The 576716-nt window shown below is 40.9% G+C and overlaps 2 protein-coding genes across 8 annotated transcripts; both read left to right on the top strand.

Moving 5' to 3' along the window:
• Positions 1–95239: 95239 nt before the first annotated feature.
• KCNB2 (potassium voltage-gated channel subfamily B member 2) lies at positions 95240–489858 on the top strand (the record flags this gene model as incomplete). Its single annotated transcript, XM_082674834.1, has 4 exons — positions 95240–95748; positions 98267–98341; positions 122142–122812; positions 487699–489858. Exons 3-4 carry the CDS (start codon positions 122234–122236, stop codon positions 489856–489858), a joined length of 2739 nt encoding a protein of 912 aa, XP_082530960.1. The 5' UTR covers positions 95240–95748; positions 98267–98341; positions 122142–122233.
• Positions 489859–533020: 43162 nt separating this feature from the next.
• TERF1 (telomeric repeat binding factor 1) lies at positions 533021–574247 on the top strand (the record flags this gene model as incomplete). Of its 7 annotated transcripts, none has more annotated exons than XM_082675286.1 (10): positions 533021–533327; positions 544894–545015; positions 546532–546618; positions 550415–550564; positions 551315–551427; positions 554515–554574; positions 556267–556358; positions 560797–560838; positions 565303–565412; positions 572756–574247. In XM_082675286.1, 10 exons carry the CDS (start codon positions 533021–533023, stop codon positions 572930–572932), a joined length of 1260 nt encoding a protein of 419 aa, XP_082531412.1. In that variant the 3' UTR covers positions 572933–574247. The 7 variants fall into 7 exon arrangements, with proteins under 7 accessions (XP_082531412.1, XP_082531410.1, XP_082531411.1 ...); XM_082675284.1 differs by lacking the exon at positions 560797–560838 and adding an exon at positions 537946–538041; XM_082675285.1 differs by lacking the exon at positions 560797–560838 and adding an exon at positions 537946–538041 and having other exon boundaries at positions 556267–556362; positions 565310–565412.
• Positions 574248–576716: the final 2469 nt, after the last annotated feature.

Genomic DNA, 576716 nt, shown 5'->3' with positions numbered 1-576716 from the left:
TTCAGCATTGCTGGCAGCCAAGTCCCTGAGATTGTCATAAATCTGGTCACAAAAACAAGAGCCTGTGTTTAGGAAAGAAAATTGACTTTGTGTTGGAAATTGGTGGACATGGCTGTTTTGACTGGCTTGCTTTCCTCGGTAAACCTTAGCTATGACGTCTATCATGGCAGCGATAACGTGCATTACGTAGGAAGCCTTTGGATTCATAGCCTTCCAAGGTCTTTCATTGTGAATCAGTTCCCTAAACTGATTCAAGGGCAAGCGGAGCCCTTCTGGCCTTGCCTCTTGCATCGCTCACACCAGTGAATGCTTGCCCTCCGCCTGGCACTCTAGCCAGCTAGGGATGTGCAGCAGTCTGTCCCTGGTGAGGGAGGGATCACGCTGGCAGGTAAACCTACGTTGAACACTCAAGACAGGCGCACGCATTTCAAACTTTATTGCTCTCGGAAGCTAGTAGTGGTTTAGCAGAGCAGTCAACATGCAGGTTTTTCAAATAGACACATAACTGGAGATTCACAAACCAGCTATTGGTGTGGGAGCTACTGCTTGCCTTTTGCAATGTTTCGTGCTGTGTGGGTCTGCATGCTGCGTAAGATGTGCAGTAATCTGACATCATGCCCACGGTCCCGAATTAGATGCCCAGATGAATTCTAAGAAAAACGTTGAAGGGAGGGTGGTTTAGGATGAGGGGTCCTTTTTTATTCTCTAGACATAAAAGATTCCATTACCAAAATCTGCTGCTGGGGCCTTTGTCTCCAAATTCTCAGATGCTCACGACTGGTCATAATTAGAAGAGCTCTCAATGATTATGATACTTAATGAGATATTACAAAGCACAGAAACAGCTGTTATTTATTGAACTCTCACTGTGTTCCAGGGAGAGTGCTTCCTGTGCATTTCCTTATTTAATTTTAATATGAGCCTAGGAAGGGACGTAGCATAATAGTTAAGCACAAAGCTTCTGGAATTAGACTGCTTGGGTTCAGATCCCAGCACACTCCTGTTATTAACCATGTGAGGCTGGACAGTTAACCACCCTGAGCTTCAGTGTCTGTATCTGTAAGTGGCCAAATATTGTATTAATGTCTGTGTCATAGAATTGCTAAAAAGATTAAATAAAATAAATCAGACAATGGTCTTAGCTCAGTGTTTGGCACGTAACAAATGCTCAATAAATGTTAACTAATATATATTGTAATTAGTCTAATGTTGGGAAGCAAGGGTCAGATAATTTAAGAAAATGGGCCAAGATCTCATAGCGACAATTTGACCACATCTATCAGGGGCCAAAGTCCCTGCTTTCAACCCCCCTTGGTATTCATTTCCATGACAGATAAATAGATGTTCTTGAACTATCTTGCCTGCTGTGTGGATAAGTGGACTCAAGGTGTTGAGTAGGGCACTTGATTTACCAAGTCACTGGTCCACCAAAGATGGTCCAGCTGTCTTCGTCCCCAGCCTAGTGTCCCCAGCCACTTTTGTTTGAGAGGCCAACAGCAGTAGCAGTCCTCAAAGTGACCATGCATCTTAAAATCACAGACCAGGAAGGGCTGGAGCTTTTATTCCAGGTAGGATCCTATCACAGGGGGCTTTCACTGGAGAAAGATTAAGCCTTACCATTTTGGGAAGATCACAGAGAAAACTTTCTTCACACTCACGTAATACAATGCCAGAAAGTTGCTACCACAGAAAAACAGTGCTTCCTGGGATATGTAAGTTCTTTTTTAAATTGTAATTGGTAAACAAATTTATTGTTTACAAAGCACTATCACATATACCATCTCAGATGATCCTAATGACAACATTTTAGATCAAGCACTATTACCATCATGTTAGAATTGGGGAAACCAGCCCTCAGAGTGGTAAAGTCATTTATCTGAAATCCGACAGCTGGTAGGTAGGAAGGCAGGAGTCTAACCACTTCTAACTCCAAAACCTTGTTCCCCTTTTCCTCCTCCCACTGTCTTTTATGTGTATTTAACCTTAAATTCCACCTAGAATTGCAAAGTCTTATAATGTAAAAGGTAGAAAACATTTTAGAACCACGCTGGTTCCAAGGCTTTTATTTCACAGATGAAGAAAACAAGGACCAAAGAGGAAATTGACTCAGTTACAAAGCTAGACACCAGCAAGCACGAGACTGCATTAACTTACTGGGGAACAGCAACCTGTAGTGAACAGCTCAGAGGCTTTTAGTTCAAGTTATGAATTTAGTCACATAGTAACTTTATGTCCTATTCCAAGTTCCTGTTTCTGCTAATTATAAAAAGAAATAACAGTTCTAAAGCACCCACTTATGTGACAGATACTATTTTACACGTGTGGAAAATTGAGTTGCAAAGAAGTTAAGTTACTTTCTCAAAAGCAGAGGTGGAAATGTAAAATAGATAGCTAGTGGGAAGCAGCCGCATAGCACAGGGAGATCAGCTCGGTGCTTTGCGACCACCTAGAGGGGTGGGATAGGGAGGATGGGAGGGAGATGCAAGAGGGAGGAGATATGGGGACATAAGTATATGTATAGCTGATTCACTTTGTTATAAAGCAGAAACTAACACACCATTATACAGCAATTATACTCTAATAAAGCTGTTAAAAAAAAGAGCAGAGGTGGGAGGTGGCAGAGCTGACATTCTGAACCCAGGCATTCAGCTCCGTGAACCATGACCCTAACCATGTGCAGGGCTTCTTCTCCAGACTTGGGTTCTTCCCTTGTATAATTGAGGGTTATAGTACACACCCTGCTGCGTTATAAGATGGTATTTATAAAGACATAGTCCATAATCACCAAATGTCATTTTTTTCTCCTTTATCCTGATTGAACAGGAGCAAAGGGAGATTTTTTTCTACCAAGGACACCACAACCTGTGAGGTGGTCATGGACTAAATTCACAAACCCACCAAAAGTTAAAGCTCTAAGCCGTGGAACAGACTAACTGTTGAGGTCAATAGTCAAAAGAAAAAGACAAGTACATGAAAGAAAACAAAACAGAGTTTAAGAAAAGAAAGACACAACTGCTAGAATGCTATATAATCCTTTCACTGTACAACAGCCCATCATGGCCCATCAACGAGGTTCTTCCTGACTGTTACAGATCATAAATGCCCCAGGCTCAGACTGCTCTTTCCTCAATTCAGGCTCATTTAACAGGATCCACTTTAGATACTTTATTAATGAAAGTCATGAAAATGAATGAGAATAAGACATATAGCTGCATGAATTGTGTCTCTCCCTTATTAGACTATTAACTCCTCGACATCAAGGACAATGTCTTATTCATTGTTGTATTCCCAAGGTGTCTTACCTGAATTGTATCTGCAGTGGCCCTGTTCAAGCCCTTATATATGAACAGATGCCCAACAAATATTAAAGAAATGAATGACCTCAGGAATATTTCCAAGGATCATGCTTCCTTGCTAATTTATTCTACTCCATACTACTCCTGAATGCAGAATTGGCAATGGTCTTTAGACTCTGCCTCGCCTTTGCTCCACAAAGAGTGAGTACCTCAGAAAAACAATCTTACTCCTCAGATTTCCTTTTTTTTTTTTTTTTTTTTTTGTGGTACGCGGGCCTCTCACTGTTGTGGCCTCTCCCGTTGCGGAGCACAGGCTCCGGACGCGCAGGCTCAGCGGCCATGGCTCACGGGCCCAGCCGCTCCGTGGCATGTGGGATCTTCCCGGACCGGGGTGCGAACCTGCGTCCCCTGCATCGGCAGGCGGACTCTCAACCACTGCGCCACCAGGGAAGCCCTAGGAGCTACTTTTAACTCATCAGCAAAATCTTTTTCCATCAAATGGTTTATCTCTGCGGTAACTTGTCAGGCATTTGTACTGATCTGTATTAGATTTTTTTAGAGGATTATATCTTCTGAGCTTCTAGGGATGCATAATATTGAGGGTCTTCAGTTGCACGTGACCCTAATGCATTGGCGATGCCCCAGGAAACTTGAAGAGGAGAGTAACATAGGTTCATAATGGCACAGAGTTGAAAGGCCTTTAGAAGTAATGTAATCCAATCTTCCTTTCCCTGATGGTCTCTCCTGCACCACCCTCTTTGGAAAAATTCCTGGAAGGGGGATCTTGGAGACTCATGAGGGAGCATTCTCTATGTCTGTGCAGTTGTGTTGAGAAAACATCCCTTATGCATTCAACTGCAACTTGCCCTGCTGTAGCATCCATCTATCCATCCCCACTCTACCCTCTGGAGCTACAGATAGGGGAATGTGTCCAGCCCCGTGGCTCTCTCCATCTTTAGGACCTGACAAGAGCTGTTTGCTAGTTTGGTGATGTAAGTAGGATAACACTAGTTGGAAGGAGCTGACATGAGAACATTTTGAAGAATAAGTGGGATGGGGCACAAATTGCTTTTCAAAATGAATCTTCATTAGTTTCACACAATCTTAAAACACAAAAGACTTTTTATTTCCTTTACAGGGTAAAGGGAAAAGGTAAACCAGCTTTAGATGAGGGGAAAAAAGTGTTTAGTCTTACTGAGATATATAGTTTCTAAAGGAAAGACCAAAATATTTAGTAGGTAACCTAGGTTGTAGTCCACATCCAGGTAGGAAAGCAAAAAAATCTTGGTAGCCTCCACTAATTCTGCTCACAAGTCCAGAGTGTGGGGCCTTTCCTGAGGTGACTACCCTGTGGTGTTCTAACAACTCTCCACTCTTGGACGGAGCCTAGAGTTGAATGACCTTGCAGTGCAGAGGACTATGGTAAGAGCACAAAGCACCATCACCCTGTGTCGCATTGCTGTGGGTTTAGTGCCCTCACTGGGCAGTTAGCTTCTCTTGATTCCATTGCAACTACTTGGCAGGCTTCTGATCATGAAAATGACCGAACGATGAACTGGAATGGTGGGGAGGTGCTGGGGAACTTCTGTACAAATCTATCCCAGCCGGAGATTTCTCTCCAGGTTGACTTGAGTCATTAATCAGCATCCTTAGGGCTGAGTTCAGCAAGGACAAGTCTTGTACTATCATCTAAAGTCCAATGTTTCTCCTTCTGAGCCACTGGGATATAGTGAAGACTTTGCCAAAAGGTCTTGCCAAGAATCAGGTGTCGGGCCTCCATGGTTCTCCCCAGTGTCACCATTCCAATTCCTTTCATAAGCATATGACCTTTTGACCTTTGCATTGTGTCAGTTCTGAGCTTAGTAACAGAACAAAAATGACTAATAATTCCTCCACTCAGAAAATGGACCAGTCTTTCTGTTCATTTTGTGCTGCATAAGCTCCTTAGCTCTCTCTTGCATGATTTAGACGACAATGGGAATGTTTCCCAGAAAATTTGTTAAAAAGCGGAAAAGTGAAATTCATAAAGATCTAGTAGGAGCTTTTGAAAGAGAAGGAAATACAGTTCCCCATATAGGCTGAGGAGGGGGAATATTATACAAATGACTTTTGAAGAAAAGAGAAGATGGTTGATAAAATAAGGTCTACAGTTGGAGAGATCACCTTGAAGGTGAGAAAGAAATCATGTTCTTCAGACTTAGGAAAGGAAAAAGGGAGCTTTGGATATATGGAAGTGTTAGAGTGGTGTGTTAGTTTTCTATGCATGCTGTGAAAAATGACCACAAACTTAACGGCTTAAAACAACACAGATTTATTCCCTTATAGTTATGTAGCTGAGAAGTCTGATCCAGGTGTCACTGGGCTAACAGCAAGATGTTGGCGGGGCTGCATTTCTTTCTGAAGGCTTTAGGAGAAAATATGTCTCCTTGCCTTTTCCACCTTCTAGAAGTGCCCACATTCTTTGGCTCGTGGCCCCCTCCCTCCATTTTCAAAGCCACAGCAACCAGTTGAGTTGTTCTCACATCACATCACTCTGACCTTTTTCTGCCTCCTTCTTCCATATTTAAGGACCCTTGTTATTACCTGGACCTCACCTGATAAATCCAGGATAATTTTCCTAAAGTCATTATTCGCAACCTTAACTCCATCTTCAACCTTAACTTCCTCTTGCCGTGTAAAGTAACTTATTCACAGACATGGACATCTTTGGGAGATCATTATTCTGCCTACCACAGACAGGAAACTGAGGAAACTTGTGTAGAGTGACTTGTTTTTAATGAATGAAATTGAAGGTTTAATCATTTTCTCAAAGTGAGAAAAAAAGGAATAAGTCTGGGAATATTTTCATTTTCAAGAAGCTAAAAAAAGCACACACCACCTGCAGCAGCTTTGGCGTGCGTTCACTGTCTACCCTGATATACCAGCATTAACTTTACACCCTAGGATAAAGATCGCTTTGCTTACCTGTGATGGTTTAGTTCCTTATTTATACTTTCTTGTTAAATGTCTGTTTCTCCCTTAGAGTGTAAACAACATGGTATGGGGTGCAGGGGACTATGTCTGTTTTGTTCACAGCTGTATCCCCTGCACCTAGCATCCATAACAGGCTCTAAATGAGCATTTACTGACAAATTTCAATAAATCCTACCAGACAGTCTGACCTTTCCACACTCATAAAATTGAAATGGTTTTACCGGTAATGAAACCCAAAAGCTTCCACAGTCAGCTTGCAGCAGGGTTTCCAAACCATATGGTTTAAAGGCTCTCCTAAGCCCACCAAGCCCATGTTCTACCTCCCACTCACTCCCTTGGTCAGCATATGCTGTTCCACATTAGTCTTGGGGACCTACAGACTTGTTAAGGTGGGGTTTATCTTGGCGTCTGGTGGCTCAATTTCCTGACCAGCATCCAAAGCCCCGATTTCAAAGTCCTTCCTTCTGAAAGCATCCAACAGCTTGCCTCCAAGACAGACAGATTTTTTAACAGCTTTACTGAGGTTATAACTGAAATACAAAACACTGCATATCAGTTGTTTAAAGTATATCATACGATGAGTTTTGACATATGTGTACACACTTGATTGGGTAATAAACATACCCATCACCTCCAAAGTCTTCTCCTGTCCCTTTGTTTTTTTTCTGGTTGTTTTTTATTTGTTTTTATTGTGATAAGACACTTAATATGAGACCTACCCCCTTACCATATTTTTAAATGTACACGACAATATTGCTAACTATAGGCACAATATTCTGCCTGTTGCAGATTTGGTAGTGGTGTCTCAAAGAGTGATGCTTTTCTTCTTCCAGAGTCCATAAATTGAGCCATGAACCACGAGGTGCTCATTGCAGGGTTTCTGGAGCAGCATGGTCCGCAGGCCCTTCTATCTCTCCTCTCTGGTTGAAGTCATTCTTGACGGGTTGAGGTCGCCCTGACTCCAGAGTGGCTCTTGGGAACAATGTTTAATCAACAACAGCCATTACTTCATGTTAAATTCCATCCCCAGTGCTATGTGCAATCTGGCCATGACCCTCACAATACAAATTACAGCAAACTTGGATTACATCAGTCTGGGCTACATAGTTCCTTCAGACATGAAGTTGGCTGTCCTGACACATTGAGATCAGGGAACTTTCTAAGGGTTATTTTTCTACTTGGAATGATAGATTTGTGCTGATCTGTCCAGTTCTTTTTGTGCTTATCTAGAAAAATGAGACCGTGGACTTGGGTCAGGAGTGGTCAGTGATGATCCAAAGTCATAAAGGTAAATCAGTCTTTTGATTTAACCCTTAATCGTATAAAAAATCTAAAGAATTTAAGTTGTTTAAAATATTAAATACACAGTGTTCATTTAATTTTGCTCATTAGAACTCCAAGGCAACTCCATTCAGAACCCCATGGATTCTGACAAGAGAGTCACAAGAGAGCCTGTGAGTCTTAAAAGGAACAAATTCATCAACCATTGAGGAGAACAATGGTTTAGAATCTCATCTCACTCCCCGCAACAGAGCAAATTCTAAATAGATTGAAGAGCTAAACATAAAATTTAAGAACATAGAAAAATGGAAGCAAATATTCATCAAGCGTTTAGGAGAAGAAATGTGTCTGCTTGTGGACACAACAGGAGATATTACAAAAGAAAAGATTGAAAGACTTATATCTACATAAAACATTTAAATACCTCTAATTTAAAAATATAATAGAAATGCAGAGTCAAACAGCACATTGGAAGAAAGCATTTGTTATACCAGAAAGGATGATTAATTTTTTCATCTAAAGAGTTAACATTTTTTTTTTTTTTTTGCGGTACGCGGGCCTCTCACTGTTGTGGCCTCTCCCGTTGCGGAGCACAGGCTCCAGACGCGCAGGCTCAGCGGCCATGGCTCATGGGCCCAGCTGCTCCACGGCATGTGGGATCTTCCTGGACCAGGGCACGAACCCGTGTCCCCTGCATCGGCAGGCGGACTCTCAACCACTGTGCCACCACAGTGCCCGAGGGGTTAACATATTTTGTTTTAAAAAAAAAAAAGTAAGATCTGATAGGAAAGTGAGCAAAAGATGAGAATACCCTTAACTAACAAAGAGAAAACACAACCGGTTGATAAAACTATAGAAAAATGTTCTACCTTGTAGTCATCAATGAACATTAAAAAAATTGAGATACCATTTCCACTCCTTTAGTTATTTACTTATTCAGTACATGATTCACTCAGCCAGTCTTTAGTCAACAAGAACAGGCAAGGTGGTGAGGATTAGTGATTAGACACCAGAGTTCTGCCCTTGGTAACACTTCAGCCCCATGGAGAGAGAAAGGCTCAAACACCAAAAAGAGATGAGAAAAATAGAAGGAGTGGTGAAATATACACGATGTAGGAAATAGTCTTGGAAATATTTCACATTATTAATAGTACCACTGCTGATAAGAATTTGGTGCAAACAGGCCTTCTTATACGCTGCAAATAGGAGTCGAAATTGTTACCACTCTTTTTTCCAGACCAGAATGCTCATTTATTAATTTACCTTGAGAAATATCTGGACCTGTCAGGAGGTCCAGATATTATTCTGACTTAGCACATCCTCCCTTTTAGGCCTTGGGTTGTCTAGATTGTTACCACCTTTTGGGGCAGAAATTTGACAAATTATTTTAAGAACTCTAATTCATGAATTCTAAATTCATACTCTTTGATGATCCTGTTATTATTTTTCTGGGCACCGAGTCAAAAGAAAAGATTCTATGTCCAGAAAAAATTTACAGACAAAGATTTTCATAACACCATTAGTGATCATTATGAGCAAAAGATTGGAAGAAACTTAAATAGCCAAATTACAGAGAAATTTTGGTTCCTCATCTTCATGAAATATTATACAGCCACGAAAGATGTTTTTCATGAAAAGTATTCTGTCGAGCAAATATTGAAATCTAAAGCATAGATATACTAAAATTAAAACTGTGGTAAATTAGCCCTAACTAAAAATACTCCTGAAGGAAAGCTTTAGCAGAAGTGGTGCTCGGATCTAGCAATTGTGGTAATATTATTGTTCTTAATAATTCACTTTCTTCATAATTGTAAGAGGGTTATACCTCCCCACGCCCCTGGTTCTGGGCTTAGTTACGTGACTTGCTTTGGCCAGTGAAACGTGAATAGACGTGCATGCCCTCTATCCCAGGAGAAGCTTTAATGCAACTGCACAATTGGAGTCAGCTTTTTGCCCTTCACCCTCTGCCATGAGAACGGCACGTCTGGAATAGAGACTGTTCCCTCAGCCTGCATCTCAAAATGAACAGGTCACCCCGAGACCCCCTACGGTGTGATAGGGAAATGGTATAACTATGAGTAGCTGAAGCTTTGGAATTGTTTGATTCTTCAGCAAAGGCTGATTAATACAGAAACTGTGTATTTATTTTGCCAAACACTGTATTTTCAGAAATTTCTTAGTAAACATTTAATGATTTTCAGCATTTCAAATATAAACAAGTGCCTCTGCCTGAAACCTAAGAACCGCCCTGGAGGGAATGAAAATTGTTATTTTCCAACAAGATGGAGGATCATGTCTGGGTACCATGGGAAATTATCATGACTTGTCCTGAGGATTAAAAAAAAATTTTCAGTTAAATTCAATAACTTCTTTTTTCACTCTTAAACTTAGTGCACTTTTTATTTTTCTTGAAAACAAAGGGGAAAGCCATTTGGGACAGAGAAACAGGAACGAATAATGAAGATCCAGATTCAGACACAGTACATATCCTTCTAAAGTGCAATCTTTCCCTTCCTAGCTTGATCTTATTCTTTCCAATTAATGTTCTCCTAACTATTTCAGAATAATAGGAATCAGCTCTGCCACTGCTGTGCTAGCAATGAGTGTAGCGGCTCTGCCTGTTGGCAGGCGTGACAGTAAAGACCCCTAATATTTAAAGTACAGAATGGGCCCCTAATAACTAGCAGCAAATAATATTCAAAATGTTCACTGGAGACAGTATTTTTCTTGTTCCAGCAATGAGAATAAGAATCTATCAGTAAACTCACTATTGCCAATTACATATCTAAAATTGTGTACGGGAGATTTTTATCTTAGGGGAAATAAAGAGATGTCCTTTCATGAAGGACAACCCGAGAGTCATAATTTGGTATTGGATCTAGAAAAGACAATGAGAAGTGGACCACGCGTTCCTTGGCAAGCATAAAAATGTACAATCATTTCATCACGAGCTGATGCTAATGAATATTGGAATGTATGTATTTATTCAACAAAATGTTATTTAGCATCTACTGAATCTCACGCATTCTACAAAGTAGCAGGTGAAGGAGTTAGATTCTGCTTTTCCATACCCTTCAGAGGCTAATATGACCCTAGCCTTCATCAGCCATATAATCCAGTAAAAAGACATTAATTAACTAGAAAAAAAAAATGTTGCTATGGGAAAACAGCAGAATCAACTCAACTAGAGTAAGAAAGAGGCAAGGAAGTCTTCTTAGAGGAAATAAAGACTAAGCCCATTTTCAGAGGATCCATTAGGCGTGATCCAGGACAGTAGGAGGATGGGGACCCTGTGATGGAGAATGGTCCAGGGACAACGAACGGCACATTAGAAACTGAGACAGAAGCTGTGCCTTAGGGGAAATTAGACAGGTTCAGTGTCAGTGAGGGATGATCAAGAGAGAAGCCTGGATGGCTGGCAGGGTCTGGATCACTCTGGGGCTTCACTCCTGTAAAGGGCCTGGGGCCTTGTCATAAAAAGAATGGGATGCCAATCAAAGAATTCCAGGCAGAAACGTTATATGATCGGATTTGTGTCTCAGTGAGTTCACTCCAATTAATATGGTAGTCAGTGGACCATCACAGTAGAGTCTAGAAAAGAAATGATGTATCCAGAAGTGTAGTGAGGGCAGGGAAGATGAAGAGTAGATGGATTCGGGCTTCCCTGGTGGCGCAGTGGTTGAGAGTCCACCTGCCGATCCAGCGAACACGGGTTCGTGCCCCGCTCCGGGAAGATCCCACATGCTGCGGAGCGGCTGGGCCCGTGAGCCATGGCCGCTGAGCCTGTGCGTCCGGAGCCTGTGCTCCGCAACGGGAGAGGCCACAGTGGTGAGAGGCCTGCGTACCGCAAAAAAAAAAAAAAAGAGTAGATGGATTCAAAACATATGTAGGGGGCAGAATCAATTGGAATTATTGGAATCAGCCAGGTCACTCCTCTTGCTTTGTCGTCACACTCCCCATCATCATGTTAAAATTTGGCTTCCTAGATATTTTTCTTTCTGGGAGAAATGAGCCTTGCCCAGCTGACTGTTACATTTAGACAACTAGATTTCTTATTCCTTGTTAATAAGTTATATTTCTAGATAGACACTTCAGATTCTTGGGTGCTTATTTAGTAAATTTGAATCCAGATTCCCAAGTCTGATAAACTCTAGGACTCCACCAAGATAATCTGGCTCTGTAAGACCAAAAGCGTATTCCTCTTACAGGAAATTCACCAAAGTCAGGCCATCCTGTGACTCCTCCTGGTAGGGTACCTCCCTTAAACTTCAGTCTCTTGGAGGCCTCGAGCCATTAATTAGTGCTGGTCCCATATAGTTGAGAGAGTAAGAGTAGCACCAGTAGATAAGCTGAATGTAAGTGAAAACTTTATTAAGGTAGACCAACAAGGAACTGGTGTTCCCGGAAATCTTGAATACTTCCATTCGTGGTTCCGTAACCGTCAAGACTGCTGAGAAGTGTCAGCCACAAGCTGGGTCTAGAGAGGGGAAAGGATCACTAGGGCAGGTGCACAAGCTATCTTAAAAGAGAAGATTTATGCTATCCCAAAGCCTCAATGCAAACGGCTTCGTAAGTATAACTCATCACGCCTCAGTGCATTTACCGTTTTGATTTTGCAGGTAGCAATGTCATTTGAGATAATCAGTAAATAATTGTTCAAGACTTGCTTTCAGTCATGTGCTGTTACATGTATTTCCTCATGACTGGCCGAGTGGCTCAAAATACAAATCCATCTAAATTAGTGACTCCCATTATACTCTTAATGCATTATGAATATTTCCTTCATACTATTTTTATCATGTTCAGTAATATATTTGTCAAATAATTTTCTTTAACATTCATTTATTCCACTAAGCTAGCTTTGCTCACCACCATCTCCGTGTCCAGTACCTACCTGGTAAGCGTTCAATAAATCTATATTGGTTAGTTGGTTGGGTGATTGATTGCATGAGTTAGGAAGTTAGATTACATGACTATAAAAGTCTGTGGTTTTATGATAGCCCATATTTCTTCAGATAAGGATTTCTGTGCAGTCTAGATGATCCTGACGGATTTCATCCTGCTTCCCCACAGTGAGAAATATACTGTGAATAAAGCTAAATCTCTGAGAAGTTCAATAGTTTTCTGCAGATCACACCATCATGGTTCATCAGCTCTGGGGCTGGACTAGCTCCATGGCTTGTTAAGTGTGTGACCATGGACAAGTCCCCTAAAGTCTCTGAGTGCCAGGTTTCTCATTCATCAATTGGGGATAATAGAAGTTCCTACCTTATGGGACTGTTCCAGGTTTTAAAGCCCTTAGGAGAGCGTTTGGCACATAGAAAGTGCTACATGTGTGTGAGTTACTATTATTACATAGTTGAAAATTATCTAGCCTTTCTGATTCCTAGGATCATGAATCCAACTTTCTATTCAACATGTGTACCGGACACTCTCTGTACTAGCCAGGAGTCTAGGTCTTGAAGATGCAAACGCAGTTTAGACTGAATTGAAGAGCATGGGGTACAGGAAGGACAAATAAGCCAGAGGACAGATATCACCATAAGATTATGATAAATATTGCTGCTGAACTAAACATTCAAGTGCTCCAGGAGTATAGATGGCAAAATAGCCAATCCTGCTTAAGGCCAGATGAAGACTATTTAATGGAAAAGCTGCCATCTCGGTTGGGCCATGAAGGATGAATATGAGTTAGATAGTTATGGGCAGACTCACATTTATGACACCCTCTCTTCTCTAAAGAGAGAAACTTATTTTTTCAAGAACCTCACCAAGACCCCTGATCTTAAGGCAAATAGGTCTCTACCCTAGTCCTGTGGGCTATGTCGGGATTGGTTTAAACCAGTCCTAGTACTCTCTGTCCTTTTAGCCATCAGATGGTTCAGTCTGTCAAATTAGATGCATGGAAAGGCAACCCTTTCTAAGTTAAGGAGACAAAGCCTTAAAATCAGAAGACCACTGTTTGCTTTTCCCTTCCTCCATCTCCTTGGCACATAGATGCAATGCTTGGAAGGAGATGCAGCAGAGGAGAAGGCCAGTGGGCCTCAGAGGAGGGAGCAGGGAGATAGAAGGAGCCCATGTCCCTGATCCTGTGGTTGAATCAGCAGAGCAGCCTGGAACGCCCTGTCTTTAGTCTTGCTGAGGGAGAAAAATACACCCTGATTTGTTGAAACCACTGTGGTCAAGTTTTCTGTTACTTAACAGCTGAAAGCTGTTCCTGACACGAAGCAGAAGTGGGGATGTCTTTCAAACAGAGCAGTGTCTGTGCAGAGGGTCTACTTTGCCTACAGATAGGTCAGCAGCTTAGAATGGTGGATCGTAGAAGGAAGAGAAAAGAGATCGAGACACAGCAGGAAATGAGGCAAGAAGGTAAAGTCCCTGAATGCTCTATGTTTGGATTTGGATTTGTATTGTATCGATAATTACAAGCCAACAGAGAAATGTAGGCAGTTAAGTGACATGCTCAATATTGCTTATCTAGGAAAATAACCCAGTTGATTGTGTACAACACACTGGAAGCCGGTTAATGGGTATAGTAGTTTAAGAAAGAGGATGAACTAAAACATCAATATGGGGTGAAGGAGAAGAGAGTCAGCCACAGGAGGTCTTCCTGAGGATCATATTTACGGCACCAGCAGGCTCACTTACTGTAGTTGTGGTTCAGAAGCCGGGATACTTACGGAAGGAGTTAAGAAGTGAATTTGGCCTCTGGAGTCGGACTGCCAGTGTGGAGTCACAGCTCCTTCACCTGGCACCTGCGTAAGCTTCCGCAGGACCCTCAACCTCGCAAAGCCACGATGTTCTCACCTGTACAGCGTGCTCAGTAATGCAATTATTTTAGTTTATTTAACAGGCAGTTATATATTAATACCACTTACTATATGCCAGGAACTTCCTAAGTGCATTACAAATATTGCTAGATTTAATCTTCGTAACAAACCTATAAATACTATTACTATCCCTGTTTTATAGTATTGCCTCGTTTATTATACTGTTGTGGGAATTAATTGAAAACAATACTTGGAAAATGCTTAACACAGTAACTGACACGTTGAAAGCCCCCAGTAAGCACTAGCTTCTGCTACTGCTTCTTTTTTTCTATTGAAATTGTTACCGTGAAACTTCTTTTTTTTAAAATGTCTTACCCTTTGCATGGTAAAGAGTAGTACAGAAACATGGCATTTCTTTTATTTCTCTCCTCTGTCTCTCTCTCTGTGAGATGGGATAGTCAGGTTTATTGCAGGATAAATTACGTACAGTAAATTTCACCCTTTAAATGATTGCTGAGTTTAGACAGATGTGTAGGTCTCCATCACCACTTTGGAACGCTTTGTCACCTACTTCTACCACCCCAAAAAGTTCCCTCTTGTTTTTCTGCAAATCAGTACTCTCTCCGCAATCTCAGCCCCAGGAACTACCGATCTGATTTCCTTCCCCTTTTTAGTTTTTCCTTTTACCAAGTGTTATATAAATGGAATCATACAGTGTGGATTATCTCGTTCTGACTTTTTTCACTTAGCAGAATGCTTTTGAGGTCGTGATGTGTTATCTGCAGTTCATTCTTTTTATGGCTAGTACTATTTTAATGTATAAATGTACAAGTCCGTTATCAAATAAATCATTTGCAAATATTTTCTCCCAGTCTGTAGCTAATCTTACCCTCTCTTCAGAATGTCTTTCAAAGAGCAGCAATTTTAAATGTTGATAGTTTGCGCTTTTTGTACCTTACGTCTTTTAACTCTAGGTCACAAAGATTTTCTTCTATGTTTTCTTCTAGAAGGTTATGGCTTTATGGTATACATCCATGATTGTGATCAATTTTGAGCTGTATTTTTATAGGCATGAGACATGGGTTAAAATTTATTATTTTGCATATGGATGTCAAATCATTTAAGCGTCATTTCTTTAGTTAGACTATCTTTCCCCTATTGAATTACCTCTGTACCTTTGTTGGAAGTTAATTGTCTGTACACGTGTAAGTTAATTTCTGACCTCTATTCAGTTTCATGGATTTATATGTTTTTCCAGTCTGTCTTAATTAATACTATATAGCTTTAACATAAGTTTCAAAGTCAGGTAGTGGGAGGGTCCTCAACTTTATCTTTTCCCCCAAATTTGGCTACTGTAGGTCTTTTGATTTTCCATGTAAATCTTATAAAGAGCTTGTCAATTTTTAGAAAAGAACATGCTGGTGTTTTGATTGGGATTGTAATGACATATATAAATCTATAGATCAATTAGAGGAGAATTGACTTTTTTTTTTAAATAGATCTTTATTGGAGCATAACTGCTTCACAATACTGCACCAGCCCCTGTTGCACAACAAAGTGAATCAGCCACATGCACACATACATCCCCACATCCCCTCCCTCCCGAGCCTCCCTCCCACCCTCCCGACGCCCCCCCAGGCCATCGCAAAGCACTGAGCCGTCCTCCCCGTGCCATGCAGCTGCCCCCCACCAGCTAAACATTCTACATTTGGTAGTGTATACATGTCGATGCCCCAGCTTCCGCCTCCCCGCCATGTCCTCAGATCCATTCTCTATATCCATGTCTCCATTCCTGCCCTGCCACTAGGTTCATCAGTACCATTTTAGATTCCATATATATGCGTTAGCATACAGTATTTGTTTTTCTCTTTCTGACTTCCTTCACTCTGTATGAGAGGCTCTAGGTCCATCCACCTCACTACAAATAACTCAATTTCATTTCTTTTTATGGCTGAGTAATATTCCCTTGTATATATGTGCCACATCTTCTTTATCCATTCATCTGTCGATGGACACTTAGGTTGCTTCCATGTCCTGGCTATTGTAAATAGTGCTGCGATGAACATTGTGGTAAAAAACTAAAAATAGAACTACCGTATGAGAATTGACATGTAAACAAATTTAAGTTTTCTGGCATGTGAAATGGCATGTTTCTCCAATTATTTAGAACTTCTTTAGTTTTACTTAGGAACATTTGTTTTATTAATATTTTATGTCTTACACACTTAACATTGGTAAGTTTCTCCCTAAATAGAAATTAAGCCATTTCCTGGCTTTATGCTACTATAAATGGTATAGATTTTTAATTTTAATTTTTAATTGCTTGTTGCTACTATATAGGCAAACCATTGATTTTAATATTTATCTTCTGTGAATTTGTTAAACTCATTTATTAATTCTAGAGGCACTTTTGTAGATGCTTTGGATTGTTTATATAGATGATCATATCATGTGCAAATGAAGACATGTTTCTTTATTTCTAGTGTGTATCCTTTCATTTATTTCCTCTTGCTTTACTTCACTGACTAGGACCTCCAAAGCAATATGAATAGAAGTTATGAGGATAGATACCCTTGCCTTGTTCCTTGTCTGAGAGGAGAAGCATTCAGACTTCCACCATTAAGTCTGATGTTAGCTGTCAGTTTTCACAGATGAGCTTTATTAGCTTCCAGAAGTTTCCTACTATTTCTGGTTTAGTGAGAACTTTTATGATGAATGACTGTTGAATCTTGTCAAATTATTTTTCTGTGTCTCTGGAGCTGAGCCCATGGTTTGGCTTTTATAGTCAGTTAAAATGGTGAATTATAGAGAACTGGGGATGTTGAAACAACCTCACAATCCTTGGATCAACCCCGGTTGTTAATGGGGCACGATCCTTTTTTTTAGAGGCTGAGGCCAGGCCTTTCTTTCGTTATTTTTCTTATTTATTTATTTATTTATTTTTGGCTGTGTTGGGTCTTCGTTTCTGTGCGAGGGCTTTCTCTAGTTGCGGCACGTGGGGGCCACTCTTCATTGCGGCACACGGGCCTCTCACTATCGCGGCCTCTCTTGTTGCGGAGCACAGGTTCCAGTCGCGCAGGCTCAGTAGTTGTAGCTCACAGGCCTAGTTGCTCCGCGGCATGTGGGATCTTCCCAGACCAGGGCTCGCACCCGTGTCCCCTGCATCGGCAGGCAGATTCTCAACCACTGCGCCACCAGGGAAGCCTGGCACTGTCCTTTTTATAGCTAGCAGGATTCAGTCTGCTAGCATTTTGTTAAGGCTTTTTTTTTTTTTTTCATCTGTGTTCTATTTTCTGGAAGAGTTTGTGTAGCATATGTATTATTTCTTCCTTAAGCATTTGGTAGAATTCACCAGTGAAGCCATCTGGGCCTGAAATTTTCATTATAGGAAGGTTTTTAACTACAAATTCAATTATTTCAGTAGATATAGTGCTATTCAGGTTATCTGTTACTGCTTGAGTGAGCTTTGGAAGTTTGTGTCTTTCCAGGAATTTGTGCATTTCATGTATCAAATGTATTGGCATATTTGCTATCCTTTGATGTAAACAGAATCTCTAGTGATGGTCCCTCTTTGTTCCTAATCTAGTGATTTGGTCTCCTCCCTCTTCTTAATCAGTCTGACTAGATGTTTATCAAATGAGTTGCTCTTTTAAAAATAACCAGCTTTTTTTTTTTTTTTTTTTTGTGGTATGCGGGCCTCTCACTGTTGTGGCCTCTCCCGTTGCGGAGCACAGGCTCTGGACGCACAGGCTCAGCGGCCATGGCTCACGGGCCCAGCCGCTCCGCGGCATGTGGGATCTTCCTGGACTGGGGCACAAACCCGTGTCCCCTGCATCGGCAGGCAAACTCTCAACCACTGCGCCACAAGGGAAGCCCTAAAAATAACCAGCTTTTGACTTCATTGCTTTTTATTCATCGTTTTACTGCTTTTTTATTTCACTGATTTTTGCTCTAACATTTTAATATTCTTCCTTCTTGTTTTGTTTATCTTCTAGTTTTGAAGGTGAATCCTTATTCATTAATTTAACACGTTTCTTATTTTCTAGTATAAACTTTTGATGCCATTCATTTCCCTCTAAGCACTGCTTTAGCAGCATCTCAAATTTGATATTATTTTTTTTTCATTTTCATTAAATTCCAACTAATTTCTAAGTATCTTTGGGTTTCTTCTTTGATCCTTGGGTTATTAGAAGTGTGTTTAATTTCAAATACTTTGGAATTTTTTCCAGGTAGCTTTCTGTTCTAATTTAATTTCATTATGGTCAGAAAACAAATATTTTATGATTTCAATCATTTTAATTTGCTGAAGTTTGTTTCATGATCCAGAAATTTGGTAAATGTTCCATGTACATTTTAAAAGAACATGTTTGTTGAGTGGTGAAGTAGTCTATAAATGAGATTGATTGAGAGTGATGTTTAGATTTTCCATATATTTGCTGATTTTTTTTAAACTCTTTTTCTGTCATTTGCTGAGAGCTGTGAAGTCACCAAGCGAATTGTTGGTTTACCTGTTTCTCTTTTCACTCTGAGTTTTTGCTTTATGCCTTTCGAAGTTCTGTTACGAATTACAAACACATTAAGCTGGTTATGTCTTCTTGATGAATTGATATAGCGTAATGTCTCTTTTCATCCTGGCTATAGCCTGTGTTCTGAAGTCTAGTTTTTCTCATAGTAATAGAGTTACTTCAGCTTTTTCGTGATTGGTTTTTCCTTGCTATGTATATTTTCTATCTTTCTTCTTTTCAAATAGATCTACATGTATCTATTTAAATCGGATTTCCCTGTAGCTCACCTATCATTGAGGCTTGCATTTTGATTCAATTTGATAATCTTTATATTTTAATCAGGATGTTTAGACCACCTAAATTTAGTGTAATGATTAATATGATTGGATTTAAATCCATCCTCTTCACAGTCGTTTTCTGTTTGTCTCATCTATTCTTTGTTCCTTTTTCCCTTTGTTTCCTGCCTTCTTTTGAACTATTTCTTATGCCATTTCATTTTCACTCTGGCTTATTAGTTATACTTTCTTTTTTGGTGGTAGATTTAGGGCAATGATTCTCAAATAGGGGCAATTTTTCCCTCCAGGGAATATATGGAGGGAAAAATGTCTGGAGACGTTTTTGATTTTCATGACTCAATGGAGGTGTTGCTGGCATGTAGCTGGTAGAGGTCAAGGATTCTGCTAAACACCACAACAAACAATGATCACATCAAAAGTGCCAGTTGTTTGTCTGGGAGGCGCCCTATGACTTCACACTTCTTATTTCTTTTACACAGCCCACAACACTCTCTCACAGCTGAATCTCCTCTCGTCATACTTCACTGAGCATGGACCCCTCCCCTTGCTTCCGCCAGAGCCTCGCAACTCACATTCTGCATCTTCCCCAGTGGATGTTCTTCTCCCATCAAGTCCTGTCCCCCCCACAGCTACTCAGGACCCCATCCATCCTCACCATCTGAAGGGCTTTGCTGCCTCAGTGAAACTCTCTCGCTCTTGGGTCATCAATCAATTCCTCTCTATTAGATCATTCTTATCAGCATACATATAGACTCTAATAGCTCCCTTCTAAAAGCAAACCAACAAATCTCTGTTGACCGCACATCCCCCCTCCAGCAACCACCACATTTCCTGCTCCCTTTCACAACCAAATGTGTTTGAAAGAGGTGTCCATACCCGGGCTCTCCTTATCCCTACCTGCCATTTCTTCTCTCTTCCCCACCATACTCCTCCACTTCCAGTTTCACGTTACATGTCTCTTACGCCATCCCTGATCACCTTGTCAAAAATAAGTTACCCTGTCTTAGTTTCTTTCTCAAACTATTGATCAATTCATTCAGACCACTTATTACTGCACATTTTTTTCTGTGTGTGTTTTTGCTGTGGGCTGTTTGCTCCCTCACCAGAATGTAAACTTTGTGCATACAGAAACCATGTCCAGCTTGTCCACTATTGTACTGTATTATCTATGAACAGCATAGAGCCTGGCATATAGTAGAGGCTTAAAATATTCCAGGAAGACTGACTGACTGACTATACGAATAAATAAATGAGTGGAACAGTGCCATTGAAAACAGGGCATTAGTTGTGATGTTTAGAATACACTCATCGGAGTGTGGCATAGCTATTTTTTAAAATTTGTTTTATTATTCACTGTTTTGATGGAACTTGAAATTTCTTTTATTATAATGCTGAAATGACAAAGTGGCATCAGGTTGTTCCCTTTGAATATTTTCATGGATAATTCAAAGGTGAATATATATATACATATATATATATATATATACATATATATAATATACATATATTTTTTTAAATTCACTGTTTCCCAAGCATAGCTACAAATCCTTCGTAAGTTTCTAATGTTCAATCCTAAGAATTTAAAACTAGATGAGTTACAGTGTTCCAGTTCTCTGTGAGGCACATTTTCCCTTTTTTATTCTGTATAGAGTTGCAATCTACAAAAAAGACAAAAAATCTACAAAATCTACAAAAAATATGTGGCATTGTCATTTGAAACTGGCTACAATTGAACTTTATTAAGATCTCCATTTAACCACAAGTTGGTTTTCAATGTCTGTGAATCTGTGTCTGTTTTGTATATATATTCATTTGTATTATTTTTTAGATTCCACGTATAGGTGGTATCATATATTTGTCTTTCTTTGTCTGACTTATTTCACTTAGTGTGATAATCTCTAGGTCCATCCATGTTGCTGCAAATGGCATTATTTCATTCTTTTTTATGGCTGAAAGGAAGATAGAGGAGGGATTAGTTAGGAGTATGGGATAAACAGATACAAACCACTATACATAAAACAGATAAGCAGCAAGGATTTACTGTACAGCACAGAGAACTATATTCAATATCTTATAATAACTTTTAATGGAAAATGATCTGAAAAATGTATATATATACCTGAATCACTTTGCCGTACACCTGAAACTAACACAATATTGTAAATCTGCTACGCTTCAATAAAATTTTTTAAAAAGATTCTCATTTATCATTTCTTGCAGTTTTCAAGGAGCACTACCATAAATTCAAAAGAGCTTTAAAAAAGGTTTTACAGAAACTACACCCTTCTTTTTTTTCTATATTTCATTTGCCATTCTTTGTGATAACCACCAGAGTATTTTTATATAAATCAAAACATTCTCCCTTTTAGTCCAACCACTTTTCTGGTTATATGAACGAACAGTGGTGTCACACACCATTGTTTATGACGTCACAGCACTTTATCATGAAGGCATTTGTGATGCTGTGAGCAAAGTTTAGAGCCTCTGGTCTTTCATTTAGCCTTAACATATCCCAGTGATGGGCTTTTCCCCCTTGGACCTTATCCAAGCTTTGATATTGAAACTATCCTTAGGAATGGGCATTTGTATTCAAAACTATGTGATGTTAGACAGAAGCATTCCAAAAGGAGAAGAAATTTTACAAAAACCTAAAATCACCCAATGCTTCCACTGCTAGAAATATTAGGAAAGCAGAAATTCTCCTTCAAGCTTTCTACTAATCGCTTCTGGACTTCAAGTTGCAGTAGAAACCCCAAAGAAGGCAAACCAAGGGTCACAAATTCTTCTGAAAACACTCAGTTGTTCAGCCATCTCATAAGATTTCAACCAGTCTCAGCTTCAGTATCTGAAAGATGTCTACAAAATTGGGTTCTAGTCATTTTAACAGCTTTGCAGATAGACAAAATCATCAAGGTGAAGGGGAAATTGTTGGAGGCAAAACTCTCTCCTGCTTTTATATTTCAATTCTTTTATTTGAAATGATCTTCCATCCCAGTAGTATTCAGTCAATTATTAATTTCTTCTAGCACCAGGATGTTTGAGAGCAGGGAACTGGGACAGTGTTACCGTTTGATTAGTGGTTTCTGAGAAAACGAAGTTACCAAAAGTGCAATCCAAAAGTGCAGTGTTGCTCATTATTTTGAGACGAAAATGTACCCTGGTTCTAATTTATGACATATATTTTAACTGGGCTTAGTTTTATCTTGTCACTCCAGTGATCTTTGCCTTTGAGAAATATTTTGAATTTTGAATGTCATAATAGCAAACTGTGACTGAAATGTAACAACTTATGTCAAAGGGATGCTTCGTTGTTTCCTCCAAGGACCTTAGAACTAGTGCTTTTAGCAGTGTGAGGATCTTATAAGAAGAGATCTTTGGATTATTTTAAAAAGAATTTTAGAAAGTAATTGCTGACTTTCTCAAGGAGAAATGTTTCCTCTTGTAAGAGTTATGGAAACCTTGAACATCCAATTCTAATGTGGCTTTTTCCCCCTAGAACTCATTAAAGTACTTGATATTTTCAGGGAGGAAGAAATTTTCCTCTAACCTTCTAGGTTCTTCTGGCTGGTGTGAGAATTAAATTGACATGAGACAGATTAACAAGAGGAAATCAAACAAAAATATAATACCATGGTTGTATGGGAGAGACCCTGGAAAACTGAGCAACTGATCAAAAAAGCCAAAGCCTTCACCTTGAATACTGTGTTTGGTTAAAGACAAAGAGGATGTTGGGGGTAGGAGTTTGGGACTTCAGAGGGGAGGAAGGCAATTCACACGGAGATGAAAGAGCAAAGGTTTGGTAAACAAATGTTTGCTGGGCCAGAAGAGACAATGGGACCCCGAGAGGACTTTGACCTCCAGGCCCTGCTAGTTTCCGACACCACACTTAGCCCATATTCTTCGCAGGTATCTCTGGCAATAGCTCTATTTCAGGAATAGGCCCTCTATCTAAATTCTTTTAGGCAGGTATAGGAAGATCAAAAGTTCTTCCAGAGTCTTTTGGGCCTTGATTGCTTTCTGCTTGAAATAATCCACATGACAAAGAGACACATTTTGGGATGGCAAAATTTGTTCCCCTGTAATATGCATGTGACAAATGACTGGCTTTACTACCCTTTGGAGCTAGTCATTTTTAAACATGGTGAAAATAATCAGTAGAGCCCTAAATATCAAGATGCCCTTTCTATGATGATGGTCATTGTTCAACTACATAAGAACTGACGATTTCAAAAGTATTTTTTACACAATACTTTAACACTATTATTTCAATATTATAGTTAAAGTCCCTGATGCAGGAGAAATATAATTTTGTGTTTGTGAAACCACTAGGTGGCATTTCAGGGAGCTGGGAGGAGCTTTGGTCCTTTATGTCTCAGTGCAGAAAGAATTCAACGAGAGGCAAAGTGATAGACAAGAAGTGATTTATTAGACCAGGACGCTTGCGAGGCTTACAAGTGGGCAGGTGAGCATTGCGCTCCCCTGAGTACTTAATGGGTTACAGTTTTATAATCAAAGGAAAAGTGGGGAGGGGGAAAAGACCACCTTCTTCCTCAGTCTTGAGTAGACATCATGCTTCCATCATCAGCTCCTCCTCCAGGTTGGGCATGGTAGTTCTCTTGTCCCTACATGGTCAAGCTGGGACTGTCATGGCAGCATGGAAAAATTATTTCAGGTCTCAGTACAATGAGGGTCTTTCACTTTGACATGTCACCTTTCCATAAATCACTGCTTTTTATGTGTGCAGAGAGCATGTCCTAGGGGTCATTAACTTAATGAGCTCATTGGGCAGAATGTGGGTCTCATGCCACCATAAAACATCTCATGTTTTATTGTTCTGAGTCATTTCTCATGCTTCTGTTGGCATGGTTTTGTTGCTAAGCAAGCCTGCTTGGATTTGTGGTTAAGTAAACCTACTTTCTTGAGTGATCATTAACTTACAGGGGTCTTTCATACTTCTTTTTATTTACTTACAGTCCCCTAGTGGGATTAACTATTTAATTACCTACTTTGTCCCTTTACTCTGTCCCTATCATTTGTGCCTAGTGCTAACAAAATCATATATGTGTTTTCTAAAGGTAATTGAATCCCGACTGCTTTAAGTTCAACCTCTACTATTGATGTGAAAAACCCATATTAATGGAATTAGTATTGGCTTACTTGCTTTGGAGTCCTTGAAGCCCCATAATTTTTAAATAGGAATACCATCCAAGTTGTCACAAATGGCAAATTTCATTTTTTATGGCTGAGTAATATTCCGTGTGTGTGTGTGTGTGTGTGTGTGTGTGTGTGTGTGTGTGTGTGTACACACCATGTCTTCTTCATCTATTCATCTATCAATGGGCACTTATGAGGCTTCCATCTCTTGGCTATTGTAAATAATACTTCAGTGAACATAGAGGTGCATATATCTTTTTGAATTAGTGTTTTCAGGTTTTTTAAAGACATTTCAGGAGTGGAATTTCTGGATCATATGGTAGCTCTATTTTTAATTTTTTGAGGACTCTCCATATTGTTTTCCATAGTGTCTACACAAGTTTATATTCCTACCAAAAGTTCACAAGTGTTCCCTTTTCTCCACACCCTCACCAACACTTGTTATTTGTTTTCTTTTTGATAATAGTCATTCTGACAGGTGTGAGATGATATCTCATTGTGGTTTTGATTTGCTCTTCCCTCATGATTTGTGATTTTGAGATCTTTTCATGTGTCTATTGATCATCTGTGCGTCTTCCTTGGAAAAATGTCTATTCAGATCTGCTCATTTTTTAATCAAGTTGCTTGGTTTTTTGATGTTAAGTTTTATTAGCACTTTGCATGTTTTAGATATTAACCCCTATTGAATGTATCATTTGCAAATATCTTCTCCCATCTAGTAGATCCCTTTTTGTTTTGTTGATAGCTTCCTTCCCCATGCAAAAGCTTTTCAGTTTGATGTAGTCCCATTTGTTTATTTTTGCTTTTGTTTCCCTTGCCTGAAGGGACACTTTCAAAAAAATATTTCTAAGCCTGATGTCAAAGAATGTACTACCTATGTTTTCTTCTAGAAGTTTTATGGTTTTGGGGTCTTACATTCAAGTCTTTAATCCATTTTGAATTTATTTTTGTATATGCGTGAGAAAGTAGTCCAGTTTTCCCAACACTACTTATTGAAGAGGCTATCTCTTCCCCACTGTATATTCTTGCCTCCTTTGTTGTAGATTAATTGCCCATGTAAGTGTACGTTCATTTCTGGGCTCTTTATTCTGTTCCATTGATCTATGCGTCTGTTTTTGTGCCAGTGCCACACTGTTTTGATTACTGTGGCTTTGTAGTATAATTTGAAATGAGGGAGCATGATATCTCCAGGTATGTTCTTCTTTCTCAAGATTGTTTTGGCTATTTGGGGCCTTTTGTGTTTCCATACAAGTTTTAGAATTATTATTTCTGGTGCTGTGGAAAATGCCATTGGTATTTTGAGAGAGATTGTGTTGAATATGTAGATTGCCTTTGGAGATATGGTCATTTCAACAATATTAACTCTTCCAATCAATGAGCATGGTATGTCTTTCTATTTGTTTGTGTCATCTTTCATCAGTGTCTTATAGTTTTCTGAGTACAGGTCTTTTACCTCCTTAGTTAGATTTATTCCTAGGTATTTTATTCTTTCTGATACAATTGTAATGGACTTAGAGGGGGTTATGGTGAGTGAAATGTCAGACAGAGAAAGAAAAATATTGTATGATTTCGCTTATATGTGGAATCTGAAAAAACAAAACAAATTAACAAAGAGAAACAGAGTGGTAGATACAGAGAACAATCAGGTGGTTTCCAGAGGAGGGAGGAGATGGGGGGGGAATAGGTGAAGGAGATAAAGAGGTACAAGCTTCCAGTTGCAAAATAAATGAGCCATGGGTACGAAATGTACAGTGTAGGGAATATGGTCAATAATTATATAATATCTGTGTGATGACAGATTGTAACTAGACTTATCATGGTGATCATTTTGAAATGTATAGAAATAACAAATCACTATGTTGTGTAACAGGAACTAACATAGTGTTATAGGTCAGTTATACTTCAAAAACAAACAAATGAACTCATAGAAAAAGAGACTGAAGCCAGAACCACACACTTAGGCTTGTCGTGAATTCCTGACTATCATAACCGTATGGGATAATAAATATTTATTATTGTTTTAAGCTGCTAGGTTTGGGGTAGATCTTTACACAGCAATAGATACCTAATACAACTGGTTATAATGTGAAACTCCATTTTATCTTAGACATCAGTTGCTCACAATTTCCCCTATCAACATTCTATTTTGAAGAACTTCACAAGATATGGATTTAATTGATTTTTTCCTCATGATTAGATTTGGGTTAAACATTTTGTCAAGAATAGTACATCAGTGATAACTTATTCCCAGCTATCTTTTATTGCTTATCCATTAGGACTCAGATTAAACATTGCTTCTGCAGGAAAGTCTTTCCCGAGCCTTTGTCCAGCTTTCACATCAGAATTTCTCTTTGTTATACTCTCTCATACAACATGGTTTCTTTCTCAAAGTGCTTTCCCCAATCACACAATCCGAAATGCAAATATTCGGTTAACGTTTACTACCCCCCACAGCATGAAAACTCTGCAAGATCAGGGACTACATCTCTATTTTACCCAGTATTAGCCCTGTTCTTGGGAAAGAGTGGATTCTCGAAAAAGAGTTGTTGAATCAGTACATTTATGAATAAAGTCATTGATTTATTATATCTATTTTATCCAGCTATTCACATATGCATGTGAATTTTACCTTGAATCTATTGGATGCCTACTGTATTCTAGGCCTGTGTTAGGCATTTTTTAATAGCTGTAATTCAGTGAAGTATACAATGTTCATTTATTAATTTGTTCATTCAAATTGTTTTTGAATGTCTACAATGTGTTATATTTTGCATTAGGGACTTAGGCTACTGGCTAGTTGGTGCAATTGTGAACCTCAAATCCTTTAAGCAACAAAATAAGCCATAATTTCTTCAATATGTTTTAAAGAACTCAAGGAGGAGCTGTATGTCTATAAAACTGGTAAGAAACAATGATGTTCCAAAAACGTGTGACCTTGATTCATCTGTTAATCTAAGTCCAAAGAGAGACAGAAACTAAGAATTCTACCCTTGTTCTACAAGATTTGGGGGATTTGGAAAGGGTTTCTTTTTTTTTGATTTATGGAAAAAACTGATGTGTTTAGTTTAGCAAAAATATTTATGAATTTTATGGTAGAAGACTGAACACAGATGGTCAGAATAACAAAAGAGATGAACATGGAGAGTTTAATGGAAGGAATTGAAATTGCTAAGTTGGGAAGTGTTTGTATTTGCTGCCAAATGTAACATAGAAGCAAATGCATCAATGCAGGAACACATGTATCAACTTAACACATGCTTGTTGTGTGGCTACATCCCACTTGACTGTACTGAGCATCCCCACTCAGTGGAATTGGCTGGAACCTCTTTATTTGTTTATTTTTGGATGTGAAAATCTGTGCCCAGTGCTCAAAACGTCTGGGTATACCAACCATATCAATTACCAAGCAAGAACAAAATACAAAAGAAATAAGAGAGCAAATGACAAAAGACCCAGATCCTCTTCCACTGAGGTGCTGCTTCCAATCAGTATGGCAGAACTAAAGATGAACACGAAGGTCAGCCATCTGGCCAAGACTCTGGCCTCAAAGGACATTTCCTGATTTTCTTCTCTCCTTGGGGTCATACAAGCAGTGGGGCAGGTAAGGCAGATCACACAGATTAACAGAAACATTCATTGAGAGGAAAAATGGTTCAAATGAAAGAGGCAAAATGTTTATAACATCTTGAGCACGATTTTACTGTATGGGTGTGTGCATGTTTCTCTTTTTAGACTATAAACACACACCAACCAACCACACACAGATACACACACACTTATATACCATAGCCAAGTTAGTGAGATGACATGCAAAGTAAAAACTGAAAGAAACTACTTCTAAGCTTAGTAAAACTGAAATATTATGTTAAACCTCTTATGTCCTAAATCCTTTTCAGTATAACAAAGATAACAAACTCATCTTAGGAGGCCCACATTTGACCACTGGATATAGTAAAAAAAAAAAAGGAAAAAAAATGTGGACATGTAAGGTATAAAGTTGGTGAGTAAAGCCAGATAGAAGCTTAGATTATTCTTGGTTGACACCTTAGAAACACATTTAATTTACCCAAATCTATAAACCAAGGTCAAGAGCCATGAATTTTATAGAATTTTTTTGCTGGATGTGGCTATTTCTCACTCATATGCTGGAGTGGAATAAAAACCTTAAGCTAAAGAAAGTGCATTGAGAAGATTCATCTCCAGAACTACACAGGGACTGCTATGGAAGAGTGGGTGTTAGTCCCTGTTTTTTTGTTTTTCTTTTTTCTGTCTCTTTTCAACCCTGTGGGTAGAACTCAAAGTACAGATGATCCCATTTTTTTAAAAAAGGAAATATCTGGTGTTCTCAAGATATTAAATTCAATAGTGTAATGCATTCCACTTGAAATTTGTGTCTCCTTTTTAATAGATTGCAATCCTGGAATCCTTAGGTCAAAATTCTGCCAAGGAGCAGACAGGTCTAATGCATGGCATTTCCATTATGACAACTAACATATATTATTGTCTTTTAAGGAAATCTACTGAGAATATTATAAGGTTATTTGCATTTTTTCACCTTAGCCTTTGACTCAGGTAATTGGTTAATTATGGGGTATGATGGATGAATTTAGTACAAATTCTCCTCTGATTTCCATACCAAGCCCATAGTGTAATGCTATTTCAGGAGTTTGAGAAGAATGACATCTTGAAACATAAAACAATAATTTCCAGTTGTCATTTAAAAATGATGCGTTCTGCCATCCCTCACTGCCAATCTCCACCATTTAAAAAACATTTACCTATTATGAAGGAAAAATTCAAACATATACAGGCACAATGGGATAGTATAATAAAACCCTCATGTACTTATTTTCCAGCTCCAACAACGATCAACTTTCTACCTTCTTATTTCACCAAATGCCTCAACCTACTCCCTACATCCCTAGACTACTATTATTTCGTTCAGAGTTCTTTTTCCACCACTCTGTTTCATTTTTAGCTTGACTACTTGATATCATCTCTGGATGGAGTGGATACACGACTTCTAGTCTTGCAGATAGAAATGTAGGCATTTCTGTAGGTACAGAGGTCAAGGATTTATCATGATCTAGCTTTAACAGACAACTGGTCTGGCAATGCAAATTCTGCCAAAGAGAAGAACAGCAGATAATAATTCTGAAAACAGTCATTGTTTCTTGACCAGTTTCTAGCCTGCCCAGAATTTCTTCTTCTTCTGGGAACACAATTACTTTCTTCTTTGCAGAACCTACTTGTTGTGGTTTGAATGGACCCAGACTGTCCAGAGAACTCAATTCCTGTGGTAATCAGAAGTCATGAGCACATGATATGTGAGCCCTCCTAGGGCAGATGCTCGTATATTTCCTTTGACATTGTGAGCTATGAGGACTGTGTGAACCTGAAGTTAAAAGTCATCTTTCCCATCAGAGAGAGAGAGCCTGAGAATGAAGCAACACAAAAGAAAGAGAGAAAGAGAGCAAGATAGAGATGACAGAGAGAAAAACAGAGAGGCAAAGAGAATCTGGCGAGAACCACACCAGCTGTGCCGGGGGCATTTCTGAACTTTTCAGATACATGAGGCAATAAATTCCCTTTACTGATTGAGTTTAAATTGGTTTTCTGCCACTCAGAACAGAAAGAATCCTAGTACAATAAATGTCTCCTACCACTTTACTGGCCACCAGCCATAAATACTTCACCACAGGTTCATTCAGCATTCAGCTACCTGGCAACATGTTTTCCAACCACCCTAGTGGAGGCATGGACCCTGTGCAGGGCCACCTCTGTGAAGAGCTGGAATGGTCTTGAATCAGGAGTGTGAGAACTGCGTGTCCAAAAATGAACTCGGTCTTTCCCTGCAGTCACCTTCCTCCTTCAGTGTTTCCCATCCTATAAATGGCGCCTTCATCAGTTACATAAAATGGAAACTCAAGTCCTATTCTTGCCTCTTTCACACCTTCACACAACCACCACTCATCCATCACTAAGTCTAGAACACTCTGTCTCTGAAGCACAGCTCAGCTCCGGCCACTTCTTTCTGTATCTGCGGGCTTCACCCCTTGAGCTAGGTCAACTCTCCCTTACACAGCTCTACTCAAGAGTGTTTGCTAAAATACCAGAGTCTGTCACTCTCTTCCTTAAAACCACCACCCTGAAAAGCGCTACAGTGATCTGGTGCCTGACCAGTTCCCTCCAGACCCGAGTTCCATCATGCCCTGCCTCACTCATCCTTCTAGTGCACGGCCCTCTCTGGTTTGGGCCAGGATACCTGTCTTCTAATTACCTCAGCATCCTCAGGCAGACTGCTGTCCTCTCCTTGGAAGGGTCTTTCCCCAGTGTTTACTGGGCAAAATACCACTTATTATCTTGTTCTCAGTTTAATGTCATCTCTATCGACAGGCTTCCCTAACCCATCTACTTAAAGTAGTTTCCTCTGTGTGACCCTTGTATTCATCTTTATTCTTTTATCTTTGGGAATAATACAATTTTAATTTTGTTTATTTCTGTGTTTACTTGTTTGGTTTTTGTCTCTCCCATTGGGCTGTAAGCTCCCTGAAAGCACCATGGCTCCCTTCTTCACCACTGTGTCTCCAGGACCTAGCAGTTCTTAGCACCCAGTGGACACTTAATAAATCATTGTTTAATATATCTTTAGTAAACAGTAACAGCAATAAGTAGCTTTCTAGAAAAGCATATAAATTAAAAAGTTTTAAAAATAAATAATTGTTAAGTATTTAGGAGACTATTGTTAAATATATAGAAATTTAAACAAAAGTTTTTATCAAGATGTCTATACTGGGGAATTCCCTGGCAGTCCAGTGGTTAAGACTCCGCACTTCCACTGCAAGGGGCATGGGTTTGATCCCTGGTCAGGGAACTAAGATCCTGCATGACGCGTGGCATGGCCAAAAAAAAAGTCTATAATTAATCTATTATTATGATTATTATTAACCTGTCCTATATGTCAGGTTTCATTGGAGGCAGCTACACACCTGCCATTCACTGGTAGGCACCATTCACTGGTTGCTACTTACATGATGAGTCCATAGAAGTGACTTGTGTCCACACATGGTACCGTGAGAAAGGTTCTCCATCTTTATGCTGAATTAAAACATAAACCCAAGATATCCTGACAAGTTCTGAAATCAGAAATTGGAATAATGGTTGAGACTGTGGTAAAACCAAACTAATTTTTAGTTTTAAAAGTTTACTAATTCAGACACGAATTAACCATGGAAACAAAATTATTTTGTATGTTGTAAACAGCCCTAAACTACATATGCTTGCATAGAAACAAAAGACCAGCAGAAAATCCATCAAAATGTTCACTGTGGTTTCTTTCAATAGTTGAGCTTGAATGTGGTATTATTTCTTGCATCTCTAATTTCTAAATTTCCCACCATGAGCTACAAATTATGTTTAAGATTAAAAATAAATTTTATTCTATAAGATAAATATATAAATAATACTAAAGAAATGAAATGATAATCTTGGAAATCCAACATCCGCATAGTTTGAAGGACACTTTAGAGCAGGAAATATAGTAGAAAATGCATTGACCTGACAACTTCTGAGCTACAACATAATCATGTCTAGTATCATTAGGGTATAATTTCACTTCAGTGTAATAAGAGTTTCTGTGACTAACAGTAACTAAAATGAACAAGGGTTAACATTATTTAGGATTTTATTATGCACTAGGCATGGTGACAAGTCCTCATTGTATATTACCTCATTTAATCCTTTCCACAGTCTTATAGTTTAGGTCAGCAGTTCTCAGTGTGGTCAGGGACTTCTGGGAATCTCGAAGATACCCTCAGGCAGTCTGCAAGTTCAAAACTGTTTTTAAAATAATCCAAAGACACGATTTGTCTTGTTCACCAGCTGTTCTATAGGTGAGAAAGTAAGTCCAGAGACTTAAGTAAATTGAGGAAGGTCACACCACGTGGTGTTGAGAAAACCTTTAAAAGTTGTCAGTGTCCTTGTTGGTTTCACTCAACTCAGCCTAACAGATCAACCTCAAAAAGCTGAGATTTTGATAGATTGAGAGAGACCAAGAGAAAGCCATTCCTCCCTTCATGTCTGTGACTTAGAGGTAAGAATTTGACTTTTACTTTCCTAGGTTTGGGCTGAAACTTCAGGGTCGTTGAAGGATGATGAGAGCAGTTCCTTGGCCTTCCCAGGAGGCTCCACCTTACCTTACCTTCTGACTTGTCTATCAATCCCATCCCCATTCTGCATTGCTGAGGTTTTCTTCTCAGAGTTACAGTTTTGGATTTAGAGGTTCCAATATTCTCGATGTGGCACTATTAGCGGGGCATATGGAAACCCTGGATTCACACCTCCCCTCACTGAGACAGCCAAAAATGTGGGGCAGATTCATCTGTGATCATAAAGGCAGTATGCTTAGAATCTGCAATACAAGTGTTTATTATGAGCAGCTAAGCAGATTAGTTCATTGCCACCTTGAAGAACAAAAGAGACATTGACATTTGGAAGGTGAATAGGAAAAATTTGACAAGCAGGTTAAGGCTGTCCCAGGTAAACAAGATGTATGGTCACCTTGGGCATACAGGGAAGCTCTGTATTAACAGGACCCAAAGCAACTGAAGGCACCCTGAGGACCATGGACCCCTGGAGATTAGGACGGAGCACAAGGGTACACTCTGGAGAAAGCCGAAGGTGGCTTCTACTTCCTTGACGTTTTGCCCAGATTTTTTTTGCTCAGCGCACAAGGAAGAATTCCTAGCCCAGGCTGTTAGAACCAGGCAAATATTGGAAGAATTCAAATAGAAAAACTGTAATTTCTTCTCTGCCTCCAAGTCTAAGAATTCTAAAGATTGCGACGGTAAAGGATAATACCAGGCAAGAAGCTATTTGAAAATGGGTTAAAAACAAACCAGCCATTGTTGGAAACACAATGTTGGGATAGGCAGTCATGTGTACATGGGCTTTTGACCTCTGCAAGGTCGCTTAAGAATGTGTCCTGGTCTAGAACTTGTCCTTACAAAGAGATAAAGAACTCTCACAGCCTGTGCTGGGCATACCTCTTTGGAAATGGCTTTCCCTGTTCCAGACTTAACATGTATTTCTTTGTCCTGCTTAAGCGTGTGCATCGGATGGCACCTGGCCAACCCCACTGCTGTTCCCAGCAGGAAGGGAGCGAGGTCCTTTACCTGCAGCACAGACCATCTCCCTGTGCCGACTGCAGGGTGAGACCCATTGGCCGTGGAGGACGGACACTCACCCTTGAAGCTGATTCTGCTCTGCCTCTGCTCTATGTGTCAAGCATTGTTCCATCCAGTGCCTGGGTGAGTCGTGTCTTTCTTGGAGACCCCGACATCTGCAAACCATGCAGTGGGTTGACAGCACCTGCTGCTCCTAGAGATAGGCAACAGGTGTCACTTGCTCGACACTTAACGGCATCTCTGGTGCCCTCTCCCCGACCTGCGTGCTCACCCTAGGTCATAGAGCAGAAAGTTCATAGCCAAGACCCAAGTCCCATTAAATCTCAATTCATTACTTTTTCACCAAACCCATCCAAGTTATTGTTTACCTCAAAATATATACTCTGAGATTCCCACCACTAGAAGTTAAATTAAGCACCAAAAGCAAAACAAAAACAGTCCAAAAACCCTTGGATGTATATGTAGTATCGTGGAATAAGATTCCATCCTTCTCCAGTAAATAGGATAAAATTCTGAATGCAGACTGCAGTCTTATTTGGCTACCAATCCCTCTTCTCCCCTCCTCCAGTGCATTAAAGCTTATCTCAATCATTCTGGTAATCAGTTAAGTATTGTAATGGGAAATGAGTTCCAAGTTCAGGTTCAGAGAAAATAGTCTCAGTATATCCAAACTTGTCTCTCACAGAATACAGTCTCATACTGGAGGTTAAGAAGATACAAGGAAGTTACATTTTTTTTACATTATCCTTTTTATAGTTGTCAATGTCAGTTGATAAATAATGACAGCTAATATTAATTGAGCATCGTCCACATACCTGAGGTAACACTGTATGTTTTATAGATGAGTGAGTATGAGTCTCATTCCATATGTTCAAGTATGCAAGAAATAGTTCATAACTTTATTTTAAATAAATCAACTTAAGTTTTATTTTAATGCCCATCCCTCTGGCTGGCAGGGAACTCAATGTCAGTCATTCTCTGGCTTTCTCTCCTACCAAACCCAGAATTATCATACTGTTCTGACACCATACAAAGAACCAAGGACACAGAGAGGAGGCATTTTTGCTCATGGATCATGTATTTTCATAGGTTCCCACTGAAACGTGCATCTTCCCCGCTCACGTGGCTTCTCAGCTCTGGGCATGCGCAGCTGCTTCGCGGCTGCTTTTGGGTCACAAGAAATGGTTGTGAGGTTTCCTGAGGTCTCATCAGCCTGCACCTAGCAAGTAGCCATTCTTCTCTCGGGTTTTGCTGCCTCAGGAGGCGCTGCCAGGAAGCAGCATGAACGTTGCCTGGTTTCAGAAGCCACAGACCTGTCTCTGCTTCTCTCACAGTCACAGGGTATTCGTGTGAGCTGAGAGAAATCCTCCTTCCTCCAAGTTTTTCCGCATCCTTTCCTCATTCACACACTCCTTTCTTCTTCCCTTTGTAAAACCCTCAAGCTCTCTGTGAGATTTGGAAAAAGGAAATCCAGATAGAGTCGCAGGCTACTTCTATCAATAATTTATTCCTTTCCCCACAGCTGCCCAGCAGTCAGAGGAGCCAGCCACTCATGGGAACTGGCAGAAGGAATGAGGAAGAAACGGCAAGGAAGCATGCAAGGAGGAAAAGTTAGCATCTCCTAACATCCAGCCTTCCATCAAATCAGCAGAACCGTGCAGTGAGCCATCTGTTACCATGTGAATTTTATAAACAGGAAAACTGAAATCCAAGTGATTACCCAGGTCACATGACTATTTAATACTATTAAAAACTCTTAAGTAACAGACTGGGAATGTAACTTTAATTGACCCCAATATGTTCAGTCAGACTTGTGTCATTCTTTGTAAATAGGCTATGTCATGGAATGGTAGACTATATCTATTTATAAGTATCTAATTTATCTGGATTATTGTAAGGATCTAATTAGTTTTTTGTTTTTGTTTTGCGGTACATGGGCCTCTCACTGTTGTGGCCTCTCCCATTGCGGAGCACAGGCTCCGGACGCGCAGGCTCAGCGGCCATGGCTCAGCGGCCATGGCTCACGGGCCCAGCCGCTCCGCGGCGTGTGGAATCTTCCTGGACCGGGGCACGAACCAGCGTCCCCTGCATCGGCAGGCAGACTCTCAACCACTGCGCCACCAGGGAAGCCCCTAGTTTTGTTTTTAATTATGAGAGAGAACCTTTCTCGGTATTGTTTGAAACTGACATACAGATGTATATATTAAATGCTTGCTCCTTAAAGCATTTTTCCTCACGAACTCCACTAAGATTGTATTAACCCCACCAGTATCAACCCAGGAACAAGTATTTTCAAGGCAGCTTGACAAGTTTTCATACTTGGAGGATCTGAACAAGAATAATCACTCAGTGGGGCATTGCTGGCCACGACCCTCCTACCTACTGGGTTTTGGGCTTTTAGGCATTTTGACAATATGTAGTCTTTAATTGGCCTCTTTGCAAATGCTACTTCTCACTTTTGGCATTAATTGCTAATTAATAAAGGCATGGAAATGTCACTGTCAGCATGTGAGCCAACACCTCGACATGGAGGAGTTAGGTAGAAACACAGCGTTTAGATTTGGGATAGGCAAAGGGAAAATATTCATCAGGTTCCAACATCTCTTTTTTAAACTCACACTAAAGTGGTTGGAGAGTCAACTTTCCCAAGACCCGCAGAGCCTTATCTTCCCCAAGAGACTTAGATCAGAAGGTTCTGCATAAGCAAGATGCTGCGTAACTCTTGCCAGACCCTTCCAGGTACCCACCCACTACCCGAAGTGAGGATTTGTTTGACCTGAACTCATTGGTAAACGTGGGATGCTTCAGGTACAAATATAAATACACAAATATCACACACTTGAGTGGTCTCATCACTTCAATTTGCTGCACCTGGGGTAAGATGTGAGCTTGGCCTTGGCAAGGGAGAGAGGCTTCCCCTGGTCCATGAGACTCAGCCGCTGCTCCAGCCCAGGTTCTCAGAGAGCTCTGAATGAGTGATGTGCTGGAGCCCTCTGGAAGGAAGGGACCTCCAAATTCCCCTTTGCTACCGTAACAACTGCAAACGTGTCCTGTGGGAGCTTCATGGAGGACAGGCCTGCAAATATTTCTCCTCACTGACAGCCACTAAATACCAGGATGTACAATCACTGAAAATTCAGAAGGTTAAAAAACGGGGAGAGTTTCTTTCTCCACCACCTTTTCTCCCCCTACTTGAGAGCCTCTGTTAAAGCCAAAAAAAAAGAAAAGAAAAGCTATGCATTAAAACAGAAGGAGAGGGCATAGCATTTTCTGAATATGATAGGAATTCTAAAAATGTTGAGTTGAAGTGGGCCCCCCCCACCCCCGCAAGGTATCAGCAACTGAAGACCTTATCACGTTGCTAAAGGGCAATGTGTATTGGACAGAGAAGAATGTCTCAATTCTCTACTTTGCTTTTTTATAATAAATTTATTTTGGAATAGTTTTACAGAAAAATTGCAAAGGTAATAGAGACAGTTTCCTTCTACCCTTCACTCCGTTTCCCCTAATGGTAGATTTTACATGACCATGGTACCTCTGTCAAAACTGAGAAACCAATGTTGGTTCAAATTTTTAACTAAACTCCAAACTATTTTGATTTCACCAGGTTTTCCACTAATGTCCTTTTTCTGTTCCAGGATCCAGTCTGGGCACAGTTCACATACCGTTGTCCCTCAGTGTGTAGCAAGGATGGGCTCCAGCAACCACGCCCCACGGTGGATCCCCAGATCCACAGATGCTCAAGTCCCCTATATAAAATGGTATAGTAATTGCATATAACCTATGCACATCCTCCCTTATACTTTAATGCATCTCTAGATTACTTATAATACTTAATTCAATGTAAATGTTTTGTGAATAGTTCTAAATGTAGAGTAAATGCTATGTAAATAGTTGCTGGTGTATGGCAAATTCAAATTTAATTTTTAAAAACATATTTTTGATTGATAATTGGTTGATTCCAAGGATGTGGAACCCATGGATTTGGAGGGGCTGACTGTACTTATTTGTTTAATCCTAGTATACTTTGCCTTTTGAAATGGAGATGTAGCTCAGAATATCAAAATATAGAAGAGAATTGAAGTAGTGGTCTATGTAATTCATAAAAGTGAGACTTGAGGGCTTCCCTGGTGGCGCAGTGGTTGAGAGTCCGCCTGCTGATGCAGGGGACACGGGTTCGTGTCCCGGTCCAGGAAGATCCCACGTGCCGTGGAGCAGCTGGGCCCGTGAGCCATGGCCGCTGAGCCTGCGCGTCCGGAGCCTGTGCTCTGCAACGCGAGAGGCCACAACAGTGAGAGGCCCGTGTACCGCAAAAAAAAAAAGAGTTACTGTCATAAAAATGAGACTTGTAAATGAGAATCCTGTCCCCCCATATAATGCAAATAAATTCAACTCAAGTACTGTTTGAAAAAATAGTTAAAACTCTGTAAAATGCAAAGGATAATCATTTCTACCTCATGAGATTACTCGTGAGAATTTAAATGAGATAACACACAAAAATTTTAGTAAATAGTAAGTCTGGCATAAATACTAGCTGTTATTACTACACATAATAACTAAAGCTGTTAAACTAGAATCCTTTGCAAATTTATATTCTAAAATGATAATTCTCGGGGCTTCCCTGGTGGCACAGTGGTTAAGAATCTGCCTGCCGATGCAGGGGACACGGGTTCAAGCCCTGGTCCAGGAAGATGTCACATGACGCAGAGCAACTAAGCCCGTGCACCACATCTCCTGAGCTCGCGCTCTAGAGCATGTGAGCCACAACTACTGAAGCCCGCGTGCCACAACTACTGAAGCCCGTGAGCTACAACTACTGAAGCCCGCGTGCCTAGAGCCTGTGCTCCGCAACAAGAGAAGCCACTGCAATGAGAAGCCCAGCACCACAACGAAGAGTAGCCCCCGCTTGCCACAACTAGAGAAAGCCTGCATGCAGCAACGAAGACCCAATGCAGCCAAAAATAATAAAGTAAAAAACTAAATTTATTTTATAAATAAATAAATTAAATAAAATTATAATTCTCTACTCTGCATAAAAACCTGAGAGCCTTGCTTAGAACAAAGTGGAAATGGGCTTTGAGACCAGAACAGTAGGGATGACCGCACTGGCTGACAAAGACAGGAAGAAAGTGCTGCCACTGGTGTCATGCTTCTGCAGCTGTACTAGTCTTGGTCGATCCCCCAAAGACCAGGAGGCCTGAGACTTCTGTGAAACCAAAAGAGTATCACTAAACAGAAGTTCAGTAAGTGCAATTCAGGAGTTAGAGGAGCATGTGGGATTTCAGCCCAAGCACAGTTTATTAAAGATAAAAAGTAGAGACTTACTTTTCCAAAATAGAGGGTACTGTCTCCCTCTCAGCAGTGTGCAAATGCAAAGAGCCGAAGATAAAAGAAAGATGAAAATATAATCACAGAAGACAAAAAACAAGAGCAGATAGGACAGAAAGCCTCAAACATCATCATCTCTTCTGTGAATGAGGCTACCAAGGCCCCATAGCCAGCAGAGTCTAAAGATGTTACCATGTCTGAAGGCCAGTGATTCTCAAAGTACAGTCAATGGCCCCTGCTGTGAGGGTCTTGTAACAGGCTGAGAAATTGACAGGAAACGCAATGTAAATCGCTTCTGTAGTTGTTATCAGTTAAATGATATCCCTCACTCCAAGTGTTCATTTTTACATCATTCAAGTCTGAAATAAGGAAACTGAGGTTGCTCTGTTTAAGTCCTGTTTAAAATTTGTGTCTGGTTACTAAAGGCCACCAATAAATTTCATTTTACGTGAAGTTCATTAATGTTATAAGCTCCGTGATACAGCCTAATTCCTTTATTCGCTGGTAATAATATGCTGGTAAAAGGAGGTATAGTCTTATAGTCATTAGATTTGCTGTCCACCCTGAAACCAAGGCCATAGCCCACTAATCAGGTTTGGAAAGCCATTCTCCTCTTAATTTATGAATGAAATGAAAGTACACTAATTATATCCTTGCAATGCTGCCAATGTATGCAAATAATTAAATACTTGGTTCAGGCCTCAGAAGGAAGTTTTAGCAATTCCAGACACATACTAGAAATAATCACTAATACTGGAGTTTTCAAGAGGTGATTTCCCATGTTTTTATGAAGAAAAAAATATGTGAGCAGTGAATATGAATTGTTCTCTCTATATAAACATCTTGCTTTACCCAGTGGTGAAAACTGCTAATTAAGCTTTTTGGTAGAGATCAGATCTAAAACATAAACTTAACCTGATGGAGAGTTGATGGGAAGTATAATTTGATCTCACTAATCATTATATCCAGCTTTTAGGAAGACCTTGTTCCTACCCTGTCCCTAATCTCAAAATTACATACTACTGTCTTTTCTTTTATTGCTCATATTCGTTTTTTTTTTTGCGGTAGGCAGGCCTGTCACTGTTGTGGCCTCTCCCGTTGCGGAGCACAGGCTCCGGACGCGCAGGCTTAGCGGCCATGGCTCACGGGCCCAGCCGCTCCGCGGCATGTGGGGTCTTCCTGGCCCGGGGCACGAACCCGTGTCCCCTGCCTCGGCAGGCGGACTCTCAACCACTGTGCCACCAGAGAAGCCCTCATGTTGGGTTTTTCTGACTGCTTTGTCTTAGTCGCCTTTGTTTAAAAATTTTTTTCTGTCAGTTGGAATTTAACAGTGGCATCAGTATGATTTTTTTCTATAGCATCTCACTTTTAAAAGGTTATTAAGGAAATGAACAATGTATCATACTTATTTCTTGATATCTTTAGTGTTCCATGATACCGAGAGATAATTAATGTCTACTCAATCTTCTATTATGGAATTTGGCTTAAACATATTCACAGGGCTTACTTCACTTTGTTTTCAAACCACTAGTCGATGTTAGCAGATGGCAGGATTTTTCCAACAGTTAGATCCCACTATTGAAAAAATTCACAAAAGCATGAACTTAAATTAAGAAATTATACTTTAGTCAATGATAATAAAGCAATATTTATACTGACTTAAAGCACACTTTCAACTGTTCCATAAGTAGACATTATGAAGTAAAAGGGAAAAGGAAGAAGACACTGGGGAGTCTGTAGGGGGCAGAGGTCTTTGAGGTTGTTATTAAAGTATTCCTTTCCTTTTTTATCCCTGTTTTTCCACTCACCGCAAAAACATACATTATATAAAATAAATGAGTTACGGGGATGCCATGTACACCATAGAGAATATAGTCAATAACATTGTAATAATTTTGTATGGTGACAGATGGTAACTAGACTTATCATGGTGATCATTTCGTAGTGTTTAAAAATATCAAATCACTATGCTGTACACCTGAAACTAACATATCGTAAGTCAATTATACTTCAATTAAAAAAATTTTTTAAAGGCACACATTATAGTTATTGCTTTTGTCCATCATTCTTCTGGAAGACAGGTATTGGTAGGGCCGGAGTGATAGGACCATGTGTCTACGTGCAGAAGGGAGAAAGGCTGCCCTGGGACATGAGAGGGCCAATAACAGACGAACCATAGCTGTTGCTTTTTCCCTGAGATTCTGTAAATCCTGGAAATTATCTTAGTGGTGACTATTATAGCTGTCAGAAGCATGGAGGCTTTGGCTAGACTGACCGGACTCAAATGCCAGCTTCATCGCTTACAGCTGAATGACTCTGGGCAAGTTACCAAATCTCTCTGTGCCTCAGTTTCCTCCCCTGTAAAATGAGAATTAGAGGTGTGATTATTTTGTGAGGTTGCCATGAAAATTATATGTGTGTGTGTGTGTGTGTGTGTATACACACACACACACACATATATATATATATTTGTAAATGCTTTCAAGAGTGCCTGGTATTTAAAAAATGATATGTCTTTATTAAATTACCAAGTACACGAAGTAAAATATTGCTCCTCTCCTGAAAACCTTCTAATTCTTCTCATTTCACTCAGAGTAACATTCAAAGTCTCTCCAAGGGGTATGTCCTATATGATCTGTCTGTGTGATCCTTTCTTTTTTTTTATGTGATCAATGTTATTTATTGCTTTTTTTTTTTACATCTTTATTGGAGTATAATTGCTTTACAATGGTGTGCTAGTTTCTGCTTTATAACAAAGGGAATCAGTTATACATATACATATGTTCCCATATCTCTTCCCTCTTGCGTCTCCCTTCCTCCCACCCTCCCTATCCCACCCCTCCAGGCGGTCACAAAGCACCGAGCTGATCTCCCTGTGTGTGACTCTTTCTTGTCTGACATCATTTCCTCCATTCCAGCACTCGGCTAGAAGGCATTTTCTAAACCCTTTTGCATAATATGCAGCTGACTTCTGGCCGTGGCATGTGCCCACGACAATGCACCACCGCGATTTCTAGGTCTGGCCGACAGTTACCAACCATCCCAGTTTTAACACTGAAAGTCCCATACACTGGGAAGCCAGTCATTCCCAGGCGAGCAGGGAGTGTTAATCACCCTACCCGTGGCCTGCAAACCCTCTTGTGATTTTTCATACTGTCTTCTACCACCTGCTGGATATCAATGTCCAGGGTGACCTTGAAAGTCACCTGTTGAAGATGACAGAGCCGTCATTAGCCTGGGCTCCTGAGTGAAGCAGACTTCAGTGAACAAAATAAATTTCTGTTCTGATAAACCATTAAGATTTCATTGCATTAGCTTAACCAATAAACTAATTACCACGCTGGTCATTCTGGCCTCCTTCCTGTTCCCTGAACAAAATAAGCATACGCTGGCTGTCACTCTGCTCAGAACGCTCTTCTTCAGACATCTGGACAGCAATCTCCCTCACCTCCGACCATTCTTCGCCTAACTCTTGTTTTCTGTGCCACTTGCTCGACCTGACCCGTTTATTCAAAATAAAAGCATATTACCCCATTCTCCTCCTCTTTTTTTTCCACAGTATCATCACCTTCTAATTTATACTGTATCACTTACCCTCATTTCTTATGTTTACTGTTTATTATCTGTCTTGCCTCCTCCTCAGAATATACGTTTCACAAAGGTTGAGAAATTTGTTTTGAGTACTGTATAGAGTCTAAAATGTTTTTGCCTTACACAGAGTAGACAATAAATATTTGCTAAATGAATGAATGAATTCAATTTATTTCATTTTCAGAGTTTATCAAGTTGACAGAAATGCAATTAAACCTTAAAACAGCTCTCCTCCTCAAGAAGTAACACATTTCATGGTTTCAAAACAGCAAATCCTTCCAACCCTTTCCAGAATACGATTATGGATTTGAGAAATTCTACACAGAACAATCCTGTTCCTTACTGTTTCACAGTAACCTTTGCTCCTGGTTTGCACCCAAATTTCTCCAAAACAGAGAATCTAAATTGAACATGTCTAAAATCAGATACTTAAGTCTATCAGTGTCTTGTGCCTTGTAATCACCTTTATTACTAGTTAGACTCTGCAGTACCTCAAACCACGTTCTCTACCTTTTTAATGCTATAGCATTAAAGCTGCAGCATATAGCTTACTATGGGCACTCCCTCTCTTTTTGTTTATCTGTAGTCACATCAGTGCTTGCATGTCTCCGTAATGCCAAATGTTTCAAAGAGCGTTAGAGACTTACTCAATATTTACCCTTATAAATTGTAAACTCTTCTGCAAGTTGGAGGCTTAGAATCCTTGAGAAGGATGAAGGGACAACAGAGTCAATCGCTCTCCTATTGTTCCATTATACAAAAATAAAGAACATATTTGTCATTTTTGGTTCCTTGCTTAGAGAAGGTAGTATTATGTACCAGTCTTTTATGGAAATAATTAAAATGCAAAGATCCACAGGTCACATTTTGTGTGAACACAACAACAGAACACAAAGTATCACCTATTTCTATGGGCACTCTTTTTGGTTCAAGGTTCTAACAAATCAAGACATATATACACTAATATGTATAAAATAGATAACTAATAAGAACCTGCTGTATAAAAAAATAAATAAAATAAAATTCTAAAAAAATAGTATTAAAAAAAAAAGAGGGCTTCCCTGGTGGCACAGTGGTTGAGAGTCCACCTGCTGATGCAGGGGACACGGGTTCGTGCCCCGGTCTGGGAAGATCCCACATGCCATGGAGCGGCTGGGCCCGTGAGCCATGGCCGCTGAACCTGCGCATCCGGAGCCTGTGCTCTGCAATGGGAGAGGCCACAACAGTGACAGGCCCGCGTACCGCAAAAAAAAAAAAAAAAAAAGAGAGAGATTTGGATTTGGCAGGAATAGCATCCCTGAGTGATTGCTTTCATAGTTCACAGAGCTTTTGCATTCAAGGAAATGTTACCACGGAGAAAGTCCTCCATCCACTGATAGGATTGGTATGATTCTAGAAAAGATGAAACAAGCCACCATGGTTAATTTAAGTGTTTAATTATATGCCTCTGAGAACGTTTTCAGAGCTGCTGTTATCACTGAAGGGTACATATTAAGAGAAAGTGCCTAATTAGAGATTAGTTTTGAAGGACTAGTTACAGAGGACCTAATCCAAAAGCTTTCAGAATTAATTTTTTATAATTTATTTTGAATTTATTTCCCTGTGAACTTTTTAAATAAACCCCAAAGTTGACCATGTATCAGGCACTGGGCTAGGTGTTGAGATGATATGGTGAACAAGACCCTGCCCCCTCTAAAGGAGCTTGCAGGCCAGTGGCAAGGATGGGATGAGTAAATAGGAGAATGTAAATCAGTGCCATGGCATGAAAGAGGGAAGTACTTACCGAGTACCTTAATCCAGGTTTGGTTTGCCAGAGGAGACTAGTGATGACAGGTAGTTGAGGGGATGGTGAGTCTGGTGTCACAGGGAAATCGCAAGCCGTTCACCGTGATGGGCAGTCGCTGGGGGAGGGAGTGAAGGAAATGTACCCGTGCAGGAGCACATAGGCTTGAGAGGTAGCATTCTGTGCACTGTACAAAGGAGTTTGAACACTATTTGAACATAAGACAAGCCATTAACGGTTGTAAGCAGAAGGGTAACACTATCAAATGTGCCCTTTAGAAAGTTTGCTTCTCTGTAAAAAAGTGGAGGGGTTTTAAAATTTAAAAACAAACAAAATAAAATAAAATAAAAACAAAAGCAGAAACTAGAGGCTAAGGGACCTCTATTGACAGGCTTTCCTTGAAGAGGGTCAATGATGGTTGTGGTCTAAATAGTGGCCAAGACATTGGAGGGAAATAGAATACAAGCCGAATGTGTGGATTGGTGGTGACAGTCAACAAGACTAGAAACATTGGAAGAGTTCACGGAACCGGCTCAGGAGATTTAGAAAATTTGAATTATCGGTAGGAGAACTAAAGAGACAGCCATCCTTTTTGCGCTGGCTTTACATTTCTTAATCTTGTTAAAAGTCCAGTTTGGGGGAAAATGATTTCTCTATTTCAGAGGCTTTCAAATTTTTTGTTACAACCCACAGAAAGAATTATATTTTACATTGTTATGCACATGTACAGAAAATGGAAACAAAAAAATCCACAAAACAGCAGTCACCCTTGTTACATATACTGTACTCTGATATTTTCAATCCTGCTACCATGTTTATGATCTCTTCCCAACATAGTACATTTCATGATCATGAGTATAAAAGTTTAACTTAAGTAATGAGGAATGCTCTGAGGACATTTGCTTCCTTTGAACTCAAGGTTTTACGCAGGAAAATAGGCCGGAAAAAGTTCTGGACTTTGAAATCAACGCTGGATTCACAGCTTACTAATTATTCTGCTTAAGGCAATACCTTCTCCATGAGGACATACGGTAATTCTACGAGCTATGATTTATTAACATTTTCTCCATAGCAGGCATCGTACTAATCTACACCAAAAAAGCAAAACAAAACAACCCGAGGTAAGGATACAATAGTAATACCAAATTAAAGGATTGCTGTCCTGATTAAATGTGATGAGCCCTAGCATAGAATCTGGCACCTAGTAGTTAAAAAAATGAATGAATGAAAAAATATATAATGTGAATCATTTATTAAAACCTTTATGAAACAGGAACTATTTTATTTTTATTATATAGTTTCAAATATTCAAAAGAATACACACACACACGCACACACACACACAGATGTTTAAAGAATTACACTAGCAAACCATAAACTCATGTACTCGGCAATGAGCTTAAGAAACGATATATTAGTGACACCTCGGAAGCGCCCTGTGTGCTCCTTGCCATCTCATCTTCTTTCTTTCTCCTCAGAAGTAATCACTGCCCTGAATTTTGTGTTCTTCTTTCCCTTACGTTGCTGCATTGTTTTCCCACATTTATATGAATCTTTAAAAATATATTGTTTCCTTTTGCATCATGTTGAAGTTATATCCATGGAATCATTTTGTGTACATTTTTTTCTGTGACTTGCTTTTTTCATCTCAGTATTGAGCTTCTGATATTCACCCAAGAGGATACATATAAAAGGAGCTCATCCACATTTAGTGTTTGATACCTCACAATTTATTTATAAATTGATGGGTTATTTCCAGCTTGTTTTTTTTTATTACAAACAATGGTCCTAAGAGAAATCTTGTACATGCTTCCTGGCACACATATGCATATGTTTCACATATGTGTACACATAACACATATGTTTCTAGAATTGGCAAATATAAAACAGGACTTCCAATTCAATTTGAATTTTAGAGAAAAAATGAATAATTTTTTAACATAATCATGCCCCATGCAAAATTGGGATTTACTAATACTGAGATTTGTCCTATCTCTGGAATTAAATTTAACTAGGTGTCCTGTACTTTTATTTGCTTAATCTTGCAATCCTATGGAATTCTTATTCTTAGGAGTGGAATTGCTAGGCCACAGGGAACACACAAGTTGAATCTTTGGGGTGTTGTCAAGTGTTTTCTAAAATAGCTGAAACAATTGGCCACACACACCACCACCAGGAGATTATAGTTCCCATGGCTTTATATCCTCACAGTTATGGAATGAATCATGTCCCCCAAAATTCATATGTTAGAGCCCTAACAACCAATGTAACTGTGTATAGAGATAGCTCCTTTAAGAAAGTAGTTATGGTTAAATGAGGTCATAAGGGTGGGACCCTAGTCCAATAAGATTGACGTCCTTAAAAGAAGAGGAAAAGACATCAGAGCCCTTTTTCTCTCCATACAGAAGAAAGGCCATGTGAGAACACAGTGAGAAGGCGACAGCCTGAAAGCCAGGAAGAGAGGCCTCACCAGAAATCAACCCTGTTGGCAGCCTGACCTTGGACTTTCCAGACTACAGAACTGTGAGATAATAAATGTTTGTTGTTTAAGCCACTCAATCGATGGTATCTTGTTATGGCAGCCCTAATAGACTAATACCTTCATCAATATCTGGCATACCAGACAACTTTGTGACTCTGGTGGTAGGAAATGGTTTGTCTTTGTAATTTTAATGTATGTTCTTCTGATTACCAACAAAGTTAAGCATCTTTTGATATGTTTATGGGCCACTTCTGTGAAGTACCTACCTATGTCTTTGCCCATTTTCTTTTTGAGTTGTCTTTTTCCTATTAAATTACTGGATATTAGTCCTTAGGTAATTATACATGGTTCAAATATCTTTTTGAAGTTTGTGACTTGACCTTTCCAGTTCTCTATGGTATCTTTTGATGAACAGAAATTATTGATTCTGATGAAACTGATTTATCTTTTCCTTTACGATTTATGCCTATTTCTCTTGCTTAAGAAATCCTTTCCTAACTTGATATCAAACATATTTTCTTCTAGAAATTTAAAACTTTCTGTTTCACATTTTAATGTTTAAATACATCAATGATTGATTTTTGTGTATGGTATGGAGTAGGGATTTGATTCACTTATGTTCTATTGTCCCAGCATAGTTTATCAAATGACGCACTCTTTTGCCACAGGTCTACAATGTCTCTTATCTTATAAATCGAGTTTAAATATATGCTCCTATATATCTCTATTTTGTTTTGTTGATCAAACATTCTTTTTCTACTCGACACTAGACAGTTTCTTAATCACTGTAACTTTGTATTAAGTCTTGATAACTGGTAAAGCAAGACCTCCCATCTCATACTTTTTCTTAAGCAGTCTTGGCTCTTCTGTATAAAATTTAGAATCTTCTTGAAAATTTCCCCAAAGAATCCCTGTTTGGATTTTCATTACGTTGGACCTATAGATTTGGGAGGACCTTTATGATTTAGAATCTTCATATCCGTGAACACAACCTAACATGCCATTTATTAAAGTCTTTTTTAAAATGCATTTAAATAATGTTATAAAATTTTATTAAATGTTTGTTCTGCATATATTGAGGTCTCGTATCATCTTTCTCCTTAAGTCTGTTAATAAAATGAATGATATTTGTAGATTGTCTAATATTAAGCCACCCTTGATTCACTGGAATAAACTAACTTAGTTATGTTGTACATAAACTTAGTACATAAATTTAGTTATGTTGTACATAAACTAATTTAGTTATGTTGTACATAAACTAATTTAGTTATGTTGTACAATCATTTTTAAACATCACTGGATTTTTCTATTTTTTTACTTAGGATTTTTGCATCTATACTCATGAATGAAATTTTACTATATATTTTTTTTATTCTACTGTTCTTCCCAGGTTTGTGTTACACTAGCCCATAGAATGAGTAGGAAAGTATATTAGTCAGTTTATGTTTTGGTAACAAATAAACCCTAAATTCAAATGGCTTAAATGTCAAATTTTACTTCTTGTTCACTGGTCTGCAGATCAGCTTCAGCAATACTGGGCTAGGCTGTGCCCAGCTGGATTCTACATGTTTTCTCATTCCAGGACCCAAGTTAAAGAGCAGGCACTCCTGGGAATAATCTTCACACAGACAAGCCCAAAGTCAATGGGAAAGCCACATGAAGAGAATGGGGATGTATTATCTTATTCTAGGGAGAGAAGGGAAAGTGAGGAACAATACTACAGTCTACCACAGGGAGTGTTTCCTTTTTCCTGTGTTTTAGAAAACCTTATAAACAATTGAAATGATCTTTTTCTTGAATGTATGGTGGTGCTTATCCTTAAAAGCATCTGAACCTCGTGTTTCCTTTGTTAGAGGAATTTTAACTATTAATTCAGTTTCTTTGGTGGTTGTGTGTATTTTCAGATTCTATTTCTTCTTGAAGTTCTTTAGGTAAGTCACATTTTTCTAGAAATATGTAAATTTCATTTAGCTTTGCAAAATTATTGGAATAACATTGTTTTTAATGTTGTTCAGTTGTTTTTTAAAACTCTGCTAGATCCATAGCTATGTATGCTTTGTCATTTCTAATGTTACTTGCCTTCCTTCATATCACTATAGGTTTATCTATTTTATTTTCAAATAAAAAACTTTTTATTATGTTGATTCTTTTGATATTATTTTTGTTTCTCAACACACTGAATTTTTTTTTTTTAATTTTTTTTAAATTTTTTTTGCGGTACGTGGGCCTGTCACTGTTGCGGCCTCTCCCGTTGCGGAGCACAGGCTCCGGATGCGCAGGCTCTGCGACCATGGCTCACGGGCCCAGCCGCTCCGCGGCATGTGGGATCCTCCCGGACCGGGGCACGAACCCGTGTCCCCTGCATCGGCAGGCGGACTCTCAACCACTGTGCCACCAGGGAAGCCCAACACACTGAATTTTTAACCTCATTTTCTAAAAACACTTGAAAGACATCCTACATGTGATGAGAAGCACTAATTTCACCTCTATTCTCTCTGTATAAAAGATGATGCCCAATTACAGACTAGTGTCCTTTCATGAATATTTCAAGGGTTGGTAAATTTGTTAGTAGATTGAATGCAAATATTTATAGTGCAAATTATCTGCAGTATAATCATCTTCCATGCAGCCTGTAATAATCTTGACACATTTAGGTAAGTTCTTAGGTTAATTAAAAATTCCCAAATGGCCTTTTCTGAAATAAATAGGTACATGTCACAGAGATGTTTCTGTCTGTGCTTGGAACTTTATGATAGCCATATATGTTGTAACACACATAGAGATATGCTTCTTTTTTTATAGTAAATGTCACTTCTCTCTATTATTTCAGTGCTACACAGTATGACAAAATGCATGAGGCAGGAATATTTATAGAATGCAGGTTTTTGAGGGTAATTACTTTGAGATTTTAAAAACACATCGTTGTCTACATTAATAGTGATTGTGTCCACATCATAGAGAACACTACAAATCATATAGCTATCACTAAAGAAATTATCTTTAAAACATTCAAACGTTTTATGGTTCTCTGCTTATTATTCATATTTTGTACATTTTTAAATGTTACAGCTACTCTATGACTCGTTAGTTTGATTTCTTTTCTTCATTATAAAACTTACTTGAGCCATGTGCTATACTATCCTAGCTTGTTCTCATTCTTTTAGATCAAATATTTATATTGAAGGATCTCTTCCTGTTTTTAGTTCCCCAAGTGTATAGTAACTTCAATTAGTATTCTTGAGTTTTATAAAATGTAGAAAATATGAGAGGAATACAAATAAACAGAAGTGTCACAACAGTTAATTTTTTACCTTATACACAGCATGATTTTATTTCTGTTTTGTCTGGCAGAACAGGAAAGATAGGACATGTTATTGTGAGTATTTTATTTTTAAGAAAGTGAAATCAGGGACTTCCCTTGCGGTCCAGCAGTTAAGACTCTGTGCTTCCTCTGCAGAGGGTGCGGGTTCAATCCCTGGTCGGGAAACTAGGATCTCACATGCCACAAGGCAAAAAAATTAAATTAAATTTAATTTAATTTTTTAAAAAAAGTAAAATCAAAGTGAAAGTACACTGTATTTCTCACTTTAACTTACTTTATTGCTAAAATCTAATTATAATCAAGTGATTCATTAAGGATTACCTGATATGTAAATGAGCAATGAAAGTTATTTCAAGTTTTCTTCTATATCTGAAAATGGTTTTCAAAACTCATAAAAGATTTTTCCATTTCTGAAACACGTTGAAAATGACAGAATTCAGATTCACAAAGTTGTTTGATAAAGTTGAGAAAATAATTTTCCCTGCCAAATTAGCACTTTAGTCTCATCAGAAAGGAAATAATAATGAGATGGCAAATATAGACATATAAATTTAGGGTCCCTGGAGATTTTCTTCTTTTACTCAAGGTGAGCCCTCTTTTTCTAATACAAAACATACAAATTAGATTCTTAGGGATGAAGCAATACGATGTAGAGATTTTTTAAAAAATACATTGGATGGGCTAAAAAGAAAATTAGACATTTCAGAAGGAAAGATTGGTGAACTTGAACACATAGCAATAATTCACTTCTGAACCCATTCAAATCTGGTTCTATACTCACTTTTCATGTAGACTTTCTCTCCGGGTCATCTCCTTGGTTGCCACTAGTATCCTCCCTCTGTAGGCTTCTCATCCTTCGTGTAAGTATTCTCAAGGCCCCCTCTCTTCTCCTACTTCCTCACTTCTCCCCTCCTTTCCTCACCCTATATGTTCTCCCTGGACAATCTTATGCATGCTCATGCCTTTAATTATAACCTTGCTGTTTATGACTTCCAAATTAATAGCTGACTCAAATGACTTGCCTGTCTCAGATCCATATGTCCAATGTCAATGTTTTCTCCACTGGGAATGCTCTCCAACTCAACATGTACAATAAGGGATTTATCTTCCCCGGAAGCATACCTATGACTTACATTCATTATCTCATATAATGGTACCACCATCATCCATTTCCTGAAGCCAGAGACTTGGGAGTTACCCTAAATTTGTCTTTTCCCTTCACTATTGAATGAATCATCAATTTCTATCAGTTCTTCCTTTTATATCAACTCCACTACCACCATTTTCCTACTACTAACATACTGTGGGCCCTCGTCAGTTTTCCCTTATAGGAGAACAACAAGAACTGCCCTATGGTCTTTCTGCTTCAAATTTTACCCACCCCTAGTCATCCCTTCAATTTGCTGCCAGAGAACTTTTTATAGTATACAGTTTGCACCATGTCATGGCCCTAGTTCTAAGTGTTTCAGTGGCTCCTTATCACACCAAAAGATGAGATGAAAATGCCTTACCAATGTCTCGCTGCCAAATCCTCTGCCTATCTGCTTGGCATCATCTCCCACCAGTGCTAGTTGCAGAACACCTCATGTTCTCATGCAGCTCTATGCCCACCCATGAAGGACCCTCTCCCTGGACATACTATCTCCATACCCTGACTTCCTACCTCAATATCCCTGAAAATTCCTACTCATCCTTAACTCTCCTTTCAAAAACTTTCTCCATAAAGCTTTCTAAGATTCTGCCAGTCAGCCTTAAAGTGCTTCCTCTCCTATACACGCATGTGCTCTTTGAGTTTCATAAGACTAGGTGCAGAAAGAATTCGGTGCAAATAAAATCATGATAAATCAGAGCATGCTTTCTCACCAATAAGATTGTACAGATTCCCAAAGTAGGAGGGGTGGGAGCAGGAAGGAAATCAGAGGAAAAGGAGTTTAGCTACTGGTTAACCTCTGCCATTTGGACTGGGCTCTGGGAGAGAAGAGGAAAGGGTGTGGGGTGGGAAGTGATAACACAATGTCCAGATAGATTTGTAGGATCTGAGAGTAGAGAAGATCAGAGCATCTCCCTCAGGAAAGGAGTAGAACAATGGGAGAGAAATGGCCATATGGTGTATCTCAGCAGACAGGACCACCCAGGATAGAGCAAAACTAGGATGATGGCACTGTGGGTCTGAGAGCTGCAGGCAGATAGGATCTCAGAAAGCCACATAATGTATTTTCAGGCCTCATGAGTCTTGTGGCAGCAAAATTGATTCCTGTGCACCGATGAAGGGCACAGAAGCAGCAAGAAGAGTCACTAGAACTAGGACCCTGACACACTGGAACCAGAAATAATAGATCATGACTCTCATGGGCAAATTGCTTAGAGCCAATTAAGATTTACCCTTGGAGTTGCTTAGGTGTCCAACCTTTTCCTCATCTCTAACTCCAAAGGTAAATTGTAATTGATAGCCAGTCATGGTAGCCATGCCAAGTGATGGTGATTCCACTGGGGGTTCTAGGGAAAGCTTTGATCACTGCTAGGAGGCCCTGAGAAAGCTGGTCCCTTTCTGTCTCTGAGCATTGTTGTCTCTTGATTATCTCTGCAACCACTGCTGCCATCTTAGAGTCACGAGGCAAGACAGCCTGAGAGCAAAGCTAACGTACAGAGGAGGCAGAGAAAAAGATGAAAAAAGAGGTCCTTTATGATATTGAGCCACTGTATCAACCCTGGAAACTATCCTCCAATTAGCTGAGGTAATATGTTTTCCTTTATTACTTAAACCACTTGGAGTGAGAATTTTCTGTTATTTGAAATCAAAGATAATCTACTTATACAATTTTCTTGTACCTCAAAAAACCTAAAACTTACTCTTTGAAAAAACTGCAAGATCCTTCCTCTTTGCTCATTTGTAGGAGTTCCACTATCGATGGTACACCCTTTGTCAGCCATCATATGTAGAAATGGTTCAATGAAGCAACAAATAATGGCTGAAAGGGAGGCCAAGCTGGAGTACCTAGTACATTTTATATAAATACACTCAGCTGGGGGTTGTGCAGACAGCACACATCAGTTGAGAGAGTTTACAGGGTGAAGAACTGAGACTTACTGGTTGAGGGTGTAGAGCTTGGTCTGCAACGCTAGTTTTCACCGTCTGAGTGCACAGGAGAGTAGTCACCACAAGGAGGGGATGTACATGAATGGTTTCTTAGGAAAACCATCTCAGGGAGAGAGATTATACATTTAATTAAGTAATAATTTTATATAACTATAAAATTATATAAAAATCAGTGCTGCCTAGGTAACATCAAACAGGGTACCTAATCAGTATGGTTTTATGGTCTCTGTTCTGCAGAAATTAGAAGCCTAAAGAACAGAAAAGAAAGCAGGCAATGGGAGTTACACAGGCTGCTGTGGGGGCAGGCAGGCCAAGCATCTAAGAGAGGGAAGAAGGAAAGGCTGGAGGAAGAGGGAAGGAAAGTTAAAGTTTGAAGGATCTAGGGTGGTAGTGAGTGCAGTTCAGCTCCATCTAACCATGAAATTGGTTGAGGAGGGAGGCAAGTGAAGCTAGAATGGAGTGACAGTCTGCAATAATTAGGAAAGGTTGAGTAGATACAGTAGGGACAAAGAAGTGGGAGACAGGATGGACCAGAAGTGATGATTCAGAGTCTGATGTGTAAGAAATGGATCAAAGGGCAAAGGCTAAGATGCAACTAAGATGGCTGAGTGAGCGTGAAGCATGGAGGTCACTGAAGGACAGGGGAGGATGAGGACGAAGTACTGAGCACCACGTGCTAGCCTGTCATCTGTATGGATGGAAAGAGGAAGACCGTTTCAGAAAATAGAATATTCCTTCATTGTTATCCAAATATTCCACACGCAGAGATTAAAATTGCATTTAATGAAAGCATTCAGCATAACGCTAATCATCTCTTATTTTTTGAAAACACAAAGAGATACAGTGCATATTTATTAAGGTGTCTGCCTTAGTCTGTTTCAGAGTGTAGTCACCATTCACACTGGCTTGCTGAGCCATTCCTGAAGGAAAACTTATGGGTTTGCTGAGAAGGCCATTTGATTATCTTGTACACAAGTAACAATACTCATTTTTTAAAATTTCTTTTTCAATAACTGATGTTTTCTGACAGCTTTCTGCTCTGCTTACCAAGAAAGATTGAGATGAAAAAATTAAACAGCTCTGTCTCTAGTTTTCATTGTTTTCTCTCTTCTGCTGACTAGTTCTTTTTTTGTTGTTGTTGTACATTTGTGTTTGTTTCTGTTTACTTCCTTGCAGGTTGTTATCCAGGCTGAGCCTTTGGATTCCAGAGGAGCTACAGCTTCACCCTCAAGGTGCAGACTTCGCAGCCTCCTGGGCACCATCAGGCACCTCCACTGAAGACCCAGAATGAGACCTTTGGACCGATGTCCTTAGACCACATGTCCTGTACGTTCCCTAACTGCTTAGAAGTAAGGTCTTTGTTTCAACACTTTTCTTTGAGAGTTAAGACTTTTATGTAATATGGAATGACGAGAGAACCTGAACTTTGAGATCCAATGGCTCTCGTATTGTTCCTAATTATACTTCCTAGAGAAAGTTACTTGACCTCTCTATGCCTCAATTTCCTGTCTGTAGAAAGGGGGTGACAATACTGTTTCTCATTCACGAGTATTATAAGGATTAGGTAAAATGACACCTTATGATATCTGATAAAAATGTATGCTCAATGAATGGTAACTTTCTCCTCTAATTTTCTTCAGATAGGTAAAGGTTCAGTTTTCTAAGCAGCAGGAAGACTTCATTTGGGTCTTTGGTTCTGTTTTGTTTGTGTCTATAGCTCACAGGGAATAGAAATTTTCTTTCCAACAGACCTCTAATCCTGGTTTTATGTTTGGTTTAGACTCCCATCACCCAAATTTCCCTCAACTTTTCTTTCTTTTCTTCAAATAAGTCATTAAAGTCACCCTTATGATGACTTATTAAAGTCCCATTAAATGGACATAAGCAGACACAATGCACCATATAGCACAGATTTTCTAATATATCATCAATTGACACTACTTCAAATAACATGCATTTTAATTAATATTAAACTTACAAATAAAAATATTTTTCTTTATTCCTAGATTTTTTTATATGCTATGTGAATGATCTCTTTAAAAAGTTTTTCAAGGACTTCCCTGGTGGTCCAGTGGTTAAGACTCTGCGAGGGGAAAAAAAAAGGACTCTGTGCTCCTAATGCAGGGAGCACGGGTTTGATCCCTGGTCGGGGAACTAAGATCCTGCATGGCTCATGGCACAGCCAAAAAAAAGTTTTCCATAAAGTGTTGATGATGCTCTTTTCTCTTTAATCTCATTCCCTTAACAGCAGAGGCATTCCAACTCCTGTCACCAATAATTATCATTAAGTGACAATTGCTGCCTCTTACAGTGGAAAAGAAAAAAAAAACACCACAGGAATAAAAGTCAAGAGACTTTGTTTTAGCCCCAGCTGTGCTATCAACCAGCTGGGAGAAGTTGAACTAGCTCACTAAGTATTCTGTTGCATTCAGTGATTAGAACAGAATTGCTCTTCCCAAATAATCTTGAGCACAACGTTAACATTCTGTTAAGTAAGAAAAAGAGAGAAAAAGAGTGTTTCACACCAGATTCATCAGAGAAACATGTTTCTTAACTGCAGAACTTTTCAGGGTCTTTAGTACACTAATGAATATGATGACTCTTTAGAAAAATGTATATGCTGGATTTCCCAAATTTTTTGAATCTGGAATGACTCTTTCCGGATATTACTGTTGGCAGAAGACAGAAGACAATTTGGGAAACTCTTCATGGGGTAGTTTCTGAAGTCCCTTTCTCTTTCAAAATTCTGACTACTAATTAATTGATGTTAAATAACATCGAACTAGTTCTTGTTATATACCCAACAATGTGGTAGCACTGGAGGTACTGAGATAAAAGATATATTCAGTAAGATAAGATAAGATTCGGTAATCTAATTAAGGAGAGCTATAATACCAGTTGTACAAATCCAAATTGTTTGTTAGTTTTATTCATATCCCCTCCTCACACCCATCTTCAATGATATCAAAAGATCATCTTGAGGCTAAACTAGGAAGTATGTATACAGTGAGGTGGGAGGGTCAGTTAAGCCTCTTTGGTGACAGTGAGAGTTATGTCAGCAGAGGAAACCCTTCTACTCACTCTCACTGGCTCTCCTAGGAGAGATGCTTATCCTCTACCCTTCATTTTAGTCATGCCTAAAGAGAGGGGTTGCTGCAAGGGATTAATATCCCCATATATAAAGAGCTCTCACAAATCAACAAGAAAAATACCAATACCTCATTGGGGAAAAAAAAGATAGAGGACGCATGAATTAAAAATCTACAAAGATAAAGTAAACCTTAAAATATAATATAATAATAATATAATATAATATAATATAATATAGTATAATATAATATACACTCACACAAATTCCAAGCCCTGGAAACAAACAAAAAAAATGACTAGAACAAAATTCTTGTCCTCAAAGACTTGTCAGGTTTAGACAAGCAGTTACAAAACACTATGGTAATGCTAAAATAGAAAGCTCCCAGGGTCCTACTACGGCACAGAGATGTTGTTTCTCTCTGGCCACACCCACAAAACCACCCAGGAGAGGTGATGTCTTAGCTGAGTCTTGAAGGACACAGACCAGGAAATGAGGGAAAGGAATTCAAGCAAAATATTCATTCTTTTCTGTGGTGTTATGTAAAAATCCAAGGATTGCCATTTCCAAGTAGAAATAAAGTCTGTCTTCCTATTTTTTTTGACCTTATTCCTAGCACCTCCCTTTAGATATTTACTTTGTTTATATATAATACAATCAGTTCCTTAATGCACAGCTCTAAGTTTCTTAATTAACGTGTCTTCTAATAAAGGGCCATAGTCAAGCATGTTAAACAGATTGAGGCACACTTGTGAGGTACCACGTCACATCCTTGACCACCTGATTTTAGCCAAGGATTGTTGAACACTTAGTTGTATGCACTCTGCCATATCTCTCTACTTCACTATTTATAAGCTGTGGAGATCACTCGCCTATGATGCACAGGGACCACCCCAAAATGGGGAGGTGTTAATGTCTCCAATCTCAACCCTTAACCCACGGGGGACAGGAGGTGGTGGAATGCCTCAGTCTTTCTGTCCTGAAGTGCAACGATTCTGAGATGTATTCTGCACAGCTCCTCAGAGGACCACCAGCAAGACTGCATTCCACAAGGTTAATACACTCATCAAGGCACCATTGATTGGCCTTTCATTGATTGGACTTTCTCTCTGTAGTAGGCAGAAGATGTCCACATACTAATCCCCAGATCACATTAATATATTGCCCTATATGGCAAAAGACACCTTGCCAATGTAATTGAGGTTAAGGACCTTGAGATAGGGAGATTATCCTGGATATTCCAGGTGTGCCTAAGCTAAACACAGGCTTTTTTTTTTTTTAATTTTTTTAATAAATTAATTTTATTTATTTATTTTTGGTTGTGTTGGATCTTCGTTGTTGCGTGTGGGCTTTCTCCAGTTGCGTTGAGTGGGGGTTACTCTTTGTTGCAGTGCGCGGGCTTCTCATTGCAGTGGCTTCTCTTGTTGCGGAGCACAGGCTCTAGGCGCGCGGGCTTCAGTAGTTGTGGCACGCGGGCTCAGTAGTTGTGGCGCACAGGCTTGGTTGCTCCGTGGCATGTGGGATCTTCCTGGACTAGGGCTTGAACCTGTGTCCCCTGCATTGGCAGGTGGATTCTTAACCACTGAGCCACCAGGGAGGTCCTAATCACAGGCTTTATATGCAGATAATCTTTCCTAACTATGCTCAGAGAGACAGGTGACTATAGCAGAACAGTCATAGAGATGCAATGTTGTTGGCTTTGAATATGGAGGAAGGATCCATGGTCCAAGGAATACAGGCAGCCTCTAGCAGCTGGAAAAGGCAAGGAAACAGGTTCTCCCCTAGAGCATCCCTGCAGAAAGGAATGCAGCCCTGCTGACACCTTGATTTTAGCCCAGTGAGACCTCTGTTGGACTCCTAACCTACAAAACTCTAAGATAGTAAGTTTGTATTGCTTTAAGCCACTAAGTATGTGGTCATCTTTGGCCACCCCAGTGTACAAGAGGCCTGTGAACAGAGCACCCCTGATGTTAGAGTTGAAAGCTATTCATGGACCCAAAGCGTGAGCTCTCTCACCACCAATACTGCTGTTGAAGCCTGACCTATCCGCAGCAGAGACCAAGTCTTAGCCCTTTGTATGGTACCGTATCTCCAGGAGAACACCTGATGGCAAGTTAATTGCTGCAGGTCTCTATGATCCTAGAGTTTACATATATAATTCATACCTAGTCCAGAGAGCAGTTTGCCTTCTGGCCACAGTGCTTCTGCCTGCAGTATAATGACGGCTCTAAGAAAGCTTGGTTCCTGATACAGGATCTCTCACAACACAGGCTCAGACCAAAGAACCCATTTTATGTGGAAGAGGGTACGCTGAATGGCACGTGACCCTGAGATCCACTGTTTCTCCCATTCACCATATCACCATTCAGAAGCCCTCAATCTGACAGATCCCTGGGATGGCCTATGAAAGGCTCAGCTAATGCACCAACCTAGGATCACAACCTGTAGGGTTGGTGTGCAGTTTTCCAGGAGGATGCACTGAAGCAAAGGATGATGTATTATGTGGAAGTAGGATCGGTGCATCTCGCCATCATTCCCAGTGTCCCACTTCCGAAAGCTGGGTTTCTCATTTCCACTGAAGGTTGTATAAATTAGAGTATTGTTCAGTAAATAGTCACTGCTTCCAGTCCCCCGACACTCCGTGGGAAGGGTACACTTCTCTGCTGTATTGTTGTTGGACTTGGCAGTGTAATATGCTTGGCCCCTTAGACTATATCTCGCACACTTTGACTTTAGGATCAAAGGACTCTCTTTAGCTGGTAGGATGGCACATGCAATGGCTTGATATGTGCTAGTGCACTTGGCTTTGTCTTCTTGTGCTTCTGCCATCACCATGAGAAGAACATACCCAGCTGGCCTGCAGTTCCCAGAAGAAGACACACACAGAGCAGAACCAATCCAGCCAACCAACAGACCTGCAGCTTAAAGCAAAGCTTTTCCAATAGATCTGTGCGTATAATACTTGTTTATGATTGGAGACTACTGAGGTTTGAAGTGATGTCTTCTACAATAATAGCTGACTGGGGCTTCCCTGGTGGCGCAGTGGTTAAGAATCCGCCTGCCAATGCACGGGACACGGGTTTGAGCCCTGGTCCGGGAAGATCCCACATGCCGTGGGGCAACTACGCCTGTGCACCACAACTACTGAGCCTGCGCTCTAGAGCCCATGCGCCACAACTGCTGAGCCTGCACGCCTAGAGCCCGTGCTCCACAAGAAGAGAAGCCACCGCAATGAGAAGCCTGCGCACGGCAATGAAGAGTAGCCCCCGCTCTTAACAACTAGAGGAAGCCCGTGCGCAGCAACAAAGACCCAATGCAGCCAAAAATAAATTAATTAATTAATTTAAAAAAAATAGCTGACTGACACTGAGGCCCTAGTTCCAAGGGAGGTGGGGCACACTTCCATCAGGGGACACAAGTGACAGTTCCCCTGAACGTAAAGCTGGATTACAGCCATCCACTTTGAGATTCTCATGCTGGTAGACCATGGAGTGGAGCCAGGGAGGAGTATACCCGAAACGTGCCAGATTCACCAAAACATCTCCAGGTGCTTCTATATGCATTGTAACAGTAACCAGGCAACTCCCACAACCGCAGCTGGCAAAGACAAGACAACCAAAGGCTCAGAGTCCTCAGGGATTAAGGTCTGTGTTCTTCCACCAGGTGAGTAAACTAGACCAGATGGCCGATGGAGTGAAAAATGAAGACGTTACAGGGTGGGTGATAGAAAAAGGAGATGATGGAATATAACCATGGCTACTTTGGGTCAACCTCGAAAGGTGGGACTGTAGTTTTTCCAGCTAACCCTTGTGTTCTAAGCCCTTTCTTTATTTTTTATTATTATTATTTTTTTGCGGTACTTGGGCCTTTCACTGTTGTGGCCTCTCCCGTTGCGGAGCACAGGCTCTGGACGCGCAGACCCAGTGGCCATGGCTCACGGGCCCAGCCACTCCGCGGCATGTGGGATACTCCTGGACCGGGACATGAACCCGTGTCCCCTGCATTGGCAGGCGGACTCAACCACTGCGCCACCAGGGAAGCCCTAAGCCCTTTTTTTAAAAGAAGGATTATGATCTCCTTGAAGAGTCAGTGATAGCTTGGAATTGAAGTGATGCATGAAAGGATAAAAGGAACTACCTGGCGTGAGGAGTGAATCAAGCAGAAGAAAGAAGGAAAGGAAAGAAGGAAGGAAAGTGTAACGGATTGAATAGTATGCCCCCAAAAGACATGTCCAAATTACAACCCCTGGTACCTGTGAATATGACCTTATTTGGAAATAGGTTCTTTGCAGATGTAATTAAGTAACTAAGTTAATAATCTCAGGATCCAGACTTAAGTCCACCCTAAATTCAATGACCGGTGTCTTTCTTTATAAGAGAAAAGAGAGGGAGACTTGAGACACAGAGACACTGAGGGAAGAGGCGACGTGAAGACAGAAGAGGCTGGAGTTACACTGTCACAAGCCAAGGAACACCTGGGGTCACCCGAAGCTGGAAGAGACAGAGAAGGATTGTGCTCTAGAGACTTCGGAGGGAGTGTGGCCCTGTGAACCCCTTGATTTCAGACTGCTAACTTCTGGAACAGTGAGAAAAGGAATTCTTGTTGTGTGAAGCCACCAAGCTTGTGGGAATTTATTGCAGCAGCCCTAGGAACCTAAGGTAGGGAGAAAGAAGACAGAAAGCAAGAACTGCCAATACTTGAAAGTAGCTGAATCTTTGATACACCGATTTATAAAATGAGGGAGAGGCAGTGATCACAGTGATTCCTTCTAGCCCCACATATTCATGCGTCTATGAAGATCTTGCACGAAGATGTCATCTACTGTATTTTGAAGGAAGTAAGAGAACTCGAGCAAGCTGGAATTCTGAAGTGCCCCCTTAGCCATGATGCGCAGAGGCTCCCCTGCAGCACAGACTGAGGATACTCACTGGGTAAGTCTTTTCTCCAGAAACACAAATAAGAAAGTTTCCTTTGCATTGTTTTGTGAATTATATGTGGAAAATTGCCCTGGGAGAATTCAGTGAAAACTATTTGATTCAAAATAGTTAACACAATTTTTAAATACATAGAATAAAGAAAATAGATTTTAGTCTCAATGCAGCAGAAATAGAAGAAAATGGAGAATCCTGATGAATGTAATTCAAGCATAAAATATAGACAGAAACGAACCTAATAAGCAAATGAGCCTCCAGGTCTAACATTAGGTTTCAGTTCTACAGGTAGAATAATTTGTGAAAAAAATCTTTTTTACTCACTAATGTCTTTGGTTCTCAATTTTGTTAATCAGTTAGGAAAGCTGGAGGTATAAAATTATTCTACTGGTTCTTAAATAGAGATGTACGGTGAACAAGTTGAGAATTTGCATCATAGGAATACAACTCTAGAGAAAATCATCCAGATGTTCCGGAGCTTTTTGAACATAGATATTCAGGTGTGAGTCATACAAATTCACTTGCTTGTATGTGTAGCAAAAACTACATATTTTTGCTATCCACAGTCACTCCTTGGGGAGCTCATTTAGTTTCCTGGCTTTAAATATCATCTTACTGACAACAGCTCCCAAACGTATGCCTCCAGCCCAGACTTTTCCCCTGGACACCAGACTCATACATCCAGCTGCCACTTGACATTCCCACGTATATGCTGTATAAACGTCTCAAACTTAGCATGTCCCAAACTCCTGATCTCCTCCTTAAGCAACTGCTCCCTTCTCCATTTCCATTAGTAGCATCCGCATTCTAGTCACCATCTTTCCTCTCGAATCCCACACCCAATCCTTCAAGAAATTCGGTTGTCTCTCCCTTCACAATACATCCAGATTCTGGTCATTTCCACTGCTTCCGCCCTTGGTCAGTTCCATCATCCTGACGTGGATCTTGCAATAGTCTCCTAACTGATACTTCGGCTCTGCCTTTGGCCTCCTGCAATCTGTTCCTCAGATAGCTGCAGGAAAGAGCCTTTTAAATCTGAAGTTAAGGAACCCTCCTACACTGTTGGTGGGAATGTAAACTGGTGCAGCCACTATGGAGAACAGTATGGAGGTTCCTTAAAAAACTAAAAACAGAACTACCATATGATCCAGCAATCTCACTCCTGGGAATATATCCGGGGAAAACCGTAATTCGAAAGGATACATGCACCCCAATGTTCATTGCAGCACTATTTACAATAGTCAAGATATGCAAGCAACCCAAGTGTCCATTGACAGTTGAATGGATAAAGAAGATGTGGTGTGTGTGTGTATATATATATATATACACATACACACATACACAATGGAATACTACTTAGCCATAAAAAAGAATGAAATAATGCCATTTGCAGCAACATGGATGGACCTAGAGATTATCATATTAAGTCAGACAGAGAAAGACAAATATCATATGATATCACTTACATGTGGAATCTAAAAAAAAATGACATAAATGAACTTATTTACAAAACATAAATAGACTCAAGGACATAGAAAACAAACCAATGGTTACCAAAGGGAATAGCGGGGGGTGGGGGAGTTTGGAATAATAATAAGGAGTTTGGGATTAACATATTCACAATACTATATATAAAATAAACCAATGACAGTGTCTTACTGTATAGCACAGGGAACTATATTCAATATCTTGTAATAACCTATAATGGAAAAGAATCTGAAAAAGAATATATATATATATATATATATATATATATGTATAACTGAATCACTTTGCTGTACACCTGAAACTAACACAACATTGTAAATTAACTATACTTCAAGTTTTACAAGGTTAAAAAAACTTAAGTTATATCATGTCATTCCTTGGTTCAACACCCTGCGATTTCTTTCCTGGTCACTCAGAGTAAAAAGCACCCAATTACCTACCTCCCTGACCACAGCAGGGAAGGCTCCTCCCAAGGCTTTTGCTACTGTTGTTCTCTCACGTGGAAAGTTCTTCCCCCCCAGTTCCCGCATGGCTAGCTGTCTCCACCTCCTGCATGTCTTGGCTCAGATGACACCTTCTCACTGAGACCTTGCTCAACCACCTCTGTTTATCTGGGTCCTTCAAGAAGCAGACACCAAGAAGGGGTTAGATGTGCAAAGATTTTATTAGGGGAAACCCCTCTCAGGGAACTTCCGGTAGACATCTTGGGAAGGCTATGAAAATCAACAGATTGCGATGCAAGTCTGATCCTAGAAAAAGAAGAGATGGAAGTTGGGGTGGAGGTGTCCAAGACTATACCGTCTGCGGGGTTGAGGATTTTGCAGCATCTTCCAGCAAAACTGAAGGGCTAGATTTTACTAGAAAACAGTGGGCTACCTGTGCAAGCCCACAGGGTCTGGGAAGAGAGGGGTGATAAAGTCAACATCCTCGGGCACATCCGTAAAGATGTCCCCATCCCATGTTTCAGGATCCCCTGACTTTGCAGAGCAGACCTGCATTGGCTGAGCATTCAAACATCCCTGCAACTCTAACAGATCTTCAGCCTGTGTCTGCCCTGCTACTACAGGACATAAAAACCTCTTTATAAGCCATAAGACTGTCGCACTTGTTGACAGCCCCGTTTATTTTCTTCTGTAAAGTGTGAATACAACTTAGCAGTAACTGACTAATTCTAATGTCTTTACAGGCACTGCTCCCCGGATTTTTTTTTACAAATGCCTATGTATTACACCTGCCACAGCATTCTCATTCCCATCAGGACATGGCTTCAAATCACCCCCAGTGAAATCTTTAGGAATGGAGGTGATATCATGTATCAAGGACTATCGGTGTCCCTCTTACCAACCAGTACAGCATCCTCTCCATCTGCTGCTGGGTGGTGGGGTGAGCCAAGCCCAGATGCCCATCCTACCACTTGTCTGTCTCCACTGATGGTACCACAAAGTCGAGGTGTTCCAAGAGGCAGGCACTAAGATGGGATTCAATGTTCATGGATTGTATTAGGAGAAATTCCTGTGATTCAAGTCTGACCCAAGAGAAAGGGAAAGGAAAAGAAAGTTGGGTGAGAGAATCCTAGAAAGTCATGCACTCTAAGGAAGGTTCTGAAAAGCCCTCAGAGGGTCCTCAAGCCAAAGTCAGCTGTCAGAGGATCCCATGTGTCCCAGGAATGGGCCTTCCTTTGTGCAGCAGCTGGAGACCTTGAACTCTGTGGTGGGTATAATGTCCTCGCAAAGATGTCCATATCCTTGTCCCTAGACCCTGTAAATGTTCCATTGAATATCAAAAAGGGGGTTTTGCCAATGTAATTAAGGATAGAGACCATAAGGTAGGGAGATTATCCTGGATAAGAAACCAATCTAACCACATGGACCCTTAAAGAATTTTCTCCCACTAAAGGCAGAAGAACTGTAGCAGAAGGTTGTCAGAGAAATTCAAAGCATGAGAAGGACTCAGTGTGCTGTTGCAGGAATGCAGGCGGCCTTTAGGAGGTTAAAGAACTCCAGCTGATAGCCAGCAAGGAAATGAGGACTTCAGTCTTACAACCACAGGGAACCAACTCTGCCAAAGACCTGAGTGAGCTGGGAGGCAGATTCTCCTCCAGAGCCCACAGATGAGAATCCAGGTCTGCCTATACCTCGATTTCAGCCCTGTGAGACCCAGACCAAAGGAACCAGCCAAGGCAACCCAAGGCTTCTGACCTACAGAAACCGTGAGACAGTAAGTACGTGCTGTTTTGAGCTGCAGGGTTTGGGGTAACTCGTTATAGCAGCAAAAGAAAACAAATACACACTTCCTATAGCTGGAGGCCTGAGGAACCTTCTCCAGGCCTCCACACCGTCCTATTGAAAGGCAGTCCAACCCTTTGCTCCCTAGCCTTCCCCCTGCCTTATTACACTCACATCACATAGCACAGATCACTTCTAACAATTTATATAGTTCCCTGATGGGTTGGGTTTATTGCCTGTTTCTTTGCACAAGGACAAGTGCCAGGAGCATAAGAAAATGCTTTTTAAAATTCAATTTAAAGTTGAATGAATGAATTCACTAATATTGCCATATTTCCAATAGGTTTGGATGGTGGCAGTATGCAATTAAATCCATGGGACATGGGTCAAGAGGTCTAAGAATAGACGAATGTAAAGCTACAAACAGTAAGTATCAGTGCCACTGACCTGCTCCACGGATTTGGATGGTCACGGGTCACCTGAGCAGCAGCGTGTCCTATGTACATGCTCACAGATTAATTAGTAATTTGCTTCAAGGGACACCTAGCTACAAATCACTCGCCTCATTGATTGTCCAGGACGTGGCTAGACCCTTCCTCCCCCTTAGATATCCTGGAGCCACCCACTTAGTTCAAGAAGGCTGGTAAACCTTTACCTCAGCATTTTTTTTCCTATTTTTTTTTTTTTTTTTTTTGCGGTACGCGGGCCTCTCACCGTTGTGGCCTCTCCCGTTGCGGAGCACAGGCTCTGGACACGCAGGCCCAGCGGCCATGGCTCACGGGCCCAGCCACTCCGCGGCATGTGGGATCTTCCCGGACCGGGGCACGAACCCGTGTCCCCTGCATCGGCAGGCGGACTCTCAACCACTGCGCCACCAGGGAAGCCCTACCTCAGCATTCTTTTAGCTTACAAATCACACTGACGCCTGTGATCTGGTTATTCCGGTGAGGCCATTCACCTGAGGTCCAGGCAGTATAGTCTCCGATTGAGGGATAAACTGAAGCTCAGAAAGATAGTCATTTGCTCAGTCATGAAAATAATTACAAGCAGAGCCTGCACTCAAACCCATGGTTTTTAGTTTCAAAGTCCATATTCCTCACATTGTGATATGCTGCCTTTTGGCTTGATTGGTGTAAAAACTTATGAATAAGAAGGAAGGCATGTAGAGCCAGAGAAATTGGTTTAAGAGATCTAAGTGTGGGAGAGTGAGAAGATTTTGAGAAGGGGAAAAAAAACATAGGGCATAATACATTTAGAAACAGTACCAAAAAGCTTTATTTTTGAACATGGTTAAAACAGACCACGCACATTAAATATATACATGATCAATGGGGATTCACCCACATATCTTATTAACCTGGATGTGACTCAGGGAAAATTCTAATGAAAATCATGACTCCAGATGCTCTTTTCTCAATGCACTGAGTGCAGAATAAGGAGAGAATCATAAGCATTGCTGAAGTCAGAACATCTTAAATTACCATCTTTCCTCAAGCCCACTGGCCTTCACCTGACTAGGAAGGAACATCAGGTATAGGTGACAATACTTTCCTCATGTCCCGTGCTGTCTTCTAAAACAGAGGCTGCCACGATTGTGCCTGTAACATGCATGGTTTTTGAAAATGGGGAGATAACTACAAAAGTACTACTTGGTCATTTTAGAAAATTTGAAAAATGGAGAAAAGTATGAAGCGTAGGAAAAATATTGCCCAAAATGTTACCTTCCACAGTTACTGCCTATTAACATTTTAGTATACCTCTGTCCAACTCATTTTTGTGGGTTTTTGCATATTATAAAGAAAATGTTATAAATAAAATGGAAGTACTTTAAATTCTCCCTCTCCAGGTCCATTTTCTTCTCTCCCCAGAGCCAGCTGCTTTCAAAAATGTCATATATCCTTCAAGTTAATATTTTATTTTTTTGTTATATACATATTTGTGTTATTCTGTGTTTTTAACTTTTTTGCATAAATGCTACCGCACTGTAGTAAAGTTCTCTTCAACTCAGTTTTCTTCATTCAACCTACTTTTAAAATCTATCCTTATTGTCAAAAGTGAATGCATTGCTCATGGAGTTTTAACAGCTAGATAGTATTTCATTATATGACTAGACCACAATTTATTTATTCTCTCTGAATAACATTTACTTTTCCATTCCTTTCTCTTATATTAAAAAACACTACTATGTATGTAACTATGTCTGGTGACAGATGTTAACTAGACTTACTGTGGTGATCATTTCACCATGTATACAATTATCAAATCATTATGTTGTACATCTGAAAGTGATATAATATTATGTCAATTATATCTCAGTTAAAATTAAAAAAATAAAATCTTTTCACATTAAAAATAATAAATACAATACTTGTCCTAGTTATTGGTCACACGCTTTACTGTTTTCCTCACTGGCTATTATGAATGGTCAATATTTCCTTCAGTCCCTGTAATCAACCTCAATTTCCTTTCTTTCTCTTGTTTCCTTGAGAAAATGGCAGTCACAATGATTAAGGTAACCCTATGGCTCTGTGAAATGTGTATTAGAAATGACCAGCATAAAGTCCTAAGTTTATGCCTGGAAATAAAAGATTCTTCATACTATGGTCTTGTATAGTTACTTCTCCAACCTATTCCATACCTCTGTCCTCCTCATACCTAATGTGACAGACATATTCAATGACTGAAAACATTTTATATGAACATGTTTTCAGACTCTTATGCTTTTGCTCATGCTATTTTTTAAAAATTTTTTTATTGTAGTATAGTTGATTTACAATGTGTTAGTTTCAGGTGTACAGCAAAGTCAATCAGTTATACATATACATACGTCAACTCTTTTAGATTCTTTTCCCATATAGGTCATTACAGAATACTGAGTAGAGTTCCCTGTGCTATACAGTAGGTCCTTATTAGTTATCTATTTTATCTATAGTAGTGTGTATATGTCAATCTCAGTCTTCCAATTTATCCCTCCCCCTCTCTTATCCTCTGGTAACCATAAGTTTGTTTTCTACATCTGTAATTCTATTTCTGTTTTGTAGATAGGTTCATTTGTACCCTTTTTTTTTTTTAGATTCCATGTGATATCATATGATATTTGTCTTTAATTGCTGCACCCCTTCCCACTCCCATCTCTCCTATATGTACCCCTGAAAAACCTCATATATGATTAAGGAGTCAGCTTTGAAGCATTCCCTAATCCTTTCCTGTAGAATTGGTAGATTAGTTAGGGCAGTACTTGCTGCTTTAATAAATTATCCCCAAATGTCAATGAATTGGTATATCCACGCGGGCCCCTTCTATCTTGAGGCTCAGGTTCATAAAACATTTTTTTTTCTATGTTCTAAATTCATTCCCTTTATGCTTTGGAGTTAGTTCTCTTTATTCTAATTTAACAGATGACATTTTAATAGTAACTTGTTATTATTTAAAACTTTTAGGCCCCATGCTTTTGTATTTTCTAGGTTTAGACCCAATATTTTGGAATGAAGTTGAAATGATTGATGGTAGTTTCTTGAGGATCACTTTTGTTTATAGTTGATGTCGTAAAGAATTCTCAATATTGACAGTATATGACTCTGGTTTTAGAATGCTGATGGATACCTGGGAAAATGGGAAAACTATTTCTGGTGATGATAAACATGAACAGAAGGAACATGTGGGCATAATATCATTATACAGGGATGCAGTTACTTTTATAAAAATAGGACAAGTTATTAAGTATGATAGACCCAAACAGACAAAAGTGAATAAAATTTTAGTGACTGCTCTCTTAACGCCGAAAAAGATAAGAATTCTCCCTTTTCATATAACTTTGGAGGAGATTATACAGTGTTTAGGGTCATATACTCAGAAAGGGTGGGATAATATTATGATGTTTTTTAAAGTATGGTTTAGTCATTGGGCTAATCTCCAGTAAAAAAAAAATGAAGTGATTTGTTGCATTAGACCAAGAGTTCACAAAACCTAATTATTCCATCATTTCCTCAGGCATAATCTCCATGTCTGTTGTTTTAAAAAGCGAATTCTCAGAGGATGCTATTAGTAACTCACTTCTGCACTGTTTGTCCCACACTGGAAATAGTGCAGGTGTTATAAATGTCACTGTGTTTCCAAAGCATAAACCTCCATTAATCATTTATATTTATGGTTTACCAGGAAATAATGTCACTAGGTGGCAATAGGATATTATTAGGATAAGGTAAATGGGATACTGAGAATTTGTTAAGAACAGTGTGCACTTTCACTCCTCTGTGCCTTCGTGTGTGTTGTTCCCTTGGCCCAGGATCCCCTTTATCTCCCTCTCCCTCTCTCTCTCTCTCTCTTTCTTGAACTTCTTGAATTTCTGCTTGTATTCAAGACCCAGATCAAATATTAGCTCTGTAAAGTTTCTCTGTCTTCCCTGGTATAAAGTTTTCTCTCCTTTCTTTTTGCTGTACAAGTATTTTAATACTTACCAGGCTCTGACTATGCATCTCTCTTTAGTTCTGTGCCTGCTTCTTGTCTGTCTGCTATATGACATTTAAACTTTTAAATTCAATCCTGCTCATTTTTGTTTCCCCGATAGCTTGACACACAGTAGGCACTCAATATGCTTACAAAACGTGTTGTTTTTTTTCTGAAGGGTCCCTTCACTCCACCCATGCCTTCACCAGTAGCTGTCAATATGGATGCCTCTTTGCAAATGTTTGTACAATCGAATAGAATCCATTTACATATAAGACAAATATTTGATGATCATTTTAATTTTCCTAACACTGTCTAAATGGCACTAATAATAGCAGATAGATGCCTATTGCTGTTACTATGGCCAGTCCATAATGGCACTTAGGAATGAGTAATTGGCTTCAACTTTCTTCAGTAAAAGCCTATAAACTGAAACCACTATACATGGATTCTGGAATTAGACAATTAAGTAAATGGATGGCAGAAGGTGGGAGCCAGGTTTCTCCCTGTTGGAGTGGAACAGACAAGCAAGGGGAGGCTAGAATGATCCATTGATAATAGATTAGAATTGGAGATATCAGTATGAACTCCTGTTTAGCTTACTATAAATACAGATGTATATATAGATAGACTTGTAGATGCAAATAAATATACAGGGTAAGTTATTATGCACATATGTATTTCCTGGCTCTGTTAACTGAGAAGGTCTAGAAATAAACGCTTCAGCAGCAACAAGCACACCTAGTGCTCAGATCTTGATTTCTATACCATTCTTCAATAAAAGGAACCAGGAATCCTTGGAGAAATGGTTGATTATAGAACTGGAGCAGGAAATGTACAGGATGAGCCTGGAGTATCTTACAGTGCCAGAAAGTAAGAAAGTGCTAAAAAACCAACGAGGGGGATGTCAACGGCACAGGCGTCAACTGGAACAGCTCTGCAATGGCCAAAGCTGCAACAATTTAAGCAACAAAATAACGTAGTATTGGATTATAACCTAAAGTGTAAAATAAATATCTATGAGTCCATACTGATATAAATGATAAACAAACAAATAGGGAGAAGCGACAGACCTTCTCTGAAGAAGAACCAATAATTTTTATAGCTACTCCACCCTCCAGAAGGTGGAGCATAGATCCTCAGTCCTTAAGTGTGGGCTGTGCACAGGGACTGCCTTCCAAAGAGTGCAGTAGGGAAAGACGAGGAAAGAGTAGCTCTGCAGTGGAGAAACTTGACAAACACTCCCTCAGTCAAGGATGTTAACCCGTTTGAGGTTAACAGTGACAGTGATGAGTCACATCGATGGTATGTGAGGAGAATGGTGATTTTTGTCGGTGGACCTTCTTTTATCTCTTTTGCTGTCTTCTTCCCCCAGACTCATAACCCCAGACTACTTATGAGAAAAACACCAGAACAATTCCAATAGAGGTAAATGCTACTAAATTCCTGATCAGTATGCCTCAACATTTTCGAGATCATCGAAAATAAGGAAAGTCTGAGAAAATGTCCCAGCCCAGAGGAACCTGACATCTGAAAGGAATGTAGGATCTTGGATGGAATCCTGGAGCACAAAAGGGACATCAGGTAAAAACTAAGGAAACCTGAATAAATTGTGGACTTTGGATAATTAAAAAAACCCCAAAACCTATCAGTATATAGTGTAAAGAGCCCAACCAGAGTGTAGGCTGTAGACTGCAGTATGGTGAACATTTTATGTGTATTAGGTAAATGAGTGTGGAGATGGTCCTTGCTTACATTTATGCTCCTTACCCAAACACACAAAGGGACCCTAATCATATAAACATAAATATTTATACCCATAGATGTCTATATATAGATATAAATACTGTAAGTAAGAGTAGATAGGCAATTATATACAGTTCCAGCTTATTAGTTTGACCTTCTTTTCAGAACTGGAGCCCTTTGTTTTCATTCACCCTCTCTCATTTCCACAGAGTATAAAAATTTCATTAGGCAAAGTGGTGACGCAACTATAGGGCTATTGGCTTCTGCAGTTTCGTAAAATTGAGAGATAAAGACACACAACACTAAATCACTGTACTTAGAAACTCTCACCAAGTGTAGCTTCTGATAACTTCTCTTGACATCCCCGTGACAAGTGACCATGTGTTCATTCACATATTTCACAGGGAGGCTGGGCACATTGCTTTCCTCAACCCCTGACCACACGCGGCTCACTCCCCATCTACTGAGAGATACAGACAGCTGAACCAGGCAAGTCGGTGCACGGTAACTGCATCCCACAGCAAGGAAGGCGTCCCCAAAGAAGTTCGATTCAGCTGCACTTGAAAGATGAATGGTGTTCAGTTGGGAAGTATGACCACACTTGATCTTGAGAAAATTGAGACGCTTAGAAAAACAATTCATTCTGTGCTTCTACCTGAGGACAGAGGAGGAGCCTAGGAATAGAATTACTCTGCTAGAACAAATGTACGGATACCAAGGGGGAAGGGGACTGGGATGAATTGGGAGATTGGGATTGACATATATACACTATTGATACTATATAAAATAGATAACTAATGAGAACCCACTGTATAGCACAGAGAATCTACTCAGTGCTCTGTGGTGACCTAAATGTGAAGGAAATCCAAAAAAGAGGGGATATGTGTATACGTATAGCTGATTCACTTTATTGTACAGTAGAAACTAACACAACACAGTAAAGCAACTATACTCCAATAAAAAATTTTTTAAAAATGAAAGGAAGGAAGGAAGAAAGAAAGAGAACGAAAGAGAAGAAAGAGAGAAAAAGAAAGAAAGAAAGGAAGAAAGGGAGAAAGAAAGAAAGGAAGAAAGAAAGGGGAAAAAAAGAATTACCTTGTTAAAGAAAAATCGAGGCAAAATGGCAAAGTCAGTGAGGGTTGAATTTTTTTATTTTTTTAAATTTGTTTTGAAATATAGTTGATTTACAATGTTGTGTTAGTTTCAGGTATACAGCAAAGTGATTCAATTATACATATATATCTATATCTATTCTTTTTTAGATTATTTCCCATTATAGGTTATTATAAAATATTGAGTATATTTCCCTGTGCTATACAGTAGGGAAATAAGGATTGGTTATCTGTTTTATATGTAGTAGTGTGTATATGTTAATCCCAAACTCCTAATTTATCCCTCCCCACCCTCCCTTTGGTAACCATAAGTTTGTTTTCTATGTCTGTGAGTCTATTTCTGTATTGTAAAAAATGTTTCCTGCTCTTAGGTGAAGAGAGTTTAGGGTCTGGTGTACTTTTTGTTTAACTTTTCAGGAAAAAATATTTTCTAGAATTCTTTTCTAAAAATCCAAGCATCTATGTACAAATTAAGTGCTTTTTTCAAGTTTTAAATAGTTCACCTCTGCTTCATGAGTGGGAAGGGCAGAAACATTTCAGAAGTTTCCAACTGGGTCTCCCCGATCTCGAGGAAGGAAGAGAAATTCCTGACTCTTCTATGGAATCCTGAATATCAGAGCATCCCCTGAGCGCTTCCTTCCCTAAATTTACCATCCTTTTCTCTCACACATCCCCTTTCTGTCGCTTCTAAATAGTATTCCAAACCCTACTCCTCCCTCACCACCAAGACTCCCCCCTTTAGTTTCTGAGTGTTTACTTCTTCCTTCATTCTGGAATTATCTTGTCAGTATCTCATTCCTTGGGATTGGATCTCTACTCTGTCCTAGAGAAAGCCCCCTCTCGACCTTCATTCCAAAGAGAGAAAACATACTGTGTAATATTTTAACTAGAAATAATGGCTCAAATTTGTGGCTTATCACAGAGGAATAAGTTAATGGCAGGAGTGCCCAGGCAAGTAGAAAGAAAGGGTAGCTTTTTGGTGATCCGAAAGGGGAGGTAAGTACTACTGTCAAATTTTTTTTCTGTGGAAAAGGTAGCCTTGGGCCCAGGACCATGTATATAGAAGCTTTAGAACTTAGAATAACTTGGAATGTGTCCCCTGACAACAGAGCTATACTGGAGACATTTAATACCAAGAGTAACCTAAAAGGAGAAAGGAGCTCTACAAGGTGAAAATATATTGTGAATAGTGGGGAGGGGGGCGGTGCAGAGGAGCAATCTCTCCAGCTCTGGCTGTTACTGCCAGAAAGCCTAATTCGTACATGTATGTGAACATTTGGTCCTTATTTAATGCACCAGCCAGTGGAAACTACCTGCTGCTCATGTTTCATTGACACCCTAAGATGAAACCTGGGCCACCACACAGTAGCCCCATCACAGAAAGCTGGGGTAAGGGTGATCATCCCAATTCTGCCACCATCTGAAATGGCCTCTGGAGTGGACAACTGACTTCTTTGTCAACCTATATACTCCCAACCTCTATCAAGTCTATGGAGAACACAATAGCTTTGTGAGACTTAAGTAGGAAAGGCACCTGGAAGGAGAATGGATGACGGAATGGGGGAAGGAGTGGGGAGACACAGAGAAGGGAAGAATCGCAGCCTCTACACGTGGCCAGGCTCTTAAAGTCAGTCATCTTTTCATTAACAGTGTCTCTACCATGTGACTTGATAACCTATGTTTAAAAAAAATGTAGTCACATACGTGGAAATAGTTTTCTGAATTAGTTTATTGTAAAATCTGTTCAAGGATAAACTTTTCCCCTATAAATAAAATGCTTACAAAAATATTAGTTTTTAACCTTTGAATTACAGTAACTTCTCAGTGAAGTCTGCCCTTTGGTCCCAATTGGACCCTTCAGGACCATTCAAAGCAAATTTAATCTCTCTTCAAAGTGACGACTTTTCAAATATTTAGAAACAGTTTTTATGTCCCCAACAGACTAGTTATTTCCCTCAGTAGCAACGGTGTGGAATTTGTTTATTGAAATAAAATGTAACTAAGATAATAGCTTACAATAATTGAAAGGTGCTTTTCATTTTTCTTCATGTAAACGTTTTCCCTGGCAACCATTCTGTGTTTGCCTCAGGGACGGGGGTGACAGAGGCCACCTCAGGAAGAGCCTGACAGCTGCAGAGAGAGGTAGCTCCCACACCAATCTGGGAATCTTGGAAAGGAGAATGGGGGCTGAGGTAGGAGAAGCTGGTCTGTGAGACACGTGTATCTCTGCCCTACCTTTCTGGGTGAAAGTCGCAGAGTTGAAAGCATTTTAGGTAGAGGGAAACCAAAAGCTGAGGGACGGAATCCACCTAATTGGCTGACACAGTAAAGTGGCAGCATGGAGGGAGTTTGGGGGACACTCCTGACCACACTCAAACCGTGTGTGGGTAGAAGCGGGCTAGGAGTGCACGCACACCCCTCAAGCGTGGAGCCTACCTGGCCAGAGGGTTTGCAGCATGGGGACGGGGAGTCCACATAAGTCCACAGGACGACCTGCCCAACCTGAGACCAAAGGCAAGTCATGGCAAAACCTCTGGAGTCTTCAGCCCCAGACAGCGCCAAGCTGGGGCCTAGTCATCAGAGCGAGGACCCCAGGCTCTGACTGGACCCGTGGAACAGAGTGTGAGTTCACAATAAATCCCCAAATTTTAAATCTGACAAATACCAAAAGCATTACAAAATCCAGAAAAAATGGTATAAAATTATTAATTAATTACCCTACCCACTTCTACAATATTTTTTGTCTACATTACTTTTGTCTACATTACTTTTGACCATTACTTTTCATAAACCATCTTCTATAGAGAAAATGGAAAGATAATAAATTCTTTCCTCTGAACATTGATTGCAAATTGTTTTTCTTATTAACAGTGAGACACATAAAACATGTGACTTCACATACAGACACCCCAGTTGTTTGTTGTAATGCTACGGGTTTGTGCTGTGCAAATACAGAAATTCTCATGAATTCTGTTTTGTCCAAATCTCCTAAAAATGTGTAGTGCCTCTGTAATTGTAGTTATACATTGTACATTTATATGAGTATGTTTATAATAGTATGCTATTGGCAGGAAAAAACTTCTACTTTTACCAGGTGGCAATGAGAACCAACTCTTTCACTTAACAATTTTACATGTCGAAAGGTAGGAATCATTTTTAATATAGCTACTGGCCATTTGGTTTTCAGTTCTCTGAAATGTCTGTTCATATCCTTTGGCTATTTTTCTAATTGTTTGTGATTTTTCTTATTGATTTGGATGTATTCTTTATATATGTTAATACTTCTTGCTTTGCAAAACTTTCTCTAATCTGCTGTCAAAGAGATGCACTGTGATAATTTTTAAGTTAAAAAAATTTTTTTCACATTTAGTTCTTCAATCTATCTGAATTTTGTTTTCGCAAAGGTGTGACTTTATCTTTTTGCTGCAAGAAAGTAACATTATACCATTACCAGTACTGAATAGACCATCCTTTCCTCACTGGGTTAAGACCTTATCTGTATCATAAAATAAGTCTCTACATCTATTTAGACGTAGACAACACACACATTATATCATAAGAGTGTTGTATGTAAATTTCTGAAATAGATGGATAGTAAATGCTAGAGAAACCACAATCCTGAAGGAGTACACTATTGCGAATAACTGAATTTTCCAGAGAGCTAGGGGGCAGCACTTTAAGGTTCAAAACTTTTTAAATTATATCAATTTTGAAGGGATATTATTCTAAATGAAATATCCCTATTTTTTATTTATCCTTTGAGTTACAACTCTAACAACTGTTCCTTGTAACATTTCAAACTGCAAGGGGGAAACGCATTTTGGCACTATGGTAGACCAGACTAATAAAGAAAACTTCATTATTATAAATTCATAGAAGTAAGGGAAGAAATACAAACAAATTTGAAAAAATACATGACCAAGCTAGAAAGAGAAGGAAAGTCCCCGGTGCTAAAACAAAAGGGAAGATTAAGAGCAGAGCTGTGAACTCACAAGCTGGAGCTGTGGCATCCTGGAGGGATATAGAATCAGTGATAAATTGGAGGGTCCAGGAGCTGGGGTTTTCATCTCTGTGCTAGGGCAGATGTGACTTTGGGGCCCCATATGTTCGGGGTATGTAGAACTGAGATACCTGCAGACAACTGACCTCTGGGAAGGCTGCCCCCTCACAAAAAGGTGAACTTGAAAAACTTTCTCTGCCAATACCTCTGCCCAGGGAAGTGATAAGAAGCTGTGGGTGAAGAAGGAAATTTAAAAGTCTGAGCCGTGTACCAGTGATTCTTACCAAAGGCATGATAAGGGAAGCACCACAACAAAAAAATTAATGTTATCAATGAGTCCTGATATGGGGTAACATCTGGGGCACCAAAGTCACATCCAAGAAAAGTTATTTCAGTGCAACACAATAAGAAAAATAGATTAATATATGAAACAGCTGTCAAGAGACAAGGAGGAAAGAATCAAGAAGGAGAGTGTATAAAGAATGGCAATACTGAGAGATAATGACTGAAACATTTTCAGAATTTGACAGAAATCCTCAGATTAAAGAAAAAACATCTCACCTAGTTAGGATGAACAAAAATAAATTCACACCTGGAGAAATCATAGTAAAGTGGGAATGATCAAAAATAATCCAAGTATGAAACTTCAAAATACCTAGTTTAGTTAGGATGAATAAAAATAAATTCACAGCTGGAAAAATCATAGCTAAAATATAAAACATCAAAAACAACAAAAATCACTCAGAGATGAAAGCTAGATTGTCAACAACAACAACAAAATGTATGCTGATAGCTATCTTCTCGATGACCATTATAGAGGGTAAAAACAAGAGGGTATTTTCAAACTACTGAAACAAAAGAGCTGTCATCCTTAAATTTAAAAAGTATTTAAACTCTCATTTAAGAATTAGATTAAAAGATACATTTTTAGGTAAATGTTTTTAAAAATACTAATGGATGTACTTTAGGAATAAGTATATTGATCATGATAGGAGTAGGATATATATGAAGCAGAGAAGAACAAAGGCATTAGAAAACATCTGGATATATCTAAATAAACATTAACTGTAAAAACAAGAGCAAAGACTAATTTGGAGTTAAAGGATTTAAAAAGAAGGTGAAACTAAAATATTTCACGACTATGACAGGAAGACAGGAAGCACAGTAATTCAAGCCCGTGTGTTCTAAGATACTTCGATTGTTCAAGATAAAGTCAGACCTGTTGATTTTTATTAGCTTTTTAGAATCAAACATGCATGTTAAAAATTTAAGGATAATTACTAAATAAATAAGAAAAGAATCTATAACACTAAACCAGTCGAGAGATAAAAAAGGAGAGGAATAAAGAAAAGTTGATCAATCCAACAGAAAGACTCTATGATCTTACAATTCCACTACTAGCTGCATATCCTAGAGAGACTCTGGCACATGCACAAAAGAAGATATATTAAGTGACGTAAGTCAGACAGAGAAAGACAAATAGCATCTGATATCACCTATATGTGGAATCTAAAAAATATTGACATTTGATATATCTAAGTGATGGGTAGACAGGTGTCTGCTACAGTTTCTGTACTTTTCCATATATTAAAGTTATTCATCGTAAAATTTAAAAAACTATTCAAATAACTCAGAGGTATATAAAGCAAAATCAGTCTTCTATTCCTCTCCTCTGACAATTTTATCTTCCCATATTTTTCTGTTGCTTGTGCAAGAATATATACATATACTTTTGAAAATTGTATCATAGTTTACATATTATTCTAGAACTTAATATTTGACTCAGTATATTGTAGACAATTTCTTCCAAGTAAATACACAAAGATTTCTTTGTATTTTTTCACAGTATGAATTTATCATAATTTTCTCCACTGATTCCCATATTGATTAGATTTCCAGGAATGTTTTTTTGTTTGTTTGGGGAGAACAACTAAAATTTGCTACTAAAATAATTTTGTAATGAATTGCTGCACTTCTATTTCTGTCAGATAAATTCCCAGAAATGAGATTTCTGGATCAAAAAATATATACATTTTACATTTTAATAACTATCACTAAATTGCTTGCAGTAACAGTTATAATTTTTCAGTCCCACCAATCGTGTACAATAATGCCAGTTCCATGTCTCCTGGCCAGCATTAGAAGTTATCGATCTTTTCAATCTTTGGCATTCTAAATTACTGGGTGGGTTTTTGTTTGTTAGTTTATTTCATTTTCCTAACAACTTGTAAACTTGAGCATCTTTCCTGTGTTTACTGGACACTTGTGTTTTCTCCACTGGAATTGGCTGTTAATATTATTTGCTCTTGTTAAAAATAATTTGGTATCTTCTATATAACTTGCTCATTTGCTCAGTAAACTTTCATGGAGCAGACAGTGAGGGCCTGACAGTGGCAATTAAGATACAGATGGTACCTTCAAGGAACTTGTAGTCTAGTAGAGGGATTCGGGTGATAAAGTGTTACATGCACTGCAAGGAATGTCAGTCCAAACAGAGTACAAGGGAGACACTTTGGAGACCCAGGAAGGATTGGAAAGTTTACTTCAGAATGTGATGCTTCTGCTGCTGTGTCTTGAAAATGAATGAGTCTTTGCCAGGCATCTCCCACAGCTGGGAATCTGTGAGAGAGAGAAGAAACGGTGTATTAAACCTCGCGGATGAGTGCTTAAGAGTTGTGACACTGAGATAGGAAATCAGGAGTTGCAGCTTCAGGAAGAGAATGAGGACGAGGAATTCCAAGTGCCTGTGACATATCTGGCTGAAGACATTCAGTGAGTAGTTGAATAAATATGTCTGGAGCGCAGAAGGCTGGTCCGAATTAGAAATCTAGATTTGAGAGTCATCAACATACCGGTAGCGATTTGTCATTAGTTACAGCAATGACATTAGTTACACCAGTTATAGAGCTGGTGAAGCTATACCAGCTCTCTGGGGTTTCTGGTGTGAAGGATGATTTGTCAGCAAACTAAATGGCCTCCAACTGCTATTGTTTAAAGCTCTTATGTCTGCTTTATTGGGTTTTTTTTTAATGTATCTTCCTTTGTTTTTACTAGTCATTCTTGATGGTGTCAAGTATCACCTATTATACTCCATTTTCTGCCTACTTTTGTTTTAACATCTTTATTGGAGTATAGTTACTTTACAGTGGTGTGTTAGTTTCTGCTTCATAACGAAGTGAATCAGCTATACATATACATATATCCCCACTACGTTTTTAAGAAGTTCTGTACATAGAGATTGGCTAACCTCCCCCCAAATTTAGGATTGTGGGTATATATTAATATCAGTATCTATGAATGTATCTAACTAGAGGTGGATGAGGAGCTGTCTTGGTAAAATACTGAGACATACGGAGGTTTTGTCTTTTAAGAAGTTTGTGGTTTATGCCCTTATTCTGGTGTGTTTTCCAGAATAGATTAAGGGGTCAGATACTTGGGTTCTGGATCAATGAAACTTTGCTATGTTAATAGACTGAGACATAATCTCAGCATCTTTAACTGCCTTCCCTTTACAAATAAGCTATTTATGAATTGAATTTTTAAAGAAACTCATTTAACCAAATGATTTACATTTTAATTTCAGACACACTTTAAGATGAATCTTTCATAGCCCTACTTCTATCACTTCAGCTTGAAGACCAACTTCATCAAGCAGGTCAGGGCTAACAGTGAAATGCAGATGGCACCCTCACTGTTTAAATATGCCCATCACTCAATCCTTAGTAAATTAAGTAATATTTTGTAATCAAATCAGTACTCCAAATTATTCTGATTTAGGAATTCTAACCTGATCTCCTATTTTCTTTTCATTGGGCATTGCCTTTTGTATTTTACTTTATACTATCAAAGCAAGATATGCAGGTGGTTAGAAAATCAAACAGAAGAGCTGATCATGAAGAGTTTGCTGCTCCGTCTTTCCAACACACTAGTTTGCTCTTTAGAGGCAATTCTTTAAAAATGTTTGTTTCGAGTCCCTTTGGGATGTCTCAACAATCTTTTAAATTGCTCATTAGTGTTTGTGGTTTTACAGCTTTTTTAGACAGTGTCTTCTGACTTCCTACTGATAGATGAAGGTTAATCTCATCTGTATCTCCCTACTTCACGTCCCCATGTTTTACCACTGTTTACACTTTTTCTATTAGATACCTCTGCAGTGTTAAACAGCTTGTTAAACCTCCAGTTGCTATCCCAACAACCATAGCCAATATCTCTTGATCCCCCAATAATGATCAAGACATTGATAACACTGGCTTTCCCTATACCTCTTCAACTCCAACCCATCTCCTAAATTCTTACTTTTTATATTATTGAGGTGGATAACCTTTACATTCTTTCTTAGAATACAATTAAGTCTCTGATTTGTTTATGAGTTATTTTTTAAATTTCTATTGGACTATAGCTGATTTACAATGTTGTGTTAGTTTTTGCTGTACAGCAAGGTGAATCAGTTATACATACATGTATATGTATATTCACTCTTTTTTTAGATTCTCTTCCCATATAGGTCATTACAGAGTATTGAGTAGCGTTCCCTGTGCTGTACAGTAGGTCCTTATTAGTTATCTATTTTATATACAGTAGTGTGTATATGCCAATTGTTTATGGGTTAATTTTTAAATCGAAATTTCACAGCTGTAACTGAGCAAGTGGGTCCTCTGCTTAAGGGAAAGACCAGAGAGAAAAGGATTTTTTGCAGGGCAGCCAAGCAAGGAGACAGGAGGCAAAGCTCAGCTGTCTCCTCTACTGGCTTTTTATTTATTTTTTTTTTTGCGGTACGCGGGGCCTCTCACTGTTGTGGCCTCTCCCGCTGCGGAGCACAGGCTCCGGACGCGCAGGCTCAGCGGCCATGGCTCACGGGCCCAGCCGCTCCGGCATGTGGGATCTTCCCGGACTGGGGCATGAACCCATGTCCCCTGCATCGGCAGGCGGACTCTCAACCACTGCGCCACCAGGGAAGCCCTCCACTGGGTTTTGAGTGCGATATTTATCACAGGAATGGGGACTGGGAGGGTGTTGGACTTGAGAAAAGATTGGGGAAAGTAAAGCGAAGTTTCAAGGGTCCTCTGCACAGGCACGACTGTCTTCATGTCTGTGCAAATTTGGGGGGGTTCCGTGTGTTACATGTGGTGGATTTTTGGCCCATGACGTCTAAAGTTCGCTGATTGGTCATCTAGTCCCTCAGTGATCCTGTGCAATGTTCAGTGCAAGGAGGTTGCCAACAAGCTGCTTCTTCATCTGTGATTTTCCTGCTGTTCTGCAGCTAAGCTCAAAGGTCTTAATTAATCATCTTTTGCCTTATTTTAATCAAGGCAAATGGATATGGGGGTATGTTTCACAACTCAAAGTTTACAGTATTATGAATATGTAAATTCTGTTTACTGCAGAGTCAAGTTGTGGGATTGGATTACATTCCTTCTTCTGTAGATCCCATGTCACTACTGCTGTGCCAGTCAAAGGAAACATCTCTACAGTTAAGTTCAAGTAGGTCCTCCTTTCTCTGCTCTACCATATGTCTCTACTATATTCTTAAGCTTCTCAAAACTCATTCTATCTAATCATATGTCTCTACTATATTCTCAAGCTTCTCAAAACTCATTCTATCTAATCAATTGAATCTCCTTCTAACCCTAAGACCTGAATCGGGAAATCTTGGACCCCTTGCTGAAATCTGAACTGGTTACTCTTTAGGTGTCAAACTACCATTTGGGGATTATATACTATTGTTCTTCTGGTTTGGCACTTGGGTCTCCTAAAGCTTACCTTGTCCTTTTTTTTTTTTTTTTTGTTTAGTTGGAACATGTCTAAGCAACTATTTAAGAATTGATGAACATCTAACACATATATATGGAATCTAAAAAAAAAAAAGGTTCTGAAGAACCTAGGGGCAGGACAGGAATAAAGCTGCAGACGTAGAGAATGGACTTGAGGACACTGGGAGGGGGAAGGGTAAGCCTGGATGAAGTGAGAGAGTGGCATGGACTTTGGTAGTATATACTACCAAATGTAAAATAGATAGCTAGTGGGAAGCAGCTGAATAGCACAGGGAGATCAGCTCGGTGCTTTGTGACCACCTAGAGGGGTGGGATAGGGAGGGTGGGAGGCAGACACAAGAGCGAGGAGATATGGGGATATATGTATATGTATAGCTGATTCACTTTGTTATACAGCAGAAACTAACACACCCTTGTAAAGCAATTATACTCCAATAAAGATGTTAAAAAAAACCTATTCAATCAAAAAAGATTGAAGCTGAAAAAAATTACAATAATGTTGAAAAAAATAAAGTAAGTTACTTAGAATATTTTTTAAATGGTGAATAGAAAGAAAATATTTTGAGCCCTTGGAGTCTAAAAATCTCTTTAATTTCCCTCACATTCTACTGATAGTTTAGCCAAGTATAGAATTGTAGGTTGAAAATCATTTTTACTTAGAAATCTGAAGGCTCTTTGCCAGTGAAAAGTCTGATGACAGCTGCTCCTTGAAAGCTCTTAGGAAGTTAGCATGTGTTCTTAAAATAAAACATACCTATTGAGGACCGAAGAAATTCCAAATGGCCTTTTCCCTTATATTTTCAACTACAGACCAAGCTTCAAAATTAAATTATAGACACCTGATCTGTTAAGAAATCTAAGGATTAGTTATGGTATGTAAAAATAATTCATTCTTACAACCTTTAGAGTTCTGCAAATAATTGGCCACACCAATCGAATGATCAGGCTGGGGTCTTCCATACCTATTCTAATAAGGAGTTTGAATCTTATGTGAGCACTTGTTTCTTTTTATGCTATGTTATAACTTGAAAATAGTGAAGTCCTACCCCCTAATCAAGTACTGTTGATCCTAATATAAAAAATAGCATGAAACTAATGATTAACTGTGAAGACAAAAGCACCATTGGGGCTGATTTTATTAAGGGAGACTGCTCAATATCTTTTGATACTAGAATTTTAATTAAAAGTGTTATGTGTTCCAATTTTTCATTTCCTTACCTTCCATGGGAAGATTGCCAAGCCTGAAGGATTAAATACAAAACCAGAAATAATTAAAATATATAATAAAAGCAAGACTTTTAAATAAACTTTTTTCATGTGCTTATGCTCTGAGTTCATTTTAGGTGAAAAGAAAGCTAGTGATATTACCTTAGTTGAGTTGTCTGCTAAATATTCTATGTACATAATTGCCATTACAATCCAAACATTCATCAGCTTATTTCTTTCTACAATTCCACTTCTGTGTTACTTAATGTTACCAAAGAAACATAATCTTTTCTGCAACCAGAAAATCAATGATGAGTGCCCCCTAAGTGATATCAAGAAACATAAACAATATTACTGATTTTTACTTGTTTCTTAATTCTGTTTACAATTTGTAGGTAATTTCAGATGGCTGATTTCTGAATTCGTACTGAATTATCTATGCCCCTTAAAGCCATAAAGATTTGAGGCCTAATTGCCTTTGCATCCAGCATCCCAGCAGCATAGCCAATCAGGGTACCACTGTCAACTGTTCCCACACCTGAATATAGAAACACAAGGAAACATTTCTACACGGGGACTTCTGCGCTACCATTCCCTTGCTGCTCCTTAGTGCTCAAAGCAAAATGCATGCCTTTGTTTTGCAACATTCTATTGAATTTTCTTCCTACTGGATTTAATTTAACTTGATGTAATGCTATTACTTTTTTCCAGTAGTCGATGTTGTCTTATATATTTAGTAAACAGTCAAATTACGTTATTTTCTTTTATGGAATTTCAGCCTCCTTTTGAAATCTGGCAGCACTGAGACCAGAAAAAGAAGAAAAGGACAAAGAACAGTTGACCGAGCCCATCTTACGGGGATCACTGCCTTTGGTACTGTTACTTTCTTTGTAGCTGTAGCCCTCCTCTAAAATGCGAGTCAACTCCATCATTACCTTACTGTTATCTCCCATTTCACCATAAACGTAGACCTGCATCTTAATTTTTGTGTCTGTGGAGTTACAAGCCATATGGTATATCTCACCAAATCTAACTCTGATAATACTATCATCTATGAAACAGAACATATATGTCATTTTTTATATTTTACATTCATGTGGTACATCACATCTTAGGAATTATGTATTATATATTTAATCTCATTTAATCCTCCAAGAAATACTGTGAGAAGGGGATTATTAATCCTGTTTTACAGATGAGAAAACAGGGGCTCAGAGAGGTAAAGGGATTTCCCTAGGGCCACACAGCTATTCATTATCAAGGCCAGGACGCTAGCCCAGCCTTCTGAAACGAAGTCTACACTTTTACAAATATCTAGCACCTATTCAATGTCCCTCTGGTTCTTTCCCACCTATCACAAGGGGGGCAAATTCAAAAGAGAGCAACAGTTCACATGACTCTCAGGTCAATGTATTTCAGCATGTCTTATTTCAGATTAAGTGAGGAAAATCGTCCATGGCCTGACAATCCAGGTTTTCCTCCGTCTTGTACCAACCGACATTGTCAACCCATTATTCTCTAATCTCTCATGTGCACTTTTGCTCTAGTGAGACCAAGGAACTTCTTTTCTAAGAAATGTTAAACATTTAAATTGTTACAAAAATTTCTGTTATCAATTAATTTTGACAAAGTCCCCACTGTGAGTAAGCTACTCCGAGGACACACAGGGAAAAGAAGAACCCACATTTTCTGAGTGCCTTCCGTGGTTGATATCTCTATGTATATTAGTTTAATTAGCCTTTAAAGCAAGTTTTCAAACCATATAAAAGTATATCCTTTTCCTTTTTACAAAAAAGGTACCCGAGGCTTAGAGAAGCTAAGTAACTTGCCCACTCTCACGGCAATTTCTTGAGTTTGTTTTGAACTTCATAGATGATTGTAATTTCAAAGCTCATGGTTTTACATTTTGTCTTTACCAAATTTCTCTCAAGTCGCTGATCATCTAATTAGAGAAACAGATGACCTTTGCAGTGCTCTATAAAAAGCAATGGTGAAATATAGCATTAATACATATATTAGACATCCAATATAATATACTGTAGAAAAAAGCATGTCTGTTCTAAATGTGAAATGCTACCATTTTCTAAGATAAATGAGTAGCAGATAATGTGTTATAGCTTAAGAGAGAACAAAACCTCTTCTGCCTAAAGTAGTCAAGGAAGGCTTCAGGGAGTAAGTGAGACTATGATTATTACTTAGGTGGGACTTTTTAGAATTCCGATTGATGGAGAAGGAAGGAAAGAGTATTGCAAGATAAGAATGTGGTGTGGTTGAAAGTATAGAACTGGGAAAAGTCGAGTCTCTTTGAGGGATAGTGACTAGTGGATAGTGAGGGTGGAAACATGGGCTGGAGTCAATCATGGAAAAGTCTGAACCTCAGGCTAAGGGGTTGGGGATTTATTCTATAGGTAGAAGGGAATCTTTTTTTCTTTATTATTTTTTTGGCGTCACCACATGGCCTGCGGGATCTTAGTTCCCTGACCAGGGATCAAACCCAGGCCCCTTGCAGGGCAAGCGCAGAGTACTAACCACTGGACCACCAGGGAATTCCAGAAGGGTATCATTTTTAAGTCCAGCTGAGATGGGATGATAGGAGTGTTTGGGGAAGGTGATAGTGGGGAAAGAATTCATACTGGAGGGAATTATGGGAATGAGGTAAAGTATGAAGAAGTTTTGTGTGTGTGTGTGTGTGTGTGTGTGTGTGTGTGTGTGCGCGCGCACATGCCCGCAAGACTGGGTTAGGAGACTTTATGAAAGAAAAGTCAAAGAGGCTTGGTAAGTAACTGAATGTGAGAAGCAGCAAGCAATGAGTTAAGATGCCTGCCAAAGCTTTCCAGCAGGACGATGGAAAGAACAGAGGTAACTTAGCAGGCCTGGAGATTGAGGGGAGGAACTATTTCAGATGAATTTATTTGAGGCGATGGCAGAATATCCAAGTGGAAGTCTCCAAGAGACAGCCAGAAATGTAACACTAATTGCAATTATCAAGGGTTAGAAAATATGGCTTTGGGAGTCATCTGGATCTCGAGGAAGGTTCTAGAGACAGTGATGGCCACCAAGAGAGAAAAAGGCAGGGACATCAGAGAGAGGCTGTGGTCAGCACTGATTCTAACTTTCCTAATTTTATCATTTCCGTGTGACTTTCTAAGGGATAACCCAACTTGTGGTAGAAATTATTATATATCTTTTAGCTACTAAAACTGTCACTCTAGCTGTGATAGATATAAAATTGTTCATAAAGTGTGACAAGAAGGAAATAAGGAAGGAATATCAAATAGGAACACCAAAAACTTGGCTAAATCTATATATTTCTTAAGGGAAAAAACCAGAAATTAGTAGAAATTATATAGAAAAAATAGAAATTGTATAGAAATTATTTACTCTGACATTGTCAAGTAGCTTTTCATTTAGACATAAGACATGTTGAATCTTAATTCTCTAAATCATAATTATGGATAAAGCAATAAGTAGTCCAAGTATTTAATAATGTTAATGTTTATTATGTGATATAACTATATATTTTCAATATACAATGAGGCCCAAAGATATATTACATAATGTGCCTTATTATTTAAATGATCAAAGTATCACATTTCTTAGGTGCTCTTTACATTAGCAAGTATTATTAGGATAAAATGTTCTAAAGCACATTTTTTTTTCTTGAGAGAATAAGAAAAGTAGCTCTTTATCGTAAGCAAGTTACACTCTTTAAGTGTCATTTTGTTTTGCTTTGCTCTGTTTTGTTTTCAAGAGGGGCTTACTATAAGTACTTGATACTTTGAGAAGACAATATTTTATAATAACTTTTCATATCTTACAAAAGGGATGTTTCAAAAATAGAGGTTTTGGTTATCTTAACCTCACTCTTCTGTTGTATTTATTTTGTGACACTAAAGTAATCTCAAAGTTACTTCCATTCATTCCTCAGACATAGGATTTGTAAATCTCTGTTTCCTCATCAGTCACCCTGGTAGTACAATTGTAATGTTCCTCTTCCTGTTTTCTTTTTTAATCATTTACGTTAATCTTTTCCAAATTCTCTCTAATCTGGCCACGTTCTTCTCGTAATAAAATGTACAGATTCGACTGTAATTTTCCAGGTCAAATTGTAACAGTCATCTAAATGTCAACAGTCACATTTTTCAAGTGGGGATCCCAGGAGTAGTTTATATAGCTCTGCAAACGAAACAATAATACTGTCTATAGGCACTCAAATCTCATGCTTCGGGAAATAAATTGGAGTGTCTGTAAAGAAGTAGGAAAGTGTTCCTTCAGCATTCACTATTTAACTAATTCAATTTATCCACTCGGCTTTTTCTGTGTAACTTTTCTTTTGCATTAGTTTCCACTTCTACAACTATTGGTAATTGCCATAGGTGATATAGAAAATTACATAAGCCGATAACCTGGCACTGTATTGAAATTCTCGTTCCTGGGAACTCTCTTGAGCTTGTAGTTCTTAATAGGTAAATTTCATTTTATGTATATATAGAAACACATTCTCCTCCAAACAACAATTTCATGACATCCTATACGGTGCCCTTCAAATTTTCAAATAAACGTTGTGCAAAATGCTGAACTTTAAAGGTTTCTCATTGGAATATAAGTATTAGAAATGTTTTTTTGTTTTGTTTTGTTTTTTTGTCTTTGGCTGTGCCACGGCTTGCGGGATCTTAGCTCCCTGACCAGGGATCGAACCCGTGCCCCCTGTAGTGGAAGCAGGGAGTTCTAACCACTAGACTGCCAGGGGATTCCCAGAAATGTTTTAAATTAATGCAATTCATAGTAGAAAAGATGATGAGGCTTACACTAGATTTCTCTTGTTTCAATTGTTATCAAACGCAGTTGTCATAACATTACACTTAGGAATTTCAAAGCAGTGTAAGAGAATGACATGCTTCTTTTTGTGTGTACTATCATTAGCTAACCCTACCTGGTACCAGTGATGGACACCCCCAGCTAATATCAGGGGCTAGTTTTGGAGGTAAATATATGTCGTGAAAGAGGGAAGAAGAGAAATTCTCTAATTTCTGCAGGTGAGATTTCATCCCCCTACTCAAATTAGCATGAACCACTGGATGTGGTTCTAATTTTTGTTGCTGTTCTCAGGAGAGGTTAGTTTTCTATTGAACTCACTTTCTTATGTGCTGGGAAGGAAATGATAGGATGAGTCATGGCCGACTTAGAGCTCAGGATGATTTGTGTTACTAACATCTCTTTAGTGTTACTAATATCTCTCAACACAGTGCCATGTGAACTGATCCATTGCTGGGGCAGTATGGGGACTTCCATGATAGCTGGAGGAGAAAGTGCAATTAGATAGCTTTCATGCTAATTAGATTCATTTAACAGGCTGAATTTCCATGTTTGATTCTCCATTCCCATATCTGATTATCTCTATGAGCAATGCAATTAACTAAATCAAATATTAACTATGACAGATTCTAAAATCTGGTTGGGCCTAGTTTAGCTCTGCATAGAGTACAAGTGATGGTGGGGGGATGAGAAAAAAATAGTCTTTTCAAAATTTTCATCTCTGTGTTTTAAATTCCAGTCAAAATCACTTGCTCTTGTTTTCTGAAATACATACCTGTATTTGTTGAAAGAAGTCTTCATGTTTTCAATTGAAAAGGATTAGACTAATAAAAAGAACCAACCACCTAACATGCACATTGACAGTATTTAACTTCAAATAATGTACATAATATATAAAATAATAATATATGAAGTAAAATGTTGACTGTCATAATTAGCATATAAATGTAATTCTATAAACTGACACTTTGTTAGTAGTAATTAAACAAAGGTTGGCATTAGTGAAAATAATTGTTTTATTTCTGTATTTTTCAATCTGTGTGCCTTCTGATATGTGTTTTGCAGTTTTGACTAGTTATGCACGTCTAGTCATCTTTAATACTAAATGCTTTTCAATAATTACTGTGTTAAACGCTTGATATAATTTTCCTGAATATACAGTGCTAGCATGCTTTAAAAAAGCTTTGATTTTATATTTATTACCATAATATATTTTATTTAGAACAAAACATTAAAGCACGACTTTAATTACTAGGGAGAAATAATTGTCAGGCTACGGATCCCAGTAATGATCAGTATTTCTACTTGACACTGCAAGGTTTTAAAGGTGCAAGAGTGCTAACAACAGGAAACACCAAGAATTATGGCAGCATTACTTTTTCATCATTCTGAGAATTAGTGGCCCTTTGAGGAGGATGTCTCTGTTGAACGTACTATCAGCTCAGGCTTCATTCTCAGAAGGGAACAAAGGCACTGTCAGAGTATCTGCCACAATTTAAACCCAACTGCTAGGTCCACTCGGCAATTTCTCCGAAAAGACCATGGGTAACTAATTTAATTTTGCTTGCCGTGGCTGTACCTTGGCTTCTGAGAGACAAAGTCCTTGCAAAGCCAGGAAGGACATGTTATTTCATTATATCCACTTTTTGCTTATAATAATGTAAAGTCTGGGGCTGAGAAAGATGTCCTTGCATTTGCAAAGAGGGCTCTTTCACTTGTAACTGGTTGTATTTCCTCTACTGTTGGAGATTATCCATTTGCTACTTATCCAAAGCCCAGATTATTCTAAGAGCCTCAGAAGCTTTCTGATCCACTGTGCTGGTGGTATGTTCACAATCTGGAAGTGTTTTGTCCTTCGGCGTGGATTGTGATCCACACAGATACCTCCCTATGTAAGCCTGAAAGCCTTCATCCTAGTGCATGGCAACGTGCCTCATCCCAAATGTACCCAATCTTGACACATCAAATCTCAGACAGATGTTATGGAGACAACTAGTGAGTGGTGTGGGTGATCAGCGTCAAGCTACCTGCTAGAAAAACAAAAGATGCCTGTCCTACCTCCATGCACTTTAAGGACCAGCAACAAATTCTTTCTTTTTCTTTTATCTCCTTTTTCCTTTTTTTTTTTTTTTTTTTTTTGCGGTACGCGGGCCTCTCACTGTTGTGGCCTCTCCCGTTGCGGAGCACAGGCTCCGGACGCGCAGGCTCAGCGGCCATGGCTCACGGGCCCAAGCGCCCCGCGGCACGTGGGATCTTCCCAGACCGGGGCGCGAACCCGTGTCCCCTGCATCGGCAGGCGGACTCTCAACCACTGCGCCACCAGGGAAGCCCTCCTTTTTGTAGATTGTCTTTGGCGACTCCTACATTCATCTTAACCAGATTTCCACCCTAAAAATTGAAAATAATACTTTATACACTATTTCCCACATGAACTTGAAACAACTTCTGAAACAGGAAGAAAGATGTTATCAGAGTGGGGTGAGATAGAGGGAAATAGCCTAAAATTTTAAGGTCACACTATCTTAGGTCAAATTCCGATTCTGACAGCGTGATCTTGGGCAAATAATTTAAATTTTCTCTGGTTCAGTTACTTTCTTTATTAACTGGAATAATAATGATAGTATCTACCTCAAAGAGTCATTATAAGGATTAAATTAGCCAATACCTGTAAAGAATGTAGCCCATTCAGTGCCTGACATGTTGTAATGTCTCTGTAAAATTTACCTGTTCTTACACAGCACAAATACATAACAGAGATGGGGCTCAGATCTGACTAGGAATCCAATCCTTGTTCTACCATGTCCTGGAAAAACATGATTAAATATTTTTTGTGTAGCATATTTTTGGAATTTCCAGTTAACTGGTCCCAGAAATTCTTTACCCCCAACTTCATGGATTCCTAAGAACTAACTAGGTTGCTTAGATACTAATGACGTTGGGAAGTAGCTCCAAAGATTGATTCAAACACTGTACTTATATTCCTGCTACTACATAGCAAAAAAATGTTGTCCTTAAGCGTTTGACATTTTCCAAAAAGTTCATGCTCCCTACAAGACCTGTTAAAAAAAATACAAGTACAGTCATTCTGGAGTTTATCTCTTACTTTAAATCTTCAAAGGACAGCCAAATCTGTCTCAACTAAATTCAAAAGAATCAGTGAAATAGTACTTATCTCCTCAACGATGAACACACAAGGGCTCATTTATTTTTCAAACTTTCGCTGCAATGTACGAGTGAAGGATTTCAGTGGCTGCTAGGACTCTGTGGGTTGCTCTAAATTGCCCAGTTTTCCTCCCTTTTTATTTAGAAGGGAAAAAGAAGGCAGTTTAGGTGTAAGAATGTGGTAAATTCTAATCACCCTTCAGTGCCTGCTGTCTTGTGTGATGGTGAGCACCACAGCAGTATTTTCTCCATTAAAAAAAAAAAGTGTAGTCCTAATCTATGTGTATATTTGCTTTATAATGGTGCTCATGTTTAAAGAAGATAAATATTCACCCATCTTTTGGTAAAACCAAGTTATACCAAATAAAAGTAAGCCTGCCTTTCAACTGTTAAAGTAACTCCTTTAGCTGGTTAATGTTTATCCTTCCAGAAGACACACACACACACACACATATTTACATTTATATTTGTGTATTTTTTTCCTTTAATGGGGTTCCCATCATTCTTAAAGACTCCTCTTTTAAACTAAATTTTGTTTTTGTTTGATTTTACTCATGTGTCATAAACTTCTTTCCATTTAACTTTTTAAATTTAAATCAAATTCTATTTAGCCTTCAAAAAACTTGTAAATTCTTACCTTTCTGCTTTTAACATTTTAAAATATATTCTTTCTCCAGTCTTTACTACTTTATTCTTACTTATATAGGCTCTTTCTGTAAGTCAACTTGCCAATGAAAATTCCAATTTGATAGGTTAAAGTGTAGTCAGTGACGATGTTATTCAGATTATAGTAAATATTTTTCAAACACTTTATTCAACAAAAAATACCAAAAACCTATTTTGCTTGATATCGTGTGTATATACATAAATATACCAATACACCAGCATTATGATGTATGAGGAAACACATGCTTCATCTAAATCGATCTAATGACACACATAAGAGTATTTCAGGTTAAACTTATATTAAAGTGATTTTCTTTACCACGTATTATGAGGAAAGCATTCTGACATTTTAAACAGATATTTCTCTCCTTTACTTTTAATATAATTTCATCAAATCTCATGATAAATCTGAAAAATTGAAATACAAGCAAGAGGAACATTTCCATAAATATCAATAAAGGTTAAAAACAAAAGATGGCTTAAGGAGCAATGTGAAAACGTCTGACTTTTTAGTTAGATCATTTTAATCTTTTCTTCGGAGAATAACTAAAAAAAGACAAAATTATATACACTAAGGCAGTAAAAACCACATGGTGATAATCAACACAAAAGAGTTTTTGCAGCATTCCAGAATTCAAGCTGTGCACATGGAGAACTGAGCTATTCCAAAAAGTTTGTACACTAAGGGTTATTCTCTATAGCCCATTTGAGCTATGAGTAATTTTGTAAGTGGAATTAGATTTTACTTCCAAAGATTGTTTTTCCATATCATTGCAGGCGTACAGACAGGACTCAGGCATGATGGATAATTACTCCTAGCACCCTCCTTCCCATGATGGAGATAGCAGCAGTGTGTTTTACTCAATAGATAATCTGCTCTCTTGATCAATGACCACTTAGTAGGAAAATGTATTCAGATCTCTGAACTATAATGGAAACTTAAGGTAAAAAAAAATGTTTACATTTTTTAAATGTTAACATTTAAAATGTTAAATGGTGGTGCAGTGGTTGAGAGTGGTTGAGAGTCCGCCTGCCGATCCAGCGAACACGGGTTCGTGCCCCGCTCCGGGAAGATCCCACATGCCGCGGAGCGGCTGGGCCCGTGAGCCATGGCAGCTGAGCCTGCGCGTCCGGAGCCTGTGCTCCGCAGCAGGAGAGGCCACAACAGTGAGAGGCCCGCGTACCGCAAAAAAGCAAAAAAACAAAACACTTGTAAAATAATTAAATTCTTATTGAAGGTGATCAGTGATACCGATGTAGGGTTTGTAAAGTAAGGGGGTTTTTCACACCCATAAATTTATGCAAGGTCATACCACCCCTAAAACGAATCTTAAGTAGTCTTTCTAGACAAAATATTTTGTAAATCCCATTCATTTAACAAATATCGAGTTCCTGAGAAAAGTTGCAAAATAAATATTTGTTGGATGAATAGGTATTTTTTGTATGTGTAGCTTTGGGTTATATGTAAAGAACGCAAACAAAGTTATAGGGAATCTACCCTGGAGAAACATTTAAGATGGTAAGACTTTTACATGGGAAGCACATACATTCTGTAGGAAGCTGAAGGTCATATGTCTTTAAAGAAAGAGCTCAGACCGAGCGCTATGGACGTCAAAAGGGAGGGGTCACGGAGGAGGCGGAGTTTAACATGGGCCGTGAAATACTGGAATGATCTGGATCCGAAACTGGGAGAGGAGCGCCCCGGAAGAGACTCCAGCGGCATGCAATGGCATAGAAGTGTTCAGACACTGTTTGGCAGGGAATGGGGAAGCCAGAGAACATTTGTGACCAGGGAATGATAACGTCAGGGTTGTAGCTGGGGAAGAGTTATCTGCCGAAGTCTGTATAGAGGCTGGAAAGACTGCAGGCGTAATAATGGACACCCGGCAGGTCCTTGGAAATTTGGAGCGGAAGCTTGGGAACAGGTCAGGGTTGGGGCTAAAGGTCTGAGGATCTGGGAGTCCTCTTCCTTTTCCTAGTGTTCGTACTTGAGAAGCCTGGAAAACAGCAAAGGGCCGGGATAGGTCCTGGGCGGAGGGCGATGGCGTCGGAAGGGCCAACATCGATACTAAACATCCTGCCCAGTATCTGGCACCTCGAAAAAACCACCCAGCACAAGGTAAGGCCCGTGGCGATGTGGGAAGTCAAAGTGTAGAGAACCCTAGGTGATGGAGCGTCCCGGTGTACATCAGGGCTAAAAGAGAAGCAAGGATTAAGTGAGATACGTTTAAACCTGAGTGTGTTGGACCTTCTTCAGTAGCCATCTTTCTTGGCCTAAAGAAACTCAGAAGGGAGTCCCAACTCTAAATACACTGTCACGGCCTGCATTCTTTTAAAAAGGGTGTTTCAAGCTACTTTGTTTCCTGTAACTGTGCAGGCTGTCTCTATCTCGTGCCTGTTGAGGAGCCCATGGGTCGGCAACCCAGAGAGCCCAGTAATGTTATTATTCAAGTTCATCCCGTCTTTACCTCGACATGAAGGTAGGGAGAGTTCTGGATGCCCATTCGGTGGCCTCCCCGAGGAGGAACTTGGCACAGTTCGGCACAGTTCTCTAGATGACAGGGAGAGCAGGCCAAAGAAAGGAAGCCAGAGTAGGAATAGCGCCCCCGTGGGAAGCTAGAGTTACGGCTGCCACCGACGAGGCTTTTCCTTCAAACCCAGGACAGCGGGGTTTGGGGGCTGACGACGGCCCCCAAGCGGAGCTGGAGGTGCTCGGAAGAAAGTCAGATCCTCTCTGCTCTCCTAGTTATCCCCGCGCTCTTTCCCCGGGATGATACTCCGGGCCCCATCACTCAGGAGCTGTCTCTCCTCGCCCCAGTTCCCCGGGTCGAGCTGCGGGCCAGGGTCAGGGGCGTGTGGGGCGGGCGGGGGGAGAACCTAGCAACCGAGAGCAGAAGGGCGCAGGGAATCCCGCGAAGCCGCCCGAGCGCATCCCGGTGGGGCGCCCCGGGCTTTCCCCGTCGCCCTGTCCGCGGCGCCCGCGGGGCCGCGGACCCTCCCGCTCCGCAGAGCGGCAGACGCCGAGGGAAGCAGGTGGGTGTGCAGCCGGGCCCGGGCAGCTGGGAGCGGCGGGCGCGCGGGAGGAGTGGGAAGCGCCCGCCAAGGTGTGGGCGGCGCCCTCTCGCCCGCGCCCCGGTCTCCGGGGCGCTCTCCCAGCTCGAGCGTACAGCTCCCGCGCCGCCAGGCCGAGCCCGGGCGTCCCCGGCGGTGCCCGGCCGGCCGCGCAGCCCCGCCACCCCGGCCGCCGCCCACCTCCAGAGCTGCTAGCGCCCAGGAAGAGGAAGAAAAGGAGGCGGCGGCGGCCGTCGCTCCAACCCGCGGGTGCGCGGAGCGCGGGAGGAGGCGGAGCGCGAGGCGGGGTGGCCGCGGGCCGGTGTGCGCGCCCAAGCCGGCGCCCCCGAGCGCCCCGCCTCGCCTCCCGCGCCCAGCCTCTCCCCGGCTCCGCCACAGACACACACCCACCAAGCACCCACCGCCCTCCGCCCCCGCCGGCCGCCGCCGCCGCCGCGCCGCGGGCAACCCGAGCGAGCGGCAACTCCCCGGCTGGCGCGGCTCGCCTTCCCGGCTCCTTCCGCGCTGCGAGCTCAGCCTCGCTCGATTTTTCCTTTTCTATCCCAGCCCTCTCTTGTCTGGGCGGCGGCGGCGGCGGCAGGGGGATGGGGGCCCGCGAGGGGAAGGGGGTGAAGATCGATGAAGATTATTGTTCTTTTTAAGGATGCCTTAGCTTCCTCCCGCCGCCTCTCCTTTGAGCCTTCCTACTACAGACCGTGAACCAGAGTCAGGGATGTAAAGAGAGGGGTGAAAAAAAAAAAACCAAAAAAAAAAAAAAAAAAAAAACCAAAAACGCCAGGAGCTCCAGCCAGCCGGGGAGACCCTCCTCTCCGTGGAGGGGAGGGGGATTTCCAGCGACAGATCATTGGCGAAGGGCACCGTCGCGGGGAGAGGAGCCCCGGAGGGAGCGGGGAATCCCACAGCCCTTTGTGGTGCCCGAGCCCGTGCCGCCTGCAGAGCGGGGTCGGTGGGAGCTAGGTAAGTGGCGGGGGCATTGCTGCTCCCCGAAGGGGTCTTCCTTTAAGAATGAATCATCGCGGGCAGCCTAGCCAGACTTGAGTTGCTAAAGGAATTGCAAACTGCCATATGGCACCGAGTGGACTTACACACAAAGCTGACTTAGCCCTGAGAGGGTTATTAATGCAAGACTCCATCCCCGTGGGGAAGGCGCTCAAGTGTTAGCCCCTGAAAAGCTTCTGAGCAGTCTGCCTGGGAAGGGATGGGAGATGTTATTTCTAGGAGATGAGCTCTTGTTGCCTTCTGTTCATTTGTTGGTAAATGCCACACTCACATGCACACACTTGTGGGACCGGATTCGGGGAGTGTGATGTCTCTGATGTATGAACAGTCCTCAGAACACAGAGACGTGCATGCATTCTGTTCTCCGAGCGGCGCACGGTCTCCGTTCTGTGTAGCACAGGGTTCCTGAGAGAGAGAATGAGTCTCTAAGGAAAGAGCTTCATGGCTGTTTCCAACACACTCTGCTTAGGGGACCTGGGAATACAACTGCCCTGAATGGCACCAAAAGACACCGACCGTTTGCCTCGTCGTTTGCTTCCAGTGCTTAATGACCATTTTCAAAATAGTATGCTACCATCCATTTTCTCGAATTATGAGCATTTTTGTGTATTCATTCATAAAAATTTTCAGTGTGCAGTATGCAAAGACATGCCATGTATACATCATTTATGACCGCACAAGTGTTATAATAATAGATTACACTGAAAAATTTAAGATGCACAGATGTACACTGGGTTCATTTCATGCAGGTTCAGCATTCCTTCTAATCAAGTTATGCAATAATGTCAGTATTTTAAATAGTATTTCACATTTCTGTTTTTGCATTGATGGGTTTTGGAATTTTGTTGGAAAGCTGATTTTTTAAGCTCAGCTCAAAGGAAACGTCAGGATTTGTTATTGTTTTTAAATATGTAGTGTTGTGTGGGACAGAGGTCTCTTGGTTTATTTACCAAAAGACATCAGTCGAGATAATCACATTTCCTAGAACAAGAGAAAGATAAATTCCAGTCAGAAATCTGAAGTCTAGCTTGTCGGTACTGAATAACTCACAGGAAAGATTTTGAAAAAGCGTATCATTAAAAGAATTATGTAGGTATAAAATAAAGTTTTACTTTATTTCACTCTTTAGAGGTGTGTGTGTGTGTTCAAGAACTCTAGAGAGTTCTTGGTTCTTAAATTAATCAGAACTTAAACAGTTCAGTAATTGGGTGCACTGTACATGTGTCTGTGCATTTAATTGCTTCTAGAGGTGGCGTCTTTAACGTAAGGCATAACTACGTGATTACTTACTTGTTTGGCTACAGTTCTGAGAATTTGGAGGACCCAATGTATAAACACCTTTTCCCCCACTGAATGAAAAGTAACTTCCTCACCTAAAAGAGTTAATATGCCTCCACCAAGCAAATACTGTACTCCTCTCCCTCATGCTGTCAGATTCAGACCAGTTGTTTATCACAAATAGAATTGTGTCTAATGTACTCCCTTTTTTTTTTTCTGGCACAACTCAGACTCTTGGAGAAAGGAGTGAATCACTTGGCAGTTCTCTTTGCATACTTCCTCCTTTTAACCTGCACCTTGCCCTCTCGTGTTAGTGTTCCCAAATCTCCCTCATATACAAATATACACACAGCTTCCAGAAAATAACTCCATTGCCTGCCACTTTGAGAATGCTAGTTTCTCTCTTTTCTTTTGCTCCTGTGTTTTTCTAAGTAGACTCAATCTGTGCATCTGTCGAAACTGTTTCCAGTCTCACTTGTCTCCACATCCCACAGTTCAGTTTTCCAGGCATACGTGCTTGCTGAATATTCAGATGGGATTAGTGAAAATTATTACCTTAGCCAGTCTTTTCCGTTTGGCTTTTAAAGTTTCCTTGTTGATGCCTTGGAGCAACTGTGAACATGAACTCGCCCTTCTAATTTCCAGTATGGTAGCAAAAGTGAGACTGCTAGTGAAACAAAATGACAGGGTAGGCTTTCAGTCACATTCTTGGCAACTTTAAAAGCATATCTGTCCAGGTTTCTTGCATACCTACCTGCGTATCTGTGGAAGCTATTCTTTACGCATTGAACATTTTTTTTCTTCAATTTATATCTGGCATTTTGAAATGGTGTTCAAAGAGAGACTGGTGTATGTGTATGTATGTACATATTAAGTATATATAGACACATAATTAATTAAGGCAGATTCAGGAAGAGGATCATGAAAATTTGTCACAGTCTAGGCATTGAGGAATTATTAGAAGACAGTAATAGTAATAATAACTTTTATTAAAATGTTTAAAAATTAAAGCATTATTATTATAAACATACACATATATACATATGTGTATGTGTACATATATGTGTGTGTTATGAAAGTAAACCAAATTTCTGGTAAAAATCGGAAATCTACAAGATAATTTCATTCCGATCTAATGTATTTTTTCTTGATAAATTATAAGGAAGTAATTAGTTCCTTGAAATTTGCTATCCCTTAGAGAGACTAATTCCTAAGAAGCATCATAAGAAGCATCATTAAAGTTGATAGGACATCTCCTCATGAACATTTTAAGGTAAATATATAAGGTTAAGACTTTCCATTTACTTCAGAATGTGATATTACTTGAAGTTTGCTTATATTTGTCAAGTGGATTTTACAAAAAACTCTGATGCCTATTATTTTCATAAGGGCTTCAGAGGAGTGGAGAGTGCACATGCATTATATGTGATATTTTTTAAGGTAAGAGTTTATAGCCTTGTTACTCCCGAAGTGATAAAATAAACTTTATAAAGCAGCACAGCCTTCAGATTTTTAGTCATATACTACAAGTATCTTTGTACTTTGGATCTATAGTCCATTCTTGTTCATTGCTTATTCCCTCCTTGAGCTTCTAAAATATGTATTCCCACCAACTCTTCACCAAAACTCCAGGTTGTCTGGCAGAAGGTCAAGTGTGTAAGGCTCGGTGCTCCTTGGCCTGTGTAAGCCAAATCCTACTGTATTATCTTTAAGGGAAAAGTGCCTGTTCCTGTAGGTTGAATTGTACCTATCTGTGCTGTCTGATTTAATGCCATGTATCCACTCACTAACTTATTCATTAATTCATTTAATACTCATTATGTATAAGAAGAGTGCTTGATTAGAATGTAGCAAACACAAAAGAGATAGAAGACATAGTCCTTGCCCCCCAAGGATTTTTACAGTATAGAGAGTAAAACTTGAATAACTAATTGAAGAATTGTGTGTATGGTTCAAAATCAGGGATCTCTTGCATACATATGTGCATTTCACAATTTCATACTTAATAAATTAATTAAGGCAGATTCATGAAAATTTGTCACAGTCTAGGCATTGGGGAATTATTAGAAGACAACAATAATAATAATAACCTTTAGTAAAATTTTTAAAAATTTAAATTAAATTAAAGCATTATTATTATAAATAACATTTATATTATTATTTTATTTATGTCAATAAAATAAATTTATTTTCATTATTATTATTGTAACACATAGTTGAGCCAGCCACTTTTTAGTGTTTTAAAAATGCTAAATATTTTCATTCTCACAACCACCCTATGAGGCAGCTATCACTAATACTCTGTTATATAGACATAAAAGTTAAATTACAGAGACTTTTCTTGTCTGAAGTCACATAGGAAGTAAATGATACATTCAAGCTTGAACCCAGGCATTCTGGCTTCACTTAACCACTATGATATTAAACATTAAGAAGTGTGATCTCCGACAGAATGAGAAATGATGTTTTCAGCTCCTAGATTTATTTGGAGCTATATCCTCCCATTAAGGGTTACCATAGTTATTATGACAGGGAATGCTTGGAAAAGACCAAAAATAGGGACTTCATTTTAAATAGGAGAAACCCCCAAAACTTTCATTATGAATTTGAAATAAGAAGGTAGTTTAGAGGCTGATTTTTAAAAGATGGGTGGAATTTTATCAGAATGCTAGAACATTAGGAAGTACTGCCTTTACAGTGACCAGAGACTAACACTGGGCAAGGCACATGATCTGACTGGACAATTTCTAATGGTAGTTTATTTTATATTCAGTTTCAGTTTTTTTTAAAAAATGTGAATTATTTTGAATAAAGTATAGTATTATAAATATTTTAAATTTATTTTTTAGAATTAAATATTCATATATTGAAAGGAAGTTATTCGTTTTGCAATATAATTTTCTTTTACCCCTGTCCCCACTTTTTCTTCTGTAAAATGTACCCCCAATATATTGGAAATTGGAATATAGTCACTTAACAGGTTTACTTTATTTGTTTAAATTTTTAAAAATTTATTTATTTTATTTATTTATAAATTTTAAAAAATTAATTAATTTATTTATTTTTGGGCTTTCTCTAGTTGTGGCGAGCGTGGGCTACTCTTTGTTATGGTGCACGGGCTTCTCATTGCGGTGGCTTCTCTTGTTGCGGAGCACGGGCTCTCGGCGCGCGGGCTTTAGTAGTTGTGGAACGTGGGCTCAGCAGTTGTGTCTCACGGGCTCTAGAGTGCAGGCTCATTAGTTGTGGCGCACGGGCTTAGTTGCTTCCAGGCATGTGGCATCTTCCCGGATCAGGGCTTGAACCCATGTCCCCTGCATTGGCAGGCGGATTCTTAACCACTGTGCCACCAGGGAAGCCCAACAGGTTTACTTTCTAGTATATTGTCTAGAGTGCATTTATTTTACTAAGTGATAAATAACTATAATAAAACCATGAAAACATAAATCATAAGCTGAGTTTTTCATCAATAAAAGTTTTTATAAGATTTAAAGTAAAGTTCTTTCGAAATATCAACTGCTTCTGTTTATATGAAAAATACCATCATTAAATTTGGAAGATAGACTGGCCAAGTATTGCCTGCAGGATGCCATCCAATCCAATCTTTAGATACTGCCTCATGATTGATTGACATTTTAATTTCTCTCACAGATGTTAGGTCTCATAGGCCCAGTTGCATTGTATTATAGACAACTCTCAACCTACAGCTGGCTTGGAGCATAAAGGTTGATTTTAAAAGTTTGGGTTTTTTTGAAACTTGTAATACATTTATAGAAACAGTACTTTAGATGATGCTTCGGTGTCCAGACCAATCCACAAATACCCTGTGAATCGATAATATACCTGAAGTACAGTACGGTTAGTACTAAAAACACAGCCATTATGTATAGTAATATTCCCGGGGAATAATTTGACTTAAATATTACTTATTTACTGCTGCTTCTATGCAGGGTTCTTTCAGGATACAGAGGTGAACACATTACTGCCTGGCCCAACAAGGAGGAGAGAAAATTGAGTTTGTACGTAACCGACTCTGACATTAGGCAGAATGAAGAAAGCTTTATAATATTGGTACAGGCAAAATGTTGAATAATTGATTCAGAGTTCTATGGAGAGAGCCAGGGACTGCATACCTCTCAGGATTCTCATTTGTTATTTCATCCTTAAGGTATCTACTGAGCTGCTTCTCTGTGTCAAGCCCTAAGCGAGGTGTTGGGGCCACAAATACAAATAAGACATCATACATTCACAGCCTACACATGTAGACACAGAAATCATAACAAAATGCCTTAAAAGCTATGGGTGGAGCAGGATGGCAGTTCAGCTGAGTAGTTGCCTAACAAAAGCATCCCAAGAGTAAAAAAAAATAGGATTTCTTTGAATTCCTAGATGCATGTAGCTGTGATTCTCTACTCAGTCAGACCCAATGCCCCCTTTTTCTCAAGCAGTGTTTTGTAATATCCCTTTTACTTTCCTGAAATGATATTACAGATAGTGTAACCTGTCTACACATGTAATATTTCAAAAATCAATATAAATTCCCTATCTGTAATAGAAAGAAGAAATAAAAGGAAAGCAGCTTATGAAAATTGCAAGTGTATCAGTATGTGTACGCTCAGGTATACTACAGTAAAAGATGTCCTAAAGCAGTCAGGTGCTTGCTACTTGAAATGCATGAATTTGGACTTAAGAGAAAATATTCAACTGAATATCAATGACACTTTTGTATATTTGGCATTTTGAAATAAGAACAAAGTAAATATGTTCATTGAGTGTGACAGCTACAGTTGCAAACAGATGTGGGTGTGTTGTATTAGTGAGTCAGTTAACATGAGCAGTGTTACAGTGGGTGACGTGACTTTCCAAAATGGTGAGCAAATCCTGGTGAAGTTCCCAGTATGGCAGTTACATTCCTGGAACATTCCTATGTAAAAATATTTTGTGTACAACAAGGTTAGAATCTAGTCACAGATAATAATAAGCAAGTTTTTCATTTACTTACGTGTCTGATGAAAGTGTAAAAATAATGGAGGACACAGAATTTCTAACCACGTTGTAGGGTTTCTTGCATTCCTGTGCCTCGCCTTCCAAATACTTAACGATTTTAGAAGCCTCTGTCAGAAGGACTGGATTAATCCCATTCAGCAGCACTGATTATGGCTATATTCTCCTACAGAAGGAAGCCACTGTAATTCGAATGCATAATTGGGCTATTTTGAAAAATCAGACTTCTCTTAAGTTTTTAGTCAGAAGGGAAGTTTAGAGGCTGACTAAATAATAAACAAAACAAGCAGCAACAAAATTCAACCCCTTAGATTTCTAAGCACTAGAAACAAAGTAATAGTACGTACCATATGCGAAGCTGACTGATCATAACTGTCAGCGTTTTATGTTCTACGTGGGAGTGTCAGACAAGACTTCACAGTGGAAGTGACAGCTAAGCTAATTTTTAAGAGATGAGTCAGCGGCCTCCAGGCTACAGAGGAGGCAGATGGATAACATTCTAGGCAGAGGGAACAGCATTTGCAAAGCAGTGTTGTAAAAAGGGCTTGGCCGTTCATTGGGGCTCAACGTTGGCAGTTGTAGGGAAGTGATGACAGATAAGACTGAAGAACTTGGGGATTAAATGGGAAAGGTGTCGTATGCCTTGCAAAGCCCCTTGGATGTTATCCTGTAGGACAGGCAGTGGAGGTCCACTGCAGTTTTAAATAGAGTGATGTGGTCCACTTTTACTGGGGGCAGTCTCTGAGCTAGCATGAGGAAGAGGGACTATAAGAGGAAAAGAGATAGATGCCTGGGAGACGAGCTGGGAGACTGCTGAGGAATACAGGTAGGATAGGGTGCAGGACTTAACTTTAAAAGGAATGGTGAAGAAGTGGAGAAGGGTTTGGATACTCTGTAGCAAACAGTTGTAAATAAAGTGTCTCCCAGTCATCCAGCTCCCATCACAGCACACTTGAAGCCTGTTTCTTCTTCAAAGGTCATTGCATTAGTTAAGGTAACTTGAGCTTCTGTAGTAAACCTCCATTTTGCAGTAATTGATAGAGTAGAAGATTATCTTTGGCTCATATGAGAGTCCATTGTGTGTGTTCCATGCGGTGATCTGGGGACCCAGATTCTTTCAATCTACACTAGGGACTTGGAGTTCTTTGCATCTAGCTGGCAGCTGTGGAAGAGAATGAGCACAGAGAAGGCACATCCAAGAGGTGACACACCTTGCTGCCATTCACATTCTGTTAGTGAGATGATCACATCACTCTATCTAAATACATAGAGGGGAATATGTAACCCCTGGCTGGGCAGCAGCTCCCTAGCAACATTCCTGTGTCATGAAAGGGGAAGCACAGATTTTGCTAAACAGCTATTTGTATCGTATTCTGCCTCTGTGGCTACATGTAGGAAAACCTCAGCCCCGGGAGACTACCTGAATCCTTCTTGGTCGCTGCATCCATTTCAACGTCCAGGTTCTGTGGGTAATAATGCTAAACCCCTCCTCCCCAATTAAATCTGTATATGGCCCCTCCTTGTCCAGAAACCTTTATACTTAAAAGGCAGGTTACTGGCCTCCTGTTCTGCAATGGTGGGTCGGGTTTAGAATAATTGCATTCAAAATTCCCATTTGGAAGAGGGAAGAATGGGAGGCATCGGGCTTCCCTGGTGGCGCAGTGGTTGAGAGTCCGCCTGCCAATGTAGGGGACGCGGGTTCGTGCCCCGGTCCGGGAGGATCCCACGTGCCGTGGAGCGGCTAGGCCCGTGAGCCATGGCCGCTGAGCCTGCGCGTCCGGGGCCTGTGCTCCGCAACGGGAGAGGCCACAACAGTGAGAGGCCCGCGTACCGCAAAAAAAAAAAAAAAAAGGGAGGCATAAAGCAGTCATTGACCCGTATTATGAAAGAAATCCCATTACACATTGCTAAAGACGTCCTGCTCTGGCAGTAGGGGGGATTCCTCTATTAGACTCTGGTTTTGCTGTCTTGGAAGAACTCCTTTGTTCATTGTTCTCTGTAGCCCTGGTCACCTTCTGGAAGGTTCTTCCTTGTCCATTACTCTCCATGGCCACATTCAAAATGGGTGTTGAGAAGTATATCCTTCTTGGGAGTGATGTTACTTTCCCAGCCACCTTCTTGCTGGTATAAGACTGGATGCCTTGAGGTTGTTTGTTTATTTTTGGCTGTGTTGGGTCTTCATTGCTGCACACGGGCTTTCTCTAGTTGCGGTGAGCGAGGGCTACTCTTAGTTGTGGTGTGCAGGCTTCTCATTGAGGTGGCTTCTCTTGCTGCGGAGCACAGCCTCTAGGCACACGGGCTTCAGTAGTTGTGGCTTGCGGCTCTAGAGTGCAGGCTCAGTAGTTGTGGCGTACAGGCTTAGTTGCTCCGAGGCATGTGGGATCTTCCCCGACCAGGACTTGAACCTGTGTCCCCTGCATTGGCAGGCGGGTTCTCAACCACTGCACCACCAGGGAAGCCCCGAGGTTGTTTTATACTCGCTAGAAATTAGGCTCCTAGTTTCTTTGACAATACAATTCCCTCAAAATCTTCCTAGGTTTCTTATCTATTTGCTGTCAGTTACACCACTGCCTACCATGTAAGTTCTTTCCTATTTATAATTCTTGAACCTCCCTCATTTCTTTGCTCATGGCTCAACCACCTGTGTCTCAAGTGGTTATTTTGGGGTCATCTGAAATAATAGGCTTGGGTGGTTAGGTAACTTCATTAATCAGATCTTTGCTGCAAGGCTGAGTCCCTTTTCTAACTGGGAAGTCTTAATGGACATTTGTTATTCAGAGCCTTTTTCAGTGTCATCCTCACCATTAGAGTTCCTGAAGCAGGGGCTTGTTCCAGCTTTGTAGTCTTATATTTCTAGAGTTTGGCTGTTTGCCCTTATTTCTGTTCTCAAACTAGCCAGTTCTTTCATGAGTTCATCCATTATCTTGGGATACCTTGATATAGGCGGTGAGGGGCAACCATCACATACTAGCATTCTGGCTCTTTCCAACCATTTCCTCTAGAGCTGTAGACCTGCCCTCTAAGTTATCCCAGTTTTGCCAGGGCATAACAGGGTTCCAGGTCTCTGGTCGTTTTTTCCTCGGCAATGGCCAACAGCACATAATCAGATTTTTGTTAAGGCAGCACCCACTTCAAGGTGTCAATTTCAGAATAAGTTAGGTTGATGCTAGCTGCTGTAATGAACTAAACTATTAGTGGCTAAACATAATAAATGTTTATTTCTCACCCGCATAACAGTCAAATGGAGAGAGAGCAACAGTGAGCATTGAAAAGACATCGACTTCTTAAACCTCCCGGCTCATATGTGACAACACTTCTGCTTATAGTCTACTGATGACAACTAGTCAGATGGCTCACCTGGGTGCAGGGGGCGCTGGGAAATGTCATCCCAGCATCCCCAGAACATCTCAGTGACAACTCTTTCTTACAAAATTGAAACCTAAGTTTAGGTAGACAATTACCTGTTCCCTGCTACCGTCATCTTCCTCCAGAATAAACTAGGGGGAAAGGGTTTGAACTGCATTCACTCACTAGTTCATCCACGCTATTGATGGCATCTCCCCCATCTCACTCCTGTCCTGTCTTTGGCTTTTGACCCAGGCTTCTGGGACTGCCACACATTTTCCTTCGTTCTCTAAATCATCCCTGGTATAAGGCTCTTGTAGATTACAGACTCTGGCTGAGTGCTTTGGGATAAAGGATGGTAATTATACCGTAGACAAGAAACTAATTCTAATTGAATGTTAGATGTCACTGCTTTTAGAAATGTATTTACCACTTCTTACCACGGGGGTTTGCTCACCGGCCCGGTTCTCTCTGGGGCCCAGATACCAGCCATTTGCTAGGCCTTCCTCTTGCTCTAGACTCTTCCTCACATCTCTTCATCTAAAATTTTCCCTGTATCCTTTCCCAAGGTGCCAGTGGACTTGGTGTGTAAGTCCACAAGGGGATTTGCCTGGAAGAGCCGAAAAGTCCATGATGATCTTTTCTGAGACAAAGCAGCAGTTCTTTCACTAAGAGGGCTTGTTGCTTTCTCACAGTCCAGTTGGCTCGAAGTTGTAGCCAGTTTTTTAAAAGATATGCACTTAGCAAATTTTTTTTTTTTTTTTTTTTTTTTTCCGTATGCGGGCCTCTCACTGTTGTGGCCTCTCCCGTTGTGGAGCACAGGCTCCGCACGCACAGGCTCAGCGGCCATGGCTCACGGGCCCGGCTGCTCCGCGGCATGTGGGATCCTCCCAGACCGGGGCACGAACCCGCGTCCCCTACATCAGCAGGCGGACTCTCAACCACTGCGCCACCAGGGAAGCCCCAGCAAATATTTATTAAGCACTTTTCATATGTAAAGCACTCTTTTGGGTCACCAGGTTAAACAAAATTGGTCTTTACCCCTGCTGGGCTTACAGTCTATCTGAAGGCAACCGTAGGAACCCCCAGTTTCCTCTCTAGTGGCCAAGTACAGTGAGTCTGCCCTGGCTCAAACGATCAGTGTTTCCTTATGAGCTATTTGGAAAAGAAAGGTGATCGGCAGAGGCGAGCCTCCTGAAAACAAAAGGGTGAGGGTGGCGCTTCTGGAGTGAGGAACAGCATGTAGGCTGTGGTTTTGCTGAACTAGGGGAGTTGGGCCATTATGTCGCCATTGTTACCCGAGATACTTTTATGCTCTGCTTCTGATCACCTAGTTTATTTCTTGCAGACTCCAGGACTTGAGCTATTTGGTTCTTTTCCCACTCTCTCCTTTTATCTTCTAGCAGTGAGCACTTAGTAATGTCAGGATAGGCTGGTCCTAAAAGGAGATCAACTAGGTAGGCACATGTGGCATCTAGAGTGAGTGGAGACAGATGGCAGATGGCAGTCCAGGTAGGCAGGAGGTTAGATTGAAGGAGCACGGGGGCAAGTCCTGGCCAAATAGGGGGATGCTAGTCTGAGAACAGGGTGTATTTGGAGATTTAGACAGGCAGGGGCAGGTGGGGCAGGCAAGGTTAAGATGATCCAGCCCCATAGGACCAAATGCTATAGTTTGGGGGGACTTAGAGTTGAGGAAGAGGTCTATGTTAAGTAACTAGCGGGGTTCAGACCAGTTTAGGCCTAGGTGTGTGTTAGGAAAGCCACGTGATGGTCACATTATCAACTCAGGGATTCAGGCACAGTGGACCGGGCCCTTTCCTCTACCGTCATCAAACTACCAACACCTCTGTCTCAACTTCCACTAAAGCTTACTACGCAGACTCTTAGCTTCTCTTCTGTCCTCTTAATCCATTTGCCCTTTGCTTTTTTTTTTTTTTGTAGTGATTTAAAAAAAATTATTATTTTTTTTGGCTGCGTTGGGTCTTCATTGCTGCGTGGGGCGAGAGGGGGCTACTCTTCCTTTCAGTGCATGGGCTTCTCATTGCGGTGGCTTCTCTTATTGCGGAGCACGGGCTCTAGGCATGCGGGCTTCAGTAGTTGTGTCACGTGGGCTCAGTCGTTGTGGCTCATGGGCTCTAGAGCGCAGGCTCAGTCGTTGTGGTGCATAGGCTTAGTTGCTCTGCGGCATGTAGGATCTTCCTGGACCAGGGCTTGAACCCGTGTCCCCTGCACTGGCAGGCGGATTCTTAGCTACTGCGCCACCAGGGAACTCCCACCCTTTGCTTTTTTGATAAAAGGCAAATCTGATCACATCACTGATCTACCTAAAACCCTTAAATGATTTCCCACTTTTCTTAGGATAAAGGCCTAAATCTTTAATTTGGGGGTTACCATATTCCTCCTTCATTTTCCAAAGCATCACTAGTGTGAAGCTGTTGTTCATAACAGGCTCTGGTCAGCCTGGCCCCTGCCCGCCAGCGTCATCTCAGGCCCACTCGCCCCTCGTTTGCTGCTACAATTTCTGGCTTGCTTTTAGTTCGCCTTAGGTGCCTGGGATTACCTGCCGTGAGGCTTGCACACGTAGTTGTTAGGGATGCTCTCTCCCACTTTCTTAACTCTTACCTGTGTCTCTCATCTCAGGTCAGAAGTCACTTGCTCTAAGAAGTCTTCTCGGGCTCCCAGAATGGGACAGGTCTCTTCATTCTTCTCTTTCCTAGCATTGTTTTCTCCTTTGAAGCACTTACCCCAATTCTCATTTTAAATTGTGGGTAGTTACTTGCCAGGTGTCATTTTCCTGTGTGAGAATGATGTCAACTCAGTAAAGGCAGGGACTGTCCTTCTCCTTCACTGCTTTATCCATCACATCTCTGCAACTCCAGGCACATGGCTGATAATCATTGTTTCTTTGTTGATCCAATGATGGATCAACAAATGATGGATGGAGCCAGGACCTGCGTCAGGTTCTAGGTCACAAAACAGCACCAAGAGCACAATTAACCAAGAACTGCTGGCCAGGGTTGAGCAGAGGAGGAACAGAGCAAGTCTGCCTGGTAACGGGACCGCCAAGCCACGGCCCTGCACTATTTTGCACTTACACAGGCTTCACGTTCTTCTTGACGAGAGCCAGATGGTCCTAGAATCTGGGATGGAGAAGAGTTTGTAAGTGGAGGTCCAGGGGCTACCACTGCTAAGAATGGAGACGGTGGAATGAGATCCACACAGGCAGAACATGGTGCTTCCAGTAGAATTTGTCTCTCATCCCTATTTCAGTACATACTCAGCCTCATAACTTCATGAGAAGGCTGGCTAGACCAGTGATTTCCAGTAGAACTTGATGCAGGGATGGAAATGTTCTATATCTGCGCTCTCCAATATGGCAGGCACTGGCCACATAAGCTATTGAACCCTTGAAATTGACTTGTAAGACTGAGAAATTATATTCTAAATTTAAATTTAAATAGCCATCTCTGGCTGGTGGCTACCATATGAGACAGTGCAGGCCTGGAAACTCTAAGTTAGGGAACTCTAAGTTTCAAAAGCAGTATGGTTTAAATTCTAGAAATATCCATTTACAACCAATGTTGGCCTCCAGTTAACCATATATTAACATGTCTGGAGTCCAGTGCCTATTTTCACTTGGATGAGGATCTCCCTGTACCTCCAAGCAAAGAGATTTGAAACGTCCTGTGTCTCGTTTCCAGCCATAGGAATTGTTCTTTAACGAAGGCATTTCTTTCTCTGTGTGAACCGTACAAAATGTAAAATGTTATACAAAGGTAGAACTTTATCTTTGTAAGTATCAGTGTAATATGACCTTAAATGCTTTCTCACACCCACTTTTCCCATCTCGGATTTGTTTTTCTGTTTTTGTTCCCTCCTCTTTTCTCTGCTTCTCCTTCCTCTGTTCTTATTTTCTTTCTCAAATGACTGACACGACACTGTGTCTTTTAGCAAGTTCCTTTTATTTCACATATTGATTTCTTTACTTTTGTGCCTATTTACAAAAGCCGTTTTATCAGTTCAGATCATTAACAAAAACCAGCCAAAGAACAGTTCAGTTCATGGGAAAAAAAAAAATCTGAAATGATGATAGCTCTTGACAGGCCAATTAATACATTTTTGGAGATTTATCAGATATAATAATTTCAGTATTTAATATGTAAAAAAAGTAAGGTGAAGCATTGTACTGTATATTTGCTTTTCACAGCTATCACCTAGATAACATTATAGTTGCTCTTAATCCTTTGAAAGTCCTCATGGGACTGGAGCTCTTGAATTCTTATTCTGCTTTCCACAAAAGAAAAGCTTTCCAGTAAGCTAATACCAGGATGAGAAAGTGGTGTGTAGAAGGAAAAATTCTGAAACATAACAGTAAAGTAACATTTGAAAAGAGATGGTCCATCTTTAGCCCTTTTCCCTAGTCTGCATAGAACAAATGTGTCTAGGGGCTTTCGTGCTAAATGTCTCCAGTTCATAAAATCACAATTATTAATCAGACTGTCATTAAATATTAATTTACTTTTGAGATAAATGTCATTTTAAATTTGGAATCCTAGTCTTTTCTCATTCTAAGGAGAGCATTTTCATTAGGCTTTATAGAAAGAGTGCACATAGAAAGCTTAGAAGCTCCTAAAAGGCTACTTCTTTAACTTGACTTTTGGTTTCATTCAGGCCCAGCAAAATACTTGGTTTCCAGCATAATAAACATAGTTTGTAATCATACATATATATGAAGCTAAAGTAGAACATTAGAGTAAGGGTTTGGGGCATTTTATGGCATTTGGAACAGATGTAATAGATGCTCAGTAAATATTGTTGAATGAATGAATGAAGTAAATAATGAATTAATTAAATAATTCATCAAATTCATGAATTTATTTAAGACCTCAAAGAGCCTTCAATATTCCAAATGGTGGCTAAGGCTATAGCTCCCATACCATAAATGAAGATTGTATTCCACAAAGCCCCATGAATTCAGACATCTTCATCATTACCGCTCTCTCCCTTTACATCAGTATGTTTAAATCAGGTAGGGAGTTTTAATTAGGTGTCAAATAAATATTTAAGTACACAGTACTACCTGAGCCTACACAACACATGCTAAAAGCACAAATCCAAAATTTTCTGTAATATTCGTTGCAGTAATCGTATGGGTTCCTTGAGAGCGAGGGTGCCTTTACCCAGTTTTGTACCCCCTGCACTCAATATATACTAATAGCCAAGTAACACATTGTTTTGGAAGGAAGGAAGGTAATGAGAAAGGAATCATGGATCTAAGTCAGTATGTGTTATTTACAGCTTACGATCTCTTTCCATTCCGACCATTATTGGCATAGTAGAAATTATAGATTTATGTTGTAGTCAGGAATCATTAATAATTAGGTTCAACTCATCAGTATTTATAGGTTTAACTGGGTGTGAAATAGCTAGATGGCTCCTGCTTCACATTTTTTCTCTTCCATCATTCTAATTTTATATTTATTTCTGAAGCCCTGAGGTAGCAAGGTCTAGTGGAAAGAATATGGATTCAGGAACAAGAGACTTGGCTTCTCATCCTGATGCGGATGGGCCCTGGGAAGATAATTAAAACCTACCAGTGTTGCCCTTCCAAAGACTGAATTTTATATGTTTAACATTTAAAAAATATTTTTAAAGCATCTATCTTGACTGTAGATCTCAAATACTACGACTAATAGCATTACTTTTGAAAGCCACACACTAAAATTTATGTTTAGTTTTGAAAATTTAGAACTGCAGAAACAGTTGCCATCTCTATCCAAAAGAAAATTATTCCATTTAATATATTTTATACATGCCACCTGTCTAGGCCAAGGGATAGACATAGTGTTACAGGAATTATTTGAAAAGTTATTTCATTCTTTCCTTCGCTGTCATGCTAAAAAGATTGCTCAATATTGGTCTCATATTTCTATTTATTTATCGTTCTAAGGCATCCAGAATCATGCCATTCAAGGAAAATCCCCAGGGTCTTAGAAGGTTAAGAACATGGGCTTTGAGTTAAGGTATTGCTGGACTGGTATCCTGGAATGAGCACGTACTGGTTATGTCATCTTGAGCAAGGCACTTACCTTTCTGAACCTCAATTTCTTTATCTGTAAATCAAAGATGATAATACCCACCCCAAGGTGATTGACAATTAATGAGAATTCTCATTATGAGAATTAAGCGGAATAAGTACGGTGGCTGCATATAATAATCACTCAATATGTGGAAAGTGATAAAAATGATAATTATTAACCAAAGTCACAAAGCAAATGAGATCATAACTTTGGCTGTCCTTCAGCTACAAGTCCAAGAATATCCCTACCTTCTAGGAAATACAATTTCTACTTATGGACATTTTGATCTTAAGCTGAAACAAAATCCAAATGGCAAATCTGAAACCCATAGCTATTGCTGTTTTACACTGACTTTCTCTTTTATTATAATCCTGACTACATGAGGCTTGCAGAGGTACAAAAGAATGTTCTGAATATCACCATCACTAAAACCAATATAATTCGTTTTTTTTCTTTAAGAAAAAAAGAATAGAATAACATTAAAGAAGAACTGAAAAAGGGGGGAAAATCCATAATTTCACCATCGTTAACCACACTGCTGCTTTCAGTGAAAACAATGGCTTGCCCTTATTTCTGAATATATTCACCCTTGGCTCAGGTCACTTTCCGTATTATACTGTTGCAACCATAATTTTTATGATTTTTCCACACTGTTTTTCACATTATTTATTTCAAGACTGTATCATCTGGTACAAGTCACATGAACTCAGGGCTTCAGTCAGTCCATCTGTAGTCCCTAATTTTCACATTTTTATTTTAGAAATCGTTGGCGGAATATGATGCGCTGATTTTTTTGTCATCAAATGCTTTGATATTTTCTTATCAATTTGTGCTAAATTATATTATTAGCAGTAAATTTAACATCGTAAGATTCATAGATGCTAGTAGGTCATCTCGTCCATCTGCCTTAACATTCTTACCATTAATTATTTATTATCCTTGTAGCTCCCTAGCATTTCCTACAACAGAGACACATGGTAGATTGGGAAAGTGGGCAGGGGCATGGGGAGGAATATTTATAAAGTGCCACACACAGATGGACGCTTAATAAATGCTGTTTAGTGATCCTCACTGATGACAAGGGCAGATGGAAAACATTATTCATAAGGGATATGGAGATGGATGTTTATAGTTCAGTGAACCTCTTCCCTTTTCTACTTAATGTACAGGGGGAAAAAAAATCAAGCAAATTACTTGTGACACGTTCTCGTTTTTTAAATCAGATCCATTAATGAAGGATACCATTGATTTGTTAGAAATTGGGTTTTTTTTTCATGCTGGAATCTAGAACACATCATTTTGAATATGCACAGTCAGGAAAAGAGGGAAGGGTACCGATGGATGTGGCTACACTGAGGGTCATAAGGTGAGTTTGCGCAGTCGTCTGCTCTGAGTCTAAAGATAAGGTCACCTATACATTGTGGTTTGAATACATCGGGAAAGTTTCTGCCTTTCACCTTAAGTTATTTTCCCAATCCAAATACTGCTCTGCTTGTATCTCCATTACTGTAGGCTCATTCCTTTGATTAACCTTTGCCCCCTTCTTACAGGCTTCACATGACAATATTTTATATCACTTAGAAAGAGAAAAGCTCATCATTGAAGGGTATAAGCTCATCTTTTGAAAAAAGTTTAGACTCTAACTTTGATACTTTCTTTTCTTTTCTTTGTCCTTTTATTAGTAGCAGTTCTATCATAATGGCTTTTCTGGCTCGAATACTTTACCTAGGAGTGAGTATACGCTGAGGAATTGAAAATTCGCTTCTGTCAACTTTTAAACTTAAGAAATTGACCAGAGTGAACTTTTTTCTTGTTCTTTATCTATCCGGTGGAATATGTAGATGAGCTGAGGTCACACAGAAATCTCATAGAACCAGGAAATTTCAGAGATAGAAGGTGCCTTGGAGACAGTCTTGTCCATTTCTCAGTAGAGCAGGCGGTCACCTGGTGTCTGCCTGAATATTACCAGGCCCAGGAGTGCCTGGAGGAAGCAAATTCCACTCTGGGGCAGCAGCGATTATTAGAGAGTCTTAACTTGTTTATCACTTGTTCCTTACGTAGCTCCAGAAAATCTAGCTCTTATTTTGAGCCCAGGCCTTATTAAAGTAAGCAAATAAGGGCCGGCAGAACGTCTAAACAAATTGGAAATCACCATAATTAACTGACGTTGGATGATGTTAGCCAGAACATGTGGCCAAGAAAAAGGATAGTAGTGCTTTGAAATTCATTAGTCACTCATTCAAAGACTATCAAAGTCACTCAAAAAGACTATTCTTTCGGGTAGTCCACAAACATTTGGTAAGCACTTGCATCCCAGAGATACAGACGTGGATGAGAGATGTTCATCACTTCTAAGAGCTCACAGCCAAGAAGGTATTTTCACTTAAAGCTCACATGGTACCACCTTCTTCTCTCTCGCAGCTTTTATCAGCTTTGTAGTTAGCTGCTTGTGTATGTTTGTCTGTAGCATGTTTACCTACCTCCACTAGAATATAAGTTCCATGGTGTCACCTCAAGCAGAGTAAAGGCTCATAAATATTTGCTAAATGAATGAATAAGAAAGAATTCTAAGTGAATAGTTGCGATACAATGAGAAAAGCATTAAAATAGAGCAAACTTTTAACCCAGCATGGCAGAAGAGATGAATTCTCCCTGAACAAGATATTTGTTCTTGACCTTGAATAACGAGTAAGAGTTTATCAGATGGAGAATTTGGAAAAGAGCTTTTCATACATGAAAGTCATGTTGGGTTTGGGGAGTGGCAGGTACTATGAGGTCGCTGGAAGGAGAGGAAAATGATGTTAAATAAATGTTAAATAAAATGATTATTGACTTTTTCATTCACATGATATTTATTATGTGTCTGCTGTATGCCAGGCACCTGGGATACAATGATAAATCAAATCCGACTTGATCCTGCCCACAAGGAACTTGGTTTAGTGGAGAGGATAGATATTAATCAAATAATCAAAATACTCATCCCAGCAAACTTAAAACTCCTGTTGTGACCAGTGGTCCAGGTAAAGGTATCTGATTATATATAAGTTCTTAAAATAGGAGGATGACTGTATATTCAAGGAAGTCAGGTGGTATTGACTAAGATGTGATCCTTGAGTTAATATCTGAAGGGGACGGGGGGAGAAAATAGAAGATGTGCAAATTCCCTGTCGCAGAAGGCGAATGGCACGTGTAAAGAAATGAAAGCAAAAGTTAGAGACACAGGGAGAGGGAGGAAGGTACTGAACCGCAGAGATAAGTAGAGGACAGACCTTGCAGTCTTTGTATTGTTCTGTGTCTATCCTGAGACTAGAAGCGTAGAAGCGTGTTCTACTAGAGATGGCCCGGATCTACCACTGTTTGGGCTGCAGCGTGCAGAACCGACTGCAGGGGTCCAGAGCCGAAGGAGGTAGTTATCCTAAACACCGGCCCTAGGGAGGCAAAGCCAAGGGAAGAACGATTCTGTGAAGCGCATCTGTCTTCAGAAGAGAACAGTCTAGTTGCCTGACTGCAGTCATTACCCTCTAAAGAAACAAGCTATGTATAGGAGATAACATGCCTCAACTTAGTGTCGTTTGAGTCCAGTGTTTTGACATGGGTGTAGACAAAGAAACAAAAGCTTTTTAAAACTTCCACTAGAAGGTGAAAAGCAAAGAATAATGAGCTGGGGTGTAATGGAAAGAGACTTACGTAGGCATCTGCAGATCTGGGTTCTGGTCCAAGTTCAGCAACTACCAGAGAGAGGTCAGCCAAGTCACGTGGCCTTGTTGGATCTCAGTTTTGAAAGCTGTAAATAGGGAAACTGGACCAGATCATATCCAAGCTCTCTTCTGCCACATACTGTGATTCCTGTCTCCAAACATGGGGGTATCTAAAGCACGGTATACGTTTAAGTCATAGAAACTAACCTCAAATCTGACTCAGTATTGGAGCTTTTAATAAAAGCTCCGTTGCCTACAGTGTGTTTGGTTGTGGAGAAGTAAGGGACCGGAATGTAGTTGAAAAGTGTATTTTTACTATGAAACAGAGGCCCATTGAGAAACATCCCTTGGCAAGAATCTTACTGCTAAACATTCCAGACCAACCATTGCATGATCTAAAATTTAATTTTATTGGAAGAAACCTTAAAAAAAAAGTTCAAATCCTATCCAAGCTTCGTGAACATTTTTTTTTACTTGGTTTCATAGAGGCTAAATCTAACTTATGCCACACACCGAGATGGAATATGAAATTGAAGTCAGTCACCCAAATAGAAGGTTGTATCATTCACAGAGAACCCCAGGTAGCGACTGAAGTTTGTGATTTCTTTTATCAGGATATTACAGGGTGGCCCAGCCTCATTTCCCATTCCTTTCAGTGGCGCCAATAGTTTCTCTGTTTGTTGCCTTTTTTATTTTTCTCATCGCCTTTCATCTTTATTTATCCCCTGCACTCCGCTGTGACTCTGGGAAGACTTCTGCAAAAGGAGACATTTAAAAGAACATGTCTTGGGCCCCAACATAAAGGGCACTTTTACTGTCATAATAGAAAATCTTCCACCAGCTGAATGGCTGAATGCTCATATGAAGTCTGAGCCTTTTTTGGTGGGTTTTGAAACAGACTGAAAATTTCAAGCCACAACTATACCTTGTAGTTTATAAAAGGTCTAAGATGCAATATAACATTAGTATTATATTTTTCAGCATAGAGAAGGATTTTTCATGAGCTATGTCTTATAAAAGGCCATTTTTCTAAAGGCAAACCTAGTGTTTTACTCTCTAATTATAGCAAATGTATATATAGGAGATAATTCTTTAAACAGTTCTGTCTTCTGGTGAAGAAAATTCATATTATGTGTCTAAATAAAATAGTTTATAAATTTGGTTAGTTGGAGACATTGATGATATGGAAAGATGCTCATATTACATATGCTACTTATTACTTGTCTTTTCTCCTTCATACTGCAACACAGTGCTTCCTTTGACCACTGAAAGCAAAGCTTTTAGGATTTTGTTTGAGTGTATCTAAAAAAAGCATCGGGTATACCAAGGATAAAAGTCCTGGATTTTTTTTAAACTAAGGAGTAAATAGTTATGCTAAAATTGAGGAACCTATTGATATTAGCAGCCTTTCATTGAAGAAAAGAAATGCTACTTCCACTTTTCTGAGGACAAGGATAGTGTTTCGGTTATTACTAGAACTTGACATATTAAAAAACAATCAACAGTATAAATTCATTAGTATTTCTGGCCAAGTTCTAAAGTACTTCAGTAGGTTTGTTGCATTTCTTAGGATAGCTGAAGATTTCCAGGACCTTACTTTAAAATTAAATCTGATTTGTTTTTCACTAGTTATAAATTTATTCTTTTTCTTTAGTAAATTCTGGAGGTGCTTTTTAAAATTGAGTGAGTAGTGATTTTTTTTAAGCACTGATTACATTTCAGCTAACCGTTCTGGCGCCTTTCTCTGCAGATAGCTACTGCAAATAATCTTTGCGACTCTCTGAAACAGACGTAGCTGTTCCAAAAACATGCATTTACTACTTAATACCATACATAAAAATATAAGAAAATGCCTTAGAGCTATACATAGAGTGATTTACACTTAAAGGTCTAGGAGCTGCTTGTTTGCAAGTGTGTGCTCAGCTCGTACCAGCAACACAGAAAGGAAATGGTAAACATCACTTAGGTCTTTAGAAAGATTTGCTTTTCATCTTCACAGAATCACACATGGGACTTATCCTGCCTTGCTACACTAAGGAAGTATCAAGTATATGACATAATGGTAGTATTTTTGAGACTACAGTAAAAAAAAAAAAATCCCTCCCCCCCACAACTCCCCTGCCTCAGACCTGGAGTCTCAAGCAGTAATAATGATGCCATGATCAGAAAGTTGTGTTTTGTCAGGTTGAGCCCTGAACGGGTGGCAGCATAATTCCATGCTGCTGGTGGAGCCTGGTGCAGCTGTGCAAAATGAGAATGTTGTTTCAAGAGTCGCTTTTTTTCTCTAACAGACTGATGAAGGGATGTTTAGTACATTTGCAACTGGTCGACTGACTGTTGCAAGCTTGACTTCGAATTGATTGAACAAGGGGAAATAAACCAGCAAACAGCCCAAAGAAGAAATTCACTGAGATTCTGACCTTGACATAAAAATGTGTGTTCAGCTTATATCTCTTTGTGTATATAAATTCTACACAGTTGTATAACATCTCCACAGTTTAAACATGGAATTATTACATTTTATATTAAACTTATACACTAAATTGAATTACATGATTGATTCTCATGGGATAAAATTATTATGGTAGACAGCATTTCACTTATAAAACTAAACGTGAGAAAACAGCATCATATCCACTTTAATTAGTAAAATTAGAAACAAAAATTTTGCAAGCTCTCAAGAGTGGCAAGACACAGTGAACGGACAGATTCATTGCTAGAAATAAAATTAACATGGCAGAAAAGAACAGATTAAAAATGGAAAGTTAAAAACACTAAATAAAATGAATGAAACTTTTATGATGTTCTGAATGCAGTCTGTTTCAAGCCCTCATAAATATTAAAGGGCTCTTGAAATGAAATATGAAAACCACCTTTTCTTAAGAAACTAGACATGAAAAAATGTCTTCATGGATCTGAGGCACTGTGTTATGTTTATTTCTATCTAAAGTTAGGATGGTGATTGGAGAGGAAGGGTGGCAATGGCCACGGAATCATAGCGAGAGGGAAAAAATTAACCAAGTGTCATAGGAAATGAAAGAATTGTAGGCATGGAAATGCCATGGTTTGATGCATGAAGAAACTGAAAGTCCAACCAGAAAAATGAGGGGGATGCAGGAGGGCAGCCCAACTAGACCCAGGGGTCGTGAGCCTGAGAGCAGAACCCCCTTTTTTTTTTTTTTTTTTGCGGTACGTGGGCCTCTCGCTGTTGTGGCCTCTCCCGTTGCGGAGCGCAGGCTCAGCGGCCATGGCTCACGGGCCCAGCCGCTCCGCGGCATGTGGGATCTTCCCGGACCGGGGCACGAACCCGCATCTCCTGCATTGGCAGGCGGACTCTCAACCATTGCGCCACCAGGGAAGCCCAGCAGAACCCCTTTTGCAATCTCATACAACCTCCCATGAAAAGCAACTTGGTTTAGATGTTTTTTGCTTCTTCTGGAGAGAAACATGGTATTTTCAGCTCAGGAGGTTTTCTTATTAAGGATGTAGAAAACTTCACAAAGTATGTACAAGTTTGAAAAGATAGAGTGGTTTTGTGGTTGGTTAAGAGGCCATGAGGATAGAAAGATCTAGGGAATGGGATAGGAAGAGAGGGAGAGGAACCGAAGAGAGATAAGTTGGGGGTGGAGAAATAGAGATGGGAAAATGAGAGAGAAAAAATACAGAGGAAGAGAGAGCAGGAAGAAGGGTGGGCGGATGGGTGGGCAGGTAGACAGAAAGGCTCAGCACGTTTCTAAGGCACTGCTGAGCAGGGCTTGACCTGAATTACAGGCTTACAATTGTGACCACTTGTGTACTATGACTATTCTGAAAGGCTGATTAACTCTGAACACTAGTTACAGCTCTTCAACTGCTTGAGAACTTACACCTTTGAGTCTCTACTCTTCACCAGGTCACAAGCAGAATATTCTGCCCAGGGAGAATAAAAAATTTTTAATCACAGTAACAATAATCAGAGCAGATCATCTTTAAGTCTTTAAGAAAATAAAATCAACAGGTTACGTTCACTCATGCTAAATTTCTCTAACCCTGCTTTGAAGAGAGGGTGTTGAATTTCAGGCTGTCTTTTATTGTGAGGTTTGTAATCAACACTGAATTTCTTATAATAGAAAGTTCTTGATTAGTGAAGAAGATACGTTGAAATTTAAGTCTTATGACCTCTCTTCACTTGACACACATTCTACAAAAAGGGGAATTCACTGCAGGTCATGAGTGTGAAATTATTTGAAATAAATGGTGACCTACTGGTAACTATGACAGAGCATTTATGCTTTTAGTAATGGCTTTTACAAGAAAGGAAGTCACAGTAAGCCCTTGACCGTAAACATGAGATGTTTGTACTGCATTGGAGTTTGCTCTCAGTCTTTCTGGAAAGCCTCTTATATGATACCATAATCAGCTCAAAGACCATCTTGCTTCTTCACATTAGTAAGTCATGATATTCTACAAAGAGTGAATTCATTGTATGTTTATGTGTAGCCAAATTAAAAATGGATTAACTTCCTGCTTATTATTCATATGGGCTGTTCACATAATCTATATGGATGGCTGAGATATCATTGCACCTGAAACCAAGTAATTTGCTGGAGAACAGACACTCAGATTCACCACTCGAATTGCCCATCTCTAATATTTTCAGTTGATTTGCCCGATCCTAATAGTATTACTGTGCCCTCTCTTGCATGCTGTATGTGGGGTGTGTGTATACGTGTGTGTGTGTGTGTGTGTGTGTGTTGTCCATTGCCATCTGAATACAAAATTTCGATGTGGGCATCAGTGGCATCAAGGTTACATGCTATTACCCACTATATGTAAGTACAGTGCTCGGTAGAGAAAAACTGGGACCAATGATTCCTGGCCTTATAGGCTTAAAATCCATTAGAGGGGACTGAACATATGTATAAGGGAAAAGAATTTAAATGCTAGCATTTATTGAATAGACATCAGTATAGCTTTTAATCATAGCTGTTGTGCAGTTGATTGGAAGCTACACTTAAAGGAGGAATGTGAGTTTTCTTATTCTATTCAGATATACCTCCCTGTACTGAGCCCTTCACATAAACTATCTCATTTAATTGTCATAACACTGCCTATAAAGTAGATACTATTATCCTCATTTTGTAGATTAAGAAATTGGGGCTTAGAGAATTTGATACTTGCCCCAATTATTGTATTTCTCCTTTATTGTAAAAATAGTCATTTTTATCATCTGCAATGAGAGAGTGTATGTATACGCTTTAAATATCTCTGTAACTATGTAGTTGAAAGAACTCCCATTTCAAGTATATTTCTTAGCCGTATTTGAAATACTTCTTACATAGTCCAGCTACATTTTTTTCATAAATTTGACTTATTTTCATTTGAGAGAATACTTGGCTTCCAGGTGGAGAAATAAATTTAACTTACAGGAGCGGAGAAACCAAAGACATGCCAAAATTGGTGTGTATCTTAAAAGAGAATTCTAATTATAAGGACCTCTTAAATCTAAAAGCTTTTCCCTTTGGTATAAGCCATTGACTGTGTGAAACATGGTGTTTTACATTGCAAGCGGTATTTGAGATGAATTGCTTGAAGCACCATGGTTTTCTGCAAAAACATTATAGGGGAAGATCAAATAAGAAGATGCTTACTGCTGCAGATCAGAAGAATAGATCAGTAAGAGGGAACATTAGAGCAGTCATGTTTTAAAGAATTAGTACACAGGAGAAAAGAGCTGTGGGTCAAAGAATGTAAACACACACACACATTCTGACATATCTTATGTACACACAAACATATATACACATAACATGTAAACATAGATGCATTTTAGTCAGGTGATCCAAATGACTCCATTTATGCATTTTTCTGGCCACATACATTATCCCCACGAGATCTCTTGTCAGCTGTCTCGTGGAAAACAATTAAAGAACTGACTATTTAACATTTATCGGACCCTCACAATATATAAGCACTGTGCTCAGTGATAAAGATGTAACAGAGAAGATTGTCTTTGTCTTCAAGGGCTCCCAGCATCCTTGGCAAAGGTGTTATTGCAGTGGCATGATGAAATAGAAGAGACGTTCACAGAAGTACATGATCATAGAGGAGATGTATCATGGAGGGCTTTTTAGAGGAAGTGATATCTGAGCTGAGTCTTGGAGAGCAAGCCACAGTTAGTCAAAGGGAGATGGGAAAGGTGGAGGCCCTTCCAGGACACAGCGTGAACGAAGGCCAGGAGCTTGAAACAAAACAGTGTATATGGTCTGGGGCTGCTGGAGTATGGTGATGAGGGAGGAATGAGAGGTGAAGGTGGAGAGATAGGTCAGATCTAGTAGGGCATGGTAAGGTCAAATGTGTTTCTTAGATCATTCTAGTAGCTGTGTGGAGAACGGTTTTTGTGTAGATAAAACCAGAGCTCAGGATCCAGTTTCAGGTGCTATTGTAGAAACGTAGGCAAGAGATGCTGAGGGTTTGAATCAGCATCATGGTTCGGTGGTACCCAGGACTGGGTAATGGGGGTGGAGGACTTCAGCAATGTTTAGGAGGTACAGTTGGTTAAGACCTGGTGCTTATTTGCATGTGGACAGATAGATCAGGATTTCTCAGAGTTTTAGCTTGTGTGTGGAGGTGTGGTCAATTTAATTGAAGGTGTCTGTGTTTTATCTGGGAAGAGCTCATCAGCACAGGGATAGTTTAGGCTAGAGTTTGAGAAAGAGGTCTCTGGTGACAAATTTGGGAGCTGTCAACCTATAGGTGTATAAAATTGATTACACAGCTGCTTCTGCATAGTACGTTGTGTTGTCTTTTCCTCCTTATACCTGAAAGCAAAGATGTACATCTCCATCGAGAGACGGTAATTAATATTATACCTCCAGGTTATGCGAGAACAACAGAGTGAGCCCATAGCATAGGAAATGCTTTAGGAAAAATGCAAGTAACCAAAGGGTTTGTGGTTGCTTTCTTCCAGGTGCATCCGTGGAAATGCCTGCTGCGCAGGGATATTGCTTGAGTTGACCTTCCCGCCGCCCATTCTTTTGAGGACCCTTTGTTCAGTCCAAAATGGCAGAGAAGGCGCCCCCTGGCTTAAACAGGAAGACATCAAGGTCGACACTTTCTCTTCCCCCGGAACCGGTGGACATCATTAGGAGCAAAACGTGCTCCCGTAGAGTGAAAATCAACGTGGGGGGCCTCAACCACGAAGTCCTGTGGAGAACGTTGGACCGGCTGCCCAGGACCCGCCTGGGGAAGCTCCGGGACTGTAACACGCACGAGAGCCTCCTGGAGGTGTGCGATGACTACAACCTGAACGAGAACGAGTATTTCTTCGATCGGCACCCTGGAGCTTTCACTTCCATTTTAAATTTCTACCGGACAGGGAAACTCCACATGATGGAAGAAATGTGCGCTCTCTCTTTCGGCCAAGAGCTTGATTACTGGGGGATCGATGAGATCTACTTAGAATCCTGTTGCCAAGCCAGGTATCATCAAAAGAAGGAGCAGATGAACGAAGAGCTGCGGCGGGAGGCGGAGACCATGCGCGAGCGGGAGGGCGAAGAGTTTGATAACACGTGCTGCCCTGAAAAGAGGAAGAAACTGTGGGACCTGCTGGAGAAGCCCAACTCGTCCGTGGCTGCAAAGGTACGAAAAGCAGAGCGTTGCTCGCTTTCCTGTGCGCCGTCCGAAAAGGTGGTACCTGTATTCTAGAGAGCGTGGTTTTCTTCGTTTAAGATGTTTGGGTAAGAGAACCCAGGATGGCTGTGCAGGGAGACATCCTTTCCAAGATCTTATGGAGTCAAGTCGAATTATTCTTTCTGTTAAGACATACGGTGGCATTACTCTTTCCTAACTGTTATTATTATGTAGGCATAGACTAAGGCAGCAGGCGATGAAGAGTTTGGGTCACCCTGGCGCTGCCTGGGGTTGGTGACTTGGAGGTTGAGGAGAGAGCACAGCTCAGATCCATCAGGCGTGGAGTCTTGCAGAAAGGCCTGGGCTCCATCCCAAAGAGAAGCCAGGTGCTGTCGTTGAAGGTGGAGGAGGTGCCTCCTGGTCTGGTTCTCTGGAGGTGCTGGGGAGACTGGAGAGCGTGGCCCCGTGTAGCACAGTGAGCTTGGGGCTCCCACATGAGGAAGGAGCTGCTTACGAAGCAGCGTAGGGATGAATCAATGTCAGCGTGCATCCGTTGACCTCCCCTTGTGAGGTCTACTCTGACAGTGATGTTTCTGTCTGTTGGTGTATAAATGTGTCCACAACGGAGGTATTCCCATATCTCAGAGTTCACAGAGTGCTGAACACGAAGGTCAATTCATATTTTTCCATTGGGCCTGCATACATCTAAATCTCAGAGTAAAATTTTTGGCCACCAATTTCAGTATTTAATTCAACGGCGTGACTCTGTTTATCTACTTTGATTTAGAGCTTTGAGGGTTAGTGCAAACTGATTTTCATCTCATATATTTAGTTCTTTATTTCAGTATGAATTGTCAGAAAAAAGCCAAAAGAGTCATCTGTAACCGTAGAAGCGCAGTATTGATACTTCATGCAGATTAGATGAAAATGGAATATGCAGTAGAGAAGAGAAAAGAGTGTGTTAGCCTATAAAGTCTTTGGATTACTGTTGTTTTCAATTGTCTTTTCTTATAAACAGTAAAGATGACAGAAGTATAATTGCTTCTCTGTGCTTTTTGACTGGAAATTAAAATTCTCCGTGATAGTCTACACCATCTAAATATTGTAAATAACTGGCTGAATGTAGACGATCATAAAGCCGTCTTCTTGCACCGATGGATATTTCTAGTTTTGCATCTTTTGACCCCTAAAGTCATTTTACTTTCTTGCCAGGATGTGGAACTAAATGGAATAAAATGTTATTTCTGCTGTATGAAATGAGGAAATGCACATTTTGTGGCAACTGAAATATTTCAATTAGGTCTTTTTGTAGTTATGAATAATTTGTTTACTTTTGTTTCATCTGTAGGAAAGAGAGATGTGGGATTTGGTTGAGAAAGGTTACTGTTCTTTCCAATGTCAAGTGTTTAAGTTACACATTTGAGTTACTACTAAAAATGTGGTGTGAATTTTGAAGCAGAATGAGATAAACCCTGGATTTAAGGGAGTGTTTTGGGTGTCAGATGAACTCTTTCGAGCTTTTAGGCAACTGAGGAATAAATCATTGTACCACGAGATGTTCCAGAGGGAGGTAACCAAATATGTAAAAATAACAGCTAAATCCAAGAAAATTTGAAAGGTTCATGTGATTTATTTGCTGATAACTTTACTAACACATACCTAAAATTAAGTATTGTTATAGAAAAAAATTTCAAACATATACATATTTTTTTCTGAAGAATTTCTGCTAAGGATGGGAAAAGGTCAGTAATCTCATTTCCCAGATGAGGGAGTTAATTTAATCTCTAAATTTTAGACACAGGGCCATGTCTTTTTTTTTTTTTTTTTTAACACCTCTATTGGAGTATAATTGCTTTACAATGGTGTGTTAGTTTCTGCTGTTTAACAAAGTGAATCAGCTATACGTATACATACATCTCCATATCCCCTCCCTCTTGCGTCTGCCTCCCACCCTCCCTATCCCACCCCTCTAGGTGGTCAGAAAGCATCGAGCTGATCTCCCTGTGCTATGCGGCTGCTTCCCACTAGCTATCTGTTTTACACTTGGTAGCATATATATGTCAATGCCAGTCTCTGAGTTCGTCCCGGCTTACCCTTCCCCCTCCCCACGTCTTCAAGTCCATTCTCTACGTCTGCATCTTTATTCCTGTCCTGCCCCTAGGTTCATCAGAACAATTTTTTTTTTTTAGATTCCATGTATATGCGTTAGCATACGGTATTTGTTTTTCTCTTTCTGACTTACTTCACTCTGTATGACAGACTCTAGGTCCATCCACCTCACTACAAATAGCTCAATTTTGTTTCTTTTTATGGCTGAGTAATATTCCATTGTATATATGTGCCACATCTTCTTTCTCCACTCATCTGTCAGTGGACACTTAGGTTGCTTCCATGTCCTGGCTATTGTAAATAGTGCTGCAATGCAGAGCCATGTCTTTATCTCTAAGAAGATGATGTTGATAATGGCCTATGTCTGTAATACACCACTATATACCCCTGTACATCAGACAGAGTATTTAAACTTGCTTCAAATTATGTTTGCAAATTATGTATGTACAGATAAGATATCTACCTACAAACGATACCCAGCAGCCAAGGACCTTGGTTTTGGAAACTTTTATGTAGTTATAAATAATAAATTTGGTTCCGTTGGTTCCGAATTATTAATCAAGCTACGGGAATCTCTGCTAACCTAGGCAGATTCTCTACTAAATTTCCATAAAGGATTTGTGTTTGTTTCTTTAAATGTCTACATTTCCCTCTCTGTTTGAATAGGGAAATATTATGCAAATTCTTTACATTTGATTACATGGTAGTTAAGTGAAAGCATTGTTCATTTGCCTGAGGTTTGGAGCCTTTTAAAAACAGCTCTGTGTGATGCCTTCTGTAAACCACTACCTTTCCTGTACTCTTCTCAAGTCATGTAACTTGTTATTTTTCGAGAATAATTATTGGTGTGGGGAGTGCTAATGCTATGTGTGTGTGAAAATGTGTGAATAGTATTTTTACAACTTAGGAAAAGTTCATTTTGTCAAAGCTTCAGTTGGATGGTACTCTAGCCCTCACTATATTATGGGTACATCAGGATCCTGCTTGTGCTATGAAACTCTTGTGTAGGAATGCTTGGAATCTATGTGTTTTTTCTCACTTGCTTGGGAGGTAAGATATCTTTGGAGGAAAGTATCTGTTTACCTTGCCTTTTCAGTTATCGCTTATTCAGTAATAATTGGTAATTCAGTTGAATGTATATAGATTGTTCTTTGTGTGCTATACACATTAGACTAGACGTGTAGAAACATACTCCCTTCTCTCCAGAATTTCAAAAATGCTCTCTTAGCTTAAACAGGGATTTCATATATTTGAAAATACTTGATTTTTTTCTCTTTTGGTTTTTCTGTATTTTATAATTTGTAATAGTTCTGTAATAAAATATAAATGTTGTGAGATTACTTGCCAAATCCCTAGCATAGCAGAAAACTTTGACCTTTTCTATCAAATATTCCACAGTATATTAAAATATCTATTCACTGACATGGACTAAATGCTCAGTAATCTATTAAGTAATAATTGTTCAGCCCATGCTAGGGGTATCCACTGTGATATATGAAGTTATCGCAAGGCCAGCTGATCTGTCATACCATCTTTGGGTATGACCCTGACAATAGCAATTCAGCTCTTATAGAACATGCTCCTTGGTGTCATTTCTATTAATTGAACTTTCTAGTATATTAATAACTGAAAAAAAAAACCAAATAGAGTTTAAAAGTGTGATATATTTAAAATGTCTCTGTTTAACAAATTAACATTTTTATACATTCACAGATTACCATGCAATACAATTGTACTTTTCACAAAATGGTAACAGGGCTAAGAGACGCTGGTAGTTTTCTGGGGTGTGGTGTGATCTAGTAATGGGACCCGAGTTTATGTTTGTGGGATGGACTTTGTTTTTCAGTCCTCTGTATCTTGTGACTGTGTATTTTCCCTCACCTGGAGATAATGTACAAAGTGTACGTTAGAGGCTGTTTGTGAATGTGGGCCCAGCTAAGTGGGCCTGGGGAACGGCTGGGACAAATCTCTAGTTTGCCGTGACATGGAATTGCAGGCTCTGGGATGCCTGACATAGGAACATGCAAGGGGAGGAGAACATGCATGGGCTTAACTGGCTGCCAGTTTCCTGTGCAGTTATTTGGAATTAGACTTGATCCGGTACCTCTTCCAGCCCAGGACAATTTAGTCAGCCTCTGAATTGGAAACATTTTCCTCTTTTCTTTAGCCTTTTCCCAAAGGAATTGCAGTAGCTATTCCCCTTTAGATACTGCGTACAGCGACTCGGGTCTAAGAGGTGTTTGAAAGTGTTTATGTAAGGGAGACGTGTTCTACGGCAGGAGGGCTTATCAGCCTCTTGGATGAAAAATGACCAGGAAGAAGCACAGCCAACCTGAGAGCTGAATGGAACTAGACTCAGTACCCTACAGCGCCCTCACTAGGATATCTGAGGAAGGTCAAGAGCAAAGTCAGCGGGTCTTCAGGCAAACCCAGTTAGGAATGGCTGAGCCCAGGAGGCAAACCTCAGTCCGGAAAGTAAGTGGACGTGGTGTGCAGGACAGTGCTGGCCAACAGGCCAACCCCAGGGGTCTGGTCAGGAAACCAGACTGTAAGCAGCCCTTATTTGAAAAGGACAGTATAAGGCGAAATCTCCAGAAGGACCTTCCTGATCATCTGAGCCAGTACAGCTACAGGTACAGAGTGCCACCCAGCAGCCCTGTTGGGCAGGGTCCAGGGTCGATAGGGGCCACTACTGATTATCTGCTTCCCTCTCCGATTTCCCCATTTATCCGCAGCTGTCACTCATTTAAGGGGTACATTTTTTCCCATTCTCTTCTTCTCCTCTCTTTCCCCACCCCCCTTTTCTCTCTCCGTCTCTCATCCTCAGGAAAATGGAAAGGATGACTGATTGGAGAATTATTAACTTTTTTCAGTAATGACCCACTAAGGAGAAAAATTAAGCTAAATTTAAATTCTCCCTAAAGAAAGAAACTGCATATGAAGGAATACGAGTTTTGTCAGGTAGGGTGGATCTTGAAGGGCTACACACTATTGAAATACCTAAGATTTTTTTCACCCCCTCCCCACAAGAACCGATCTTCTCCTCTTGGCAATGACACTGAAAACGCATAGCATGGAGGGAAGAGGGTGACCGTGTCTCCTGCATCGGCTCATGGGCTCCAAGGCATCCACATGGCCACCATCACTGGTAAGGTGCAGCACAGCCCTTAGAGCAGGCATGGGAAGGGTCCCAAGACCTCAGTCCTCCTTGGATCAAGAAGGAAGCTGGTGAGGGTGGACGTCTGTCCCTGGAGCTCCAGGTCTCTGAGGAGCCAGAGACCGAAGTCATGAGTTTCCTAGGGGATGGTGCCTATTCATTGGCCTTCGATGGTAGCCTTGAGAACCGTACTCTCTCTTCCGACGGAATTAGAGTGTGGGCCTTTCAAGTCATGGAAGCAGTAGAAAGAAAATAAATCCAAATAAGACAAAACTCCTGTGTACTCTTCAAGAGGAAAAGAATGCTTAACATTCTGATTCTGTTTCTAGTATGTGGATAAGTTATTCTCATGCTTTGAATGAAAAAAAGGAAGGTATGAGAACAGAGCCATAAATGATTTACTTTCAGTCCAAGAACAGAATTTTCACATGTTATGTGTAAATATATGCACACACACATAGTATATATATAGAGAGACATATATACACACATGTATGTAGTATATATACGTCTATATATATATAGTCAAGTGGAACAACTCCGTCCATACAAAACCCTCAGTTTAGCTTTCTGATGACTTTCTTAGTGATTAACGATAACAGTAGCCATCAAAACCATGAACGGGTCCCCCGCAAAGTAAACAATGCAGTGTGAGTGCACTCAGAAATCTCCCTACGTTGGGGCCCCTGTGGGGACTGAGCTATACTCCATTCCTTACCTTGGATTGCCAGTGGCCTAATTAGTGTGCCACTCCTGCTGCTTTTGTGTTGAATGCTTACTGTTTTCCCTTCTTGGCCTTTCCTTTCTGTATCCCCACTGCACAGATTAGGTTTTTGTGCTTTTCCGATAACAGGGAACAAGGGTTCAGAGGCGCTCACAGGAGGTAACTTAACAGAACTTGGCCAGTCTGTGGAGGATTCACTTGGAGATATATTTTTCCTTTTTCAAAGGAAACCTGCAGATGAACAGGTTGAAAGCCTTGAAGAAATTAGGTATAAGAAAATAAAACAGATAAGATAGAAAATAACATTGGGTTTTGATGAAAATGTCTCAACTATTCCATTGTTTGGTTCCAGTGGTCCTATTTCTAGATCCGTGCTTCTTTGCTTTCCCCAAAGAACTGCCTTGAACATGTACCACTCTCTGCCCTTTTGGGCTCATTTGATCAGGAAGAGAAGGGCGAGAAAAGAGGAAGAAATTGATAAAACGTTTACGTCCCATGTCCTTATACAGAGTGCCAGAAGTCGTGGTTTTGCTGAAAATACCCCAGTTAACGTTATTAGACTTTTGTCCTCGTCTGATTATTTATAACATCTCCTTTCACTCTTAAAAAGTGCCCCAGTTTGGACAATAAACTATATGATCACCTTGCATGTGAATATTTTGAAAAAAGAAATTACCCACGAATCATGTACTTTTCATTTCCTCTTTGCTTGTTGGTTACATCTGAAGAGGGCCAGTCTTAATCTTCAAGCAATTTTTTCATCTCTTCTGAAAGATCATTGGTTTCTATTAATATTAAAAAAAGACATTCAGATTTCTTTCAAGCTTGATTTTTAAACCTCAGTAAGTAATTATCATTTTCAAAGAAAAAAAAAAACTAGGGACTTCTTTCTACATTATCTAATGTTATCACAAAACAGAGTACATTGGCAGTATTTAAATATTCTGGTTTTGAAAATCCATGTACCCCGCTTTGGTTATTAACAGATTTGTTTTCTTTCAAGTGAGAGACTTTATAAAGTGACGGATGTACTATTTTAGGTAAGCATAAGTATTATGAATGTTTAACACTCTCTGCTTTGGAAGGCTCTAGAAGGGTTTGAATAATGTTTTAGATTAAGTGTTCATGTCTGAGCTTTATCTCCCATTTTAAAAAAAGAAGCAAAACAAATACTTTCCAAATGTGAAGAGTTTATAAGAAAGTTCCCATGGTGCCTTATGCCTTGACCTCAGAGAGCTTGCCCAACTTGGCCCTGGAAGTTTCATCTAATAAGTGTATGAAAGTAGTCTGTAACTGCTTTGATTACTCAAGGAGATGGGTAGTCTCTGCCTCATCCGTATGGATTTATATTGTTACTATTTAACTTTTCCCCCAGCATGTTAGGGTGTTCAGGGGAGCTAGCAATTAGTGCTGTGATATGGTACAGATAGAGCAGTTCGTTGCATTGGAACTGAACATGGGAAGATGCTACTTTGAATGTCGTTGATCTTTCCCCTTTTACTAGCATTGTTATATTTGACAAAAATATTTGTCGTATAGAATGAAAAGAAATAATCTCTTTCCAAAGAACTTGTTAATATAAGGTTGTTTATTATGGAATGTCAAATTAGCCAATTTTTATTGAATATTAAGTATTGCATATAAAATATTGAACATTTATTGAATATTAAATATTGCATAAATCGGATCATCGAAAAGAAAAAACATCCATTTATTTTTAACTCCTCTACACTCCCATCTTGTTCCACAAAAGAGGAAGCTCACTAGAAATACATATGCTAAGAATTCAAATAAAATAACAAAAAAAGAATTAAAAGCAAAAAATAGAACTGGAAGAAATATGTTTTAAATTGTCCTAGTAACACTAGGGAATGCTTCATCTTCTGCAAAATGTTTTGCATAATTTTAATTAAAAAATGACAGTCTTAAAATTTAATAATAGAGTTGAAATTCATAAACAAAATTTGTGTTCATGATTAGAAAAATTTGCCTGTCTGTTCTTAGAGAACCTTGTTTAGTGACTCAAGGTAAGACCCATTCTTAACACTGAGACTCTGTCTGTATACTCGTGTGAATTGACCATTCTGACTGATAAGAAAGATATTTTCAAAATAATAAAGTTGATTCTAGATCAATTACTGGAATAAAAATTCCCTTTTGATCAAAATATGATTACATAGGGAAAAATAAACCCAACTGCTAATGTACAATTCATGAATTAACCATAGATTACAATAGATTTTTTTGATTTGGGCATTGATTTAGCATTGGTGGTTTTATTCTTTTTGAAACTAACCCTAGAGTTCCATGACATTCGATAATCTTTAATGTGCCGAGGCATAAGTCTGAATTCTGTATAATGTAAGGTTGGTCTGAGGCAACTAGTGACTTTGATAGTGAGCTTAGCTGTCCACTTGGCACTGTTAATCTCTCCCAGTCTTTTTTCCCCTCTGATTGTCATATATACTAACTCTTATTAAGTTCCCATATTTTGTAGAGAAGATCATATGGTATTGCAGAGATTCATACAGGACACCTCCTTCATTTAAAATATCCTATTTAAATATTCTAAGAATGATACGAGCTTTTAAGGCAGCAGTCAGCCTGGAAATTATTCTTGCCCACCGATAGCCTGGGTGGTCATTAAAACCCTTCCTGCCTCTGCAGTGGAGCTGAGAAGGATAAAGGAGTTCCCAGATCATGGTCGCCAGCATGTTCCACGGAGCATGTGGCCATTGGAGACAAACTGTACTTCCTGTATCTGTAACACTGTAGTTGATGATAACTTTATAGTTTACAATCAGAACTTTGAAGAACTTCAGGAGATGGAGACTTCTCTGCAGTTGCTCTATCAGCTTTGATACACAGAAATAACCAATCTAGAATAAAGCAGCTAGACATAGATCAGCTGGGAACAGAGAGCTATAGTGACAGGCAGTGGAAAAGTGGGAGAGGAAGATGTTTGCTCTCATCCCTCTAAAACTTTTCCAGGAGGCACTGAAAGCTAACATCAGAACTCTATCAGACTCTGCACCTGTGTATTATTTATTTGCAGCTGTGTATACATCTATGTTTAAGTTAACTCCTTAGCTAGTGCAGAAAATTAATGGATTTTTTTTCCCTCTTAAATAATCCCCTTTAATGTCTTTATAAAACTTCTTTTTAATTTACTTATAATTTATTTTTGACTGCGTTGGGTCTTTGTTGTTGTGCGCAGGCTTTCTCTAGTTGCGGCAAGTGGGGGCTACTCTTCGTTGCGGTGCGCGGGCTTCTCATTGCGGTGGCTTTTCTTGTTGCGGAGCATGGGCTCTAAGCGTGTGGGCTCAGGAATTGTGGCTCGCGGGTTTAGTTGTTCCGCAGCATGTGGGATCTTCCCGGACCAGGGATTGAACCTGTGTCCCCTGCATTGGCAGGCGGATTCTAAACCACTGCGCCACCAGGGAAGTCCCTATAAAACTTTAAATGAAACAACTCTGGATATTACTACGGACTGGTACCTGAAGTAGATAGATCCAGCTGATGTTTGTGGTCAAGTTTCTGTGTCTAGTGTGGGCAAACCAGGTAGTAGCAGCCTTTACCTAGTGGTACCTGAACTAGGTCTGTTCTTGAGAGTGTGTGTGTGTGTGTGTGTGTGTGTGTGAGAGAGAGAGAGAGAGAGAGAGAGAGAGAGGGAGAGAGAAAGTTACTCATATACACTGCTACCTCTCCATTAGAGCATACTATATAATAAAAAACCACCTGCACAAAAATGCAATGAACTTCAACCTGTATTTGGTAACTTAGGGTAGGTGTAACTTGTCATCCAAATAAGACAGCTCATTCAGAATATAAAGTTTTATGATAACCTGATTGGGCATGAAGTCCATGGAAAGTGTCCTAATGGTCCCAGAATAGCAGGAGGAAGTATTTCCATCACTGTCCCAGGTTTTTGTTTCAGGCTGCTAGAGGTCATTGCCACCCTGGATTTCATGCTTTTACTTATGTCTTGTTGAGTCACTCTCAACACAACAAGTGTTGAATGCTGCTTTAAATAGCTCCTCAAGCCTGCGCCACAGCAGTGCCAAGGACAGCCAAGTAAACCCAGCGCAGCGCTGAATGGGGTTGCTTGATTGGAGCATCCTTCACTGCAGGCCAACCTCAGGATATTTGCATATGAATGGAAGATCTTCCGACCTTCTGATCATTGTTTTATTTTGAATTAATGTAAAACCTAGAGTGTGGTTTTGGATATTGATGTGCAGTTTTCTTGTCTGTTGTCATCTAAATTAAATCCACAGCCAAATGTGTTCCTCAAATTAGTTTTTTTTTTAAACATTCATATTTTAGTTTATATCTTCAAGTTACCACTGAGACTCTGGCAACATTTTGTAAAGGACTATCTAACTTACACATTGGTATCCAAACAGACTTTGGTTGAATTGGAAAATAAATCAATGCCACTATCTATGAAGTGTAGCAATGTGCTATGATAAATTAAATGTATTTAAATGTATTTCATTAATCCAATGGAAAATTTCACTTTGGGAAACTAGCAGAGACCTGCATAATATCTTTAACGTAAGCATCCTGTTCTACTTCAGTGCAGTTTTTAGTTTAAAGGCAGAAAAATATTGATAGACAGTCTTGTTTTTCAAAAGGTGATAATTTGCTCTGCTGTAGATGGAATGAACTACCTAGGCAATGAAAGAAAATATGAAACAGTAAGCTAGAATCTAGGATAATGTGAATTTGCTCTTACGTATTTGCTATGTAAAAAAGCTAGCACATTTTATTATATTTCTTAAATGAATTCCGCAGGTGTGAAAATTATTGTATAAGTAAAGTAATTGCATTATGCGTAATGTTAAAATTCAAAGCAAAGATCTGTTTTAAGCACTGGTATTTATTTTTCAAACTCTTGCTCATGAGCCATGATAAATATTTTCAATTGCATGGCGTGTTTACAAAGTGCTAATCACCTACACTTCTTTTTTCAAAGTTTTGTGTGTAGATTATGAATGAGATAGCTTAAAGGGGAGCAGACTGTTTTGATAGGCATATTTTTTGTTTGTTTGTTTGTTTGTTTTGCGGTACGCGGGCCTCTCACTGTTGTGGCCTCTCCCGTTGTGGAGCAACAGGCTCCGGACGCGCAGGCTCAGCGGCCATGGCTCACGGGCGCAGCCGCTCCACGGCGTGTGGGATCTTCCTGGACCGGGGCACGAACCCGTGTCCCCTGCATCGGCAGGCGGACTCTCAACCACTGCGCCACCAGGGAAGCCTGATAGGCATATTTTAACATTATATCGGGTATGTTTATGTGCTCAAAAAAAAAAAGAAATGGTATATTACTTTGGGTTCTGCAGAAATTGCTTTGGGTTCTGTGTTTCGCTGTCTTTGTTAAGTTATCCGGCAAATGCCAAAGTGTTGGTGAACTTTTCTACCCTGTTGCCCTTCGAGGCATACATTTGAAACTGAGTCCGGAGATCAGATGACAGTCTCTGCCATTTATCAGACACCCTGACCTGGCTGTGGTGGGGTGGCCACGGTGTAATTTTAGTTCAGAGAAACATTCTCCGAGGTGCCATGTTGCCACCAGTGGGTACTTTGAAAATATCCAAATGCCTTTCTTACTGCAGCTCAGCCCACATGAAGAAATGCCTTTATTACTTCCTTCCAGCCCTTATTTCCTCTCTGTCTCAGGAGGCTCACCTTCCTCTCTTCCTCTTTGCTACCTACCTGCTTCTCAGCCCCTTTACCTGGGTCAGCACTTCCACACGAATGCAGAAGAAACCCTGTCCCCCTGCCCGCTCCATGTACAGCCCTGCAGGTCCCCTCCAGAGTCCTGCTCATCAAGGTCTGTTTTGGTGACACCTTATTGAGAAACTCTTGGTTTCCATTTAATTTCCTTGTCTCCGTCTGGATTTCACATTTGTCTTTAGTCTGGCTCTACATCTTTTCATGAGATGATGTCTACGAGATTTCAGTGAAATTGGATGTAGTGAAGAGTCCAGATGAGAGAAGGTAGAGCAACCTAAAAAATCCAGACTTCATTTTGTCTTTAATTTATAAACAGGCATTTGTGTTCCTTTATCCTAAAGCATCAGAGCCTGAGAGTAGGTAGACTTTTTTCTTCTTGACTCTTTAAAAGCAGTGTCTAAATAGTACTTTTTCTTTGTTTGAGAGAATCTGATTCTTCACCCACCCTATGCCCTCTCTTAATCCATGAGCTCTGCCTGTGCAAATGAAGCTGTTTTTTCTTTCCACTCCCTCATAATAGTTGTCACTATCTGCAGAGCTTTCTGTTTTGAGTAGAAATTTAACTCTGGGGAAAGAGAGTGTGGTTAATTGATGCTTTTCACAGATGCTTTTCACAAAGCTGTATTAGCTTCTGTTTTCAAAGTCCTCTGTGAGGTCTAGCTATAACTTCCTAATATCATCAGTGTTCCTGCCACCCTTTTACTCTGTCTTATCCTGAGCCATTTTTTTTTCTAACAATATTGCTACCTTCACAACCTGGAAAAAATGAACCTCATTCCCTGAAGTCCAGAGTCATGACGTGGAGACCACATTTTCTTGTCCCTTCAGTAATTAGGATGACCTTCCTGAAAGGGCAGGAGGGAAAGAGTTTATATTGGGTGTCTGTTGTGTGTCATACACTGAACTTGGGGATTTTTCACGTTGACCGCTTACAGCAGAGGTCGGCAAACGTTTTCTGTAAAGGGCCAGATAGTAAATCTTTTCAGCTTGGGAGGCCATACAGTCTCTGTCACAACTACTCAACTCTTTCTAGTGTGAAAGCAGCCAGACAACACGTAAAGAAATTGGTGTATCTGGGTTCCAGTAAAACTTGACAGTGGGCTGGGTTTGGCCCATGGGCCATGGTTTGCCTACCGCTACTTTATATCAACGCCGTGAAAAGACATCATAATCCCATTATACAGTTAAGAGGGCTGAAACCCAGAAATATCAAATTTGTGTCTCTTGTCCCTCACTAAGTGGCACACTGGGATCTGTATCCATTCCGTAGGAAACCTGGCTTTCCCATAGCTCTTCTTCCTGTCCAGTTGGATTTATCATTCCTTTCTCATCATTGCCCAGTGTTCCTGTCACTGCCCAAGAGTCATTGAAGTCTTTGGTTTATGACCAAAAATCATCTTCCTACTGTACCCCTTGGGTGTCATGCAGGACAACTACCCATCATTCAGTTCCAGCTTAAATTTTCCCCATCTTGAGCTCACTTAGCACAGGGAGGAAACTACCTTTGGAATCTTGAATCCTGATTACAACCATGGAGGCTTCCTTTTCCCACTAAATGTATACTTGGTCCCTACTGCAAGCTCTTTCAGCTTTACTTATCCCATTCTTTTTCTTTTTTAAAAAATTTTTATTTTATTATTTTATTTTACTTTTATTTTATTTTTTCCTATTCCATCGGGACCACTGGATCCACTGCCCTGGTCCAGGCCTTGAACATCTCTTACTTGGATTGTGGCTATGTCACTAACTGGACTTTCTCACTTCATTTTCCTCCCCGTTCTCACCTATTCTTCATGTAGCCAACAGAATTACCTTTAAAAAACATGCCTCTGATTGGGTCAGTTCTGAACTCTAAACCTCAGTGATTTCTCATTGCCTGCACTCCTTAGCGTTGCATTTAAGACTCTTCCTATCCAACCTTCCTATCCAGCCACATGCCTTACCATACCTTGTGCTCCTGGCAACCATTCCTGAAGACAGGGCTCTAGTCTAAGACAGGTATTTACTGCACTCAACAAGCAGTCCATCCATCCAGGGGGGATACCTTTTTTCTCATTTGCACAGGGTGCCTTGCAAACTGGCTACAGCTACACCTGCACACACTTGGCATGCTCCTGTGGCCACCACTGCTTTCCTCATCTGGATTGCCCTTTGCCCCTTCTCTGTTCTTCTTTGTGTCTCAGCTCAGATGACCCTCTGCTGTGATGTCCATCTGATTCTCCCCTGTGTTTTCCCCTAGCTCTTTCTTTATACTTGAAATCTAGAGATTCTATCTCTGCCTGTCACCTCCTCAGCTAGGTTGTCACACTTGAGGGATCAGACTACAAACCTTCTTCTTCAGTTCCTGACACCTATCACTGTTCCTGGCCACTCCGTACCTGCCAGCAAATGGCACTGAAGGGCAGACATGACGGCAAGACCAGATGTTTCATAGTATTTCTATTTCTTTATGAAGATTAAACAACGTAGGTAGAGGTTGAGGATCTCATCCCAGGGATTAGACCTGGATAACGCTGTTTGTTTTAGGCAGCTCAAGGAAGCTGGCTCTATTACCCATTTTAAATGACTTTATGTTTTTGAAATAGGCTGACAGCCATAGATGTGGTTTTTCCATTTTTACTTTGTATAAATTCTCCATCTAGAGTAGCATGTAGGCTGCTCTGTACGCCACCGAGTTTATGCAAAGGGAGGCATCAGGTGCTGCTGCAAGGCACGCTTTCAGAGGCTTTGCTTTGCTAGGGTTGCTCATTTGATCTGAACTGCAGGTTCTGGAAACTCTTAGCCTGTGTGTGAACCAGGGGAGGAGGGCTGGATCTGGCCGCCAAGGGACGGGCAGTCCTTCCGTGCCCTCTAGAAGGTGGATGGATCCTTTCATTGCATTCAATCAGCCTCCCTTTGGAGGACCTTGGGCCCAAGTTGTGTTATCCCATTACTCAGGAAAGTCACGAATGTGGATAATTCCAAGATTTGAGTTAAGACAGATCTCCAATAGGATGTCTTTTTGTAGGACTATGAAGAGAGTCTGAAAAAATAAATTCTTAATGGCATAACGTAAAAAAGGGAGATCAGGCATCTTTGTTTTTACTACAACAGCTAAAAGAATCATAATGGTGTCAACTTAGGGGAGAACTTACTTTTGTTTGTAATCCAAAAAGATATTTCCTGGAAACTTCTAGTTTGAGGGTTTTTAAAAATAGAAATGAGGCATTCTTTTTTGTCTCAAAATTGCGTGCTATCAGCATGCCACTTGGTCATCAGGCATGTTCAGATATTATTCTGATATTTCACCGTACTGATGGGATTTTCTAATTTGATTTTTTAGAAAGAGGCTTTTTAAATTCCCTAGTCTCTTAGGAAGTAGTTTTGACATGTTTTAATTTAGTAATTCATAAAACGATTGGTTGAAGAGCTACCTTGTACATAAGAAACTTTTAAGCCTTATATATGTCTTCTAAGAATTTTAATGAGATAGCTGCTAAAAGTAAATTTGTTTTCATTTGTTAACTCCTTTGACTTTATCACATCTCAGTTTTTAAGAGCTTTTAGTAGCATTGTATTATAATTTAATTCTGCAGTTCCACTGCAAAAAGAAACAGTCAAGTTCAAGTATTTTTCCAGTTCTGCTGTTATTTGTGCACTGACCAGGGGAAAAGGCATTTTTGAAGAGATCGTGAGATTATATGGGAGACAAACTTGATAGATATAAAATGATCAGAGAATGTTTTTTATCACCAGGCATTTGGCATTTCAGAGGAAGGATCGAATTTTGTCAGTTTTTAACAGGTAGGGAAAGCTTTGTAAATGAGAGAGAATTAAGTAGGAAGGATAGAAAAATATTTGGAGAAGAGGGAGAAAGCATGAACAAAGGCAAAAAAGAAAGGGATTAAGGTGCCTGATGCAGGCGTGGGACATCAGGAAAGCTGTCAGAAGTAGGAATTGGGGTCGGAAGGGTCAGGCAGGGCCGTGTACTGCTCTGGCTTGAGTGCCCACCTGAGAGTCTGCACCCCGACAGAAGGTCATAGGTGGGTGATGTTTGGGCCTGTACCTGTCAGTGGCTGGTGGGAAGCTGCAGGGTAGGTGGGGTGACCCAGTGATGAGAAGCACAGGCTCAGGAGTAACATGAACTTGGGATGGAGGGCTGACTCTGCCACTTAGCCGACTTGCTGACCTCCCTGAGCCTCAGATTCTCAGCAGAATAGTGACAAGGATACCAATCTGTACCTAATACAGTTATTGTGAGGATTAAATGGGCTAGTTAGCTGAATCCCTGGTCCACAAGCCCACCTAGAACAGATTACATGTGAGTGTTATCATGATTATTACCATTATTACTCAAAAGAATTCATTTTGAACTATCACCAAGAGGAATTTTTCCCCCCATAAATTTTGGGTATTCTTCTGTTGCACTTCAAGTAATTTTATTAGACTGTGAAGACAGCATCCATGTATAGGGAATAAACTATTTTCATCTCATTTTTATCATCTAACCCTTGAAAAGCAGCAAATTAAATGAATGTTTATTGATTTATCCAAATTTCGTGATCGTGATACATGAGATAAATGGAACCTGGAATGCAAATTAAAATTTAAATCTTAAAAAGCCTGTTTTGGGGAAATGGGTCCTATTAATGGAAACGATGAAAATCAAAGAATGAACTGACCATTCCCAAGTTTGATTACAGCACAGCCTCTGTGTTCATCTCTCTTCCCCCGATGGTTGCCTTCGTGTTTATCACCAACATTAATATAACTGCCCGGAAGTTGAGCAGCTGTAAATAGCTCTGTTCTTGTTCCGAGACAGTGCCTGTGCTTTGGGAGAGGGAAATGATCCGACTACCACTTTGTGCTTTCTGGTTGGGCTCACTGACTCCCATCTCTTATCTAAGTATCTGTTAGTAGGGTATGAAATTGAACACAGATCATTGACCTCCTAAAGGCCTGTCATTATGATGCATTACCAGGAATATATTTGATGGAAAATAATTATTTGGCTCAGGAAGAATTGGACTCAAAGTAAATGTTGTCTCAGCCATCAGATTTTTAAAGCTGAACCTCAAAAACTCCCAAGTTTGTCAGAAACGTTATAACTTGGGAGAGGTTAGACGAACACCGTCACTCATGGGAAATAAACGGTTTTTAATTACTAGTTTTTCATGAAGGGCGACATTTTCTGCGCATATGATTGAGACAAATATTTGGAACAGCATTTGCTCCTTGATGTGTACATTGAAAATAAAATAATAAAAATTCTTTCAAAATCAAAACATCAGATTTTACAATTGAGATTAGCAGTTAAAAAATCGTCTTCTGGATTAAGAACATTTACTACGAGGCCTCATTTTCCCTAAATTATTCAGTGTATCTTACGGAGATATATAACACAACGGGATAATAAATGACTGAATGGATTGTAGGTAGATAGATCGATTGATCAGTCAACTAGATGGAAAGTTAGACTAAATAGAAAGATAGAATAGATAAATAGAAGGAGACTAGATAGATGCTAGATGGATAGAGAAAAGAGAAAAAGGAAATATGGGTAGAAAAATAAAGAGGAAACTGGGGTGACTAGCCTATGAAATATTTATGACACAGGTGCCTATTATAATTGGTGGGGGAGGGCAACAGGCTTTGAGCATTCTTAATGCTAAAGCAAACAGGAAAACACATAAAAAGAACAAAATTATGTAAAATCTGGACTTTACAGGCAGGAAAGGGAGGAGGTGTGTATGGTCAGCTGTTCTGATGACCATTATTTTATTGCACAAATATTTACGGAGCAACCACCAGGCTCTGTTCTAGGTGCTGGGGAGCAAACCTCAAACAGAATGGATACAACCTACTGCCACCACTATGATATTTACATTCTAGAGGGAGGGGACAGATAATAAACAAAATAAAGGAATAACTGTACAACATTAAAAAGTGGTCAGTGATATGGGGGGAAATAAAACAAGAAACAAGGTTAAGGAGTGACTGGGGTCTGTCTGGTGGTTTCATTTCAAATTGGCTTTCCAAGGAAGGCTTCACTGTAAAGGTTATTTCTGAGCAAAGTTCTGAAGAAATGAAGGATGCCTGTGGATGTCTGGGGGAGAGGGCTACAGGCAGCAGTGGAAGCATGACTGGCAAAAGTGGTCCTCAGCATGGGGTGATTTTATCCTTCAGGAACCATTTGGCAATGTTAGAAGGAGTTTGTGGTTTTCTACTTTTGGGGGAGGGGTGCTGCTCTCATCTAGTGGCGGAGGACAGGGATACTGCTAAGTATCCTACAGTGCATAGGACAGCCCCCGTGACAAAGAACCATCTAGTCCAAAGTGTCAGTAGTGCCAAGGTTGAGAAACCTGGACTACTGCAAGGGGGATGCAGCGCAGTGAGCCTGGGAGAGCCTTGGAGGAGATGGGGTCAGAGACAGAAAGGGCGTCCAGGTGCTGGAGGGCTTTGTCAGATCGTGCCAGGACTTTCAGCTTGTCCCTGAGGGAGAAGGGGAACCAGGGGCAAGTTCCGAGCAGTGGTGATCTGACTCACAGTGTCATGGGCCCCCCCAGCTCCTGTGCTGAAATTTACAAGGGGGAAGGATGAAGCTGGAGACTCTTATAATAATTCTCTAGAGAGACCAAATCATATTCAATGACAAAACTATGAATGAGTATGTTATTTATTCAACAAAATAGCCTCCAGAATATCTACATTTTGTGTCTTTCATCTTAAAACTGAGGTTTATGAGTACATTATCCTAGCCACCCATTTTTTTTAAACTATGGAGAAAAATTGCTATCAAAATCTAGGTTTCAGCAGATAATAGAATACCTCAGGGGGGAATAAAAACTGCTTTCATGCATAAATCAGTGTAAGGATGCTAGTAAAGGTAGATTTGTCCTCAGCCATCTTTATAATTAATTAACTTCTTTGGTGCTGTCTGAAAAAAGGAACATTTGGGGCTTCCCTGGTGGCGCAGTGGTTGAGAGTCCGCCTGCCGATGCAGGGGACACGGGTTCCTGCCCCGGTCCGGGAAGATCCCACATGCCGTGGAGCGGCTGGGCCCGTGAGCCATGGCCGCTGAGCCTGCGTGTCCAGAGCCTGTACTCCGCAACGGGAGAGGCCACAACAGTGAGAGGCCCACATACCGCCAAAATAAATAAATAAATAAATAAAGGAACATTTGGGAAAAAATAAAACCAGGCACGGATGAATCCAGGTACCTTTTTTAGGGGCATCTAAGGAGCCTTGCTTAAAAAAAAAAAAAAAAAAAAAGTCAATCAGAGAAGATAGACAAATGCAGGTTTAAAAAAAAAAAAAAGACAAATCTAGACACAGATAAACATGAGGACCGCCACAAAAGCAGGGAAGTCCCAAGTCAAGGAAGTGCCCTGGACCTTATTTGGCTTCAGTGCCTGGAATGAGGCTCAGAGCTGACATTCCTGAGGGCCTTCTCCCACCTCAGCTCCCCAGGACTCATTCGATTCAAATGGAAGATGCTTTTTTTCCCCTTACCTTTACTATAAATAAATATAATATATATTTATGTTCATGTATATAAATATGTATTTTTTAAATAGTTCATTAATTATAACTAGCAGTAATGATTTATAAGATGTGAAAAAATATATTTATTTGCTTTTATTATTTTTTAACTTTTAATTTATATTGGAATGTAGTTGATTAACAATGTTGTGCTAATTTCAGGTGTACAGCAAAGTGATTCGATTATACATGTATGTATACACGTATGTATGTATAACTGAATCACATTGCTGTACACCTGAAACTAGCATTGTTAATCAACTATACTCCAATATAAAATAAAAAGTTAAAAAAATGAAAAATAATAGCAAATAAAAAAATAAATATGTATATGTCTATCTTTTAAATTTAGACCAGATTGAGACTATCATATGAGGCTCCACCTACTGACAGTATTATAAGCCACTCCCCACCTCCTGGGGAACATGGACTGTCTCTCGGGAAATCCACAGCAAATATCTATGTAATCTTGATTCACTGAGCAAGTAACACATTGCTGTTCCTGCTGTATGAAAAAGGCATGGTCTTGGGCTTCCCTGGTGGCGCAGTGGTTGGGAGTCCGCCTGCCGATGCAGGGGACGCGGGTTTGTGCCCCGGTCCGGGAAGATCCCACATGCCGCGGAGCGGCTGGGCCCGTGAGCCATGGCCGCTGAGCCTGCGCGTCCGGAGCCTGTGCTCCGCAGCGGGAGAGGCCACAACAGTGAGTGGCCCTGGCACCAACAAAAAAAACAAAAACAAAACAAAACAAAAGGCATGGTCTTATACATTTAAAGCATTTAACGTCCTGGAACACACGTCAGTGTTCGCTTTGTGGTTACTTGCTATTGACAATAAATGACCATTGGGAACCCCGGGTTGAAGCTGTTGAAGATACAGAAGGGTTTGCCCCTTTCTCTGAGCCCAACTCTCTTGGCTCCCCTATTCTGGATTAGCAGAAGGAGCGTGTGGTGGTGAAGAGGGGCCTTGCAAGTCATGGCTCTGGGACTGGAGGACAGGCTGGTCCTTCAGGCACGGAAGCACCTCATGCCTTAAATGGTCCTCATCTGGAACGTGAGGGGGTCACAGTCCTGGCTCACAGGTCTTGCTGAGGATTGATTGGCTTAAAACACGTCACATGGCTTTGTAGACTCCCTGGCAAACAGTCAGCACTAAATAAGGGGATTTGTTGCTATTGTTGTCATTAGTACCAGAGTGTAGGCAAAAGGTGCCATCTAGCTTTGTAAACAGCTCTCAAGGAACAGGGAGAAAAGTTGCAAGTAATTCCCTGGGAATTGCTCACCATATTTAAATCAATAAAGTTTTCTTTTAAGAAATCACCATGCATTGAGTTATCTGTTTCTTCTTAATTGAATTTTCTGCGGATGTGTGTTCATATTCCCAGTTAGATCTTAAACTGTATGAGGGCTGCAAGTTCCGTTCCTTATTTCTTTCTTTCTCTCTCTAATACTCTAATTAGTGTTCCAGTGTCAAAGCATTAAGCATATGATCAGTAAATGCTTAGTTTTTGAATGTTTTCTTTAAAAACAAGTCATATCAACAGTGAAAAACTGGAAAAAATTAAGATTTTCTATGTAAACGATTTTGATAGAATATGATTTCTTGTACCTGCCATCGACTGGGTTTTTCTGAGCAGGTTTGGAAAACACCTTATTTATGCCAAATAATGGCAGGGGACATTTGTTTGAATTTGTCATTTGATATTTTTCAAATCCATATTTTCAGAAAAGAAAGGAAACTGACAGTTTGGAAAGGCAGTAGTTTGAAACATTTTAAAGGGTATGGCATTTCTATCTAGTCAGATCTCTTCCAAAAATTAATGGCAAATTCTTGTGTTCTGTCTCACTCTGAGCAGACTTTTATTAACCCGCCAGCATTCCAGAATAGTGACATACTGAGGTTTCTCCATGTGGAGCAGAACTGTCCACACTGCCAGATGCCTCAGGCTTAGCAGAATGAACTCTTACATTTTCGGCCCCTACCTCCTTACTGTAGAAGAGAAAAACTTTTATGAAATTAACTGCTTAGAAATACATCAGACTGGTTTACCAACGCAGAACCCACTCCTGTAGTTCTATTCTACTTGGAAAGACTATCTCTGAGAAATGACAATTGCAGTTTCCATTTGTAGCTGCTCTTTTATTGTTGAGATTAAAATGGATCTCCAGGTGGTACTTACATTAGGATTTCTCTTCTTATACATAAGCTCTAAGGTAATTTAACTAGGTCCTCAAAAAGATAATAAAATGCATCAATTGATATAGGTTTTGAAACAAATGTGTTGAGCGTTCTGTAATTTCTGCACTTAGTTTAAAAAAATCTTCGTAGAAAAGAATTAAGTAAAGAATTAAGTGAAGACCCTGATGACATGATCATGCAGAAAGATGGGATATCTGATATCTAGGAAAGAGACAAACATTATTATTGTCCACCGTGATACTTTCCACGTTATCTGATTTTAGCCACACAGTCCTACGAGTTGGGTGCTCTTATACTTATTTTTGAGCATGAAAAACTAAAGCTGAGAGAGGTTAACAAACAAAACCAGGGCATTTCCACACTTCGAGTCCTGCTTTGAGTGACTCCATCACCCGGGCTGTCAAGACAGTATAATCCTTGAATAAAGAAGGAAAACTACAGTCAACAACCCAACCACACCACGTTTATGAAAAGCCTCCTGGATTTCTAGGACTGGGGTCACTTGCAGAGGTCATTTATTTAATTTTCTAGCCATCAGGAAATACCACCCTTATATTCTAAAGACAGGTAACATGTATTATCTTCTCAAATTGCCAGGTGCCCTCAATCCTGAGGTTAGCATCCCTGAGTTCTTTATTCAGATATGACTATGAAAGCAAAGATAAAATCTTAAATTTTCTGTTTGATCAAGTACTACAGTGCATGGCTGTCAAGAAAAGAAATAGTTCTTTTTTCCCTGGAATGTGCTCAGTATGTACAGGCTGGGCAATGAAGAAATAACAAATCTTGACTTTGTAACCTTGAAAACAGCTCATCAGCCCAGCTCTAGCACCACGCTTGCTAGATTCACATCATTTTTCACATCGAGTGCCAGTCTGTGTGTATCAGCCTGTCTGCCTCAAGAGACTGAGAGCTTTTTGAAGACACGGATTGTATCTTTTAGTTTATTGTTTCCAGTTCCCACTTCAGTTACAAGAACATGGTAGGTTGTGTGTAAATGGTGGCTCAGGGAAGGAAAGAATGAATGAATGAATTTGTTACATCTAACTATAATTTTGTAGCATTTAATATAAATACTGAAAATGTAAACTTGAAAACAGGCTGAAACTTTATTAAGTCATTTCATATTTGTTAAAGTTATTACAGTGCCTTAATTACCTTAGGAAAATAGGGCTAAAGATTACTTTGTATTGAGCATCTGTATATGAGCTAGAGCCAGAGTTAACTTTGTCAGTATGATTCATTTAAAACTGGAAAGAGAATGGATTTGAACATCCATCCACATTCAAGAAAATGGTTAATGTTATGCTCCATGTGCACTGTTTTTGTGGAACATGTTTACAGAAAAGCCATGTTCCTGGTCGTTGGATTAGAACTAAACTGGCACTGTGAAGCTCGGTCACGTCTTTCAAACCTGAAAGTTCTATCTTTCTCGTAAATTTTCTTAACAACCCACTTTAGAGTTCACGATTTTAAATTTCTAAGTTTTCTTCCAGTCCGAGGTTTCCGAGATTCTCTGGGATTCTTCACCTTAAAAGACTCTTGAATATCATTCATGTTTTAACTTGAACCCTGGGACCAATGATAACAGCCAACACTTAATGAGTACTAGTCTCCCCTAGGCACCGTTCTAAGCACTGAACGGATTATGTCACTTCTTCTTCACAACAAGCCTAAGAGATTGGTATATTTTTCACAGCATTTTAATAGGTGAGGGAACTGAGGCACAACCAGATTAAGAAACATGTCCCAAGTCACATAGCTGATAAGTGACCAAGCTGGGCTCTGATTCCAGATTGTGTGGACTGACTCACTATGCACACTGCTCTACTCAGGGGCAGTGCAGAAAAAATGAAGAACGCATAGCATCAAGGAGAGGACACTCAATGCTGGAAAGCGGGGGACAGCTAAACTGAGCAGTCAACCAGGGCCAGCACCCACTGTTTCTTACTTACAGGCTGCAACTGTATTAGGTGACCTCTGAACGCATGAGTGTAGCTTGATACTTCCTCAGACTGTATGGCATGGATGATAGCAAATAAATCCCTTTGATCCACTTAGAAGTATTTATTTGTAATTTTGGTCTGTGAGACTGTCTGTCGTCTGCTTTCAATCAAAGTGTTACCAAACTCAGGTTTGGCTGCTCTTTGCTCAAGAATCCAATACGTGGGTTTCCCTGGTGGCGCAGTGGTTGAGAGTCCACCTGCCGATGCAGGGGACACGGGTTCGGGCCCTGGTCTGGGAAGATCCCACGTGCCGCGGAGCGGCTGGGCCCGTGAGCCATGGCCGCTGAGCCTGCACGTCTGGAGCCTGTGCTCTGCAACAAGAGAGGCCGTGATAGTGAGAGGCCCACGCACCACGATGAAGAGTGGCCCCCGCTCGCCGCAACTAGAAAAAGCCATTGCACAGAAACGAAGACCCAACACAGCCATAAATAAATAAAGTGGAACCCTGTCTACAGTAAACATTAAAATACGAGCTTTAAAAAAAAAAATCCAATACTGAGAGACAAGTGTTGGGGAAAAGGAAAGATAGCGTTATTGAGGAAGCTGGCAATCCTGGGGAGAAGGTGGACTTGTGTCCCAAAGAACCAACTCCCCTTTGCCAGTCAGGGGGCAAGAGCTTTTAAAGGGGCGTTTCAGGGGTGCACATTCATTGGGAGGAGACTGTGTACAGACCAGCAGAGTCAGGTCTGACAATGATCTTGAAATTGGTCTGATCAGTGCCATCTTGATTGTTTTCTGTACAGTTAATCTTCAGTTCCAGGGTCAGTTTGTTCCTGTTTCCTTGAGTTCAGTTCTCAGAATTGTGTAAGAGGGAGCAGCTGATGTCATGTCTACAGTCGGGTCATTATGTGGTTAACTCCTTCCATCTGGTGGGAGTTTCATAATCTGCAAAACATCTCAACAGGTATGGGTCAGAATATTATCTATAGCCCATGAGGAGGAACCAGAAGTCCTTGACTTTGCTTAATGGCTAAACAACGATTATTCGGTCTTGTCTGACTGCTTTCCATTGCTTCTGCATTTTCTCATTTCTCTGATGAATTTTTTTCTTTGGCTAAAGTTCTTCTACAGACAAAAGGCAGACGTGGAGGATATGGGGCAGGGGTGGTCTGTCCTGGGAAGATTGCTCTGTTACGAAAGCGTGGGGTATGATAAGTAAGGGTGATGTGACTTACCGCATGGGAACTGTAGTTAATAATACTGTAGAATTGTATATTTGAAAGTTGCTAAGAGAATAGATCTTTAACATTTTCATCATAAGAAAAACAATTGTGACAATGCATGGTGATAGATGTTATAACTAGTCTTATTGTGGTGATCGTTTCACAGTATATACAGATATCGAATCATTATGCTGTACACCCTGAATATAATGTTATGTATCAATTATATCTAAACTTAAAAAAAAAGTCTGTGGTATGAAGACACTTCTAAAATATATACATTCAACTTTTCAACATAGTGCTTTGTTTTCAGTTTAATGTGTAAGTTAGAACAGTGGTTCTCAATTGAGGGGGGGGGATGACACCTCATCCCTAAGGAGATAATGTGTGTGTTTGGGAAGGTTGTCTCAATGATGTGGCACTGTTGACACTTAGTAGATAGGGGCTGAATCTTCAGCCCTCTGCCAGGCACACAGCCATCCCTCATAAGGAAGAACTGATAGAGTTAGAAATTACCTGAACCTAGGACCTAACTGTGGACATATTTTTAATCCCAGTTTTAATGAACAGAGGATTTTTCAGAAATGCAACCGAAGTGTAAATCTAAAGATGACTGTACTTTCTTTTCCTCTGAACTTTACAGGAGATGTTCACTGTCTCTGCTGATCTCATCAGCAGTAGCAGCACTGCTCATGGTATCTGAGTCACTAATAACACATACTTGCAGATACTGCGTTCATGGTGATCATACAACTAAGTGCAGGCGTGCTACTATTACATTGTAGTTGTCCAGCCTGAGTATTTACGTTATGGAAACACAGATTATGTTATTATAAATTAGTTTCCTTTTATCTCTTTTATATTACAGTTTTGTTCTTATAATGATTTTTTAAAAAGAATGAATGTGCAGGTAAATTAAATTATTCATGGATTCCATTTCAATACAGTAAATGAGGCCACAGAAAATGATGTTTCTCAGAGGAGGTGTTGGGAGTGATAGAATTGAGAATCCCTGAGTTAAATTCCATTTGGAGCCATAAACACCCAGACTCATTCATTTTCTTCTTCAAAATTTTATAGCCATTTTAACCGTAGGTAATTTAATCACCTCAGAACTGTCTCCTTTTTAAGTACCATGTGGTATTATTAACATATATATACACCTTCTTCCTACTTTGTAATTTGTTTGTTTCACTAAGTTCAAAAGCAGTACAAGAATGGAGGTATCTTCCTGAGATGGTTCCCCTTATTCCTCATTTTCAGCTGCTTTTATTTTTCCTTTTTTCTCTTCTCTGAAAGAACACTGGAATCAGAACGAAGCTAATGCCAGTGAGCAAAAGGGCAAAGTTACTTCTTTTAAAAGAAAAGCTCACTTTTCTCCATGGTAACCAGACTATCATATGACACACATACCACGTGGCCCATGAAATATGAACCCTTTCAGAAATACGTTTCTACCAGCACGTAATGAGCTTTCATGATCATGTAGTAAGGACTGGAATGAGGTGACACTTCGGGTTCATTTGGGTCAAATGAGTCCTTTGATACCTTGTAACATTTTTCTTTCACTTTGCAAGAGGTAACACTAGCATTTCATTTTTTAAAAATGCTTAATGAAAGTAAACTGTATGCTATGAACACAAGGCAAATGCGTTCTACCAAGTCCTAGAAATGGCATATTTCCATTTCCTTTGAGGGTAGGGACTGAGAAAAATCCCTGAGATTTCGTCTTCCTTCTATTTCTCAGGCTGTGTATTTGTAGCTGCCTATGTACTCGAATGAAAACAAAAACAAAACTTAAAAGTCACAGCTGAGCTTAGTGTGCCCATAACCACTGCTCATTTTTTTGTTTTGTTTTTTGTTTTTTAATTAATTTTCATTGGAGTGTGGTGGCTTTACAATGTTGTGTTAGCCTCCGCTGCACAACAAAATGAGTCAGCCATACACACACAGATATCCCCTTCCTTTTGGACTTGCCTCCCATTTAGGTCACCACAGTGTATTAGGTAGAGTTCCCTGTGCTATACAGTATGTTCCCATCAGTTGTCTATTTTATACATAGTAATGTATATGTGTCAATCCCAGTCTCCCAGTTCCTCCCACCCCACCCCTTTCCCCCTTGGTATCCATACATTTGTCCTCTACGTCTGTGTCTGTATTTCTGCTTTGCAAATAAGATCATCTATACCATTTTTCTAGATTCCACATATATGCATTATTATACCATATTTGCTTTTCTCTTCTTGACTTATTTCACTATGTATGACACTCTCTAGGTCCATCCACGTCTCTACAAATGACCCAATTTCATTCCTTTTTATGGCTGAGTAATATTCCGCTGTGTATATGTACCGCATCTTCTTTATCCATTCATCTGTCAATGGACATTTGCTTCCATGTCCTAGCTATTGTAAATAGTGCTGCTGTGAACATTGGGGTGCATGTGTTTTTTTGAATTATGGTTTTATCTGGGTGTATGCCCAGTAATGGGATTGCTGGGTCATATGGTAGTTCTATTTTTAGTTTTTTTAGGAACCTCCATACTGTTTTCCATAGTGGCTGTATCAATTTACATTCCCACCAACAGTGTATGAGGGTTCCCTTTTCTCCACACCCTCTCCAGCATTTATTGTTTGTAGATTTTTTGATGATGGCCATTCTGACCGGTGTGAAGTGATACCTCATAGTAGTTTTGGTTTGCATTTCTCTAATAATTAGTGATGTTGATGTGAGCATCTTTTCATGTGTTTGTTGGCCATCTGTATGTCTTCTTTGGAGAAATGTCTGTTTAGGTCTTCCGCCCATTTTTGGATTGGGTTTTTTTTTTGATATTGAGCTGTATGAGCTGCTTTTATATTTTGGAGATTAATCCTTTGACAAGTGCTTGTTTTGCAAGTATTTTCTCCTATTTTTTTTAAATTATGGTAGCTAAAACCTCTGGTTTTGATTTCAATGTATGATGTTTGACAAAGGACAAATAAAGCAAAGGAAGAGGGAAACCTTTTCTAAATATGCAAATGGGTAAAAATGAAAATGTTTCATTCACTCAACTTTTAAATATCCTTTTGCCCTTTTCTCTTGGAAGCACCTTTTGTTCAGTGAGCTCTTTGCAATGAACATCTTTGAAAATCTCTTCTAACCATAGTACTTCCGAAGTCTACTTTCCTAATGCTAGGGCACTTTATATCTAGTTCATCTAGTCCTGTAGGCATTCAGAAACTTAGCAGGCCCCTGAAGGCTCTGGGTAGCTTCAGATACAATGAATCACATAAGCACCGATTTCTACAGCCAGATACTGATCTGTTTCCTTTAGGGCATCCAATGGGATATTAGTGGTTTTGAAGCCAAAAGTTTTCTTTACAAGTATATAAATCAACCTATAATAGATTGAAAGCTGGAAATTGATGGGCATGTAGAATAAGCTACTTTCAAAGCTTACTCAGAAATGTAATAGTTATTAAATATGTTACCTACCATGGAAGTGGAAATTATTTATTCTAGTAATCCTAATGGCAAAACCATAGAATCCTGTCATGTTTAGTTAGCAGTGAAAAATCAGGAGTTATATTTCTATTTCTCAATCCAGTTCCTCCTCCTCCTTCTTAAAATTTTTCTGTTTGCATAGATTTGAGTTCATAAGATTTTAAGGAGAAGATGCAAGGAAGATAAGATTCTTATACACAGTAGAAAAAATTCACTGAAGGGCAATCAGACCAGACTATCAGTGTACTGAAGATCAGAGTCATATTTCATTCAATTTGGGATTCCTTGCAGGTAGCATGGGGCTTTAGTAGACACTCAGTAGATACTTGGTGAAGTAAAATTATTTGGGTTATTATTATATGTAAAGATTTTCCTGTTATAATGTTAGCCTTTTGAATTATAAGAATAGTTTCACTGAGAATAATCTTACATAAGCTTATGTAACTAAGAACTAGATAATCTCTTAAAATGAATATTTAGCTACATCAAATTATACATCCAAAACTTAAAGCATAAGAAATTTTCATTTTTGCTTTAGAGATTCACATTATTATTGAATTATGCTATGTCCATCTGCTCAAGTACTAGATATATTTAGGCTCTAGTGAGCCAAAAGGAAAGATTCAATGGATTATTCATCTGCCTCATGCTCTGATACATAGAAACCTTCTGATTTGTAAATTTTACCCAAAACTCATCTTCTCTGTTTCATGATAAGGAAATCATGAAATACATACTTGAGAATAACTTTGTGATTTCCTTCTTCACTCTAAAGGAGAGAAAATGGAGTTAATAGTAGAGTGAATACTTGTGTTGATGCTTAATTTGAGAATTACTTTTCTTTTTCTAACGCTAATATTGCAAAATGTATGTATATATATATATATATAGATAGAGAGAGAGAGAGAGAGAGAGAGACAGAGAGAGAGAGAGAGAGGGTTAGTGGTTCATTTCTAGATGCACGGTATACCTAAAACTGTGGTAATCATTAGGGCTGTTTACAAATATTTCTTTCAAGTGATCCATGGCTATATGACTTGCATTGGCCATTGAAATATGAACATTGAAGTGGGTGTCACTTCTGGACAGACAGAGCTTCAGTGTGCATTTTGCACGTTTCTTCCTTTGTCCTGTCTTGGTGAATCTGGAAGTGTGTATTGAGATGGGTCTTGCATCGTGCAGGGTCTCTCAGTGACTCTTGAGTAGAACACCCACAAGGTCCATGTTAGTCCTATGCAATGAGAATGACTTTTGTGTATTCAACATCCGAGATTTTGGTGTTTTTGTTTTGGTTTGTTTTTGTTATAGCAGCATAACCTAGCATAACCTAACATACTAAGGCTAAAATACCCATCCAGATTATTTTTGTTTTGCACCCCTGAAAGAAAGTGCAAGTAGCTGGTATGAGCATTTGTAAGAGAATCTGAGAGAATAAAAATAAAGGTTTTTAAAATCTGAGCTACTTTGAAATGTATAGACTTTTATTTTAGGCTTCTTTTGTAAAGTCAGAAGAGAAGACAACATGTAAAAAGTTTTCTTTGATTACATTGAGTATTTGCCATGCTTGTTAGTTGGTGGTTATAATTTAAATTAGAAAATAACAACTACTATATTTAGAATTCATGGTTGTTTGTAGACATCTTGGAAAAGTTTGTATAGTATTTATACTTAGAAAGATATGCTGAGCCCTAAATATCTGTGTAGAGAGAAGTACTTTGACATATGGAAAGAGTTTCACTAAATTCTGTAATTGTGTTCTCAGTGTAAACTGGTTTTGGTTTGGGGGAGTAAAGATGTATTAGATCTGCTTTTTGGCTAAGGAAAAGGCCAAAGAAAGTGGCTCTGAGCTCTTTAGTGACTAAAGGGAAAGATGTTAAAAATTCAATTCAGTGGGAGAAAAGATAGGTAAAGAATTTGTCACTTCTGAGGTGGGTATTGGGAAAACCAGGGTAACTCCTTTGCTCTTTTATTTTTGTTTGAATTCTGGGCAACGCCAGGGAAAGAGTTGAGAACAGATGTGAAGTTGGGATTATACTGTGACAACTTTCTCATCTCAGTGGTGTGAGATGTGGAACCACGGGGGTTAGGGATCACTTAAGGGTCTCAGTGAATTTCCATGAATCCCTTCCTGATCTGGAGCCATAATCTGTTGGCATGGTTGAATTGATTATGTGGTGATCAATTGTGAAGACCATTATTAGGGCATCTAAAATGATTGAATCTGCTGGGGTATGGTTAATTTCATAAATATTGAATGAGCCATAGTCTGCCAAATGGCTTTGCTGTGTTTATTGGACTCACAGGAAGCAAATGGGAACTTGTTCTTTTTTATTTTGTTTTATTTTTTTCAGATTGAAGGGAAAAGAAAACCTCTGTGTTAATTACTAGGTCTCAGTGAAGGTTGTTTTACTTATCTCTACTCAACAGTAATTAATTGAACAAGATATTATACTAGATACCGTAGGCGATAGATGAATAAAATTAGCCTCAATTTCAAGGAATTTAGAATCTAGCAGGAAATTATAATCTAGTTATATGCCTCATCGTGATATTGCTTATGACTCAGCTCCATTGATATTTATGGGAGCCTTCAAAGAATTTGGAAGTGGAAATAAGAAGATAAAACAGGTTCCTTATTATTAAAAATTTAAGATGTTTTCAATTTGAAAAAAAGTTAATAATCTAACTCTACCACAAGAAGCAAAGCAATTGAGTCCCCCTTATCCCTGCTACCACCATCATTCAAACGTGTGTCCACCACGTTCTCGGGTTCAGATCACCAAATATAATCCGGCAGAAAATATTTTAAACTGCTCTGGCCTGTGATGAATAGTCTTGGAGATATAGCTGGAGATATCCGAAGTGACATCTTCGGTAGATTCTAATGGTTATGGAAATAAGGAAGCAGAGTATTTGATTTTTGTGGCTGTAGCCTAGACTTTTCTTTTGGTTAATGATCAAAATTTCTAGACGCATCTGTCAGTAGAAAAGCTATACACGTTGCAGAGAGCTAGATGCTCTCAATATGGTGGTACTTTTCTTTACCTGGGGACTCAGCAATTCTAACTAAGGAAACACAGGTAGTAACAGAGTCCAGAAGACCTCCTTCCCTGCCCTGCAGATTACTTAGGAAAATTCACTCAGCCAATTTACTTACTCTTTTTAAAAAAAATTTAAAAAGTGAAAGCATTTGAAGAAATAGTTATGAATATGATAGCAGACTAGGAGCAGCAAGTGAGGTTAGAATATTTTCCTCAGTGTACTCACAGTAGTCAGAAGTGACGGTTGACGAAAACCTGGGCAACAGAGGAGAAAAATTGTGAAAAACTGATACAAGGACCACAGACTCAGCAACCTGGGACCACTTAGTGGAGGGGAGTCGTTCATAGTTCAACAGCCCCTGAGGGTGCTGCCGTTTTACAGACAGTAATGCAGTCATCCTCTCTCTGTCCCGGGTGAAAACATCAACCTCTTCCCATTAACATCAGCTCTGCACTCCCTCACAGAGCCCTTCGTGTGCTGGCCCTGGCCTGCGCTGCCCACCCTTGCTTCCACCCGCTCTGCTCCAGCCCTTGAACTTTTTCACATGATCGTCCTCAAATGGATCATTATCTCTGGGTCTTCTGGTTTCTTCTTCCTGAAATCCTTCTTGCGACTTTCTACTCATGCTTTAATTCTCAAGTCGCTGATCCTCTTAGAGTGAGTTAAGTGGCCCTGCCGTGTTGGGTTCCCATCACATCCTGTATTTCCTGTATCTCACTCTACATTCTAAGGTAATGGTTTGTTTAATGGTCTTGAGCAGGGCTTGGCCAACTGTGGCGCATGGACCAAATTCAGCTCCTGCCTATTTCTGTAAACAAAATGTTATTGGAACTGAGCCATGCTTATTACTGTGGCTCCTTTCACACTATTACGGCACAACTGAGTAGTGGAGACAGATACACAAAAGAAAAAAAATTTACTATCTGGGCTTTTATAGAAAAAGTTTGCTGACTCTTAGTCTCAAGAACGAGCAACCTGTCTACCTTCTTCACCACTGAATCTCTAATACTTGGCACATTGTTTGCACAAAGTAGATGTTCCTAACATTTTGAAGGAATGAGTTAAACATAAATACGAGGAAAGTGGCCAAGGAAAAATGAAGATGACTATTCGACATCTTTTATGTGCTCCATGCTGTCCTGGGTACTTTACAAGTATGCTCCTGTAACCCTCAGAGCGACGTGATAAGTAGGGGTTATTATACCCAATTTGCAGTTGAGACACTGGAGTTAAGGGTTTATAAATGATTTCTGTAAATGATACAAAGCAAGTAAAAATGGTTACCTGGAGACTGACTCAGACTTCCCTTGCAGTGAGGTGCTCTGTCTTAATACGCAGGGACTGTCTAGTACACCGTGGTGGTTAGGAACAGGGTCTGGCACTGGAGTGCCCGATTTCAATCCAGGCTCCACCATTTCAAACTTCCATGACCAGAAGTCACTGAATTGCTCTGGGCCTAATTTTCCACAACTGTAACAAGTTCTTCAACCTCCCTGGCCTTTGTCTCTGCAGCTAATAAATGAGTTGATTTTAGCATCTCATTTGAATGTTGCGAAGTTTAAATGAGATATTATGCATCGGTTGCTTTGAGGTGCTTGGCACATAGGAAGCGTTCAAGACATGTTCATCTTGGTTATTACAGAAAGGTGCGTCAAAATCATTGCTAATAGGTCAGAATTTTCAAGAAATTCCATTCTATTTGTAACTTACGTTTACCTAATTTCAAAGAGGATTTGCAGCGGTATTTTGCCTTGAGTTCTGTATATTCTACAAAGGTAAGAAAGTGGTTCGTGATATAGCTTATTGTATCCTATTTTCTGTGTTGAGCTAAAGAAATCATCTGCTGTTGCCGTTGGCATTAACTGTGCCTACTTTTTGGAATTTTCCAAATATCGTATACACGGTAGCAAAATGTGATGCCTGGATCAGAGTGTGGTTTACCGCGTAAGGACTTTCTGCCGCAGCTATTGCCTGTGCTCCCGGCCCCGACATTGCAGGAGCACTGCGATGCAGCCAACTTGTTCCCATTTTCACATTGCCTGAAGCTGGCATGTTTTCTTTTTACAAATGCCCATATCAAGCTACTACATAAAAAACACGGAAGTCTAGAATCTATTTACAGTTTTGCGGTTGTTCGGTTGGTTTGGTTTTTGGTGTTTGGTTTTAGCTAAAGCATCCGCATGTTATCAGGGCAAAGTAAGGAAGTTTCATAAACATTTTTTTTTTTTTCTGTGATACGCGGGCCTCTCACTGCTGTGGCCTCTCCCGTTGCGGAGCACAGGCTCCGGACGCGCAGGCTCGGTGGCCATGGCTCACGGGCCCAGCCGCTCCACGGCATGTGGGATCTTCCCGGACCGGGGCATGAACCCGTGTCCCCTGCATCGGCAGGCGGACTCTCAACCACTGCGCCACCAAGGAAGCCCCATAAACATTTTTTAAAGACAAAAATCTAATACTTAATGAAAATATCCTCGCCCATGCCATGTAGAAATTGGCTTTGCAGTCTTCAAATCTATCCCAGCTTCTTGAAAGTTAAGCCCTGTAGAGAGTTAGACTGTTTTCTTCATCAGATCATTGTTAGAAAAACTTTATTGGACAGATCAGCTCTAATGATATGGTTAAGATTGTTCTGGCCTCATGTGATGAGTATATTAAGGTCATGAAACCAGGGTTCTAGAATTCACCCCTAACTTTGCCAGCCAGTAGGCCCCAACTCCTAAACACTGAAAAAGAAATAAAGATAATATGTTCTAGTTACAACAAATCCTGTGTTTTGGTCTTAATATTGTATTACTACCTATAAAGAAAGAGTATCAGCATATTCGTTAATTTTCCTTTCTAGGCTTCAGTTGACAATTAAGAGCATTTCATTAAACATTCTCTTAATCATAATTTAATCTCTCAGTAGGAGTTGATGTACTTGAACTTCACCATTTGTATCAATGACATTGGCCTTATATTTGCCAGCAATGGATTCTCTTTAATCGCACTTTTTTTCACGAAATGATTCTAAAGATAAAACACTGATAGTTAAGTTGTTAACCTATATTCTAGTGGACAGTATGAAAAATACGATGATTAGACCTCTGTTGATTAGCAAAAGGGGAGAACTGTGAGCCATGTGGGTTTGGAAAAGGAGGCAGAATTAGAGGCGTGGACCTTTCAACCAACAGTAATGTAGGAAGCGCTGGTTATAAACATTCTTAGCTTCTTAGATATCTAGATGACAAATTAAGCTTCTCTATGTTGAAAATCTAACCACTTATGTGTGGAGTTGAAGATTCAACCCTTCACTGACTGCTGTATAGTGATTTGACTCATTATAACTTGACTGATGACTTAACTTCCACTGATACGTGTTTAAGGGCAAATACTCAGGCATGCTACCGAATACAGAAAATATGACTGTTATCCTAGCAAGGCAAATCTTAACTCCTGAAATAGATGCTGAGGTAGTTTCTTGACCTGGACGGTTTCAAATGCCAGGTCAGCACAGGATGCGCTAACACAAAAACAACTTGTTGAGAATATCAGCAAAGCAGTACTTCAACAACCCTAAATGGTGTTGGCAGGCAACTAATGAGGACAAGAAGTCGTGAACTGAAGCCCCGCAGACGTGCACAAATTTGTGGATGTACTTTAACTAGCTTAGGTCCTCAGAATTGCAACTCAAGTTTGGTCAACAATCCAGTAGATGAAGGCTTGTACTTTTCCAGACATGCTCTATTTTTGTTCACTCTGTGTGTGTGGGCAGAAGCCCTGGAAAAGCTTTTTTATCATTCCTGAAATGCAAAATGTTCTATTTAGCTTAGAAGCTCTATTCTTTGCACTAATAACTGATATTAGGCAGCTCCAGCCACTTTCAAAATGATTTAAGAGGAAATGAACCTTGGCATTTAAGTCTCGGTAACTGAGTGGTCTGTCGTGATTGTACCCAACTAAATTTGGGGAAGTGGCCTCAATTTTGTTTTCATTCCTTTCCTTCCTTTGAGTTGCATAACACAGTAAGTAGAATTTTTTCCACTGGTATCCACTACTGAATTACTACTAGAGTATTTGCTGCTCTACTGAATTTTAATCAAAGGATGAATGTACATTTCAAATCATTTTAATTTCTGTCACCCTTCTCAATATTTGTTCACTTAGCTTTACATAACATCTGTGTGAGAGAGTACATGAATCATGCCATCTCATTCCATGGGTGGGTTCCAGTTATCTTTGCCAAACTATCCTAAACAGCAGTGGCTTCACAAACAACCATTTTACTCTGACTCACAACTTCGTGGTTTGGTAATGCAGGCAGGGCATGGCTTGGCAGTTCTTCGTCGTGTCAGGCAACATCAACGGAGGTCAGCTGGTAGAATTCAGCTGGCAGCTGGCTGGTCTTTGTTCACAAGCCTGGCACCTTCGTGGGAGCAGCTGGAAGGCTGGGCTCACACAGGCTCCCTTCCTTTTCCATGTAGTCTTGTGGGGTCTTTCCACATCATCTCTCCAGTAGGATTGTCAGACTTCTCATATGCAATTCCAGTTTCCCAGAGTGAGCCTTCCGAGAAGCCCAGGTAGGAGCTGCAAAGCTTCTAATGACTTAGCCCCAGAACATCATGGAGCCCACCCCAAATCAAGGAAAGCTGGCATGAACATTGCCTTTCTCTAGATGGAAGGAGTGTCAAAGAATTCATGGGCATCTTTAATCCACCATAGATGGGTTAGTCAATTTCATTTCCTCTGTGGTTAAAAGCACACCAAACAAAGCCAGCCTGCTAGTCATCGACCATCAGGCCATATCTCCTATAACCTGATGTATGTCCCATCCTTCTCTTACTCCCTTCAGTCAATCAAATTATCTTCTTGAGTGTTACCTCTGGAATTTAACCTCTGGGCATCTCTTGCATAGTCTCCTAACTAGTATTCCCAAATGATTGTACGAAAGCACGTGTGTTATGTGTCGCTTCTCATTAATGGCTCCAAGTGGCCTGTAAGGTGCAATCCACACGCCTTAGCCTGACGCACAAGGTCCTCCATTATTTGTTCTCATTCTTCTTTTTAACCATAGCATCGGCCCTTCCCTTCCCAACTCTACCCCATCCCTGCACCGCTCACCGTGTCCCAGTGTGCTCTGGCCATGCTGTTTCCCAAACACAACATGCCCCTGCTTGACCGTGTACCTTATTTAGCAGTCCTCTCCTCCTTGAATATTACCCATTACCTCCATACCCCCCTGCTGAAAGTGGACGGCCTATTCATCTTTCAAGGTTCTGTTCAAATGTCGCCTGCCCTGCACTCCCGTAATGTGGTACTTGTGTCACCAATGCAGGAGTGGATCATGCTTTCGCTGATGGTCATTTCTTGTGAGTTGGAGAAGTGCCAGAGCACCGTGGTTACAAGCATAGACTCTGAGCCAGAGGGACTCCCAGTTTCACAACTTATTAGCTGTACTAGGCTGAACAGTGTCCTCTCAAAATCCACATCCTTTTAGAACCTCAGAATGCGACCTTGTTTAGACATAGGGTCATTGCAGATGTAATTAGTTGAGTTCATACTGGGGTAAGGTGGACCCTTCATCCAATATGACTGGTGTCCTTATAAGAAAAGGAGACACAGAGATAGACATGCAAGGGAAGACAAGATGAAGAGACATAGGGAGAGCCCCACGTGACCACGGAGGCCAAGATTGGAGTAATGTATCTACAAGACAAGGAACACCAAGGATTGTAGTGGCACCAAAGCTAGGAGAAAGACATAGATTTTCCCCTAGAACTCGGTCCCACTGGCACCTTGATTTCAGACTTCCGGCCTCCACAACGGGGGAGGAGAATAAGTATTCGTTGTCTTAAGCCACCTGGTTTGCGACACTTTGTTACAGCCGCCCTAGGATATGACCTTGAGCAAGTTATGTATCCTCTCTGCGTACCTCAGTTTTCTCATCTTTAAAATGGTCTTAATAATGAATTTTAGTAGAGTTTATGTGTGAAGTAAATGAGTCAAGAGGTAATAACTGCTTAAGACACCACCTGCATCCAGTAAGTGCTTCATTCTCCAATCTATTTTTAATGTGTTTGTGTGTATCTGCCACTAGGATGGAGAGCATGTTCTATTTGGTTTTTATACCTTATTTTGAGAAGAAATTGTGACATGGCAGAAAGAGTCAATGCCAAGAAAAACAAAAACCCTGAATTCAGCTTAACGATGTGGTGTTTAAGAGCCAACATGGGATTTTGAGCCTCAGTCTCCTCATCTGTAAAATGGGACAAATGGTACTGATTTTGCTGGTACCATTTTTGTTTGCTACGATTTTTGTTGTGGGAATAAAAATTACTATATAGGGCTTCCCTGGTGGCGCAGTGGTTGGGAGTCCGCCTGCCGATGCAGGGGACACGGGTTCGTGCCCCGGTCCGGGAAGATCCCATATACCTCGGAGCGGCTGGGCCCGTGAGCCATGGCCGCTGAGCCTGCGCGTCCGGAGCCTGTGCTCCGCAACGGGAGAGGCCACAACGGTGAGAGGCCCACGTACCGCAAAAAAAAAAAAAAAATACTATATATCTTACATATATTAGGTCCTCAAATAACGAGAGACCTATATACTTTCCCCAAAATCACCCAGCAAAGAACCATGAGCATTTTAATTGCTTAGAAATGCCTTTCAATTGGAGGTATTAATTAATCCCTCGGTACCTGTTTAAGTGAACATTTTTGGCAATTAATTCTGTATTTTTCCTCAGAGTATTGATTTTTAAATAGTAATTTGGTTAAACTACTCTTTTTAAAAAAATTTGTTTATTTTATTTATTTATTTTTAGCTGCGTTGGGTCTTTGTTGCTGCGCACAGGCTTTCTCTAGTTGCAGCAGCGGGGGCTACTCTTCCTTGCAGTGTTCGGGCTTCTCATTGCGGTGGCTTCTCTTGTTGCGGAGCACGGGCTCTAGGCACGCAGGCTTCAGTAGTTGCAGCACCCAGGCTCAGTAGTTGTGGCTCGCGGACTTTAGAGCACAGGCTCGGTAGTTGTGGTGCACGGGTTTAGTTGCTCCGCGGCATGTGGGATCTTCCCGAACCAGGGGCTGAACCCGTGTCCCCTGCATTGGCAGGCGGATTCTTAACCACTGTGCTGCCAGGGAAGTAGCTATTTTTGTGGTTTTGAATTTTATGTCCTTTCACTTAAACTCCAAAGGTCATCCCCATCAGAGATTAGAGTGCTGAGAAAAGCACGTGATTTTTAAAAAATGTATCTTTCATGATTTTATGAACTAGCCATCAGTCACACCTTTTCCTGTGTTCTGCGAAGGAGGAGAAAATGGTTTTAACGTTCTTGAGAAGCTTTCTGTGACGGCATCTTGATGCCAAGTTGGTTTTCTCTTGTTCTCATGACTTTATCAGCAGTCTTGCTTAGAATATTTCATTTGGTTCCTGTTGTGCTGTCACTTTTGAGACAGCCAATCAGCCTAAGTGAGGTTCACCATGGTGTGTGCCACTCAAATTTGCAATAAGAAAGCATTCACAGCACAAGGCTGGGAGATGAAGTTAATAGAAGGAGGCTGTAAAAAGTCGCATGGGGGAAATGTCAGAAAGAAACGCAGCGCCCCATCGCATGGCCGCCATGCTCGTTAGCAAGCCTGACACAGCACAGCTGGGACATGGCAGGAGTAGTGCCCACAGGGTCATCTCCCTTCTAGGCAGCTGGCTGGTGTCTCAGCTACACTGGAGCTCCACACAAGACATCATTAGGGCTTTTGTGGTGGTGGCAGCTTTTGGTTTTGTTCTTTGGGCCCATTTGTGTCACTATTACAAACCTGAAACATGAAGACTTTTAACTATGGGGAAAACCATCACATGGCCTTAAAGAATTTTCTTAGGAGAAGAAGGGAACAATTATTTCAAGCGAGCCATGTGGTCCTATTAGAACAGCTTTCTAAGTTATTACTGAGGAAAGAAATGTCTTTCACCAGTTAGATGTTATATACATACGTTAAGAGAGATGTATTAAGTGGAGTTATTTTTTAATTCTTTGGAAACTGCTTCAAAAAGATTGTGGGAAAGCCTTTTATGTCACACAAACTAATTTACTTGCAGACCAATTTCATGGGGAAAAAAGTACTCCAAATGAATCTTTTTTCCAATTTCGATTTGTCTCTGTCAAGATGTGTGTCTCAATAAAGTTGCTAATGATGGCAGGTGAGTATAAAATTATAGGTAAAGTGGTAATTAAATGGAATTTAATTTTATAGGAGTATAAAAATCATAAGTTTTAAGACTAGCTTTTCCACAGAAACTACAAAGATGTCATATCCCTAGTATTTCAGAATAACAAGAGGAACACTAAAGTAATAACTGAAAAAAAGACAACTTGAAGAAAATTTTCAAGTGAATCAAAGAGTACCAAAGAAATATAAATTGAAATAATCTACTTTTCAAGTTGTACAATTGCAAAGATTTTTTTAAAAGAAGAGGATTCAGTGCTGGTGGGTATGCAGCAAGACGGGCCCCCTGGAATGGGTTAAAATTGTTATAATTTTCTGGAAAACCATTTGTCAGAATGTTCATATCCATTGACCCTGTAGTTTTATTTCTAGAAATTGGTCCTAAGGAATAATAAGAAATTCACTCAGTATTAAGTGTAAATACTTCTTTCACAGAATTATAAATTGGAAAAAAACTAAAAATAATTATAGAGGAATTACTAGATAGTAGTGACAAATCCATGGATTCTTATGGACTGTTGATGACTATTTAGTGATAACACGAAGAAGCTCATAATCCAACTAAAAGAAACTGCGGAACTGTAGATGAAATACTATTACCATAGCATAAAATTTATAATATTTTAAAAGGTAGGAAAATGCATCCGAATGTTCCGGTTCCTTGTGGATGGCAGGATAATGGCAATTTATTATTTCATTATTAATATTTATCATGCTACTCGTTAATTATTATTTTACAATAAAAAAACATGTGAACCTTAACATTAATTTTTTAGCCTGGAGGCATCTAGAGAGAGGTCCTCAGCTCCATGGCCCCTGTGGCTTTGGCCCTTTATGAGGCTGTGGGTTGGTCAGTTGGCATGAAGGTCTGATAAGCCACGGGGAGGTCATGAATAGACCATCAGGGATGCTCCCCATGAAGAAGAGAGGCCAACGAATAGAAGCGAATATCCACCACGTACCTGCTGCAACCTCAGGTGATGAAGTAACTCTCCCTAAGGTGGAGCAAAAGTTGAGGTGGAAAAGTGTATCTGAGATGACAGTGCAGAGGCACATGAGAAGCAGAAGGAAGGAAAGTGGGCTTCATGAAGTCGAAAGGACCGTCCTTCTCAAGAATGTTGCAAGGCACTCCAAGGGCCCCTTGTTTCCAAATGCAGCGATTTGGGGAGAGAGATGGAGGGCTGGAATCTGCCTGATGTATTTATTGGAGACTGAGCTAGAGAATTTAATTGTGTTGCTGTTACAGTCACTTGTTCTTCATTACTGCATTCCCAGACTGGTGTGTCCTGGCAAAAATATTGATATGTAAGAACGATGAGGATAAAACACTTAAGTTTCTGTGTCTAACAGTAATATAATATGATTATATATGATTAATATGAGCAATAAAGTATGATTTTTGTGATTTATATTTTACAATATATTTAGAAAATGATCAATTTTTTAAAATCCTTAGAGATAGCTATAGAAAATTCAGCTTCCTTCTGAAGACTGTCACTTCCACATTGGATAATTGGTCTTAGGAAAAGACCTAAGATGCACTTAGGTCTTAGGAGACGATCCGTAGATGCTCTTCCTGTAGGAATGAAAAAACAAGCTTGAATAAAAACAGAAAATACTATAAATAAAATTTAATTTTTCCATTATATTTTGAAGATCACGTATTTATTTATAAAATTAAACTTATGATTATGAAATAAAAGTGACATTTAGACTGGGTCAGTAAATGAAAAGGCAGGAATTTAATGTTCATTTATTCCTTCATTCATCCATATTAAACAAGCATTAATTGAGCATCTACTGTGTGTCAGGCACTGTTCAAAGAGCTAGTGTTTTGGTATAAACCAAGCAGACAAGCTCCTACTCTAATGGAGCTTATGTTCTCATGGGGCTGAGAGACATAAACCTGAAAGTATTTTCTGATAGTGATGAGCTACTCAGGGGTTTTAGAGGAGAATGATGTGGTAGAGACTTCTGGGCAGCTACTCTAAGTCATGTAGTCGAAGCAAGCCCCTGGGAGAAGGAGCCTGCCATGTGCATATTTGCAGCAGGATGGGGTGGCCATTGGTGGTAGAGACATGGGTGCCTGGGATGGGGAGGTAAGAGTGATCAGAGAGGTGGGAAGAGGCCCGGTAACACAGAGCAGTCACCCAAGGACTTGGTTGGACTTGGTTTTGACTGCAGTGGGCAGACATTAGACAGTGTTAAAGTGGGGATGTGATGAAATCTGATTCGTATTTTTAATAAATCACTCTGGCTGCTGGTGGAAAGTGGACTGTAGGAATGCACGAGGAGAAGAAGGGAGGATGTTGGGAGGCTGTGGAATAGGTAAGTGAGCGGTGCTCATGCCTTGGATGAGGGTAGTGGAGCTGGAGACAGAGATGTAGAGGATGTAAGTTAGAGATGCCTGTCGGTGTCAACAGAAGGAAGGGAGCCCAGGAAATACCCGGAGGGCACGACTAACATTGAGAGGTTGAGCGGACGAGAGAAGACAGCAAAGGAGACCAATAGAAAATGACAATTTGAGTGTTGTTTCTCAGAAGATGAGAGAGAAAAGTGTTTCAAAAAGGAAAGGATGACACGTAAGTCCAGGGGCCAAAGGTAAGATGCCATTGTGCAGATAAATTAGCTCAAAGCCAGGAGCCTGCTCTGAGCTTCACGACCTGGCCCGTCTAACTTCCAGTCATCATATAGATGCCAGCCATCTAAAGATTGTCAGAGAGGGCTTCCCTGGTGGCGCAGTGGTTGAGAGTCAGCCTGCCGATGCAGGGGACACGGGTTCGTGCCCCGGTCCAGGAAGATCCCACATGCCGCGGAGCGGCTGGGCCCGCGAGCCATGGCCGCTGAGCCTGCGCGTCCGGAGCCTGTGCTCCGCAACGGGAGAGGCCACAACAGTGAGAGGCCCGCGTACCGCAAAAAAAAAAAAAAAAAAAAAAGATTGTCAGAGGATGGCTATAAGGAGGAGGAGCAAGGTGTACAAACAAGTGATTTTCCTTAACATTCATAAATTGGTAAAATTATATATAACAAGTAATTTTCCGTAATGGAGGTATAACTTTTAGCAAGAAAAACATGGTGGGAAGGAGGTGAATTGTTTCATGGAGTATTAGAATGAAAAGAAATCGCAGAGGTTATGGTCCAAAACCCCTTTCATGTTACAGATGAGGAAACTTGAGTCCCAGAGCGTTTAAGAGAACTTGTGTAAGGTCACATGGCTAGTTGGTGGAAGAGCCAAAGCTATAACCTGGGTCCATGTTTCTTAGGCCAAATAGGTCCTACACACATACACACACACACTCTCTCTCTCTCTCTTTCTCTCTCTCTCTCTGTCTCTCTGTCTCTGTCTCTCTCTCTCCCTCTCACGTATGCTCACAAGTGCATACACATATGAACACATGGTATTAGGTGATAGTTATTTGCTTTTAAAGGTGATTTAAAAGAGTAATGCCAAAAAATAACAAGCTCTCCGGGAGCATTTTTAAAAGTTTATTTGATTTATAAAATTTCAGTTAACACTTTTCCAAGAAGTTTCTTTATAAACCATGTTACGTTTTGCCCTCTAAAAAAGCCTTAATTCCTTCTGATTCAAAAATGTAGCATAGGAGTCTGAGATTAACATATACATACTACTGTATATAAAATGGTTAACCACCAAGGACCTACTATATAGCACAGGGAGCTGTACTCAATATTTTGTAATAACCTATAAGGGAAAAGAATCTGAAAAAGAATGTATATATGTATACATATATATATATATACACACACACACGTACATATACATATAACTGAATCACTTTGCTTTACAAAGTGAAACTAACACAACGTTGTAAATCAACTATACTTCAATTTAAAAAAATGCTAGCATAATAGATCTCGTCATGAGGGTTTGTAATCTTATTCTTTTTTCCCATTAGGTACAAGATTTTCCCTACAATAAATATTATTAGTATTTTCTTCTGCCTTTTTATTTGTGCTTGAACATAAACTAGAGTAGACACAGATAAAATCAGATTTGTAATGTACTACAGAATCTGGTATCAGGCAAAAAGAGCAAGAAACAAATATTTAATATTTTATGCTGCAATGCCTATTAGGCTCACTTTAGTATAATTTTATTTGCAGTTCTTGGAAAATCTATAAAATATGTTAGACCATCGAGCATTATGCACAAATGAGCATTTTCCTCCATCATTTTTCAATACAGTCTGCAGTGGAATGAAGCTTTATCATCTAGACATCTTCAGTGTCGTCACATTGCATTCAGGGTACCATTCACTTAGAACTCTGTTATCCAGGGGCTGCAATTTATATGGAGTATATCCACAAGATATGGCCCTGGATATCTTCTTCTTCCTTATGTAAAGGAGCCTGAAAACCTAAAATAGTTTTTTCTTGCCCCTGTTAAAGTACAATAAATTAATAATACCTGAAAAGAATTTGGTGACCTCTCTAACCATAGTGTTATGATAAGACACAGGGAAAAATCTACACATCAGTGAACTGGAAAAGATCAGAGCAGGGAATTGTTGGAGGGAAGAGAAAAGCTGACGACTCCTAAGGCATTTCAAATCACATCTCTTGAAAAGTAGATGCTGTACTGAAATATAATCCCCTCAGCTTCAGGTGTTTATAATAGCCCAGTCTTCCTGCTTAAATCAGTGGGATCTTGTCTTCCAACTGATATGCTGACAAACTGGACTTCAAACCAGGAACAAAGTTTGAAACAAAATCTAGACTTTCACCAGTTTAATTTATGATGCTATGAAAATTTATTGCATATTTTTTTCTTGTGTTTACCAAGCATTATTTTTAAAAGCCTAGAAATGCAATTGATTTGTCTCTTACTGAAAGTTTCAAAACAAATCATGCCTAGCAAAAGAATAGAGATGTGATCTCTTATTGCATATTCAGTAATAATAACACTAATAATAACCAGAAACTATACAGCACTTCCTATATGAAAGGCACCGTTCTAAGCACTTTACAAGTATATTAACTCATTAATCCTCACAACCAACCATATGATGAAAAGTCTATTATTAGCTCATTTTAAAATGAGGGTGAGGAATGACTGGCATTTATACTTACGAAGGCAGTTGCCATGTGGTTGACAGGGTCTTGGTGCTCCAGCCAGATGTCAGGTCTGTGCCTCTGAGGTGGGAGAGCCGAGTTCAGGACACTGGTCCACCAGAGACCTCCTGGCACCACGTAATATCAGTGAAAGCTCTCCCAGAGATCTCCATCTCAATGCTAAGACCCAGCCCCACTCAACAATCAGCAAGCTACACTGCTGGACACCCTATGCCAAACAACTAGCAAGACAGGAACACAACCCCACCCATTAGCCGAGAGGCTGCCTAAAATCATAATAAGGTCATAGACACCCCAAATCACACTACCAGACGTGGTCCTGCCCACCAGAAAGACAAGATCCAGCCTCATCCACCAGAGCACAGGTGCTCGTCCCCTCCACCAGGAAGCCTACACAACCCTCTGAACCAACCTTAGCCACTTGGGGCAGACACCAGAAACAACAGGAACTACGGACCTGCAGCCTGAGAAAAGGAGACCCCAAACACAGTAAGTTAAGCAAAATGAGAAGACAGAGAAACACACAGCAGATGAAGGAGGAAGGTAAAAACCCACCAGACCAAACAAATGAAGAGGAAATAGGCAGTCTACCTGAAAAAGAATTCAGAGTAATGATAGTAAAGATGATCCAAAATCCTGGAAATAGAATAGAGAAAATACAAGAAATGTTTAACAAGAACCTAGAAGAACTAAACAGCAAACAAAAAATGATGAACAACACAATAAATGAAATTTAAAATTCGCTAGAAGGAATCAATAGCAGAATAACTGAGGCAGAAGAACGGATAAGTGACCTGGAAGATAAAATAGTGGAAATAACTACTGCAGAGCAGAATAAAGAAAAAAGAATGAAAAGAATTGACGACAGTCTCAGAGACCTCTGGAACAACATTAAATGCACCAACATTCAAATCATAGGGGTCCCAGAAGAAGAAGAGAAAAAGAAAGGGACTGAGAAAATATTTGAAGAGATTACAGTTGAAAACTTCCCTAATATGGGAAAGGAAATAGTTAATCAAGGCCAAGAAGCACAAAGAGTCCCATACAGGATAAATCCAAGGAGAAACACGCCAAGACACACGCCAAGTCAAATTATCAAAAAATAAACACAAAGAAAAAACATTAAAAGCAGGAAGGGAAAAACAACAAATAACATACAAGGGAATCCCCATAAGGTTAACAGCTGATCTTTCAGCAGAAATTCTGCAAGCCATAAGGGAGTGGCAAGACACAGTTAAAGTGATGAAAGGGAAAAACCTACAACCAAGATTATTCTACCCAGCAAGGATCTCATTCAGATTTGATGGAGAAATTAAAACCTTTACAGACAAGCAAAAGCTAAGAGAATTCAGCACCACCAAACCAGCAATACAACAAATGCTAAAGGAACTTCTCTAGGCAGGAAACACAAGAGAAGGAAAAGACCTACAACAACAAACCCAAAACAATTAAGAAAATGGTAATAGGAACATACATATCAATAATTACCTTAAATGTAAATGGATTAAATGCTCCATCCAAAAGACATAGACTGGCTGAATGGATACAAAAACAAGACCCGAATATATGCTGTCTATAAGAGACCCACTTCAGACCTAGGGACACATACAGACTGAAAGTGAGGGGATGGAAAAAGATATTCCATGCAAATGGAAATCAAAAGAAAGCTGGAATAGCAATTCCCATATCAGGCAAAATAGACTTTAAAATAAAGACTGTTACAAGAGACAAAGAAAGACACTACATAATGACCAAGGGATCCATCCAAGAAGAAGATATAACAATTGTAAATATTTATGCACCCAACATAGGAGCACCTCAATACATAAGGCAACTGCTAACAGCCATAAAATGAGAAATCGACAATAACACAATCACAGTGTTGCTATGTGTTAAAGTGGGGACTTTAACGCCCCACTTTCACCAATGGACAGATCATCCAAAATGAAAATCAATAAGGAAACACAAGCTTTAAACGATACATTAAACAAGATGGACTTCATTGATATTTATAGGACATTCCATCCAACAACAACAGAATACACTTTCTTCTCAAGTGCTCATGGAACATTCTCCAGGATAGATCATATCTTGGGTCACAAAGCAAGCCTTGGTAAATTTAAGAAAACTGAAATCGTATCAAGTATCTTTTCCAACCACAATGCTATGAGACTAGATATCAATTACAGAAAAAAATCTGTAAAAAATGCAAACACATGGAGGCTAAACAATACACTACTTAATAACAAAGTAATCACTGAAGAAATCAAAGAGGAAATCAAAAAATACCTAGAAACAAATGACAATGAAAACACGAAAACACAAAACCTATGGGATGCAGCAAAAGCAGTTCTAAGAGGGAAGTTTACAGCAATACAATCCTACCTCAAGAAACAAGAAACATCTCAAACAACCTAACCTTACACCTAAAGCAATTAGAGAAAGAAGAACAAAAGAACGCCAAAGTTAGCAGAAGGAAAGAAATCATAAAAATCAGATCAGAAATAAATGAAAAAGAAATGAAGGAAACAGTAGCAAAGATCAATAAGACTAAAAGCTGGTTCTTTGAGAAGATAAACAAAATTGATAAACCATTATCCAGACTCATCAAGAAAAAAAGGGAGAAGACTCAAATCAATAGAATTAGAAATGAAAAAGGAGGAGTAACAACTGACACTGCAGAAACACAAAGGATCATGAGAGATTACTACAAGCAACTCTATGCCAATAAAGTGGACAACCTGGAAGAAATGGACAAATTCTTAGAAAAGCACAACGTTCCGAGACTGAACCAGGAAGAAATAGAAAATATAAATAGACCAATAACAAGCACTGAAATTGAGACTGTGATTAATAATCTTCCAACAAACAAAAGTCCAGGACCAGATGGCTTCACAGGCGAGTTCTAGCGAACATTTAGAGAAGAGCTAACACCTATCCTTCTCAAACTGTTCCAAAATATACAGAGGGAGGAACACTTCCACACTCATTCTACAAGACCACCATCACCCTGATACCAGAACCAGACAAAGATGTCACAAAGAAAGAAAACTACAGGCCAATATCACTGATGAACATAAGTGCAAAAATCCTCAACAAAATACTAGCAAACAGAATCCAATAGCACATTAAAAGGATTATACACCATGATCAAGTGAGGTTTATCTGAGGAATGCAAGGATTCTACAATATATGCCAGTCAATCAATGTGATACACCAGATTAACAAATTGAAGAATAAAAACCGTATGATCATCTCAATAGATGCAGAAAAAGCTTTCAACAAAATTCAACACCCATTTACGATAAAAACCCTCCAGAAAGTGGGCAAAGAGGGAACTTACCTCAACTTAATAAAGGCCATATATGACAAACCAACAGGCAACATCGTTCTCAATGCTGAAAAACTGAAACCATTTCCACTAAGATCAGGAGCAAGACAAGGTTTCCAACTCTCACCACTATTATTCAACATAGTTTTGGAAGTTTTAGCCACAGCAATCAGAGAAGAAAAAGAAATAAAAGTAATCCAAATGGGAAAGAAGAAGTAAAGCTGTCACTGTTTGCAGATGACATGATACTATACATAGAGAATCCTAAAGACTCTACCAGAAAACTACTAGAGCCAATCAATGAATTGGTAAAGTAGCAGGGTACAAAACTAATGCACAGAAATCTCTTGCATTCCTATACACTAATGATGAAATGTCTGAAAGAGAAATTAGGAAACACTCCCGTTTACCATTGCTACAAAAAGAATAAAATACCTAGGAATAAACCTACCTAAGGAAACAAAAGACCTGTATGCGGAAAACTATAAGACACTGATGAACGAAATTAAAGATGATACAAACAGACGGAGAGATATACCATGTTCTTAGACTGGAAGAATCAACATTGTGAAAATGACTCTACTACCCAAAGCAATCTACTGAGTCAGTGCAATCCCTGTCAAACTAACAATGGCATTTTTCACAGGATTAGAACAAAAAATTTCACAATTTGTTTGGAAACACAAAAGACTCCCGAATAGCCAAAGCACTATTGAGAAAGAAAAACGGGGCTGGAGGAATCCAACTCCCTGCCTTCAGACTATACTACAAACTACAGTAATCAAGACAGTATGGTACTGGCACAAAAACAGAAATATAGATCAATGGAACAGGATAGAAAGCCCAGAGATAAACCCACATGCATATGGTCACCTTATATTTGATAAAGAAGGCAAGAATATACAATGGAGAAAAGACAGCCTCTTCAGTAAGTGGTGCTGGGAAAACTGAACAGCTACATGTAAAAGAGTGAAATTAGAACACTCCCTAACACCATACACAAAAATAAACTCAAAATGGATTAAAGACCTAAATGTAAGGACAGACACTATAAAACTCTTAGGGGAAAACATAGGCAGAACACTCTATGACATAAATCATAGCAAGATCCTTTTTGACCCACCTCCTAGAGAAATGGAAATAAAAATAAAAATAAACAAATGGGACCTACTGAAACTTAAAAGCTTTTGCACAGCAAAGGAAACCGTAAACAAGACAAAAAGAGAACCCTCAGAATGGGAGAAAATATTTGCAGATGAAGCAACTGACAAAGGATTAATCTCCAGAATTTACAAGCAGCTCATGCAGCTCAATATCAAAAAACAAACAACCCAATCCAAAAATGGGCAGAAGACCTAAAAAGACATTTCTCCAAAGAAGATATACAGATTGCCAACAAACACATGAAAGGATGCTCAACATCGCTAATCATGAGAGAAACGCAAATCAAAACTGCAGTGAGGTATCACCTCACACCAGTCAGAATGGCCATCATCAAAAAATCTACAAACAGTAAATGCTGGAGAGGGTGTGGAGAAAAGGGAAACCTCCTGCGCTGTTGGTGGGAATGTAAATTGATACAGCCACTATGGAGAACAGTATGGAGGTTCCTTAAAAAACTAAAAATAGAACTACCATATGACCCAGCAATCCCACTACTGGGCATATACCCTGAGAAAACCATAATTCAGAAGGAGTCATGTACCACAATGTTCATTGCAGCTCTATTTACCATAGCTAGGACATGGAAGCAACCTAGGTGTCCATCGACAGATGAATGGATAAAGAAGATGTGGCACATATATACGATGGAATATTACTCAGCCATAAAAAGAAACTAAATTGAACTATTTGTAGTGAGGTGGGTGGGTCTAGAGTCTGTCATACAGAGTGAAGTAAGTCAGAAAGAGAAAAACAAATACCATATGCTAACACATATATATGGAATCTAAAAAAAAAAAAGGTTATAAAGAAACTAAGGGCAGGACAGGAATAAAGAGGCACATGTAGAGAATGGACTTGACACGGGGAGGGGCAAGGGTAAGCTGGGACAAAGTGAGAGAGTGACATGAACTTATATATACTATCAAATGTAAAATAGATAGCTAGTGGGAAGCAGCCGCATAGCACAGGGAGATCAGCTCGGTGCTTTGTGACCACCTAGAAGGGTGGGATAGGGAGGGTGGGAGGGAGACACAAGAGGGAGGAGATATGGGGATATATGTATATGTATAGCTGATTCACTTTGTTATATAGCAGAGACTAACACACCATTGTAAAGCAATTATACTCCAATAAAGATGTTAAAAATAAAATAAGGGTGAAGGATTAAGACATCATTAAATTAAAAATGAAATCATTCCAAAGGAAAATAAAATCAACATTTAGATTGGGTCGATTCAGAAGACACATGGTTTACGTAACACAGGATTTTTGTAATTTAAAACATGCCAGAATAAGACTGGCAGCTTGGGTCATGAGGGGATAACAGGGTGACTTAGGCCAAATCCAGTGAGATCAGATTTGTAGGGAAAATAATTTTGTCTCAAATCAGTAATGACAGGCTGACCTTGGGTTTAAGAAATCACCTTTAGAACACTGCTTTCTTCACTGGTACTGATTAATGGTAGATTTGCTCAAAGAATCAAGGTGTGTATGTTGAGATTACTATAAATTCATGTATCTGTCGTTTTATAGGGAGCACGGAGCACTGAATAAACAGAAAAAATTATGTGCTCTAAATCTTAAAAAGGAGACCATATTTCAGTTCTCAGAATGTTGTATTTTCTTATAAATTCCTGACAATTATGCATTTGCTGGATCTTTTTTTTTTTTTTTTTTTGCGATACACGGGCCTCTCACTGTTGTGGCCTCTCCCATTGTGGAGCACAGGCTCCGGACGCGCAGGCTCAGTGGCCATGGCTCACGGGCCCAGCCACTCCACAGCATGCGGGATCCTCCTGGATCGGGGTACGAACCCGCGTCCCCCTCATCGGCAGGCGGACTCTCAACCACTGCGCCACCAGGGGAGCCCCCTGCTGCTGGATCTTAAAACATCATTTTCAGAGTTGATTGCTATTCCAAAATAGATAGCTATGTTAATTTTGCCAAAACATTTACAAAGGTAGCAAACCTAAAGATACCTCTTAAATATGGATGGGGGTTTACTCTGTTTCCAAATGTTACCGTGGGATTAGAGTTGGAGTCACCACTTTCAAGCTTACAACTCTTGGGTTTTGGGGACCCTGGCAGATTGAAGTCCCATATCTGAATCTGTCAACATCTCGCAGGTTATTTTAGTCACAGATAATGTTTATATTGTGCAGTATATGATCTTTGAATGATCTAGACTTCCTGTTATAAGAAGGGCTCCCTTACTTGTAAATTATGCATGACTCTTTTGGCAACATGGAGGGAGGTATTGAGGGTTGTGTAGATTTTGCTTTGCCCTGTAGAACACTGGCTCTTTACAGTGGACTGAGGAAGGGACACCTTCTATGGTAATGAACCTTCCACCTTGCAACACATGAAGACCATAGTATCGTTCTCTCAGTTTCAACTTTTTGCTTTATATTTGTCACACATGGGAATAGAAAATATCAGGCCTTAGCTCACTCCAATTGGACTTAATATCCTAGGTGGCCCACTTGCTGCCCAAGTTTGAGAAATCCATTTATTTTTTCAGATCCTCACTTTCCTCATTTTGGGGGCAATTGGATTGTGATAAGGATTAAATGATATTAATTAATTAGCTAGCTAATTATTATATGTGCCTGAAACATGTTTAAAACTCACTAAATGTTAACTATAATTTAAAGTAGAAAAAATAATGCCAGCTCTGGGCTTCCCTGGTGGCGCAGTGGTTGAGAGTCCGCCTGCCGATGCAGGGGACACGGGTTCGTGCCCCGGTCCGGGGAGATCCCACATGCCGCGGAGCGGCTGGGCCCGCGAGCCATGGCCGCTGAGCCTGCGCGTCCGGAGCCTGTGCTCCGCAACGGGAGAGGCCACAACAGTGAGAGGCCCGCGTACCGCAAAAAAAAAAAAAGCCAGCTCACCTATTGTTGAATTCAAATGAAATAGGGCATATAAACCCTAAAAACACTGTACAAATGTCAGGTACTCTCAAATACTAAATCCCCAGCAAAGTCATTATCAGCCTCGTAGTTTACTTAACACTGATCATCAATATATTCTGTGACTTCTCTCAATTCATAACTGTTCCAACAACGCTCGGTATTAACATAGAAAGCCTGACTGTTTGCCTATCCCAACTTAATTTACTGACAGACATAAGTTTACTTACTGTTCTGAGATTGAAGAATTCAGCAGTGCTGGGTTCTGGGTGAAGAGTGATACTTAACCCGCCCACAGGTAGCTCACGATTCGCTCTGCTAACCTTTTGGTATTACAAATGTAAATATGAACAACATCATCTGGAAAACACAAGGAAATAAAATTTTGTTGAAGACTTGCTAGTGAATTTTTAGAATAAGATATCGCTTCCAGTTCTTTGTCATTTCAAGCTGATGAAATTTTTGCCCCGATTTCTTCCTCCCTGACGTTTTCCATCTCTTTTAAGCAAATGATTTCATGGAATATAGTATAGGAGTTAGAAACATGTGCCCATGAAAATCTGGTTCTAATTCAGGTCTTCTTAGTAAAACTCAACACATTGAAGCAGACAGTGCCAGGCAGCCATACATCAGGGTCAAAGTCTCGAACAAGGTAAGTGGAAGCGGTTGCCTTGGGCTTTGTGGAGGTAGAATGGATGTCTGAATGCTGCTGCGTGCAATCACTGATTTTTCCCAAGGCAAGGATTATTTTAGTCCTTAGAACTCCTAGGCATTTTCAAGTTTTAACTTACAAAGAATTATTTTTTAATAAAGTGCAGCGTGAGAAAAACTGGCATGTTCTTTTTCAGTAGATTTCAGAGTTAGATTCTCTGAGTTTTAAAAATTTTTTGGAAAATTAAACATGATGGTATTGTTAGGAGATATGATCCCCTGTTGAAATAACATCTGTGAAGTGAATGTCATTTTATTCACACAACCCCCCCTACACACACACACAGTTATAGAATAAAAGGCAGCTAGATAACTGTATCAAGAGCTGCTCCATGGTTACATATGGACTCATTTGTTTCTGTCCCACTGTATCATTAAAGTGTTTTCAACACTATGACCAGACACAGTGAATCTGGATTTAGAAAGATAAGCTGAAAATAAAAGTAAAAATAGTGGATTATGAATAGGCAGTTATCTTCCAGATGAATTCAGTCATAACAAGCAAAAAATGGGCTATCACATTTGGCCTCTGCAAATTCCTAGGAAATCTGCTACTATGCGTATGACGAGTACGAATTTATATTCCTCAAAAAAAAAGCTTTAAATACCTTTCACGCTGTTATCCAGTACACGTTGAATCACTGACAGACCATGATGCTTTGTGTTTACGGTGCTTTGCTATAAAAAATATTTCTAATTAGCCCCATGTCTCTGCAGCATTTGACTTAGAAGAAAAAAATGTAAAAGTAAAATCCCTCTTACGTCGAATCAGTGTTTTGTTCTGTATTAAGATCTGGCCATCTGTGGAGTTTGCCCAACTGGTGAGACATCATGCCTCAGTGTCAGCTGTGCTGCTAGAAGTAAACTTCATCCCACTTTGGCCTGTCCCAGCCATTCTGGGATGTCTGATACCCATATTCACACATCTGATAGAGTCACACTGTAACCCTGATGTTGTTAAACACTGGACTTGTTAGTTGCTATCAGTTGGCATATCAGCAGTTTAATTAGTGGAGGTGCTTTCCTCTACTGGTAAATTCTGAACGTTCCACATTGAAAATTCATCACCAGAATGAAGTAACGCAGTAGAGTGGTTTCTTGAGCTCTTGCAGTTATGCAAATCAGGTTTATCCGTTCTAAATACGCAGCGATTACGGGTTTAAACTCCCACACCGCCACTGAGATAATGACACCAACTCAAAGCATAAATGTGGACGATCTAATTTTAGTTGGGTGGCGTGAATTCTCTTGTAGAAATGCTGCCTGTCTTCCTGCTAGGACAGACGGGGAAACGTACCGAGTCGCACCATTGATGCAAACTGGTTTTTTTCTTTTAAGTGTGTAATGTACAGTCCGCATTAAGCATCTCTTCTTTCTCATAACATCACAGCCTCTTCTCCCAGTGCTGTTGATTGCATAAAAATAGTCTTATTAGATATCGATTAAACGCCAAATAGGAAGGAAGCACCTTCTAATTTATTTCTAATGTATTTCTTTATTTTAGCTCCTACCACTGAAGGATTTTTGTTGTAGTTCTGATGGGTCAACACATGGTGTTAAATGTAGCATCAGAGAAGATTTGGGTTCAATTCAAGCTCTGCCCTAATACTCTGGGAATGTAGGCAAGGTTCGTAACTTTGACACTTGAATCCTTTTGTCGTTAAATGAATACTCCCCATCTGACCTTATTGTTCTTACGATGAAATGAGATCACACAATAAAATACAGGATCGGGCATGGGGTAGATACTGGTACATGATTATTGCAGTTATTTGATATTTGCCTTTGCTTTTTATTCTGGAGAAAGGGTATTTATAAGGGTGTGTGCTCTTGTATGGCTTTTCCAAGGAGAACTGCTTCAGGGTACTTTAAATCTGCCACCTGTGACTAGATACCCAGAGTCTGTCTTCTGCAGGTTCTGTCCTTTCTGAAGTAAGTTATTTCATATCTTGAATAATTTCTTGTCCCTACTGCATCCTGACAGAAAAGTTCAGGGGAGACACTGTTTCCATGGAGACCTGGAGAGATGTTATAATTACTTAGGACCACATCTGGTGGCACATATGCGGCACATATGACCTAGGTGATTGAATGCCGAAATGCTTTTAAGGTACCAAAAATATCAGAGAAACAGGGACTTAGTCAGCTAGGGGTACCATAACAAAACATCATAGACTATGTGGCTCAAACAACAGAAACTTATTTCCTTACAGTTCTGGAGGCTGGAAATATGAGATCAGAGTGCCAGCATGGTTGAGTTCTAGTGAGAGCCCTCTTCCTGGCTTACAAATGTCACCTTCTCACTGAGTCCTCATATGGTAGAGAGGAAGAGAAAGCCAGCTCTTTGGTATCTCCTCTTACAAGGGCACCAATCCCATCACGAGGACCCCACCCTCATGACCTCATCTAAACCTGATTACCTCCCAAAGACTTCATCTCCAAATACCATCACATTGGAGGTTAGAGCTTTTAACATATGAATTTTGGAGGGACACAGTTCAGTCCATAGCAGGGACTACGTATGGCCACTGAGAGGCCCCCATGACCAGGTGATAGATGTGGACAGGGCAGCAGTAGCAGCAGTTCACCACCATGAATATAACCTCTTTCCACATAGCACAAGCTATGAGCTGTCCCTTGGGCTCCATGTTTGGAGTGCCTGGAGAATGTATGGCCAATCCAGGAAACAGGAGCATGGAACTCCTTAGAAGACCTGAAATCTAGCCCCAGGTCTACCTCTTACTAATTATATGCAGTGAGAACATCATTTTTTTCTCTGAACCTCAGTTTCCTTATCTTTTAATGAAAATCTTAAGATCTTCTGCCTCCTTTGAAGGGTGGTTGTGAGAATCAAATAAGATGTTGTATGTGAAAGCACTTAGTAATCTGTGGTCCTGTGTTTTTGTTTTTTAACCTGGCTTTACCTGGCTCTGAAACCATAACTGAGGGGCATGCCAAGCTCAAGATGGAGCACAGAACTCACCTATGCTCTGGAGTTTGGATTTTCAATTGCATGAGAATTACCTAGGATGCTGGTTTATTACAGATTTCAGGACCCCAGTCTACGAATTTCTAACTTACTTGGCCCATGGTAGAGCCTGGAATCTGCATTTTAACAAACATGCAGGGGATGGTTTGGATAGAGCTGGTCCTTGGCCACTTTTTGAAAAATGCTGTTCTGCCCCATAAGAGACTGGACCATTGGGGGTTGGGTATGTTTGGGGGGATTCATGAGAAATAGTAAAGTAGAGAAGAGGTATGTATTATAGACTGGGAACTCTAATTTTAGACACTAAATTTTGGAAAGTTTACAGGAAATTGACTAAGATTTAAAAAAAAGATTCCCTAACCTATAAATCGACTTTTCTTTGCCCACATGAAGCATACCGCTTTTTAAAAGGTAAATGGATAAAATGAACAAATAAAGGAGGAAAGATAAGACAAGCAGATTCACCCTCACTAGAGTCCTTCAGCTCAGAGCTTCAAGTATCATAATTTGCTTTAATAAGTTTATAAAGTCAGTGGACACAAGATAATTTAAGTCACACAGAAAACTATCCTGCACTTCGCCTTGCACTGCAATGCTGGAGGAGACTTGGAGGGGCTTAAATGAATCTGTTAGCTCCCAGGCATCCTTTGTGAGCTTCCAGAATTCCTTCCTCTTTCAGAGTTCTATGTCTCCACACCCTGCACCAGGTTTCAGCTCTGATGTGATTTATGCAGACTAATTCCAAGTAACCAGTGAAACAGTGACTGAATAATTAAGGGTCTGTTGTAAAAAATGCCAGCTAATCAACAGGCGCCATGGTTTATTGTCCATTTTTGTGTTTCCGTTCTACTACTCTATATCCGTCAGATGCACCCGTTTCTGCTTCATGTTGGAAGCAAAGTGAGCACCAAATGGAAACGTCGGGGCATGGGAGCTGAACCTGCTGCTCAAAGATGAGAGTCCTTGGAATCTCTCCAGGGTTGGATGGAAGAATGTGTACAACTTGATTTGGGCACAAAAGCCCTGCCTTCCTAAAATGATATTCCCCTGCCGTGGCTGTTTCCCTCTTCCATCTGAAACATACATCAGTGAACGTACAGCTTTGTTTTTAGAATCGGAGATAAGGGTGTTTTCTTTTGAAATCCTGTTCAAATAGCAGAAACTATCATCTAGGAAAGGCTGGAGGGTTAGAACAAAGGTCGATCATGAGGTTACCTGTTAGTTTGTCTGGCAGTGGGTGGACATTTATGATAAGGTTTGATTCGGCAGAAAAGTTGGGGAAGCAAAATGATGTCTACAGAATCAGTCCAAAGTAGGGTACCCAGGTGGCAGGCAGAAGGTGACATGAGGACTTTTTCGAGCTGAGAAACCTGGAGGAAAGGGGAGGAGGGGAGAGGACACAGACCAATTTCTGGAACTCACAGATGTTCCCGGAGCTGACCCTGTTGGTCTCAGTCGTGTGGGTTTCATGCCTTCCTCTCACTTCTAAACTCTCCATCTAGTGGTTTTCCCAAACACTGAATTCCCTCACATCCCTCAAAAAAATAAAATAAAATAAAATAAACAACCGATTAAAAATAGAGTGATTTTTGGCAAGTGCTGTCTACGGCCTTTTTTTAGAAAACATGCACCATGATACGATCTAAGCTTTTCAGGCTCCTCAGCAAGGCATATGTGGGAGCATGACTTTGGGGCTCACAGTCTAGAACATCAGCAGTGACACTGGGAGACTTGCATCCTGCAGCTGCTCTGCAGCCTCCCACGCCGTGGTTCCTCCACACACAGCTGTTTCTCTGCAGCCTCTTGTGTTGCTGCATCTGTGTGACGGGGAAGCTAAAAATACCTGCCAAGATGGCAGTGGAGACTGAAGTTATCTCTCCAGCCTTGCAAGCTGCACACCGTGTGTAAGAAAATGATCCCAAAGCACTAACATCCCAAATGATTCAAGTTTCTGGAGGACCTCAAAACAGGGGCGTTGGTCCAAGATCACAACAAATAGTGCCCCCAGTGAATTTTGAGGTCTCGTACCCTTAGGATCGGAGAAGCTCTCCTTTTTTTCTCTTGTCAATGAATTCACCCTAAATATTAACTTGAGTATAGAAATGTTACTGTGTTGTCATGCATCCATCTCATGATAAAACTAGATTTTAATGTAAGATTATTTTAATAAAAATACATTTTTGTGGTTTTGCTGTTGATACTGAGACAAGTAGTAGTGAAAGGACTGACCCATTTTCACTTCAAAACATTACTTTATTATCATCAAATTTTATTTCATCTGAATCTTACCCTTCAAAAAAAGAAGATTTGTTCCACATTTTCATGGTATATAGACACCATCAATTTTAGGCAACAATGAAAATTATCCTCAAAACTGCAACAATAAAAGTGAGATTTAAACAAAATTCAGAACCGTTCAGTTGAGTGATGTATTAAAGGATTTGCATATTCATTCATGGGATGTGTTAATACTTACAGTTGTGTGGTCCAATACGGTAATTACTGAACACTTCAAATATAGCTGGTCTGAACTGAAGATGTGCTACAAGTGGAAAGTACACACCAGACTTTGAAGACTTGGTACCAAAAAAAAAGTGGAATATTACCTTGTATGAAAATTTGTATATTGATTGCATATTTTCAGTATATTGTGTTAAATGAAATTACTATTAAAATTGATGTCACTTCATACTATACTACAAAGCTACAGTAATCAAGGCAGTATGGTACTGGCAGAAATATAAAAAAAAAAAAACAGAAATATAGATCAATGGAACAGGATAGAAAGCCCAGAGGTAAACCCACGCACCTATGGTCCCCTAATATATGACAAAGGAGGCAAGAATATGCACTGGAGAAAAGACAGCCTCTTCAATAAGTGGTGCTGGGAAAACGGGACAGCTACATGTAAAAGAATGAAATCAGAACACTCCCTAACACCATTCGCAAAAATTAACTCAAAATGGATTAAAGACCTAAATGTAAGATGGGACACTATAAAACTCTTAGACGAAAACATAGGAAAAACACTCTTTGACATAAACCACAGCAAGACCTTTTTTGACCCACCTGCTAGAGTAATGAAAATAAAAAACAAAAATTAAAAAATGGGACCTAGTTAAAAGCTTTTGCACAGCAAAGGAAACCATAAACAAGACGAAAAGAGAACCCTCAGAATGGGAGAAAGTATTTGCAAACGAAACAGTGGACAAAGGATTAATCTCCAAAATATACAAACAGCTCATGCAGCTCAATATCAAAAAAACAAACAACCCAATCCAAAAATGGGCAGAAGACCTAAATAGACATTTCTTCCAAGAAGACATCCAGATGTCCAAGAGGCACATGAAAAGATGCTCAACATCACTAATTGCTAGAGAAATGCAAATCAAAACTACAATGAGGTATCACCTCACACCAGTCAGAATGGCCATCATCAAAAATCTACAAACAATAAATGCTGGAGAGGATGTAGAGAAAAGGGAACCCTCTTGCACTGTTGGTGGGAATGTAAATTGATACAGCCACTATGGAGAACAGTATGGAGGTTCCTTACAAAACTACAAATAGAACTACCATATGACCCAGCAATCCCACTACTGGGCGTATACCCTGAGAAAACCATAATTCAGAATGACACATGTACCCCAGTGTTCATTGCAGCACTGTTAACAATAGCCAGGACATGGAAACAACCTAAATGTCCAACGACAGATGAATGGATAAAGAAGATGTGGTACATATATACAATGGAATATTACTCAGCCATAAAAAACAATGTAGTTGGGTGGATGGACCTAGAGTCTGTCATAAATAGTGAAGTAAGTCAGAAAGAGAAAAACAAATATCGTATATTAATGCATATATGTGGAATCTAGAAAAATGATACAGATGAACCTATTTCCAGGGCAGGAATAGAGACGCAGATGTAGAGAATGGACATGTGGACACAGCGGGGGAAGGGGAGGGTGGGACGAATTGGGAGATTAGGACTGATATATATACAATACCATGCGTAAAATAGATAGCTGGTGGGAACCTGCTGTATAGCACAGGGAGTGCAGCTCGGTGCTCTGTGATGACCTAGATGGCTGGGATGGGGGTGGGTGGGAGGGAGGTCCAAGAGGGAGGGGATATATGTATACATAGAGCTGATTCACTTCGTTGTACAGCAGAAAGTAACACAACATTGTAAAGCAATTATACTCCAATAAAAAAAAACTATGGAAAAAATAAATTAAAAATAAAATATAATAAAATTAATGTCACTTGCTTATATTCTTAAACGTGGCACAGACATCTTGAATTACATGTATTTCTATTGGCCTGTGCTGCTTTAGATAACTAAAGTTTTCTGGTTACTCTACTGGGAAAAGAGTTCAGTACAACGTTGCCACGGAAGAGGAGATCTAACAAGTAGCTTAGATGTTCCACCCACAGAGCTGACCAGTGCCTCTCCAGCAGAAACTGGGAAGGCCCATCTGGAAAGAAACAGGCAGGTTTGTTTTCTGTGCTGATTCCATCCTGAGTCCCCCTTCTGCGATATCAACAATATCAATTAGTGCTAAGTAGAAGGAGTTAGTGGATCTTAAACTTTCTGGAAAGAAAGGGTCTCTCATGAACTAACAATTGCAGTAGCAACAGGCACTTCAGCGCCCTCTTGAACTGGTCTGTGATAAATCCCAGTATCCTTTTCTAACCAAAGCGTTTCTTTTGGAAGCAACTGCTGTCCGAGGTTGTCAGGCCCTCCAATATTATGTTTTAGATATATTAATTCAGTGCATTATGTGTTAGGCCCTTAGATGCAGAAGTGAATATCCGGATTTTTTCATTTTAATTGTGGTAAAATACACATAACATAAAATTTACTATCTTAACCATTTTTTTTAATTGAAGTATAGTTGATTTACAATGTTGGGTTAGTTTCAGGTGTACAGCAAAGTGACACAGCTCTACATAAATATATGTATTCTTTTTCAGATTCTTTTCCATTATAGGTTATTACAAGATACTGAATGCAGTTCCCTGTACAGTAGGACCTTGTTGTTTTAACTGTTTTTAAGTGTATATATTGCAGTAATGTTTAGTACGTTCCAATTATACACCCACTCTCCAGAGCTCTCTTTGGTCTTGCAAAACTGAAACTCTATACCCATTACACAACAACTCCCCATTCCTCCCTATTCCCATGGTATCTGGACTTGAGTCTGTCTGAGGCTTTTGTTTTTCTGAAAAATCTAACCATCTCACTGGTGAATATTCTAGAATAAAAAAGGTTATTACGATGAATATGAGTGATTCTGTACATATGGGTCTCCCTTTTATATTGATGTGAGATATAAGACTGCAAATTTATGTAGATGTATTTTTCAAAAGAATCCCAGTGAAATTACATCTCTTAACTCTTTCTGATCTGAGTTTTTTATTTGCTCCAAATGATTTAAACCCAGCCTGTCAGTAACAACCTCTCATGCATACCAAGGAGCTTCTGCCATCTGCTGGTGTACCTGGAGGACATGGCCAGTCGAGATCCCCAGCATGATCACATCATGCAGTCCACGTCCCAGCCTCCAGCTCTTTCTATTCTAAAAACTAGAAAGATGGTTTGGTGGATCATCAGTTCAGCTAATGGCTCTTCCTGTCATTTCCCAGAAAGTTTTTTTTTTCTTTTTTGTCTTGTTATACCATAATAACAACATTACTTGACTCAGATATTTTCCTTCACTCATTTAAATTAGAGTTTTTAAAAAAAATAAAATAGAAATACCACAGTTTTGATAAAATTTAGACTAAAATCTTCAATTAAGTACAAAATCAAATAAAGATCTATTGAAATCTGTAGCTTACTCTAACCACTTTTTGAAATTCACTTTGCAAGTTTGTTGAAAAGTTGGTTCAATGTTGGAGACTGTATTCATACATCTGATGAGAGTGTTCGTGTAAATCCAGGCATATACGCAGGCAGTGTTTCCTGCTTTTTTGTTGTTTCATTTGCTATGTTTGATTACTTCCAGGTAAGTCTGTCTTGTTTTGCTTTGTTTTGTTTTGTTTTGTTTTGCGGTACGCGGGCCTCTCACCGTTGCGGCCTCTCCCGTTGCGGAGCACAGGCTCCAGACGCGCAGGCTCAGCGGCCATGGCTTACGGGCCCAGCTGCTCCGTTGCATGTGGGATCTTCCCGGACCGGGGCACGAACCCGCGTCCCCTGCATCGGCAGGCGGACTCTCAACCACTGTGCCACCAGGGAAGCCCAAGTCTGTCTTTTAAGACATTAATTTGTATTATCTCTAATCTCTTTGAATAAATTATTTTCTCTATTAGTGCATAGTTAATGAATGTCCACAATGTGCCAAGCCCTATGTGAGTGTTAAGAATAAACTGATGAATAGGATATCCTTCTGATCTTCGTGGGACGATGCACAAAGGAATGAAAACACGATTTAGACTTCTCTTAGGATTTTGTTCTGTTCTGCAAAACAGGAATAAAAATGTTTGCCTGGCTTCAACAGATTATAAACCTTTTTCAAATGCTTTATAAATGATTTCAAAAGGAGAAAACCCCACCACCTCTGTAACTAGTCTTATGCATCATATCCAGACAGTCTTTCATTATTATCCAAGAATATAGAGGCCAGTTGGAGAACTTCTTGACCTTCCAGTATTAGGAGACATTCAGACATGTTACTAACATAACCTACCATCATACATAACAATTGAAGCAATGTGAGAGTAATCATGACCTGCTAGAAAGTCTAAGAGTAAATATTACCTTGATGACAAGCGATTGAATAAACATCTTCCCACACAGGCAAAGTGAAATGGGGATGAAAGTCATTTCCTCGTGTCAAGCCTCGAAAAATGATAAATTTATTAAACAGAATACGCAGGCAAATTTTTAAAAAATACATAGGAATCTAATGAAGAGGGACATGAATAATCTAGATGATTAAATCCTAGTGTGTAGTTTTCTTTATTTTTTTAATTTTATTGAACTATAGTTGATTTATAATGTGTTAATTTCTGCCGTACAGCAAAGTGATTCGGTTATATATATACAGATGTATGTATATATATATATTCCTTTTCATATTCTTTTCCACTGTGGTTTATCACAGGGTATTGAATATAGTTCCCTGTGCTGTACAGTAGGATATGCAGTTTTCTTTAGAAGTTGGTCTACAGTTAATGCCACAAGGACTCTATAAGAATCTGATAAGAGAACCCTAATGTTTAATTGTTCTGTTCCATATCGGAACGTTAAGTCACATGTAATTTGCATGCAGCAGAATCTGATCTGAGGGGGTGCATCTCGGACCCCTATCTGTTGAAGTGCTCAGCGCATCTTACTTGGAGTCAGAGGAACCTATGGGAGAGTCCCATGGCATGGCTCTCAGAGCCCAGGTCCCAGCACTTCTGTACCTGGGATCTGTTCCAGTTCTTCCTAAACTCATCATTGTGGGCTTGTGTGAGACACTGAATCTCCCTGAACTTGAATTTCCCCATCTATAAAACAAGGGTGTGGGCTCAGCATTCTGATTTTACAAAAGTCAGAATGGTGTAAGAAGAAGGAAACTGGAGGTTTGTAAATGGTGTTTTGGGTGTGTCTTCATGGACTGGCTTGTTATTCATGATGCTGTCTCATTGCAGCATTTCTGTTAGGAGTTTTCTTGCAGTCAGCCAGAGTCAGTCGGCATTGAGGTTAACTTTCTCTGGCTTTACTGATCGAGTGAAACAGTTATCCCCAAAGCTGGAGGAAAGAAATACATTCCTTCTACCGACTTAGATCATAGAGATACCCATCACAGTTCAGGGGCGTTTCTTGTCCTTTACCCTCTGAAGTTGACATGGCTCCAGGAGTGCTCACAGACTCACCTCCAGCTTTGAGGAGGACAGGACGTGAGCGGTGGAAGCCGTCTGTGGGCCGTAGGAAGCAGACACCGAGGAAGGGTTGGGGAGGAGAACTGAGCCATCATTTTACTGAAACAGGGAGGGTGGAGACGGAAGAGGCAGGAAAGTGAAGGCTGGGAAGTACAGTTACTGGTGTGTCCTGATAGAGGACTTTAGAACGCATGCCATTTGGACACGTCTCAGGGGACAATGAAAAACCAAAAAAAGTTTTACAAATGGAAGGTAGGTTGATAAGTTGTTAGGGGAAAGAGGCGTGTCATGACCTTGTGAACAAGTTACAAGGAGTGAGGCTTCCAGCATTCAGGAAGCTTGGACCAGATGACAGAGATTACCCATTCGTAACATTTCACAACATGGCGCCTGCATTTCATTGTTGGTTTGGAAAAAAAAATAAAAGGAAGAATAAAGGAAAATGGCTCTTCGTAATGATGGTTTCTTCTAAGGATTTCAGAATGAATTTCCAATTTTTTTCCCTGTGTTTCATGTTTCTATAAAAGAGTATGCATATTATTAGTTGGATAAGTTTAAATCTGTTTTTCTAACAAATAACACTAAATCTTAGAGCTAGCGTTTCTCTTCCTGGCTGTATTCTAAATGCATTACGTGTAACTAATTCTCACAACCACCACCAGAGGTAGGTCTGTTTCTCTCCCTGTTTGATAGATGAGAAGTCAGGAACCCAGAGCCTCAGGTGTGAAGGGTCACACCCACTCAGGCTGGCTCCAGAGACACGCTACCATTTGCATAATGTGTCCTCTCTAACCACTGCTCCCTTGGTCCCCTCACGATCACCCCTTCCTTTCACAGCTGGCCAAATGCTTCAGGGATTTTTCGTCAGTTCATAAGACTACGTTCATTAGAGAGAGTAGTTAAGCTGGTCGGGAGCTTATCCTATAAATCACTTAGTAGATACAGAACTAAAAACCATGCCTCCTCCTTTTTCTGCCCACTCCACTTTAATGTATATAATCAATCCAGTTTCTTTGATGTTTGTAAAATATTTCAACATGAACTATTTTACAAATGCATACTCATTTCCCAAGTATCTTTATTCTGCCCAATGCATGCTTTGCTTTCTGTACTGGTCTCTCCGTCAAAGCATGTGGAGCTGGATACCTCTGAGGGAGAACTTCTCCAATTATCTGTGTGCTCAGAAAATCTGGGAGGACAGCCTGAAAGAGGAAACACCCATTCAGTGCCTTTTCCTCTACGGCCGCGGCACTTCATCCCTTTGAGCTTGTGGAAGCGCTTTCTTCACCGAAAACGATATGGTTCTGTGCTACATTTACGATCTCTCCCCAAACGTTTTCTAATAAGCCTGAGATGGCTTTTAACAAATTATCTCTGCTCAGAGATGTGTGTTTTAACTAAAGAAGGAATTGAAAATCTACGGTTTATAGAATAAAGGACTCAAAATGTCAACTTATCTCATATGATCATCCTAGCTAGGTGCTCACTAGAGACAGTGGCTCTGCATTCATTTATTGGATCAACGTATTAAGAATTGTGACGGACAGGGAATTCCCTGGCAGTACAGTGATTAGGACCCTGTGCTTTCACTGCCGAAGGTGCAGATTTGATCGCTGGTTGGGGGACTAAGATCCTGAAAACTATGTGACCAAAAAAAAGAATTGTGACAGACAGACTCTCAGGGTGTCCCCACGACTCCCATCGCCTGATGTTCACACACTGTGTCATACTCGCCCTTGGAGTGTGGTTGGGCTGTGACTTGCTTCTAATGGGGTGAAAGATGTACAAGATGACACGTATGTGATTTCGTAACATCGCAGCAACCATCTTGCTGGAGTCTCTCTCTCTCTCCTTGCTGCCTTTGAAGAACTGGGCTGCCTCTATGGGAGCCAACATGGCAAGGGGCCGAGGGCAGCCTCCTAGACCCAAGGAAGCTTCCAGCCAACAGCTGGTAAGAAACCACAGCTTCCAGTATCACAGCCGTAAGAATCTGAATTCTGTCAACAAAATCAGATCCTTTTCTATTAGAGCCTTAGGTGAGACCTCAGCACTGACTGACACCTTTATTGTAGCCTTGCGGGAGCCAAGCAGAGGACCTGGTCAAGCTATATCTGGACTCTTGACCCACAGAAACTGGGAGATGCTAAGTGTTTGTTGTTTGGAGTCACTAAGTTTGCGGTAATTCGTTGCATAGAAATAGGAAACTAACAGAAACACCTACAGGGTTCTAGACACTGTTTTAGGTGTTGGAAATGGAGGAATGGACAAAACAGTCTCTGCCCCAAGGAGGTTGCATTCAAATAATTGGAGAACACATACATGTTAGAACCTTTAAATCACTCGAATTATTTCCGAGTAAAAAGCTCAGTAGCCTCAGCTAAATGAGAAAGAAAATCCAAATTTGTTTAAAATCTTTATTTCTGAGGCGGTAGATATTTTACATTTGAAGATTTTGGTTTTAGTCCAAAGGAGAAAAAAAATTATTCTGAACAAATGCTAGCATTGCATTACCAGGTGACACTGTTTGAGGAAAGACCATGAGGATGGATTGGTCAGCTGTGGAGAGAGAAGGAATTGTCTAGACTCCAGCTTCAGGTTCAGACTTGTGCAGTGCCTCATCATTTGGTCACACTGTACACGTAGCCATTTCAAAAGCAAAATACTTAAAAGCTTAAAGACCAAACCGCCAAAAGTCACCAGAATAGAAAAGCAATTTCAAAATGAGCCGAGCAATTCTATGTCTATAGAAAGACTACTGTCTAAAGGAAAACGTAGAATCATTCTGCACCTTCGGAAGATTGAAGTCACATTTATTCACCTGGCACGTAAATTAGTTCTGGTGTCTGGGCTGGAGAGCTGAGGAGGGCAAGGTCTTGGCTTGAATCTCGACACAAGTAACCTGGCTTTATGTGCAGCTCAGTTCTGCCCAGCGCACAAGCCGTATCCCAACGTGGGTCATCCATCTGGCAGTTCTGTACTGCTAGGCTCTTGGGAACCAGGAGCCTGTGCTTTATCCAGCAAACCACAAAGCTAAGGCCACATTCTATGGAATAGATTTAAGTGCCTTTTTTGTGTGTGTGGTACGTGGGCCTCTCACTGTTGTGGCTTCTCCCGTTGCGGAGCACAGGCTCCGGACGCGCAGGCTCAGCGGCCATGGCTCACGGGCCCAGCCGCTGCGCAGCATGTGGGATCTTCCCGGACCGGGGCACGAACCCGCGTCCCCTGCATCGGCAGGCGGACTCTCAACCACTGTGCCACCAGGGAAGCCCTAAGTATCTTTTAAAATAAGTAAACCATCGCATTCAGCACATACTTGGGCAGCTTATAGGTATAATGTGTCGCATGCAGTTAAACGGCTAACATTTGTATTATGTGTCCAGAGGGTGTCCATAGAGCTAGCTCATATTGAATTTCTTGTTATTAATAACATATATTGAACACTGGCTCTGTCTAGACATTGTGCTGAGCATTTCGATATGTATTTCATTTTCTTTTCTTCTTTTAACTTTTTATTTTATATTGGAGTATAGTAGATTAACAGTGTTGTGTGAGTTTCGGGTTTACAGCAAAGTGATTCAGTTATCCATATACGTGTATCTATTCTTTTTCAAATTTTTTTCCCAATTAGGTTGTTCCATAATATTGAGCAGAGTTCCCATCGTTATCTCCATTGTATGGCTGAAGAAACTGAACCTCAGAGAGCCTAAGGGACATACCCAAGTTCCAGCAGAGAGGAAGTGGTGGGGTCCACATTTTCACCAGGCAGTTTGATTGTAGAGCTGGCACCCTTAGTCGTCATGTGTGCTGCTTCCCTTTCACATGATAAACATGAGGCCAGAAACCATGTTCTTGCATTTGTTCCTCGTAACAACCTTGTGAAGGATGTCTGGGGGCGATGGAGTGGGCGTTGAATGCCTCTTCCAAACAACCAGGTTGAGGAGAAGCTGAGATGCAGACGTGCCTCTCCTCCTCACACAGCCAGAATAAATGGGACCACTGGGGACTGTTTATGAAGTGTTTAGAAGAACACTTTACGTCCAGTGGCTCCCCCATCTATTTGATAATGCCCAATATCCAAAAATACCTGCCAGATTCTTTTACCTTGAAGCTTTGATCTCTGTGAAATTGTGCCTAGTCCTTTAACTTTAGTAAGAATCAATTTAGCTCACTCTTTCATGAAAGCAGAGTTTTATGCAGAAGAGAATACAAAAATGTAAGGATCCCAGGTGCTAAATCTGGAGCAGGAGGTCACTAAGGAATGAAGAAAAAGGGCAGAAGAGATAGAGCCTAATGACTAACCGATATGAAAAACACTTCCTAGAGCTTCTAAATTTGGATTTTTCTGTACATCTCATTGTATTTTCTATCCTAGTAGAAAGTTGTAGAGTGGAAACAGTAGGAAGGACCTGTAGAGGGTCAAAAAACAAAGTATGGTCTTTTCTGGCAGTCCAGAGGTTAAAACTCCTTGCTCCCAATGCACGGGGCACGGGGTCCGACCCCTGGTTGGGGATTAAGATCCTGCATGCATCATGGTATGGCCAAAAAATAAAAGATAAAATTAAAAACTAAGAAAGCAGAAATCAATGACTAAAATTTCTGAATACAGTTGATACATTAGGGGAAAATGTGAGCATTTCTTGTTTTCTTATGCATGATTTTGTCCGTGGTAAGCACTAGATGAATAAGGCAAACCGTACCCAACTGAAAGGAGCTGTGTAGGAACGCCCAAATCACAGACATGCACACACCTCAGACCTCTGCCAGCTACCTCAGTTCCCCACGTGTTCTGAGTGACGCCACCCACATCTGGGCTTCCAACTTTCTCTCCAGTTTCAGCTAACCATCGTTCCACCACTTCACAATAACTCACAAGCGTCAGCCCTTCAAAGCTCACTTCCACAAGCAAACTCCAGGCAGCTTCAAGATAAAGTGTTCTATTTATTGTAGTATTTAGGTATTTCTGCATCGTTTAACATGTGTAAAACTTTGCTACCATTTTTATTAGGTGACTTCTTAAAATGTTTCACTGCTGAATTTTTGAGCATCCATTTTTCTCACCAGCCCCGTGTTTGTTGTTTTTTTTTTTTTTTTGCGGTAGGCGGGCCTCTCACTGTTGTGGCCTCTCCCGTTGCGGAGCACAGGCTCCGGATGCGCAGGCTCAGCGGCCATGGCTCACGGGCCCAGCCGCTCCGCGGCATGTGGGATCTTCCCGGACCGGTCAGGAACCCGTGTCCCCTGCATCGGCAGGCGGACTCTCAACCACTGCGCCACCAGGGAAGCCCAGCCCCGTGGTTTTTATTGCACAATTTTACATTGCACAATGATTTTTAGAAACTTCATAGCAGAACTCTCTTGTCCTTTATCATGTGGATTGTGTCTCTGTTAGGGTGCGTGTGCTGGAGGGGTGGCTGACATTTGAAGCACTTCTTTTCCCAGTGGTTTAGCAGGCTAGCAGGCTTTTCCCAGGAAAGAAGAGCTAACCAGGCATCAAAATAATACTTTTTAGGAGAGCTTCTAAAGGCTAGCTCCCCCAGATCTATGTGCGTTGATTCTCTAGGTTGTTGGGAGACAGCTTTGAGGCAGTGAGAGTCTCACCTTTGCATCCACAGTTTCATTCTTAGATATAGCTGATGTTGGGAGTTGGTGGAAGTTATTATTGCTATAACCAGATATATGCAGGAGCTGGCTCACACCAGCTGGTGGTAAGTGATGTGGACATCTCTTCCCTACTAAGTGTTCAGTGAAATACTGCTAGTAGCTTGAAATCAGCCATGGTGGGGATAGTTACACCATAGAAATTGGCAAACCCAGCAAATCAGGCTCATCCCCTGCCTCCCCCAAGAGCTGGTCGTTAAACATTTACCACAACTGCTAGTTTTCATGGTTATAGGAATTTAATCTTCAAGTGACTTCTTTTCTTGTCCACCGCATTTAATAAGATTCACATAATTATTAATACAGACGGAGACATATGACAGGCCCGGAAGTTAATTAACCACAGAATTTTTGTTCTTTTCTCCTTCCAGTTCACCCCAAATCCAGAAGTCTTCAGTTTTATACATTTGGCACAATTTATATTTCATTTTTACATTTAGCGTGTATTGATCAACCTGCCACTCTCTATTGTCAAGGCATCTGTAGGTAGCATGTGTGCCTTTTCAGCTACTGACGTGACCTCACTGATGTTGTTTTTTTTAACATAACAAATAAAAAAGCCAGACTTTAGGTATGCTCTCCCTAACAGAGCAAACCGGTAGCAACATTTGTTAGCATTGTCCTTTCTACCAGCGGCAGTTATTTTGGCAAATGAGGGGAGAGAAGATACATACAGAGACCCCCTTATATCCTGAGTCTAAAAGGAATAAGGACATTTGTGTCAGTTTCCTAGGGCTGCCTTAACAAAGTATTACAAACGGGGTGTCTTAAACAACAGAACAGTATTGTGTCATAGTTCTGGAGGCTAGAAGTTCTAGATCAAGATGTCAGCAGGGTTGGTTCCTTATGAGGTTGGGGGGGAAATCTGTTCCACGTCTCACTCCTGGTTTCTTTCTTTTTTTTTTGTGGTACGCGGGCCTCTCACTGTTGTGGCCTCTCCCGTTGCGGAGCACAGGCTCCGGACGCGCAGGCTCAGCGGCCATGGCTCACGGGCCCAGCCGCTCCGCGGCATGTGGGATCCCCCCGGACCGGGGCACGAACCCGCGTCCCCTGCATCGGCAGGCAGACTCCCAACCACTGCGCCACCAGGGGAGCCCTCACTCCTGGTTTCTGATGGTTTGCTGGCCGTCTTTGGCTTCTGCCACATCACCCCACTTCTGTCTTCATCTTCACGTGGCGTTCTTCCTGTGTGCATGTCTGTATTCAACTTTCCCCTTTTTATAAGGACACCAGTCATAGTGAATTAGGACCAACCCTAATGACCTCATCTTAACTTGATTACATCTGTAAAGACCGTACTTCCAAACAAGGTCACATTCTGAGGTCCCGGGGGTTAGGACTCCAACATATCTTTTGGCAGGGGGGACATAATTCAACCCATAGCAGCATTGTAATTAAATTGTTAAATCATCAGACATTAATATCAATACATGAACAGATGTTCTTTGTCAGGCTAGAGTTCTAACAAATATTTCATTCCTTTTGAAAAACAGATATTCCTACTGAGTTGCTTTCCATGTTATTCAGAATGGCCTGAAGGAGCTGTCGATCCATCCTGGTCCCTCAACCTTGCGCCAGTACCTCCTTTGTGCGAGTATAGCCTCAATTTTAGTATGGGGTCAGCCAACCCACTGCCTAATTCTGTACGACCTCCAAACCTAGAATGATTTTCACATTCTTAAAGCGTTGAAAAGAGATATCAAAAGAAAAAGAATATTTCATGACGTGAAAATGATATGAAATTCAAATTTCAGTGCCAATAAAGTTTTATCGGAGCATGGCCACTCTCATTAATTTGCATTTTGTCTGTGGCTGCTTTCGCACTCCACTGGCAGAGCTGAGGAGTTGGAAAAGAGACCATTTGGTCCACAAAGCTTAAAATATTTACTATATGCCACTTACACGGAACTTTGCTGACCCCTGCTTCAGGATGCGAATTCTGTGAATTACGCGTCACTTACAGTCCTTTGCTGCCAATCCTGGGTGACACAGCCCAACACGAGGCAGATAACAAGCGTCTCGTGCTGTGAGAGGATGTTTTCATTCATCAGTGATAACGTCATGATTTGGCCTAACCTGTTACTCTGAGAAGAAGCATGCGGTTAATTAGGAAGCATTTAACTAGAAAACTGAATCCACGCAGTTAATGGGCATGCTTAATGTTCCATTGACAAAATTAACTGGTAGAGATCAAAGGTATGTTCATTACCACCCCCCCCCAAGGCTCCCCCCACTACAGCAGTATTTTGTTGAACATCACCTCCATTGGGACCTAAGACTCCACATTTCTAACCACCTCCCAAGTGATGTAACCCCTGCAAGTCCATAGGCCACACTTTTCGTGGCAGGAGTTTAGATTATGAACAAAATGGATTTCTTTCTATAGAGTTAGTTTCTTTCCCATACTAACTAATTGTGATTTTTAGACTGGATATATTTGTATTACTGGGAAAGGCAGGTAACTCAGTTCCACTTTTCTTTCTTGGCATTGGGGTGTCAGTATAATTTTAATGATGCTCTATTCCCTCAGCAGGGGAAGAACAACTATGAAGAATGCTATTAGTTCTGATCAACTCAAATCTAATTAAAGAGAACAATAAGTTTAGGAGAAAATGCATCAATTTAAAATTTGGATCCAAGTAGGTCCTGATGACAGGATTAACATAAGGAAGGTCATTTTTTTCAAAATATTTAGGTACAATTGGAGAATGAGACAATGCGTTTTAATGATTTGTGTTGATTTGGGGTTGGACTAAAATATTACCTTCTGTCTCTCCCTCCTCTACATCTTTCAAGCCACCTGGAGTTCTTAGGGAAGCCCAGAAACATGCTAGCTTTTGTTGTACTGGGGAGCTGATCCAGGCAGTGTGAATCTGAAATCTTAACTTTTGTGTCAGTGACCCCAAGTCTGGTCTGGATGGATAGCACAGGCTCCACACTCAAGCCTACGGATGAAGCCTAATCCCTTCAGATTGCTTTGTGATGCCCCAAGCTCGATGTGAGGCTGGGCGTTCCTGGGGAGGTGACCTCTTGTCTGTGTCTGTTGGCAAGACTGGACTCAAAAAGGCTTCCTCTCCCCTTTGGCAGTAAGCTGCAAATCCTGATTGAAGGTAGGCAGACGCAAACATCCAAGAGGCAGGTATCTGTCACCTTTCATGATCGAAGGATTTGGGAGTGCTTCTAAAGCAATATAATTCAACTTATGTGAGATTCTGGGTCATCACAAGTAGGTGTGGTTACCATCAAAATGAAGGAATTATCTTCCCAGTGACTTTTCAGCCTGTCACTCTGGAGCTGAGTTTGCCTGACGGACAGAAAAGGCCCCAGAGGGACTCCATGTGGTCCTTCTGGGGAATATGGAGCCCAGAATTGAATGAAGAGTGCCCCATCACTGCCGCCGAGATCTCACTGAGTGATGGTGGGGAAGGCTTCTGGTCTTCGGTTTTATTTCCTCACCTCTAGTATGGTCAGGTTTGCCTCTTGCTACTTTTATAGGATGGAGGTCCACTGCAAAGGCTGCTACACACACTGCCATATTTAACTATGCAGAAAGGGGCTAAAACTTCATTTGGGGTATGAAATACAAAGGAGAAAAGTTAGAAGTCTGTGTGAACAAAGCATTCAGAGTAGAGCAGCTCCCGGCTGCCTCCCTTCTGACAGAAAGTATCATAATCTGTGTCTTCTCTATGGCGTCCGTTTCCTCAGAGAGAAACGGTTTGGTTTCTGACAGCTTTCTGCCTACTAGTTGTGTCACTTTGGGCAAGTTCCTTAATTTCCTTGTTGCCTTGGTTTTCTCATCTATAAAATGGGCATGGTAGAAATCCATAGGGGTTTTATGAGGATTATAAGTTTACAGATCTGATTGATTAGAACAGTGTCTGGCATATACACGGCTCAGTGAAAGCTAGCTCTCACTGTCGTGAGTTTTCTGATGTTCAGAGAACCTGAGGCAACGGTGGTGAGATGAGAAGACCTGCGTTCAAATCCTGACTCTTGGCTCAAATTTGGGCCTATCCCACAGCGTCTCTGAAATGCCTTCTCTGTAAAACAGGGAACATAGTATCTATCTCTGATGGTTAGTTAAGGTAAAAGGACAATTTATGAAGAGTCTGGCATTGTTACTCTAGAAGAGGTGGTTGAAGTCCAACTCATTATGGAAATACAGACTACTAAAAAGTATCGAATTAACTGAGAGCAAGCAAACTAGGTTTTTACTGAAATTAGCAAACTATTTGCAGACAAACATCCATTATGAACCGTGGAAGGGATGCAGTTTTCCTCTCGTTTGCTCTCATCCTTTCATTTTGATTCAATTAGGTTATAATCATGATAACATTTATTGATTGCTTTATGTACTTTATCTCACCAGTCTTCACCACAGCCAGGCAATGTTATGATAGGGAACCTTTTGATCCCTGTTATACTGTGTATCGGAAATCTGCAGCCCAGAGAGGTTCAGTAACTTGCCTGAGGTCACACAGCTACCAAGAGGCAGAGGCAACGCTATAACCTAGTTTTCTTTGTCTCCGAAGACAGTGCCCTTTACAACTACGATGTTCTCCCTTCTATAAGTCAAGTCAAATCTCTTGATCCCTCAAGAGCAATCTTTGTCATGACGGTTCAAATTAGAGAACATCAGATCTTCATTTTAGTTCAAAGTAGGGAAAGAAGTCAAAGGAGAAGAAAGAGTAAGGATCCGTAAAAGTCAAGTACTGACCCATTTCTGCCACTGACAAACGCTGACATGCCATAAGGCTGAATCACTGTCTTCCAGGCTTGAAATATCTGCTTCCGCAATCATTTCACTTATAGGAGGGCCTTATGGGCAATATTGGGTTGGAAGGGGAAGTGGGGTTGGTGCCCTTGCCTGGAAGACATACTTGCTAAGCAAGCACGTGGTTTGTATGAAGGTGTTATGCATGTTGCGGTGGTTGATGTGGTTGACAGTGATTCTGGAACTAAAGCCTTCCGGCCACTGTCACTAGGTGGTGGAAATGCCAGGCCTTTGACTCGGTCTCTGCTAACAGTAACCAAAGGTAGGTGAGGATGCAGTGGTCTACTCTGCAGTGTGGCCTGGGGTAACCCCGTGTTTAGTAGCATTACTGGATTAAACCAGGCTGCAAAGAATAGCCCTACTCTAAATAAACTCTGTATTTTATAGTGGCCTGTATCGGGAGAGTTAATCTGGTTTTGCTTGGCAAGATGTACTAAGGGATTTCACAGCTTAGTTCATTGCTTTTGTAAACAACATTTTTCTTCCTCCTTCTGAAGAGATCTGTTTTGTAGGGAAGTTAGAGCTATCAATCCATCCAGAGGGATGCAGTCACGTCACTCTTTTCTACCAGATGATCCCTATTAGCTGGTCATGGGCTGGGAGACTGGAGGAAGCAGAGAAGGCTATAGAAGCAGGAAATGTGTGCAGTGTAGCTAGAGCTGCTCACGTAGCAGACGTGTGCCCCAGTGCTGTGGCTGAGTTCGAGTCATTCTCTCCTTTCTCTGTCTCTCTCCCTCCCTTTCTCTTAACTTCTCTCTCCCTTTTTTTTTTAATTGAAGTATAGTTGATGTACAATGTTGTGTTAGTCTCTGGTATGCAAAACAGTGATTCAGTTTGAGATACATACATATATGTATATATATATATTTCTTTTTCATTTCCTTTTCTATTATGGTCTTATAGGATATAGAATATAGCTCCCTGTGCTGTATCGATACAATAGGATCTTGTTGTTTATCCATTGTCTTACTTTTCTTTTTAAGTAGCTAGACCTCGGAAGTCTTGGAAGACCTCTCCAAATCCCTCTTCTCTCATCTCCTTAACATGTAAATTCCATTTAACAGTTGAATTGCACTGATAAGCATTTGACTAAAAGATTGGTAAGCCTACAGGTCACCAAAGACTTGCCATCAACCTCATGTGAGAACAGTGAGGAGCCAAAGTAGATTAGGTGCTGCAGAGCCAGATAGGGACCAGATTTGAAGATAATTGTGGGGGCGGGGGGATATTTTAAAAAGAAGAAACAGAAGAAGTGAACAAGCTATGGAATGAGGAGTAAATAGAGGTCAAAAACTTGAAGGCCCATGGGTAGGTGTTTCCTTGTTTCTCCTCTTACCAACCCTGAGACTTGGGCCTTTGTGTTCTCATCTGTAAAATGGGATGATAATGATGCCAATCTCATATAGTTGTGAGGATTGAGTGAGGAAATGATGGAAAGCAATTAGCACAGATTAACACTTACATTTGTTCGTTATTGTTAGAATTATCACTCTTTTCCCCACAGAAGTAATTAGAGATTCTGTGAGGGATCATTTAAGATGCTATGGCTTTGAAATGGGTCAAAACCTATTCTTCTGTCATCTCGTCTTTTTTTTCCTTCTGTTTTTATCTTTCACATTACACTAAAACTAGAGTAAACACCCCAAAGTTTTCCCCTGTAGGTGTATGGAAACTTGCAAAATATTGGTAAACTGCTGTGAAATTACACCTTTTTGCTCTCTAATCCCTAGAATTAAATCCCATGAAGGGCACAGGCCACCAGGCTTCACAAGTGTTGCTAATTCTTTGGCCTCTCTCCAAAATAACCATGCCACAATCTCCTTCACAGCCCCAGAAGGTCCTCTTGGAGAAGCTGAGTTCTTCTTTTAATGACTATTTCTAATGATGCAATTTGCTTGTATAAGGCAAACATGTATATTTTCAAGTCAGCCTTAAAATCTTAACTGCTGTCTAATTTCTGCCTATTAAGTAAAAACACCACACACACACACACACGCACACACACACAGGAGCCAGCAGTGCCCCCAAACTCCTGCAAAATCCAATTTCAGTCAATTCTTAGTCTTTTATAGCTGGAAGGAACTCCGAAGCCCTTTGATGCCATTTTCTCCATCTTCTGGTTGAAGGAATTATATTGGAGAGGTTGGATGACCTGCCTGGACACATGGTTATTCTGAAAGAGCCTGGAACTTTTCCTACTACATGGCATCATTTCCCACCCCCAAATGGAAAAACTCCAAATGAAAACACCCTTCATGCCTTTAGAGGATAAATGTCGGAAGGAAGTGCCTCCAAGGCCTACTTTAGACGGTACTAAATTCATCACCCAACTTATGTAGATCATCGTGTCTTCTTTGAATTCTCATTATTGGCTCCAGGCATGCCTGGTGTGCACAAATGTTCACCTAGACAACGCCTTCTCTCCTTCTTTTTTTTTTTTACACCTTGAGGCTTGCGGGATCTTAGTTCCCTGACCAGGGATCGAACCTGTGCCCCTTGCAGTGGAAGCTCAGAGTTCTAACCACAGGACCACCAGGGAATTCACTGCAGCTCCTTCTTTCTACCTCCAGTGACCCCCCCCCCCAGAGGGGAGATAGGAATTGGTCTTTAAAATTTTAGATAATTTCATAATTAACAAATTCATCATGATGTACAGGAAGCCAGAATTTTCTTTGAGGTTGATGAATGTGACCTTCCCCAGCTTGGTCTTTGTTGCAGAAGAAACTTGGGCCGCACAACTCCAGATTCTGACTCAGGATGACTGTTTATCAACTTGTCCTATGGCCCACGGTGGAAGCACAGAAATATAACAAGCAGGCCCCAAATCTACTGATTAGACCTCCACCAGTTAGGTTACTGCTGACCTGCCCCTTAACCTTCGGGAAGAAAACCATTCCCAGCTCTCATGCAGTCATTTATTTTAAAACTTCTTAATAGTCCACGTTTTCTTTCTTTGGTTTGAGGTTTCTCTCCCCCGCACTGTGAGGGTCGCCTTATGTTAGTATTTGACAAACAGAGCCTCTTTCCCCTGGCCTCTCCTCTCCCTCTCCCCCAGATATTCTGCTCGCTAACTCTTTCCAACACAAGGCTGTGCAGAGATGCCGAGAGAAGTGTGTGATTTCATCCAAGTCTGGCTCCTCAGGCTTCACGATCTCTGAGTAGAGCAGTGTGTCTTAGAACCCTGGCTGTTTTCTAGAGTCACCGAGGGAGCATCAGAAACTGAACTTACCGTGGTAAGCATTTCACAATATATGTAAGTCAAGTCATTACACTGTATACCTTAAACTTTCACGGTGCTGTATGTCAATTATATCTCAATAAAACGGAAAGAAAAGGCAAATGCAGGTGCCGAGACCACACCGTGGACCACTTGAAGCATAATTTCAGGGAGAGGCCCTGGCATGGGTCTACTTTTACGCTCCCCAGGTTAATCTAGTGTGCAGCCAGGGTTCAGAACTACTCACTTAGGGTTTTCCTATAACAATTAAACTAAACATAGAAATAAGGAATGGAGCTCCTAACAGGTTAGACAGATGGCACAATGTCAGGTGAAAGAGAGCTGATGGCAGGGCTGGACGTGCATGAGTACGTCATGGATTTTTTTTTTGCACTGATTTTTCAAGAGCAGGTGATCACATGTATCCTTGCATGTGTCTAGAGCTGTAGCTTCACGCCCTGACCCATGATAAAGGAGCTCCTATTAGGCAAGACGTGGAGAAATAGAGTAGGGTGTGCTTTGTCCAATGAATGGCGGTCATCAACTCTGATTCTAGGATTTCCTTGCTGGTGTGATACTGACTTTTTTTTGTACATCAGTTTCCTACAACACAGCGACTTCTCCAACAATGGAAACATGTCTGTCTCCAGTGCCAGACACCTAGCAGGAGCGAAAGATGTGCTTGTGGAACAAACGAGTCAGGGAAGAATGAGTAAATGAGCAGCAAAATTGTACCACTGGGCCAGTCCTCCATGTTGCTGGGTTGTATATGGTTGTCAATGATACGGTGTCAGGACATACCATGGAAATGAAGAACCCGAGTCATGCCTTATCAGAGTGAAGTCCTTTAGAAAATCATACCCTGACCCTTCAGAAAGTGCTGCTTTCAGTGGGTATCTGTAGCGGCACTCAGTCCAGGGGGCTAGGAACACTAATGCTGAGGGCCATCAATTAAAAAAAAAAGTCATGAAAAATTTCACTTTTAAGCTCTATGAAATCAGATGCTAGATGAAAAAATAGAAGAAAGCCCATAAAACAACTCGTGATAAAAATGTATTAGGAGCAAGGAATTTAATGACAGTGTATAAACTGTTAGTGTTACATCATCATTGACTTAAATACGGACCAATGGACTTTATGATTTTGGTGAAAAAATTCATCTTCCAAATCCAAGGTCTTTTAAATGATACTGCTATAAGCGAATCAGTTAGTTCAATTTTATATTACAGATGGTGCAAAGCCAGTCTTAAGAAAAGGTATAAAAGCAAAAGAAGTTGGTCTTAAGTGCCCTCCCCAGCCGTAATCTTGGAAACTTACACAGTGGTTGTTTAGTCTGTATATGTTCCTGTATTGGAAAAGGAGGTGTGTGTGACGGGTGGGGAGGCAGGGTTGGGGGCAGATTGGTAAAGGGACAATGAAAATGACAAGAATTTAAAAAATGAAAGCAAAGGTTCAGGAGATCAGGCAACAGCTACCTTGTATCATTATGCCATTGATGAAACTGCCTGAATTTCCCATTTACAGTCTAACAAAATGTTCTTATTTAATTAAAATTTCGATGCATCAAGGTACCATCGTATGGTTTAATTTGGGGATGATTATTTTGATGGTAATGGTTCTGCTGGTGATAATAGACTTAATTGCTCCCTACTGGTAGACGCATTCATTTTTTCACATCCCTCAAAGCCCCATTTCTAAAGCACCTTCCAATGTACTTACTTTCCTGTAACTCCCCAGGTGGGTTAAATCAAGCCCACGTAATTAATTCTTCACTGTCTGCTCAAGAGATATGGATTATATCTTTCTGTGTCAGGAAAAGAAATGGACATTATAGATGTCCTGGGCTGTACCTTCTTTCTTTGCTTAGCTACGGTCATTACTAATGCTTTCAGTCCTTTTAACCTTTGTTTTTATATCATGTTAAATTAGAAACCAATGAAATTGGGTATTTGGGGTTCTCCTTGAGCCATCTGAACACCAAGACAGCTGATGGCTAGCATGCACTGGAACTTGGTGGTCAGGCTGCCTGGACTTGAGGCTTGACACTGCTTCTCACTAGCAGTAGGACTCTGGGCAGGCTACTTAACTAAGACTCAGTTTCCTCATCTGTAAAATGAGCACAATCAGACCTCACGGGTTAGTCATGAAGGTTAATAAAACAATGTCTTGTAAAGCACTTAACACAAGTGCCTGGGACAGGTGAAGAGCTGGATTGGTATTAAGTACTAAATGTAAGGCCAGCTATTTCGTATGAAGCTATGACATGTACCTCCATAAGCCAGAAACACTCAGTGAATTGTCCGCTGCTTATCCATCATATACTCTGAACACAGGACTACATTAAAGCCCAGGATTTGAATGAACATTGAAGTGTAATTAAGTAGGATTTACCTAAGTAAGTAAAGCGGAAGAGTAATCTGTACTGTCCAGTGTCATAGCCTCTAGATACAGCCTCTAGATACAGGGAGCTATGGAGTACTTGAAGTGTGGCTAGTCTGAATTGAGCTGTGCTAGAAATGTAAGACATGCCTGATCTTAGAAACTTTATGCAAAAAAGGAAAGTGTAGTCTCATTCATTTATATTGATTATATCAATATATTGAACTGATAATATTTTGGATGTATTGTGTTAAGTGAAATTTATTATAATTAATTTCACCTATTTCTTTATACCTTTAAAAATATGACAATGAGAACCCTATAAATTACATATATGGTTCACATTCTTTTCTAGTAGACAACACTTCTGGATGGTACAGCCCATCATTAAAAAGGAGACAGTGAGGGCTTCCCTGGTGGCGCAGTGGTTGAGAGTCCGCCTGCTGTTGCAGGGGACACGGGTTCGTGCCCCGGTCGGGGAAGATCCCACATGCCGCGGAGCGGCTGGGCCCGTGAGCCATGGCCGCTGAGCCTGCGCGTCCGGAGCCTGTGCTCCGCAACAGGAGAGGCCACAGCAGTGAGAGGCCACAACAGTGAGAGGCCCGCGTACCGCAAAAAAAAAAAAAAAGGAAACAGTGGAGTAGGCAGTGACTCAAAGAACTTTTAGTCTGGTAAAGGAGACGGTATTGATACACATGAGAAAGGAGCCCATGATACCTTACATGTCCTGGTTCCTAATACCTGGGGGCTTTGAGGTCACCTGCATCTTTTATTCAGTGGGTGTGGGGAGAGGACCTTAAAACAATGGCCGTCACCACCTGGAAACCTACCTAAGCAGCAGAGGAATTTTCCTAACCAGTTTTGAGAACTTAACAGCACCCCTTTGTCTTCCATAAAATCAGATATCAGAATAGCAAAATGGAGGTAAAAGAGCCTGCTGTCGCTGCAATCTTCAGAGCCTCTCTGTGCAGAGAACATTTTTTTTTTTTTTTTGCCTGGGTTTGTGTAGTACTTTTGCCAATAGAGTTGAGACATATTTTGGAGTACTTTGTTGAAAAAATATAAGATGTGAAAGAAGCCTGAATATAGAGAACTTGAAACCAGAAGAAAAAAGGCACATTTTAAAGCTTTTAGCCTTGTCAAGAAATAGCTATTTTGACTTTCCCATAGCTGGGAAAGGCTTTTGAGCCTGCCAAGAAAAGGAAACAAAAAATTTCAACCAACCTACCAGAACTTTATTTTCCTTTTTCTATATGCCAGATTTGAAGAGGCTTTTCTGTCTTCTAGTTCAAGAGCATGCTTTCATTGTGTTTCCAGTACCATTCAGGTACCCTTTCCACGCAGAGCCAATAAACAAAAAGTATGTTGACCCTTCAGTTTTGGAAGTAAAGAAGGGAAGGATGGAAGTAAGGATAGAAAGAAGGACAGAATCTTTATGGAGGGTCTTCTATGTGCCAGGCATCGTCATGTTTAATTGAGGAGTGTGATGAGCTAGAACTCTCTGGAATGTAATTCAAGGCATGAAACAAGCAGCTTCCTGGTCATCCCAGGACAAACGTGACAGTATGGCACACCTTAGACCCTGCATCAATCCCTAATCTAGACTGAGACCATTTAGTCTTCATCCTGAGCCTTTTTTCTGCCCATCCTGCATGTCTGACTCACATCTTCCACGGGGAGGAAGATCCCTCCGCAGTGTGTGGATGGTGGCCGTTCGCTCTGCTGAGATGTCTGCCTTTTGATGAGAATGCAGTGCACGTTTTTGACGCTTACTCATCGTTTCCTTCCGAATTTGTATCACTTTTGATCACTGCTAGGTTTTTCCTTTCTAGAAAATACTCTTTAATGCCATGAATCCCTGATGGGAAAACATAAAGGTGCTAGACACTTCCTATCCGGAACTGATTTTTGAAGACCAGTGGACTTCTGCATGAGCAAAGGAAACTACGTCTGATGGACGAATTTCTCTTTGCTCTGAGCAGAGGCCTATCGAGAAAACTTGTTAGGAGAACAACCGTACTCAAAGAAAAGAATAACCCTGCAAAAACATGCAGAAAGGAAGTTTGAATAAACTTTTCTCTCATGTTTCCAGCAATTTGAAATTGGCTGAATTGGGACAACTCAAAGGAAATAACCTTCGTTTTTCAGTAGGTTCTGTTGGTTTGAACATCTGGGGAAAGAATGGCCCTTCATTCATTGAAATGTGTCTGTAGTGAATATAATGGTACCATTATGATCGGCCACCTAAATTTGTGTGTAAAATGCTGTGTTCTTTGAAAGTGGATTTTGTGCTGTACGTGAACCAATTGTTTTCGTACCCTGTAAACAGTAATTCATACCAGAAATTTAATTACCCATGTGCACCGTAACTATGCCAACCACATAAAACCCTGGTTTTTTAAAACCCACACCCTCTTCTCTTCAGATGCGTGCTCTCTGGAATTGAAGTGGTGTTTTTTGTTTTATTTTGTCTTGCTGTGAATTACACGGCTTGATGACATTAACTGGTTACCTACCAGATTTCTATCCTATACCGTTTAGTCATAGTTTGTCCAATCCTGATGGTACAGGTTGAAATCTTTTCAACAAAAGGGAAAGAAACAAGGGATGAAAAATTTATTCATCTTGCAATGTAATATGGTGACACCACGTACCAGACCCCAAACATCATAATACCATTGCTCCTGCAGCATTAGGACAAGCTTTTTTTTGTGTGTGGTACGTGGGCCTCTCACTGCTGTGGCCTCTCCCGTTGCGGAGCACAGGCTCCGGACGCGCAGACTCAGCGGCCATGGCTCACGGGCCCAGCCACTCTGCGGCATGTGGGATCTTCCCCGACCGGTGCACGAACCCGTGTCCCCTGCATCAGCAGGCGGACTCTCAACCACTGCGCCACCAGAGAAGTCCTAGGACAAGCTTTGCCAAATTGGAGCTGCCATATTAGAAACTGGATACATTTGTCTGTAGAACATAAACATAGCCTTTGACTAGAATCTTACTAGCAGAACTCTAGTAAGTAGATAGTCACTATGATCTATTAAATGTCATGTAAATGTGTCAAGCATTTGATTGGGTCTCTGTGTTGGCTTACAAGCCAATCAAAATTTGTTGAGTATTTTCCACATGCCAGGAACTCACTGAACTGTTCACTTACATGATTTCATGGGGTCCTCGCAGAAACCTGTGAGCTTATTCCTCTTGCTTTACAAATAAAGAAACTGATACCTAGAGGAGTTAAATGGCTTGACCAAAAGAAGTGAAAGTGAAGACTCAAATCCAGACCAGCTGACCCCAAGTTCAGTAATAGACTTGTTGGCCTGTCTCATTAGGCGAGCTGAAGGTATTGAGACAGCAATGTCCCAGACTGCAGTAGAGAAAAGCGGACAGTGCCAGGATTTCTTATCTACTCACCTTATTAGAAATTAGAAAAATTCTATATGTGATCTCTGTGAAATATAATTGAGTCACAGCACCAAGTTGGGATCCATAGAGCCTAATCAGTACCACACCTGTACTGACCGCGTCTAATGCGCAGTGATGCAAAATCCTAGAGCCCATCTCCTACCTAAGAGCCACGTCTCACGGAGGCAGGGATTCACCCCCAGCACTTGGCATTTCATGTGCTGGGTATGTATGCCAGATCTCTGCCCTGTGCCACTTTATAGGCACTTGGTCGTAGGGTTTATATCCCATGGTTGGAATATGTCCCATCTGAAGGAGTTGCAAGCTGCTTCTGGACTCTTCATATGAGCAGCGCTGCAAGATGGCAGTAGTGCATCTTATGCTCGCAAGTGCATGGTTTTCTATGTATATATGTATCACATCAATTCTGTCTTAGCGAAGCCTAGTAACAAAGCTGCCATCTTCCTCTACTGCTGAAGGCATCCCCAGGGAAAGTATTATATATAGTTCACTTTGATTCACTTGGCTCAGCTCTTAGTGATATCAGAGCTTCTGGGCTCCTATTTTCAGAGTAACTTATGGGTATCATGTCCATCTGGAGCTTCAGATGGGACACGGGACTGCTCTACATTCTGTCAGCTAAACTGCCTGGTGATCTCTAAATGGAAACAGATTATGTTCTGATGCTTCCAGTTGCCAGCCCTAAGTACTCATGAATTGAACCACACCTACTTGAAGATAAAACTCCAAATGGAAATATCAGCAATTCTCCTGCCTTTATCAATTTTAGATACTGATGCATCAACAATGTCACCTTGATTAGTAGATGACAGAGAGCATTGATGAGTGTTTCCAACTATTGTCATTGGTATTCAATACGTATCCTGTCTCACAGATTACGAATTGTTATGTTAGGCCGCCAGCCACTGAAATGTCAGTTACTGTTACCTTTTTCTCTTCTTTAGCTTTTTCATTAATGTTGACAGCAGAATTTTTCACCTTCATTTTAAAACAGATGAAAGACCTACCAGGTTGAGTTAGGGAGTATTCTTGAGGTGTGAATCAATTGTATTTTTACTATTTTTCTAGGTGTATATAAATTGAAGATAATCTAATATAGATATGTCAGAAATATTTGTATATTCAAATAGCACAATATATTCAAATATATATGTTAAATATATTATATATACATTAATATTGCTGCTTGAATTACATATTGTCTTGCATTTGCATTTTTTGGTTGATATTTAGTGCTTAATGTTTTATAATCCATAGATTGTGGGAAGTCTAATTAAGAGATATATATTTTTCCTAAAGTCCTTATTTCTCATGGGGGAATACCGTGACAGTCCCTCAGAACTGAATTCTTTCAAGAAAGTGAAGAACTGGTTCATAAATCTTCTTGCATCTCTTTGTTTGGACGGTGAGTCAGAAAGCTAATATTTAGACAGAGGTTCTACTTCCAAAAAATTAGATCAAAAAAGTAATCTTTCAGCTGTCCAATTGGCACTCTGTCTTGTCTATTACTCATTCTCCAGTGAACTCCATCTATCCAGGTGATTCAGAATCAGGCAAGCTTCCCACCCTTTGGCACTTCCAGTGAAAGTCCAAACAGGAAGTTCAAGTTATAAACTAAATTATAATTAGTCTAAACTAATTAGAAAGTCCAAACAGGTAGTTCAAGTTATAAACTAAATTATAATTAGACTAAATTATAATTAGTCACCCTTTATTTTTAACACTCGAGAGTAGTTTTATTTATTTTTATATTTTTTGTCTGCGTTGGTTCTTCATTGCTGCAGGCAGGCTTTCTCTAGTCGCAGCGAGCAGGGTCCACCCTTCATTGTGGCGTGCAGGCTTCTCACTGCGGTGTCTTCTCTTGTTGTGGAGCATGGGCTCTAGGCATGCGGGCTTCAGTAGTTGTGGCACGCGGGCTCAGTAGTTGTGGCACAGGGGCTTAGTTGCTCCGTAGCATGTGGGATCCTCCCGGACCAGGGCTCGAACCCGTGTCCCCTGCATTGGCAGGCGGATTCCCAACCACTGTGCCACCAGGGAAGTCCCTTGAGAGTAGTTTTAATAAAGACCGTCATTAATAAACCTAACTGAAACTTCTGCCTTAAAAAAAAAAAAGTAATTCTGTATCAGCCTTAAAAGGAAGAAATTCTGACACATGCTACAACATAGATGGACCTCGAGGACGTTATGCTGAGTGAGAAATAAGCCACACAACAAAAAGACAAATATCGTGTGATTTCATTCCACTGAGATGAGGTACCTTGAGTAGGCAAATTCATAAAGACAGAAAGTAGAAGGTGGTTATCGTCGGGGGGGTGGGAAGAAATTTCCCTCAACCCTTCTAAGTTCTTCTGGCTGGTCTAAGAATTAAACTGACATGAGACAGGTTAACAGAAGGAAATCAAACAAAAGTTTAATGACATGTACACGTGAAGAGACCCAGGAAAACTGAGTAACTCCCCAGAATGGCTGAAACTCTTACCTTGAATACCAACAAAAGAGGATGTTGAGGGTAGTGGTTTGGGACTTCAAAGCGGGGGAAGGCAATTCACATGAAGATGGAAAAGCAAATGTTTGGTAAATAAATGTTTGCTGGGCCTGCAGAGCAGTGGGAAACAGAGTGAACTCTGATTTCTAGGTAGGTGTTACCTGGAGTGTCCTTCACCACACCTAGCCCATATTCTTGCAGATATCTCTGGTGGCAGCTCTGTTCTGGGAATAGTCTGCCTAAAACCTCCTGAGTCTTCTGTTTCTTAAAACTAATCAGCCTAAATTAATACTCCTGATAAAAAGACACATTTTGAGGGGGCAAATTTTGCTCCCTTGTAGTACCAAGGGCTGGCGGGAGAGGGAAATGGGAGTTAGTGTTGAATGGGGATGGAGTTTCAGGCTGAGACAGTGCCAACGTACCAGAGATGGCTAGTGGTGATGGTTGTACAACAATGTGAATGTACTTAATGCCACTGAATTGTACACTTAAAAATGGTTAAGGTGGGGCTTCCCTGGTGGCGCAGTGGTTGAGAGTCCGTCTGCTGATGCAGGGGACGCGGGTTCGTGCCCCGGTCTGTGAAGATCCCACATGCCGCGGAGCGGCTGGGCCCGTGAGCCATGGCTGCTGAGCCTGTGCTCCGCAACGGGAGAGGCCACAACAGTGAGAGGCCCGCGTACCGGAAAAAAAAAAAAAAAAAAAATGGTTAAGGTTGTAAATTTTATGTTACGTCCATTTCACCACAATTTTTTTTTTTAAGTCATTCTGATGTGGTTTCCCTGTAACTTGACAGTGTGATTCTCCAAGTCCTGAGGGAATTGCAGAGAGAGGGAGAAAATTTAAGGCGGGGACCAAGCACCCATTTAATAATCTATGGTTTGGGGGACATACCTTTCCTAGCTTTTTAAAATTAGTCCAAGAGTTGGGAAAACGGCATCTTCTTCTATTTAGCACAGCTCTCAGCAATTCCTGATAGAGATTTTGCGATTCTGAGAAAGATCGCAGAGCCACAAAAATAACAATACATTTTTATAAGAAAGCGTTTGAAATCTTCTAGGAAGAGTTATAATGATTCTATTTTCTTGGCTGACGTTCCAAAATAAAAGGAGGTTGAATAACCTCAAGATCACTCAGTAAATACCAGGAAGAGCTAAGAATGGATCCCAGGAGTCCCCTACTCGCCCTGCATCTGAATAAACGTGCTCGCCTTGTCCTTCTCTGCAGCAGGGGGGTTGGCAGGATACGTGAGGGGCTGGCAGCATGAAGAGAATCTTCCATGTCTTAAAATAAAAACCTATGATGACAAAGCAAACTCTGTTACGAATGCCGACTCTGCCTCCTGACCCAGCATTATCTACTGGTGGAGAGGAACGTGAGGAAACAGCTTTCCCTCTACTAGCCATGTTGCCATTTCTGGATGAATTCCTCCTATTTGGATTCTTAATTGTTTGGGTCCTTTGTAACTCTGCTTTTCCTCTTTTTTTTTTTTTGCGGTACGCGGACTCTCAACCACTACGCCACCAGGGAAGCCCTGCTTTTCCTCTTTTTTAAAAATTGCATTCCTCCTCGAGTTTGTGAGAACTTCTTCAGTGCCGAGGAAATTAAGAGAATTTTAAAAATCAATTCAGTATCAACAAACACACTAGTCTTCAATTTGCTTTAAAAAGCACACACATTTTTTACAGTTCCTTTGGCTACTCACCCAACGATATCTTCAATGACATTTCAATGAAATTATATATTTCAGTGAAAAAGCAAGGGCTTGGTGCTGTCAAACAAAGCTGGACAAGGGTTACAATGGTGAAAACAGATCTTACTTACTAACTGCTGGCCGTAGGGGAAAAAGCCGAGCTCCATTTCGAATTGCGAAATGCATTGAGGTAACTGGGCATTTTAAAGGGAGAATGAGGGAACAAGCTGGGGCTCCAGGAAAGTCAGAGTCAGGATTCTGTTCTCCCACGGGAGACCAAGGTCCCAGCCCTCCTAATGATTACATTTTAAAGGAATCCAGGTCCTGGAGAGAAAGATGCTCTTGAGTTGTAGAAGGTACATCTGCATCTCAAAGGAACCGAGGAAGCATTCACAGCTGTAAGTCCTTTTTAATAAATGCTCTGAGAAAGGGAGGTCAGGGGCTTATCTTCAGGTTGTTGCTAGAAGAAACAGTAAATCCTTTTGATAGCCGTGAGCTTTACCAGGCAGGAAGTTACAAGGGATCTGGGTCATCCAGGGACACCATCTTGAGCCACACTGGGAGAAGCCACACTCCAGTTTGGCCAGGTGTCTTAGTGCAGGAGTTTGAATGGAGTGTTCCTGTCCAAGGGCTTTGTAGTTCACAGCACTCATGATGCTATGTCTCTGCAGAAAAGATGTCATATCTCCATAGAAAAGAATATAGTATCTGGTTCGGAGGCAGCAACAAAAAGCCTGATTTTAAGCTCCACTTTAGTACTTCAGTGTCACATAAGATATGAGAATCATGAGTAAGGTTGACCTGTCCTTTGGTAAACCCTTTGCTGATGGTTGCTTGTGTTTGGGAGAAGATATCAGTGGTTTACTTTCGGATAAAAGGAATAAGGTTCAGCTTTTAAACTGCACAGTAGTATTTTTGCATCAGATGTGTTAGAAATTTCAATAGATTCCTGCTGCATGATGCATGTTTTATAAATATTTTTTCAGATAATAGAACGTCAGAGTTTGAGTAAAATATTAATAGATTAATATTAATGAGTGGGTGTTCGTTAATATATTCAGTTTCCACCTACTTTTAGTTCACAAGCCAGAATTCTCCTGGTTAAGTAGGACATAAGATTTTTTAGTCTAGAGAAATGTGAATGGAATAATGCACATCAGAAAAGGAGAGAGAAATTGCTGATTCAGAAATGACACCTGTCTAAATAGCTTTTATAAGCAGATAGAGGACTGTATTACTCACCAGACCACGTAGTAATACCTAAGAACCGATAGAAAATGTCTTTATAATCGGCATTCACTTCATAAGAAATATGTTTGCTACTAAATTAACTTGACATTGTCTCTCCTATGGAATTTTACATTGTGCAAAGTGTTTTAAATTTATTTTTTTCTTTCTCTGTATACTTTTCTTGTCTTTACAGAAATGTGCATAATACAAAACTATGTCTGCTGTGTTTTTCTCTTAAAGACATTTTTCTTGTCTACTTTTAAAAGAAGGGATTTTCATTATATCTGATAGCCTACGAATATATTTTTCCTATTATCCCTCTGTATTTTACAGAATGGAACAAATTGTGCTTATTTTGACATCTTCCCACTCATAGTTTCCAGAGCTATACCATGCTGGCTTTACGGGTGTGGATTTCTGTTTTTACGTTATTCATCACTGAGAGTCTGTTGCTTGTCTTGTTCTAAACTTTTCTGAGGGAGACACTGGAACACCACCTCTGTTCACTTAAAGGATTTGATATCATTCACTTTGCAACAGGGAGACTGGAAGATGAGTCCTGGGCCCTTTAAAAGCCGTATTTCCCACTAATCATCAATGAGAAGAGACGCTTCAGTGATGGAGATGTGAGGTCAGATGGGTCACGCAGCAGCATACTGCTATGAAAATCTTCCCAAGCCTCTGCCGTGGACTAGATCCCATTAGAATCTCAGCAAACCTCGAAGCACAGTGATCTTTTCTTCCTTGTGGGGATTCTGAACAATTCCAAATATGACATCAAATAAAGTGGTTAATAGAGCCACCTGGAATGCCTCCAGTGGGGCAGATCATTCCATTGCAGCTGAAGGAATGACATCTGCATCTCACTCCACAGGGGGTTCCTCCCATAGTGGTGAGTCTGTTCTTGATCAGTTGACAATGAGAAGGCAGTGAACCTAGAAGCAGAGACTAGGTGAGCGGTCCAGGGTGCTAACCCGTTTCATGTTGCTGTGGATCGTAAATTAGGGAGGAGCAATTAAAAGGAAAAACAATACCTAGGAATCCTTAAACCAAAGCAGTCACTGCTCTTCGGTGGCCTCAGCCTGCAGCAGCTTGAAGCAGGATTTTGCTTCCTGGCCGGAGACTGAGGTCAGGCAGCAGCAGTGAGAGCGCTAATCCTAACCGCCAGACCGCCAGGGACCAGTGGCCAGTGACAAGGCTGTGGCCTGTCAGCTATGAAGAAATGAATTTCCACGTAGAGACGGAAAGTAGTGGAGCAAGTTGAAGTGTTTATTAGGAGGAAAAAGAGTACAGTACGTGTGGATAGACACCCGGGCGGGCTCAGAGAGAGAGTCGCGCGCTCATGGCAGTTTGAATCACTTTCATGGGACATTTCTTCCGGGTTTCCTTTGACCAATCTTTGCCTGGTTCTGAGTCTGTATTTGGTATATCTCAGGGTACTCCCCTGTGTGCATGCGCATCTCTTAGCCAAGATGGATTCTAGTGAAGAGGCCTATGGGTAGTGGCATCACTTACTATGAGGTGGCGCCCCCTCCCTTTTGACCTCCAAGGAGCCTTTCTGTGCATGTGTAGTCAAGGAAGTCTCGTTGACTTCTAGAATGAGGAATGTGTGGTCTTTTATCTCTTATCTGGGCTGGGTCCAGCCTCCTCCATCATCCTGCTTTTATGGAGTTCCTGCTGTTATGGAGTTTCTGTCCACAGGGAAGAAACTGTTCAGCCTGGGGCCCATCTGTCTCCTGCCTCAGTCACATACATATTTAATTCCTTAAACAAAATGTATTTTTCGTGGGGGAGGAGGAATAGATAGGTGATATCCTGTAGCTATTTTATAACCTCTGCCTGTAAATCACTTTTGTATATAGCCTGCTTTTATTTTCACAAGTCCATTCAGCCAGTGATTCCAGGTTTCTTGGTTACCTTAGACACTTTTCTAAAATCCAAACCAGGGATTTCAATCTGCTGGATGTCTCAGTATTATTCTCTAGCTCCCACTTAGTGGCCGCCTTTTTCTAATAGCTCTCTTCCTGCCCACTTGCTCTTACTTAGAACAAAAAGAGACAGGAAATGACGCTGGAAGAGCTCTGGCTTTGAGTTAGGCACTTTCACTACATTTTCTCATTTAATCTTGACAACAGTCTCCATTTTACTGATGAGGAAACTGAGGTTCAGCGAGGTTATGTAACTTGCTCAAACTCATGTTGACAATCTTTGTTGAGCCTGGGATCTCCACCAGCCAGCTCCTCTGATGCCGCCTGGCATCCTGCATCCCAAGATCTTGTCACCAATTTAGTGAACTCACTGAGTGAGTGTATCTGTGACAGTCTGCTTAAAAAGAGCAGTTTCAGGATTTATAGGGTATTTTTTGCTGCTTATGTTTAAAGGGAAAGCCAACATTTATCCTCCTTTCTAAAGAATTTACCTGTCAATGTCTCTAATCTCTGATGAAAACATAGAAATAAAGATATAGATATAAGGATCCACCACCTCCCCACCAGTAAAAATGACTCAGTCTCCCCAGAGGCACTTTTATGTTTATTCTATGGCAACCAAAGCCTATTTAATAGACTGATACATTTGGGAACTTCAAGAGAGCATTGGTGTCAAAACTGACATTAATTTTCCAAACCCTAGAATTACTGTGTCACAAACCTGTGGGCAGCATTGGAAAAATGCCTTTTCCTGGGCTCTGCAGCATTCATTGAGAACACTCCGGCTGTGAGAGTCTAGGGAATGAGGAAACGACAAAGCATGAGCCTCACGCTTTTCTTTCAGTAGAAACAGGTTCAGATTTTACCCACGAGACAGCTATGCATCGTTTCATTTTCTACAAGCCTTATAAAAATAATTATATTAAAACGTTTCTATTAATATCCAATTTGACCTACAGTTGATTAAAGTCATTATTTCCATAAGTAAATCATTTCTCAGGGAGGCTGTTGGGGCAAAGGAATAGTAAAGAATTTTCTCTTGGGAATTCTTTCAAAAGATACATTTCAATGAAGATGGTGTTGGATAACAAAGGCAGTGTGAAGTGGAATTATGGATTTGAAGTACTTACCATCCCACACTAAAACAACTCATTAAACCCCTACTGTTAAAGATTACTTGACATTAACATCCACAGAGACTTTCTAACCCCCAAAGTCAATGAAAGCAGCCCTGAGCCACACAAACCAGTGATAAAAGGCTCAGCAGTGACTTGGCTCTAGGCCCAGATGTGGTTCATCCACTATAAATTTTACTAGATAATCATAGTCAATTCCAAGCACCTTTTGAAAAATGCTTTTATTTTTAATTTAGGCGCTGGATCCACATCGAGTCCACCCAATCAACCTTACGCTATTAGAGGGAAATGTAATAATTATTTATTACATTATCTTAAGATATTATAATGCTAGAAAAGAGTTGATCAGAAATTAACCCCTAATTTAGTATAGACAACTTGCTGCTCAAGCTCTCTACTTGGATGTGTAACAGACATCCCAAAGGCAACAGGAAAGAAGTAACCCTTGAGTCCAGGGCTACCCCCACACAAACACACCAGATGGGCATTACCCCTTTGGCCCCATCTCGGTCAATGATATCACCTGGTGATTCAAATCAAAAAAGTAACGTCTCATCCTTGATTCTTCTCTCTCTCACCCCCAACGGCAGCAAGTCCATCAGTTCTACCTCCATAATCGACTTTGACCTCTTCTCGGTACCTTCTCACCACTAGCCCAAGGACCTAGCATCATTAGCCCTTGTGCAAATTTTTAAAAGGCATTCCTTTCTCAAGACACAACCATCTGTTGGAATATCGCTGTTCGGTAGCTTTTTTTCTCCAAACAAGAAACATCTTCCCCTGTCTGCCGGAAAGCTACTATAGCAAATATAGGTCCATGATGTTTGCACTGTGAATGGCACCCATGGGGTTGGGCAGCCCTGAGTCAGGCAACCGTCATCTGATGTCTAGGCTACTGCAAGAGCTGTCTAACTATCCTACTTCCTCTCTGGCCCTCCTACTACAGGCATTTTTTCACAGAGCATCTAGAATGATCTTTTTAAAATCAGACATCAAGTCATGTCCCTCCCCTGCTCAGAACCTTCCAGTAGCTTCCACTTACACTCAAGATAAAATTCCAACTCCCTTCCATGGACTACAAATCCTTTCTTCAATCTTTCCTCCAACTTTTCAGCCTGTAAATATTATCAGTAGGTACTGGCAGGGCTTATTAACTGGCGTCTGTTCTGATTGGTGGGTGCCTTTGTCAGGTCAGCCATTAAATATTTTGAATATCTACCCTGATCACCTCTTTTGTCTCTGCCCACTTGGCTCTAGCCACACTGGTTTTGCTGTTCCTGGAACATACCAGGAGTATTTCCACCTGCATCAGTTTCCTAGGGCTGCCTTAACAAATTACCACAAAATGGGTGGCTTAAAATAATAGAAGTTTGTTCTCTCACAGTTGTGGAGGCAAGAAATCTGAAATCAAGATGTCAGCAGAGTTGTGCCTTCGGGAGGTGATGAGGGAGAATTCATTGCATGCCTCTCTCCCAGCTCCTGGTGAATGTTGGCAATCCTGGCATCCCTTGGCTTACAGCTGCATAGCTCCAGTCTCTGTCTTCTCTTGGCCTTTTCCACTCTTCTCTCTGTGTCTGTTTCCCCTTTTCTTCTCTTTAAGGACTTGTCATCGGATTTAGGACCCACCCTAACCCAGGATAATCTCAAGATCCCTTGCTTACTTTCATCTGCAAAGACTTATTCCAAGTAAGGTCATATTCCAAGGTTCCTGGTGGACATACCATTTGGAGAGCCACTATTCAAACCACTATACTACATAACAGCTTTTACATCTGCAGTTTTTTCCTTGAATCTTTTTTCACCTTGTAGACACGGCATTGCTCCTTCACTTTATCTGTTTCTTCTCAAGTAGTAATTTTTCAGAGACTTTCTCTGACTGCCCTATCTAAAAGAGTAACACCCCGCCCCCAACCATTACTCTTCTTTATTTTATTTTTTTTTTTTTGCGGTACGCGGGCCTCTCACTGTTGTGGCCCCTCCCGCTGCGTAGTACAGGCTCCAGACGCGCAGACTCAGCGGCCATGGCTCACGGGCCCAGCCGCTCGGCGGCATGTGGGATCTTCCCGGACCGGGGCACGAACCCGTGTCCCCTGCATCGGCAGGCGGACTCTCAACCGCTGCGCCACCAGGGAAGCCCGACCATTACTCTTGATTGTCTTGTTCTGCTTTTCTTGTTCTTTGTGGCCCTTTAATACCATCTGCCATTTCATGGTGTATTTTTGTTTGTTTATTTGTTGATTGATGATTGTCCCCATTAGAATATAAGCTTCATGAGGTCACAGACTTTGTCTTCTTCATCTCAGTATTACTTAGGAGTCAGCAAGCTATGTCCCACCAACCACATCTGCGCTACCACCTATTTTTGTAAATAAAGTTTTATTTGAGCACAGTCAAACCCATATGTTTATATATCATCTGTGACCACTTTCGTGCTATAACAGCAAAGGTGAATAGTCCTGACAGAGACTGTATGGCCCACAAAACCTGAAATCTGCACCATCTGGCCCTTTAAAGAAAACTACAAGTGCCTGGCAGATGTGTCCAGCTTATAGTATATGTTTGTTGATTTATATTGTAAAGAGTTATTTCCAAGCAGAGAAGTTTAATTTGGTCTTCGGGTTGACACTCTGAAGAAGAAAATATCTGGGTTCTTTTTTTTCTGTTTCAAACTTAGAATAATTCGTAAATGCTAATTTGGGTGGTTAAAAGAGGAAGGGGGGGGCTTCCCTGGTGGCGCTAGTGGTTGAGAGGCCGCCTGCCGATGCAGGGGACACGGGTTCGTGCCCTGGTCTGGGAAGATCCCACATGCCGCGGAGCGGCTGGGCCCGTGAGCCACGGCCGCTGAGCCTGCGCGTCCGGAGCCTGTGCTCCACAACGGGAGAGGCCACAACAGTGAGAGGCCCGCGTACCACAAAAAAAAAAAAAAAAAAAGAGGAAGGGGGAATTCTATTAAGATAAGATTACAGAATGTACTTCTTAGATCACAAATTATTTTGAAGGGTGTACCATCTTGTTTAATTTTCAAAAGTACCCAATTAGGTCAGCATTATGCTCTCTGTTTCATAAGCAGGTAAAATGAGGCCACCCAGCCAGTAAGAGGCAAAGGCAGCACTCCAGCTGGGCTCTAACTTTAGGTTCAGATTGTTTCCCTTTGCTTCTGTTCCACTGCAAATGTCATCATCCTAAAAAGACAGCAGATTCATTTGCTTCCAGCGGTCTCTATGGACATGTATCCGTCATGAAGCATATCTTAGGCTGCCCAAATCCTAAGTATTATCTTACATTTTAGTGTAAAATATAAAGATGAAAGATTATCAACTACCTCATAAATAATGCTATATATTTTTTGTATTCCCACAACATCTGGAAGAGTGCAAGATAGAAACTAAAGTAAGTAATCGATACTTTAGTAAATGTAATTGGATTCAGTACCCAATACAAAATAAAAAGAAGTGCTGTTTCATGGCCAAATTGACTTAAAATATTTTCTTGAAATCTCAAATGGTCATCCACAGGATGGAGGATAAGGTAATAGGTATATGGGTACACTAAATGGTTAATAATTAGACTCTTTGTGTCATTAACTGCTTTATCAGGTTCTTCAACCATTTGCTTTAATAAATATTAAATGAAGAGGCAGTAAACATCAGAATGGATATGAAAAAGAACAATTAGTGAATAACAATACTAACCTGAAAAACTCTCCTAGAACATGGAGCAGAGAGATAAAACAGGCAAAACTATGACAGAGAAGATAAAAGATATGGAGGACAGGATGAAAAATTCAATGTCTATATAATAGGAGTTTCAGAGGAGAAAAACAAAGGAGACAGAGAACAAACTGTTATCGTATCAAGCAAAGTCTTGAGTATTGAATTAGAAAAGATTCAGGGAATGTGACAAGATTAGTGAATGAAGAAGAGGCAGAGCTATTTCCTAGGAAATTTCTAAAGTAAGTAGAGTACCTATAAACCAATAATAGGTTGCCCCAAAAGGAAAGTTACTCAAACGACAAACATAGTTTGACCCTGATAACGTTTAGGCATTATGCTGGTTGGTAGGCTACCTGCAAGATTATTTAAGGGGTTAGAAAGTATTCATAATCATGATTAAGACTTTGAATAGAAGGGTAGAAATGTCATTAGTCATATCACTTTAAAAGACAGGCTCTATATCTCTACCTCGGACTCAGTCCTTTCTTGTTTTTTATTTATACAAGTTGCCAAGCACTCAGTGCTAGATGCTGGTGACACACGGCCGAATAAGGCACGCTCCCCGCACTCAGGGAGTACACAGTCAGGGGGGAGACAAACAGTTTCAGTAGGTGTGGCCTATGAGTGATCAAGGAACGCTTCTCAGTGGAGGAGACTTTTGAGCTGGAAGTCAGGGAGGAAGGGGCATTATAAGCAGAAGTACCTGCGTGTGCCAGAGTACAGAGGCAAACAAGTTTTAATTTAATTCCCATCGTCTTGGTCTTTTTTTCACTTCTTCAACCCTTTGTTTTCAGTTGTGCAACACTGAAACACCAGACGAACTTTTTTTTAGGAGAATTAATATCTTCATACATTGTTTCAATGATCTTCTCCAAACGAAGAAGTGCACAAATTAAGGTAAAAGGTCAAAAAGGATAAAGAAAGAAAAGGGACAGGTGTCTCAATGACAAAGCTCCTTGCACCTTTGAGAGTCAGCTACCGCAGGAGAGTTTTAATATGAAATATTTTGCCTGTGTTATTCATTCAATAAGCCCCAAGGCAGAAACCCTGCTTACTCTATGGCTTATGCAGTGCTGACTTGGCTGTCAGTATTCAAATCATAAATAATAATAACGGCACACAAAAACTTGGAAATGCAAAAGTGGAGGCTTTCATTATAATGTTAACTCATCCAAATTGTGCTCATATATTGTCTTTCAAGTCTGGATAAACTTTCCGGGGTTGTTTAAATATATGAAAAATGTGCAATACAGTCAAGTTGCCATTCTAATGAGAACCTTAGAGTTTCACAATTTGGGCCTTTTCTGAGCATTATGGCTTAAAGCCTTCACATTGTATTAGCAGGAAGTTTCATATTAAGGAATAAAAGCAGACGGTCCTTGGTATTTGTAAATAATTGTCCCCTGTGCAGGCAGGAGCACGTGTACTGTGAAAGCTGTTTTCCGGTAGAGGTCATAGATTTCCTTGATTACCTGGGTACTTTCTCACTGCAACCAACTTAGGATCAACAGCTCACCTTGACATTCTGAGGATGCCCAAGGGGAGTCACATGCCCAAGGGGAGTCACATTGCCTGAGACAGAAAAGCTGATGGTCCATTTCTGTAAGCACACATGTGGGATAGAACCCCCATCCTGTGTGTGATCAACTGGCATCAGGCTCTATTTTATTATGGTAGAAAACTGTTCAGTATGTAATCAAATTCACTTAAGTAAAAGTAAAGTGATTTTAATTCAATTTAATAGATACTTATTGACCACCTCTGATATTCCTATGTTCAAAACATATACTAGGTGCTGTATAAAATACATAGATTGAAACATATTCCCTACTCACAGACAATTAAATTATAATCTATAGGGATAGTGACCCATTAGACAAAGATTAGCATGACAGTGTACAATTAAAGAAGTGCAAAGTACTTTGAGGGTTCATAGGGAGAAATTACAGGGAAAGATCAAAAATAAATTCCCAGAAAGGAAACCACTAAAGATAGGATTTTAAAGACGAACAGGACTTTCTAAACCAAAATTTATTTAGTTAAATACAGTAATTTGAGTCAATTCAGCCCCAGTTATACAGAAATAAATTGAGTTTCAAATGTCTCCATCTGCAAGATTGTTCACGTAAAGCTCTTACTATAGTTCATGTTATGGAGGACTTGTTAATCAGCAACAATTGGCACTTTTATCCTAAATTATTTAGAAGAAAAAGGAAAAGAAACATTTACTCATGAAATTCACTTTTAAACTACATTTATAAAATATTCTAAGAATTCTCTTTCATTGAGCAATTGTATAATTACTAAACTACAGTAGTGAAACTAAATGAAAGGAAGTTCAAAATTACTTTGGAAGAAAAAAAAGTTTCTGTGTCAATAGAAGAGACTTACTAAGTGATTTTAATGAAAATATTAGACTATCTAAAAATCAAATAAGGTAAAAACCATTTATTAATAAGATTCACATTTATATAATGTATATTTATAAGACATTCTCCTAAGAATGAGAATCGTGTCAAGTTTCCATTTGAACTATTGTATAATATTACATAATAGCAATAAAACCAAAAGAGAAAAAATTCAAAATTATATTAAGAGAAATTTAAAAATCTTGCTGTGTTTCTGGATGATTTTAATGGACTTGTTAACGACAATAAAAATGCTGTAATTATACTACTTACAGATGGAATTACATAGACGTAGCTTACAAGAGTCACACTTGGATAATCTACAATGATAAAACATTATTCGAAGAATTATAATCCCATCAAGCTTCCATTTGAGCCATAATCATTTAATACAATGATTGCAATACAAATTTGCAAGAACATCAAAATTATTTTAGTCTCGGGGGGAGAAAGCATCTTGCTGAGGTTCTGGACCTTCAGAAGGAGGCTTATTAAGGTGGGATCCACTTGGAAGGTGGCTCACTTCTGTTTTCAGGTTGTGTGAAGGGAACACCAAATCCAGAGCTTGGTGCAGGGACATTTCTTGATGCTAGTAGAGGATGTTTTCAGGCCAGGGAAGTCCCTCGGTGGAGAGAGAATTCCTAGACAATTCCTGGGGGGATTTGTCCTCACTTTTAAGAACAGAGGAAGAAGAGGGGATTCTTTTTTGAGAAGCTATGTCCTGGGAACCCTGGGGAGCATCTGACCACTGATGGGACCACAAAATGGAGAACCAGCACTCCAGCCTGTGGCTCCCGTTCAGGTGGGAAGGTTGACTCAAAAGAAGGTACCAAGGGCCAGCACAAGGAGCCCCAGGAGGAGTTCTGGCCTCATTGAGGATTTACTGTATCAGGATGGAGGTGGCCTCATGGAGGGCTTCTCCCCCTAGAGTTCCGGCCCCATTGGGACATCTGGTCCACCCAGGCTGCTGGACCTGAATTCCTGTGCCATCATCATTAGATGTCCATTCTTTCTTGGTGATCTGGCCATCCAGAGGATTCCTTGATGATCTTTGCAAGCTTCTGCCAAATGCCCCATTTCCAATATCAAGGACGTAAGTATACTTTTCAAAATGTTTAACTTCTTCTGCAATAAATTTTGTCCAATGTACACCTCTTCTTAAGTTATTGAGATTTCTCTCAACCAGCGGGGCTCTCAATCTATTACCATGAGCTTTTCTTTCATGAGAAATAAACTGGCTTTGATAAGAGATAGTGATTCATTAGAACTTTTCTAAAAGAATTTTGGCTTGTATTTTATAGATGTCCAGCTCTTCACATGCACGGATGGTCTTGTATCAATTTTGGAAAGATTCATCTGTATTTTTATGAGTTAAATTAGTTCTAAATTGGATATTTGATGAAAATTCATTCATTCCATTTTTTTAAAATGTGGATCAGAAAGGATCTAATGTTTCTGCTAGACTTTTTGCATTTCCCTCTCTAACTGTGTTTTTTCTAACTGCAGGAAAGCTTTCTCTGTATGGAGAGTTCTAACATAATCTTTAAGTTCATTGGTTATTTTATTTCCTTCAGTTAATTGGGTGTACATCTGGTTTCTTTTTTCTTTTTTCTTCTATCTATATGTATTTGACCCAGACATATCAATTGGTTTCCTCAAAACTGCTTTTGATCCCTGTTCTATGAGGTCTCCATTTTCTGATGCTTTCATTATATCCAATTACAAGTTCCCACTATTCGTGCTGCTTCATGAAGAGGACCCAGTCTCTCTTTAGCAGGAGGTCATCCAGAGGCTTAATTTGACTTTTCTGGTCATTTTAACTTGTCCTGTGGGCACTTTACAGTGTTCTCCTATTTTGTTCTATTTAACAAATTTGTTTATGCTTCCTTCCAACCTCAATCTGTTATGAAAGCAACTTATACTTCCTTGAGGAGTAGCATTTTCATCCAAAGCATCTTTTAGTGCTGTATGAAGTTCTTCATTTTTCTGATGTGTTTTGAAGGCTGTTTTAGTGACAGCTACTTGAAATTGGATGTGTGTTGATGCATCTTCTAAACACTGAATCTTTCTCATCATGTCAGGCATCAGTTCAGCTTTCCTAAATATTTAAATTCCTCTTCTCGAAGACCTTTCCTAAAAGTCTCTATTGTAAACCCAAGTAAAGAGCTGGACTTTTCCAGCTCTTCCTTTTCTTTTTCAATGATGCTAAGCCTCTCAAGAATTTGATGTCCTTCTTTCTGTAGGGCAGAGACTCCAGTAACCAGTTCTTTGTTTTGCATAGAGTAGACTTTTAATGATTAAAAACCCTACCCTGACTATTAATACCACCACTTCCGTGGCAATCCGTGGGGCTCTGGGTCTGGTGTAAGGGCCCTGGCAGCACTGCTACTGCCCAGCCCAGCATCTCTGGGCCAGCTCAGAGCATCATGACCCACTGTGGGTCCTCCAAGGCCCCTGAGGCCACTGCTGACTTGGCTCAGCTTCCAGGGCCCTCATGGCCACAGCAGACTACACAGAACACTGGAGAGCATTCCCCCAAGACCGAAACCAGTGCAGGGCAACCAGCACAGACCTCAGCGGAGGAGGGAGAGAAGACGGACAGCTCCCAACATCCTTGCTCCACAAAATACATAGATAGTGATCATTTTGTATAACATTGGAGGATGTGAACCGAGGCTGCTGAAGGACGGGGATGATGGCCCGGGGCTCCAGGCCCCCCAGGCCCTACCTGATTGCCCAAGAACTAAGGGGATCAATGTCACCCTAGAACCCATTCAGTGTCCCCGGTTGGACAGCTTTGCTGTGGAGGATTTGCAGGCCCCTGAGCCCGGCCAGTGCCCCTTGTGCTCCTGAATAAACATTTTATTCTGCACCCCTGGAGACCTCACCCTGTCCCCAGGAGTCACAGAGAACTGTGCTTGTGGCCCCTCCTCGGTCCGTGTCTGTCCTGCTTTGCACAGTGCAGGGAGGGCTGCAGGAGGGCCCCTGGAGGGTTTCTGCTTTCTTCCCGAATTTCACCTTTAAAAACTAAGGAAGAAGTAAGTGGGATTTTCATAGTTGACGCAGTTTAAGAATACGAGCCCAACTGTGAGCAAGGAAGGTACGATTTTCAGACTCTTTCTGCCCAAGGTGAGATGTCTGGTGTGCTATTCTTCAGGCCACGGATATTCAGAGAGACGATCTGGAGGGTACTAGAGGTCTCCCCTAAAGTGGCCGGAGTGCTGGGCCACCTGAGCGCCTCCCCCCTGTGGAGGCTGACCCTGGACATAGGATAAGAGCCAACATTTATGGGACGCTTCTGCAGTCCAGGTGGGGTGCTCATTGCTTCTCATGGGTTAGCTCGTAACACTGTTACGAGTTAGGGGCTCGTGCTTTCAGCTCCTGCAGATGTAGATGGATTAACAAAGGCTTTTAGAGGTCCTGTAACCTGCCCAAGGCTCACGACTAGAAGACACTTGATTCCAATCCAATGTTTAATGGTGCCAGACATGGCATAGTGAAAGTGGGGAAGTATTCCAAGCAACAGTGAGAGATTGCTTTGGTTTAACATGGGATACTGGATGTAGAATCAGAGAATAATGGGAAGGTGATTTGGGAGTGGTCATCATTTGTGGAAGATCTTGAGTAGCAGAGTGAAAAAAAAAAAGCTACTTAATTTTTCAGGCCAGGGTTTTGCAAACAGCTCCACTGAGCCGTAATGCTTGCAAATATGTGTGTGCCATGTTGGACTGGGGGCTGGGGTATGGGTATAAGAGTGAATCAGTTGGTTTCTAGGCTTTTCCCACCCCACCCTACTTAACGCAGAACATTTCCGCTTGAATCTGTTTTATATTTTAGTATGACACTCTTTTTAAGAAAGAATTCTGTTGCTTAAACATAACATTTTAACCAGTGTTTTGAACAACGAAAAGTCACTGGAGGTATTTGAAAGGGAGTAACATGATATGGGGTGAACTGTGGTTAAGGTTAAAATAGTCATAGAAGATGGATTGTAGTAGAGAAAGATGGAAGGTAGGGCAACTGGAAAGGATGATTTTCACACTGGCAAATTAATAGCTTTCATATTTCTGCATTTTTGTTAATTTTATAAACAAAGACCTTAAACATCTTAACGTATTACTTCCAGAAAGCAACTGCAGTGTGTCAGTTTGTCAGTGCAACGTCATTGCCTCCTTATGATTTTCTTTCCATAAATAAATGGACCTCCTCCGTGGTGCTTCCAGTGGGGCCCTGCTTTCAATGAAATTCTCTTTGAATGCAAAAGTTGGGTCATTTTAGCCTTTTGATGAGATCCAGTTTTGTGATCTAGGTTACCGTGAAAAGGGGAATTGATTTTCACTGCAGGCATTATGTGACTCACCTGGGCTTTCCAAGCTGTAAGTTCCCAGGAGATAAGGATGAGGTGTGTCAGCCTCCCTCTTTCCAGCGGCCGCCTGTCCCACCCTGTGTCAGCTTTGCCTCCTGACTCTGCTACTCTGCAGCTTCCTCCCAGATGAAATCTGCCCAGGGGCCTCTGCAGGGCTGGCCCAGGGATCAGGTACAGGTAAAGTGATTGGTGTCTGAGGAAAAGCCCTCCCACATTTCGTGCTAGGGTGGTTCGAGGTCAGACAGGCTTCATTTGTTTCTGTGCTTGAGAATCAAGTGCCATTATCACACCCAGGGATGGCATCTACAAACACCTGTCACTTCTCCCATCCATAACTCTAACCCTTTCCGTCATCTTTGGTTTGATTAATGGCCTCATTGCCGAGGGACAACGCCAGATGCCCCCTGCATCACATAACCTTTTATAGCACAGACAGCACTTCTGGAGAATCTGTTATTTCAAAGCCTAGACTACCTTTTCTGACTTGTAACAGAAAAAGCATCTCTCATTATGACACTCATTCATGTAACAAGTCTTTATTGCATACCTACGACGTGGCAGTCACTGTTTTGGGTCCTGGGAATACGGCAATAAGCAAAACAAAAATTCCTACCCACCTGATACTGCTTTTCAGTGGAGAGAAATAGACAAAATAAATAAGAAAAGCACAGTATGTTAGAAAACGATAACTGCTATGGAAAAAATAACGCAGGGAGACAGTTGTGGACGTGTTGGGGGATTGCCAAGTTTAAGCAGGGTGATCAGGAAAGGCTGTGGACACAAACCAGTGAACACGGGCAGAGGAAACGGCAAAGACAAAAGCCCAAGGCAGCGCCTTCAGCATTCAGTAGGCATCACAGGGGCCAGGGAGGTGGAAGTGCCAAGAACGGAGGAAAAGGGCAAATGAAGAAGCGGGGGGACGACACAGGGGAACAAGTCTGGAAGAACCTTGTAGGACTGACATTCACGCCACACGAGCTGGGACACGACCGGAGGGTACTGACAAAGGGATGTGTTGCCGTGATCTGACCCACTTTTGCATGTGATACTTGAGTTGCTGTGCTGAGAGTTGGATGGAGGGGGATAGGAAGGATCAGGGAGGTCCATGATGTGGCAGCTGTGAGCATCCAAACGAGAGGAACCAGAGTAGTTGCAGGAGAGATAGTAAGATGTGGATAGATGCTGGTGCGGGCTTGACGAGGACGTCTCCAGGCTTTTAACTGCAACAACGGGGAGGATGAAGTTGTCATGAACTGAGATGGGGAAACGGCAGGGGGAGCAGGTTGGAGGAAAGAAGAGAAAACCTGTAAAATACCTATTGCTTGTCCTTCGTATTACCATTAAAAAGTTAAAGTAAATGTATCAAACATATTTATGAAAAACATATCTATGGTATTCCCAAATAGAAATTTTTAAAACAATCAACGTTGTAAATAACATTATAGAGGAAAATCATCAGATTATTAGGGGGGAGATACGTTATTCACTGTTATATCTTCAGAACCTAAGATGCCCTGGCACAGAGAAAGTACTCAACGGATATTCACTGAAGTCAATTAGATTTACCACTGTGGAAACTAACATAGGTAAATTTGTTCTGAAATCATTCCTGGCTTTGTGGGTATTTACAGATCGTAAGACTGAGTTTGTCCTAGGCCGAGACTTAGTTCCATCCAGATTATTATGTTTTATGCAACTAAAAAAAGCAACCATGGCCCCAGTCAGAACAGACTAGTTGCCTCCCATCAAGCTAATCATTAAACACAGTAAAACTTTCCCCTCCTAACCAGCTGCCGAACTGTGAAAAGAAACTGGTTACCACGGTGAGTAAGGAGGGTGGAGTTGCATGTGCTTGGAGAGAAGGGAAGTGGCTCACTGTGTCCAGGTGGAGAGAGTTTAGCATCCCTCCTCCTTTCCTATTTTGCCACAGCTTCGCTACCAGGACTGCTCTCTCTATTTATTTTTTACGTAAAGTCAGAAAGATGTGTTCCTTTTCCAGATTATTTTTTAGACGTCGTCATCTTTTTTAGACATCTTTTTTTTTTTTTTTTCTTGCGGTACACGGGCCTCTCACTGCTGTGGCCTCTCCCGTTGCGGAGCACAGGCTCCGGATGCGCAGACTCAGCGGCCATGGCTCACGGGCCCAGCCGCTCCGCGGCATGTGGGATCTTCCCGGACCGGGGCACGAACCCGTGTCCCCTGCATCGGCAGGCGGACTCCCAACCACTGCGCCACCAGGGAAGCCCCCTAGACATCTCCTTGAAGATAGACACCTTCAACTTTCTTTTCTCTACAAAGAGAAATGATAATAATACATTTAATACAAAGAAAAGCCATTATGCAGATACAGACTGTGTGCTCTCTTCAGTAGCGCACACCTAATACCATCCCCCCATGCTAGAAAATCACATTTTGGATCCCTTCTTCATACCTCTTTCTGCTGCTTAAAGTAAGGGGAAAAGGCCCTCCTGTTTTATTCCGTATATCATCCACCTAAAGAAAATGTGATTTTGCCCATTCTCTAAAGATTTTAAGAAAATAATAATGGCCAATATCTATAACACTTTGCAAAGCACTTTTGAGTTCATTATCAAGTGTAATTTTCATACTACTACCTCGATTTTCTGGATTAAAAAAAAGCTTAGATTGAATTCTGCGTGAAATGTCAGGGGAGCAATATTTTATGGTGTTATGTTTTATTCAGTGAGTTGTCAGAAATGTGTGCAATTTTATTTATTTATTTTTTTATACAGCAGGTTCTTATTAGTTATCCATTTTATACATATTACTATATACATGTCAATCCCAATCTCCCAATTCATCACACCACCACCACCACCTCCTGCCGCTTTCCCCGCTTGGTGTCCATACGTTTGTTCTCTACATCTGTGTCTCTATTTCTGCCTTGCAAACCGGTTCATCTGTACCATTTTTCTAGGTTCCACACATATGCGTTAATATACGATATTTGTTTTTCTCTTTCTGACTTACTTCACTCCGTATGACAGTCTCTAGATCCACCCACGTCTCTACAAATGACCCAGTTTCGTTCCTTTTTATGTCTGAGTAATATCCCATTGTATATATGTACCACATCTTCTTTATCCATTCGTCTGTCGATGGGCATTTAGCTTGCTTCCATGACCTGGCTATTGTAAATAGTGCTGCAGTGAACACTGGGGTGCATGTATCTTTTTGAATTATGGTTTTCTCAGGGTACATGCCCAGTAGTGGGATTGCTGGGTCATATGATAGTTCTATTTTTGTTTTTTTAAGGGACCTCCATACTGTTCTGCATAGTGGCTGTATCAATTTACATTTCCACCAAGAGTGAAAGAGGGTTCTCTTTTCTCCACACCCTCTCCAGCATTTGTTGTTTGTAGATTTTCTGATGATGCCCATTCTAACTGGTGTGAGGTGATACCTCATTGTAGTTTTCATGTGCATTTCTCTAATAATTCATGATGTTGAGCAGCTTTTCATGTGCTTCTTGGACATCTGTATGTCTTCTTTGGAGAAATGTCCATTTAGGTCTTCTGCCCATTTTTTGATTGGGTTTTTTGTTTTGTTAATATTGAGCTGCATGAGCTGTTTATATATTTTGGAGATTAATCCTTTGTTGATTCATTTGCAAATACTTTCTCCCATTCTGAGGGTTCTCTTTCCATCTTCTTTATGGTTTCCTTTGCTGTGCAAAAGCTTTTAAGTTTCATTAGGTCCCATTTGTTTATGTTTGTTTTTATTTTCATTAGGAGGTGAATCAAAAAAGATCTTGCTGTGATTTATGTCAAAGAGTGTTCTTCCTATGTTTTCCTCTAAGAGTTTTATAGTGTCTGGTCTTACATTTAGGTCTCTAATCCATTTTGAGTTTATTTTTGTGTATGGTGTTAGGGAGTGTTCTAATTTCATTCTTTTACATGTAGCTGTCCAATTTTCCCAGCACCACTTATTGAAGAGACTGTCTTTTCTCCATTGTATAACCTTGCCTCCTTTGTCATAGATTAGTTGACCATAGGTGTGTGGGTTTATATCTGGGCTTTCTATCCTGCTCCATTGACCTATATGTCTGGTTTTGTGCCAGTACCATATTGTCTTGATTACTGTAGCTTTGTAGTATAGTCTGAAGTCAGGGAGTCTGATTCCTCCAGCTCTGTTTCTTTCCCTCAAGACTACTTTAGCTATTCGGGGTCTTTTGTGTTTCCATACAAATTTTAAGATTTTTTGTTCTAGTTCTGTAAAAAATGCCATTGGTAATTTGATAGCGATTGCATTGAATCTGTAGATTGCTTTGGGTAGTATAGTCATTTTCACAATATTGCTTCTTCCAATCCAAGAACATGGTATGTCTCTCCATCTGTCTGTATCATCTTTAATTTTTTTCATCAGTGTCTTATACTTTTCTGCATACAGGTCTTTTGTCTCCCTAGGTAGGTTTATTCCTAGGTATTTTATTCTTTTTGTTGCAGTGGTAAATGGGAGTGCTTCCTTAATTTCTCTTTCAGATTTTTCCTCATTAATGTATAGGAATGCAAGAGATTTCTGTGCATTAGTTTTGTATCCTGCTACTTTACCAAATTCATTGATTAGCTCTAGTAGTTTTCTGGTGGCATCTTTAGCATTCTCTATGTATAGTATCATGTCATCTACAAACAGTGACAGTTTTACTTCTTTTCCAATTTGTATTCCTTTTATTTCTTTTTCTTTTCTGATTACTGTGGCTAGGACTTCCAAAACTATGTTAAACAATAGTGGTGAGAGTGGACATCCTTGTCTTGTTCCTGATCTTAGAGGAAATGCTTTCAGTTTTTCACCATTGAGAATGATGTTTGCTGTGGGTTTGTCATATATGGCCTTCATTATGTTCAGGTTGGTTCCCTCTATGCCCACTTTCTGGAGAGTTTTTATCATAAATAGGTATTGAATTTTGGCAAAAGCTTTTTCTGCATGTATTGAGATGATCATATGGTTTTTATTCTTAAATTTGTTAATATGGTGTGTCACATTGATTGATTTGTGTATACTGAAGAATCCTTGCATCCCTGGGATAAATCCCACTTGATCATGGTGTATGATCCTTTTAATGTGCTGTTGGATTCTGTTTGCTAGTATTTTGTTGAGGATTTTTGCATATATTCAACAATGATATTGGTCTCTAATTTTCTTTTTTTGTAGTATCTTTGTCTGGTTTTGATATCAGGGTGATGGTGGCCTCATAGAATGAGTTTAGGAGTGTTCCTTCCTCCGCAATTTTTTGGAAGAGTTTGAGAAGGATGGGTGTTAGCTCTTCTCTAAATGTTTGATAGAATTCACCTGTGCAGCCACCTGTTCCTGTACTTTTGTTTGTTGGAAGATTTTTAATCACGGTTTCAATTTCATTACTTGTGATTGGTCTGTTCATATTTTCTATTTCTTCCTGGTTCAGTCTTGGAAGGTTATACCTTTCTAAGAATTTGTCCGTTTCTTCCAGGTTGTGCATTTGATTGGCATAGAGTTGCTTGTAGTAGTCTCTTAGGATGCTTTGTATTTCTGCGGTGTCTGTTGTAACTTCTCCTCTTTCATTTCTAATTTTATCGATTTGAGTCCTCTCCCTCTTTTTCTTGATGAGTCTGGCTAATGGTTTGTCAATTTTGTTTATCTTCTCAAAGAGCCAGCTTTTAGTTTTATTGATCTTTGCTATTGTTTTCTTTGTTTCTATTTCATTTATCTGTGCTCTGATCTTTATGATTTCTTTCCTTCTACTAACTTTCGGTTCTGTTCGTTCTTCTTTCTCTAGTTCCTTTAGGTGTAAGGTTAGATTGTTTATTTGAGATTTTTCCTGTTTCTTGAGGTAGGCTTGTATAGCTATAAACTTCCCTCTTAGAACTGCTTTTGCTGCATCCCAAAGGTTTTGGATCATCGTGTTTTCATTGTAATTGGTCTCTAGGTATTTTTCGATTTCCTCTTTGTTTTCTTCAGTGATCTCTTGGTTATTTAGTAACGTATTGTTTAGCCTCCGTGTGTTTGTGTTTTTTACAGTTTTTTTCCCTGTAATTGATTTCTAATCTCATAGCGTGTGGTCAGAAAAGATGCTTGATATGATTTCAGTTTTCTTAAATTTACTGAGGCTTGACTTGTGACCCAACATGTGATCTATCCTGGAGAATGCTCCATGCACACTTGAGAAGAGAGTGTAATCTGCTCTTTCTGGGTGGAATGTCCTATAAATATCAATTAAATCTATCTGGTCTATTGTGTCATTTAAAGCTTCTGTTTCCTTATTAATTTTCTGTTTGGATGATCTGTCCATTGGTGTGAGGTGTTAAAAGTCCCCCACTATTACTGTGTTACTGTCGATTTCCTCTTTTATAGCCGTTAGCAGTTGCCTTATGTACTGAGGTGCTCCTATGCTGGGTGCATATATATTTATAAGTGTTAAATCTTCTTCTTCAATTGATCCTTTGATCATTATGTAGTGTCCTTCCTTGTCTCTTGCAACATTCTTTATTTTAAAGTCTATTTTATCTGATATGAGTATTGCTACTCCAGCTTTCTTTTGATTTCTATTTGCATGGAATATCTTTTTCCATCCCCTCACTTTCAGTCTGTATGTGTCCCTAGGTCTGAAGTGGGTCTCTTGTAGACAGCATATATATGGGTCTTGTTTTTGTATCCGTTCAGCAAATCTGCATCTTTTGGTTGGAGCATTTAATCCATTCACATTTAAGGTAATTATCCATATGTATGTTCCTATTACCATTTTCTTAATTGTTTTGGGTTTGTTGTTGTAGGTCCTTTTCTTCTCTCGTATTTCCCACTTAGAGAAGTTCCTTTAGCATTTGTTGTAGAGCTGGTTTGGTGGTGGTGAATTCTCTTAGCTTTTGCTTGTCTTTAAAGCTTTTGATTTCTCCATCGAATCTGAATGAGATCCTTGCTGGGTAGAGTAATCTTGGTTGTAGGTTCTTCCCTTTCACTTTAAATATATATATATATCACTTTAAATATATCATGCCATGGGCTTCTGGCTTGCAGAGTTTCTGCTGAGAAATCAGCTCTTAACCTTATGGGAGTTCCCTTGTGTGTTATGTGTCATTTTTCCCTTGCTGCTTTCAATAATTTTTTTTTGTCTTTAATTTTTGTCAATTTGATTACTATGTGTCTCAGCTATTTCTCCTTGGGTTTATCCTGCCTGGGACCCTCTGCACTTCCTGGACTTGGGTGGCTATTTCCTTTCCCATGTTAGGGAAGTTTTCGAGTATAATCTCTTCAAATATTTTCTCACGTCCTTTCTCTCTCTCTTCTCCTTCTGGGACCCCTATAATGCTTGTGTTCTTGCGTTTATTGTTGTCCCAGAGGTCTCTTAGTCTGTCTTCATTTCTTTTCATTCTTTTTTCTTTGTTCTGCTCCGTGGCAGTGAATTCCACCATTCTGTCTTCCAGGTCACTTATCCGTTCTTCTGCCTCAGTTATTCTGCTATTGATTCCTTCTAGTGTATTTTTCATTTCAGTTATTGTGTTGTTCATTTCTGTTTGTTTGTTCTTTAATTCTTCCAGGTGTTTGTTCTTTAATTCTTCTAGGTCTTTGTTAAACATTTCTTGCATCTTCTAGATCTTTGCCTACAGTCTTTTTCCAGGGCGCTGGATCATCCTCACTATCATTATTCTGAATTCTTTTTCTGGAAGGTTTCCTATCTCCACTTCATTTAATTGTTTTTCTGGGGTTTTATCTTGTTTCTTCATCTGGTACATAGCCCTCTGCCTTTTCATCTTGTCTATCTTTCTGTGAAAGTGGTTTTTCTTCCACAGGCTGCAGGACTGTAGTTCTTCTTGCTTCTGCTGTCTGCCCTCTCTGTGTGCAATTTTATCTTTTCTTTTGTGACTTTCAAATCACAAGTGGGAAAACTTTTTACTTCACTGATAACTTTTTTTATATGTATTTTTCCTGATCCTGGAAATTATAACTACTAGAAAGTTTTTTCAGTCCTTGCCTGTTTTGTTGTTTATTTTGTTGTTTTATGGTTTTGTTTTCCTTTCTTTCTATGACATTGAAGTAGAATCAAAAAGAACATAGGTGTTGAAGCCAGATGTTTGGATTCTGGTTCTTCCACATAATTGTGTGTGTGTGTGTGTGTGTTGTGTGTGAGAGAGAGAGACAGAAAGAGACAGACAGAGAGAGAAACTGAGATACCTAAGGCAAGTTATCTGAATTCTCTAATAAGTCTCGATTTGCTCCTCTAAAAAATGGGACTATCTGAACAACCAGTGGATAAAAGAAGAAATCAAAAGGGAAATAAAAAATTACCTTGAGACAAACGAAAGTGGAAATGTAACATACCAAAATTTATGGGATGCTGCAAAAGCAGTTCTAAGAGGGAAGTTTGTAGCAATAAATGCCTGTTTCAAGAAACAAGAAAAGTCTCAAATAAACAACCTAACTTTACACCTCGGGGAACCAGAAAAAGAAAGGAAGCTCAAAGTTAGTACAGGCATACCTCATTTTGTTGCACTTTACTTTGTTGCACTTTGCAGGTACTGCATTTTTTACAAGTTGAAGGTTTGTGGCCACCCTGCATTGACAGATGATGGTTAGCATTTTTTTAGCAATAAAATATTTTTTAACTAAAGTATATACATTGTTTTTTAAGAAATAATGCTATTGCACACTTGGACTACAGGATAGTGTAAACATAACTTTTATGTTTACTGGGAAAACAAAAAATTCACGTGATTCAGTTTACTATAGTGGTCTGGAACCAAACCCACAATATTTCTGAGGTATGCCTGTAGAAGGAAGGAAATAACAAAGATTAGAGCAGAAATAAATGAAATCAAAACTAAATTAGACGGGCTTCCCTGGTGGTGCAGTGGTTGAGCGTCCACCTGCCGATGCAGGGGACACGGGTTCGTGCCCCAGTCCAGGAGGATCCCACATGCCACAGAGTGACTGGGCCCATGAGCCATGGCCGCTGAGCCTGTGCGTCCGGAGCCTGTGCTCCCCAACGGGAGAGGCCACGGCAGTGAGAGGCCTGCGTACCGCAAAACAAACAAACAAACAAACAAAAACTAAATTAGAAAATATCAATGAAATTAAGAGCTGGCTCTTTGAAAAGATAAACAAAATTGACAAACTTTTAGCTAGGGTCACCAAGAAAAAAGAGAGAGAAGACTTAAATAAAATCACAAAGAGTTGTTATCATTGCAGCTGATAGCACAGAAATACAGAGGATCATAAGAGACTACTATGAATGATTATACACCAACAATTGGACACCCTAGAAGAAATGGATAAATTCCTAGAAACGTACAACCTATCAAGACTGAATCATGATGAAATAGAAAATCTGAACAGACCAATTGCTAGTAAGATCAATAATCAAAAACCTCCCAGGAAACAAAAGTCCAGGACCAGATAGCCTCACTGGTAAATTTTTTTTTTTTGGCTGTGTTGCATCTTTGTGTTGTGCGCGGGCTTTCTCTAGTTGCAGCGAGCGGGGGCTACCCTTCGTTGCAGTGCACAGGCTTCTCTCTGCAGTGGGTTCTCTTGTTGTGGAGCATGGGCTCTAGGCATGCAGGCTTCAGTAGTTGCAGCACGCAGGCTCAGTAGTTGTGTCACGCAGGCCCTAGAGCATGCAGGCTTCAGTAGTTGTGGTGCTTGGGCTCAGTAGCTGTGGCATGCGGGCTCTAGGGTGCATGGGCTTCAGTAGTTGTGGCACATGGGCTTAGTTGCTCTGTGGCATGTGCGATCTTCCCCTGTCCAGGGACCGAACCTGTGTCCCCTGCATTGGCAGGCAGATTCTTAACCACTGTGCCACCAGGTAAGTCCCCTTACTGGTGAGTTTTATGAGACATTCAAAGAAGAATTAATCCTTCTCAAACTGTTCCAAGAAATAGAACAGAAGGTAACTCTTCCAAACTCATTTTATAAGGCCAGCTTACCCTGATACCGAAACCAGACAAAGACGCTATGAGAAAAGAAAATTAAGGCAATATGCCTGATGAACATAGGTGCAGAAATCCTCAACAAAATACTATCAAACTGAATTCAACAATACATTAAAAGGATCATACACCATGTTCAAAAGGGAATTGTCCCAGGAATGCAGGAATGGTTCAACATCTGCAAATCAGTGTGATACACTACTTAACAAAATGAAGAATAAAAATCATATGATCATCTCAGTGGATGCAGAGAAAGCATTTGATAAAATTCAACATCTGTTTATCATAAAACCCTCAACAAAGTGGGTATAGGAACATACCTCAACATAATAAAGGCCGTATATGACAATTCCACAGCTAACATCATCCTCAATTGTAAAAACCTTTCAACTTTTCCTTTAAGATAGGAGCAAGATAAGGATGTCCACCCTTGCCACTTTTGTTCAACATAGTATTGGAAGTCCTAACCACAATAACTAGGCAAGAAAAAGAAATAAAAGGTATCCAAATCAGAAAGGAAGTAGTAAAATGATCACAATTTGCAGATGAAATGATATATAGAAAATCCTAAAGACTCCATCAAAAACTGGTAGAACTAATAAAAAATTCAGTAAATTTTCAGGATACGAATCAATACATAAAAATTTGTTACATTTCTATACATTAATAACAAATTATCAGAAAAAGAAATTAAGAAAACAATCCTTTTGATACTTGCATCACAAGGAATAAAATAGAAGAAGCGAAAGGAGGTGAAAGACCTGAAAGCTATAAGACATTGATGAAAGAAATTAAAGAAGGCTCAGGGTTTCCCTCGTGGCGCAGTGGTTGAGAGTCCGCCTGCCGATGCAGGGGACACGGGTTCGTGCCCCGGTCCGGGAAGATCCCACATACCGCGGAGCAGCTGGGCCCGTGAGCCATGGCCGCTGAGCCTGCGCGTCCGGAGCCTGTGCTCCGCAACGGGAGAGGCCACAACAGTGAGAGGCCCATGTACCGCAAAAAAAAAATGTATAACCTGAAACCATAAAACTCTGAGAAGAAAACATATATGATAAGCTCCTTGGCATAGGTCTTGGCAATGATTGTTTTTCAATCTAACACCAAAAGGAAAAATAAACAAGTGGGACTATATCAAACTAAATAACTTCTGCAGAGCAAAGGAAACATTGACAAAATGAAAAGATAACCCCTGAATGGGAGAAAATATTATATTTGCAAATCATATGTCTGATAAGGGGCAAATATCCAAAATATATAAAGAACTCATACAACTCAATAGCATAAACAAAACAAAACAAAACAAAAACAATCTGATTTGAAAAATAGGCAGAAGATCTGAATAGAAATTTTTCCAAAGAAGACATACAGATGGCCAACAGGTACATGAAAAAATGCTCAAGACTGTTAATCATCACAGAAATACAAATCAAAATCACAGTGAGATGTCCGTTCACACCTGTTACAATGGTGATTATCAAAAAGTCAAGAAATGAAAAATGTTGGTGAGGATGTGGAGAAAAGGGAAACCTTGTGCACTGTTGGTGGGAATGTAAATTGGTGCAGCCACTATAGAAAGCAGTATAGAGGATCCTAAAAATATTAAAAGTAGAACTACTAGCAATTCCACTTCTAGCTATTTATTCAGAGAACATGCAAACACTAACTTGAAAAGATATGTGCAACCCCATGTGCATTGCAGCATTAATTACAACATCCAAGATATGGAAACGACTTAAGTGCCTACTGACAGGTGAATGGGTAAAGAAATTGTGCCATATAATAGTTTACAATATGCAATATTACTCAGCCGTTAAAAAGAATGAAATCTTGCCATTTGCAATAGCATGGATGGGCCTCAGGGGCATTATTCTTTTTTAAAAATTTATTTATTTATTTATTCATTTTTGGCTGCATTGGGTTTACGTTGCTGTGCGCGGGCTTTCCCTTGTTGCGGTGAGCAGGGGCTACTCTTTGTTGTGGTGCGCGGGCTTCTTATTGCGGTGGCTTCTCTTGTTGCAGAGGACGGGCTCTAGGCGTGTGGGCTTCAGTAATTGTGGCATGCGACCTCAGTAGTTGTGGCTCGCGGGCTCCAGAGCGCAGGCTCAGTAGTTGTGGCACACTGGCTTAGTTGCTCCACGGCATGTGGGATCTTCCCGGACCAGGGCTCAAACCCGTGTCCCTTGCATTGGCAGGTGGATTCTTAACCACTGTGCCACTGGGGAAGCCCGTCAGGGCATTATTCTAAGTGAAATAAGTCAGACAGGGAAAGATTAACATTATAACATTTCTTTTATATGTGAAATCTAAAACAAAAAGACAAGCTTATGGACACAGAAAACAGATTGGTGGTTGCCAGAGTCAGGGGATGGGGAGGTTGGGAGAAATGGGTGAATTCATTTTGGTTTTTTTTTAATTTTTATGTTTTACTTTAAATAAATTGAATAATTTATCATTTCAAAAAAGAATTAGGTTTAGGTTAATAATTTCCAAAAAACGGGGCGTGTAGTAATAATTACCTCTTAGAGTCTTTGTGAGGACTGGCTAAGTTAGTTCATGGAAAGCATGTAGTGCTGAGCCTGATACATAATAAGCTTCTCTTCATCCTCTTCCTGATCTCTGAGCGTTGTGGGTCGTCCAGGATTGGTTCTGAGCCCTTTCTCTTTTGTTTTGCATACATTCTCTCTAAGAGATTGTATCCATTATTGTGGCTTTAAATATTATCTGTCTGTCTATCTGCTTTCACCTCTCTAATTTATATCTTTGGTCCTCCCAACTTAGATGTCTCACAGGCATCTCACACTTAACCTGTCTAAACCTGAACTCTGGGCCTTTTCTTTCTCCAGTCTTCTCCATTTCAGTGACACCATCATATATGCAGTTATTTAAGACAGAAACCTAATAATTATCTGTGGTTTGTCTTCTCCAACCCTCTTGAAATACAACCCAACACCAAATTCTGCTTCCTCCTTATCTAGTATATATCTCAAATCTGTCATTTCTCTCCAGCTTCGTCAACCTTTCCCACCCCAGCCCAGTCTAAGTCCCCGTCGTCGACAGCTGCTTGATTTTCCTACCTCCACGCTTACCCGCTCTAATCCTTTCTCCAAGCAGCAGCCATGGAGATCTTTGGGAAATGTTATTAAAATTAGCAAAGGAAAAAGGTATGTAGGTTGGAGTCTAGGAGAACCCAGTCATGAATTTCCAGTTGTTCTCTCCCCGTGGAGTCATTCGAATAGCACTTAATTCTCCTAGCAATGGTGTACGTGTGTGACAACACATGTGGAATATTGCCAACCAGGGAAGCTCAGGTTAGCTTTGGTGTCCAGGGTTTTTATTGGAAGTCAGTCGCATAGGCATGGAGTACCATGTGGCAGATGTTAGTTACTCAGCCTCCAGCCTCTTTAGAGGTAAGACTGATACCACATGGCCCAAGGACCCCACCATCAATCACATTGTTGACATAGACTATCTGGGGACCACAACCCCAGCTAAACAGTGACACTCTTATTAGGCAGGTAGTTCCAAGGGCTTAGAGGTTAAAGCCAGGAGCTGGTCAAAGGGCAAACTTTTCTTTGTACTGTGACGAGTTTGGACAACCCAGGCTTGCTGAGTTAATCCTTTATTAGACATTGATCATATGAAGTTTCTAAAACAGGCCAAGCCCTTTTCCTCCTTGGGCCTTTGTAGTTGGTACTTCCTCTTCATCCTTCAGGTCCTATTTTATTTTTTTTATTGTTTTATTATTAAAAAAATTTTTTTTGCGGTACGCGGGCCTCTCACTGCTGTGGCCTCTCCCGTTGCGGAGCACAGGCTCCGGACGCGCAGGCTCAGCGGCCATGGCCCACAGGCCCAGCCGCTCCGCGGCATGTGGGATCCTCCCAGACCGGGGCACGAACCCGTGTCCCCTGCATCGGCAGGCGGACTCTCAACCACTGGGCCACCAGGGAAGCCCCCCGGGTCTTATTTTAAATGTCATCTCTCAGAGAGATCTTTCCTGAACACCATACCTAAGTAAGTCCATTCTTTTATTACTCTCCATCACAGAACCATCATCAAATCCTTTGTAATATTTATCTCAAATGATGATTATGTTTGTGTATGTGTGCTTATATTATTGCCTATCTCCTCAGCTAGATCTGAAGATCCATAAGGATGGGGACTGTGATTGTCTGGTGCCCAGCGCATTGTCTGAGATGTGATCGTTACTCAAAAGGCATTTTTTGAACGATGGGAGCTGTTATTTTTGTATATTTGTCTCCTTGGTTTTTATTTGTAATTTTAATGAATGTTTTCATTATCTACTCTGTGAGTCAGATGTGTGGATATTCCGGCTGCCATATCTGTAACCTCTCGGGTTGGCTAGGCTGACCTGGCTGGTGAGGCAATTTCCACTTTTCTGCAGGCCCTTCATGTGTATCTTTGTGAAGCACCTGCGTTGTGAATGAGGGAGAGAGGCAGGACTTGAGGGAAAGCAACTTATTCTTTATAACTTCTTCTTGGAACCACGACACAGCTCAAGATCCATTACAGCCCTTAGATCACACCTCCGTTTGCGTTGGGAATTGCACGTGTATGACATTTACATTTTAACTGAATCAGTACTATTCAGAGATTTTGGTAGAATTAATGTGTCATAGCTTAGTATGTATAACATTTTCTTTTGAATCTCACTAAAATATTTAACTAATAATGGTTACAGAAATAACTGAATAAAAAGATAACTTTCTCAGTTCAAGGAAATCTGACACAGAGAGGAAAGAGATAAATATATCCAAAAGACTGATTCACAGCGATGTGTATAATTTTGGAAATGTCACTATAATAAACAGAAACTTCTCTCAGTTTTGAAGTTTTGAAAAAAATCTGTGGCAGTTTTCAGAAAATTTAGTCTTTCCTAGTTATGTGACATGTACTTCCTCCCAATTTTGAATAGAATTTAAGATAATATAGTACTTTAAAATAAACCACAGCTGTAAAAAACCTTCCATTATCTCATGATTTCACATTTTCTGTTTCAAAGGACGTCAGATCCCATGGCTTGTCATTCTGGGTCCTGGAGAATTAGGGACCAGCCAATGTTTACAGCTTCCTCTTCTGATCACCTAGATCTACCCCATACTAGCCTTACCATACTACCTGCTGTTCTGTGTCTCAGATATAGTCTGACTGAAGATCGTATGGTTGAGAATATTGACTTAAACATGTGAACAGACATGAATGTGCCTGCTTGCTAACAGTATCATACAAAGAGCATCAGCTGAGCACGATGAGGAGAGCTGGGCTCCGTCCCACCACTGATTAGCTGGACCACTTGACCTGGTTTCCTCATTCATAAGATAAGAGTGAACACGATGATCTCTAAATTGCTTACAGCACTGAAAGCCTAGATTCTATCTTCCTTTGCTGATGGTCTAGAAGACTTCATTCAGTTATCAAGAGATTAGATTGTGCTCAACCAGCTGGGAAGACAGTTCAGCCTGCTGAAAGGTGAATGACCAGTGAAGTGCTTCTAATGGGTGGTCACTGCTCTTAGTGATAAGTCAGTTTGAGCTTCTCATGACTGTAGTGATACTGTCAAGGCTAATTACGACGACAAGGATCTCTGTCTTTGCTAAAGCCTGGATTTGGAGTAAATTCATTTCAATAGAAAGTTTGGGGGAAATTTTGAAGACTAGCATTTACTGTAGAATATATAAACTTGGCATATAATTTGACTGGCTTCCTGTTATAAAAAAAGAGAGAGAGATGTAATGGGCAAGATGCTGGGCTTTTCCTCTGGTACCCACAGCCCTCTCTCAGAGCATCTTCACTCTTCAACCTTCCTAGTTAGATACTCACTGTTTCTCACCTAGACACTTTAAATAACCTACAGACTTATCTGCCCACCCCCTCTCCCTACATAAAGCAGTTCTGTATAGGGCTATGCAGACTAGTCTTTCTAAAGCGTGGAGAAATGCTTTAGAAAGATCAAATCTGCAGAAGTAAGTACAAACTCGTCAGCTTGCTATTCAAGGCCATGAACAGTATAGCTCTAACCTGTCTTTCTGGGTTTACCTCCTACCAATTGTCCATGTTAACCCTTTGTTCCAGAAAAATGGAATCACTCCCTGGCCCTAAGTACGCCCAGCCTCACCTAACTGTGCTCCTTCACTGTCCCCATTGATTTTTAAAGTCCTGCAAGCCCTTAAATGTTACTTTTCCCATGAAGGCTTTATCCTGCAACCACACATGTGTGTGACCTCTCTTTCTCTTAAATTCATCTGTTATTCTGGGTACTTATATTCTGCCTTCCATTACTTTTATCTAAAATAATAAAACTGTGGAATTTCAGAGCTGAATGAAATCTTATAGATCATTCTTATTTGAAAGATATTTTATGCAGCCTGCAGAATTCTAAGCAGGGACGGAGACTGATTTTTCATCTCGCCCATTGATTTTTCACTAGAGTGGTATCACTCACATTCCTATGTTCTTATGGTAGAATTTTGCACATAAGAGATGCACATTTCATATTTGTTGGACACATTGGATGCAGTCATCTCAATGGAGAAAAATAAGTACAGATGTAGAAAATCACAAAAGACTCTTCTTGTGCTAATTGATACTGTTACAAGCTAATACGTTGAGCACTACAGCCTGCAGAATCTTTCATTCTTCATTAATTCATTCATCCAGGATTAGGGAACAGCTGCTTGCGTTGGGCACTGGATTGGGTTCTTACTGTTCTGGAGTACTTACAGATTGGCAAGATACTTGTTATGAGACTTGCGATTGGGCCAAAAGAAAAAGGGGGTCCTGTCCCAGAAACTGTAATAAGAAAAATTCCATCATGGCCTAAGTATATGAAGATGAGTCTGGTAGACTGTTAGCATTAATGGCACCGTCTTTCATTCCTCTCTGTGTACAGATTCTTTGTCAATATCACCTTGCAGTTCCTATCTCCGAAAGGTAGAGTACATTTCACTGCCTCTTGATTCTGAATTTAGCCACGTGGACTTGCCTTAGCCAATGTCATGTTAACAGTTGTATCACAGGCAGAAGCTTGAAAACACACTGGCTTGTCTCTGTCTCCTCTCTTACTTTGTTGCCATGATCACAAGAATACACCTGGACTAGCTTGCTGGAGGATCAGACAGGGCCATGTTCCCCAAGTCTCTTGAGTGTGGCTGTCCAGGATGAGCCAACAATCAGCTGATATCTAGACATGTCAGGAAGCCCAGTTCCCATCAGCTAAGCCGTGGCCAGAACCAGTCCCTGCAGACTCACTGGCTAAATAAATAGTTTTTCCATTCCACTGAGGCTCAGTTGTTGTTCTGTAGCTTTAGTGGGGCAATAGATAACTGATACAGTGAAAGCAAGGGTAGTCCTCAGTCTTATACAAGCACTAGTAAGAAAGTGACAAGTGGTTCACTAGTGGTTTCCTGTTTGCTTACATATCTAAGAGCAGCTGGATCATTGAAAACTCAAAGGTATTCGGGAAAGTTTATTTTGCTGCAAAATTATTGCTTTTAGTTGAGTTAAATGATTTAGAAAAATAATGGAATCTCTCTGTTTAGAACCATAAAAGAGATAATACTCAACTAACTCATTTTCTTCAAACTCATTAGCATAGCCATTTCCACTACAGTGGCAGCAAATTAACATAGACTCTTTCTCCACACCAGCAATTATCAACATGCAAACACATCCTGAATCATGGGTGGTTGAATACAATTTGACAATGGCACATTGCTCCTTGAGAGACAATTTTATGGGTATCATAAGGCTTTGGGCAGTTGTGATCACATAAGATAGTTTTATTTTTTGTCCTAGTGGAAGATCGGTTTATGTTGTCGTTTGTTCTTTTTTTTAAAATTTATTTAATGACAGTTGTTTCCAAGGTCTCCAGAGTCTTCTGTTTATTGAAAAGGTTTCTGGCTCAATGCACAGGTACTTTAGGAGTGTAAATCTCAATGTCAAGTGCAAATCTCCTGGCTCTGGGTTACAGTGGGGATCTCATGACCATTAAGAATTCTTCACATCCTTAGGCTTATTATATTATTACAATAATCAATACCGTGTGGCATTGGTAGAGGGATAGACACATAGATCTGTGGAACAGAATAGAACCCACAAGTAGACCCACATAAGTATGTTCAGCTGACTTTTGACAAAGATGCAAAAACAATTCAATGGAAGAAGGAGAGCCTTTTTAACAAATGATGCTGGAGCAATTGGGCATCCATAGGCCAAAAAAAAAAAAAGAACCTCGACTTAAACCTCACACCTTAAGCAAAATTAATTCAAGATGGATCACATACTTAAATGTAGAATTATAAAACGTTTATAGACTGATTCACTTTGTTATAAAGCAGAAACTAACACACCATTGTAAAGCAATTATACTGCAATAAAGATGTAAAAAAAAAATTTGAAAAGAAAATAAAACGTTTATAGAAAATTTTCAGGGTTTAGGACTAGACAAAGAGTTCTTAAACTTGGCACCAAAAGCAAGATCCGTAAAGGGAAACACTGATAAATTGGGCCACACAAAATTTAAAATCTTGCTCTGCGAAAGACCTTGTTAAAAGGATGAGAAGACAAGCTATAGACAGGGAGAACGTATTTGCAAACCATATATCCACAAAGGAATAGTATCTCGAATATAAAAAGAATTTTAGAAACTCAACAGTAAAATAACAAACAACCCAATTAGAAAATGGACAAAAACGTGAACAGAAATCTCACCTAAAAGGATATAAGGATGGCAAATAAGCACATGAAAAGAGGTTCAGCATCACTAGCCGTTAGGCAGATGCAAAGTAAAACCACAGTGAGATATCACTACACACCTGTGTAGAATGGCTGAAGTTAAAAACACCAAATCCTGATGAGGCAGTGGAAAAACCAGATCCCTCACGCATTTCAGCCCCTTTGGAAAGCCAGTCGGCAGTTTCTTACATAACTAAATGTGCAGTTACTATACAATCCAGCAGTGGAACTCTTGGGCATTTGTCCCCAGCATCTGCAGGATAACGCAGACTTTTCATTGGCTGCTTTTTTGTTTTAAATCCAGCATGTCTTTGGTTTGTGATTTAAGGCTTCTACCTATGTTTTAATATTATTTACCAATACATTAAAATCTTTTCCATTAAAAAAAATGCTTCACATTCTTATAACTCTTCTCATACATACATTCCAATTTAAACATTAGTAGCATTAGCAGAAAAACAAATACTGTGTTTGACAGGGACTGGCACAGGGCATGAATCAATCATGTCTGCGGGATTTGGTATTGCTCTATGTTAACGGGAAGCGATGTTCTTTTGACTCCGTTGATTGGTTTACTGCTGAAGGCCATCCATGACCGAGTAGAGAGTGTACCAGACTCTTGTCCCATTTCCGGTTTTCCCAGTGCCTCTTCTTCTGGCAAGGGAAGCTGGCAGCCTTCATTTGACACGATTAGGCCCCAGCCTGGCAATAATGCATGCGAGGCTGGTTTAAATGTTGCATTTTAGCAGGTTGGTTAGGGGAGGAAGAAATCATTGCAAGGCAGAAGCATACACATGTACGGACAACCACAGACGAATCACCGTTTGTTCAGTGGCAAATGCACAGACTGGATTCATTCCCTGCCATCAACCTCAAGGGGCCATCTCACAATGTATCAGATCTGCCTGCCACAGAGACCTGCAGATGTTTCATAGGGATCATCTGGCACCCGAGAGGAGAAGAATGAGAACAGGTGGGGTGTGACTGAGCTTTAGGTCTCCCTCCTCTATACTATCTAAGCCAAATCATCTTGAAAAGTCACTGAAAGCTTAGTGGAAGTTAGAATGGTTGAACCTGAGCCTGAGACCCTCTTTGATTAGTCAGTGTCATTGCCAGTCCATGTCCGTGTACGTGCTTGGTTTTCTTAGTAACATCATGTTACTTAGTAACATCCGTGAATTTTATAATTGATGGATATTATGCATATTTTTCATTGATTTGATTTCAGGGTGGGATTGTGAGCAGTGTTTGCTTTGGCTTCCTGTTATTTTATTATCATGTCTGTAATAAAGTAATTCATTTAAAAGTGAAAACAATATGGAAAATAACAAGCGTTGACGATGAAGACATGGAGACATGTACACTGTTGGTGGGAATGTAGACACCACAGAGGTACAGCTTCTGGGGGAAATGGTATGGCAGTTCCCCCAAAAGTTAAACATAGAACTACCATATGACCCAGCAATTCTACCTCTGGGTAGATACGCAAAAGAATTGAAAGCATGGACTCAAACGTATATTCGTATGCCAGTGTTCATAGCAGCACTGTTCGCAGTAGCGTTCTTCATAGCCTTTTGGCGAAAATAATCCAAATGTCCATTGACGAATGGATAAACAAAAGGTGGTATATACATATAATAGAATATTATTCACCTTTAAAAAGTCATGAAATTCTGATGCGTGCTACAACATGGGTGAACTTTGAAAACATTATGCAAAGTGAAAGAAGCCAGACACAAAAGGACAGATATTGCATGATTCCACTCAGATGAGGTACTTAGAATAGTCAAATTCAGATAGACCAAAAAAATAGAGGAGTGGTTACCAGAGACGTGAGGGAGGGAAGAATGAGGAGTTACTCTTTAATGGGTACAGAGTTGCAGTTTGGGATGATGCAAAAGTTCTGGAGGTAGATGGTGGTGATGGTTGCACAACAAAGGGAATGTACTTAATGCCACAGAACCGTACACCTAAAAATGGTTAAAATAGTATAAATTATATGTTGGGTATGTTCCATTACAATAAAAATATGAAAGAGGAAAAAAAATTATTACTAGTAGCCTAAGTGCATCATTCCCTGGTCATTCTGTGGACATTTTCCCTCAACCTCTTGATTACCCATCTCTACAGAAAGAACTAGCATGATGTGATTGCATAATGATAAGGTCATAGGCTGTAAAGTCAGATGCATGAGTCCAGATCCCAAGCACATCTTGTATAGCTGTGGGGCAAGTTAATTAACCTTTTTTTTACCTTTAATATTTTTTCTGTAAATGGTGATGATAATATCTACCTCGATAGGTTGTCTTAAAGAATTAAACATCTTAGAGAGCAAAAGTGTCACTGTTTTTTACTAAGCCTTCTGATTTTCCTTCAGTTGGCTTCCTAAACACCACTTACGTAAACAACATTTTAAGTTCTAGGTTTCATCAAAGGTCAAGGACATATCAAGTTCTACTTAGGTTTTGGCAGGGTATAATGGCATTTTGAATCTAATTATTTACCATTTGCAACTTTACTCTCTTGAGGAGGTAATGTACAATAATACTTTACAAATATAGTACTTTTCATTCATCAGCCCCATTAACTTATCAAAGAAGAGTTCAGTGTAAATGAAAAGAAGCTTTTACAAATACCATCGTGGTAAAGATTGTAATTCTCTTTATTAATAAAGTCAATGTGAAGTCATTTGCTTCAATTACTGGTGATAGAAGATACGCCATTTGCCTTTTAGCCCTAGTGTTTGGCACATATTAAGTATTCAATTCATGTTTTGAATGGAAATTTTTTAAAACTAACTTCTGACTCGTAGAGAAGGATATTTGTAGGTTGAAAACTACAAGGATGTAACTATGAAACTGTGCTAGTGCACAAAGGCTATCAGATTGAATAGTTGAAAGAATTGTTAGAAAAGTTTATTTGTTGCTATTGTAGAGTGTTGGATAAAGTCACATCAAATAAGAAAGGATTTTTCCCTTCTATAAAAGGAAAGGATGGTATTATATGGGTGTGAGAAATCAAACATGCTCCTAAAACAACCCAAAAGTAACTGCTGTGGTTTCACTTTGCTAGAGGTGTTGACTACTATTTGTTCTTTTAGTCATTCCCTTTGCTTACATACAACTAAATGTAGAAATGACTAATGAGGCTGTAATACTGGTCAGCGGATTTTGGAAGAGAACAATATGTAATAAAAAGGATTGTTTTTATCACAAAGCAAGGTAGTATCTGTAGGAACATTGGGGAAAAACTTAATAAAAAGTATGTAAGTATCCTTGCCAAGAATTTTTTTAATCAAAGCTTTTATGTTTATGGGTTTTCTGATGGAAGCAATGAGCACAATCTTTGCTCAACTTGTTTCAAAGCAGTATTGAGGAAAACTGAACAAAATATGCAACAAGAAAAAACAATTCTGTGCCATTCCCCTGGGTATGAACAGGCTGGCAGTGTAATAGATGTTTTCCATTTTGCTTTGTCTAGAGTTCTAGGTAGTTGCAGGCCATATATTACCGTTGGTCCACTCCCACTATTTTCACTGACATTGATGGGAGCCTCATTGCAGAAAGAAGGCAATCTGCAGTCTTATTTTTATTTATGGAATGAGATCATTCTGTCTGGTATAAGAAGTCCATTGTCCCTCATTACACACTCAAAACAGACAAAAATTCTAGTAGCAGTTATGTGAGTGCATTGGAAAAGAATTAAGCCTCGGAAAAGTGTAACATTGGAAACATTCATTTAGAACAGGGGTGTTTTCAATAACACAACAATAAACATTCCAAACTGGTTGCGCTGTTTTTTTGTTGTTGTTGTTTTTGTTTGTTTTGTTTTGTTTTGCGGTGCGTGGACCTCTCACTGTTGTGGCCCCTCCCGTTGTGGAGCACAGGCTCCGGACGCGCAGGCTCAGCGGCCATGGCTCACGGGCCCAGCCGCTCCACGGCATGTGGGATCCTCCCGGACCGGGGCACGAACCCGTGTCCCCTGCACCGGCAGGCGGACTCTCAACCACTGCGCCACCAGGGAAGCCCGATTGCACTGCTGTTCTCATTGTCTATGTCCTCCACCTCCCCAACCTAGTTTTCACATATGCATGGAAAGTCTTTAGATTTAGCGGTGAAAATTGTGAGGAAATGACAGAATTTCTTTTGCCAAAGTCTCTACTGCAAAATTAAGTGCAGTAATTGCTAAGCATAAAAGACTTGAAAATGGTTCATTTAAATCATAAACGTATTGAGGCCAGTGAGCAATGAGCACTCACCTCAAATCCCATGGATAATAAAATTATTGTACCTCTGTTCTAGGATTTTTAAAATCCACATTAATATTCCTTCTCTCCCCTCACATCCTGGGGAGACTCCACCATATTTTTTCAAGGCTTGAGAAGGGTTTCTGTTTCTGATCTGTTTTTTCTGCTTCCTGTATAATTGCTCTGTTATCTAATGTTTACACGTCCATTATAGGTAGTATTCTAAACCTTTTCATATTTACACTAGATCATAATTGCTTAATTCCTAAAATCATTATTCCAGTTAGAGCTTTGTTGAATTGTGTAGTTTTTTGGGGGGTTTGGGGGGTTTTTTTGGATAATGGAATTCATATTTAAATGTAGTAGAACTCATAATTGGATTGGGCAGTATTCAGCAGAGGTTTAGGTTAGTTGGGCAAGCAGGGCTGAACCTTAAGATGTTGACGTTGCCTTTTATTTCACTGCGAAAATAGAATCAAACAGAAGAGAACTTCCACAGACTTCACCACCACAGCTAATCCTCCATCTGTATCTGAATCCACATACATTCTCTGCTTTTTTTTCCTCTAACAAACACCAGCCTTTCCACTTTGCATTGGGTCCTCTTATGGGCTGACTTGTGTCCTTCCAAAATTGATACGTTGAAATCCTAACCCTAGTATTCAGAATGTGCCCTCATTTGGAAATAGGGTCCATCGTTGCGGATGTAATTAGTTGAGATGAGGCCATGCTGGATAAGGATAGTCCCTTAATCTAATATGAGTGGTGTCCTGATAAAAAGGGAAAATCTGGACACAGACACACAGGCAGAACGTACTGTGAAGATTGGACTTAGCTGCCATCAGCCAAGGAACTAGCAAAGGCTAGAAGAGAGGCCTGGAACAGACCCTCCCTAGCGAGCAGAGGCTGCACGCTCTTGCCAACATCTTAATCCTGGACTTCTCGCCTTGGGAACCATGAGATAATAAATGTCCGTTGTTTAAACCACCCAGTTTGTGTTACTATTTGGCAGCCCCAGGAAGCTGATACAGATCCCGCCCCTCTTCTTACCAAGACACTGTTCTCCCCAGCACTAGGAAATCTTCCCCTCCGTGTGGACCATTCCCATCAACACACAAACATACCGTAAGCCCCCTCCAGCTATGGCCCTGTTTCTTTGCAACCTCTTACAGAAAAATCATTGAAGAAATTGTTTATACTCCCTTTCTCTCCCTCTCCTCCTCCATTCTCCTTGAAACTAACTCCATTCAGGCTTTTCTCAAAACTGCTCTTGACTGCTGCCTTGCCAAGTTCAGTGCATGTATCTTAGTATATAATTTACCTCATCCATCGGCAGCATTCACTTGACCTCCAGGTCACCAATCTCTTTTTCTTCTTCTCCAAATTCACTGGCCACCCTTTCTCAGTCTTTCTTGCTGCTTCATCCAGTTTTGCTGCCCTTAAACATTTGTGTTGCAATTATATCTAAGTAAAGCTGTCGTAAAAACAGACAAACAGGAGAGTACTTCAGATCTCAGTCCCCAGACCTATTAAGATGCTCTGAATCTACATTCCTTCTTAGACGATCTCATTTGGAACCCCTGTCTTTAAATAAAATATCGCTATGCTGAGCCTTCTGAGTTTGTCTCCAGCTTGGACCTCCCTCCTGAACTCAAGGACTGTGTACCCAGTGACTAGGAGGCATCTCTAATAAGCATCTCAAAGTAAACCTGCCTCCTTCAAAGCTGTTCTTCTCCAATCTTACAAACAACAGCTCCGTTCTTCCCGATGTGTGAACTAAACATTTTGGAAGCATCCGTAACTCCTCTTTCTTCTTAGCCCCCATATCCATGATACCAGAAGATCCTGTTGGCTCTACCTTTGTAACAGCCAGAATTCAACCACTTTTCACCATCTCCACTGCCCGTGCAAGCCACCGTCATCTCTCATCTCATTCATTGCAGGTCTTCTAATTGAAGACATACAATGTTAATAACTGCCCTGTAATCCACCCTCCTATAGTTGTCTGGATGATCCTTTCAAAGCGAAACCTACGTCATGTCACCGTCTCCAGTGGTCTCCATCTCAGTTCCATGCAAAGTCCCGATCATGACCTATAGAATGTGATTTGCTCTTCACTTACTCTGTTCCAGCTTCTCCAGCCTTGCTTTTTCTTTTCTTTCTTTTTTTTTTTTTTCCCAAGCATGCCAAGCATGATCCTGCCTGAAGCCCTTACACTTCCCTCTGCCTTTGATGGCTCTGCTGGCTGGTCTCATGGCTTTCTTCCTTATTCCCTTCAAGTGCAAAAATGTCATCTAACTGGAGATCTTCCCTGACCAAACCCTTGTCATCACTCTATCCATCTTACTTTATTTTTAAAAGAACACTAAAAGCTTCGTGAAGTCAAGGACTTGATTTTGTATCGTGGACCATTTAACAGATCCTGACACACAAATGTATATTGAATGAATTACTGAATGGTCCAGGGTTAGCCTGATAAGGTTACACTGCCGAGTATAGCCTGGTATTGCTGTACTTCACTCAGTGCTCTGATATATCCACCTAGGATCCTGCCATGTGTCCCTGTGTGGATTCTAGATGGTGATACCCTTTGAGGAATGTTTCTCTCTTTATCTATATTTTCTTGATGTCTAGATGAGTGCCCATCACATGATAAATGGTTTTGAATGACTAAGTGTATAGTTAGTTTTTTGGCTTTAGATTTTTAATCCTGAGCTATAATCCTGACCCAAATTGATTCTGCTATAATCTCGTTCTATGACAGATTTGTTTTAAAGGGATTTAGATAGCACATCTTCCAAAATATGATAACTAAATCATGTTCTAGAAGATCCAAGGTACATTGTGAAACCTCAGTTAAATAAGCTAAAACAGTAAAAGCAACATCCAACTTTTATGGAACAGCAGAGACAGTGTTCCTATTGGTACACAGACTCACATAAAAACAGTTGTAGGGCTTCCCTGGTGGCGCAGTGGTTGAGAGTCCACCTGCCGATGCAGGGGACACGGGTTCGTGCCCCGGTCCGGGAGGATCCCACATGCCGTGGAGCGGCTGGGCCCGTGAGCCATGGCCGCTGAGCCTGCGCGTCCGGAGACTGTGCTTCACAACGGGAGAGGCCACAACAGTGAGAGGCCCGTGTACCGCAAAAAAAAAAAAAAAAAAGTTCTAAATATTTTTCTTTTAATAGGACATGCCCTGCATGTCTGGCAAGAGCCTTTCATCACATGATAACTAGATTTCACTGGTCTTGGTCCACAATACGTAGCACATGACATCAGTATTTCTCAAGCTTTTCCATTGAAATACTTCTAATATCAGAGGATAGCAACATACACTCCCAGGAGTCTGTCTGTGTAAGCCAAAGGAGTCAGCAGCAAACTCAGAAGTAGTTCATGTTTTATTATTTAAAAAGTATGGAATTTTCCATTCTACTCTATAATAAGCCCACAGAGTTTTTGTTTTGACATAAAATATTATGAAGTATTTTCAGTTCAGTTATTTACATTTTTCTCCAAATCCTCAAAAGTAAATCAAAGATGAACCATGTTTATCCTGTGGCTTTGAGTATTCCCTGGGACCTGACATCAGTTGAAATCCCTGACCTGGCACTTACTACACCATCTCTGGTGAACAGCGGAATTGACCATCCTTGTGAGACGTGACTTTGGAAGCTATTGAGCCAACCCGACTGCCTAGGAAGGCTGCTCTCTGATCGTATGGCTGCTTTGGGTAGCTGATAACTTCCTGTCTGATCCAATCCTCATCTCTAATGGAATGATGCATCACTGTGTAATGGGTCCCGTTTTATTCGTCCTGTTCTATTAAGTCAAGATCAATAATGCAACTAACATCCTGAAAGCTCAAATTATACCCAAGTTTCACTATGGTATCACTCCTTCCTTAGCACAAAACTTAGTTTAATAATATCGAATGCTTAATAAGGTTTTCATTACCTGAATTTCCAGAGCACTATAACACAGTTTCAGCTCTAAGACATTTAGCGGTTTACCCTGGACTGTATTCCAGGGAATGAAGCCTTACAGGACACCTAGAAGAGCTTACAGACAGAGGGCTGTGGCATGAGGAAAGGTGTGGAGGAATAAACAAGATGGGTTACGGGGTGGAGAACCTCAGGGTAACGGGGCCATGGAAGGTGAAGTCAGAAAGATGAGAGAGGTCAGACAACGGAGGAGGGCCACATCTTACCCTCTCACGCGGCCTTGAATGCCAGAGCCATGGAAATTGGAATTTATTCGGTAAAAGTAATTATGTAGCCAAGACGGTGGGGCGGCGGGGGCTTTTGGAAGCTCTTGATCCAGGAAGTGACATGAAAGTGAACTTGGTTATGCTGTCCTGGATACTGTGGAGTGGAACAGCCAGTGGAGCAGGACTAAGGCTCTCCCACAGTCCAGGTGTGAGGCACGGAGGCATTACGGGGTAGAAGAGGGTGTGGATTTTGGAGCTGCTTCCTAGCTGTGAGACCTCACGTATAAGGTGAGGACGTGGGCTTCCCTGGTGGCGCAGTGGTTGAGAGTCCGCCTGCCGATGCAGGGGACACGGGTTCGTGCCCCGGTCCGGGAAGATCCCACATGCCGCGGAGCGGCTGGGCCCGTGAGCCATGGCCGCCGAGCCTGTGCGTCCGGAGCCTGTGCTCCGCAACGGGAGAGGCCACAGCAGTGAGAGGCCCGCCTACCGCAAAAAAAAAAAAAAAAGTGAGGACGTGACCAAGCTCACAAGATCATTACTGATGACTAATGAGATAAATACAACGTTTAGCAGAGTGTCATGCTGGGCCCTCAGAAGTGCTAGAGGCAGAATGGGGTAGCTTGGGGGTGGAGCCTACTGCCCGGGTTTGAACTCTGGCTTAGTTGCTGTGTGCTGGATGGGGTTTGCCACACAAACCGAAACTTCTCTGAGCCTCACTCCCTCCACATTATGGAGCTCGCCTCAAAAGACAGTTTGTGAACAACAAGGTCCTACTGTAGAGCACAGGGAACTATAGTCAATATCCTGGGATCAACCATAATGGAAAAGAATATGAAAGAGAATGTATGTATGTGTGTGTATATATGTGTGTGTGTGTGTGTGTATGTATAACTGACTCACTTTGCTGTACAGCAGAAATTAACACAACCTTGTAAATCAGCTATACTTGAATAAAATATATTTTTTTTAAAAAAAGAAGGCAGATTGTGAAGATTAAATATACTAAGCACCCATTTCTGCTCGTTCTTGTACCCCCTCTGCTCTCCTGGAACAGCCTCCAGACTGGGAGCCAAAAGAAATAAAGGAGCAGATGTGGCAAAGGTGGAGAAGAACTGATAACTGGTTTTAGATTAAGGGTGATGCAAAAAATAAGTCAGCCCTCAAAATGGTTAAATGAAAGAGAATGAGAAATCAGGAAATGGAGCGAGTTTGGTTTGGGGAGGATGAGATATAGTGGGTGATGTTGAACTTGCAAGTAACTTTCCACGAGAAATACTAGAAGAGCTATTTTGTTACGCCAATGCCAAGTTCCAGTGATGAACTTATTATTGGGGCAGCATAATATATTTTCACTCTTTGTTTATCAAATACTGAAGTAGGATGTTATTAATACTTTCACTAAGGGGCTCTCAACCCATAGCTGCCAGTTGTACTTTCTGAGGGGTAATGGAATTTCATAGACCCTCTCATGTGACTGTTTGTAAAGGAAAAAAAAAATATTTCTTTCACTAAATTTTCTAGCTGGAGGGGATCATCTGATTCAACCCCCTCATTCTTTGGCTGGGAGACCCAATCCAGACAGCTGATTTGCTCGAGGACATACAGCTGCTTGGTGGACAAGCCAGATTGGGCCCCTGTCCCCACACTTTACTTGCTTGTTCTTGGGATGACATCTTGCTGCCTTTCATAACTGTCTTGTTTTGTTTTGTTTATCCCCCAGGGTAGCTGTATAGATATTGACTAATAATCTCAGAGTAATCTACATCTCACATAGGATACTCTGTGGCAGTAGATGTTGGGAGAAAGGCCCACGTAGGCTGCAGGCTTTCATAAATCATAAATGAGACTTCTGTTCCCAATCAAGAATGCCATCTTTGATTCTGAAGGAGAGCTGTGTCCTTTAAACAGGAGTTCCAGACAGGACCGCAGTGCCTTCGAGTGATACTTTACTCTTCCATATGGATTGCAGCATTACTGGATGAAGGAACTGATGGCTGCAGAAAGATAGGTCTGCTTTTCCCATGCTGTAATCCCAAGTGAAATGGATTTTTTTTAATTGAAGTATAGTTGACTTACAATGTTGTTTCAGGTGTAGAGCAAAGTGATTCCGTTTTATACATATACATATATATGTATTCTTTTTCAGATTCTTTTCCGTTATGGGTTATTACAAGATATTGAATATAGTTCCCTATGTTATACAGTAGGTCCTTGTTGTTTGTTTATTTTATATATGGTAGTGTGTATCTGTTAAACCCAAACTCTTAATTTATCCCTCCCCCCTTTCCCCTTTGGCAACCATAAGTTTGTTTTCTATGTCTGTGAGTCTGTTTCTGTTTTGTAAATAAGTTCATTTCTATCATTTTTTTAGATTCCACATATAAGTGATATCACATGATATTTGTCTTTCTCTGTCTGACTTACTTCACTTAGTGTGATAATCTCTAGGTCCATCCATGTTGTTGCAAATGACAAGATTTCATTCCTTTTTTATGGCTGAGTAATATTCCATATATATGTACCACGTCTTCTTTATCCATTCCTCTGTCGATGGACACTTGGGTTTCTTCCATGTCTTGGCAACTGTAAATAGTGCTGCTATGAACTTTGGGGTGCATGTATCTTTTCGAATTAGAGTTTTTGTCTTTTCCAGATATATGCCCAGGAGTGGGATCCTGGGTCATATGGTAGTTCTATTTTTAGATTTTTAAGGAACCTCCATACTGTTCTCCATAGTGGCTGCACCAGTTTACATTCCCACCAACAGTGTAGGAGGATCCCCTTTCCAAGTGAAAGGTTTTTTATTTACTTGTAGGGATATGTACCCTGGAGTTCATGAATTTCTCTATGCTCTGACTGAATATATGTAGATACGGATCAGTTAGGCTGAGTTTTCTGCGAGCCTTTGCCTTTCTGGTTACAGCACAGGCAGTTTAGGTCCTGTGCTGCCGCAACCTTGATGAAAAAGTCCAGGGCAATGGTCTCCTTTGCCCAGTGGGTAGAAGCGTGGTTCTTTGGTCTCTCATTGCTCTGCCTCTTTGCTGAATAGAATGCTTGCACCCTTGGCTGTTAAGTCCAGGTTGCAGGCCTTAGATCTGCTTCTGCTGGGGTTGTTACCCTCTCTTCAGTGGGGTCGAGGAGGTCTCCTGTTCATCTCTGCTTTCCAAAAGCATCCAGTGCTTTCTGCACTTTTTCTGCGGGTCTTGGGCGCCTGAATTCAGCCCCTGGAGGTGAAGTCTACCTTCAGCTCATTCTACTGCGCCCTCACTTATCCTGTTGCTATTCGTTCATTCTCAGCCTGTCTAAAAGGACATACGTACCCGCACTTTGGAAAGTCAGATAATCAGCTTGCTGAGAATGGAGGCTTTCCCGGATGGCAGCTACTTGCCTGTATACATCGAGTATGTTTGCAGGTGCATCTTTTCCCGAAGCATCAACAGGGCTCAGCAGAGTGGAAAGCAGTATTCCTGTTCCACGAAGGAGGGTGACCTGCTGACTGAAGAGGAAACTGAGATGAGAGTGTAGTGACTTAAGATCCGTGATCTTTCAATTAGTGCTCTTTTGAAAACTGTCTGAATCTGGGGATTAAGAATTAAATTTTAGGGGACTTCCCTGGTGGTCCAGCGGTTAAGACTTCACCTTCCAATGCAGAGGGTGTGGGTTCGATCCCTGGTCCAGGAAGATACCACATGCCTCAGAGCCAAAAAAACAAAACATGAAACAGAAGCAATATTGTAACAAATTCAATAAAGACTTTAAAAATGGTCCACATCAAAAATATCTTTTAAAAAAAAAGAATTTTAAAACCTTTAGTTCTGCTCAATTAACTAAGACATTTGACTTTACAGGCTGTAACAAGAAAGTTTCAATTTTCCTACTTTCTAGACGTGCATATTTAGTTTTCCTCAGATAACGTGTTAATATTAACCTGTCTGATTATGTGATTTTTATACGAAACATAGTTCCTTTTTAGAAAATAACTAAGGCTTAGCTTTTCAAATATACTGTGTTGGGTTCAGGCCATGATAAATGTTCTCTGGAGTGTGGCTACCTCACCTTACATACATAGTCTCCTGAAAAGCTCAGCCTGACTTACCGGTTACTGGGCAGTTATAGATCAAGGCGACAGAGTATCGTATACTTTTCTAAATTTTATATAATAAAATATACATAACATATTTTATATTATGTAGTAATACATATAATTATTGTACCGTATGCTCTGAAATTTCAGAATACTACTGACTAGAATTATAAAGAAGGTACTTTACAATATTAATATCATCCTGTTCACACAAGAATTTCTGTAATTTCTAAAGTCAATTCTAGGACGTCCCCGGTGGCTCAGTGGTTAAGAATCCGCCTGCCAATGCAGGGGACACGGGTTACGAGCCCTGGTCCAGGAAGATCCCACATGCCGTGGAGCAGCTAAGCCTGTGCCCCACAACTACAGGGCCCGTGTGCTGCAACTACTGTGGTCCACGCGCCTAGAGCCTGTGCTCTGCAGCAAGAGAAGCTACCACAATGAGAAGCCCACGCACCACAATGAAGAGTGGCCCCCGCTCGCTGCAGCTAGAGAAAGCCTGCGCTCAGCAACGAAGACCCAACACAGCCAAAACTAATAAAAAATTAAAAATAAAATGAAGTCAATTCTAGTAAATCCCAGAAACTAGAAACCATGTCATCTGACTCAGCCTCAGAATCTTTCTCAACACAGCTATCCAAGCAGTCATTGGCACTCAAGCTGAATTCTAATTGTCACCTGGGAAAATTCAAGAAAATACCATCATTGAGATAAGAGTGCATCCAAATACTAGAAGTTATTCTTTTTCCATATTTATTATGTATCCATAACACGTTAAGTGGAAAGAGAATCAAAAGAATCACATGGTCTAGTACCGATGAAATAATACATTGGATCCCTGTGAGCAGCATTTATCCTGACGTAATGAAAAAGTTCTTATTCGTTCCTTCATAATGTCAGCAAATATGAAGTAAATATTAGGGATGTAAAGAGACACAGTAGCTCAAGCACCCTACTATCACCATGGAACGATGTCAGTACCTTTCCATTGCTGTGACACGTTTTTTCCCCTGTTCCCTCTCAAGGGTTTTCATTATTCATGTATGCAAACATTGATTAATTAATTCCATAAATGTTTATTGATTTCTAGGCACTGTGCCAGACCAGTATAGAAAGAAGAATAAAACAATAATATCTGTTTTTCAAGAGCTTTTTCATTTAGGGTGTGTGTGTGTGTGTGTGTGTGTTTGGTGCAGTAAGGGGACGGCAGAGGGTATGTTTGCAAGCAACTTAAAAAAATTAGGGCTTCCCTGGTGGCGCAGTGGTTGAGAGTCCGCCTGCCGATGCAGGGGATGCGGGTTCGTGCCCCAGTCCGGGAAGATCCCACGTGCCGCGGAGTGGCTGGGCCCGTGCGCCATGGCTGCTGGGCCTGCGCGTCCGGAGCCTGTGCTCCGCAACGGGAGAGGCCACAACAGTGAGAGGCCCACGTACAGCAAAAAAAAAAAAAAAATTAGAAGATCAAAATATGAACTAAGTTTTAGGGGAGCTTGGAATGAGGATAATTCCTAGGATCTAGAGAGCAGAGTTAATGGACTGTGTCACCAAGGCACTGCTGCCAAAGGGAATCAGCTCCACCTCTTGTCCATTTGGGGTCATTCTGCCCAGTGGAATTGTGGGAAGAGCTTCTGATTGGCCTGGCGTAGCTCAGGAGCCCACCCCTTGGGAAGGGAGGGCAGAGCACCTGGATTGACAGGCCTTCCGATGGAGCCCAAGTAGCTCCCAAAGTTCTGCTACCAAAAGAAGAGAACAGACTCTGCACAGGCAGAAAGAGCAGATGCCTGCTGCAGAGGGGACCCCGTGAAAGCCATTTCTCATCCAATGGGAAGCCATATTATTAGAGGTATGGACAGGGTGCTGGGGGAGTACAGCGGGGGAGAGCTTTGAGAGAAGGAGGAAATTCACATATTAGAAAGCAGAAAAAGATGAGGTTGGACAGGTTGGGAGGAGCTGGATCATAAAGGGCTTTCTATGGTGTATTTGTGAGTTTGTCCTTTATCCTGTGAATAATGGCTAGAGATTGAAGGATATTAACATAAAAAAGTTATTTTAGAGATATTCCTTGGCTGGGGAGGCCGTGGACAGATTGGGTGAGAGAAGAGTGAGGTCATCAATTAAGAGAAATGCAGGGCTTCCCTGGTGGCTCAGTGGTTGAGAGTCCGCCTGCCGATGCAGGGGACACGGGTTCGTGCCCCGGTCCGGGATGATCCCACATGCCGCGGAGCGGCTGGGCCCGTGAGCCATGGCCGCTGAGCCTGCGCGTCCGGAGCCTGTGCTCCGTAACGGGAGAGGCCACAGCAGTGAGAGGCCTGTGTACCGCAAAAAAAAAAAAAAGAAATGCAGCATTGCCTATGAGCAGCATTGGTGGAGTTAAAAGGGGACAGATTGTAGACACGCCTAAAATGTAAAGGATTTGTTGACCGGCTGACCGTGAAGGAGAATTAGAATTCTGAGTGGCTTTGGGGTTTCTGGCTTGAGCCAACGAAGAACGGAAATACAAAAATAAGGTGCTGCACTTTTGATATATTGACTTGATATTTCCCTGGGACTTACAGGTGGCACTAGCCCAAGGGGCAGTGGTGTAAAAGGATTCAGAGACCAGCTGAGAGCTCAGGGGATTTGCCAGCGAGCAGTATGTATAGCTGATAGTGAAGCCCTTGATGCAGGCAAGATTGCCCAGGCAGAGTGTAAAGGGATATGAGGGGCAGGTTAGAATCCTTGGAATTTACAATATTTAAGAGGCAGAAGGAAGAAGAAGGCTGGAGGAAAGAAGGAGCGTCATCTGTCCCTGCCTGACCCTTCCCTACCCTCAAACTATAAGTAGGTTTGATAAATCTGTAGAGATTCAAATAATCCCTTTTCTCTAAAAAAAAGCATGTTCCTAGCACAGTACATCCTGGTACCATGGGGAGCTCTTGAATATGTGAGCTCTGAAAAGAATATTTGATCAGTGACCAACAGCTGACACCAACCCTCACTAGAAGGTTTAGAATTTAAGAACTGGACCAGCAGAAGTGTATTCGGCGTGTTGGAATTAGAAAGTCCCTGAGTGCATGTCTGAGATGTGTACTTCTACACTGAGATATTCACACCAGTATATGCAAGTTTGCTTTATGAGATGCACACAACAGAATTTTTTTTTTTTTTTTTTGTGGTACGCGAGCCTCTCACTGCTGTGGCCCCTCCTGCTGCGGACCACAGGCTCTGGACGCGCAGGCCCAGCGGCCATGGCTCACGGGCCCAGCCGCTCCGCGGCACGTGGGATCCTCCCGGACCGGGGCACGAACCCGTGTCCCCTGCATCGGCAGGCGGACTCTCAAACACTGCGCCACCAGGGAAGCCCCATCACACAACAGAATTTAAATGTCACCTTTATTGTGTTTTTACCCTATGAATAAACATGCTCATCTTTACTCCTTTACACTCTTAATCCTTCATTTTTAAATAACTTAATGTCAACACAAATTTAGGAGGTTTCCAGGTTATGAAAAAAAAAAAAAGATAATTTCGCTAAGGTCCAGAAAAGCAAGAAACATTTCTCTGAGGTATGACAGGTCTCCATTGCTGTTCTGAAACACAGATGTTGGAGTCAATACATAACATGCCGTTCTTAGAAATCAGAAAAATAATCTCTGACCTAACGCCGACTGGGACAGGCCATACCGATACGTATAGATGTCAGAAAAGAATGACTTGGGCTTGGGGAAACCTCACTCTTACAATCAGCATCCCATGTTCTTACAGTGGTCTTTTTTTTTCCTTACCGTGTTTCTGACAATCTCTTTTCTTTATTCTAAGTTCTAAAAACAGTATGTGCAAAATTCACGTTCATAAAAACTGGGGAAGTTTTAAATGAATTCATTGATAAATATTTATTTGAGCACCTGCTATCTGCCACGTCTTGTCCTTGGAATGGAGGTACCATGTTGAAAGGACCAACATGGCGCCTGTCCTCTCGGCTTGCAGACCATAGGGAAAGACAGACACATGGTATTAAAAATGAGGCATGGTGGGTGTTCTGACATTGGAGGTCCCAGAAGCCATAAGAGCACATAGCTAAATACAGGGGTCAAAAAAGGTAACCCAGGAGAAGGGATGTTCAAGCTGAGACCCGCAGGTGAGTGGCAGAGGGGGTGAGGCAGGGTCAGAAAGAGATGGCAGAGGGAACATCAGTGTGAGAAGGTCCAGATGCCGGAGAGCATGGACCTGGGTACATTTGTGGAAACAGAGAAAGTTCAAAATGCTGGAAGGGCACCACGTTAAGAGGGGGAATTCTCCTGATGTCAGTGCTTTTCGTTTGAGATTTTGTCTATGAGATTACATTTTTCCTATTCGAAATACAAAATTTCTCAACTTACTGCTTTGTCAGGACCTTGACCTTTCACCCAGAAAAATGCTCCGTCCCTTAGATGGAGTTTTTAGTGTGGGCCTGTCGTAGCGTAGCCACTTCCACAAATGTCCTGATACTAGTCTTACAAGCTCTGTCTGGGCTTCTCCAAGCGAACAGTGTGTGATCACTCTTTTTTGGAGATTTCTACCTAAGAAACTTGAAAGAGAATGAGAAGCAAAGCTACAGGGCAGTAAGTTGGTACTGAAAAAAGCAGACAATAAATTATCTTGCCAGCATGGTAAGCGATCTGAAAGCAAACTTGACCTCAAACACATTACCTCAATGAGTGTTCTGTCCTGACCTGTAAGAAATTGTTTCTCGTCACTGGGTGATAAGTAATTTTCTAAGGCTGAGAATGACTGTTCACACCATGGTAGAATTACATATCCTGGGTGATTTTTTTTTTCTTTTACATCTTTATTGGAGTATAATTGCTTTACAATGGTGTGTTAGTTTCTGCTTTATAACAAAGTGAATCAGTTATACATATACATATGTTTCCATATCTCTTCCCTCTTGCGTCTCCCTCCCTCCCGCCCTCCCTGTCCCACCCCTCCAGGTGGTCACAAAGCACCGAGCTGATCTCCCTGTGCTATGCGGCTGCTTCCCACTAGCTATCTACCTTACGTTTGGTAGTGTATATATGTTCATGCCACTCTCTCACTGTGCCACAGCTTACCCTTCCCCCTCCCCATATCCTCAAGTCCGTTCTCCAGTAGGTCTGTGTCTTTATTCCTTTCTTACCCCTAGGTTCTTCATGACATTTTCTTTTTCTTAAATTCCATATATATGTGTTAGCATACGGTATTTGTCTTTCTCTTTCTGACTTACTTCACTCTGTATGACAGACTTTAGGTCTGTCCCGGGTGATTTTGTTTAGAAACAGAACCCTGAGGCCCAGAACTTAGAGATTAAACCCATATCATGTTTACCCAGATCAATACTTAGAATTAAATGTGTGTCCTAAATAGCTATCATAGAATTACTTTGCTCTCCAGAACAGTGGTCTTCTTCCAAGTGTGCTGACATAGAATAATGAGGGTGAGATGTCTGCAAGAGTCCTATAGAATTCCCTGGAGAGGACTGATCCCCACAGATGCTCACCTCCTAGCATCAGTTACCTGGGAAGCTTGGTGAGAAGTCACTTGGAAATGCTACTGAGAATAATAAAAAGCATCTCTCTCACTGACGAGAAGCTGAGGATGTCTTCATAACTCTTTGAAAAGAAATAATCTGATTCAATTCAGTCTTCGATGTTGATCGTTTTTGACGGTAACATATTGAAATATCTGTTCTTGAAAACAAAGCAATTTTTTAAACTGATTAATACATATAAGTGCTTTTCTGGTATTTTCTCATATCTCTGTGAGCATTTGGAGGGAACAGTATTAGTGTTTTTTCTTGCAGCTCTGTTGTCATCAACCAGTGGAAATTTCCAACAGCCTATGTGACGATAAGAGAAATTTTTCCTCACTTAATTTTATTTTGTGTGTGTCGTCTACTTAGCCTGTTTTCAGGTTTGACCTGTCATCTCTCTCCCTCAGTGAGTGATGAGAAAACTGTCTGAGGAGATTTACTCTTTGTCATTTGCAGCATGTGAGTCTCTCTGTGAGGGAGAGGCGCAACAGTGGAACTCATTAACAGTTAGATTGCAGCAGTAGAAATACAAAAATAAACCATAGTGTTCAAGTATCGTGCCATTAAAGCTAAGGTCGCAGACTGTATTGTTCCAGGTAGCTAAAGAGTTCGTTGGTTTTTTCAACGAAAATTTTGTTTCAGTAATTACATTTTGACCTCAAGCAGTCATGGTTCTACAATATCACATTCTAGAAGGATGTAACGACCTTGTTAATGGAGACATCGGTCCACGTTCTTTTAGTTGAATGTCTTTTAAAATAGATGCATGCTGCCTCCAAATCCCGTATCACAGAGGCCCAGAGCTGGTCTGCCCTGGATGCCTGACGGGCAGCTGTTGTTGGGAGCTGGATTTGTCAATGTCAAGGGAAGAGTTGGGCGTTCCTGTGCAGGGCAGCTGGAGAAGCCTTGACCGCAGAGGGCGGGGCAGACCAGAGTCCATGAGAGGAAGTATGGCAATACCAGAGGCTGACTGAAGTCCTGATTACTGGAGGAATCATAGTCTGGAAACCTGGGAGGCAGAGGCCCAGGAGATGGCCGAGAGCACCACTGTGTGTGCAGCTCCCCTAAAAAGTGTATCCCGTCTGTCCTCCACACCGATAACCAAAATGATCTTTCTAAAATACCCATCTGATTTTCGGTCACCAGCTTGAAATTCTTCATGGGTCCTATAACTTTCAGGTTAAAAAACCAAAGACCCTTTTTGAGATTTTAGCTGGTCTCAGTAGGCCTTTTTTGAACCGGTGTTAGTCCATCATTCTGGCCTTATTTCCTTTTGGTACCAGGGGTGCACTCATCCCCTTAGCCCCCAGAACCTACAAAACTTCCCCAAGTTCATGATGCTATTTCTTCTGCTGAAATACGCTGTGCTGTTCCTTCTGCTGAGGTGTCCCTCCTCCTTGAGCTATCGCGCAGCTGATTCTTATGTAACTTCTTGCATTGACTTGGTTGAAAATTCATCATCCCCCCACCCCCCAGTACCCGACACGTGCCTTCCCCATAGCATTCACCACATTTTACTCTAATTGTTCATTATGTTTCTCTCCACTATTCCATACACACCTTGAGGGTGGAGACCAGGGCTCACTGTACTTGGCATTTCAGTGCCTGGCAAAGTGCTTAATAAACATTTAAATAAATATTGAATAAATAAATTAATTAACTACTTTAGATTATAATTACCATAGAAAAAAGGAGGGAATTTAACGTACTCATTCATTAATTTGAGGTACATTATGTTTATAAATAACCTTAACATTTTGAGTGAAGATAAATGTATAGATGGATATAGATAGATAGATAGATAAAGCAGAGATAGATTGTTCTTTAAAAGTTATTTCATTCATATAATTGCTCATCAATAAATATGTATTGAATGACAGCTATGTTATTGAGGTAAAATGTACTACCATAAACTTCACCCATTTTAAGTGTACATGTCAACGATTTTTAGTGTGTTTACAGAGTTGTACAATAATTACCATGTCCTAATTTTAGAACATTTTCATCACTCCCAGAACAAAGCTTGTGCCCATTTGCATTCCCACACCCAGCTCTAGGCAACCATTAATCTACTTTCTGTCTCTGTAGATTTGCCTTTTGGGGACATTTTCATAAATGTAATCATACCTCTGTGACCTTTTGTTTTGGGGTTCTTTCACCTGGCATAAGGTTTTTGAGGCCCGTCCATGCTGTGTAGACTATATCAGTACTTCAGTCCTTCTTATTACCAATATTGCATTCCATGATATGAATAGACCACATTTTGTTCATCTGTTCACTAGTTGATGGACATTGGGGTTGTTTCTCTTTTGGGGAGTCATATGAACTTTGGAATTAAAGAAAAAATTCTTCTGATTGTGAGTCTGGCTTAAACTTTGCACTGCTGCCTATAAAATCTGTCTTTATTTTATATTTGGTGACGAGGCTGGAACCCAGCTTCTTTTATTTCTGACGCTAAAAACGATTATTTTTTCTGAAATTATTTATTCCGCTAACAAATCTGCATTAAAGCTTGCTCTAGCCATGAAAAGAAAGTTCAAATTCTTAACAATTTAAAGCTACGTAGTCATAGTTGGTTAGTATAAGAGAGATTTGTCTGAAGCCAACCTGTCATATTTTCTACACTCATTGATCTTTGAAACATGGGAAGAATTTTATTTCAAGTCACTTGCTCCTATGAACAGTTGCTGTGTGGAAATGGACATGATTTTCATCTTGAATCCGTTGAAAGTGGACTTGTCAAATGCTGTGCAATGAGAGGGACCACATGATTTGCTAATTATTGTTTTCTTCTCTCCCAAGAAGCAAATCGCTGTCATTACCAACTGTCATCAGTTAAATCAACTATCTCGGTGTCTGTAGACCAGCTGAAGATCCCTCCTTTAAGGGAATAAAGCCAAAAATAAGCATTCTCATTTCCCACAAAATCTTTCTGCCTTTTACGTGGTCCCTACGTGTCTGCATCTCTCGTAGCCCTTTGCACTTTCTCTGATTCTCGGTTTGCCTGTTACCCCCATTAGACTTGAACCTTCTTGAGGACAGCAACCAAGTCCTGCTTAGCTAGGGCCGTCATTTCTAGAAGCACCCAATTTCGCATTTTGATAGGACTTTAAGTAATTTACCACAAAAATTGTCTGTGACACATTTTATTTCATTGTGTCTTCAAATGCATAGCTACTGCCTTAAATTCAAACTATAAAAGGACACTATGATTATTTAATTCAGATTCCATGGAGCACCTAGAACCATCTGTTAAGTGTCTTTTAATGCAGCAGGTACAAGAAGAATCTCACAAATCCCCTCACGTTTTAAAATCAGAGAAGAGTGGTCACATTTGCCAAAGCTTCTGGTTCCATCCTCCTGAAAATAAAAACAGCTGGATGCATAGAAGGAGTCTTGAGGGTAGCCAGGTGTGTGTCCTATTTGAAAGATCCATGGCAGACCGCAAAATTGCTACGTCGATAGAGCTGAGTGTCAAGTCTACTCAGTGCCCGTTTTCATATGATGGGCTGGTTCAGCTCCCCCAGGCGACGGGACATTTAATCTGTTTCCCTTTTGAACCAGGTGTTGATATAACTTGACGTTTTAGAAAATAGGCTTTGTCTTCCCCAGCGCCTGTCGCTCCCTGTAAGACTCTAAAGAGAGCTCTGGCAGCAAACATCACTGTGTTTTCCCGAGCACCTAACTCTCTCACAGAATAAAAATGAAGCCTCCTAGCTGTGAGGATACCTTTGATCACTTTGCACAAATAACCAGTTGACTTAAATCCTCTCGTAACAGCCAATGCCGAAGTTGCAGTAAAACGAAGAGTCTTACCTACTTGAACTAATGCCATTTGACTGCACTATGGGAAACTCCTTCCAGCTGATAATTGGTTGAAATCTCAGCAGTTAGTAAGCCTTGTAATTATTCCAGTGAACGTAGCTGGTAGTTTTTACTCCTGCCTAAGGAGCTAATCTGTTTGCTGCAATAATGTTCAACTTCTGCAGGCGTCACAGGTTAATGGCACATCATAGTGCAAATACAGCAGCTCAGGAATCTTTTTTTTTTAAATTTTATTGAGGTATAATTGATTTACAATATTGTGTTACTTTCTGCTGGGCAGCAAAGTGATCCCGTTATACATACATATATATATATATATATATATATTCTTTTTCATATTCTTTTCCATTATGGTTTCATTTGATAGCCTCAAAGTTCTCAAGCCCAGTGATTCTCATGGAGAACCTGGAAGTTTCTAGATTCTTCAAAGCCAATCATCAGGGAACTTTTATGGCAACATGTATTGTCATGATGTTATCGTCTTCTCATTAATGTTTACAAGCTTGGTTCTATCTCATTTCTATCACTGCTTTTCTCCTTCTGTCGTTTCAATATTTCCACATGAGTTGACGAAAGATCTCTAAGTTCCTAATTTGGCACTACATAGAGTGAGTTGTTTGTCAGTGGTCTGTGATGAGATAAATGCAGAAATGGAGGGTAAGCATTTATATATAACAGTTTATACGTGTCTGCTGAATCTAACGATAAAAACTGAGGGTGTGTGTTTTGTACATCTTTGGTTTTTTTTAAGTTCATTTTTCTATTCGTTGATTTTTATTGTATTTGACAGGAGTATCAATCCGTGAAGGACTGGGGTCGGGGCGGCAGATTCTTTACCACGGGTAGTTTAAGAAACATTATCCCATTCTAGCAGCACCTGGCTTGTGGGAAGAATGGACAGGTCCCCATGTTTCCCACCTAACAATATGATTTGCCATTATTAATATTTGGGAAAGTTAGTGGTAAAGTTCTTCATCTCCAGTGGTTTATAATGTCTTCCATCTGACATCATGCCAACATCCAAGGATTGTATTTTGGGATAAAGATACATGTGGGTCTTGAATTCTAGGCTTGTACCCGCCAAAATGCTCCCCATGCATACACGTCATCCCATCCCACGTACGTAATCTCACAAATTATATAAAACAGCTTTCTGTTTTATTTCTGAAACTATACTCCATAATACTGGGGTTTTTCCTAATTTGGGGTTTATTGGTACTTAATATTGTATCATTCACTGGCTTTTAAAAGATACTGATGTCCTTCCTCATTCGGGATTGTTTTTGTTCAAAAGTAGCGAACTAAGAACGAGCCTAGGTCTTTGCTCAATCTTAAGTCAAATCGTACTGCTGCTGCTGACGTGAGTCACATGAATTTTGTTTTGAAGGCTTTTTGCTAACGGTGAAATTATGCAACTTGCTTCTGATAATGGAAAAATAGAATACTGTGATTATCATAATATTATGATATCATTATCCCTGACAGCCCTCTTTTGGTCACCATAATTAGCTGCCTTGTCTAATTTGAACAAATGAAGAGCAACTGAGTCGCTTTCGTGCTGCCTCCTACCACTGGCGGCTGGCTGATCGCTTGCCAGGGCTGTGGACGGTGTGTGTGTGGATCTGTGTGTACACCAGAACGGTGGGCGGGAGCTGGGAAAGATGCGCTTCTCCCAGCGCTTTTCTTACCCGGATAGGTATCTGTTCTCTGCACAAAGTGAAAACCACTCCTTGTGCCTGGATGTCCTTTCACAGAAGCACTGCTGTAACACCTATCGCTGTGTCTCAGAGCACACCTGCTTATGCCAAGCCTTGTCCTTCCCGTGCCCTTGGACAACGTTCTCTGGGACTTGTTGAGAGACCGTGTCACACAAGGAGCACGAATCCTACTGTCTGTCAACTTGCATGTGCACCCCACAGGCCAGAGAGAGGGCAAGCTCTACGTTCTAAAAAAAGCAACAACTCCCTGTACAAAAATGTCACTCATCCTGCCTCGGATTGGGCCCAGGCTCAGAAATATATACACATTTCATAACATTCCAGAAATATTCTCGGAATGACTGAAAATTTAGCCCGTTTAACCTTATCTCGGAGGAAGCCTGCTCCTGCCAGTAGTCACAGAGTTTCAGTTTGGACTGGATATCCCCAGAGAGGAGAGAAAGGAGAAACAGAGGACAAGGGGAGGGAGAGAGCAAGAATGTCCCTGGTCTGTGTCACCCCTGCATACAGGAAACATCAATTCTGCTCACCTAGAAATCTGGATTTCCCCCAGACATGCTCCTGTGGTTTACAGTCCAATATTGTTTTTCCCTTTGTTGAACAGCAGGAAAACTTGCATTCAGATTCACCATTATTCCAAACATAATATCAAATGTTTATCCCGAGGATGAAATAGTAGATACATTGGGAAAGAAAATAGAAATGTAGTATTAAATGTGTGCGTTTTTGTGTCATCTCTCGTCCTTAGGAGAGGAAGAGGTATAATTGTAGCATAACTAAATTATGAACTATTAAAGGCTATGGAAGCCCTTGAGGCCTAATTTCATTTTTGTTTGTTCTGCAAAGGTCATTTCTTAAAATATCCTCTTGCAGGCATGCAAAGCCCTTTGCTTTGCATAAGGTGGCCGGAAAGAAGACTGGCTTTTAGAGTCAAATCAGCGAGTTTGCATACGTGACATATTCACATCTGTTCGCTCATAAAGATGTGTGTTTCCTTTTGTCCCTCCTACCATAAGCCCTCTGCAGTATTCAGAAATATGAGAATTTATATATTGTGTGGACTTGTTCCATTTATGTATTCCTGCGTTTTAAAGAGAAAGCTGCCTTAAGCAGTCATTCTAAAGACCAAAAATAAATCCATCATGTAACAGCAGTTTTTAAATAACATTTTTTAATGTGTATGGAAAAATTAGATCAAAGTGTTCTAGACTTCTACATAGACATTAAAAAATAAAGTGTTTTCGGGGCTTCCCTGGTGGCGCAGTGGTTGAGAGTCCGCCTGCCGTCGTGCCCCGGTCCGGGAAGATCCCACATGCGGCGGAGCGGCTGGGCCCGTGAGCCTGCGCGTTCGGAGCCTGTGCTCCACAACGGGAGAGGCCACAACAGTGAGAAGCCCGCGTACTGCAAAAAAAAAAATAATAAGTAAATAAAATTAAGTGTTTTCAAATCTTGTCAGATATAATAAAATATGAAAAATTATATACTAACTCATGAGTATGAGCCATTGGTAAATGTATTTCTTTTTTAGTTTGGTTTGTTTTTTTTAATTATTATTTTTTTGTATTGCTTTAAAAACACTAAGTATAAAAAAATAAAAATACTGAATATAATGTGTTACCTACATTATCAATCTGGCTCAAGCAAAAATTAGTAGTAGTGTCTCCTTTTAATAAAAAGTTTTATGGCATCTGTGTTTCCATCTTTTCTCATTAAAAAGATAAAATACAAGCTTTTTAATCACAATAAATATTTCATTTGTTCAACTTACTAAACTCTGTGTTTCTGGCTTGTAAGTGATATTTTTCCCCTGAAAACAAGGACACCAAAATTTTTGTCCCAGTTGAGTCATGAACTTAACTATATAAAGCTGAATAGTTAACTTTATGAGCCCATATTTCCTCATCCATAATATAAGGTTAATAATGTACCCTGTTTAAAGGGAACTTCTGAGGAGTAAATGATACACACTGTTAAGGCAATGACACCACGCTTGGCATAAAGTAAGCACCCAACATAAGCAAGTTGTTATTGTTAGTTAGTTGTAAAGAACTTCCAACCTCTCTTCTGTCTCCACTATTTCTCTCCTCCAATTCTGAGAAGGAAATGAAATAAAAATTCAGATTTTAATGAAAGTAGAATATTTAATGATGTCTCTTCGACCTGAAAACTTCACCCTGTTAGCACTAGAAATAGTTGACTTCAATACAATAAAATATGTGCTTCAAAAAAGAGGAACCAGCTATTCAAGTAAATATGGTATTTCCTTAGAGAGTGATGAATTTTCCCATCTGCACATGATTATGAGGCTATAGTAAGTGTTTCCAAAGATGACAGGTTTTAAAAGTTAATCAAGTTATCAAACCAATGAGCATTTAAAAAAATAAGAGCCGTCTTCATCAGTATTGGATGTCGCCTTTAATTCATCCATGCAAAGATCTTATGTTCAGAGGAAAAGGTTCCTCTAAGCAACAGAGGCAGAGCCACCAACAAATTAAACAAGAACGTTACCAAATACTCTTTTCTTTTCTGGTATAATTTTTCTATTCTTGAGTAATTCAACTCATCTGATATATTTCCTAGAACTGATTTTTGACGCACCCGTAGGTCCATAACGCCTGAATGCATCCCTGCCAGAGCTTCGGTCATTGTGTAACACAGACAGCCAAATCATTCCAACAAATTTCTTTGTCCTAATTGCTCAATACTTTCTGTCTGTTTTGTATTTTCCAAGACCTCTTGCAAATTAAGTATTAGCTGTACAAGGTGACACATCAAATTAGTGACAAAGATAGAGTATAGATTGGCTGAATCGCGGTCCTAGGCTGTAGCCCGTGAACCACACCGAGAAAGTATTTTTCTAAAGTGATTTAGTAGCTGCCACTTGCAGAGTCATCTGTCGGAGGCGGTGTGGTGTGACCTTGTCAGGGGACTGGGAATAAATCGGATGGTGTTTGATGTTTCCCTCCCTGCTTTCCTTCCTTTATTCTTCCCATCCTTCAGTAAATATTTATTAAGGGCTTTCTCTGTGCTTTGGCAAGAACCCAGGGGCGAATCAGACATGGATCCTGTCCTGAAGGGGTTTATAATCTAGTGGAGAAAGAAAGCAGGAATCACCTGAACCCATATGCTAAGTGACGTGAGAGTTGTCTAAAGTGATGGGATAATTCGCAGGGGAGACATTTCAGTTTTGAGAATTAAGGACAACATGAATCCCTTGGAGGCTGAGAAAAGTTTTAGACCTTTCTCAGAAAAGTATGCTTCCCGTTAAGCATATAATTTCAGAGAGTTTCTGGAACCACTGGAAGTATGTGTGTGGATGTGTGATGTGTGGTGTGGTGTATGTGATATATGTGTATGTGTGTGGTGTGTGATATGTGTATATATATACGTGATGTATGTGTGGTGTGTGTGTGGTATGTGTATATGTATGTGGTGTGTGTATGTGTGGTATATGTGTACGTGTGGTGTGTATATTTGTGTAGTACTGCGTATGTGTGTGGTGTGTGTGTGTGGTATGTGTATATGTGTGTGGTGTGTGTATGTGGTGTGGGTTTGTGTGTATGTGATGTATGTGTGGTGTATGTATGTGGTATATGTGTACGTGTGGTGTGTGTGTGTAGTATGTGTGTGGTATGTGCGTATGTGTGTATTATGTGTGTGTGTGTGTGGTATATGTGTACATGTGGTGTGTGTGTGTATTGTGTAGTATGTGTATATGTATGTGGGGTCGTGTGGTGGAGGCAGGGAGTGCTAGGCTGTAAGATAAGACTCCTTGACTTAGAGAATGAATATTTGACTTGAGCCTTCAAACAGGGGTAGGACTTGGGTGGGAAGGATGTATCAGAAGGAGCCTTGGACGGAGAGAGTAACAGGAGGAAACTGGGAACTGAAAAAGCACAGCCATTGAGGAAACAACGCATTCTGGTCTTGGATTCTGCTTTCTTGTTTGAGAAGCAGTTTTCTGTTTGAATCACCCCTGCTAAACTTTAGGGACCTTCATGAGCCACAGACATGTTAAAAGCTTCTTATTTTGATAAAATCCTTTCTTTTCACCAAGTATCTTTTTTTTCTACTGAGAAGGGTTTATTTTTTTCCTATATATTAGTCCCTCTGAGAAAAGCAAGTAAAATTAGTGACTTTGTGGTTTTTTTACGTCTTTTCCTGTGTACATCTAAAATGGGATTATCTTCCCAAGAAACTTTGAATGTCACTTTAAATAATTCCAGTCATTCACATGAAAGACTAAAAAGTCTTGATCTGAGCAAATCATTATTTAATCAATGTAAACATTATTGCTGCCTTACTGTTAAAGTTTATTATGCTCTCCTTTGGCATTATTGGGGGTGTTTCAAGGCGTGTATTCAAAATAGACTGGTACAGCAGATAACTAACCAACCAATTCACTTTCCATAGTATGTGAAATATGTCTCTGCTTTTTAGAAAACAATGGGATAAACCCACCTCCTACAACTGCAGAGCAGATTAAGTGAGATAATACTTGTACAGGGCTTGTGAAAGGCTGAGATCATAGTAAGTGCTCAGCACATGTCAGCTATCATCATCATTTATTTTTACTTTTATCTTAGATATTTTCTGTCTTCTCAGTACCTGATTCTCCAGCTAAATACCTTCCACATACTATTCAGCAAAAATTTTACCCAGGAGGTCATCACCCCCTAGAAATAGGGCACTCTTAAAGTCAATCCAATGTCAGAAAATTCAAACTCAACTCTCAAAACAGTTAATTTGGGGAGCAATTAGTGACATATCTCTTTGTCCATTGGGTTGCTATAACAGAATATCATAGAGTCAGTAGTTTATAAACAACAGAAATTTATTTCTTGCAACTCTGGAGGCTGGGAAGTCCAAGATCAAGAGTTGGTGTCTGGTGGTGTCTGGTTGGTGTCTGGTTCATAGATACCCATCTTCTCACTGTGTCCCCACATGGCAGGAGGGATGAAGGAGCTCTCAGAATTTTCTATCATAAGGGCACTTATCCCATTCATGAGGACGTCACCCTCATGACTTAATCACCTCCCAAAGGCCCCATCTCCAAATAGCATCACTTTGGGGATCAGGTTTCAATATATGAATTTGGGGGGCACTCAAACATTCAGTCTATAGAAACATAAAAAGTGATTTTTTAACATGAAGTAACATTCGAAAAAAAACAAAAGTATGGCAAGAGGGAGGAGATATGGGGATATATGTATATGTATAGCTGATTCACTTTGTTATAAAGCAGAAACTAACACACCATTGTGAAGCAATTATACTCCAATAAAGCTGTTAAAAAAAAAAAGTATGTACTACAGGTTCTTTATTTTTTTTAATTATTATTAATTAATTAATTTATTTTTATTTTTGGCTGCATTGGGTCTTCGTTGCTGCACGTGGGCTTTCTCAAGTTGCAGAGAGCAGAGGCTGCTCCTTGTTGCAGTGCGCAGGTTTTCTCATTGCGGTGGCTTCTCGTTGCGGCTCACGGGCTCTAGGAGCACGGGCTTCAGTAGCTGTGGCACGTGGGCTCAGTAGTTGTGGCTCGCGGGCTCTAGAGCACAGGCTCAGTAGTTGTGGCGCACGGGCTTAGTTGCTCCGCGGCATGTGGGATCTTCCTGGACCAGGGATCAGAACCCGTGTCCCCTGCATGGGCAGGCGGATTCTTAACCACTGAGCCACCAGGGAAGTCCCTGCAGGTTCTTTAAATAAGCTCCTCTAAAACTGTAGTTTTCAAAGTGTGATCCTTGCACCAGCAGCATCAGCATCACTTGGCAATTGTTACAGTTGCAGATGCTCAGGCCCAGACCCGAACTACTGTATCTGAAACTCTGGAGTTGGAGCTCAGCAATTTTTTGTTTTTTACAAGCTCCCCAGGTGATTCTGATGCATGTTAAAGTCTGAGAACCCCTGCTCTAACACATTTCAAATTAAAACTAAGCTTTGGACTTCCCTGGTGGTCCAGTGGCTAAGAATCTGCCTTCCAATGCAGGGGATGTGGTGTTCGATCCCTGGCCAGGGAACTAAGATCCCACATGCCGTGGGGCAACTAAGCCCACTTGCCACAACCAGAGAGCCCGTGTGCCGCAACTAAGACCTAACGCAGCCAAAACTAAATAAATATTTTTTAAAAATTTAAAAAAAAAAAACTAAACTAAACTTCATTGTAGAATACGCACTGTTAGTTGCACATTAAAAATGTTATTATAACCATTTTCCTTATATTCGTTATTTAAGAGATTAACCGGCTGCATAAAAGCAAGCATATCTCATAGCAATGGAAGTCATTTAGAGACCAAGTTATGTATCAGTAACGTCACCCTCCAGCATCCTCACTGCCCTGCATCCAACAGCATGTTGATACTGTATAGATGTATTGTGAGCTGTGATATTTTACATTACACCTGTCCCTTTATGTAGGTTTTTTGAAACTTCCTCCTACTTTTCCTACAGTTATCCTAACTTGAGTACAAAATACCTAGCAAAATGCAAAGCATTGGGCAAACTTTCATTGTGACCTTTGTATTGGTGATGAGGTCAAAAGCCCACCCTGGCGTTGTATCACAGTACCCCGGCACTGTATCAAAACGTGATCTCCTCCATGGGTACACATAACCAAAACATCAGTTGACTTCCCTGGATTCACATTTCACGAACATACCTGTTTGAGGGCAGAGGGACTTACTCAGGGCTGCTGTCATTTTCCAACGAACTCGATTTCTTGCCCACCCTTCAGCTTGTCATCTTCCAGGGAACTCCCCATTGGGACCAAGACAGATAGGAGTTTCTGAACACAGACAGAAATGTGCATCCTCAAATAACACCAAACAAATGATGCCAGCGATACAGAGTCTATCCCTACCTGTTCCTATAGTCAGTGTCCTAAAATTAGGAACGCGGTCCATATGTGCCCTGGTTGCAGATTTGTCTCAGGGAGAAGTCTGGTTTCATTTTCATTTTTGTTTTCTCCCCCAGAGCCTGGAAAATAGGGAAGGCCATCAATCACTTTGCTGATGGCTGTTCAGAAACCTCAGACTCCCTGAACATCAGAGAGGAGTGGGGGGCTGACCTTGTCAGGCCCTCACTGTCTCAGGCTACCACCCCTGGAGGGAAAGAAATGATGTGAAGAAGTTGAACTATGGTGTGCCATTCATTTAATTTAAAAGCCAGCTTCTGCCAAGAATCTGCTAGAAAAATAGTGAGCTGAACTGTTCAGTGTTGTGCTCTGTTATGGGAGTCCCTGCAGCCTGGTGGACCCAGCCCTGGGTGAGGCAGAGCTGGCGTTACACCTTGGAAGAGGTTTAGGAAGTGGCTGGGAGGGGCTTGGGTCACCAGGTTTAGGGGGTGGCGTGAGGGGTCCTGTGGGTCTGTAGGTTTCCGGTGATCCGTTCCTCAGAGCCACGCTCCCTGCGTTTGGGCCGTCCTTCCTCCCAGTCACCTGACCTCATCTCTGGGCCAGTGGGGAGCATTAAGGCACCACTTCCCTGGCCCGGTTCTACCAAGGAAGCTTTTAGGTTTGCTTCTCATCTTGCTGGGGCAGTAATTGAGTGCTTTTATGTAAATATCAATAACCACTTCATCATAAGGCCAGTGAGAGAAGCACATGGAAATTAAAGGCCTTTTCTTGTCCTGCACATTTTATGCACAGTTCTAAGCTCAGTTCAGTGCCGTTGGAAGGAGAGAGCTTGGCCATCATCTTGTGCAGAAATGCTAGAAGCACTCCCTCCTGTAAGGAGATGAGGGCATGAAGGTCCAGCTCCTGGGAAGCATCCTCTGAGATGGATACTTGCAAGCACTAACTTATTAGGAAGTGACCTGTAGGGGAACAGGGAGAACAGGATTGGGCAGAGGAAGAAGTAGAACTGTGATGTTACCACCACGACCTCAGCTGATCCCACAGCTCACTCTGATGGTTGTCAACAGTTGGGATGAGAGGACTGGCCTTTTCATCTCTAGTGTGATCCCTCCTTGGGTATAGGCTGTCCTTGAGAAAAAAACATGACCTTGGGCAAAACGACTCTCTTCCAGCTTGGACAATCCCTAGAAAAGCTCTCAGCGAAGAGCTACTGGCTACCAATACTTCCAGCCTCTTAGAGGTTGAGGACTTCAGTCCTGAGGTCAGGGTAGGGGGAACCCTGGGCCATGCTCCAGCATTCACTACAAAAAATAGCCAAAGGAAATAAACTAAAATCTGACTGTAATAGGTAGTTAAATGGTTTATGTGGGTAGTTCTTGGGCAAGAGGCATGATATTGCCAGTGTACTCGGGGAGGAAGCACTGATTGAACAGTTTGTTATTCGTGGAGAGTAGATGATGCTTCCAAACATCATCCTATTAATGTCACTCTTAGAAGTAGATTGCCTTTGATTCTATGCTTAAAATTTTTAATGTAGAAGATAAGTTTCCAGAATGAGGCCAAAGACTGATGTCTGCATTTGAATTCTCAGTGTACAGCTGCCAGAGGAAAAGCATCCCACATGTAAACCATCCAGCTTGAAAAATCTATCCTTGGGTAATGTCAATGACCGTGAAAAACAGACCTCTGCTACTAGAGTTAATTGAGAGAGTTCAGGTCCAAATTACTTTATCAGTCATTTAGTCAATGACATTTATTGAGCAAATAACCTTTTATACAAAGGTTGTAGGGCACCACCAAAGTGGAATGCAAATAATGATTACTGACATTTGGCTCATTCTTCATTGTCTGTAGAATATTTTAGCATAATATTATCTCACTTAATGAGCTGTGTTAGTGTCCCCATTTTATAGACGAGGAAGGTGAAGTTCAGAAAACAAGTAAATGGCTGCATTCCACTTCTTTGTTCTCAGTGTTCTTTTCTGTAACATAAGGGTTATGCTAATATTACTTATGGGTTGATTCATTTGCAATGGCAGGTGTTCAGTCAACAGAGACAACAATTTCATGTGGTTCAATCCAATACTACGCAGTGTTACAGTGAGGCTGAGATAATGTGTTTAGACTGCCTTGAAAGTGCTCAATAAATAAATTTTTCAAAAAAAAAAAAGAAAACAAGTAAATTGCCCAATTTCAAGCAACCGATATTAAGTGCTATTATTAACCCCAAACGTTTGCTAGGAGTCTGCAGTCCAAAAGGAGTTAGTGAAATGACACCGCGATTACAGCTCTCTCTCACCGAGGGAGTATCAGAGAAAGTGGGTGTGTGTGTGTGTAAAACAGCTAAGCAATCGTGGACTTGGAGTCCATAGGATGACCTCAGCCTTCAGAAGGATTCTTTGACCTGGCACTCCAAAAGTGGAGTAGGCTTCAAGATAAATCAAGGGTTACTCTTTCAAGTGATCTCCCTAAAGATGAGGAATCTAGCAGTGACCCCGAATCTGAAGGTGTGAGAGGTAACAAGTCCAAGTGTGATTTAAATCTTAGTTAGCTCTGGACTCTTTCTTTCTACACCAGTGAATCCCTTTGACATACTTTTTCAATTCCTCAGTCTGTCCTTTACCTAATCATCTGTGAGACTGAAACTCAAGCTGTTTGCCAGTAAAGTGGTTCAGCTGTAGACTTATTATCCCTGGAACCTGTTTTTTTTTTTTTAAATGGCCTTTTCTGTTGCACACAACCATATAAGATTGTCTAAGACCCACCTGATTTTCCTCACTAGATTTTATAGGTAGTACCCATCCCCCATTGACCAATCCCATTAAGGAATTCCCACATGGGGTCCAATCCAGTTTCTCTGATAGAATCTAAAGACAGAGTAAAATGCAGTGTTAGAAGGAATTTAAGTTAGGTCTTACTAGTGGACAGCAAGGAAGAAAAGACTAAGAACCTTGGAGACACCATAGCTGTAAAGAAATGAATCTTTCTGGTAAGTCATTCTAGTTTCTGTAAAGATGGACATGACGGATGGGGGTCTCTGATCTGCTGTAACAGTGGGTGTGATGGTAGGTAGCTCAGTAGACACTGAGAACCCCCTAAAACTGAGTTTGTTTGAGGGTGGAGGAAAGTAATCAAGCCAAGCAGGCCAGAGCACCCATGGGTGTCAGTACACAATGTAAGGTCTAGACAGATGTAGAGGAGGGATCTTAAGAGGCATTAGAGTTGTTTTTTCTGGTGTATGGAGGAGCATGGGAATGAGATGTTTGCTACCGGGTCTGCTAACAGCCGATAATGGCAGCCAGGCTGCCTCAGTTGGAGAAGTGGGAGTTCAAAGAGGCTCAGTCTTTAAAGACCTGAGGTTACCCAGGCAGATGCAGACTCAGAGGGACAAGACAGGGATCCAGTTCCGGACTGGGATATACTTTGGGGATTTGGCTAGACAACTGGGGCAGAAAGTCCATCCCTAGAGTTCCGGTCCCCAGTTGGGAAGGGCTAAAAACAGGTGTGGCTAGGGAGGGAGGGATATTAGATAGAGACTCCCAGAGAAGGACCTTCCACAGCCGGGGCAAAACTGAAAGGTAGACGGTCAGATTCACCTAAAGGAAGCTGAGGGAAAACTGGGCTGGTCGGGGGGCAGGGGAATGAGAGGATATGGGACTGGCAGCTAGATGCTGAGGCTCCTGGAAATGGAAAGAGAAGGGTGAGTCTGAGAACTTCTATTTAGAGAATAGGTCACACAGTGGTGTCTGTGTTTCTAGAGGATCCAAAAGAGCATTGATGAGACCTTTCATAGGCATCCAGCCTGAGCTGAGCAGTGAGTGTGTGTCTGGTCAGAATGAGCCTAAGCACCTTCTAAAGACTCTGATCGTTCCCTCCTCCTACCAGCTAAAGTCCCGTTTCCACAATTAAAGATAATATGTAGCACTGATCTGCTAGTTCAAATTGATACTTCGTTATGGATCTGTAGATGGAAGTGCCTCAAGGGTTTTGACTCATTGTGTTGGTTTCAAACCACCAACCACAATTTTTCTTAAAAGAAAAAAATAAGTATAGTCCACAAGATACCCAAATTGACTATAATGCCTTTTCTTTAAGGTGACTGAAGTCGTCAGGCATCAGGATTACTACTTAATTCCTTAAAGAGATCAATTATCAGTTAGTGTCATGGTGCCAGGTTTCTCCTCACGCAAGTAGGCACAGGGATTCAGAGTTGTGTTTTTTGTTTTCGTTTCTGTTTTTGCTTTTTTACTCTCCCCTGGATCATGTTGTTTGCATCTGTACAGCATGCTGTGATAAACACTCCATGAGTTAAAAAAGTATGCATGACCTGGCTTTTCATTGTCTCATGCATAATGAAAACTAGGGTTATAGTTTTTGCATCATATAAAGCGCCCTTTGAAGGGGAACAAAGTTGCCCCAAGTTTGTTAAAATAACAGTTGGGTCTCGTTGCTTCATAATCATATAATTCTCCAAAATTTTTCAAGAAGTGGTTCTGCTTTGCCATTGCGTTGCCCACGGCTCCAATCTCTGTTCGTGAATCTGTGTGTGTTTAGGGTGTGTGCTAGTCATTGTTCATCTGGTTCTCTGTTGAATCACACTCCCACTGGTGCCGCCTGCTTCCCACGATCAGCTCTAGGGCTTCTTTGTTTAATACCAACTTGGCACCCGTTTCTGCCATCACCTTGGAAATGTTGGTGCTTTCTGATTAGTACTTTATGGACTAAGAAAGGACCTTGAGAGGTCATTTAATCTCAAACCTTGCCTTCCAAGAGCATCAGAACAGAACCATCCCGGAGAGGTAAGAACCTAATTCTCAAAGACATTCAGAGAAAGTAATTTCACAGCTTTCTTTACTATCCGACTCCCATATTTTAAAAGAGAATAACCTTCACAGACAGAAAGCGACTCTTTTTTAAAATCTCTAATTCAGGTTCCTCGTGCTGCAATTTAAATTCTTGGAAGCCCAGGAGGGATGAAGGATGGTTGGTGGATGCCCTTTATATTCTTAATGAGCTTCCTAATTGTCCCTCTATTTCTCTTCTCTTTAGCTACCTGGTCACTGATCTTCAAGCATTGCTTTTTTTGTTTGGCTGGTTGCTTGGTTTTTGTTTTTTAGCTCCGTTTCACAGAACGAGGAGGCATGGTGGGTCGGTGATAGGAGCTAGGGAGTTTCAGAAAGCCTGACGCCACGCCTGTGAGCGCAGCTGCATGAGTACATTAGTCGTCACACACACAAAGGTCCCGCCTACATTCCACGCCTCATAGAGAGGTTATCTAGGGCTCAAGAACATCTTCTAAGAAAGATAGGACGTGAATAAGATTTAATATTTTTCCTGTTCAGGGTTAATTTTCTCTCATTTTCTAAATCATCAAGATGTGACCTGGAAAATACACTTTTTCACTTTCAAATAAACTATCAGTCAGGGTGTCAGCCAGCAAGAAACAGACCACACAGCACACTCTAGATAGGGTGATTGGAGGAGAATGTAACAGAGGGACTCTTAGGTGGAACAGGGTGAGGGGAGCCCCCGAAAGTGAGAATAATGGGACTCTGTTCTCACTCCAGGGCCTGAAGTGTTGAGGAAACTAGAACCCAGACACAGAGAGGACGGTAGAGAGAGCCCCTGATGGGAACTGGCTCCCTGGGTGAGGGATACAGCCAGACCTCTGTGACTCCATGGCCCACTGCAGCCATTCTTCTGCCAGTGTGGCCAGTCCCCAAAGGAAGCAGGACGGCTTGGGAGCCTGTTGCTGTGATCCATTTCAGTCAGCCCTCCAGGGCCCGGAACAGCAGGGGGAAAGGTGGAGAGTAAGCGAGGTCATCCAAAATGACTTGTTCTGATTTGCCGAGGTCATCCAGAATGACTTCTCCTGGTACAATAAAGAATCGATAGTCGAGTACCGACTGGAGGTTGCCATTGATTTCGGGGAATGCCATCTCCCGGTGCATCATCTTAGAGTTAATGCGTTCTTATCAAGGGCTGGAACAAGCCTCAAATCTCCCTGCAAGCTTCTTTCTACCAGTGTTAATTATTCAGACATTTTACCCTTTCAGAGTGGAAAGAGTGATTACTTCTCAGGCTTTGATTTCAGCACATTCCTGACTGTCCTTTTCTCCCTCCCCTCTGAGGAAGCAAATGCAGACTTGTTTTATATCAGTGACGTAGGCTCATAGGGTCTTTCTGGTTCCAACCTCTGGACTTCACAATAATGTCTTTCTGCCTCTGTGTTTCATAAAAATGGAAGCAAAGTGTTTCCGAAAGTCTGACATAGTTTAAAGGATGAGAATCTGGCGTGTGGTTATTCTTATGCCTATCCTATTTTTATTGGCAGGCTTGGTGACATAAGAGATTTTAGAACTCAGACTCTCTCCCAGGATCGCCTTTCTACCTTGTGGACATCAGTAGCCTGACATGTAACTTGGATATATATACCCTGCCAGGTTGTTGTGGAACAGCTAATAGAAAATGGCAGGTGCTGAAAAAAGTGACACTCTATTTACCTTTTGATAATGCTGCCCTCTCCAAGTACTGACTTTATTTACTGCTGCTTTACATATTCTCATCAAGCAGCCACTGGTTTGATATTAACCTCTCTGGTTAAACGTGTCTACAAGAGCAGAAATGTGAATACTCTTTTTCTCCTACTGAAAGCAAAAAAAAAGAAAAGAAGAAAAATCTCCCTAGTCCGTCTCTATCACTTCAGCTGTAAAACAAAAAAAGGTTTTAATTTTTATTGGCATGAAATAAGGTCAAAAAAGATCCCCCAAACTATTTTTTTTAATTGTTTGGAATTTGGTTAACCTTCTTAAATAAAGAATTCGATTCTTTCAGTCTCTCAGCTGTCTTGTCAAGTATGGCTCTGTTTGATGACAATAGAACTGCTCAATAAGTTACTTTTTACCCAGAATGGTCTCAGAGGTGCCTCTTACGGTCCAGCGGTTGCTCCACGATGGGAAACAGCTACGCTGACCCTGGATGAAGCCATGAAATGGAGCTTTTGACTTTGCCATGCCTTGCCTGTCAGTAACCCAACTAAGGGTTCGTGGCCTTCAGTCTGCCCTTACCTGGCCAGGGAATCTGTCAGAGCACCTGCACATACCCTCCAGACATTTTTATCCTGTGTCTGTCTCAGTGTTCTCTGCACCACAGTAGCTGGCAGATATTTTAGGGCAATAATTAATTAATTTTAATTCATCCCAAATAACTTATTTAAATTTCATAAAGGCCTCTCAGACACACCAGCACATAGGCGTGTTGTGTCCAGTCACATGCCCCAGGATGTGGCTAATACTTTGCACTTCTACTTTGTTTCTTATATTTATTTCTTTCAGGTTGCGTAACTCCCAAATTAGAAGGCAGTACTTGGAAATGATAAATGACTTATCTAAAGACACAAATAACGAGAGCCAATCACGAACGGACATTGGGAACGTGCCCTTAGTAGTGTGCGGGCTCTGTGTATTTTGAACTATAGGGAAAGAGCACTGTGTACGATTTTGCACTGGCTGTTGTCTGCTCTGGCCCAGAAGTGATACCTGTCACTTCCATTCACAACTAACTGGCCAGAGCACGTTGCACAGCCCAGCACAACTGCAAGTGGGCCATCCTACCATGAGCCCGGGAGGCAGAGAGCCAGGAATATTTGCGAACGGCTCTGCCTGTGTGTGCCAGGCTCTCAGCGAGGTCCAGGCTCACGTCCTCCCCTTGAGGTCTGTACCTTCACACTGAAGAGTCCTCTACGGAAACCAGCAAATTCAGGAACGTTTCACGAGGTCTCTGGTAAAGAGTGCACAGGAGCGTATAGGAGGGGAAGCCTCAATTATTCATAAAGAATCACAAGAGGCCTTTTAGAGGAGATCGTATTGAAGATGTAACCTGAAGGACAAGTTGGCACTAGCCAGGAAAAGGAGGATGACCTGCTGTGGTCCTGAGGAGAGGACAGCGTATTATGCAAAGGCCAAACACTGGGTGCTTGAGGGGCTCATTTAATTAACTTGACTTTTATCCTGATAGGTTATTTATGTATTACTTCATATTATTCTAAATGTGTGCTCAACTGCGCTTTTAATGTGCTTTAATGATGGCTGCTCTCCATAAAAGGAAAAGTAAGTAATTCCCCATATATGTTCACTCTGTAGACTCCTGTACGCAAGTTCAATCCAGAAGGAGAGGGGGAAGGCGGGCAAGGGGAAAAAGAAGGAGAAAAGGAGAAGAAGAGCAGTTCTTTTTAAAGATGTGCCAAGTGCCACATCAACTGTGATGCCTACTCACAGTCTTGCTGGTGGAACAGGTCATAGTGTTTTACTACTCACCGAGTCCTACTGATGCAGTGGCAGGTTTCTTTCCCTCTTTCATCCTGCAATACGCAATATCGTTTTGTTTTGAAAATGATCCTCATGGTGGCTTAACTCAGAAGGCCAAACACCTCCATGGACGGGTCCTGTGACCTGCACTGACATTAAGTTGGATCATATAGGTTTCTTCTGTAACAATAACGTAACAATAGCTATCTCTTATTGAATGCTTCTCACATGCCACAGATGGTGGTCAAAGCTTTACACGCATTAGGGTTTATTGTGCTTTAATATTTGGAAGTTTAATAACCACTCAGGAAATTATTCATTATGACAACAAATCTGTAAGGTGAGTATTATTATTGTGGGTGTTTTTCCTTTATAACAAATAAAAAAAGAGAAGTTCAGAGATGGGAGTAAATTGGCAAGGTCTTAAGCTGAGATCTTTTTTTTCTTTGGCCTTTCAGTAGATTTGAAAACCTCAAATGTTAGGAGAAGGATTATGGCAATAATAATAATATGAGACCCGGGCTTCCATGGTGGCGCAGTGGTTGGGAGTCCGCCTGCCGATGCAGGGGACGTGGGTTCGTGCCCCGGTCCAGGAGGATCCCACATGCCGTGGAGCGGCTGGGCCCGTGAGCCATGGCCGCTGAGTCTGCGCGTCCGGAGCCTGTGCTCCGCAAGGGGAGAGGCCACAAGAGTGAGAGGCCCACGTACCGCAAAAATAATAATAATAATAATAATAATAATAATAATAATGTGAGACCCAAAATGTATGATAGGCATTGGTGTCCAGTTTCTTGGCTGACATATCTTTTACCTGTGATAATGCCTATTATTAAGAAAGGGATGGAATATTCTCCCTAATCACCGTTTTGGACTCCTTTTGATTATATCTGCTGCAAACCTATGGTGTCAGCCATATGCATAAAGAAGAACCCACCCCCCAGAAATTCCTGACACTCTTGTGGAAACAGTGGAAGCACTAGGAAGGCGTGGCCCTTGCTCTCCTATTCCCTACAATGAAATTGTCTTGGTGACACCAGTCATAAAACCATCCAATTTATTCATCTTTTAAAACACAGAGGATAATGACATTCCTCTCATCTCAGATCTCTTCTGTTGAAAATATGCTGTTGTATTTTATTACTAAGTACCTTTATTTAACAATTAAACACAGGTTTGGTTTATAGAGTGCCTGGGGTTTTCCTATCAAAATATATTTTCTTTGGAAAATATCTGTATTACCCCTTAATTTTCTGTCTGCCTAAGTCATTATAAATGTCCTCCCACAGATTTCACTGTAGTTGAAATGTAGAAAGAAGCTTTGGGGCCTGAGCGTTAAACACTCTCCTCCTTTGCCCCTGCTCAGTCGCATTATACCGGGCAGAAGTCAGGAGTAGGTGGTAGCAGCTGGCAATTGTAGTATCTTAGTGAGGAAGGAAGGGAGGGAGGGAGGGAAGAAGTTGGGATAGAAGGAAGGAAAGAAGGGAAGGAGAGCGAGAGAGGCAAAGAAGGAAAAAAATCAATTCTAATTGCAAAACAGTGAGCCAAAAAGACAAAAGGAAAACCCTAGGGAAATTAAATTTGTTAGAAAATGTAACAGGAAAAAATGGTTAAAGGAAATAGTGGAAAAGATGGCCAGTCTTCTATATTCTGAAGACAACATTCAGAGGCTCTGAAGCATTCAAAATGAAGAATGGGGGCTTCCCAGGTGGCACAGCGGTTGAGAATCTGCCTGCCAATGCAGGGGACACGGGTTCGAGCCCTGGTCTGGGAAGATCCCACATGCCGTGGAGCAACTAGGCCCGTGAGCCACAACTACTGAAGGTGCGCATCTGGAGCCTGTGCTCCGCAACAGGAGAGGCCACGACAGTGAGAGGCCCGTGCACCGCGATGAAGAGTGGCCCCCGCTCGCCGCAACCAGAGAAAGCCCTCACACAGAAACGAAGACCCAATGCAGCCAAATAAATAAATAAAACAAATTTATTAAAAAAAAGAAATGAAGAATGGAATTAAAGAAAAATGGAGTCCAAACTAATGAGTGATCAAGGCTGGGCTCACCCATTTCATCTTCTTGCGTGTTTCACAGTCTGACCTTGAGAAACTGGACCCTAAACCACATTTTCTAAGTATATTTTATGCTACCTTGTTCTACTGAGATGATCTTTCAGTTCCTGAATCTCCAGACACAAGTAAGTCCTGCTCTTTGAAGGTACACCAATATCTTGGTGCTGGGAAGGAGACACCTTTGCTGCCAAGTTTACTGAGACTGAGCTGGGAGGGGTCAGAGATCAGGAGATAGTTGTCATGGATGGATGACAGTTATACATTCTTTTCTCTCATCCGTTGTGGAGAAAACTTTTCTGGACGTCAGCTCTTGCTATTTTTCTCTAATTCTTCACCTGACAATTGCTTCTCTTAATTTACATCAGAACATCCCCACAGAAGTCTTTCCCAACTTCTTTAAACAAATCTTGAAATCTTCCTTCCAGAAATGCGTCATGGCCAAGCTCATCTCCTTGCAAAACTTTTCCCACCTCCACAGAGCCTCTCCTGATCATGTTTCATGGTTTTCCCTGCTGTGTTCTCATCACCTTCTATCCTTCCCTCTCTTGCAGCCTTCATCACACTGTATTGGACTTACTTATTTACACTATCTCTCTCCCATGCTCAGTCATGGGACCATTCATCTTGGCATCCCCAGGGCCCAGCCCAATGACGAGCATTTGCTTGATAAAAGTTAGTTGAATAAGTGCATGAACCAAGGTGGGATTGAGACATTCGACAAGAGCATCTCCTCTGTGCCGAGGTACTTAATCTCAATAGTGTATGGTCTGCCCTAGACACTATAAATACATCATCAGCTGATCTAAATACTTTGTATTATAAATGTCTCATAACTTTTCAAGTACTGATATTTATAAGTTTGCTAAAGAATTTTTCTTCTATTTCTGTTAATTCTTGACATCTTGTTTTGTACTATCTAGAGTACAACTAGTTGAGTGGGACCTTTTGCAGAAGGGAAAGAGAGAGGTGAAGTTCCATTCAGTCTCAAATAAACAAAGGACCCCAAATGTGGACTTTGTTATTATCTCCAAGTGAGGCTTTGCCTGCATTAGAGATACACTGAAATAACTAAACGAGGAGGACAGTCATCTTCCAGATTTACATTTTTTAGCCATTCCTGGTGTGCTTCTATTTTTGTGATCTTTATTTTAGCATTTCTTCATAGGTCTCTCTCAAGCCTAGGCTACGCCTCATCATCTGGGGGTTGCTGTCTTTGCTGGTGAACTCTTCTGATGAGTTATAATGTGAGAAGGAGTTTGATATTGTTTCTTCTCCTTGAAAATAGAAGTGTCAGGAGGGTAAGCATCTTTTCTTCCAGCCCTATTCCCACTATCTAGCATGAGATTGGCAATTAATAGGCCCTCCATATTGTTATGCCCCTACTACCTAAAAGAAGGTGAGAAGAAGATAACAGATAGGGAAAATGTCAGAGGTGGAAGGAATGGGAGGGCAACGCTGGTGCGATGGTCAGCAAAAGCCATTCAGCGTTGGTGCGGGACTCTACCGTTTACTGTGTGCCTTCAGATACATGAAGCCATGGAACTCAGACCCCCCCCCACCCCCGCGTCATCATTCTTATTTAACAGATGAAGACACTGAGCCTGCACGAGGTAGAGCCGAGCCTGAACCCGTCCTCTGGCTTGAAGCCTTCTGCACTGCTGGCTCCCGTCCCATACAGCAAACAGGCACCTTGCTCTCTGACACACCTCGGGCAATAGACACTTTAACCAGTGGCGTCTATGGTCCTTCTTAGCTCCAAACCCATATATACAACCCCCTGGATAGATCCTTCCGGATTGCCCAGGCGCAGCCTTTCCAAGGCCAATGCACTCTCATCCTCATGCCTGCTCTATTTCCAGAGTTTGCCATCTTAGTAATCAACATCCTGGTCCTCACAGCGGAGCAAGCAGGAAAGCCCAGGTCCCTCGAAGCACCCCTTACTGAATCTGTGGAATCTATCACCAGATCTGTCGATTTGCCCCCTCACTGCTCCCCAGCTCCGACCCCTTCCCCATCACCGTCACCTGTCCTAGCTAGTCCCACAGCCTGCCGCCCCAGCAGCCCTGCCTTCTCCGTCCGTGGGGCCCCAATTCCGCTCTGCTCTCCACCTTGCAGGCAGAGTGAGCTTCCAGCCTGTCAATCTGATGCTGCCAGCCCCCTTCTTGGACAGCTTCACGCAGTTAAGGCAAATCCCCGTGCGGCCTGCAGGACCTGCTGTCTGTCTCCCTCTCCTGCTGTGCTCTCTGCATCAGCCCCGGGGCCTCCCTTCCACCCCTAGAACGTGCAAGGCCCTCCTAGCCCGGGCCTTTTGCCACGGCTCTGCCTTCTGCGCGGAATTCTCTTCCTACCCTTTTTGCTTGGCCAACAACTATTCATTTTCAGTGAGTCCCTCTTCTGGAGTACTTACTTGTCAGAGTCGCAGCTTGTGGGGGTCATTGAATTGACATCTGTCTCCTGTTAAATTGGTGTCATGCTCAGATCATCAGGAAGCAGTTGTCCACAGCATGGCCTCCACGACACCCTGGAATCCAGCTCCTGGGAAACCCATGGGCTCTGCCTTCCCTTTGGCAGCCGACTCTGCTTTCAGGTGTCAGGCCGTCCTCTGCCTAATGGTTAGGCCCCTGGCACACACTGAACCTCAGATACCAGATGGGATTGTTTCCCCATTCTCACAATCCAGGGACCCAAAATGCAAAAGGCTCAGGGTCATGGTCACGTTTTCCAATCCAGAGTCAGCTGAACAAGAGCTCTTGAGGAGAACCAAGAAATGGTAGGGTTTCCCAAGCCCACGCTAGGACCTTTGGTCATGGAACATTCTGAACCAGCTTTCTCTCCCTGGCAATTATGTAAAGAGGCTAAAAGGCTTGCCTGTGACTTGTCAGATGGTCCCCCATGTGCAGGTATTATCCCCCGGATCTGTTCACTTGGGCAGATTAAAAGTAAATCCTCACCCTCTATCTGATCGTGATTTTTACATCTTGCGCCTGGGAAGTAATACTTGTTTCTTCTTTCCTTTATTCAGGTTCTAAGTACCTTTCCCTTAAGAGTTAGAGTTAGCCTCCTGCCCTTTTATTTGCTCTGCCTTCTTATCATAGTGTAATGGCCGTGTTTCATAATCTGACTTGAGGATGTTGTGTATCACTGTCCTTTTTGTATTTTTATTGTGTGCCCGCAGTTCCGTAAATTAAATATGAGTGAGTGGTTATAGCCAGGAAAATCAATCTTTAAACGAATTAATATTTCAACGCCAGTTGTGTAGCTATTTCTCCATTTAATGTGTGCCTTGGCTTAGAGATGGAAAACAGTGAATGTATCATTTTGCAAAAACTTAAATCAAATTGAAGATAAAGAAAGCACCAAATATGCCATAAGATTTTGAAAATGAAGGTTGGAGGAGAACTAATGCCTTAATTTGTGAGAGTCCAGATCTTTTAAGACAAACAGTGGCAACTTTATTTGATTTCTTTCCTGCCATTTCATGTCCAGGGTATGGAAAGTAAAACGTGAGTCACATAACAACCTACGATTGCCAAATAAAATAGAGGATGCCAAATTAAATTTGAATTTCAGATGAATAATGATTTTTAGCATAAGTTTGTCCCAAGTATTGCATGAGACATACTTATACTAAAAATTTTATTTGCTGAGTGTCTGAAATTCAGATTAACTAGGCTTCCTTTTTTTTTTTTTTTTGCTAAATTTGATAACCCTACTGTATAAGGCAGTTGTAAGAAAGAAAAGCAATCTCCTGAGATAATATAAATGAAAGAATCTAGCATAATACCCAACATGCAGTAAGTATATTACTTTCTCTTCCCTTTATTAAGAAGTCACAGGCTATCGTTCTAAAAAAAAAAAAATCTTTATTATTCAGAGAAATGGTTTAGATTTGAGAGCTTTAGCACCAAAGAAATGTTACTTTTTTTTTCTTAACACTGGAGATGTCAAAATCACTTCCACAAAGTTGTTTAAGATTTAGTTTCACTTAACATCTCTAGAAAATCAATCCTTCCCCTTCTCCATTAAAGCAAGCCATATTTTAGATAAGAAAGTTAAACTTTTGTTGCATCAGTGGTTTCCCACCCACGAGATTATTCCAAAATTAAACTGTAGGCAAGAAATATTAAATATTTAAAATTTTTACTTCATCATTGTACCTCTGAACAGGGTATTTGTGGTGAATGTATGTATTTTATCATCTTTCTCCGTCTAATGAAGGATATGTCTATTGTCATTTGGAATAGTTCTAGGCACTGAGCCAGCAAACTGATTGCTAACAATTTTAGAGAAGAACAGTGATGGGAGCAGTTGAAAGTTAAATTCAGTCCAGTAAATTTTCAAAGCTGAATGGACCCGTTGGAAAGTGGGCTCTCTTTTCTGCCAGTAGGACATCATAAGCTTTCTAGGAGGCAGATTGACAATATGTGTAACAAATTATAAAGCTATGCATTCTGCTGAGATGAACTGACTCTGCAGAGGGGAGAGGGAAAATAAGGGTGTCTCAACGCTCCTTGTTAGTTCACTTGACCCATCTCCATCCTTCATCCTTTGGTCCAGACTGTCAACTCCTTGGGAGCAAGAATTATCTAATTTTTTTTGTACTTACAGTAACTTGCACTTAGTAATTATTTGTAAGCTGATCTAAATTTGAATGAACTGAGGATATAATTTGGTTATCCTAAATTAATCTAAGAAAAAAACCTCTAAAAGCACATATCTTTCCATCCAACAATTCTATGAATTTATGCCAAAGAAAGAGATTTTTATATTTACAGAGATATATGTCCAAGGATGTTTATTACAACATTATTATGGTAGAACAAACTGAAGGCAACTTAAGTATTGGCTATGGACTGAATTGTGCCTCCCCCAATTTATATGTTGAAGCCCTAACTCCAAATATGATGGTATTTGGAGGTGGGGCCTTTGGGAGATAGTTAGATTTAGATGAGGTCAAGAGAGTGGGGCCCTCCTGATAGGATTAGTGACCTTTTAAGAAGAGACACCAGAGAAGTTGCTTTCTACCTGTCCCTCCCTGCCACGAGGAGGCGATGAGAAGGTGCCTGTCAACAAGCCAGAAAGAGAGTCCTCACCAGAAGTCTACCATACTGGCACCCTGATCTCAAACTTCCAACCCCCAGAACTGTGAGAAAGTAAATTTCTGTTGCTGAGGCCACACACTCTAGACTGTATTTTGTTATGGCAGCCCCCTCAGACTAAAACAATATCCAAGAGTAGGATATTGGTTAAATAAAAGATGCAAAATCCATATATCAATTATTGTGTCATCATAGTCATTCTTTGAAAGACCTGTATGAGAAAATTTTCATTGTATTTAAGTGAAAAATCAGGCTAAAAAACAGTATTAAGTATGGTACTATATTTTTTAAACCAATACACTTACACACATTACACAATATGTACAGATTTTTGAAAAATACAAGTCAGGCACCAAAATGTGAATAAATAATTGGCTCGGAATGATTGAATTATAGGTTACTTTTCTTTTGTTTTTCTTTGTACTTTACCATATTTTACAAGTCCTGGGTTTTGAATATATTTTACTTTAGTAATTAGAAAACTCAATTTAGAGTTTCTGTTTGTTTTTGAGGTTGGTTGGTTGTTTTTTTGTTTGTTTATGAACTGACATCCACCCTGAGGAGTGACATTGAAAATGAAGAGGCAGTCCAGGAGATAGTTTCTCAGACCTGGGAGTCTTTCCCCATGATGGCTGAGAGTCCCCAGCTATAGCCAGCAGCCTCTTGCTGTACCAAGAGACAGAGTTCCAGTAGCAACATGAACCCCACCTAAATGAAATGCTCTCAGTTACCTCTCTCTATACTTTTTATCTCATCACTCTTTCACTTGCCAATTTTTCTGCTATTTCTGCTCATTGGATGAAAAAACTAGTAAGCTAAAAAGAACCAGGAAATCTTTAACAAGTAGAAACAGAAAGATGTTTTAATGAGCTAAAGAGACCTTTAGAAAATGCAACAAAATGAAGAGAAATGTTTCAGACAGAAAATGAGTTGTTTCAGTGGTATGACTTGGCTACCCTACACCTCGCTTTAGACTGATTTTAAGTCCCTAGTGCACTCACCCATTTCCTTAATCTGTGCACAATTTGAAAATTTGTCTTGCTATCAAATATTTTAGCAATTACACTGCAAACTCAGAAACAGACATATGTGCCTTATCTTCCTTTGGCTGTGCAGTCAGCTCATTAACCAAGACTTTTGCTTCTCTTCTGTGTCTTCTTTTTGTCATATAGCTCATTATAATAGTATATCTGTATAACTGTGCTGCTCTCATAAAATGGAAATATTTTTATAGCTTACATTCAAAAGCTTCCAGTCTCTTCATTTGTTGGGTAACCTCCAGCCCTTAGCATGGATGAGACCCTTATATCCTGACATCTTATTGGAAATATTGGCAAAGTCATACCTTGTTAGCAAGGTTGGGGTTGAAACCTTCCATGGGACAGTTATCATTGCCCTCTTACATTGTAACAAGCTATGTGGAGTTACCATAAGCCTGGAGAAGTGCCCGAATTACAAAGAAAATGTGTGAAAAGACTGGTGGCACACAAATCCGTAACACACTAAGTCACAAGGAAGAATAGGCAAGAGATCATAAACCATTACTGAAAAACATACAACAGAACTTTGAAGAGGGGTTAGGACTATTACATAAAAAGGAAATCAACATGATTCTTTATGTAGTTATTTTAAAACATAGTCTTATGGAGTGCGTATAAATAATAATCTTAGCAATACCTTCTTTCCATTTCTAGACTTTATTTAAATACCACGATTATTTACCCCAAAATGCAAGGGAAACTAATTTGGGAAGCATGAAAACCAGTTCAAAACTGCAGAAAACAGAACAGTCTGTTTCTTGGGACAGTTGTACATGTCCCTTTACCTGAACCACGTTGTAGCTGAGAAACAGTGCAAAAGAATGGAGGTTAGCTCTCCTCCTCCAATTACAGAGCTTCTGGAAGTGTCTTTGCTATACCCTGTTCTCAGTCTGATTTTGTTCTCCTGATATCTTTGCTCACTTTTTAGATTTGGAGGGAGGAAGTAAACATTAATTCCATGTATTGTTGACTAAATATTTGGGTCAAAAATCTATATGATTTAGAATGTTTTCATTTAGCCTGGTAGTGTGATACTCAGTTGTTCTTCACAGAGAAGCTGATCGAGAAATGTCATAAGTGGCACTGCCCCTGTTCCTGTTAGTACTGCTATATTTTCTGGTCCTGTTTCCTTTGTCTAATTCCCTGCAATACTAATAATGTGCTGTGATTTAAGAGCTGGATGAATGCACAGTCATTCAGGATTAGTATAGAGAAAGACAAACACTTGCTTGAACAAACCCTCAATGAACACCTACATGCGTTGCATTTCAAGCACTGTTCTCTAGAATACAAAGCGGGCAACAGCCCTTGAGGTCTCCATAGTCTGGTGGGAACAGCAGAGTTAGATGGATATCTATGATATAATATATAATGTGATGCATGCTGTCCTGGAAGTGTAAAAGAGTGCTATGGGAAAATTATACCTTAGTTAACACATTAATTAATCTTTTTTTATTTCTTTGCTGTGAGGTAAAGGGGAGGGGAAATATTACAAGAGAAGTTATAGGAAAAAAGGACATGAAGCAGCACCTGGAAGTATCATGAGGAGTTTGCCAGACAGAGAGGGCAGCATTGCAGAAAGAAGAGCAAACTGTCTATTCATACTTGATGTTATTCTTCAAAAGAATTTTAGGTGAATACCATTCCATTGGTCCATTTTCTGTTTTCAATTTGCAAATGTTACTTGGGGTGTCAGCTCTAGGATTCTAGACATAGAGGAACCTGAAGGTTAACAAACTGACTCAAATGAAAACTAACAAGGAGGCCTTTTCCTGCCCAGCCATGGGTACTCTGTGTGTTTCCTTCCACTGAGAAAGATGCAGTTGCAGTGAACTGCAGTCCTATGAAGTTTTACTTGATACCGGGATATTCTCGAACACCTCCTCCCTTTTCAGAAAGTTTCTCAGAAAGAAAAATGTTCATGACCTACAAAAATAGCTGATAATGTCCAGTGACTCCTAAGAATATTTGGATTTTCATGAGGCTTCAAGAATAAACTTTTAATATGGTCATTTCAGTCTTTGGTAACCAAGGAGAGAGAAATATTTTTGCTAGTTCTGAAGCTGCTGTTGTTGTTACTGACGTTGTTTAATCTAGAGTTTCCTTTTTGATGCCATTAGACATCATCCCACGTAAGATAGGCCCCCAGTTCTGTCTACTCCAGCCCAAGACCCTGTGCTATACATTAGTAGCAAAATTTTCAGATTCGCCTAGACGGTGGGAGAGGAGTTGAGCTTTCTTAGGGCTGGCTACACCCCAAAGGACACTCATGGATTTGCCTTTGACACATTTCTCCTTCTGACTGTCCTTATTTTTAAGCAGTCGCTACCATTGCAAACTTATTTCAATACACTTTGGAGGTCTAAAATAGCCTTTGATGAAATTTAGATTAATTTGTATTAATTTCAAGGGAAATGTCAATTGAACACTAAAATCATATTAAGAAAGAACAGAATGTATAATGCTTATCTTAATGACTGATTAAATTTTACTTCTTGTAGTTGGCCTTTTTTTAATCCAGCAAAGTCTTACTGAGTGTATAATAAGGCAATAACTCACGAACTAATTCATTTGTCCTGGTTTCTTCACAATCAATGTCAGTTTTTCCCTTCCAATGAACTTGAAGAAAAAAAGCAGTGAGCTTTATATCTGATGTTTTTACTTCCAACACTGAATCTCCAAAGATAAAATGGCAGAGTTAAATCATCTATGTAAAAGACAATATGTGTAGAGAGAAAAAAATGTAGCATATCTTTTTAAAAAAAAACATCAGAATTCAAAGGTATAACCAGGCTCAAGGTTGAACTTCTAAAGACCAGCCAATTTAGTCAATTTCTTAAAAGCTTCTTATCGAGAAATTATTCGGATAACTCTCACCAAAACAAATGGCTTTGGACTATAAATGATTTGGAAATTTCATACCAAAATGTCATTTCATTCTCTTTTACAAAAACAATGGTGCCAGATGTAACTTTCCTGACCAGGAAGCCAGATTTCCTCAGCCACATTCCCTGACCAGGAAACCTACCCCACCACCCCCGACCCCTTGTGTCGTGTGCCATTCTAATTACCACTAGAAAGCAGTGCCCAAAGTGAGATGTGGATTTTTTGTGATCCTGGTACAGTGGTGAGCAGCCCACACTATAAAAACTAGGTCTGTAAGAATAGATTGGATGGAAGGGTGGATAAGAGGGAAAGAAAGAGAAAATCGGAGGAAAGCATCTTGCATTATATATGTATTGTCCTACATTTTCAGAGAAGGAGATGTTTCCCTTGCAAAAAAAAAGTCATTATGTGTATATGTGCGTGTGTGTGTATATATATATATATAAAATCTCATTGATGAATTGTTCACTTAAGAGTAGCAAACAATGAAATGCACTGCAGACAAAAATCCATATTGGTCAGAATTTAGTTTTCTTTTTAATGATTCAAAAGACATTTCAGAATCTTACAGTCCTCATTTTGAACATTAATCATCGTTATATGTTAAGCATAGAAGGATCTTCCATTAACATAATAAGTGTTATTATGTTTGTAAAAATATTTCACATAAAGTTTGCCCATTAACCAAGGGTTACTGTGTTTGTAAAAATATTTCACAAACAAGAAGAGAGACACTTTCTATGAAAGGTACCAGTTTAGGAGCTGATTTGAGCAAGGCCACTTGCTCAAGGATGGATATTGTGAGGCAGGGCAGTGTTTCCTCACAAGTGCAGGGCAGTGCTCAGTTTGGGTGTGAACACGTCGTTTAACCTTCCTCAGCTTCTATTGTCTCTCAGGCAACGTGGGGTGATAAGGTATCCTCTCAGCACAACTGTGAGAAATGAGCTAAGAAGAGGAGAGAAAAACACATCACAAATCAATAGATATTTAATAAAAGATCAGCAGAACTTCTCATAGAAAGTGTTTGAACAGATCATTGATTTTAGAAACTCTGATTCTTTAATGTCATGCCTAGTAAGCTGGATCCCCGCCATGACAATCCCGTCAGTCTGGGGCCACTTTGGTTACTAGGAACCAACTGCCTAAAGACAGCCGTTGCTGAAGTCATGTGGCATCTGGTAGCGCCTGTGAGTTTCTCTAATCCATCTTTGCAGAATGGAAGACGTTTTCACACAGTTGGATTTAAGTTCCCTGCTGATTCTTCTTCCCCTTCAGATGCCAAGAGGATACGCTGGCTGGAAGTCACTGCAGCCACGCTCGCGAAATTGGTTCTGTGTGGTATAGGGTGTTTTGTTCACTTCCCATGGAAGATGTTTTCTTTCATTCTGTTGGGAGTTGCTTCTTTACATGATCCCACAGTTGTCTCTTCTGGGGCAGTTTACTACGTGTCAAGTGTCAGGTCTTTAGTTGGCAGGTGCTACTTCTTAGCTAGAACCCTGTAAGAACACTGCCGTTTCTCCGTCTATCAGCTCAGACTCCAGACTTCCCAAGGGAAGGTGGGGCAGAGCTTGCTTTGTGTCCCAACCTGTGGTCATAGAGCCAGTCTTTACTCTGACCTGACTCCCCTGCTGGGAGGCAGCCACAGGCTTCTGGGAAACACTTGACAACATTGTGGTGGTCACTCTCTACCCTTTGGATGTTTCGACATTAAAGAAATTGTGACTCATAGAACTGAGAGGCCTACTAGAGAGATAGATTTTTTTTTCAAAAGATTTTTGACCACAGGGACTGATTGGCTAACGAAGTACTTAGAACCTCTCACCAGGCCCATGTTTACAGTGAGTATGATGTTGAAGCTGCTGGTGGTGATTCTGTGGACTTGGGGGAAGGAATAGGTTGCAGAAGACTGACTTCCTTCTTTTAACTGTTTTCTCAACCGTGCTGGAGATTAATATTAAACATAGGCATGCTGTTAAAAATAAGACATGCAGGAGCATTTTGTACCTGCCTAAGGCTGGACTGACCATCCATCCTGGGAGCTAGGATGGTACTCAGTGTGATGTACTGTCATAAGAGGTATCAGCCTGCACTATTCCTGTGACTTCTCTGTCTCCCCAGCTAAAAAGTAGGCACTTTGAGGGCAGTCATTTTATCTTTGTATCTTCAGCCTCCAGCACTGTGCCTGGTGTGTCAAAAGCACTGAAGAGATAATAGAACAGATAAATGCACGAATAAATAAATGAATCTGTAAGAGAGAGATTGGCTGGGGGGAGAAATAAAGAGAAAAAGATGGGAAAAGGAAGACAAGAAAGAAGCGAGGCTCTGCAAATGCTAAGGTTATGGTTATTTAGCGTGGACAGATGTTATACGAAGAACTAAAACTCCATTCATCACCTTTCAGCCATGTATCCTCAGGGTATATTCCAAGTTTTAGTAAAACTGCATCCCTTTATTGCTTTACTTTTCACCTATATTATCTTTTTTTTAAATACAAATCAGCTAGACTCAAGAACAATGGTTTTGGTTTGAGATGTGTGGAAGGAATGTAGGGCTAGTTGGCAACGCCCCCTAAGCGGGCACTAACCTGATATGTCATGAGTTTTCCATTCTTGACCAAACAGGTAGCACAGAATAATGGCTGAAAGCAGGGTTCCAATATCAGAATCTGCTCTACCACTAATGAAGTGTGTGCCCTTGAACTAGTTATTTCTCTGAGCCGTCATTTCCTCATAGGGCTGTGGAAGGACTCAAGAAGCCGTGTATTAAAGCATTTGGTACAGTGCCTGGCACCTTGTACGCGTGTTATAAATGTTAGCACTAAAAAGGCATCCCTTCCCAGGAAGGTGGTTGTTGGAGCAGCGAAGAGGAAAAGAAGGGGGGAAGGGGGGAGGAGGAGGGGGGAGAGGGGGAGGGGGAGGAGGGGAGGGGAGGAGGGAGAGGAGAGAAGGGGGAGGAGGGGAGGGGGAGGAGGTAGAGGAGGGGAGGAGGAGGGGAAGGAGGGGGAGGAGAAGAAGGGGAGGAGGAGAAGGGGAGGAGGGGAGGAGGGGAGGAGGAGAAGGGGGAGGAGGGGAGGGGGAGGAGGAGGAGGAGGGGGAGGAGGAGAAGGGGGAGGGGGGAGGAGGGGGAGGAGAAGTGGGAGAAGGGAGAGGAGGGGGAGGAGTATTCTGAGCCAGCAGCTTCTCAGCTGCAGCTTCTGATGTAGCCCTGCCTTTGGTGTTGATGACTCTAAGGCGCCTGCTAGGAGCACTGAACACACCATAGAAATCATTTAAGGAGCTGGCGGAGGGAGGGAGCCAGGGTGGCTGGAGGGGGAAGCCTGACATTGAAGAGAACTAAATCTGTGCACGTGGCTATTTTTGTCGCCCAGCCCCAGTGGGTGTGCGATCGGGAGTCTACTTTTTGATCCAGCTCTTTTTATAGTCTCTGGTTTTGCTTAAAGGCGACTCTTCCTCCATCCTTCCCCAGGCTGCTGAACTGATTTGGAAGATTGCTTATGGAGTATTTATCATCTGCAATCTGGAATAGACAACATTCAGATTAGGAATTAGCTACTCCTTTAAGATGTAAAAGCAGTCTCATTATCAACCCTAGCAGAGATTCAGCCATAAGGGTATTTCATCCACCAGGACTGCAAACACAGCATTACCATTTCAAAAGTGCTTTAGATGGGCAGCAAAGGCTCAGTCTGTATGGGGCAGCTTTGGTGAAAACACGAGCTCACATCAGTACACCACCTTGGCTTATCCTCTTTGTTCTTGTGATGAAACCTTGATTTCAACCATTTCAAAACATTTTCCCATTGTTATCAGACTGGTTCAACTAGAGTCCCTGCTTCCAAAGAGCATTTATATGAAGTTACAAACTGTCTGATGCAAAAGTAGGACGTCTGTGTCATTTGGTGCTTTGAAAATATTTTTTTAAAGAATTGTCTGAACATTTCCTACCTGTTTCCTATACTGAAAAGTTATTTTTAAGAGCCTGGATGTGACCATGACCATTTCAACACTTGAGCCACAGAATCCATAGCGCGATGCCAGTGTGTGTATCCGCGTGTCCCTGGAAGAAGAAAGCTGAATGCGACTCATTGCCATTGCCTCTGAGTCTTCAGTACCAAGCGTCCAGACTGAGCTGATGACCTCTTTGAAGAGGAAATCAGTGCCACTGTGCTGGGGTGTGCTCTAGGGGGTTACGTGGCTGAGTGGTGCATGCGGCATCTCACAGTAACAAGGAAAGACTTTCAGTAGTTTCAGATAAAAGTCAGCCATCTTAGAAAAATATGGACTCTTTTTCTCCCTTATTCTCCCCGCCTAGAGCCAGGCAGGTGGTCCACGCAGGCTTGTGCTAATGAATTAGGCAGCTTGTACTGTACAAAGTGCATTTTCATTACTACGAACAAAGCAGGCTACGGGGGAAATTTGATAGGTGGCTTCCACTCAAAAGACAAAATGCATTTATCTGAAGTCAATTCAGTGGTTTATAATGGACAGCAGGGCCCCATTGTCTTTTTGTCACAATCTTCCTGTGAACACCACCATAATTCACAGTCAAATTATAGTCGCCTTCTACTGCCCCCTCTATTTAAATCGCATACTCCCCAATCGACAGTAGTCACAATTTTAAATAGCGTCCAAGAGTGCAGTTCCGTTTTTTTAACACAATATTTTGAATTTTTACAAATAAGAATTGGTCACCAGGAAGTGACTTTTGGATTCTTTCTCGTGCTTTGCTATAGTTAAGTATTGAGGCTCTCACAAGTACTTTGATTACAAGCAGTTGGAATCACATCACTTCCCAGCAAAACTTACTATTTTACTCATGAAAGTCATTGTGTATCTTACAAAAAAATGGTAATAATTTCTCACTTCCCTCAAGAATCTACACATCAGCCTTGATTCCCAGCCTGGGTAAAGGTATCCAACACTAAAATGATGAAGCTATGACTTAACAAGAGATTGTTGACATCAGTGATTCTCAAACCTTACTGTGTATCAGCGTCATCCAGGGTACTTGGTAAAAACTCAGAGACTGAGGCCCATTTCTTCTTCAGCGAGGCTTGCCTTTGTATTCTTTATGATCTCCCCAGGGGCTGATGAACGCTAGACTAATCCATTTCATTTCTTTAGTTTATTAAGGAAAAGAACAGCCCTGGACTGTCTTCTGGGAGCAGTCATCTCACTGTTTTCCCAGGAATATGCATAGAATATGCATGGTGTAAATACTAGTCGTTTAATAAACTAGATTGCCAATTCCTTAATCTCCTTGTTTGCCCAGATGCCAACGAGATTGTTCTTAATGGATGCCATTAAAATAGATTACAGAAACTGGACAGGACTAACTAAAGTTCAAATTTCACAGAAATGACAGCTTCCCAGTAAATCAGACTGCAAGTTTATAGACAAGTTGTTTGATCATTGCTCCTACTTAGAGAGTACAGATGCTAGAGAAATAATTTCCAAATGTCCACACAGGACCACAGTCCTTAATCTGCAATTCCAAAATCTCAAAAACACTAAAGACTGAAACATTTCCCAAGGTTTGCACATAAACTCCCTTGACAATAAAATTTGGCCTGAATCGATAGCCTTTCCTTATTGTATAATTACACAATTTAGTGTGAATATTGAAATGTTTCTCTGCAGAAATACTACTGATTTGGATTCCCTCCTGGCAATGTTATGCAGTATTCAGTATATACACACTTTTACCTTTCCTTTTTTTTTTTTTTTTTTTTTTTTGCGGTACGCGGGCCTCTCACTGTTGTGGCCTCTCCCGTTGCGGAGCACAGGCTCCGGACGCACAGGCTCAGCGGTCGTGGCTCACGGGCCCAGCCCCTCCCCGGCATGTGGGATCTTCCCGGACCGGGGCACGAACCCATGTCCCCTCCATAGGCAGGCGGACTGTCAACCACTGCGCCACCAGGGAAGCCCTACCTTTCCATTTTTAAGAAAAAAATTTCTGAATCCTGAAATACATCTGGCCTCAAAATGTTCAAATATGAGCTTGTGGACCCGTATTATATTATTCAATGTTGATGATGGAGGGTGAGGATTTTTCTGCTACCTTGGCTCAGTCCCAAGAGTTGTTATTGATAAAATTCAACAAGATAAAAATCATCATATTGAAACTTAAAGTGACTAATTCTTTTTATTAAGGAATCATGACAAACGTTAATGCTCATTCTCTACTGAATCATGGATCTCCTTACATTTTTTCTGACAAAATCCCCTACTTGGAAAAAACAAAAAGGAGTTTGGTTTTTAGATGCTTTTCCTACCATCCTTCACCTTCCAGCCCACTCTTTTGATCCCCTCTTCTTCACTGTCTAACCGACAAACTATGGGGAAATACATTCTAAATTAGAGTTTACGACTGAAGTTTGAGATGGAGGTAAATATGGTGGTCAAAAATGAGCCAAATTATAAAAACAGAAAACAGACCAATGGAGCAGAATCAAGATCCCAGAAATAAACCCAAGCTTATATGGTCAACCAGTATTTGACAAGTGAGCCAATAATACTCAGTGGAGAAAAGGCAGCCTCTTCAATAAATGGTGCTGGGAAAATTAGATATTCACATGTAAAAGAAGGAAACTGGACCCCTGTCTTTCATCATTCACAAAAATTAACTTGAAATGCATTAAAGACTTAAATGTAAGACCTGAAACCATGAAACTCCTGAAAGAAAACATAGGAAAAAGGCTCTTTCACATGTGTCTTGGCAATGATTTTTTGGCTATAACACCTAAAGCACAAATTAGAAAATAAAAAATAAACAAATGAGACGACCTCAAACTAGAAAGCTTCTACACAACAAAAGAAACAATCAACAAAGTGAAAAGACAACCTACAGAATGGGAAAAAAATATTTCTGAACCATATATCTGATAAGGCTTTAATACTAAAAAGATGGAAAGAACACATACAACTCAATAGCAAAAAACCAAATAATCCAAATAAGAAATGGGCAAAGGACCCAAGTAGACATTTTTCCAAAGAAGACATATGCGTGGCCAACAGGTACATGAAAAGATGCTCACATCACTAGTCATTAGGAAAATGCAGATCAGAACCACAGTGAGATATAACTTCAAGCCATCAGCAAGAAGACAAGAGATAGCAAATGCTGATGTGGCTGTGGAGTATAGGGAACCCATGTGCAAGTATAGGGAACCCATGTGCACTGTTGGTGGGATTGTAAATTGGTACGGCCACTAAGGAAAACTGTGGAGGAGTTTCAAAAAATTAAAAGTAGAACTACCATATGATCCAGCAATTCCAATTCTGGGAATATATCCAAAGGAAACAAAAACACTAACTTGAAAAGATATCTGCCCTCCCATGTTTAATGCAGCACCATTTACAGTAGCCAAGACATGGAAACATCCTAAATGTCCATCAACAGATGAATGGATAAAGAAGGTGTGAGATATATAGATAAAGATATATATTTCAGCCATAAAAATAAGGAGAAAATCCTGCCATTTGTGACAACATGGATGAACTTTGAAGGCATTATGTTAAATAAAATAAGTCAGAGAAAGACAAATACTGTATGGTCTCACTTATATGTGGAATCTGAAAAAACAAACAAACAAAAACAAAACTCAGAGGAAAAGAGATAAGATTTGTATTTACCAGAGGTGATGGTGAGGGGAGGCAGAATTGGAGGAAGATGGTCAAAAGGTACAAACTTACAGTTATAAGATAAAAAGTACTAGGGATGTAATGTACAACATGGTGACTATAGTTAACAACTGCTGTATGATATATAGGAAAGTCGTTAAGAGAATAGATCCTAAGAGTTCTCATCACAAGGAGAAAAAATTTTTTTTCCTTTTCTTTTTATTGTATTTTCATGAGGTGATGGATGTTAACAAAACTTTTTGTGGTAATCATTTCACAATCTATTTTAGTCAAACCATTATGCAGTACACCTTAAACTTATACAGAGATGTATGTCAATCATATCTCAATAAAAAAAGAAGAAAGATTAAAAATAAAACACACAAATGAGCCAAATTACCATACTATACATGGTTATTTCTTTTCTTTTCTTTTCTTTTTTTGGCTGCATTCAGTCTTCGTTGCTGTGCGCAGGCTTTCTCTAGTTGCGGCGAGCAGGGGCTACTCTTTTTTGAGGTGTGCAGTCTTCTCATTGCAGTGGCTTCACTTGTTGCGGAGCATGGGCTCTAGGGCTCGGGGGCTTCAGTAGTTGTGGCACATGGGCTTCAGTAGTTGTGGCTTGCGGGCTCTAGAGCACAGGCTCAGTAGTTGTGGCACACGGGCTTAGTGGCTCCACAATATGTGGGATCTTCCCAGACCAGGGCTTGAACCCGTGTCCCCTGCACTGGCAGGCGTATTCTTAACCACTTCGCCACCAGGGAAGTCCCGAATGGTTAGTTATTTCTGATTAATGTCAGAGATTTCTTTGGGAGAACTCTGCTGCAGTAGACCTCAACTGCATATATACGTATTATAAAATATTCATATATACTTACATTTGTATAATTTACATAGTAAGCCAGTTTCACAATTGTGCAATATTTGAAATGCAGTTGTTATTGTTCTTTTGCTTTTCTATTGTGGTTGTTTGTGTTTGTGTGATTAGACATACAAAAAACCAAAGTTATTTAAAATATACTTTATAATCAGTAAAAAGTATTTTTCTTGGGATATTTAAGCATCATAGACATTTTATGCAAGAATCTAATGATACTTGCAGCTGATTCCTAACATAAGTTTGGGTTATAGTTGAGTTTGCAAGTAATTTCTGAGGTAAATAAACAACAATGTGCTTGCATTCCAAATAAGAACTATTAGTTGTGATTGATAATATATGGATTTTGCCAACTACGTTAAGTAATGAATGCTCCTTATGGGCAAAATCAATTGCCTATTCTGCTTAAAATCTTGGCTTCAATTCAGAGTTACTGTGAGACAAGGTTACACCTTCACAGCTTGTAAACATGCCTACTTAGCTGGTGTTCATTAATGCAAATTAGTTGAAAACAAATATTCTCAATAGCATATTTAAAGAGACTGTAGATCCTTTCTGTGATGTTTTCTAGTAGATAGCCAGATTCAATGTTTAGTTTCAACTATTATAATTACCAACTTCCTGACAGCATGGAAGGTACAGTGACCTTAGCTATGAGTCGTAAATCAGGTCCTCTGCAATAGGATGGGAAGATTACTAAATTAATTAGTACTAACTAGCAGTTGCACATAGAAATGGAAGTGGGTTTGGAATGACATTTGTGGAGAACTGTCCTGCTGTAGGTTCAAGAACAGACAATAGTCTGGATTCCCTCTCCTCAGAAGAATATACAGATCTTAGTACTTGATTCTTATGTAGCTGTTAACTCATAGCATTTGTTTTTCAGATTCCTTACTTTTGATGACATTTTTACTGCAATTTAGAAGCACCTCTATTGGGTGTCACTAAAAAATGAATGAGGTGAGGGGTTTTCCTGTTTTTCAAAATGGCAGCCCCTACTCACTGCAGACATGCACCAGCGATTTAGAATCAAGAATTTTCAGACTATTTATGCCAAACATATTTCCCTTTACTCAAATTGACAAACTTTAAACAAATACAATCTTAATAGCTTTCTTGAAAGAGTTCTCAACTTGAGGGGCTCTCAGAGGAGGGGGAACAGGATATCCAGTGTTGTGTATGTGGGGAATCGTGCATTTTCCCCAGAATACAGTCCATGATGTCCATCAACTTCCCAGAAACTTTATGACCCCTCAAAAAACGGTTAAGAGCCCTCATTTTAGAGGAAATAACTACCTACAGATTCTAAACTACAAACGTGTATCTTACTGTTTTTTATTAAAAGTATGTACCGGCCCGTGCAACTCGCCCTGAGCTCTGACTGTGGGCAGGGAGTCCTTCTGGGAGTTGATTACCACATCCTCACTTGATTGCTCATTCTACCAGAAGTGACTTGTAAGATTGCTTCCTGATGCTTAAAGAGCAGTTGTCTAAGTTGTCTTCTAATATAGCACCTGCCAGCCCCAAGTCTGTTTCCTCCTTTCTCAGCTCTCCCCAGGGCTTACTTCTCCATTTCAGAGCCAGCCCCTGGCCGTTGGAAACAGGGATGCATTATGGTGAGGTCTCACAAGAAGCCCTGCCTGCCCTCCGCCAATCTCTGGGAGAAACGCAAACCACTCCCAGCTCACCCCTAGCTGTCCTGCTGTGATTGTACACAGCCAGCGTATGGTGATACAGATTAATTGGTTGCTTTGGCATCATTTTGCAACTCAGTAACAGGGCAAACAGAGTCAAGTCTGAGACTCCCTGGCAAAAGAACAACACACTGAACCAAGAATTAAGCTAAAAATAGTTTTATCATATTAGATTACATCAGTGTTGTAACCCGACAAAGAGTGTTTCTTCAATAGGGACATCTAAGAACATGATGGCATAGGACGTGCTTTTCACCTTGATACCACATTTAGAAAGGATATAACTGTAAAGTATTCTTTATGGATAATCATCTCTAGTTTTAATAGTTTAAAAAATATTTACATATTCCAACTATACCACTTATTAAGGTTAAAAGATTCATTTTTCTGTTTTCTTTAAATTTGCCTTTCAAATATGAAGTGATAGGTTCTGGCTTTAGGACATATTGGGATATTTAGTAGATAAGTTTATCTCACCTATCTCCCGAATGGTTTCATAGACATCATCCCATAATTACTCCACCCTATTGGGCTCTGTAATTTTTTTTCTTGTAGTCACACCTTTCAGCTCTCCTGAAGAAGATCTACCTGCCATCTGCCACCACCCTCTCAATGGGATTCATTCAACAAATATTTATTAAGCACCTATTGTATGCCTAGGTTTCACATTAGGCACTAGAGACACAAATGTTAATAAGGTTCAGATCCACATCCTCACTTTAAAAACTAGGATAATAAGGGAATTAAACAAATATACAAGAGATTTCAGTACAGTGTGAAATTGCTATCATATGGTTAAAGACAGAGATACTTGGAAACAAAGGAGGAGCACAAAACTTTTTAGGGTGAGAGAAGAGTTCCCCCAAGAGCAGACTTTTAAATGGATGAGTAGGAATTAAGCAAAAGAGAGTGGGAATGCATTTCATGCAGAGGAAATGGCCTGGAGATGCAAAAAGAAAGATGATAAATCTAGAAAATTGCATATGATTTGGTAGGGCTGGGGCTTTGGGCTCAGGGAATAAAATGCCAGAAGATGAGGCTGGAAAAATCATCAGGGACCAAATAAAACGGGTTCCCTAAAACTGGTATGGGATTTGGATTTTGTCCTGCAGATAAAAGGGAGCCTTGGGAAAAAAATAGAAAGAATAATCAATCATCAGTTCTATCAGTACCACATAGTTCACCCCTTAATTTTTTCTCCAATGGTTTCATGAGAATTTTATCTCTCCAGATAAACAAAAGAGAGAAACCGCATCAAAGTGTGCCATGTATAATACTATACACAAAACAGACATTCAACAAGAAAATGCTGATGGATTGATTGATCGATGGGAGCAGTACGCTGCTTCTAGACAGCTGTACTTTGGGCCCAGCTTAGTGACTTCATGAGTATCCTTTTGTAAGTACCCATCTTTTGAGGGTTTTATACTCTGCCTGTTTAAAAAACAAACAAACAAGCAAAAAAAAAAAAACAACTTTCCCGGTGAACTCGTGTTTTTCATCTTCTCTCATCATTTGTTTGATCTTGATACTCTTTGAGGTTGGATAATATTCAAATGACGATTTAATTTAGATCAAGTTGAAGGCAACCTATTTGTATGACATTTGAAATTGTGTCATGCCAAACAGATACTATTTTTATTGACACTGACGCAGAAGAGCTTATAGGGTATCATTTTCTGAAACAGGTTCAGAACCAGATTTAAGGTTTGGAGCTATAAGCAGGGACTTAAGTGTTGAATACTAAGGCTCTTGGAATGCCCTAGATCAAGATTCACCTCCCAACCCACTAGCTAATGCCTGAAATTCTTTAATAAGAAATTTAGAGCACTGTCCCCTAATACAAAGTAAATATGGCAGGGAAGGACACCCGATTAAGCCTTAGTAATCATTCAGACCTAATATAAATAATGTTCATAAAAATTTTCTCAAAGAGCAAGTTCTCGCGGCCGGGGCAGGGAGATATGAGAGGACCACGAACCAGTGGCTGCCAAAAGGAAAGGATAGAGCAGAACAATGCTCGGTCGGAGAAACACAAACTTGACCTTTCTCACAATATACTTGGCCAGCCACGCATTCTTCTTTGAGTGCTTCCATAAAAATTACAGCTAAAGAAAATCCCTCAGACTATCTTTAAATCCTATCTTTAGGATTTAGATGGTCCTATCCAGACTATCTTTAAATCTTTAAATCCTAAATACCTAACTTAATTCTCAGAAGATCTTATATTCATCAGTTCTTCCAACTAAGTAAAGCGTTTTGGAATTTATGTGACTAGATGTTTTTGAATCTCGACAGGGAGCATTTGCTGCAAGAGGAAAATGAATTCTAAATTGTTCAATGGGCTATTGCATCCTGCATATTATAACTTTATTCTAGATATTTTAATTGATGTCTTAGATCTCTTACTGCTTTGAATCGATGTATTTTTCTCTTCTCAAGACATGGTCAGTTTTCAGGTCCATTTTCTAACTGTGAGCTGAAATACTCACAGTTTCATTTTGATTATGGAAATGGAAAAATCACCTCAATAAATGAGAACTTTCCTTCCTCTCAAGTAGAGTCTTAGGGATAATAAACTCCCATGGGATCTAGAGGAAAGAAAAAGAGCAGAGATCTTTTTTTGAAAATAGTAAAATGACTATTTAAAATAATTTTGGCAATAAAGCTCCCAAATAATGAAATTTGGTGTTATTATTTCTAACACCATGTGTCAACTTCATGTTTTCTATATCTCCCTAAGAGTTCTGGTTGTAACCTGGCATTTTGCACAAGCTGACTCTGATGACATTGGTTTGAGAGGAAGGAGACCAGATTTCACGCTTGCCTTTCCAGCCTTTATTCTGCCACTTTCCAGCAAACACCCGGTTTGTGAGCTACTCTGCCATTTCTAGAACAATGCCACGTGCCGTCATACTTGGGAGCTTTACTTTTTAAAATTTTCTTCTTCCTCTTGTTGCCTGCTAAATCCCTGCTCATCCTTTGATTCTCAATTCAAAAGTCACCTCTTTCTTAACTCCATGGACAGAATCAGTGATGCTGTTGTCTGTGCTTATATTTAAAATTGTGCATGTTTTTGCTACCCTGTTTTTACCTTGCATTGTGATTATGGCTTCAGTTAAGACTGCTTTAGATTTTGCCACAGTTTAAAAGAATACTTGTTCACGATTGATCCTTTTTTTATTAAAGTATAATTGATGGGGCTTCCCTGGTGGCGCAGTGGTTGAGAGTCCGCCTGCCGATGCAGGGGACACAGGTTCGTGCCCCGGTCCAGGAAGATACCACATGCCGCGGAGCGGCTGGGCCCGTGAGCCATGGCCACTGAGCCTACGCGTCCGGAGCCTGTGCTCCGCAACGGGAGAGGCCACAACAGTGAGAGAGGCCCGCGTACCGCAAAAAAAAAAAAAAAAAAAAAGTATAATTGATTTACAATATTATATTAGTTTCAAGTGTACAACATAGTGATTCAATATTTTTGTAGATCTATTCCACTTTAAGTTATTACAAAATGATGGCCATATTTCTCCGTGCTGTACAATGTATCCTTGTTGCTTATTTATTTTATACATAGCAGTTTGTCACTATTGATCCTTGAATCCCATTCCTTCCTTCTGTGTTCAGGTTTCCTTTTCTGGATGTACATTCTTTCAAGTACAGGTCTGTAATAATCATTCTCGCAGTCTCTTTCTGAAAATGTGTTTTGCTCTCACACTTGAAAAATAGTTGGGCTAGGTTAGAGATTATCTTTGCTTAGTGTTCCTAACACTGTAAGGAATAAAGTAAGACTTTGTACCCATGGTTGGTGCAGCCCGGGAATTTTTACTTACCATGGATGACACTTCCCACCCTACCCTAGGACATTCCAGAACCAGGGGCAGAAGTAAGCTGGCCTTTTGCCTCTCTGGCTGGCTGGTTCCCCCTCCCAGCAAGGAGCAACCAGATGACACTGAAGTTGCCTGTCCACAACACAAGTTATAAATGTGTGGCAGTATTCTAGGCAGTTATGGTCCAGGATGCAAACACATGACCGCTCGTTTTTATGTCATTCCTAACTACGACCCGTATCTTCTGTAATATATGTTGAACATAATGAGAAACAAAAAAACTGCATCTGTTTATCTTAAGGAATAAATATTCCACGGAGGTTTTGTTTCATTTTCCATACCAATTTCCCTTTAAAAGCACACCCTCTATTTCAAAAAGTTGTATTGGATACCACTTAGAAAGGAATTGCAGCTGGTTAAATTTAGGGTGTTGAACAAATTCCAATCCAAGAATATTCCTTGGCACTGGGCCTATGGCATTTTTATTTGATTCTAAATTGGATAAATTTTAATTCATTTTAAGTTCTTTGCTTTCTCTATTTTTTTCTTCTGAGACAGGCAACTAACCGTTGGTATTTATTCTGCCTTTAACACTACAGCTCAGCTATGATATTTTGTATACATACTATCAAATTCCCTGAAGTTTTACTTATTATTATACAAATATAACTATACTTTAAAACATATCCATCACTTCCATTAAATCTTGATAAAGCTGTGCCCTAAGAATAATCTAGGAAAATAATCGCACCATAAATCTTTTTCCATAAGTTAGTATGGCCCTATATTTCATGGTATAAGATTAGTAAATTTTGAAGCCCTGAATCTTATTTTCCCATACATTTTTTTTCGATTTCCTTATCAGTTTTTTTTTTTTTTTTTTTTTTTTTTTTTTTTGCAGTACGCGGGCCTCTCACTGTTGTGGCCTCACCCGTTGCGGAGCACAGGCTCTGGACGCGCAGGTTCAGTGGCCATGGCTCACAGGCCCAGCCACTCCGCGGCATGTGGGATCCTCCCGGACCGGGTCCCGAACCCACGTCCCCTGCATCGGCAGGCGGACTCTCAACCACTGCGCCACCAGGGAAGCTCTTGAACAGCTCTTGGAGAGCACGAGCAGCCACAGAAATGGCTGGAGCTCTCTACTTCACATGTACATGTGACTCAGTTTCCACAGTCCCTTAAGAGAGGAAGTGAATCTTGGACATCTCCTATAGGTCTCACCCCACGTCCCACAGTGAGAGCACCTGGTGAACGCTCTTCATTGAGCCCTCAATTCACTGATAGCCGCTACCTACTACTCTGTGAGCCAGGGATTCGATGTGAACAAGATAGGCAAAGTCCCTGTCATTTCACGCTTCCGTGTGAGGTTTATCAAGTATGGCCAGGAGACCATAGCTCTGGGAGGAAGTGGCATTGGAGCTGAAATGGACCCGCTGGGAAGGAGCCACCATATGAGTCACAAGGAAAGAGCATTCCAGAGAGAAAACAATTGCCAGGGACCTGAAGCAAGAACAGACTTAGAGTGGTTGAGGGGAAAGAAGGGGGACAGTGTGGCTGGAGCCTAATGCACAGTGACAGGGAGTCCTAGAGGTAAGCCAGATCCTGAGTTCCCTTTGGCCATGAGAGCTGGTTGAGTTTTATTCTGTTTGCAGTAGCCTCGTAGGCTGATTCACTTGATCCTACCTACTAGCTTGTCCCTGCACTGCTGCAGATCCTGCCAGCATCACCCAGCTGCTTGGCCCTGTTGGACAGAGTCGGAGGACACTTGGAACACAGGTGAAAAGAAGGCAACACTCGGGCTTCCCTGGTGGCGCAGTGGTTGAGAGTCCGCCTGCCGATGCAGGGGATACGGGTTCGTGCCCCAGTCCGGGAAGATCCCACATGCCGCGGAGTGGCTGGGCCCGTGAGCCGTGGCCGCTGAGCCTGCGCGTCCGGAGCCTGTGCTCCGCAACGGGAGAGGCCACAACAGTGAGAGGCCCGCGTACCGGAAAAAAAAAAAGAAGGCAACACTTTGCTACCACAGCTTGTCTCTCACCTTCTGAATTAAATATGCATCCTGGGATCCCTCCCCTCCCCCATCCGGAAAGATCTGGTGCCAACTACCCACCCACCTAGAAAAAGAAACAAGTGAATCCTTGGCAAAATTGGAGTGAAGTGAGCACACATGAAAACTGCGTTAATGAAAATAAATGTATAATGAGGAGTCTCTATCCTCAGTATATGTATAGTGTTCATTAGAAGGGAGGGAATGAGAGAGAGGATGAATATGAATATTTGAGGGCATCTGTATTCCTAGATACTTCAGACACCAGCCACAGGTTTGGGGATCCCCAGGGCCACCCTCACTTCTGATCAACTGGCTACAAATTCAGGCTTTTCCACTACCCCTTCAGATTTGATAATTCACCAAAAAGACTCACAGAATTCACTGGAAGCACTGTGCTTACGATTATAGTTTTATTATAGCAAAAGAATACAAATTAGGAGAGACACATAGGGCAAAGTCTGGCAAGATTCCAACCACGAAACTTCTGTTATCCTCAGGGATGAATTACCCAATTAGCATATTGATGTGTGACAATATGTAGAGAATTGCCAACCAGGGAAGCTCACCCAAGCTTCTGTGTTCAGAGTTTTTATTGAGGTTTCATTAAGTAGGTATGACTGATCGAATTATTGGCTGGGAGTTGGCACTCAATTTCCAGCCTCCCAGTCCTCTCCAGGGTTAGATCTGATATCACGTGGCTCAAAGCTTCAACCCTCTAAGGACACGGTCAGTCTTTCTGGTATGACCCATCCTGAGTCACCTCATTAGCATAAACTCTTAAGTATGGTCTGAGGGGCCCATGATGAAAAACAACGACACTCCTATCACACTGGAAATCCTCGGGGTTTAGAAGCTCCCTCCCAAGAACCAGGGACAAAGTCCACTCATATTTTTTCTTACGCAGTGGAACCCCTCAAATCAGACTTGTAATTAATCACCCATTCTGTGTAACAGTCCTTAGTACAATTTGGTACAGCTGCTTGAGTAAGGAAGACACAGTACTCATTGCTTGAATTTTTTAGCCATGGAAAAGCATCATTTTAAAGGGGTTACAGATTCACGTTGCCCACCTCTAGGCCTCACACTCTTTTTTTCCAAGCAGTGTTTCTGTGCGCTTCCTTTTCCTAGCTGACAAGGGTCATGATTCTCTTCTGTCCTCTACTGAGTGCAAGTTGGATATTTGCCTATGCCTGGCAAATGTTACATTGTGCAGATGACAAAAATATCATGGAAAACACTGAGAGAAAGGCAACCCTAGCTCATCCTTTTGTCCAATTGAAAGCGGTCGTAAATAGAACCTCAATGTCCTTAACATTTAGAATCAGAGCTTGATGTCGACTTTTCAAAATTTTTTTTGTGTACTAGCAAAAAGCACCAAAAAACAACAAATGACAACAAAAACTGGGTGACTCAGTGGGAAGATGATGTAAAGAACTTCATGTCTTATTGCATAATGGGTTAGGAGATGTGTGCCCTTACGTATCAGTGTTCCAGATGACCTTGAGCAGTGCACAGAAACCCTGCCTCCCCCATTTCCCAACATGTGGGACAGCTGTGAGGTGTAGCCTCTGAACGATGACACCACTCTGTGAGAGAGCTGCAATATATCTTTCTCTGGTATACTTTGCTAGGCCTACTTTGACCTGAAGAACTCCGTGGAATATTACGGCCACATGACAGCTGACTTCTAGATGGAAAGTCACAACATTGAATCCCCTGAAGGTTTCCAAGCATTGTGTAGACAAACCATCCAAAAAACTGAATTTTCTTCTAGCTAAATTTTATTATCTTGAAGCCTGCGTTTAATGCCCCTCCCTGTCATTCTAGGCCATTCCAAGTAAAGGTTTATTTGATCACAATTCCAGGGGAAATGTGATGTCATCTTAAGGGGTTAGTGGGATGTTTTAAAAGGGTACCTGGAATTTGTTTAAATCAGGTATGGTTAAGACACACAGACATGAAAATAATTGTCATGAAGGAAAAAGTTTTTTATCCTTACAGACCCCAAGAAACAGGAGGCACAACATACCATTCAGGGCCACCTGGGGAAGCACCAGGGTCAGTCAGGAGGCAGAGGGAGTGGAGGAAATATAGGCAGGTGTCTTTATTGTCATTTCCACTGGAAGGACTGGTTGAGGCAGGGTAAGCAGGCTTAGATGAATAGTTTGAATATTTTCAGCAGGCAGTTGGGTTTGGGGGCTATCCTTAGTAGTCGGGCGTATGGCCCAGGGGGGATTAGAGCAGAATAGTGGCCCAGAGTGTAAATGTGGGTCATGGAGGTGGTTAGGGTGTGCTCTCTGGATTGGGTAGTTTGCATATGAAAGGTGCACTCCTAGGGGACTTGTTCGCTATCTCTGAGAATGAGCTAATACTGGGAGGGGCACTCTTCCAGGGTCAGCAGGGCCCTAATGTCAACACATCAAATACAGAAAGTAGAAAATGTGGTTTATTACATGGGGTTAGGAAGGGGTCTCTTAGTCATAGGTCCTTTAGCATCAAGATTATTTTTTAAATTCTTTCATTTAGCTTTGATATAACTCATGTATTAATAATTATATAAAGTCCTAGAATTAACCCAAATATTTAAATATCTTTAGGGGGAAAAAACAGACCTTATCCTATTTCTGGAACTTTAATGTTTATACAAATCACCTGTTGAGTTACCAGATAAAATACAGAATACCAAGTTAATTTTAATTTCAGATAAACAATAAATAATTTTTATATCAGTTAAGTATGACGCATATTATATTTGAGACATAATTGCCCTAAAAAAAAATCATTGTTTACCTGAAATTCTAGTTTACCTGGCATCCTGTCTTTTTATTTGCTAAATCTGGCAACCCTGATCACCTGGGGAATCTTGTTAAAATACAGATTCTGATTCAGTAGGTCAGGGAGGGGCCTGAGACTGCATTTCTAACCAGCTCACAGGGTTTGCCAGTATTACTCTCCCTTGAACTACACTCTGAATAGCAGAACTCTATCAGGGACCTTTTGACTAGACTCAGTGTCCCATTACAGATAGTGGCAACCAATACCACTGACCAAAGAAATGGAATTAGTCACCTTAATTTCTACAGTGTAAATGGATTGATTCTCTAAAGGACAGTACTTGATTATTAACATATCTGCCTTCCTGTTTTGCCAAAGAAGCTAATTTATTTCCTGGATAAAGATTACTTAGGTTCTGATTTATAAGTCCTTTGAATTTGCAAATCCAAAGACTTTAGAACCACAATAAAAAAAAAAAATCCAGGGACTTCCCTGGTGGTCCAGTGATCAAAAATCTGCCTTCCAATGCAGGGGACACGGGTTCCATCCCTGGTCGGGGAACTAAGATCCCACATGCCACAGGGCAACTAAGCCCGCATGCCACGACTAGAGAGAAACCACAACAAAAGATCCTGCGTGCTACAACGAAGATCCCATATGCCGCAACTAAGATCCAGCGCAGCCAAATAAATAATAATTTTTTTTAAATCTATACTTATTTTTAGAAGAATACAAAGATTATTTCTAAAAGCAAAAGAATGATCAGGATGATTGTCAGCCTACTAGAATATTCTCATGCTCAGTGCAAAGCACAAACCTAGAGGATATACTTTTTATCTAGGAAGCAATTGAAATTTTGTATTGAGACATTCAACTAAAGCAACTGCAATTTTTCTTCTGTTTAGGAACAATTTGGTACTTCCATCTTCAAAGCTGTTATTTACATATCAGCAGCTTTGTTCAGCTCCCCTGTTCTTCGGTCAAGTGTGAAATTACAATGAAAAGTAGAGAACAGGGTGGCACCCACAGACAGTAAGATCAAAAAAAAGGCAACGAAGGAGTGAAAAAGAATATGAGAACAAATAAACAGTACTGACTAGAAGTCCACACAGATTGTCTCAATTTAAAATGAATTGAATTTGTATGGTCATAATTTTTTTTAACATCCTGGATGTTTATTTTCTCATTTAAGTCTCATCAATTTATAAAATGTTAAGTGGTGGGGTTTTTTTGAATTAAGAAAGATACTGGGGACTTCCCTGGTGGTGCAGTGGAATCCGCCTGCCAATGCCGGGGACACAGGTTAGAGCCCTGGTCCGGGAAGATTCCACATGCCATGGAGCCACTAAGCCTGTGCTCCACAACTGCTGAGCCCGAGTGCCACAACTACTGGAACCCACGCACCGAGCCAGTGCTCTGCAACAAGAGAAGCCACCGCAATGAGATGCCTGTGCACCACAACGAAGAGTAGCCCCCACTTACCACAACTAGAGAAAGCCTGCACGCAGCAACGAAGACCCAACGCAGCCAAAAATAAATAAATGAAATGAACAAATAAATAAAAAGAAAGATACTGAAGTAAGTGTGACCACTAAGATGATTTTAAGTACCTCAACCTTATTCTTTCAGAGAAGCTTCAACAGATGCTTACAGCCTTTCCCTGTGCTGGACGATTGCACACCACATCCACCAGAGGAGCTGACTGTTATTGTTTAGGGTTATAATATCTCATTATGCCATGGTGAATTTCAAGCTATTTTTTTATTTCAAAGATCTACAGACCTTTGAGGGAACGGGTCTTGGGGGAGAGTGAATAGGCTGAAATAAATTAAGTAAACAAAGAATCAAATAAATATTTTTTCCAAACCTACCAAATTTATAGTGTATCAGACTTACTTTGGTTTATTTTAGGAACATGAAGTTTCATGATAATGGTTTATTCTGTTGCGTATACTGTACATAGTACTCCTGAACCTACAATCACTCAGGACCGTTTCCAGATCCATTCATAGAGTCTAGTCTGACCTGTGATTTTTCTCTGTAATTTTGTGGAAAAAATGATTTTTTAGCTGGGGAGTATGTGTGTTTTATAGTAAGAAATGATCACTGTATTTTAATGGACTCTCTATATGTAGTATCATTCCCCCCATCCCAGGAAATGAGCCCACAACTGTTTTTTGTTTTTGTTTTTCCACAACTGTTTTTAACTATAAATACTTAGAATGCAACCTATTTTTTGTTTCCTAGAACTATTCAGACAAGGGAAATAACATTTTAGACCTAAAAACCATGATATAGCTTTAAAAGATTTTTCTAACATGTATACTTGGCACATACAAAAAGGTAACATATATGTACATTAAAAAAAAACATAATAATAAATTAAAGACCCATGAACCCACCACCCAGTTCCCCTGGGAGCCAAGCTCACCCTAGTCATATAGCTCTTTTCCTGTGGAGGAAATGAACCACCCTGTGCTAAGCACTCTATAATATACGTTATCTCATTTAATCTGTCTAACACTCCTATGCATAGATACTAACATTTCCTTACCATGTTATAAATGAAGAAACTAAAGGGTTAAAAATCTTGTAAAGGGACTTTCCTGGAGGTCCAGTGGTTAAGACTCGGTGCTTCCAATGCAGGAGGCACGAGTTCAATCCCTGGTCAGGGAACTAAGATCCCACATGCTGTGCACCGTGGCCAAAAAAAAGAAAAAAAAAATCTTGTAAAGAATTTCAAGCCCACTACCCAGGTCTAGGCTGCACACAGTGACTTCCTCCTAAAGCCTGCAGTATAGAAAGGGGGAAAAGGAGTAATTGTACAGTAGAGAAATCTGACAAACACTACCTCAGCCAGGTGATCTAGGTCAATGTCAACAGCGATAAGTCATGTCGCTAATAGGTACCCTTGATATGATGTTGTCGACAATGGCATTTTTCCTCTGTGCCCTTCCTACCACAAAACCATAACCCCAGTCTAATTATAAGAAAAACATTCAACACTCTCCAACTGAGGGATGTTCTCCAAAATGCCTGACCAGCACTCCTCAAAACTATCAAGGTCATCAAAAGCAAGGAAAGTCTGATTAACTGTCACAGCCAAGAGGAGCCTAAGGAGATATGATGCCTAAATGTAATGTGGTATCCTGATGGGATCCTGGAACAGAAAAAGAACATTAGGTTAAAACTAAGGAAATCTAATAAACTATGGATGTTAGTTCATAGTAATATATCAACATTGCTTCATTTATTGTAGCAAATGTCCCACACTAATAGAAGATGTTAGTAATAAGGGAAATTGAGTTACGGTGTATGGGAACTCTACTATCACCATAATTTTTCTGTTAATCTAAACTGTCCTAAAAAGTAAAGTTTATTTTTTTAATTACAATTAAAAGGCAAAAAAAATTGAGTACACACTTCACCAAAGAGGGCATAGGAATGGCAAATAAGCACATGAAAAGTTGCCTAACGCCTTTGTTCTTTAGGGAAAATACACATTAAAACCACAATTAAATACTACTGGATACCTACTGGAATGGCTGAAATAAACAATCCTGACAATACCAAGTGCTGACGAAGAGGCAGAGCAACTAGAACTCTTAGACACTGCTGGTGGAAATGCAAAATGCAAAATGGTGCGGCCAGTCTGAAAAACAAGTTGGAAGTTATGCTGCTGTATGATTCTATTTATATATGACATTCAATAAAAGACAAAACTATAGTGATGGAGATCAGATCAGTTTTGCCTGGTGCTAGGGGTTTAGGGGATGGTGTGACTACGAAGTGATAGCATTGGGGGTGATGGAGCTGTTCTGTATCCGGATTGTGGTGGTAGTTACATGAATATAGTCGTGCCTCAGCATCCTTGGGGGATTGGTTCTAGGACCCCCCTCAGACACCAAAACCTTCAGATTCTCAAGTCCCTTACATAAAATTGTGTAGTATTTGCATATAACCTATACACACCCTCCTGCATATTTTAAATCATCTCTAGATTACTTATAATTCCATGTAATACAATGGAAATGCAGTGTAATACAATGGAAATGCTATGTAAATATTTGTAAATACAATGGAAATGCTATGTAAATCATCGCCAGCGTGAAGCAAATTTAAGTTTCGCTTTTTGGAACTTTCTGGAATTTTTTTTTCCCCAAATATTTTCAACCCACAGCTGGTTGAATCCGCAGAGGCAGAACTCGATACAGATGGTCGACTGCATACACGTGTGAAAACTCATCAAACTGTCCACAAAACAAACCTCGTTTTCCAGTTCTGAATTTAAAACAAAAAGAGAGACACTCTAGAGAACCGGCCCATTGCTATGAAAGAGCAGGCTATCATAGAGAATGGCGCATCTGAAAGCAGGAAAGCCTGAACCTCCATTACAGAAGGAGCAAAAGGCAAAGGTTTGTTTGTGGTCCTGATGCAAGGACATTGTCCTTTCAGAAGAGGCTGAGACCACTCTATGGCTTTCAATTACATCATGGCGGAGCGTTCCTTTTGTGGTCAGTGAAATCCCTAAACGAAATTTCTCAGCATTCAAATTCAAGCTAAAAAGTGTGTAACTTTATGCTAGCATGGTTTTCACAAGGTCTTTATTCAGCTAATAAATCAGAGTCTCTAAAGAAATAGCAATTTATTTCTCAAAGGAGTTTGATCCAGGCGTTTTAATACTTTTTGAAAGCTTTATATCCATTGAGCTTCTATGAAAAAGACTCCCTGCTCTTTTTCAGGGGTGTTTGCACTGCATTTTGAATGCAACCTCACCTGCATATGGGTGTATGTAATACTTACCTCAGTTCAACGTTGGTGTGGAAAATGTGTGACTGCCTGTGGACTCAGGTACGGGTATTATGCAAAATAAATAAAGGGAGGATGGACAGGGGACCATTGCCACTGTTTCCTGGGAAAATGGCTTTACAGTGTAAGGTGAAACAAGCTTATCCACATTATTTGAATTTTTTGAACTGCCGCAGCGTCCGTATCCAGACTAATTACAGACTGGTCTGGACAAGGAATTAACACTTAAAATGTCTATTTTGGTTTTCTATTTTGTGTAATAAATAAATAAATAAAATGTCTATTTGGGGATCTTTCTCAGTAAACTGTGGTTATCTCTTGGGAATTTTCGTCATTATACCTTTGGAGGCATAATGATCACAGGGGCTCAATGAAGTAAAAATAGGAATGGTAGCCCCAGGTTGGCCAGGTCAGGGTCCCCAGCCCCAGTGCTAGGAACAGAGCTGGTTTCAGGGTGGCATTTCTGTCTCCTCCTATGAGATTATAAGCCCATGGAGGACGGAGACTTTCTCCTGGGAGAAAATATTTGCAAATCATCAAACCTGGCTAAGGACTTGTATTCAGAATATAGAGAAAGTTCTTAAAACTCAACAGTAAATAAACATAGTCAATTTAAGAAGAGGTAGACTTGAGCGAGCTCGGGTCCCTCGAGCCTACCATCGTAACTACAGTTAAGAAAGTTTGGTTGGGTCAATGATTAAACCCTCTGTTAAGCCCTTTATAACCCAGAGAGGGATCATGGCTCATTCATCATGTAGAACAGCTGCAGGAAGGCCCCAGCTTGAGCAGAAAGCCTGTGTTTAAAAGGCTGTAGTCACTGATTAGTTAGCAGGGAGATGCCCGCAGAGTCGCTGCTGCTAATTTCTGAGGCAAGGTCTGTACCATCGAGAGCCGGAAGAAGTCACCGTGCCCACGGTGAGGCTGGCAGGCTCTCAGAGGCCAGGTTGGCTTGGGCTAGACTCCAAGGCCTGCCCCTTAGTAGCTGTCTACCTTGGCAAAGTTAATGCTTCTGAACCTCAGCTTCTGGATCCTAAAGTGGAGAAAATACTACCTATGGCACAGAGTTAGTGTGACAGCTAAAGGTGATGATATATGCGAGACCTAGTACATCTTTGCCAGGCTTTAAATGGTAGCAAGAATCATTTCTAAAGCAGTAACCTTATCTGCAGGGAGAGGACTAAAACCTTTGGACCTGCTCTCCATAGACTTCTGCCAAAAAAAGTGCAGAGGAGACCACAGGTGGGGTCAGAAGGGAGCTGATGTCTGCAGAGAACAGCCAGGGGAGGAATGGGGTCAGGAGAGGTTCAGATCACCAAACAATATACCCAGCTCCAGAAGGTTCCTGGGCTAGAATGCATCTCAGAGAGCCTGCACCTCTGATGATGGAGGGAATTACCTGCTGTATTAGTTTCCTAGGGCAGTCGAAACAAAGTACCGTAAACTCTGTGACCTGAAACAACAGAAATTTACTTTTTCACAGTTTTGGTAGCTAATAGACCAAAATCAAGGTGTCAGCAGGGCCATGCTCCTTTGAAACCTGTAGAAAAATCCTTCCTTGCCTCCTCTGGCTTCTGACGGTTTGCCAGCAATCTCTGGCATTCCTTGGCCTATAGAGGCATCACTGCAATCCTCCATCCTCCAGTGGCCTTCTCCCTGTGTGTCTTCCCAGCATTTTCCCTCTTTGTGGGTCTGACTCTGTGTCCAGATGTCCTCTTTTTATAAGGACACCAGTTACATTGGATTATAACCCACCTTAATGACCTCATTTCAACTTACAGACCCTATTTCCAAATAAGGGAACATTCTAAGGTAGTGGGTGTTAGGACTTCAACAAGTACTTCTTTTAGGGGGCACGATTCAACCTAAAACACGTGGTTATATGCATTAGAGGTCTTCGTTGTCATTTTGTGCTTACAAGTAAGAGATGGCTGCTTGTTTTATAAAGCAAATGTTCTGGCTTTCTTGAGCCAAGAGAAAGTTCCATCCTTGAGAGCTCAGTGAAAAGGAAAACTGTTCATCCGCCAAGCCCAGCTCTTTACTGACCACCATATCTGCACGTCTGCAGCGTGAGAGTGGGGGAGGAGTATGGAAAGGGCAGCATCTCCATCCCAGAGGCCAGCTGAGGAAACCTGTCCAGAAGTTCAGACTGCCAGAAAATTCTGGATCTTCTCACAATGGACTCAGCCCAGAAGTGGGCAATCTAAAGCTTCTGTGCTAGGAAAAGGCTCATCCCATTGTGGGCTGGAGGCGTTCCCTGGGCTGTGTAGTCAGGGCCATGGCCTGAGCACCTGAGAAGCTGACAGCAGCAGCCTTCTAGGAAGCAAGTGTCCTGTGACACTGCACAGGCCAGTGAGTTGCCAAGGTCAATGGCTCCCCCTCACTTCCTGCCGTTGCTGCCTTCCCGCTTTCTGGAACCCTCTACCCCATTCCCAGTTATCCTTCGCCCTGAGTATTACCGTGTGTGATCTCTTACACCAGTATCCCACCTGCATATAAGCTGGGGGTTTATATCACAGAGCTGATACAAGGACAGTCACGTGGACAGTGGTCGACAGCCATGGCTCTCAACCTTGGCTGCATGTTAGAATCACCTGGGGAGTTTTTAAAAATTTTAATACCTAGACTTTCCCCAAGCAAATTACAACAGAACTTGTTGGAGATAAGATCTCAGCGTCAGTATTTTTCAAAGTTTCCTTTGATTTGAAATGTTTGATTCCAGTGTGTGGCCAAAGTTAAAACCCACTGATTGAATGGGAAGCAGAGTACAGTTCCTTACCTAGCTACGACGTCTGACCCGTCCTGTAAGCTAAGTTAGAGAGTTACTGCAGTAGATCAGGTAAGAGAGGATCCGAGCAGTTCAGGATGGAGAGGTGAGGTAGCCTCAAGCAGTCATGAAAGGGGAAATCAACAGAGCTTGGGGAAATTGATAGGGAGTTAAAAGAGGAAGAAGCCTAGATAAGGCCCAAGTTCTATTAAATCAGTATAAGGAAGGCAGGAGGAGGAAAAAACTGGTTTTGGTTTTGGACGTGTTGAATGTCCTGTGCTTCTGGAGCTCTCCAGGTGGCAGTGTCAGATGCTCAGGAGAGAGGTGAGCCAGAGATAGCATTTGGGAATCATTGGCATAAAATGATACTGAAAGCCTTGGGGGTCAGCGAGATTGTCTTGAGAGAGCAGGTGGAGTGGGGAGAGCAGAGCTCTGGTAAACACAGGTAGGGCAGAAGAAAAGGGGCCAGCAAAGCAGACCAAGGGATTGCAAGGGGAGAAGGAGAGCCAGGAGAGTGTCACAAAAGACAAAGGAGCAGACACTTCCAGGAAGAGAACTAATGCTCAGGTCAGATGATGATGCTGGATCCAGCCTCGTGTTTATTGAATTTGGCAATATGGAGGTCAAGGGTGACTTAGGCCGTTTTAACAGAGCGGCGGGGGTGAGGATGGGGAAACTGACTGCACTGAGGTTGAAGAAGGAAGTAAGGAAACAGAGACACAAGTATAGATGACTTTTCTGAAAAATTGGCTGTGAATGGGGAGAGATACTCAGTGGTGACCGGAGGAGAATGCAGAATTCAGGGAAGTAACCGTGTGTGTGTGTGTGTGTGAGTGTGTGTGAGTGTGTGTGAGAGTGTGTGTGTGTGTGTGTGTTTATAAGCTATAGGGAAGGAATTAGTACCAAGGAAGAGATTGAAACTCCAAGAAAGAGTTGCATAATAAATACGTCAAGGATCCTGACCAGGAGAGAGGGAATGGTACCTGGAGGTCGTGGAGCTTTGAGCCAGAGGGACACCTTTGTTTTTTATTTTATTTTATTTTATTTATTTATTTATTTTATTTTTGTGAGCCTAGAGAAACAAGGAAGATTTCTCTAAGAAAGGGTAGGGAATAAAACCATTTTCATGTGACCTTTTCCTTGTAGGAGGCCAGGGTTGGTGCAATGGGGGCTGAGGCTGATGTTGGGACACTGACAGCAGAGGAAAAATGAGGCTGCCGGAGACAGAAGGAGCCAAGCAGTGAGTGTGAGCTGCACCCCAAGAGGTTCTGAGTTTCAAAGTCAAGGAAGTCGAGAGTGGTCTTCAGGTTCAAAGGGTACGGGTGGGGCTGAGAGATCAGGTGCCCTGTGGGATGCGCGTGGTGTGGAGGGAGCAATCAAAGACACAGCAAGGAGAGTCCCGGGAGCTGAAGCTTTCTTAGCCGTCCCCTGGGTCAGTCATAAAGCTGGGAGACGGCCGCAGCAGAACCGCTCTGTGTCTCTGCTCCGAACAAAGCAGGACTCACGGTGTCTGTTGGGAAAAAGGAAGCAGGAGGCTGGAAGAAAACAGTAAAGTTTTGGAACGTACACAGAGGAGAGTAGAAAGGGAAGCTGATGGAGGAATAAAAGAGTGGTCCAGTTGACATCAGAGACGAAGCATTTGTAGCAGCGTCAGCCCTTGCGGGTGAGTTACTGCCTGCCTTTGTGCTTGACTCCCCAGGTGTGGTAGCAAACAAGCAGCGCTGTGAGGTCCATCGTGCTGGGCAGGTGTGGCAGGAGTCCAGGGCCCAGGCAGTCGAGGAGGCTGGGTAAAGCATGAGCCAGCTAAGTGCAGAAACAATGTTTCTAAACAGAGACTTAAATACAGCCATATAATCACAGGGCTGATGAATGACTCATAATATGAAAATTAACCCAAGCCTGGTTTCAGATAGCACTTCTCTACTTTCTAAGAGTAAATCTCCTGGTTCTTTCCACTCAGGAAGATCATCTTGTTCTGTATTCACTACACAAACCTCTCCGTTTCCACCTTTCTCTCGAAAGGAGGATGTTCTGCTCTCTCTTCTCATGGCTGTAGGTTTTCAGGTAGACAGAGAAGCAGCTGCAGTTCCAGAGGTACTTTTGCAGTGATTCAATAGTGATGGAGTTGGCAGTCACTGAAAACTCAGGGCCCACAGTTCCATATGTTTTGAAGGAAGAACGTTGGTTATTTCCCATGGGTGTTCCCCATGGGAGCACATTAATGGAGAAAAAAGCAGAACTTCACAAACTAACCTGGGTTGACATTTATTTAAAATATGCCAAGCGCTGTTTATCTGGAGTATCTTATTACAGGCCCTAGCTCTGCCGGATCATTAAAGGGCAGCTGGAAAACGAGGGTAAAACCATGGCAATATCATCCAGGAAGAACTTTTAGGGTTCTTGCCCATTTGTTTAATGAACTTGGTCCCAAATAAGGAAAGTATTATGTTGGGGCCAGGAGGGGGTAGAGTGGGAGCACAGGAGGAGGTTGCTTTCCCTCTTGTTTTCAAAAGAGATGGCAGGATAGAGGAAAGGATATGAATCTTTTTCGTTTTAATAGAAAATTTTTCATTCTTGGCTCATCTATTCTATGACATTATATTGCGTTATAAAACATGGAAATGAAACTCACCCTGAGGAATAAAGAATGCCACCTTCCTGTATTTTTATTGGAAATCAAGACGTACAATATATTAATGAGAATTTATGGGGAAAAAACCCCTGGATAATCTGGGAAGAATCCTGCAAAGGAGCATGCCTCCTGCAGACACTCAATAAATATTAATAGAGGGTCATGAGAATTTAAATTTGCTTCTCTGATGCAATTCTGCTGCTTTCTCCTACCACAGCTCCCTAAAATTAGGCAACCACAGTGTTCAGGGCTTTGAACAGAGCATATATTTCTGAAGTTGTATGGAATTAATTAACCAAACTACAACATGGCTGATCTGGAAAGCGGGGAGCCACGTTGTTTATTAAGAGTGAGCAAATCGTCGTCCCTGTCTTTGGAAGAGGTCAAGTTAGGGAGAGTGTGATGGGGCTTTGCCCCAATTCTAAGTGGCATCATCACAGGCAGGTAGCTCATCAGGCAATGATATTCAGAGAGGATTCACCAGGAGCCTTTTCAGGATAAGCTGGTTGTTCAAAGGCCAGGGGTGATGACTGGAGGGATACCTGGATGAGACCAGCTCAGAGTCAAGGTCTGGGGCAAAGCCATCAGAATTCAGATAAGGTTCCCAACGTGGCAGGCAGAAACAAAGAAATCCATCATGGCCGGGGTGGCGTGTCAGCAATTTGGACAGCCTCTGCCTGAGACAAATGAATTGATGGTCCACGCGGTCGATTCAGATGCACACCTTGACCTCGTCTTGCTTTTTTTCTTCTCTTGGGGCTTTATAAGATCCCCTTTACAAAGATAAAAGCAAGCTGGTGTAAGGAGAGGTCTGGATGCCATGGAAGGTCTGCAGGTTTGGAGCCAGACCAACCAAGGTTGAGTCTCAGCCTGAGTGCTTAAGAACTTCAAGGACTTAAGCAAATGAACTGACCCCTCTCTGCCTCCATCCTGCTAACTAAGAAGTGGGGACAACGATGCCTACCTGTCAGGCTGTTGTGAGCATTAAATGAGGTATGAAAGCATCTAGCACACAAGAGTTTCTGAATAACTATTTCTCTCTTTCCCTTTCATGAGGAAACATTCAGACAACTTAGATGACGTAGGCCTGTAGTGAAATCCCCACTTTTCAGATAGAGCAAGTAAAGCATTCCCTTGCCCAAGGTCTCAGGATGTGGACCTCAAATTTGGTCACTGCAATAGCATCACCTGGGAACTCAGGACCCATCCCAGACGTACTGAATCAGAAACTCATGATTCGAAATCCGAAACCCAGCAGCCTGTGCTTTACCAGGCTTTGCAGCTGATTCTGCTGCACGCTGAAGTTTGAAGACTCTGATATTAGGATAAATCATGTCTGTGGCTCACAGTGTACGGCAGGTGGAGAGCTCACAGGCCCCAGGTAAACAGTTTCTATGGGACACAGTCTCATATTTTCCTTCCCAGATGCACCTGGTGTTGGCAACGCTTTACCTTGAGCTGTGCAGTGTTGGCCTCAGCTAGAGTCCGCGTCAAGATGGTACCTGAGTCCTGGACTTGGGGAGATCAGTGGTTCCCCAGATTCTTTCTACTGTCAGACCATTCATTCCATTACATATCTTCATCAGGTTTGAGAAACAAATGTAGAACTCATCATGTTGCACTGAAGCCAGTTTTTTTTTTTCCCCATAAACAGGAATGGAGTTGTTTTCCAGTTTTACTGAAATATCACTGACATCTAGCACTGTATAAGCTTAAGTTGTACAACATAATGATTTGATATATGTCTGTATAGTGAAGTGATTACCACAATAAGACTAGTCAACATCATCACCATACCTTGTTAAAAAAGTTTTTTCTTGTACTGAGAACCTTTAAGAGCTATTCTCTTAGCAACTTGCAAATATACAATACAGTATTGGTAACTCTAGTCATTGCGTTGCACAACATGAAGCCAGTTCTTAATGGGAACCATCACCACCCCCCCTTCCCTTCTTTCTAACTGTGTTTGGTGACAATATCAAACTGGCCACTGGGTAACTTGGGATGCTTTCAACCATTACAAAACCTTAGCGTCTCAAAAATAGTCATGAACTCTCCACAAGAGCAGCCTAGAGAACAAGCTTCCAAGTGACCTTGACAGTTCAGCCTGGGGACCATGAAACGTGGGATCAATCTACATTTCTGACCCCTGCAGCCCACCCCCGATCTCTCCCCTGCACCCAGTCCTGCAGGCCCTGTGTTGGGCGCTGCCTCGCTGGAGGACTGTGAAATGATTCCCCAGCAGATGTCTGTAATGCTTTGGATGAACTGCACACCTGCTGCCTCTCCCTCACTGTCTATTTCCATGAAAGAAAAAAAAGAAATACTGCCTTGAGTTTGTTGAAACACATGCATTCACAAATGAACTTCTTTCAACAATGCCCAAGGATGTTTGGAAAACAAACCCAGCTCTTTCTCTCTTGTACATACAGTGGCCACCAAAGGATAAGCATTGTTCTGTCAAGGTCCAACACTGGCTAGAGTGATTGCTGGAACCTTAAGGGAAGAGAGATTCTGTTTATAATGAGAGGAAAATGGATTAACCAAAACTCTAGCCTTCAGCTGTCAGCACTAGAATACAGTAGGTCATGCAGAGTATGAGGTGGCTTTGACAAGAACATCATCTTGTTTGCTTTAGTCAGTCCTATTTGGAGCAAGCTGATTTAAGCAATGATGTTTCTCTGCAGCAGATGAATACATACCAACAAAATCCATTAGTTATGAAAGTTGTGGCATCGATTTTAGAATAAAATGCTGTTCCAAAAGAAGGAAATCATATTCTGATATCGCCACTGCTGACAGCTGGTACCAGCATCAGGAGAGATCTATTTCAACCAAGAAGTGTGGCCTGCAGGAAGGACAGCAGTTGGAAAGAGGCGATCATGTCCACTTTACCTCCACTTCTCAGTAGAGATTCTGTCCTGAGCCCCAGATTGTCTGTTTGTCTGTTGACAGTGCAGGCAGCACACCTCTAGGTTGAGGGAAAGGCCACCGGTTTGGGCCATTGTATATAGTCTTAAATTCCATTTGCCTGTGTTTCCTCTTAGCTGAGAAAATCCGCAGTAGTAATCACAGAATAATCCTACGGAATTCCCGTTTGCTCTTTATGTAGCACATATTAGGAAAGTACGTTTTGAAATGTATCAAGGAGAAAATGAGCACTAACTACCTAGTTTGTTTTCGGTGCTCTCCTGCTGGACAGAAGAATAGAACAGAATTAGTATCTATTCTGGGGAAATCTATCTCTAAGGTACACTAGAATATATTCCCCAACGAGGAATGACAGGGTAACCCCCCCAGCACAGAGTCAGAACTAACTGTGGCAAATACCCTAAAGGGGAAGACATTTACCCTTTAGCACAATTCAACTGGCAGTTTTTTTTTTTTTTTTTTTGGCGGTACGCGGGCCTCTCACTGCTGCGGCCTTTCCCATGGCGGAGCACAGGCTCCGGACGCGCAGGCTCAGCGGCCATGGCTCACGGGCCCAGCCGCTCCGCGGCATGTGGGATCTTCCAGAACCGGGGCACGAACCTGTGTCCCCTGCATCGGCAGGCGGACTCTCAACCACTGTGCCACCAGGGAAGCCCCTCAACTGGCATTTTTAAGTTTATAAACCTAATGGCTCCCAATTAGGGAATATCCCAAGAATCTATAAAGCAGGAAGAGACTCAGCATCACTCTGTATAACTGAGGGACAGTGTGTGTCTAGTCATCAGCAAACGTTGTTTACACTGTGGGAAATGAGGTCTCAACCCTTCCCTGGTTATTGTCCCTGACAGGCAGCCCAGCTTCTGCCATCAGGAGGGACTCTTACCCGGGATGGTTCATGAACTGTTTGGTCCCATTGGGTGCTAACTGCAGGAAAAAGTACCTGAACTTGTGAAGCCTTCAGATGGAATTATCTGCTTTCCATTTTTATGTTGTGCCGACCATAATTTCTATCCAATATCTCTATCCACCTGGGAAGACAGACAGGTAAGCAAACAACTACAACAATACGGTTAACTAACCCTCTGATAGAGATACGTACAAGGCAAATTGGAAATATAGTAGCCCAGTTGCTTAATTCTGCCTGGCGTGAAGTTTGAGCTCAGCTTTGAAGTCAGGAAGGCACTCCAGAAAGAAGGTAAAGAAATGTAGAGTGGAGGGAAACGATGTTCAGTTGGAATACCACTAGACTGCGTGCTTGAAGTGTGTGTAGAGGGTGGAGAGTAGTTGGAGATGAGATGGAAAGGCAGTCAAATTGTGAAGAGCTCTGCATACCCTCTTGTGGAGTTTGGGCCCCGTTCTGTGGACAAGAGGGAGCTGCTGAAGGGCCTTAAGCAGAGGTGGTTTCGTGAAATCCTGGGAGTTTCCCGAGTCTCCTTTGGGAACCTGGCTTTGGCAAGAGGTGGTCCCAGGTGTGGCATCACTGGCTGAGAATCATAGACCTTTCATTCTCTCCAAACCATGCCTCAGATGCTTACACTGTCTTTAAATAGGAGATTTTCCACTGGGGGGTTCCGATCACAACTCAAGCTCCCTTCTTTATACTAGAGCACTGGCCCCAATGAAAATGAAAACTTAAGTATGATAAAATAATAACCTCTCCATATATTAACCATATCTCATCAGAGGCCAACCAACTGTCATCAACTTGAAGGTCAATCCCCTTATTAGTTACCCTTAGGGTAAAAGGAATAGCCCTTGGGGCTTCCTTGGTGGTGCAGTGGTTGAGAGTCCGCCTGCCGATGCGGGGGACACGGGTTCGTGCCCTGGTCTGGGAAGATCCCACATGCCGCGGAGCGGCTGGGCCCGTGAGCCATGGCCACTGAGCCTGCACGTCTGGAGCCTGCGCTCCGCAACGGGAGAGGCCACAGCAGTGAGAGGCCCGCGTACCGCAAAAAAAAAAATAGGAAGAATAAGAATAGCCCTTGAAGCTATAGGAGCATCATGGCTCCAGAAACCCTACAGCTTAATCTTATGGCTACAACTCAAAAATATCCCTTCATCAGCAGTCCTGGGATAACTCAGAAAACAGTAAAAAATATTTTTCTTATACTAATGGAGTTAGGACACAGACACCTACCTGTAACTCTCTACCCCATAAGCCATCTATGTCTTCAAAGACCTTCATGGTATTTAATGATTCCTATTATTAAGACATAGGCTGTGTGAGTTTGTGTGTGTATGTTTTAACAGAAAAGGTGTCTTAAAGGAACAATCTGTAATACGCAGCCTGAGCTCCAAGGAAGGAAATCTAAGTGCTGTTACTTGTTAAGCAGAGCAGGAAAGTGTTCCTAAACACCGTGAGAAATAAACAAAATCTTCAGAATTAGTGGGAAGGAAGGTAGCAGAGCAGTTGAATATTGGAACAGAGTCATTCGACTGAACTTAAACCCTGTGTCTGTCACGTACCAGCTATGTGATCTTGGGCAAGTTACTTCTTGAATTCAGCCCTTTCATCTGTAAAATTGGGGTAAGAGTAGCACCTACCTCGTAAAGCCATTGTGGGGATGACATGGGATAATCTGTCTAAAAGACTTTGCTAGCCAACGCAAATTAAGTGCTCAATAAATGATCTCTGTTATTATTACAAGGGCCAGAGATATTTCTTGTTTCACTTCAGAAATCAATAAAGATGCCGTAAAAAAAAATTTAAAAATTTAAAAATTAAAAATAAAGATGCCGTCCACCGAAAATGATCATGTGTATTCAGCGTGCATAAAAGCTTATGAACTGAGTCCTTGGTCAAACCACACAACGATGCACATTTTCTTTAAACAACGTGCGTTAACTTCTGAGGAAATTGTACTGTTTTTAAATCCGTCCAAATGATATTTTTAAAACATTCCATTGTGATAAGAACTCAGCTACATTTGTTTATGATGATTTGTGTCTTGTTGAAGAAAAAGGCTCCCAGCCATTGGCTGAGAGATGTAACCAGAACTAGCTTTAGCTGAAGACGGTGGTTTCTCCAGAAAAGTCATCTGAGGCTGCAGTTACTACACGGGAGATGGACAGAAGCTGTGTAATTAAGGAAAGGATGCATTACCAAAACGTTATGATGATAAAAAGGGGGAAGAGGATACGTAATTAACCTTTCCAACAGTTAACATCAGTGGTTACCTAAGCCTCTTTTCGCAGAACTGCTCATTTGAAGAACATCCAGTTTGGCTGTGACGTGTTCTTAAATATTTAATTCACCTGCCTGCAGATAAAGCGATTTCCTCTCTTTATTTTTTGTTGTTGTTGTTGCTGTCGTTGAGTCCTGCTTTTCACCACATCAGCGTTCAAAATTGTATTTTATTAAATGAGTTGATTTTTAAAGGAGCCGATTTTTTCCCTGGATTCTCTAGGTATAAACGAATACCTGATAAATATGAATTACGGGGAGGTCAGCCTAATGTTTTTGTATTATTGAAGTATGAGTGTGAGATGGGGAATTTTAAGTTCTCTGATAGCCAGGTCTCAGTGAGTGTGTGCTAGGACAGGACAGGCAGGGACAGAGCAGGGACAGAGACCAGGAAGACCTAGGGGTTAGGGTTAGGGCAAGTGCAAGCAGAGTGTGGTTGGAAGATTTGGTTTGAGGGCAGTCTAGCCATGGTCAAAAGTCAAGGTGTTCCAGGAACCAGGCAGAACAGACCATTTGATAGAATATTATAAAGAGAAAGCCTAAGCCCTGATATCTGAGAGGTAAGCATGTTTATCCAATCGTTACAGTCTTCAGGAAGGCCTAGGAGCAGAAAATGAAGCAGGTAAGTAGTTGGCGTCAGGAAGATTCCATGGCAGGCCACAGAGTCCCAGCCCAGAGGAGCAGAGTGCAGGATCAGGGCTTCAGTCCTTGAAGGGCTGGGACAAAAGCTAAGACCCCAGTTCCTGCTGAACCAGGCAGAGCGTCAGTCAGGAAGTCAGAGGAGGAACTCAAGGACGTGGGCTAAGAAGAGGAGGCAGGACCAGGCACTGGGATTCAAGGACTGAGCACGCTAAGCTGCAAGGCTGATGCTTTGAGCCACTAAGGTACTGGCTAGAGGACCCTGACCAGACCAGCATTAGCCCAGATCTAGGGCAGGTTGCACCTGTAGGTAAGAGTTAGGGTTTCTCAGCTTTGGCACTATTGATCTTTTGGACCAGGTTCTCCTCTGTTGCAGGAGTTGTGCTGTGCATTGTAGGATGTATAGCAACATCCCTGGCCTCTAGTCATTAACGTCCAGTCATGACAATCAAAAATACCTCCAGCCATTGCTCAATGTTCTGCTCCCTATTGCCGAGGCCTGCCAGCTGCTTCTATGTGCTCACCTATGTGGTGAAAATAGGCTGAGTTTTTGTTAGGGTGGAAGAAAGTGTAATCTAATCAACTATAATTAATAGGTTGTCAGAAATCTTCATGAAATTCCAGAGAAAGCCCTGTTGAGGCTGTTGGTTCCTCCTGAGGAGAACATGATCCCGATTTTACCATTTGATTATTCACTCCTTTTATTAGCATATATTACTTTACGGCGGCTCCAGAATTTCTCCATGGAAGGGGTGTATGTTACTTAGATTTTTTTTGATGTCACATGGCTTTCAGAGTACTGATGGAAATTGGGAAGAAAGGCCTAAACCTGCCCAGGCCATTCTCGGCAATATTAAGTCTTATTACTAGGGTATTTTCTGGGATGTTAGGTAAAAATCTTTCAACCTATCAAGGATTTTGAGCTGGTCAGTTTTCTCATTTGTTTTTCTGGAGTTTGTTCATTTTTGTAATTAATTTTGTACCTAAGACCTTTATAAGAACTTTAAAACTATGAAACTATATGCTAAAATATCTTTTTATGCTAACATTTATTGGAAGTATAAACCAAGTCACTCATTCATACCAAGGTTTGAGCTATGGCTGATATAAGATACAATAATCAGTGAGAGATTCAGGAATCTAAAGTGGTAGATTATAAAGCTTCTGAAATTCTTAAAAGGAGTATTATGCAAGTCAAGTTGTTAGTTATACTAAATATTAGTGATAATAACAATAATTTAAAAATTACCAAGGGCTTATTATATGCTACTGTACAAAGGGCTTTTACAGCATTTCTCATGAAATCCTTTATAACCCTATGAGATTACTGCTGTTATTATCCCCATTTTATAGGTAAGGAAACCAAGGCATGAAAAGTAACTGGCCTAAGGTCAGTCACAGGTGCAGTGGGTTGTGAAGTCAGCATTTTAGCCCAGGCAGTCTGACTACAAAGTCTGCACTCATCATGATTATACTATTCTGTCCATTTTTCTTGTATATGAACTAAAGGAGTTGTATATGAACTATTTCTGCAGCCTTACTTTTCACTCTTTCGTTTCACTCTTTTTTTTCATCTTCTGTCATTATAATTATGTATATGAAATAATCATTAATGTATATAGCATCATGACTAAAGCTAGTAATACTGTATGGCATGTTTGAGACTTGCTAAGTGAGTAAATCTTAAAAGTTCTCATCACAAGAAAAAAAAAATATTGTAACTCTGTATGTTGACAGATGTTAACTAGACTTATTATGGCGCTCAATTCACAATATATACAAATATAGAATCATTATATTGTACACCTGAAATTAACATGTTATATGTCAGTTATATCTCAATGAAAAAATCATATTGAACATATAAATGAGAAAATTCTCATATCCTACTCTAAATCTGTATTTCCCTGAGTTATACTTGGCAGTGAGGGCAACAGCAAACTACAAATATAATAACGTGAGATATTAGTAACAATGTCTACTATTAATTCACTCCTGTGCCTCCTATATAAAGACCTGTTGAAATTCTTCATGACTGTGACTCAGGGAATCCCCTCCCCCCTCTGCTGGGCTCTAGAGGCGGAGAGCAACCCAAACCCAGTTTGTCTTGGAAAGAGAAAGGGGAGTAGCCCATTAACAACTGGCCAAGCGGAAGCATTTAAGCAGCTGAGCTCACCATGTGGGAGAGCAATCAAGACATCAGAGATGCCAGCTCATCCCTAATGCTGTCACCAGCGTAGGGATCACACCTCACTTCCTGCCCTGAGCTCCAGACTACAAGTTCCCTGGGGCAGAGGGGCTCTTCACCTGCCTTCCTTGCCCTCTGTCCCCCTGGGGCAAAGAGGGGACAGGGAAGACAGTCAGCCCTCCCCTTCCTGGTCCCGGCCTTTCACAGCCTCCCTTTCCTCCCTGGAACAGTGTCTGAAAACGCAATCCTCCAGGGACTGGCCCCGGCCAACATCTGGAGGTGGTGGTGGACCCCAAAGAGAAGGAGAGTGTAGGCAATGTCGAAAAACCCTCAAATTCCAATGTTTAGAAGTACTGTGCATCCATGACCTGGCTAAAAGGAACGAAATTGGGTCATTTGTTGAGACATGGATGGACCTAGAGACTGTCATACAGAGTGAAGTAAGTCAGAAAGAGAAAAACAAATATATTAACGCATGTATGTGGAACCTAGAAAACTGGTACAGGTGAACCGGTTTGCAGGGCAGAAATTGAGACACAGATGTGGAGAACAAACGTATGGACATCGAGGGGGGAAAGAGCGGGGGGAAGTGGTGGTGGTGTGATGAATTGGGCAATTGGGATTGACATGTATACACTGATGTGTATAAAATGGATGACTAATAAGAACCTGCTGTATAAAAATAAAATAAAATTTTAAACTCAAAAAAAAAAAGTACTGTACATACAGAACAAAACCATCTGTGGCCAGATTGTGGCCCCAGGCTGCCAATTTTTGACCTCTGTTAGAACTTCCCACCCTGAGAAGGCTCGAGGGATTCCTTCAGAACAGGAACAGTTTGACCTGACAGGAAACGTTGCTCTCGCTTCAATCACGAGACGTGTGCGTGTACTTTAAACGCATATTCTTTATTCTCCCTTTAAGTAAATAGATATTTGAAAAAGCCAGATGCGTGACTTTACAGCGTGACTCACAGTAAACAATCCGACGGCAATGCCCCTCAGCCTTGAAGCAAAAGCAGGAAACCGTTTTGCCTCCCTGCCTCCCTCCCCCCAGCCTTTTATTAATAAATCTGGGGCGGGGGGGGTTCGGTTGGGAGGACAGAAAGTAAGTGGCTGTATGAATGAGCTTTTAAAAAATGACCTACAGGTGAAAACAGCCAGGTAGCCTCATTTTACACTACAACATCCCAGGCTGTGCCCTTCTTTAGAAACCATTTAATTATCTCCTATGTTTTCAGAAACACGTTGCTCTTTATTCATCCTCGTGTCCTTATCTACATATGGTTGGTTTGTGTGGGCACTGGGATCTCAGGAGGATGTTATCAACTCCACTGGTGAACAGATTTGGCTTTTGCAACGTAGGACTCCTAGTTCACGGCATCTCATTTGTGTTTCTCTGATTGCCGCTCACAGGATCCTTTACAAACGTCTGCGGTGGGGTGGGAGGAGACTTGGGGGCTGGGCCTGAGGGAGATGAATATAACATGGCCAAGGACGGGTACTGGGCTGATAGTCGTGACATACAGTTCAGAAATCAACATGCATTAGTCCAACTCTGTAAATCAGGTCCAGGTCATGGAATCGGTTAAAGACCTGCAGAGGAAAGCTCATTAGGGAGGGAGGGCGTCTGCTACCTGCCCAGCCCCCCACTCGGTGACCTTGGACCTAATCTCTACATCTTCAGCTGGGAACTGAGAGGGGGTTGAATAACTTCTGAGGTTCCTTCCAGCTTTATCATTCCGCGACTCTCTGATTTGTTATTCTTTGTGTTACCGAACCAAACTTGGGTGCGCGTACCCGCGCACAGTAAAGCCAATCCGCTGACACCAGGTTATGGTGAAGGAAAATGCAGCATTTATTGCAGGGCAGCAAGCAAGGAGCCCAGGGCAGCTAGTGCTCAAAAGACCTAAACTCCGTGATGGGTTTCAGCAAAGCATCTTTAAAGCTCAGGTGAGGGAGGGGGTCTCAGGGCACGTGATCAGCTGGTGCACAATTCTCTGGTTGATGGTGAGGTAACAGGGGTTCACATTATCAATCCTTAGGTGCCAGTAGGTCTGGGGTCTACGTGCTCATGGTCATCAAGTAGTTAATTTCTTCCATTTGGTGGTGGTTTTAACATCTCACTAGGGACTTCAGAGAGGAGCTAAAGCAGAAGATATGGGGGAGGGGTCTGCCCTAAGAAGGCCCCATAGGGTCTTGCTCAGTTACATTTGATCTCATGCTGTATGGGCTTTAAATGTAATCGACACCAGAAAATTCACAGGAAATGTAGACTCATCTTAAACCCAAGAAGATAAATTCCTTTATTTAATGAAGTCTACACTGCATCAGTGTTAGTTAATTCAAGTAGCATCTTCTCTCTTCCTCTGTTTGTGGTACACTGTGGTACCAATGACTCAAGTGCCTAGGGGCGAAATAGCGCTACATAAACATTAAGCTCCACAGACTGCTGAATAATATCCTATTTGCTGTCATTTGAGCCTTGCATATTTGCAAGGTGCTACTAAGTCATTTTATTAACCTGTTTCATGTGGCACTTGGCAAATGAGAGGATGAAACTCTTAGATTGAGGAGGTATGGCAGGGGATGAATATTTCTTGACCCTCTTTGGAATTGGAAATGATGGAGATTATGAGAGAATTGAGCTGAGTCATCCAAGACACCCCCCTGGAGCGGGAAGTCAGCGGCCCATGGCTTCAATGTGTCTTCTTAGAAAAGGCACTGACATTGAGTGTCCCCTGGTTCTCAGTTTATAAAATTGGTCTTATAATAAGTATTGTCCCAGAAACTTCAAGATGATTGGCCAGAGACAACCTGGAAAACTGCCCCCATATAAGCAACCTAAGCCGCCCCTATCATGTGCAGCTCACCCCGAGTTCACCCAAGTGCTCTTCCACACGTACTTTGCTTCTAATAAACACTGTTTCTAGTTCAAAAAAAAAAAAGTATTGTCCCAGGTAATTCTTGCCACCATTTTTTAAAGAATTCCTAGAATCCCAGATTTTTAAAAAGTGATAAATGAATATACCTTATGGTTATATTAGAAATACTCTTAAAAATAGTGTATGTGTGTGTGCACACACACGCACACGTGCACACTTGCATGCTTAAAATATCTGCTTTATTCTTCATACTCAGGTTCAGTAGTCACAGTAGAAAAAGAGGACCTAGTATGTATGTAAGCTATTACGTATAGAATGGATAAACAACAAGGTCCTGCTGTATAGCACGGGGAACTATATTCAGTATCCTGAGATACATGACCTTCTGCTTGATTTTAAGACAAAAAATTATACATGCAGCTCTTCCAAACAGTTGGCTTGTACAGTGTTTTTGGAGTTTATATATCTATTGATTTGTTATTGAGCATGTAATTTGTTACTTCTTCCAAAGAAAACTCCAACGCTGACCTTCTTTGAAGTCTTCTCTTACACTAAAAATCCTGTTATTTGAGACATCTGAAATAAAGTGGGCCTTTCCCCCTCCCCACTATCTTTTCTTTAGCACAGGATATCAGAAGTGCTAGTGGTTCATGCTTTGTACTTATAAACTAACATTAGACTAAAAATGTATTGTCTAAAATAGCGTCTGTGAGAGTTAATAGCTCCTGTGGGTGGGCCATATGATAACTCTACCATCACTCTCTGTGTGATATTTATAATTATTAGTGTCTCCTTTCTAGCCAACAGTTATATGGCTTAGTTTTCTAATTATGGGGACAAAGAATGAGTTTTCACACAGAGGTATTATTGTTTTTACTGCCCTGGAAAATGAAGATTTATGAAAAGAAACTAATTTCCATTGGCCTCTGGCTTCCTACCAGTCTTTTAGGTTCAGCTGTTACTTCACCACACTTGAAGGAGGGTAAGAATGCACATCTCTTTGTTTGGGGGATATTCAGTGGTAGCTAGATTCCATGTCTCCTTTCTCTAGAAATCATTCAGATTCAGTATAGTTTTTTTTTTTTTATTTTTATTTTATTTTTATTTTTTATTTTTATTTTTTTTTCAGTATAGTGTAAAATAACAAAGTAAGCTATTCGAATCCCAACCCAACTTTGTAGCCTAATTTCCTACTGGGTCACTTGGAAAGCCAAGTGTAGAGTTTGGCTGTCATCTTCCCTTTTAGACATAGCTGCCAATGCTACCCGCAGAGCAGGTGATGGTTAGGAGCCAGGCAGTACCCAGCAGCCACTTATACGTAGTTGGATCGCTGAGCTCCCTGGTGATTTCCTCTGCCCCAGTCAGCGAGTACAGAAACTGCTGGAAAATCTCCAGCACCCACTTGGCCTGTGGCTCTGTCATAGCCTCACTTACTGCTTTCCATGTGGAAGCCGATCAAGGCTTTGGCTCAGGAGGCTCAGGAAGAGAAAGGTGGGCTTTATCCTCAGCCTGCAAAGCAAAGGGTAATACATTTGCATCACTTCTGTATTCCACAGTCCTCCGTTAAATGAAGGCAGTGGTCTCTATTTGAAAGATACCCTTTGCAAAGAGGACTTCAAATGCATTGAGCACTTACTCTCTTCTGTTTGGAATCACTAGGGTTTAGAGTTTGTTTGTTTTGTTTTTTTAATTTTTACCGTCTTTATTGGAGTATAATTTCTTTACAATGGTGTGTTAGTTTCTGCTGTATAGCAAAGTGAATCAGCTATACATATACATATATCCCCATATCTCCTCCCTCTTGTGTCTCCCCCCCACCCTCCCTATCCCACCCCTCTAGGTGGTCACAAAGCACCGAGCTGATCTCCCTGTGCTATGCAGCTTCCACAATGTTCATTGCAGCTTTGTTTACAACAGCCAGGACATGGAAGCAACCTAAGTGCCCATCGACAGATGAATGGATAAAGAAGATGTGGCACATACATACAATGGCTTTAGAGTTTTTGAGAGTCCTGTAGGTTGGTATAACTATTCCTTCTGTATCGACAAGGAAAATGGTTGCTCAGAAAAGTAAAATCATGTTTCTGAGGTCACAAAGCTGGGAAGTTGTGGCTCTAGGATTTGGATCAGAATCTCTCTCTCTCTCTCTCTTTTTAAACAGTATAGTTACATTTATGCATGCATTCTTTGTGCCATTGATACAACTGTCATATAGGTTACATCTAAATATGCTATAAACTCTACCATACAGTGCTGTAATTTTGCTCTAAACCACCATATGTCTTTGCAAAACATAAAGAAAGGAAAAAAGAAAAAAAAAGATAGCCTTTTCAACTCCCCCTAGTGCTGACCATAGGAACAAAAGATAAAATTCCAGGGCTTCCCTGGTGGCACAGTGGTTGAGAGTCCGCCTGCCGATGCAGGGGACACGGGTTCGTGTCCCGGTCCGGGAAGATCCCACATGCCGCGGAGCGGCTGGGCCCGTGAGCCATGGCCGCTGAGCCTGCGCGTCTGGAGCCTGTGCTCTGCAACGGGAGAGGCCACACACAGGACAGCTTCAACACAGAATGTTCCCGTTTCTCGGGATGAATAGCCGGGCAAGCTGGCATCTTTACTTCAGGCTGAACTAAAACCAGATTCCCTCCTGGCAGGAGTCTCTCCAGCCAGCTGCAAACTGCCTGATGCCCGAGCTCCCCAACGAGGACAAGAAAAAGAAGGTTTCAAAATACATTTGACATGGTGCTCCAATTCTGATCCCATTAATTTTCACGTACCCTTTTCCAGAATTCAGTTCACAGATTTGGCTTGAAAGTCGTCAGTGAATTTTATGGCTCTTAGAAAATCTTACCGTCTGGCTATAGAGCTCTTCTTTTTCAAAGCAGCTTGACAATTTCAGAATATAAAATTACAGGTAAATGAAGAAAAGGTGCCAGATCAGTACATGTAAAACAGCACTGACTGAATTATATAGAGGGGAACTCAAGCCGAATAGTCTTCTTCTCAGCTCAGCACAATATGGAATCTATGAGAGCTGTATAAAAACGGACTGCGGCTTCCCAGCGACCTGGTATTTCAATATCCTCCACTACTTTTGGGGATGACGAGTTTAGTCTAAGAATGTTATTGAGATTTATCTAGCACCCTTCTTCCAATTACTGTGCACGATACTTGGGAGAGAGGCTGGACCCACCCATTTATTCTGAGCAGTTACTGTGGACAAAGCTGCTGTGTCACTATAAATCAGAGTCCCTCTGTCTGAAATGTTATCTAATAGTGTCCAGAGCTGTAGGTGGAATCTCGTGGTCGAAACTCAGAGCCAGGAGCCAAATCTTTTGTGCTCCCCTGTCAGCCCAGACATGGTGACTTTATCCTGCAGCATCTGACCATCTGTATCCTCAGAGGGAATTGAAAATAAGAGGTAAATTTGACCAATAAAGACCAATGTATCTGAAAGCTCCTGATACTGAAATCATTTCATTTTAAATTATAGGGTTAATGTATGTTTCCCATCTCAATTTGCATTATTTCTCTTCTCTTTCTTTTATAAAATGACGGCAGACATCATTTAGCTACTGAAAAATGTTAATATTCTCAAGTAGAAAGAGATCTGTAGATTTAAAGCATTCAAGACCAAAGAGCTTCCCAAACGGGACTTCCCTGATGGTCCAGTGGTAAAGAATCCGCCTTCCAATGCAGGGTATGCAGGTTCGATTCCTGGTTGGAGGCCTAAGATCCCACATGCCATGGGGCCACTAAGCCCGTGCATCACAACTACTAAGCTTGTGCGCCTCAATGAGAGAGCCCTCATGCCTCAAGCTACAGAGCCCAAGTGCCCTGGAGCCCACGAGCCCCAACTAGAGAGAGAAAACCCGCACACCACAACTTGAGAGAAACACGAAAAGATCCCGCATGCCTCAATAAAATCCCATGTGCCGCAACTAAGACCTGACGCAGCCGAAAAAAATAAGGAAAATAAATAAATAAAATAACTCTTAAAAAAAAAAAGAGCTTCCCGAACTTGGGACCAGATTTTCATTCTGTTTCAATGTTTGATTTGTTCAAATTTCAAATCATTAAGAAATTCTCTGCAATTCAAAACTACAGTGAGGTATCACCTCACACCAGTCAGATGGCCATCATTAAACAGTCTACAAATAATAAATGCTGGAGAGGGTGTGGAGAAAAAGGAACCCTCCTTCATTGTTGGTGGGAATGTAAACTCGTATAGCCACAATGGAGAACAGTGTGGTCCTTAAAAAACTAAAAATAGAACTACCGTATGATCCTGCAATCCCACTCCTGGGCATATATCCGGAGAAAACTCTAATTCAGAAAGATACATGCACCCCAATGTTCATAGAAACACTGTTTACAGTAGCCAAGACATGTAAGCAACCTAAGTGTCCATCGACAGATGAATGGATAAAGAAGATGTGAGAGATATATAGATAGATAGATAGATAGATAGATAGATATAGATAAATATACATCTACACACACACACATATATATATAATGGAATATTACTCAGCCATAAAAAAAGAATGAAATAATACGATTTGTAGCAACAAGGATGGACCTAGAGATTATCATACTGAGTGAAGTAAGTCAGATAAAGACAAATATCATATCATATATGTGGGATCTAAAAAAAATAATACAGATGAACTTATTTACAAAACAGAAATAGACTCACAGACATAGAAAACAAACTCACAGTTACCAAAGGGGATAGCAGGGGGTGGAGCAGGTTAATTTAGGAGTTGGGGATTAACATACACACTACTGTATATAAAATAGATAAACAACAAGGACCTACTGTATAGCACAGGGAACTCTACTCAATATTTTATAATAACCTATAGTGGAAAAGAATCTGAAAAAGAATATATATATACGTATAACTGAATCACTTTGCTGTACACTTGAAGCTAACACAGCATTGTAAATTAACTGCACTTCAATTTAAAAAAAAAGAAATTCTCTTTTTATTCCCCATCAGACTAAAATTTCTTGGTGATTAGCATCGTGTCTAAATCACATTAGAAAAGTCCCTTTGCAAACAGTATGTTGGTATAAGATGTCAAGAAATTTTTGATTGTACTTGCTCTCCATGTGTCAACTCATCATGTGTTACTAAGAATTCCAGGGCTATCCATTTAATTATTCGGATTTGATTGAAGATGAGACAGTGTGCAAGGAATGCCTTGTTGTTTCATTTTGGTTATCTAAACCTCTGAGAAGACCCCAAGCCAGGAGGGCTTTGCTATGACCCCATGCTATTATGAGATGGCCATCCTTGTAAGTCATCCATCCTAAGTGGCTCTTCTCATCCACTCTTTCTGGATAACTCCCGAGTAAGACCTACTTCACTCAAGTAATTTTCTCAATATTTGTCTTGCTGGCTGGGGGTGAAGTTCAAGTTGAAGGTCAGCTTCATATTGAAAATATTCTGCTGACCATGGCAGAGTGTTTGAAGAGAGTATTTGACTATTCACTGAAATTTTTCTCCCTCTGGGTCTTTTTTATTTTACTGCTGTATATTTGACCTTACTACAAGTTTTAGTTTGAGAATCCTTCAAGCAATTGTTATCATCATAACACAAGAAAGAGAATGATTTTACTATGCATAAGAATGGTCATGGGGATTCCCTGGTGGCACAGTGGTTGGGAGTCTGCCTGCCGATGCAGGGGACATGAGTTCGTGCCCCGGTCTGGGAGGATCCCACATGCCGCGGAGCGGCTGGGCCCGTAAGCCATGGCCGCTGAGCCTGCGCGTCCGGAGCCTGTGCTCCGCAATGGGAGAGGCCACAACAGTGAGAGGCCTGCGTACCGAAAAAAAAAGAATGGTCATGGATTCAGAGCTAATTATAGTTGTAAGAAACTTTGACATTTACCTTCTGCAGCACCGTCTGATGTGTGCATCTCCTGTACAACATAGATACGTCTGACTGATAATGTCCGGCATCATGTCTTACAGAACTCTTTCCTGCAATAGCTCAAAGGTTTTATGGGGATCTGTTTGTTCCAACTTTACAAAATAGTCAGGTCACCATTATTTCTATCCTCCTACAATGGATCCCAGCTTCTGCTTTCCACCCCTTCCCCCATAATTTATTCCCCACACAGCAACCATTGTGACCTTTTTAGACCATAAATCACTCCCCTCTTTACAGTGACTTCCTATGAAATCCAACTCTGTACCCTAGACGGCAGGGCCCTGCAAAACTGACCTTGGGCTCCCTCTCCAAACCCCTCTTCTCTCCTCTTCTCACTGTTCTTCAGACAAATCGCTCATCTCTCAGGTCCTTGAATAGTCAACTTTATTCCTACCTCAAAGCCCTCTGCTGGGAAGTCTCTTTCAAAGTTATCCAAGGAAATCCTTTGGTCTTTGTGGTTCAATGTTACCTCCTCAAAGAGGCTCTTGCTGCCCCACTATCTAAAGATGCCCACCCATGCCACATCCCCTAACTTTCTGTCCCATTCGTCTTTTTTGTTTTCTTTACAGGATCGATCACTACCAGAAGTTACTCCTTTGCTCCCACTCCTTAGGTGTAGGCTCCTAAGAGCAGGGACCTGTGTCTTGTTCACTGCTGTTAAGTCATGCACAGAGCAGTTTGGTCAAATGAGAAGTTACGGTCCAAGATTTTTATAAAACTTGCTTCCAGTCACACTATGAGTAGGAACAAACTCCTGTTTCTATGAATATACCATAATATTTCTGATTCCGTGACCTTGCTTATATGCTGTCCTTTCCCTGGAAGGTTGTCAGTCTTACGCATAAGTTCTAGCATCCTTTAAAACCAGTCCAGCTGCCCACCATTTTGGAAGCCTGCCGTTACCGCCTCAGGCTGGGTTATGCAACCAGTGCTAAGTACTCCTGTCGTCTCTACCATTGTTCTTAGCACGTTATTTTATAATTATTGATTTCGTGGCCAGGCAGTTCCAGGAGACCAGGATCTACTACAGGGAAGGGACTATTTAATTCATCTTAAATTTCCCAGCCCAGGGCATGCCATTAAGCACATGCGCAGTTCAGGTTTACTGAAGGAGACCAGAACCTTAAACTTCTGATTGTGGTTGACTGTATAGTCAAAATACATTGTGTGTTCTGCAGATGGAAGCCATCAATATTTTAGTCCACATTTTATCCCTTACAATTATATAGTTAGACCTTCAGAGTTTAAAAAAAAAAACCCTCTATAATCCAAGGTCACTCGATTTAAACTGTTTTCAACACCAGGGGAATGTGGCTTGCAGTGATAATTTTCAAAATAATCTGAGGATTGCTAGGGATAATTTAAATGCACAGATAATCCCCAAACCTTACTGTAGAAATTAATTACTCCAAACATTTCATCAAAGGAGCTAACCAATGAGGAACTATATTGATACGAGTTTAAACTTCCTTACATTTCTCTTCCTAACAAAAATACGTGGGAGAAAGGGAGGGAAAAAGGGAATTATAAACAGCCCACATGCTGGATAATGAGCTCCTGAATAATTGAGAACTGCCTAAATTTGTGTTAGTCATTTTTTGCTGTTCCCTAGGACTGTCAAGTCCGTCCTGGGGGTGATGAGAGGCACTGAGGAAATAATAAAATGTGCCGTGCTCCTTTTTCTCCATTCTCAGGGAAGAAAATAACATTAATCCGGTTAACAATTCAGATAAAACCAGAAAGAAAATTGGCTCGCGTTTCACCGTGTTCCTTAATTGGAAAAAGTTTTATGCCCTAAGGGAAGACAATAGCATTTAATCAGGTATTTTTCTGACATTCTGTTTTACGTGATTAGAGATACCTGCCATGAATAATAAGTCATTTGTTTTGTTGGAGTATTTCCAAAATTTCTGGTATATTGTCTTCTCAGGTAAAGTAACTTTGTCTCCTTAACCTATTTTCCTCTGGCAATGATTTAAACAGCTCACGGAACTTAATGTAGAAGATGTGATTCCTTCTTTCAGTAACTATTGAGCGCCTACTGTGTGTCAGCCATGGCATTGAGTGCCAGATGAGAAACATCGTGGGGTTTATGTTTAATGAGACCTTTCCCCATAACCAGCATATTGAAAAGGGCAATGCCATTTTTAAATGAATAAGTATTTCCATATCGAAATGTGGCTGGCAGACACAAAAAGGTCACTTGTTTTCTGCAAAAATAGAGTTGTTCGTAATTAATTCTGAAGGGGGGAAGAAAACCTGAAAACAAACGAAAGAGCAAGGAGGCTTTATTCACACCTTTACAGTTAGCACGCTTATGTTGATCTGTTTATAGAATCATAACTTATACTAGATTTTCATGTCAACTATGGTAAGCACAAAAATACTATTATAGTCTGATTTGACATAGCTGTATTGTTTGAAATATATACACTCATCTCTGATGATACACAGGGCATGACATTTACCAAAATAAATCGTGTGTTATACAGATGGAAACCATTTATATATATACACACACACACATATATATTCATTTCATTACTAATAATGACTTACACATTTCATTACTAATAATTATTTAGTTAGAACTATAGAGTTTAAAAAAATCATTTTGCTCATGAATCCCTGTAATCCTTAAGGTGTTTTATGACAAATCTATTATTAGATACAATTTTAGAAGACTAAGATATAATGCATTGCTTATGAAAGGTTCTTCAGTGAGTGAGACCCTCTCAGGAAGAATACGCACATTTCAGAATCTCCCCAAAACCTTACTCTTATCCCCCTTGCCTGTGTAATCAGTGTTCAAACAACCATCCTAAAGCTCTGTGTAAGGCCAGACTGGCTGCAACATGAGATTTTTCTGGAACTGCAGGACTTTGCATGGGTCATATCTCCTTTGGCCATACGACTAGATAAACTCAGCCGTGGCTCAGCTCAGAAGCTGTGAATTAGCACCAAGTGTGGCTCTCTCCACACTTCCTGTGTTGGATTCTTTGGGCCGATTGTTTTATGTAATCAAACAATTCAGTTGGGCTTCCTCAGGGCCAGCATAACTTCAGGATATCTTCTGAGGGCCTAGATTTGCTTCATTCAGAGTATCTTAAACTGATTATGTATATCCTAAAATAAAAACTATCTTTAAGGAACTGGAATAAAAATGGGAGAGAATAACAATCATTTGAGAAAAAGACTCTTAAAGCAGAACAGGCATCTCTTTTCCCATTTTTCTTTCACTATGAGCACATCTCCTAGGGCTCAGGGATGTAGTGTTTTATATAAATTCACAAGTGGAAGTGATAGTAGACCATTGCCTAAAGCTTATATTTTCTTGCTGCACGCTAGTACTTTCCACACTGATCATCTGCTAACGATAAACAAACCCATTCCATTGATGAAGTACTCATCATTTTTGCCTCTAATCATAGTTAGAAAATGAGTCTTACTTTCACTGACCTGTGAAGTAAACCATGAAATAAGCGCTTTGCCCCAAAACAGAAAGTCACTCCATGAAAACACTGAGATTAAAACCTAGAATATGAAGTTTAAATAAATGTAGTGCCATTTTTCAAAAATGCCAAGGGGGGTGGGGGAATGCATATCACTCCAGCAGAAGCTCTCCATCTACTCGATTTAACCGAGTAGCAGGTTAACCACCTTGATAACTAGGCAGATAATTCACCTGTTAGAAGGCTTCCATTCTCTTCTAACAGCCTGACTGGTCCCAGAGCATACTGACAACTCAGGGCTAAGAGGATGCCCACTCACCTCCTCTTCCCTTAAGACCCTGGGTTCCATTACTAAGAGTCTGTTGTATTTGCTTCCCAACATATTTATGCCATTTGAGGTTATTGTACTTATGCAACTTAATTCAACAGTATGTACATCTGTAAAATACAAGTACAATAAAAATGTGTTGCTGGGGACTTCCCTGGTGGCACAGTGGTTAACAATCTGCCTGCCAATGCAGGGGACCCAGGTTTGAGCCCTGGTCTGGGAAGATCCCACATGCCGTGGAGCAACTAAGCCTGTGTGCCACAACTACTGAGCCCGAGTGCCACAACTACTGCTGCCCACATGCCTAGAGCCCGTGCTCCACAACAAAGAGAAGCCACCACGATGAGAAGCCCGCGCACCACAACGAAGAGTAGCCCCCGCTCGCCACAACTAGAGAAAGCCCGCATGCAGCAACGAAGACCTAATGCAGCCAAAAATAAATAAATAGATAGATAGATAGATTTATTTTTTAAAAAGGTGGGTTGCTGCTTTTATGAAAACTAAAGTGAGTATTTAGAGAGATTCAGTAAGGGTGTGTGGCTTAAAAAAAAACAACTTTTGAATTAGGTGTGGGTATGGCAACTTTAAAAGATTGGGAAGAGGAGGAATATAAAAATCGAGACAGATCTTCACACAAATTGCTCAGCATGGGTCTTTCACTCCATTTGAAAGAACAAAAACGAGATTGTCAATGTCGCATTTCAGAGTATGGTCTATGGAAGAAAGATAATGCAGAATTCCAAGAGTCCGTATCAAAGAAACGATCAGGGCCTTGCTTTTTCTTCCTCCCAACCCAGTAAAATATTGGCAAATGAATGTACATTTTACATTAAAGTGGCATTTTAAATTATGTATTGTATTTTCTTACTAATTTTCTCACTTTAATTTTTTTTATTAACCACTAACTACTATTCTTGCTCATGTCAGATAACATGGTGGTTGAGTACATAGGCTCTGAAGACAGACGTCCTGAATTCCAGATCTGACACTTCTTGTTGTCTGTGTCTTTGGGCAAGTTGCTTAACTATTCTGATCTTCCCTGTCCTCGTTTGTAAAATGATGATAATAATAGTATCCACTTCTTAAGTTTGTCAGGAGGATTTGGGAGATAATGCATATTAAGGACTTGGCAGAGTTAGTGTCTAGTAGCACAGTAAGCCCTTAACCAACAATATCAATTTATACATCTTTATTATTATAGCAAAAATTGTAAGCCAGGTGTTAGTCAGCTCAGCTGCCATAACAGAATACCACAGACGGGGTAACCTAAACAACAGAAATTTATTGTCTCAGAGTTCTCTGGAGGCTGGAAGTCCAAGATCAAGGTGTCAGCAGGGCTGGTTTCCGATGAGACCTCTCTTTCCTCGGCTTACGGATGGCGCCTTCTGACTGTGTCCTCACCTGGCCTTTTCTCTGTGTGTGCGTAGAGAGAGAGAGCTCTTGTGTTCTTCCCCTTCTTAGAAGGACGTCAGTCATATAGGATTAGGACCCCAGCCTTATGACCTCATTTAACCTTAACTACCGTGTCTCCAAATATTATCACACTGGGGGTTAGGGATTTAAGATATGAATTTGGGGGCACACAATTCAGTCTATAGCACCAGGTATATTTGTACCCTACTTAAAATGAATGGAACTTAGAAGTAGCTTTGGGATGCAGAAATGACCCATCATGTAGAATGAACCCCCAAAGAGAGAATATGTTTCAGTCCATAGTGATACAGATTCAGGAGAGAATCTTAGTTCCTTCTTAGTTCCATGCCTAAATCTACTGATCCACTGTATGAAACTGCAGTTGTTCACTTCTTTTTTCTCTAGATCCACGTATAAGATTGAATTATAAATGAGCCCCTCATCTACTTGCTTCAAGAGGATCTATTAAAGACTAATAGATGCTAATTAGACTAATAGACTAATGACATTGCTCTCAATAGCTAGTCGGAGATTTCTTGATAAGATAAATGTCAAGCAGCAAAAACAGACTTGTTCTTCTTAAATTACATTCATTTGTTCTTCCATTCATTCATTAAAAAGGCAGTCAAAAATTACAAAATTCCAGCCATAAGTAAGTACTAGGGATATAATGTACAACATGATAAATACAATTACATTGCTGTATGTTATATATGAAAGTTAAGAGAGTAAATCCTAAGTGTTCTCATCACAAGGAAAAAAAATTGTCTATTTCTTGAATTTTGTATCAGTATGAGATGATCGATGTTCACTAAACTTATTGTGGTCATCATTTCATGATATCTGTAAGTCAAATTATTATGCTATACACCTTAAACGTATACAGTGCTTTATGTCAATTATACTTCAGTAAAACTGGAGGGAAAAAAAAATTCATTGATTATCTTCTATGTGCAAACACTAAGAGTTCAGAGCAAATAGTTCCTAGAGCATAAACTTAAAGTAGTTCACAGACCTTTGGAAAAGACAGACATGTAAATAAGTAATTATAATAAACCAGAAACACAGTACACAGTTTTTGTTGTAAGATTAACTGCTATGAAAATATAATAATAAATATCATTTATTGGGTGCTTACTATGATATTCCAGTTTCCACGCCAAGTGTTTTATATTCATTATCTCATCTAATATTTATAAAAATATTGAGTTAAGTACTGTTATTGTCAACATTTTATAGGTTTAGAGAGATTAGGTGTCTTGTCCAGTGGCTCATAGTTGTGGCGTATTAGAGCTCACAGGAGAACTCACCTGTGTCTAATTCCAGAGGACATTTCCATATCCACAGTCTGTGCTGCCTCTTTGCTCTAGGAGCACAAAGGAGGATATAAATCCCTCTGAGACAGGGAATACTGAATAGAAGAGGTTAGTCCTGAGCTGAATCTTGAAGGATAAATAGAAATTGTCCAGTTGGAGGAGGAGGAGGAAGCAGGAAATGTAGGAAGGCTGAGTGAGAGACGTGAAGAAACACAGCTTACTCAGGAATGGAGAGCAGGACATTTATCAGGGAATGGCCCTTTGTGAGATCACTATGAGGACAAATGCTCAAGGACCTAGGAAGTCATGCTCTATCCTAAAGACAGCAAGGGACCCTGAAGATTTTTGAGCAGGAAGGTAATGCAAAATGAGATATGCTTTCCATTTTGTTAGGTAACTCTCATGAAGATATGTATGCTGGGCTGGTATAGCAGAGAGTTGCGGCATTTAGAGAAAAGAAGACCGGTTTACTACTACACTGGTCGAAGCAAGAGGTAGTATGGATCTAAACTTAGGAAGTAGGAGGAGAACTGGAATGTAGAAAGATATAGTTAAGAAATAGACTTGCCTGTAGTTTGTGGTTAATCAGATATGAGTCGAGTGATAAGACTGACTCCCAGGTTCCTAGCTCAAAGAATGGGGTGCAAATCTGTACTCTGAGGCAAGAGAAGGAAAACAGGAGGAAGCATGGGATCAGGGGGAATGATGGAGTTCCACTGAGGATGACTTCCTTTGAGTTGCTTGCGGGATAGCTGAGTGAATGTCACCTGCAGACAAACAGAAATGGAGTCTGGAGCTCTAAGGAAGATGTCAGGGCTGGAAGTGGGGATTTAGGAAGCTATCATCACATCCGTAGGTGACAGTTCAAGTCAAGGGAGCGGCTCAAGGAAAGAGAATCCACCCAGCTCAGCTCCCAGAGGAACCCAGAGTTGATGAAGACCCTGGGGAGGTCAGGAAAGCTGGAGAACCAGGAGAGAGGAGCATTCTGGAAGCCAGTAGAATTCAAGAGGGTAACAGGAGTCAATGCCACAGAGGTTAAATAAGGAGGATCTCTTAAATATCTATTGAAGTTGATAATTAGGAGGTCACTGGTGACATTGCTGCAGTGGCTTCGGTGGAATGTGAGGACAAATGCCAAAAATGGTGGTGAGTAATGGAAGATGAGGAAATGGAAATATAAAGAATATATTTTCAAGAACTTGGGCACTGGGGGAAGGACAGTTCGGTGACAGTAGCCAGCAGGGAGGCAGGTTCAAGGGAGGCCTGGTGGGTTCTCCTGGTTACATCTAATGTTTCCAATAATATCCTAACTGTTAAGGATCAAACAGAATCTTAACTTTAAAGGCCTTTTACAAATTCCATGTAGACATTCTTTGCAAGTTTTTGCTTCATTTGCTAGTGATAAATAAAATTTGTTTGCACTTGAAATTCATATATAAGATTTTCCTATGCTTACTGTATGTCCAGCTGATATAAAAGCCTTCATAAAAATATCTGTCCTAAGGAGTATCAAATTTAGCATGCTTTTATTACGCTTTTTCTGTCAATGTCAATTCAGATGTCTTACAAGTATGTTAATGATCAGAATAAAGAAAACAGCCTACTGCACGTTCCCATGAATAAACAAAGACCAAGTAGAGGAAGAGAGAGTAACCAAATGACTCCTCCCAAAGATTTGCATGTTTGGGGCATTGAGAGGCGGAGATCACCAAAATCTGACTGAAATGTTCAGAGTAGTTAATAGGAGGCAAGATGCTGGAGACTCGATATGGAACCAAACAGGACCCTATGGGGCCTAGAACAGACCCCTCCCCATATCCTGTGCTTTAGTCCCTCTCTGAAGTACCTAGATAACAGTATCTGATGTGCATTTCCTGAGTTGTTTTACAGATACTAAAACCCCCACCAAATGGAAGACATTAACTACTTGATGACCGTGAGCAGGTAGCCCCCAGACCTACTGGAGCCTAAGGGTTGATGATGTTAAACCCTGTGACGCCACCCTCTTACCTCACCATCAGCCAATCAGAATTGCACACATACTGGGGCTCCCCTCCCTCACCTTGCCTTCAAAAATGCTTTGCTGCAGTAATTAACACAACATTGTAAATCCATTATGCTTCAATCAAAAATAATAATAAAAATAAATAAATAAAAATGCTTTGCTGAAACCCATCAGGGAGTTCAGGTGTTTTGAGCACGAGCTGCCCTGGACTCCTTGCTTGGCACCCTGCAGTAAACCCTGCACTTCCCTTCATCACCACCCCATGTCAGTAGATTGGCTTTATTGTGCACGGGCAAGCAGGCCCAAGTTTGGTTTGGTAAGAGTTAGAGGCCCTTTCTTCTAAGTTTCAGACAGGAGAGGTCTGGAGTTCTAAGAAACAGGGGTGAACATTTTCGCGTAGCATGTTCATCCTCAGGGTGGCTCTCAGTGGGCTGCTGAAGAGCTATAAGGAGCACCTCGGTCCAGGCTTCACTTACTCCTTCGTGGAAGACCATGGACTGCATGGGAAGGCCATCCTCAGTGGGAAAGGACACCCCTCTTCTTCATGAAATGCTGACTGATAATCATTTCAGAGCAGCCAACACATTCACGGATCTCTCACCTCCAATTTTCCTGGCTTGTTTACCTGTGCAGGAGGTACCTGGGTGATCCACCCTCCCCTGCAAAGTGAGGACAAGGAAAGACTTAGAGTAAGATATTGAGATAACACCTTTTAGGGCTAAAAGTGAAATTTGTCCTAGCAAAACTCAATCGATAACAATAGATGTTTCAAACACTTCTTTTGCACTTACTGTGTGCCATGCCCCATCCTACCAATGCGTATATCTGCAATTCAGAGAGAGAAAAGAAAGAGAAAGAAAAAATCACCACGCGTGCCCAGCACTTTACATACACTACCCATGTTTACTCATGCTTACTGTAATAGTCCAGTGAGGAAGTGTTATCATTCCTTTTTGTAGCAAAAGTCAATGAGACTGGAACTTCCCTGGTGGCACAGTGGTTAAGAATCCGCCTGCCAAAGCAGGGGACATGGGTTCGATCCCTGGTCCAGGAAGATCCCACATGCCGCGGAGCAGCTAAGCCCCTGCGCCACAACTACTAAGCCTGCGCTCTAGAGTCCGCGAGCCACAACTACTGAAGCCCGCGTGCCTAGAGGCCATACTCTCCAACAAGAGAAGCCACCCCAATGAAAAGCCTGCACACCAAAACAAAGAGTAGCCCCCGCTCGCCGCAACTAGAGAAAGCCCGCGCACAGTAAAGAAGACCCGTAGCAGCCAGAAATAAATAAATAAATAAATAATTTATTTTTTAAAAAAAAGTCAATGAGGCTAAGAAAAGCCCAGTAACTAGTCCAGGGTCACAGAGCTGGTAAATTGCAGAGTGTCACACTCAGCTCTTGCCTGAAGCCTGGTCTCTGTGTTGCCCCAGGCTGCCTTCTTGCGGCCAAAAACTTGAGCTAACAAAACCCCTCTGTCCCTCTCATAAATTGCACATTCCACATTTCTCTGGCTTAATCAGCACTTTAAAAGTATTTTTTCCTCCAAAAAAAATCTACGCTTTTTTTTTTATGACCACTAATAGCGCTTGTGACTTTGTAAAGTAAGATGATAAAGTGAAAATCAATGTGTCTCAAGGTAAAAAGTAAACATCCCTACTGTCGGCAAAGGATTTCTCTTGTTGGAGATATGTTCTACCTGTATTAGCATATTTAATAAGTTTTCGCTCTCTCCCCAGGCCAAATTGTGTTGACTGTCAGTGTCTATTAAACCTTCCTAACAGCAGAATCACTTGGGGGAAGCCTCAGGAAAAAAAAAAAAGCTTAAAAATGCCAGAGCCCCATAGTCAGAACTTCCATTTCAATTATCCTCTTGCAGAGTCCAGGAATATTTATACTTTTTTAATTCCCCAGAAGGTTCTAACGTGCAGCCAAGGTTAGAAATCCCTGAGCTCCACCATGTGATGACCCCGTGATACACTAGGAGGTAAATCTTGTGTTTACAAGACAGACAAGAATCCTCAGTTAAATGTTCTGCCTTGATCTTCTGTATATCATCAGCCAGATGGTGGAAGATAGCCTGGTGATGGATCAATAACACTTATCAATAAAACTCTAGGTCGCAGGATGTGTTTGATCCTTACTGATTAAATATCTTAAAATTTAAGCAGTTAGAACATTGAGAAAAAAGAACATCTTCCTTCATCCCTTCCTCACACCAAACAATGATGCTTCCATCCAGAGACTGCCGACACAATTTGAAACAGTTAAAATTTAGCTCAGCAACTAAAGTGCCCCAGATTTTCCAGGAAAGTACCAGTTTCAAATATTCTTTCCTATGTTCTCGTAATTACACTGATACCACATTGAGTTGTGCATTTAGCAAGTATTTGTTGGCAGCCTATCATATTTTAAGTACTGAGGTTAGTTCCTGCTTTTTATCAAACTTACAATCTAGAGGGATGAACAGAAATGAAGGAATAAGCAGACTAGAAACAACGACTAGGACTTAAAAACAGGGAGTGTGATAGAGACCAGTGGGTGGTTACCTGTGAGTTAGTGATTAGGGGAAGCTTCTCTGAGGAGGTGACAATTGAACTATGAATGACAAGAAGGAGCCAGTCTTATGAGAATCTGGGGAGAGAGCGTGTCCCCAAGGCAGGAATGGGCTTGGTACACTGGAGCCCCCTGGAGCTAGAGCATCAAGATATGGACATAGAGGTGGGCATGAGAACTAAAATATTGCCTTCTGTATCAGTAAGCAAAGGATGTTGCAGCCGTCAAGCCCCATCACATTACAGCCGCCCGGACAGTGAGCCCTGAGGGAACTCAGGATGGAGACAAACGGGCTGTCCACTGCCAAGCCCACCTAGCAGTCAGCCGCTGCAGCCATCCCCGACAGTGCACCCTGAGGAGACTCAGGATGAGAAAACACAGGATACTGGCCCCAGAGAGCTGAGGTGCACATCAAAGGAGTGATTTCAGTGAGCCCGGACTCTTGCATCTTCCCATAGAAAAGTGCTAAACTCCTTAACTTGTGTTATCTGGTTTTCTTTTATTAACAGTAATCTTTTGATGTTCTGACTACCTGGTCTTTTGTCGCAAAAACTCCATATATCCTGGCTCCCCACTTGCCTCTTCAGAGCACTTCCTCAGAGTGATCTGACAGTCCTGTCTCCTGGGCTTGAAGTCCTCAGAAAGTCCACCGAATAAAACATAACTCTCAACTTTTAGGTTAAGCACCCCCTACATGGAAACTGTTTAAAGTCATGAAGACTGTTTGGGAGTGTCCGGAGAGAAAACAGCCAAAGTATTGATAGAAAGTGTTTCAAGAAGAAAGGAATGGCCAGTTGGTTTAAATGGTGCTGAGGGTCTGATAGAGAGGTAATACTGGAAAAATCTTTGCCTGATTTGGGGGTTGGGAAGTGTAGTCAGTGAAGGTAACACTGTTGATGACATCAAGAGTCTTGCCACAACTTAATAGATACTTTTTGAAAAATAGATCTAGACTGAAAATATATAGGTGAAGATGTTAAAGGTGTGTGTGTGTGTGTGTAATGCAGCATCATTACAAGATAAGTAAGATTTAGAGTTTTAATACCAACACAGGTAAAACAGCGTATGGATCACATTTCTTTCTAAAGTACAGCAAGTGGATACATTCCAAAGTAGACTAATAGTGACTCAGTAAATTTTACATATTGTCTACTTCCCTCTTCCTTTAAAAATTCAGTAGGACCTAAGAGAGTTGATAGGTAAGAAGCAACAGTTACAGGGGAGGCTAGACATTTCAATCAATTAAGCAACCTACTTTGGAACTAGAGAAGCAGATTCACAAAAAGCCCCCTCAGATAAGTAATCTGAATTTCAGTTTTCTACCGCTAGTCTGAGATTTCCGTTGAAAATTGTGTCGTGTGAGTGGAACACTAAGATACTTTTAAGAGCAGCTTTAATTTGCTTAAAGGAGAGTGCAAGGCATGATATGATCTCTGTTGCCACAAACGACCAGCTGTTTCAATGACTACAGAAAACCAGACACAGATTACTGTTACCTTGAATTTAGACATTATCTATCAGAGATTTTCATTTCCCAAAGCAAACAAACCAAAAAACTAGAACTAGAATTTCACCCCTCAGATGTACTAAAGTGTTCCATATTAAGGCGAACCGTGAAAAATTGAGAGGGTGCAGAATCCCTGAAGATGACTCTAAACACATGCCCAGTAGAGTCAAAAACATTTGGGCAACGATTATTCATGTTCATAATAAAGAACCAGCATATTTCTGTTCCTCTTCCTACAGTAAGTGAGCAAGAGGCTCTCTCACAGATGCTTATAATGATGCATCAATAATGAAGTTAGGGGCTTCCCTGGTGGCGCAGTGGTTGAGAGTCCGCCTGCCGATGCAGGGGACGTGGGTTCGTGCCCCGGTCCGGGAAGATCCCACATGCCGCGGAGTGGCTGGGCCCGTGAGCCATGGCCGCTGAGCCTGCGCGTCCGGAGCCTGTGCTCCGCAATGGGAGAGGCCACAACAGTGAGAGAGGCCCGCGTACCGCAAAAATAATAATAATAATAATAATAATAATAATAATAATGAAGTTAGCTCCTATAATTTTAAAGTGTATGAAAAAAGGTGAGTCTTTTGTTCCCAGTGACTGAAAGATGAATATGTAGCCCTAAGAAGTTGTTGTTCAACTCGCAGTATAGCGTGTAACACCCAGGAAAAATTATACCCCAAAAGTAAAGCTCCCTCCTTGTGGTCATAAATAGATCATAATAGTCACCCTTTTAAGAGGCTCCATCTGGCCTGCCTCACACTGAGCACCACATTTATGACCCATGATCTTTTATATCACCAGGAAATATTTACTGAGGGAAATATTTGTTCAGGTTTGTTTGTCGTGGGGTCACCACCTGTTTGGAGCCATTGGGATAATCAGTGTTTGAACTATTACAGATTCAGCTAACAGTTCTTAGATATGCCTGGGTTTTCATCGCAAAATGAAAGATGATCTTAGGTCTAAAAGGATAGAGAGCTAAATGCATTTGCTCCTATTTATTGAGGCAAACAGCTGGCTGATGTTAATTGTACAGCTAGAAATTTGGTAACTTTCCATAGAAATAGAAAACAAATTCGTTACTTCGTCACTATTCCTGTGACTTTAGGACAGTTTCAGAAAACTGATTCATGTCAAAGTTGGAAGTAATGATGGTTTTCAGCTTCTCACTGGTGCTACGGGAGAATTTATAAATATGCAGGGCATTTATTGAGATAATAAGGTTGGGATTTATGTACATTTTCAATCTAATCAGATTTTCTCTAACTTACTAAAATTTACAAAATCCAAATATCCTATTAAACTCTCCTGGAAATGAATACCAGGGAAACAGTTTTCGATCTGTTGCACAGAATAAATAAGCCAAACAGGGATATTTTAGATCTGATTGTGGCTGAAGTAATTAAATGAGAACTTTAGTTTGTCACCAAATGCTTGTCAACCGCCTCCTGAAAAGTATGCTTCTGCGTGCATGTGACTTACATAGAGAATTCCAGTTGCACTTTGCAAGCGTCCAGATAGTTATAATCTGACAATTCCTGAGCAGAGAGCTTGCTAGATATTCTTGGAACTGTTTTTACGTGAATGAAGTGGTCAGTTGGGATCAAGTATGTGAACGTCTCTATAAGCTACAAATAGTTCTATTTATTGTGCACAGAATGACCTCTCTAGTTCATAATGTTGGCATGATATGATATATAATATATGAGATGATGAGATAATAAGAACTTCACATCCTTTTGTGCTCCTCATTTCACAATTCAGGTGACGCTGGCGATGACATTTGTCATCTCTGAAGGAGAATCCTTGCTTACCTGAATTTTTAAGGAGTATTGTTCAAAGTGTCTTAAAAGATATTTGAAGGTTCTATCAATGCAGTCTCCACAAAGACTTCTGAAAAAGTACCTATACGGTAGTGTGAATCTTCCTATTTTATCATCTCAGAAACCAGAAGTTCTGGTTCCATTCCTTTCTAATAAACATAACACTGACAATAAATTATCCCCAAAGCTATGAATGCAAGAAAAATGTACCTCGTTTACAAAGGGGTGTCAGCGGCAGATCGCTCCAGGCTCTGTGTGCTCAGAGGAGGCCCCTCTGGTGGTTCCTGCCTGGACCAAGGAGTTTAGCTTTTCACTTCTCTAATTTGATCCGTTTATTCTTCTACTAATATTTTTAATTTTATCACCAAGAACATGTGCTACAAATGGGAATAGCTCAATAAAGTGGGATGAGGTTTGTGGGATTCTACATCCAGCATCTGCCAGGTTCAGACCACGTTCTCATCCATCTAGGATAACTCTTGCTGACAGAGTGTAGCTCTGCGAAATCAATTACCCCGCGTCGCTCACGGTAACATGGTATGAACTAGATGATGATTATGCCAACTGCAGTGGGTCCATGACAGCTCCCAAGGGCTTGTCTGTAATGCTACTGGGATGTACCCCATGGATATCTTTTGGGGAGTTGGGGAGGAAGAGGTGGACAAACAGCTAAAAGAAGGCTCTCATTCTCTTCCAGTTTTTTTGAACTGTTACTAATGGTCAAAACTTTCAAAATTTTATATCTGTGTCAAACCATTTTTTAGACCCCTTTGTCATCTGCAATATTCTTTCTTTGTCCTTCTTCACCCATCTTTTCCCTTCGTGACATGCATACACTGAACCCTTTCCTTCAAAGTATTTTCATCAGGAGGTCGTATGGTGGGTCAAGGTTGGAAAACATACAGCGATTCTGCATTTGACCTTGATCCTGAGAGACAACTTACATCTTTTGCATCTTTATAAGTTTGAAGAAAATAGCCCTAGGCTTGGAATTCTGCAGGCTTAGCCCAAATGTGTGATCCCACGTGCCGCTGAGCAACTAAGCCCGTGCGCCACAACTACTGAGCCCATGTGCCACAACTACTGAAGCCTGCACGCCTAGAGCCCTTGCTCCGCAACAAGAGAAGCCACTGCAATGAGAAGCCTGCGCACCGCAATGAAAAGTAGCCCCCGCTCGCTGCAACTACAGAAAGCCTGCACGCAGCAACGAAGACCCAATGCAGCCAAAAATTAATTAATTTTAAAAAAATAATAAAGAGAGTGATTCTTTTTTTTTTTTTTTTTTTAAACTCTTTTGCGGTACGCGGGCCTCTCACCGCTGTGGCCTCCCCCATTGCGGAGCACAGGCTCCGGACGCGCAGGCTCAGCGGCCATGGCTCACGGGCCCAGCCACTCCGGCATGTGGGATCTTCCCGGACCGGGGCACGAACCCGTGTCCCCTGCATCGGCAGGCGGACTCTCAACCACTGAGCCACCAGGGAAGCCCAAGAGAGTGATTCTTGAAAAGAAAAGAAAGAAAGCAGTCCAATTTATTCAGTGGAAAATATAACATGCTACATTTCTATATTTTATTCAACTACAATTCATGAATGTTTACAGAGTTCAGTCTTTAACTATGAGACATTATGTCTCTTGGCCCATAATTTTTGGTTATTAAATAGGTTTGAATCAAAGATTCCTGAGATAGCTTGTTTATTCCTATGTATGTTTGTATCCCCAGTGAGGTCAATAGCCCACTTGAGTCTGTGGCCCTAACTCCCTAAGGCTCCATATTTGAGAAAATACAGTTATTACCTTAGAACTCCATAAAAGGTCTAATACCTCATTTGTCTGTTGGGAGTCAATAAAAATAAGTTTTGGGACTTTCCTGGCAGTCCAGTGGTTAAGACTCCATGCTCCCAATGCAGGGGGCCCGGGTTCGATACCAGGTCAGGGAACTAAGATCCCTCATGCCGTATAGTGCGGCCAAACCAAAAAATAACTAAATAAATAAGTTTTGCCAATGACACAATCTCTACTCCCTTTTCATAGATTTTTTTTGTCCCCAACTCCCCAAGGGCAAGGATGCAGTTGGCTGCAGTTGTGTTTATTATTATAAAAGATAGAATTTCAGGTTCTCCTTCTCAAGTGACACTTCGTAGAGCGATGTTGCTTTTACTGATGATAAAAATGGCCCCTAATGTTCTGGTGTTTGGCTTCCAATAGTAAGGATGGCATCTGAGCATTAAAACTTCCTTGCAAGTTCAGAGTCTTCCTGAAAGAAGGAAACTTTTATTCCAACTGAGGTTGGTGCAAGAAGCTCTTCGTATAGTTTTCCTCATATTACATTCATTCTGTCTCCTATGTGAGATGATTCACCAGTGGCTCGAAACACGAAAGGGAAATCCTAACTTGAATCCTGTGTTTCCCCTTAGGGAAAACAGTGCAAGCTAAATCCCTGTTAGACCTGGAGAGGATGGCACTGATGCTAAGTCCTGCTAGAGTCCTGTGTTTCAAAGATGCCATTACTTGTCTGAAATAGAAGTGTTATATAGCATATTGGGTCATCACAAACCCCCTTTTTTAGATGCTTGTCCCAAAAACCTAGGATATCTTTATTGACAGCAGTGTCCCTTTTTCCTAAGTTGGTAAAAAAAATAGAATATATTCACTGATCTCCCCTGAACCCTATTTTGGGGAACCCCCTTGGGAAAATGGATATTGTACCAACTATAGTTTGGGGTTTAGACCTAAACTTTGAAAGAAAAAGTGGTTTGTATTCAGGCTTGGAGCAGCAGTAGAAGTTTTCCAGATGGACCCATTGAGGGCTATGAGACTGAACCAAAAAGCAGCAACATGGCCTCATTTCCCATTGTACACATTTGCTAAAAGAAATGCAGAATCATTTAAGCCACTTCCTCCAGGCTCTACGGAGGGAAAAACTTAACATTTAAAGGAAACCTTGAGTAACTGATTTCCTTATTAAATCTCTGTAAAAGATGAGGTTATTATTAGTCCTGTTAGCCTGCCCAGATCTCAATTTGGATAATTACATCCCTCCTACCTAATTTATCCCTGTAATTTTAATTGGTTTCAGAATTCGACTACATTTCTCTTCAATCGTTGTGTCGTGTTGTTATTTGGTATCAAACAGCTGTTACGTTCTACCACAGAGCTGAATATTTTTCAGCAACTGATGCAATGATTTCTGTCCTAGAGGGGCAACTAAGGCAATTTGCAAGGGCTTTGAGATGACACATAATCCCTAAATGCATAGATGTGTGGCGTTAATTATTGATAGCAATGGTTACACTCTAGAGTCACTGTTCTTAAAACAACACAGAGCATCACCTTTGGTCTGCAAAGACACATATGCAGAGAAAAATCCCTGTTTCTATAGGTTTTGTCTCTGGGTTGACATGCACTCCTAAGTATTAATGATCTTTCTTCTGCCTTGCTAAGATCATACTGGTTTTAATTAAATACATACTGCAGATACGTATTTAATTAATACGTACTAAGAACAGATGTTCATTTTGTTTTTTAATCAACTTAGAGGAAGTTGGTTAGGTCATTTACGTGTGTAACAACGTGCTATGTAGCCATTCTCCCTTCGATCACTTGTTTGTTTATATCCGACTGGAGATGACAGAGATTGAAAGTCTGCAACTAAAAGCTATTCTGAAGTCTGACATCAGTGTGTTAGTGAATTCGGTCGTCCTCTTAGGGACCCACGTTATTGCCAGTGCTGTTGTCAAGAGCCATGTTTGACACCCCTAATGGAGACGGGCAATCTCTGGCATCCATTATGGTTTTCACTTTTGGTTAGCTTTCAGCCTCAGGGTGAGTAATAATGACCTAATTCGTAGACATGTAAGCAGCTCCCTTCCCTTTTTCACATTTCTCTTTCCTTTTTTGATGAATGGGGTAGCACATCTGAAATATCTTCTGAGAACTGATGCGCACTAAGATTGATTTCTACCCAAAAGTCCTTCAGTTTTATCACCCAAATCTTTACAAAGTCACGGGACCTGGGAAAACGTGGTCACCGCCAAGATACGCATGCTCACTGCTGACAACTGTAGCTCTGTGTCAGTGGGCTTGACCTGTGGAAATAAACAAGACAGAGACCTTTTTGTTCACTTTAGGGGACATATGACAAGCAAGGACCGCACAGAGTAGTCAGAGCCAGTGGTTACTGACCTGGGCTGGGAGTGCTGAGAACCAGCCAGCTCCATTGTCTCTGTTTGTCTTTCATGGACAGTCTACCCCCATCGCATTTTCTGTATTGCCCGCTACTCTCACACCTGACCTGCATCAGATGCCCATGTTTTGTTTTATGACTGTAGCATCTCGTCAGCATTCTTCCCAACTTCCCTAATGGCTGAAAAATCCCAGAAGCATGGCAGCCACTCTAAATAATTAGGAACTACGTACCCAAGGTAACACCCTATCCGGACCACTAACATCACAGCTCTATAAATGGGACATAATAATACTGTCTCCTCTCTGTAATCCTGTGACCTCACAGGTCTAGCAGACGAGGAGCAATGTTGAATGCCTGTAGACAGTGACACCGGAATTGAGTGTCTTCCAGATAGTTGTGGCGTAAGGACAGGTGGACACAATGCTGAGAGAAATGTGAATGAAAGCCCAGTACTGGGGGTTGGTGGGCATGTCTGGCAAAGGCAGAGAGAAGCAGGAAGCATGAATGAGGAGTTACAAACTGCGCTCCTACCAGGCTGCTGTGATAATGGGGTCAGAGGGGCAGAAAAAGCGCAGAGGAGGCAATGAGTAAGCCTGACCTTTAGCAATAGCTTTACCTTTCCATCCCGGGAGGAGAAGGATGTGTGTGCAGGCAGGAAGGCATTTTCGAGAGATAGAACTCTGTGCAAAGGCATGTGAGACTACCAAATGTGAAATAGATAGCTAGTGGGAAGCAGCTGCATAGCACAGGGAGGTCAGCTCTGTGCTTTGTGACCACCTAGAGGGGTGGGATAGGGAGGGTGGGAGGGAGACGCAAGAGGGAGGGGATATGGGGATATATGTATACGTATAACTGATTCACTTTGTTATACAGCAGAAACTAACACACCATTGTAAAGCAATTATACTCCAATAAAGATGTTTAAAAAAAAAAAGGCATGTGAGAGTGGTGTGTTCCAGGAGGAAAACAAAAAAACGCACAGTGGTTCAATACGGCCATAGTGAGCGGAGATGAGTGGACATAGCAGGGTGTGGGGCAGGTCCGGAAAGGAAGTAGAGTCTAGTTGTGATAACTACTTTGGGGCCATATATGGAGTCTCACTCATCCCCAAGGCATTGGGGAGCCTTCAGAGGACTTTAGATAGAGGAAGGGTGATGTGATCCCGTTTCTGTTAGCAGAACTGTAGCATGTATATAGATAGATAGATAGATAGATAGATAGATAGATAGATAGATAGATATAGAAGTGGAGAGATTATAGGGAGGCGAAAAACAAGTTTTAGGGAGCTTCCTTAGTGATCCAGGGCAATTGCTAACAAGAGCAAGTATACCTGTCTTCCTCCCTTCTTTTTTTTTTGCAAAACCTGAATATGACTGCATATCCTTCTCTTTACTCACTGCTGTGATGGAATACGGAACCTAGAAAATCATGTCTCTTTTGAGTTATAAAGTACCACCAGCCTATAGAAACTGCTGATGGTCACGTGGAAATAGGATTGCAATGGGGAAGATGTAAGTGCCTAGGGACAGCAAAAATAAAATCAGATTGATTCTTCTGCTGATGAAGATTAATATTAGTATTTGATTGTACTTACATCAAGGGTTTTAATCAATATTGTGCTTTCTTTTCTACTTCCTTGCTGTCCACACGGCCCACTTCCCCAGAGGTTTAGCTAAATTAACTACTAATTAAGCAATAACATTTGCAGATGACTTGTAAGGCTTTGCTATATTATTAACAAAACGAAAGGAATGGCAATCGATTTGGAAAGTTCATTCACTCAATGAACAAAGACTGTCTGAACATCTGTTATCTGTATTTGTTAGATACTATGCTAACCATTGGCAATACCAAGATGCAACGTAGTGTCCCTGCTTCTTGGAGCTGGAGCAGTGGCATGGGAGGGGTACCTAAGGATCTGATCAAGTGCGGGTATTGAAAAGAAAGTACTGGATCCCCCCCAAAAAAGAAAGGAAAAGAAAAAGAAAGTACTGGATCCCAAGACTTCACGGAGTAGTGGATCTTTTCGCTCCTTAGAAGAAATGTTACAGTGAGAATATCACTTCAAATCAGATTAAAGATGAGACATGACAGTGACTAGGTTGGTGGGCACTGGTGCCAAACTGCCTGGGCTCACATCCCAGTTCCACCACTTACAAGCTCAGCTTCTTCACTGGTAAATGTGGATCCTCACATCATAAGGGTAACTGTGAGGTTCATGTGGGTTAATATCTATGAAGTGCTCAGATCAGTGCTTCCTGCATTGTAGATCCTCCATCATTGTTATTATTGTTGTTAGGATCAAAAGCCAGGCTGCTTACAATAGCAAAGTGGAAAAGCAAAATAAAGTTCAACAGATCAGATATATTAAGGAAGAGATGTCTTCTCCAGATATCTGTCCTCTCTCTACAGAGGTGAACTTTCTCCCTTTGGCCATGGTTCTAACGAGAGAGTTAGCATCTCGGAAATCAGACAACCATGAGAAAGAGACTATTGTCCTTGCTTTCCAAGGATGACATGGTGGGGTGTGGGACTCCTAAGGGAATTATAGGATGGAATTTCAGAACATTATCTTAGAGTACAAATCCTCCTGCATACAGCTATGTTTTTAAGAGTTATTCCTGCCGCAAATAAAGATCTTGGGAAATTGATAGAAAACAATATATATTGTTAGCCCAATCTATTGACCCAGTGGTGTTCTAAATTAGCCCGTGTTACCCCTCATTTACCAGATTGATTTCACGCTCCTCTCAACCTGAAACCCATTTTCAGTCTGGTTCTTTGAATAATGTAACCATACTTTCTTTCAAAGTATGGAACCCTACCAACATCATCAGTTCCTGGAGTTTACAAACCATTTCACAGAATGCTTTCTTTTCAGTCCGCATGCATGAAGCCTGCAGTGGTAAGCTTTGTGCAAAAGAGGACTGATCATTAGAACCTTTTATAAACGTGGTCCTTCTCTATGAGCGGTCAGGGTGAGGCAGGAAGGGCACTGGGCTGGATGAGGAAAAGTGACCTGGCTCTAGTCCTGGCTCTGACCTTGGAAAAAAACCCCACAACCTGTGGGGCTTCAATTTCTTCATTTGTTAAACAGTGGAGGTAGACTATGGGAACTCTATGGTGTTACTCCCTTTCAGGCTCCCAGCGAATGAAAAGTGACGAATGTTTTAATGAGAGATATAATGAAGTGAAATGTAAGATGACCTCATTCATACATCCAGCAAGTATTTCTTGAAAGCTTAGTATGGACCTGTACCAGGTACAGGGCTCGGGGCATGGTGGTAGCAAGGGCTACCCCTTACGGAGTGTATATTCTAAAGGGGGAGACAGACAATAAAGAAATTAGCAAAATAATTTCAGATTGTTAGAAGGACTCAGGGAAATAACTGAGTAAGGACAGAACGAATAGCAGAAGGGGGCTCACGGGTCTAGAGAGAGTGGTCGCCTGGCCAAGGATCTTCCCCCTCCCCCTGCCTGCCCCCCAGCCTTCCCCTCCACCCCGCCGTCTCATGGATACTTTGGTAATCATGACCCACGATGAAGAGTCTGCCACAAAGGAAAAGGAAGAGAGGTTTCCAAGAGAGGACTCAGCCCACTGCAAAGACCCCCCCAAGGAACAAAGATATTTGAGATTTTTAACACAACCCACCAGGCCTAAGTATGCACCCACTAACAGTCAGTGGGAGATTTATAGCTGTTTGTGACAGCTACAGAGATATGGTTTCGCAGCATGCAGATGGTGTCCGTTAAGTCCTCTATCTTAAAACGTGCCCGCTCCCTAAAGAGCTCTTGAAGTGAAGCATACGACCCGTATACTGTGTGCAAGCCAACGCGAGCAGGCTGATTTCTGGAATCCAGGGTGGTTGTGAGAATCACATGGTATACTCTTCAGTGAGTAAGCCCTCGTAAACTCACACTGTAGGTGTGAGTTACCATTATGCTTCCTGCTAAGAGAGACGTTACAGACGGCATCTGCGAGCACCGTCCACTTCCAGACGTTTGGCTCGGTTCTGAGGGCAAGCTCTGTTCTTCCTGCTTCCGTCTTCCTCTGCAGATATCAGACTAACCTTGCTTGGGAGTCACAGCATCACGAAGGTGAGGTCTGCCCTTTCATGGCTCCTACAGACATTGGTGTTTGACTTGCCAACTGAGTCCCGGGAAACTGCTTAGCATCACAAATCAGAAAACACCGTCTCGATGGCATCTAGGCGGCCACTCCTCTATCACACAAATGTGAGACAAGAATAAATGTATGTTTCAGTTTGGGTCACATGTTTCTCCAGGAAATAATAAATGAAGAAAAAAAAAAACTAGGTTCAAAATAAGCCCAAAGAAAGTGAGTGTCTTTCTAAATCTTCTATTGAGTTAGTAAGGGACTTGGGGAGAAATAAGAAACCAGAGAGAAGGAAACAGAAAGGCAAACCCAGCTAGTAAAGCAGAGATGCTGTTAAAAGGACTGAAAACTTGCTAATACATCCTACCATGGCAATTTTCCTGATACTAACCTTGCCAGGAGTTTCAATGCAAGTTAAACAAGAGCTAAGCACCTTCATGTGGCAGTGCTTCTGGGTTTAGCCAAATACAGCCTTCCATTTGAACTCACTAAATCTTACACACCCGGGATCACTTCTGCTCTGAAACATAGTCTTCTAATACGAGCTCCAATACCATGTAATCGAATGAATTCTGTCTGCAATTCCCTGCACATCACTGATATATTTCAGAATATATACTTTGATCAGAAGTACCTACATCTGTGTAATAATTATTTCATAGTATTTTTTGACATTTCATAATGTTCCTAAATAAAAATCTTTAGATGACGACAAATGTTTGCACTACTAAACGATCCATTTCGTGTCACAGTTTTAAAAGACACCTGGTTTGCTCCTACACTTTTGGTGGGAATGTAAATTGGTGCAACCACTGTGGAGAACAGTATGGAGGTTCCTTAAAAAACTAAAAATAGAACTACCATATGATCCAGCAATCCCATTCCTGGGCATATATCTGGAAAAGACGAAAACTCTAATTCAAAAAGATGCATGCACCCCAGTGTTCATAGCAGCACTATTCACATTAGGCAAGACATGGAAACAACCTAAATGTCCATCAACAGATGAATGTATAAAGAAGATGTGGTATATATATATATACAGTGGAATATTACTCAGCCATAAAAAAGAATGAAATAATGCCATTTGCAGCAACGTGGATGGACCTACAGATTATCATACTAAGTGAAGTAAGTCAGACAAAGACAAATATCATATGATATCACTTATATGTGGAATCTAAAAAAATGATACAAATGAACTTATTTACAGAAGAGAAGTAGGCTCACAGACATAGAAAACAAACTTATGGTTACAAAAGGGAAAAGGGTAGGGGGGAGTAAATTGGAAATTTAGGTTTAACAGATACACACTACTATGTATAAAATAGATAAACAACAAGGATTTACTGTATAGCACAGGAACTGTATTCAGTGTCTTGTAATAACCTATAATGGAAAAGAATCTGAATCACTTTCCCGTACACCTGAAACTTTGTAAATCAACTATACTTCAATTAAAAATTAAATAAATAAAGTATACAGGAGAATGTGAGGAAAACAACCACCTGGTATGGTACCTGGCATGGAGTGGGCAACTCAGTGTTTCTTGAATGAAAACTGTTAAGTAGAGTCTTTATCTCTAAGAAGTGTCATCATAACCTAGTCCCCACGCTAACCTTGAATGTGATGCAGAATTCATATGCTTTGCTTGCGAATTGGAAAAAAGTTCTGGAGGATGTTTGCAGTTAGAAAATATTAGTCACAACACATTTTTAGTGTGTTTGGAAGAAAATTTTTAATACCATTGAGGATTAGATCATTTAATGGGAAAATAAACAGGGATCCCATGTACTTGACGTATTTCTCGACCACACCCTCAAGCCAGTTCTTCAACTCGGTAATGCTTACTTATCCTCCAGGCCCAAAGTCATGTCCTAAGGGAACTTTCTGGATGCTAAATCTGTATCCGATCTCTCTTTTTTTTTTTTTTTTTTGCAGTACGCGGGCCTCTCACTGTTGTGGCCTCTCCCGTTGCGGAGCACAGGCTCCGGACGCGCAGGCTCAGCGGCCGTGGCTCACGGGCCCAGCCGCTCCGCGGCATGTGGGATCTTCCCAGACCGGGGCACGAACCCGCGTCCCCTGCATCGGCAGGCGGACTCCCAACCACTGCGCCACCAGGGAAGCCCCTCAATCTCTTTTTACACACTCACAGCACCAAGTACGGCAGCCTCAAAATACTAACCTTGCTGAGGGTCCTACTCAGAACATCTCAAAGGTGAGGCCTCTTTCACTGTTCACACAATTATAATTCTACATCTGTTTGGCTCATTACTTGATTGACGCCTATTTTCCACATTAGACTATAAGGTGCTTGAGGACAGTATCATGAAACATAATATTTCTTGAACAAACATTGTACGAAGTGTTTTTTGTGTCCAGTTCTTTTGTGGCCCATTAGTCATTTCAAGCAATCAGAAAAGCAGCCTTTACATCTCGTAAATTACGAGCCAGAATTTGAATGCATGATGGTTAGGGATGATACTCTGTTCCATGTGAAGATAAAGTCCAAACATCAGATATTCTTTCTCTTTTCCAAGACGTTCTTTTTCTTTTCCGTGATGGTTTATTACAGGATATTGAACATAGTTCCCTGTGCCATTCAGTAGGAGCTTGTTGTTTATCCATTCTGTATATAATAGTTTGCATCTGCTAATCCCAAACTCACACTCCATCCCTCCCCCACCCCCCTCCCCCTTGGCAACCATAGGTCTAAGACAAACATTTTAACCAATATCCCTAACCAGTTTCTCCTCCAGTATATAAAAATTTGTTGTCTTTACTCCTATATATCTTATTTTCACTCAAAGGTATATGTGAACTTAAAAATTATAATTAAATTAAAATTAAAATGAACAAAAAGAGAACATTGAACTTGGGGTAGTTACAGCTCCTCTCCCTGGCAGCTCCATGCAGCAAGGTACCATTACTCTGGGGAACTGAAAGGAAGGAAGGTTGATTAGCTCTGGGACGTTGGTCTCTGAGATAGAGGAAGACTTCCCTTTCAATGTTATTAGAGAAATACTTTTTTCAAAATGAATTCATAGTACAAATTTTGCCCCCAAATATGTCCTCTATCACTTCTCTGACAAGGACAATCAGTATACAAGAAGGTCTCTTCCTGAAGAAGCCTAAAAGATCCCAAATGCTCTAGATTCTCCAGTATATTTGGGGCTGACCGATGGCTGACATCAGACCTTCCACCATAAAATTTAGAAACAGATGCCATTCTTAAATTGTAATCTTTCTTCTTTTTAAAGAAATAAAGGAATACCATTATATAAGAATTAGGAAAGTGTTTTTTCAGTTATCTATTGCCACAATGATGCTGCATAATAAATAAGCACAATACATTGGTGGCCTACAATAATAAGCATTTTTTATTAAAGTATAGTTGATTTACAGTGTTGTGTTAGTTTCAGGTGTACAACAAAGTAAATCAGTTATACATATATATTTTTTTCAGTTTCTTTTCCCTTATAGGCTATTACAAAATATTGAATATAGTTCTCTGTTCTATACAGTAAGTCCTCGTTGGTTATCTATATTTTATATATAGTAGTGTGTATATGTTAATCCCAAAGTCTTAATTTATCCCTCCCCCCACTTGCCCTTTGGTAACTATATGTCTGTGCATATATTTCTTTTCTATGTCTGTGGATCTATTTCTGTTTCGTATATAAGTTCATTTGTATTATTTTTCTTTTTTTTAGATACCACGTATAGATGATATCATATGATATTTGTCTTTATCTGGCTTACTTCACTTAGTATGATAATCTCTACGTCCATCCATTGCTGCTGCAAATGGCACTATTTTATTCTTTTTTATGGCTGAGTAATATTCATATATATATATACCACATCTTCTTTATACATTCAGCTGTTGGTGGACGTTTAGCTTGATTCCATGTCTTGGCTATTGTAAATAGTGCTGCAGTGAACACTGGGGTGCGTGTATCTTTTTGAATTACGGTTTTCTCTGGATATATGCCCAGGAGTGGGTTTGCAGGATCATATGGTAGCTCCAAACTTTTTTTTTTTTTTTCTTGCTCACAAAAAAAAGCAAGCAGGAGAGAAATAATTGCCTAATGACTTTTCCAAGGGTAATTAACCTTTGCTTCTTATTATTTTTCTATACATCTTTTACTGTCTGGTTTATCTTGGTATCCATTATTCTAACTACAATTACCTCACTCTTTTAATTATTGTCAATGGGACCAGAACATTAAAGTTCCATTGGCTTAATATCCCTCTCACTTTGACTCCTACTTGAATGCTTTTTACCCATGGAGCCAAGCTCCCCACTAGCCTGAAGTCTAGGTGGATGCGAGGTGGGTACCTCATTTGCACCTGAGATGCTATGGGGGAGGAGGAATACGCCAATTGGGAAGATGCCAATCAGAAGTTAGAACAGGTCATCAAACAGTCTGAAGAAACTTAGCAGAGAAGGTTTAGCACCAAGGAGACCGAGGCGAGAAAGCAGGTGAGACAGAGAAGGCTGAAGGTTTAGGAACAGGATGCCCATATAACTTCTCATTCATTTTATGCTGAGAATGAAAGGAGACACTTAAATAATTACACCAGAACAGGAGCCGTAAACCTGGACTGTCCCTGGCCAGGACACATGGTTGCCATCAGAGGGAAAGGAATCTAGAGCAATCCTTCAGACTCCGCTATGGTGGAGACTTTATCACTCTGTCCTCCTTTGTCCATATGTCCATTGCTGACCAACTCCTCTCTGATGGACATGTCAGTTCCTTCTCTTGCTTAGTTAAAGAAGTATCTTTAATCAGTCATGGTCAAGTCTTGTCTTTGCATCACTTGTCTTTAAGGTGACACGCCTGAATATCCCTGATGAGACCAGTTTTGTGTTAATTTTATAGTATGGCTATTAGAGGAGAACAGACCTACATCCTTTATTCCCAAGGTTTTGAAGACTATCCTCCAATACCATTATTCCCAATTTTTTCTGCATTTATTAGAAGGACTTGCATTTAAAAAAAAACACACCATTGTAAAGCAGTTATACGCCAATAAAGATGTTAAAAATAAATAAATAAGTAAATTAATTAAAATACTTCACGGGAGGAAAAAAATTGTATTATTTTTCAAAGTTTTGGAACCTCACATCAAGCAATTTTGGTGCTTGGAAGAGGGAAAGCATGGGTGCCCCGTTAAACATCCCAACCTAGGACTTCCCTGGTGGCGCAGTGGTTAAGGGTCCGCCTGCGGATGCGGGGGACATGGGTTCGTGCCCCGGTCCGGGAGGATCCCACATGCAGCGGAGCGGCTGGGCCCGTGGGCCATGGCCGCTGAGCCTGTGCATCCGGAGCCTGTGCTCCGCAACGGGAGAGGCCACAACAGTGAGAGGCCCGCGAACCGCAAAAGAAAAAAAAAAGAAAAGAAAAGAAACATCCCAATCTAAAGCCCGCCTGTCTCTGGGTGGATATTTTTAAGTATTTAAAATGTGATAGAATGGGTCAGAAAGGCATAGCATCAGCTATGGAAATGGTGGTATGTAAATTATGGCTCAATTTGCTGTATAACTGTCGTATTTGTCAGGCTAGAGCATAAAAGCAAAGAGAAATGGTGAGCATCGTCATCTCATGAAAAGAGGCCTGTCCCAATTATATTTATGTTATCTATTATCCTATCTTTCCAAACATTTCTTTTTCTACTAACATCTTACGTAACGAAATAAGCTTCAGTTATCTGGAACAGGTAAGGAAAGATTTCCATCTGTTTTCTTTTCTGTGTTTAGTTTAGTTTTGTTTTTTTTAACCTTCCTGATTTTGAGTCAGAATTTAAATTGGCTTTCCCCATTCCAAGTTTATAAAGGTATTTTGTCCTTTTCTTCTAGACCTGTTATGGTTTCATTTATTTTCAACACTTAAATCTTTGGCCCATCTGGAATTTATCCTGTCATAAGTGGATCCAGCTCTCCTTTTTCATATGGCTGACCCCTTACCCCAATAACGTGATGTTTATCATATACAAAGACCTATAAGTGACGGGGTCTATTCTTCTTAATCTTCTTCCATTGGTCTATCTATCTATTCATGTGCTTATATCCCATTGATTCAATTATGAAGGCCTCATAGTGTGTTGTAACATCTGGTAGGGTTAGTCCCATTTAATCTCTCTTCTTTCTCAGAATTTTCCTGGCTCTCCTTGTTTATTTGCTTTTCCATATAGACTTTAGAATCAGCTAGTTTCGTTTCTTTAAACTCATTGATATTTTTATTAGGATTATGTTAACTTCATAAACTCCATTAGGAGGAATGACAGCTTTCTGTTGCCACGTATTCTGATTCCAAATACATGAGATTTTTTTCCATCTATTAAGTTTTATTTTGTGTCCTTCAGAAATGTCTTAAAGTTTTCATCTAACTTTCCACATTTCCTGTTAAGTTTTATCTTTGGGAGTACTATTCTAAATGGGGTCTTTTCTTTCATTATGTCTTCTAACTTGTATTTATATACTAAGACTGTTGATTTCTGGGCTTCCCTGGTGGCGCAGTGGTTGAGAGTCTGCCTGCCGATGCAGGGGACACGGGTTCGTGCCCCGGTCTGGGAAGATCCCACATGCCGCGGAGCGGCTGGGCCCGTGAGCCATGGCAGCTGAGCCTGCGCGTCCGGAGCCTGTGCTCCTCAACGGGAGAGGCCACAACAGTGAGAGGCCCGCATACCGCAAAAAAAAAAAAAAATAGTTCCTGGACCTAGACAATTACCTTTTCTGTGTCTACAGAGATGATCATGTTTTCCTTAAATCTGTAAATGTGATAAATGATATGAATACATTCCCTAATACCAATCTTTGTATATCCAGAATAATCTCTACTGAGTCATGAAGTTTTACTGTTTTAATGTGTTACCAGATCCTCACTGATCCTATTTGATAAAGGATTCTTCCATTTATATGCATGAGTTCCGTTGATTTCTAGTTTTCTTCTTGGTGCAGTGCTTGCCAGATTTCGGTATGCATGTTGTACAGACTCATCCCATAAAGAATTGGGGAGGGTTCTTTATGTTTCTGTGTCTTGGAGAAGTATAAATTGCATGGGAACTAGAAGATCTTTAATGATACGGTAAAATTCCCAGCAGGCTTGTTGGATTGCCTACTACACATCAAACACTGTGCTTGGTCATTGGAGATACAGGGATGAATGAACGATGGTCCCAGCCTTCAAGGAACTGGGATGTGATAAGCATGTCAGTAATATATTACAAAACGGGATTATTAGTTTCTATAATAAAAGTATAAAGAATGATTTGTTAAAGAAAACAGTGAACTATGCTCTGTCAGTGATGGGGTTACTCATGAGAATGGCAGGCACAAGCCTAACCAATGCGATTTCAGGAGCCCTAACCCCCTAAACTCGCCTCCAGCTGCTGAAGTTCCTTCAGTAGGTGACTGAAGACTTCTGATTTCACATTATTTCACGTTGTGAGTCTTGAAATGCAGCTGCCCCTGGGAGAGGTGGAACACCCTTTTTGTTTAGACTCAGAAAGAAATGATTGATGGACATCTGTTCCTGACGGTAATTTTATTTTTTTTTTAACTTTTTTATTTTATATTGGAGTAGAGTTGATTAACAACGTTGTGTTAGTTTCAGGTGTACAGCAAAGTGATTCAGTTATACATATACATGTATCTATTCCTTTTCAAACCCTTTTGACTTCCCTGCTGTCCAGTGGTTAGGACTCTGCGCTTTCGCTGCTGGGGTCCAGGTTTGATCCCTGGTTGGGGAACTAAGATCCCACATGCCACGTGGCCAAGAAAACAAACAAACAAACAAAAACAAAACAACAACAAAAAACTATAATACCACCTGATGGTAGTTGTAGTACAGAAAAAGAAACAGTAAAGATTGTAAGTTCATGGTAGTGAGACCAGTGAGGAGGTCCCAAAAGGGAAAAAAAAGATTGTCAACAGTAAACTTGGGCTTCCCTGGTGGTGCAGTGGTTCAGAATCTGCCTGCCAATGCAGGCGACCTGGGTTCGAGCCCTGGTCCAGAAAGATCCCACATGCCGCAGAGTAACTAAGCCGGTGTGCCACAACTACTGAGCCTGCACTCTAGAGCCCACGAGCCACAACTACTGAGCACATGTGCCACAACTACTAAGCCCACGTGCCACAACTACTGAAGCCTACCTGCCTACAGCCTGTGCTCCGCACCAAGAGAAGCCACGGCAATGAGAAGCCTGTGCACCACAACGAAGAGTAGCCCCCGCTCACCGCAACCAGAGAAAGCCCGTGCGCAGCAACAAAGACCCAACGCAACCAAAACTAAAATAAATTAATTTTTAAAAAAACAACAAGTAAACTTTGTCAATTTTACTCCTTTGCGTATCTACCTGTAATGCAGTCAGTGAAGAGATTAGCTTGTTTCTTCACCAGTGTCTGTCTGCCTCTCTCTCTCACATTCTCTCACTCACTCTCACCTCTCTCCCTCCCATTCTTTCCCTCTCCTTGTAAACTTAGTAGAAGAATTATACAGAAAAGCACACCCACACCAGAAAACGGATACCTTGATTAATTTTCACAAACTAAACACACTCATGTAACCCTCAGCCCCCTCAACTGCCCTCCAGTGAGTACTCTCCTATTTTTTACCTTGAAGTAAATAAAATCATGTAATGTATGCGTTTTTTTATGTATTTGGTTTCTTTTGTTCAATATTATGTTGGTGAAATTCAGCCATGTTCCTATATGTTAATTCAGTTCTCATTGCAGTGTAGTATTACATGTATGAATACACCACAATTTATTTATCTGTTCTTACATGGGTAGTTTTCAGTTTGGAGCTATAATGGATCCTCATACTGCCATAAGCATTCTTGTCCATGATTTTTCCTCATCTTCCTATTGGGTCTATACCTAGGAGTGGAATTCCTATGTCATAGGCTAGGCAGATGTTCGTCTTTTATAGGTACCGCCAACCAGTTTTCCGAAGTGGTCATGCTCATTTACAATCCCCCCAGCAGTGTACAGAGTTCCATTTGCTCTGTATCTTCATCAATACCTGCTAATGCCTATCGTTATCATTTTAGCCATTCTGTGCAAGCCACACATGAAAGTTAGTTTCAGTGCTTAGTAAAGCTTTGGCTAATTTTGATGAAAGGACTCACTGTTTTTTTTTCAATAAAAGGAATGGAAAGTTTTTAAGTAGTCAAAGATTTCATTCATTCAGAGGAAAAACATCATCCTACTGAGGCCAGTTTTCATTTCAGTCCATACTGGGCAAAGTCCGAACATGATCACGATGCACTTTGTAGGTTTAAAAATGTTTTCCAGTTGTAACGTTGCTGCTTTATTCTGTACACCATAGTTCTAATAAATGACGTCTCTCAGGGTGTGGAATAATAATTGTTCCACATAAATAATGCAAAGTAATGAGCCAAAGAATAGTTTGTGAATTACAGAGAAAACTGTGGGTTGAACTGTAGTAATGACTGAAAAATTAAAGAAGTCAATCAGAAAGTCAATAAAGAGGACTTAAGCAGAGCAGAGAAAGGAAACAGAGTTTTTTATTGAGGTTGGAGAATTCCTGGTAAGTTAAAGGTCATGAAGAGGGAGTTTCAAAAAATGTGCACTTTAAATTGTAGAAAGTCTACTCCACCAGGATCAGTGCTGTTTAACAAAATCTCCCCGGGTAAGAGTGACAAGCAACTCTATAGACATTAAAGCAAATACTGATCGCATCCTCCTTTTATACTGGGGAGGGAAGAAAATGGAAATGAAAGAGACAGGAGCAGAAGAGTTGGAATGATCTGAAATGGTCTCTAATGAATATTTTAATTTTTTAGTGCAAACTATCCCCAGAATACATTCAGATGTGAGGGCTAAAAAGATAGGAAAATTAGGTTTTATCCCGTTCTATTAATTCTTAAAGGTAAAGTATTAACTTATAATAATATGTACTTTCTTTTTTAGTAGCACTTATCGGCGTTTTGTTTATTTGTCTTTAGTCCTCATGGACTGTTCACTCAGAGAAAGCAGGGACCTTTGACCATTGTTCTCCATTGCTTATCACAGCACCTGAGCTACTCAGTAAATATTGGTCGAACACATGAATGCACAAACACACCGTCTAGGTTAACACTTTCCTTTGGTTTTTATTGACTAATCTCCAAATCTTATCTTTCATATCTTATGTTTTAAAATAAAGGGGGAGGTGTTAAGATCTAGTTCCGTTATCCCAGATTTCTTGTCCTAAAGGAAAATTTTGCACAAAGGATTCCGCAGAGCAGGAGAGAGAATGAGAAGGCCAACTCTGTCCCTAAGGAAGTCAGGAGAGGGCATGAAGAATTTCCTAAAACCCTGAGAGCAAACCCCAAAATTGATATGTTAATGTTAAAAGTTTGTCAGAACTAAACAAAGGTACGGAGAAACCAACATAATATAAAAGAAAAAAATACTTGAATACAGTTTTTTTAATAAAAAAAACTTTTTTAAAAAGATAATGTAATGCAATGTAAAAGATAATAAGAGAAAATAGAAAATAAGAAAGATACATTTGTCACAATTAAATGACTCAAAGTTAGATCACCGTAAGTAGGACAAATTTTAGGATGTTTTATAGAGAGAAGAAAACATAATCAGCCATGCTTGAGACCAAGAAGGGAAGCTGGGATAAGATGGATCCTTCTAAAATGAAAATAGATTTCCTTAAACAGGAAAGATTGGACAGATTTCTGCAGAATGTGATGAATAGTAATGCTCCTTACCGTGAGAAGTTAGTGAAGATAAGCTCCTTGGATTTAAGCTAGATCCCTGAACCCGGGTCCTCTGCAAATTGCACAGCTGCCAATGCATCAGCCTGGTTTTATTTTAACAACATTTACAATTTCCCTTTCAGTTGAAGCAAGGCTGAGGGACCATCTGAACAGATAATGAAATAACTGTGAAAGTTCAGAGCATGCTGAACAAAACAAAATATGTTTTGCCTGATTTATGCAAACTAAACATATCGTCAAGGTTTTGAAGCAGTTAGTCCAAAATCTGCACAAAATGCAGCATTTTTCTCAAGTAGCCTGGCAGCAGATGAATTAAATGGAAATGTGCCTCTGAAACAGTTCGATCAGATTGTATAGATGTGCTGAACATTTTGGTAGTTTCGTGATCTGAATTCATGAATAATGTCTTTTCCTTAAGGAATACCCTATCAAGTTCACCCTAAAACCACAACTCTTGCCCCTTATTAATGGAGTTCTTCCATTACAGATTCTAGAAGCACCTTTATTTTTGAAACCTCTGCTAAAAAGGAAGTGAAATTAAATACATTGTTTACTCCTTTCCCCGTGAAAAAACAAACCAGATCGATAGTGGGCCTCTATGACTTGCTTTCACACAGAGAAGGTCCAGGACTTTGTATGTCTGAGGAGGGCTTTTCTACCCCCCTGACCGTGGCTGCAGTGAAGAGGTCAATGAATTCTGCAAATATCCAAAGTTGGAGAATTCTTTTTGTTTCTTTAATTGGAGTATAGTTGATTTACAAGGTTGTGTTAGTTTCAGGTGTACAGCAAAGTTAATCAGTTATACATATACATATATCCACTCTTTTTTAGATTATTTTCCCATATAGGCCATTACAGAATATTGAGTAGAGTTCCCTGTGCTATACAGGAGGTCCTTATTAGTTACCTATTTTATGTATAGTAGTGTGTATATGTCAATCCCAATCTCCCAATTTATCCCTCCCCCCAGCCTTTCCACCCAGTAACCATCAGTTTGCTTTCTGCATCTGTGATTCTATTTCTGTTTTGTAAATAAGTTCATTTGTACCCTTTTTTTAGATTCCACATATAAGTGATATCATATGATATGTGTCTTTCTGTGTCTGACTTACTTCGTTTAGTACGACAGTCTCTAGGTCCATCCATGTAGCTGCAAATGGCATTATTTCATTCTTTTTTAAGGCTGACTAATATTCCATTGTACGTACGTACCACATCTTCTTTATCCATTCCTCTGTCAATGGACATTTAGGTTGCTTCCATGTCCTGGCTATTGTAAATAGTGCTACAGTGAACATTGGGGTTGCATGTATCTTTTCAAATTATGGTTTTCTCCGGATATATGCCCAGTAGTGGGATTGCTGGGTCATATGGTAGTTCTATTTTTAGTTTTTTAAGGAACCTCCATACTGTTCTCCATAGTGGCTGTATCAATTTACATTCCCACCAGCAGTGCAAGAGGGTTCCCTTTTCTCCACATCCTCTCCAGCATTTATTGTTTGTAGATTTTTTGATGATGGCCATTCTGACCAGAGTGCGAAGTTGGAGAATTCTTAAACCCAACTGTCATACATCCTAGTGTGTTAGATACTGAAGGAGGTTGCAACCTGCAGAAAAATAATCTTCCAAGGGGAAGAAAAAAACCCACTGTGCCCGGAGAAGACTTGAAAGGATTTTGAATGAATAAAAGTTTCTGCTGTGATGAGTTCTCAATGGTTTTATATTTCTGAAGGAGCAAATTGTGATTCATAGAGCAAAACCTCGGTTAGGGCTATGACAAGTGGTACTTAAAATAGCCTTGCTCTCTCCTTCTCTCCCAGCACTTCCGCCTCATCCAGCAGGTTTATTCAAGGCCTAGCCTATAGACACTGGAAAACAAGCGATGCATACTGTAACTGACATCTTAAAAAGACATGGCAGAACTTCCCAAATAGTCACTGATTTTTCTATAATGCCTTTGGAGGAAGCAGAGTAACCCAGCTTTTGACTCAATAATATCTCGGATTTTGGTGTGAAGAGTTTCTGCTCTTATGAAAAGGGAAATGTCATCATTTCTCTACTTCTTTGGCGGTGGCTGATGAGATTTCTACGTCCCTTGCTTTTCACCTTTCCTCATTGGACTCTGCAATAGTCAGTCTCCACCTATCGCATTAACATTCTTTTCAGTAACTTTCCCAACAAAAACCCAAGGAACTGGACTTCCCTGGTGGTGCAGTGGTTAAGAATCGCCTGCCAATTCAGGGGACACGTGTTCGAGCCCTGGTCCGGGAAGATCCCACATGCCGCGGAGCAACTAAGCCCATGGGCCACAGCTACTGAGCCTGTGCTCTGGAGCCCGCGAGCCACAACTACTGAAGCCCGCAAGCCACAACTGCTGAAGCCCACACACCCTAGAACCCGTGCTCGGCAACAAGAGAAGCCACCGCAATGAGAAGCCCGCACACCGCAACGAAGACCCAGCGCAACCCATAAATTAATTAATTAATTAATTTTTTTTTAACCCAAGGAATTATTTCTCTTAGACCTAATGGGTGACTTACCAAACCTTCTCCACCCCTTGTCGGCCTTCTTGCTGGATTGACTATTAGCAACAGTGCCAGTTAGTTTTTTTTGTTTGTTTGGTTTTTTTTTTTTGCTGAGAACAAATGCTTTTATTCACTCATTCATTCAATAAACGTCCACTGAATGTTAACTATGAATAAGCAAAAAGACTCTTTCTTAGCAAAAAGACTAAGTAGGCTTTTACCTCAGGGGTCAGTCTGGCCAACAGTATGTTGTGGAACTGTTAAAACATTAGCATTAAGAACTTTATTCAGCGTAGCCCAGACACATTCTACTAAGAGCTAGCACATGTATTAGTACCTCTGGTCTCACAACGTCCCTGCAAGTAGGTGTCATCACGCTCCTTTTTCAGACGAGACACGAGAGGTAACTTCCCCACGGCCACAGAGCTAGAGTGGCCGGCTGGGACCCACACCACACACCGCTGCAGCCCGACACAGCTGTCTAAGAACTGGGGGGATAAGGCACTGCCCAGGCAACAGGAAGATTCGTTTTTGAGAACATCCTTCTCTGAGGCATGACCACCTCTTCAGTAGCGAGGTCAGCGCAGTGGAGAAGGGCAGTTGGGGGATGACAGCCGGGTCCACTCTACACACTTCACATCATCCTCAGTGCCCAGGGTGCACCCATGGCCCTCAGCAAACTCAGGCGAGTGTCCTGTCGCGGGGCAGACTCCCCGACTATGGGGCCTGTGCTGGGTCTGAAGCCTTGTCCAGCCAGTCAGTTTTATTGGGGATTCCTTGGTGATGGATAAAAAGTGAAGATGATTAGAATGCCTTGCAACTCTCTCCTTATAGAATATGTCCATTTTCTCATCACAATACTGCTGGACATGTTTTTATGCACATTCTCTATCATGTTTTTAAATCTAATTTAGTAAAAAAAAAATTCATAGATTATATCAAATTCTGTGCCAATAAAATGTTTCATAAACATCTTCATGGATGTCTCCTCTGTCATCAAATGGGAAGTTTGAGTAGGGGAGGACGGATTGACTAACTATTGTTATTTTACAAATGAACAAACGTGTGGAAGGACAGATATGATATACAGCTTTACCCAATGGAGTTAATGGCCCATAATTTAATGCCAGATTCATACCTCCGAGTTTCACGCTTAGAATGTGCTGCTATTCTAACTCCAAGTGGGAACAATTCTTGCAGCCATTCTCTTTGTAGGCAAAGCAAATGTATGATCCTCTAACAAAAATGAAAAAAAGAAGTAATATCATGGCCTACCACTGTAGTATGGAACAAAAATATTATATAACTTCTTTACTAATGCCAAGATTTTTTTTCTGACAGTCAAATAACTTGCTAAATTTAAATCTCTTACTCCTACTAAAATGCATCAAGACTCATTTCAAGTCCAATATTCTTTGTACCTTAGGAGAGAATTTGATTTGGAAAAATTATACAACGGACAGCATATAAAACCAATGCAATCCTTGTTCCACTCCTGATTTGCTCTGTGACTTTGAAAATGTCAGTTTAACTTCCTGGGGCTCACCTGGGAAATGCAGAGTCATACCTCCTTCACACATCGCCTTTTTTTTTTTTTTTTTTATGGGACCTCTATTAAATCTAGGCCTTAAAGTTTCACTATTTCCTAATTTGAGTCAGGGTCTTTTTTTTTTAACATCTTAATTGGAGTATAATTGCTTTACAATGGTCTGTTAGTTTCAGCTTTATAACAAAGTGAATCAGCTATACATATACATATATCCCCATATCTCCTCCCTCTTGCGTCTCCCTCCCACCCTCCCTATCCCACCCCTCTAGGTGGTCACAAAGCACCGAGCTGATCTCCCTGTGCTACGCGGCTGCTTCCCACTAGCTATCTATTTTACATTTGATAGTGTATATAAGTCCATGCCACTCTCTCACTTCGTCCCAGCTTACCCTTCCCCTTCCCTGTGTCCTCAAGTCCATTCTCTACATCTGTGTCTTTATTCCTGTCCTGCCCCTAGGTTCTTCAGAACCTTTTTTTTTTTTTTTTTAGATTCCCTATATATGTGTTAGCATACGGTATTTGTTTTTCTCTTTCTGACTTACTTCACTCTGTATGACAGTCTCTAGGTCCATCCACCTCACTACAAATAACTCAATTTCGTTTCTTTTTATGTCAGAGTAATATTCCATTGTATATATGTGCCTCATCTTCTTTATCCATTCATCTGTTGATAGACACTTAGGTTGCTTCCATGTCCTGGCTATTGTAAATAGTGCTGCAATGAACATTGTGGTACATGACTCTTTATGGTGTTCTCAGGGCATATGCCCAGTAGTGGGATTGCTGGGTCATATGGTAATTCTATTTTTATTTTTTTAAGGAACCTCCATACTGTTCTCCATAGTGGCTGTATCAATTTACATTCCCATCAACGGTGCAAGAGGGTTCCCTTTTCTCCACACCCTCTCCAGCATTTGTTGTTTGTAGATTTTTTGATGATGGCCGTTCTGACTGGTGTGAGGTGATACCTCATACATATCGCTATTGTAAGGACAAAGTGATATGAACTGACACAGTGCTGAGCCAGGTGGGTGGGAAAATCTTTTAGGTAATTATGATGTAAGTTTTTCAATTAACTGATATTGAGTGAATATATTTTATGATGATATTTTAGAAATGCTTTATCTTCTAAATCTGATGCTAATCTTTAGGCTGTACATTTCCCTTCAGTAGCCTAACATAAAATTCTTCCTCTTCTGTCCCTCCTGATACACTCCTTGGTACACCTACCATGTACCAAGAGACACTGTGTTTGTTCAGTGTCTTTGCTCTCATTCATCACATTTGATTAATCAAATCTTTCCAGTCCTTTTATTCACAGCTCCTCTCCTCTCCATCTTATCTTCTAGTGTAGACCCTCCCAACCTGACACCTAAACAACTGCAGGTTCGAATCCAGGCTCCACTACTTACCAGCAGTGTGAAACCCTTCTTCTGGGTCTCAGATTCCCCAGTGATAGAATGGAGAGTAAAACCCGGGACAGAGAAAGTAAAACTCACCCTGGTAACAATCAGGCTGCGATAACAGACAAAGTCAGAGACGAAGTCAACACAAAACAAGGATTCTTCCAAGGTCAGCCACCAGATGTCTTACCACTTTCTTTTTGAATGGTTACTGCTTTCTTTTTTTATTTTTATTTTTTGCGGTATGCGGGCCTCTCACTGTTGTGGCCTCTCCCGTTGCGGAGCACAGGCTCCGGACGCGCAGGCTCAGCGGCCATGGCTCACGGGCCCAGCCGCTCCACGGCATGTGGGATCCTCCCGGACCGGGACACAAACCCGTGTTCCCTGCATCGGCAGGCGGACTCTCAACCACTGCGCCACCAGGGAAGCCCTGCTCTTCTTTTTATCATCATCATCATCATCATCATCATTATCATCATAGCACCCGTTTCACTGAGGTCTGCCACCAATCACTTCCCTCGCAAGTCACCCTGCATGGGGCTTCAAATTACTGTCATCTATTTATACTGTTATTTGAATTTTTCAGTGGTTCTCCATTGCTATCAAATAAAGTCCAAACTCAGTCTCATATCCAACCCCTGCTATATTGACACCAATGACCTGTGTCTTCTACCAAAAAGCTTCTACTCCACCTGGCTGGTTTTTTCTCCTGGTTCCCAAAGCAGCGCTTACATGTGGCCTGTGCTCTTCTACTCAAGACAGATTCCCATCTTGTAATGGCCCTCTGACTTCCTTTCCAACTCTCCAAATACTGCCCATCTTTTTTCATCCTACTGCAAAGCCCTCCTCCCCCAGAAGGTATCCTCCTTAAGCTCTCACCCCCTCTCATCCAGACAAAGCCTTGTTTATTTCATTCAACTTGCATAAAATCATATACTTCTTTGTATGGTTACTTTTCTCACAAATACATTTCTATCAGTTTGTAAGTCCTCAGCAAATACTGGATCATATCTCTCTTTTTATTACAAATAATTTTTGTCATAAGTAAATGATATCTTTTGAATAAACAGCTTCACAAATCAACTCTTCCGTTTCCCTAAGAAGTATATTTATTCCATGAACTCCTTTCCAACTGATTTACACAGTGAATTTCTCTAAATATGTGGGATTTCCAGGGTAGGCTCCTCAAACAGGTTCAAGGTGGGATTTTCAATTCCAGACTTCAAAAAAAGGCATAATTTGCACATAATTACATTGCCTTTATCTGTCTCTCTGTTGCAAAATTGCATCTAGAAATGCTTGCCTGTATCTGAGCTATGACTTTTTTTGTTCTGTGGTAGTTTGAACTTTTCAGTTCTCTTACTTTGTGAAATAGCATCATAGTGAATTTCTAATTATTTATACCTCTAATTCTGCCCCCTTGAATTAAAGTAATACTATTTTCTTTACCTCTTGAAGTTTTCTAAACTGTTCAACTTATCCCCTCTAAATTTATTACCCACTTTTGATTCCCTCTGTCAGATCAGTTTATAATAATCTTCCATTTCACTCATTCTGACTTATTCAGACAGAACCATCCTATTTTGCTAAAGTTCATTGGTTTTGCTAGTTTCTTCTCAACATGATCTCCTTCCTTTGAGACGCTCTTGCTACAAAGTCCAGGGCATGTTTCTATTCTTATTCATCCTTTTCATACAAGCCAAATATATTTTTTTTCTAATATCCTTGAAAAGAAGAAGTGTCACCTACTAAGGTTTTATTGTAGTATTCCTTAGCATGTTCTAGCATTCTTTTCTTAGAGATTTAAATACCCCTACCCACTGAATCAGGATTATATTTTCTTCCTCAAATTTCATTTCTCAAAAGACAATATTCTCTAACAGACAAAACAAAGAAGTTAGTGGCTTTGTCCTGTTATGACTTGCCTTTAACCATGAATATTCACTGAACCCTCCTGTTCACATTCTCATCTGGTACCGAGAACCATCATCCTGGCCCCTGTGTACTCATGAGGGATGTTGTCAGGATTGTTGCGTTTGCCCGTGAAGCCTCCTGATCTACTCTTAAAAAGTACTAAATAAATGTGTAGTGGTTATTATTAATATGACTAATGACTAGTCCTGTTATCACTCTGTTCGTATTCTAACACAGGACTGAAGAAGACCCGTACAACACTGGGAGGGGGTGGGGAGACAACAAATTCAGGTGCAAAGACCTAAGTTCAAATCCTGGCTCCAACCCCTTACAGCCAGATGACCTTGGATGACACTAAGCCGCTCTGAACCTCAGTTTCTACTGTAGATAATAGCAACTATTTAATACAGCTGTTGACGTTTTACACGAAAGTGAAATACCAGAATTTATTAAAGAATTTGAAGCTAATGATCTCATCCCAAGAAGTTTCTACTCTTCACTTAACTGATTCCTCAGTTCACACACACACACACACACACACACACACACACACACACACACACACACACACACACACACACACACACACCCTGAGCCCCACAGTGTACAGAATTGGGAAAACTAGACAACGATTAATAAAATGTAGTCCCATTAAATTCACCTTCTATAAGCAGTCATTGATCCTTCTTTACAACAAACGTGAAAGGAAGAAAAAGCGAGAGAGAGAGAGAGAGAGAGAGAGAGAGAAAGGAAACCACGCAGTCATCCTTTCCTCTTGCTTCTTCCTTAGCCCCTCCCCCCGTCCAATCAATTGCCAAGTCCAGTGACTAAGGTGGTTTTCACCACCTAAATATATCTCACACTCACCCCCTTTCCTGCATCTTCATCCCACTCCCCCCACCAACATCTCATCCTAGGCTACCGCCAGCCTGCCAACACCATTTTTGCCCCTCTCCAATCTATTTGCTAATCTGATCATGTCACCATCCTCCTTGAAACTGTCTGGTGACTTCTAGGTCACTGTAAAGGGCCATTCTTCAGGGAATAGCAGTGTGTACCTGTAGCTGCTGCCCTGTCTCAGTTAACAAGACTGATACTTTGGCCTTGCCGGCACTTGTCATATCCTGTACTGTTTGCTGGTTAGTTGTGCATTTGTCTTATGTTCCGTCTTTGCTGGTAAGTTCCTTGGTGGGGAGGCCCAGTGCCACACACATGCCAAGTGCGTGGTATCTGTGTGTTGAATGATGTGACGATCTAGTTGCAAAGACAAGCCACAGAGGTGAAAGAGTAGAGAACAAGTCTGAAGCAATATCTTCAGATTCTGTGCTATCGGCAGCATACTTAAGTGTTGTGTGAGGCCTTCTTATCTTGCTTGGAAAGAAGCAAGTGCGGTCAGATGTCTTGCTTACTTCCCTCCACCTCTACCATCCTAGTCCAAGCACCACCATTTATCATTTGGACAATTCAGTCTCTCTTACTACCCTACCCTCTACCTTCTACCCAGTTCAATCTTCAGTAGCAGCCACGGTGATATTTTTGAGTGACTATAAATCAGATTATGTCACTTCAATGTTTGAAACTTTTGAATGATTTTCTATTAAACTTAGAATAAAATCCAAGCTTAGTATATGGTCCTCTGGATTCAGACACCTTCTTCGTTCTCTGACCTCTAGCTCTTCTGTGTGACTGGGATGGTCTTTGCCAGGATCCTCCCAAGACCTAGCTCCTTCATGTCATTCACAGCTCAGTTTAAATGCTGCCACCACATCACCCAAAGCTGTGGGATATTTATTTATGTGGAATGGTCTGTCTCCCACTGTGTCCCTCACCAGCTCACTGGGGTATGGTACCCTATCCATCTAGTCCACCACTGATCTCCCAGAGCCTAGACCAGTACCTGGCTCCAAAAAAAATGCAGGTGGGGAGGTTGGGATTAACATATACACACTACTATATATAAAATAGATAATCAATAAGGACCTACTGTATAGCACAGGGAACTCTACTCAATACCCTGTAATAACCTCTATGGAAAAAGAATCCGAAAAAGAATAAATATATGTATATGTATGACTAAACCACTGCTGTACACCTGAAACTAACGCAGTATTGTAAATCAACTATACTCCAATATTAAGTAAAAATTTTAAAAGCAGGTGCGGGATATTTGTTCACTTCCCAAGCACTCCCTCATATCCGAAGCCAGTCATTTTGCAAATCCTTCATCTCCGCTTTCATGAACATGCTCTCTGCCTCATAAGGCATCTCTGTAACTTAGGAACCTCTCTAATACCCTCTGTTTGCTCAACATTTATGATCCAGCAGATAGCCCGAAAGAGAAAGCCACCATGAGTCACGCTGTGCAATTTCGAGTACCTTGGGAGAGGTGACATTTTTCACAGTGTCAGCTGCAGTACTTTCCAAGTGCTTCCCTGTTGCCATGGAAAAGGCTTTATGAAGCAAATCCAGCCAAAGAGAAGCAGGTTCTCCACGGCTCCTGAAGTCTGTGCACAGACACCATCCCCCAGACGGGCCCAGCAAAGGACTTGCTCGTGGCAGGGCCCCAGTCAAGGCTGATCTGAGTTAAATGGACTTGGGACTTTGATGCCTATCGTACACACTCTGCTTCCAAGTCCCTGTCAAATGCCAGTTTCCAGGTTTGCAGATAAAAGTTGCATGATAATCTTTACTGGAACCTAAATTCTCTAAACATTGACAATGACAATGACAACACCTGTCATTTTTTTTCTACCCATAATAATCCTTATAGCTCACATTTATTCAGCACTTGCTTTCATTGTCTCACTTAATTCTAAAAACCGTCAAGGTGGCAGATACTATAATTAGTTCCATTGTACCAAGTAAGAAATCGAGCCTCAAAGAAATTAAGTAAATGATCACAGGTGACACAGAGAACACACACGTAAGACCAACCTCAACCCAGATGCTGCCCTGGGGACCACTGGCTTCACTTTCCCCTCTAGGGGGGTTTCCAAGAAGCCTGCGTGGGTCCTTCAAGGACTGTGCAGGAGCCCCCGTCTTGTAGCTGGCAGTGGTTGATGATCAAAAGGCAGCTATATTTTTGTCTCCTGCTGTCCCTTTGAACTCTATGCACTGTGAGTAATATTCCTCTTCTCCACAGACCCCATAATTTTTCTGCTCACTCAGAGGTAGCCACTTCATGTGGCTGTCTTCATTGAGACATGAGAGAGTAGGGTCTAAGGTACTAGTTGGCACTCAGAAGTTGCTTGAATCTGCTCTCTGGGCTTAGCTTGCTTTCAGCCACCTTGGCCCCGCCCCTTTCCTGTGTCCACTCCCCACCGGTCAAGGAGAGAGACAAGGGAGTAAGACAGTTCTTACTTGAACTAGCGCCCCTGAAAGCCGGCTCCATGCTTCCTGGCCTGACAGATGTTTAAAAGCTGACTCTCTTGCACCTCTGTGTCCATGACTCTCTGGAGGACCCCTGCTGGATTCTCCTGCCCTATTCCCTGGCCCTCCCACCCCGGCCCGCTGGTCACTCCCTGGGCTCTGCCATCACCCTGTGTAGTGCCTGAAGACCATCGCTGCTGGGGTCCTCCTGCCCCCGAGACAGGACTGGTGGGTGGTATCTAAGAAAATCCAGCAGCCCTCTCTCCTGCTTGGACCACAGGCTCACTCATGTCCCTTGTCCCCCAAACTCTGCAAGTACTCATCTCAAAGCAGCAGTTTTATGGTCCTGAGACCAAAGCAGTGAGTCTTCTCTGGATATGCTGATTCATGGTGTCCCGGTTGTGGCATGTCCCACAGCTGTCGGCGCCCCACTAGACTGGCAGTGTAAGAGACTGCAGCTTTCGGGATGGGGGAAGTGGGTGGGGACCCAGGGCAAGCATGAATCTAAAGGGCCTGCCCACAGCCCCCTTTCTCTCTCTTCTACACTCTGATTTCTTTTCTTTTCTTTTTTTTTTTTTTTCATTCTCATAAGATACACATAACATGAAATTTGCCATTTTAACTATTTCTAGGTGTACAGGTCTATGGCCTTACATATATTCACATTGCTGTGCGAGCATCACTGCCATCCATCTCCAGAACTTTTCAGCTTCCCCAACTCAAACTCTGTACCTGCTAAACACTGACTCCCCATTCCCACCTCCGCACAGTCCCTGGCAGCCACCGTCTGCTTCCTGTCTCTTTGAATTTAACTATGCTAGGAACCTCATGTGAGCGCAGTCCTACGATAGTTGTCCTTTTGCGACTGACTTATTTCACTTAGCAAAATATCTTCAAGGTTTATCCATATTGTAGCATGTGTCCAAATTTCCTTTTTTTAAAGCTGAATAGTATTCCATTTCACATTTTCTTTACCCATTCATCCATCAGTAGACCTTTGGGTTGCTCCCATCTCTTGGCTATTGTGAATAATGCTTCTATGAACATGAGGGTACAAATGTCTAAGTCCCTGCTTTCACTTCCTTGGGTATACACTCAGAAGTGTAATTGCTGGATCATATGGTAATTCTATTTGTAATTTTTTAAGGAATCACCATACCATTTTCCACCGTGGCCGCATCATTTCACATTCCCACCAACAATGGACAGCATTTCAATTTCTCCACAATCTCCCCAACACTTGTTATTTTCTGGTTTTGTTTTTGTTTTTTTATAATAGCAACCATTATGAGTGTAAAGCAGTATCTCATTGTGGTTTGTGTGTGTGTGTGTGTGTGTGGTACACGGGCCTCTCACTGTTGTAGCCTCTCCCGTTGCGGAGCACAGGCTCCGGATGCGCAGGCTCAGCAGCCATGGCTCACGGGCCCAGCCGCTCCGCGGCATGTGAGATCTTCCCAGACCAGGGTACGAACCCGCGTCCCCTAGCATCGGCAGGCGGACTCTCAACCACTGCGCCACCAGGGAAGCCCTCATTGTGGTTTTGATTTGCATTTCCTTAATGACTAGTGAGGTTTTCGTGTGCATGGACCATTTGTACATCTTTTTTGTAGGAATGTCTATTCAAATCCTCTACCCGTTTTTAATCAGGTTTCTGTTGTTGTTGTTGAATTGTAGAGGTTCTTTATATATTCAGGATATCAATTCCTTATCTGATATATGATTTGAAAATATTTTCTCCCGTTCCATGGACTGTCTTTTCACTCTGTTGGTGGTGTCCTTTGATACACAAAAGTTTTTAATTTTGAGGTAGTACAACTGATCTATTTTTTCTGTTGCCAAAGCTTTTGGTGTCATATCCAAGAATTCATCCAGTGTCACAAAGCTTTTCCCCTGTTTTCTTCTATTGGTTTTATAGTTTTAGGTCTTGATCTACTTTGAGGTAATTTTTGTATATGGTGTAATGTATCTAACTCCCTTTTCAAGGTTCTGATTTGCTGTGGGTCTTAGCATCACAGATTTTTCTCTAGAAATCTCATATGCAAATTTTTCTTACACTTACTTTGTATCCAGTATTTATCACGCTGGTACTTCAGTCAAAGCTGAGTCAGGAAGAGTCTAATTCTAACAGCTGTATGATAGGAATAGCAGAAGTAGAAACTGCAAATTATCGACTCTTCCCCAGTTGGATTCCATGTAGCTCAAATCCAACTAGAGCAGAAGGTCCACACGTTGGAGTTTCCCACCCTAACAAAAGCAAAAACGGAGTAAAATTTTTGATATCTGTGAACAGTAAGGAAAGGCAAGAGGCGTATTCCACTTATAGAAGAGAAGACTGAGGGGTGATAAGAATAGTTTTCAAACATATGACAAGGGTTGCAGACAGCGGTTCCCTTACTTCACCGAGGAAAGAATAAAAGGAAATAAGTTTAAATTGTAGCATGAGGGATTATTTTAGATATATCCTGAGAATGTGTATCTAGGTTACCAAGGATGGTAAATCTCTCTGTCTTTAGAGATTTTTCTTTTTAAAGGATATAGAAGACTTAATTGGGGTGGGGGGTGAAATAAATGATTCAAAGTTTCTTCCCTGCAGAGAAATGATATTGCAGGAAAAAAACCCATGTTTTGAAAGGAATCAGTTTCTTATCTGACTAGTCAGTAATTTTGAACACTAAATTAAAAGCCAGAGTGCTCTCAGCTATAACTTCCACATATGTTGCTGCCTATTCCCTTTATACAATTTCTGTGTCATTTACGATAGCTAAATGTATGCAACAGTAATAGCTACATGGAATCTTTATGTTAGTTTTGCTTTTTCCTTCTCTGCTGTATTTGTTTTATATTTGAATGTTGCAAAGAAAGGATCAAACAGCATTAAATATTTCTTTGCTATTATGGTCACCTATGGGTTGCCACTGTTATGAAAGGAAACTGGCTCGAATATCTGTAACATCAGATAATTCAAGAATCAGTCTGGTTTTGGAATATAGCATCTGACTTAGCAGGGAAAGATTGACCTTTTTTTTTTTTTTTTTTTTTTTTGCCGTACGCGGGCCTCTCCCATTGCGGAGCACAGGCTCCGGAAGCGCAGGCCGAGCGGCCATGGCTCACGGGCCCAGCCGCTCCGCGGCACGTGGGATCTTCCCGAACCGGGGCATGAACCCGTGTCCCCTGCATCGACAGCCGGACTCTCAACCACTGCGCCACCAGGGAGGCCCTGACCTTCTTCTGATAGGTGAAGGGAAGGGAAGCTGGCTGTTAGTAAATTTAGTTTGCATCCTTTGCTCAGGAGGAGAAGGAAGAGGAGAAAAGTAACTTGGATGTATCTTGGGAAGTCAACTGGACATGAGATTCTTTTCCATAGTTAATCCATTAAATAATCAATGTGTGAGCTGACCTAATAACATTAGCAATCCCAGTTCTTTTTTTTTTTCCTAGTGAATTCAAGTCACTTTCAGCTAGGTTACACTTGGAATGTTTACCTTCCCACAGAGTTATTATTACTTCCTTACTAATGCAGAAAGTGAACCTCTCAGATGTTGCAGTTATAGTTGGCTTTTCCCCTGAAGCTCATCTCTGGCTCTAACCTCTGCTTGCCTGTCTGGCCTAATCTCATCCCATTTCCCACCCTGTCTCAGCCCCACCCTCTTTTCCAGAAGTAAGTCCTCTACGCCAGCCACATTGCACTACGTATCTCCTCTGTGCCTTCTCAGATGGCCATTCCTGCCCTGAACATGTAGTGATTGTACCCTTCAAGACTCTTCCAAGCCTTCCTGCTTCTCACACTTAACCCAGACTGAGTGGCATTTTTTTCACGGTACCCAGGGTTTCCCCCATCACGGAACTCTATACTTGTAGCTGTCCGTGTACGTGTCACTCCGAACATTATCTCCACTCTCTCTGAGCTGCTCAGTGGAAGGGCTGTGACATGAAACCCTTGCATCTGGCATATAAATGTGTGCAGTGATTAAATGAATAAATTATTATCCCAATAGTAACTAGCAATTCATTTAAACAAGTACTGATAGCTGTTGGATTCGTGGGGCCCAGGGGGTTGTTTTGGTTTTGGTTTGTGCTACACCATGTGCCATGTGGGATCTTAGTTCCCTGCCCAGGAATGGAACCCGCATCCCCTGCATTGGAAGCACAGAGTCTTAACCACTGGACCACCAGGGAAGTTCCGGATTTTTGTTTTACTTCAGGAAACCAGATCTACCCTTGAAAATACAGCGTAAAGATTGTTTAAACCTATATACTCGGCCATGATGAAAAATTCTAACCAAACATTTCCTTAGCCATGACCTTAAAAGAAATGAGTAAATTAAGGACAAATGAGAAAAACACCTCTCTCAGTTGCTACACCAGCACCCAAGAGTTGTAAAGAGATCCTAACCGCCAACTTTTTATTGATTCACTTAATCATTCAGCAAACATTTGTGAATGCCTCCTTGACATTTATAAATAGGTTATGGTTCCAAATGCTGGAGGTACAAGTCTCAGAAAGGCCTCATTTCTTCCCTAGGAAAGTTCACTTTATGTTCTGTGCATTCAAATTCCAATGAATATTATTCTTTCTTCAACAAAATATCGTTTTAATTGCAACCACATAGAAAAAGAAAAAGGTGGACATGAGGAGTATAGTATGACATATGTGAGGGGAGAACAAGGTCAAAAAACACAGGTTCATTTCTAACCAATTTTCTCATGTGGACTCAGCTCAAATACTGATGGTTGAAAAAATATAATCAAATCGCGTTCACAACCTTAAATTATTATAGTGTCTTGTTAAATAACGCGATGTGAACATGTGGGAAAATAACCTAGTTTTTACAGTATTTCAGTGCAGTTTTCTATTTGGTCTAATATCCTGAGTGCTCGGGTTGTTACAGTAATAAATATCCTAGAAGTACTTATGCATATTTTCATCAGTAAGAAATGGATTACTGGCCATGCTTGGAGGCCATTTATCACATGGCCCAAGCAGAGAAGTTGGAAAGAGTTCCTGGATTTTTTTCTAACATGCATAGTTGATTAGAGCAGGTCTCCCCATCTCAGGATTTCGTTTGAGAAAGGACAGATTTGCGCCTGCAGGGTTTCAGTGTTTATCCAATCTTAAAACCCTGGACATGTTACAAAACAGCACATGGGCTTCCATCTGTTTGCTCTTTCTATGGATCTATTTTTTGGAAGGATTGAAAAGATTTATTATGCTAAAAATATATTCTATTCTATAGTTTCCAAGCCAAGCTAAGATCATAAATTTTCCAAATCCTCTAAGGATGACGATGCTATATTCACCCGTTCTTTAATACTTTAAACCTAGAAAGTCCCTAGTACTACTTAAGCAAAAGTCCCAAAGTAAAACATAAACTAGCAATAATGCTGGTGCCTTTTCTTTTCTAGCACTGAGAGAAAGCTTAACATTTTAGATAGTTTGAAAATATCCCTTATGTTTCTTATTTCTGCCTTTTTCGTATCACTATGATATTATTAAACATAAATGCATGGAGGCTGTGCGTGCACACATTCATTATCTCCAGGTTGATGTTACAATTTTCTGTCTGACTGTAACCTCTGAGGTCCCTCCAGGCCTCCCATGATTCACTGTAATTTCATTTGCTTCGTCATGGCTGTGCCCAGGAAAAATTCTGCATATCTGCCCCCAAAGACTAAATTGTGTCTGTTGAAAAGTGAAGAGTCAAGTCAGTCATTTATTTTGGATAATACTGCCCAGAAGTATTCCCCACATTTTAAATATGTTGGAGGCCTGAATTATTATTACGAAGACAGTCTTACATTATTTATGTACATGGAGATGCTCACCAAATACATTAATATTTAACCAAATTCAGTAATTATCCAGCTCTCCACATTACTTTGGAAAACCAGCCTAGACTACAGAAAGGACTTCGTTAGTAAACGGTGGATAGACTGGGCCCAGTTGAAATCTTCAAAATAAATAGAAATCTACTAACATTGCAGGGTTGTGTTCTGCGCTGCAGTGCTAAAACAGCCTCTGTGTAAAGGGTATACCGAATGAATAATAATGAGAGCGAATTATTATTTGCACAGTTCTTCAAAGAAATTTGTGAAAAATGTTTTCTCCTAAATTCTCACCACAACTCTATAAGGAAAATCTTGTTTTTTACCACTTCACAGATGGTGAAAGTAAGAATTAGGGAAATGAGGTGACTTGCCTCATGTCACGTTAGTACTAAGTGATGGGTCAGAACTACAACCCAGGTTCAGTGCTTCTAAATCGCACATTCTTTCTACCACGTACAGTTCCAATATTAGCTTTTAATATACTGTTCTCTTTGGCTTTGTAAACCTTTTTCCAAGCTTTGATGATTTAAAATAAAGAAAATAAAAATAATGTATCTGTTTGAAATTTAAATGTCCAAATGATTCTTTTTATCTGACTGGCCTTTGTAACCTTTGATGTAGGTGTACATCCTTATATGAATTCTGAGAGTCAAAAAGTGAGAAATCGTGTCAGGAATTCTTATTCTTTGTAGGGATAAAAGGGTAGTAGGAGGGCTTCCCTGGTGGCGCAGTGGTTGAGAGTCCGCACGCCGATGCAGGGGACACAGGTTCGTGCCCCGGTCTGGGAAGATCCCACATGCGGCGGAGCGGCTGGGCCCGTGAGCCATGGCCGCTGAGCCTGCATGTCCGGAGCCTGTGCTCCTCAATGGGAGAGGCCACAACAGTGAGAGGCCCGTGTACTGCAAAAAAAAAAAAAAAAAAAAAAAGGGTAGTAGGAAAAGAAAGAGAGATGGAGAAAAAAAAACCCTGTTGCCAAAAAACAACAACAAAAACTAGTTATTCCATAAATGGTCACCAGAAATTGCTACTGCTTGTCAACTGAGAATATCCAGTGTTCTTCAAGATTGTATCTCTTCTGCTCTTCAGTAGTTCTTCTGCTTTTAGTGTAACACACCCACTTCATTGTCGTCTTCTTGCCTTCATATGATGTACTCCCCCTCATGTTGCTGTAACAGTAGAAATTCTTAGAGCTGAAAAATGTCTTCATAGCTATTTGCCAAAAAAGAAGGGAAGGAGGAAGGGCAGGAGTCCTCATTTTCCTGTTCAGAAGGTAACCAAAAACATAGGTTATCCCCATGTGTGGAAATACGCCCACCCACAGGTGTTCATCAAGATGCCATTCAAAACCCATCCTAGTGCAAATTCACTGTGGAATAAAAGGGTCCCTGGGACATTATCTACTAAATAGAACAAGGCGGCCAACGCCCTGCCCATGTAAGAGCTATTTAAATTCTCGTTACTATCCATTCCACCCATTCCAGGTGTATCTTCTTCCATGTTTCATTTATTCTCCTAAATCCAAGGGCATAGTAACTTTGCATTTTAGTGTCTGCTTATTATCCTTCATGGGTTATGAATTGCTTTTCAGTCCTATGTACTCGGGCAAGCATCTGGCCCGTTGGCAGGTAGGCACACATGCCTCTGTCCTCCCATGGGTCACAGCACAGCTGAGAATCAGCACCTGGTCCCCCAGCTCATGCTTCAGACACCATTTTAATCTCACCAAGGCAACATCTTTAATGTCTTTGTGATGCTGGGTGAAGGAAAGCAATGAAAATTTGAGTGAAAGCAATGAGACTCAGGGCCTGAGAGTCTAATCTTCATTTGGAAAGGGGTGGAGATTGAGATATTCTGCAACTTCAAGTAAGATCCCTAGGCTTACCCAAGCTTTAGCTCAAATCTTGAGCCATTTAGGTTTGAATTTCAAGCAGTTTCTGTTTTGCTCTCCTTATATTATCAATGCCATAAAATAAACGTCAATTTAAAAAAGATGCTTAATCTTCTTCTGCTTTAATAGCTCATCGTATTGGGAATGCGCCATAGCCCCTTAGTAGTCATGCTGACTGAGGTACATGGCAAGTCAGATCCCCGGGTTATGAGACACTGTTGTATGGTCTTGCCCTTACATCCCCACAGCGTGAGCTGTATACTCACCAGGAGTCAAAAAGGACTTTATCACTCACAACAGCAGCAGTAGCCAAGGCATTTTCTTGTACTTGTTCCCCTAGGCCCAGTTCTTTCATAGCGGCACAGAGAAGGCCAGGTGACACCTGGATTGCATTACAGGAGATGAACCCTAGGTTTAAGGATCCAAACTCTTTAATAATGAACGGTAAGCAAACTTACCTTTGCTTTGAAGGGACGTACTATCTTCCAAGGCTATTTGCTATCCAAGCGTCTTTGGGGAAATGGTCCAGAACAAGGGGAATTATCCTTCTGCTTATCGACGTGGAGAAACTCCAGAGACCCTTGGAGAATTGTTTCCCTAAAGCGGGTAGAGGAGAAGTTAGTAGAAGGAGAAATATTGATTATCTTAAAAGATAAATACGTAATGGTAAAGTTCTAGAAGGCGTTGGAAGAACTAGAACCAAGAGCATTGAAGGAATTGTTGGTTTTAGAAAGGAGAAGAGATTGTTTCTAACTAGAATAAGAGAGAGCAAGGAAAGTATAGGTATATTAAGGGAATTCCCTGGCGGTCCAGTGGTTCGGACTCTGCGCTCTCACTGCCAAGGGCCCAGGTTCAATCCCTGGTCAGGGAACTAAGATCCCACACGCCTCACAGCGCGGCCAAAAAAAAAAAAGAACAGGTACATTATGGTAAAAAATTAAAGAAGACAGGTGGAAAGCTGCGGGAACTTTGATCAGAATATGGTTTTCTTTGGGGGGAAGGAAGAGATGAGGACAAAGTGAAGATCTACCTGGATGGTTTGGAGGTGGGAGGAGGGGTAGGTGAGATGGAGAAGATATGAAAGTTTCATAAGTTTTAGACAGCTACTGTGGGGCATGTGACATGCTGTCAACAAAGGATGGATAAAGGGAAGTAGTGAGGGTCCAGCTGCAGAGAAATAGATTGTGTCACCCCTTCGTGGGGCAGATTAGAACAGTTTCTGTCTTTGACCTGTATCCCTCAGCTCTATGAAAGCTGAAACAGGAGAAGCAAATGGTAGAAGCTATTTAGGGTGGGAGATAGCAGAAGGTCTAGGGGGTGAGGAATTCTCAGTTACTAACATGTTTGATTGTAGGGCTCAGAACTGAGGAGAAAAATAAAGCTAAAAGGAGGCTGATGGACCAGCCTGGGGGTGGGAGGTGAGGGAAATTTATCATTAATTTAAAAATATTGTTGAAGGCAAGGAGCTGTCCAACAGAAATGTGGAAGGTTGGAAGTGTTGTGGTTGCCGAGAAAGAGTGTGAACTTTGGCAGCAGAGCTATTCTAAATGAAAAGGGGACTTGGGAGTGGCTTGTTGAAGTGGAGCTCAGATGAAACCCTCTGGGGAGGACGTTAAGGAACTGTGCAGTCAGGAGGAGAATCGATCAACTGAGTTAAAATAAAGGCAGTGAAAGACTGTGTAGACAGCAAAGGGATCCACCGCCTCTTCCCCTGCCCCTGAAGTTTGTATCTTTTCTTAGACTTTCACTTGGCCCTTGTATTCTGTCACATCAGCACATGTGGTTTTGCCCAAGGGGTCTCAAGAATACACTTGATAGAGATCAGATACTTTTTTTACACAAAAGCATTTTTCTCCCCACTGGGTTATTTGTTGTTGCGTTTTAGGGGTTCTTTTTTGGGGGGAGGGTGGTATTCTTTTTCTTTAACTGAAGTATAGTTGCTGTACAATATTATATAAGTTACAGGTACACAATAGAATGGTTCACAATTTTTAAAGTTTATACTCCATTTATAGTTATTATAAAAATTGGCTGTATTCCTCATGTTGTACAATATATTCTTGTAGCTTATTTTATACCTAATAGTTTGTACCTCTTACTTCTCTACTCCTATATTGCTCCTCCCCCTTTCCCTCTCCCCTCTGGTAACCACTATTTTGTTCTCTATATCTGTGGGTCTGCTTCTTATTTATTATATTCACTAGTTTGTTGTATTTTTTAGATTCAACATATAAGTGATATCATACAGTATTTATCCTTCTCTGCTTACTTCACTTAGTAGAATGCCCTCCAAGTCCATTCATGTTGCTTCAAACGACAAAATTTCAGTCTTTTTTTATGGCTGAGTAGTATTCCATTGTATGTATACACCACATCTTCTTTATCCATTCATCTGTTTATGGACACTTAGGTTGCTTCCATATCTTGGCAATTGTAAATAATGCTGCTATGAACATTGGGGTGCATGCACTGGGTTTTTTAAGTAATACTTAACTGAGAAGACATATTTGTGGCTTTGTGAGGCATTCAATTTTCTATATAAACTAGTTATTTCTAATTATCTATCTGTGTATCTGTGTGAGACATCTTTTAACCTGTCCAGAATCATGTATGTTAAATTTTAAACTTTGCATCTCTAAGTGGCAAAAATATCTCATGATAATGATAAGGAAATATTGGGAGAAGAGACATCCCATCCTGCAGATTACGTACTATGAGATGGCTCTAGAATTTTGATTGGAGAAATGTTTGGAAAAACATTGCTACTGGAAAGAGAAGCAGTTCATAGGAGAAAACAGCATGTGATGAAGTAGATAGGGCACGTATTTGGATGAGACCCAAAGAGAAATGAGGACCAGCCTCAACTTGACCTCCTGGGAGACACTTTTCTGAAGGACTCATTATCAACTGATGAGAAGTCACAGCATAAGTTGAAGACATTGACGTGGAATGGAATCAAACCAAAATTCCTTTTGCTGGAAGCTCTCAGACACGAACTCCAAGCCAGTCCTGGAGCAGTCTTCCCAGGAGCTGTGACTTTCCTGAGGCATCTTCAGTCCACTCTTTGGCCAGGAAGAGTAGAGTGAGCTGGGTATCCAGAATACGGGTGGATATGAAGGATGCACCCAACCTAGTCAGGCCTTACTATAAAAGCAATGAGGTGAGGTGCCCCAGGGATATTCCAGGGAAATAATTACTATGACTATTGTGGAAAAAAATTAATCACCATCTCTGAATATAATTTAGGGAGTCAGAAATATATATAGCATCACCTTCTTGTTTCTGTCACTCTGCATTGAGCCCTGCAAGCAGAGCAAGTGATTCCTCCAAATCGTGCAAGTGCTGAATAGAAAATGGGCAGGACAGAGCGGGTCGGGCTAGTCTTCAAGTGACTGTTCCTCTAGTGAGGCTCATCCCTCACGTTCCGAGAACAATTGTACATTTGAAGAGTAACTCAGAGGTCCCGCGTCACTGGGGGGAAAGATTAAGTGAAGGAAGTATGCGTACAGGGCAGAGGCTAACCAAGCAAATGCTAACCAGAGCCACTTCGTTCAAAATATTTCAGATCATAAACGCGCTACTAAGACTTCACATTAATGCTGAGTGCAATGGGGTTTTCAAATGTTTTAATTTAGAAATATTTTATTCTAGGAAGAAATAATATACCTCACCATCCTCAAGATTCAACTAAACCCAGGTATGGTTTCATGGGTTGTGGTAGCTTTGCCTTGTCAGGAAGGAGAAAGCAATAGAAAAAAACAATGGTAAAAGGCTAGGCATAAACTCCAAGATGCTGAAAGAAAGATGAATGGTGCCCACGGCAGAGAGTTCTGAGAATCATGTTTTCTTTATTACAACTCTGGCAGGATAATCTATAAACTAATGGCCTCTGTCTTTGACGGTTGGCATCGAGAGTTATGAGAACTAGACTTGACGGTACTTAGAGTACTTCAGAATAAACACCTGCACTTGTTCTGAAGTTTTCCATGCAAAGAGTTCCCAGATGTGTGACTTCCAAGGGCCCTGGAGGTGTAAGCAAGCTAGAAAGTACAGATGACAACTAGGAAGTACAAATCACACATGGCCCAAGTAGAAATTTCACAAGTATCAGATTAAGGAGGTTGGTATAGTCAGCCAAACTAGATAAATCAGATGAAGAACTACCCCTGACCTGACCTTCGCAAATTCATTTCTAGAAAATATTCCTTTATTCACACACTCATTTACTCCTTCAGCAATCTAGTTACTATATTCCAAAGACAGTATGCAAACTATAAACATAAACAGAGCTCCGTGTACAAGGAGCCGTGTCTGGCTTTCCCAGGGTATGTCAGCCTTGGGCTGGCTGCCTTTTCCTTTGGCTCTTCATAACAATTCATATTTAATATCCTTTATTAATTTGGAGTATAGCAGCAAAATTCTCAATCGCGATATTCTGCTCAAAGAATACTCTAGATTTTAAGTTAAAACGTCAACACCAGATCTATTCCACTTCCGTTCTCCTGCCATTGTTTGTCTTCTCTTGAATTTGCCAGGTGCCTGTGAAAGAGGTAACAGAAACTAGTGTTCAGAAAAATTCACCATAGGGAGATTATTCAAAATTGTCACATTGCAATTATAATTTTGCTTTTTTAAAAAAAAACTGGCTACAGTTTACAAAGTAAATTTATTTTAAAACAAGCCCATTTTCACTTATAATAAATGAAATAACAATGACAGTGAAAAAGCCGGTTGTTTCTTAGGAAAAAAATTCAAAAATGGAGGTATTTTGCAAGAGCAATGGCACACCTGTTACCGTGGCCCTGCAGCAGACAGATGCTTGTCGCAAGTGGTAGTGTCAACCCAAGTTAACTCTTTCTTCTGGGAATTTTCATTGCTTGCTAGAAATTTTACAAGCTAGGGTGTCCTTTTCACAAATAGCTACCCTATGCCAAGGAATCTGAAAGCTACTCTGTTTCCTGTTTATCACCTTTTTCTACTTTCACTGCCCAAAACATTATCAACTACTCTGTCCCTCTGTACTTCATATTCAAGGTGGATCTCAATAAAATATCCACTGTAGGCACTACCATTCAAGGTTGGAACATGGTGGCTTTTAACTCTATGAAAAGGAGTTTGAGCCCAGCTTTATCCGTTCGATGTATTTAGAATCGTACATACATGGTACTCTTGGAACCAGAGAGATCTTTACTGTTAAGTGGCCTCCGGGCTGCATCTCTCGAGAACACCACCCTATAGCTGCCCTTTCCTCACCATCAAAAGAGCCTCCTGAGGTGTTTGGGTCTTTCTCAGAGCAGCCACATCCTTTATGTTACCTGGTGCTTCTGGGCAACTAGCCCCCCCAGAGGTACCTCCTTCTACTAGGGGTTCTTGTTTCTCTGCTCACTGACTGAAAAACCATGATTTTTAGACAATGAAAGACTTTAAAGTTTAAAATGTATTATCTCACTAGCTAGTTAATAAAATGTTGTTGAGCTAATTAAGAGCATTGCAAGATCTACTAATCCCATAGCAGTTAATCCCATAGCAATCCCACAGTAAGGGGAAATGTTATAGACCTTGAGAAACAAATACTTTCAGGCGCTTGAAAACATTTGCTCTGCTAAGTTCAAAGCTTTTTTTTTTTTTTCAATGTATTTATGAAAGAAGTAATGTACCAAGAACCAACCAAGACTATAAAATGTTTTATTAGCAAAGTCTGGGTCTGGATTGACATTTAAACAACACAGCTGTATTTCTTTAGAATTATTTATGGGTTTTGATTTATACATCATACTGGTTTTCCCTCTTTAAATTATATTAAGTAGGTTTTATGGTATTAATGTTATCTTGAGGAAATATACTCTTTCAGCATATGAGTTAATACAAGCTAATGAGTATTAACTAATTACTTCAGAGTAAATGTTGTAGGTATTACTGCTATTTTATGGTATGGTAATTTCACCTTAAAATTTCTGGATCTAAATTGTAATATATATTATAAGTCTACGTAGACAGTAAAGTGGATAATAGTATATAAAATGAATAAAATTTCATACATAATTTTTCATAATTTCATCATTTCTCTAAGATTTTAGTCAAAGAAAAAAATCCTTGATTCATATGAAAGTTCCAAATTTTTGAAGCCAACATGAATTTGGGATGTTGAATAAACAAGACAATTCTCCCCCAAACTTTTTTTTTTTTTGCTTATTGGCATTAGCTCTAAAAGATTGTGATTTTTAAAAAATTTTCTAAGTAATTTCTAAGTAATCAAACTTATTTTCAGCATTATCCTAAAATTTTTTTAATTTTTATTAAAAAAGTAAACTAACATTATAAACTATTCAAGACAACAAATTTAAACAAAATATTTTTTACATATATTTATCTGTTTTTGCATATATAAAACAACATATTTATGTATAATCTATTATGTATTATGTAATATATAAAACAATGTAATATAAATATATATATATTTATATATATAAATTATATATATATAAATTTGAAATATAATTTATATATTTATAGATGTAATTTTATATATAAAACTATATAAAAATATATTGGGGCTTCCCTGGTGGCGCAGTGGTTGAGAGTCCGCCTGCCGATGCAGGGGACACGGGTTCGTGCCCCGGTCCGGGAAGATCCCACATGCCGCGGAGCGGCTGGGCCCGTGAGCCATGGCCGCTGAGCCTGCGCATCCGGAGCCTGTGCTCCGCAACGGGAGAGGCCACAGCAGTGAGAGGGGCCCGCATAACACACACACACACACACACACACACACACACAAACAAAATATATATATATATAGTGTATATGCTATATATTTATATGTATAAAACAATATTATCTAGATAATAATAGTAAAAAAATGACCTTTTACAATAAAATGCTCATCATCCAGATACAATTATTTTCCATTTTGCATAATTCCACGTACTCTTCTTATTACTTATATATTTCCTAGGTGAATCATGATTTACATAATATTTTTATTCTATCTTCTCTAGATTTATACTAAATATTTTCCATATTTATACATAGTCATTTCATTTTTTAAATTAAATGATTTAATATCATTTAAATGGCAGAAAACAGGTTTACAAGAGTTGTCTCTCCTGTTTTTTAGAAAATCTCAGATTCCACCTCCATTCAACAAACATCTTTTGAACACCAACTGTGTGCCTTGCTATGTAATTTGTGAGGCATTACTCTAGAAAAGTGAATAAGACACCATCTATGCCTTTGAGGAAATTATAACCTAATAAGGAAAAGGCAAAAACATACCCCCAAAATGTCCAATAATTCCTACAGGTGCTATTTAATAAAATGTTCATATTATTTTGTCCAGAGAAGGCTAGGAAAGGTAAGAAGTGATCCTCAAGCTGAGTTTGGAAAGGCTCCAGCATTAAAATTTGAAATGTTTTCATGATCTGGATTAGAATTCCACTCCAGAAACAACATGAAAATCAGCTCTCTCAGGAAGAGATTGGAGTTAGAAGCAACCTTCAATGTTCTCTTGCCATGCACTCCCCATGCCTCCTCCCCCCCACCCCGCCCCCCGCCCTGCGCCCTTTACAACACTGCCCCCCAGTGGCCTTTCAGCCTCCACTTGAACATGGGACCTCCCAGGATGCCAACCTGGCAGGCATCTTTCAGCCTCATGGCTAGGATTGTGCGGTGCTTCTGCCAACAAGTTGCTTTACAGTTTCCAGCCCCTGATTGCTATTTTAACTGTTTAGTTTCTTAGGTATATATTAACACGTTCATAAACTCAGTATTCTTGCATCAAGATTCTGTATTTCTTTTTGCATTTATACAACCAATGAAGGGTGGGAGATCACTTTAAATATGGAAAATATGAAATTTTGATTTCATTTGATAGAATCATTGATGCTACCAACCTAGGAGTCCCTGGTTTTCTCAGAAGTCACTAGGATTTCCCTATGCTCAAACTGAAGAAAATGCAAAATAAAAGTGATCGTCCAAATAGGGCAAAGCACAAAACAACAAACAACATGTTTGCCACAGTAGCCTTGGATATTCCAGACAAATAGTTGTTTGAGGGCATCAGTGGATGAATGTTTTCCCCATGAAGCCCAGCCAGTCCTCTCAATTCTCCAACTCACTATAAATAGACTGACCTTCCCTGATATTTACTTCAGCAGGAGAGCTAGGGTAGAACAGAGGTCCCTGTGGAAGGCAAATTAGATTCCCTCTCCCTTAACACTCATTCTTATCATATATCACGAGGCAGGACTGCCCCATTGCTTAAAGCATCCCCCTTTCCATTTATTTCACGTGTGTGTTTCTTCCTGCATTGCACTGCATCTGGCATGAATCCTAAATGCTGCTGGGGACGTTTTATCAATAAAAACTGGTCATACACTCAAGCCCTTAACTAGGAGGTTTATCTGTTTTCCAAATGCAAAAGGGATTGGAGCTTTTGGCTCCGACAATCCCAGCCCTTACTGTCTACTTGATTTATCAACCTCGGTTTCCTTATCAGTCAAGTGGGGATTACAGTACATACTTCAGAGCAGTGCTTTTCAAACTCCCTGCTGAAGGACCAGTTTCTAATATTTTTCTTCTCTCCTTTCTTTGTAGTTTCCAATTTGTTATGGACCAATACTTTTGTAAAAATAAATAATTAATTAAAAATAAATTAGGATAAAGATCATGCTGTTGGCTGTTGTGGCAGTGTCAAATTGCTGTAAAAAAAATTGTAAATGCTTACTCTCAATTTCTGTACTGTACTTATCTTGTCACAGATTAGTGACAATTTGCAGATGGGCACGGGTCCACGGACCATACTTCGAGTAGCATTGCCTTAAAGGACTGATATGTGATTTACTATGTAAAGCACCTAAAACAAAGCAAGACATTACACAAAATCAGTCGAAATGATGCTACTTTCATTTACTTTCTCTGAAAGTTTGTTATTCAGATCATTTGTTAGTTGATTCACTACCTATTCATTCAACAATTATTTGTTGAAAACTTATGACGACTTGGCCACTGTGTTAAATGCTGAGCATGTGGTATTGAAAAAGAACCCCATTTCTACCCTCCAAGGGCTGAAAATGTTTTCACCAAAATATCCAAAAAATTTGAGATTAAGAACCTAAAATTATAAAATCATTGCACCTTTCTTATTTTTATGCCTAATGTTCTTTTTTTACTTTTCAGTATTTTCATCATCTTTGGTATTATTTAATGTACATCCATGACACACACACATGCACACACATTATTTATTTTAGGGCCCAGATAATTGTGAATTATTCTTTTGCTTAGCCTCAAAAAAGAGAATTTTCCCTCACCAGTCTTATAATTCTTTACTTTATAATATGTTAATCACAATTCCTTTTGGTTTCATTGGGATTAATTCTATTAACCTTCTTTATAATTCTAAGCATGAATATTATATGACTATAAAATCCATTTTTCCTGAATACAAGCTCTCTTACTTACTCAGTGTGTCAATCATCATTTAAAATAGATTATGTAAACCGGCATTCTGTTTACTTTTTAAAATCCCCTCTGCATTGAAAATTTTTTTAGACATTTCGAGTGAGAAAGTTAAACCTCTTTATTGCTTTGGAGAAGAGCTATCCAAAAATACTTTTTAAAAACAGGAGCTCTACTATTATCCATTTTTCAATAGTTCTTCAGTAGCACAAGACATCTTTGTCTTTCTATCACCACCACAGTGCAACATGAGGCATGGGGGGCAGTCTTCCAAAAACTGAGACTTTGCGACAAATAATAAAGGCTGGAGAGGATATGGAGAAAGGGGACCCTCCTACACTGTTGGTGGAAATGTAAATTGGTGCAGCCATTATGGAAAACAGTATGGAGATTCCTTAACAAACTAAAAATAGAGCTGCCGCATGATAACAGCAGTCCCACTCCTGGGCATATATCCCAGCAAAACCAATATAATTCAAAAAGATACATGCATCCTTATGTTCATAGCAGCACTATTTACAGTAGCCAAGACATGGAAACAACCTAAATGCTAAATGTCCATCAACAGATGAATGGATAAAGAAGAAAGTGATATATATGTGTGTGTGTGTGTGTGTGTGTGTGTGTGTGTGTATACACACACACACACAATGGAATATTACTCAGCCATAAAAAAGAATGAAATAATGCCATTTGCAGCAATATGGATGGACCTAGAGATTATCATACTAAGTGAAGTAAGTCAGACAGAGAAAGACAAATATCATATGATATCACTTATATGTGGGATCTAAAGAAAGGATAGAAATGAACTTATTGACAAAACAGAAATAGACTCACAGACATAGAAAACAAACTTATGGTTACCAAAAGGGAAAGGGGAGTAGGGACAAATTAGGAATTGGGGATTAACAGATATACACTACTGTATATAAAATTGATAAACAACAAGGTCCTACTGTATAGCACAGGGAACTCTACTCAATATCTTATAATAACCTATAATGGAAAAGAATCTGAAAAAGAACACATATATGTATATATATAACTGAATCACGTTGCTGTGCACCTGAAACTAACACATTGTAAATCAAATATACTTCAATTTTAAAAATATGCTTTTAAAGAAGAAAAGAAACCTGAGACTTGGAATCTGCAGCCTAACATCCAACAATTCTGTGTGTCCAAAATCAAATCAAATCACTGAGGTACAGTGACTTCTAGTTGTGTTCAATATCCAGCACTTCGTCAAACAGAATCCTGTGCCTCTTGAGGACAGGGACCATACATAGTCTGTCTCTGTATCCCAACATCTAGTACCGTTGTGACACCTAGTAGACACCAAACGTTTGTTAAGTAAATGTTAAATACAATGCTAGCAATTTCTCAGATATGGTTGTGTACCTACCTAATTTTGCTGTACATATTAAGATTGTTTTTGCCATTTAGATTTAATAAATTGCAAAAATTGCTGTTTACCCAGAGGAGCCAGCTGAGTAATTTCTGGTGCAAAACTCAGATTCTGCTTTATAGAAAAGAAATTATTTGATGGAGACTTTTATGGTATACAGTAGTCTCCACACAGTCCTATAAATCTCAAACTCCAGTTAATGTGTGAGTGCCAGAGGAGAATTTTAATGGAATGGCTTTATAGCCCTGTATGAATGAGATGCAGAAAGTTAACACATGGCATGAATTGGGAGAGGCTAATTATTCAAATCAATTCTCATTTTGTGTGTGTGTGTGTGTGTGTGTGTGTGCGTGTGTGTGTGTGTGTGTGTGTGTGTAATTAAAATATAAAGCAGGACTTCTGTATGAGTATCAGTCTTAAAGTTTCCTTCTTTTACAGTCATTTGATCTTGTACAGTCATTTGATTGGGAATCTAGCAGTGTGGATTTGTGGCAGTGTCTAATTCTGTGTCCCATACAGCTCCTCTCATCGTTCTCCAGCATATGTCTACAATGAATAACTCTCCACTGTGACTGGCAGTACCAAACCCATGGCTCTCAGACACAGATGCTAAAGTACATCCCGTAAAAAGTTGATGATCACCAAACTTGATTATCTTATCAGAAGCTAAAACTAACGCAGCAAAGCCTATGAAACACATGAACATACAGATCCTTTCTATGGAATGAGGTAGAACATCTCCAAAAGTGAACTACAGAAAATTCCACCTCTCCTCATTTCTACTAACATCTAAACATAGGACATTCTCAGCATTACTGCATTACATCTTCTTGTACTTAGGGACCTCCTCCTGTGTGCTTAACCCTGAGACCTGGGCATGACGGGGTTACAGTGGAGTCTAGTTAACATAGATAAGATGTACCGTCTGGAAAAATTAGTGACAGGACAATAAATTATAGTGTCCCCACTATACTATTTAGCACTTTATTACATTTTCACATTCACTTTGCACTATTCTTATAATTTGAAGTTTAAATGAATTTTGATGTTGGAGAATTTGAAACAACCTTAAATCTCTGTAAAGAATTGGACACGGATACCAGAGCTAGATCTTTGCTCTAAAAACTAAACTTGGTGTACCTCTCAACCGAACTTCCATCACTTTCTAGTAAAGGGCACGAACCCTTCCAGAGCAGAAAGTCTGCTCCCCCCAGGGCTCCCACAGAGCATCTTTGTACTAAGGTTCCACAGCTCTGAAATGTCAGATGGCTTCACGTGAGGGAACTTTCTCTACCTGCACGGATATTGACCACTTGAAATGTGGCTCATTCACACTGAGATGTACTGTAAGTGTAAAATACACACCAGATTTTGAAGATTTAGTGAAAAAAAGAATTTTAAATATCTCTTTAATAAATTTTATGTTGATTACATGTTTAAATGATAATATTTTAGAAATACTGGGTTAAATAAAATATATTATTGAAATAGATTTCACCTGTATCTTTTTAATATTTTTAATGTGACTACTACAAATTTTAAAATTATGCCTGTGGCTCACATTATATTTCAATGGGACAGTGCTGCTTTAGACAATGTAAGTTAACATGAAATTTATTCCAGATGATTTTTACTTTCTCAGAATCTCTTCATTGTTGGAATCTTGTCAGGAAAACCATGAGAAAAAGTATTAATTCTGTCAGCAAAGCTTAATGCTTACCATGCATCTTAAAATCCTACTAGTTTCTTTCTGGAATGAAAGGGACTTCCCTAGCGGTCCAGTGGTTAAGACTTCGCCTTCCAATGCAGTGGGTGCGAGTTCGATTCCTTGTCGGTGAGCTAAGATCCCACGTGCCTTGCAGCCAAAAAACCAAAGCATAAAACAGAAGCAATATTGTAACAAATTCAATAGACTTAAAAAAAAAAAGGTCCACATCAAAAAAAATCTTTAAAAAAACAAACAAACAAAATAACTGAATGAGGGAACCATATCTTATGTTTCTGCTGAGGTTCCCTAGAATGGCACTCAAAAATATTAACTGATTTACACTAATTAAAAAGGTTGACAGTTCTTACAGATTTAACTTAAGCAAACAGTTTTTAAAATACTTTTGAAGGAGATTTTCTTCCCAGATATGACTTTTAGAACAAATATAATCCTCTTTTCATTATCACACCATGCTTTTCGTGACCATTTCTACTACCTTTCTGCTAATCAAAAAAGAGATTTATATTATTTGTCAGAATATTACATGTTCCATTATATTTCTTGCTTTGTTTACACTCATGCTGCTATGATACAAACTACAGTTGAACTATTGCAGACCCTACAGTTCCATTACATTAATCTTAGATTTATAGCCAAACGTATTATTAAATATTTATGTGGGATGCAAAAACAATAGCTATATATATTTTTTCAATAGCCATTTTCTACAGTGGAAAATCTACCACTGAATAGGTTCAGTGTAAACATTCTCAGCACAGGATAGTGGAGATGCGCCAATAGAATTTGATGGTTAATTTCTCAGTCTTATTTCTCTATGGAAAAGTATTCTATAAATGAATTCCCAACAACAGTGAGCAAGTATTAACAAATTATTGAGTCACGCATGGTTTTAGAAGTTTGGTCATTTGTAATTTATAAAGTCAAGACTTTTGTTGTTATCAGGTCACTTTTTAGGTTAATGGGGATCATTTACTCCTGGGTTTCACATACATAAAATTCAGAAAATAAGTCTATGATTTAATTGCTTTCTCATTAACACAATGTAGTCAATGGCACCAAAACACTGACTGACTATTTGGCGAGTGTTTGCACTAGCATATGGTTAATACATCCACCACCTCTGCATATAGCAATAAGCTTTTTTTTTTTTTCTTTTGTAAAGTGAAATCATTGGTGTCTATTCAATTCTATTGAAATGAGCCCTAAATTTGGAATCAGTAGGTTTGGATCCAACATAGCAGAGTTGATACTTATTGTCTGTGTTATCTCAGGCAACCCGCTTATAATAGACACTGTTTATTCCTCAACAAAAGCCCCTTTACTGGGTCGGTACACCCATGCTCAACTGCTCTGAGTGTTGGCTGCTGGCAGAGCAGAGCTGCCCCCTGTTCACAAAAGGCCAAGAGGAGCTGCCTTGCCCAAGAGTTACACATCCTGCCTCATCTCCACCAGGGCAGCCTGCACAGGGTAGAAAAGGCCACCTCCCTTCCTTAAGGTGGGACCAGTTCTATGATGCAGCATACTCCAGAGCTCCCTGCGGGGTCAGGGCTGCAGCTGGTTGCCCGCTGATACCAAGTTCTCAAGTAGTTTTTTCCCTTGCTCCACCCTGCTTTCCTCACTCGCCTTCTCCTGACAGCACTCTTCCAGTATATCAGTGAACAAGGATCCCCATCTCAGGCTCTGCCTCTCAGGAACCTGAGCTAAAATACCATCTAACCTCTGAACCTCAGTTCTCTTATCTGTAAAATGAAAAGTAATAGCTGACCCATGGGAATGTGAGATAGTGATAATATCTGGAGATAGTTTAAGGACTGTTATCACTGGATAAAACTCAGGGATGAAGCTATGCTTCATTAGCTCCACATGTAGCAAGATGCCAAGCACTGTTCTAAGAACCTGGTGAGCAGAAACATAAAGAATGTCCGCTCTCTTCATGCCTGCAATGTAGACAGTGAGACCAACTAAACCAGAGAATGAGTCCATGTAACTGACAGATGCCGTGAAGAGAGTGGACATGGGGCAAACTGGAGTTTTCAGAGGAAGCTTCTCAAAGGAGGGATCATTAAACTGACACTGGAGGAGAAGCAGGAGGAAGTAGAGGAAGGAAGAATATTCCAAGCAGAGAGATTAGCATGTGCAAAGCCACTGTGGCAGGAGGGAACAAGGTCCATAAGTAGGGCTAGAGGGCCTGAGATGATGACAAGCATTAAGTCTAAGAGCAATAACCCAGAAAGGTTAAGAGCAGAATTGAAAAAAAGGAAGAAGGTCACTCAACTAGGAGTCATCTCCAGCCAATGAAAATGTATTTTGTGTCCACTCACATGCAAGGGGTTATGCCCCCCGCCCCTTTCGGTGCAGGAAGCCTTCCCAGTAGGGACTTACCAATACCTCTCAACTCCATCGCACTAGTCCCTCAAGAGCAGTGCCTTTCAGAGGTCCCTCTAGTACCTTGCAGAGGTCACCTTGGTCCATCTTGAACTGCTTCCACACCAAGGCAACTAAAAGCAGTTAGAGCCTTATCATACAGCTACATCTGTTAAGACTAAAACCTGTTCTCCACCATAGCTTCCTAAGTAATATGGCAGACGGGAGAGAAGATGGCAGAGTAGAAAGACCTAGGTAATATGCCTGGCATTGCAGTTTGGTTTTGCATACAGAGCTCTTCAAGACTGGACTATCTCTCCACCTCCATGACTCATTTCTCCCTGAATCATTACATTCCAGCACCTCCAGACGCTTTTGGTTTCACCAGAATTGTCATCAAAATTGGCACACACCATGATGTTTCAGGCTTCTAGCCCTTCCTCTCCATCAGCACTCAGCTTAGACAACCCCTCCCCAAGGAAGCCTTTCCTAGCCTCTCACTGCCCCATCCTGTACCAGTAATCTGCCCCTCTTCCATGTCCCAGTATCATCTTTCCATATTCTTTGTTGAATTTTCCATGATTTTAAAATTACACAGTTATATATCCGTAGCTCCCCACTAGATTAGATTAGAAGTTCCACAAAAGCAAATCCATGATCAGTTTTGTCTCTGTATCTCTAGGGACTAGCATAAGTAGTTATTGGACACAGCTAAGCAGGCAGTGGGTCAGTTTGCTCTCCAGACCCGTTGAATCAACTGTCCAGGAATCTAGACCAGCACTGTCAAATGGAAATATAATAATGCAAGCCACATTTTCAATTTTCTAGTAGCCACAACAAAAAATAAAAATAAACTGGAGAAATTAACATTAATAATATATTTTCTTTAGCCCAATATATCCAACAAATTATCATTTCAATGTGTAAACAATATAAAAATTATTCATATTTTCTGTTATCTTTTTTGTATACTCAGTGTCTGAAATCTAGTGTCTACTTTACACTCACAGCAGATCCCAATTTGGACTCATCACATTTGAAGTCTTCAGTAGCCACACGTGGCTAGTGGCCACCACATTGGACGGTGCAGATCTAGACAGCATCCAGGTAAGGCCAGCAACAACCACAAGAACACTGAGAACAAGTTGAACAGAGCTGATGTAGACCTCATTGAAAAGAGCCTGAAGGAGTCAACTGTCTGAGAATTTAGAGGTTTGAATGATCTGATTTGGCTTTCTGTGCTGATGGGACAAAATGTTTCCATCAGTTGCTACATAATATCTGGAGATAGTTTAAGCGCTGTTATCACTTGAAAAAACTCAGGAATTCCTCTATGCTTCATAAATCACTTTTCTTGGTTCTAAAACTACAGATGATATGAGATAGCTGGGTGCAGTTACAAAGCACTATGCAATGCAACAATTTTTTTAAATTCTGAAAGATAGTATTCCTACTTCAGTGGGCAGAGGGGAAGCCAACAACTGGAATATTTTGCTAGTAACAACATTTCTTCCCTTGTTCCCAGAATCAACGTTATAGCTTATCTCGTTATAGCTTATCTCGCTTGATCAACTTATTAATATCACGGAGGGGCTGAGATTCAACAAAGGAGCCTGCCCCCCTTCTCCACCAGAGAAACGTATGGAAACACAGAAGTAAACTATATGGATAGAAAGACTCTGAGTCTCTGTAATATGCCTATTCATCTGTTGCACCTAGTTCAAGGAATGACATGTATTTATTGAGAAATAGAATCTTTTTTCATTCATTTTTTTACTTATTTGTTCAATAAGTACTTAGTGAGCACTTATTATGTGCAGACCTTGTGCTGGGCCCTGGAACTGTGCAATCATTGCCTTCAAGGAGCATACAGCCTCCAGGGGAAGTCAGAAATTGAACAAGTCTGTGATATGCATGGTGAAATGTGCGAGAGCTTTTAGATACAGGATGGAACCTGATCCAGGGGGTCAGAGAGGGCCTTCCAGAGGAAAGATTATTTAGAGGAGACCTGAAGGAAGAGTGAGGGTTGACCAGTTGAGTAGAAAGGGGCAGAACAGTCCAGGCAAAGTCCAGGCTTGTGGAAGACTCAAATTTAAGAGAGCGTATGGTGGTCTTGGCTTCCAGAAGCTAGACTTTCCAGGAACTGGAAGAAGTCCATTACGAGTGGAGGGTAGAACTTAAAGGCTAGAATGACAGTTAATGAGGCTTGAGTAGGAGGCCAGGGGTCAGCTCACAAAGAGACAAAAATGTTAAAATGGCAGGTGCTAGAGATGGTTGGTTGCAATCAGTTCACATGACTGGAACCAGGGAAGGCATGGCAGGGTGTCTGCCTGGAGATGGAGGTGGGTATGTGAAATGGAAAACACAGGGCAAAATGACAGGCAGTAAATAGACGAAAGGGTAAAGAAGAATGAAGGTGTTTTTTTTTTAATCAGAGGATTTCATTAATCACAGTGAAAAAACAAGACTGGGTTTGACCCAATTATCAAAGTGCAGTAACCTTGGAAGGGAGACTCATTTATTGAGGAACAGGATTTTCAGGCCCTGTGCATATAGAAACTTATTTAATTCTCCCAACAGTGTGTTTTGCAGTAAAGAAACTGAAGTTCAGAGTTGTTTTGGAACTTGCCCAAGGTTATATGCTAGTAAGTGGTATGCAAGGGATATAAACTCAGGTCTGTTAAGCCACAGTGCCCAGTCTTTCCACCAGGCCCATCAAAAAAGAGAATCTTAGCTGATCTTTAAAGAGTAACCTTTAGAGTTCAAATGTGGTTCAGTCTCTGACATTTAAAGTTATATTGGAAAAGTTGTTAAACCTTATCTGTTTGGCCTTAGTGTTAAAACTGAGAATTTTACTAGTTTCATTACCTTTCTACATGCATAAATAGTCATAATATACATACAGTGCTTTTGAACTAGCAGAAAGAATGGTGACATATAAATCCACATGTCGATTGTTACATTTCAAAATCACATAGTTCCCATTTTTAAAAATTAGAACATGTTTTAAAATATGTTAAAAAGATTCACTAGGGCTTCCCTGGTGGCGCAGTGGTTGAGAGTCCGCCTGCCGATGCAGGGGACATGGGTTCGTGCCCCGGTCCGGGAAGATCCCACACGCCGCGGAGCAGCTGGGCCCATGAGCCATGGCCGCTGAGCCTGCGCGTCCGGAGCCTGTGCTCCGCAACGGGAGAGGCCACAGCAGTGAGAGGCCCACGTACCACACACACACAAAAAACTACATTGAGGTATCACCTCACACCGGTCAGAATGACCATCATCGAAAAGTCTAACTCTTTACTTTCTGATATGCAATTAGCCATTTTTTTACTGAAATTGTTAGATTATTTTCCATAACTGCATTTTTAAAGTGTTAAGGCACAGACAGTGAACAGGAATATTCCCACTTCGTAGAGCTAAACTGGCAGCACAGATTTGCTTTTCTCCAGAGCTTAACACTGTGCTCATAGCCCTTTAGTAAAATGAAGCTTATCAAGAAAAGCTTTGGAAACAAGGTGGGCAGTATATGAGGTTTCAAGATAGTTGTCACTGTATTTCTCTAAGGCTCCCCCACTGGAACCTACTGTGATTACCAGTGGCCTTGGAAAGTGCCTACAGAATGGGACCTCCTGGGAATCTAGCTTTCATTGTGGCTTCTCCTCCTCCTGAGCGCATATCGTCTTACACCGGTATGAGCTGCTCTTCTCCCTGGTAACTTTCCCTGAATAAATGCACCTCTCCAAAGGGAATAATGTTCTCTGTTTTCTGCACCCTTTATCTCATGTAAATTACTCTTGGCTTCAAGAATGGCACTTTTAATCTTGTTTTCCTCCATCACAGATATAGGATTACACACACGCTAAACAATTGTTCCTGCAAAATGTCCTCTTAGATGGGCCCTAAAACCTTTGGTTTTCACGATAATGCCTCCAATTTTTAAAGCATGAGTCTCCTAAGGAAAGAGAAAAATCTCAGCGTGAATCCAAGACACAAAAGCATTTGGTCTTGGTCTTACCAGGTCTCCATAGAGAAGAAAGAGGGTAGAGTGGTTTGCTATGGTTATTGCCATTTTATAGAGGAGGAAACATCAAAAGGAGCTGATCTGAGACTGATCAAGGGATAGCAAACAAAGTTGCAAATGCTAGTGTGGGATACTATGCAGTGCTGTTTTCTTATAAGTTTTCAATGTTCTGATGCCTTTTTAAAATAACAGCTTTATTGAGACATAATTCACATTCCATACAATTTGCCCATTTAAAACGTACAGTTGAGTGTTTTTAGTATTGTCAAAGCTGTGCGTTCATCATCACAATCAATTGTAGAACATTTTCATTACCCGTAAAAGAAACTCTGTATCCCTTAGCCGTCACCCTTCTATCTCTCCATCTCCCTTGCCAGCCCTAGGCAACCACTAATCTACTTTCTATCTCTATAGATTGGCCTATTCTAGGCATTTCATATAAATGAAGTCATATGGGTACAATACATAGTCTTTTGAGACTGGCCTCTTTCACATAGCATAACGATTTCAAGATCCAGTCATAATGTAGCATGTATCAGTATTTTATTGCTTTTCATTGCCAAATACTATTCCATTGTATGGATCTACCACATTGTATTCATGTATTCATCAGCCAATGGACATTTGGGTTGTTTCCACCTTTTGGTTATTGAGAATAATGCTGCAATGAGCATGTATGTACAAGTTTTTCTGTACATATGTTTTCATTCCTCTGAAGTATATACCTAGAAGTGAAATTGCTGGGTCATATGATAACTCCATGTTTAACCTTTCGAGGAACTGTCAGGCTGTTTTCCAATGAGGCTGCACCATTTTACATTTCCAGTCGCAGTATGTGAGGATTCCAATTTCTCCACGTTCTCACCGATACTTTTCTGTCTTTTTGATACTAGCCATCTTGGTGGATGTGAAGTGATATCTTGTGGTTTTGATTGGCATTTCCCTGATGGCTAATGAGGTTGAGCATCTTTTCATGTGCTTATTAGCCATTTGTATTGATGCTCTTTTTAAATCTATTTCTCGGCCGGGTTTTAAAAGTATCACCACTTAGGGCTTCCCTGGTGGCGCAGTGGTTGGGAGTCCGCCTGCCAATGCAGGGGACGTGGGTTCGTGCCCCGGTCCGGGAAGATCCCACATGCCGCGGAGCGGCTGGGCCCGTGAGCCATGGCCGCTGAGCCTGCGCGTCCGGAGCCTGTGCTCCGCAATGGGAGAGGCCACAACAGTGAGAGGCCCGCGTACCGCAAAAAAAAAAAAAAAAAAAGTAGTTCCCTTAAGCAGAGGCAGGGAAGGATGTAGCCACACACATGCAGGACCTTCAGGTACCAAAAGGCCACATACCACAGACATCTCTCTGCCAAAGTGTGAGAAATTTACCTCATTTCCTCCGTCTGTAACTTTGATTAAGCTATTATTGACATAACAACAAACACTTATTGAGCATTTGCTATGTATTTGCAAATAGCAATTGAGCAAATTGCTATTTGCTATGAGTGCTTTACACCTATTAACTCCTTCATCCTACATTCAGCCTGCGGGTACACAGGTGGCTACTAACTTGTTCAAGATCACACCACTGGTGAGTAGCAGAGGTGGGGTTTGACCCCAGATAGACTAGTTCCAAAGCCTGCCTTATCAACTACTGAACCATACTGCCTCCAGAGCTGGTTAGGGAGCATTTACTATGTGCCTATTGACATGAATTAACTGATTCAGTTTCTTATTCCAGGAATCTAGTGGGGCTCCTTTTCGATGGTACTTTATTGGGCACTGGCAGCTCTAAAACTTCACTCTATATGGCTTTGGGAGTGGACATTTGGTGGGAGGATGGGACCCTCGAGAATACTTCTTGAAGCTCTGCATAGAAAGAACAGTTTTCAGTCTAGTTTTATGTTTATTTGGGGAGGCTTCACAGGTAGGCTGATGGAGATGGGGGTCATGCCATTGCTGGTGTCCAGGTCTAGCATATGGGGTGCCCGTGCAGAGCAGGTTGGAGAGGAGGGGCAGGAAATGGAGGACACAGCAGTGAAGAGTCCCTGGCAGCCCAGATCAACCGGTAAGTATGAAAGAGACAGGAGGAAGAACGAGGGCCAGAAACAAATGTCGCCCCCTTCAAAACCAAACCTAGGGAATTCCCTGGCGGTCCAGTTGTTAGGACTCTGCGCTTCCACTGCTGAGAGCCCGGATTCAATCCCTGGTTGGGGAACTAAGATTCCCCCGCAAACAAAACAAACCCAGAGGCAAAGCTCACTGGGCATGCAGGGCCAGCCAGCTATAACCTACTCTAGATTTGTCTTATTAGGGGAGAAATAATTAATTACATGGAAAGAGGTTTACAGAGGCTGGAGTCCATGTTTGACTTTTAAAAAAAACCTACTACAATGCCAAAATTTAAAGACTAAAACAAAAATCTGCTTGTGCAAACATCTGAGACAGTATTGTGTCCACTGAGCAGATGCAAGCTCTGCTTTCTTGCACAAGCATAATTCTGCTGCCAGAGAGAGTTGTCCCTGGAGCCATGTGGCCAAAGGCACACCGGCTAGAATGGTACCAGCAGAGTCCAGACAAAATCTGCAAATAGAATTCCTTGTAGGCTGCTGTCATTCCAGTGTCCAGGCCAATACTCTCTTTCTGGAAGGATAAGAGGGGTGAGGTTGCTTAGCAAATCCCTTCTTTACCAAATCAGGGAAACAGCTTACTGTCCCTGCTACCAGCTTTATGACGGGAATGTGCCGAAAAGCTCAGGAGGGCTCCAGACTGGTTTTGTTCCCGACTTAATTCCGGCTGTTATCTCAAAGCCTTTGTTCGTGCCATCCTTCTTTCCAGAAGTGCCTTCCCTGCTTTAATCCAGCAGTAGGTGTCTCTTATTTCTTTTAAAACTTGGTTTAAAATTTCTTCCTTCTCCGAGAAGTCTTCTGTGATTATAATGTTCTCCCCACCCCATATCATTGTGAGCTCAGTCCACCCAGTACTTGGATAAAATTTTTATCACTATTTTAAAACACATTTATACAATAGAAAACAATACTGAATGTGTTAGAAGATACTTGAAAATTTGTGGTCTTTAAGAACATTCTAGAGAGTCCTTTGGAACTGGTTCCCACCTAACCAAAAAATTATGCATTCAGTTAATAAAAGTTTGAGAGAATTTTTTTTTTTTTTTTGCGGTACGCGGGCCTCTCACTGTCGTGGCCTCTCCCGTTGCGGAGCACAGGCTCCGGACGCGCAGGCTCAGCGGCCATGGCTCACGGGCCCGGCCGCTCCGCGGCATGTGGGATCCTCCCGGACCGGGGCACGAACCCAGGTTCCCTGCATCGGCAGGCGGACTCTCAACCACTGCGCCACCAGAGAAGCCCCAGAATTTTTTATTTGTATCATCATATATCTTGCCTATTGTAGGTTCTCAGTGCATGTTGTTGCATGTGTTAATTGCTTGATCATCTTTCAAACTGTAATTACTGTTTGTTTTTTTGTTGGTGGTCGTAAGCTTGTTTTGTTTTATTTGCTTAATCATTCTCAGGTAAGGTAACCAATGGCCAATATAAGAATTTTTATGTATCCTAACATATAGTTATTACTCTATGATATTAGCTTATCCATATTGCCTATAATTACACCCCGGTTGTTGTCTTTTGTGTATGTGTGTGTATAGTATATTATAAACTACTCCAAATCAAGGACTCTGTCTTCTTAGTTTTCAATAACATGAAAGTACCTCACAAATACATACAGATACATACAAATACATACTGCAGCTGCTCACAAATAAGTATGTTAGTAAGTGAATTGTCCAGTTTAGAAGAATCCACACATTGAACTCATCTCAAAAGACTAGAAAGACACAGGAGGGTTTTTCCTCTATGTGCATTCATTTGTTCTCAAAATAGTACGATCCATAACGAGGAGAGTGACTTTTCTTCCTTTTCAGCTTAAGTGCTTGTCTTGTCTGAGCAGAGGCCGTTTATAAATGTTGAGCTCCTATGCATTGACTGATGTCCCCAGTGGAAACAAATCAAAATGATCAAATTCACAAAATGTGATTTTTCTGTATATTTCTGACCTCAAAGCCATTATGTCATTGTTATAATGCAATTTGGGTAAAAATAAGAATTTGATCAGAGCCATGCAATTTAAAGCCAAGAAATGCATACTAGCTCGTCTTGCAGCCTTTCAGAGGTAGTGACAGCACCACTCCCCAGAGATGGGTCTTGAGAGATGAAAGCTCTCCAGGCGAGCCCGATAGCTCACAAGCAAATGCATTGAGACTTGGCTTTTAGAGCCAAGGTTGGCTTTGCATAGCAGAATGTGGGTGGGCGCTCTGTCTGGTTTTGACACTGACCCTTCCTACGTCAGGACTGGACTGGGTGCTCCCTAACAAAGGGAAAATCCCAATTTGCTTGACCTGAAAAACAAAGCAAATCAAAGACTAATTCTCGAAAGTTCATTACATAGTCTTATTAAAATAAACGTTCTGCTTAAATCTTTCTGTTAATTAAGGTGACGTCCTAATGTCCCGTGAATGCTCTGTAAATTGGGGATAGTTTATGTCTACTGTGGCCAAAGACTGTCTTTATCAGAGTTGTTACCAAGTTAAAATGCTTGGTTGGGATTTTATTTCATTGAGAAACACTAGAAATTTGAAACTCAAAAAGCTTTGTGGGGCTTCCCTGGTGGTGCAGTGGTTGAGAGTCCGCCTGCCGATGCAGGGGACACGGGTTCGTGCCCCGGTCCGGGAGGATCCCACGTGCCGCGGAGCGGCTGGGCCCGTGAGCCGTGGCCGCTGAGCCTGCGCGTCCGGAGCCTAAAATTTTGTGAAATGGCCACCATTTTTAATTTCTTCAAGTCTAAAGACAAGCCGAATTGAATTTTTTCTTTAATTAGTTAAACAAATCATTAGTTTTCAAGTATAAACAGAGATGTTAAAAAGAAATAAAAGTCGTGAACTTGCCAGTATTTTTGCCAGCTGTGGCCATTAGTTAAAAGTGGCTTTTAACTGTACAATTTCTTTCTTAATATATTTACAAGAAACCGAAGACCTTTAAAATTTTTAATTGCTGTTAAATGTTTAAAACATGAAACTTTCTAAAATATTGACATTAAAGAGACTTTATGATTTTTAAGATGCTGTTTTTATTGAGAATCTTTTCCTCTTCTAAGTCTAGGCCACTAAATTTAACACTAAAGTTATAAAAGACAGCAGTTTCCACAGTTTTCTCATCTATAAAAAGGGGATTCCATAATAGCTGGTACTCAGTAAGTGAAAGATGTTATATTTATTTTTATTATAAGCAGTCAAATCACCATTCTTTTTTAGTGGGGTGTAGTTGATTTACAACATTATATAAGTTTCAAGTGTACAGAATAGTGATTCACAATTTTTAAAGGTTATAGTCCGTTCATAGTTATTATAAAAGTTGGCTATATTCCCTATGTTGTACAATATATCCTTGTAGCTTATTTGTTTTATACATAGTAGTTTGTACCTCTTAATCACCTTCCCCTATCTTACCCCTGCCGCCTCCCCTCTCCCCACAGGTAACGACTGGTTTGTTCTCTCTATCTGTGAGTTTGTTTCTTTTTTGTTATATTCACTGGTTTGTTTCATTTTTTAGATTCCACATTTAGGTGATATCATACAGTATTTGTCTTTGTCTATTCCATTAAGCATAATACCCTCCAAGTCCATCCATGTTCTTGCAAATGGCAAAATTTCATTCTTTTTTATGGCAAATTACCATCCCTGCTTACTTTCTCTCCAGTTTGTGAGATTGTATTATATTCTGTAGAGTTAAATTTTTATCTCTGAAACCCACACAAACGATCTCTTATTATGTGCTCATGGGGGTTCTAGTAGCTTTACATGTAACTGTGGTATCTTCCCAATAACCCACAAAGGTCAGTATATAAGCCTCACTTATCCTAAAAGAGAACGAAGGTTCAGAGAGATTAAGCCACCCACCCAGAGTCACAAGATAGTGTTTTTTGCACTCTTCCAAGTACCTTTTTTTTAAATTGCAGCATTTATTCTCAGCATTATTGCAGCATTATTCTCTCAAAAAAGAAAAAAAAACATACAGTAACTCAAATTAAGCCAATTCAGTGTTGCCTGGTAGGGAAGATATGATTTAATTAACAAATTCTAATGGTTTATGAGCAGCATGTCATTTGTTTCTATGTAAGCAGCACTCCTGCAGGGCTTGTCAGTGCTGAAAACAATTTGTCCTTTAAGTATTTTAAACATTCCCTCTGCAGTCTGGTTTGCACTATTAGTTTTACAATATTAAGAAAGTGTTTTACCAAGCAAAAATAAGCCAACCCAGCTTGTTCCTGTCAAAATGATCATAAATTCTGAATTAGTGGAATTTTTATCGGGTTGTTATATATTTTAATGGATTTCACAATTCATATCAGATTATTATGCAAAAACCCAAGTCAGTTAATGCATCCAAAAAAAAATAATAAGTCAGGCTTTGTATCAGCTTCCCTATCAGCATAGCATCCTTTAAGCTGTCATCCCACCTGGGCACTCACCATCATGTCATCATTAGTGGTCCATATTCTAAGAGCTGGGATTCTAAGCTTCTAGGATTAGCAGATGCAAACTATTATATATGGGATGGATAAACAAAAAGGTCCTACTGTATAGCACAAGGAACTATATTCAATATCCTGTGGTAAACTATAATGGAAAAGAATATGGAAAAGAATATATATATGTATAACTGAGTCACTTTGCAATACAGCAGAAATTAAACACATCGTAAATCAACTATACTTCAATAAAATTTAAAAATGTGTATTCTAAGAGTTGGCATTTTACGCAGAGGACATTTCATTCACTGGAGGGGTAAAGGTCCCCTACATGGACCCCTGGCCTCTGATATGGTGACAGAGCCCACATGGCAGCCTCTCAACTTGTGAAAGTCTGACCAACTGTGGTGAGTGTGCAAAAAGCACATAACCGTTTTTTGCACACTCAATCCAGGTGGAAAAGTAAGGAAACATCACTGTTTTCTAAAACCCAATTCCATCCTGCCTCCCAATTGCCTCAACTTATCCCTGATCCTCGTTCAAATCAACTGTAGCTCCTGTGCAGAAACGCAAGGTGATGGGTAAGATTATGGGAATCAGAACCTAAATAATACAGAAGTCACTCAACAGATTGGTTCTCTTCATCAGGTGGAAGAGTACAGTGTCTACCCACTGTCCACCCAGAGGACCAATGTATGCCCTCTCATGCTGCTTATCAAGAAACACATGTGCTAAGTAGATCTATGAAAATACGAAACTGGTATTTTGTTGCGAAGTCCATCTTTTATATCTTGAAAGTGGGCTATTTATTCTGAAAATATATCTTCTCTTTCTCTCTCCTGGTTCATTAAAAAAAAAAAAAAAAACAGAAACAAAAACAAAAGGAAAAAACCCTGTGTGAGTTCCTTGAGTAGCCACCTTCTGCCTGCTGTTGAGGAGGTATAAATAATTTATGGAGCTTCCATTAGGATCAACCTGAGTGTCTATTACCTACAGTGTCAGAGGAACGTAAGCATCGAGCTAATGATCCAAGATAGAGATAGGGAAGGTTTCTGTTGCTTTCAGTGAATGCAGATGTGTCCTGACATGTAATTGCCAATACAGATATGGAAATGAACCGAAAGACAGAAGATGACTGTAATAGTATTCTATATATAGTATGTGGTGTGGAGCCGTTCCCAGCACTTCCTCTTCTCTCATTGCCCAGCTTGATTACCCATCTGATGTTTCTTTAAGAGCATTTGTAAAGGAATAGGAATTGCTGCTGGCCAGGCTCTCTTAGAGCAGCCCTGCTTAATTAAGTCTCTCAGAAGGGATTCTGTTTGGTTTAATGAAATGGGTGTGAGAAGGAATCAGAACCAGCGTTAAATACTTAGGAAATGTGTGTGTCCTGCTGACACATGCTGACACATTTTCAAATCAAAATCTCTAATAATAAACTCATCAGCTCCCCCAACCTCGGACCTGGCTGAGTTCTCCTCCCACATGGCCCACCCTTGCCTTCTCTTCTCCACCCGTGGCCACTCTCCTGGCAAAGGCCTTCAGAGTCTCTTCCCAGAATTATGACAGCCGGCCCCTGGCTGACCTCTGAGGCCCACTCACTTCATCTTGCTATAGGCAGAGTTAGAGCCGTACAACTATCTCAGCTTGTGTCCCCTCCACTCAGGAATCTGTGAGGGCCCCTCACCATTCCTGCCCTCGTTCCCCATCTCTGCAGCCGACAGTTACCCACTGCTTGGCCCCCAAAGGATAGGGCCTCTATCCCCTTAGCCATGCATCAGATAAGCCTCTGCTCACTATAGGAATGCTCTGCTCCAAGGCATCCAATTCCCAGGCCAGGGCTTCAGCTCCCTTTCGACTCTGCCTGATTCTTCTCAACCCTTCAGGAAGACTGGCGTTCTCCCTTCAACTTCAAGGGCGTATTTTATTGCATAGATTTTGTAAGAAAATATATGTTGAGTGCCTATAGCATAGTGCTTAGCACTCACTAAATTAATTCAGTGTAATTATTTACTAGAATAATAATAAATGTTCTAATTAATAATAATGATCATGATGATTATTATGATTGTCATTATTAAATCCCTTAGAATAGTCCTTGGCATGTAATAATTGCTTAATAAATGTTAGGCTTGGGCTTCCCTGGTGGCACAGTGGTTGAGGGTCCGCCTGCCAATGCAGGGGACGCGGGTTCGTGCCCCGATCCGGGAGGATCCCGTGTGCCGCGGAGCGGCTGGGCCCGTGGGCTGTGGCCGCTGGGCCTGCGCGTCCGGAGCCTGTCCTCCACGGCGGGAGAGGCCGCAGCGGTGAGGGGCCCACGTACCGCAAAGAAAAAAAAAATGTTAGTCTTCTCCCCTCTTTAAGTTGCTTACATTATATTATATATATATATATATATATATATATATATTTTTTTTTTTTGGCCACACAGTGCACGGCATGTAGCATCTTAGTTCCCTGACCAGGGATCAAACCCGTGCCTCCTGCAGTGGAAGCACGGATTCTTAACCGTTGGACGGCCAGGGAAATCCCTATTTACATTATTTATAAGCAACTCCCCAAATTATAAATGGTTCTCCTTTTTAAAAGCTATTGACACTCAGAGTTAACAACACACTAAACTCTTTTACGCATTTGTGTGGAATCCTCGTCTTCCTGCTCTTCAGCTCACTGCCTCTGATTTATCCTCTGGTCTCCTCTGAAGTGTCACCTCCTCAGCACAAACGTCTGTGACCACCCTCCTGTCTTCGCTAACTTCACTTTGTCCCGTTTCTTTATGGTGCTCAACTTGTAATGTTTGTTTGTAAGTTTGTGTGTTACCGTCTTCCTCTCAGCCTATACTATCGTGTCCATGAAGGCAGGGGCCGTGATGTTTTATTCACCACCAGATCTTCAGCTCCTGGAACAAAACCTGTCCCATTGTGGTCACTCAATAAATATTGATTCAATTAATTGTCAATTTCAACCGAAACCAAATTTGCAGAATTGACATTTACATTCCGATGGTGAAAATGAGGACTGCCAAGAATGGTCAGTATGAGCATTATGACTTTAAAAAAAAAAAACAAAATTCTCATTGTGAAACTTGTACCGTGTTGCTCCTGGAATACATTCCCATTGCTCCTCCCATGCATGGCTTGACAAGCCATCATTCTCAGGTCCAGGTACAACCAAGAGCGTTCTACTGGAAAACAACCATCATCTGATCCAAGCATTGAAGGGCTCCACGTTCAGTAGAGTCTCCTGTAAGAAAACTCAGTGAAGCCAAGCTTCAAAGATGGGAAACTTACCTTTAAGTATGTTTGCACAGATTTATTTCTACTTCAATTTCAATTACCCAGTTTAAATTTCTACTGTACACCATTGCGTATCAAGTGCAATATAGCCATACACAGATCACATTCTCCAGGCCAGAGGTACTTGACTTGGAGAGTTAAAAAGCTTAAAAGGAAGGCTCATAATGTTCTTATCATTACAGTCGCTCTGTTAGAGCACATTTCACACAGAACAAGCCTCTTTGGAATATACCTTTGTCCAGACAACACTCTTGGACCTCTCAGGATCCACTTGCAGGGACATTCAGAGAAGTAGGTGTGTTTCCTACATGCAAGCAGAACCGCCTCTATGACACCCTCCACTCTATGAATTATTTTGTAAAAGAAAAGCAAAATTCTCATCTCATTTATTTTTTAATGATTTAAAGAAGGTAGGAAAGTATTAGTTTTTATAAGTGTGGGAATCCCAATGAAATCAATTGCAGGCTTTGAAATTGACTGAGGTCAAGGGTCATCTTCTTGACCCCCACTGTATGCTTGGTGCCTTTTTCTGTGCTCTCATCACCTCCTCCATATACCTGCATTGCACACTCTCACAAAAGATGTGCTCCTTGAGGATAAATTCTCTGTCTTTCTGCTCTGAATTCCAAGGAATTTCTATATCCCAAACTATGTCCGGCACCCTGCCTGGCACAGAGTAAGAGGTTACAAACTAATAATGAACGAATGAATGAATGAATGAGTCCGTGACTTGGAAATCTGTTAATCAATTGCTCACGCCTCTTCATTTTCCTCTATTTTAGAAATCATTCTATCTACACAAGTGATACCTGATGAATCTATCACTGAATACCATATTGTGAAGCATATGGCCTAATCTGAGATGTCAGGTAACTCTAGATGTGACTATTTACTCAGTTTATAGGAAACCATTCTTACCTTTGTTCTGGGCAGTAAGTACTTTGTGAGCAATTCTTTAAGCTTCTGGCCACGGATTTTCTTCTTGATAATAAATAATGGCTCTTGTTTCAACTTAAATTAGTCAGATGAGTCTGTGATCTAAAAAGAGAGCTTTATAGAAAGCAGCCCACGGTATAATAGGCCACATTTCTCATGAACATAACTACTGAGCTGGGATACATTTTTTTGCTCCTGCTTGTTCGGGTTTCAAAAAGGCGAACCCAAGAAATCCACTCACATTTAAAGTGAGCTATTAGCCTGCGATAGACACGGTGTGCCCTGAACCATCGATCCAGTGACAAAATTCTCATTTCAACGCCTCTTTCTCTTTTGTGTCAAATGAAGAGGACATCACTACTGTTGTTTTCTAGACTGCAGCAGAGGAGCAATGGGCATTAGCTCTGGGTATATTCCAACATTACTTGGCTGTTATCTTCTTTGCATCTTTTGTCTCACAAGGATGGCAAAAGGATTCACAGGAAAAAGTCTGTTCAGTTCTTTGAAATGGATAACATGAACATGGCAGATATCCACGTCATTGATCAATGAAATAATAATCTACAGTCTACTTGGTTTGGGATTTATTCTAGTGTTTTCAGTTTAATTATTGCACATTCATGTGTTCCAGTTCTAATAAGGACGTTGTTATTAAAAGAGACCCTTTGAAGCTTAACTGTCTATTTTAAGGGAACATTAAAAAAAATACTACCTTAGTTGTCTGAGTTACCGCCCAGACGGGAAGATGTAAAATGCATTGTTGAATTGATCTGGTGAGAAGAGTAAAAGCCCTCAAGATAGAGCTGGTGGAGTATCAGGAGAAGAGCATGTTTGTACCAAAGGTGCACATCCGTGTCCCTGGAAGGCTGCATCCACGCCCTGGAAGATTGAAGTGGGGTTCTTCCCTATATCCCAATATCACACCACCCATCACCAACCAAACCACTGTTCAGTGGGATAGTGTGCCTTTCTTCCTCCAAAGTCCTCATTTATCAAAGTCAGAACTAAGCAAGTGCCAAGAATTGGGGGGTTGGGAGGGATGTAGTACAGGGTAGAAGAAATTGCACACCCAAGAAAGTGACCCTCCAGCCCAAGCCAGCATCGCTGCCATTGGGAGGAAAAGCATCCCACTCAGGAAGCAGCTGGAGGTGAGAACTGGGGTGTGGTTCAGTTGCCCCCCACCCCGTCCCATGCATGATGACAGCAGCAGGTTTAAACAGCCTTAAGAGGCAGGGAGCAGTGGGTTTGTGCCTCCAAGCCGCCAAGGGGGGTTGGGGGGAGAAAATCAGACAGCAGGAAAACTCACAGACTCTCTTGGAGGGTTAATCTACATCAGGAAGGGCACATGATCATAGGGCTGCATTTTGAGGGCCCCTTGCTCCATTAAAAACATTTTTTAAATTATATGTTATGACTGCATTAGAATATAATCCAAGCTTGGGACTTTCCTAGTGGTGCAGTGGTTAAGACTCCGCACTTATACTGCAGGGGGCGCGGGTTCGATTCCTGGTCCCGGAACTAAGATCCCACACGCTGCATGGCACGACCAAAATAAATAAGTAAAATTGAATTTTAAAAAATATATAATCCAGGCTCAATCATTATTATATATTAGTTGTGATATTCATGTCTTCTTCTGATTTTAAGTGAACTTAAAATGAAAACATTGGGAATTCCCTGGCGGTCCAGTGGTTAGACTCTGCGCTTTCACTGCTGTGGGCCCAGGTTCAATCCCTGGTTGGGGGACTAAGATTTTACAAGCTGGGGGGCATGGCCAAAAAAAAAAAAGAAAGAAAGAAAACATTTAGTAGGTCCCTAAAAGTATCATACTCCTGGGCACAGTGGGCACTGTGTCTAAAGGACAAGGTTGCCAAGTCAGGGAGAACTTGAACCTTCCTCATACTATATTCTCTCTGAAGGAAACAAGGTGGGACAGAATGGGAAAGTGTAGGGTAATGGCTCAAGTATCACTTCTTCCTCCTGTAAGCTGCATGACCTTGTGCAAATTAATTTTTCTGAGTCTTGGCTTCCTCATAAATTGTAATTATGAGGATTTAAAGGACACATATACAACATATTTTGCCTACTGCCTGTTTTAAACCACTAAGTAAGTGATAGCTATTAATAGTGACAGCAAGTGTGTGATATATAGGAAAGCACTTAAATAGAATCAAAATGGGTAGCTTCTAGGTTTTTTTTTTTTTAACACATTAGCTGTGTGACCTTAAGCCAGGCACTTAACCTTTCTGAGTCTTAGTTTCATCATCTGTAATAATATCCACCCTGCCAAGCTCACAGGATTGCTGAAAGAACAAATAAGATAATGGATGTAGAAGCACGTGTATTAGAGTTAAAAGCATTACATACAGGAATTAAGGTTATTACCAAAGAAGTAGAAAATTATGTAGAGGGAAGTGCCCAGTGTCTGGCACACAAAAACTATTCAGTAGATGTTTATTAAATGAATGCCTCACAAAGATTTCAACATTCGAAACACTAAGATCTCCACTGCTGTACTTGATGGTGAAAATCAGTGCAAAGGCAGCTCAAGACAAAAATAACGCATACTTTATATGAGAAGGAGATTGGAACTAATAACCCTTAACTATAACTTTCACCAACATGTAAGATTGCAGGCTTCTGGAAGGTACACATTACTTGTATTTTTGTATCTTCCACATTTCCCATCCCAGGGTTGATAGAAAATAGGCACTCAGCAAATGCTTGAAAATTGAATTGAACTGAATTTACCCAATAGGTCTTGCTCTTATAGCCAATCTTAATCTCTCTTCATACTGAAATATTCTCAATTCCATTCTTTCCCCCAAGTTCTTCCTTTGCTATTTGTGTAAGACTCTCAAATTAAGGACTTTCAATACGTATTGCTTGACTGAATAAATTAATGTTTCCCACTGTAACTTTCTTTTAAATTTGTGTTGCTAACCATACAACCAACAGATGCTTGAGAAAATATACTTTTTTATTATGGGAGATACAATAGAATAGTTTAAATTCATATGGTATCTTAATCGATCAGACTTCAGAATTCCACTCATGATTCTTGGATGGATGAATCACCCTACAAGCCCATTGTACCTTGGAGAAGAATCATGACCAAATCTAGGAGTTTCTCAGGGATGGGGCCAGTCCTGCATGCTCTTTTCCCAGCTTTGGAGAATGGCCCTTCAGTGTTCAAAAACTATGTGCTCAAGTGTAAAGAGCTCTCCCGCCAGCTTGTCAGCATCACACAGCCTATTGAATCTTTGAAGCTGTGACCACTTGCCTGTTACGAGAGAGTGTCTTTAGAGAATTAGTGTGTGGTGCATTTTGTGAAAATTGCTCCTTTTGGCGGCATCTGAGAATAAATTGACATCTCAGTGGTGCAGCTGTGATGATAATTGACTGAAGTTCTCAGCAGAAAGGGCACTGACCATCTTTCTCCAGCCAATAGCTCTGTCAGAAAATCCCCATTCCAAACACCTCCCCATCAGCCTTTAAAAGGTAGATCTCTGTCACTGGCTTTCTTTGATGTGCATCTTTTGCAGTTTTATCCTTTCCTCCATCAGTTCTAATGTGGTGTGGTTGCTGGGATTGCCCCTAGGTAGGTGTTTGGATGTTAATCAGCTTCCATTTGGGGGGGAAAAAATGAAAGGAAGTCTTCCGATTTCATTTATAATTTGTGGGAGGTTTCTGTGACTCCTGTCTGTCCTGAAAATGATGGACGGTCACTTGTAAACTATCTCGAGTGGTACCTAATAGTTCATGACAGCAAGCTATTCTACCTGGGACAGAGAACAGCTTTTCAAAACAGAAACGTTTACCTTTGCATGAAAAAAATTGCACAAAGTAGAAATGGGGTCTTCATCCTGGGCCAAACCTTATCTCATTAGGATAAAGCAATTCAACTATTAAGGTGGAAAGAAAGTCCTGGCACAGAATCTTCTGAAATATGCAAGGGGGTTAACTTACCTGCTGACCACAACTTTTACATTTCTCTGTGTGGGCCAGCCCTATCGAGCATCTTTCTGAAGGGTCACGTCTCCTCCACATATAGACTGTGTCTGCACATTATTTTTGAATCCCCAGCGCCTCCCCAGGCCCATAGCAGGAGCTCAGTAAGTGTTCTTTGGCTGGGTGAGTCACATAGGCTCGGCTGTGTACCCTGAATTGGCAACCCCACACTTGGCCCAACACAAGGTCAAGTTCTACCCTCTTCCTAGACAGCCCCCCAGCCACGTCCACGTCCCACCAGACCCCAAGAGGGGTCTCAGGGATGACTTTTATCTTCAAAACTCTTATAGGTTCAAATCCACACTTGAAAGGGATCAAAATGGCCAGCACTTCCGTGTAGATGTTTCCTCTTCCCCGACAGACCGGGGAACAGGACACCAGGCAGCTTCATTTATTCGTGACCGCCAGACACGAATGCAAGGGACTGTCCCCCCCCCACCCCCGCTCTGTAGCAGAACCAATAAAAAGGCACTAGTTTTAGAGTCAATGTGACTTTGAAACCTGGCTCTGACGTAGGCCATGCAGCTTTTGATTTAAAAAAACAAAAACCAACCTTGCTCAATTTTGTTTTCTCGTAATTGGAATACTAAATTCAAGTGCCCCCAGCTCTACCCCTGGGATTAGGTGAGATACACGAAAGAGCCTGGTGCAGAGTAGCTTCTCAGCGAGTGTTGCTGGCTCTCCCCAAGGGCCTCTGGCAGGGTCAAGCCCACCAACAATCGAACAGGAGCCTATGATCATCAGTGATGAGTGCATGGCAAAGAGAAGAAGGCATAATCGGGGGCTCAGTGTTTGTGTGACAGCCACAGAGAGCGGGATCGTGATGCAGGTCCATGATCCTACACTACATAGTGGGGATGCCTCCCCACAGAGCCTTTCCATTTAGCACAGAGGGAAATCCACATCTTCCCCTGTAAGTTACTCTGGCGATAGTGCTAGGGATGCAGTCCGAGGTACCCACCCAGGTGGTACATCTTAGCTGAGTTCCCTTACATCCCCTCCTTCGCTCACCTAATCCACCACAGCCTCCAAGCAAACACACAACTGAGGCCAGAGCCTCTTCTCTGACAGATTCAAACTTCTCCCCTAGAATAGCATTTCCAGAAACTCCTGTTTTCTGATAGCAGATAACGTGTTGCTTCTAGTTTTGACAGATTTGGTATTCCGTGCACTATACCTAGTGATGTAGCCTTTTCCTTATTTCCAGAAGAAGCATCAATAGGCAAGTGGGAACTGTCCTACTCATGCTCATTCATATCTTCAATTTAAAATAAATCAGGGTTATTTGCTCTTTTCCCTGTTGGAGATTGTCTTTAACTTTTTTCCCCTTGGTTTGTGTAGTTTGTGTGGTTCTCATTTAAAAAAAAAAAAATAGGGCTTCCCTGGTGGCGCAGTGGTTGGGAGTCCACCTGCCGATGCAGGGGACACGGGTTCGTGCCCCGGTCTGGGAAGATCCCACGTGCCGCAGAGTGGCTGGGCCCGTGAGCCATGGCCGCTGAGCCTGTGCGTCCGGAGCCTGTGCTCCGCAATGGGAGAGGCCACACAGTGAGAGGCCCACGTACAGCAAAAATATATATATATATATATATATATTATATATCTTCACCACGGCCCAAAATTATTTAGGAAGAATCTTAGGCAATGTGGCTTTGCCCAGAGTCATCAGGATTAGTTGGAGACATTCCACAGTTGTTGAAGATATCTTAACGTGAAGCTGAAGGCTCCATTCTGTTCCAGCCACTGATGCACACAGACGTGCCAAAGGCGCAGCCTGTGTGAGGTGGTCCTGAGCAGAACTTGCCCCCTGGGACAGCCAGATGCACTGTCAGAGTCCAGTTTCCACCCAGGTCTGTGTCTAACGCTTCTCCCCACCCACTGCGCGTGAATAGCAGGCAGGGCCAGCTTTGGGAGGGCAACCCAGCCCCCGCCCTTCCAAAGGTTGTCATCTCCAACATGGAATGCATGGATGCAGAGACCTAGAGGAAGAAAGTTGTTCAGAGGCAGAGCCACGACACGACCAGCTGAGCAGATGAAATGTTTACATTGGGGACGAGGCTCTTATTCGGCTTCTGGAAACAAACAACATCTGTCGCAGTCCTTCGGGGCCCAGAGGCCCTCATCACCTCCATGTCAGAAACAGGAGGGCGCAGACCCGACCGTGACACCATCTGTGCGCCGGGGACTCGGGCCAAAAGGCCTGGCACACGTGGGCTTCATTTCAGTCCATCCAGTCTGCAACGAGGAAATGTCTTGGAACGGATAAGCAGAATTTTCCTCCTCTCTTTCACTTACGTAACCTGCCACAAGCCCCAAGCAAACACACCACTGATAAGTTGCAGCTTTCGTGAGTCCACGGAGCTTCCTTCTACAGAGACCCTCTGATCTGAAGCTCACCTCCTCCAGAGCTGCCCTCTGAGAACAGTGACGGATGGCGCTGCTGTTTTCTCCACAGAGGAACACGCCTGTCCTCCTTGGGCCCTTGCTGTGTCATCAGCCACAGCCCAGCCAGGGACCTGCCCCAACAAGGCTCGGATGACAGATAACCATCCTGGGCAAGGAGAGGACAAGCGCATCTTCCAAGTGAAAACAGGGAAGCTGCATCCTCCCCCGCCTATCCACCCCCGCTTAGCCCTTACCCTCCCTTGCACCTCGTGTAGCCCATGAACAAGCACCATCGGCATCACCTGGGAGCTCCATAGCTCTGCAGCATCTCAGACTCACCCACACACACACACACACACACACACACACACACACAGAATCGGAATCTGCATTTTAACAAGATCCCCGGATGATTCCTACGCACAGTCAAATCCAAGAAGCCCCACTCCGAGTCTTCTGTTCACGATCAGATGTGTGATTGTTTTATATTAGCTTCAAGTGGAAGGAAATGTCTGCTTCTTCCAAATCTTAGAATAAAAAGTAATGAAGACACTGAAACATCTGTAGACTGAAAAGCACAACTACACAGAAGTTAGTTGTTAACGCTCGCGATACTATGCGGAGCTCCGGCTACCTGTGCCCTGCCCCCGGCTCAGAGAGGTTCTGGAGAAAAGAGCCTGTGTTTGTTAAGTAGAAACACCCAGACCATGGAGTGGAATGTTTGCTGTGATGCCCGTCCACCCTCCGAGCAAGGGCAGGCCCTGGCCCTCACTTCTTCCTTCCGCCAGAAAAGAGCCAGTGAAAACCACTTGGTACTTCCCTGTCACTCAAAGGCCATTAATTTTTTACAAGAGGAAAAGTACTTTTTCCAAAAATAAAACCCAGAGTTATCATTTCAGTAAGCTGGGGAAGTATACATTCCTTTTTATAGCTGCAAATGAGAGCAGTTCCACAACAATTCTAAATTTCTTCTTCTGATGTTACAGTCTTCTCTCCTTAGCAGGAAGAAAAAAAAAACATAGGAAAGCACTCAGGTGTCCTTTAGACACTCAGGCACACCTGTGCCCGACAGCGCTCTCATCAGATCCCTCCACGGCGGGGACGATTTCTCCCATGTAACCGTGCAGCACTGCCTTTACGTCTCTAGTCCTCGGTTTCCCCTTTTGCACTAAGCTGTTATAAAAGCTCAGATGCCTTCAGGGGCCACCCATGGAATGAAAGTGAGTGAGGGGCTGAGGAGGGACTTAAAGCAAAGGGAGAAGGTGACATGAGGACGTGGGTCAACGCTGGGTGACCATCTTTTAAAAAACAAAAAATCCATATTTCTGGCTTCCTTTGAATTGGAAAATCTGAAGACACCCTCGTTTCCCTGTGGCAGCAATCAGCTAAATATATAGCCGCATCCCACCCTCTCCGCTCCCCACCAGAGTCTCCCGCTGCCCAGGCCTCACTCCTGATTCACTCCTGATTATGACTCACCTGCGCCCAGAAGGCATTTCCGTTTCCAGCCCCTTTTTACAGCCTGATGCGAAGCTGGGTTCCCAGTCGCAGGGCTGGTGTGTGAGAGGCAGATGGCTGAGAACATGGCTGGTGGGAGGGTCCACTTGATTTGGTTTACAAAGCACTAAAAATGTTTCTTTATCTCAGAACATCAGATGAAAGAAAAAAAGAAGAAGGAATGCACTGAGAAGAAAATTAAACCACTGTGTGGTGAAACGACATAGCGATTAAACGGGGCGCCAGCCGCCAACTAGCATCTAATGGCAGTTTAACTAGCAGGTTCCTCTTACTGTCAGTCTTCCTTTGGGCCTCTCCCTGGCTCCAGCCTCCCCTCAGGAACTTTCTGCCGTCCGTGCTGTGTACCATCTGGGGGCAGACCCTTTACATCCTCACGGATCCAGTTGCAAGGATGCTCTCAGCCTCTCAGTTTACTCACTGCCCCCTGTTGCTGCCTTCCACTTTAATTATCTAAAAGCAACTCATGGGTTGCTGTTCCTTTGTTTTAATTTTTATTATTAATTATTTCAGATCTGTAGAAAAGAACCAAGGACAGCATAACCTACCTGCTTCCCAACTTTTTTTTTGAAACCTACACATTACTACCCGGCTCCAGATTGTTTTTTCCTAAGGAATAAAATGGTACAGGTATCCCCCTGTGATCACTTTCTCTTCTCTCAGTTCCCAGAGATTGCCCGCAGCCTAAATTATCTTTCTCTCACATTATTTAAAATAACATTGTTTAGATTTAACCATCGGATACAGGTTCCTTTTTAAGTGCTATGTAGCGTTCCACTGGAAGATATGGTATGACTGATTTTAATCTCTTCTTCTCTTTTTTTTTTTTGCGGTGCACGGGCCTCTCGCCGTTGTGGCCTCTCCCCTTGCGGAGCACAGGCTCCGGACGCGCAGGCTTAGCGGCCATGGCTCACGGGCCCAGCTGCTCCGCGGCACGTGGGATCTTCCCGGACCAGGGCACGAACCCGCGTCCCCTGCATCGGCAGGCGGACTCTCAACCACTGCGCCACCAGGGAAGCCCAATCTCTTCTTTTCTTGATGGACATATAAACTGTTCCCAACTCTTTGTTATTACCAACAATGCTGCAGTGAATGTTCCTGTAGCTGTCTTCACACACACGTGTACAAGTCTCTTTAGATGCCTGGAAGCACAAAGCAGCACTTCTTTACCTTTATTTTCTCACTAAATCCTTCTCCAAAATATTGTCTAGCTCTTTAGAAGCTATGTAAGAGGGCTTCCTTTCCTTTCACTTTTCTACTACTTGGCATCATCAAGGCTCTTAATTTGGGCCAATCTGAGGGTGAAATGACATCTTGTCATTGTGTAAACTTTTGTTTTTCTGATTACTAGGGAGGTCGAGCATCTTCTCATGTGTTTAGGGACCATAGGAATTTCCCATTCTGTGAATTGTCTGTTCACTGATTTTACACTTTTTTTTTTCCTATCAGGTTGGCCTCTTTGTATTGACTTGTAGGCCTGCTTTTCTAATTCCAGTAACAAATTTTTGAAGGTTCTGTGCCTCACAAATGTCTCCTCCCAGTGCTTTTTTTTCTTTTTTTCCTAATATGGGGTCTTTTGTTTACAGAGGTTTTGAATTATTTTAGTAAGAGAAAAACAGTTTATTAACATGTGCAGTGAACATACATGTGGGAAAAATTCAGTGAGGAGTAACTCAAAGGGGTGGTTAGAACTTGAGGCTTGTGCCGTGTCTTAACAAAGAACAGTATATTTGTAGAGAAATGACAAGACAAAGGAAAAGAGGTTTAGGTTTTTAGGGACAGGAAACTGGAAAGGTAAGTGCATGGGGGGAAACTCATGGAAGATAAGGGTTATTTTAGTAAGGTTTGTTATGTAGATTCCTCTTACTTCTCTGGGCTGATAAGAATCTAGAGTTGTCTCCCATGATTAAGAATCTAACAGTTGTCAGAGGTTTTGAATTTTAATGTAGTCCAGTTTGTTAATATTTTCCTTTAATGGCTTATGCTTCTTATGTCTTAATTAAGAAATTTTTTCCTGGGACTTCCCTGGTGGTCCAATGGTTAAGAATTTGCCTTCCAATGCAAGGGACGCAGGTTTCACCCCTGGTTGGGGAGCTAAGATCCCACATGCCACGGGGCAACTAAAACCACGTGCTGCAACTACTGAGCCTGCACACTCTGGAGCCTGTGCACCACAACTAGAGAGAAGCACGTGTGTGCCACAACGAAGATCCCACATGCCACAAATAAGACCCGACACAGCCAAATAATTAATTAATCAAGTTGGTCACACATATTTGGTTTAAAAAAAAATTTTTTTCCTACCTTGAGATCATAAATACATTTTCTTCTGTTATTTTCTAAAAGTTTTAAAGTTTTACCCTCCACATTTTTTTTTAACTTTTATTTATCTTTGGCTGCGTTAGGTCTTCGTTGCTGCGCACGGGCTTTCTCTAGCTGTGGTGAGCAGGGGCTACTCTTGGTTGTGGCACGTGGGCTTCTCATTGTGGTGGCTTATCTTGTGGAGTAGGGGCTCTAGGCGCATGGGCTTCAGTAGTTGTGGTGAGGAGGCTCAGTAGTTGTGCTCTTGGGCTCTAGAGCACAGGCTCAATAGTAGTAGCGCACGGGCTTAGTTGCTCCACGGCATATGGGATCTTCACGTACCAGGGCTCGAACCCATGTCCCCTGCATTGGCAAGAGGATTCTTAACCACTGCGCCACCAGCGAAGTCCTTACTCTCCACATTTAAATCACTGATCCTACCAGAATTTGTGTACATTAGGAAATAGGAATCTATTAATTTTCCACTTTTATTGAAGACTTTATTTTTTCCATACCAATCTGCAATATCATCTCTGTCATATATTTATTTTTATATATATTTGGGGCTGTTTCTGGGCTCTCTATTCTGTTTTATTGGTCCTTTTCAATCTATCCCACATTGCTATTACATGCCTTAGTTACCAAGAAAGGCTTCATAACACTGGCAACTCCAACTATTTTTTGTATTTCAGACTTATCTTAGCTCTTCTTTTTCTTTTTTTGAAATAATAGTTGACATACAATATTATGTTAGTTTCAGGTGTATAAGATAGTGATTCAACCTTTAAATACATTACAAAATGATCACCACTATAAGTATAGTAACCATCTGTCCCCATACAAAGTTATTACAATGTCGTTGACCATATCTCTTATGCTGCATATTTCATCCCCATAGCTCTTCTTTTTTTTTTTTAATTTATTTATTTTTGGTTGCATTTGTCTTCGTCGCTGCATGCGGGCTTCTCACTGTGGTGGCTTCTCTTGTGGCGGAGCACAGGCTCTAGGCGTGCAGGCTTCAGCAGTTGTGGCTCACAGGCTCCAGAGCACAGGCTCAGTAGTTGTGGCACACAGACTCAGTTGCTCTGTGGCATGTGGGATCTTCCCGGACCAGGACTCGAACCCGTTTCCCCTGTATTGGCAGGCAGATTCTTAACCACTGCAGCACCAGGGAAGCCCCCCATAGCTCTTCTTAATCTTTGGCTCTTCTGTGAGAATTTTAAGATCAGCTTATGGTATTTCATGAGACTCTCTATTGGGATTTTGATTGGCATTGCATTGCTCTAGATTAATTTGGAATGTTGTTTTAAAGAGATATTTTATAAGGTTAAGGAAGTTTCTTTCTATTTATAGTTTGGTAAGAATTCTTCATCCTAAATGAGTGTTGAATGCTATCAAATGTTTTTCAGTGTCTACTGATAGGATCATATGTTTTATGACATAATCTCTTTAATCTGTTTATTATATTTCATTAATATTTCATGAATAGATTTTAAATATTAAACTGTGTTTGCATTCCTTTTTTTCTTAAGCTTTGGGCCCATCAGTTCCATGGTCCCTTTTTTCTAATTGAAGTATAGTTGATTTACAATGTTGTGTTAATTTCCACTGCACAACAAAATGACTCAGCCTTACATATACATACATTCTTTTTTCTACTCTTTTCCATTATGACTTATCCCAGTATATTGAACATATTTCCCTGTGCTATACAGTAGGACCTTGTTGCTTATCCATTCTATATGTAATGGATATGTAGTTTGCATCTACTATGTAGTTTGCATCTATATGTAGTTTGCATCTACTAATCCCAATTCCTAGTCCATTCCTTCCCCACCCCACCCCCGGCAACCACAACTCTGCTATGTCTGTGAGTCTGTTTCTGTTTCACAGATAGGTTCATTTGTGTCATATTTTAGATTCCACATATAAGTGATATCATATGTATTTGTCTTTTGACTTACTTCACTTACTATGATAATCTCGAATTGCATCCATGTTGCTGCAAATGGCATTATTTTGTTCTTTTTTTATGGCTGAGTATTCCACTGTGTGTATATGTATTAGATATATATGTCTCACATCTTCTTTATCCATTCAACTGTCGATAGACATTTAGGTTGTTTCCATGTTTTGACTATTGTGAACAGTGCTGCTATGAACATAGGGTTTCATGTATCTTTTTGAATTATAGTTTTGTCCAGATATCTGCCCAGGAGTGGGGTTGCTGGATCATATGGCAACTCTATTTTTAGTTTTCTGAGGAATCTCCATACTGTTCTCCATAGTCGTGGCACCAACTTCCATTCCCACCAAGAGTGTAGGAGGGTTCCCTTTTCTCCACACCCTCTCCAGCATTTGCTATTTCCAGACTTTTTAATGACGGCCATTCTGACCAGTGTGAGGTAGTACCTCACTGTAATTTTGACTTGCATTTCTCTAATAATTAGCAATGTTGAGCATCTTTTCATGTGCCTATGGGCCACCTGTATGCCGCCTTTGGAGAAATGTCTATTTAGGTCTTCTGCCCATTTTTCGACTGGGTTATTTGTTTTCTTGTTGTTGAGTTGTATTAGCTGTTTGTATATTTTGGAAATTAAACCCTTGTTGGTTGCATTATTTGCAAATATTTTCTCCCATTCTGTAGGTTGTCCTTTCATTTTGTTTATGGTTTCCTTTGCTGTGCAAAAGCTTGTAAGTTTGATTAGGTCCCATTCGTTTATTTTTGTTTTTATTTCCATTGTCTTGGGAGACTGACCTAAGAAAATATTGGTATGATTTATGTTAGAGGATGTTTTGCCTATGGTCTCTTCTAGGCGTTTTATGGTGTCATGTCTTACATTTAAGTCTTTTTTTCTCTTTAATTTATTTATTTTATTTACCTATTTTTGGCTGCGTTGGGTCTTTGTTGCTGCACACAGGCTTTCTCTAGTTGTGGTGAGTGGGGGCTACTGTTCATTGCAGTGCACAGGTTTCTCATTGCAGTGGCTTCTCTTGTTGCGGAGCATGGGCTCCAGGCATGCGGGCTTCAGTAGTTGTGGCGTGCAGGCTCTAGAGCGCAGCCTCAGTAGTTGTGGTGCACAGACTTAGTTGCTCCGCGGCATGTGGGATCTTCCCAGACCAGCGCTCGAACCCGTGTCCCCCGCATTGGCAGGTGGATTCTTAACCACTCCACCACCAGGGAAGCCCCATTTAAGTCTTTATATGCTGGCATTCCTTGAATAAATTCTCCTTAGTCATACGTACTGCTGAACTAATTTGCTAATATTTTATTTAAGAATTTTTCATTCATACTCATTAGTGAGATTAGTCTATAATTTTCATGTACTTTCTATTCACTTTTATTTGTTAGCCAAATGAGTTGGGTAGCTTTCTCTTTTCCTGTTCTTTAAAATGGTTTGTATAATAAAGAGATTATTTGTTCCTTGAAGATTTGTTAAGCATCACATATAAAACTATTCGGGCTTTGTGTCTTTTGGGCAAAGTTAGGCTTCTGTTTACTGATTTCAATCTCTTTAATGGTTGTTATTGTATGCAGACTCTCAACTTCTCCTTGAGTCATTTTGGTATTTCATCGTTTTTTTAGGAAATTATCCAGTATCTTAGTATTCAATATTATTGACATAAACATGTTCATCATACTACTTTATTTTTTTAATTTCTACAGTATCAGTAGTTACATCCCCCTTATGATTTCAATATTTTTCTATTACTATTTCTACTCCTCTATCTCTGTCTCTTCCATCCTTTCTTTCTCCTGCCTTTTTTACTTTTTCATTTACACATGTCATCACAAAGCTCAACTCTGAATAGTAATTTCTTCTGCTACAATTTTGAAATTATAATTGAATTCTGAGATGGTAAGTAGGCCTATTTCTAAATATGCATGATTTTAGGTAGAATGTGCTGCCAGAAAGATTGTCTCCTGGTATTTTAATCTCCTATTTTCCCTGGTATTTTTCTAATTCTGACTAAGGACATCAATGTTGCAACTTGGAGTACAATCAAACCGCATCTCCCAAACCTAGGGCTTCTAAACTAGCTGTTTTGCAAGAAAAAAAATTTTTTTATCCTTCCCTGCCTTCATATCCCACAAATTATCTTTCTCTATATCAGAAATAATTTTAATTGCTAAATTTCATATAGCTTAAAATATTGTTTAGATTAAACTTATTAAGAGAAAAATGTGTTCCTTTTTAGGTATTTGTTCATATATTCTTGTGCTTAACTACAAAGAAAGCCCATGAGCTTCTTCACCTGCCTTCTAATCTTCATACCCTGCCCTTCTGTGCCTCACCCCTCTCCGCCAGCTGTGCATTGTCACCTCGTAGAATCTGGGGACTTGTTGCACCTCAAAGTCTCTGACACTTTCCTGTTATCCTAAAGGCTGTTCTATCTTAGTCTCTCTGTCTCTTTCCCAGATACCACAAAGAAGAGTAAATCAAACAGAAAGCGGTTGGGGAGTGGGGCACAGCGTTCCTGTGACAACCTTCTGGCTCTTGGCCAAAAGTTCTACTTTAAAAAAAATCTCCGGGCTTCCCTGGTGGCGCAGTGCTTGAGAGTCCGCCTGCCGACGCAGCGGACACGGGTTCGTGCCCCGGTCCGGGAAGATCCCACATGCCGCGGAGCGGCTGGGCCCGTGAGCCATGGCCGCTGAGCCTGCGCGTCCGGAGCCTGTGCTCCGCCACGGGAGAGGCCACAGCAGTGAGAGGCCCGCGTACCGCAAAAAAAAAAAAAAAAAATCTCCTCTTGGGACTTCCCTCGTGGTCCAGTGGTTAAGACTCCACACTTCCACTGCCGGGCCCAGGTTCAATCCCTGGTCATGGAACTAAGATCTTGCATGCCACATGGCATGGCCGCAAAAACAAAACAAAAAAATTATCCTCTTTCTTTCCTAGACTCTGTGCCTCCCCCGAGAGTTAGACATAAAGCATATGTCTCTCTGGGAAGCATAAAACCCCACCAGCTACTTGGCTCAGAAAGAGATCCTTTTCCTAAAGCAGGTTCCTTCAGGAAGGGAGCAGAGCTGCCTGCACCTCTGAGCTCATTTGACTTGTACCCACAAAGCCTAGACCTGCCCCAGCCCCAGTAGGGTAATTGCCCTTGACACTTCCCCTGGCAATGACGTTCCCCAACTGTCTCAGCAAGTTTCAAATAGCCCCAAACTCTGTCAGCCGAACAAAACGGCAGCAGGTTTCAACAGATAATCAGCTTTCGTCACGGCGGCGGCTGGCACATTGTGAACATTCGGTAAATATTAATCAATAGCTATCCGGTGGCACTGAAGAGAGACAGAAGAATAATCTCATGGCTTAACCAAGGTCACACGAAACAGATGCCGGGCCCTCATTTTCCAGGGATGGCACGCGTTCCACCAGGTAGAGCTGCTTAGGTGGGAGAATCTGCCCCATGCCAAAAGCATTTTGCTTCTCCAGGCAAAGCTCTCCAGGACGAAGGACATGTTCTGCTTATGGGCGATCTGTATCAGTGAAAGGGGATTATTAAGGATGCCCTAAGCCAGCCTCATAAGAATCTTCTATAACTATTTTCTGAGCCATCAGGTAAGGGAACAGAGGCAGATCCTGACTGTGGATTTTAAAATGAAACCACATTAGCAAATACCTCGTTCCCCGGAATGACCTGTTTGTCTAATGCAAATACAATCCAGCATCACATCCTACACGGTTTTCTATATCCACAAATTGGTCATGGTGGTGGTAGATCTTGACTACTTAGTGAACAACCTTCCAAGATCTAAAAAAAGTGGAAAATATTGTTGAAAAATACAGAGAGAGAAAACTTTACCAAATGACATCATAAGTTTAGTAGAGAAAACTTTACCAAATGACGTAAGTTTAGTGTGTTTGCATGGGTGAGGGCCTGGCCTGGTTCCTGACTTTCTTGGATGGTCCCATTTCAAACAGTCACCCTTTGTTGAGCATATCAGAAGATGGGCCCAATGTCTAGCCAAGAACAGGAAAAGGGCTTCTGATCAAGAGACACTCTCTGAACCAAGTGGATTTGCCCTGCCCCCTGCATATAGGCGGAGCTAAAGTCTCCCGGTAAAAGGCTTCCTTCCAGGGCAAACTCTTGCTCCAGGGATATTTCCAGCTCTACTTTCCTAAATGCTTTCCTCTCTGACTTAACTGATCATCCCTCTTGGATCTTATTCCCCTCTGCCCACAGACAGGACCCAACTCAATCCTACCCCAACTCCCCTCACTCAGTGAAGTCCAGCTCTGAAACCCAGACCTAGACCAGGGCCCTGGACTTCTTCTCTCCGTCTTCAACCTGTGCCCTGGTTCCCGGAAGTGAGCTATTTGGAGGATGCACCCAACAAACAGAGTCTGCCTCACCCCACCTGTGTATCTCATATCCCCAGATTTTACGCTCCTTCAGAGAAGAGCCTTTACACTTTAATCAGGTGTTTTCCACATGACAGGCTCCTAATAAAGATTTCTTGATTGATTTCCAGTCAGTTAATTTTTTAACTTACCTATAATCACAGTCATGATTATAAAAGGTTGTGGTTTTTTTTAAACAGTGACTGAAACTTTGCTTTTGATACAAAAAAATTCCTGGAGAACCAAGACTGAAGTCATTCCTTAAGGCTTTGACTCAAACTGACTATCGCTTTTAACACAGCTATACATGTAAGAAAAAGTAAGAAAAGTAAGAAAAAATTAATGTAAGAAAAAATTCCACGGATGTAAAGGTAAATTATACTTAGCACCTTGCTCTCTCTTAAGCCTCAGACTTGCAAAACAACAAAATTAAGCTCCTAGTTCCTCAGCAATAGAGGCTCCTATTATGATTCCCCAGTAAGATCACGAACATAAACTGCTGCTGCCTCTCAACAGAGGGAAACATAAGCCGGTCTCTCTCCTTCATAATTATTTTATTTAGAAGGCATAGAAGAGACATATAGAAAAATAACAGTGTGAAGAGTACAGGGAGAACTCATTTCTTGGAGCAGGTTTTAAATGAATTAGAAATGTATTTTCTCCATCTGCTGCTGCTACTGCTCTTATGAAATTTGGGATTCACAAATTGCAGTTTGTATAACACTAACTCTGGAACTCAGAAAATCTACTCAGGATCTGTAACCTGAGGGAAATGTTCTGGATTACTTCTGAAAGCTCCACAGCACAATAAGGGACATACGCTCTGTAAGGCTTCCCTGACATCTGACAGGTAGTACCACATTCTTGTCAGGGGAGAGGGAGGATGTTAGCACTATAGCACCAGGTACTGTACCATAGTTCATGTTTGAAAATCCTTCACGACACTTCGGTGTGACTACTCCCAGCATCCCTTAATGGAGAGATTCTCATTATCCAGTTAAAAAGACACACTCACTGAGCCTAAAAACACAGGATCACAGGACAACAGAAGATAAAAAAGAAATTTAAAGGTACATTCTCACCACAGCCTCTCTCAAGGAAAACAGACATCTCCCTAATCAAAAAGAAATAAATAAAAACACATGAGCAATAAATAAAATGAAGTGATAAAAGCAAAACTCAGCACCTAAACAAATCCCATTGTTTTTCGTCTTCATTCTTCATTAGGCTTGGAAAGGAGAGGGAAAGAGGGATGGAAAACAAGTTCTCTAATCTTCTCTCAAAAAGTCTGATTCAGCTTCTACAGTTCTAGAACATTCTCTGTAACAGAGTAACCACAGGTGGCCAATCTGCCTAAATACAAATACCTAAGTCATTTCATTCATTCTCCCAACAGTGCCAGGCACTGGGACCACAGGGATGAAAACACAAGGCACTGAAGGAGCTTCAAGTCTAGTGGGGAGTCAAAGACACTGGCAGTCACAATAGACATGTCCATGCTTTAACAGAAGAAGGTATAAAGTGTGGCAGGGCAGAGACAGAACTCAGAACCTGTAAGTCTCAGCCCACGAATCTAATGCTCTTCATACCTGTGAACCTCAGGTTCCCTCCCCAGTTCCATTACACCCTGAAAACCACCTACCACATCTGTTTCCACAAGTCACCACAGGAATCACAGCCCCAAACTTGTGCAGGTAATAGTGGATGTGTATGAACTTTGAGTACCTACTCTGTACAGGGGGCATTATTTTATTTAATCCTGACCACTAACGCATTTTCCAGATGAGATCACTGAGACCCAGAGAAGTTACATGGGGCCAATATCATATAGTAAGACTCAAAGGAGCCACCTCTGACCTCAAAGTCCATGTTCTTTCCATTACATTTCACTGCTTCCACTGCTTTGCCCATAAATAATTATCAACAACCATGCTGAGGTAGCCCTGTTTCTGTGTACGTAAGTTTAGTCTCTTTAGTACAGATTGCAATCTGTTGGCAGAAAATTAACTTTCAACAATGGCGACTCATTACATGCATCTTAGGATTGGATTACACTGGAGACTCCTCAGGAATCCCAAGCGTAGCTCTCCTACCATGAGACTCTTGGCACAAACCCCATTGTCCTCAGGGCCAATGCAGTTGTGCAGGGGGAGACGGAATCCATACAGCACATAGTTCAACAGGAGCAGTGACCAGAATTGTCACCTCCCTTAATTCTGATCATGTCAGGCTAAAGTATCTTACATAAATGCTATTGAAATGGGACACCAATTTCCTGCATTGATACAAAAATCTTAGTGGTTATAAAACCATGCTGCTTACGTATTTTTTTAATTAATTTATGTATTTGTTTAATTTTGGCTGTGTTGTGTCTTCATGGCTGCACTCAGGCTTTCCCTAGTTGCGGCGAGTGGGGCCTACTCGTCACGGTGTGCGGGCTTCTCATTGCGGTGGCTTCTCTTGTTGCGGAGCACGGGTTCTAGGTGCACAGACTTCAGTAGTTGTGGCACACAGGCTCAGTCGTTGTGGCTCGCGGGCTCTAGAGTGCAGACTAAGTAGTTGTGGCACATGGGCTTAATTGCCCCACGGCGTGTGGGATCTTCCCGGACGAGGGCTCAAACCTGTGTCCACTGCATGGGCAGGCAGATTCTTAACCACTGCACCACCAGGGAAGTCCCTATGTATTTTTAATATAAAATAAGTTTTGTTTTCTTGGAACTGTGAAGATTGTGACCAGATGTCACCATGAAGCAGCGATGTCGGATTTAAGGAATAGAGCTGGAGATGATACTGTTTACTGTTTACGTTTGCAGGATAGTTGTACCATATATGTGCAGGATGGGAACAGGGAAGTTGTCAAGATCCTGGATAAAGTTCCATCGCTGTCTTAAAAATTATCATGCATGCTTATGTAGCAAGAGTTGGAAAGGAGGAAGATTAATAACAAAAGGATATGCTAATAGAATTATTAATGGATGGGGTTCATAGGAGGCAATTCCCAGAAATGGCAACTATCGGGACTTCCCTGGTGGCACAGTGGATAAGCCTCCACACTCCCAATGCAGGGGGTCTGGGTTTGAGCCCTTGTCAGGGAACTAGATCCCACATGCATGCCGCAACTAAGAGTTCGCATGCCATAACTAAGGAGCCCACCTTCCACAACTAAGACCCAGTGCAACCAAATAAATAAATATTTAAGAAAAGAAATGGCACCTATGCAGCTTAGACTGTAGACGACCCAGCTCCTTTCCAAGATGTGCATCAAGAAAACCAAGGCTAAAAATTCAGGTAAACTGGGCTCTTATAAATCCATTTTAGCACCTCCATATAACACCTAAAAGGCAGAGAAGCACTTGGATGAATAAACGACCAATTGAATGCATGATTTCATTAACCATTCATTCATGGTTCATAAACCTGTATTCTGGAACATTTTCTGAGATTTAACTAAAGATGGCCATGGTCCAGACAGAGGAGGTGACACGTCAGCCTCATCTGAAGGAATGCTCAGGCCAAAAGCACCTAGGGATATTTTCCTCTTAAAGAACCAGTAGCACTCAGGATTAACAGATCACATTCACTATCAACCATTATTCCTTAGTGTGAATAATTTAATCAGATGTTACCCTTGTAATTAATGACTGATCCAATGGGAGTTTTGATTGGCTCTGAGTAGAGAAGAGAGAACTGGGGAGGCTGGCAGCTGGATCTGAAGGTGTGATCCCAGGTCCAAGAAACCAGAGCAGCTTGAAAGAGGAGGTGGGTTAAAAGATGGGGGGAAAACCAAAGCCATCATTTCCACACCCTCAGCTTTGCTCCATTCCACTCTGAGTGCCCCTTGAAAACACCAGTGGGAGAGGAACTTTGCAGTTGCTCCCTAAGCTTTATTAGGTTTCCATCCTAAACTTCTCTCTCACTGGGGATTATTCAGTATCGATATTTTCCCACCATTGGGCTCTCACTACATGATTCCTGGAATGCAGGACACTCACTGCTCTTCCCTAGTCTGAAAGGAAAGAGAAGGTTGACTGAGTATATGCAAGGGGCTTCCAGGAGCAATGACTACAGGGCAGAGCCCCCCATCATCGGGAATGGCAGCAAAAGTAAGAAGCTTCCAGCAGGGTCACCACCCATGGAAAGTCAAAAATGACCTCTTCAGCAAACTAAAAGGCCTTGCCACAAATGTCTAAGCCTACTTGATCCTTGTCTGTCCGTCTTTCTTTCTCTCTTTCTTTCATCCTTTCTTTTTTTTTTTTCTTCCATAGGAAAACTGGATTTTCTCAGTTAATCTGGAGTCACATACTAGGTACCTGGCACATGTCACGTGTTTCACATAAATCACCTTACTGAACCCCCAACAGCCTGAAAAGTTGGCAGATCAGCCCTGTTTTTTGTTTTTTTGGTTTTTTTTTTTTTTTTTTTTTTTTTTTTTTTCGGTACGCGGGCTTCTCACTCTTGTGGCCTCTCCCGTTGCGGAGCACAGGCTCCGGACACGCAGGCTCAGCGGCCATGGCTCACGGGCCCAGCCGCACCGCGGCATGTGGGATCTTCCCAGACCGGGGCACGAACCCGCGTCCCCTGCATCAGCAAGTGGGCTCTCAACCACTGCGCCACCAGGGAAGCCCAGCCCTATTTTATTAGATGAGGAAACTGAGGTTCCTAAAGGTCACATAGCTTGCCCAAGGTTTATGTCACTGCGAAGTGGCTGAGGCAGGATGTGAACCCATGTACAAGACTCCCCAGCCTATGCCCTTTTCCCTCTCCTGCACCTCCTTGTAACCTAATTCTATATCTCACTCAATTCTTATTTAATTTTTTTTTCTAAATCCCCTATGAAAATTGTTGCCTGTGAAAATTTGTCTACCATCTGATAGCTCTGGACACAAAGCCATTAGGTTATAAATTAAATTACTGTTCAAACAAGTATGCAAAATAATCTTTAAAGGCAGCAATATGCTTAAGGAAATGGCCATGATAACATTTCGCTTCTGAAACTCTGAGCTTTGCAGTGCCAGCTGATCAACCCTCGGGAATCTTTAATGATTTTGTCTTGGACTCCTGCACAGCCAGAAAATTTGGTTTGACCTTAGGAAGATGCATGTGGGTGATTTTGATCCAAGGACTGATAAAAGAAAGGAGGTTTATGCAAGTTGACAAAAAACAAGATGGCCGTGGCTCAGTGTGATTTGCTATTTATGAAGAGATTGTTTCCTTTTGTGACAGATTTATCTGCCCTGACATTTATGCTGCTTATTAAAAAAAAATTCATACTCATCAGTTCGCTATCTGGACACAATAAATACATTTTGCGTCCCAAGTCCTATTACACTAAGTTTATTTTCCATTCCAGCATGGGGCAGAAAATATATCTTTGATTTTGTTCTTTCCAACTCTGTTGATTGCATTATCATGTGATTTTTATGCATTTCATACTTTTAGATACTTTACTTGCACTTCTAGGATTTATACCTATTTTTATTTATTTATTTATTTTATTGATTTTACTTTTGGCTGCGTTGGGTCTTCGTTGCTGCAGGCAGGCTTTCTGTAGTTGCGGCGAGCAGCGGCTACTCTTCGTTGTGGTGCCAGGACGTCTCACTGTGGTGGCTTCTCTTATTGCGGAGCACAAACGCTAGGCACGCGGGCTTCAGTAGTTGGGACATGCGGGCTCGGTAGTTGTGGCTCACAGGCTCTAGAGCACAGGCTCAGTAGTTGTGGCGCACGGGCTTAGTTGCTCTGCGGCATGTGGGATCTTCCCAGACCAGGGCTCAAACCCATGTCCCCTGCATTGGCAGGCGCATTCCTAACCACTGAGCCACCAGGAAGTAGGACTTCTACCTATTTTAGCATATAAAGTCCACAATATTAGTCAACACAATTCAGACCTAAAATTTAATCATAATACCTTTCACAAAATAACAATAGCTCTAAATGAGCTGTGCAAAATGGTTTTATATATGTATCACCTTATTCAATCTTTGTGTTTATTGCTGATCAAAATCAGTTGAAACTAGCAAGTCATCATATCGTTACCTTACCTTTTTTTTTGGCCACCTAGCAGATAATACAGGAAAAAAGGTTTAGGTGATATCTACACAACACCAAAATGTGTAGCCAGTTTCTTTTTTTGATCCAGATGTCTGTTGTTATACAAACTTAAAAGCCAAATAGTTTGTAGTGGTTACCAGAGGGCAGAGGGAAGGGGGAGGGGCAAGTGAGGCGTATGGTATTAAGAGATACAAACTACTATGTACAAAAGAGATAAGCAACAAGGATATACCTACAGCACAGGGAATTACAGCCATTATCTTGTAATAACTTCTAATAAAGCATAATCTATAAAAATACTGAATCAGTATGCTGTACACCTGAAACTAGTATAATATTGTAAATAAACTATATTTCAATTTAAAAAAAAGAAACACACCTTAAATTTTTTTCAGGGACTTCCCTGGTGGTGCAGTGGTTAAGAACTCACCTGCCAATGCAGGGGAGTTTGAGCCCTGGTCCGGGAAGATCCCACATGCCACGGAGCAACTAAGCCTATGCGCCACAACTACAGAACCTGCACTCTAGAGCCCACAAGCCACAACTACTGAGCCCATGTGCCGCAACTACTGAAGCCCGCAGGCCTAGAGCCCATGCACCGCAACGAGAGAAGCCACCGCAATGAGAAGCCTGCGCAGCAATGAAGACCCAATGCAGCCATAAAATAAATAAATTAAATAATAAATTTTTTTTAAAGATTTTTTTTCAAAAATGCCAAATAGTTTGATTGAATTGATTTGCCACGTGGACATTGAAATGTTCACAGAGAACAGAGTAAGTTCCATGATACTATAAAATCAATTTTGAACCCAGGGGTGTGCCAATCCAAGTGATAACATTAATAAAGTCATGTATCAGTCCAGTTGTCCATTCTTTCATGCTACCTTCCATTATTGAGCCCCTGCCCTCTGCCAGGTACTGTTCTGGCCACAGAGGAGACAGCAGTAAGCCAGGTGGCACTTTGCTTGCTCTCTTGAGCTAATTATCTAATTAATAAATCTCAGAGAATAAGTGCTATGCCAGGAATTGAAATTAGAGGTGGAGGTAGGTAGATGATGGAAGTCTCCCTATGGAGATAACATTTCACCTGAGATCTGAGTGACAAGAAGGAACCAGTGATGCAACAACCTGCAGGGCAAGCATCACAGGTGTAGAGACAAGCAAAGATGCTAAGAGGTGAAGGAGCTTAGCAAGAGGTGTGTGGTCGAGGTGGAGAGCGGAGGAGATGAGGTCATAGAGAGGAAGAAGGGCAAGGTCACCGCGGGTCTCTACAGGCCAGGGGGAGGAGTTTGCATTTTATTCTAAATGAGAGAGGAAGACATTGGAGGGCGTCAAGAGGAAGGGTCTGATCTTATTTACGTTTTTAATGTTTGAGACACTTAAGTGACTATGCACTAATTCTTAGAATACAGAACAAATGAGTTGCCTGTTGATTAGATCAAATTACATGACATCACGTCACCTCCTCCCTTCACTTTTCCCCTTGCAGCGTGACCACAAAGAAGCCATATTTTGACACCTTCATCAGTCTTTTCAAAGACCTCTCTCATGGCAGCAGCATCCTTGTCAATTCACGTTGTTTTAGATGTTCACTGATCTAAACCCCATTTGCCAGTAGCCTTACGTGTGATTCACGCAGGTCTCCATCACTTTCTGTGAGTTCCTGAAATCCTGCCTCCTTCTCAAGAATTTTAATTTGACTTTACAACAGGTTTGCATTGTGTCTTTTAGAGCATCTGAACACTCAGGACACAGGCATAATGGTATGGATAGAGCCTAAAGTTAAGGGAGGGACATTTAAGAAGCACTGTACATATTCAGGGGAGCATTTTCATGTTTTGTTTCCTTAGATCTCTTAGCTGCAAGGGCTGAGATAATAAATATTCCTAAAATGCACTGGACCCTGTCCCTCAGGCCCCTAGAAAGTGGTTGGGAAAATGGACCAACAGTCATGAAAGAATCAGTGAACAGAATAATACTTACTAGCCTTCTATGATGTGATAGGCAGACCAATGGCCCTCCAAAGACATCTGTATCCTAATCCCCAGAATATGTCAACATGTTACATTATGTGAGGAAAGGGAATTACGGTTGCAAATGGAATTAAGGTTGCTGATCAGTTGACCTTAAAATAGGGAGATTACCCTGAATTATCTAGGCAGGCCCCATGTAATCACAAGGTCCTTAAAAGTGGAAGAAGTCAAAAGAAAGTCATAGAAAGATGTGACAGTTAAAGAAAGGTGTAGAGAGATGCAATGCTGCTGGTTTTGAGGTTGGAGGAGGGATCCATCAGGACCTAAGGAATGCCAGTGGCCTTGAGAAGCTGTAAAGAGCAAGGAAATAGATTGTCCCTTATTGTCCCTCCTAAAAGGGACACAGCCCTGTCAACACACTTTGATTTTAGCCCAGTCAGACCCATGTCTAATTACTGAACTACAGAACCGTCAGATATCAATTTGTGTTTTTTAAGTTGGTGGTAAATTGTTACAGCAGCAATAGAAAATTAATACAGGGACTTCCCTGGTGGTACAGTGGTTAGGAATCTGCCTGCCAATGCAGGAGACACAGGTTCGAGCCCTGGTCCAGGAAGATCCCACATGCCGCAGAGCAACTAAGCCCGTGAGCCACAACTACTGAGCCTGCACTCTGGAGCCTGCGAGCCACAACTACTGATCCCGCGCCCTGCAACAACTGAAGCCCACGCACCTAGAGCCCGTGCTCCACAGCAAGAGAAGCCACCGCAATGAAAAGCCTGTGCACCACAACGAAGAGTAGCCCCCTCCCGCCGCAACTAGAGAAAGCCCGCGTGCGCAACAAAGACCCAACGCAGCCAAAACTAACTAAATAAATATTTTTTTAAAAAAAGAAAAGAAAATTAATACAGTCGAATAAAGCTCCATGTTGTAGAATAAGTTAGGGAGCACAAGAGGTGAAGATGAGAAAGATAAATACAGAGTCACAGGTTAAGGGGTTCATAGAGGAGGTGAATCTTGGTCCTGAAAACCCATGATAGAAAACCTTTTGCAGTAGGTAAGACAAAGCAAAGCTTTTAACATCTTTGGAGCCAACACTCATGAACAGCAGCCTGCCCAAATTAGTACAGGGTACAGAGTGTTTATGAATGATTTCTGGATACATTTTAAAATATTTGGGCTAATTAATATAGCTGCTGATTAGGGGATAGATTCTGTTCCTAATTTTAAAAGTCTGTGTTTCATAACCATTTAATTGTCATTGATAGCTCATCAAATTAGCAGGGCATAATATCCTTGAGCTTTTATTTTTTTTCAAGTTTCCAAAATAAGTTTCTGTAAACTTCCTTGGCTCTGTGAGAGGAGTTATGATGAAGCATCACCTGACTTGTTTTGCTGAATGTTCCAGACTAAGAGAAAGTTAGCTCAGGAAATTCTCTTCAGTGGATATTGATATTTAATAAGCTTGACTCTGATGACAAGTTTCATCCAGTCCCTCTTCCAGAAAGTCAACACTGCCCCTGGTTGTCTGTTACATAAGCCAGTTTGGGAAGGATACCATCACCTGAGTTCTTTGCTGTGGGAATTGTTGTGGGTGCAGCATTTGTCTCTAAATTTTCTCCTTCCTTAGGACAGATGCAACGTGTATGTTTCACCTCTGTGTCCACCCCTCCCCTGCAAGCACAGTATCTTTCACAAAGCCAACATTAAATGATATTTCATGAATGAAGTAAATGAAGTGCTCTAGTTATAGCCCAGACGGTGAGCTAAGTCGCCTTTTCAGATTTATAATTATGTATGAATCCCCGTACTTGCATATGAAGCTTCTGCATTTCTACATTTGTGCAGATACGTGTGTCTGTAAATATACAAAGGTCATCCTAATACATCCAGTGTTGTCAGCCCCAAAATATCAGATTGCTGAGCACTAAATTATGAGATCAAACACTAACGCCAATGACCCAGAAAATATTTCAGAAGAAAGCACTGTGTCAAAGAGTCAGAAATTCTCTTTCTTGTGGTACTTTTTCAAAATGACTGATTTGGACACAGTGTCTTAGTTGAGGGTCTTCTAGATCTAGTCTCTGTCACTAGAAAGAAAAAGTCAAGATATGAGTCACTCAGAGAAACTCAGCTTGATACAGACCTCAAGACAGAAAATTTCTTTTCCCTTTTGTTGTTAATATCTATTTATCCCTAATGGGCATTTTTAAATCGTTTTTTGTTGTTCTGGACTGCCTTATGGAAAATACAGACTACGATTGTGCCTACGAATGCATAGATTTAAGTAACATTAGTGCATTATCTAAATTCTAGACAATTCCAGACTGAACTTTTTCATTATGTCATTACAATATAGGAAATTGCCTTGGTCTTTCCTATCTGTGCCCCTATACTGTGACAGAGACCACATCTCATTAAGTTTATATAATTCCTTATACCTAGAGTACAGTGGCCTTCAAAATTTTTGTTGAATTTCACTCTGTAGATAATGGAAAACTAATAAAACAATGCAAAATCAAGTGAAAATAAGAAAATTATCTAATTCATTTTACTGTTTGATGTAATAATAATAAAACTGGATGATTGGGCTTCCTTGGTGGTACGGTGGTTGAGAATCTGCCTGCCAATGCAGGGGACACGGGTTCGAGCCCTGGTCTGGGAAGATCCCACATGCCGCGGAGCAACTAGGCCCATGAACCACAACTACTGAGCCTGCACGTCTGGAGCTTGTGCTCCGCAGCAAGAGAGGCCGCGACAGTGAGAGGCCCGCGCACCATGATGAAGAGTGGCCCCCGCTCGCCGCAACTAGAGAAAGCCCTCGCACAGAAACGAAGACCCAGCACAGCAAAAATAAATTAATTAATTAATTTAAAAAGAAAAAAACTGAGCTAAAGCTCAAGCCCTCTTTTAAAAAAAAACTGGATGATTAAGGCCTCCAGATGCTAACTTATCCAGTTTCGCAGGTTAATAGAGAATGTAAGAAATTATCTGAATATCAAATTTAGAAAAACAACTTTTGCCACTGTCAAGATCTTTGAAGTATAAATCATCTTCAGCTTGAATTAGCCACAGACTATTCCAATCCTCTGTCTTTGTTTTGCATGTGTAATCATAGATCAAGATTAAGTGTTTTATTTAAGAACCTATTTAAAAGACAGTGGTGGCTAATCATTTAAAATTAGCTCCTTGACTGCCACTGCAAGCCATGCACAACCAAAGCTGGGGCTTGATCCTCATTACGCAGAGTGATTGTCCACTTGTCCCAAATTCATTAACTCAAAACCCTGTCTCTAGCACTCCCTCTCATTGGGGCGGTCTTGCTCTCACCCCTGAAAGCATTATTGCTTGGGGAGGAAAGATGGCTGTTTTAAATGAATCCAAAATACGGGAAATCTATATAAAATCCCATAAGTAGAAGAAATTCTCACCCTAAGACTGTGTTCTTTATTTATAATTTTGACTTCTCAGATGCACCCTATTCTCAGATATTGGAGGACTTGGTGTGCCTTGGAGGAGACTGTAACAGACCCTGGGGGGAAGATAGAGGTGCCCTGGGCAGTTACAAAACCTATATTGCACTTCAGAGGCAGTCACCTCTGATAGCTCTAGATTTTTAAGGATTGCTTAGCTTTTCTAAAAGCAGCCTTTGGACTCTAGGAACTGTCTTATCTGTCTTCCGTCTCATACTTCAAATTCTGTCTTTTTAAATGGGGACTTATTTCTCTATGGAATTCAAGAGGATTTGCATGTCTAACAAGAACGAACCTCTTTGGAAGGAATTGAGGAGGGTTCTTTGAAACCACTGAGGTATCTGACAGATTACAACTATAGACAGAAAACACCATTGACATTGAAAAGCTGACCACTTTTTTTTTTTTCTGGAATAGTTATTTCCTGGACTGCATTGTGGAAGCCAAAGCAACATTAGCTTAAACTGTACTTACCAAATATATTGAAATTAAGCCAGGGCTCTTATCAAAACCAAGCCAGTATTTTCCCTCGCTTTTTCACATTCCTTTCCAAGTTTGCTGAGCTTCCTAGACATTTATTTTAAAAGGTTGTTTCTTCGTGGGCTCATGAACTTTACTTTTACTTTACTTCACTTTTCAGACAACTTTACAAAAACTGTTTAAATTCAACACATATTCAGTAACTATCTCCTGAATATTTACTATAGACTCAGGACTACGCCAAGCCAATCGAATTCTAAGGGCTTTTCTCAGATGTAGCAAAGAGCTTGGCTTCTGATACGTTTATTCTAGACTTTCTTTAATTTAAGGACTTCTCCAAGTGAAAGCCTGTCAGCTTACTTTATCTTTTTTGCTCCAGAAAAGTGATTTGCCCAACTGAAGGGCAATTGCTTTAGCTGAGGACCTTTATGCTTAAGTACCAGAAACGACGAAGCATAGATTCCATTTTTAAGTAGTAACTGTAGTAGTCCTGAATGCCTGTAAGTTGCTTTTGAAACCATCATTTATTTCATTGTTTTGGCCCTTGGAATCACGCTAGTCTGGAAGCAGTAGGCCAGAGAGGGTTGTGGGAATCCAGCCTGCCAAGCAAGGATAGAGACCTAGAATCTGGTGGGAAAGGCACAGACACCTGCTCCAGAGGATAGCGCTGGTGACGCAGAGAGGAAGATGCAGCAGACTATCCCAGGAGAATGACCGTCTCAGGTGCATTTTAGCAAGTGACTGGCAAGAAACAGTAGCAGGGTTTCAAAACGAGAGGCAGAACTCTGCTCTGGGGACACACAGGCAATAGTCAATATATAAGAGTCAGACAGCTACACATTGTTCTTTCTGAAAATATAAGCAAATATGTACATAGATTCCTATTCTCAGCACTCTTTTTTTACAAAATTTTATTTTCTTTTCCATTGTGGTTTATCCCAGGTTATTGAATATAGTTCTCTGTGTTATACCGTAGGAGCTTGTTGTTTATCCATTCTATATATAAAAGCTTACATCTGCTAACCCCAAACTCCCACTCCATCCCTCCCCCAACACCCTCCCCTTTGGCAATCACCAGTCTGTTCTCTATGTCCATGGTTCTGTTTCTGTTTCATAGGTAGATTCATTTGTGTCAAATTTTAGATTCCACATATAAGTAATATCGTATGTATTTGTCTTTCTGACTTACTTCACTTAGTATGATAATCACTAGTTGCAACCATGTTGCCGCAAATGGCATTATTTCATTCTTTTTCATGGCTGACTCATATTCCATTGTATATATGTACCACATCTTCTTTATCCATTCACCTCTCAATTCCTCACCACGTTTTTTACACCAAAAGTAACTTTTTTCTACACTTTGCTTTTTTCACTGAGTGAATTCTGAAGATCACACCCTCGTAGCCCCCATTTCTCTTTTACAGCTACACTGTGCTCCATTGTGGATGTGCCTTGGTTCAAGGTACTGAAGAACATTTGGGCCGTTTCCAGTCTTTTCTTCTTACAGTATTAGAATAAATAGCTTTGTGCATAGGTCCCTTTGTGTTTTTGCCATTTTATCTTTCAGATAGATTCCTAGAAGTGGGTTTGCTGATTCAAGGTATATGTACTTTTGCTGGGTGCTGCTATATTCCATTCCATAGAGGCTGTGCCATTTTGCATTCCCATCAGCAGTGAAAATCAAGAGTAGATGATGTTATGTTGGAGAAACAGGGTAGGAATGTGAGATACTTCAAATCCGGTGCTTCCGTTTTCTGTTGAAATTGAGAACAGGGTCATCAGTGAATCGAGACAGAGGTAAGTGTGTGGTTGGCATCTCAAGAGGAGCGGGGAAGCGTTGGAGTAGCTGAAGCTGAGAAACAAGGTAGGATAGAACTAATCAGCAGTTTTGAAGGCTCAGCCTAGACTCTGGTCTTTGAGCTTCTCCTCGCATCAGTCAGCATAGTAGAGCAAATTTCTTCAGCAATGGTTCATGCACCAAGTACAGGATTTTAAGAATGCAAGTAGAAGGGCTTCCCTGGTGGCGCAGTGGTTGGGAATCTGCCTACCAATGCAGGGGACACGGGTTCGAGCCCTCGTCCAGGAGGATCCCACATGCTGCGGAGCAACTAAGCCCACGAGCCACAACTACTGAGCCCACGTGCCGCAACTACTGAAGCCTATGCACCTAGAGCCTGTGCTCCACAATGGGAGAAGCCACCGCAATGAGAAGCCCACTCACCACAACAAAGAGTAGCCCTGCTCACCGCAACTGAAGGGGGCCCACGCGCAGCAATGAAGACCCAACACAGCCAAAAATAAATAAATTAAATAAATAAATTTTTTTAAAATGCAAGTGGTTGACTTAATCTATGTCAGGGTTGGGGTCGTATAGACAGGGCATCCATGGCACTGAAGGTATTGTCAAGAGAATGGATTCTAGGCTGGATGAAGAAGGAAATGAAGCTAATAAGGGTCTAATGAGGAAGGAGTTAAGGGACCAAAGTCCATGATGAAGAGTCAAGATGGGTGTTGTAGAAGGAGAGGAATGAGAAAGCCAGATGAACATGAAGCTTGGATCAGAGTGTGCAATTTTAGAGTTTGAGATTTCAGATTTGGAGCAGTGCCAGGTGATAGCAAGGTCCTGGGGGCCATGGGAGTCAACAGGTAAATTGGAAGGGAATTGAAGTTCAGAAGGTTGAGAAGCTTAGAGGCAAAGGCATTAGAAAGACATTGGAGTCCCCTGGGATAGGGCTAGAGTTGACCAAATTGTTTGATTACTGAAGGAAATATCTACTCTTATTTCATTCTGATAGAGCCTATTTCCTAAGAGTTCATAAAAGAATTTTTAAGTGAACAAAAGAATGAAAAACCCAGCTGCTGTAGAACAGACGTATCAGCTTTTAGGAGATAATATGGTTTAGAGATATTAGTGATATCTACCACCAGTATTTGGGATAGTATTACTGACTTCTTCTGTGATTTTGTCTCTGATGGCTGACTAGTAAGGGACATTGGCATATATCTTTCCTTGTGTCTTATTTGTCTCTATATGTGAAGAAATATATAGTAAAAAAGATGTATAAAGGAAAAACTGGGAACTCAGAGTTTTGCAAGATCCCAGTATTGTTGCTAGTCATCTGTGACCTTTGGCAAGGCTCCTTTTTCTTCATAAGAAATGGTTTTGGGTAATCTCTTCATTTACTTCTAACTCTAAAATTCAGGTGTCTATGACTGTGAAAGTTGAAGTAAGTCAGAAGGTAAAAATTCCAGTTGTATTCATACATCTAGTCTGAAATTATTTTGGTTTCAAATTGTTTTGAAGACAAATATTGAAACTCTTGAATTGACCTTTTAAAACTACTTAAGGGAAATCATGCCAGTTTCTTGACACAAAATAAGATTCAAAATGATAGAAACACCTCTCAAATATTCCATGACCTTAAACCAAAGGTTATCTCTGAAAAGATCTTCCCCATGAAAGCTAGACATCTAAGAAGTCAGATCTTGCGGTCTTGATCAGGTCAATAACGTATAGGTTTCCCTTTCTACCTATTTTAGGTTTAAGAATGAAAAACATATTTCTTTATACAACAAAAACTAACTTTTCTGTAGGTCTTGGATGGATGAGACACAGCTCTTTGCCCTTGAGATAATTACACGCTAATAGGGGAGATAAAACCATGTGGCGATATAAACAAATAACCACAGTCCAAAGTAGGCCAAATCCCATAAGAGTAGTAGAAGTAAAAATAGATCCCCAGGTTATTTTTTAAAGGTGTTGAGAAGTAGAGCGTAATTGAAATATTCCCATTTCTCATTTCTTATCTTTAGACCATCTTTTTTCCATTTTCATCTCTTTCTATTTTTATCTAAATGATTTGCTTTTGTATACAGAAGTTGGCTATATTGCCAATTATTTTTATTCAAATGCTGTGCTTACAGGTAAGTATAGCGTTACTAAGATGCACAACTACAATGCTATTTTTAAGTGTACATAGAGAATTTTAGACTCTTTGCGATTCAGTTAACCAAAGTGGATTGTCCACTTTCTGTATAATGTTAATCTCTCCCCATTTTTCGATCTTGGACATTTCAAAGTTCTTTCACAATTAGACAAGAGAAAGAAACTGAGATACAAATTAAATTAGCTTAGCTGGATGCCTCTAAGTAGCTTTGGTGTTTAAAAAAAAAAAAACCTTCTTTATTGGTGCTCCCATAGCACTTTATGTGAACTTGTACTTGAAAATGCATTGCACTGTATGGTAATCCTTTGCTCAAATGCCCGCCCTCACCTCTCACCCTTTACCTGCTTCTTCTCTCCTCCATCCTTTCCTTCCTCCCTTCTTCTCTTTCACCAGAATAGAACATCTAGGGGACAGGAACCTGCCCTATTCACTTTTGTATTCCTTGTACCTTGTACAGAGATAAACACTGGACGGCTGGCTGGATGGATGATGGGTGGATGGATGGATGGGTGGGTGGATGGATAGGAGGCAACTATAACTGAACTCTTCCACAAGATCTGGAGAACCACACAGGATTGTCTTTTAACCATGAAACCACCTGCCAAGTATCGACCTCACTTTCAATGAGTTTCTGACTCCTGTTCTATCAAATGGTTTATTTAAATGGCCTAAGAACCAATGTCTCTAAAAGTTTCTCAAAACCTCTCCTAAGTTAAGCCTGACCTCTGAAAATGAAGATACTGGAATATTTTTTGTTTTTTTGCGGTACACAGGCCTCTCACTGTTGTGGCCTCTCCCGCTGCGGAGCACAGGCTCCGGACGCGCAGGCCCAGCGGCCACGGCTCACGGGCCCAGCCGCTCCGCGGCATGTGGGATCTTTTCGGACCGGGGCACGAACCCGTGTCCCCTGCATCGGCAAGCGGACTCTCAACCACTGCACCACCAGGGAAGCCCTGGACTATTTTAAAACTCACTGCAGACTGATGCAATGCACTCTTCCAGCCTTATGGAGGGGTCTCTCTCCTCCTTTTGCTCCCTCCAGGCTGGCCATCTAGAAGGCTCCCAATTAACAGGATCTTGCAGTTCTCTGCTTCGCTTTAGCCATTCAGATGGGATTTAAAGAAAGACACTGGAAGCGTAACTGCAGAAAATAGAAATAAAACTCAGAGCCTTAGGGAAATATTTATGTGCTAAAATTATAAGCAGATTAGAAAGTTAGGTGAATTTTAATGATGTGGGGCATTTTTATAAGGAAGAAGACTCTCAGCAAAAGAAGAGTGATGACACCTCTGCAAAGGGCAGGTGGCCGCAGTCCTCCGCTGTGAGTATGTGACTCTGATTGCCCAAAAGCACAGGCATTGCAATGCCACTGATTGGTCACCAGGAAGTAGAACATTTCAACTGCTCTGCATATGAGACATGCTTGCTTCTAACAAAAGGGCCTTCAGTCAGACACCTAAAGTCTGTGGCAGCACCCCACTTTAACACGGAACCCACCAAGAACTTTGGGAAGGCTGATTATTCAACTCAGTCCAGAACTCGTGCAGAACGCTGTACTCACCAAAAGCCACCAGACCATCGGGAATTCATATAAGTTATTTGAGATGAAAATCCAGGGTGCAGAATCCCTCAGGGCCACTGCCCACAGGAGGGAAAATGCAGGGTCAAATCCACAGGATTCACCCTCAACGAGACCTTTCTCATCCATCATTGGAAGCAAGCCACTATTCAATTTTCTCTCTTCTTCCCCTTGATACTTCTGTCAAGTTGTCAAGCGGTACTGGAGCTGCCATTTTCACTTTCATATGAATATCTTAGGCTTCATTTCTGCATATAAGTAAAACTGTTCACTGTATTTAAAGAAGGTTTAGGGGAGAAAAAAATACAAAGCAAAATGAGAACCTGGCATTGTGCCTTTTGCTCTTTCTTCTCCACTAAAGAACATTCATTTCTGATGCCTTAATTTCTTAAGTCTTTTACCGTTTTTACCCTAAGCCTCCTATTTTAAGAAACCGATGAATCTTTTGCTTTTTTATTCCCCTATAGATCTTAAGACTCTAGCTAGTATCTAAAACATTTCCAGGTACTTCCCTAGTGGAACAGTGGTTAAGAATCTGCCTGTCAATACAGGGGACATGGGTTCGAGCCCTGGTCCGGGAAGATCCCACATGCCGCGGAGCAACTAAGCCCGGGCACCACAACTAATGAGCCTGCACTCTAGAGCTCACGAGCCACAACTACTGAGCCCGCGTGCCACAACTACTGAAGCCCACGTGCCTAGAGCCCGTGCTTCGCAACAAGAGAAGCCACCGCAATGAGAAGCCCACACACCGCAACGAAGAGTAGCCCCCGCTCACCGCAAGTAGAGAAAGTCCACGCACAGCAGCGAAGACCCAATGCAGCCAAAAATAAATTAAATAAATATTTTTTAATAGAATAAAATAAAACATTTCCAGGAAGAGATTTGGATCATCTCCATTAGTCCTAAGGTTAGGTAAAATTAAACATGATAATTTATAATTTAGAAAAAGTATTTGTTTCAGTTTCTTTACAACTAAAATATTCAGTAGCTTCGAAAGAGTTTAAAAGATACTCTGTAGAATTCAAACTACATAATGAAAGAAAGCTGCTTCCGTGATTTTATGTAAAAAATCATTTCCTTTCTTAGAGTAGAAGCTGGTTTGCAAATTAACGAGGTGGAGACAAAATAGTGAATTGCATTGTAAGTGAGTGACTCACAATGTTTTGACTTTTTAAAATATATCTTTCCTGACAGCAAAGACTGCCTTGTCATTTGATTGCTTTCTAATTAATGTTAAATTTTCCATTATAAATATCACACTTTTGCACCAGAACTACCAGTCCTGACCTCATATTACCTGTCCTTGAAGGACGCACTGGGCAATTTTAACTGTGGGCGTCTGTGATTACAAAGATGTATCTCTTCATATTCTAACCCCGAGATGTGGTACAATCAGTGCCACCATAAGAATGCTTCCATTAATAGCAGAGAAACAAATCAATGTTTGTTTGCTTGCAAGTAAAATTAGGTACTTGCTGATAAGTACGTGTTCCTTGCTACTTTTATTTACAAAGAATTTAACCAACCATGAAGTATCCTCAACAAATAAATCCAAGGTACAGAACTCATAAACTATTGAAAATTCTATTTTTTAAAAGAGAAAACTGTATGTTATGCAAAGTGGAAGGTGGATTGAGTAGATAAAGTGAATCCAAGACACAAAATATGTCCAACAGAGCAGACCCTGCTTGAAGTCCCTGCCTAGAGGCTTCATGCAAACTTAAAAGAAAAATTTGACCTGGAGGAATACTGCGACCCATTTGGATTCTCTGAACACACACAAAAAATATGTTTGCAAATAGAAAATCAAAGCTGTATTTAAAAGGCTTCAAAGTCAGACTATGCCAGAGGTGGGTCCTGAAAGCATCAGTGTCTCTCTGCCTATGTGCTACCATTTTTAGTAATTTAGATTCGCAGTAGCCCAGGGTGGCCTCCCTACTGTCTGTGAACCCAATGGACAAATTTTAAAATTAGCCTTGGTATCCACTGAATGCTCTGTGATAAGATTTACATCTGGAACTAATCAGTTCTTACATGTAACTTCCAATTCATTTCTTCCTTGCTATTGGAGTTGAGGTAGAGAATTCATTTTTTCCCAACCTCCTAAGACGCTGGTGCTAGTACATCTGTCTACAGAACTGTCTTTCTCCACTTGAATTGAGACTATGTTCAATCTCTTCTTCTGGCATGTCCTGCTCTAAGTTGACTTTTCCGTAGGTGTTTTTCCCCACCATTCCTGATTCATTCAGCAAATATTTACTGAGCGCCTCTCCTCTGCCATGCACTGAAGGAGAGCTTTGAACAGTGAAGGAATATAAACTTTTCATTCTACCCCTACTTATCTCCTCCATATCCTTTACGTGAACCATCACTTCCTCAGGAAAGCATCCCTGACCTACAGTCTAGGTCAGTCTTCTTTGTTGTAGGGCACCTTAGCCTTTCCTTTACAGAATGTATTTGTTTCGTAAATAAACTCATTTACTGGTTATTTTACCAATGCCTGTCTCCCCTACTTAAAAACAGGAACCGTGTCTGCTTTTGCTCACCAGTTTATCCCAGTGCCTGGCACACAGCAATGCTCCGTTAATTGGTGAATTGATTGGTAGGTGGTGAACAGATGAACTGATGAATGAAGCGTGGTTTCTTCCCTCCAAGGGCTCGTAGCCTCTTACAGAGAAGTAAGCATAGCTCAGTGTGGAAAAATAGGTTTGGGGCAAAATGATAAACAGCTTTGCTAAGGTGTTTCAACATTATCTTGTAGGCAATGAGAAGCCAACAAAAATGTCAAAACAATTAAGATAGTGTTTCAGGAGCCTTCCTGAGGTGGCAGGATGGGAAAGGGGGAGTAGGGAGGCAGGAAGATCAGGGAGGGGTCATGGAGGGTGAGGTTTACACAAAGGCAGAAGCCGCAGAACAGTAGAAGTGGAGGGGCTGAATCACAGTATCCAGACATCCCTCTGCTTTCTTAGGAGATCGATAACCTTTGCAAGGCATACCCTCCAGAGGATGGTTCCCCGCCTATAGAGAGAGTAGGGCCTGGCTCGTAGAGACTCTCTGACTCAGGGGACCCACGCAGCAAAAATATCCTTGAGCCAGGGGCTGATCCAAACTTGGACTTGACACACATGACAATATCAGCAGAACACCAATTTGCTACGTTTCTTCCTGGCCATTTCTCAGACAGTTTCAGGAAGGTTGAAACTCCAGGTTAAGTCAGACAGTTAGTCAACCAATATTTATTTAGCGTGGGCCGTATATCAGGAAGTGGGGATAGAAGGATTAGAAAGATGGGCATGAATGCGGCCACGGCCCTTGCAAAGTTTAGGGACAGATGAGCAAAACAGCAAATGAGCACATGCAGCTCAGTGCAGTAAGCATCCCGATAGGAAAGGCACAGGGAGCAGCAACCTGGTCCCAAGGGACACGTGGTCCCAGAGGACATGTGAGCTAAGCTGGGAACCAACTGAGGCCAAGAGTTAATCGGTAGAGGGCTTCCCTGGTGGCGCAGTGGTTGAGAATCCGCCTGCCGATGCAGGGGACACGGGTTCGAGCCCTGGGCCGGGAAGATCCCACATGCCACGGAGCAACTAAGCCCGTGCACCACAACTACTGAGCCTGCACTCTAGAGCCCGCGAGCCACAACTACTGACCCCTAGTGCCACAACTACTGACCCCGAGTGCCACAGCTACTGAAGCCCATGTGCCTAGAGCCCGTGCTCAGCAACAAGAGAAGACCGTGCACCACAACGAAGACCCAACACAGCCTAAAATAAAAATAAATTTATATTAAAAAAAAAGAGTTAATCAGTAGAGAAGTAGTAGAAGAACATACCAGGCAAAGGGCCCAGCATGCGCTTAGACTCATAAACAAGACAGAACATGGCATGTGAGAGGCAGTGAGAGGGGTTCTCGAGCACGGGATGGGGAGGCAAGTGGGCGAGGAGACAAAAGGGGCAGGAGGTGACAGAGAGCCTGTTGAGTTAACCGGGGACAAGATCACCCAGTGACTTGTGATCCACATCAGGAATTGAGCTTCATGGTGAGGGTGATGGGAGATGGGCTTTGCATTTTGGAAAGCTGATTGGTTCCAGGGTGGCCAACACACTCAGGAGGAGCAGGGCATGGGGAGAAAAGACGGTTCCAAGGCTGAGGCGTTCATCTGGGCCAGATGATGGTGGCCTGCACTCGGGGAGCAGCGGAAGGGATGGAGAGTGACGAATAGGTGTGAGAAATATTTCAGAGGTTGATTTGTCAGGCTACGGGACTGATCGGTGAAGAGGGAAGGAGAGAGGAGGTGTCCAGAATGCTGGCATCACTGTGGGACAGTGGGGCCTTTCACTGCACAGAGAGCGCAGAAGAGGAATATTTAGGCGACAGAGGAGAGATGGTGAATTCGGTCTGAGGTATGTTGGTAAAAAAGTACCCATGGGGCAAGCCGGGGGAAGTACTCAGTGGTTCGTTGGGTCAACAGATCTGGAACTAAGCACAGAAATTTCCACAGTCTTTGTGCTGCTCTGACTGATCGTCGTTCCCATGTTGGCATATTTCACAGCAACCTGGGCTTTTGAGTCAGAGGAGACCTTGGTTCAAGTCACTTATGAGCTGTGTGAGCTTGGACATTGCATTACTAAACGTATTTCTTCATCACAAACTGGGATCGTGATATTACCTACTTCAAAGGACAGAGAAAGAAATGAGATAGTGCTTAGCCTCAATAAATCCTTAGTGGTGGGTGTTAGCACTTAGCCTCAATAAATCCTTACTGGTGGTGGTCGTGTAGCAGGATGGAAATGTAGATTTGAGCACCGCCAGTGTATAGATGGTATTGGGAACCACTGGAAGAAATGATGAAGGGAAAGAAGAGTGTATGAAAGACCATCAGCATTGAAAGGATATGTAAAGGACATACACAGCGGAGATTGGGAAGTAGCCAGGTGGGTAAAAGGAAAATGCAGAGCACGCCAGAACATCATGGAAGCCAAGGGAAGAGGTACCCAGAGGAAGAGGGTCCGTAGACTAAAATCCTACCAGTGGGTCAAGAAAGGTAAGGGCTGTAGAGTGACATGGAATTCTGAGACAAGTAGGATCACTGACCCCTGAGACAGCAGTTTCAGGAGAAGGGCGGAGACAAGCAAGATTAAGGCAGATTGAGAGAAGTCGCTAGATATGGATCACTCTTCACTATGCAAACACTTTTTTGAAAAAGAAAAAAAAAAAACAGCACAGGGCAGGGGCATAAGAGAAAGTTAAAAATGTTTTCTGACTGTAGAAATGCTTTTGCGTCAGTGCACTGGTTCAGTGTGTTACAAAAAGACCTTCAGGGCCCGGATGTGGACGCCCCATTCTAGCTTTTTGTCGTGCACTGACAGCCACTGGCAAAGGAAAGGAAAAAGAATCATTCTAAAGTCTCTTCCTATAGAGCAGCCTTCTTGAATACACCATCCAAGCATAATGTGTTTATTCTGTTCTCAAGGCTCTTTTGAAAAGGAATTAAAATCTCTACAGCATCAGTAGCAATTTTCTGCAGTGCATGCATATTCACACGGAGAATTCATTTTCCCATTGAGAGCATTAGGAGGTCTCTGTTGAGCAGACGCTCTGACAAGAGCCTGCATCTTTAGGCTCCACGTCAGGGTCTTCTAAGACCGGCCTTGCCTTCCCAGCAACACTAACAGAGAGAACGTACAGATTCGGGATGTGCTTATCCTTGTGTGGACATTGTACGGGATCTGTATTAGGACCTTTAGCCTCAAACCAAACAAGCTTTATTTCCTCCAAACACATGTACACACACACCAGCACACACTCACAGACACACACACAGTCATACACAGGCACACACCATTCAAAGCCTTTCACCTGGAAATAGCATTTAACAGCCAAGGGAACTGAGGCACCAAAGGATTCATTTTTAGATAAACATCACTGATCGAACCAGAGCCAGACCCCTTCTCATTAGCCAGCGCTGCTTCTTAGCCAGGGTTTTCGTCATCTCCAATTTTCAGCATCACCTCAATGGCGTGACTTGCAGCAGGTGATTGTTACTGTACAATCTCAAGTTTGCAAACCACTGCACTAATGCCTTCTTTACCAGGACAGTCTCTGGAGCCAGACTGGCTAGATTCAAATCCTGCTTCTGCCACTTACCAGCTATGGGCGATTCACTTAATCTCTCTGTGCCTCCATTTCCCACTTTGCATAATAAGGACAACAGAATCAGCTGGCAGTGTAGTAGGGAGGACGACATGAATGAACATATGTCAACTGTTTAGCACTGTGCTTGGCCCTTAACCACTTGGTCTTTCCTTTTCCCTTCTGTAAACTAAGGATGATAATTGTACCTACTTTCAAATATGTTTGAGACACTGATATGAGCTGATGCATATAAATGCTCAGTTGTCACTTTTAAACATCTCCTTCCATTTAATTTATGTCCCCATCAAATCTTGCCTGGAAAATCAGGCTAGTTGGTGGGCTAGTTCATCAGAATTTTTGTGGGTCTTCATGGTGGGTCATTTTCCCATTGATTTAGTCCCTTAATTTATCTCACTTTCCCCACTTTTCATGTTGTGTTTGTAACAACTCAAGGCATGAAACCCAACTTCACATGGAAAGGATCGTTGTGGGTTGTGGTGGATGGGAGATGGTTTGTGGCTCTCCTCTTGTATGAAAATACATGAGGTGATCCAAACAACTAAATTGAGGGAAAACCTCCACTATATTTAGAGTTTCATCGCTCCAACATCCATAGGCTTTGAGAGACAAGTCACAAAGAAGGTGGACACATGCCCTACAGTGACCTTACTTATTAACTCAGTTCAAAGTGGGAACTAGCTTTCATTTTTCATATAAATTTATTTTTATTTTTCACTTTTCATATCCTGCATATGTTTATTTTTATATATTTTTCATATCCTGTATCTATAAAAGATACATATATCCTGTATATGTAAAAGATATTTATACAACCTATCACATGCCATGCAGTGTTCTACCCACTTTAGATATGGTATTTATGCTTTATAACAACTTTGTCATGTGGTGCTAATGTTATCATTACCCCCTTTTTATATGTGAGGAAACTGAAGCACAAAATGAATAAGTAGCTCAAGGAAGATCAATCCAGTAATAGCACAGCCAGCAGTTGGACCCAGATAGTCTGGAGTGTCAATGTTGCCCATCTCTCAGTAATTAACACCTGAGATAACTGCAGAGGATGCTCAAGCCCAGGTTTCATTTTATAGGCAAGGGAATAAATGTTTAGGAGAAAGAGTCTGACCTTTTGAGCAGTCTCACGTACCTAGAAACTTAGTTATTGCTCTTTCGCTCAGAAATGCACCACTGATTCAAGTGAGATAAAGCTTAGCAGCAAAGCTAATTTAAGTACCAAAGTGTGGTACTTCTTCTCTTTAAAGTATACGATTTCTAAAGCAAAGATACTTTTTATGTAACATCTGTATTTCCAGGAGAAAGCTAGGTGAGTTTGGGAGCGAGCATGATGGAATAGAGACACCTACTGGTGAGAACGAGCCTCACTTCACAGATTTCTATCAGTTACTCTAAGAATGACAGATTCTCACCATTATTTGAAACAGATTGGATATGGACAGGATATTATATTTTTAAAGGAAAAAAATCAGATGTCTCCAACTATTTATATAACAACTCAAGCACAGGATCTCCACTCTCCCTTATAGGAATACCAAGCTCTTGATATATCTTAGGATCTTGCTCTGAGGCAAACACCAGTCTGGGTGCAAAGTCCCCGGGGCCCTTCATTACTCTCATTTCAAGTCAAAAGACCTTAACTGAACACTTGCATTCCAAGGAGAGGTGAGAGAGAGGCTCCTCCCACAAAGCATTCCCTTCTCAGAAGCCAGGAGCCAAGATGCCTTGAGGCATCTAGACAGGTGCTTTCCATCCAGTCTGCAGCTCCCAGGAATCAGACCTGGTCTGATCAGATCAGATATTCTTGTCGTTTCTGGGTCACTCAGATGTTACTTTGATTCCCCAGAGATGACATTCTCCCATCGAAAATGTCATGAATGTGTAATCATTTGAATTCTCTCCCATACCACGTCAGTTGGTTGAGGTTGGAATTGTACATTGAACAGTGGACTTTTCTAAGTTTTTTCTAGGAGAAAGAGTTCAGAAAGGAGAAATGGGGAAAAAACAGATGATAGAAAATGACATTTAGGAGAGGAGAACACTTTGTAGAGAGATGGCAATATCACCCTTTGGTTTTGGTTTCGTTAGTTAAAACACTTAGGATTCTGATTAAACTTTCTAAACTTCCTAGCCATAACCATGTAAAATTGAAAAGTCTTGATGGCTTTAGAAGAAATCATTCTTAGTTGGGTTGTTGGGATGCAATAGTTTCTTTTGTTTGGTTTTAGTTTTGATGTGGAATGTGGAGTCAAAGTAAGAGAATGTGCCTTCCTGAAAGTGCAATTGAATGATACAAAAGTGATCAAGGCATCCAGCGATCCAAACAGGATAGCTTCATCTATGGGGTTGGATGAGAAAATTTAAAACAAGTTCAGGAGAGACATGCACACTGGCATTGAGAATGTAGCCAACTATTGAGACGTAACACTGAATATTAAAATAAATTTATGAATACTACCAATTAAATTTTATTTATTAAGCACCAAAGTGTAAGCATTGTGTTTGGAGCTCTAAAGAAAACAGATCTCAGTCAGATCTGTCCTGACCCTTGAAGAGTTGTAATCCAGAAGGAGAGATGAGACAAATGACAAATCTCTGAGACAGTAGGGGGAAGCCACTGGAAGAGTGAAACAGATAATGGCAACAAAAGCATGCTCCACTCCTTGAACTCCCTCTTCCCCCACATCTATTTCACCCCCAGAAAGAAAATGGGCAAGACAGGAGGTAATTGAAACAATTAGAAGGTTAATGCAGTTGTTTAGGAATAAAAAGTTGAAGGGTTGAATTAACAGAGGGTTGGGGGGAGAAGAAATGGATGGGGGAAAAAAAGATGTTAAAGGATGAATGAATAGAATTTAGGGACTTGGATGTAGAGCTTTGGGGAGAAGAGTTATACATAAACATAGATCTATACATAGAATATTAGAGCTGGGGGGGGGGTACTTTAATTCCAGGTTAGAAAAATGAAATAAAGGCAGCACTAACAGAAACAGAAAAATCAAGAGGGATTTGCTGCAGGAAGGTGGGACAGAGGGTGACATCTGAGTTTCCTTTTCCAACTATCTGTAAGGCTAAAGGGACCGATGGATATGTAGGTGGAAATATCGCCTAGGAGGTTGGAAACTGGTCTCATGAAATGATTTCTGAATCAGGAGATCCATGGAGAGCGTCCATGAGATTCTGTGAACCCCCGAAACGCTATACAAAGAAATGATACTAATTTGTTTAATATTAAGGGTTAATTTGATATCATCTTTACTCCTATGTGCTTTTGTAGGTTAGTTTAATATAAAAGACTCTTGGTTATAAAGGAAGTTTCTAGACATAAAGGACAGTAAATCATTAAGTTAAGAGGGAAAACATTTTCTTGTGAGAATTTTTCGATGAGTACTAAAGTTGAGGAATGATTTAACTGTTTCGAGAGTGAATAAATCAAAATGAAATACACCCATCTGCAGCTAAGAGAAAGCAAGAATCAAAGGGTTGAATTTAGCACCAAATATACTTTCAGTGGAATGAGGGGGAGTGTATACTACAATCAGTTGGCTAAAAGTCAACGTGAAATACGTGAAATATCACCCTTATTATAATGTTCACAATAAAAAAAAAGCCATAAAACAGACAGTATAAATTAGAGGGAATTTATTTATACTGTCCTCAAATGAGCATATGGTCATTTTCTTGAAAATAAAGAGTAAATTCCAAAGTTAAAGGTCTGAGACCTAGTCAATAAATCAAATCTATTTAAAATGTCCTTAACTGGCAATGATATGCCACATATTTGGGTTTTAGTTCAAGCATAATTTTTATCCTGGGGACTTCCCTGGTGGCACAGTGGTTAAGAATCCGCCTGCCAGTGCAGGGGACACGGGTTGGAGTCGTGGTCTGGGAAGATCCCACATGCTGCGAAGCAACTAAGCCCATGCACCACAGCTACAGAAGCCCGCGTGCCTAGAGCCCGTGCTCCGCAACAAGAGAAGCCACCGCAATGAGAAGCCCGCACACGGCAACGAAGAGTAGCCCCGCTCGCTGCAACTAGAGAAAGCCTGCAGGCAGCAACGAAGACCCAATGCAGCCAAAAATTAATTAATTATTTTTAATAAGACTTTTTATTCTGCCAATGGGGTTGAGATTAGGCGAGAGAAAAGATATTATATACCGTTTATTTAAGCAGTAAATTTTTAAAAGAATGATGGTTCCTTGTACCAAAACATATTCCTCCAGTAATATCAGCCTTATAATTAGGCATAGTAGGTGAATGTTTTGTGGTATAATTTAAAAGTTTCCACAAATCAAAAATATCTCCATTGCCTGAGATTCTGCTGATGTATTCATTTGGGTCAGGATATAATCCGACTCTCATGGTGATTTCAGGTTGGTAGAACAGGAGTCAGAGGTAAAGACAGGTAGACAGATGTTTCCATGGAGAATGAAAACGACAGGGCAAGGAACGGGCAGCAGCAGCATGTGCTATGTTGGAGAGCCCTGAGCAGCCCCAAAGAGGCTGAGAACTTGGCCTTGCTAGGAAAGGGAGGGGAAGGCACCAGCATGAAAGGTGCAGAGGGGAGAAGGGGAAGCAGGCTGAAGAGTAACCAGGATAAATATAACTTGCCCACAACGTCTCCCAGGCTGGCCTGGATGCCACTATGCAGTTGAGCAATTACATTTTCATTTTCAACCTACCTGGTTATGATTTTGCAGAGAGCAAATTAGTTCTTTTCAGTCTATTTCTACTGTGAATTTTGATGTTCTCTGTGTATCTGCCAAATATGTGGTACCTGACAATCTCCCAACCATATCATTAGGATGAAAACTTTAAAGCAAAAAGACCAAGCAGCATAAAAGTTGTGCCTCTTGCAGCAGTGCTAGGTCATCGTCTGCCTGTGCTTTGTTTCTGCCTAGACTTTCAGAAGCAAACACTATTTATGCAATGAGAGGACGCGGCTGTGGGAATGACACCATGGAGTTTTTCTTATTATGATCACTGTGTTAACTCTTTTATTTATACAAAAGGTTTAGAATTTGTTTTCTTCCGCTTAATGCCTTAGGAAATAAGACTTAGAAACTCTAAGGGCCACAGATGGCATTTGTTGGATTTGTATTTGTGTAAATAAAAATTTGATGAGAATGACACACATATTCAGTGGGCATTCTTTGGGTTGACTACATAGACCTGGACAAAATCCTAGAAAATGCTTTTCATTTTGTTAAATATTTTTTATTTTTGGTTGCGTTGGGTCTTCGTTGCTGCACGCAGGCTTTCTCTAGTTGCATCAAACAGGGGCTACTCTTCGTTGCGGTGCGCAGGCTTCTCATTGCGGTGGCTTCTCTTGTTGCGGAGCAAGGGCTCTAGGCGTGCCGGCTTCAGTAGTTGTGGCATGCAGGCTCAGTAGTTGTGGCTCGCGGGCTTAGTTACTCCATGGCCTGTGAGATCTTCCTGGACCAGGGATCGAACCCGTGCTTAACCACTGCACCACCAGGGAAGTTCCAAAAATGCTTTTTAAGGAATTCTAAACCAATGTGTAAATAATGTGACAAAATGAATTTTTTATATTTTATCATATTATCGAAATGATCCAAAACCATAAAATAGTACTCTGATATGAGAAAGCTGATGATTCCACCTCTCCTGCTGCCCAAACCTTTCAGCCTCCTAGAGGCCAGTTAATGTAGTACAGCTGGCCGATGACAGCCAGGGCTCATTAGATTGCAGTTGGATGTGCTATCTTAGTATAATGTGTTTAGTCATGCTCTGCCTGTTTTGAGAGGTCCAATATTAGTTTCTTGGCATATACAAACCTGGCCTGACAATTAGGAGACCTAGAAGCCTAAAAGACAAAGCTGTGCTCAATAATCAACTCTGCAAACAACAGCTGTGGCCACAAATAAAATAGCCTTTTATTTGTAAGTAGTGTGGAAAGGGCTTTCGGTCACCCATATCCTCAAACACAGCTAGCAATATTTAGCATCGTCTCCAAAGGAGAGATACAGCTGTTTATGTATAGAAATGCATGTATCTGTATGTATGCATGTGTTCCACCATAGAATTAAGGTACTTCTATGAAAAATGGTCACCTCTTCACATATTTATGCATCTTCAGCACTACATGGGAGAACAGCTCCACCTGACTCGTTGTCCAGTTGGGGTTCCCCTAGCCCTGTCCACTAAGTGGTCTTCTTTCAGGAGGGGCCACCTAAGGTGTATCCAAAAAACCCCAAGGCTCCAGAAACCCCATTTTGAAAACTGAAGCAGTGATTTTCACTATGGAGATGAAGAAAGATTTTGTTTTAGAAGATGTAGCTTTTAAACTAGGCCTGATTCAAAATAGTTGTATACCACATAGAGCATAGACTTCCGAACAGATGCTCCTTCCTGCCATTAGAAGGAAAGGGACGTGTGGTAGCCTTCAGACCTGACCTTCCACCTCTCTTTCCATCTGGTTTATGTTTTACAGGCTACAAGAAATAAGGCATGGCCTTATAAGGCAAGGCTGTGACAGGGTGACCATGTGTAAGTCAACAACTGACAAACTTCTACCTAAAAAGTAAGAAATTCAATCATGAGAATGTTTAGGCTTTATATGAAACTTATCTGAACATTTATCACTTAAATATAGTCAGTGTATTTTTATATGTAGACAAAATATCTTGGTGGTTGAATTTTGCCTTGCTAGCCAGGAATCACTAGAGACCTAAATCTTCATCTATGAAAACTATTTGTGGAACAGATTTAATAATATTAGCCACCATTAAATAAGTACCTACTAGGTGCTAAATATATTTAGGCTCTAATCCTGACCTTATCAGCTCTATTACCTGAAGAGTAGATGCCTCATAGCTGAGTGACATAACTGGGATTTGAGTCCAAAACGTGACCTATAAGCTAAGGCTGTAGTTTAAAATGATGGAATCAGGGGCTTCCCTGGTGGCACAGTGGTTGAGAGTCCGCCTGCCAATGCAGGGGATGCGGGTTCGTGCCCCAGTTTGGGAAGATCCCACATGCCGCGGAGCGGCTGGGCCCGTGAGCCATGGCCGCTGAGCCTGCGCGTCCGGAGCCTGTGCTCCGCGGCGGGAGAGGCCACAACAGTGAGAGGCCCGCATACCGCAAAAAAAAAAAAAAAATGATGGAATCAGTTACTTTAAAATTAACTATGTAAGTCATATATAACTCTCATGTGATAAATAAACATTTACCTAATCAAAAATTGGGTCTTGGGCTTCCCTGGTGGCGCAGTGGTTGAGAGTACGTCTGCTGATGCAGGGGTTCGTGCCCCGGTCCAGGAAGATCCCACATGCCACGGAGCGGCTGGGCCCGTGAGCCTGCGCGTCCGGAGCCTGTGCTCCGCAACGGGAGAGGTCACAACAGTGAGAGGCCCGCGTATCGCAAAAAAAAAAAAAAATTGGGTCTTTTACTTTGAGACAAATCACACAATTGAAAAACCACATGATATTTAGAAACCGATATCAATCGATGGGCTATCAATAATGTTAACTTCTATTAAATCTCAAATTATTTAATGAAGAGGTTAATAAAAAATGTCCTAAACTGGCAGTAATTACCAGGCATAATTCAATCTATGGCATTTCCTTATAACAAAGATTTCTAACCTTATAAACCTTATAACAAAGATTTGCTAAATATATTTGCTGAGAAATATCATAAAATAAACCACTTGAATCCATTCAAAACCCAAATAGAAACAGAAGTGCAAAAAGTAATAAATAAAAGGTCAGAAATCTAAATGTCAGGACTAAGAAAGGGTCAATATGAAAATAACACAGAAGCTGTCTATAGGTATGTAAGTTGTCAAAGGCATGTTGAAGGACTTAAAGGTCTATCCTTTTGGGGAGACTGTGAAAGGTAACCTACCTTCTCTCCCATTGACAGAAATTATCCACATCTCAGCCTAGGAAATAGTAGGATCATGTTACCTTTATATGGATCATCAGAGTAAAATAATAATTATAATTTAATAATAACTATTATTATTGTTATTACTTGGGGGTAGGAATTATGACCCAGTATACACACACACACACACACATAAATCAACATTTTACAAAACATTACTTACGCTTCCTGATATTTTCTGTTCTATCCTCACCTATTCTATTTCACTTTGTGTGTGTGTGTGTGTGTGTGTGTGTGGCCGCACCATGCGGCATGAGGGATCTTAGTTCCCTGACCAGAGATCCAACCCGTGCCTCCTGCAGTGGAAGCATGGAGTCTTAACCACTGGACCACCAGGGAAGTCCCCACCATTTCACTTTTTTTACGGCTGATTCTGACTGTCAGAATTTCTGACCCATCAAGGAGTTGGGACGCACAGTTTGAAAAATGCTGTTCTAGGGAGCTGTTCATAGGTAGCTGCCACCCTGATCTGGTGGGATCTGCTTACTAGGGGCTTGAATAACAGAGAGACAGGGATATACAGTACACTTACCGGTGGTTTATCTAAACAATAGCATGAGAATTCCCCAGCACTTTTAACTTATAAACCACCACTAGAGGAAGTGTTTAAAATTGGGCTTTTTGCACAGGGAACTCTACTCAGTACTCTGTAATGACCTATATGAGAAAAGAATCTAAAAGAGAGTGGATATATGTATATGTATAACTGATTCACTGTGCTGTACAGCGGAAAGTAACACAACATTGTAAAGCAACTATACTCCAATTAAAATTTTTTTAATAACATTTATTTATGGGCTTTTTTGCTATTGCTCCACCTCCATTTATAGCTACAGGTCCATTTCTCTTACCTCCTTTATAGCAAAGTTCTTCAAAAACTAACAACAAATGCTGTCTTTTTTATGCCCTGAATTTTAATCAGCATCTGAAGAGTTTTTTTGAGAAGGCTGCTTTTTCTCTAAATTATCATAGCCTGGGTAGCACAGGTGCTAATGATCACAGTAGGAAAGTGTCTTAGTGTACATGACTCCTACAGAAACCATCAAAAAAATTGTTTTATATATATATATATATTTTTTTTTTTTTTTTTTTTTTTTGCGCGGTTCGCAGGCCTCTCACTGTTGTGGCCTCTCCTGCTGCAGAGCACAGGCTGCAGACGCGCAGGCCCAGCAGCCATGGCTCACGGGCCCAGCCGCTCCGCGGCATGTGGGATCTTCCCGGACCGGGGCACGAACCCGTGTCCCCTGCATCGGCAGGAGGACTCTCAACCACTGCGCCACCAAGGAATCCCAATTGTTTTATATTTTACTAGAATTTGAGACGTATAACACTGGAGCAGGGACATATGTAATATATATATATATATATATATATACACACACACACATAAAACATACATAATATATTACATAAAAGAAAAGTATAAATTAGTGCTAAGAGCAATGTGGCTAGCGATTACATAATCCCTATCATTCTTTTTTTTAATATGTTTCAGATGTACAGCATTATAATTCAACACCTATATACGCCAAAAAAATGATCACCAGCACAATTCTAGTTTCCATCCGTCTAAAATTTGGTTTTTTTAATTTCCTCACATCAGAGAAATTTCTTGTTGCTACCTTGACCATTTTAATACGGTATCCTATAGTGTGTCCTTATTTATCTTTTTCCTACATCCCTCTGGGGCGAGTGACCTTTACAGCTCTGGACCCACATATTCTAACTGGTACTGGGCTGCTATTTAGAATACAGGTGTCAATTACCTACTTAACAAATTGTAGCTGTTTACTTCCAACAGTAAATACAACTTTGTTTCTCCCAGTTAAGAACTGTTTTTCCTGCTGACTAGGGTTCCAAACCCCTATGACGTTCCCTCTCCTTTGCAAATAACATTAAATTCACTTTCGAAGGGAATCTATGTTATGGCTCCTTGAGTGTTCTCAACTCTGCCTCTCATTAAAGACCGGACCCTTTCATTGAATAATACAACCAAATTGTATTAATTTCCTAGGGCTTCTGTAACAAACTACCACAAACTCGGTGACCAAAGACAACAGAAGTTTATTCTCTCCTAGTTCTGGAGGCTAGAAGTCTGAAATCAAGGTGTCTGAAGGCGCTAAAGAGGAATCCTTCCTTGCCTCTCCCTAGCTTTTGATGGCTGCTATCAGTTCTTGGAATTCATTGCCTTATAGCTGCACCACTCAATCTCCGCCTCTGTTGTCACATGGCCATCTTCCCTCTGTGTGTGTCTCTCTGGATTTCTTCTAAGGACACCAGCTATTGGATTGAGGGTCCACCCTAGTTGAATATGACCCCATCTTAACTAATTACATTTGCAAAGACTGTTTCCAAATAAGCTCGTATTCTGAGGTCCTGGGTATACATGAACTTTCAGGGGACACTATCAACCCGGTATGCTGACTTTTCCAAAGGACTAGATGTTTATCTCTATCAAAGTTACCAGTCAGCAACATCTACAGACAGGGGCTAAATGGCAATTTCATAGGAAGGAAAGTGCTAACTTCAAACAAGAAATTGTAAGAATAGAGCTCTTCTACCTCTAACATTATATACTAGTTAATAATTCTGCCCCAAACTCTACAGTCCATGTTTTTTTAAGTGCACTTAGATCATAAAAATATTGGCATTTCTATAGAACGCTATAACTTCCAAAACACTTTCACGTGCATTATGTAATTTCCTCATCACTACAGCCTAGTAATGTAAATGAACTTGTCATGATTAGCCGCAGTCTATACTTGGAGAAATTAAGGCTCCATGTCTTGACTCAGGTCGTGCAGTTAATTTTGTAATGCAGACCCAGGAGGAAGGTCACGTGATCTGACTCTTCACCCAGCATTCTTTCTACTGCCAGGTATGTGAAAGTGTTGAAAGTAGTGACTGGGAGAGCAAGGAAGTCTGGGTGAAGAGGTCTGGGTGGGAGTAGAGACCACTTCCCCATCATCTGTGAAGCTTTTTTCTAGCTAACTACATCCACGACCCTAGAATCTCTGAACAGTGCTGAAAATCCCCACAAGGCCTAACAACACACCCCTGCTTCCAAAACTGAGATCCACTGGTTAAAAATCTACAGAAGAGCCTCCTAAGCTGATTTTTTTTTAATTTAATTGTATGGATTTGTGTCTGAGGTCAGAGCTTCTCAAACTTAAATGTGCATATGAATCACTTGGGAATCTTGTGAAAATAAGTTCTGATTCAGTGGGCCTTTTGGATGGAGCCTGAGATTCTGCATCTCCAGTAATCTCCAAGGTGATGCTGCTGATTCGTGGACCGCATTTTGATTGATAAGCTCTGAAGTAGCCTTCATGATAGAACCCGGGAAGGACTCTATACAGATAACAGAATGAGTCTATGTGATTGTAGAAAATGTCCACATCTGACAGCTATAAACAGCAGGACCTCTCTGCCCAATTAAACACCTCCTTAATCCCTAATAAGAACAGATGTGCTTGAGCCCATTTAAATCATGGGTCTCCAATGGTTGCTGTCAAAACAAGCCAAACAGAAATCCATTCAAGGCCCTTGTTTGTGATGCTTGGCTTCAGGCCATGAAGAACACCTGTCATCCATGCAACAGAAGCGTCCATGAGCTGCTGCTGCCCACTGGCCCAGGGACAGCACAGCAGCCTGCCCCCAGGAGCAGGTATCAGGTGAACCCCGCAAGTTCTCTGCAGTCACAGCTGGATTTGGCTCCCATCTAACCTTCCCCTTGGAAGAGCCGCTTCATTTCAGCATGACCCTCGTAAGTCTTCTGTTTACTGGCATTCCATAATGTCGTCTTAATGATGTTGACCCCAAAACTACTTTCTAGAAGACGTTTGCTGCAGAGATTCATTAAAAGGAAAAATAATGATGGCATTACAGCTTTTGTTGTTTTCTTTCTTTGAAGCTGCTGTGACAGTCTTTAGATATGGGGCTAATGGTGGAAATAAATCCTTGCAGTTCCCTGTTAATGGTGATTGATGAGGCCGACTAGGTGTCCAAGGAACACAGCCAGTTTTTAATGGCACGTTAATTCTGTAAATGTTGAAGACTTCCTTGCAGAAATTGGAAGTTGGAGTGGGTGAGAAATAATTCAACAAATGAGCATGCTTCTTTTTTTTTCTAATAAAGTGAATGGTTTTTTATAAATTTATTTATTTTATTTTTGGCTGCATTGGGTCTTTGTTGCTGTGCGTGGGCTTTCTCTAGTTGCGGCGAGCGGGGGCTACTCTTCATTGTGGTGGAAGGGCTTCTCATTGCGGTGGCGTCTCTTGTTGCGGAGCATGGGCTCTAGGCACGCGGGCTCAGTAGTTGTGGCACGTGGGCTCAGTAGTTGTGGCTCACGGGCTCTAGAGCACAGGCTCGGTAGTTTTGGCGCACGGGCTTAGTTGCTCCGCGGCATGTGGGATCTTCCCGGACCAGGGCTCGAACCCGTGTGCCCTGCATTGGCAGGTGGATTCTTAACCACTGAGCCACCAGGAAAGCCCCCGTAAATGGGTTCTTAAACTAGTTTTTGTCCTGTGTGATTTCAGAATGTACACTTAGGGTAAAATTTTATAAAAGAAAATAGTTCTGGCAAATAATATAGTGTGTGTCTCATAATGTTTTCATGTACCAAGAAACTGGTGTTTAAGAGAAAATTTTGTCTGTTTCTATTTCAAAACCTAAAGTTCTGGGCTTCCCTGGTGGCGCAGTGGTTGGGAGTCCGCCTGCCGATGCAGGGGACACGGGTTCGTGCCCCGGTCCAGGAGGATCCCACATGCCGCAGAGTGGCTGGGCCCATGAGCCGTGGCCGCTGAGCCTGCGTGTCCGGAGCCTGTGCTCCGCAACGGGAGAGGCCACACAGTGAGAGGCCCGCGTACCAAAAAAAAAAAACAAAACAGAACAAAAAAAAAAACCTAAAGTTCTTATTGGAATTCTTTAATATGAGGAAATATCATTTTCAAAGACAAATTATGATTTATTTAAGTCAAGGATCACTCAGAGTTTCTACCTGTGTAAGATAATAATGGAGATCTGTCAAGGCTACTCAGTCTCCCTGATAAACTTAGTCATAAACATGGCAGAGTCCTAGAGTTCCCAACTGCACAGCAAGTAAGGTTGAAATTCCAGCTTATAGAGTGGTCCCTCGGCATCTGCGGGGGATTGGTTCCAGGACACCCACGGATACCAAAATCCATGAATGCGCCAGTCCCTTATATAAAATGGTGTAGTACAGCCGCCCCTCCCTATCTGGGGATGCAGGACCCGTGGATACAGAGGGCCGACTGTGAATATTTTTATAATCTCTTCCCTTCTTGCCCTTTCCTACTGTCCTTGCAATGGAAACTTCTCTTCTTGTCTTCATTTGCACCCCTACCCCTATCTGTCCCACACATCCTAGTTTGTGCTCTTCTAAATGCACATCTGAACATGTCATTCCCTTGCTTAAAATGTCTATGGCTTCTCCTCCTGACAGCAGTGTCCTCAAGCTTTAGCGAGCATCAGAATGACCTAGAGGGCTTGTGAAAACACAGGTAGCTGGGCCTCTGTCCAGAGCTTCTGATTCGATATATATGGAATGAGGCCTGCGAATTTGCATTTCTCACAAGTTACTACATAATGTTGATGCTTCTGGTCCAGGGACCACACTTTGAGGAAAACCCACCAAACTGTCCATTAATGCATCCAACAGCCTTCAGGATTGGTCCATTGCCTCACTTCCCAGAAGCGCCCCACCCCCGCTCAGCTCTGTTCCTCCGCCTGCATCAGTCACACCAGACTCCTTGGGTCCCAGAAACCAGGACTGTCGCAAGCTTGTGAAAGCTGTTTACTGCACAGATGACAGAGGCATCGTTCACATTCTAATCTCTTTATTGGTGCCCTCTGGAGGAGACCAGTGCACAGCCTGTACCCTTATATGCAGCAGCCCTGAACTCACCAGGGACTCCTATGGAGGACCCCAGTCAAACAAAATTACTTGGAACTTTCTGAGCAAACCACATAGTCTGGGCTTTGAAGCTTCACTTATCCTGAGAGGTCAGCCTATCGTGCCCATTAACCCCTTTTCTGTGTGGAAACTTCTATCCATCCTTTAAGGCCTCCCTCACAAAAAGAAGATTTATGATTAGAATTGTCCTGAGAGCAAGGAAACATTTTTCCAATAGGAAAAAGAAGGATGATAGAGCTGTAAATACTCCACTGTTCAAAATACCCTGTGTTCAAAATCTGTTTTTTCTCCCTCAGGTTTTCATGAATTATCTTTTCAAAGAACTAGAAAATTGAAGGAGAATAAGAAGGAGAAGAGAGAGGGAAGCTTCTTTTCATTTTCTTATTTTGTTTTAGGTCTTCACACATGTAAGATATTTGTTTATATAGGCACGGTATTTTAACAAATTATACTTGTAAATAAATATTAAATGCAACACTTGTAAGTTTACGCTTTTATGAAGTTTTTTGGTGACTTTCCTCTGATGCTTTACTTTTGGTTACATGGAACAGTGATTGTGTGTGTGTGTGTCTTTTTCATATTCTTTTTTATTGAAGTATAGTTGTATGTATGTACTTTTTAATAGTTAACCTACACTATTAATTCTTCTCAGTGGCTTAACATTTATTGCACAAACCTGAATCCACCCATATCTATACAAGGAACTATCACTTTATTCACTGGTTGGATTAACTGAGGCGCCAAGTCATACTCAGCAAAAAGAAAAGTGATATAAAATGAATACAACACTTTTTTTAAGAAAATGTACCCTTCTGTGAAGGTGAAGCTGAAAGTTACTATGCAGTCAAAAGCAGGCTTCTCAAAGAATAAGGTAAAAAAATTTTTTTAAAAGCAATCTGCTCAACATAATGAAAAAAAACCAGAAAGGATTAATAAAATGACAGAGCTTAAACTAGGAAATGATTATTTTGCTGAAGTTGTAAAGTTGGTCTGTTATCACAAAATGGGGTATTTGTAATATGAATTTCTGTCGTTAAAAAAGTCTATTGCTGGTTAAAGCTTTTTGGCCGACTTTGGACCATGTGGAAGCAAGAGAAAATGACTAGGAACCTATCTTATTATTCTTGGGTAATTAGAAAATACTTGGTTTCTTCAAGGTCTATTCTCCTTTCCTCCAGTCCCTTTTTATGGTTATTCATTTATTTAAAACAGATTTGCGAAGTGTCTGCTCTGTTTCTACCTATAGAAAATAGGTAGTCATTCCCTTCCACAATTCAAAAATCCTGTTTGAGAAACAAAACTATCTTCTGTGAAACTGTCAAATGATTAGTTAAGAAGGTTGTAAGGTTTTATGGGTGTAAGAGATCAAAACTCTGGCCAACTGAAGCTAATACAGGGTGGGGGAGAGAGCTTATTGGAAGGAACTGTTCCAAGGCAGAAATTGAGGGGCTTTGTCTGTCGCTCCTTCTTCTGGGACACTGCTATTAATGTGACTCCATCCAAGCAACTCCTAATCTCCAAGCCTCTCAGTTCAAACTTCAGATTTGCAAGAGGAAGAGAAGCCAATGGGGCCAGCCTGGAGCAAGGATTGCCCCCTGGATCAACATTCCAAGGAGGTAAGGTTGCCAGATCAAATACAGAATGCCTAGTGAATTTCTTATAAACAGCAAATACTTTGTTGTCGCATACAAAAATCTGATTCAGACTTAACTGGGCATCCTGTATCTTTATTTCCTAAATCTGGCAACCTTGCAAGGAGGCAGCTCTGTGAGCGCAGGCAAGGCTGCAAAGGGAGACCACGTGAGTAAATGCAAGAAGTGTGCGCGACCCCTTCTGTGCATTTGGTAACCCAAGAAATAGAGGCTTCAGGCATTCAGAGGAGAGACGCCAGTGTCATCTGGAGTGCAAGGGAGGGCTTCCTGGAGAAGTGGCAGGATTGGGGCAGATAGAGGACAATGGGGGAGGCAGTGCCTGATGGGATGAAAAGGAATGACATGCCCAGGAAGCAGTGAGGGTCCCAGCCTGGCTGGAAGGGGGAATTCAAGCCAGGTCAACCACCAGGCATGAGTAAAAAGGAATGGAAAGATGAAACCAGCTGAAAAACACATGAAAGCATAACGGTCTTTACAAGGGTCTCAAAATTTGAATCACTTACTGATTCCCCACCCACATTGAGGATGAGTCCCACTGGCACATAATTAACAAACCCCTTATGTGGTTTTCGAGAGTAATATTTGTTGACCTTCATTTTCCACTTGCTCACCTTCCCTGAGTTCACTCAGCTCAGGTAAGTGGAAGAGGCGGCATCTTAGGAGGTTGGCAGCTGTTAAGAAAAGTCCAACTTAGGGAATTCTTCTTGATTCATTTTGTACCAAGTAATAAAACTGTCTTTCCTTATGGCCCTCCAACTTATGCCATGCACATGAATACACTCTCTCTGTAGGATGTCAAAAGGACCACCATCTAGGCATTGGAGTCACACAAAGAATGAGGAACTTCTTACAGCTCAACAGGAATAGATGTATGATTTGGGAAGTTCTCGAATAATTATAACAATTAACATTTGGGGGGAATTCCCTGGCAGTCCAGTGGTTAAGACACTACGCACCCACTGCAGGGGGCACGGGTTCGAGCCCTTGTAGGGGAACTAAGATCCCGCATGCCATGTGGCGTGACCAAATAGATAAATGAATAAATAAGTTTAAATAATTAACATTTTTTAGCACTCTACAGCTTGCAAAGTGCTATCATGTATTTTATCTTATTTGTTCTCGTATTAGAATTCTTCAGAGAAGTAGAACCAATAGAATATATATATATATACTCAGATTTTTCCATAACATCTTACAGAAAATCCGAACAAACTTTTTGGCCAACCCTATATATGTAAATGCATATATAGGGGTGTGTGTATTTATACACAGATATAGACAGACAGATAGACATCAAGGAGCTGGCCTCACACAACTGTGAGGACTGGCAAGTCTGAAATCCACAGGGCAAGACAGCAGGCTGAAAATTCAAGTTAAGAGTTGATGTTTCAATCTTGAGCTCAAAATCCACACAGCAGGACTTCCCTGGTGGCGCAGTAGTTAAGAATCCGACTGCCAATGCAGGGGACACGGATTCAATCCCTGAATCCGTGGATCCCACTTGCTGTGGAGCAACTAAGCCCACGCGCCATAATAACTGAGCCTGCGCTCTAGAGCCCACGAGCCACAACTACTCAGCTCGCGCACCTAGAGCCTGTGCTCTGCAACAAGAGAAGCCACCGCGATGAGAAGCCCGCACACCGCAGCGGAGAGTAGCCCCCGCTCGCTGCAACTAGAGAAAGCCTGCGCGCAGCAACGAAGACCCAATGCAGCCAAAAAAATAAATTAATTAATTAAAATTTTAAAAATAAATAAATAAAAGCAATGGCTTTAAAAAAAAAAACCAAATCTTAAAAAAAAAATAAAAAATTCCACAGAGCAGGCCAGGCAGACTGGAAACTCAGGCAAGGTTTCTGTGTGACAGTCTCGAGGCAGAATTGCTGCTTCTTTGGAAAACTTGTCGTCATCTTAAGACCTTCAACTGATTGGACGAGGCCCACCCACGTGATGGAGGATAATCTGCTTTACTCAAAGTCTACTGATTTAAACATTAATCACACCTAAAAAATACCTTCACAAGTTCCAGACTGCTGTTGCATGCAACAACTGGGCACCACAGCCTAGCCAAGTTGGCACATAAAATTAGCCAGCACAGTCCTCAAAACAATGCTCTGTAGGTAAGCAAAACAAGTCTTTATTTTCCACATTTTCTATATGGGAATAATAAGCCCTAGAAAAAAGCTAGTTGTGGTGCCCAAGTCCTCAAAACTAATAGAATAATCAGAAGCAGGATTCAAACTCAGACTTGTCAACTCTAAGTCCCTTACTATTGCCTCCCCTCCACCCACCAGGTGCAGTAGAATCCCTGAATCTTTTGTTTCTTTATCTATAAAGTAAGACATGGCATACTTCAAGATTTCATCTAACTTGATTGTTCTATGATTTTTTTTTTTTTTTACATTCTAGGTATCAAGTTAAATGAAATCCTGTTCAAAGGATATACTCCACTAATTCTCTTTCTTGTGTCCTTCCCCCAAAATCTGTTATTCACACACTAAAGGGAAGAGTCTGAACATTGATGGTGTGCATTCTTGGAGTTAGGCTGAGCAGTCTAAAGAAAAGAGCCATAGTTCCTGCCCTTCAGGGGCCAATAGAGGCAGTAATGTCTGTGTTTCACCAAGCTTGGCCCATCTTCATTTTTACTCTCTGGCTCCTGAAGACTTTGTAAGAACAAATTACCTACAAAGAGGTTGTCTAATCACTGGAGTGGGCGTAAGATTAAAGGTGTCTCTATCTCACTGTTGCTCCTTTCTTTGCAGAGTTACTATGAATGAGATTAAAGTTCCCTTCACCAGCCTTCTACCTAATGACTTGCTTCCCCAAATCTAATCTTTTAAAATAAGAAATGTATCATGGATAGTGAAACGCAGCTTATTTCAGGAGATACCAAGAAAATATTCCAACAGTATCTTTATTCATAAGACAGCCAAAAACTCTCCTCTCAAAAAATTGGTTTCAGATCTGAGAATAAAAACCAAAAGAAAAATTCGATAGTATGCAGAACTGGATTGCTTCTCACATCCCACCCCATCCCAAATGAAAAGCATCATACAGGCTTCCAGCTGACATCTGCTTGTGTGTCGATGACTAAGTCTTTTGAAACCCCTCATTCAGCAGTCCACAGATGGGGGGTGGGGGATTGAATTTCTGGGCTCCTGTTATCCATGGGTCCAAAATAATTAAAAATCAACTGACCCTTTCAGTGATGCTCATTCTTTGCATGAGTCATGTGGTGCTAGCCCATAAGGGATTCATGCTTGTATATGCAAATCATCAGAGAACTTCAGCACAGAATCTCATTCGTCCTGGGAGGGCAAGGGGATATTTGTGAGAAGAAAGGACTGATCGTCAACCAAGGGCCCCCAGCCTTAGAGGAGAGCATCATGGTTTCAAGGAATATGAGATATTAGGACTGCAACCAGTCCTAGATTATTCTTCCTTTGGTGCAAATCACAGGATTTATTTTCTGGTTTGCTGAGTCCAGTAGTCTTCTGGGAAACAGCTAGAAATAGAAGATAGGTAGATGAAAGTCATGATATTTTTACCTACTTCTCACTTCTTCCCTCAACAAATGGTTTGGTCTTTGGCTTACAGGCTCAGAACTGTCATTGTGCTCTGTCCTTTTCCTGAAAATAGAAGAAGTTTCATGTTTCTAATAATGCTCATCACAGACCTTCTTCCTGCCGACTTAAATAAGTTGATTCTCTCCTGAAAATTCTTATAATCACGTTTCCCCATGTTGTTTCCTATTGCTGACCAGGTTTTGTTTTTTTTAATGTACTATATTCCACTAAGAAGATAACACAGGAGTGCTATATAGTTAAGAGCTTATAACTCACTCAGTTTCACCTCTCAGCACATACTTGTCAAAGAAGGAAGGAGAGTTTGGGGGAGATGAGAGAGAGAAAGTATCTGCACTGACCTCAGTGCAAGGCACCCAAGTTCCCATGTGTTTTGGGGGAGTACTGAGGGTTGGTGAATACAAAACAGATTACCACTCAGGAGGCCCAAGCTTGAAAACTTTCTGCATATTTTAAGACTCAAGGCAGGTCAGATTCACCCGAAGCAACCTCAGTCTACCTCTTTCTTTTTTAATTGTGATATAATTGACATACAACATTGATTTAATTTTAGGTGTACAGCATAATGATTTGATATCTGTCTATATTATGAAATGATTACCACAATGAGTTTAGTTAACATCCATCACTTCACATAGTAACAAAATGTTTTTCCTGTGATGCGACTTTTAAGATCTACTCTCTTCTACTCTATTAACCCATTGCTGTACATCCCCGGGACTCAATTTATTTTATTGTTGGAAGTTCATACCCTTTGACCAACCTCACCCATTCCGCCCACACACCCAGCCAACCTCAGTCCAGTTCTTAAATATTGGCAAACTAGATGGTTCAGTCCTAAGGCAGATAAGCTACAGTTATCTGGGTTTGGCATGCAAACCACTGGCGAGGGGAAACAATGTGCTTGAAAGTCTTTAAACTATGAACACGAAATAGGTCTCCAGTTGTATTTAAATGGGGGAGAAGCGGTTTGTGTTCATTATTCCCTCCCAACGCTGACCAAAGGCTTTTTCCAGACGCAACTCCAGCACGTATAGTACTTTCCATTTTACAGATGCTTCATGTGCTTGACCTAGTCTGGTCCTTAACAAGCCTCTCAGGCAGGTGAGGCAACTGGAAGGCACCTCATTTTGCAGATGAGGGCACTGATGTTTGCAGAGGAACCTGGCTTGTCCGCGTGGCCACGGAGGTAGGGCCATGGGTTTTATTTATTTTTTAACATCTTTATTGGAGTATAATTGCTTTACAATGGTAGGTTAGTTTCTGCTGTATAACAAAGTGAATCAGCTATACGTATACATATATCCCCATATCTCCTCCCTCATGCGTCTCCCTCCTACCCTCCCTATCCCACCCCTCTAGGTGGTCACAAAGCACCGAGCTGATCTCCCTGTGCTGTGGCTGCTTCCCATTAGCTATCTATTTTACATTTGGTAGTATATATAAGTCCATGCCACTCTCTCACTTCGTCCCAGCATACCCTTCCCTCTCCCCATGTCCTCAAGTCCATTCTCTATGTCTGCGTCTTTATTCCTGTCCTGCCCCTAGTTCTTCAGAACCATTTTTTTTTAGATTCCAAATATATGTGTTAGCATATGGTATTTGTCTTTCTCTTTCTGACTTAGTTCACTCTGTATGACAGACTCTATGTCCACCCACCTCACTACAAATAACTCAATTTTGTTTCTTTTTATGGCTGAGTAATATTCCATTGTATTTATGTGCCACATCTTCTTTATCCATTAATCTGTTGATAGACACTTAGACTGCTTCCATGTCCTGGCTATTGTAAATAGAGCTGCAATGAACATTGTGGTACATGACTCTTTTTGAATTATGATTTTCTCAGGGTATATGCCCAGTAGTGGGATTGCTGGGTCATATGGTAGTTCTATTTTTAGTTTTTTAAGAAACCTCCAAACTGTTCTCCATAGTGGCTGTACCAATTTACATTCCCACCAACAGTGCAAAAAGCTTCCCTTTTCTCCACACCCTCTCCAGCATTTATTGTTTGTAGATTTTTTGATGACGGCCATTCTGACCAGTGTGAGGTGATACCTCGTTGTAGTTTTGATTTGCATTTCTCTAATGGTTAGTGATGTTGAGCATCCTTTCATGTGTTTGTTGGCACTCTGTATATCTTCTTTGGAGAAATGTCTATTTAGGTCATCTGCCCATTTTTGCATTGGGTTGTTTATCTTTTGGAAATTGAGCTGCATGAGCTGCTTGTAAATTTGGGGGATTAAATCCTTTGTCAGTTACTTCATTTGCAAATATTTTCTCCCATTCTGAGGGTTCTCTTTTCGTCTTGTTTGTGTTTTCCTTTGCTGTGCAAAAGCTTTTAAGTTTCATTAGGTCCCATTGGTTTATTTTTGTTTTTATTTCCATTTCTCTAGGAGGTGGGTCAAAAAGGATCTTGCTGTGATTTATGTCATAGAGTGTTCTGCCTACGTTTTCAGTTTATTGGTTTATTTTTGTTTTGAGGTGCAGGTCCTGTCCCTATTCTTTTGTCTCTGTTTTTTCTTTTTTCTTTTACCCTGCCCAGGTATGTGGGGAGTTTCTTGCCTTTTGGGAGGTCTGAGGTCTTCTGCCAGCATTCAGTAGCTGTTCTGTAGGAGTTGTTCCACGTGTAGATGTATTTCTGATGTATTTGTGGGGAGGAAGGTGATCTCCATGTCTTACTCCTCCGCCATCTTGAAGGTCTCATCAGGCCATGAAACAATTCCTTGTCCTGTGTTCTTTCCACCACAAAACACCCACTATCTTCAAAAGATATAAAATCAACAAGTTGGTAAATAGGGGCAAATTTCCACCTGCCTTACTTCTCTCACAAACAGAAATCGATGCAACCAACTTTTGGGACCCAGTAACGCCAGTGCCAGGAGCCCTGTTCTTACCTCTGTGTAATCCTCTGAAAGTCTGTGTCTAAGTGAAGAATTAAATCATTATCCAGGCAATGCAAAAGGGAAGAAAAGTGTTATCCAGAAAGAATGTCTATTTCCAGTAACTAAATGCTTGGAACATACAGAGTATGATGTTTTACAAAACCTTCACATTTGAATCTTTTATTTCTTAAGCAACAAAATTATATGTTGGCAATTCAACCAAAACGATGGGCTCAACTGTGACTTGTCCTTGGTTTGGTTTGCAGACGTGAATGGAATTAGCGCAATGTTTTAGTTGAGAAAGAGACTCGCCACATGTTAGAGGTGAAAGGAATCTTGGAAATGATGTAATCCAAATTCCAAGGGGGTTGACGGATATCACCCAGGTAATTGTTTGGAATTTCCATTTCATTTGCGATATACAAACATAAGTCTATTTGCTGGAGCCGAAAGAGCCAGCTCTGGAGGCTGGTTATTAGAGGTGACAGGATTAAAAACCTAACTTGTGCATCGTTATAATAAATGAAGCAATACGTAAATGCCATAAGGGTTTGCTGTACCAAAGTAAATATCCATGTTTAGAGGTGTTTCCTGTAGCTTAGAGCAAAATTTCACATTTGTTCTATTTATTGTGTTAAAAAAAAAAAACTCTACCATAAAACAATAACCTTGCGTTTGGCTTATTGCATCACACGTCATCCTTGGTATATATTGAATAATTTGTCTAAGGTGCTGTCTTTCTTGGAGAATTCCAAGTTTCACAAGATATTTAAAATAAACCATTCCTTTACATTGATAGCAAATGGGTTTTGACAGATTGAACATGAGACAGAGAATAATGCACTGCAATACCTTATAGTTTAACATGAATGTGGGGTTGCTAAGGACTTGAGTGATTGGATATTTTTTCTTGAGTAATTCCTTTTCTTCAAGAATGTCCTTCAAAGCATGCTGTGCCCGTGCTAAATTTTCAGGTGTTAAAAGTAGCCACATTCATTAAGTTGCCATCAACCAGACCATAGACTAAGTCAGAACTATACAATGTTCATTATTTCCCAAAGTTACATACGAAAGTAAAATGACCTACAATCTCGGTCAGATTGTGGAGTCATGGAAAACCTGAAGGTCCACCTTGGATCGTCCACTTTGTTCTTTGTCTAAAAGGTTGGAAGATAGTAGAATGGTTTCATTCGTATTTCTGCTTTTCTCTTGCTCTTGCCCTAAATAAAATGCATCCAAAACAGGCAGGTGAACAGATAAGAAGATATGGAAAATCTAGAATATAGATTATCAGCACAAGAATGCTGGCAGCAATCCCAGTACTTAAAATGCCCAAAGGTATATCAGGAACAGTGTGACCGTCTAGAAAATACAGAGGAACCTAGTTCCTTATGGTAAGAACATAAGAGTAAACGGAATCTGACCAATGCTTCCTAAGAATATTTAAGTGACAGAATATTGTAAATGTCCCCCTTCCATTGGCCCCCGAGGGGAAAGCTTTGAGGTGAGCATTCCCAACGTGTCCTTAATAAACCCTCTGAATCCATTATCCATGGGTTTATCTAAACCTTCTTGAGGGGATTTCTAACTTTAGCCTTCACAGTCTCTGGAGTAGATGAAGAGAACCTTTATTCTACTGTCATTCATTGATCCACATTTTTAAAGGAACTCCTAAAGTATACTCAGGTAAAAAGTACTTAGTTTTGCTTAAGAAAAAATTATAAAACACTAGTAATTCAGTACTGTTCTTTTTTTTTTTTTTAATTTATTTATTTATTTTTGGCTGTGCTGGGTCTTCGTTTCTGTGCGAGGGCCTTCCCCAGCCGTGGCAAGCAGGGGCCACTCTTCATCGCGGTGCGCGGTCCTCTCACTATCGCGGCCTCTCTTGTTGCGGAGCACAGGCCCCAGACACGCAGGCTCAGCAGTTGTGGCTCACGGGCCCAGCTGCTCCGCGGCATGTGGGATCCTCACAGACCAGGGCTCGAACCCGTGTCCCCTGCATTAGCAGGCAGACCCTCAACCACTGCGCCACCAGGGAAGCCCCTCAGTACCGTTCTTTAAGTTAAGAAAACTTAAATCTTTACTTCATTTCTGCAGTGCATTCGGGAACAAACTATGGTTTTCACTCTAAAGTGATTTAAGAGGAAAGATGGGAGCTGGAAGAAACAGGAAGAAAAAACAATGAAAGGTATAAATGAGGCATAAGAGGAGAAAAGAGCAAGGGTAAAGAGAATAACCCAGAAGTAGAGAAACTTAGAAGGATAAAGAGGAGAGAAGTTCAGAAGTCCTGATGTCAGTTATAGATAATTTTTTTCACAGTCTCATGTTTACTGGGATGTGTGGCCTCAGGATGTTTAACCATTGTCTACTGAATACTGAATTTCTAACTTAAACAGTGTCAGGATACTTTTCTCAGAGCTACAGATAATAACAGGGATACCTCTTGAGGTCATTGGCAAAGGTCAGATGAAACCAAGCCAGACCTAACCTAGGTAAGAGAGGTTTCCTACTTCACCAAGAATCATGTGTTCCAGACGCACAATCTGTACTAAGCAAAGAAGTGCTTTATTCTGTTGCCCTCAAACCTTCATCTTCATGCTTTGCCTTATCGATCTAGAACACTGGGTTACAGTGAGGAAAGCCCTGCTTAAGCTGTCTATACCCTGCATGGTTTTACAGATTTCCCACATACCTGTTCTTAGTCTTCGTCTTTCCAGACTGAAGTCCTGTTCATTTCAGCCTCTAACACTATGAGTAATTTTCATTTATTTAGTGATGTCTGTGTGCCGGGTAATCTTCACAGCAGCCATGAAATAACTACGATCGTTGTCTTCATTCAACAGATCTGTAAACTGAGACATAGAGAGGTTAAGTAACTCGCCCAAAGTCACACAGTAAGCGATAAAGCCAAGCTCAGAGGTCAGGATGACTGACTCCAAAATTCAGTCACTGATCCTCTTTTTACTTCTTATTGAGCGCTTCCTCTCTCCTTCCACATCTGATATGGTGCGGCCCTGCCTCTGCCCCACGGGGATCCCTGAACCGAGATCACCATGGACAATCTTCAAGTTCTTTGTTCTGAAACCTTTCTCAACTGAATGAAGTTAGCTCACAACCCTCCTCTCCCGCCAGAGGCTGGCCAGAGGCCACATAGCCCAGGGTGGGGGCTCCCTCACTTCAGTGCTTACCACACAAATCGCACGTGTTCTATGGAAACATTGTTGTACTGAGGCCATATTATCTCTCCACGCATAGGTCTGCATTCGCGTTTTTAGTTGTAGACTAAAACTTCTGGCAATCATGAATTTTTTCTAGCTAATATACCATGTATGGCAATTCATGTAAGGAAACATAAACCAGGTGGTTAAGAGAGAAAAATTACAAATAACTAAGAGAGGAGAGATGACGATTCCCCGAAAACTCTTCCAAAGGTGCCTAAGAACAATGGGCAAGGGGGGGGGAGGTGGGGAGAATGGATTTTTTCAAATGGCTTAGACCCTAGAATTAAAAAGTATATTACATTAGGCTTCTTTTTATTACTGTTAATTTTTACTGAGAGTAGAGTTGCTTTACAATGTTGTGTCATCGTCTGCTGTACAGCAAAGTGAATCAGCTGTACGTATATGTATATCCTCTCTTTCTTGGATTTCCTTCTCATTTAAGTTACCACAGAGCATTGAGCAGAGTTCCTTGTGCTGTGTAGAACATTCTCATTAGTTATCTGTTTTATACACATTAGGCTTCTAAGTGAAATGAACTCATAAAAAGTGGACGTATTTGTATTAGTTGGAGAATTTGGGGTTGTAAAGTCACCTTCTTGGAATACCTTTGAGCAAGACATATCCTTTAAAGAATGGTGAACGCATATGTCTCCTAGCTGCCTGAGCAACTAAGAGGCCTTGCTGACCTGACTTTCTTTTCTTTTCCAGATCTTGGCTATCGTGTCCATCTTGTTCATCGTACTCTCCACCATTGCGCTGTCTCTCAACACGCTACCAGAGCTGCAGGAGATGGATGAATTTGGACAGCCCAATGACAACCCCCAGTTAGCCCACGTGGAGGCCGTGTGTATCGCCTGGTTTACCATGGAGTACCTTTTACGGTTCCTGTCCTCACCAAATAAATGGAAGTTCTTTAAGGGCCCACTGAACGTTATCGACTTGCTGGCCATCTTGCCGTATTACGTCACCATTTTCCTCACGGAGTCCAACAAGAGCGTGCTGCAGTTCCAGAACGTGAGGCGCGTGGTCCAGATCTTCCGAATCATGCGTATCCTCAGGATCCTGAAACTCGCCAGACACTCGACGGGCCTGCAGTCCCTGGGTTTCACCCTCAGGCGGAGTTACAATGAACTGGGCTTGTTGATACTGTTCTTGGCCATGGGGATAATGATATTCTCCAGCCTGGTGTTTTTTGCCGAGAAGGACGAAGATGCTACCAAGTTCACCAGCATCCCGGCCTCATTTTGGTGGGCCACCATCACCATGACCACCGTCGGCTACGGTGACATCTACCCGAAAACATTATTAGGAAAGATCGTGGGCGGCCTCTGCTGTATTGCAGGCGTTCTGGTGATTGCCCTTCCTATCCCAATCATCGTGAACAACTTCTCTGAGTTCTACAAGGAGCAGAAACGCCAGGAGAAGGCCATTAAAAGGAGAGAGGCTCTCGAGCGGGCCAAGAGGAATGGAAGCATCGTTTCTATGAACTTAAAAGATGCCTTTGCTCGCAGTATGGAACTGATAGACGTGGCTGTGGAGAAGACCGGAGAGTCGGCCAATACGAAAGACTCCACGGGGGATAACCGCCTCTCTCCAAGCCGGTGGAAGTGGGCCCGGAAGGCTCTGTCGGAGACAAGCTCCAACAAGTCTTACGAGAATAAGTACCAGGAGGTCAGCCAAAAAGACTCCCACGAGCAGCTGAACAACACTTCTTCCTCCAGCCCACAGCATCTGAGCGCCCAGAAACTGGAGATGCTGTACAACGAGATCACCAAGACGCAGCCTCACTCCCACCCGAATCCCGAGCGCCAGCAGCAGCCCGAGAGGCCGTCTGCGTACGAAGAAGAGATAGAGATGGAGGAGGTGATCTGCCCGCAGGAGCAGCTGGCCGTGGCGCAGGCCGAGGGCATCGTGGACATGAAGAGCACCTCCAGCATCGACAGCTTCACGAGCTGCGCCACCGACTTCACGGAGACCGAGAGGTCGCCCTTGCCGCCGCCCTCCGCTTGCCACCTGCAGATGAAGTTCCCACCCGACCTCGCCCGGATAGAAGAGCACCAAAGAGCCAGGGCCCCCCCATTCCTCACCCTAACCCGAGAGAAGATGCCCGCGGCCAGGGACGCCAGCCCAGAATACGCTCCAATCGACGTAACTGTGAACCTCGACTCCAGTGGGTCCCAGGGTGGGCCCCACGGCCCCTCGCAGTCGGACAGTGCCGCCGAGAGCCCGAGGAGCTCGCTGAAAGGCAGCAACCCACTCAAGTCCGGATCGCTCAAGGTGAACTTCAAGGACAACAGAGGCGGGGCCCCGCAGACCCCACCCAGCACGGCCAGGCCGCTGCCGGTCACCGCGGCGGACTTCCCACTCACCGCCCCGCAGCTCATCAGCACCATCCTCTTAGAAGAAACCCCCTCCCAGGGAGACAGACCCTTGCTGGGCGCCGAGGTTCCGGCACATTGTCAGGGACCCTCCAAAGGGCTGACGCCTCGGTTTCCCAAGCAGAAACTCTTTCCTTTCTCATCCAGAGAGAGGAGGAGCTTCACGGAAATAGACACGGGCGAAGACGATGATTTCTTAGAGCTCCAAGGGACCACGAGGCAGGACAAGCAGGCGGACTCCAACCCGAACTGCTTTGCAGATAAGCCTAGTGACGGAAGAGACCCTTTACGAGAAGAGGCCTCTGTGGGCGCTTCCTCTCCACAGGACACAAGTCACAACTGTAGGCAAGACATTTACCATGCTGTGGCGGAAGTTAAAAAGGACACCAGTCAAGAAGGGTGCAAGATGGAAAACCACTTGTTTGCCCCAGAAATTCATTCCAACCCAGGAGACACAGGTTACTGTCCCACACGTGAAACCAGCATGTGACTAGTTACAAAGGCAATAATAAAAACAAAAACAAACAAACAAAAAACTTGTTTCTTAAAAATGCGGTTAATAATGCCTGTGAACTAAAAAGTGGGAAGCCCCTCTCCCCAAAACAGTGCATAAAATGTTATTTTTGCATGGCATGAACAGTTTAGTTTAAGTACTGTTTAAATAAAGCATCAAGACTGCATTTTGTAACAAACAAACAAAAATGACTGAAGAACAGTGAACAAATAAAGAGAGCTCTATTACGAACCGGTATTCTGCAATGTCTGACATTTTTGATCCTTTCATTTCAAATTGTAGACAGAGTTTCGACTTTGAGCTTTTCCGTTACAATGAATTTTAGAATTTGCACATGAAAGGATGAAATGTCATTGCATGAGTTCGTAATTGCCAGGCAAGGTGCTTTGAGCTTGCGAAATGGGTAACTTTGTAAATAACGGGGCTTGGGATGCAAAAGTGTCAAGAACAGATGGAAAGAAGTTTCTGAGACACAGGCACCTCCTTCACAGCTACTGCCTGGAGGAGCTGTACAGACTTCTTGTTGCAAAATTGCAACCTTTTCTTAAAGCATCCCACATATCTTGCTTTGGGTTATAAAGCTCTTATAAGTACATCTGTTTAAAGGAATACAGTATTTTTATTGACTTGTGATATAACTCATAGGGTACATTTTTCTTTTTTGCTTCTGCTTAGTTGTGGCATTTATGGTTTTATTTATAAATCATGGAAATAGGCAAGATGTAATGACCAGATATCCAAAAACTTGGAATTGCAGTTTGAAATTTTGCCAGTCAATTATATATCACTAATATCATGGGGGAAAGTATGTATCATGCCACAACCTATTACAGAAATGCATTTTTTAAAAACCTGAACATACTTAAAAGGTGATATTATACAACTAAACTTTTTTTTAATGTCCCTCCACTTTTGGAAAGCAGTTCTTTAAAAAAAAAAAAGAAGAAGAAGAAGGGGACTTCCCTGGTGGCACAGTGATTAAGGATCCGTCTGCCAATATGGGGAACATGGGTTCAACCCCTGGTCCCAGAAGATCCCACATGCCGCAGAGCAACTAAGCCCATGCACCACGACTACTGAGCCCGGGCGCCTAGAGCCCGTGCTCTGCAAGAAGAGAAGCCACCACAACGAGAAGCCCGCGCACCGCAACGAAGAGTAGACCCCGCTCCCCGCAACTAGAGAAAGCCCGCGTGCAGCAACAAAGACCCAACGCAGCCAAAAATCAATAAAATAAATAAAATTTTTTAAAAATGTATGTTGACCATCTAAAGACGACTGTATTTTCCACTTGAATCCAACATAACCTTTTCTGTCTAAAGATCTAAAGATAGAATGTAGACATGCCAAAATGGGAATTCCAAAAAGTGACTTTTGGCAAACTAAAAGCAGCGTTGTTTAAGTAAGACTGCCACCCCGCCCACCTGTACCCCGTAGATAGAGTTGGGTTTGGAAATGAGTTAACATATAAAGAACCCTGGCCTGGGACTTCCCTGGCAGTCCAGTGGTTAAGACTCCACGCTTCCACTGCAGGGGACACAGGGTTCCATCCCTGTTGGGGAGCTAAGATCCCGCATGCCACATGGTGCGCCCAAAAAAAAAAAAAAAAACCCTGACCTGATAATGGGTCACCCATTATTTCCCAGTGAGGGGAGAAAACACTGCCACCTGGGGAAGGCCACAAACGCCAGTAGCACCATCCAGTGATTGCAGCATCTAGAAACACCCCGTGTTTCCAACGCCCCCAAGAGATGGAGGATTATCCTAGTTGAAAGCAATACTTCCAGCATTTCGACTGAGAACAGTGAAATCCAGAGGCGTTAGGATATGGCTAGTGACTGTCCCGTTAGTGAAGACTGTGTAAAACCCAGGTCATTTGGATCAAATTTGCCTCACAGGAAATCAAGGCTCTAGCTCGATATGCAACTACCTGATGGGTGATCCTGGATGAGCCTTGAAATCCTCTCTTAGTTTCAGTTTTACCCCGATAAAAATCAAGACAAATTATTTCTAAGGTACCTTAAGACTGCAAATTAATATGATTCCTTGATCTCTCAGGAATGTGCAAGTTTGCCTCCACGTAATGCATTTTGTACGTGTGTGTGGGTGTGGATGTATAGTTCCGAGAAATAGGAAAATTCTGGGCCCAATTTAAAGCACAACTTTTTGTTTAAGGAAAAAAAATTCTAAATTTTATTCTATTTTTAAAAGAAAAAAAAAAAACACCAGAAAAAGGACAACCCAAATATTTAGAACCTCACTTAAGACTTTAAGAAATAACATGTCTTTATTAACAAAATCTGGTCATTATGTCTCAGATAAGAAAACAAGTTTTGACCTTAGCTGAAATCCAAGCAGCCCTACTGCTAAAAATAATTCTAAGCATTTCTTTTTCACTGTGCTTATTAGAATTTCCTGATGGTTTTTATGTTTGTTTCAGAGCACAACCTTTAAGAGTTTATGGTCATTAATCATTGATATTTACATCACTCATACTTATCTCAGTGTCTGAAACTAAATGTTGCTCAGTTTTTGTAAATCTAGAGTGTCTGAATTTTCTATATATAATTTTTCAAGTAAACAGATATATCTGCTGTTAGACAAATAGCAAATAAGTCATGAAAATTATTTTCTTTACATAGTCTCATGAAGCAGTTATTTTGTAATGTCTCTGTACTGATGAATCTGAAGTTTTTAAAAGTTATCTGGTAGTTTACTAACGCCGACCTTTCTCATGTCCATTAGGCCTTTCACTGACAATCCTGCTCCAGAATGCTTAATGTTAGAAGTCTTTCCTAGATAAGGAATTCTAGACATTCTCCCCAAAGGCCTTCTCCCTAAAAGCTTTTCCCCTTTAATATTTTTCTTAAGTTTTAAAGAATTTTCAAGAACCTCCTATGGAAAGTTTAACCTTCAATTCTTCTCAGCCGCCCTGAGCCAAAAGTCTTCAGCTAGGAAAAAATAAAATAAAATCTCCTCTAAAAAAAACTTTGGGTCTTCCCTGGTGGCCCAGTGGTTGAGAGTCCGCCTGCCGATGCAGGAGACACGGGTTCGTGCCCCGGTCCGGGAAGATCCCACATGCCGCGGAGCGGCTGGGCCCGTGAGCCATGGCCGCTGAGCCTGTGCGTCCGGAGCCTGTGCTCCGCAGCAGGAGAGGCCACAACAGTGAGAGGCCCGTGTACCACAAAAAAAAAAAAAAACTTTAACTTTGTTGTTTCACAGGGAAGCACCTAGGGTTCCCAAAATGCACTTGTGCAGTGCTTCCTTAACCTTTTCAATGAACTGCACCTAATGCAGAGAATGAACATATTTGCCTGAACTGGTCTGGGAATAGACCAAGCACAGAGTTCTTGCAAAGTCTTATGTTTTCCATTAAAAAGTCATGAAAGGGGCTTCCCTGGTGGCGCAGTGGTTGAGAGTCCGCCTGCCGATGCAGGGGACACGGGTTCGTGCCCCGGTCCGGGAAGATCCCACATGCCGCGGAGCGGCTGGGCCCGTGAGCCATGGCCTCTGGGCCTGCGCGTCCGGAGCCTGTGCTCCACAACGGGAGAGGCCATGGCAGTGAGAGGCCCGCGTACCGCAAAAAAAAAAAGTCATGAAAATGCTGCATTTTACTTCGTAACATATGTTTCAATATCAAAGAAATCATGTTTTCTCTTACTTACTGACTAGTAAAATGGATACTCTTTTAACTTCAAATACCTCTTTCGTACCCCCTGGAAAACACATCCCCAGTTTGAGAAGCACTGCCTAAGTGGTGGGGACATAGGCTGTTTCCCTGAGGGGCCCTGGAGGTTTCTGCTGCTGGGAGAGCTTGCTCATTGTCACCTGGCTCAGTGACCAGGGACAAATGTCGACAAGGAAAGACTGTTTGAATGAACTCAAAATAACACAGTCCCAGGCACTGTTAATTCAGTTCTGCTGGCTATCCTAACGGGTGTAAATTGCCACAAGATTGTTTTAGCTTAAAGCTTGAGATCGATCACAAGAGGATAGAAATGGGTGCACGGATATATGTCTTGAGTTGGGCCACAAATACAGGAGTGACACCCTGAATGCCTAGTGTTCACCTAATTAGTCTCTAAACATTTTCACTAGAAATTTCTCCACTCCGGCACAGCCAACAGGTTTGACGCAAGCACTTAGATCAAGCATTATCCTGATATGAACTAGATTTGGTAACAAGAATAGTGCCAAGCATCTGTTCCCATTAATTTCTTGTCAAAACAGTCTCACTGTCACGTAGACATGAGGAAAGTCAACAATTCAACTATTTTCTCTTGGAATTTGAATAGAAAAAAAAAAAGCCTTATGTATGTAGAGTATTTTAAGAGTTTTTGGTCATGCTTAATACTCAGCCTTCTGAATCAGGTATTGTTTATCAATAAAAGACCAGCGAGGTTAGGAATCTTGTTCAAGTTCACACTGGTCACTGGTGAATAGTAGAACAAGACCTCGTCCACATCCTCTGGCTTCAAGTCCAGCATTCCAATAAACAACAGGAAAATATGTTTAGTTAAGGAGGTTTTTTCTATCAATATTTAAAATTACGTAAATAAAAGCAGAGGTGCATTTATCGTCATGCAGTTTTCTTAAAGCAGCAGTGGATCATGCCAAATGTTAATGACTTGAGATAAATGACATTGACCATCTTTAGCACATATGTTTGCCCATTCGGGATTCTGGTTATAAGGTACACATTCCTGGGTCAAAGAGAAGAATTTATTACTCATGATGTAACGTGAATATACATTAGACAGAGGGCTGAAGGAAGCCACTTGATTTTCTACAAAAAAAAGAACTTCAGAGCCATTAATACTTCAAAGTTCAAAAATACTGTCTAACAGATTTTGATTGGCATTTCACTATTCATTCATTCAGTAAATACTAGGTGAGCGCCCCTGTATTCTACAGAAGGCATCGTGCTTGGTGTTAGCGTACAGCTCCCAGCCTCCTGGAGCTTATTACTGCCTTGCCCATTTAAAACCAGGCTGAGAAAAAAAAACTTTTTAATAATAAATAAAAATTTTAAAAATAAATAAAACCAGGCTGAGGATCATTTGGGTTACTGGAAAGTGTCTCTTCTGAGTATGCAAAAATTATTCAATTATCAAACCGGGGAAGCATATGACAGGAACAAGTGAAATACCTTTCCAAAGAACTGTTTTCCTAAGAAATAGATGGAGGATATAAATGGAAGACTGGTACATAATTATTTTTGAATCACAGTTTAGATTTACATTTGAGATAAAAAATTGTTAATCTGATTGAGTAAAGTTATGGGTTGTCTTTCCTTATTATCTGATAAATTGAAAAATAATTTTTTAGTTAGATATATTGCTTTTCAAAATAGCTAATAATAGTCTATCACCAATAACTAGAGCAAAATTTGATGCCAGTTTAAAAAAATCTCTAACAAATTTTATATTTTAATAGTGTGTTGATGGTTATTGGGTGAAAAACAAAACATTTTAATGTTTTTTCTTACTTCTTATTGACTATAGGCAACATGTTAGCAATGTATCACTATTCTGTTTAGTCTTCTGAATTTCTAAATGAAAGATGTTTAAAATTCAGTAATTAGGGGCTTCCCTGGCTGTCCAGTGGTTAAGACTCTGCACTTACACTTGTTGGGGAACTAAGATCCCGCATGCCGTGCAGTGGGGCCAAAAAAATTTTTTTTAGTAAATAAATAAAATTCAGTAATCAAAAGTTGCTTAACTTGACTCAAGGAATTTATTCACTTAGGTCCATGTGAATTTGAAAATATATTGAGTACTTTTCCACTGCCACTGTCATCACCCAAACAGAACTAAAAAAAGAAAAAGGAGACGCTACAAAATCTAAGTAAAGAAATGCAAACATTCAAAGGCCCATGCCCTAATAAGAAAGAGGAAAGGTCTCAATTCCAAAAACTTGGTGAACATTCTATATTATTGAAGTTACCACTCATTGGAATATAATGCTATTCTTTAGTGGCTCCAATTACCATTTCTTCTACTTGATGTCTTAAAACAGGCTGATTTAATTTCATAGATCTTATTTACCATTGCCATTAATGCATAATCTCTTCCTTATTAAGTCTGAAAGGGTTGTAGCCTATAAATATACATATAAATAAAGGAAGGTGAGGGATTATCTTCAGTAATGAGACAACCCAAGACCAGCAAAAGATACAAATACCACCAAAACAAAGGAAGAAAGACTAAGAAATATGTCGGTAAACTAAATGTGTTTTTGAGCAGAGAAATTTATATTTGGTACATGTATATATATATATATATATATATACATAAAAGAATATATATATATTCTTGTATATAATTTAGACTAAATACTTATTAACATGAAATTTGCAATTGAGACCATACTTTCAACTTTAATCTCTCTACTGAAGAAATAATTTCTTATTAGCTAACAGATGCTTCCATATTTCTGGGATAAAATATTTCATTCAACAAACATGTATTTTCTACCCTATGCCAGAAATTAATTTACGCACAGTTCATTCCCTCAGTTTTACAGTCTAGCAGAGATTTCATATTTAAAGAGATTATATTCCCAAGTGAACTCCAGTTCCACAGGGTGAGCTGGAAATAGTATGGCAATATGTTTGAGTTTGTTGCCTGAGAATTTCTGTTATCCACTTTTATTTTCTCTCAGACTCAAGTTATTTATTTTCATTCCTTAATCTAGAATCTGAATGACCACCGCATAAGCTTTCTAAACATCCATGCATAAAATTATAGTAGCTGTCTGAAAGCTAGTGACAATTTCTTTCATTATAGATATTGCCCACTTCAGCCAAAGGACATACGACTCTGGCAAAAATGATGTTGAAAATAATTGTTTTATACTCCCGTAACTGTTCTGTTTGATTTTTTTTAAATCCTAGCCTGTATGCTGTGGGAGAAGCCATCACTACCTGCTGGTGAGGAAAGCTTAATGCCAATCTGAGCAATATAGTTTATCTCCCATCCGCTGTGGGTAATGCTGGCAAGGGATGTAGCTGAATAGCGTTTCTTTTACATATTTTTGCTCCATTTCAACCTAAAAAGACTTCAGATTGAATACCAAACTATACAGACTTTCAAAATCAAGACTCAGGGAGATAGACACAAAATAGTGGCAACAGAGGTAAATAACACAGATTCTGGAAGGATGTCAGGAGCCCGCCATCCTGCTTTTTTAGTCTCTATGTTGAGTGCCCTCTAGTGGTCAGTTTGAGAGAAAGTGAAATTCTATTTGCCAAGAAAGGATGTGGTAAGGAGGATTTGAAAGAAAGTTCTCTACCGTTTTCCACCTTCTATTACCCGTGCATATAGTCAAAATCATAACTATGTCACAGATATTTTTTTTCAGTGATCATTTCTTGGTTTTCTTTTTCTTATTCCAAAATCTGATAAAATTGTTGCTGCCCTCTGCACAGCACTTTCAAGAGTCCTACTTGCTGCCTCCAAATCAAAACAAAATCACCAGATTAGCTAAATATTTAGCAGTGTCCTAGGCTGCTCTCTGGATACACAGTAGTAAATGCTACTTTGACCTTTCTGCCAGTAGTGAAGAGATAAAGAGAACTCAAAGTGCTGACTTTTTTTTAAGAAAAACAAACCTGTGAAGACAAATCTACAGTCTCCATTCTCCTTGAAGATTACAAGTAGAACCTAAAATATCCCTGAATTGACCCTGGTGAGAAAAACAGGTGGTTTCTAAACTTCCAAACCATATCTGTGGGTACTGGCCAGAAATTCTATTACGGCCACTTCTGTCATCTTTAAACCAAGATGCTCCTAACATTCTTTTGCAGCATATGGGTCAGGCTATGATTTTAACCTGCAGATTATACTCACATCATAATGTTTCATTGAAATTAGGAGGATTTTTGTAAAAAAAAAACAAACAAACAGATACACAGAAGGTAATCTGTTCTAATATTACCCAAATTACTTATCCAGCGAAATGTTATCACCACAATTAACAAATATGTATATACTATGAAAATCTCACTAAAGAATTTGCAAAATTTTCCTATTTTTTTTCAAAGCCAAAGAAACAAAAAAAGGAAAGAAAAACCTGCAATTTACAAAACACTGGATTTGTCATACAATAGCCAAGTTTCAAACTTATGCAATTTTAAAGAGGTATAATATTAAACCATTAAAAATTCAACAGTGAATGTATAAAAAAGATTTATTAAGCAAATGTAAGGTACCATTAGCACACTGAAGCATTTCTAATAACCTTTCATTTAACTGCATAATGACTACGTCTGCTCTTAGCACCTTGCTTTCAATCCGAAAGCTTTTCTGTTTCATATTGTTTCTTGTGTGCCACCTTGCTTGCTTTGTTTTGTTTGAAGAAGTGAGGGTAAGTGGGAGAATGGGCTTAAAGGGGAAAGTTATTGGACAATTTACTAATATTATGTTCTGTGCCCTGGGGTGCAGAGTGGAAACCATTTGTGGAAGTGACTTGATCTTTTCACTCCCTTCCATCTTCTTTTCAAGTTTCATCCTCCTGGTTTGGAAACAGATTCTTTTGATCAAATCTCAGATGGTATCATCCAGATTCTTCATTTCTCTCCTGTCTGCAGTACCCAGTAGCAGTCCTTCCCTAGGATCTGCTTGGATATACAGGACTTCAGTGTCACGTCAAGGGCAGGATCAAATGAGCCATTAGCAATAGCAACTTGGAGCCCAAAGTCAAGATCAGAAACCTTAGAGAAGCCTGAGGACAAAGGAACTCTCTGCACCATGTCATAATATGATTTGATCAACAAAGCAACGACACGATGTTTTCTCCTAATGTTAACAAAAGAACAATAATTTTTAAAGTCTCTATTAATTTCTTGAACTTCAAAGGTAAATAACTAGGTTGATGAGAAAAGTGGTACCCAACTCACTAAGTTATCACAAGATATTCTAAATGCAAACTTTCACTAAAATTTTGTGTGTAACCAATTAGTGTGTGTTTTCAGGGCAGTATACAAAAAGGAAAATACCAATATTACCCTTTTCATCATTTTCAATGGTAACAAACATTTTGATCAGGGAAAACTGATATTACTGTGTTAGTTTTTATATGGTTCTTGGCCAAAACCGTAATGGTGATTTAAACAAAAATTTAGCAAAAGATTATTAGGGGTGGACCAAAGGCCATAATGAAAAATAGTACTTTACTGTGCATCCAATGAGAAATAAGTCATATTTGGATTAAGATTTTTTAAAGTTTTTTATGTAAAAATATCTTTAGATGGTCATTTGAAACTAGTATTTCTCACCTTACTATAGATGAGCTTTTTAAAGACTATTATAAATTAAATGAGGTAGTATATAGTAAAGCACCTAGCACAGTACCTGCAGACAAATAGGAGGATTTTGATTTAAATATTCCAAAAGAAAGCAGCATTCAACTCACATTTCTGTGCTAATTACTTAGTCTTCTAAAATTCTTCTGTGGCTTCCTAAACCGTCAAAATCTTAAATGTGTGTCTGCGTGTAAATGTAGGTTTTTACTCACTGTTACCTTAAAATAGACAGCATTTTATTTGCTAAATTATATATATATACTATATATATATATATAGTATATATATATATGCCATGTGGCTTTAAAGACAGATTGACATTATTTGGATAACGTCCAAATTATTTGGATAAATAACATGCTTTGAACACTGATGTAATGCAATTTTTGTTTTTACCTCACAGCCTTAGATTTTTAATGTTTAATAGACAAACGTCAGTTTCTTCTAGAGAAAAATCAGTTTCCTATAATTACTAAGACTTCAGAGATATTATACATTTGAAGAGCCTTTACACCATCCTTATTAGCACAAAATTAAATACTTAGTCATTACGTCAATATTAACATACTGCTCCATTTTTTTTGCTTTAAATACATGTAGACCTAAGGATATATTTCACAAAGTAATTCATAACTGAATTTTGTTCCAGGTTTACAGTAATTGGCTGTTTGCCAGATTAAACTCTAAAATGAGAGCAAAAGCTTTCAGTATTAAAAGATTCTTCATTAAATTTTGGTTTTGGAATCTGGAGTAGGGACCGTCATCATTTGTTTTATTTATTTTCTTATGTTCAAATCTTATTGACCAATAAAGGTAACAGAGGAGGAGCGTCATTTTCTATTTCAAGTTATTTAAAATGCCAAGTCACAAAAATTTACCTAGAGCCCTTATTTCCTACGGGTGATGACCAAGGACTATATATAATGCAGCACACCTAGTCCTTACACTGATTAAATGTAACTACTCCAACCAAATCAGGGTGGTCACTGTGTAACCAGGGGAGGCAACCAACTCGAACGTTAAAGACAGACTTACTTTGGATAAATCTTCCACTGACTCTGCAAAGGAATTTCCAAGATATGCTAAAATTTCACCTTCAGAGTATCCAGTATTCATCATTGGTAAACTCAAAATAAGACTTTGGTTTTCACAAAGTTTTGTTTGCTTGGTTGGTTGGTTTTTGGTTTTCTTTTTGGTTTTTTGCCTAGTAATTTTATGAAAGCTTTAGTATAACACATTACTTAGTTTGGAGTTTCAGTCAATGTATTATGATGCTTAAAAAAAAAATTCCTGTTCTAAAGCATAATTGCATGACAGTTTAGATCTCATTACTATTTAGTTATAGCTTAATGAATACTGTATTCCTACCTGTTTTCTCAAGAAATAAAGTTCCAAGCTTATTAAATGGTATTCAGATAAAGCATTATGCTGCCCAACCAGCTCACTAAATGTATTTATTACCTGTCTCTACGTAGCTTATGTAAAAACTCAGTGTCGACTGTTCATGTCTGATGCTTTTAAAAGCTACCAGCGTGATTGTCTCATCTTATTATGTCAGCACACTGTGTTACGGTATCACGTATGTAAACCATGGTACAAAAGTAACTGTATACTGCTTGCTCAACAGCTAGCCCAAAAACAGTTCTGAGGCAGTGCAATAACGCCTTTAGTTAAAACAGCTCACTATTTGAATCGTTTCGATCTGTGCATTCTTTACCGTAAATACTGAAGTCGTGTTTTTTAACTGTCTTTCCAGGCTCATAATAAAAATCTCTACATCATATCTACATAGTCTAAATATGTCGAGTAATTTAGTTTTAAAAAGTGTTGTCTGTTAATAAACTAAAGAAAAATAGCTGCTGATTTTTCCAGATAAGTGCTTAATTTATTTCCCATTGCCAATGTAGACCTGCCTTAAGTGGTTTCTTTCACCACAGTTTTGTGTAATATAAAAGGAGGAGAGTGTGGTGAAAGCTGACCTGTCTGACATTAGCTCTTTTCACTAGTCAAAGGATACCCGTTCCTCAGAAGTGACACATTTAGTGATGTCCGATTGTCAAGTATACATTATTTTCATTTTTGTCTTCAAAAGCTAAAGTTGGATATCTACAAAATTAACACATATAGACTTTCAAAGACTGTTTTTTGGGGGAAGTGGGTCTAAGAGGGAGGAAGAGGTGGTAAGGAGATGGATGAAGGGAGAGAGAAGGGGAAAGAAAAAAAGAAAACCTAATAGAGAAAGGCAAATCTTCAGATGAGTTAAATAGGGGAAACTGAAGTTTATAATGCACATTGTTTTGAAAAGTTGATTGGCTTTTGGGAAGGTTATAGCGTGTGTGTGTGTGTGTGTATGTGTGTGTGCGTGTGGACATGAGTGTGTTTGGAATCAGGAGGGAAGCCTGAACTATCTTCTGGTTTTGTGGTTAACTAGAGTCATATATCATTAAAAACTAATGTGTCTAACTCCCCAAACTCATTAATTCAATGTTTAATGTTAGAATTATCTTCTGGTTAAACTCAGGACAACTCTGTGAATATTCACAAAGTAATTTTATGAAAACTTATGGTGAAACTATAAAACTATCAGTAATTAATGCACATAAAAAGCCTTGCTGGGAGGGCTTCCCTGGTGGTGCAGTGGTTAAGAGTCCACCTGCCGATGCAGGGGAGGCGGGTTCGTACCCCCGTCCGCGAAGATCCCTCGTGCCGCGGAGCGGCTGGGCCCCTGAGCCATGGCCGTTGAGCCTGCGTGTCCGGAGCCCGTGCTCCACAACGGGAGAGGCCACAACAGTGAGAGGCCCGCGTACTGCAAAAAAAGCCTTGCTGGGAATAATCGTGGGTGATTTCCCTATAAAACAGGTTGATAAACAACCTGATTCTTTTTTTCTCAAGTTGTAGAGATTTTAATAGTTTCTATTAAGTCCCTAAAATCTCCCAGATTAAAAACACTCAAAACTATTTTTAAAACCTAAGGAATATTGAGTGTCAGAAATTCAAAGCTAAATAATAGTTCTTAAAATTGCTGTATACGTTAAATAATACAATTTCATATTTCTAAGTTACATATGGTATTAGATTTATAGGGACTGTCGCATGAATCATCACTCTCTTTTATTAACTTTAATGTTTTAGAGGTTTTCGTACTATCTATGAATGCTCTGAATGCCACAGGGGAAAAGAAGCACAATCAGTATTTTATTTTTGAAGATTTCTCAGTTGGGTTATCCTGTCCCGTCCACACACATAATAGCATTAGCATTTCATCTTATACTATATTGAAATATTTTTAATATAAACTCTCACTAGAAGCCAGAGCTTATGTATGCATAGGTGGTAAGTCTTGTCTAGTCTCATTCATCTGCCTCAACGTACTTTATTTCATTCTATTTGCAAACAAAATGTTTTGATTTCTGTTTGGTAAAGAGGATACGATGTAGCATACTCGTGTTTGTTCAGCGGTCCATCGGCACCATTAATATGATGCCTTTCTCTCCCATTTAATGGTGTTTGTATCCGTGTTCCCATGTCTGCTGCATTTTAACTACATAAAAAGAAAGTGTGATTTTGTATTAGTAGTTTTGCTGATCAATTCAATATTTCTGCATCAGTCAGCATCCTTATATGCATGTAGTAGTCTGTACAATTGTTCCACATCAAAATACTTGTTTACTTTGTGTCAAAATGTCTATAAAATTGCTGGCATTGTTCTCCATTCCAGTCTGGTAGAGTAAGCAAGATAGAAAATAAATGTGTAAATGAATCATCTGTGTCATTTCAGTTCTCTGCATGAAGCCACCCAACAATCTATGGTTTCTTGACATCTCATTACTGACTATTGAGACAAGAAAGTGTAGGATAAAACTGCTAAGGCTGGGAAAAAAAAAAAGTTGGATCCATTGCCATTGCGTACTCTCCTTTTTAAATGAATCCTTTAGACAGCCTACAGATACATCACTCGGTTTCTATTTTTTTAAAACTTCAATGTGCACCACCTTACCAAAACTCTGGGGTGAGATCATCAAAGAATTTTGAGATAGTCCCCCACTGCCATTCCTAAAACCAATTCAGGAGAGTCCTTGTCGAATAAATCAAGTCTTAACTCCTGACCCCAGGGCCAGCTTCATGGATGGCTGTGTGACCTATGCAGTTACACAGAGGTGCAGGTACTTAGAAGAACCCTGCATTTAATCTATTGCCCTGCTGTCACCATCTTGAAATCCTGAATAATTTTTGAATGAAGAATCCAGTATTTTCATTTGTCATTAGACTCCATAAATTATATAGCCAGTCCTGCCTGACCAGGGAGGCAAACGATAAGGCTGCCAGTTGAGTCAGGCTCTCCAAGGCAAGAGGTGAACAGATAATGAGGAGAGAGGCTTATTTATTTAATTATCTCTTACATAGCACTTACCAGGTGCCAAGTCCTATACATATATCTACTCATTTAATCCTCATAATACTAGTACTATTAACATCCCCATTTTACAGAAGAAGAAATTGAGGCACAGAGAAGTTAAGTAGCTTGCCGACCGTCACACAGCTAGTAAAGCCAGGATTTGAACCCAGGCAGCTCGGCTGCAGAGTTTGGATGCCTGACCATTTAGGCCAATGCCAGCTCCTGTTTTGCAATGCTGCCTTTCCATCGAAGAAAATGTCCTCATTTTGTTTGTTAATAGAGTGTGGGGGACATGCATTACAGTCCTTACCTGAAAGACCTTTCCTTAATAGTCTAAAAGTTTCAAGGATGATACCTCCTGAGAAATTGCAAGTCTCCACAGCAACATTTCCCTGCTCTTAATGCCAAGGACGCTTGCCTGAGTTAAATTATTAAAATGTTGCCAGCGTATTTGTGACCCAACACAGCTATGGCTACAGAGTGCCTAGTCTCTGTACACCTAAATCCTGCCCTGAAGACAGAGGGGAAAGGAATGACAAGGAGAACCGGCTGGACTTGGGCTCGATGACACTTTCCTCCATTTGCTCCCTCCCTAACGCAGATACCACCACCATCTTCCTAAAGCAAGAGGGCCCCATCCTGGTTGTCATTTCATTTAAAAGAGGAAGAAGGGCTTCCCTGGTGGCGCAGTGGTTGAGAGTCCGCCTGCCGATGCAGGGGACGCGGGTTCGTGCCCCGGTTCGGGAAGATCCCACATGCCGCGGAGCGGCTGGGCCCGTGAGTCGTGGCCGCGGAGCCTGTGTGGCCGGAGCCTGTGCTCCGCAACGGAAGAGACCACAGCAGTGAGAGACCCGCGTACCGCAAAAAAAAAAAAAAAAAAAAAAAGAGGAAGAAGCACATAAAAGATGCATTTTTATGGACATCAGAGGTTGGGGCTGGTGCTATAGAGAAATTCAGTGCTGGATTCTGAGAATTAGACAAGAAGCAACGTGTTCACCAATCAATCTGCAAGAGTCCTTCCCTCTGGGCTAAAGTTCACGGTCCAAAGCTGTGGATAAGGAAACAGGGCTCCCCCAAAGCCTGCTGTACCCACACTCCTCCAGGCTTACCTGTGCCACCCAGGAGCGGTCCTTCCAATCAAAAGGTCCATAGGCTTCTCTGGTCATCCCAGACGGTCGGCAGCCCCCAGGGTAAGGGCCATCTAGCCAGGGAAGGAAATATAAATCTTCTCCCACATAAGCTTCTCCACCTCATCCACCACACTCCATTTCCCAAATTCTACTTTTCTGAAAGTTCAGGAGACACAAGACTAAGAGAGAAAATAATGAGGAGTAGTCAGGGGAAGAGCCACCCATTCCTAGAATTCCATCTATCTCGCAAGAACTGAAAGAGAAGCAGCCTTCATCTCCTTCCCCTTGTTGACCTCGTTGAATGCTCAATTCTCACCCCTTTGCTATGGTCCCTTCTTTCTGCTCCAGTGCACCCTGTTCAAGCTCCACCCTCAGCCTTAGAAAAATAAATCCTGCAGTGCACGATTTGGGCCACAAAAATGATGGAGGTGGGAGGGGGCATAATAGCATGGCATCTACTCTGAGCCAACTAAAAAAGATTTTTTTCCCCCTTCTCCATCTTTTCCCGTGTTCAACCTCATGGAAGCAGATGGGTTTAACAGTGTGACTCAGGCGGCTGCAGAATAGCAGAGACAGCGCTGGGGCCAAAACTGAGCACGTTCCCTACTCCAGCTCCAGGGTTTTCATTTCTCAACCCTTATGCCTCCTCTGGAAGTTTTCTAAGATTATAAAGCTCCCTGGAAAGAACTTTAGAGCTCGAATTGCAAAGTGGGCAACAACCCTAATCAGGGCCAAATTGTATGTGGAAGCCTCTGATTCCATTGGCTGAAACGCTGTGACACCTCACCTGACTCTGAATTTTGTCATGCCTCACATGCAGATGAAACCAGCGAGACGCCAGGAAGCATCGGCACAAAGTTTGAAATATCGGAACTCATCACAATGCTCAAGGTTGTAACAAGGCACAGGGTTTAATTCTGATCTCTGTAACTCACAGATAACCTTCAGAGCAGAGACACCATGACCACTCTGGCCAAAGTAAAAAAAAAAAAAAAAGGGAGAGATGAAAGAGGGCTAAAAAATACGGGGGAAGAATCTGAAAAAGAATGGATATATGTATAACTGAATCACTTTGCTGTACTCCTGAAACTAATACAATGTTGTAAATCAACTATACTCCAATAAAAAATAAAAGTTAAAAAAAAAAAAAGAAAGAAAAAGGCCTGACCTGAGAAACAGCACTATGTATAAGGAAAAAAAACTTTTTTTAATTATACCACCACACTGGAAGACAGGAATAACACCCACGTGATAACGTAAATATTCTGTTGAGTGATTTTTATCATAGTCAATATTCAAGTGTTCAATACATATGGTGTCTTTCTGTGCTAGGCACTGTGCTAAGTACCAGAGACCCAAGACTAATAAGAGGGGGTCCCTGCCCCCAAAGAGCTTGCAGACATCATCAGGGTGGGTGACAAACAGCTGGCACCAATGTAGCCATTCCTTCCAACCCCCTGCCCTCCCCCATGTCAACAATTAATCATGCATTCCTTTCCAGTGAGCCAGGATAGAACACCCAAGTCAACCACCACCAGGCAGAGCAGATAAGCCCCAAATTACCTCATGCTCCTTTATCACCAGACAGACAAAGACCCTGATGTCTCATTCTACAGTGATGATCATGATAACTGTTATCATGGCAGCAAACATGTTTGGAGAGCCTATTGTGTGCCATGCCCTGTTCTAGAACTTTCTATGCGCTGCCTCCTTCTATTTCATTTCCCTAAAGTGGTTGCTTAACAGAAATTTTATGTGGTCATCACTGAAGACTCATTTAAAAGAAATAGGAATAAACTCCAGTATGAGGAAATTGGATGTCCTTCAGATGAATTTTCCACAAGTGATCGATGTTTCACATTAGCGATAACGAGAGAGCTGGTGAGATCTGCTTCCCAGGATGTCTTCAGAATTAGGATAGATTCTCACACGGCTCTAACGAGAAGTGCAAACCTGTCTGAATGAAGAAAGACAAACCAGATGACCTTTCGGTGCTCTTTTCATTTCCAAGATTCTATCATTTGTGGTGCCCCAGAATCAAATTTATTTTTTTGCTAAAGTCTGTGGTAAACTGTATTCATTAAATTGTCTCCACATCCACTTAGCATAGATGACAAATTGGCAAAGGGAGGGGGAGGCAAGCAATTTGCAAAAACATATTTTTAAACTTCTATTAATCACGTATCTACAAATCTTGTTTGGAGAATTACTCTCAAAAATACCTCAAGGCGGGCTTCCCTGGTGGAACAGTGGTTGAGAATCCACCTGCCAATGCAGGGGACATGGGTTCAAGCCCTGGTCCGGGAAGATCTCACATGCCACGGAGAAACTAAGCCCGTGTGCCACAACTACTGAGCCTACGCTCTAGAGCCCACGTGCCACAACTACCAAAGCCCGCGCTCCTAGAGCACGTGCTCCACAACAAGAGAAACCACCACAATGAGAAGCCCGCGCACCGCAATGAAGAGTAGCAACTAGAGAAAGCCCACGCACAGCAACGAAGACCCAATGCAGCCAAAAATAAATAAATAAAATAAACAAATTTATTAAAAAAAAAAAAAACCTCAAGGCAAGTGCTAGACATGATGCAAAGGTAAACTCCTGGAAACTCACACAAAGGAATCACTGTAACATGTGTGAATAAATTAATTTGTGGCAAAATGCCTTATTTTAGGACAAGTGTAATTTCGTGAACATTTACTAATTGTAGAAACCAGCTAATTTCAAAATTCCAATGTTTTAAAAAAGAAAAACAATGAATAACATTAGTAAAATCAATGAATAACAATGAATGACAAGAAGCTAGAAAAGCAGTTTACAAATTATCAAGATCATTATCAAATCAAGAAATACAGCAGGAAAAAAGATATAGAGTTTTCTGCCTTTTCACTGATAGAATTTTCAGTCTTTATTTCTTCCTTTTTCCTTTTGCACGGCATTTTGGAAAAATCACCAGGGGGACTTCCTTGGTGGAGCAGTGGTTAAGAATCTGCCTGCTGATTCAGGGGACACGGGTTCGAGCCCTGGTCCGGGAAGATCCCACATGCCGCGGAGCAACTAAGCCCGTGCACTGCAACTACTGAGCCTGCGCTCTAGAGCCTGAGAGCAACAACTACTGAGCCCATGCGCCACAACTACTGAAGCCCACACACCTAGAGCCTGTGCTCCACAACAAGAGAAGCCACCGCAATGAGAAGCCCACGCACCACAATGAAGAGTAGCCCCCGCTCACCACAACTAGAGAAAGCCCACACGCAGCAACAAAGACCCAACGCAGCCAAAAATAATTAAAAAACAAAAAAAAAGGTGATTGTAATGATATGTCTTGGTCAAGGGTACACAGTTGAGGTTTCAAGTCGTGGTATGGTATTTCCAGTTACTGGTTTAATTGTACCTGTAGATCGTTTTCACCCAAGTCATTATAAATAAATTTAATTTAAAAAAAAAAGAAAGAAACTGAGCTTTGGAAGCAAGAATACTATTTTAATAATTTAGATAAGGAATGAGGGTCTGAAATACGACCCAACAAGACTCAAAAGGAATGAAAAGAATAAATGGTACTTTAGAATTGCATTTCATATGCATTGTGTGCTGTTGTTTCCATTTGGACACTTTGTATCACAAAAAAGGAAAAAAGTTCACATTAGCTTAAAGAATAAAAGGAATCGATTGGTTCAGAATTTGAAAACTCCAGTGCCAGTAATAACTTCAAGTGTGGCCTGTTCCATGACTCAGGCCATGTGACCACAGCCCAGAAGCTCTGCATCCTGCTGCTCTGCCATCGGTGGGGACAGCTTCATCCCTCATCACCTCACCAAGCTCTAGCAACTCTAGGCTCTCCCCTCATCACTAAATTAGAGCTGCCTCAGTTTCAGGCTTCATATCCTTGAATAACTTTGTGACTCTCTTTAGGAAAAGTAAAAAAAGCAGGGCTTCCCTGGTGGTGCAGTGGTTGAGAGTCCACCTGCCGATGCAGGGGACACGGATTCGTGCCCCGGTCCGGGAGGATCCCACATGCCGCGGAGCGGCTGGGCCCGTTGAGCCATGGCCGCTGCGCCTGCGCGTCCGGAGCCTGTGCTCCGCAACAGGAGAGGCCACAACAGTGAGAGGTCCGCGTACCGCAAAAAAAAAAAAAAAAAAAAGATAAGAAAAGAAAAATTACGTGCAAAAGAGAATACTTTTTGATTGCAAAAGGAAATCACAACAAACTACAAATGTTAAAAGCTGACAAATACCAAAATATTACAAAATTAGCAGCATACTTTATTATTGGTTAACTGCCTGATACACGCCTAGGATATCTTAGGCTACATAATCTTTGAACATCTCTGCATGTGATGATTTTGTAATATTTTCTTTTCTTTTTTTTTTTTTTTTTTTTGACTGCACCCATGGTCTATGGGATCTCAGTTCCCCAACCAGGGATTGAACCCAGGCCCTCAGCAGTGAAAGTGCGGAGCCCTAACCACTGGACTGCCAGGGAATACCTGTAATATTTTCTGTGGAGAATATAGAAATTAATTTAGTCCTTCTCCTATTGGGATCAATTTTTTAAATTTATTATTATTATTTCCAGCTTATAAAAGACTTTTTTTTCCGTACCATTTCACAACTTCTTTCTGGAAATGCCCCTTTTGCAAATTCCTCCATAGTTTCTTGCGTAGGTAGCACTTCCTATCCCACAGAAAGCACAGTCCTTTGACCCTGCTAGTCACAGGCTCCATTGGGCAGTACTGAAGCAGCTAGTCCTCGGCCACCCCAGCTTTGGTTCACACACCCAAGCAGAGAGTAGAGCAACCTCTTGGTCAGCAACTTCTTCCTGGTGTCATAGTTAGGGTCTGCGTGTGCAGCAAGTTCTACCATGACCTGCGTGAATGTGGTTATTACCAGCCCCATGACTACCACCAGTGCTGCAGTAATGTTATGAAACACCCCCAAAATCGTAGTGGCTAAAATTACAAGCATTTATGTTTTTTCACTCATGCGGCCACAGAGGAATTGGGGTGGCTATGACTCAGGCAATGATTCTAGGTTTAGACTGATTCCACATCTATCTCATTCTGGGGCTAAGTGAATAATCAGGGCTCATTATTCTCATGGTGGATGGCAGAAGTGAAAGGGGGCTAGCCAAACCATGCAAGTGCACTTAGAGCCTCAGGTAGGACAAGCCATACATTAAATTTGTTGTATCATTGGTGAAGGTGGTCATATGACCAAGCCAAAAATCATCTGAGAAAGAAGATATATTCTGTCCAAGGAAAAATCATGGCAAACACAAGGAGGCAGAGAAGAATCATGAACCACAAACGCCATCTACCAGACTCTTCCCTCTTGGGCACAAATGATTCATTCTTATCCGGCAGGGAAAATATCCTCACTCTCCACCAAGACACTCCAAACTCTGATCCAGTCATTGCATCAGGTCCATAATCTCATGATATTCAGCAGGTCCAGCCGCAGCTCTACTTCATCTGGAGACTGTGAACTAAAAAGCAAGTTACGTGCCCTTGCACATCCATCGTAGAGTAGCAGAACAGGGATAGGATAACTGCAATAAACACTGCCATTCAGAAAGTGGAAGAATGATAGGCATACAGCAAACGCTGGTCCAAAGACATTTTGAAATCCTTTGGGACAATTTTTGCAAGTTCTGTACCGTAGAGATAGGATATACTATTTGATTAGGTTCTGGTCTTCCGCCCTGGGAATACCTCTCTACAGCTCTCCGGTCTCCTCTTTTCCATGAACGTTATTCTACATTTCAAATAAAATCAGTTTTTTTTAGGGAGAATTTTGGATCTTTCTTTCCTTTGGCCTTCCTCCTCCCTGGGGCAAACTCTCTGAGCCACTGCTCTGGGCACTGGTGAGCTGGTAGCCTCTGGTCTTCTTGGCTTACCTATCCTGGTGTGGAATCTCTGCCCTCCAAGTATCCTGGGGTGAGGGCTGCCTCACTTGCCGTAGAGCCTCCATCCCATGGGTAGGGGCTTGGTGAAGGAACCCCAGACTTCTCAGCCATACTCACCAAGAATTTAGCCTCTTCGACTCAAGTTGAAGATGAGAAATGCTGGTATCATGCCCCTCCTAGTGAGATATGGTTTCCCTTGACTGGGAGCTCAGGAGAGAGGGAGTCCTACATTCTTTGCTGGAGTGGAGCTTCAAGCTGAACTGGCAGGGGAGGGAGGGAGGAAACATGTAATGGTTGACACATCAGAGACTGCCCTTATTCTTAGCAAGTTTCAGTACATTTTCCTGAATAAATGTTTCTTCATTGACTGTATGGACAATTTCCAGAAACTTGAAGTGGTTATTTTAAAATAGTTTCCACCAGCTTTCCTTGAATGGGTCTGTGGAACTGCTTATACTGTCATCCCAGAAACAGCCCCCAAGAATCATTTTACATCTTGAACAATCACAGACTCCTTTAGGCTAATGATACGTATAGCAGCAGAGCTCTCTCTAAATTTTGTCGTGTGTGTGTGTGTGTGTGTGTGTGTGTGTGTGTGTGTGTTTTAGTGTATTCAATTCCAGTCAGCTCTAAGAATATTCTTTGAAAGATGCATCTCTCCATAATTTCAGGTAATTTGGGCATATCTAGCTTTCACAGGACCATGCCCTTGGTCTTATTTCTAGAACCATTTTTTGTCCCGCCAAAAAGACTTTTCAAAAATCTTAACAGAGGGTATGGTGGCCACACTTTAATGTGGTTATTGCACTGACATGGAGTCTTGTAAGCCTTTCTAATTCAAAGAATTTTTCCATTTTATCTTTTATTCCTTGGAGATTAAAAGAATTTCCATTTTTCAACTTTGCATATTTCAGAATTTCTGGGTTCTCTATATCTCTATCAATTCTGCTTGCAAACTAGCTAGCTCTTTTCTGAGCTCATCTCTTTCTTGTGGCACCTTCTCAAATGTGGCTGTTATAAGCAGTTCTTGACAGCAATGTTCTATCTTGACACCTTACCCAGTGCCATGAGTTCATTTGATACATTTTTCTTTCCCGTTATCAAATGCAACAGTTTTATCAAATGTTTCTCCACTATATAATATGCGTTACCATTTTTCCAACCTCCTATCTTTGCTGTTCACAGCATGGCCTCATAGCCAGTGCCACATAGAGTGTTAAGGCAGCACCCTAATACTGATACCAACCAATGTACCACTCTTGGTTTGGTTAAGAAAATTATGCTACTGGAAAGTATCACAGGAATCAAACAATTTAATAGAGGTATTAGAGCACACACCCTGTGGGAAGAGCAAGAGAAGTGAAAGGCAAGAAGATTGCAACCTGACACCAAAGCAAACAGTTCTCACATTTCACCAGGAAACTGTGACAACCCCTGGGTTTCTCTGAGGAAGCTTCCACCAACTCTCTCAGTCTGCAGCAGTGAAATTTATATCCCTGAGAAGAGTGAGAAGCAGCAGTGCTCATCCACAAAGACCTCACAAGAAGGATGACCTCAGGGCTTCCCTGATGGCTCAGTGGTTGAGAGTCCGCCTTCCGATGCAGGGGACGCGGGTTCGTGCCCCGGTCCGCGAAGATCCCACCTGCCGCAGAGCGGCTGGGCCCGTGAGCCATGGCCGCTGAGCCTGCGCATCCGGAGCCTGTGCTCCACAACGGGAGAGGCCACAACAGTGAGAGGCCCACGTACAACTGCTAAAAAAAAAAAAAAAAAAAAAAAGGATGACCTCTCCTCCCGCCACCTGCTAAATCTCATACAAGTTCCTCTCACTGGCAAGTACAAACCCAGGACCACACAGGGAAGAAGATTCTGGGAAGTGCAGTTCTTGGTAGAGTAGACCTTGGAAGAGGTGGTTGAAAACAGCCCGTCCAGCACGGAAAGTGAGCCCCAGTCTGGAGCAGCAAGCCATGCCTTTTGTATGTAGCTGGGTCTGCTACTTCCTACCCAAGTCCCTGGAGGAGAACATGAGCCTTGGAAGAAGGAACTGATACCAACTGTGAGGGACCCTGAGGTTTTAGTTTCATGAACTTTGTGATAAAAGAGCCGCTGGGATTCTTGGCCCTTGCCAATAATGAGCTCATAAGCCAAACATTTTAGTGTGTACTCTTAGCATAGCTTAAGCATATCTAATGATGCCACCTACACACACACACACACACACGCGCGCGCGCGCGAAAAAAGGTTAATAAAAGCCAAAACATAATTAAATACTGAAAATGATATAGAATGATACTTGGAGAGCTAGAAGAAAACTTAGGGGTCCCCAAACAACTCTCTCATTATGTAGGAATTGAAAATAGAAGAAAATCTTGAAATGAAATAGATATAACAGTATCTAATTGATGAGGCATGGTGGGGTCATGTACAAAACAGTGATTTCACTTCTGAGGTGTAAGTGTTGAGCAGTAGATATGACTTGGCCAGGGTCCTTTTTTTTCTTTTTTTTTGGCTACGCGGGCCTCTCACTGTTGTGGCCTCTCCCGTTGCGGTACACAGGCTCCGGACGCGCAGGCTCGGCGGCCATGGCTCACGGGCCCAGCCGCTCCGCGGCATGTGGGATCTTCCCGGACCAGGGCACGAACCGGTGTCCTCTGCATCGGCGGGCGGACTCTCAACCACTGCGCTACCAGGGAAACCCGTGGCCAGGGTCATTTTAATAGACACTGGAGGAGGGAAGGGGAAGCGGGTTTTGTGATGCAATGTGAAAATGGAAATTAGCTATTGTGTTCACTTTTTCCCCTCCAAATTATTCCACCCACTAGATTAAATGGAGAGGAAGCAGACATTCTTTAAAGTTCTTAAATGCTCTGGATACCAAAGCAGGAAAGAAGAGCAAGGTTCACGTGAATGAGAGATAATAATCTGGTTGTTGGGAATTCCCTGGCAGTCCAGTGGTTAGGACTCCCCCGCTTCCACTGCCGAGGGACAGGGTTCAATCCCTCGTCTGGGAAGCAAGATCCCACAAGCCGCGCAGCGCGGCCAAAAATAATAATAATAATCTGGTTGTTTATAAAAGAGGGAAATAAGGGTTTGCACGTCAGCAGACATGGACCCACAGTAGGCTAATGCCCTAGGTTAATTTTGAACACATGAGAGTCTCCAAACGAAGGGAGCATTTCTGCCCAACACGTTGAGGAAAAAGAAGCAAATCACAATGTACTGAATTCAGAAATAAGCATCTTTCACTTCTGTTCTAGGTTTGGGAACCATTCAGCCCTATTTTTCTCTATGTGAACAAGGGTTTCTCAACCTGTTTACATTCTCGGCCACTGACATGTTTGCTGTGGAGATGCTTCCTGTGATTATAGAACGTTTAATAGCATCCCCAGGTTCAGCCACTAGATGCCAGTAGCGCTCCCCAGTGGTAACAATCAAAAATGTTGCCAGATGGTGCATCTGGGCAATGCCTCTTGGCTTATCTAACTGTGCCTCTAACTGTTCTAGAAAGGACCTACCAAGAGGCAATCACGATTCAGAAATCCTTTCCTTTGGCAGGGCCGCATTTCCCTGGTCAGGAGTAATTACAAATGAGCATATAATCAGAAGCCTCTCCTTAACGCTTGGAGACATTGTAGATTGTGTTGCATTAGCTGCCCAGCAAGATCCTTAAACTCTCTGGCCAAAGTTTTGTTTGTTTGTTTGTTTGTTTGTCTGTTTTGGTCACTAGGCTTGTAGGATCTTAGTTCCCTGACTGGGGATTGAACCCAGGCCACAGGCAGTGAAAGCACCGAGTCCTAACCACTGGACTGCCAGGGAATTCCCCAAAGTTGTTCTTGATAACAGGATAACCCTGGATAATCTTTTAGCCGCGCAAGGAGGTGTCTGTGCTGTAGCCACACCACCTACTGTACGTGGACTGACACTTCTGGAGAAGCTGGAACTCAGTTACATAAGATCACTGAGCAAACCACTTGGCTTAGAAAGGTGACTGCCTCAACAAGGTCTTCCTCTGACTTATCTAACTTTGCTTTGGATCTTGTGGCCTGTGGCTCTGAAGTACACTTCAAACCTTGGGAGTTATCTTGCTTACAGTCATGATAATGATCTCCCTGATGTCTTGTATTCTCTCAAAAGCTTTAAATGCTTCTTCAAAGCCGCTGACCACCAAATGATCACCCTGCAACTAGAACATCGAGAAGGGAACAAAGAGAATGACTGACTTAAAGACTGTGAACCTAGAACCATAAACTGTGACTGTCACAAGGATTAAGCAAAAATGCCAGGACCGATGGACACCACATTGAAGACCACTAGAGCTGAGAAGACTACAGAGCCTACAGAGCAGTAGCTGAGGGTGGCACTAATGCCTCACATTTGCATCACATCTCTCAGATTGAAAGTTTGATCAAAAGGGGAGAATTGTTAAAAAAGAAACACACGGACCCAAAATGGAGTCACCAGGTGGGTAAGGCCCACCTAGACTTAATGCCTAACCAAACTGCAGTTTCATCCTCTCTCAGGAGTGCAATTTTAATCCAGTCAGTCTGGAATTTCCTGATGCCAGTACAATGAAACTCCTGCCATTCTCTCTCCCCCAAAAGAAGATGAGCTGTCCTGAAACAATCCTTTCTTTTCTTTGCTAATAGCCTTCCTGTCCATCAGAATTCCTACCTATAAATGCCTACCATTTTGTACAATGCCTCTGAATGTCGTTCTACTTGCTAGATGGGATGCTGCCAGATTCATGAAGCAATTAATAAAGCCAATTCTCCCTTCAGAAAAAAAGGAAAGAAAAATGTTGCCAGGTAGTTGAGAACAACTTATCTAGAGTAACAACCAATAAGATGTATGATTCGGAACTATTAGGGAGGAAAATTTTTCCTTCTACCCTTCTTTGGCTGGTCTAATAATTAAACTGACATAAGACAGATTAACAGGAGGAAAAAAAATTGATTTTGTACATATGGGAGCCCCATAAAAATATGAGACTTCAAAGACAGTCAGGCAACTGAGGCTTATATGCCACCCTGAGCTACGGAGTGGGATGGGACCTGGGGCTTCAAGTGGGAGAAGGGCAATTGACAGGCCAATAAGAAAAACACGTTTGGTAATTAGATGTCTGCCCTTCCATTCAGGTAAGTATTCCAGATAAGAAGTTATCTCTGGTAACAGCTCTCTTTCTGGGCCAGGACCCCTGTCTAAATTCTTTTAGGCAGTTAAGAGAGACATAAAAGTGTTTCTTGAGTTCGCTGGGTCTTGACTACCTTCAGCTTAAAGTAGTCCATGTACCAAACTGGCATGTTTTGGGGTGGCCTTTTCTGCTCCCCTTCTGAATGATGACACTGCATCTCTGTTATACCTCAAATTGCTTTCTTTGGTAAAGTTTAAATAATGTTCCTCTTGTGAAAAGATAAAAAGACATGTTAAAAATTTTATGAGTTTATCTGAGCAAACGCCATTCGAATCTGACAGCATTCAATCTAGCAGAAAGGAGCTCCGAGGAGCTGTACAAAATGAAAGATTTTTATATGCAGAAGGGAGTGGGAACAAGGAAAGTATACTAGGTTAAAAAAAAAAAAAAGTGAGTTGGTGATTACCAAGTTACTTTCCTTTGGCAGACAGCAGAGGTCTATCAGGCAGATGACCTCACTAGTGCTAATCAGGTGATTCCTGATTGACTGGTTGAAGATTCCATTTCTGGGAGAGCCGAGAGTCTCAGTTTGGTGATGGGGGTTTAGCATAAGCAGCTCCATTTTGGTCCTGTTCTCTTAATTTTAACACTCTGTATGAAGAATCTTAACCAAGATTCTTAACCAAGGGAATTAACATATTTCAGAAAGATTTTCAACAGGCAGGGATTACAACTAAATGCTTTCTTCTTGACATTCCATCAACCATCAGTTAAATCAACTACTGAAGGGCAGACAGTAAGGCCACCCCAAAATAAGCCTCTTTAGCATAAAGATCATTTTGAGCTGATTATTTTTAAGAAAGAGCAAACATAGGAGAAGCTCTGAAAATCGACTAGAAGTTACCTTCTTTAAGGGAGGTTTATATTTATAAGGAAAATCTCCATTTGTAAGGGTGTCTCCCTCTCTGTACCAGGGATACAGAAGATGAAGCTCTTAGAAACTGAAAAATAACAACCTTACCCTTGTTTGCTGTGCTTTTTTGTAGATAACCTCCCATAACTGGCCTCCCCATCCCCCAGCGTCTTTCTTTGTCTTTAGCTGAAGATGGTATTTTAAAGTGGTGACGGGCTTCCCTGGTGCGCAGTGGTTAAGAATCCGCCTGCCAATGCAGGGGATATGGGTTCGAGCCCTGGTCCGGGAATATCCCACATGCCACGGAGCAGCTAAGCCCGTGTGTCACAACTACTGAGCCTGCGCTCTAGAGTCCGCGAGCTACAACTACTGAAGCCCGCGTGCCACAACTACTGAAGCCCGCATGCCACAACTACTGAAGCCCGTGCACCTAGAGCCTGTGCTCCGCAACAAGAGAAGCCACCGCAATAAGAAGCCCGCGCACCGCAACAAAGAGTAACCCCCGCTCGACCCAACTAGAGAAAGCCCGCGCGCAGCAACGAAGACCCAACGTAGCCAAAAATAAATTAATTAATTAATTTTAAAAATAAGTAAATAAAGTGGTGGCTTGGGGAAATTCCCTGGCAATCCAGTGGTTAGGACTCTGAGCCGCTGCAGGGGGCACGGGTTCGATCCCTGGCCATGGAAGGAACTAAGATCCCGCATGCCATGTGGTGCAGCCATAACTAAATAAATTAATTAATTAAAAATAAAAAACAAAATTGTGGCGTGGGCTGCTTTGGGGAATTTTGCTTAGCTTTCCTTGTATCTGCTATGAATACAGGAAGTACATACGTTATTAAACTTCCATTTGTTTTTATCTTGTGAATCTGTCTTTATTATGGGGTAAGGGTGGGGAATGGAATCTCGGCTAAGAATCTAAAAGAATAAAGGGAAAATTATTTTTCTTCCCCAACACTACATCACTCATAAAGATTACGTTCCTGGTTAATTAATATTTAACTATCCCGTTATTCTTGGGTATTTCTGTTTCATTTTACTAAGCAACGTTTGTATGTAATTGTCCTCTTGCCTGAAATCTTTTCTGGAACCAGGTAGGGTTTAAATAAATCGATAAACTAAATAACTAATAAATATGGGAATCCCGGGCTTCCCTGGTGGCGCAGTGGTTGAGAGTCCGCCTGCCGATGCAGGGGAGGCGGGTTCGTGCCCCGGTCTGGGAAGATCCCACATGCCGCGGAGCAGCTGGGCCCGTGAGCCATGGCCGCTGAGCCTGCGTGTCCGGAGCCTGTGCTCCGCAACGGGAGAGGCCACAACAGTGAGAGGCCCGCGTACCGCAAAAAAAAAAAAAAAAAAAAAGAAAGAAAGAAATCCCAGTCAATCATGCCCTGTTGCCCTGTTTCCACCTGCCTCTTCTAACATTTATAAAGTTCTTGCCCAAAATCCCTCAAGAAGAATGCTCCACTGCTTGTGAGGCACTGTGTCCCCCAATCCATGGATTGTTTTCCCCTAGATAAAGGACATCAAGCCTATTACTAAACTGTTTTAGCCTTGTCATTGGACAATGGTAAAGTTGAGATTAACAAATTCTATTTCCCATTTCTAACATCTCTGCACTTTTGCTTAAATGTCCAGGATCAGATCCAGCTGCTCGTGGGGATTTCCAACAAAGAGAGCAGCTGAGAACACTCAATTAGAAGAAAAGAGCAGAAAGATGCAGAAAAGAAGTTGCAATTAGTAAAAGAGTTAGAAAGAGACCCAGAAAGAAGGAGGGACTTGCAAGAGGAGAGATGGTGAACTCTGTCAAATGCTCTATAGGGACTGAGGAGTGCTCATTGGATTTGTGGATTAACAGAGGTTCCTGACCACAAAATCTAGAATCTATAAGAAAAAGGCTGATGAATCTGGCAACAAAAATGTTTAAATGGCAGAGACCATGAACGAAAACAAAGAACTGGAAAAATATATTTGCACGTAACCATGAAAGAGCTAATTAACTTCTAAAGAGCTCTTCCCAATCAGTAAGAAAAAGAACAGTGCAATAGAAGAATGGGCAAAGGACCCCAAAGAAGCAGTTAACAACAACAAAAAGAACTCCAAAGGGTTTTTGGATGCCTAAAAAGTACTCAACCTCATTCAAAAGGAATGAAAATTAAAACAAAAATTAGATATCATTTTTTTCTCCTATCAGAATAGGAGAGACCTGTTTTAAATAACAATACAAAGTATTTGGCCATTATGTAGGTGTTAAAAAATTAATAAACAGAAACCTCAAGCACAGTTGGGAGACCAGCAGAGGGAGCTCTCATGCCCTGTGGAGGTAGCAGAGGCCAACAGGAGAAACAAAGACTCCCCTCCTTTCCCGGCAAGGACTCAGCCAATGAAAAGCCAGGGACTTTTAGTTTTCCTAGCCCTCCCAAGTTCCTTGTTCTCCCTATAAAAACTTTCCCCTTCCCTTGTCCTGTGGGGACTTGCCCGTGGTTCACCATGGTTGCAGACCCCAAACTGCAATTCTCTGCTGATCCCAAATAAACCCATCGTTGCTGGAGAAATATCTGGCACTCTTGTTTCAGGTCAACATAGGAAACTGGCATTCTTATACACTGTGGGAGTGTTAATTGGTATAAATTCTTTGGAAGAAAATTTAGCAATATCTATTAAAAGATGAACATCTTATTTGCCCTAGCAATGCATCCTTTTAGGAATTTATCTTAAAGAAATGTTCCCATATGAGCAAAAACACATGTGTACAAAGAAGTTCACTGCAGCCTAGTTTAAAAGAGCAACACTGAAGAGACCTAAATGTCCTTTGAAGGAGCTCAGGACTTGCCACCCCAAATATGCTGTTTTGGTGTATTCATTTATTTCTAGCTGAAGGCACTTAAAGAATTGCAAATGCAGGGTAAGCCTTTCTCTGAACTCCCCTTATCTGCCTAAAGACAGATTCTCCAAAAGGAACTCAACTGTCGTAAGACCCCTCCTCCCCCCACTTCCCTCCACTCTGCTCCCCCCTCCATCAACCAAGGGAGATTGACTCTTATCACAGGGGAGGAGACTAGAAATTGACACCACACCCAGACAAACTTTGTCACAAACTGTCATACCTCCCATCTATCCTTCTTAGGGCCCATTCATCCATTGTTCCTAAGAATCATTTATTCTCCCCTAAAAGACCTATATCTCTCTTCCCCTTCCCCTATTAAAATGATATATAAGCACTCAAATCCTGTGGTTTTTTTGGATATTCACTTTTTCTTTGTTCCTGTGGTGCCCCAGTGCATGTAATATTAAAAATTAATAAACGTGTAGACATTTTCTCCTATGCCTGTTGTCAGTTTATTTCATACACCCAGCTATCAAATCTAGGAGGGTAGAGAGAAAGCCTTTCCTCCCCTGCACCATTAATACCCAGGTAGTTACACTAATCCCAGCATAGAGAATGAATTCCATAAAGCTGTTAAAAAAAAGAAAGAAAATTTAAGACAAGTTCCTAACTGAATAAAGAAAATGGTAACCATAGTTGCCTCTGGGAAAGAGGCTGGGTGATTGAGAGCTGGATTGGAGAGGAGATGTAGTACTTTTTGCTGTAAATTTTTTGTGCTATTTGGATTTTTTTCACGTGCTTGTAACTTTTTTTTTCAAATAAAAAAATGTTGAAAAGGTTTCAGTAAAGCGGGAAAGCCTGCAGCTGTAGTGCAAGGGAGTAAAAGGAAATCTAAACTAAGAAATGCATGGAATGGAGGTAGGAGTGCAGCATCTGGGCTCATCTTCCCTCCCTTTTCTTTAATCCTGATCACAGCCCACCGTGCTCCTTATCACTGTCTCAGGGTTGGAGAATAAGGCTCAGGGCATAAGGCTTCTTTACAAAGTAAGAAGGTGTTACCGAGTACAAGCTCACTCTGCTTGCCACACGACAGGCCAATAAATCGGAGACGAGGTGTTTAGGCAAGGAAGATGACTTTATTCGGAAAGCCTGTGACCGAGAAGATGGCAGAATAACGTCTCAAAATAACCATCTTTTTTTTTGCTTTTGGCTGTACGCGGGCCTCTCACTGTTGTGGCCTCTCCCGTTGCGGAGGGCAGGCTCCAGATGCACAGGCCCAGCGACCATGGACTCACGGGCCCAGCTGCTCCACGGCATGTGGGATCTTCCCAGATCGGGGCACGAACCCATGTCCCCCGCATCGGCAGGCGGACTCTCAACCACTGCGCCACCAGGGAAGCCCTGTGTTGCTTTTATATTTCGCAAAAATGACGGCTGAATTTTAACTCTTTGTATCCTGGTTCATCTGAAAAAAGAGTGCTTTGATCTTATTAAAGCAATCTTTTCCCTCACAAATTTAAATCAGCCTGATTTTTCTGTTGATGATTAAATGATTAATAATATTTTGGGTTTTGGAATTGCTTGGCCCATTTAAAAATACTGCAGCCTAAAAGGCAGCGTAGAAAACTTCTCAGAGTTAAAGGAATTCCCTCTACTTCCAGTCCCTTATTTCCTGGGTTGCTGCTTCCATCTTTAACGGTGGAGCGGCCCTTCTGATGGTGGCTGGTTTGTAAAACAGTTACATTTATGAAGTCTCTGAAATGGGCTTCTGTTCTCACGAAGAGGAAATGGCTCTTTGGAGAATATGGCTGATTACTTGTTCAGCAAGAGCAAAGTTTTCCATTTGCACAAAGAAGAATTTTTAGTCTGTTTTTATGAAATTGCTTTGAGTGCTTCAGTATCTAGGAAATTCCCAGGGCAATTTCAAGTAAGTTTAAGAGAAAAATCCAAGGTCCCAGAAAATGTTCACAGGAGGTGCTTTTGGAGGCACATCTGGGAGCAGAAAGTTCTCAGCAGGCAGAGTGGGAAAAAGGAAGGCGCTAGGAGTCTGCACAGCCAATTGAGAGTCAGCACCGGAAGGTACCAAATCCATCGCCTCACCTTTCCCTGCTCATTTTCCCTTTCTAACAGTGAAGAGCCAAATCTGACTTGTGGGATTGCTTTCTTTTACTTTAACCTTTGCATCCTGTTGCTTTTGTTCGCTAAAAGGACTCTATACACAATTGCTGGCCTCAGGGAACCCTGCTCCGCTGCATGAATGTTAAACCAAAGTGCCTTTGTTCAAGGAAACATCCTGACCCAGTCCATCTGTGAATGGCTGCAAGAAAGAAGAAATGAACACATCCCTTCCCCGAGGCTGGCCGTTCCAGGGGACATTTGCAAATCTTACGGCCTTTTTACTTTACTTCCTCATCTCATCCCCCTCTCTGTTCTATAAAAGAAACTGGCGGACTTCCCTGGTGGCGCAGTGGTTGAGGGTCCGCCTGCCGATGCAGGGGACATGGGACCGTGAAACTGGCGGACTTCCCTGGTGGCGCAGTGGTTGAGGGTCCGCCTGCCGATGCAGGGGACATGGGTTCGTGCCCCGGTCCGGGAAGATCCCACATGCCGCGGAGCGGCTGGGCACATGAGCCATGGCCGCTGAGCCTGCGCATCCAGAGCCTGTGCTCCACAACGTGAGAGGCCACAACAGTGAGAGGCCCACGTACCAAAAAAAAAAAAAAAAGCAACACCATGTAAAATTGTAGTTGTAAAAGTAAAAAAGATCTGGAGCAATTATTTCCTCTCCATTAGAAGTGGATGGTAGTGGGTTTTAATCTTTTTTGAGTCACAGCTGTTTTTTAGACTCTGATGAAAATGTAAATGGTTAAAAATTCAAATCCAAGAGTTCAATGGCCTGAATTCAAATTCCTGTCCACCATTTATTAACTTTGTACATTAGGCAACTAATTGAACGCTTCCAAACCACAGTTTTCTGTCTATATGATAGAAATAATAATATTAACTGTTTAACAGGGCTGTTATGAGAACTAAATGCAATAACACCTATAATGCTTACAGCATTGCCTGACACTTCAGAAGCACTCCATGAATGTGCTCTGTGACTACAATCACATGGACTCGAGCATCCAAAAATGCAGGGATTTCTGGATTTAGACAGGGCTGGATCCAGTGGCTCAAATGATACCCTTTTGTCTCCTCTGCCTTCTCTATGTTGCCTTCATTCTCAGGCAGCCTCTTCCCATCAGCAATGTTCTCTCAGAAACTTGAATGAGAATGCATGCCTCCTTAATATTCCCAGAGAGGAGTCTGGCTGCCTGTATGCTCTGCCCAACCATGAACCAACCATGGTGCCCAAGGGAAGGCAAAGCTCTGATTGGCCTGGCCTAGGTCAGCCAGGATGGGGAAAATCACCCCTACCCAAGTATGGACGTGGACAGAGCGGGAGGGAGGGTGTGTTTCCCTGAGAAAAATCAGGATGTCATTCCAAAGGGAAGAGTGAATGGAAACTGGACAAAGAAAACAACATATGACCACCCATCGCAGGTTAATTGCGATAGGTTTATTTTAGGTGATTAACCTGATTAACCTGTCATTAGGGATAAACCTATTATTAGGGAAATTGAAGAGATTCCATAATTTTTTTCTTTTATCCATTCAATGCTTTTTTTCTTTTCTTTTTTTTTTTTTTTTTTTTGACCGTACCTCACTGGTGTGAAGGATTTTAGTTCCCAGACCAGGGATTGAACCCGGATCTCTGTGGTGAAAGCACTGAGTCTTAATTACTGGACCGCCAGGGAATTCCCCATTCAATGCTTAACAGCTCTGAACATGAAGAAATTTCTTCTTTTGTTTAACTTTGAGTCTTTAAGCGAAATTAAAACTCATTTTCTCTGAGAGTCAAGAGTCACTTCCAAAAAGAAAACTTGTTCTTTTACCACATTTGAGTCTGGGGTGTTTGGTTTTCTGGCTCTCAATTCCTTTGTCTGTAAAAATGAAAGGGTTGGCTTGGGTGATCTCTAAAGTATCTTCTAAACATCTGTGATTTTGAAGAACAATAGCAATGATTACACAGAAAATTTGCTTGTTACCATCAATTCTATGAACCCTGGGAAAGTCTTCCTTTAATCTGGGCTGGTTCTTCAGAGTTCATCTCTAAGCAACAGATACTGGAGTGCATTGATTTAGTGGGCAGAGACTGGATGCAGAGTGCCTAGTTCAAACCCTGCTTCTGGTCATTACAGCTGTGTGACTTTGAGCAAATTGCATAACCTCTCTGTTGCCTTTTTTTGTAGATTTAATAACAGAGCCTGCCTCGTAGGGCTGTGTGAGCATTACAGAATTTATACATGAAAACGTCTGACACTGTTATATTAGTAAAGGTGTTACTAAGCAAGCATCACCTCTCAGAATAAAATCACCTTACCTATAGAGGAACAAGGATAAAAATTAGAGTGGACTTCTCATCACAAATCACACGTGCAAGAAGAAAACGAAGCGAAATATTTAAAGTGTTGAAAAGAAAAAGTCAATTATTGGTTACATACATTTTTACATACATTTTTATCAAAAATCCATGGACCTGTACCTTAAAATGATTGCATCTTATTTTATGTAAATGATAATTCCTCCATACAGTTTTTTGCGGGCCTCTCACTGTTGTGGCCTCTCCCGTTGCGGAGCACAGGGTCTGGACCCGCAGGCTCAGCGGCCGTGGCTCACGGGCCCAGCCACTCCGCAGCATGTGGGATCTTCCCGGACCGGGGCACGAACCCGCGTCCCCTGCATCGGAAGGCGGACTCTCAACCACTGCGCCACCAGGGAAGCCCCATAAAGTTGTTTAAAGTCTACCATAAGCCGGTTAGCAAGTGAGGGCCTGGGGGATTTTAAAAAAAAAGAGAAGGTTGGTGGGAGGGCTTAAAGCATAGTCCTTATCCCTCATGACATTAAAGGCTAAAAGAGCTAGTCACAGGGTAGGGAAGAATAAGTAGTGCAGTGTTTTGAGTAGCCTCAGAAAAATATGAACCAGGGAGTTCAGAGGATATGCACTCAGCAGTTCCTGGGAAGGTCAGGGAAGGTCTCTGAAGGATGTGATGGTTGAACTTGTTGCCATTCATACCGTTGTCTCCAGCTACCATCTTTAACCCATGCAGCATGGCGGCCTGAGGAGTCACTGCTTTCTTGAATAGCAAACACACTCTCTTCCACGAGGCCTCCTGCTGTGGACAGTCTTCTGAAATTTCCCTGCTGGATTCAGGCTGAGAAAAGACGACGAGGCTGAGTGCTGCTTTGTATTTTTTACTCTGCCTCATCTAGAGTTTGCAATTTCTTTCCCTTTAAATTTAGACAAAAAATGTCCAGAATAGAGTCAAATTTCAGTTGATACTATTTCACTGTGATTTCGGTTTCTTTTTCAAAAAGAACACCATTATATGCAGAAAAAATTCAGGGTCCAGAAAGACCCAGAGACTTCCCTGGTGGTCCAGAAGTTAAGACTCCATGCTCCCAAAGCAGGGGCCCGGGTTCGGTCCCTGGTCAGGGAATTAGATCCCACGTGCCGCCTCTAAGACCCAGCGCAGCCAAATAAATAAATATGTATAAATAAATAAATAGAATCCTGGTGTGTTGCTTTATTTTTTAATTTATTTATTCTTTAATATTTATTTATTTACTTGGTTGCGCTGGGTCTTAGTTGAGACAGGAGGGCTCCTTAGTTGTGGCTCATGGGCTCCTTAGTGGCAGCACGTGGGCTTCTTAGTTGCGGTATGCAGACTCTTAGTTGTGGCATGCATGTGGCATCTAGTTCCCTGACCAGGAATTGAATACAGTCCACCTGCATTGGGAGCGCGGAGTCTTAACCACTGTGCCACCAGGGAAGTCCCTGTGCTGCTTTTTAAAAAAAAAAGAGAGAGAGAGAGAGAGAGAAAGACCCAGAGGCCATTGCTCACTTTGTTCTAGTTTTGTGTCCAGGCTTGAAATGTGTCCTACGATTGTTGCCTACATTGCTGTTTTCTAAATGTCCGACGTGTGCTATGACTAAAAATTGGAACATTAAACACAAAGTATTCATCTTTGTTTTGGAAAACAATCTTCCTGGAAGATTGGCTCCCATCTGTCCTCTCTAGTCTTTCTTCTATTCACCTCTCTTTGCTCATCCGAGCCCAATCCTCACAGCTCTTCCAGCCCCAGCAGGATCCACCACTTCTTATGAAAATGTACGGTGCTACCTTCAGAGCGTCTCATTACAAGGCCCTTTCCAAGTCCTTGAAGGAGCAGTAGCCTCAGGCCCTACACCATCTGGCTCTGCCCCAAGACTATTTCATGGGACAGGAACATTCCTTAATCTGGGGATAGCTGGGGGGTCTTTTCAGCCACACCCCACAGCAGCTCCCAGGCCTATGGGGGAGGGGTAGTTAGGAATGGGCAAACCCATCCTTTTTTCTCTTCCCTCTAAGTCAACCTACTGCTGAGCACTGTACTCATTAGTTCTGAACAAACCTTAATATCTGAACACAAACTTTAAATGTTAAGCCTAATTAAACCGATAACACTGCTACTTTTCATTTTGTGTGTTAATGGAGACACATACAGGAACTACTAAAATAATGACTCTCATTAGAGGAAGAACAAAATTAGTATTTATAGGTTCTAATTAAACTTTCCCTTCCAAATATGATGCTTTTTTGCATTTCACTAAAAATAGTGAACTTACAAACTGGAGAAGGAAATACTAAAATGCCCAAATAATTAAAAGGAAATGGATGCAAAAGGGGCACCATTTTCTGTTTCATGGTTTCTGATGCTTACAGACTATCTAGAGTGCCATGAGCCATGGGAAACCCAGACCCACTAGGGAGATAAAACAAGATAATAAATGTGAACATCCTTTAAAAAAAGGTGAAACATCTCTCTTAAATATCAGTTGCTTATTATTTATCATTGCTGCTGCCATAATAACACTAGCCCTTGGGGTTGGAGAGAGAGTCTGTATGGACCACAGAACATTAAATGCATAAAACTGAAATGGTTATCACTTTCAGTTCTTCCAGGGTTCGGAATACCAGAAGTTGTTCAAAGCCTTTAAAAATCAAAACCAAAAATACTCCCTTGTGGAATTTAAAAAAAAAAAAAAAAGAGCACTTGGAGCCGTGGAATTTCACCTGGACCTTGTATAGCACACTCCGACAAAAATAAGCCTTTATTTTCCTCCAAAACGCTCTGCAAAATGCCTACAACTGCTTAGTTACTACCAGAGGAAAATGTGTCCTATTTTGGTGGCCCTGCAGCTTCTCTCTCCCTAATTAGCGCCTCCGTATTGTCTGGCCATCTGCTTCTGGGTTCTGCCCAAGCTGTGGTCATGGAAGGGGTATTTTATGATCTCATCCTTTTAGTGGGAGGATAAATTCTACATTAGTCTGTTCACGGCAAAAGACCTTTGGGGGAGACACATAGGCTCCCCATGGCGCTTTCCGTTTAGCAGCTAAACATTCCCCCTGGCTGCTAAGGTCATGGGGGTTCCTGTCTGACCATCTCACAGCCAGCTAACAGGAAAATGCCATATGCAGAGCGTTCTACGTACTCTCAGCCACCGTCCTTATGTTGTCTCTTTCTACTTGATGTGCTACTTGCCAGAAACCTTTGTATTCTCCCCACGTAGAGCTGCCCTCTCTTACTGGGGCAGGAGAAAGATGGGCTCCAGGCTACCCATTTCCAGCTGGCCTCCTGGTCACACTTCCTGGGGTAAGAAGATGGGCTCCAGGCCAGACGTTCATTACCAGCCCCCTGTTTACATTTCCTGAGGCAAGAGAGAAACGGGCTCCGGACTACATATTTATGACGGGACTCCTGTCTATATTTCGAGATCTGCACTTCGATATAAGAATCAACAACAGGAATAGGGTAGATAACCGGACATGGGACACTTTTACGAGAGGGACAGAGAGGGGCTAAACCCTGTTAAAAGATCAAGAGGTCATACATTTCCCATCCTTGGGGCAAGGGAAACATTGCACATGCGCAGAAAGGCTCCTTGGGGGTCAAAAGGAGAGGGCACCACCCCATAATATGTGATGCTAAGGCCGCCCCATAGGCCTCTGGGCTGGAATCCATCTTGGAAAAAGAGTTGCGCACGCATATTGAGGAGGGTCCTAGGGCAGGTCAGGTGTAGAAGAAGAAGCCAGATAACTGTGCAAAGGTAAACAAAGACCCAGAAGAACTGCCCTGTATGAATGACTTCACCATCTCTTTATTGCTCTCCACCCTCATTAGGGAGGACGCCCACACCCTTTCTCTCCGGGTGCATCTCTGCCTTGCCTCTGTCTTAACTAAATAAACTGTTTCTCTGTGTGCTCTCCCACTTGTGCTGTGTCTCTAATAATAAACTTTGTACCTGTTTTTACAGTTTTTGCCTCCTTGAGAAATGCATTTTTCACTGGAGGCAAGAGCCAGGGGTTTTGTGGTGGCTAGGATTCCTGGTTTTCATCCAGGCTACCCAGGTTCAGTTCCTGGGCAGGGAATTAAGATCTCGCTTCATGCCACCACTTACTGCTGCCTCTCTGAGATCATTACATTGAGTCATTTTGGCTATTAGATACAACCCTGTTTGGGCAACCACCAGCCTGGACTAACCTTTTGACCCCAGTGTCTCATTTATCCACGTGCAGTCAAACACTCTGGTACATAGTTCATAAGGATAGCCTTCAACTGTGAGTTCCTTTCATCCCTGTACATGCATTTTCCTCCTCCAATCAAGAGGTGAAGTCTACTTGTCCGCCACTGAATCTGGGATGGCCTTGTGGCTTGCTTTGACCGAACGGGCATGGAAGAAGTAACACTGTGCTAGTCTGGGCTTGGGCCTTCAGAGACCTAAAAGCGTTTGCTTTTGCTCTTTTATTTTTATTTATTTATTTTTTTGGTCGCACAGCTTGCGGGATCTTAGTTCCCCGACCAGGGATTGAACCCAGGTCCACAACAGTGTAAGCGCCGAGTCCTAACCACTGGACCACCAGGGAATTCCCATGATTTTGCCCTTTTAAAGCACAGCTGTCATTGAAAGAAGTCCAGTCTCTCCTACTCAAGAGAGGCCATGAAGACAGGCTCTGGAGGAGACACCATCCTCTGACTGAGCAGCACGGGGCTCCTCGGTTTCCTGGTTCTTATGGATTTAGTCCCAGCAAGTACCACACTGGTGCTCTGTGTAGAGCAGAGAGAAGAATCTTAGATTTGAAATCAGAAGAAATTCCTGAAGCCAAAAGAGCAAACACACTAAGCCACATTCATGCATGTTACTTGTATTTGTACAGTAGCTTTCAAACCAGCTTGCTGTATCTGTATTTCAAACCAGCTTACTGTATTTGTACAGTAGCTTTCAAACCAGCTTCTTAGATCTCTGGCCCTCATCCCATCTTGTGCTTGGCTTTTTTGCATATTGGGCTTACAAGTGAGCTAGTAAGAAAGAATTTCATAGATTTCTTTTTTTTAATTGAATGAGGGGAATTATACTATGTATTCTATTGTTTAATCAAAGATTTCATTCCATAGTGAACTTTACTGGGAAGAGTAAATGTATCACCAGGGCTGACCAAAAAAAGTAGCCAATTCAGTCTGTTTGGTCAAAGAATTGGTTAATTTGGAAAGGCAGTGCTGGTCAAATCTGTTATTTAGAATTAAGGCCCAATTGAACTCCGAATATTTTTATTTTTAAAAAGATTTTGTGAAATATTTCAAACTTATGAAATATAGAAAATAATATAATAAATACCTGCCACTCAATCTTGTCAAATCTTAACATTTGACCATACTTGCCTGTTAAAAAGAAAATCACAGGCCCCAAATGATGCCACTTGTGCTAAAGCCCATGATGCCAAATCTAGGCTTAATACCTGACTTGCAGTTTTGACCTTCCCCGGAAATGTAATCTTAATCAACCAGTCTACAGTTTTCTGGCCCAGCCCAATGACTAATCTGTCATGTGGGCCCTCTCTAATCTCCCTGAGGAAGAAGAGGCATATCTGCATGATAAAACCCTTGCTTTTCTCTTCCCTCCCAAAAAGAAGGTGCTAACCTTCTCTTAAACAAGGTAATACATCATCCTTTTCCACTTGAAATAATCTCTGCTGTGAGGGAGAATAACTGAATGTGCTGTGATAACCTCAGTCATTAAATGGGAGGACCCACAGCACTGCCTTCCTACAGCTGGCTATGCACTTATTTGTAAAAGTTGATATGCATATTGGGCGTTAATTCTTTAGCAGAAGAAAGGGGAGGGGGACCTTCTGTGGATCCAGGAACCACTACAGAGAAAATGAACTCTGGCTGGTGTCTGCTCCCCTGGGGAGGCCTTCTAGGGAGAAGAGGGAATAGTATAGAGTCAGAGTGCCTGCTTTCAGGTCCTGGGTCCCTAATTTACTAACTAGCTAACTCATTTACCGGTCTTGGGTGAGTTAACTGTCCTCTCTGTGCTGCAGGTTCATCCTCTATAGAATCATAATAGTATCTACCTAATAGAATAGCCGTGAAGATTAAATGAAATAATTCATATAATGCACATAGAAAAGTTCTTGACATCCATTAAACATGCAATAAATTTTAAGTGTGGTTGATACGATCATGATCATTATCATAATTAGTTTCCGGCTAAAGGGACTTGGTCTGACCTATAGAGAAAGAGGGCAAAGACAGAAATGGAGGTATCTGGTTTTTGTGAATCAACACAGCAAATCTTAAACCATTAAAAAAAAATAAATTTATGTATTTATTTTTGGCTGTGTTAGGTCTTCGTTGATGCTCACCGGCTTTCTCTAGTTGCGGCGAGCAGGGGCTACTCTTCGTTGCGGTGCGCGGGCTTCTCATGTTGCAGAGCATGGGCTCTAGGCGCGTGGGCTTCAGTACTTGTGGCACACAGGCTCAGTATTTGTGGCGCACGGACTTAGTTGCTCCGCGGCATGTGGGATCTTCCCGGACCAGGGCTCGAACCCATATCCCCTGCGTTGGCAGGCGGCTTCTTAACCACTGCACCACCAGGGAAGTCCCAACACAGCAAATCTTTTTTTTTTTTTTTTTTTTTTTTTTTTTGCGGTACGCGGGCCCCTCACTGTTGTGGCCTCTCCCATTGCGGAGCACAGGCTCCGGACGCGCAGGCTCAGCGGCCATGGCTCACGGGCCTAGCCGCTCTGCGGCATGTGGGATCTTCCCGGACCGGGGCACGAACCCGTGTCCCCTGCATTGGCAGGCGGACTCTCAACCACTGTGCCACCAGGGAAGCCCCACAGCAAATCTTAAAGTACTATTTAGTACTTAATAGCTGAAGTTTTCAAATTCTATAAAGAATTTTACTGGTAAGAATGTGGGCCCCAACAGTTTGAAGTAAGGCTCATGATGGCTCAAGAAATTCAGCCTATTCCAGCAGAAAGTGGCCCAGGTCCCTACAGGTCCTTAGAACAGTCAGCGAGGGACTTCTACACCTCTAGGCTAGGCTAGGGTCTGTGGCCCCTGTCCAGCGGAAAGAAGCTTCAGGAGAAGAGACCTTCAGCCCCTTACCCCTTAAGAATAAGGGTGTAGAGTCTCTCAGGGGGGAATGAGACAGGCTGGGACCTGGGACCCTCTGCTGAGTGCACCTCTCCTTGAACAACAAAATACACAGAAATTATAAGGGACTAAAAATAACTGCGTGCATGGCCAGTTGGGGCAAATTCTGGACAGAAGATACAAAAAGACCAAAAAACCCAACTGCCACTTTTGAAGAGCCCAGAGCAAAAGCAGGGTACTGAGCACAGCCCCTGAACTCAACACCACCAGAGGGTGGGCAAAACACCTAAGCCACACCTGTGGCCCGACCCCTGGACACACCTCTACCCTCACCCCATCTAAGGAACAAGCTTGACACCCACCTCAGGGAACGCACAAGCAAGGGAACCTGTTGTCTGTTATCTCTCCCCCCTGCTGCTGCAGGGGCCCCAATAAAGCCTTGCCTGGAAAAAAAAATGTTTCCTGTTATTCTGAGTATCAATTTTTCTCTAAGCACGTCTTAAAAAGTGTAACATACATTCATTCAATAAATATTGATTGAATGTCTACCATGTGGCAGGCACTTTTCTAGGCATTAGGAATACAGTAGTAGAAAAGACATACAAAATACCTTCCCTTATGAATCTTACTTTTTTTTTTAACCACTGTGGATTCTTAACCACTGTGGATTCTTAATCACCGTGCCACCAGGGAAGTCCCCCAACCTAGGTATTCTTAACGGCTATAATATGGTGCTTTAAGGACTCAACGTTTCAACTCCGGCTTTAAGATAATAATAAATGTGTAAAATTAAAACATAAAGGCTTTGATAATGTTGGATGTGTTATAAACAGAAAGTTGTTGTTGGTTTTTTTTTTTTTTTTGGCGGTACACGGGCCTCTCACTGTTGTGGCCTCTCCCGTTGCGGAACACAACGCGCAGGCTCAGCAGTCATGGCTCACGGGCCCAGCCGCTCCGCGGCATGTGGGATCTTCCCGGACCGGGGCACGAACCCGCATCCTCTGCATCGGCAGGCGGACTCTCAACCACTGCGCCACCAGGGAAGCCCACAGAAAGGTTTTTAAAAGAAACTTTTTATTTAGTTATAACCCATATACTGAAAAGTGCATATATCGTGTTCAATGAATTTTCATAAAGGACCACACTGATGTAACTATCACCCACATAGAGAAATAGAACATAACCAGGCCCCCTTCCCCCAACGCCCTCTTGTGCTTAAAGGTAAGTTTGAAAGTTCAAAATAAGTATTCACTTATTGTTGTAAAGCTGAATGCTACAGTCAATTTCAGGCCCTGAATAAAATTCATTCCCATAATAATATACTCTTCCTAGAGCGATAATTCGGAAAATTTGGTCCCCAGACAAGCAGCCTCAGTATCACTGACCTGCGAACTTATCACTTGCTAATTCAAGGATCCCAGTCCAGATCTACAGAACAAAAACTCTGGGGGTGGAGGCCGGCAATTCGTGTTTTTAATAAGCCTAGGGGCTTATTCTGATGCCCCTTAAGGTTGGAGAAGCACGGATCTAAGTCTGTTGGAAGAGTTTTGGTTCGTGATCGCACAGTAACTGTTAAGTGAATACCAGGATCTAAAGTGTTACGCTCAAAAAATAGTGACAAGTTTTAATCACCTATCTCATTTTTGAAGCACACTGAGGGTAAAATGTTTTTCCATTTTAACTAACCGTATTGGTGTTCTAATCAGTGTTGCATTTTAGCACGAGAATAAAGCAGTCGCCCGCTCCCCGACCTCCTATTCTCTCTCCGCATCCAGCCAGAACTTGTCTAGTTTACCAACAAAACTGCACCCCTGGGTGGCGGGGAATTCAACATCCAGAGGCGGGAGCAGATTTCGGCCAATCAGAAGCCAGGTTCGAGCCGCTCGCCCATCCCGGTGGTGTGTGATTGGTGGTTTCCCGCGGGCGGAAGAGACCCTCCGAGGCTCCGCCCCGCGCGGCGCGAGCCAATCGTCGCTCCGCGCAGGAAAAGACAGAAGCAGTGCGAGAGATGTAATATGGCGGAGAGCGCCGCCTCAGCGGCTCCGAGCCCGCGAGGGCTTGCGGATGGGGAGGATGCAGGTCCCCTGGAGGAGCGGATGGCGGAAACGGCGAGAGATGATCAGGGGCAGTTTGAGTGCCAGGAACCACTCGAGTGCCAGATGCACTTGGGGGCCCCTGAGGAGGAGGAGGACGCGGGCCTGGTGGCTGAGGCCGAGGCGGTAGCTGCCGGCTGGATGCTCGATTTCCTCTGCCTGTCTCTTTGCCGGGCCTTCCGTGACGGCCGGTCGGACGACTTCCACCGCACCCGCGACAGCGCCGAGGGTGAGTGCGGGGCGCGCCCGGGCCGGGGGCGGGGACCGCGGCGGGCTGCCGAGGCCAGGTTTGCGGCGCTGTCCCCCAGGGGGTCGGGGATCGGGCTGCTGCGGCGCCCGAGCGGAGGGCCCCCAGCTCAGAGTTGATCGTTGGTTCCAATCCCGCATCCGCCTCCTCTCAGCTCCTCAGTTTTGCTCAGATTCATTAGAGTTGAAAGAGGGTTAAGTGGGTTAAAATGAACAAAACTGCACTGAATCCAGTGTCCAGTTCCCTTTGTCGCCTGTGGCGCTTGTGTTTCTTGCTTTTTTCGGCAGAGATACTCGTGTAAAGGCATTTATTTAACAAGTCACTGTGACCTAGGCATCAGTGTTTTCTGTTACTTCGGGAGCTATCTAAACCTGGTTTAGCCCGCTGGCTCCGTATAGGCTTCAGAATAAAAGTAACTGACAATGAAATCTACCGCCTACACAAGACAGCCTGTAAGCGATGGACAGAGACCTTGACGCCTAGAGAAGGCTAGCTGGCTTTTTGAATGATAACCGAAAGATGCTCTGGTATTTATATGAGTTGGCCGTCAACTTATTGCAGCCGAACGCAACCCCAAGATACTATTTAGTAGGAAATCAAATACCTCAGAAAACCGTATTGGTACATTTCAGCTTCACGGTTATCCCGTGAGTTAGGCAAGTAATCTCAGTTTATAGAGGAGTGTACTAGTTAAAACAACCTAAAGCATTGATAGGTTAAAGGGTTGTTCCAGACGCATGTCTTATCTTCCAATTCAAGAAACTTTCCTCCGTGTCACAGATAACACTAGAGCCATGGTTAATTAACACTAATTAGGAAGTTAAATCCTGGAATGAAGCCAGTTCATTTAATAATTCGAATTATTATAAAGGCCTCTTTGGGGAGGAGGCTAAAATTATCTATGTGTTAATGAATTTGAATTGGAAATATCAGTATGAGCTCCTGTTTATAACATATAGAAATATCAATGCATATTATACATATATAGACACAGGTTAGGATATACTCATATATTTCCTTGTTCTGTCAGATGAAAGGGTGTAGAAGCAATGTAACCCTAGCAGCAAGGGGTACACTTAGCACTCAAGTCTTGGTTTCCAATACCATTCTCCAGAGAAATGGCCTGATTCTGGGACTGGGACAGGAAATATACAAGTTAGCCTGGAGCATCTTGTAACAGAAAGTAAGAAAGTGCTAAAAACAAAGCAAAACAAAACCCCCAAAGAAACAAAAAAAAAAATCCCACAATTATGGGAGTAGTACAAAAGGACACGGGAGCCAACCGCAAGGGCTCCCAATGGCCAAAGCTGAAATAACTCGAGCAAGAAAATACAGTTGACCCTTAAACAACACAGGTGTGAACTGCACCTGTCCACTTACAAGCCAATTTTTTTCTCAGTAGTAAATAAGACAGTACTACGCAATCTGTGGTTGGTTAAACTGGGAATACAGAGAGCTGACACTGGGATTTTCAACTGCTCAGAGGGTCAGCACCCCTAACCCTGGCATTGTTCAAAGGTCAACTGTAGTGTTGGATTATAACCCAACATACAAAATAAATATCCATAAAGTTCATACTGATGTAAATAAATGGTGGAATAAATATACAAATGGAAGAAGAGACAAATCTCCGACGCAGAAGAATTCCAGGTAATTCGTGTAGCTACTCTGTCCTCAAGGAGGTGGAGCGTAACTCCCCACTCCTTAAGTGTGGGCTGCGAAGAGCACAGGATACAAAGGGGGAGAAAGTAGAGAAAGCTGACGGACACTGGCCCACCTAGGTAATCAAGGTCAGCATCAGCAGTGATAGCTAGTAGCATGTACGCTTGATACAGTGTGATGAAAATGGAACTTTACCTCTGTGACCCTCCTCCCCAAACCCCATAACTCTAGTCTAATCATGAGAAGAATATCAGACAAATCCCAATAGAGAGGTACATTGTACAAAATACCTCAAAATTGTCAAGGTCATCAAAACCAGGGAACGTCTGAGAAACTGTTATAGCCAAGAGATGCCCAAAGAGACATGATGACTAAATGTTATGTGGTGCCCTGGTTGGGATCTTGCAGCAGAAAAAGGACATTAAGTAAACACTAAGGAAATCTGAATAAAGCATGGACTTTAGTTACTAATGTATCACTATTGGTTAATTAATGTAACATGGAATACTAATTAATGCAAGATGCTAATAACAGGGTAAACTGAGTGGAGGGTATATGGGACCTCTTTACTATCTTTCTTCACTACATTATGTATATTTAAAACCATCGTAAAAAATAAAGTTTATTTAAAAAAAAAAAGGACCTTGTAAGGTTCTAGCCCAAGACCCAAGGAATAATCTAGGTCATCTCCATTATTTGAAGGTTAAAGGCACAGAAACCCAGAAAGAGTAAACTTTTTCAGGTTGTATTGCTAAAACAGATATGCAAACTGTGAACATAATATTGTCTCGGTATTCCATTTTTGACTAAAATGACTCCCTTTTATCTCTTATAGAATTTCATTTACTACGCTTTTCAAGATTGTAAACATATACAACTCTGACGCTTCCTAGAAAATTCTTAGTTCTTTCATTCCAACTCAGAATTATTCTCCCACCTCACTTATCTCAGATAATGCCTTTTCCAGACTGATATTCCTAACCTATCTCCACCGTGGGAAGCAGTGTAGAATTGTAATTAAGAGCGTGGGCTCCATAGTAAATTGTCTGAGTTTGATTCCGGGCTCTGCTGGTTTATAGCCATAAGACTTGAAGCAACGACTTGGTACCACCAGTTCCCGTGGTACTACAATTTCCTCATCTGTAAAATGGTAGTAATAACGGCATCTACCTCAAAGGGCTGTTGAGAGAAGCAGATGAACTGATATGTATAAAGCAAGGTTTCCCAGCCTCAGCCTGTTGACATTTTGCACCACATGATTCTTTATTCTGTGTATGCTTGAGGGTAGAGGGGGAATGAGGTGGAGGTTCTCCCGTGCATTGTAGGATCCTTGACCTCAGCCACTAGGTGCCAGTAGCACCCCTCCCACTCGTGACAATCAAAAATAGCTCCAGGGGCTTCTCTGGTGGCGCAGTGGTTGGGAGTCCGCCTGCCAATGCAGGGGACACGGGTTCGTGCCCCGGTCCGGGAAGATCCCACATGCCGCGGAGCGGCTGGGCCCGTGAGCCATGGCCGCTGAGCCTGCGCGTCCGGAGCCTGTGCTCTGCAACGGGAGAGGCCACAACGGTGAGAGGCCCGCGTACCGCCAAAAAAAAAAAAAAATGTCTCCAGACATTGCCAAATGCCTCCTAGGGGACAAAATCACCCCTAGTTGAGAACCACTGCTCAGTGCTTAGAGTAGTGCCTGGTATTATAGTTAAGTGCTTAAATATAGTTGTTACTGTTGCTGGTCATTAGATCCTCCCTAATGTAGTGTTTGGTTACAGGTGTGGAAAAAGCAGATAGCCAGGTTCAACCAGGGTAGGTTTTCATTGTTTTTGTTTTGTTTTATGCCTAACAGGTACAAAGAGCAGAAGGGCAGTGGTGTGTAGGGTATCTGTAGTTATTGCATACGTAGACTAAATATGGAGGGAAGTGAAGACAGAAAGGATATGACTTTCTTCCCTAAAATAGATTAGGTCTTCCTTCTGTTTTGCTCCTATACCATACTTACCTTTTATGACACATTAAAATTTTAATTAGTCTCTTGCATAATTTTTTGTTTAATTCCTGCCTTCTCAGACTAAAACCTTCTGAGGAGCAGGGACTGGCTATCTTATTATTCAGACATCAGTCCCTACCACTGGCCAGCAGTAGATGTTCAGCCCATGTTGAATAAGTTGTGTTTAAATTTTATATAAATTTTGTGCTCTTTTTGAATCCTATTTAATTATATTATGACTATATTTGGTCCAGATAATCTCTGGTGTAGCATAAGGTTATGGCATATTAAAATTGAGGAAATAAATACAAATAAATGTATTTATTTGTTTCATCTGCTTAGCAGCTGCAGGACTGTTTTTTGGTTTGCTGGTTAATTTAATCTTTGTCTTTTATTGCTACATGGTAAATTCAGTGAAAACCAGGATTATGGTTTACTCAGTGTTGTATATACTTACTACCTAGCATAACATCTGGGTGGGTGTTCAAATATTGGGGAGATTAACATTAATAAATGTTTTTAAAATAAAGCTTCGTAAACTGAACAAACTCTTGCTTAACTGAAACCTTGACAGAAATAATATATTTCCTATAATATTAGGCATTTTAAGGTATAAAGGAAGATTCCAGGTAATGATTTGACACATTTTACAGTTTGGATCTAAATCTCCCTTTTCATTTAGTTTAGACTGCTACCTGTGAAAGTACGTAGTTTTCAAGATTTATTATTCTACCTGTGAAACATCAGTTTTATTTTGAAGGCAGAGTCTTCATTGTTATTCTTTTTTGTTCTGATTTCCTAAAAATTGTCTATAAATAAAGCATACACTCGAAATTTATGGTAATCTTTGGGTGATATTTGTAACTTATTTCTCCGCAAACCACGCAGGGGCACTGATGGGTCAAGTTTGGAGTTTTGTTTTAATGTTTTAATAAGATTCACTTTCTTCACTTTCAGCTATTATTCATGGATTGTCCAGTCTAACAGCTTATCAACTGAGAACTATATACATATGTCAATTTTTGACAAGAATTGCAGCTGGAAAAACCCTTGGTAAATATGTTTTTATCTTATATTGGACATATTTCAATCTATGTCTAAAGGGGAGACAATGAGAAGAAACAGATGGGAGTAGTCCTTTGTTTTTGAGAGTTTGCTCACGTGTATTTGGCATGTACATCTATACACAGACATATTTAAAGCTAGTAAAGGAAATATAATCCCTATCTTCTTAGAGTGATGGTTCTCAAATTTTAGCTTGCTTCCGAATTATTAGAGAACTTGTTAAGGAACAGAATGGTGAGTCCCCTTCTCCATTGTGAGTTTCTGATTCAGTAGGGTGAGTGAGGGGCCCTGGAGTTTACATTTCTATTAAGTTCCCAGGTGATTCTGATGTTGCTGTTGGGGGACCATGCTCCGTGTACTGTCTTTTTTTTTTTTGTGGTACGCGGGCCTCTCACTGTTGTGGCCTCTCCCGTTGCGGAGCACAGGCTCCAGACGTGCAGGCTCAGCGGGCATGGCTCACGCGCCCAGCCACTCCGCGGCATGTGGGATCCTCCCGGACCGGGGCACGAACCCGTGTCCCCTGCATTGGCAGGCGGACTCTCAACCACTGCGCCACCAGGGAAGCCCATGTGTACTCTGTCTTAAAGACGTCACTAAATGGGGCTATGGTAACTTTGTGGTGACTCCTATTACTATCATGCATACTCTTTTTCTAACTGGCAACAATGATATTTGAAACCTCTTATTTGAGCTTGATTTTAGCACTTAATAAGGGAATATGATTTTATAACTATAATTCTCTCTCTCCCTTGTCCTCATAGTTTATTTATTTTTATTTTTTAAAGCATGGATCATTCTTTTTTTTTTTTTCTTTTTAATTTTATTTATTTATTTATTTATGTCTGTGTTGGGTCTTCATTTCTGTGCCAGGGCTTTCTCTAGTTGCAGCAAGTGGGGGCCACTCTTCATCGCGGTACGTGGGCCTCTCACTCTCGTGTTCTCTCTTGTTGTGGAGCACAGGCTCCAGACGCACAGGCTCGGTAATTGTGGCTCACGGGCCTAGTTGCTCCGTGGCATGTGGGATCTTCCCAGACGGGGGCTCGAACCCGTGTCCCCTGCATTGGCAGGCAGATTCTCGACCACTGCGCCACCAGGGAAGCCCCTTATAGTTTATTTTAGGTTGTAATGGCCAGGCCGGTTTCAGTTTATCAGTAATGGCTAATATTTACAGCATGGTTATTTAAAGGACCTTTTTTTTTTTTTTACATCTTTATTGGAGTATAATTGCTTTACAATGGTGTGTTACTTTCTGCTTTATAACAAAGTGAATCAGTTGTACATATACCTATGTTCCCATATCTCTTCCCTCTTGCGTCTCCCTCCCTCCCACCCTCCCTATCCCACCCCTCTAGGTGGTCACAAAGCACCGAGCTGATCTCCCTGTGCTATATGGCTGCTTCCCAATAGCTAGCTGTTTTACATTTGGTAGTGTATATATGTCCATGCCACTCTTACTTTGTCACAGCTTACCCTTCCCCCTCCCCATATCCTCAAGTCCATTCTCTAGTAGGTCTGTGTCTTTATTCCTGTCTTACCCCTAGGTTCTTCATGACATTTTTTTTTCTTAAATTCCATATATATGTGTTAGCATACGGTATTTGTCTTTCTGTTTCTGACTTACTTCACTCTGTATGACAGACTCTAGGTCCATCCACCTCATTACAAATAGCTCAATTTCGTTTCTTTTTATGGCTGAGTAATATTCCACTGTATATATGTGCTACATCTTCTTTATCCATTCATCCGATGATGGACACTTAGGTTGTTTCCATCTCCTGGCTATTGTAAATAGAGCTGCAATGAACATTTTGGTACATGACTCTTTTTTTTTTTTTTTTTTTTTACATCTTTATTAGAGTATAATTGCTTTACAATGGTATGTTAGTTTCAGCTTCACAACAAAATGAATCAGTTATATATATACATATATTCCCATATCTCTTCCCGCTTGCGTCTCCCTCCCTCCCACCCTCCCTATCCCACCCCTCCAGGCGGTCACAAAGCACCGAGCTGATCTCCCTGTGCTATGCGGCTGCTTCCCACTAGCTATCTACCTTACGTTTGGTAGTGTATACATGTCCATGCCTCTTTATCGCTTTGTCACCGTTTACCCTTCCCCCTCCCCATAGCCTCAAGTTCATTCTCTAGTAAGTCTGTGTCTTTATTCCTGTTTCACTCCTAGGTTTTTCATGACATTTTTTTTTTTAAATTCCATATATATGTGTTAGCATACGGTATTTGTCTCTCTCTTTCTGACTTACTTCACTCTGTATGACAGACTCTAGGTCTATCCACCTCATTACAAATAGCTCAATTTCGTCTCTTTTTATGGCTGAGTAATATTCCATTGTATATATGTGCCACATCTTCTTTATCCATTCATCCGATGATGGACACTTAGGTTGTTTCCATCTCTGGGCTATTGTAAATAGAGCTGCAATGAACATTTTGGTACATGACTCTTTTTGAATTATGGTTTTCTCAGGGTATATGCCCAGTAGTGGGATTGCCGGGTCATATGGTAGTTCTATTTGTAGTTTTTAAGGAACCTCCATACTGTTCTCCATAGTGGCTGTATCAGTTCACATTCCCACCAGCAGTGCAAGAGTGTTCCCTTTTCTCCACACCCTCTCCAGCATTTATTGTTTCTAGATTTTTTGCTGATGGCCATTCTAACTGGTGTGAGATGATATCTCATTGTAGTTTGGATTAGCATTTCTCTAATGATTAATGATGTTGAGCATTCTTTCATGTGTTTGTTGGCAGTCTGTATATCTTCTTTGGAGAAATGTCTGTTTAGGTCTTCTGCCCATTTTTGGATTGGGTTGTTTGTTTTTTTGTTATTGAGCTGCATGAGTTGCTTACAAATTTTGGAGATTAATCCTTTGTCAGTTGTTTGATTTGCAAATATTTTCTCCCATTCTGAGGGTTGTCTTTTGGTCTTGTTTATGGTTTCCTTTGCTGTGTAAAAGCTTTGAAGTGTCAGTAGGTCCCATTTGTTTATTTTTGTTTTTATTTCCATTTCTCTAGGAGGTGGGTCAAAAAGGATCTTGCTGTGATTTATGTCATAGAGTGTTCTGCCTATGTTTTCCTCTAAGAGTTTGATAGTTTCTGGCTTTACATTTAGGTCTTTAATCCATTTTGAGCTTATTTTTGTGTATGGTGTTAGGGAGTGATCTAATCTCATACTTTTACATATACCTGTCCAGTTTTCCCAGCACCACTTATTGAAGAGGCTGTCCTTTCTCCACTGTACATTCCTGCCTCCTTTATCAAAGATAAGGTGACCTTATGTATGTGGGTTTATCTCTGGTCTTTCTATCCTGTTCCATTCATCTGTCTTTCTGTTTTTGTGCCAATACCATACTGTCTTGATTACTGTAGCTTTGTAGTATAGTCTGAAGTCAGGGAGCCTGATTCCTCCAGCTCCGTTTTTCTTTCTCAAGATTGCTTTGGCTATTCGGGGTCTTTTGTGTTTCCATACAAATTGTGAAATTTTTGTTCTAGTTCTGTGAAAAATGCCAGTGGTAGTTTGATAGGGATTGCATTGAATCTGTAGATTGCTTTGGGTAGTAGAGTCATTTTCACAATATTGATTCTTCCAATCCAAGAACATGGTATATCTCTCCATCTATTTGTATCATCTTTAATTTCTTTCATCAGTGTCTTATAATTTTCTGCATACAGGTCTTTTGTCTCCTTAGGTAGGTTTATTCCTAGATATTTTATTCTTTTTGCTGCAGTGGTAAATGGGAGTGTTTTCTTGATTTCACTTTCAGATTTTTCATCATTAGTGTATAGGAATGCCAGAGATTTCTGTGCATTAATTTTGTATCCTGCTACTTTACCAAATTCATTGATGAGCTCTAGTAGTTTTCTGGTAGCACCTTTAGGATTCTCTATGTATAGTATCATGTCATCTGCAAACAGTGACAGCTTTACTTCTTCTTTTCCGATTTGGATTCCTTTTATTTCCTTTTCTTCTCTGATTGCTGTAGCTAAAACTTCCAAAACTATGTTGAATAAGAGTGGTGAGAGTGGGCAACCTTGTCTTGTTCCTGATCTTAGTGGAAATGCTTTCAGTTTTTCACCATTGAGGACGATGTTGGCTGTGGGTTTGTCATATATGGTCTTTATTATGTTGAGGAAAGTTCCCTCTATGCCTGCTTTCTGCAGGGTTTTTATCATAAATGGTGTTGAATTTTGTCTAAAGCTTTCTCTGCATCTGTTGAGATGATCGTATGGTTTTTCTCCTTCAATTTGTTAATATGGTGTATCATGTTGATTGATTTGCGTATATTGAAGAATCCTTGCATTCCTGGAATAAACCCCACTTGATCATGGTATGTGATGATCCTTTTAATGTGCTGTTGGATTCTGTTTGCTAGTATTTTGTTGAGGATTTTTGCATCTATGTTCATCAGTGATATTGGCCTGTAGTTTTCTTTCTTTGTGATGTCCTTGTCTGGTTTTGGTATCAGGGTGATGGTGGCCTCGTAGAATGAGTTTGGGAGTGTTCCTCCCCCTGCTATATTTTGGAAGTGTTTGAGAAGGATAGGTGTTAGCTCTTCTCTAAATGTTTGATAGAATTCGCCTGTGAAGCCATCTGGTCCTGGGCTTTTTTTTGTTGGAAGATTTTTAATCACAGTTTCAATTTCAGTGCTTGTGATTGGTCTGTTCATATTTTCTATTTCTTCCTGATTCAGTATTGGCAGGTTGTGCATTTCTAAGAATTTGTCCATTTCTTCCAGGTTGTAAAGGACCTTTTGAGGCAAATAATTCCATATTTATATTGGGTTTTACAATTTACAAAATGCTTTCCTGGCAGTCTCCAGTGGTGGGCCGTAATCGCACGGAACTGTTCACTTATAAACAGACTGGGTGGCAGGAAATCCCACCCTATTAGGACCACTCTGGGAGCCCACACTCATCCAGCTGTGGCCCATGTGGTGTGCTGTGTTGTGGGGGTGAGTTGGACCCGGACAGTCAGTGGATTAGGGCTAGAGACAAAGCAGACGTGCGGAAGACGGTAGGTAGGTAGGCTGGCTGGGCTGGTGGCAGAGGAAGAAAACGGGCCGATGTAGACCATAAGCTAACATGGTTCACAGAGCCGTCTGGTAAATTAAATGTGACAGAATGTTCTAGAAGTGCCTGGCTGGGCTTCACATATAGCAGTTGTTCATTATATTCTTATTTTCCCTTCCAACAACTTTTTCTCTTAAAACAAGGGTGTAAAAAAAATCCCTGTTTTGTGTGTGACCCCATGGTTTAATCTTGAAATTCACCAGGGTGCATCTTAGATATAATAGGCTGGGGTCAGTGATCAAGAATCACTATATTTCAAGAGAGGCAGCATTTAAAACTTAGTTTTAGTTTATGTATTGGATTTTCAACTACACGGGACCCTGAATTTCAAATGGAGATGTTTGTGTGTAATTTGCTAAGTAGTTACCAGCCACTGTGAGTCTTCGATAAGAATAAGCTGATAAATTCTGTTTTAAGAAAGTTTAACAGTAGTACAAATATTATCTCATTAAATATTCACATAGTATTTATTTACAGCATTTTTTGTTTGTTTTGTTTTGTTTGCGGTATGCGGGCCTCTCATTGCTGTGGCCTCTCCCGTTGCGGAGCACAGGCTCCGGATGCGCAGGCTCAGTGGCCATGGCTCACGGGCCCAGCCGCTCTGCGGCACGTGGGATCTTCCCGGACTGGGGCACGAACCCGTGTCCCCTGCATCGGCAGGCGGACTCTCAACCACTGCGCCACCAGGGAAGCCCATATTTACAGCATTTTATAGGTGAGAAAGCTGAGGCTTAAAAAGGCAAAATAACTTTTTCAACACCACACAGGTAGTAGTACATGATAGAGTCTGGAATAAACTCCAAAGTTTTAAAAACCACTATACAATATTGCAACAGATGGTATATGGTGATGAGAAAGAGGAAGGAGTAAAACGGTGACTCCTTACGTTTTTTTTAAATAAATTTATTTATTTATTTTGGCTGCGTTGGGTCTTCGTTGCTGTGCGCGGGCTTTCTCCAGTTGTGGCGAGCGGGGGCTACTCTTCGTTGTGGCGTGTAGGCTTCTCATTGCGGGGCTCGGGCTCTAGGCGCGTGGGCTTCAGTAGTGTGGCACGCAGGCTCAGTAGTTGTGGCGCGTGGGCTCAGTAGTTGTGGCTTGCAGGCTCTAGAGCACAGGCTCAGTAGTTGTGGTGCACAGGCTTAGTTGCTCCGCGGCACGTGGGATCTTCCCAGACCAGGGCTCGAACCCGTGTCCCCTGCGTTGGCAGGCGGATTCTTAACCACTGCGCCACCAGGGAAGTCACTCCTTAGGTTTTTAAGCTTTGGTGATTGGAATAATGTTGGTAGAGAGATAAGTTCTTGATTGATCCTGTTTCAAATATCTACAAAATATATAACAAGGATTTAAAGTAGTATATGCGAAAATCAAATTTCACAATAAACTAATTTCATGCTCTATCTCAGTGAAGTTTGTTATACTGCAGTTAGACTTACAAACCATTTAAGAATTCTGTTATTGTGACACCTTATAAAATATAATTTATTTCAGGTTTTAAAATCAGTATTTTAGTAGAGAAAATCTTCAGATGTTTTGTGGACTCATATATAGCCTTTTCTGTTTTTTATTTTTTTTTAAGTTGATTTTAATGAGGAAATTAACTTGAAAAATCTTCCCTAAACTGGTATATACGAGAGCAGTGCCTGGCACATAGTATACACTCAGTCAATGTTTAAAGAAATGAGTTTATAAAAAAATTAACAAAGTAAAGTTCTTCATGGCTTTCTAAGTTACTTATTTTTATTTTGGTTTTAAAAGATGCACAGTTTGAAAGTGATGAACAAATTACACCCTTGGAATCAGCCCTGATGATTTGGGCATCAATTGAAAAGGAACATGACAAGCTTCATGAAGAAATACAGAATTTAATTAAAATTCAGGTATGAGTGTTACTTTGTGTTTATTATTATTATTTTGCTAGAAAATAAAAACAACATCTAAAGAAACTAAGAGCCAACTAATAGAAGTTGGATGGTAAACCTGTAGTAAAATATAATATAATCATTCTCTTTAGAAATTTGACCTATGATTTATTGTCTTCACATGAGGACTAAGAGCTGGGACTTAGTGTTTTCTACCTAAGTGCATATTGCCCCCACGTTGGAAAATATGCCAAATCTATTTAAAGATTACTAAACAACTTTCAAAAACCAGTGGTTTATGCTCTCCCATTTAAAGATTACCTTTTATTTTTATTTTTTTTAAATATTTTTTTTGCCCACACCACATGGCATGCGGGATCTTAGTTCCCTGACCAGGGATTGAACCCACTCCCCCTGCAGTGGACACGCAGAGTCTTAACCACTGGACCACTAGAGAAGTCCCTAAAGATTATCAAATAATAAGAAATGAATGGGTTTTTGCGATTAAGAGAATGTAAAATTTTAACTATGTAGAGAAAATTTTAGTAGGAGTAGCCTATTAAAGAGTGAAAAACCAAAGAAAGTCATTCAAAGATATAATAGCAGGGAAAATGTTTCGTTTACAGGCAAAGTATGTACTCAGGAATTTCATAGTTAAATAAACTTTTTCTAGTTTTTAAAAAAATTTTCATGGTTGGGTAGGAGAAAATCCAGGTGGTGTCCCACCTTCTCAGGAATTAATTATTGACGGTGTGGTGACTGTCAATTAGAATTAAGACCTGAGGAGAATCGGCAGAAAAATGACTGCTGCTTTTAAGAATTTCAACCCAGGGCAAAGGGATTTGTCATGTTGTCCCAATCTTTTGGAGTTCTAGGGGAAGCAGGCCTTTGCTAAATATACCAGTAAAGTTGAACGGGTTACATAAAATACATAGCAAACGTGTAATAATATACTGTTTACTGTTTGCCAGATACTGTTCTAAGCACTTTTATATATAACTCTTTAATCCTCACAACTGCCCTGTGAAATAGGTACTATTATTTTCACCATTTTACATTGGTGTAAAGAAACGGAGGCGCCAAGAGGTTAAATAGCTTTCCCAAGTTTACAAACCTACCCAGATGGTAATGGTGGTCCTATATCTTACCACATATAGTAGCAAAAAAGGCCAGTTTATAAAATGATTATTCAAAAGCATCTGGCTTCCTGAGTTTCTATTAGAGATTTTCCTGGGGTCCTAAGTAGCAACTTTTATATATCCTAATCATCACAAACACCATCCATCTACCCCTTCTCTCTCTTCCCTTTTGCTCAAAATGACTATTTCGGTGGGTCCTCAATATATATAATGTAGCTCCTGATTTATTTATTAATTCCTGCCTTTAATATCATTTATCAAATCAAAATTATTAAGCTACATAAGAATATTTTAAATGAAGTAGTTTAGACTTACCTGAGTTATTTCAATATTAAACAACAATTAGATATTTTAAAAAGCAATCTAAGGTTTGTATTTGTCATCCTGTCTTTTAGGCTATAGCTGTTTGCATGGAAAATGGAAATTTTAAGGAAGCAGAAGAAGTCTTTGAAAGAATATTTGGTGACCCAAATTCTTACACGGTAATTATTTAAATTAGAATCAGAAGTTTGGAGCCGTTTATATGGAATAAGGAAAATTGAAAGAACATTGGAGGAGAAAAGAAACGTTTTCTCTTTTAAACAGTAGAGTCCAACAGAAATATAATGCCAGTCCCGTATGTGATTTTAAACTTTCTAGTAGCCTGGCTTCCCTGGTGGCGCAGTGGTTGAGAGTCCGCCTGCCGATGCAGGGGACACGGGTTCGTGCCCCGGTCCGGGAAGATCCCACATGCCGCGGAGCGGCTGGGTCCGTGAGCCATGGCTGCTGAGCCTGCACGTCCGGAGCCTGTGCTCCGCAACGGGAGAGGCCACAGCAGTGAAAGGCCCGTGTACCGCAAAAAAAAAAAAAAAAAAAAAAAAAAAATTTCTAGTAGCCACATTAAAAAAGTAAAAAGAAACAAGTAAAACTAATTTTAGTAACACTTTATTTAACCCAGTATATCCAAAAACATTATTCTTTTTAACAATCAATGTAAAAAGTATTGGTGAGATATTTTGCACTCCCTTTTTTGTACAGTCAGCCCTCTGTATCCTGGGTTCCATATCTGGGGATTCAACCAACTGCAGATTGAAAATATTTAGGGGGAAAAAATTCCAGAAAGTTTCAAAAGCAAAACTTGAATTTGTCACACACTGGCAACTATTTACATAGCACTTACATTGTATTAGGTATTATAAGTTATCTAGATATGATTTAAAGTATATGTGAGGAATGTGTAGGTTATATGCAAATACTACACCATTTTATATAAGCGACTTGAGCATCCTTGGATTTTGGTACCCGAGGGGAGTCCTGGAGCCAATCCCATGTGGATACCGAGGTACAACTGTAGTAAGTCTTTGAAATCTAGGGTGTATTTTATACTTAAGGCTAAATTCAGGCTTACGCCTTGCAAGGGCTGAGTAGCCTTGTGTGGCTAGTGGCTACCATACTGAGCAGTGCAGGTGTAGGGAAATGCATTATAACTTGCTTATTTTTCTGGAGGTTTCTTATGTTATCACTAGTTTTTGTGTGTATGTGTAATGTTAAGGTCAATAGAAGTTAATTTTTCAGTATTAAAAACAAAGTTATGAGAGCAAATTAAGCTTATTCAAAGAAGTGTAGTTTTATACAGTTTTTAGTGAACTCTTTATTGAACAATAGCATACCTTTAGTAGAGTACATGTATCATAAGTGTATAAGTAGGTGTATTTTCACAAAAGGAACACACTTGTGTGGTGACCTCCTAGATCAAGAAACAGAACATAACCAGCACCCTCCAGGCACTATCCCAACCACCTTCTCAAGGGTAACCGCTATCCTGACTTGTAACATCCAAGATTAGTCTTTCTTATTTCTGAACTTTATATAACAGAATCATATAGCAAGTTTATATTTGTAAGAGAGATACATGGTGTTGCTTATAACAATCGTTTGTTCATTCTCATTGCTCCACTGTAGGAATATACTACAATTTATCCATTCTACTGTGGATGGACATATGAGTTATTTCCGTATTTTTTCCATTACATTCCTTTACATGTCTTTTGTAGAAAAAATATATGTGTTTCTATTGGGTATATACTTAGGAATAGAATTGGTGAGTTGTAGGATATGCACATACTCAGTTTTAGTAGATACTGCCAGAATTTTCCAAAGTAATTATCAATTCCTGCAGTAGTGTGGGAGAGTTCCAGTTGCTTCACAGACCTTATATGTGGTTTTCATTATAGTCATTCAGGCAAATATGTAGTGCTATCGCATTGGGTTTTAATTTCTGTTTCTTTGATTATTAATGAAGTTGAGTACCTTTTCACATGGTGGTTTAGGGGAGAGGGAATCACCTTAATTCACTGAAGGACTGAGCCTTTAGTAAGGCTTATTCTAATTTGCCCCTGTTCCTATGGTGTAACCCTCCTGAGATTTCAGCTGGAAGCCTGGTATGTTTATTGGGTTCCCTGCCCTTACTTTTTTGCCTTAGTGCTGTGAGACTACTGAAAATTCCACTCTACTTGTACGTCACAGAAGAGGAAACTTTATGGCCAGTAAGCCTAAGAGAGAAAGTGTTAACCTCAATAATATTCGTGATCAGGTTAATACCAAGTAATATATTGAAATAGCATTTCCTATACTTCTGATTGGCAATGATTAAAAATGTCTTAGCACACCAACAGTTGGCTCAAAATGTGGAGAAATGATAAAAGTGCCATACCTTCCTCTCAGAAGGGTAAATTGGTACTTAAGCTTTGGAGAGCATTTTAACAAAATCAGTAAGCATGCATTCCAGCAATTCCACTTCTAGATAAATGCCCTAGAGTAACTGTTTTTACTTTCACTGCATACTTTTAAAACCATGAAGCTTTATTAAAAAAATAAAAACTGAAAAAAGAAAACTAGGCTGTACTGTGACAATTGTTCTGGGATAGAGCTTGAGAAGTGGAATTTTTTTAAAGCTTTATAGCTTTATTGTGCAACCAGCATTGAAAGAACTGTTGTCTAAGAAAAACTTGTACTGTGCCCAAGAAGACATGTAGGAAAATGTTTAATAGCATTGTGGTAATAGAAAATAGCCTACATGCTTTCAACAGGCTGGAGGGAAAGGTGAATAAATGGTATATATTTTTTAAAATTTACTTTTATTTATTTATTTATTTATTTTTGACTGCGTTGGGTCTTCATTGCTGTGCGCAGGCTCTCTCCAGTTGCGGCGATGGGGGGGCCCCTCTTTGTCACGGTGCGCGGGCTTCTCATTGCGGTGGCTTCTCCTGTTGCAGATCACAGGCTCTAGGCGTGTGGGCTTCAGTAGTTGTGGCACACGGGCTCAGTTGTTGTGGCTCGCGGGCTCTGGAGCGCAGGCTCAGTAGTTGTGGCGCACGGGCTTAGTTGCTCCGCGGCACGTGGGATCTTCCCGGACCAGGGTTTGAACCCGTGTCCCCTGGACTGGCAGGCGGATTCTTAACCACTGTGCCACCAGGGAAGCCCCTAAATGTATTTTTTTGTTTTTGTTTTTTTTTTGCGGTACGGGGACCTCTCACCGTTGTGGCCTCTCCCGTTGCGGAACACAGGCTCCGGTGGCGCAGGCTCAGTGGCCATGGCTCACGGGCCCAGCCGCTCCGCGGCATGTGGGATCTTCCCGGACCGGGGCACGAACCCGTATCCCCTGCATCGGCAGGAGAACTCTCAACCACTGCGCCGCAAGGGAAGCCCGAAACTTTCTATATTTTGCTCAACTCTCTGATATCCATGTTGATTTGATATTTATAGAATTACTAGTTACTTTCACTGTTGTACAGTATTCCATTGATCAAAAATACCATTTAGAGCTTTTATCAAAAATACCATTTAGGGCTTTACACCATTGGTATAAAGTTAAAACCATGCTAAACAATGCTATATATATTGTTTATGGATGCATACATATGTAGTGCAGAGGAATGCGTGGATGTGCTAAAGTTCTAAATTCAGGATAATGGTTACCTTGAGAAGAGGAAGACCAGGGTGGGGGAGGGCGCCATCAGATTATGGTAGTAAATAAGGCTTCTATTATACAGATAATTATTTCTTAAACTTGGTAATGGATATTTAGGTTCATAAGGTTTTTTAATCCTTTTGCATATGTGTAAAATATTAAATTTTTTTAAGTCAAAAAATATATTGGTGGGCATTTAAAACGGGAGCATTTTTAAAACCTCTTGAGTTTTTGTTTATAAAGTGATTTTTTTCAATTAAATAATATGACAAATTTCTCGTATTTTATTTGTGCTTTATGTGCTAGTGAGTTTCTTCTGTTTTCTTTAGCCTTTAAAAAGGAAATTGCTTATGATAATCTCTCAGAAAGATACATTCCATTCCATTTTTCAACACTTCAGCTACAACCGCATGATGGAGAAAATTAAGAGTTATGTGAATTACGTGCTAAATGAAAAATCGTCAACCTTTCTAATGAAGGTATGCATATTTCAGAGAGATTCTAAACAGACTTAAGAGTAATTGTTACAATAAAGGAGAATACTTGAAATAGAAATTCTTCAAAACTATTCAGAATTTTATTTAGTGATTGTGTAGAAGAATGTGGTGAAATGTTATAATTAGTGGATCTAAAGGGTTTATTGGTGATCTTTGTAGTATTTTTACAACTTTTCAAAGTAAAAGTTGGGGAAATTTTTCAAAATAGAAAGTTGAGGGGAAAGTTATCAAAACGAATTAAGAAATAAGTGAAAAGAAATAGTTTAATTAAATTTAAATGAAATTTTTAGCATATTTTTGGGAAAAGTCAAATTGGACTGAAGAAGGATCATTAAAATTTTTCTTTTTACACTTTATCCTGTGTTAGCCTCAAAAAGTTTTAACTTAATATGTTATACGAGAGCATTAATTTGAGATAGTTTTATTTTAAAATAGATAGAATCTTTAAAAAAATTTTTTTTAAAGTAAACTTTTATCTTAACACTGACTAGAGAGCATTGTCTGTATCAAGTACCTTTGCAAGGAAAGCCCTTCTCCATGATTCTTATAAACCAAGCAGGTTGCTGATGGTGATATTATAGTTACTGAGGAAAATAACAACGCACTGCCCTTTATTGACCTGTGACAAGACACTTGGGTTATGACTGTCAAAGAACAAGAAGGCTTAATTAAATGTTACTTGTTTTAAATGTCTTAATGCATCCCTTCGTCTCCTGCAACCCCCTTTTTAAGGCAGCAGCAAAAGTAGTGGAAAGTAAAAGAGCAAGAACAGCAGCTTCTCAAGATAAACCTAATAGTAATGATATTGAATTGGAAACGGAAGCTAATTTGGATATAGGAGAAAGGTTTGTAAATTCATTAGTATATTTTTTGTCTTATGAATGTAATATCTATGTAAGAGTGATGCTAGCGAACCATTGTTAATAAAAATGATTATCGAGTAGTAGGTATATTGCGTTACTGATGGCTAACGTTTGGATGTTTGGGAGTGCTGTAGAGTTAGGGCTTACGCATATTCTGTTACATATGCTAAGCAAAAGTAGAGAGAAAATAGCACTGTGTAGCTAGTGTGAGTGACATCATTTATCATTCTCAGGGAACATGAACTCTAGAACAGTGTTGAGGTTGAAAGCCTGAGTCATCTGTGCCCCTTAGTTCTCAAATCCTACATGCCCTCATGTGATTGTTGTACTGAGGGTTATTCTAATATGTTAAAATATTGTTCATCTTCTCTAAGGGTAGGCTAACTGCTTCATCTGGTGCGCAAGTGCAGAAACAGTGATTTGCTCCAGCGCGGGAGGGAAACAAGCCTGTGTCAGTCCTACAAGTTGAGAGACAAGAGTTCAGTTTCTAAAATTATTTCTTCTTTAGGGATTTTCAAGGGTAATTTTTACAGAATTGGCTTTTACCTTTTGCTTTAGAAACTAACCCTACTGAAGAAGATAAACTCTACCATTATAATGATCTTTTCTACTGAACCTATGGTCCATTCCTCCTCTTCATCCACCCTTAAACCAAGGCCAAATAGTCAAATCCTTCTGGTCTCTGGATGGATGTATTTGGCAGTGGATGTAATATTACTCTTCTCTTGGGACCATGACGTAAGCGCTGTAAGTCCCCATCTTAACTACTTATTGAGAGGTGGGGATTGGAGTCTGAGTTGGATGGACATGGCATTGGTCACACTTCAGGACTGAGCTCAGTCTTACAGTTCTTTTTGTCCCTGCCTATCAGAGCATGATCTGTTCCTCACTGCTTCATCTCCCCAAGGGCTCTATTGCAGTCTTATTGCTCACTGGGTTTTTCCTAAGACCCATTTTGAGAAGTAGGGATTTCATTTTTATTGCTCAGTTATTTCATTTTGTTTAGGAAATCAAAGTTTAGTAGTACCAAGACCCAATGCATTCTGTGGCCCAGCCTTCCTGCCTACTGTAATACTGCCTTAAAGTAAAGTAAGATTAGAACTTACCGTGATTCTTGCATATAATGAACATGTTTCCTATGTATTCTCCTAATGTAGTACTACCCACTTATTTCAAATGCCCTCCTAGACACAAACACAGTTCAGTGTGTAAGACAGAGCTCTAGATGTTCTCATCTGTCTCTCTACCCTAACTCTCCTCCTTTACCTCACACATCCAGTTGGTTGTCTCCCCAAGTGTTACGAATTCCATATCAGAAATGCCTCTCTAATCCATTCTTACCATTTATATCCTAGATTATTACTTAGCTTTGTGCCACACAAATCCATTCTTGATGTGACTTCCAGGGCTACCTTCCCATAAAAATAAATCTGTTTAACTCACTTCCCAGCTTAATAACCTCTGTTGGCTTTCTGTTTCCTACTTGATGAATTAGATTTTTGTGTTTTTTTTGTTTTTTTTTTGCGATACGCGGGCCTCTCACTGTTGCGGCCTCTCCCGTTGTGGAGCACAGGCTCCGGACGCGCAGTCTCAGCGGCCATGGCTCACGGGCCCAGCCACTCCGCGGCTTGTGGGATCTTCCCGGACCGGGGCACGAACCCGTGTCCCCTGCATTGGCAGGCGGACTCTCAACCACTGCACCACCAGGGAAGCCTGATGAATTAGATTTTATTGCATGGCTTTCAAAGCCGTATATAGCCCCTTTCTGGGTGGTTTTTTTTTTTTTCCCTCATATACACCTTGTCCCTAAGCATTAGCCCCTCCCTGCCCACATCCGTGGCACTTTCTAGCTATACAACTTGATCTTCAAATATTACAAGTTCTTTCATGCCTTGACTCTTGCTTCAATTTTGGATTTCCTTCTTTCTCTTCAAGGTAAGCTCTTATTTGCCATTCAAGTTCTAGCTCAAAGTTCACCTATAAGAAGTCTTGTTGAGCTCTGAGCAGAGTTGTCACTTGTGTGCTCCCACAGCACCAAGTCATACCTCTATAGGAGGACTTATCTTCGAGAATAACGTATCTGTTTACCTGTCTATCTCACTAGATGGAGAGTTTTTTGGAGGTTCTTAAATAGCTTTGAATCCTTGGTGCCTAGTTCATTACCAGGCATGCATTACATCTTGTAGTGCACTAGACACAGGGAGAAAAACCAAAAAGTAGAGACATGGTAAAGATAAGAATCAAGCAAATATCAAAACCATCCTGGGAGTCAAATTCACCAGTTTCAAGGCAAGAATGAATAAGACGTAAGTGAAGCAAGGATAGAAACAGAAGTGTGATTTCAAGGTCCGACAAATGCCGGGAAAGATGAAACCCTCGTGCTGTCAATACTAGATAAAATATTTTGTTCTGGTAAAGCTTATAAACTATTTGAGGCAATAAGAATTACAGACTTGAAACAGAAACAGTAGCAGACATTACATAATTTGTTGTTAAAGTTTAAAGATAGACTTAAATGCTGAAGGAGTTTGACGGACAGCTTCAAGAAAGTGTGAACATGGAGCCGGACCTTGAAGGATGGTTAAGGTTTTTACAGGTGGATGGAAGAAGAAATGTCATTTCAGGAGAGAGGAAGAGTTCCAGTGAAGGCATCGAGCTGTAGATGGTCCTGCTGTGTTTGTCGGAGCTAATTTTAACTGTAGCAGAGGGGAGGAATTTTATTAAAAAGGCTGGTTGGAGACTGCTGGGGAGGATAAGAAATTAAACTTGAATTCATAGAAATAAAGATCCATGAGAGAGTTTTTGAAAGAGTGACATTGTGAATGCTCAGTTACAGCTCAATTCTGCTGAACTTATGTTTGGGGAAGACATTGATTTAATGTCTCTGGTAAGCACATCTGGGCAAAAATTATCCATGTTGTAATAGACTGTAAAGGTCTTAATTTTACCAGAGTTTCTTACCAGAGATACGTTTTATAAGTTGAAAAATGGCTTGATTATGTGGAAAGTACAATCCTGATGAAAAGTTTCTCTTGTTTACATTCTTACAAATGTTTTCTTCTTTTAAAGTGTTAGTGACAAACAGTCTGCGGTAACTGAATCCTCAGGGGATACAGTATCCTTATTGAGGTGAAGTAAATTGACATTTTTCTTCTCTGTGTTTAAAATCTTTGAAACAATTCATGCAAACCTAGGTAGGTTATAATAGCTGCCACGCAAATGGTATGGTTTGAAGAATTATCGCAGGGTCCTACTTAACCTCCACAGATATTTAAGACCCTGATGGGTCTTGAAAAGCCAAACTATGGAGACCTGCGTTTTGGGATCCTGGGTTGTTTCACATTATTTCTACAAGGAGTGCACGTGGAGGGAGTACCTGAACTTAAAGCAAATAATTAGTAAACTCTTATTCTGTCAGAAACAAGGGTGTGATGCTGGGGCAGGAAGGGGATGGAGCTTACATTTCTGAGGAATGCCCCAAATTGCGATTTTATGCAATTACTTAAAAAGCTGTCTAATCATTAGAATGCTGTAACAGACAATGTAACGTGTTCAGAGAGCAGAACGTCCACATGAATGATTTCATAGTGTAGAGCAGTTGGGATGCTAAGTGGAACCGTGGGGCGGGGGTGGCTGACTTGGTGTGGAGGAGGTCACTGGAGATGAGGAGTTGAGGGGCCAGTTTGTTATCTGGGTTATCCATGGAAACACGGAAATAATTCATGGTGATGGCGGCACTCGGGGATAGAGAAAGATCTGCGAATCATGGGAGGTGCTTGGAAGGATAGTGAAAGATTATGGAGCATGGTAGATAGCAATACACCTCAGTGGCATGAATCCTCAAAGGCTAAGATTTCTGTGGAAGCAGGATCCTGAAGGTGGCATCCATTAGGAAATGGAAAGTATACAGACCCACCTCTCGGAGCCTGTGGTTTGCGGAAGATGAAGCTAATCTCTACTTAAGGAGGCCACAAAGGAGAGAAATATTGTTCCCGGGGAGAGCTAGACTTTAGACAGACGACGAAGTTGAGACTGGCATTCCAGAGAGCACAATAGAAAGTTTGGGGACGGCGGGAAAGCATTAGTAGGTTGCATAGAGCACTTACAGGGGTCAAAGTGTAGATTTTAGGTGGTGATAAAATAGCTGCCTAAGCTCAGTTGAACTTTTTTTTTTCCATTTTAGTCTGTTCCTTTGTAAGTTTGAGTAATACGAACATTGCAGGTTGTCAAAAAATTCTGTCACATCCTGTATATCCAAACAGTCTTACCTTTCCGGAAAGCCCTTTCTGGAATCTATGAAGATAAGTGATAACTACCATCATGTATAATGGAATTTTGGAATTTCTCTAACTGGAATGCCAAAAGAATCTTGATTTCTGAGTAGATGAGATGGAGAAAATAAATGGGAGAGAGGGAAGTCTGAAGAAGAAAAATCTTAAGAGGCTAAAGATTAAGATGGGGCATTAGGGCTTCCCTGGTGGCGCAGTGGTTGAGTCCGTCTGCCGATGCAGGGAACGCGGGTTCGTGCCCCGGTCCGGGAGGATCCCATGTGCAGCGGAGCGGCTGGGCCATGGCCGCTGGGCCTGCGCGTCCGGAGCCTGTGCTCCGCGACGGTAGAGGCCACGGCAGTGAGAGGCCCGTGTACCGCAAAAAAAAAAAAAAAAAAAAAAAAGATGGGGCATTAGTGCAAGGAGAGCACCAAAGGGAAACAGACCAAAGTAGAAGCAGGTCCTGGATAGAGATTGAGACAAATCATCTACCTTTTTCTATAGCTTTTCTAGTCTTTGCAGAACAAGTCACAAGCTTTTGTGTTTCATTTAGGTCTCACAAAAATCTCTTCTTATCTAAGTTGAAACATGGAAACCGACAACAAGATGTTGATAAGAAAGAGGAAAGAGCGGAAACTCTTCAAAGTAAGTACATTTATTACAGTTTTCAGAGTGGAGAATCGATACTTGAAAGCGATCCAGCCCTTGACCACACCCCACAACACACAAACACACATCAGAAAACTAAAGCACGAAGGGATTAAATGTCATGACTTCAAAGAGATAATTAGAGGTGGTGCTTAATTTAGAAAGTTACAGTTGGTTCCTGTTATTTACGGTAATGTTCTATAAGGTCATTGTGAACACTTAGTGAATACTGAATGATTACGGGGGAATACAGGGTTAGGTTCTTTTGAGCCTATGGTTACAACATTTTGGTCAACTATTCAATACATAACCTTGTTTTATGTGTTTCTGTTTATTTATTTAGGCCGCACCATGTGGCATGCGGGATCTTAGTTCCCCGACCAGGAATGGAACCCGTGCCCCCCACAGTGGAAGCACGGAGTCTTAACCACTGGACCGCCACGGAAGTCCCTGTTTCTGTTTAAAGAAACCTTATTTAATATACATTGTTGATTCATTAACATTGAACCCAGGCCAACAGCACTGTAACTCACGCCTGAATGAAGCTTACCTAACCACATATTTTTCTCTGTAAGGAACATCATACATAGCCTTCTTGCACTCAAGAACACTAGACAGCACTTCCACAATACACTTGGGGAAAATTTTAAACAGCAGAATTACCCCCAAAACAGCACAAAAATATGGCACTAAATAGACCGTAAAAAGAACAATTATTTCTAACCTGGAAGCTAAAATAAGAAAGCAGAGCTTCACCTTGTTTAACCTCAGCTGGGAACATGAACTCAAATATTTTGCCACTCTGTGCATGTCCACCGGTGTCCACAAAAGCACTGCAAGTTTTGATTTTTGTTACAACTTTCAGCAGGTAGGTGAATTTTCAAATACCAGAATCCATGAATATAATGAGGATTGACTATGTACAGACTCTGGCATTGCAGATTGCATTTAGAATTTATTCCTCATTGCATTTAGAATTTATTATCCTTATAAAAGGCATTGCTAGATTTAAAAAACAAGCAACAATAACCAAAAAAAAAAATCTTAAAAGCAGTCTGTAATTATTTTCGATGGTAATATAATTGTAAGTTCCTCCTTGGTATATATTCATTCAAAAAATGTTTATTGAACCCGTACTATGTTCTAATGCAAGGATTTTTAAACTTTATTGATCCAAATCTAAATACTTACTGATCAGTATAAAAATAATAGGTGTACCAACTTGATTCCAGGTACATAGTATGCCTGAAGTAAATATTAATTGAATAAATTTATTCTTAGCTGATGGCTGATGATAGGGCCACTGTTAGCTAGTATTTGTAAATTACAGCTCTAAAACATTTACATCTGTAGATATTATCATCGTCCTCACTTTAAAGATGGTAAAGTTAAACTCAAAGAAATATTTGCTTCATGTTGGTGGAGTTCCTAGCTGCAAAATGACTAGGAATCATAATTCTAGAGTAAAATAATTTGGGGATTTTCCTGGACTTTTAATTTCATAATAAAAAGTTCAAAGAAATGGAAGCATACACTTTTTTACACTCTAGCTGATCAGTAATTGAACCAATGAAGACCATAGTCACATTGTAGAGTGGCTTGACAGTGACTATGGATACTGAACCTAGAAGATCCTGTGAGTTTTAGTACATTTCTTGACTTTCTGTTAGATGTTAGTAATATATACATATACCTTCCAAAAAAGTCCAAGTTGCTTAAATGTTACCTAGGTATCCTCTTTTTCCTAATAGAGGATATTTATTTCGTTCATGCTAAACATTTAAAAAAAATTTTTTAGACATCTTTTAAAAACAATTTTTTTTCAGTTTTGTAAAATTGCTATGTACTTTTAAAAAATCAAGTAATTCAGAAAAATTGAAAAAAAAATCACTTAAATGCTTTCTATGCAGAAAAGTCTAACCAGCATTCAGTGAAATGATTAATATTTGAGTTAAAAGCTTTTTATCTATAAACTCAATCCTCAAAACAATCTGGATCAGTACTTTTTTTTTTTTTAATCACTCCCATTTTACAGATGAGGAAGCTGAGACAAAAAGAGGTTAAGTGTAAAAAGCCCTTGGTCACACAGGTCATGAACAGAACCAGAGCCAGAATTTGAAATCAGACATTTCTGACTTCAGAGCCCATGTCCTTAAATACTGAGATAGATAGACTGCCTCAATGGAAGAATAGATAGAATCAAAGCAAATAAAAATTTATAAAAATGTGATGAGGTTGCATATGTACTTAAAATATATTTACATTTAACTTTTTGAAGGTGAAACTGAAGGATTCAATGAACTTCACATAGATGCTGTTTCATAAGAAATATATCAGTAAGCCATATGATTCCTCCAAAATGAAGAATAAATAATATGAATTGCTTTGATAGGTTGGGTCAGTTTGCCTCTATAACTAAATTTCAACTTTAGACTACTGATTGATTTCAGCTGTAATGGGTGAAATTAGCACAAAAATTTTGGCTAAATGTAGTATTCTTTGGAAATACTTTTCCTTACAACTTTGCAGATTTTGCTCCATTATTTTCTGACTTTATGAGCGCTGCTGTGGACAATCTGACATCAACCTGACTTTTTCCCCCTTTGTATATGAGTTGCTTTTTCTTCATAGTTGCCCAAGTTTTTCTAATATGTGCATTTAATGCTATAAATTTTCCTTTAATTACTGCCTTAGTTGCATCCCACAAATTTTTATATGTTATATTTTCATTTTCATCAAAATATATTTTTTTATTTCCCTTGAGACTTTTTTCTTTGATCTTCTGGGCTATTAAGAAGTTCTTCATTTGGGCTTCCCTGGTGGCACAGTGGTTAAGAATCCGCCTGCCAATGCAGGGGACACAGGTTCGAGCCCTGGTCTGGGGAGATGCCACATGCCGCGGAGTAACTAAGCCTGTGCGCCACAACTACTGAGCCTGCACTTTAGAGCCCACGAGCCACAACTACTGAGCCTAGTGCCACAACCACTGAAGCCCGCGCTCCTAGAGCCCGTGCTCTGCAACAAGAGAAGCCACCTAATGAGAAGCCCGTGCACTGCGACGAAGAGTAGCCCCCTCTCGCCGCAGCTAGAGAAAAGCCCGCGTGCAGCAACAAAGATGCAACGCAGCCAAAAATAAAAATAAATAAATAAATTTATTTTTTAAAAAAAGAAGAAGCAGCTCTTTGTTTAAACAATTTCCAAAAATTTTAGGATATTCTAGATACCTGTCTGTTAATGATTTCCAATTAATTCGGTTCCGACCTGAGAATATGCTTTGAGGATTTCTTTCTTTTTCTTTTTTAATTTAAGATTTGCTTTATGGCCCAGAATATGGTCTGTCTTGGTGACTGTTGATGTGCATTTAAGAAGAATGTGAATTTTGCTATTGTTGAGTGGAGTGTTATAAAATGTCGATTAGGTCAAATTGATTCATAGTGCTTCTCAGGTGTTCTGTATGCATGCTTATTTTTTGTCTTCTTGTTCACTAATTACTGAGAGAGAAGTATTGAAATCTCCACCTATATATGAATTTCTCTTAATTATTAATCTCCGTTAATTTATTTTTGCCTTTTTGGTCCTCTAGCACCTGTTAGAACAGTTCCCAATATGAAAATCTCTGTTCAAAATAACTGGTGTGGTTTCCATTAACCTCACCAGCACATATGATCTGTTCCTGCACTGATACCATATTGTCTCAATTACTGTAGTTTAGTAATAACTCAGTGTGTGATAGGGCAATTTCCTTCATCTTTCTGTTATTCTTTAGGAGTATCTTGAGTATTCTTGGTGTTTTGGTCTTCCATATTGTCAGGGGGAAGAAAACCACTTTATAGAAGATTGCAAGCAGTGACGCTGCTACCACTCCATAGGTGCCAAAAGTAGACAACAAGACTTGGGTCAGAACAAGACGGTTTATTACAGCACAACAGATAGCAACAGCATATGGCATCAGCGTAGTTGTGCTGGTTCCCCTCGCCAGGTCCCAAAGACAGTGCAGTGGGCCCAGGTAGATGCTCTGCAGGCAGTAGGTTGTACTGCAAGGAGGAACCTGCGGCCAAGGGCACGTTTTGAGTAAGGAGCAAGCAAAACGTAGCAAATAATCCAGTTGCCTTCCCCAGGAGAGAGTTAGTTACATGGTGGTCAGACCGTGGTTCCCTTGACCTATTTAGGTTCCTGACTAACTGTAGAAACTGTTTAGTATCAGGGAATGAGTAAGCCTTGTACATTCAGCAAGAACTGAAGGGATGCTCAGGGCCCATGATGGACTAACTCTCCTAATACATAATTTTAGAATAACCTTGTTAAATTCTACAAAGAACCCTGTTGAAATTTTGATTTAAAATTACATTGTAATAGTAGACAGTTTTCTTTTTTTGTTTTTTTAAATTAATTAATTTTATTTTTGGCTGTGTTGGGTCTTCGTTGTCGTGCACAGGCTTTCTCTGGTTGCGGCGAGCAGGGACTACTCTTCGTTGCGGTGCGCAGGCTTCTCACTGCGGTGGCTTCTCTTGTTGCGGAGCGTGGGCTCTAGGTTCGCAGGCTTCAGTAGTTGCAGCATGCAGGCTCAGTAGTTGTGGCTCGTGGGCTCTAGAGTGCAGGCTCAGTAGTTGTGGCGCATGGGCTTAGTTGTTCTGCAGCACCAGGGTTCAAACCCCTGTCACCTGCATTGGCAGGCGGATTCTTAACCACTGCGCCACTGGGGAAGTCCTAGTAGACAATTTTGGAGACAGCTGACACAATTATATTGTCTTCCTCTACATGAGCAAAAAGCATATTTCTTTATTTAGATTGTCTTACGTATATATATTCTTATAACTTGTATATGTGCATGCACACACGCATATATATAGTAAAGCTTATAATTTACTACATACAGATCTTGACTGCATTTGCTGGATTTATCCCTAAGAATGTTAAATATTTTATTACTATTGTAAATATTATCTTTTGACTATTTTAGTTAAATATTTAAACTGTTGCTAATGTACAGAAACACTGTTGAGTTTTGTTTATTGATCTCATATGCAACCATCTTGCTAAACCCTTTTTAATTCTATGTGTATATTCTTTTAGGTTTTCTATACAGTTGACCCTTAAACAACATGGGGATCGGGGCACCGACTCCTGTGCAGTCAATGCATCCTGCTATCTCTGCCTCAAAAACGAAAGAATTGATAAGTGATTCACCTGAGGGCAGGAAGCTAAAACAGTTAGCAGAATCAGAACTCAAACCCTAGTTCTTTTGATTCCACATATTGTGATCGCTAATCGAACACAAACTCTTCCCCACACTTAAAGATCTGTAAAATGAAAATACAGGTACTATGTTTATTGAAAAAAAATCCGTGTATAAGTGGGCCCATATAATTCAAACCCATGTTATTCAAGGGTCAACTGTACACACAATTTTCTTTCAATAATTACCATTCTGTTTCTTTTGAGTTGCATATACATTTATTTCTTGTCTTACTAAACTGTGAATAAGAGGGAAAGAGGGAAGGGTTTACTTCTTACACTGTGTCAAATACTCCTTAAACATTATATTAAGAAATTACAATTGTATAAGGTAAATATTATTCCTTTTTTAAACAGATAATGAAAAGGCAGGCACTAGGAGGTGAGATGACGTTTAAAGGCATAAAAGAATCAATAGGGCTTCCCTGGTGGTGCAGTGGTTGAGAGTCTGCCTGCCGATGCAGGGGACATGGGTTCGTGCCCTGGTTCGGGAAGATCCCACATGCCGCGGAGTGGCTGGGCCCGTGAGCCATGGCCGCTGAGCCTGCGCGTCCGGAGCCTGTGCTCCGTGGCGGGAGAGGCCACAACAGTGAGAGGCCCGCATACCGCAAAAAAAAAAAAAAAAAAAAAGAAGCAGCAGCAAAGCTAGATACAGACTATACCTCATGACCTATGTTTGAGCATCCTGTCTTACTTAGAAATTACCCAGATATCCAAAATTATACTTACCGTTTATACTAGATTTTAAAGTTAACTAAGGATCTTGGGAATTATATTTAAGCTGACCTATTACAGAACCTAATTACTGCTGCTATCAAAAAGTTTGTCAGAATTATACTTCAGTTTAGTTAAACACATATTTTTTTTCTTATTAGTTATCTATTTTATACATGTTAGTGTATATATGTCAATCCCTATCTCCCAATTCATCCCACCACCCCCTGCCCCACTCTCCCCCCTTGGTGTCCCTATGTTTGTTCTCTACATCTGTGTCTCAATTTCTGCCCTGCAAACTGGGGCATCTGTACCATTTTTCTAGGTTCCACATATATGCGTTAATATACGCTATGTTTTTCTCTTTCTGACTTACTTCACTCCGTATGACTGTCTCTAGATCCATCCACGTCTCTACAAATGACGTTTCTTTTTATGGCTGAGTAATATTTCATTCCTTTTTATGGCTGAGTAATATTCCATTGTATATATGTACCACATCTTCTTTATCCATTTGTCTGTCGATGGGCATTTAAGTTGCTTCTATGACCTGGCTATTGTAAATAGTGCTGCAGTGAACATTGGGGTGCATGTGTTTTTTTGAATTACGGTTTTCTCTGGATATATGCCCAGTAGTGGGATTGCTGGGTCATATGGTAATTCTGTTTTTAGTTTTTTAAGGAACCTCCATACTGTTCTCCATAGTGGCTGTATCAGTTTACATTCCCACCGACAGTACAAGAGGGTTTCCTTTTCTCCATACCCTCTCCAGCATTTGCTGTTTGTAGATTTTCTTCTGATGATGCCCATTCTAACTGGTGTGATGTGATACCTCATTGTAGTTTTGATTTGCATTTCTCTAAGAATTAGTGATATTGAGCATCTTTTCATGTGCTTCTTGGCCATCTGTATGTCTTTTTTGGAGAAATGTCTGTTTGGGTCTTCTGCCCTTTTTTTTCTTTTACACTTTAAACATCTTACAATTTTATTTGTCACTCATACCTCAGGAAAGGGGAAAAAGAAAGTAAATATATTAACTTGGTAGAATCTTTGGTAGAATTAAGAATATAACTGGGCAACACCTTGCAATTCTGTAGTACAGTATCACAAGTAGTGTATTGACATTGATTCAACCAAGATATGAAGTAGTTGCATCACCGCAAGGATACCTTGTGTTGCCCTATTATAGCAGATATAACTGTTTTAAAAGTTTATTTTTTACTTCTGGTTGGTACTAATATAAATTCTAAATAATATGTTTGTATTTGCATTTCTTTCAACAATTGCTCTTAAACTAGGAACTTTAATACTCACTTCCAGAGTTTTATTAGTTTTAAATCTACTATTGGTTGTCTTTATAACTCGAAATAATATACTGCTATATTTTATTTGATTTTAGATAATACCTCCTGACTCCCTATAATGTGAAAGGAGGAAATTACCACTCCTTCACCTCACTTCTCTTCTACCCACGTTTTCTGCCTTCTCACTGCTGTCCTCTATACCCTACTTTTACATTGTCAAGGTTTACAATATTGTACATCTTTTTTATGTTAATTAATTTAATTTTTTTAACATCTTTATTGGAGTATAATTGCTTCACAATGGTGTGTTGTGTTAGTTTCTGCTTTATAACAAAATGAATCAGCTATACATATATCCCCATATCTCCTCTCTCTTGCGTCTTCCTCCCACCCTCCCTATCCCACCCCTCTAGGTGGTGGTCACAAAGCACCGAGCTGATCTCCCTGTGCTATGCGGCTGCTTCCCAGTAGCTATCTATTTTACATTTGGTAATATTCATAAGTCCATGCCACTCTCTCACGTCATCCCAGCTTACCCTTCCCCTCCCCGTGTCCTCAAGTCCATTCTCTCTGCCCTTTTTTTTTTTTTTTTTCCTGCGGTACGCGGGCCTCTCACTGTTGGGGCCTCTCCCATTGTGGAGCACAGGCTCCAGATGCGCAGGCTCAGCGGCCGTGGCTCACGGGCCCAGCCGCTCCGCGGCATGTGGGATCTTCCCGGACTGGGGCATGAACCCGTGTCCCCTGCATCGGCAGGCGGACTCTCAACCACTGCGCCACCAGGGAAGCCCTGCCCACTTTTTGATTGGGTTGTTTTTTTAATATTGTGCTGCATGAGCTGTTTATATATTTGGGGGATTAATCCTCTGTCCGTTGATTCGTTTGCAAATATTTTCTCCCATTCTGAGGGTTGTCTTTTTGTCTTGTTTGTAGTTTGCTTTGCAAAAGCTTTTAAGTTTCATTAGGTCCCATTTGTTTATTTTTGTTTTTATTTCCATTACTCTAGGAAGTGGATCAAAAAAGATCTTGCTGTGATTTATGTCAAAGAGTGTTCTTCCTGTGTTTTTCTCTAAGAGTTTTTTAGTGTCCGGTCTTACATTTAGGTCTCTAATCCATTTTGAGTTTATTTTTGTGTATGGTGTTAGGGAGTGTTCTAATTTCATTCTTTTACATGTAGCTGTCCAGTTTTCCCTGCACCACTTATTGACGAGACTGTCTTTTCTCCATTGTGTATCCTTGCCTCCTTTGTCATAGATTAGTTGACCATAGGTGCGTGGGTTTATCTCTGGGCTTTCTATCCTAGAATGGCCCTTCTTCTTGACACCCTTTGCAGGAGCAGTTCTGCCAGGTCCAGGTTGGAAAGGAAACACACACACCCCTGATTTTCAAAGACTGATCTTTGCACTGTATCACGCTGCTTCCAGATTCAAAGGAAAATAACTACACAGAGTTCTTCTTTTAAAAAAATAGCTAACCAGTAGATAGGAATTTCATGGTAACCTTTAAAATATTCTTCTGGGACTTCCCTGGTGGTCCAGTGCTTAAGACTCCATGCTTCCACTGCAGGGGGCATAGGTTCCATCCCTGGTCAGGGAACTAAAATCGCACATGCTGCACGGTGTGGCCAAAAAAAAAATTATATAATTCTTTTAATGTGAGACAATTTTTGATGACAGCATTTCTACTTTTAGGTGGAAGAAAGAAAAAAGAGAAGAGTAGGCAAGCCACTGAAAGCGAGAGAATACGTGTTTTAAATAGTCAGCGTCTAACTCCTGAAAAACATCAACCTAGAAAAAAACAGGTATGTTTATTATAATTAAATAATACTTAATGGATATTAAAGTCATAACTTGAATAATTGTGATTATTTCACATTATTTCTGTTCAACCCTAAAAAATCTTGAGGATAAAATGTTTTCTCTTTGCCATCTTTAATTTTGCCATCTTAGATTTGTTGACCAATTTGCCTATTCAGAGTTCACCCACATTTTAAAGATTTTCTTAAGCTGGATGTTAGTGACATTTATTTAGAATTATTGTATTACTGTCATCATAAAATCAGTTCATCAGATGTAGGGTGGAACTTAAATCTACTTGATAAGTTTTTATATTTGTATCTTCCTAACATAGATTCTATTTATTTATTTACTTATTTAATTCATTTATTTTTGGCTGTGTTGGGTCTTCGTTGCTGTGCACGGGCTTTCTCTAGTTGCAGCGAGCAGGGGCTACTCTTCGTTGAGGTGCACAGGCTTCTTATTGTGGTGGCTTCTCTTGTTGCGGAGCACAGGCTCTAGGCGCACGGGTTCAGTAGTTGTGGCTCATGGGTTCTAGAGCACAGGCTCAGTAGTTGTGGTGCACGGGCTTAGTTGCTCCACAGCATGTGGGATCTTCCCGGACCAGGGCTCGAACCCATGTGCCCTGCATTGGCAGGTGGATTCTTAACCACTGCACCACCAGGGAAGCCTCCATAGATGCAATTTAAATAAGATTTTTCTGTGCTTTAAAAAAAAAAAAAAGGAAAAGAAAAAATATCATTTGGTAAAGAATTTTTCTATTCAGAAAGCTAAAATGGGTTCCTTTTAGGATTCATTTTATTTGTTTGCCCTCTCAGTGATTATAGTCCTGTGCCATCCGTCCAGTTTCTGAAACCATTGTTTACTGTATTTTATCTGGTTTTCTAGTTGTTCACAGCAGGTGAGTAAATCTGGTCATTGTTTGATCATGTTGGCAGTGGAAGATGATCCTATACTTTTCTTCTTACTCTTCTTTATTTAAGATGCTTTTTTTTTTTTTGATAAGCTATTTGCAAATGATTCATTGTTGAGGTGCTGGGCTAGGGTCAAGTTCTAGGTTACTAGGGATATCTCCTGTGACCCAAGTTTATTTTGACCCTGCCTTCTCCCGCAGTGAACATAGCAGTCAACTCCAGTTTTTGGTTTGCTTCCTGCAACTATTGCTTGTCTGCATGATTCCTAATTTAGGTCCACCACCTCTACTTTTTGGAGGTAATGCTGGTTGAGAGAGGCTCCTGCTGTTGCAGACCGGGGATTTAAGGTGTATACCTCAGGATATGTTCCTTACTTTGGAAAAGTGTATGCCACGGGCTTTCTGTTATCTATAGGTAGAGTGGCTGTGCCCCACTTCTTCACATACCTTTTGTCAGTTTCCACCAATAATGGACCCCATTCACCTATGTTATGGTTCAGGCCAAAGGGTTCTCTTAATTTTATGAGTTTGGGATTTCATTTCTTTCCGTGTTGCTGTTGGGTGAATTCCCAAAGGAGAATGAGGAAATGTTGACCGTATGCCACTATATGCAACCAAAAGTCATATATGTTTTTTGTCTTTGATTTTTTTCCCACTTTGAATATGATGTGCCAAGATGTAGATTTTTTGGTATTTATCCTTCTTTGTGTTCTCTGAGCTTCCTGCACCTGTTTTGTTTTTTTAATAAATTTATTTATTTATTTTTGGCTGCGTTGGGTCTTTGTTGCTGCGTGCGGGCTTTCTCTAGTTGTGGCTCGCGGGCTCTAGAGCGCAGGCTCAGTAGCTGTGGCACACAGGCTTAGTTGCTCCGCGGCATGTGGGATCTTTCCGGACCAGGGCTCAAACCCGTGTCCCCTGTGTTGGCAGGTAGATTCTTAACCACTGTGCCACCAGGGAGGTCCGAGGGCAGGCTTTGTTAATGAGAACAGAATGCTCTGGATGTATTTTGAAATGGGTATTTTCCTCTTCCGCCTGCTAGAAGCAGGAGGAGATTATTCTGTCATCTTCACCATGAGAACCTGGTGGGGCTTTTGGAGAGAAAACTCACAAGTTTGTGGGCCCCCTAAGATTGGGCCCCTGGAGTTTTTAACTCAAGCTTGTTCACAATGAGCCTCCCTCAATTTGTCCATCACAGTTAAATGTTCCTCCCAGTACTGGCCCCAGCTGTGAGCTGCTTCTCCTGGCCTTCTGCTTTCAGTAATCTATGATTCTCTGTATCCACCTTTCTGTTTGCCCTGTGACATTAATTTTCTGATGGATCTAGGAAGAGTTATTGACTTTACAGTTTGTTCACCATTTTTCTTGTTATGACGACTGGGGTGATATTTCCAAGCTCTCCAGGTTGGTCTAAAATCCAGAAGTCTCTGCCTCATACATTTTATCTTTCCCTGTTGTTCTTCTGGCAACAGTTCTAAATGGGATTATAGGTGTTATTTATAGGTATATATCAAGAAAAGGTTCTGTCTTTTTTGTATTTGAAACAAAATATGGAATATCAACTACATAACATAGAATACAGGTGATATCATCTATCACTATTTACTATGTCAAAAAACAATTCTGTGTCTGGTTTTATTTTTAGCTTTCCACTGTTGGCTTTTTGGTGGGATAATTTGTTTCAGATGAGTAAATGATTTTATCTTACTTTGTGTTGAGATTTTGGTTCTTTAAAATTTTTTATTGCAGTAGTCTTGCACAGTTTCTTCTTGCACAGTTTCTTCTCACTGCATTTGTATGTTAAACAGACAAAGATATTTTTGCCTGCCTCATCACAGTTTGAAAAGAGGCCTTCCTTTTGTAACTTTATTCAAGAAGAAAAGTAAGAACCTTTCTACAATAAAGACTTTTTTCCCATAGATGGTATGTAATGGGAATTACGATACAATATTTTGTTTGTTTGTTTGTTTTTTGTGGTACGCGGGCCTCTCACTCTTGTGGCCTCTCCCATTGCGGAGCACAGGCTCCGGACGTGCAGGCTCAGTGGCCATGGCTCACGGGCCCAGCCGCTCCGCGGCATGTGGGATCTTCCCGGACCGGTGCACAAACCCGTGTTCCCTGCATTGGCAGGCGGACTCTCAACTGCTGCGCCACCAGGGAAGCCCACGATACAATAATTTTTAAATTACAAATGATATCATTTTTTAATATACATCATGTTTTATTTTAAAACATGTCTACACTACGTTGAGCACCTACACAGGTGTGACCAAGAAACCCACAATCCTGTCTCAGCAGGCAGTGGGTCCAATGTGTGACTTGAGGTTGCCTGTTATTTTTCACAGTAAGAGAAAAAAGAGAGGATAAGAAAGATGAAAAAGCATTGTTCCCAACTCCTGTTCAGGAATCTGAGTGATGAAATGGAAGGATATTTCAGTTTATAAAGGTCTTCCAAAGCCCCTTCTCACAATCAGTTGATGTTTAAACATGGAACCTGGGTTGGTGGGCCAGCTAGAGTTGAACAACACAAGGGCACACTGTTTAAAACAACTTCCACACATTACTGCAAACAATGGGGGGAATGGGCTGTGCTTTCAGACTGGTAGTTTACTTTTTCCTGTTTTATGAACCTGTGAAGTTTAGAGGATATAAGAACTGCACAACCACAGTCGTGACACAGCGTCTGCTCAGTATAAAAACTTTTTGTTTAGGGGAAAGAATCCAGTTGGCCTGTGGGAAGAAATGTCCTGAGTTGGATGGTGCCAATATATAATATTCAGTTATGAGCCCACAGAAATATGTGGTTTACAGTGAAGACTGGGAATCGGGTCTCTAAATCCAGCTGCTTTTTTAAAGTTAGTATTTTATGTGATTATGTTTGCTTCCTATATCTTTCCTCTGAGGCAGAAAGTAAATGTTAGAAAACTGGCGGGTTCTAGTCTCAGAGACACACACAGGGTTTCTTTCTGTTTGGGCACCACTATGGTTCTTGGTTTCTGGAACACTTCAGTCTCTGGCACCATTGGGCCTGCAGCAGCCTCCTCAGCATCACAGGCTAAGATCTCCATATTCCTGAACAAAGTAGCCAATCTGAAGGTCTTGCATCATGGGAAAGCGATGAGCCCTTAGCTCTGGCTCCCCGTCATCTAAGGAAAGTGAAGGGGGCAAGTAGGGGCACACCTTTGAGTCACCAAGTCATCGATGGAGAAGGCAGTAGAGCAAGCCTAGAGCTTACCCGGTGGCCTTGTGAGAAACAATTCCTTCTCCAAAGTATAGACTTACTGGGACTTCCCTGGCAGTGCGGTGGTTAAGACTTTGCCTTCCAGTGCAGGGGGCACAGGTTCGATCCCTGGTTGGGAACTAAGGTCCCACATGCCGTGGGGTGCAGCCAAAAATTAAAAAACAAAAGTATAGACTTTACTATTTATGATCTAAAATAGAGGTTGTTTTTTTTTTTTTTTAAATAGAGGTCTTTGAAATGATTTATCTGGACCAGTGAAAGGTAGTTGCTCACTACATATTATCCAAGTTTAGATTTTCTACTTGATTATTCACACCAAATCAGGCTTTAAAAATAGACCAAACTAGACTGGAATGTGTACATTTCAACAGATCAGAAACTGTAAAATGCTTCTGCCATTTACTGACATAGCACTAAACCCAAGGATTCCATTGGTGTAAGTAAATACCATTTTTAAAGCATTATTGAAGCATTGTTTTTTCCTCTAAAAGGCACTAGAAATGATACGCAATTTTTGAAGTATAAGTAATATAAACTTTTTAACCTTATGGAAAGAAAAGATTGGTGCATTTTAATTTGTTGTATGCTGTTTGTATCTTGAGTTGTGGGCATGGCTAGGGTTGTTATGATTCTCTTAATTGACTTTATTTTTTATTTTTCAAGTAAAGCAAAAGACAAAAGAGAATAGTACTAAGGGCACAGTTTTTGCTTGTGTCCTGAAATACATTATCTTTTTTTTTTTCCATACCACAAAAAAATGTCTTTGTCTAGAGGTTGATTAGCCGTGCCCTTGTAGGCAGCACAGTTGCTGATAGGTGGCGGCTCAGACCCACAAGAGGTATAATGATGGACACTGCCAATCTTATGGCCCTGAGCCATACACAAGATAGTTTTCATCTCACGTTTGTCTACAAGCATCTGGAGGTTCTCTTTGATAGTGTATCAGACAGCTGAGCTGGATTCTTTTTTTCTTTAATTGTAATAAAATACACAAAACAAAATTTGCCATCCTAGCCATTTTAAAATGTATCGTTCAACATCATTAAACACATCTTGCGCTACCATTACCACCATCTATCCACGGAGCTCTTTTTTTTTTTTTTTTTGCGGTACGTGGGCCTCTCACCGTTGTGGCCTCTCCCGCTGCGGAGCACAGGCTCCGGACGTGCAGGCTCAGCGGCCATGGCTCACGGGCCCAGCCACTCCACGGCATGTGGGATCTTCCCGGACCGGGGCACGAACCCGTGTCCCCTGCATGGCAGGCGGACTCTCAACCACTGCGCCACCAGGGAAGCCCTACAGAGCTCTTTTTATCTTGCAAAACTAAAACTCTGTACCTATTAAACAATAACTCCTCATTCACCCCTCCCCCCAAGCCTCTGGCAACCAACTTTTCTACTTTCTGTCTCTGAATTTGACTGTTTTAGGTACCTCATATAAGTGGAATCCTACAGTATTTGTTCTTTTGTGTTTGACTTGTTTCACTTAGCATAATGTCCTCAAGGTTCATTTACACTGTAGTACGTGTCAGCATTTTCTTCCCTTTTTAAGGCTGCATAATGTCTCGTATTTATATACCACATTTTGCTTATGCAGTTCTCCATCAGTGGACACTTAGGTTGCTTCCACCTTTTGGCTATTATGTGTAATACTGCTATCAACAGGGGTGTACAAATTTCTCTTCAAGTCTCTGCTTTCAGTTCTTTTGGATATATACCCACAAGTAGAATTGGGTTACATGGTACTTTTAATTTTTGAGGAACCACCATAGTATTTTCCCTAGCAGTCACACAGTTTTTCATTCCCATTAACAGCACGTGAGTTCCAGTTTCTCGTCCTCGCCACCACCTATTATTTTCTAGTTTTTTGGGTGGTGGACATCCTAATGGGTTTGAGGTGACATTTCCTGGTGGTTTGGATTTGCACTTCCCTAATGATTAGTGATGTTGAGCATTTTTTTCAAGTGCTTATTGGCCATTTGTATATCTGTTTTGGAGAATTGTCTACTCAAGTCCTTTGCTCATTTTAAAAATTTTATTTATTTGTAGTAAAACATAGCATAAAACTTATCACCTTAATCATTTTTAAGTGTATGATTCACTGGCATTAAATGCATTCACGTTGTTGTGCAACAACTTCTGGAACTTTTTCACCTTGCAAAACTGAAACACTCTACTCATAAGACATTTCCCCCTTCCTCCCATTCCCTGGCAGCCACCATTCTGCTGTTTCTGGGAATTTGACTCCTCTAGATATCTCGTGTAAGTGAAATCTTACAGTATTTGGCTTCTTGTGACTGATGATGAGTGGATTTTTAAAGCAAATGTGAGTCAGCGGGGAGATTATTCATAGTTCAGAAACAGTAAATAATCACTCAGGTGATCATATTGCTCCTCAGCATGTCAGCAGAAGGGGTGATTAGTTGGTCACCTATAGCAAATGCCAGGTGTCTGCAGTCTTTTTCTGTGTATAATAATGAATTTTACTTTTAAAATTCTTCAGTCATTTTCTCCAAAAACAAAATAGTGTTTTTTTAACTAGTTTGTGTTAGTTCTCAAAAATCTGTTTTAGAGAAGATTTGAGTTTTATGTGTGTGTGTACTTTGCCCAACATAGACAGAACAGGGTTTTCACTGAGTTCATTAGGGAAGAATTAAATATTCATAAGTTCTCGGTATTTGTGAATCCTACATATCTCTAATCTATTAACAGTTGTAGAAAAGCATCTTAAGAGACAGTGTGGGCTTAAAGTCAGATGAATTGGGTTTGTGTTTAGCTCCATCATTTTGTAGCTGTCTGATCTTGGGCAGCTGAGCCATGGTGTGTTCATGTAAAATGAACAGTAACATAGTCAGGACCCTTGACAATATCACCACAATAAGATCTTACAGAAATCTAAGATATGTTTACAGAATTTCTTCCACCGTTAAGAAATTGTAACATGATACTGATAAAAAAAGTTGTATTTATAGTAGATACGTTATTTAAGGAATTGTTTCTGTGAATAACTCTTCTACGTTTTATCTACTTTTGACGGATGTTAACTAGACTAATTGTGGTGATCATTTCACAATATATATGAATACTGGATCATTATGTTGTACACCTGAAACTAATAAAATGTTATTTGTCATTTATACCTCAACTGAAAAAAACATAATTGTTTCTGTGAATAACTATCTTACTTTTCATCAAAAGGCATGGCTTTGGGAAGAAGACAACAATCTGAGATCTGGCGTGAAGAAATACGGAGAGGGAAATTGGTCTAAAATACTATCACATTATAAATTCAACAACCGAACAAGCGTCATGTTGAAAGACAGATGGAGGACTATGAAGAAGCTGAAGCTGATATACTCGGACGATGAAGACTGAGTGTGTTTGTGGAGCCCGATAAGACGGCAGTTAAACATTTTGATTCCTGCATTTTGCGTGAAACTTGGTGGTCATTAATGTAGCTTAAAATTTTGTTTAAAGCATTACAGTATTTTTCTGCGGCACAGTCATTTAATATGAGGATTTGTGCTGTACGAGCAAGATTATAGACCATCATTGTATTCTTTAAGAATCTTTTCACTCTGATAAAAAAATTAATTTTTTGAACCCTAGTGCTTTCAAAACTCCTACCTCCAAACCCTGTTCCAATAAAAAGGTGAAAGCCTGGTAAGAGAAAAAATATATTGCTGTTAACCTATTCTGTGTCTGTGGGCTGATTTCAACTCCATGACACACATAAAAGTGAAGTTTCTAAATCAGTGAATAGGCCTTTGACATAAGGGGTAATGATTTGATTTATGGCCTTAATATATTAATTACTAAGATATTTGCTTATAGAATGATAAATATACGAAGTAATCTGTGAGTTATACTTACATTTTTCTTTTGGTACTTTCATATAAAGGAAAAAACTTGAAAATAGTAATACCCATAGGACAGAGTTTATACTACTACTAAGAATAGCTTATGTCTCATTTAGGTACATTGGATTTTTGTTCTAGTGTTAAAACTTTGACAAAGATGGTTTTAAATAAATATCCGTTTCTCTGATATTTTCATTTAGTTAGATAGATATCGGGCCTAAATGGTATTCTGTAAATGCTTAAATGGATTTTAACCATGATCATTTTTTTTTGAATTTTATTTTATTTATTTTTTTATACAGCAGGTTCTCATTAGTTATCCATTTTATACGTATTAGTGTATGCATGTCAGTCCCAGTCTCCCAGTTCATCCCACCACCACCACACCCGCCACTTTAACCATGATCATTTTGACGACTGTGATAAATACTAAATAAACAAGATCATGCATACCTTATTAGACAGTTTTGAGTTTTCACCAACATATTCTTTAGAGGATTTAGTCAAAAACTAGAATTATTTAGCATTTTGAGTTATGTATGCTTTATTTAACAAATGCATGAAAATGCTTAAGCATTTGCTTAAAAAGTTAAATGACTATTTTGTAATCTGTATTTCTTTATGAAAGTTTTATACATTACTTTCTCATTGTTCCTGAAGTTGTTGTCCTATACGTGTAATAAATAGAAATGTGGATAATGTTTCCTGACTCGGTCTGTCCTGTTACACCACTAGTTACTGTCACCATGTGTATTGCAGACATTTTGATGGTTAGTGCCAAAGCCGATGGCATGAGCCAAAACAGACCAGTTGGTCAACCTCATTCCAAACATACCCTAAGTCATCAAATCTAAGTTGATATTAACTGTAAGATGCCTAGTTATTTTATGTGCCACTAAAAACATCACTATCAGTTATACTATAATATGGTTTTTTCTTAATTAGAATTTTATTTTACTTTAATTAAAAGAGCTGTTATAGATTTATGTAAGCATAGATTTTTATCGTATAACTTCTGGGTGCATAAAAAAGAAAAGCAAAATAAATTGGGTAATTAATTGTATTCCTTGTACTTCCTCATTTTAATCTGAATCTTTTGAATTTTTAAATTGAAATTTGTTGAGATAACTATAGATTCATATATAGTTGTAAGAAATAATAAGAGAGGTCCCTTGTACACTTGTTCCAGCTTACCCCAATGTCAATTTGTAAAACTATGGTATATCACCATCAGGATATTGGCATTGATATAATTCACCAATTTTATCCAGATTTCCCCAGTCATGTACCATGTGTGTGCAGTGTGTGTATTTAATTCCAAAAAGCTTATCATTTGTGTAGGGGCGTGTGTCTACCACAGGCAAGATACTCCAACACTGAGGATCCCTTCTGCTGCCACTCAACTCTCCATCATTCCTGCAACCCCTGGCAACCACTAATCTGCCCTCCATTTCTGAGATTTAATTCAAAAGGTTACATAGAGAGTGACAAATGGCAGAGTAGGGAGATCCAAAGAGCCGTCCCTCTTCTGAGGCAAGTAGTAAGCTGACAAAAACTGTTAGAATCAACTTTTGGAAACAAATCTAATAAAACAACCGGGACACGCTTAATGAAGAAAGAGGCTACTAAATTTTGGTAGGAGGATTTTGGTGTTTTTGCTTACCCGGCTTAAGGCCACAAGTGACTTGTGCCCTTGCTGTGGCTTGATGCTTCGGCAAGTGCCACTACAGTGCTCGGGATCGTGGGTGGTGTGTTTTGACCTGTCTGGCAGTTCCCTGAGGGTTCAGTTCAGGGATTGCCTTTGTTTTGCCCCTTCTGAACTCTTAAGGGCTTTAAAAACATTACCTACGTCTGCCTGGGGTCAGGGACAGCAGACAGGCTGAAAAGCCTGGAGAGGAAGGTACATGGCGGGTTAAGGCTTTGAAGGACTCTGGAGTAAACCAGGGAATCCAGAAGGCCAGGCGCATGCCCAGGACTCGACGCAGTCTCAGCAAAGACCTGGGGGGACCCTAGCCCTGTACGCTCAGTGACCTTTAGGCTTCATAAGTGCAGGAGGTGGAGGCTGAGGCAGAGTTGTAGGTGGCGTTGAACGAGTGCCCCAACTCAGCCAATCTGCCAATGCTGGGAGCATATCTTTCTGTTTGATTTAAGGAAATTAAATGAAATACTCTGTATTCTTTGCCATTTTTTCTTTCAACATGTTTGTGTACGTAGCTGTACTTGTTCATTTGCGTTTCTATACAGTAATGTATAATTCTATCACAGCCATTCATTGTGCTGTTGTTGTGGAAATGAACGAAGACCACTCAAAAGAGAAAAACAAACAGGCTGTTTATTCAGCGCTTGCCATAGCAAAGGAGTCAGCCACCATCACTTGTGTTTGGCAGAGGTGCAGGCAGACGTTCATAGTGGGAAAGCTTTCTAGTGAAAAACTAAGGCTTCAGGTGCTCTCTGATTGGGCATTGTTGGCATGAGGAAGCTGAGGCTGGCCAACTAGCAGCAGGCATCCTTTTTTTTTTTTAATAAATTTATTCATTTAATTTTTGGCTGCATTGGGTCTTCGCTGCTGCGCGCGGGCTTTCCCTAGTTGCGGCGAGCGGGGGCTACTCTTCGTTGCAGTGCGCTGGCTTCTCATTGCGGTGGCTTCTCTCGTTGCAGAGCACGGGCTCCAGGCGTGCTGGCTTCGGTAGTTGTGGCTCGTGGGCTCTAGAGCGCAGGCTCAGTAGCACTGGTGCACCGGCTTAGTTGCTCCGCGGCATGTGGGATCTTCCCGGACCAGGGCTCGAACCTGTGTCCCCTGCATTGGCAGACGGATTCTTAACCACTGCACCACCAGGGAAGCCCAGCAGCGGGCATCTTATGTGATTGTTTGGGAGAACATATTTGGCTTTCTCTGGTTGGTCCTGAGTTGGAAGTAGGGACCAAAAATAGGGATGTTGGCAATCATCGACCAAGTCCTACCCATTCTGGGTAGATAACTGCGGGGATTTAGTTCGGTGTTCTAAACTCATTGCTGCAGAGGTGGTGGCTCGGAGTTGTCCTATAAGGTCTGCCCATTGTCAGTTTTTACATTCAGTCCCTGAGTTGTTTCCAGTGAATGGCTGCAAGGCTTTTCCAATTTACATGAAGTGTAAAATTAGGAATAATAATATTACACTGCTCCCTAAAGGCGATTCTCATCTCTTTTCTCGAGTACTGATTTTTATACTTACTTAAAATATGCTTATGCTGCTGTTTGTTATTTTTCAGTGTGAGGTATTATATTAGTGATCCCCCACTATATAGGATGACATTTTAGG

Source organism: Grampus griseus, assembly GCF_964374135.1.
Source record: "Grampus griseus genome assembly, chromosome: 17".
Lineage (NCBI taxonomy): Eukaryota > Metazoa > Chordata > Mammalia > Artiodactyla > Delphinidae > Grampus > Grampus griseus.
This window is presented reverse-complemented; position numbering and strand designations above follow the sequence as displayed.